General features: G+C 36.6%; 2 protein-coding genes and 4 long non-coding RNA genes across 11 annotated transcripts; 5 read left to right on the top strand and 1 right to left on the bottom strand.

Moving 5' to 3' along the window:
• The first annotated feature begins 21,837 nt into the window (after positions 1 to 21,837).
• On the top strand, positions 21,838 to 62,660 carry TSPAN12 (tetraspanin 12). Of its 4 annotated transcripts, none has more exons than XM_064422305.1 (9): positions 21,838 to 22,043; positions 22,381 to 22,517; positions 33,517 to 33,599; positions 34,225 to 34,360; positions 48,469 to 48,543; positions 51,065 to 51,115; positions 52,746 to 52,853; positions 55,701 to 55,844; positions 58,622 to 61,127. In XM_064422305.1, exons 2-9 carry the CDS (start codon positions 22,452 to 22,454, stop codon positions 58,733 to 58,735), a joined length of 777 nt encoding a protein of 258 aa, XP_064278375.1. In that variant the 5' UTR covers positions 21,838 to 22,043; positions 22,381 to 22,451; the 3' UTR covers positions 58,736 to 61,127. The 4 variants fall into 4 exon arrangements, with proteins under 4 accessions (XP_064278375.1, XP_064278371.1, XP_064278372.1 ...); XM_064422301.1 differs by lacking the exon at positions 58,622 to 61,127 and adding an exon at positions 61,134 to 62,660 and having other exon boundaries at positions 21,843 to 22,043; XM_064422302.1 differs by lacking the exon at positions 58,622 to 61,127 and adding an exon at positions 61,134 to 62,660 and having other exon boundaries at positions 21,843 to 22,019.
• Positions 62,661 to 67,075: 4,415 nt separating this feature from the next.
• On the bottom strand, positions 67,076 to 332,020 carry KCND2 (potassium voltage-gated channel subfamily D member 2). Of its 2 annotated transcripts, none has more exons than XM_064422300.1 (7): positions 331,695 to 332,020; positions 328,393 to 329,566; positions 86,589 to 86,751; positions 76,710 to 76,808; positions 75,290 to 75,385; positions 72,054 to 72,301; positions 67,076 to 70,260 (listed from the first exon to the last, which is right to left on the bottom strand). In XM_064422300.1, the coding sequence occupies exons 2-7, from the start codon at positions 329,505 to 329,507 to the stop codon at positions 70,083 to 70,085; spliced, it is 1,899 nt and encodes a 632-aa protein (XP_064278370.1). In that variant the 5' UTR covers positions 329,508 to 329,566; positions 331,695 to 332,020; the 3' UTR covers positions 67,076 to 70,082. The 2 variants fall into 2 exon arrangements, with proteins under 2 accessions (XP_064278370.1, XP_064278369.1); XM_064422299.1 differs by lacking the exon at positions 331,695 to 332,020 and adding an exon at positions 330,760 to 331,611.
• LOC135301826 (uncharacterized) lies at positions 96,519 to 101,945 on the top strand. Its single transcript, XR_010363562.1, has 4 exons — positions 96,519 to 96,624; positions 97,026 to 97,097; positions 99,081 to 99,100; positions 100,390 to 101,945. It is a non-coding gene; the product is annotated as an uncharacterized LOC135301826 (long non-coding RNA).
• Positions 332,021 to 346,506: 14,486 nt separating the features above from the next.
• LOC135301821 (uncharacterized) lies at positions 346,507 to 377,155 on the top strand. Of its 2 annotated transcripts, none has more exons than XR_010363559.1 (2): positions 346,507 to 356,682; positions 372,304 to 377,155. It is a non-coding gene; the product is annotated as an uncharacterized LOC135301821 (long non-coding RNA). The 2 variants fall into 2 exon arrangements; XR_010363560.1 differs by lacking the exon at positions 346,507 to 356,682 and adding an exon at positions 367,679 to 368,743.
• Positions 377,156 to 427,028: 49,873 nt separating this feature from the next.
• On the top strand, positions 427,029 to 431,867 carry LOC135301281 (uncharacterized). Its single transcript, XR_010363020.1, has 3 exons — positions 427,029 to 428,348; positions 428,772 to 428,879; positions 431,635 to 431,867. It is a non-coding gene; the product is annotated as an uncharacterized LOC135301281 (long non-coding RNA).
• A 37,401-nt stretch (positions 431,868 to 469,268) lies between these two features.
• Positions 469,269 to 492,484, top strand: LOC135301825 (uncharacterized). Its single transcript, XR_010363561.1, has 3 exons — positions 469,269 to 472,356; positions 483,563 to 483,731; positions 489,901 to 492,484. It is a non-coding gene; the product is annotated as an uncharacterized LOC135301825 (long non-coding RNA).
• The last annotated feature ends 84,232 nt before the right edge of the window (positions 492,485 to 576,716 follow it).

The raw sequence follows: 576,716 nt of genomic DNA on the forward strand, positions 1-576,716 counted from the left end.
AGAAAGGCGGGCTTCGGGGTTGCTGTTCAGAGTGTAACACCAAAACCGGCTGACAGCAGTCACTGCCATCCAGGGACAGCACTCCTTGCAGGAATTCCCTTTCACGTGTTTGGGACTGGGTTTTTTTCACACAGTTTCGTTCCCCCAAATAGTCTTTTTCATCTCTCTTCTATTGCTGTTATTTACTGCTTTAAGCATGGACTGATGGATTTATCCAGATGTGTTTTTTGCCCGGGGAAAGAAAATTTTGGGGCTTGTGTGATGCCAGGTGTAACTATAGGAGCATAAAAACTGTGGTAGCAGATCAGGTGTGCTCTCCACCGTGCTTTTTGTTTCCATGTCTTTATCTGTGCCCGATGTATCCAAGCAAAAAGGAAACGTATGCTTAAGCCAAGTAGGAGTAAAACTTGCATGGGGTGTTTTTGAGGGTCAAGACCAATGGAAAGTGGTACTTTTCCATGTCTGAAGTTTGTGTATTGTGAGTAGTTAGTTAAAGATGACTGAATTTTGGGAGGTAAGACATACATTTTGTATATAGCTTTTATGAAGACCGATGGTAGTAATGTGTTAGTTACACGCGGTATAGCAAGCATGTTGAGGGGTTTTAATTCCTTTGTCATTAAAGATGGGGGAGAATGAAATAAGTGTAACAATAAACTCAATAACTTTGCAACTTTGTGAAAAAAGTGCTGCATCAATGTGGTTACTTTCCATACTCCCTCCATCATCAGCCATGTAGTCTGCACTGCCAAACCAGAAATATCAACTACTCTCATACACAGAACTGAGAATAGATTTCAGGTGGTCATTAAGCTCAGTTAGCCTTAGTGGAAGTAATCTCTATGTTATTGCTTGTACAGATCTCATTCCTGTAGAACTTCTGACTAGTGTAAGCATAATAGTATTTTTAGAGTTTTGTGTGGGAAATTGCTTGGCCTAGTTGGGTATGTAAAACACAAGATTGTCCCTTTGTGGGAAGGTAGATGCCTACACTCAGTGAAGTGATGCAGCAAGAGAACTTAGTCCATGCAAAAGCACAGCAAAGTAACGACACCTATTAGGAGAAAAGTTAGGTGAATTTAGGGGAAATCTGAATTGATGGCATCATTTTCTTTTATGCTTAGTTGCAGCTTTAATGATTCTTAAAAAAAAAAGTTGTGGACTTGTTTGGGAGCACATTTTATGCAGCTGAAGTCTAAGAACAATATTGTAAAGACACCATGATTAGAACCACAACTGAAATACATGGTCATAGAGTAAGTGCCTACCATTTGCCTCATGACCAAAATCCCAGGACAGCACAGACATTGGGACATTGGGACTTCTCCTCATCTTTGCAAGCTTGGGGAGAGCTAGCAAAATTCTCAATGAGGCCTGCTGTGCCAGGGTATTTTATGTGTGTTGTGGTGCCCAGACCAAAGAGACCAAGGACCACAGCTCTTGGGGCTGTGTCTCAGCCATTTCCATTAGTAATGGCATGTGCCTTGTTCCTGTTAGTGAAACAGGAAAAGGAAGCTTGGCTATGCCAGCAGAATGACAAAGTACTAGTGGGGCTGGCTGTTGTCTGCAAGTTCAGAGTTCTCCCTGTTTATCTGTAGTGGTTTATTGTAATGTGAGAGTCTTTTACAGAAATTGAGACCTGCTCAGAAAACTGTTCCCTGTAGTGCTTATTTACATCCCTTACAGTAAGGGATGGCAGGGGATTGTGAGGTAAACTACAAAGGAAAATGCAGTTCAGTGTATTCACTACCTATTGAAAAGAAAACAGGAACTTACTTATCTACCTGTAGTCTTATTTAGTATTTTTTAGACAAATGAAGAAGCTCGTACTTTTCATTTCTGCTCATATTAATTCTTGCTGTATAATCAAATGACTAGCCACACCAACTTCAGTAGGATTGTTTCTGTAAGTGCTGTTTATCATGACATACCAGTGGCACTGAGTTTAAGCTGACATTTAAGAAGTGATAAGCCAAGAGACCATAAAAAAGAAACTGTTTTTACAATAGAAAACTTCCTGTTGTTTATAAATGCAAAGAATTAACTCTATTGATTAACTCAACTTTTAGAACAACCTAATTAGAACAGCTCCCGATAAGGAAACGGGGATTAATGACTGTTTATTGGAATGCAAATGCAGTGAAAGAGAACTAAACACCAGCTGTGAACTCAAGGTAAAAAACTCAATTTCTGAATTACAATCAACATTGCTCAAAAAAACTCCTTTGCAGCTACAGAGCTGCTTAGCACAGGAAGCGAAGGGAGGCCACAGGAGCTGCTGTTTTCTCCTGTTTATATAATGTTATTAATGTTGATGGCTTTTCTCCAGCAAATGTTTCACATAAATCATGTTTCATCACTGTGACGGAGTGATGGCACCAAGGAATATTACAGATGCCCTGTGATCTACCTAAAGCTAATTGCCTTCCTAGGTTTCATTAGTTTTCAACTGACAGGAAAAAAAAAGCTGAAACATAAATTTATGTTCTGATGTGCGCTTCTCAGATGGGGGTTAAGATTTTCAAATCTCCCTCTCCTGTACTTACCCATTCCATATCTCTGCAATGCCCTTTTTCTATTCTACTTGCTTCTATCTATTTCCATGCTGTTTGACACATCTAAGTCCGTAATTTCCATCTTCGTGTTGCAGCTGCTGTCTATCTGTTGATCCCACCCTTTCCTTCTTCCTTCCAAATCCATTCTGTCTTCTGAGCTGTTTGATTGCCAGAGCTTTCTGTACCCGTTCAGGACTGTCACAGTTCCATATATACTTCAGTACTCTGATTTTTAGCTCTTGTCTAATACAGTGTTTCTGTACTTACAGTCCTTATGTTTTGTTCTTAGTTTTCAAGAAGGACACATTTCTAATGATATTATTTGAAAAAAATCAGGAAAGACCTACCTAGCCCATCCCTAGATTGTTATTCCAGGTCTCAGCTACTGCTGGTAGGTTCCTGTGCTTTGGTTTCTCACAAGGGAACCTCCCTGCCTGTTGCAGATGTACCTCTGTGTGTTTCTCAGGGCTCTCACAGCAGAACTTCCAGAGTGACAGCTAAGTGCCATCCACCAGAGCCTACACAAAACTGCAAGCCTGGGTAGCTCTTAAACTACCAGAAAGAAGCAGTTTGCTTTTCCTTGGCACCTGCTGCTGCTGCACTCCAGCAGTCCTGTGTGGCAGGCCAGAATCCATTCACCACGGTGCGCTGCTGCGAGCGTGTGTTGTGGATCGCAGCGTTCCCAGCAGTCCTGGCTGCCATCGTCAGTGTTAGGCCTGCTGGGCTCCTCACACGCTTTCAACTGTTTTATTGTAATTCCTCCTCACATCCTGTTTGTTGCCTGCTACTTTTCTGCTGTTGCAGCTGTTTTTTTCCATTCTTTCCAGTCCACCCAGTTTTGCAGTCCAGCTGTCCCTCCCAGCTGCCATGGACTCCACCATCTCCCAAATTCCACCCTTTCTGCTGCTGCAGGGGCATCACCCACAGCCTCACTCTCCCTCTGCAGGAAATAACTATCATTCCTGCTCTGCTGCACACCATGGCTATTGGAGGACATTAGTTAAATAACTGAATTGTCTTGAGACTGAGCACAATGTAAGGATTGCAGCATGATTGTATTTCTTCTGAGCAATCAACTTCGTGTAATGGGAAACTCCATCCAAAGCTGGATCCTAGGAAAAAGCTGTGTCAGAGTTTTAAGTACATAATGTTACTGTGGTCTAGTGCAGCACTATGCAGGAACTTCACACTTCCGTGAAACAGTCCCTCAGAAGGGAAAATTTGGCCCAGGAATATTGTGCCTGGATGGTAATCTCTCTTGAGAACTCAGTTTCCTTTTCTGCTGATTACAACCTCTTGCATTCTGAGATTCACATTCCTGTTTCTGGAAGAAAATCTATGACCCTAGATAATTAATTTGCTTTAACAGTCAGCAGGAAAATGGAACTGCCATTTATCTTTCAGCTTGACTTTGTGTACAGACTCAAGCAATTATATCTCCATCTTTTAGTTAATTTTATCTGCTACAGACTCAGTTAAATTTGCTTGCAGATTTCAGTTATTTCCTGAAAATCTGCAGGATATGAGCAATTGCTGTTTATATATTAATCACTGAAATGTTTTATCCTGACTTCCTAAGGAAATAAAGCTTACATGAGCAATCCATATGTTTGTGTGAATATTTCTTTATCTGTTTTTTTCACTCTGCCCTGTCTCTATAGAATGGACTAATTTCAGCCTAACTGAAAAAAAAAAAAAGTTTTTCTTTTACAGATTAATTGTGTACTTATTAGATGCTTGCCTGCTGCTAATAGTTTTGGATTCTTTTTTCTCCCTTTCACTGAGGAGAAGATTGCAATGTGAACATTCCATGTGTTAGACTCAATAAAATCTACTCAAAAGCAATGAGTACCCAAACCATAAAAACATCATCTGCTGATGAACATAACTTATGCACAAGGAACCAACATAAGCAGTTTTGGTGCTCACAGAATGTCCAGGTTTGTTTGCATTATTTTCTTGCCATCCTGGGTACTGGACCCTGTGGCAGTAAGTAGGAAAGTGATTATCTTAATGACTATTTAAACATTTTAAATAAAATTTGACACTTCAAATGCCTTTAACTATTTATCTGTAATGAAAGACATTTTATGCCTTTTTCTTTTCAGATCTATACATGTATTTTTAATATGAGGCCAGGACATGCTTGTTCCTGGAATTGGCTCATATCTACTAGTTTCCATCAAGAAATGCTATAAATTTCTGGTATGCCATGAGTGGCACAGAAGAATGTGGGATATGACACCATCTATGCCCTGTGCTGATCAGATGTATCCTCTGAGAATTGAGGTCTACAGATGGAGCAGGTAAAAAAATAAAAGAGCTGAACAGTCTTGTGCTCAGAGCACACATCTAGGAGATGACAATGCAATTGTATTACTCTCCATTCAAATGCATGCTCTTGTAGCCTTATTTGTCACTGAAGGCAATTCACAGAAGTTGAAAGAGGCAGCAGGGGAAGGAAGTAACCGAAATTTGCCAAAATAATGACATTATGACTGACTGAAGTAGCACAGCTGACCCAGGAGAGGATGCAGACTTTGAGGGCAGGCATGAATCTTCACTGCATCTGGGCTTACACTGTCAGACACCTGAGTATAATCCAGGAATCACCTCTTTCATGGTTTCAAGAGCTGTGCGGAGACTGGGGCACTCAAGAAACTGGAGTTTCTTCAGAGGATTTACAGGAAGGACAGTCCTGACAGAAGGCAAATACCCTAACTTCTTACCAGAGAGAGAAGATGAACTGCAATTTAGCATAAGAATGAGTCTACCTCTTTGGTTTGATAATGTAAAGCAAAACTTGGGGGAAAAAGGGAGAACAAGTGAGTTCCTTGAAATTTTATTACCATATGTTTTCAAGGTGGTAATAACATTGTAGCTGTGATACTTCCAAAGATACAGGCAAATGCTCTTTCTGGGGAAGGTAACTTAGATGATAATTATTTTATGAAGATGTTTACAAAATACAGACAACTTGGAGAGCACAGAAGTTCCTCTCCAACTGTCCTATTGACTTCTGTTGTCTGATTTTTTAAACTTCCACATGATTTAAATGGACCTATTTTAGAAGTATAGCTTAGCTTACAAATGAACTAATCCCTATTCCTTACTGGCTTGCATCAGCATACTTTAAGGCTGTTATGGTTTATTATTTTTGTTCTGAAATGCAAATTCATGGTCCCACATGTGGTGAGCCCTGTCATGTTAGTTCCTACAGAAATAAAGAATAAAGGGTGATGACAGGCTAAGTTAATACCTAATTTGTTTTTCATCTCATGCACTGGAGAAGTATCCTTACCATATTTTAGATGAGTTCTAAAGGTTTGCAATCAGCACATACCATAACGATGTAAGAAATTGCCTCATTTTTGCATATATGCAAAAGTCCCTAATGTAAGCATGTACAAGGTTATTTGAAAATGCACTGCGAAATCAGAAGAGGCAGTAAGTGCCATTGCAGTTCATTTTAGAGGGATTGTTCTTCTTCCAAGTTCTCAAACATCTCCATTATTGTGATAAATTTCTTTCCAAAAAAGAAATCTAAGTGTTAAGCCTTCAATATTTTTTGAGTGCATATGGAGAGTTTGCCTCTCTATGTGTCAGTATTGTATTTCAACAAAATGTGAAGAGAATTACACAGTCACAGTCACTTTGGACTTTACTGGCATAATAATAGTTGCAATGAACAGTCTATTTTCAGGGTAGCAAGTGACAGGAATGCCACAGCTTTTGTAACATGAACAGAAGATCTTACTAACAAAAGTGTTAATTTTGATGAAGAGGTTCTAATTTAGAAAATTTTCACCTCTCATTTTCATGCAAGTTGCAGAACTGTCTGGTCTTTAATATTTGCATATGTTATATCTATTAAATGTGTTTGTATCCCAGAAGTTACAAGAAATAAGGGCTTTAGCAGAAAAGAAAGTTACTTTGCAGGAGGCCAGAAGTTTATTTTGCAGAAACACTGAGCTAATGTGGCAAGGGAACGTATTTTTTAAAGGCAAAAATCTCCTTATTGATAATTATCTGTCAATAATTTATAAGGGAAGTACAAAAAACACTACAATTTTTTTGCTATCAATGCAATTTGAAAACAGAGCTAGTATTTCTTTTCTTTAATAAAAATCCTATATTCCACTTAGTTACAACCTCAGATCTTCTAGGCTCTTCTGTGTGTGTCTGCCCTTAAAGATTAATGCCAAATACTTGGGAATGCAGTTGACTGGGAATTCTTCAATTATACAGTTTTTTAGCTGTAAAATACTCTGTATAAACTAATATGCTTGCGAGAACCGAAGTGCTTCAACAGGGCTTTTACTGAAATGCAATAATCTAGAGAGTGAGAGCATAAGAGGTAATAGCCTTGTGGTCATGAAACTCCTGGGAGTTAAGCAACAAACTCACAAGTGTCTTCCGTCTGATTTAGGTTGGCCCTGAGATTTTTTTCTTCTTGATCTGCTGAGTGTGAGAGAAACCACTGTGGAGCTAGTCCAATATTCTGTCTGGTTATGATTCTGGGTACTCAGCTTCACAGCTTTGTTGCAGAGAATTTGAACAAAATATACAAATATAGAAAGTCATAATCCAACTCTAGAAAAACCACTGTAGGGTTGATTTCCAGGTGTCTGGAGCATATTTCTGGGACAGGAAGAAATGGCAGACCTGCAGACTGAATTTGAGCCTTTCATATCCCTGGTAAATTCCTCTTACTGCCAGGCTATTATATGTGCATTCATTAAATTGCAAGTGTTTAGTAACATTTAATAAAGATAAGGAACATTTAAGAAACCTTAAAAAGTTTAACAGGATAAAAAAGCCCCATTTCCTAGTCTAACCTGATACTGAGTGTCTTTCATCAATAGGGAACAGATTTCATTTTAAAAAATCGTATAAATTATTAAAAACTAATTTCAGTTTGACTATGATTATATTTATATTCTGATGGAATTAACATTAAGAATTACTTTGTTAGCAGTGAATTCTGGTACTCCATGATTGACAATGTTCTCTACACAGAAAGGGAGAATCTTGCTTGAAAAAATTGACAGAAAGTGTGAAGAACTAGCTTCATCTGTCTTGCAAGACAATGTTTTACGATTTTTTTGAGAAAAATCCAGTGGCTCCTAGATTGCATGCCTAAAGCATAATTTAAAACTATCAGGTCACAAAATGTTGTAATTCAATAACAGCTGCTAATAGCATAGCAAGAGATGAATATTTGGTGAAGATAGATATAGGTCTTATTTTTTTTTATTGTGCGTGTCAACTTTTCTTTGCTGCAATTATGTCTGGGCTGTTTTTCCATTTTGAGGCTAAATGCAAATGAAGATTATAAATTATTCCTTCTAAAGAATACGTACTGGATAAAGAAAAGTCTAAAATAGTATGTCCTAGCAGTTATTTTCTTTTGTAAACAGGATCAACTCAAACAGTGCTGCCAGATGATAATGATTAATGGTTCAAAACACTATAGATCTGCATTATGTAATGCACCTCATATCCTTGAAATGAGGATTGTAATTTGTCATTGTTGTCTAGAGCTAAAATTACAACAGGTAATTTGCAAGAGTAGATTGTAGTGTTTTATAATTGCTTTTTAAAATTCATATGGCCTTATATTTGAATAAATATTAGATCTCAGAGCAATGCATTAGTTTTCTATGTAGTGACGTGCAATGGCTGGAAAATCAATTACACCTTTTTTTTAGCTAAAATGACCTCTATCATATTTCTCATATGGTGTGGTACCCTATAGGTAGTACCAGAATACAAGCACACTCCTCCCACCAAAAAGTACTCATTTTCTACTTTTGTTTCCTTATCTCTACTCAGCCATGTGACTGGCAGGGTTCACAGCTAATCCTTCAGGTTAGAGCACATTCTGACTGTTCATGGCAATTACTTTTTGGTCTCTTGTCAGCATGCCCTTACAGGGGGCTGTTTTCTCATGGGCCCTCCCCAGCACCTCTCATTGCCACTGCTGTGTGCCCCTCTTTCAAACAATGGCCTTGGCTCATACCAGATACATGGTTTATTGTAGGCTGTAGAGTACATTAAAAGGCACATGATAATTCATACCAAAAGAATTTCTCTCTCTGAACCTCTCTGTACTCAATTACAGAATTGAAAAAAAAAAAAAAAGTAAGAGATGCTAGATAGAAAAACCTGATTCAGAGCAGTTTGTTTGTTTGGGATGTTGTTGTTATTGTTGTTGTGGGAATTCAATAAAAAAGCAACATTTGTGTTGTGATATGGTCAAATGTGCCGTAATTGTCTGAATGGGAAATTCCATTAAATCACTGACTTGTGGTTCTGGAATTGCTCAGTGACCTCAGCTGCTGGAGGACAGCTGTAGCCTGCCTTCTTTATTTACTGATGCTGGCTCATAAATGTATCTTGCTAGCTTGGACAACAGAGACAGGTCCCTTGTGGTCCACTTTGTTGAACTTGACTGAGGAATGTCTGCCCCTGCAAAGAAAAATATTTGGTTTCCAACAGAGAGCTAGAAGTTTCTGTGCCAAATGGGACAGTGTTTTGAACAAGCTAGAACAGGATGGAAAGAAGATTAAATTATCATGCTAGGACTGAAAGTTATTATATAGGTACCTAAAAGTGAAATACACCTATACAGGTACTTGTTTACTATCAGTGTTCTCCCTTTTCTAGTTTCAATCAGTGTTAATTGAATAAAACTAATGTATAGTCATTCCCTGGTATTTTCTTTAAAAAATATAGGCACATTTCCTTAAATAGGCAGCAAGAAATATGGTCACAACAAACTGTTTAAAAGAAGATAAATGCAGGTCACATCTTCAAAGACTTTAAAGGGTCCTGCAAAAATTCATAGTAGCCAGAGCTAAATGCCTTTGTATGTAGTGTCACATGTACATTTAAACTACAGTCTGGAGGTACTTTGTGTCTGCTGCCTGTCTCAAAGATGTGAGAATTTATTTGCTATTAAGAATAAATATATTTTATGTTTTTTAGTTCAGAACCAGCATATATGAATCAAGGAAAACTGTTGTAATCTGAAGATGAGTTCAGCTTTAATCACTCACTCAGGATTGAATTTTAGTCACCCCCTTCCAAACACACATTTTCTCCATATATGTATATATTATATGTGTGTATGAGTGCACATGTATACGTGTTGGCAATGGTACTCAGCACTTGTTTATGATAAAATTTTTCATTATCTGTCCCTGCATAATTCATTTCACTTGGCACAATACAGACTTAGAAGTTCAGAAATTGAAAGAGATAGGAAAAGAAAAGGATGCATATTTTCAGTGAAGACATCTGTGTGGTTCTATACAAAATTTTTGTAAGACTGAATTGAAAAAGAACAAAGAGAACATTGTAAAGGTAAGAGATATAATTTAATGCAATGTCATGAATTTGTTGTATTTTATTAATTTATCTTAGAGATTACATGAGGGAGTAATGGACACATTATATAATCTTGTGAGATATGTCAAAAATAAAAAAGACGCATGCTTGTATAAGTTCTGTTAGTTTTAAAGTAATTTCTGTAGAACCCTGCTAACCTCCTCACCTCTGGTGAGTTCTGAGGAATTTTCTGTAGAGACTGCTCTTTAGTCTGTTCACAGGAAGGCTGAAGGCATGGATACAGCTGGACAGGACACGTGCCTTATTCAGTGAATTACTAGTAGCTATCATTTACTGCCTTACTACAGCAGTGACAAAATAGCAACAGAGAGCAGAACTCCCATATCGGGTAACATACACACACCAGCTGTCCCTTTAACCCACTGCTCTCCTCTTTTCCCTTAAAATCTTTTTTTTCCATCTCTAGATATGATATGTTTTTCCCTTATGAATAATAGTTTGTTTACATCACATTTTCAATACCCAGTAAATTATGGAAAATTCAGTTATTATAATAGAAATAAAATACTCCACATTGATATAAGACACACAGAAGTTTGCCTTTCATATTAGTTAGTATTTGTACAACTTTAAGAAATGTCTTTGCATCATATACACAGGTGCCATATGATGCAAGGAGTTACCATGGACACAACAACATTGAATGGCAAAATCAGGTCTTGTAATAGCTTTATCTTAATCACCTTCAATTTTTCCATATGTTCCAAGTATTTTACACCATACAGTGACCATGAAGCATAACAGATCTGTGGATTGAAGAATGATAAGTTTCACTTGCACAACTTTTCAATCATTACCATCCTGTTTTAGTAATAAAACACTTTAGTTCCTATCATTAATTGTATAGAAAAAAGTAAAGACAGAAAGTATGTATGTAATTTTTATACATGCCTTCATAAGATAGTGTGAGGAAATCTCTCCCAGTGGATCCTTTCACTACTTAAGGCTGTGTACATAACGGTGATCCCATTAAAGGTCCATCACTGGTGCCACACTGTGTTTTATGGAAGAAAGTTAGAGTAGAATATGGTTAATTTGAGAGGGGACCCAGGGTAGCACAGAACCTGTTACTTGTCAGGTGAGCACAGCCACTGTTCTATCACTTGCAGGATGAAAAGGATTACTATCAAAGGATGCTTCCTTCACTGAATATAAATTTCATATATGAAAGAGCTTTCATTTCATTCTTTGTATTACAAAATTTTCTTGAAAGAAAAATGTACAAGATATAGTGCTGTTCATAAAGAACATAAACATTACGAATAATTCAGACTATTACTTTCATAAAATTGCATCGCTCAAGCTTAGTGACCAGCTTACAGAAGTAAGAAAACATTCTTAAACCTTCATGCTCTCAGTTTTAGAAAAGAATAACAAACGATGGTGAGAAACTGTCAAAGTTTAGGAGTAGAACATGTAGCTGGTAAATATATAGGTTATATTTAAGACTGACAATATCATGAAAAAACACCAACATAACTGTAAATAATCAGGTACACATTTAAATTAGCATCATGTCAAACATAACTCCCATTTTTGTTGTTCAGCCATCTAAATTTTAATTTTTTTTATTTGGACAGAAGGGAAGGTTTCTTTTTTCCTGTGTTGCTAAGTAAGGTACATTCTTAACACCTTGTATATAATGGTTTGAAAAAATCCTGCTTTCCTCCAGCTGCAAGTTAATAATCTCATGGCTTCAGAGAAGGAAGGCACCAGTGTGGACTGAAAATGAGCAGATATAGAAAGAGAGGAATTTTTAGGAGGTGATTTCTCTTACATCAGGTGGTAGAAGCAAAGTTTTTCTGAGGATTGCTTACTGGAAAATTAAAGAATTATCTGACCTTCTGAAAAAATAAAGACAGAGAACATAAGAGCTATCCATATGAGAAATAAAAGAAGAATGGAGAAGCTTACAATGAGGATCTCTAAGTTGCTGTAAGATTTGTCTACCAGAATTCAGGATACAGAAAATGAAAGGAAATTGTTGATGATAGCATTGGGGGAAGAATTAAAATAGATTTATAGGTTTGAAAGAGGGGGAACATAGCACAGAGTAACACAAGTAGACATGAAAGAAGACTGAAAGAGAGTACTGAAAAGTCATGGTCCCTCATGAAAGACCAACATAAAGTAAACATGTTGGAAACAGTCAACAGTTGGCTGGTCAAAAATAGTTTGGATGGTCATGTCCTAGACTGATCAGTGTTTTAATGAAGAGAAAATTAATCTGAATGGATATTTTGTGAAGACATGCAATAACTAGCCTTAACATGCTTTTTCAGATTTTTTTTCTGAAGTCATTGCTCTCTTCCTTTATCATTAAAAAAATAAAAATTAAAATTCTACTGTTGAAATTGTACTTCCATTTCCTTTACCTCTAGTCTTCTCAAAATTTGTTACCAGTGAAGCTTTTCCCTCTCAATAAAATGTTCTGTGCTTCTCTTGGCTTGCTAATAGTCAAACATAACATCTGGCATTACATTTTGACATGGGTGTGGACTCATTAGTTGATAAAGCCATATAAAAAACTTCATTGTCCTGCAGTTAGTTACTATTTAAGAAATGGATTTTATAGGCAATAGAGGATTTTAAAATGAAAACAGAGTTGAACATTCTGCAATGAAAACTGCCATCTCAAATTCCAGAAACTGGAAAATATATTCTTGGTGCTCAGTGCAAGGCTGTGGCCAGCACTAATCATTGTAGCACCAGTACAAAGAAGGTGTTGTTATGATGAGACACAGATGAAGTTCTTTTTGCTTATCTCCCAGACCCTGTAACTCCTTATAAATCCAAGATGTCCCCAGAAGTGTCCCCAAAAGGTCTATTACTATTTTAATCAGTTTTGTGCCTAAAGTACTGCTGCATGTAAAATTTGTTCTGCTTCTATTTTTAATGTCTTATTGGATTTAATTAAATATTTTTCAATAATTAGGAAGCATGAATACCAGTCTAGGTATTCAGCTGCTGAGAAATCTGAAAATGAATTCTAACTTGGAAAAGATTGACTTCTTTTTCATTCATAAAAAAAAAAAAGGAAAAGGAAAACACAGGCTAAAAAGATTACCTGAGGCAGGTGTCATTTGCAAAAATAACAGCAATATAAACATGTATTACATAAAAGCCAAAGTAATTAATATCTGTACAGCCAAGTGCATAAAGAAGTAGTTCATACACAGTGAGAACTATAGCTATTAAACTAGTCTATTAATCTGTAAAGCAAATTTTGTGATCAGTTAGCAATTTTTCAGACTCGAATAAGACATTTTTTGGGAGTCTAATTAGATTTGTGTTTCAGCTCTGGGAATACCACTGTGTGCACTTTTTCTAATGCTTTATAGGCCATAACAAGTTGTTCCCAGGACACTTAATAGACAAGTCACATTTTCATTATTCACTGGAGCCTTGAGCACATTTAGGACATGTCCTGTGGAGCTGTTCATTGTAGTGGTTCAAGGACACCTAGTGCTGTGGAACAAATGCTTTATTTACAAATATAGATTTAATGAGTTTCTGAAGCGCAGTAAGATATCCTTTCATCCTGAAAGAGCTGATACATACTAGTGTGGTGCAAACAGAGGAGACAATTCAAATTAAAACATGTCTGAGCTATCAAAAGCATCCCAATGGTGTAGTAGTGAAGTAAGAGTTCTTTGATAAGAAATCCTCCGGGACTGTAATGCCATTTTAACATCTTCCAAATGTCATCTGGAAAATCATGGATAAATGACAGCAGGTAAGTGTCCAAGTCACTGATATGTTAGCTTAGAGCAGACAATTCTCTTTAATAATGGTGTTTTAGTGTTGCACAAAATTGAGCTTTAAGGCATGTGATTCTCTGTGTTTTTCAGAATTGCCTATGAAGTCAATTTACACTCATTCTGGCATTGCCAGATGTTATACTAAAGCTGTCCAGCAGTTCTGTGCCCCTGTTTGTGCCCAGTATATCTTATCTGGTGGATGATGGAGCTGTGTTCAGCCACGGCAGTGCCAAAGGGTGGTGGCACAAGAACCGATGATGTCCTGCACCACTGAGTGGCAGGCCAGTTCTGCATGCTTATGTCTGCATTGCAAATCCAGCACCATTCGTCAGTCCCTCAGTGGCCTGTTGTCCACGGGAGTAATGCATCAACATTTCAATAACACATTATTTACATGACAAGCAGCCAATTGACCCTTGAAAAATGGGCTACATTTAGGGAAAGTCAAATAAAGAGACTCTTTGTGGTGGAATTTTAACCAAAAAGTGCCATACATTCTCAGCTGCCTACTTAAAATTCAAAATACTTGAGAATTACAAGTACTTGAGAATATAATGAGGTTTTTGTTCAGATGAAGCTGTACAATATTTCTGCTGTATGTATTTATGAAGTAATGCTGTTTGTCTTGCAGCAAGGGTATAGAGGCTTCATGGAAAAATCAGAGCCTACGCAGAACACTACTCAAAAAGTGCTAGCACAGACATGGGTCAGGTTTAGGGCACAAGCAACCTACTTCAGATAATTTGCAGGAAGTAGAAGAAAATATCAAGGAAGTCATAGCCATCCACTGTCCCATGAAAGATTGTTTTGGATTCTGACTGAAATGAAGTCTAGTTACTTGCTGATTCTCATGATACTAGCCTAATAACTCTTGCATACAAGGCTTCATATTGCAGAAATGTGAGACTGATTACAATGTGAAGCACAAACATGGTCATAACCTTGGTCTCACTCATCATTCTGTGGAGAAAACCAGCTTTAGCTTAGATACCTAAATGTGTCACTTCTTCCACATGTAAGTTCAAAGCAATTAAAACCTACCATGGGACAATTTAAGACACTCCATAAAAGAAAAGATGAATTGACAGGCATCCTTCCTTCTCATAAAGATTTGGCATGCCATTTATAATTTTGTTGTTTAGATAAACATCTTGGCAGATGTATACCTTTTTTTTCCTATTAAAATCCAGTTATCACACATCAGAGTTAAAAAGTAATGGTAAAATCTGTATCTTCTGATATGGAAAAAACCCCCACTTTATTATAATTACAATAAAATTGTAGCTAGGCAACTTACTTTCCTTCTGTGAGGGACATCAGTCTAAAGCATTTTTGTTTCATACTTCCTGCCAGACTTTGTAATAATAGCAAAGTAATATATAGTTCTTCATACAATATGTCTTCTTTTCTTTTTCAAGCCTTAACATGCCTCTATCATTCTCCAGATTTTTACATTCTCCTTTGTCTCACCTACTCTTAATGTCTTTTGTGTCCTGCTTTCACCTGCATCTCACTCAAGCCCCCAATGACAGTTTCAGAAGCAATTTTCATGGGAACTGTGAGCCAGCCAGGGGGGCTTTCAGATCCAAGGAGTAGGGAACACCATTTATGTTAAGGCATCTCAGGTACTGTGGCTTCAGGCTTTGCCATCAGAAGACTGGTGTAAGTGAGTGTCCTGGTTTCATCAGGATGGGGTTAAATTTTTGTGTTAGCTGACATTGCCAGGGGTGGGGGAAAGGGACTCTTGCTTCCCAGGAGAAGGCTGTTCCTTTGGGTGGAGAAAACAAGGCAGATGGGTGGAATGGTTCAGTTTTCATTTATTGTTGGGAGTTTCTCCATTTTATACCTTTTGTTATTAATATTGTTGCTGTAACTGTTCATTTTCTTATCTCATTTCTGTTTACAGTAAATTGTTCTTATCTCTCAACCTGTGATCTTTGTCTTTTGGCCCTGCCATTGGAGGGGGAAGGGAAGCAGAGTATGGTCTTTTTAGGGAGGAGTACTAAACTGGAGAATAACTTTCCTAAACCATGACAGTGATTCAGAAACAACCTCAGAGGCTGTTTTTAATATATGTATATTTACATATTTTTTAATATGTATCCTGGATAACAATGTCAATGCAGAGAAGAATCTGGACAAGATACTGAAACTAAAAAAGAAAAACAGATTTAGCAGTAGAGGACATGTAGAAGAGGAGAAGGAAAAATATGGAGATTAAAAGAACAAGGAGAAAAAAGAAAAAAGGTGAAACAAATGGAAAGAAGGGGAAGACTTATCCCTTCCCTGTAAGGCTGCAAGAAAACTGATGATTACTTAAGTAACACTGGATTTGATTTTATCACAACTAGTAAGTTCTCTGCTAATTTTTAATCAGACTTGAGCTCTGAATCCTGTTAGCTCTAAATCCCATAGTTAGATGGAACAATAAGGTGTAACAGGTGACCAAAAGGCAGCTATGTGCAGAGCAGCATATTCACCTTAGCTGGCAAGAGACTTTTCTATAAAAACATAGTTCATATGCACTTTCCCAAAGAAAAACTGCCATAAGAGATAATTTATCAAATGCTGAAAAATAAGGAGGTGTCAGAATTAAAGATGTTGGTGAATCTTTATTCCCATATTAAATTACGACATCGACATTAGTTATGCAATCATACGCATTCTCCTCCTTGACCCCTGCTTCATTATGTGCAAAGAATGAGCTTTTTAGTATATTCTTTTATCCTCATTCAGCATGAGGTCTATATACTTTCCACTATTAAGTGCAAATAGCTGTTAAGTTTTAGCTGTTAGGACAGCGATACATTCCCTGCTGGCTTGTTTTGTGACTGTCATAGTGCACGTTTCACAAACATTCCTCCACATTTCTCTGAAAGAACAGTTTTATCATCTCTTCCCTACAGCTGTACAACACAAGTATCTGAGAAGTCAAGCTAATCCATCTGAGTAGTTCACAATGAATTACATTTCATATTTTTTAAAGGCCAGTTCCCAGCAGCTTCAGATAAAGTTGTGAATGTTTAGTATTTCTCTGAATCAGCCTGTGAGATCTCAAGCTGGACAATGACTAGAGAGAACAAAATAACTGCCTGGGGAAAATGTGATTAAAGCAAGTTGCCACACGGGAACTTCACAGTGGAGACTGACTACAGTTCTCCAAAGCGGCTGCTCTCTAGTGACGGGATCTCCTTTGTACTACCACAGCACCAGGGCTCTATGATAAGAAGTGTCAGCAACCTTGATAACTAGCAGTGCTGTTGACACATCAAAGATAATAAAATGTGCTCTTTGCTCATGTAAAATCCCCTGTTGTGCCTGAAAAGGAAGTGTGGACTATAATCCACAGGATCTGAAGATCATTGGTAAGAAACTGGAACGTAGGAGACTTCAGAGGTGGGCCTATGCCAGCCTCATGAAGTTCAACAAGGCCAAATGCAAGGTCCTGCACCTGGGTTGGGGGAATCACAATAACATAAACAGAGGCTGGAAAGAGAATTAATTGAGAGCAGCCTCAAGAAGGAGGACTTTGGGGCATTGTTGGACAAGAAGCTCAACATTATCTGGCAGTGTAAGCTCACAGCCCAGAAAGACCATTTGCAAGAGCCCATTAAACCAAAGTGTTTCCAAGACTATGGTTTTAATTACTTAATCTTGTTAATCTGTATTTTATTAATTTCAAGTGCTGCCTTATTCCAGACCATTGTTTACATGTTCAAGTAAAACCAAGCTCTAGAGACAAGAAAAAATTGGTGCCTTTTGATGTCTTCATTTCAAAAGAAAGAAGGAAACTTCTACCTCATGGTAGCAATGCTGGGTTCTGCTACAAACATGCTTTTACAAGACAGGCTATTCCTGAGCCAACTAGAACACTTTCCATTTTAAAGATGTTTGTGTATCTGATAATTTTTTCTAAACAAACCTCCATCCTGCCCTTGACATTAAACCTGCCATTAGAGAGGCATATTCATTGGGCAGACAGTCATAACCAGAGCTGATGACCAGACAAGAACCAAGTTTAAAAGCAAGGCAAACCAGACTCCAGTGAAGTTAAGAAAGGTGCCAAGCAAAGACCAGAAGAAGAGAAACATAGAGATAAGGGTTCTAGAGAAAACAGCTCAAAGAACAAAGGGAATTAAGTAAGTCTGAGTCTAGGCTAAAGAGCAGACAGATCAGGAACAAAGCTGAGAAAGAGCTAAGCTAAGCACATAAAACCAAAGTACAGAATACCATTACAATCAAGAAAAAGACTGAGAAGGCAAGACTAAATGATGAGTTGCCTACCTGACACACTGACAAGCTAGCTTCAGAAATCCATCCTGAATTCAGTGTTGACACTGTTACTCATGCAAATTACTCATTGCAGACAGAGGTCAGTTATAGGATTTGCCTGCCCAGGCTGTACCTGGCAGGGACTTGGAATTAAAAAGCTGTTTGTAGAAAGGAGTGACCTAACTATCCTGAAAACTTCACAAACACCATGGAAATTAAAGGGATCACAGAATCTGTACATCTAACAGAAAATGTGGCAGGAAAAAAAATATTAACTCATTAAGAATGCCATGGTGCCACCAAAGACGTTTCTAGTTTATACTAAAATCTTGGAAATAAACCTGTCCATGAACAAACAATTTCTTCATTGGAGTAGACCAAGAGGAGTAGATACATCACAGAATTAAACTGAATATGTGCTAAAGCACATCCATGTGTATGTTCCTCCATTCACTGCTCTTCTGAGTAATTTTAAATGCTATGGTGGCATATAAAAGGTCATTATTTAACTAATCACTTTTTCAGTGATGAAGTTTCCTGCCAAATATTAACAGGTAATTATCAGCTATAAATTTACATGCATGCCTAATGCTATTCCACTTGTTCACATAATTTAAATTAAAGACACTTTCAGCCATGTGCTGGATGGGTGTCTTTAGTAACTACTGCTCTTTTATTCAGGTTTCCTGACAAGGAAACAAAACCATACTGTTGTATTCATACACACTAAATGTCTATCAAACCACATCCTTTTAACAGCTTTTGAACCTGCTGGCTAATTTCAAGCACATCTGACAAAGAGGAGGTAACTTACGGATATTATGTTTCCATACACCAAATTGAAATAGGCAGATAAGCAGAGGAAAAGAGATTGAGTTAATTTAATTTCCATCCCCCTCTTCTGTCATTGATGGAAAGACTGTATCATGAACATTTTATTTAAGTCTATAGAATTCATATTAGAAAGCTATTGTGGATGTCCTGTGACAGAAAAAGAAGCTTCTCAGATTGTAGTTTATTAGGCATCTGGGAATCCAAGCAAAAAATACCAATCCACAAGGCTTTTCATGTTCATATGCCTCTGTGTGCATTAAATAAGAATTACTTGCTAACAACAAACACATATTTCAAAAACTTATAAAGAGCTTCACCACTACACTTCTGTTTGTAAAAAATACTCTCTTGTCTTGCCCTAAATAAACAGGTTACTCTTTAAAATGTATGGGAACTGCCTGTGTATTTCTTTCCCAGTGCTGACATCATGGAAATATCACAAAGTTTGACAGCCTGGTGGAAAGCAGTATTCCAAAGAGACCTTGCTCTTGCCCCTATAGAGTAGAGCAGACATTCATAAACAGGACCTGCTTTCTTTAGATTTTGAGCAAAAGCTCTTCTGGACAGCTAATGATTTAGCTAACAACAAAATGACAGAGAAATTGTTTAACTAACTAGGGGACCCTCTTTATATTTGTCATGAAGTTGTTGCAACAGAATTTAAAAAAAAAATACTCTGAGAGTGTCTTATGACCAAAGACCTCAAAGAATGAAAACTTAGAGACATAAAATCTTGAGGTGCCATTTTTAGCAGGATTTTTAACAGTCTAAGATGTCTAAGAGACTGATTTTTTTCCCCTTAATTTCCTTATCACACTTTAGGAATAGTTTTACAGTAAACCAAAAAATATCTGAAATGAGTAAGAGAACTTCGTGTATGCTATTTTAGGCATGTTTAAAGAAAAATCACTGAGCCTAAGATAACGGAACATTTTTGCAGTGCATTTTTTATAAAATTTTGCTCAAGTAATTTGTTCTCTTCCCAGGAAGAATTAATAACACAAACACAATGTGAGTTATTTTTATGTTGGTTTAGATCAGATTAGATTGTTCTTAGCCAAGGCTGGAGCTCAGTTGTAAACTGACACTGTTTTTGTAAACTGGCATAGATTCACTGAAAACACCATACCTGTTCAAGATCTGTCTAACTGACTGTGTTCATGTGAAGTCTGTAGTAATAAAAAGAATGAATGGTATGTAAACAGCAGAATGAATGTACAATGTCACCTTTTAGCAGTATCTGTTGTAGCTCAATGTGCCTTATTTAGGTATGGAATTATCAACACTCACTGAAGATTTTAAATGTGGCTACTACACTTCCCAGATAGGCTCATGATTTCACAGAGGATCAAAATAGCAGTTAAAGCTTAGCAAATTTCAAGGAGGAAAAATCTTCACATGCCACTTTTCTGCAATATACTTAACTATTTTCAACTTTACTACAAATTTCACATATATAAATTTATCATAAAATCCCTGTTGCATGGGATTTTATGTTCTTCCATGGTCATTTAACTTTCTTTTAAGGAGGAGCAAATACACCTGAAGACTCTGCCCTGGTTCACCACGAGAGCATCAAACAGTGAAATTAAAACTGAATTGAGATTCCACCAGCAGCTTCAGTGATAAGCATTTGAATATCTGGACTTTGTGTGGTTTTTCAACAAAAGACACTGTTTCTTCAAGAAACAGATTTTTCTTTGGCCTTACAAGAGCTAGATTTTATCCATTATGCCCTTTTTCCTCTTTATCAGCTTTAACTACCAGTTGTTAAAACAACCTGTATATATCATGAACTCAAGAGTATTTTCCTGTTCTAGTTAAGAAATATTTTTCAGTATATTTTCTTCTAATTTTTGTGGTGGTGGCACTGCAACGCCATTATATGTATTAATGGAAAATCTGTTACTAATCTGCATGTAACTCTGAATTTTAAATATAATTCTTAGTTTTGAAATAAGTGTATATATATACACACACACATTGTAACAATACAGATATCAGTATTAATTAAATAGAGAAGGTTTAGACTGATGTTGGGGAAAAAATTCATTACTGTGAAGGTGATGAAGCACTCGAACAGGTTGCCCAGAGCAGCTGTGGATGTCCCATCCCTGGAGGTGTTCAAGGCCAGGCTGGATGGAGCTCTGAGCAGCCTGGTGAAGGGTGCTTGCTGCAGAGGAGCAGAACACCTTTCAGAGGGTCCTGGAACTAGGTCAGCTGCAAGGTTGAGAGGGGCTGGAACTAGATGAGCTGTAAGGTCTGATTCTACAGAATTCCTACCCTGATCACCAGATGCACACACACTAAAGCATTTCAGAAGGATGACTTTTTTCAGCTCAGTTGTGTCATCTGAAAGTTCCATGCACATTACAGGGCAAGTCAATGGCCATTTTTCCTAAATAATAACTACAGATTTTGAGCATTTCTAGAATATCTCTCCAATAGGGTTGGTTTTTTTAACTTTGCTGTTTAGCAGAGGGAGTGGGTGCTGGGCTGTCAATGACCAGATTTGGGGCTGATGTTGGCAGAGTTTCATTTCTGGCGCAGATGCTGGAACTTCGTGAGATGTCTGTGAAACACTGCAAACGCGTTTCGTGTGGCATTTGCCACCCTGGGCCAAAGTGTCACAAGAGGAGGGGGTTTCATGTCATTCAACTCCGGTCAGCCCATCGCTTAACATCTCCCCCGAAGGGAAAAAGGCCACCAGCTCCCAAGCCCCGCCGCAACGAGGGTGCCGGGCACAAGCGTGTGTGCCAGAGGCATAGCTCCGCCGGGGGCACGGCCCTGCCCGGGAACCGGGGGCACGGCCTCACCGTGGGCACGGCCCTGCCCATTCCCGCCGGGGGCACGGCCTCACCGGGGGCACGGCCCTGCCCATTCCCGCCGGGGGCACGGCCTCACCGTGGGCACGGCCCTGCCCATTCCCGCCGCGGGCTGTCCGCTCCAGGACGGCGCTGGCGGCGGCGCTAGGACCGGGCGGGCGGCGGCGCATGCGCGGGCGCCGCGGGCTGGCGGAGCGCTGCGGGCGGGGCGGAGGGGCCGGGGCAGCCGCGGGGCCGGGCCGGGCCGGGCCGGACCTTCTCCGGGACCCGACCTTTCCCCGCGCCCGCCGCAGGGCATGGGCGCCGCGGCTCCGCGCTGCGCTGCCGAGCCCCGGCCCCATGAGTCCTCGCCGGAGCAAGTGAGTGCGGGAGGCGTCCCGGCGGTAAGTGGCCGCTGTCCCACGGCCGCCCAGCCTCCCAGGGCAGCGCGTCCAGCCTGAGCGGAGAGGGAGCTGGCGTCCCCGGGCCGTGCCTCCGCTGCCCTCAGCTCAGCTCCGCTGTGCCGCTGGGGTAGCCCGCGGCTTCTCCCGCATTTAATATTTTTAGGAGACCCGCTCGCCCCCCGCTGTCTCCGGGCGGGGCGGGAAGGGAAGGGAGGCTGCCGGGGGTCTCCGCGGGGCGCGGCCGGTCCGGGCTCGGCGCGGCTCCGCCGCCTCCACCTGCGCGCTCGTCCCTCTGTAAGGCGGACTCGCCCACCCTTCTCCCCCTCTTCCCCTGCAGGGCACCGGCGGCCCGGCCTCGGGAGGGAGGATGTGGTGAGAGGATGGGGCTGTGTCCCGCGGGGGCTCGCCATGGCCAGGGAGGACTCGGTGAAGTGCCTGCGCTGCCTGCTCTACGCCCTCAACCTGCTCTTCTGGGTGAGTGCGGCGGGCCGGGCCGGGCGCGGGCAGGTGCCGTCCCGGAGGCCAAGGGCGGGCACGGCCGCGCCGGGCCCGGGGCCGGAGGTGCCGTCCTGGTGCCCTTGGCCCCGTGCCAGGCAGCTCCCGCAGGGGAGTACATTTTACTGGGGGAAAAATGCCTTTGGAAACTAGTAGGAAGTAAAATTGAATTAGGGCTACTCGTGGGAATTGGTGTACCTGTAATATGTAAAGAGGGGAATATTCAGGGGTGGCTTCTTGAGTGGGTGAGTTTCAGAGCATCCTGTGACCCAAGATGAACTTCAAGCTCTTGAAGGTACTTGAATGGTCTGCCCAGAGTCTTTTTTGTGCATTCATTGGACAGATCCTAAGTGGCAGGCAAGGCCTTTTGTTTTGAGGATTTCAGTCAAAGCTGTATTCATAGCAGCAGGGTTTCTCACTCTCAGTACAAGTGGGTGTGATCAACTTTTGTTTCTTAAACTTTTGGAGCTTTGAAGAAACAGCAGGATGGATATTTTCAGAGTCCTCACTCATTTGCAACAAATGAAAGTTCTTTCACCTGAGTAGATGAGATTTGTGCATGGTAAGGGATGCAAATGGGATGACAGCACACACCTGGGGCTCACACCTGGTTCATAAGGGCTGGCTTCTGATGAATGATGCAGGGATGGGACCAAACCTAGTTTATATTTGATTTTTTTTTTCTATCTGCATCTAGCTCTGGGATCCCCAACACAGGAAGGACATTGACCTGTTGGCGTGGGTGCTGAGGAGGGCCACCAAGATCATTAGAGAGGTGGAGCAGCTCTTCTGCGAGGAAAGGCAGAGAGGATTGGGATTTTTCAGCCTGGAAGGGAGAAGGCTTTGAGGTGACCTATTTGTGGCCTTCCAGTACCTGAAGGGAGCCTACAAGGAGGATGGAGAAGGGCTATTTACTAGAGCACATAGTGACAGGACAAGGGGGAGTAGCTTCAGACTGAAAGAGTAGGTTTACATTACATATTGTAAAGGAAGAAATTCTTACTGTGGTACCAGTGAGTCACTGAAACGGGTTGCCTAGAGAAATTTTGTCTGCCTAATACCTGGAAGTCTTCAAACTTTTAGTAACCCATTCTAGTGAAAATGTGCCTGGCCATGGCAGGGGCTTTGGAATTCCTATGATAACTGAAAACTAAGTGGAAATCAGAATATGAATGAGAGAGAACACTTAAACAGCATGTGGAACAGAATGGTAGTTTTTGTGCAAAAAGGATTGCTTTGTTCAAGCTGGGGTCATGAAGCCTTTGAAGTCCTGAATAAAACTGTGCAGGAGTCAGTGGACACTGGCTGGTAAGGTCTGACTGTCAAGTTCTTAGAAGAAAACATCTGAAGTAAACTTCAAAGTGTGTCCTGTGTGCAGCTGTCCCAGTATGTGTGATAGGACTTCAGCATTTGTCATTGCCAGTTTGGTGAGGATAGACTAGTGCATATGAAGCTCTTTAAGATTACACAGATGGCTAGTCTGATCATGAATACTGCTGAAAAACTGAAGGTGCAGATGGTGGCTGCAAAACACCACTGTCTGTATTAGTTGGTTGGTTTTGGTGCTTACGGAAGCAGAGGAGTGAGAGAACTTTATCAGTCACTCTGCTGCTGTCCTTACAGATTTTCCATAGTATTGCTTGTAAATGTACAGCTGTATGCTCTGTTTGAAAAGAAACTTTTTTTACTGAGCTCAGCTGATGAGCTGTGATGTACCTGTGTGTGCATGAGAGGGAAGAAGGCAGGAAGTGTTGTTACAATGCTTTCTGTCACTTTTGACCTAAAGTCTGCTGAGCTGTAAATAATCCATAGGCAATCAGCTGAAAGGCCAAGGCTCTGTTGTAGTGGTTCATCATGTTTTATAATGGACCAGTAAATGTACTGTCTTTACTGCTCCAGAAAAACACTGGTTCTGTGGAAATGAGTGGATTGGTACGTGCAACTTGCAGAAAGCCTTTCTTCTTACAGGATGGAAATAAATTCATCATCAGTGCTCTGACTATTGTTGGTTGAGTGACGCTAGTCGTAGACCTGATGATACCCTTCTGGAAGCTTTTGCCATGGTCAGCTGAAGCATGCATCTGACTGCAGGATGTCTATTTCATAGCAGTGGAAGTTGCAGTTTCAGGACATCCTCAGTCTTTTTTTTTTTGCTTTTTTTTTTTTTTTGACAGTGCCCTGGACAAGGAATACGCTTCAAACTAAATCCTTCAGTTAACATCTGGTTTCATTCTTCTGCAGTCCTCAGATATATATAAAAATGGGTATCACTTAGTGTAATTTGCAAGACTGAGGGATGCAACTTGATTGTATGTTCTGTAACACTACTATTTCCAGTATATTAAATTCTGGAAAGCCTAATAAAAGAGAAGACCTCCAAAAAGGCATGATTTGGTGTTATGTGGTCAAGACTTAGTGCTTAGCTAAGCAGCCTATCTTAGTGGCTCTGGAGGGAAGATGTGTTCCTATTGCTTCCTATTTTTCTGTTCTTAGGGACAGTACTGGTCTTCGTTATATCTAGACAGTGTGTGTGTGTCGGGACTTGGAGAAATTTCGTTTTGATGGCTTTTCAAATATGTTTTATGTAGTTTATGGGTCTGCAGGGTTTTTCTTTCTGGTGGGGGCTTTGCTGGGTTGGCAAGCTCCTGATACTGTCCCAGCTCAGTAGCAGTCCTGGGTGAGTATCCTTATTCATTTTGAACACTGTATGACTTGTTCCTCACAGAATCCCTCTTTGCCATGCTTTGCAGTGCTGCCACCGTTCTGTATTTTGCTGTGGTTGTTTTCCTAGTCAAACCACCTGTGCAAGCATTTATACTGGGCAGACCTTCAGTCATACAACATGGTCAGCCTGTAGTAATGGCACAGATATATCACAGGAGATACTGGAGTACAAGTATCCCCTGTGGGTTGTGCTAGAACAGGAACTAGCAAATGGTGCTGAATACAAGGAAAATTCAGCCTCCTCGCTACTTACAGTAGTAGGGGATTAAGTAAAGCAGTAGTTCTGAGACGTCCAGGTTTGTTCTACTTTCCTTTGCAGCTTAGGCATGTATGTTCTTTAAAATAAGTTATTAATAGTTGAAATAGATTAACTAGATAGTGGTAGTGGATGCAACTAAAAGAAACTGAATAATTTTATCAAATTTCTCAATTTTTTGGAAGAAAAGCCGAGTATAACGTGGCAGGAAGAGTGCATGGAAAAGTTGGTACAGACTTTCTGTCTTGAGAAAACTAAGAACTTTTTTTTTCCTGGTAAGCATGTGAGGCAGGAGCAGCTGCTGTTGTGTTGCTTGTAATTGAGGATGACTGCACTGTAGTGCTGCAGACAAATCAAGGTTGTAAGTTGCAGTTGACTGTGTCGCAGGTGGTGAGGATCTCTTAACTGATGATTAATAGTGTCAGTGGATGTTTGAGCCAAGACAGTGATGGTGCCACTTTTCTTCACCTGGTGAGCTTTTTTTGCCTAGGGATATGCTGTTTCTGTTGAACAGTGTTTAAGATTTCTTTCAGCAGTACCATTTAATTTCACTTGTGTGATTGCAGCCAATAAACACTTCTGGCAGGTAGTGGAAATTGTTTGTATCTATCTCAAGCTTGTGTTTGTGAACAAAGTTTTTTAAAAAAATCACATGGAATGAAAGTGGAGCATGTTTCCAGTTAGTTTTCCATTTGAGTATTTTGCACACTTAAATCGTCTAGTTTTGCCTATGTGTACTAACAGAACTCAGAGCAAGTGAATATGAGTGTTGTGCTAGGTTTGTTGTGACTTGAGAAAGCAATTAGTCTATCCTGCCTTCTGTGAAACCAGATTCTTCATAGAGGTTGTTTCTCCTGTATTTTGAGTTCCACTTGTTGGTGGAGTTTGTAGATACTTGGAATGAAAAATTTGGGTCAGTGTTTTAAGTGGCAGATAATATCCATTGAAATTAACACTGCCTGGCCAGGTACCTGTAGCACAGTAAACTGTGTTTTAGGCTAATATCCTCTGATTTTAGAGACTGCAGTTTAGACATGTGGAATTAAAACCTGCTTTTCTTAGCATTCTTTGTATAAAGAAAATAACTGTGGCTTCTGTGGGAATATGCTGTCCTTTTAAAGGAATGCTTTCAACAGAGAAAGCTATAGGAGGAGTTTTAAAGGACCAGAACTATTTTTAATTCTGTTATTTGAGAAATCTCTTACTTTTTGGTTTCTTTTGGCTGTAATATTGATACAACATTGTTACATTACTAGACTACATCCTAACAAAGTAGAGTTCAGCCATAAGTCAACTTTGTGTTCTGCCTCTATATAAATTTTTATGCCAAGTATCTTTGTAGGTGATATGGCTCACCCTGAGTGGCATATCAGCTGTGAATTGCTGGATGAGTTTCTGGAAAACTGTCCTGAAAAAGAGTGGTTTCATGTGCTAATGGAAAGGAAAAACAAACCCAGAGCCCACCCAAATGTTAGAAATTGCATTAATATGCTTTTTAATTACCATTCAGAAAGAAATGAACCACAGACACTTTTTTGGTAATACTCACAATTAACACTATGGAACTCATTGCATCAACGTGGAGGATGAATCACAAACCTGTGCTGACAAGATTTGAGCCCATAGCTGAGAGGGAAGGAAAAATTTCAAGCTATTTGTTTATACTGGTAAACCACAAACTGGGAGGCTTCATCTGGCATGTAGGTACTTGTATATTTTTTCCTTCTTTACATTCACATCTCCTTTTGTAGAAGGTAGCTATCCAATTATTCATGAATCTCCAGTAGCCTGTGCCCAGTACGCTCCTGTACCCTGAAGATTCTTTATCATCTTGAGTTTGTGGCAGGTTCTAAACAAGGCTCTTAGGAATAGTAACAATTTTTAAATATCTTGTAGCTATTTAAGGTGTAGGGGACAGTTTAATTTTGTGCGTTCTTATAGGAATATGTGATTTAAATAAGAATGCATGTTCATTTTAATAATCTTTGTGTCTTCATGTGTAAAGCAGGAAAATTAGGTATAGACCCACTGACAGCTAAAGAGTAGACCTGTGGATCATAGGAAACACATGCTCTTCTTAAGTGTATATATATATATATGCGTGGTTTAAAAATAATTTGCCTGCAACCCTGAGATTGACTACTATCCATTAATGAAAGCAAACTCTTAAAGAAACAAAATTAAGAGTATATTGTGTAAATGTGAAGGCATATAATCTTGACGGTGAGGTATGGATTGCGATACTTGAGCTGTGAGCATTGTTCTGGATTACCTGTGATGAGCAGCAAATGCCTGTTCCTCCCCAAAGCAAAAGATGTCTTGGCAGTGAGATGGTTACTTTTGAGGAAAAAGTGGCAGAAGTCATGCCCTAACAAGAAGTGCAGTGCCTGTGTAGTTGTAGAGAGGGGGTTGAAGAAGTACATGCACTTCTTTATCATTCTTTGCTTTTAATGTACCCTTGTGCTGTGCAGCCCAGAGGTTAATGTGGGTCTGATACACAGTGGAATTGTACCTCAGCTTTGTTTGCATGCTTGGGCTCTTGTTCTTTCTACTGTGCTTCCTCTGGCACCTTGAACAGCCACCTGCTGAAAAACTGGCTCATGTTCCCCAGGAGGGTGAATTCTTAGCAGCCTCTCAGTGCTCCTGCAGTTGCTTTACTGCAAAGTGTGTGAGTTCCAGCCTGTGCCAAATGTGGAGCAGGTTGCTAACTCACTGTTGCAGCTGTGCAAGCAAACCCAGATTCAAAGTGCAAATATGAACGTGCTTCAGCTGTTTACTGATGTGGGAGGGGACCAAGGCATAACCTTGTACGAAGCTTAGCTAAAATGAAATGTTGGAATATCTATAGAATCAAAGGTGCATTTTTAGGAAATAGGAGGTTTCCCCTTTTTGTAGGCAAATTTTCTTTCTCTAAACATTTAAGTGGTTTTGCTAGGTAATACAGAAAAACAAGGCCTCTTGTTGTACCCCCACCCTTATGTCCCTCTGTCTCAAAAAATGTACGTGTTTATCCATGGATCTGAGTTATCTGTGTTTGTTCATGGATTTGAATATTGAACCTAATAGTGAAAATCCTGTAAAAGCATTACAACATGCTCATGACCTTGTAGTGATGTATTCCCTCGGTCCCTTGGTAAGGCCAAGTCATAGCTCAGATTAGCCAAATCAGTTTTAACAGGAAGATTTTCAGAAGGTTTGTGTTTTGGGTTTTGTTTGTTTGTGGTGTTTGTTTTTTTTTTTTCTGTTAACTAAAATTATGGGACATATTTTGATGAATGTTGTCATATCTTGGAAGTCATTTCCTTGTAGCCAGAAACCTTTTCATGCAAAGCAGGTTGCTATGTAGTGCTGTTAATCAGTGTTTCATTATGGGTATCAGAGCATGGCCTGAAGATGTTCACCCCATCTGTTAGAATAAAAATGATCACGTGTGATTTTTGGTATGGAAGATACTTTTAATCTTTCCACTGATTTAATATGTAAAAAATATTCTCAAATTTGAGCAAAAGTAAAATGAATGTCTTAGAATGTTCAAATGAAAAAAAAAATTATAAGAATGTGAACACAGGTGTGGATATAGCAAGAACAATGGACTTGCTCCCTTAAAGACAGAAATCCATGTTCATTTATTAATTGGAAATATAGATTTATTTTTCAGTTTAGGTATGGCCTCAGAGACACTGGGAGTAGAAATTTCAGAATAATGGCTTAAAAGATATACTTAATGAATTGCAGATGATTTTAGTTTTTAATTTTGATTATGTCCTCTCTTACGTCTAATTTGCGTAAGAGTTCCTAAGACAATTTAAACTGTGCTTGGAAATGATCGCTCCTAATAGCTGAAGTCTGTTGTTGGATATTTTGATTCAGTTGTCTGAAAAAACTTTAGTAACTTCAAAAACTTTGCATTAGAAATGAATTAGAAAATTTAATATATTACTGTGTGCATATCGCTCATATATAAAAATAGAATTTATTACCTAAGTTCAATCAGTGTGAAAATATATTTGAAATAGAGTATTAGAGTAGGCATCATTATGAACTCCTCAGTGTCATGTTGATGGCTATACAATGTACTGTGACAGTTCAGAATTAAACCCATAGTGACTTCTGCAGCCAGCTGCAACAAATAAACATATTTTACTGCATACTATCATATCATATTTACAGCACAGCAGACTGGCTGTCGTCCGATGATGTTACTGCTGAAGTGAGAATTGTCTTAGCAGTTTTGTCATAAATTTCTGTTCTTTCATCTGATTGCTTGATACAGATTTTAACTGTATTATACATACAGATATAACTGTATTATACATACAAATCAGTGGCTGAAGTGGTGACTGCCAGTTTTTTGGGCCACTGCTTTACCATCTTTCAAATGAACCAACACTAGCTGTAATCAGGACCTTACTCTTGCCCATGACTTCTTGAAAATCACTTGGCAGTGAATTGCAGTGATGTGCTTGCTGATACTTGCTGGTGGGTTTGGATGCACACCAAGGTTTTTGGGGAGGCTGTTACTCTTTCTGCCTACTGAGTGCCTGGACTCAGTTGTACTGCTGGTGTTGATGGACTTCTTGTGCTGTTGGCTGAAGATCTGCATGTGCTGTAGGTGGTGTGAAGTGATGGGTGCCTGGAGCTTTCTTGATGTCATCTGGCACTTGAGGATGTATAGTGCTTTTACAGGGCAGCACATTGAGGCAGCAGGAGGCTGTGGAGGCCAGACGTGTGTTGTGTTCATGCTGTGATTCCCTTGTGGCTATGGAGCAGGTGAGCAAGTGGATTGATGGATGGGTGCTAGTACTTGATAATCTTTTTTTCAAGAGGAGCCTCTTGAGTATTTGCCTTCACTTTCTGCCCCATGCCTTTCTGCCACCCCAGATGGACACTGTTACTAACTTTAATGCCTGTGAATGCACTCCAGGTTTCAGGTCATTCAGAGTAATAATTCACTTCAGACTTTCTGGAAAATGTGGTGCCCAAAGGTGCCTCACTAGGAATTCGATTGGCAGGAGAGTGTTGCACAGGTAATCTGTGTGTAACATCTGTTTAGCAGCAAGGTAAGGCAATGATTTTTTCAGAATCATACTGACCTAGCTCTCGTGCATTTTAAGAGTAGCAGAAGTCAGTAACACATGAAGCAGTTAATGGTGGTGAAAACATGCCAGGCACAGGGTAGGTGAGTGGTTGAGCGGTAGCCTGGCTTTCACAGGCTTTATAGGTGGAATGTTCTTGCATAGAATTTGCACCTGCAAGAAACAATAGTAACAATAATTGTTAGTTATCCATACTAAATGAGAATAGCCAGGGAGAATCTAAATGGCTAAAATCTTTCTGAATGATGCAAGAGGCCTTTCATAGAGAGTTTGTTCTTACAAACTGAAATGGTGTTCATGTAGTTATATTATTGGTGAAGGTTGTGTTTCCTAGGTGAAGGAAGCAGTCCTTTTCTTCCAGTTGCTGTTCATAAATGAAGAGGGAGTCACATTTTCTTATGTCATCATTGAGCATTTCTGTAGAAGTCACACAGCCATGTGTTGACCTTAGCTTGGTGATGTATCTGCCTAGATTTTCCTTTGATTTTATGTGGGCAAAAATACATATCTAGGTAGAGAAAACTCAATTTAGGCAAACCAAACAGAAATGCAAGTTCTTGTCCTTCCTAATTTGCCTTTGCATGCAAGTCCTTTTCTTCTAGCAAACTGAATGATTCTCTTAGTGACAGGACTCTTCTCAGTACTTTTGGTCTTCAGGAAGTCCTTTCTGTCCCCTCTGCCTTTCCCTGTTTGTTCTGTGATGTCCCTGTTGTCTGTGAGTAACCTACATGCTTCAGTAAGCTGCCAGATCTTACCTTTGCTTAAAGAGCAGTTTAGCCTACCTCGAAATCCACCACCTCTCACTGCTGTGTACAATGTGTTGCCGCTTGCTGATGCCTGAAAGAAAATTGGTGCAGCCTAAGAGTGCATAATGGACAGCAAGGAGCAGGCAGTTCACCAGTCTGATATGTGAGGAAGAATATTATTTAGAAAGCCATCATTTTTCCAAAAATGATGGTACTGCTCTTCTAGCAGGACCATCTGTCTCTTACTGAAAGTTTCTGAGTGTTTTGCTGGACTTCTCACTTCTGAACACTGTTTGAGCAGTGTTTTGCTGGACTTCTCACTTCTGAACACCACTGTTGCAAAATGAAGTAACCAAATCAGGTTACATCATAAATATATATTAAATATTTTACCAGAAACAGAGTGGATGTGTGAGCTAATGCTTTTCTGTGTGTATCAACAGGCCTTTCATGGAGATGTGGAGGGTTAAAAATGTTTTGTATTGCCTTTTGACAACAAGAAAGTAGGCTGGCTTCTTGTAGTCTGCTTTACCTCTCTAATGTTTTTGACTGCTTGTGTGGTGTGTTTGCCTATGATGCTTTCTTAGGTAATAGGTGGGAGGAGTTTATTTAGGAGGAGATTCCAGTCATCTTGTTTTCCTTGTTCCTGCAGCTTCCTGTAAATAAGACAATAGAAAATGTTCTTTACTGTTACTGTTTCACCAGCCAAAACAGATCCCACAGAGTATAAAGAACAGGAGTGAATATATTAGATATGTAGCCTGCACTAGCTACTAGAGCATGCTTGCAGCATGCAAAGCACCCAGCTCTTGCAGGCAGCACTCAAAACCAGGGCAGTGCCTGTACTTTGTGCATAGATCTGAAAAGCAGGAAGAAGCTCTGGGACAGCTGCTGGGACTTCTGTGAAATCTTAAAGGCAGAAATAGTCTGCTGTGGGCATGCTGCAGGCTAAGGAGCCAGTAAGGACACAGAGGGACTTTTCCTGTTAGGTTTGAACCACTTTACTTGATCTTCAAAACACCTTCAGGGAAATATGAGGGCATGTGAGAAGCTAGATGTTGAGGACAACAGGGGAGATTAACACTTCATACTGGTTTAAGAAACTGTAAGTATCATGCTGATGTGTCCTGTCATACTCCTATACAGTTCATGAAAACAGTAGTATTCAGGAAAGTCAGCATGCTTAGGACTCCCTCCCTCAGCAAGACAGTGGTGCTTCTGAGGTCCTGTGTCTTCTGTGGTTCAGGCCTGGGTAGCCTTGTGAAAGTCAGTGAAGAGTGCCTTGTCCTCTAGCAGTACCTCTGGTACAGCAGCAGCAGAGCTGGTGCTGTCACAGTGTGGCAGGTTCTAAATGTGTTGTTTTGGTTTGGCTTCTCAAGAAAATCAGAGGACAGAGCTTCTCCTGGTAAGTTACTGGTGTGCTGAAGTGTATACTGGCATCAGGTGACAGAAATCCATGTCTGCTGAGGTGGTGACAATTCTGGGTGGGGAATTCTAGCTCAGTCTTGGGGATTTACTTGCTGGGGGGGCAGTCCTGGTGAAAGTGCAGTGGCTTTATGCCTCTGAGGTTCCTGATATGTTAGATACCCAAATGCTTTATATGGTTTATAATTGAAATGCAGTTAGTTTTATTTTCATTTTATGGTTCAGGAAACTGAGATGTGTTCATGGTGTGACTGTGTCAGAATGAGCAAGAGAATCATATTGTCCTAAATTTAACCCAAAGATAAATCTCCTCTCTTGGGTGTCGGTGTATCAGGACTGTTGTATCAGATTTTTCTTCACTAGCTATGTACCTGGGTGTGGCTTCATGATTTCATGCAGACTGATGTGTGTAATTTGTGAGCCCTGAAGAGTCACTGATTTCAGCAGTGTAAGCCCTCCCTGTTGTTTCTGTGCTATGTTGTGCAGTGGTAGGAGCAGTAGCATCACTGTGTGGAAAAGATTATTGTCACTGGCACCCTCATACTTGGGTAGCAAACCAATTCTAAGCATATAGAAGTACAGTTTTGGGGATAGTAAACATACTGTCAAATACTGTTCAAATAAATGAATGCATGAAAGATGATAGTGATGATTGATTCTCTATTTAAATTATTAATGATCTTGTAATCTGCATTAAACACATGATAAATAACTTAATGTTTTCTTTCTAGTTGATGTCCATCAGCATATTAGGTGTTTCTGCTTGGCTGAGGGACTACCTGAATAATGTTCTCACTTTAACTGCAGAAACAAGGTAAAGCTTTCGTTAATCTTCTGATCTGTGTGGGTTACTGATTGGGGTAGATGTTACTCATTCTGTGTGGTAAGCTTCTTAATTAGGATTTGTGGAATTGAGAATCGTTTAGTTAAACTCGTCATTGTTGTATTGGAAGGTGCATTTTTTGCCACAGTTTCGGGCACCAGTTGAAATTAGAAAAAGGGGAAAGGTAGGGTTTCAATCATGTGCCTTTTTCTTCTGACAGGGATCAATTTTTGGCCCATTGACAACATGTAATCAAATTATATTACTGTTTAGTTTTGAATACTTTATTCAGTCCAGAGATTTAGAAATTCTGTTAATTTTATTACAGCAGTGCTTATGAGCCCTGGTGGTAAAACAGGGTCTCACTGTTCTGCATAGTGTGCAAGTGCAGGGCAAGAGGATTAGCTTTGCTCCAGAGAAGTTTTGGACAATGCAGTTTTTGGTAACTAAATGCAGCATTTGACAGTAAAACCATGTTGAAGAGATTTTTGTGAAATGTATAAAGTGCTGGAAAAAACACATCTGCTAATCACCATTTTATTCTTAATGTCTGTATATTTTTCATTTGTATCATTTTTTTGTGCTTGTTTTGATTGTTGCTCTGATTGGTTTTTAGGGTGGAGGAGGCTGTCATTTTGACTTACTTTCCTGTGGTCCACCCAGTTATGATTGCAGTCTGCTGTTTCCTCATCATAGTTGGAATGCTGGGATACTGTGGAACGGTGAAAAGAAATCTGTTGCTCCTTGTCTGGGTATGTTTCATAACTTCTGTTTTGTTTCAGGAGTGTTAAAAAGGTTTTAATCCACAGGCACTAGATAAATACTGATTATTTTTTATTACCCTGTTGAGTTACGGTATCGGTGAGGAATTGTAATTGCAAAGCACACAGTAGGAAATAGTTTATTGCCAGACTGCATTATGCTGTGACTGAAAGACAAGCAGTGTCTCAATTGCAAAAATTCACTTCATTTAGTAGAGGAGTTGCTGAAGGGAAAAATAACTCAAACTCTCCAGTACTAATAATTATAGGGATGTGAGTCTGAGTATTCTGAAATAAACCTGTATGCTACTATTTTGACTCCTAGCTGAGCAACAGCTACCTAACCTAGACTTTGCATTACTCCACTGCTGACTGTATGTGTAAAGTAACAGCACTTGTAGTTGATAAAAGCTAATTCTGATTATGTTCAGAAGCTTTGTCTTCTCTTACATGGATGTGGAATTTTGCAGTTGCATTTGGTTATGAGCAAGTTTAAAAATAAATTCCAAATACCCATCTTTTCCTTCATTTGGAGAGTATATAACTGAGCTGACAGCAGCTGAAATGTAGTAGTCTCTCCTGCAAAAGGCTTTGTGTACAGTTTAAATGTGATGTGGCTTTGATGATCAAGGGAGCCAAACACCATGTTCTTCATCTGGAAGTCAGTGAATTTGGGGACAATTAAAGAAACAGTCAACCAAAAAAAAAAAGCCACTGCAACAAAAGCCTATCAAGTTCACACAAATTTTAAAGGTTTAGAGTTAAAATTTTTAGACTGTTTGCAGTACTGAAATTCAAGAGATCCAAGACTTCATGTATCTTTATGCTTCTTAAAAGTGTAGCTGTAGCTCTTTGCAGAATTTGACTCTATTTTTTAATATGAGGATAACCAGGATTCCAAGCACTCTGTAAGTTGAAGAGAGCGGGAGCAATGAGATTTATCAGAGGTTTATCAGACTGGGCTGCTGTAATTGCAGGAGGAATCAGCTAGAATCCTTCAGCTCTTGGGAATATCCAGGGTCCAATACAAGTAGAGTTGGGCTTCTGCTGTTTTTTCACTGCACTGTGTGTTGGATTCTCACACTGTGCATTCACTTGAATTTTTCTTGTGGGTCTGTATAGGCTTAAGTATGTGACACCTAAACCTCACAGATTTTGCATAAAATGACCATAAAATGCCATAAGAAATTGGCTGGGATTTATGGAACCTTTGCTTTTCTGTAACATAAATATTCTAACTGCAGAATAAACAGTTGCAAAACTGTACTGGGCTCTTGTATTAATTGTTTTTTTTTAATTTGAGAGGGTTGAAGAAAGCTTTATTTGATATTTCTAGCTGAATGTCTGCAACGGAAGTGTTCCTTAGTTGCAAGAGGGCAATGTTGTTTCTCCTTTTGGATATTTTGTTCAGCCTGTATGCAGTGTGAAGATTGTTCTTTCAAAACTGTATTGCTGGGGAAAACTCTCATTTAAATCTGAACATGTTAGAGTAACAGAATAGTCATGTATTTTTTATTACTAGATCTTAACACTACAATGTTGAAATCAATGGAGACAAGTTCTAAGACATTTGCTTAATTATGGGCGTGTAAGAGTAATGGATTAATGTAATTACATACAGTATAATTATTTCTCAAGTGATCTTTCTTACATATCTTAAAAGGGCTTTGTACATGTTTTTGTTTCATGAAAACAGTGAAAGTATTAAAATATTATAAACTTACTAACCTTAGGGGTTCTTTAAGGGTATAAGATTTATTTCATAACATGTTCTTTATTTTATAATGGTGGTAGTTTTAATGCTAATTAAATTAATTAAAAGGTAAAAGTAACTATATGATGTTAATCAGTGCCACATAGTATCTGGGGAAAGAAAAAGCTATTTTTGGTATAAGCTTTGAAAAAACCCACCTTACTACTTCAAGAGATAATGAAGTTAAAATTAGTTTTGACCTTCAGTTTATTTACACTGCAAGTGAAAAGAAGAAATAATTTATAGCCTCTAGTACCATCTGGAAATAAATAATTTGAAGTGTGTTTAGGCAGTCAAGTTAAACTAAATCAAAACAAGACATTTCTATCATTTTATGTTGCAATATTTCATTTTCAGGAGCTTGAGATTTGCTCTTGCTAAAAAAACTGATAAGAAAAACTAAATTATATCTTCCTAAATATGTCATTGTCTTTGATTGATTGTTAAATGAATGCAGTTATTTTATACCATACAGAAGTATGCCGACATAAGTCAATGCTTCATTCATCAGACTAATCAGAAAACTGATGGATCAACAAAATGAGCTTTTGTTCAACCAGATGAACTAAAAGAAAAGAACCTTCATGTAAAACATTAACAACCTCTTCAATCATCTTTTGGTCTTCTTTTTGAAGTACATGAAAGCCATAATGATGGCATGCACAGATAATTGGATACAAGTCTTGACGTTCCTGGCAGAATGCTCATTGCAAGTGCTGATGTTGATTGAAATGGATTTTTGGAAAATTTATTAAGTGCAAAGACAATAAAATAAATATAGTGTTCGGTTTTAATACATTTGAATACATAATCATTTTCATTTTATACTTGAAGTTTTGTCTTGAAGTTAAATGCTTGAAACATTTCCATCTTCGCATGGGGACATAAGTATAGATCAAACTCATGTTTGCTCAGCTTAATAGTAGGAAAATGTAAAACCTCAGTCTTCTGAGGTGCATGCTCTGGACTTTTTGTAGAGCCAGCATTTTAAAGCTATGATCATTTCATCTCAATTACTTCGGAAATAAGTCCTGAAGGGTAGTTGGTCTGAGGAGTCCATGTATACTTTGAGTTTCTGGATTTTTTTGTGTGTGATTGACCAACATTCTCATGTAGAAGTAGCTGTGATGCCAGCCTAAAGGGGAAGATATGAGCTCTTCGAAGTCACTGACTTGGAAGCATGAAAAGTGCAAGGATGGGATAGTCCCAGTTTTATGGTGGCTGGTACAGTCCTTTCAACAAGATTGCTTCTGGATTTGAAAAATAATGCTTTGCCTCTATTCTTCTGAGGCTCTGTTTTGGATTGTTTTCAAAGTTTGTTGTGCACATTGCCTAACTGTAAAAACCCAAACCCTAACAAAGTGCATATATTCTTTAAGAGTAGTAACCTAAGGATGTGGGTGGGTTGTTTTGGTTCTGTTAGTTTGGTTTCTTTTCAGTTTTGTTTGGGTTTTTATTTGTTTTTGTTGTTGTTGGGGGGTGTTTATTTGTTTGATTTTGTTGTTGTTTGGGGTTTTTTGAATTCTTGTTTTATTAAAATGACAAAAGTAAGCTCTGGTGCTTGGCAAGAAGAGCTTCATGGAAAGCCTACTGGAAAATAATTGCTGGCTGAAATTTTCCTTGCAAGTTCTTGTATTTTTAACCATGACTTTTCTGTAACTGCAGCATTCAAACAGCACAGGATTCCAATTTGTGTATGTTTTCACAAAGGGGAAAACTATTAGAAATATTTGATGGTCAACAGGGCAAATCCTGTTACTGATTTTTATCACGTAGTTGACAGAGTTATAAATATTCCTCATAGCTAAACATTGTTAGACACACAGTGTTGGTGTGTGGTTAAACAGCTTATTAATTCAGTTCTGGTGGAACCTGGTTATTAATTGCACCCTGGTAGACTAAGCTGTGTATTGAGTTGAAACACAACCAGACAAACCATCATTTAACTTGTGGTTTCTGTGAAGTCTATCTAAAGAATGCTGAGATACTGTTGACTGTATCACTTCTTGTGGAAAATTTTTCTATACACATACACCCATTTCAGTCCATGTGGATGAGGAGGTGACAGGGTTGATTAAATTTGTACATCTGCTATTTTGCAAGATACCAGTAATTGCTAATGTTTTCTTCCTAGGAGGCATTCTTACTCTGTGTGAAATGTTAGCTGCTCTGCAGTACCATATCATCAGCTCTTCTGTAGTACTTATGACTACAATTGGCTGGAATTAATATGAGACTTTTGTGATAACAAATTTTGTTGTCTTTTTTTTCCCTTTTTGTGGCAGCATCTGTTTCTGCAATAATACATAGTATAGGTTGTTTGCTCTGTGGTAAGAGAAGATACTCATTCCTATCCATGTGGACTCTTAGCACAGTTACAGCTGCTCCAATACCTTGTACTAACATTTGGCACTGGAATTGTTATTTACCAACCAGAAGTATTTCTAAATTATTTAGATACCAAGAATTGAAGGGAAGAAACAACTAACAAACATACTTGGTGTAAACCCATGCAGTTTAGTATTAAGCTGGACAGAGTTTGTATTTTATGGCTTTTATCAACAGTCCATTTACAAATGTGATATGAGTAGGAGGAACACAGAGATTCACCAGACAGGTTGGTCTGTCTTGTTTGAAAGACTGATTTAAATGTGTTTATAATCCCGTGGTTCAAGTTTGATGAGAAGCCAGTACTCTGCTAAATCTCATTTTTAGGTAGCCTAACTAAGGGGATGGACATTATGCTTGCATTCTAAGTGCTGCTTGTTTGATGTTCCACTGGTAAGAGAAAATACATTAAAAGTTCACCAGTTTTTATTAAATCCCAGTATATGAGCAACTTTCTCAAAAAAAGAGTATTTTTTTTCTTTCTATATTTCTAACTTTGAATTCAAAGGTAAACTGCTGGAGATGATGCCTGTACTAATTGCTTCTTTTTGTCTTGAAATGGAGAGCAAGTGTCTTTCCTATTTAGATCAGGATTTTTAAGGTTCAGACAAGTGTTTTGATTTTGAGATGGATTTTGGTGGTGCCACAGTGTTACCACAGAGCTAAGCCAGGCTTTGCAGGAAAATTTGCACTCTGTAGGGCTCCCATCTCTGTGGGGTGGAGTACATTGTCCTGGGGTTCAATGCCAATCTCTCTGTCTTCCTATGTAAGCATAGTGTATTTTGTTGACCTTGTCTTCCCTGACATAAATATATCCTTGCTTATGTGTATGCCCTTAAAAGACTTCTTCAAAGGCAAGTGCTTTGAAACAGTTCCTAATTTCCTGAAGTGGAAGAGGGAGCCTACAGAGGAGACAAGAGTTGCTTGGCCGTGTGGGATATTGGGAGCTGTGTAGTGGTGGAGGTGCTGCCTGCAGAACACAGCAAGCAAGAGCAGCTGTGCATTTGAGCAGCATGGGGAAGCATGGCAGGAATTGAACTGGTGGGAGTGTCCAGGTCTTCTTGCAAGTACTTAAATCCAAATGTTTGCTGTGATCATGGTGATGATCTGCTGCTTTCATCCAGGCACTGAGCAGCTGCCTTGAATGCTCGTCAGTGTTGCAGAGGCAATGCAGCACTATTTGGTGCTGTTATTCAGCAGCTCCAAGTAACAAGAACTGTCTGGCCTCTTGAGGGCAGTTCAGGGAAATGCATTTGACTTAAGACAGCAAGGTTGGATAGTGCCATTAGGAGGCCATGAATTTTAATTATTTTCTGTATATTTCTTCAATAATGAAGAGACCTTTGCTCTTGCTTCAGGAAAGTGGCACAGTGCTGAAAGGTAGATACCTATAGGCAGTAGTAATTTTGTGGTTTCAGTGTTTTCTGCATGACACATGCTGTCTGGACTACTGTGCCACGCTTTTTGCTGCATGCTGTACTTTTAGGCTCACCTGATGGGAGGTGACTACTTTGTTTTTGGGGACTTATATCCTGAGTGTTCATTTGACTGGGTGTCGCTGTGTTTGGTCTCATGATCCTTTTGGAGCAAGCCTTGTAGCTCTTTTCTTCCTTGTTCCTGTTTTCCCTTGTTGCCACTTGTTACACTGTTAAACTACTGCTTCTTCCCTCAAAGTTCTTGAAAATCATTGATGCCTGGGGCAGTAGAGGAGAATGAAAAAGAACCAGAACTGAAAAAGGCTCTAGAATAATGCTCCAAGGTCAGAAGAGGAGGGAAGATAGTAATAAAAGGGTTGGTGAAGTGATTTATGTGGGACTGTTATGATTGTAGGTTCAAGGCACTGGGGTTGTTGAAGGGTAGAGAGCTGTGCATGATACCAGGATGGGAATGAGGGCTGCTGCATCTTGACTGAGAAAAGATGGGGAGCTGCTGAGATAATATATGGTCTTGCTGCCATAGTGTGTTTTTTGTCCCCTCTGTCCTTTCCAGCTCTTGTTTTCTCATTGCTTGTTTGCTCAAGCTTTTTTCTCTGCTGAAATGAGTAGGAAATGGAAGAAGTTCCTAAGAGCAAGGAAGGAGCATATGAATCCACAAAGCCTAGCCAAATCTCTGTGTCTTCTGTGAGACACAGCCCAGCCCCACTGGTGGGGTATGCCTTGCTGCTGTTGTTCAGCTGCATTCTTGTTGCCCCAAACTGAGTATAGAGTGAATGTCCTGTCAGGTAAATTAATCTTTTTCTTGTTGAAACATACCATTCTTCCTATATAACCACAAAGGCTGTGTCCATGGGGCCTGGTTTGATATCATAAGATGGTTTTATATCATGAGCATTTCTTCACTCAAAATGTTGATTGTTTGAAGTGTCTTGGGACATGCTGAAGGAGAATCATTGTGTATCAGCACCAAGTGGCTCTATTTTACAAGAAAAAGGGTTTTCTTGACTAAGGAAACATTTTTCTGGTGTGTAATTTCCTTGGTAGAAAATAAAGAGCAGATAGACAAATGAAGGAAGTTCTGTTTTGAAAAATCTGTACAAAATAGGAAACTTTAGGTTTTGATATAAATCTTATGAAATAGGGGAAAGGGAATATGACAAACCATAAGAAAATAATGGTCTAATGTGTATCTTCACCTATGTCCTGTTTAGTACTTTACCTTGCAATAACCCTTATTTCAGGAACTTCACTGACTTGAGGTAATTGAACTCTTAGTAAATAAATCCTAACAATGGTTTGAAGTGTGTATTTGCTTATTTCCAAAATAATACCAGTTTACATATATAAGAAAAGATAACCATTAATGTTAAAATTTACAACAGGTGAAGAATATCCCACAGAAGAATCAAGGCTGTGAACAAATATCTAATAATTCATAAATAATTTTATTTTTTTAAAAAACAAATGGCTTAGTAAAAGGAACTTGGATACATAGCTTTAAAAACTAGAATGCTCATTGCCATAAGAAAAATAATTTAAAATTACTTATAAAGTTTTACAGAAGAGAGGTGGACTTTGCAGAGATCGTAAGACTTTAAGACATTTGGATAAAATTTTGTGATCTGGGAAACCAAATCTAAGATAATAGAGATGCTTGGTCATTTTTGTGAGAAATGTATTTATTTTGAAGAACTGGATGACATTCCATGGCTTATGTTGCAAGTTGATGGTTTCAGCTCATTTCCCTATTGACTTTTGGCTGCATCTCTCACAGATTTCTGTGTTGTCAAGCAAATAAACCAAGTTTAAAATCAAAATGATTAATGGACTATTAATTCTTACAGGGCAGGGCTCAGGGTGCAGGGGAGGGAGGCAGGGGAAAATTTCTGCTGCTGAAGTGGATAAACAGGATGTCAGTTTTCCACGCAGCTTGTCTGACTTCGTTTAATGAGTGTTTGCTCCATTTGTAAAGAAGATTGCTGGATTAATCATTAAAATAACCTTGTTAGTTTGTAAACTGACAAAATAATGAGAGCCATAGTGCTTAGTTATCAAAGGAGGAAGGACTTGTTATGTTTTACACAGGGCAATTCTGGTTCCTCTTGGTGATCCAGTGGTGATGGACATCTGAGGTTTCCTAGGGGTCAGAGAGATGTTTGGATGGCTTGCATCTCAGAAGATCAAGGCTGATGCTCTCAGGCTGTTAGCCATTGGGAAATGCTATGCATAGCTCTTAAAATCTGTTGGCATTTGCTTTACATGCCATACACTCTGATCTTTTAGAGGTTACAGTAAGGTTTCATTCTGCAGCTGCCCTCTTGGAATTTCCTTCAGCCCCTGCCCTTTCTAGAGCTTTCTTCACCTCTAATGCCACATGGAACATGCTGCTCAAGAAAGCAAAGTGAGACAGCAAGTCTGATGAGAATAAAGTTGTTGATCAGCTACTCTCTGTTTGCTCTCATATAAGGGCTGGGTTTTTTCTTGAGTCTGAGTGGGGAAAAAAAGGGGTTTGTATCTTCTGGGAGAAAAGTGTTTGGGAGGAGAGTAGTAAAGCTTGACAAAAAAAGATGTTTATGAAATAAAATGCAGGTGATATGAATGATGACTCCTTAATAAGTACACGGATCCTTTAAAGAAAGGTGCATTTGCTCAGCAAATGAAGGATTTCTACAGTCCTGTAGAGAGGTTCTTTAAAAGCTCCCCATACTCTCTTTTTTCTTCCCTATATTGCAACTTCTGGCTCCAGTAGTTAGCCCCTGCCTGCCACTGCTTTTTGCTTTCATAATACAGAATGCACTCTTGCTTTTTCACTGTCTGGAAGTGGGCTTAAGAAGTCAGTATTTTGACTGTGTTGTGTGATGGGATATATTTGTTCTCTAGGGATTAATTAAGTAGATGGTGAAGCATCCTCAGGTTGACAGCAGTTAACTAGGAAGCTGTCAGAACAGAAGAGCATGATGCAACATACAATCCAAAAAGTCTGAGTGAGGAAAAGATAAGCTTAAACCATTCTTATGCCTTTCTAGTTCTGATGAAATTTGGGCTGACATGTGTTTGCGTTCATGGCTCTTGCTTCCAAATCACAGTTGGAAGCTGCAAACAAAATGACCACTGGTATGAGTGGGCTCAAAGGAGCGTGACTGGGGATTTGTTCAGGTCTTTGATTCTCCTTGTGCATAGGCTAACAGCAGTTTTACTGGTTATAGTAGCTGCTTGCTGATGAAGCATTTCGTAGGTCATTGGCAACAAATTACTGAAGCCATCAGTAGCAGAGTGAAAAAACACATGAAAAAAACACCATCACTTCCAGAATATACATGGATACTCTCAGCTGTGTATTATGGCAGCTCTTATCTGCTTGAGTTGCCTGGCAGCAAAGTGGCATAGTGACTTGGTCACTAAATACCCCAAGTGACCAAATTTCTGTGGAGTTCCTGGTCTTAGCTTTGTTTTTGACACAGTATTTATACAGGGTTCAGAAGGGCATCCTCACAGGACAGTTATGCAGGTTGTGTATCTGTGCCAGTAGGATCATCATGGTGGCTGAAGTAGGGCACTGGCTATTGATATAGGAAGGAAACTAGTGTAGGACACTAGAGTTTTAACTCAAATTTTCTTTTGCTAAATGTAGTTAGAATTCAATATTTCTGCTGTTAAAAAAGCTCTGAGAAGAATTTTAAAAAGTCTCTCTCCATATACTGTGTTTTCTTAGTGTTCTCCATCATCCTGTAGCCATGTCAGTAACAGAAATTGTTATTTTAAATTATTATTAAATTAACAGGTTATTTTTCACCAGTTCTTTTCACCTGTTGCCTGAAAAGCACAGACAAATTACATTAGGTTATTAATTGCAGGTATCATGTGGTGTATTCAACACAAAATATCTAGAGCTACAGTAAGAGTTTTATATTACATATCTGCAAAAGATTGTTGCCCACTACAATCTTTTTGCCCCTGTTGCCCACAATTGCACCAAAAAAATCATGTACTCAGCAGGTTGGAAAGCCATGAGGGAGAGATTTTATGCTGGGAGACGCTTCATGTGTCTGCTCTTTGCTATTACTCTCTGAACAGAATGGAAATCGTTGGAAAAAACACCTTTTAAACAAATGTTAAATGCCTTAGATTCAGTAAAAGTGAATTGTACTTGCATTTGCTATTATTATTTGTGTTTTTGTCTAAGTGATTGAGATGATCAAGAAGGAAGTATGTTCCTGGAATATATTTGGTGGTGGTGGACATTAGCTTAGTTTGGTAGAATGAATGTAATACCAAAAAAGCCAGTCATAATTTATTTAGGATAAACTAATAATGTAGATTAGTTTTTAGCCTTAGATGGAGAGATCATTTTGGGTGTATGCCAGAGCATATATGCTCCATGTATGGAGCACTCACATATATGGAGCTTGTACCCTCTTGTGGGGTGCCACTGTAGTGTGCAGAAATTTTATTTAGACTAAAATTTTTGATTATATTTACACAGCCTATACAGACCTTTATAAAAATAGGTTTTAATTACTTTGATTTTTAATGTGTATCTGAAAACATCATGTATATTTTTTAGTGCTTTATCAGGTTCTCATAGTCTTTATGCAGATAACTATTTGAATTAGGATAAAACCTATTCAATACTAGTCCCTGTTTTTTGGTTTGGTAGGTGTTGCTTATGTTTTGGTTTGGTTTTTGTCTTTATTTACTTGATGGTTACCTCTGTTCTGTGGCTGAAAGTCATCATAATGGGATGTGCATTCACTGTCCCCCTGTCCTTTCTGTCTTACATCTGAATTCCCTGTAGATATGAACTTGGGGTTGTTTGACTTTCCCAGGAGCAGCAGCTCTATGGAGGCTGTTACAAGTTACAGTAGGTGAGTGTAAGCTGGTAGCATCTCTGCACTAGTAGGAAGTGTTTCAGTGATGGGATTCTATGCTGTTCTTGTGTGTGGTTTCTGCATTGGAGGTTTCAGGATTTGAATATTGGCTGTGGTCGTTTTTGTGGCTGTACAAAGACTATTCCAGCAGAACAGGCTCTGGTGATTATGTATGGATTATCTTTACTATCTTTCCTTGGCCCTTCATGCCTCTTTGCGTCTCTGAAAGTAGTTTTCAGAGTAATGACTTTGTTTCTATTCCCACTTCTTGAATGCTTAGTCTCTTGCACAGGAAAGGAAGGAGAACATGATTCTCCTGAGCCTCCAGGTCCTTCACCTCTCTTTCAGGACTGATGTGCTGGAAAAACAGAGTTGGTTAAGCCTCTGCAGTCTGTCAGTGCTGCAAATGCAAGTGTTCCAGGTGTTAGATTAAATGTTCCTGTTGGAAAACTACTGCTTGACAGAGCTGCTGCCTCCCTTTCTTCTCCCTCCTTCCCTTCCAGCCTGTGACCTGTAGTAGAGCAGGCTTAACAAGGAGGTTGCAGGAGACCAGCTCCTGATAACTGACAACATCCATTTTACAGTGAAGGGATGCTGAAGTTGAGTATCTTGGCCACAAGCATGACATATGGAGCAGTAAATGGCTAATGCTTTATTTATTTTTTAAGTTGGCAAGTATATTTACTTTGATTTATTACTCTCTGAAGAGTGTTTTCTGTCAGCATTTCAGCCATTCAGTTTCCCTCAAGGAAGCAACATTTTAGGTTTTTCACAGTTTTTCTGGAGGAAGAAATACTTCAATGAAACTGATGGATTCGTAACAGGATCAAGGCACCACTCCAGTTTTCTGATTACTTCGCATGTCAGACTAAGGAGAGAATGATAGTAATTAGAAATTGCCTACAAAAGGGAAATGCTAAAAGTCACTAGGATTTGCCTTGTAAAGGGTCTCCAGTCCTTAAAACAATCACAGAAAATAGAAAATATCTATAGAAAATATCTCAGCAATGGCCAGGAATACTCTGAGGGAGAAGTTCTGTAAAAGGCACTATCAGGGACTTCCTGGCACAGTTTTGAGTGTGAGACATGACTGTGCTCCTCAGTGAGTTACTCATCTTTACGGCATGAAGCCTCATGGCCCACAGGAAGAAATATTAAGCCTGCTTCAAAACCAAGTCCCTGTTTCTGGCAAAAACCAGAAGCCTGGAAATGCAGGAAGATGCATTTAGCATTCAGACTCTTGTGGGAATTTAACTGGGGACAAGGAATAAGCATTGAAGCCAGTAATAATTTCTAGATTTGAAAGATGGAAATTAGGGGTAATACATTTAAATAACGGTTAGAGGATTTTTTCCCCAGAAAAAAAAAAACTACTTATAGAAGAAGTATTTGTTTTGCAAACCATTATATAGAGAGAGATATAATACTCCCTTTCAGTAGTGGAGAGAAATAACCTCCTGTGTGCGAGTTCAGTGTGCTTGCAGTCATTCAATTCAGAGCATGGCCTTTCATGTGTGTAAACTCATTGTTTTCTCTTATGTTATGGACAGAGATGGGCTTTCTCAGGACAGAAAGCTTGATTCTGCAGTGCCATGATATATAGATGTAGCTAAACAGGAGTGCTCAGCTCCTGGCAGAGCCAGAAGTGGTTTATAAGTAAATCTGGGTAAATAGTTTTCTGTCTTGGGCTGTATTCTGTAATAGGAGAAAATGTTGGGTTTGGCTCTTCTGACTTCTACTACTACCACAAACACTCTTAACTTACACACTGAGAAAGATGGAGAAGTTTCAAATGTTAAGCTTGATGAATGAATTAAATGTTAAAAAAACCTGCAAATTCAGAGTTTTGCAGAGGACACTGTACACTCCCAGATGTATCACTTTCACCACAATCAGTGATTTTTGTGTAAGATTCAGAGATGGCAGAGAATCTCAAGCTTGTTACTCAGTTAAGAGTATAAACCCACTGAAATTTCTTCTGACAGCAGAGAAGTGAAATGCACTTTTAATGAAAATATGTAGTTTTTCTCCCTCTCAGAAATGTTGGTATTAGTCGTAGTGCCCTTAAACATTTTTTATTATAGTTGTTTATTAAGAGAGCATGTGGCATGCTTTCCTGCTTCCAAAGTGAATACTTAGAAAAGTAGATTTCTGTGTTTGCTTTATTTTAAAGCACTCTTTGCATAGCTACTAGGCACTGCAGTGATAGTAGATACATTGCATAGAAGCTCATTAATTTATTTTTTAGAGAAAGCAGTGTTGTTCTAGGAAGCTGTGACTAATGTTTTTCCTCTTCTGGACCTTTGGAGGATGACCATTTTGGTTATTGAAGACCTATGCTGGAGCTCTGTCTGTGCTTAGTGTTGATTTGTAAGGAAGTGCAGTGTGTTGTTCAGCTGTAACAACTGTAAAGATGCAATGTGACATGATGAAGACTAGTAAAACAGGAATCCTCGTTGCAGTACTGTCTTTATTGGATAGACCTTTGCAGAGGGAGGGTATGGGTACAGGTTTCTCCTGAAAATTAACATGAGTATATTTACACACACTTCTTACATATCTCTGTGTGTGTCTACATGCCTAATTCAAGGAGTTAGATTTGGTGAGCAAGTAGAGATTAAGGCAAGAGCAGTAGCTGCCAAGGTATCTGTGACTTACTCAGTTCCAGACCTGTCATTCAGATGAAAGAAAAAGGTGCTATGTAGATGAGTGTTAAAGCCTAACATTTGTGGATTTGGACTCTGTTTTACACTGAGTAAATACATCTTATTTACCCATTAATAGAAAAAAAACTATTTACCATAAGTACATGTTTTGTGTCCTGGATTCCAGAATGAAGTAACCAAATTAGAAGCTGCTAATTGTATCCTACTGATATGTAGGATATATAATGATATGTACATGTATCCTACTGATGGAATTATATATTTGTTCTATTCTATTCTATATTGTGATGTTCTTTCTTTGATTTTCAAATTAAATTAAAATCCATGAAGATTGTAGCTTTAAAGTCATGTGTACTGAGAGCAGAGGGAAGCTCAGTCCACTGACATGGAAGAAAGTTTGGAGTCATGAACGAATGAGAGTGTACTTCTGCTTTAAATAAAAGATAAAAGGATTATTTTTAGTAGGGAACACCAGTTAAAACAGCCTTAAATTCCATGTAGCTTTATCCTGCAGTTCAGGAAGGGTTTATTGATGCTGTAAAGAAGATTCTCCTGCTCTTTTTAATTGCAGCAACCAGTTTTTCTTAAGCATCATTACCAAGGTGTGTACTTCTTCATTTACACTTGTATTTCCTACTTTTAAATAGTTCAAGGGTTATACCTTCTAATAGTAAAAGATATTTAAATGAATCTCTAAGTGTTTGTACAGTTAGACCAGACCTTATATATCTAAATCACTTTGATAAGAATGTAGTTTTCAAGAAAGAAATGTCCCATGATTTTAGCTTTTATAAAATTTACTGCCTGAGTCTTCCATATTTTGTTAAAAAAATGTATTTTTGTTTCCATGTCTTAAATCATGTGAAATTTTAATAATATTTTCAGATGTTCTTTAACTTTGAAAAAAGACTTAACAATATTAAACTTAAAAAAAAAAATTTATTTCAAAGAGGATAAAAAATAGCTAAGACCATTCTGTTTTCTGCAGTATTTTGGAAGCTTGCTTGTAATATTCTGCGTTGAACTGGCCTGTGGTGTTTGGACCTACGAGCAGGAAATAACGGTGAGTCAGAAAAGGAGACTGCATTTTTTCAGCAGAATAAAACTAAGTTTTCCATTAGCTAGCTGTTTTCTAACTGCTGTAATGTTTATCTCTGTTCATTATTCTGACAGTTTAATTTCAACTGATTGCCTTCATTTTAAACAGAGAATTCTCCTGGGAGAGCTTGTCTGTCTGGAAGGCCCTGTCTGGGTTTCTCCTTACCCCCTCTATATTTGAGAGCCAAATACTTCATCCCCCCATTTAAGAACTTAACTTTTTTAATTGTTGCTCAGGCAGGTTCTCATTGAAGTCTTTGATATTTTTGAGGATAAATTAGAACTTCAGGCTTAAATATGGATTTTGAGAGAGGATACAAGAGAATGTGAAGGGATTTTGTCCCGAAAGTTCTTTGTATTTTAAAGAGTGTACTACATTGTAAACAGACAGTGTGCTCTTTCCTTAGAGGACTTGCTGCCTGCTAAAATCTGCACAGTGCCTCCACAAGCTATAAATGCCAGTTTTAAGCAAAACATGTCTTGACTATAAAACACTCTTCTGTAAACTTGTGAAGAGGTTTTATCTCTTGTCCAGTTTTTATAATTACACCAACCTTTAATTTTTCAAACTGAGATCTTGTAGCCATCACGTAAGAAATATAGGTAAGTGTTGAGCAAATTAAACTGAAATGTAACTGCTGGCTGCTGTATCCCTACATCTTGTACTCAGTCTGGTACATTTTTATGAACAGAGGGACAAATATTTTTCTCTCAACTGCCAAGATATGCCCAATATAATGGTCTTTCCAGCAGTGAATGACAATTATATTGCAGTAAGATGTGAGGTAGCTTTCTTGATATTTACACAGTACTTGGACCAAAGGAATTTCTGGCAGATTTGAAGTTACATAGCAGGACTTTGCATCAGAATTCATTCCCTTGCAGTACAGATTCCAGGAGGCTGTTCTAATACAATGGGGATTAAGGCCATTCCTTTGCTTTAAGTGCCAGCTTGTGTTGATTCATTTTAAAATTGGGAATGCAGACAAGAGGCATTCTTCATGTTATGGGCACAGCTGCCCTCTGCAGGGGTTTTGCCAAGGATGATTGTTACAACTAAAATGCATTAATTCCACAAAAATATTGTCAGTGAAATAACATAGCTTTCGCAGCACTGGAACATGCTTTTTCAACCTTCACTATTTAATTGGAAAATATGAAGTTATGATGTGTTTTAATATGACCCCCAAGCTTTTGGTTATCTACTATTCTACTGAAACCCAAACCTGGGACAGTTTGATAAAGGCTGGCACAGCCCTACCACATGTTATGTTACCAGTCATGCTGTTTCCCTTCCGAAGGAAACATTGCTGTCCCTTCAGCCCTTTGCTAAAGGAAGCAGCACTGGATTACATGTCTGCATATACTGGATTACATCTTCTGCAGTGGGTCACAGCAAACACAGTTGCTCTTTTTTTTGCTTTTCTTTGTCTCTTTTCTTCTCTGCCTATGTATATGTATTTTTTTTCCTTCCTCATCTCCTGAAATACTGGTTTAGGTTGGGTCACTTTGGTGGTTGTTTTTTTGTTGTTTTCTCTTTCCATCTGATTTCTTACTATTATTCCCTTTGTCCCAACACTACTGTTCTTCATGTGATGAGGTGGGTTTCTTGCTGCTGAAAATCATAAGGAAGTCTTTAAGAGAACAGTTAATTTTTTTCAGTGGTTCTTCCATACCTGTGCAGGTCATTCCATAGAATATGCTTCCTCCTACTTATAACCTCCTTCTAACCTTATAACTTCCCTCTTATAACCACAGAGTTGTCTTGATATCATGCTGGTTTCAGTGTAGCATTAAATCACATGAGCCCCTGGTGGGCTTCAGAGATCAGTTTGCATTAGTGTAGGTGGGTGTGTAGTGTAGTGTGCGTGATGTTGTCAGAAATGTCACTGAGGTGTAACTGCCTCTGCTGATCAGTATGGGCTTTCCTTGGTATGTGGACAAGTTGCTCTAAGGGTCCTTGCATAAACAGCTTTCCTTCTAGCTCATGATAGTTCTCAGTACGTAGTGTGCCTCATGACTAATTTATTCCACCCACAAGATTGAAAAGCCAGTGTGGGTCCTTGGCTTATTTATGCATTGATCAAGCTTTGATAGTCACTAGAAAAATAATAATGAGTAATTAGATCTCAGTGGCAGACTGAGCTTTATAGAACTTAGGTTGAAATCAAAGCAGCATCTCTAGTTTTTGTTTGTCTGCACATGAGTATTGGGTATAGTCAAACAAATGCATCTCTATCATGTATTATTGTGCACTAGTGTGTATATGAGGTGACAGGAAGATATTTAATAGATACATCAGTGTACCTATTACCTGTACAGTTTTACCTGTTGGCATTCTTGCAACAAACACACAGATTCTGAAATCCCTCCTTAGCTCCAGCATTCAAATCACTTTCCTACAGTGGGGTTTACATTGTTTCACTTAATTTCTGTCTCTCACTTATTAAGTATTTTTTTCCCTGCTTTCCATTGATTTCCTAAAGAAGTTGGATGTATTCTGTTGTGGACATAACCTTGGAATGTGTTTAACTCAAGTAAGTTAAAAAAATATTCTAAGCAATATTTGCTTAATTGCAGCACTGTCAAATATTATCCAAAGAAAGCAGAGTGCTAGCTTACAATGCAGACGAAAGAGAAATGCATTGAGTATGAAACGAAATTAATTATAGTGACCTGTGTAAATGTTTCTGATACAAATATTCTGTGATAATGCTTTTATGTATTTAGTACTCTACTGCTAACTTATTTTTCATGTGAACCATTGTGAGTTCATTGCAAAAATCTGCTAAGTGAAAGGCACGTAAATTTCTGGGACCTTATTAATACATTGAAGATCTGAAGCTTTACTAGGGCATCAAAAATGTAGTATCACTTAGCAGTGATAATGAAATGTTATCAAATGTTCCAAATTGTATTAGGAGTTTAGGCAGGCAGTGATTGTCTCTATATTTTTGCAGAGCATCTAGCACAGTGAAGACCAGGTTCCTTGGAAAGTATTGTGCAAATTTTCTTTTCTTAGATAACATTTTTTGCTATTTACAGAATGTCCTTACTGTTAGCTTCAAATTGAATAGGAGAGCAAAGTCATGGCTGCTAGAGGAGCTGGCTCCCCTCCCATCCAAGTGACAGCTGACATTGCAATTGTTGTTTCTTTCACCATGACTATTAAATCTAATAGAGACTAGTAAAACTCAGAATGGATGGTATGTGGTGACATAGAATGGTGACTGCAGTCTTCAGATCCTTGTTTTGTTTTGGCACACTGAAATTGTGCTGCTGAGTTGAAGTGAGGTTTTGATTTTGACTCATAACTTCACTGTATGCCAGGTGCTATAGCACTTGCCTCTGTTTGTTTGCAAGAAATTCGTAACTGAGGTGTCATATTAAGACAATGGAGTGCTACAGCACTTCACTTCTGGGTTGTCACAGTTGAATGAAAAATACTTCAGAAATCCTTTCAGAAGAGAAGATATTCACAAGGCTGTGAGTGTGTTTGGGGAAAAAAGGTCATAGGGCCTTGTCTACACTTCCTCGTTGCTGTTCTTGAGCAAGTTACTGAAATGGAGCACATTCAGGACTCCAGACAAAGACAAAAAATGTCTGAAAAAACTCCAGGGGTAGAATTCATGTCAATTAATTTTACATGTGTGGAAGTTAGACATTTAAATCAAGGTTTTTCACCTTAGACAGTTAAGTAGATTTGAGACGTCAAGGGAATTATTCATCTGCTCTGTTTAAATTATTTATCTTGAGATGAATTTCCCCATTTGGCTGTCTGTTTATTTCTATTATCTAAGACAACACCAGGGGGGATACCTAAACTAGGGCAGACAAAGACATCCCTGATGACGTTGATGGGACTCAGTTCAAGTTTTATGCCAAGTAAAAAATCTGGTAATGATATAAATAAATTGTACCAAATCATCCCTGAATGTCTCCAAAATGTAACTGCTTTTCATTGTACTTTAATTTGTAAGCAAAGGACACAACTTTTCCTTGATATTTTAAGAAAGGCTTGTAAAGCATTAGTATAATAAAAATTGCAACACTTGTTTTCCTGTTTGTTTGTGTACACAGTTATTTTAGTCATTGCACTGGAAAGATCTCAGTACAGATGGAACCTGCTGATCCACTGTGTCAGTCACTTCTCTCTCCTTGCTCCAGGTTCCAGTGCAGTGGTCCGATATGATCACACTGAAAGCCAGGATGACCAATTATGGCTTACCTAGGTACCAGTGGCTGACCCATGCTTGGAATTTCTTCCAGAGGGAGGTAAGATGATAGTTAATTCATGAACTAAAAGAGTACCTCAGCTCAGTGAAAAGGTTTGGCTTTAATTGAGTAGGCAAAATAAATGCAAGTTCATTTGGTATGAAACACTGTAGTGTCTTTTAACATCACTTGATATCCAGTTCTTTGGTTTTTGTAGGCCCTAAAGGTACTTAAACACTGAAACCAGAATGTTAATAAATTAATTTAAATTGCTAATATTCCCATATCCTTTCTCAGTAAGGTTAGGACACCAGTACCTTTTAGGATTATGATAGCATTAAAGGATATGATGTATGTAAAATTAAAAATCTGCAGGTAAAGTAAAATGACTGTGTCTATATGTTGTTTTAATATTAAACTGTGCTCCCCTTCCCATAGGCTCTGTTAGTTTCCTTTCATGGAGCTGTCATGGTTAAGATATGTTTAGCTGGAAAGGAATGAGAAAGGAAGTTTCCAAAAAGATGCCAACACTGTCTCTTTGGCCGAGGTTTGTGAAAGTGATGAGGGTTTTTATTTCCTTTGACTGGGGGGTGGGAGACAAACCAAAAAGCTTCCTTGTGTATTCACAGCTTTGCCCTCTAGCCTACAAAAATTCAGAACTGTTTTTATAGAATGAAGTATTATGTTACAGAAACATGAAATTGCCCAAGGTAAAACCCATTAACTCCAAATATAACTCACGTGCAGGAAGAGAGTTCTTTAAATGCCTGTCATTGTGCTGCCCTTGTTGAAATGTTGAAATCTATCATTGTTGCACAGATTTCCTGTTTATTTAAACATTTCCTGGCAGCACTTGGTTAGTCTGTATTTATATTAAAACCTGGAAGAAAGAGGTTACACACCAGCACCCCCCTCCTCCCCCACCCAGTTCCTTGCTCTGGCCATGTGAATGCTCTGAGTAATTCTTCATATGCAGTTAGAGTGTTTATGTCTGTTATGTATCTGAGATAATACAATCAAATGGTCACAATCAATTTGCCTTGAATAGAGCTGGTACTGTATCTTAGTTGGAATGTGTAGGTTGATCAAATTAAATACTACCTCCTCTCCTAGTTGTTGTCATTTCATCATAATGACTGGTTATAATATGAATATTAATAATAAAACTTCAACTAAGCCCTAGTTTTTCTAGGGGAGAAGAATTTCCTTTAGAAGTTAGAAGAAGTTTTAGAAACTAGATTTTCATTCTGGCACCTGTGACCAGATGAATGATTTGGGGAACTGAGAAAACTCTTTTACAATTTCTGCTTCACTGGTGGGCTCTCATTTATATTCCATCTACTCACAGTTTAGATGCTGGATATATGAGCCTGGCATGTGCTTTATGTCTGAATAAGCACTTGTAGCCCTTCTACAGTCAGCAGAATTGTAATTGCAATTCTGTTCAAATCTGTGTTGCAATTTCAAATCTGTTCTGTTCAAATCTGTGTTGCAATTTCTGTTCAGAGGTTCAGCCCTGATCAGCTTGGTATTCTTTCTTCTGTATCTTTTAACATCTGAGGGAGATGGGAAATGTGTTCTCCCCCAGTTTTCTTGCTGGTCTGAAATCAAAATTGTGACTATGGTAGGGAAGATGGAAAAGGTCAGCAAAGAAGAGCTTGGTGGGGGAAGAAAAGATAGAAGAGAACAAAGATACAAGAAAAGGGTGTTTAATGAGGTGGTCTTTGCAGTTGCAATGAGAAGCCAAAGCTTGAGATTTCCTTAAAGTCCAGTGCTGGGAGGAGTTTGAGTAACAAACCAGTAAAAACTGAGACATGTGAGCTGTGGTATAGAAGGGAGAAGTGAGAATTTTAAGAGGACCAGTGTATTAAAGGTGCAGTGTGTGCCAGCATGTCTGAGCACTGATCTGCTTGATTGTGAACAATGAGTGGTGTGGAATACAGGACCCTGGCTCTGAAGCAGGTAGAGAGGGGCAGCTGTGTTCCCAAGCCTGTGGATCAAAGGACTCAGGGAATTACTTACACTCAGGCTGGTCCTGGAGGACGTTCAGGCAGAGAAAGGCAGCATCTTGTTTCTGCAGCAAAGCATCTTTTCAGTCATGTCAAGTCCACATCCAGTGCCAAACCAGATCTAATGTAGCTGCTTCACCATTTTCTGTGTGAAAGCAGCTGCTAATGTGGGAGACTGGTCATTTGGCTTTTAATCTCAGGGTGTACTTTGCAGAGAAGAAGACAGGTTGTTGTTGGTCCTGGTGGGTTTTATAGCCAATTATAGCTCATCTGCTTTGCAGCCAAACTTCTTATTTTTGTGGTTGATTCTGTTGCAGTATTTATTTTAATGTGGTACCTCTTCCTTCCATTTTCAGTTTTCTTTTCAGCGTTTGTGATTTTTATACATATTTGCTTACTCTTTTAATTTTTTTTATGTTCAGGTAAATCTGTGCTTATTCTGTTTTCAGTAAATGTGTGTGTATTTGTACCCTTGCAAGAACAGTCCTCACTAGTATGACCTTTTTCTGCTACTCCTTTCAGCCACAGGTGTACTTGTTCATTAGTCCCCATTTTGACATGAAATTGTGTTAGTTCCTTGTAGTAAAGATAGGACAATCCAGAGATAGGACAATTTTGTGAAGCATCCTTTGAGGGAGCAATTGGGATTTAAAGGACAGAGCAGTATTGTTGGCTGTTTCTGAAGTATTCATTGGTCACTACGTTACGTTTTTCATGTTGCTTCTATGTCAAAGTACAGCAAAACAAGATACATGGAAGCATTCATAGATGTTTTTAGTTCTATGTAAATATTTTGAAAGTTGGTATTAGGAACTTGGTTAGGTTTTTTGATGACCTACTTAACCTGTTGAAGAAGTAGCATCATTATTACTGATTTTGGCTAATCCTTCCTTTGCAGTTTAAATGTTGTGGAGTGGTGTACTTCACAGACTGGCTGGAAATGACAGAATTGGACTGGCCACCTGACTCCTGTTGTGTCACAGAGTTCCCAGGATGCTCTAAGCAGGCACATCACAAGGACCTCAGTGACCTTTATCAGGAGGTAAGGAGAAAAGTATGAATATGTTGGAAGGTTTTGTACATTCTTCCTGAGCCAATAATTTTTCAAATTCATCATTTGAAATGCAATGGATAGTTTTTTTGTAGAGTAGTTGTGTTTATGGAAAGTGTTTATGGTTATTATTTGCTAATGCCGAAGCAGAGGGAGAAAAGAAAGAAGAACAAACCCATGCACCCACCCACCCTTACCTGGAAATGAGATGAGTTAGTGGCAATGCCATTAAAACCTGAGATGTACTTGAAATTTGAAGTGTTTGTTTTATATTGGTTAGGTTGAAGTTCAAATTTGTTCCAATCCAAAAGTTATAAATTAGGTGTGACGTAATGGCCAGGTTCCATCCCATCAAACTACCACAGGGTAAGTGGAAGAGTACTTTAGTGAATTGTACAGTGAAGGATGCTTTTGGTAATTCCTTTAAAAGATAAGAGCTCTCTTGTTAACAGAAATCCTGTCAGGAGGCAGATAATTGGATTGTTGTACTCTGAGCATGTGTAGAAACTTGTTGTGAAAATGCTCTTTCTACATTACAGTATGATCATTTAAAAAGAATTACAAAGAAAGCCTTAAAACAAGGCAAGGACCTGTTTGAAGTGGGTAAGGGAGGTCATGATAGTAGCAAGGTATTACCATTTTTAGGGTGAAAATTAAAAAAAACAAGAAAATATGCTCTTTACTAAACAGAGCAGAGTTTTCTCTGTTCTCACAAATACTGTCTAAAGTCACCTTTTTCTGAAAACTACTTTGTTAGCCACCTTTTTTTTTTACGCTAGCAAATCTCTGAAGACCTGTAATTGTACATTCAGTAACAATAGAATGACCAAGTAGTCCAACAGCAGACAGAAAGCATGGCTCAGTCACGTAGCTGTGAGTATCTGAGAAGAGGTGCAATCTTTATTGGATTGCTTTTAGAGTAATACAGGGTGCATAGGGTAGTAACACAGGGTCCCAGGCCTGGGAATCATGCTTTCAGATGCTGCAGCATGAACATTTCTCCAGTGGATGGTGCAGCTCTGCATTATGGAAGAGTAACCAAAGAACCATTTTATTTTCTCCCAATCTCAGAGGCTGTTTAAGACCTGTTCTTATAAGAATCTGTTGCATGGGTCCTGTTAAGGAGCTATGCAGCAGCACTCTGAAGCAGAGGGAATTCGCTATATAAACAAACCAAAATGAATATTAGCTATTGTCAGGAAACAGTTACGTTTTGGGGAAATTGATTTGTGTGGTATTGACTCTATGAACAGAAATTATTTAATCTAATCTGGACTTTTTGACATCTGTTTTAGGAGGTTGTGTGCTTCCACTAGGAAGAGAGAGGATAGAGCTGCCAAAAGGCAGGTGCCTCAAAAGGCCAGTCTGTGCTAGGAACCTTAAAGATGGTGGCAGAAGTTGTTTTTTTTCCCACCAGCTACTTGTAGACCTTCTCTTGCCTTTTGGCAAGGCTCACAGCACTGACAGCACTGGTTATGCTTTAGGAGTGTCAGTCCCTGAATGAGAAAGGCATTCAGGCTTCTTCTGCCAGTCCCTTACGTGTTTTGAAAAGCTAAAAATTGTGGCTCACTGTGCAATAATGGTTGCTTTTTTTAATACTGTTGCTACCATACACACAAGTCTGTTGTAGAGAGCCTCCAAGGAGTATATAGAACTGTGCAGAACATTCATTTGCTCCCTGCCTGAAAAGGCAGGAGTATGTAAGCAGTGTCACTCAATGAAAAACTGCTGTTTGAGCACAGGAAGCTCAGAAATTTCTGAGAAGTATTAGTTATTGGAATGTAGTGTCCAAAGTGCAAGGTTTTCTTGTCTCACCTCTTTTGCTAACATTTCATGCCCATGCCATATTCCAGGAAAATGGCTCTTTGAGCACTTCATGTGATCAAGTTCTTTTGATTCTATTTGGAGAAAATTAATAGCCAAAGATGATTATTATGTAGGACATAAGGGCTGTGTTAAGACCTTCTTGATAAAAGAATATCTGCTTTGCTTTTTTTTCCAAAAGAAATCTGAAGGGCACACTTGTGGTTCATCCCTTATTGTACCACAGACCATTTTGCATAGATTCAGCAGTTAGCAAAAATTTATTTTTGGTTCTCCACAGCAGAATCCATTCCAAAAAGGGACAGGCTGTGTTTGGTAGTATCAGCCACAAAAATACTTCATTTCTGTTGGAGATACATACAGTATTTTATTGGCAAGATATTTCTTTGTGTGGTGCTTGCCTGTTACAGTATGCAGTATGCTTACAGACTCTTACAGTATGCTTGCTAATAAGTTTATCAGTATTATGCAAAACCAGCTTACACTTCCAAGACTAATCTGCCTAACTTCTGCTTTGGAGAACTGAGGGAAAAAAAAAACTTTTTTAGAAAGTGATTCAAACCAAACTTGCATAGTCTGGTGGTTTGAGAGGGAGCCTGATAAGATTAGCCTCGCTAGCCTAAAATTGGTTTATGTAAATATTTGGCAAGTCCATTCTGGTACTTCAGAAAAATTCTTTGTAATACTTCAGAAAACTGAAGTTTGGTGTGTCTGGGACTGATAAATGTGGTTTTTTGTAGCTGTGCTGTGATTTTTTGCTGGGAACTTTATCTATAGTCTAAGTTGGAATCCTTCACAATTTAATTTTTGCAGAAAGAAAGGTGACTTACAGTTCTGCTTGAAAGTACTTTTGGCAGGAGTCATATTTTCCCTGCTGGATATTGAAAGCTATTTTTCAGTTTCTTGAATTGCTTTTATTCTAATGAGCTTTGCCTTTGGTGCAGTTTCATGAACAGACTGACCTTAGGGCATGGTTGTGGGGGAAATGTGAAGATGATGATGTGGCCTTGGAGGTTTGTTGTGGTCTGAGGACAAGAGGATCTCTGCCCATCTTGTGATTGGGAGCTGCAGTGTAGATAAAATGATTGGTGGGAATCGATATCTTAAAAAATCCAACTTGCATGTTCAATATTTTCTTTTGGTTTCTGATATAGTTTCGAGTATACTTAAAATTCACTTTAATTAAATTAATTTTACCTCAATTTTGGTTTGTTTTAATATTTAATTTTACAACTTGCTTTAATATACTTTTGAGTATACTCAGAATTTGGATGTACAAAAGATTTGTTGAGTTTGCTAATGGCTTATCTTTTCTGCTCAGTGGAGTGCTTTATTTCAGTTCAGATTCTTAATTCTATGATGATTCTTACTTCTTTACTTCTATGATTAAGTAAATCAGTAATATATGCTAAATAAGAAATACATTCTTTTTTCTATCTCAAGACTGAAAGTATAACACAAATGAATCAGGCCTTTAATCTCTAGCTTTGTAGGAGTCTGAAGCTGATTCTCCTGAATGATTGCTGCAAAGTTTTATACTATATTTGATTTGTCAACAAGAGCTCCCCATTTAGTGACAAGCTTTTGCTGAGGGAAGTGTATTTATGTACTGTTTAATTGCAGGCTGCCAACTATGGAAGTGTCACATAAGCAGAAATAAAATGCATGAATGTGAAATTAACAAGGCTGGCTGTGTTTTCTCAGTTTTGAAACTGATTTTGAACACGTATTAGAGCAGAGCTCCAAGAACATCATTGAATGGAGGAAAACAGTCTACCTAGACTGGGCACAATTTATCTCAGTTACGTGTCTGTGTACTGCAGGAGATGTAGGCATTAATGTTATTGCTCTCTGTTAGTGGGTGTTTTCTCTAGGCAACAAATGAACTAAGTTTGAATATTGCTGTGGTGGAACATTTTAAAATTGTGACCAGCATGCACCTTTATCTGTTTAAGTTAGAAGTTTTAAAATACAGCCAGTTTCTCTGTAATTAACAACAAATTTGGGAAGTGATATAGCTGCAACTGCCTTCCAATTGAAGAAAAGAAGATGCCAATGTGATCATTTTTGTCCCCCCATCAAGTCCAATTACATTGCTTTTGCTGCAGTGTTGCTTCTTTTTCATTTGAAATTTCAAAGAATACATGCTTGCTCCTTTTTGTGTGTCTTTGCTGATGTTTAGAAAATGAAGCAATAAAACAAGCAAAGACATCGAGATTCTATAATTTATTCTGGTGGAATTATCATAGAGTACATTAATTTTATTTAGATCCTAAATGAAAATCTGTTGACTACAGTGTGAATTCTGTGTGTGTGGCAAAAATTGGACCTTACATCAAATACTTTTAGGACTGTAGCATTTTAAATTGGCTTTGGGGAAATTAGCTTTGGGGAATTTAAGTGTGATTGAAAAGTGTTATTTATCATGTCCTGTCTTCAGATTTCATCACTTTGATCGATTGCTTTATTTTCTTAGAAAAGCTATAAGAAATATGAAGTAAGGATATAAATACAAAAAATAGCATTCTCAAGACAGTGCCCATTTTGATGGATTCCTGCTGTCTGTGTCTGGGACCAGTGCCCATCCAGTTTGTTACTCTGAGTTTCCCCTTGATATGTATGTTACTTTGATAATTGTGCTGTGAAACCCTGCAAGGCTTAGAATAGAGAATAAGCATCATGCAGAGCAGCAGAGGCCCCTCTCTTCCTGGTTTTATCGTCTCTAAGACTGACATCACCCTTACTGAGTGATGAGCGTTGTAACTTGTGCTTGCACTGCCAAACAGCAGTTTCCAAAGCTGCTGCCTCTGTGGATCTGTACAGCCTTACACAGGCTTGGGAGCTTTTCTGAGGCCTTATGTGGTAGTTGGCCTTGTAAGCAAACTGGAGCCTGCACTGAAGGTTTGGAAAGAGCTAAATTCCATTTCTGTGAACATCAGCTTACAATGCTTTAACATAGTCTTCATGGGATGTTTTCTGATGAGGTTACACAGGTCCGTAGGTATTTCCTACAATACTGTTTTAGCTTCAGGGTGTAGTATTAGGTGTAGGAAAAGTCTAAAAGAGTTTAAAATAATTGACAACTTTGAAGATCTTCAATTTAAAGAGAGAAACAAGATAATAAAAAGGATTTAAATGCATTTTAAACCTTCACAAAATCAGTTCAGTTTCTCTTACAATTAGTGAGAGTTAATAGTAATTCAGATTAACTTTGAGTGATTTCTGAAAAGTAGCACAGATATCTTTCGGTAAAGTTTCTGTGTAAGAGATGAGAAAACTTAAAGTTAGCATTATGGAAGCAGTTAAAAAGTAGGCAAAATAATGTTCAAAATATTGTTTGAAGGAAGTGAGAGATTCTTGTGAGCCAGAAAAGACAGCAGTGAGTAGGATGAGCTAACCCTGGGAACTGCAACCCAAATAATACTGACTGTTTTTTAATCTATTTTTGTTTTATAGGGATGTGGTAAAAAAATGTACACTTTCTTGAGAGGGACAAAGCAGTTGCAAGTGCTGAGATTCCTGGGAATCTCTATTGGAGTAATGCAGATCCTGGCTATGATCCTCACTATTACTTTGCTGTGGGCCCTGTACTATGACAGAAGGGATCCCAGAGCAGATCAGATCATGGCACTGAAGAGTGATACCTCGCAGGAGCTGTCATGTCATTCCATGGAGCTGCTGAAACCAAGCCTGACCAGGATCTTTGAGCATACATCCATGGCCAACAGCTTTAATACACACTTTGAGATGGAGGAGCTATAAGCAATGCAATGAATCTGTCAAGTCACAGAGGATTTTTTCTTTTGTTGTTACTTCTGTTCTGTTCCATCCAGTCTTCTTATGTGTCAGAAACCAGCTAATGAATGGAAGTGAAGGAGACCAACAAAGAAAGATGAGCCTGTTGCCAGCCTCTTAGCCATGTCCTCAGCGGTGAAAAAGAGTTGATTTTGTGTGTTCATTTTTTAAAAGGCACTCATTCAGGTGGGCACGGTAATACTTACTGTCACAAGCTGTGTGAAGTGTAAAACACTGACTCAATCACAGGTAGACTGAACCTGCAAGGAAGCATCATGGAAGAGAAATATTCATCTTCTGAAGAAACAACTGTGCTTTGAGCAAACAAAATGTGACTTCAGCTGAAATAGACTTTTAATAAGCCATTTGGAAAATGTCTTTATCAGGGATCTATGTATGTATAATTGTGTGTTTTCATGTGTGCATGGAAAGCAGAGCTACAATTCAAGTTAATACTTGGATTAAAAATTTGTAAAAAGGGCAAGATTTTCTTTTTTCTAACAAAACCTTTATCTTAGTTTTTGTTCTTAAAGATGTTCTAAAACTTCTATTTTTATCTAACATAATGGTTTTTTAGTTTAAAATATATTAAACAGGGATTGAAAACAAAACTATTGCTATGGACAATAGCCTTTAGTTTTCTGGAGAATTCTTCATTCAAACAGTTTGTTCTGTGGACTGTTTCTTAGTAAAAAGGAAGAAAACTTTAAACATTCTTTCCAAAATGGGAATCAGTATGGGAGTAGCACATTTTTATAGGTAAATCTTTTCTCCTGTCCATGATTCCCCTGAAGCTAGAAACAAAAGACTGCAATAAAAATGCTTACAGTTCTGGATGCTATTGCAATAATTGTAAAAGTACATGAGGAAAAATTTTACTTTTGTGAGTGCTTCATTAAGAACTCTCTGGTGGCTTAAAATGCCAGCCGGAAACAGATTAAAATGTATTTATTGAGGTGGGGAAAGTGCATTTTACTGTATTTTTATGAACAATGTCTATGTCATAGGATTATTTTTGCAATTGGCCACGCTCTTGAAATATATATTTGTTCCACTGAGTGTAGTAGTTTGTGGCAAATGGGCTTTTTACATAATATTACATTTAAAAAATTAGTTCATTTGTTTTGGAATTTGTAAAAGAAAAAACAAGGTGTGATTTGGTAGACAATAAAATTACTTTTCTCTTAACTTCTGTAATGGCTTTTATTTTTTTTTTAGTCCTAGAGTGGGAGTGCTTTGGATGGGCATTGGGAGGGTCCTCCTGCTGGTGTGGGTTAATTTGACTTACCCATTCCACTTACTCTGTTGTGGAGAAACTGCAATATTGGTATAATTTTTTAATTTTTTTTTATTGCTTCTGAGAAAACTTCTTAAGGGCTTGTGAAATTAAGCACTTCAGTTGTGTGGGCTATTTGCTTTTCAGCAGTCTGCTTCTGGGTATAATTATTTCAAGGGTACTATTGCAAGCAAGATTACTTTTCTGCTTTTGTACTTCTACAGAAGCTAATACTTATTTTGGGAGGTAAAAAGAAGATCAAAGGAGAGACCATCCCAAAATTTTGCTTGGAGTGTCTTCGTCAGGAATACATTCTTATGTTCTGCTTGGGAAGCCTTGTCCAGGTGTTGCTGAACAAGGTAGAGCCGAGTTCCACCCCTCCCACTGCTCAGCCTGGCTGGCGATGCCTGAGCTAAGGGTGGGGTTCCTGCTGAGGAGCAGGTGTCTGGCAAAGTCTGAGTGCAGAGCAACTCCAGCCTTCAGAGTGCCACTGGCACCAGTGCTGCTACACAGTGCATTGAGTCAGCATTTGCCCCTGTTTAAAAACAAAACAAAAAAAAGTCCACACAAACCACAAATCGTGGAATCTTGATTATGGATTACGTGTACACAGCTACATTTGGCAGCGAATTACTGCTGAATGTAGGGAATTTCACTTAAGTAATGTAAAAAGAAATATACAATTCCCTTTTTCCAGGAAACCTCAGCCCTTAAAGTTTTACCCCAGGAGTGTCTGTGGAAGCCATACTTAGCCATGCTTCAAATATTCCTAGTTTTTCCATACAAGGACTGTTCAGATGGTCATGGGGGTTGCCTGTGTATCTTCTTGTATCCAGCTTAGAGCTCGTCAAGGGAAAAATAGGGCAAGCCAAGCTAGGGGGTTGTGTTGGGATTCAGAGATGCTTCGAGCCCAGGTCATTTGGTTTTAAGCTGTCTGGGTGCTGAGGTAGCACTGCATTCAGGGGTAGTCAGGTTTCTTTAACAGCAGAGGGATTGCTTTGGGGAGGCCTCCTTTGACACAGAGCCAACCTTCCAAAGCAGTGTTTATGGACCTCCACAACAATGAACAGTCAGGAAAACCTCACTTGGGCTTGGCTACCCAAATCCTGAGCCGGTCTACATTCTGGGAAAGAATATTTCTATTTTGAGTATTTAACCACATTTGCAGAAATAGGTCTCATCTGTAAATTGGAACACTTCAAGAATTTTTTCGTTGACTGCTCAGGCTATCAGGTGCCTGTTTTTCTAGGGCTTCTTCAAAGAGGTTTAAAATTAATTGGCTAGGCTGCGGTGAGCCTGCTCTTTTCCTGCGGAGCTTTAGAATCTATGTAGGAGAGAGACTGCTTGGCAAGAAGGAACATTTAGAGATACTTGAGGCAGTGAAAACTACTTCCTCTTATTTTCTTTTTTCCTCAGTTTTACAGGAGTACTTGGAGAAAGATGGTGTGGTTTTGTTCTCTGCAGCATGAAGTGTAATGAACTAAATCTTGTTGCAGCAAACAACTACAGAGATGCTCCTTAACATTTTTCAGAGAGCACTCAAGGAGTGCAACTCTATCAGAAGGGCTCACTCCCTGCCAGCACCAAGTTTTGTCTTCAGCCCAGTGACTGTACCAAGTCCATGGGACTGTGCGTATTGCTGTGGAACTGAGCATGCTTTTAAGAGGCAAAACTCACTATTTGTGGTCCTTGGATCTGGTCCTGGTATTGATTCCTCTGCCAACAGGTTGTATGACAAGTTTTTTTGGAAGGAAAGAGCTGTATTTTCTTCTTTATAGCTTTTAATTTTGTAAAAGTATATATGAATAGAAGGGGATATATAAAGAATGAATAGTAAAAAGAGAGGCTGTAGGTCACAGCAACTATATAGTTAAATGTGGTGGAGGAAGGGATTTATAAATAGCTTTTAAAGTCTTTATTGCGAAAGCATTGTATTTGGTCTCAGAGCATGGTGCTAATAATGCTAAGGTTGCAAGCTCAATCCCCATATGGGCCCTTCACTTAAGGGTTGGACTTGGTCCTTGTGTGTCCCTGCCAACTCAGAATATTCTGTGATTCTGTAAACTGTGTAGAAAAACACAAATTGTTAAAATCTTACAGCATTGAAACACCAAGGATTTGCATGGCACAGTAGTGGGGAGGCTATGGGGTGATTTCTGTGAGAAGCTGAGAAGCTGTGTCAGACACATCTGTGTCTGACAGAGCCAGAGCCAACCAGCACAGACCCGCTGCTGGCCAAGGCTGAGCCCTTGGGTGACAGGGGTAACACCTCTGGGATAGCTATGTAAGAAGCAGAAAAAGTGACTATGGCAACAGCAAGTGAGTTGGAGAGAGGAGTGAGAGGAGCTGCTCTGCAGACACAAAGGTCAGTGAAGAAGGAAGGGCAGGACATGCTCCAGGCACCAGAGCAGAGGTTCCCCTGCAGCCAGTGGTGCAGCCCATGGTGCACCAGGCTGTGTCCCTGCAGCCTGTGGAGGTCCATGGTGGAGCAGAGATCCACCCACACCGGAGCAGGTGGGTGCCTGAAGGAAGCTGTGACCCTGTGCATAGCCCCACTGGAGCAGGCTCCTGGCAGGACCTGTGGAGAGAGGAACCCACGCTGCAGCAGGTCTGATGGTAGCTGTGTGTGACCCTGTGGGGAACCCATGCTGGAGCAGTTCATGAAGAACTGCAGTCCATGAGAAGGAGTTCTCCACTCCGTGTTTATGGAGAACCATCTCCCACGGAGCAAGTAAAGAGCGTGAGGAGCCCTTGCTGGGAGGAGGAGGGAGCATCAGAAAACACATTATGAACTGGCCAGAGACCTCATTTCCTGTCTCCCTGCACCTCTGAGGAGGAGGTAGAGTTCAGGAATAAAGTTGAGCTTGGGAAAAAGGGAAGGATGGGGGAAAGATGTTTTATATTTTATTACCCTATTTGGATTTGAGTGGTAATAAATTGCAGCAAGTGAAGTCTGTTTTTTGTATGACAGCAGACAGTGAGTGATCTCTCCCTGCCCAAGATATATTATTTTGCTACATTTTCTCTTCCCTGCCCAGCTGAGAAGGGAACAGAGTGGCTTTGGTGGACATCTGGCATCCTTCCAGTGTTGTCAGCCCACCACAAGCATTGCATTTAATTCATGCAAAATGCTATTGTTGAAGTGAGATTGTATCTAAAACTTTCTAACTTGTGTATGATTGACTACTTCCTGTTAAAAAAATGTGATGTCCTAAACTTTTGAGAATTTTTATATATCCACCTCCTTTTTATTCAGCACTCCCCCACTTCAGTTGTTCCTTATGCATAGATACTGTAAAGTAGACAACTTGATGACATTGGCAGGTAAGAAACTAAGCTGTTGGATAATTCCATATACCTGCTGGACATTGCAAATCTACTCTTTTAGCCACATGCTTATACGTCCCATCAGCTGATGGCTCCTCTAGAACAGGTGATGGTGCTAAAACATTCTCATTGTAAAATAAAGCCCTGGTGGGCCTCAGGTGCAGCAAAGAGAGCTTATGACCTCCTAACCATGCTCCCTGCCCAAAATTTAATGATGGCTTCAGTAATTTGTCCCCCTCCAGATCAGCTTCCTCTCTGAAGGCCCCCTTCTCTCTGCAGCAGCTGAGGCTGCATTGGGTTCTCTGCTGTGGAAGTCTTCTCTTGGTAGCCAGGGTGCTTCCACCAAGAGTAGATCCACAACTTCAGAATGTAAACTGTATGTTTTCAGTTTGCCTTCTGTAGCTATTTTATGAGAGGACAGTTATTCTCAAAAATGCTCTGGGATGGTTCACAGACAGGTGTTATCTGTTATCTTTCCCCACCACCCAGAGCAGGGAGCTCCTGGAAGAGGCAGCCATCAGGTGTGCCACGGTTGATCAACATCATCTGTACCTAGCTGCCCTTCATTAGTGATCCAATGCTGTGTTACTATCTGCTCTTAGGCTACAAAGAGTTTGATCTTCTCTGTGCACTAGTATTTTCTCAAGGGAATTTGATACCAGGTATGAGAAGTTCAGAGCAGTTTGGTTTTTGGAAGTACATAAGGAACATTTCTTAAAGTACAGATAAATAGGAGTTCATAAGTGCGGGAAATAATGCTCCAGTTTTCTCTGCTGCTACAGGCTGGAGAGGGAAGGGTAATGGCTGGTCCCTCAGGAGAAGGGCAACTCTGTAGTGGAGCTGTGGCATCCTGGTCTTGATGGCTCTAGTAGGGTTTAGATACATTCACATCTTGCCTGGAATTAGTGTCTAGGACATTTGCTGACTTCTGATTCAGTGTTCCTTCCAAATTATTAGAGGGGGGAAAAAAGTTTCATGAATAAGTTATTGCAAAACCAAGTTGACCCATTCAAGCATGCAGATGTTTTATTTAAATATTCCTCAAATGTCTATTTATTCAGCATAACACATGTATTATGCTGCCTTCTGAAATACGATATATGACTGTCAAACAAAATTGTCAAAACAACAACCTTGGTTCCTTTGTATGATACACAGAAATAATTACATTTCATGTACAGTACAGATGCATTTTACACAGTCATCAACAGTCATTCACTACCAAAACAGCATTTAAATCACCTAAAACACCAAAAAAATGTGTATTTCCCAAATTCAGAATAAATTAATGGTTTTGCGCGTGACATATGGAAATAGGAGACAGGACTGGAATTCTGAAAAATCATACTAAATTATCTCTTAAGCTGCATTTTAAAAATGAAAATACAAGTTGCTTCAGGGGTATAACTGTTATGCAAGTGTATTGCTGTAGTGCGTTCTTTCTAGAGCCTATGAACAGGAGAATAAAAAGCTTTTAAAAGACACATGACCTGATGGAGTCAGTAGGTTCCTGGGTTGTGTGTAGTCTGTACCAAAGTAGGTTTAGTAACTGCCCCTTTACATTATTTAGCTGAAGTACCACGTGACATAAAGAAGTTGTTGCAGTTTGCTGACATCAAGGCAGTTTTTATATCAATAAATGTTTGGCAAAGATGGGGACCAAGTATGAGTAACCATGCGTAGAAGTAGGATGCAAGTAAAAACTCTGATGTGTTTTGCCTCTCCTTTAAATCCATTAAAGTTTATGTAACCTACCAGCTTCAGCAGATCTGCTGCAGTGTGGAAGAGAGAGCAGTGCTGGGTAGTGGACTTAGGCAGGGCTGCTCAGAAGGAGCCCTTCCTCTGGCTCAGAGCACAGCCCCTGCTTCTGCTCTCTGATGTTTGAAAGAAATGGAGAAGCTCAGTTTACAATGAGTAAATCCTTCTGATTTGAAAAAAAAAATTGGGAAGTTAATTGCAAATTAACCAAGACTGCATTAACTTCAGAATAAGTAAATTATAAGATAAAAGAGTCGTGAGTGGCATTATCTACTCCTTTTACTTGCATTTTAATTCTAATATGTGATGCTGTATTTTGGTGTATATACTGTAGCATGATAGTCTATCATCTACTCTTCACTGTTGACAGGTAGAGAGAAAGACCAGTATTTGTGTGCAAGAAAAAGTGTATCATCAGCAAGTTTCAGTTTTTAGTGGGTATTTTAATGTAAATTTTCAGGTCAGTAGAATGCTAGCAAATACTATACTGAAACATACACTACTCAAACTATTAAGTAACTGTGTTAATCATTTATTGTAATGGCATCTAATGCACTGAGCGTTTTGATTTATATGCATATTTTATTTTGCAGACATGCAATTATTTCTGATCCAGTGTTTTTGATGTATATATGTATGTATTGATATGCACATATTCTGTGTATATTTGATGTATATGATGTATGTATGTCATGAATATAAGAAGCATTATGATACATCTAATGTACTGTTGTGAAGAAAAATTACACTTTTTAATCAGAAAGTTTTCTGATAATATCAATGCCTTTTATAAATGAAGCCAAGAAGCTTTAACTTGTAAAACCTTCATATTAGCTTTTAGGCCTGCCCATGTGGGCAAATTCCAATTGAAATCAATTCTATTTTTATAGCTTTGGGACTCAATCCATTATTCTGTCATTGTTCTTAGGTAATTGAATATTTTTCACACAATATAAATTCTCAAACAAGTTTTAAGATGCAAGTGTACGGATAATTACAAAAATAATTTAGCCATCATTTTTACTGAATGTCTTTCAATGTCTTCCAGTGTAGCTAATACTCTGGATGCTGCAGAATGTAAGAAAGGAACATTTGGAGACAAGTGTTAGCTGATCCCCAGAACACATTTGTGGTAATTTTAATTCAAATAGGATTGCTCCTGTAGCAGTTAACTGTGACAAGAAGTTTGCTCGAAAATACAGAAGTAGACAAGTTATCTATGGAAGAATGGACTGTTGATTCATCAGTGTCCTTGAAATCCCAAATGATACAGTTATGTTGGAGTGGGCAATGAACTATCAGAGAAATAGAGAACAGTGAACAAAAGGAGCAATGACTGAATAGCAATTTGTGGTGCACAGTTTGGCTGTAAGATTATTTAAATGTTTGCCATTAGAAGTTTATAGTGTAGATGAAGTTGTGTAAAATACCTTGAAAAAAATCCTGATTCCTGATACAACAGGTGTACAATGACTTATTGCAGTTGTAACAGTACCTAGGAAGCAAGATAAAACAATAGTAAATATTGAACTAACTGAACACCTTTAGTTCACTAATGAGTGTTTGAGTAAGAAATACTGCATTTTTCAAAGGGAAGTTATTTGTACAACTACCATGGAACATTAACAATCAGCTTGTTGTAAGTGCACAGAAATGCCCCTTTCTACAGTATTATTTTTTCATGCCTAATCTGAAAAACAACAAAAGTAAACTGAGATCACAGCTTCAAATAATTTCAGCATGCATTATGGTTGTAGTTCTTTCAGTCAGTACAAACATATTTCATATGAGCATTTTCTCGTTCATTTTTTGACAGTTCTTCAACAAGTTTGTGGTTTATTAACAGGGGAAAAAAAGACATGTTATCAAAATGTTTCTTGTTGTTTTGCATTCAGCAGGAACATAGGTTTCTATTTTTTTTGTTTGTGTTTTTTTCTAAAAAGAGCTTTCATGATAAGAAGAAGCATCAATGGGGACATTTCATTGTGCTCATATAGTAAGTCAGGATGGTCACAGAAGATTCCACTGCGCATCAGTTCAGACGGGGTAAGAAACTCCTTTTGGTTCACACCCTATGACACCAAAACCCACAAAGTTTGTTTCTCCTGAACCTCTTGCTCTGCGGCCACTGGCACACTCGTCAAGGGGCGTTGTCTTTGTCAGCTCTCTCATTCCTCACGACTCGTTTTTCACTGCTCGAGCTCAGCTTCCAAGTGGTCTTTATGCTAATTTATAAATAATTCTTTGTTTTATAATGCAGATACTCTGACAATGTTTCCTCCCGAATACTCGGGGGAGTCTGGCCTATCATCTCCTTCAGGTGTGGTGACTGGCGGTGTTGGGATGCTGATTATTGCTGTAGTGACGTAAGGCTGCTCACAGTTTAGTTTAACGCACTCTTCCACTTTGGCATTTAAGCTGGAACGGCTGGAGGAAGAAACAAAAATCCATGAAGAATGAAAGTCCACATCACCACAAACCTCTTGAGCCTGATTCCATTCCCTCAGCCAGCCATCTCCATCCTGCCCCACTGGAGAGCTCTGAGTACAGAGCAGCACCACCCCACTGCCCTGTACCCGAGCAGCAGGTGGTCCATGGCTATGTTCAGGGCCATGTCCCTTTCTCTCTTCCTTCCCACCATTTCAGCACTTCTCTGCCAATCACCTGTGTTTCAGAACAGGGCAACAATTGCAAAGCTAGCATAGCCAAGTTGCTTACTATGCAGGAAAGTGGAAATTAGGGGCCAGTCCAAGTCTCCTGCATATTCCTCAATACCATGCTTATTTAAGAACATATGGATATTAGGAATAGTTTCTTCACAGAAATGGCTGTCAGACATTGGAACTGGCTGACAGGGGAAATGGTTTACTCACTACCCTTGGAAATGTTCAAAAGGGATGTAGCTGTGGCTCTTGGAAATGTCATTTAGTGGTGAACATGGTGGTGCCAGGTTAATAACTGGCTTCTATGATCTAGGAGGTCTTCTCCAACCTAGTGGTTCTGTGATTCTGTGCATATTCTGTTTACTCAATAGTAAGGCACTCTATTATATGCACTAATTAAGTTTGTGTTAATATGTTCTTGGAGTTGCTGCAGTACCTTCCCTTAGCAAAAGACTTGAAAAACTCAGACTATTTCAAGGTGAAACCAGCATTTTGTGCTTGTGTTTTGTTTTCTAGCACAAAGCTGGTGCTTTTTTGTTTTATATACATGGCGTCTGGAAATACAGTGCAGGCAAGTCCTCTAGCAGAAAAAGAATGGATCCAGGCAGAGTATTTCCTGAAGAACTAAGATAGATTTGAGCTTTGTGCTGGCCAGGAGATTTCACTGCATAACAGCTGAAAAACTTCAGTAGTTTCAAGAGTTCCAATCTCTTGATTGTTCATGGAAGTGAAATCCAAAGGTAGTAACTATACAAAGGAAGCTACTCAAAATGTAGCTTAACAAGACAATCTCTATAGCAACTTGTACTGAAAATGTGTCTTTATTAAAGTGTGGCATGTGTGAGATCAATAGAAAACACTTCTGCATCTCCTAGGACCTTTGATATGTTTTCAGAGGTGATATTTGGATATATATGAAAGCCAAATACATTACTTTTGAGAGTACAAGGATATTCAATAAATTACAGACTCTTAAACTGCACATTCCTCACTTTTGTAATAACTCCTCAAACTAGGAAATACATTTGTCTTATCCATTTCATATTTTTTTTTATTTAGAAGAATCTTCCTTATGACTATTAAATCTAGAACTCTGGGAATCAGTTTTATTTCTCTGCTCTGCAGAAATGCAAGGAAGTCTCATTTCATATGCCTCTGAACCAAGAAGGGACAGACAGAGCACTTACTCATCTTGTATATCTGAATTTTTCTATGTGAAATTTTTCTTTTTATGCACTTGTCCACAGCATAGAATATTTGGTGCTCTACTTTACTTGGGGTCCCTGAATGCTGTTTGATGCAAATAGGGCATGGTAGTTTGTGAGGAGGGCCTGAGAGGGCAGAAATGGATAGAGGGAGACACTATTCTGTTATTTTGGATTAAGCTTGAAGCAAAGGAAGCACAGAATATTTCAGTACCAGTACCTCTTTTTGGATGAGTATTGGACTTTCATCTTCAGCCTCACCGCCTGCCTACGGAGGCCACAACACCTTTGCATCAGTTCCCTAGCAAAGCCAGGGGCCTCAGCTCTGGGTGTGCTGATGCACATGAGGTACCTGTTAGACAGAGGCGTCCTCTCCACACATCTGATCTGGATGGTGCTGAGCTCCTGCACGCTGCCGGGGCGGCTGCCGCTGGCGGTGGTGTTGGGGATGCGGTACGTCTTCTTGTGTCTCCGCGAGCAGCAGGTGCTGGTCACGCCTTGCTGCGACGACAGAGAGGGACTGTGGCTCGGGGGCCTGTTCACCGTGGAAACCTCCATACAGCTCTCTTCGTAGACTTGCTCATCCACAAACTCGTGGTTCTAGCCCAGAGGAATCCAACAAAGGGCCAAAGCACACAGAGAAAGATAATTGAACACATTAATCGTGATTGTTCAACGGCTTAAATTGACACAACTGAATAAACTGGGAAAGTTAGCTTATTCTTGATTATAGTGTTTAGCCCGTATTAGTCTGGGCTGAATACCAATACAAATGTAAACACTGGAACAAAATTAACAAGAAAATGTTAATCCAAATTATTTTGCAAAATAGCATGTGGTTGTAATGTAGTTTGCATTATAAATATCTATACAATCTTTGAAGTGCCACAGAGGATTATGTTTATTAATAAAATACAAGTGGTGCTTATGTAAACACTCTAAATGTCAGTTGAAAATAAATAAGATTTATTATATTGAACTATAATATAATAAAATTCATAAATATTTTCCAGATAAGTCTATAATACTTCCTCTTGAATTACATGTTATAAATCAGGATCTGAAACAACATTTTTTGAGGTATGCATCTTTCTAAAAGAAAAACATTTAAACAAATAGACATGTTGACTAGAGGAGATAGATTAATTACTAATTAATCTAATTACCATAATGGATGTAGATGGATGTAGCAAAAGCAGTTTAGGGGACTGTGCATTTTAGTCAAATGAAGTCCTCTTTATTCATGCAGTCTTCACTTGGTCCCAGGAAAGACTGTAGTTTTATAGGGTGGTCGCAAAGATGAATCCAAATCCACTCAAATAACCAGTTTACATTAATTCATCAAGTGATTAGGGAGTATGTCAGACCCAGCCACAATTCCCAGATTTTCTATGTGTGAAATTATGGTGGTGCTTATGGTGGCAAGGGAGGGGAGGAGATGCAGGGGAGTGGGAGAAGCTTTTGTACTTATTTAAAACTAAGGAGAGATTGAAGTATGTTTGCATGCAGTTTTGACAAAGCCTTCTTTAAAAAAAACAACTTTCCATTTAGTGCTGGAGTTAGTCTGTGTATCCCGATAATGATTTAGAGGAATTGTTTAAGGAGCATTTTCTGGATTGTTTTACACTCTACTCAGTCTCACATCAATTTTGTCAGCCTGCTGCATTTTTGTGTATTAGAATGAGGTAAATTACTTTTCCCTTAAAAATTTTTGCTCTAATTGGAAAGGTGCTGATGTTTTTCAGAACTGCCATATAGGGCCAATATAAAATATGTGAACAAAGTAAAGAAAGTAAGAACTCTGGCCAAGTGTTTGCGACAAATGCAAGTACCTTTATAGGCATAATATTTTTATTTCCATTTTTTCTGTTCTTCACTCAGACATAAGTTTGTGTGAATTAAGAGGTGTTGAAGAATGTACATTTCAAATAACAAGGAAAAAAATACCTTGCTTGACAAATGACTTTTACAAGGCACATGTCAGTCACGATCAAGATTTTGAACATGATCACACAGTAGGCATAAACTTCAGAGAGAAAAATAACCTAATTGCTCTTGTGAGATTACGTTCAGGGGCTTGCAGTATGTTTGCAAAGAACTCTGTTATTTGTCTGATTAAAAGTAATTTTGTGCTTCCTAAAACCGTTATGGAGCAATGATTAAAGAGTTTTATTGACTGAACTTTTAATACAGAGTGGAAATATTTTGAAATGCTATAATGGCACAAGATAATTGATTTAATTATACTTATTAATTAACTGTTCCTCAATTAGCTAAAAGTAATTTGTAAGATATATATTTTTAGTGCAATTATTTTTATTATTAATGCAATCTTCACAGAATTCGGTAACATTGCCCACTCTGCATTTCTGAGGGTGGGTGAGATCTTATCCTATTGACTTCTCAGTGACAGAAAAGAGAAAATATGCCTTTTCTCAGTATCATGATGGTTATACCACAAGGGATGGTGAGAGTCTTAAGAAGACACACCACCCTTCCTGTTCTACAATGAACCAGAAACTTGCCAGATTCCAAATGCTGAGGGCCCAAAATATCAAGTTCCCACTAAAATTTTAGGAATTATTAATCTCCAGAATACTTGGACTAATAATAATAAGCTTAATAATAAGCTTGGAACTGCTGCATATATTTTTGTCTTAATATATCATAGGAACTCATGGCCAGTAGCAAAACCCAACAGAAGGAAAAAAGAATGTAGATTCAAGAAACAAGATAGTACTTGCTTTATAGACTTCATTTTTAAAATTAAAAAAAAAGAAAAAGTTTTACAGACTCCTCCATTATGCTTAGAGGAAAGGTGAAATTTTGGGTGGTGAACTCAGCTCCTAACAAATGAATATAATTTTTTTTCCATTATTTCTATGAAAGTTTGACAAGACCTGTGGTTATTACTCAGATTTTTAAATAAGTTTTCAATACTCAACTGTGAAAAAATTTTAAAGGCAAATTGCTTTATCAGGTTCTGGTACAAAATGTCTCCAAAATGTTTCAAGAGGACCCAGCAAGAATCTTTGCAAAAGAAACCACAGTGTGCTCTGCATAGGAAGTAAGATGTTCTGTCCTACAGCACATTTTATAAAATTAATACTTCTAAATTAAGAATGGAGAAGAAACTAGCCCAACAAGCATGTGAGTGATGTATTGTTAATTGACATAACAACTGGGCCTTTATTTCAAACACATGCTGTCAAAAGGAGAACATTAAATTCCACACATATATCAGGTTTTAATTTATCAAAATTTAGCAATGTTTGTTGTGGGAAAAAATTAAGTGTTTGTTATTTGTTTGTTTTGGGGGGTATTTGGGGTTTTTTGGGGGTTTTTGTTTTTGTTTTTTTGAGAAAAAGCAGATAGACTTTCACAGTGATCTCCATCAAATATAGCAGAAATTATATCTCTCTGTTATTTGTATGCATTGGGTATAAAGCCTTAAAATAAGATAAAATGGCTTTTCTTCCTAGCTAGCTGCTTTAATATAAAGGCTCATTAATTAGAAGAGAGAACTGGAAACATTCAAATCTAGGCTGGTATTGCAATTCTCAGGAAAACACAGTTCTCTTTTCTTACCGTGGTTTTTTCCAGGCAGTGAAGCAGGTGGTGGTGCTGTGTTTCAAAGGAAGAGCCAGATTTGCCAACAAAGGCCTGTTCTTCTTCATTGGAGGACTGTTGATACATAAAACTCTGTATTATTCTCAGTTTTGAACAAGAGGGTTCTTATCCAAATATTTGATCAGAACTAATCTGGTAGCATACTGTACACGGTAGCATAACTGCAACACTTCGTCTATAAAGTATACCAAAAATTATTTTGCACCTTAATTTGCTTTTGCTTTTTTAAAATCAAACTATTTTCTTTCCCTTATTTGCATCTGCTTTTAAATGTTTCCATCTTAGATCTTTTATGCGTGGATAAAAGGGTACCATTTACAAGTGCAATAAACACATAAGCTTTGAATGTTGGATCAACACATGTTTAAAATTTTAATCAATTTAAGTTACAGTAAAATATTTGTTCTTCCTGAGAATGTGCCTGATTTGAAGAAAACTAAAAATAGCTGTCCTCCCAGGATCATTTCATAGCACTAAAGAATTTGTGGTATTGCTGCTTACACAAAAATTCATGTCAGTGATCCCAATCTACTGGGTTTAGAAAGCGTATAGCAAATGTTACTGACATAGAATGAAGAATTAAGCAGAAAGCATCCACTGTTTATTAATTGCTTTCATAATTATTCTCTAGAAAGCAAGAAACTAAATAGGGGAGGAAGTGGGATAATAGAAAAGAATACAATTCAGCCATGGGATATTTGAAATCTGCATGGTAATTAGGCTATTTGGTGTCTTTTTGATTCAAATATTTGAGTTCTTTCAAGCAGAAGAGGAAACAGGGGCTCTGACTGCTCATCTCTTGTGCTAGACAGGACAGATAGACAGACAGCCACTTCCTTCTCTTCTGGCTATAGGTTTAAGTATCCGGCTGTTTAACATTTATTGAACAGAAAGGGCACAGAGGAATAAAAGCCTTCCTGTATTCCTCAGGGAATAGCGTAAATGCCAGAAAATGGCAGGGATTAAAAACCACTCTGTCTGCAGTCTTTCTCGGCTGGGTACAGCTTTGAGCAGCCAAGGGGCTGTCTCCCAGCAGTGTGGGTCACTGTGGATCCCAGTTCCAGCTGCTGGTCTTGGCTTCTGTGGCAGGGGTGAGCAGGGAATTTACTGCAAATACCATTAGATTATAAGGCATTTGAGGTAATCACCAAGATTCTCCTTAAAACCAAGTGTTCCTTCAAGGGAACACTTCACTCTGCAACACCCCTCTTTGCAAACAGTATTCAAGAGCTGCCTTTTCCTTTACTGATGATGAAACCTGGTTTTGTCACCCATGTTCTACCTGTTTAAAGCCGAGTGAGATAAATTCAACCCACCTCCTAAGAGGCAAATGCTCTGTACTGTGTTACTCCAGAGGTGGAGGGAACACAAACATTACCTGCTGCAGCTGGTTGCTCAGCAAGCCGTTCCGTTTGCTCTGCATGTAGGCATTAGCGCTCCCACTCTTCGCTGCACGGATTCGGGCGAGCCTGGCTTTCTGTGAAAACAGACAAAATGAAGAGTGCCATTTGTACTCACAGCCATCACCCTGTTTATCTAAAACTGCTAATTGGAATCAGCTGCTTATGAATACCAATCTCACAGTGACTGACAGACTACATTGCATCCATCCTCCAGGTGGAGAAAATCACAAGTGTCTTCCCATTTAAAATGCATTTGATAGAAGTTTTTATTTGTTTGCATCTATCAGCTTCTAAGAACAATGACTTTGGAGAAGTGATTAAACAGATCAGTATGGAAGTTCCACCTTTTTTGTTTTCGTATTACTGCAACTGCCACTCCTTATGTCTTGTGGGGCAGAAACATGGACATCCATTTCAGTTGCTATTGCAGTAAAAACCTCTTTAAAAGGAAATAAACAGTTTGGAAAAAATGTAATATTGCAACATCTATGAGTGGGTTTCTTGGAGTCTTCTGGGTTTTTTGGAGTACCAGAATGTAAAAGTACTTTTATGCTGTCTCCCAGCTAAGCTCCTGAATACTTGCCAGGCCATTTTAGAATCATAGAATGGTTTGGGTTGGAAGGGGCCTTTAAAGGTCATCAGTTCCAAACCCCCACCATGGGCAGAGATGCCATGCACTACATCAGGTTGCTCAGGGCCCCATCCAGCCTGGCCTTTAACACTCACAGGGGTGGGGCATCCACAACTTCTCTGGCAACCTGTTTCTGTGCCTCACCACCTCCTTAATAAAGAATCTCTTTCCAATATCTAATATAAACCTGCCCTCATTCAATTTAAAACCATTGTACCATGCTGTGTCACTGTCTGCCTGTATAAGAAGTCTCTCTCCTTCCTTTCTATAAGTTCCTTTTAGGTACTGGAAAGCTGCTCTAAAATCTCCCTAGAGACATCTCTTCCCCAGGCTGAACAATGCCAGCTCTCAGCCTGTCTTCATAGGAGAGGTGCTCCAGGTCTTGAATTATCTCTGTGGCCCTCCTCTGGACCTGCTCTAGCAGGTCCATGTCTTTCTTGTGCTGAGGACTCCAGAGCTGGATGCAGCACTCCAAGTGGGGTCTCACCAGGGCGGAGTAGAGTGAACTACCTCCTTTGCCCTCCTGGCCATGCTGCTTTTGATGCAGCCCAGGATGTATTTGGCTTTTGGTGCTGTGAGTGCACAGTGCTGGCTCATCTTCAGCTTTTCATCCATGAGGACTCCCATGTTCTTCTCCACAGGACTGCTCTCAATTACCTCCTCTGCCAGCCTGTACTCGTGTGGAATTGTCCTGACCCACGTGCAAGCACTTTGTACTTGAATTTTTTGATCTTTCATGAAGTTCTCATGGGCCTACTTCTCAAGTTCGTCCAGGTCCCTCTGGATGGCAGCTCTTTATTCTGTTGTGTTGGCATTGCTCACCTTTGTGTCATCTGCAAACTTGTTGAGGCTCACCTGGTCTCACTGCTGGTGGCATTGATGAACATATTTAAGCGCACCAGTCCTAAGACAAAGCCCTGAAAGACACCACTCCTCACCGGCCTCCACCTACCTCTTCATGTCTGTCAGTACAACCAGACTTAATACTTATCATAATTGGTCATAAACTGTTCACAACCTGATTTTTCAGAGACTGCAGGTATCAGTTACTGAGAGAAATTTGTGATTTCTCAGGTCAGCCTCATTGCTTGTGAAGGTGACTTTCACCTAGAGCAGAAGGAGGCTCGTCAGCGACAGTCATGCATGCAGTGAATTTTGTACAACACGTAGACCACAGAGTTAGGGGAAAGCATGAAGAGTGGACTCTCTCAAACATTAATGTGGAAAAGATAAGCTTTTATTGGATTACTAGGATGGCATCCTCGTTCTGTATATTTTGTGGCTCATTACATGTACAAGATAGAATCTGGGTTTATCTTCATGGTTAGATTCCTGATTCTGAAAGCCAAATGCCTAGCAGCATGTGGAATTAAATGGCTGCTGAAGCACAGAAGGAGATACACTTGAAAAGGAAGGAGAAGCACTTGAAAATCCAATTTTGATATATTAGTAGGGATTTTCATATCTGATATTTAATTTGTGGACATTTTCAAAAAATAGAGAGAGTATTTTCTCCCCTTCCCCAAATTTCTGTGGCATTAAATGTCAGTATGTGCTTAGAGAGGGATGCAGCCCAGTCACCGCAGCCACCAGATCTTTCTGGCATTGTGATTAATAATTAACTGACTTAGAGGAATGGCTCAACACCACATTTCTTTGCACTCACACCCTCAAACTCACAAATCTTCTCAAAAGCAAGCCAGGAAATTTATGACAGCTAACAGCTAACATGGCTGAAATCTGGCTTGTGCTATTATCATGAATTTGTTATCATTTAATTGTTCTGAAAGAAAATAAAATAATGCTCTTCATGTGGGCATCCTTGAGCCAAAAGGCTCACATGAGAGGCTATTGATTGATTTTGTGATATAGTGCCCATTTTAAGATAACACATTAGTTTATTGACTTTCTTGGTGAATATAGCTTTTCCAGCAATGCAGTTAATGCATCTTATTGTAGTAGTAAGGAGAAACGATCCCTGATGACCTGGCCTGGAGTCCCCAGGAGCAACCAGAGTGGGGAACTGTTCCAGCTCCCACCCTCCTGGCTCACATGGGCTCTTAGGTGGAACATCCAGGGCTACCAGCACAGTAGGTGGCTCAGTCCTCAGAAAATAGGTTGTTTCAAAATGGTGCTCCTGTGATGCAACCCCAGCATGCTGGGTTGAAGGGTGAGGGAAGGAGTTTTAGCTGCACCACAGAATAGTCATGGGCTGGGACAAAGGCACTTGGTTATGTTCATAAATATATAAAAGTTTAGTCATAGGAGCTTGAGATGCTTTGGAAATGCCTTTAGAGGAGTCCCATAAATAAGGGATTTCAGTCACAAGTGTTTTAGCTGTGGTACTTTTCAGTCTCCTCTATACAGGGAGATTCATTAGAATGAATCTAATTAATTTAATGAACAGACATTTAGCATACATTAGTTCTGCTTTTCCTTTTCCTTTTAACATGCATATTCATTTTCTCTTTAGTGATTGAAGTAATAATTATGGTGCAGCATCATTTAATAAAGAAATATGAAAAACATAACAGTCCATCAGACTATCTTAATATATCACTGCTATGACATATATAATATGAAGTCTGTACTTTCTATGTGAAGATTTAAAATTGCTTTGCAAGTATGAATTTATTGTATCTCAGAAAGCTTTTGTGAGCTAGAAAGTAATAGCGTACATCTTTCCAGCTGAGACTCATTCAGATGGCCTGAATTTATATCATTTACCAAAGAGAAGGCAGTAAATCTGAGAGGAAGAGAGGAAGCAGATATTGTGGCCTCCATGTTTATACTTCAGCTTAGAGAAAATACTGCAGAAACTGGAGGTGTTTACAAATCTGTTAAAGTGATAAGATTTATTTTCAGTGCTTCTGCCTGATTTATATATGAGCCTGCAGCATGAGCAGTCTAGTGACTTCTCACATTTCCTATCAAGGCATCATTAAAAGTTCATGCCATCCCCAGGATTTTAAGGGCTGTGCACTGGGGATAGAAGTCCCACGAAAGGCATCAAAATGATGTGATGACATCAGGAAAACTGTGTTACAGAAGTGCTGCATTGTCCTTCAGACTGCATTTTCAGTCATGAATAACAGAATGGGAGTGACAACTGCCTCTTTCAACCACTTCAAAGCCCTTTCTAGTCCTCCTCTTTCACAAAATATCTAGGAGAGAAAAGAAAAAGTATGACGATATCCTGAAGTAGATGATATCTTTGCTATGAAGATTTCCTGAGTATGAAACTTTGATTTTGGTAATTTTTACATGGTCTAAGACTAAAAATAGGTAGATGAAATATAGTTCTTCTGCATATTTTAATGAAATTCAACCCCAATCATCTCATCTCCATCTTCCTAAGAAGTTGATGACCAGCTCTAATTTTTGCCACATGCCTTGTATTTGCACTGAACTTCTCTTTTAAATGCATGTCTTCCTTTTTTCTTGCTTTAAATTTTACAACATAGAGTTGGATCCTTGTATACAGCTGCATTCATAGAAACCTCACAAAGGGAATTCACTGTTATTCAACAACAGTTAGTTCTGTCAGTTTTAGAAATATAAACATTCATTTTCACAAGGTTTTAAGTAGAGCTAAATGTAGCACTGTGGGGTATTTACAACATCTAGCTTTTGACACTCAGATGCCCTCAGCTGTCCAGCTATTTTAAGAGAATGATTTCATCGAAGTTTTAGGACAGGACTTATGGTGGTACTGGGAATAATTTCTGTCAAAATTCTCTTCAACTTGCTATGCAAGAAGCCAGGGTAGCCCAGGTAATTTAGTATTTAACTGCTGTTGGCTCTTGCTGCTTTCCAGGTTACATAATTGTTTTACTATGAAAACTCAAAAGTTATTAATTACTTACCTTTTAGTTATTATTGTTTAATAACTTTGTACATTTAAAATATTAACATTCCTTCACAGTCGTTCTGTGTGCAGAGCCTTTGGTCAGGACAGAGCTGGTTTTCTTCACAGGAGCTGGTATGGGACTGTGTTTTGGATTTGTGCTGAAAACAGTGTTTACAATTCAGGGATGTTTAAGTCACTGCTGCACAGTGCTTGCACAGAGCCAAGGCCTTTTCTGATCCTCCAAGTGTCACTTCTACCTTTCTGATTTTCACCCTGTCCTTCTGGGGAGGAGAAACAGAGTGAGCAGCAGGGTGGGCTTTATCTGCCTGCCTGTGCTGAACCACAACACTGGCTCCTGGAGCAAGGTTGAATATTGTAAAAAAAAAACCAGTTGCATTTTTGTTGATATATATATATATTTTTTTTTTTGTTTGTTTGGTGTTTCATAAATCCACCCAGTGTGTTTTTTTTTAAATGAAAAATCACGCCTACATTTTATGCTCATTTCGTACGTGTCTAATTTTCAGTAATTGCAAATGATTGATTTCATATTAGCTGACAATAATTTGCATGACATCAGTATGTAACAGAGAAGAAAATGCTGTTTACTTTGCACATTAATGGACATGGAATTAAATAAGGTTTATACATTTCTTCAGTGGTGCCTTGCTTTCACAATCTATTTAAATTATTGTTCAATAAACACGAGTTCTACATGCTTTTTTTTTTTTTTTTGTTAGACTCAAAAATCCTGGATAAGTTACTGTTACTTATATTTCTGCAATACTCCTGATATTAATAGCTTGTCTCATATAAAGAAGTCAAAATGGCTAGCAGGGTTTTCTACTGCAAACACTCTGTTCCAGACTTCCAGATGCTGTTAAGCAGTTGTTGCATTTTACCCTCGAGCTATTTATAATTGGCTAGTAACTGATTATTCATAACTTGACAGATAAATGCATCATGTACAATTAATAAATAACAAAGCCATGCCAATCTTCAGGATATATTTTGCTTTGTGAAGGTAGAAAATTATACTTGCATGAAAGATCCAGGTTGAATTTTATGTCTAAATCAACTTTTGGAGCCGATGATGGTTATTTGGCTGTTCTGTTGAGGCATCATGCAAAGTCACTCTAGGCAGAAAGTGCTTGGGCAACTAATATTAGGGCTGTTTTGTTCCTCAGGTAATGAACAGCACTGGGCAGATGTACCAGCACTCAGACACTTGTTGGCCAAGAGGACACAAGGCTCTTGCCTCCCAAAGACATGATGGAAAAGGCACATAGCAAGGGATACTTCATTCAGGATATGAAGGACTTTATAATCATAATTGCTGCTGCTGGGAGTGGACCTTGTTGTCCAAGCTGCCATGGAGTGGCCAGACACCCATTCCAAGGGGGAAGCTGTGTCTCCTCCTGTCCCTTCCCTGGGCTGGTAGTCATCCCAGGGAACATGGCACTGTAAGTGTCCTGCCAAACCTCAGCCCTTGCTACCTATCACATACAGAATAGGAAATCATACCCTTCCTTCCCTTCCCTTCCCTTCCCTTCCCTTCCCTTCCCTTCCCTTCCCTTCCCTTCCCTTCCCTTCCCTTCCCTTCCCTTCCCTTCCCTTCCCTTCCCTTCCCTTCCCTTCCCTTCCCTTCCCTTCCCTTCCCTTCCCTTCCCTTCCCTTCCCTTCCCTTCCCTTCCCTTCCCTTCCCTTCCCTTCCCTTCCCTTCCCTTCCCTTCCCTTCCCTTCCCTTCCCTTCCCTTCCCTTCCCTTCCCTTCCCTTCCCTTCCCCTCCCCGCCTTTATACAGGACAAGACAACTGTCATTAACTTTGCCCAAAGTTAATGGGCAACCAAAATAACAACCTCTTGAAGTTGTCTCTAGCTGAGAAAATCTCCACAAATAGCATTTTTCAAAACTGTCTCAGTACTGATAAAACTGCCTGAGAAGAAGGCACAGTCAGACTCCAGGGCATAATTAGTTATGCCCTGAATTTCAATGTCTAGTTTGGATTATTTATTCATCCATTTCTTGTCAGGATAGGCCAGATCCTTGGACCTTATTATCTGATAGAAAACAATGTTTTGATAAGCATAGATGATTTTTCCTTTCTTTCCCTCCACCCCATGTCTGTTTTTGTTTATTCTGATTGCAAGGGGTTTCCTGTACTGCAGCAGAAAGCTGGCTTATCCTGCCAACATTTTCTGTATTACAGAGTGGGATTTCATGGCAATTATAACAATGTATTTTTATGATTGGATGCAGGAGCTTCCTTTAAAATCCATTCAAAATGCAATGGTATATAAATAAATTTCTCCCTTCCATCTTCTCCCAAGCATTTATGTGCAGTGTCTTTGTGCCAAAAAGAAACAAGTGGAATTGTCTAATCTTGAATAACTGTGCAGAACTCAGTAAGTGCATAAAATGATCGTTGCATGGCTCTTAACAATCCTAATATAAGTGACAATATTTTTCTGCTGTAAATTGTCAGTACTTCTGGAACTAGATTTCAACTCTTCAGCAAAGAACTTTCTCTTAAGTTTCCTTCCAGCCCAAGTGTTTTGCCATTTCTGAAGTTTTATCTTGATTAAACTTATGTATGAGGTATTGATATAGTTGCTCAATTCAAAGGCACAACTGTCTCACTCCAATGGAAGCTGCTGTAGCCAGCAGGAGGTACCATTGCCTGCAGGGTTTGTGCTACTCTCCATGAAACTGCACCTTCTTTTAAGCTTATGTTCTTCAGCCTCAGAGAACAGAAACAAGTTCAGTGCCTAGGGAAACATTTATTTGAGAAAATGGTGTAAAGCCTCTATTGTATTGAATGAAGAAGGAATTTCAAACTTCAATAATGTGACCTTTTTGCCTGAATATTCTTTTACAATGTAGTAGAAACCCCCTGTGAAATGCAAGGCTATATTTCATGGCTAAATATGGACTATACAGTACCCATGAAGTGCTTTTTGTTGATTTTTCTTTTTTAGTCCATCAGAGCAACATTCAGTTCAACATCTCAGTCATTTTAGATTGAAAGAGATTGGCTTTGCAATAGGAGATATCAATGAAACACACATCCAGTACTAAGTTAATCAGACCTCAAAGCCATTTTCTCAAAAGCAAGAAGGGCATAAACACAGTCAGAGGAGATCTCTCATCCCTGCTGTTGGCATTGTTCTGGGGAGTAGAGGAAAAAATGCTTGGCAGGATTGCCATTCATCACTCTGTGTTCCTGTTTGAAACATACAATGAGCTCACTGTTTTGCAAGGAGAAAAAGTCAGCTTTAACTCAAGCAGTTTCTATTCAGGAAGAGATTATGGGGAATAGCAGCCAGTCTAGCAATTTAACTTTTGTGAGATATTTTCTAGTGTCCATTTCTTTTTCATTGACAAATTGTGCTACTTTTGGCTGGGGTAGAGTTAGTTTTCTTCACTGCGGCTGGTGTGGGGCTGTGTTTTCATGCTTCCAGTCCTCTCCCTGATCCTGCTGGTAGGGGAGTGAGTGAGTAGATGCATGGGGCTTGGATGCTGGTTGGGTTAAACCATGACACAAATGTAATGCAGGCCTAGAAAACTCTGTTTTGTGGCATGTAGTAGGACACAGTTTCTATCTGAAATGTGTGTGGCTGCAGCTGTTATGAAAGCTCAGAACAGGACAATGATTGCGGGGATCGAGCAGACCTGTTACCCAGGAGAGCCACAGTGCTCAGGGGCACAGGCAGGAGCACTGTGTCCTGGCTGAGGTACAGTTGCTTCTCTGCTGCCATTCCACAAAAAGAAGTACAAAAGTTCTTAACAAAAACAAGTTAGTGTAGAAGTTACATGAAGTCAGCTGTGAAAGAGGGGAACACACACACGGCTGTGGAACAAAACAGCATGCAGAAGAGTGGGTGGAATTAGTAGATAGATAAAATATGGGATTTGGATCCCTAAAGTAGCCTATTTTAGATCAGGTTTCTAAAGAGGTATGACATTCTTGTTATACACTTCATTTCTTTTTATAGCATTTTCCTCATCTGGCAGCATTTTTCCAAGATGTGGCCATTGAAAGGTGCTGTATCTTCTGCCTGGGCCTTATGAGTTTCTTGGCCATGTACATCAGTTTGTCCTGATTTTAAGATATTCTGAGAATGGTATCAGTGCACACATTTATTTAACTGATTTTGGGTGTGGGGTTGTTTGTTTGAATGAAGAAATCAGTCAAAATGGTGGCCAGAGAGAAACACACAAACATCATTTATCTGACTGTGGTGCTGTTGTTGATATGAAGCAGATGCAGCCTGCAACCTCCTGTGTTCCCTGGTCTATATATGCAGACCCCAGCCATGGTCTGCCTGCACATTTCCCCAGCAATGATCCTGCTCTCCTGAGATCACTGGAGACTCAGGACCTCTGAAGAGAGGCCATGGGTCCACAAAAAGCCCAAGTGGTGACACCTTAGCCTTGGCAATCATGCAACCTGTGTGGCATCTGAAGCCTTTCAAATGCCATCCACAGAGGAGAGGAATGTAAGACATCTCAGCTCCCAGAGCAGGGCTCCAGGTCACCATGGTGTTCTCTGAGCTGCCTGGCACTTCAGAATTCAAAGTGGATTAGAGCAAGTGCATTGGCAGTGATGTGGAGACCTAAGTGACTGTCCAGGCTTGGCTGCATCCCTCCTGATAAATACTTCTCTTCCTAACCCCTGACCTTGTCCATATGTCTCAGGAAGGGAAACAGCCTTCTTGTAGATCTAGTGGATATTCTAGGGAGAGACTCAGCAAATCAAGGAAGCTGGAAAAACAGACTTTTACTTTCTTTATCTGACTGAGCTGTTTATCTGAAGCCTTTTAAGGAAAACAGAGCTGAGGAGACAATTTCCCCAACAATCAGATTCCCCCAGAGACTGAATCTAGGACTTTAACTAAACCTGGATTAGTGAAGCAATCTGTTAGCAGAGATGTTAGAAATCATTACGAGGTTTGAAGGTTTTCCTTGTTTGTTTGGTGGGTTGTTTGGTTGTTTTGTTTTTTTTTATTTTTCCTCAGAAAACTGTGGTAGAAAGAAAGCCTGCCTGAAAAACCACAGAAGAATCTTCAGTGGGGGAGAGTGCAGCTATGGTCTAAAAATCCTAGATCTAGTCTAATATGTGGGATTAATTATCAAAATAATAGGTCTGCACATTTTGGTAGAAAAGATAAATGAACTGGTTTTGGTTTGAGTTGGGGTTTTTTCCTTCACTAAAAATAAGACAGAATTTGCATCCAGGACATGGTTAGGCATGTAGCACATACATACAGTGATCCTCTTGCCAAGAAATACACACTATAATGACACACAGAATGTAGAAAATCATATTTTACTACTGTTCCACAACATAAGGGGGAAAAATTAGAAGCTCACCTTTTGTGCCCTGCGCTTGTCTGCTCGTTGATTCTGGTGGTATATACGGCTGAAGTTGGAGACAATTACAGGAACTGGCAGAGCAATGACCAAGACCCCACTCAGGGAGCATATTGAACCAAAAATCTTGCCAGCTATTGTCTTTGGCACCATGTCACCATACCTGGGTTAAGGAAAACAAAAGGCTTAGTAAAAACAAAATCTCTTCTAATCATTTTATTTCACAATGAATTAGTTACACAATATATTTTACTTCTCTTGCAAATAATAGTTGATGCATATAGATAATGCTTTTACACATATTCTTACACATACAGCTGTCCATTGTTGTGCACAACTAATTTTAATTTGAAACAATTTTGGGTCTCCTGTCTGTAAAACTGGGGGCAGGTAAAACACAAGCTTTACCTGTCGTACTCTTCCTAGGCTGCTTCTATTGCAATGGAGAGAGAATGACCTTGCTAAGAAAAAAAAAATCAGTGTTGAAGTTCAGTCCTTATGCTGTTTACTTGAAAGAACTCATCCATTTCATTGGCAAGATCTAAGAGAGACCACTTGGTAAATTAGATACTAAACTGAATAATCTATTGTCTCAAGCTGATATAGTACTTTCATTTAGCAGGGTGACACATTTTTGCAACAGGTTTCCCAGGAGATCATGGACTTTTCATCACTGTATTTTTTGACCTTGGCTAGACAGAAGCATGGCTGACCTAACTTGTTGTTAACATGAGAAGTTGGAGTAACTGAGTTCTATGGTCTAGGTGAAAGGAAACATGGAAAAGAAAGCCACAAGAAAGCAAGCAACCAAATTGTAACTGCAATCCTGGCAGTGCTCAGAATTACTAAAGCTACCACCTTTCTTTATGATATTGGATATTGTTTTGTCCAGCAAGTAAGAACAGTGTTACTGATGTATGTAAAGGCACTCCAGTGACAACTTAGTAAGAGATTTTAGCTGTTTGCATTTTGCTGTATTCTATAGGGGACAAGTATGTAATTACATCCTACAGAGTTTAATAAAAAGATTAATTACTTTCAAGTACCATTCAGTTTTTAACTTTATTGGATTTAAAGTTATTATTAAATATTGATTTTAGCTTGTGAGTTTAGTATGCTTATGAAAAGAGAGATAACATATTCCCTATTACAAAGAATTTTTAAACTCTTAACACAAGAAAAGTTAAAAAACAAAACTGTGGGTAAACTGAATAGTGTTTATAAAACACTATCTGGAAAACAGAACCTGTCTGTGCATCAGGAACTGGAAAAATAATAGAGAAGGTGGAGGAAGTCTTCAAATCATTGTCCAAATTGTGTGCCTAATCACAAGAAATGGATAAAAAGGTGAGGATACGGGATGATGGAGAGACTATAGGAAGTTAGAGGACACCTTCTAGCAATGAGAGCTCAGCTCATGTCAAAAGAAGGTGAAGATGAATGGTTTGCATTTTGTAAGATATGAGTAAAGTGTTGAACATAAATATTCAAATAAGTTGTCATGCAGGCAGATGTAATATAGATGACCAAGTTTTAGACTATTGACATAGATTATGTTGTATTAAATAAATATTTGGTTGTTTTACTAAGTGTAAAATATTCACATGAATAATATAATTAATATTTCTGACAATATTCAGCCCCCGCCCCCCCCCCCCCCCCCACTTACTCAGAATTTGAATGCTATTAGTTTTTCATTTTGTGACATGGCAGGGTTGCATGAAAAGGATATAAGTTAATACATTGTATCTTTTACATCAATAATATAACTGGTCTTAATAAAGATATCTAAAAATGGGAAAAATAATAGAAAGAATGTCATGCTTTCCTTCACATCAACATTTGCACCCCACTACACAGGCATTTTTGGTGTTTTCCTCTTCCTAAAGCCTGAGCTGACTATCAACTGTATGCATGACCAGCTGTTCTTTTCTTTGGGCAAGGAAATGGATAAATGACCTTTCAAGGTCTCAGACAAATGGGATCCCCAGCACCTCACTAACCCTATTTTTTCCAGACAGAACAGTAGAAGAGCAGTGGACATAGGGCCAGGGTGGTGAGCTTTGGGGAGAAGACCTAGGATCAAATCACTGGCAAACATTCCTGCTTTACTATTCATTAGTTTTACTTAATTCTTATAGATACAAGTATTTTCATATATTGGATCAAACTGTGTGAACAGACAATGTGATTTTGAAATGCAAAATTTACACATGCCCAGTACTAGATGCCTTAAATTAGATCTCTTAAATGAGATTTCTAAACCCATATTTAGATGCTTGTCACTTGAAATGCCAAACTGCTGAACCTCCATAAGCTTCCATTGTCACTGTGGCAGCTGTGGACAGAAGACATTGCTGGCTCTAATTAATTTGGCTGGGAATTGCTCAGGGATATAGTTCATCCTGTTGATAATGTGACACTATAATTATATGAATCAAGAGCAGACTGAAGCTTTAGGAGTTGTGACAGGAACCACAAGCTCATCTATCTTTAGCATTTCAGTATTTATGTGTGAACCTAACCAGTGACATAAGCAGATGCCTTTTCATAATATTTTAGTGTTACAGAGTGAAATAAAAAAAATAGGATTGTTTGACACAAGAAGGTATTTTGCAATGTTTTTCTTACCTTCTGGACAAAATGTCATTCAGGTATATATACTGCTTACTTGAAAATAACTTGCTTTCAGTTACTTTTCTTTTTAGCTTTCATGAGTTGTAATACAGTGACATTTTCCAAAGGTAATGTTGCAAGTCTGTTATTTAGTGCCAGTAATACCTTTCACATAATTAATAATTCTTACATAATTAGTTTTTCTTCTGTTACTAACCACTGTGCTGGGGTTGTTTAAACAAAATTATAGTCAGAAAAAATTACTTTAAAGAAATTAGTCTTCCTAATTCTCACAGGATGAGAAACATATTTGGTTACTTCTGTGAAAAAACAGAGGTTTTGCTACATTTGCCCTGGTTAGCCTTGTTCTCCTCTGGGACAGTGACACAGATTTTAGTCTAGGGTAGTCATGATCAGAATTGCTAATGAAGTTCGTCCTCTTGAATTAAACATTACCTTTAGTTATACCTCATATATCACTGAACATCACTAATGGAAATGGATGACATAAAATGAAGGGAAAATTAATTCTATAGCTCCAACTGCAATTGTTTTATTCTTTAGAAATTCCAAACAAAAAAAAGAGTGTAACTCCATTTTCAGATGGCAGGGAAGCTTTGAGGTGCTAGCATTCCAGACTGGAAAATTTATATTTGATCTCTAAAACAAATTCTAAATTCTGCAGAAAATCTGATTTCTTCAGCCATGAAGACACAACAAATGTAGACTCTTATTAAGCAATTTTCACAGACTCCCTTTTCAAAAGGGAACTATTTTAAGGTTTTATCTAGTGCTACTCTGCTTGTCTCACTTTTCTTCAATCTGGAACCTAGACATATTCTCATTTATTTGCTTTTTTTCCCTAGTTGCAGTGTTTTCATAGCTTTGTATATTGTCTGTTCTGCATATGTCTATTATTGTAGCCAAAGCTCAAGCCAGTCTCTGGGCATTTGTGATTTGTACTGACAATCTAATTTTGTAATGTCAGACATGTCATCCCAGTATTTTATGTTCTGGATGAATGAAGAAAAAGAGTCTTCATACTGATCCCTGATATCAATCAGGTTCATTCTACTTTAGTTGCCAAAAAAAAAAAAGGAAAAAAGGCTATGACAAACCAGATGTGTCAATCAAGTTTTATCAAATCACAAGTCAGAAACAACATGATCAAACTAATGCTTAGGTTTCACTGGATGCAGTCCAGACAGGCCAGAGGGGCGATTGCTTGCAGTCCATGAGTTTCATTAGATTCAGGAATAAGATGAATAGGTGATGATGCCACAAATAGAGCCTGCAGAATTTAGAATTTGTTTTAGAGAACCTCTTCACTAGGTGACACTGTACAGGGATGGATGGATGGATGGATGGATGGATGGATGGATGGATGGATGGATGGATGGATGGATTGGATGGATGGATTTAGAGGCATGTATGTTTGTCTCGGTTGTTTGTATTCATCAGGTGACACAGACTACTTTTGCACATTTGACTCCTTACTGCAAGACAGATAGCAAGCCAGGGGATTCCTTCATTTTGCAAACACTGTCTCTTTCAGAGTGTTGATGTGAGTAACATGGGTGTGATGTAGCACTTTGCATGACAGACTGGGGGGAACGAAATGCAGCTTGAGCCATACACAGGAGATGGAGCCCTTGCAGGAGCTTGGGAAACAAATGTATTTGGGGTTACTACTGCCCAGCTGGTAATCTCAGCATTGCCATGTCAGATCTAACCCAAGGAGAGCCACCTGCCAACACACTACTGATTTTCTAACTGATGAGTGGAATATATCTGGTGTTCCATACCCATAATTCAAGAAATCTCAGACAACACAGACTATCTGTGGCATCATCACCTATTCATCTTTTTTCTGAATCTAATGAAACCCAGTTTCTGATGGCTGTAAGATGAAATATTTCATAAGTCAAAGGTCCAAATTATAAATGAAATTAATCATACTTTTTGGCTATTTTTTCCTTGATGTGAGAGAAAATTTATTTTCTTTAATAACCTGAAAAAATGAGAGCCACAATGCTGCTTATTTAACCCCTGTTTGTTTATTTGAACACAGGAGTAAATTTTTTCCAAATAAAAAATAAGCATATCATGGATGTCAAAATAAATAATGACAGAAATTTTAATTTGGCATATTTTTGTGTGTTACATCAGAAATTAATATTTGAAATAGCTCACATTGGGTCAAAACACCCCCAAGCGACGTCTGTATCAAATCTGTAAAATCGGAGAACATATATAGGAAGAATAAATCCAGCATTTGCTTTTTTGCAAAGCCTAAATACTCAGGGCTGAAACTGACGGACACGGTTAAGGTTAAAAAACCCTCACTACGACAGGGTTTTCTGACACTAGAGGGCGTAAACGCCATTAAAACCAAATGCAAATGCAGAAACAATTTAAAATGCGTGTTTCAGATACATATGCCCTCTTCCACCTCTTTCGAATTAATTTACATTCTTTAAAGAATTATTACATTGATTGAGATTTGTTGTCTACTCCCATATTATTTGCTGAAAAGGAAGGCTAGTAACCAATTTTTTTTTGTTTTCAAACATGTAAAACATGTCAGAAAATAATAGAGTTGTAAAATAGATGCAAAGACATTAAAATTAATGTGGTAATACTTACTTTAAAAGAAAGAGAATTTATGACCAAAGAACAATGGAAATAGTATGAGATCCATGGCAACTAAACAATCTTTGCAAAAGCCAGAACAGTTCATATTTTTTCATGTGTGGGGGACAAATCACATTTCCCAGTAGATTTGGTGGGTCACCTAGGCAGAGATGTAGATTTGTGCACGGGAGGTGATGAAGAGAACAGTGCCCTGCCTCTCCAGGCACAGGCGATGCTCCCGCCCTGCCAGCAGGGAGCATCCTGTGCTGGGTGAGTGCTTCACCCACTGCAGTGGGATGATGATGATGCATCTGCTCTCTTGTCTCCTGTCTCAGCTAATGGCTCTTTCCCCTCCTCCAGGAAAAGCCCCAGAGGCTGCTGTGGTGAGACTCTCAGCGAAAATTATTCAGCTGCTCATTGGCCCATGAGTTTAGCCAGCCACCCACCTGGGCACACGTTTACATCCCAGTACAGGAGCGTAGGCAGGAAAAGAAATTCCCATCCTCTCTGACACTACCAAATAATAATCATGGTGAATCTGCCTTACTGTCCTGGTTTTGGCCAGGAAAATAGCCTAATGATTTTGGAAAAGCAATTTCTAATAATACAAAATTATTGTGTTGCTGGTTGTGTGAGGTGCAGAACAACATTACACAGATTATTTCAAATTTTATTCCAGCCTAGGAAGATTCTGCATGGAATTGCAAATAATCTTCCTGGATACTTTTACTGCTGTGCAGGGCCCTCTGCTGCAATAGCTCTCTCTTCTGCCTAGTCATGATGGACATGGTCCCCTCTGGGTCCACAAATGTTCCTTCAAGTGCTGCCCAGTATGATCATTCATGAATGATGAAAACCACATCTGCTTCTCAGAAGTGGTAGTGCTCCCTGGGTTTTCCAGCCTGCAGTGCAAGAGAATTAAAATAGTGCCCCTGCACCTGGCTGGGTTAGCAGTTCCTGAAATACAGAAATTGTAATAAAAGTCAGGGGATTGGAGGGGGAGGGGGGTTGCAGTTTTTTGTTTTATTTTGTTTGTATGTGCACCAGGGTTTTCACTTAAACAGATTTGCACAGGTGGACTTTAGTACTTAGAGGTCAAAACACAGGAATTTTTGCAAGGAAAAGTTAAAAGTCTTGCCCAAAGAAACACTCTCAGCTTCTTGCAATCCAGACCAAGTTTCAGATAACCAAATTCCTTCTGTTTTCCTTTACCTTAAAATATCAAATTCAAAGACAAAAAAGTCATCTTTTGTTGTCATCTCTCCCTCACTGAATAGGAAAACTTAATATCCTACCTGTTCCCGAGCAAATCATCACAGAATTAGGATTACTGCTCCATTCTGCATGGGGGATTTTTAAGCTATCAGAGGGACAGGACAGCTCACTGACACCCAACAGCAATGTTACAGTCACTACTGAGATGGCATTCTGTTTGTTTTCTTTCCCCAGACTTCAGAAGTAAAAATAAGCATGTTTGTTTTTAGGAAAAAAGAGAATGTTTATGAATGAATCCAACACTTCATAAGGACAAGAAAAGCAACACAGCACTAAAACTGTTCTTGATGTAAAACTTGCAAGCTGCCTTTCCAAGTGTTTCCTAAATCATGCTGGTTCTCACAATACACTGTCCATCACCCACAAACACAGGTGAAAATCTGCCTTCTTTAGAGTTTGCAGGCAAAGGGAGCTTTGTGAAACCCTTCACACAGAACCAGGATTCTGTGGCAAGTGCAGGTGCTCTCAGCCTGTGTGGCCCTGCCACCTGCCTGAAGGTGACACTGACACTGTGACAGTCACTGCAGAAGGTCTCTGCAGAGGAAGCTTGTGCTTCCAAACCCCATATTTGTTTGAAATGATGGAGACATCATATACCATTATGGAGTAACTCAGAACTGAGTCTTCCAGCTGTGCTTTTCGTGATGGAGATGCTCTCCTGGGAGATCTGCCATGTTATTCACTGGGATTTTTTGCTTAGTTTAGAGGATGGAGGACTGTATGTCAGCAATAAAATTAATCAGCTAGACTGCCACACACTCAGCAAAGGATGAGTGACTTGTTAAGCTCTGCCTGTGTGCTCTCATGGGCATGTGAATAAACCAGGCTCCATTAGCTCCCTTCAGAACCAGTGGACTAGCTCTGGGACTAAGCATGTATGTTACAAGGGAGCAAATATCAGTTAACCACTTTAACTTTGAGATCACTTAAAAAAACCCACCATCAGTAAAAATACAGAAGCTAACCATTCTAAGAGTACAAAAAGAAGTTCTATGCATAAAGCAATACTACAGACATGTCAAATTACATTTGACAATTGCTAAATGGAGTCCTTGTCTAAAGAGAATGCTGTAGATTGTTATAAAACTGTTCCCTAGAGCCTTCAAGCTGCTTGGTAACTAAATGCTGGTGAGTTGACACTAATTAGCCATTTTCAACATTACATCCAACCAACAACAGATAATATAAATTGCTACTGGTAATAATTTTAAGTGGAACTTCTAAATAAGCATTTCCACTGTGTTGCCTTAAGGATTCAGCCTGTACAGTTACAATATGGGAGCTAATTCTGTTTTTAAATCACTACTGTATGTGAATGTGAAATGAGGCAGGTTTGAAAGAATTAGTTAGACATAAGTAAAAATGACTTAATTTCTTAAAATGGTCTTTACTCTTAAGAATATGATATCTTATTAATATTGAATTAATTTATTACTTTGTTGTATTACTTTAGAATTCTAAGTCTTTAAGATATCATGGTGATGAGTGGAGAACAAATCTTGGCTAGATGTTATTTCATAAGGTAGTACAAAGGATTACAGGAAGAATATATTTTTCCAGTGTTGCTCAGATATGTGTTTTCTGCGGCCTGATGCAGACATAAATTTTTTTCATTCTATTATATATGAAGCCAGAAGTAACTGAGAGGGGAAAAAAAAAAGATGACAATTTGGTCTTTGCTCCTGCAATTCTGTAATTCCTTCATATAGAGAAAATGTTTCAGGGTCTTTGCTCCGAGAAATCAATGACTTCTATTACTTACTTAGGACCTAATTTTCTAACAGTTTTTTGTCAGAACATGAACCCACACACAAACACATATATAGGATGAGCCGAGCAGCTCTTTCATAGCTTATAAATGAACAAAATATGCCAATAATAGTTTAGAATGAAACTTCATCTAGCCTAATATTGAGTCTCCAAAATTATACCTAAAGCAAACAAACATTTAGGGAAAAAGAATCGACTAAATATAAATGATAATATCATTGAATGATCTTCCATCCTTCAACCACTTACAAATAACTGAAGAAGTACCAACTATGATTTTTTTTTTTCTTGCAGTTAGTGATTCTTAGAGGGTTGCAGTTCCATGCTTATTTTGATCCTTTAAATCTGTGCACATTTCTGGCATTCATGACACTGGCACTTCCTTCGTGAGTGTCCTTTCAACTCTTCTGGCTGCAGTTCCGTGTTCTGTGTTATGTTCCCAACCAGGTTCTTGTTTTCAAAAAAGCATCTGGTGATACTCTCCAGCAACCTTCCTCCTGCCTCTTGTATTTTCATACTTACTTACCTTATGTCTTTCCCGGGCTGGCAAGTGCTACTGTTTTCATACAGAATCCGCTCCCCATATTTGATCATACTTTTCACCCTTTTTAAAATCTTCTCTATTTTTAACACTGTTTGCAGGAAAACAGTGGCCAGAAATGCACACAATTTTCTAAAAAGAGGTACAGATCAGTTCAGGATAGCTTATATTTCTGGTCCCAGCTTGGATGGTGAGCCATTATTACTCACAATGTTAATGCGTGATTCCCACCCTCGTTATTTCTCCATCCAAATCTTTATTGGTGGGAGCTGATAAAATTTGCATTGCTTCCCAGATATCTACCACTGAGAGAAAGAAAAGGAGCTGTTGGGCTTCTGGCACAGCATGGGTATTTTGATGACTGTCATCACATAATTTGTGCAAAATAATCATTGTAATGGCATAGCTCAGCCAGCATCTGTGCTAAACAGACAAAGAAAATTCACCCCTAGATTTGTACCAACATTTTGGTTAAAAGGAATGTATCTTTGTTTGTTCTATGGATATGAATTTTTTATTTTGGTTTTCTTTGGGTGTTTTTTTTCTTTTCCATTTGTTCTTTCAGAAAATCCTTTTTTGAGATAACTGGATTAAAAAGCAATATAATGTTAAGAGACAGTGTTTTATATTATGGAAAAATGAACAAATATGAACCAGGATGAATGCACACCAATCCCAAAGGCTCGTAGTTTTAAATAAATTGATACAAATAAACTAGAGTATAAAGAATTTCTAGCAGTTCCTGTCTGAGACATTAACTGGAAGCAAGATGAACACCTGGCTATAAAAAGCCTCACCTTCAAAAGCAGCACCATCTCCAGCCATTCTTCACTCCAAAGGTTAGAGGTAAAAGATGGACAAGGCCTTCAAGTGAGGCTCTGGCTGTGGTGCCCAGTAATGACTGAATAAAGAGCCTGCAGTACTGGTGGTGAGCAGGAGCAGTGTGAGGTGCACAGACCACACCAAGGGTGCTGTAAAGAGAACCCAGTTGCAAGCTCAACTGATTCCCAGCAGGACAGACTGGAGTTTGACACATTCTTCCTTGGAAACAGTTCCACAGCAGCTGATAATTATCACTCATCTAATCTCCCTCACCTGACCTTGGTTCATGGGCACTCTCTGTTCCCTCAGATGCCTCATGAGAACATGGAAGATGACAACCCAACACGATTCTGAGTCTTTCTAGGAACATGCTATTTGGTAAAACTTTCAAGCAAAATTAAGATTGAGCTGTGAAGCACAGATTTTGGTGCAGATTTAAACACTTTCTGAAGCCCAGGGGTATGTTTTGATGTGCCACCTTGTTCCAGCAGAGAGAGAGTTGTCCTATTAGTTGTGTGATTAGGTATATTCTGGGCTCATCCCAGAAATATTGCTGAAAATTTTATGTAATTAATTTCTCCTACATTTTTCCTTTTGGTTCCAATACTTGTGCTAAATAGTACCAAATTCAAAACAAAGCATTGATCTGCCAATACAATCCTAAATTTCTCTGGAGTATATATTAGCCATCAGGTAAAACTGCTCCAAGTATAAATCACATTAACACTAAAAAGCACTGTGAAAGTTTGCAAGGACAGCCATGACTCTTTTTTTGACAGCTACTGGGCACAGTACTGAGATCTGTGAGCTGATTGCACTTGGGAATGAAATCCAGCTGCTCCCATGTTCAGGTAAAACTCTGACTGACAAGTGGTTTTAGCCACTGCTGGTCTTCATGCTGTTCGGTACTGTAATGGGCAGATCAAGATCTAAGTAGGGATGATTCCCAGCAAATTTGCAATTCCTTTTGCTTTTTTTCCCCATCCCACAGGGAAGTTTGCTGCCTCCTTGGCGCCCAGGTAAGGGATATTACTAGGAAGTTTCCTGATCTGTTACAGCCCTCTGACTATTACCCTCTATTAGTTGTCAGGTCTGCAGTGCGGAGATTGAAGAAATTAGCAATCAAAATGGACTTCAAGGCACTGGGGCGTTTGGTGAAAGGAGTGTGCAAGGAGTGCGGTTCAGCAAGGCCAAGTGCACAGTCCTGAACTTCAGTCACAACAACCCCATGCAGAGCTACAGGCTGGGGGCAGAGGGGCTGGAAAGTCACCCAACAGAAAAGGACTTGCAGTTGGTGGCTATAACTGGCTGAAAATGAGCCAGCTTGTGCCCAGGCTGGCAAGAAAGCCAGTGGCATCCTGGCTTGGATCAGAAATAGTGTGGCCAGGAGGGAAAGGATTGTTTGTCCGTAGTCTGGTACGGTGAGGCCACACCTCAAGTCCTGTGTCCAGTTCTGAGAGCCTCAATTAAGGAGTGACATTTAGGAGCTGGAGCGAGTCAGAGGTGGAACAAAGGAGCTGGTGAAGGGGCTGGGGCACAAGTCTTATGAGGAGGGGCTGAGGGAGCTGGGCTAGAGAGAGGAGGCTCAGATGGGACTGCATTTCTCTCTACAGAAAGGAAGCTGTAGCCAGGTGGGGGTTGGCCTCTTCTGCCATGCCTCAAGTGAAAGGATGAGAGGGAACAGCCTCACATTGCACCAGGGCAGGTTCAGATAAGATATTTTAAAAAATTGCTGAAAAGAGTTAGGCGTTGGAATTCTTTTTTACCCAGGGTGGGATGGTAGAGTGGCTATCTCTGGAAGTGTTCAAGCAGTGTCTGGGTGTGGCATTTGGTGATAGGGTTTAGGGGTGGTTACAGTGGTGCCACGTTGATGGCTAGACTAGATAGTCTTGAAAGTTTCTTCCAACCTTGCTGATTCTGTGAGTCTGTAAAGTTCCCAAACTGCAATTCAGATTTGCTTTTGCTCATTGGCACACCTTCCCACTTGAAAACATCCTGGTTCTTCCATATATTTAGTACCATCAGACAACAGTTTAGTGTGTTAAAATAATGACAGAAGAAATCAAAAAATGGTTTTGAAATAATAAATAGAATTTTTGCCTTCTCTTTAAAAATAATCATCCCCCCAACTTTTGATTTATTACTTGTTTTGCTTCACGTATTTTCACCTCCCTTGAAAATAGGCTTTTGTGTCACATTCAGCACTGGCCAATTAGGCCAAGCTAATTTTTTGCTTGCCAACACAACCACCAGTGGATCTGTATTATTTTTATATTCCTTCAGGCAGAGCTGAAAAACATGAAATAGCTTTTGTCAGTGTGACACAGCTACTGGCCTAAGTCTCTAAGGATCTCTGCCAAATATTGAATACTTCACTTATTTTTTCTCTAATGCCTACTTGAAATCTGTTCAACCAAGTGTAAAAAGTACTCATATATTTTTATACACACACACACACACACACACACACAAATGATAAATGAGAAATGATTGTATATTATACACTATACATTTTATACTACATATACACACTTAGGTAAGACTAAGAACTTTCCCTGTAAAGTAATAATAATTACATTGTAAATCTTTTGTGCATTAAAAGATTTATCCCAGTCCAGTGTCTTAGTGTCCCTTTCTAGCTAGTAGTCAGGAAAGTAATTTTTCTGAGAATATCTACTGTTATTTTGCATCAGAAATTCAGCTCCTTCATTTTCATGACATTTTCCTTGCCCTCCTACTTGGAATATAGTTGAAAAAACATATCAGCTGCAATGGACCATTTACTAATTTTTCTCTTGGTCTAATAATCTTTTTTGCTCTTTTTCATTTTTCAGAGATTTCTGAACTTGCTCAGGTAAGTCAAGGAGAATTAAAACAACTCATGCACTTCTAGTCTAGCAAAACAAAAGCCTCTTCTGAGTTCACTCAAGGCTCTGCACAATTCAGCTTTCCACCAGTGCTAAATCATTCCAAACCTTGAAAGAAGGAGGTGATGCTATAGCTTGGCAGAGTAATCAGCTTCACTGAGCATAGTTATATCCCCTTTCTTGCAAAGAAACCAAGAGCCTGTATGAGCTGCTCTGCCCAGGAACAGCTTAACCCTCACCCTCCCAGCCTCTTCAGGCTGTAAAATCTTGGTGCTGCATGGTTTATGTAAGTTAAACAGGGAAATTTGCAACTATTCCAATTACAAATTGAATTATTGAATCAATGGTTTCAGATGTCTTCTCTTCATCACATTGTGCAGTGTGGAGCTTGACTGCTTAACCACACTGGCTCTGAGTCTTGACACAAATTTGAATGGATATCTTTGGACGTGGCAATGTAGCAGCATGTTACAAAGAGTGGAAATGGTCCTGCCTCTGCCAGTTTTGCTAGTGCATTTTGTAATGTGACCTCTTGTGTGCTAGTAATTGGACTCAAGCCACCAATGAATCTCTGAACATTAGCACACTGCAATGACACAGTAATGACTTTCTGTCACTACTAACCCCATTCCTATTTGAATTCATGTCCCATGACTGAGAGGTTCTGTATTTCACTACCAATCCTCTAAGTTATTCAGGCATAAAGCTTCATAATGCTGACCATTTCTTCTTTTCAAAAGTAGCAAATAAATAAATTTTCCATGTGGTTTTTTTTTTTTCATTTTAAAGAAATGTTTCCCTCTCTCTTGTATACAACACTTAAAAACTTTGTTTTCATAATTTACCTTTTTAGAGATTGCTGATAAACCTGGAATTTTCTCATGGATTGCTCAGAAATGGAGTTTCTGGACCCCTGAATATAATTTCATTACATTTTAAAATGCAAATTCTGTAAAGTTTCAGTATTCATTAGGAAATCTGAAGTTTTGTAGAAAATTTGTCAGATGCCAATGGTAAACAGAAGGATTTTGGAAAGTCGCATGAGACTTCTTTTCCCAGAGTGATGCAAATGCATATTCCCTATATGTGTTGCCAAGAAATCATGCATTAGGGAATGCTAGAAAGGGATTTTCTCAATCTCTTCCTGTGCAGCCTGTATTTCATAAAATGCTTATAAACATTCAAGAGTCTAAGCCTGGTTTAATTGAATAATCAAACCATAGCTACAAGAAGTCTTGTAATTTTTTTCCAATTAATTTTCATTTTTGAATTTCAGCATGAAGAAAACACTATCTGTCAGGAGTGAGTAATGTCTTTAGAGGCTGGAGCTTCCATGAAGGGTCAAATCCCTCATGTATGAAAACTCTTTGATCCCAGCTGGGGTTTGACTGCCCTGAACACCAAGGGTGGAACTCAGAAGGAGGATCTGCACTTCTTCCCCAGCTTTTGGAAGGAAAGCCTTGTTCTATCCTCTCTCTTCAGGTTTTGAAAGACAATCCTGTTTTGTTTAAGGTCATGGCTCAGTATATTTCTCCCCAGAATTTAGCCCTCCTTATAGCATGGATCCGGATTCTGTAAGGGATTAGAAATTCAGTCTCACAGCACTACTTTGCCTTTTTTCCCAACAATTGGCTTACACTGACCTTCCCCAGAGGGCAAACTCCATTTTTAGGTGTCTAATTCTCTTGTCATTATTTGGCACAGCCTGTGTGCAAACCGTTATGCCTAGTAATTAGATACTGCAGTGCTCAGGGTTGTGACACAAGACTTTCTGAATCATTAATATTATGCCTCCACTGTAATTCTTCGCCTTTCCAAAGGTTCAGAGAAATGCTGTGGTGTTCAGAGAAATGCTGTGGTGTGTCACACATCGGTCTGAAAGCACTACAAAATCTGCTTTTTCACTAGAGATTCCTGTGCTGCAAATAAGGGTTCCTTCTGCTTATCCACCGTCTGCAGTGAATTACCCAAATCAGTGATTCCTGAGCATTTTGAATTATGCACCAGCTTGCTCTGAACTATTGTGAACCTTTAGAATTACATGGTCAATTGAGAGCACCATAAAAGCAATATATTGCTGATCATTTATCTTGGCCCTGCAGGCTGTATTTTTGGACCCCTAGATGTAAGCAACAACAAGCAAGTAAAGTTCTTCCTGACCATCACTCTTGCCACAGCTGAAAGATTATTTCCTGAGCCACCCTCTCCAGCCTGACCTCAACATCCCCAGCAGCATCAAATAATAACCTACCAGGCTCTACCTGTCTCCGAGTATAACTGTATTTGATGTATTTATCTTTCTCTATGTCAAAATCCATTGAGAACTCTAACCAATACCTGGCAGTTCTCATGCTTAATTTTGCCTGTGCTGTTCACTGAAAATTTTGTCCTTGGATTTTAAATTTCTACTCAACCTTTAGGTTCAAATTGTGTTTCTTTTATCTCTAGAACAGGCACGGTTTAATGAGGAATGCCAAACCCTCTCCTTTTTATGCATTTTCAATTAGTTTTGCTTCTTACCCAGTATAAATCACTTTCTAGAGACCTTTATATAGCAGGTCTTCTGTAGTTTTCTGCTGTCAGGTTTGTCGTTTTCAGTGTGTTGAGCACTGTTCTCCTTCCTTTCTTCGTTGACTTTCTTATTGCAGGTACTTTCTTATTTGTGCCCACATTATAACTGCACAGCTTTGGCCCTTGAGCAGGAATCCTGGGAGAAGAGAGCTAATGCTGCACTCCTGACACAAACAGATCACACACCTCAAAGCACCACTCCTCCATGAACCGCCTGACAACTGCCCCCTGGGTTCCCACTGATTTTCACCTCCGTACAGAATTTCCAGGGAATGAGTGAAGAAATGACCTTTTGGCCTTGAGCTGTTGCATGGTACAGGGGCAGAAGAGTGACTGGTGGGGCTTCATGTCACTGCTGTGGATGTCGTACACACTTATCTCCAGAAGTGACCTCTGTTCTCCTGTGGGAAATGGTAGTTGGTGTCTCGTGATTGCAAGGACAACCAACAACCAGTTGATAGCCCAGAGATTCAACACAGTCAAAATCATAGGTGTTGGATTTTCTTTAAGAGTAGTGCCTTCAAAAGTAGCATTTTCAAGTGCAGTATTGTTTCCAATGACTGATTAATGCTGTATTCTAACCTCATAACTTGCAACCACAGTTTCACCTATGCCAGAGGGCTTTTTTGAGTATCCACTTTCAGCTCAAAGTGTCTGATGCTGTGATGTGTCTCACAATCTATATCTGATTGCAGAGGAGACCCCCAATGCTGATAGTGTTTCTGTTTCTTGTGATAATAAAAGGCACATTACTTAATGAGGTAACTAGCATGGTTCATAATAATTTTTAACTTCTGCAATAGCCCTCCCATGTCTTCACAGAATATGCTACGCTCTCACAACTGTACTGGTCTCTTGTACTTTGCTTAACTCCACCTGGTACCAGACCAGAGGTTCTCCTTGAGGCTTTCACACCTAACTAGTTTCAAGAATTCTTTTTATGGGAAGAATATGAATCTGCTCTACTGCCACAAACACTGCCAAGATGCACAGCAATCTTGTTCTTTTAATTTCCATACTTAGGATTTCTTCTAGCACTACAAAAACTGAACTAATAATACTTTCCATAGAAAGAGTGTACTTATTCAGGAATCTGAGACTGACTAATCATGTGGTCCTTTTACTGTGACTCCTGTTATATTCTCTGGTGCACTTAAATAATCTTTCACCCTGCTGGTAAATTTTAGGATGGGAGATTTCAGAGTTACTTGTGCTGGAGAGGACAGATCAGTTCTGGGTGTTAAACAGCTAAAAAGCCACTAAACTACATTTCATTGCTTTCAAAGTGGGACAAATTTTGGTTATAAATAATAAGATGTTACATTTCTTTTTATTCAAAACTGTGCTATTACAGGCTCATAAGTCAGATAGCAATTCCAGCTCTCTCTCTCCAGGCCTTTCCTTCCATAATGTGCTCATCAGCATTAACCACCAAATGCATTTGCCTTAGGAGCTAGAAAATCTCTATGTTCTATTATCAACATTATGTCTTTAATAAATAAGCATGCAGGTATATCACTGGCCTGTTCCTTTTCAGAAAGTGTTGGAAGGAGTGGGGGAAAAGTCTACATGAGGTCAACTCTCACAGGAAAGAAAATAAAAGACAAAATTAATAGAAGCTTCTTAGGGAGTAATGCAGCAATTTCCATCTGTGCCAATAATTCAGAACACAGCTGAGCAGTATTTTTCCCTCTGATTTTATATTATGCCACTTTTGTTTTCCGCCCTCCCTTCTCCAGTCTAAAAAAGGTTCCATCTGTCTGCAAATCTCTGATCCTCCCAGTCATAAGAACCACTGTCCAGTCAGTGGAACTGAAATTTTAGTTTGTAGGATCACGGCTTAAAGGCTTTGGGATCCTGTGTTCATAGAAATATGCGTGTCAACATATGTGTCCCATCAGAATAACCTCAAAGAGAAGAACAAGGGGCCTGAGGGAGCAGAAGAAAGAGGTGTCTGGGGGCATGGTTCCTATTCCTCAGGGATTATACTCGTGCCTGTGAGAACGGCCATGCATGTGGTCCTCCTGCTCAGTGATTAAGTGCTGTGAAGGTTAGGTGAGGAAACCACGTGGATGTGTTGGTCACCTTTTAAAGAAATTTATCAGCTTCAGCTCAATGCTGTCTGGCATAGACCCCAGACCAGGACTGGATTTCATCTACCAGCTCACAGGGTGGGCGGAAGAGACATGCAACCCAGTGGCTGTACCTCCTGCATATTTCTACTCACTGCTGCTGGTATCCCAGAGGGAGAGGGGTACTGCTTCTGCTCTGAGTAAAGGGTAGTCTGTGAACCTCAGTGGACAATATGGACCAAATTTTAGGGTGTGGTTGCTGGTGACTATAAAAGTGACTCAGCTCATCTGCATCTGTTCTATCCTTCTGACATAATAATTATGCAACTATGAAAAATGAGCAATCAAATAAAAGCAGTCAGTGGAGACAGATTTCCTGAAACACAGAGTTCATCAAAGTATAGTTACGACATAGTGGAGCCAAATTCCTGTTAGTACAAATGTTTGCTGCAATAAGGAGAGTAAGCCTTAAATAGTGCTGGAGAAACACTAAAGACAAACAAAACTTTGTGACAGTCCAAGTAATTGATGCATTTTAGCTTGTAGATAAGGGATTGAGCAGATTTACTTAATCCTTTAAAAAACCCCTCCACCTTAAGTAGTTTATAAACCTATATAACATATTACTTGAAAAATAAATCAGAATGTGACGTAAACCAACAAGTGTAATAAATGCTGTTGTTCTTCCAAAAATCTTTTGGACATGTCAGATGTAATTACATTGATACTTATTTTATTCTGTTCCCATAAAAGGGATGCATTTGTGGAGGTCATGTACTGCATTATATCTAGCCCTTTCTACTAAGCTGAGCTGTTATGCAAGAAGTGCATTAGGGCTACAGGGTAGCTCTTGCCAAAGGCCGAGTGGCACCATAAAAAAAGAACACTTAGCAGAGGAGACTTCATTAAAATATTTCTCTCTTTCTTCTGCAGACAAACAGTTTTGTTTTGTAGAAGTAAAAATCCTATTGTTACAGAGTCATGGATGCTAGCTATTTTTGGTACCTGAGTCTGTCAAGGTCTCAGGGTAGCAGTCATGGAAGTCTAACATAGTCTTTTTTGCTTGTTTTCTATAAATAATGCCCTAAACCCCTATTCCAGATCGTATCTGCAGTACATGAGGAGGGCAAGAGGACCTAAAGAAGAAAGAGAGGGATATTTTCCCTGCTGAAGTCAATATAAAGGCAATGTGTTTGTCCTTGCATGTTCTGTCTGAGCTTATTCATTGAATTAGTAGGAGCAGGATTAGACCCCATAATACTCTTTCAAATTGACAGGAGGTGGATTAGGGCTAAAACTACTGATAACAACCTGTTTTCTTCAAAAACAATCTGCACATGAGTTTTCAGGATTTAAATGTAAAAAATTGTAAGTATTGTAAGCTTGTAAGTATTATATGAAACTACTTTTGAGTTGAACTTTACTGGAAGAATAATTCCTTAATGACCAACAGTTACAGGTTTGTGTAATGAGTGCTTTTTAAGCTCCAGAGACACAGTTTCCTTTGGCTTCTAATACAAAAACATGTCATTTATTAGGTAGAGTTTTGTAATCACTTTGACAGGGAACCAAAATAGAGGTCTTTAATGAAGACATATTTCAAGGTGGAGAAACAAAAAGTTTTGCTGTGGCACATCACTTTGAGAGCACCATAGACTAAATTCTAACCTCATGTACACCAATGAATCCCCACTGGAATCAATGGGCAGTACCACAGAAAAAAAATGAATAGTGAACTTAAGTCTGAAAGCTAACCTCTGTTACTGGTATTCTTTCAGTACTATAGCAAACCAGCTCCTTGTTGATGATGAGGATTTACTACCAGTGCAGTGCTACTAATGTGTATTTACAGACAGACATGAAGGCAGTGTCTATGCTCAAAACCTTAGCAGAACTTAGAGTTACAGAAGATGAAACCAAAATAGAAGTTAAATTATATACTGTTACTGTACCTGAGTTTTGAGAATGTTGTTTGTGATAGGAATATCCTTTCTGTGGTAAGAATGGTTGGAAGCATAATTTATGGTTGCATAGTCCTTCTCCTGGATTTGTCTCACCTTCCTCTAGAAAGCTATGGGAGGAATCTGAATCAGAGAGCTCTCAATTCTTAATGCATAGTTGACCCATTTCCAAAGAGTTCAGGGTAACATCTTTCTCATCATCATCTGAAAGCTAAGGTAAAGTCAAGTGCTTTAACTATGGAGAGCTAAAAAGCAGAAGAGATGAATTTATGCCCATACATTTATGTTCTCAGAAGCAATGAAGATGCTCAGAGACCAATGATGGTGTTCTTTAGAAGTTCTCCATACTCCCTTTCCAAATGTCAAAATCAAAAGCATTTCTTCTCAGTAGATAGTAAATACTCAGAGAAATAAAACCTGTCTTTTCCCTTTATATGCACAGAACATTTTACTTGCTCTTTTTTTCTTTGTTTGACTGTGCTTACCTATCAGTACATGGGTACTTTCTCATGTGGAAGAGTATTTAATCACACTTGGCCAGAATTTTACGGAGTTTAATAAATAACATTTTTGTTTTTTGGTGTTTGAAATTATACTTTTGACTTTGTGTTTGGTTTACAGATGAGGTTGACAGGTCATTTCTAGTCAAAGGATATTCTAATTATTTTTATTGCAGTTTTTATTATTACTGTCTTAAGCAATGGAATATATCCTTCAATATTTCATTCACTTGGTTTATTAAGATACACAGTCTCTTTTCCCTTTCCTTTTGATTTTATGTGCCTATACAGTTTTATAATTCTGTCCTAAAGGATAATCTGTAAATCAGTTCATGCTCATGTTTTATATTAGTATGTGGTAAATAATATAGAGAAACTGCTCAAACCTATTTAACACACCAGACTGGAAACTCTACTGTGAGGTATCTTACTGAGCATTTCACAGGTCTCTAATCTCCATTAACCTGAACAAATAACTACAACCCACACAAAACAGCTAAATCCAGGGATGAATATTTCTGAAGTAGGAAAATTAATAATGTTTCTGCAAGTTTGTGTTAGCAAAGTCAACAGAAAATTATATTTGTCAGTAATGTGTTGTCCAGACATTTAAATACTCTCTTTTTATTCCTCTTCTTGCCAAAATTACATTTAAAATAAAGTATAAAGAACCACTTCACTTAGAAGAGCAGCCTGTATGTTCATTAGTGCTCAGCTCAAATTATCTCTTCCAGCAAACAATGCCATAGTAAAAAACCAATACCACTTCTTAAGCTTTTGGAACAATTATTCTAGGCTGAAAATATAACGTGATGGAATTTCTTTCATGGTCTGAGCTGCTAATCTCTGTAACTGCTACTCATTTGATGAAAAGGACCCAGAACCAGCCCCTGAGATATGAAAAACCATGATGTGGGCTGAAAGACACCAAATGAGACTTCTGGAGCACCTTAATAGCTTCTTGTCATACCCAGTAGGAGTACAGATGTGCCACCCATTTTAGTGTAAGGAATATCATGATGACTTCTGGGGCCAGCAGGGTTTGCAAAGCAGAACTCTGCAGAAGGTGAGGCTACAGACTGGATTGGTTTGTGTATCCTTGGATACACAGTTAATGCATCTTCAGTCTAGCAAATCCAGGCAGCATTTTCACCCAAAAGTCATACAAAGTTTGAGAGGACAGAGTGCCATTCAAGCCTCTACAAAGGGGCTACCATGTGCTTACCATGTGAAATGCGACACGCTTCTTTAGGACACATTCATACTGTCCTCTGTGGCATGGAAGGTACTGAAAACAACAACTCAACAACACTGCAGTGGGACATTATAACAGCCAATGAGAATGTGGTACCAAACTCACTCTATATTGCTCTATGAGAACTTTGGCAGAAGAAGGAGCATTGAGGAAATGAGAGCCCACTGTTGATTGTGTGAGTATGTGACTGAGTGTCAAAGGACAAGGAAAAGACTACTGTGTCTTTTTTTGTTGCATTCTTTACAGGCAAAAGGGTCTTTGCAGAGAAGAGCCAGAGCATATCTGGCAGGGCAAACTGGAGAGGATGTTCTTCTTAAACATATGTAGTGCTTTGTCACCAGGAGTTTAGCCATCAAGATGAGTAACATTGCTGTGGACCAATACTAGCCAACTGTAAAGTCTCCTCTGATGTATGGTGTGATTTTGGACTTCCTGTTGCAAGGGATGTGTTGGGAAACTGGAATAGGGCTAAAATGTCTAGTCAATGTGGAGTCTTTGACCTTGGATACACTTGGAATTTGTCTGGAAAGGGTATGAACATTGCGACCTGACTTCAAAGTTAGCCCTGTTTCGAGCAGACTGGACCAGATGACCTACAACAGCATTTTTTTCTACAATTCTGTGATTACATAATGAGCCAGCAGCTCTTAACAGCAGGTCGACTCTCAGCACTCTCCTTGGGCTGACATACTGTGAAATGTGTACTCCAGATACAGTCCTTTGCACTTCTGTTTCTTCTCTTTTTCTTTGACCCCTTCCCCCTATTGCCACCACCCTCCTCAACCCCCAAAATTATGAACAGTTTAGCAGTTGGAGACTGCTGAAATACTGATTGGGCTAATAGCATTTGTGAATTTTTACCCTGGTTTTGATTGCTCCAGGCTAACTTTCCTACTGAGATTCAAAATAAAGCAGATGATGTGAAACAGTTCTCAATTCATGAGTGGCATTTTCAAATGAATTACTGAGTTTCCTTTGATTTTATTTTTAAATTTAATTTTAGACCTTTTTCAGCTTTGCTTTAGCTCAATATATTTTTTATAACTATACTTATTTACACTGTGCATAATAAGGCTTTAGTGTATTTTCTCTTAAGAATCTCTGCACTAGTGGATGTCGCTTTTGCAAAAAGGAGTGTGCTCCATCTCCTCAACAGATGAAATGATGATGATGAAAAAGCTGATAGGCCAAGACACGGCAGAGAGACTCATGACTTTTCCATTTCCCTCACCCAGAGGATTGCAGGAGGATTGGAAATGGTTGTGGTCAATTCATAACGCCTCGTCTCTGCTACTCCTTCCTCCTCACACTCTTTCCCTGCTCCAGCATGGGGTCCCTCCCACAGGCTGCAGTTCTTCAAGAGCTGTTCAGTATGGGTTCCCTCCATGAGGATAATGTCCTTCAGGAACAGACAGTTCCAGCATGGGTCCTCCATAAGTCTTGGCTGCTGCCAGGATGCTGCTCCTCCATGGAGCAGCTTCCTTCAGAGCATCTCTATCTGCTCTGGCTTGGGGTTCTCCACAGGCTGCAGGTGGATATCTGCTCCCCTGTGGGCCTCCATGGACTGAAGGGGCACAGATGCTTCATCATAGTCTTCATCACAGGCTGCAGAGAAATCTCTGCTCTGGTGCCTGAAGCACCTCCTCCCTCTCCTTCTTCACTGATCTGGGTACCTGCAGGGCTGTTTCTCTCACATTTTTCTAACTTGTGTCCCTCACAGATGCTGCAAAGCATTTTTTACTCTTTCTGAAATTATCACAGTGGCATCACCAGCATCATTGATGGACTTAGCTTTTGGCAATAAGGTATCTGTTTTGGAGCTAGGCGAAGCTGGCTGTGCCAGACAGGGAGGAAGCTTCTGGTGTCTTCCCACAGAAGACAACCCTAAAGCTATCCTTCAACTCACCAAAATCTTGCCATGTAAACCCAACACAGGGGAACACAGTGGTGAGCCCTGAAATCAGTGCAACAAGGACTGAGCTCACCAGCATCAGGTGGATTGTCCCACCTGAACTCTTGCCTTGCTGCACCACTGAGGCTGCCCATTGCCTCTGAGGTGGCTATGGGCCCTAAAGCAGTTGGTGTATTTGCATCTGGAATATCACAGCTCTGCATTACAGCAGCTGATAACAAGTAGACTCTATGCTGACACTTCTCACTGCACTCTGTTCATTTTTGCCCAGAACTGGTATAACTGTGAGCATTTATGTAAAGGGTTAAGATGAACAAAAAATAGATCAGAAATATCCTATAGGACAGTGGTCTAGATTCTTTTCAGACTCATTCAGAATGACTGAAACTATTGGCTAAATAACAGCTTGACAAATACTTCTGAACAGCTTGTCTCTTTTTTGCTTCCCTGCCCCTGAGAACAAAGCTCAGAGATCAACACTCTCACATGGGGTGGCCTTACAATCTCTGGATTTTGAAAGAAGAAAAAAATCTGAAAGAACTGAAACAGGATTTTTTTTTCTGTCCAAGTCAATGCATATAAAAATTGGTCTTGGAAGACAGGAGAACAGTCAGGGCCATTTTCGGTGGCTCAGAAATGTGCCTTAACTGGATAGCAGTAAAGGTTTTCAACACCTCATTTGATAATAACCACTCATCACAACAAAAGGCCATTACAGGCTCAGCTCTAAATTTGCTCTCCCTAAATAGAACAGATGTTATAATCTCTCACCTACTGATCAGACAATCACAAATGAACCAGCAGAAACGGTCTCCAACCCTGACTATAAGCAGACACTTTCCAGTTTGGCCTCAGGTTTGCATGGGCTATAGCTGGTTTTTTTTGGCCCTCTGTTCCATTAAACTAATGCCTTGTTTCTCTGTTCTGGCTTTCCATTAATTATCATCAGGGCATTTGACTAAATTTTTAAATTTCAAAACATGCCTTCTGAGAAAATCCATGCCCTGTGCTAACTTCTGTCTTCGATAGCATTCATGGTCCTCTGAAACAGCAGAACAACAGGCTGATGTGTGCAGGCAACAAAACTTGCAGAGGATAATGGACATTATCATGCCCTCTTCTGCACAAGATAAGAATATCTACATTACTCTAAATGCTTTCAGAACAAAAGATAACACTTAGCTTATTTTCTCTCAATAATTTGTTTACACATGCACAAGACACACATTTGCCCCTTATCACACAAATACGTACAAACGCAAGCAAATAAACAGAGCCAAGCAGTTTCCTCTCTGGGCTTGGGAAGAAAAGATATCTATTTATTTTCTTCCTGTTTTAGAAAACCAGAAGGACACACAAAGTCTGTGATAAGGATTATTTAGTATTAAGAGAGAAGCAAAAGAAAGAGAGAGAGATGTAATATATATGCAAGATGAATCAAAAGAGATTTCAACTAGATTTTCAAATATCAAAATGTGTTTGTAGGTCTGCTAGCAATAAATATTTTCTTTTGAATGATACACTGAACTAACTTGATATGAAAGCAGATATTTGAAAGAAAAACATGAACACTAAAGTGTTGCTCTGAAGAGAACTAGGCTGCCACGGCATTCAGTCAAATGTGTAATTTGCTGATGAACAAGCTCATTTGGCAGAACTCTTTTATTTTTTTCTCATACTTGGCTGTTCTGCCCATGAGTACTCATTTCTTGGGGTTTTTCTTTCCTCTCTAAATTGTAGATATTTGAAAGGCTGCCCAAACTGTCTGTACATGTGCTCCCATAATTTCTTTAACAGACTTAGTTTATTGAGGAAAATGGAATTATGAAAAAATTCAGCCTATTACCTTGGGACATGTATAATGCCAAAATCAATGGTTCACCCTCTTCCCTCTCCCCTTAAAAGCCATTACTGGTCAGGGACCTGCTCCATAAGACTCAGGAGGTATAAAACTGCCTGCTCTTCGAGGCTGAGCAGAGCCCAGGCTGGCACTGTACTGGAGGTCCCTGAATCTGCCCTTACTTTCATCTGGGCTATTCTACTCTTCTCCATCCAGGTGCTCCCATCATCCCCTGCCTGCTCCCTATCAAAAGAAGAATACCCTTTTTCTTTTCCAATGAATCTTCAGAAGAATGAAATGAATCTTTTCCTTTTCAATGAATTTTCAGAAGAAGAAGGGTCGTTCAGCTGTCTTTGTGAGGCAGCTCAATTCAGCAAAGATCCAGGTCAATACTCAGCACTACTCCAGCCTGTGCCTGTGCAGTTTACCTGTGTGCACACACGTTTGGGGGCAGGGGTCACAGGCTACACAGTGTTATACAGTGATGCTGTGACTCCTTCCTCTGGCCGTGGGAAATGCTGTTGGTGCTGGGATGACTCAATTAACTTCCTCCTTTTACTGGAAACGTGCTGAGAATGTTAAAAAAAATAAAAATAGTGGGAGTTGATCTGAGATGTGAACTATGCCCCTCGACTCCCCTCAACCTCTTTAACTTTTTCCCCAGTAACTCAAGGTTGCATTTGCCTGCACTTGCTCTGTCCACGCCTGAGTGTTTTCAGCTTCATGCCTGGTTCCCTGCCTGCCTGAGCACTGTGGAGACCATGTTTTCTCTGAGAAAGAAATGCACATGTTATCCTGTCTGCTTGAACCAGGAACTATTTCTATGGGGAAAAAGAACAATTGCTGTTGAATTACAGGCAGGCACTTCTTTCTGAACATTGTTGTAGACAACAGCTGAGGTCCACTGAGGTGAATGTGAAGATGTGTAATGTAACTTTTACCTGCTCCAGACTGACCCTTTTTTTTTTGTAAGGAGGGAGTGCAATTTTTTACACAGAGAGAATGGATTGTTATAACACTCTTATTTTAGAAGGCATGAGGTTGTGAATGGAGGATTCTGGATCATAATTTCAGTTGCAAGTTTTTTCTTTTTATGCTGGATCTAATAAGTTCAAAAAGGAAGGTGAGGTCACAGCTACTTTCCATGGCTTTAGCTCCCCACAGCTGACTTGTATCCTTAAAGGCTTTGAATAAGATCTGTGTCAAGGATAATTTAAAGATGATTTTTTTTTAATTTGGAGTAAAATAGTTTTGTGATTCTACTATCAGAGCTACAGCAGGAGGTCCTGTGTATTCCTTCTAGCTTTGTGTTACATTTTTGCTATGTGCTGGGATGTGAAATCAAAAATTCCAGCCCTCCTTGCTAAAGGCATATAATGAACATCACATTACTTTTCATCTGCAAAACATTGTCAAGAAAGTGGAAAACAACAGCGAAATACAACATAACCTTTGTTACTGCAGAAGCTTAAATCACAGCTGAAACTGAAACCTTCTCAATCACATATGGACTAAAAATGCCCTATTCTGAGAAAATGAAATAGGCAAATCCATGGAACTAGGAGACATATCACATTATTAAAAAGGAAAATCTACTGAACAGTATTTCTTGTAAATTTTGTAAATAATTTCAATACAAAAAAAAAATATAATGCTGGTCTCATGAAAGTCTGAAAGTTTTCTGTGATTACAGCTGTATGATCAAGGCAAGAAAATACAATTAAAGGTTCTCAGTTTATTAGAATTTTACCTAGAGGAATTGGTTTTGGCTGCTTTTTATTCAGATTTTTGTGTTCTTTCTCTTATTATCTTCTCTTTTATCCAGTCAATGGAAACCGATCATTTCAATTTACTTCCAGGTTTATGCCATGTAACTAAGATGCTATCTAGTACAGCTGGCCTTTTTTCATCTTTATCTTCTCCATTTCCCTAATATACCACTGAATTCTACCCACAAATTTCCTAAACCTTTTCTCTATTCCTCCCATTCTGTTCTGTGTTGCTGTGGAATCAAGGCTGTGAAACCTACATTTGAATGGCACACTGACCATTTTCAAGTGGTCTTGGCTGATTTTGTTTTTAGGAAATGGAATGTAGAACAATAATTTTGAATAAGTCTTTTGAGTTGGAGGTGATAGAGCAAACCTTGGTGCTAACAAGCAATTTGGGTTGCCAGCTTGTGGGTTTCTCCAACTACTTTTCCTCTAACCTTATTTATGTGCCTGCCCAAATTGCTTTGGTAACTCATTCAAAGCTGGACCTTTACTGCATTTTGCTAGGAAAATGTCTGAAATTCATCCAGAATAAAATCATAGACATTTCTGTGACATGACATTTATAAGAATAAAACACCACTCCAAAACTTTTTCAGGTGTAAATAGCATAGGCTGTTATTACAGACCTCAAGTCTGGGCACTGGAAGATCATGTCTCCATTGCTTGGCCACTTTTGCAGAGTGTTTCCTGAGGAATCAGTGTTCAGCCATTTGGTTTCTGTCACAGGTGGCACGATACTGTTTTGTTAGTACTGTGCCATCTTCTGATGGCTGGCCAAACCTGCTCCTTGCCTTTTCCATGTATTGATTTCTTCATCTGCTCTCTAAATTAACACCTTTCTTCATTTTTATTTCCCATTTAAACCTATTTTGCATACTTGTTGTAGATATATTTGTATTGCTTCATTTAGTCCTCAGACAGAATTTTCCATGGTTAATTCAATCTCCTGAATTAGAAAGAATAAAGTTTCCCTTTTGTTATGTGATGAAGTTAGTCAGACCATGTAAAAGTAATTTTCTTAACTGGTACAGGGGCTTTTCCTATTTATAGGGCAGTATTTATAACTGCAATAAAGAGGTCATTTAGTAAGTGAAGCATTTCTTTGTCAATGAACACTTTTCTTGAACAAATGGAAGCTGGGACAGAAACTCCAGATTAGCATATCTCTCTGTCAGTCTTTAAAATGATCTGGTAAGATCCAGGCTCTTCACTGTCACCAGGTGGGGAACATGCATCTTTGAAGTATTTTTACCAGCTCTTTGTGATTTTGTTGTGAGCTGAAAAAAAATCTTTTTTTGTGTGGAATTTAATAATCCCAACTCTGAATACTTTTCTTAGTAATTTCCCCCAGTGGAAAGGAATCTAGCATATTTTGAACCCTAGATTTATATGTGTCTGAAGCTGTGGCTGAGTTCCTGGAAGAGAGGAATCGCATACTATTGTCATGGACATTGTGTTATTTTAATGTAAATTGAACTATTAAATTTCTTTTTTGCTTCCAAAAAAAAGTTTTATTCTGCCCACATCTATTTCACTTTTTTCTTAAGAACAGATATCACACCAAACAGGGTTACTACATTTGGAATGACTATTCCACAGACCTATCTAAGCAGCAGAATATTCAAAGATGTACTTTGGACATCTAACATCTGAAGCAACCCTTGTTCTTAAGAAACAAAACCTAACAAACCATAATTTAAAAAATAAAATCCCACAATGTATTTTGAAGCATACAACACTTTGTCAATCTAACAGACTCTTCCCTCTATTCGTCCACAACACGCAACATCCAGCTCATCTCACGGCCCTAAAGCTCAACCCTGAAGAAATCTTAAAGGCCCTGTTTATATTCTATGTGTACTGGATTTTAATTTTTGGAAGATATGAAGCCTTAGTTTTCTGTCCATACGCTACATTACCTGGCTTGGTTATATGTAAGGAGGAAAAAGTCAACAAAAGTTGGCACACTATACTTTGTTAGCTTTACAGTCACATCTTTTCAATTTCTTTCAGGCCTCCTCTAGGTTTTGTAAATATTCATCTGAAATCTTCCCAGTTATTAGCATGTCATCCAGATAACAGACAACACCATTTACCCCCTGCCTTACTCAGCTCATTCTTTGAAACACAGCAGGTAATTTTCTGTTCATACCTAAATAGCCCCTCATGTGTGTTTGTCATCAGAATATTTTTTTAATTCTAGCTGCAAAGCCACCTGCAGGCACTCTTGGGTCCAGCCCTGTTTGGTTAGCTGCTCCCCACTCAGCACTTTGCAAATAACTATTCTGCTCTCGAAATCAAATATTGTCCAGTTTGAGCCAAAAGTGGTTGATTGTTTCATATTTCTGACAAGCTTTTCTCTACTGTCCCCCCTAAAACACAGTTTGCTCAGTCCATTCACTGACATCCAGAGGAGGAAACAGGCTCTGTTTTTCAGTGTACTAAGCTACTTAGCTACCAGATTTTGCAAGGTTTATGGCACAGGTCTCCTCCTCAGAAACATAGACATGATTTTGTCACTTGCAGATGACATTGCAGCTACACCTGTTACTAAACCAAACCTGTAATAAATACTACTTTAGTATGAATTTTCCTACTCTATTACACAGTTGATTAACTAACTTCCAATACAACTTAACTTAGGGAAACAGTTTCTCCACCCCCTTCAGTTATGATTGCCTTCAGTGTTAATGAAGCATATTTGTAAATTTCTGTGACACCAAGACCTACCAGTTAATCACCAATTGTCCTTACACTATCACAGTGCAGTGTGCTAAATATGTTCACTTTCTACTGTGCACAGCCAGCGCTCAGTTATCCATAGGCAGTTTATTTAGTTGACAGATTAATTGTACCATAGATGCAGAGACTCTGGGGGAGGCCAGCACAGTTCTGGCAGGATTATTCATGCAAGCACAGCTCTGTGCAGTTGTTGATGCATTAGTCTCACTGGGTGCACACTGACCCAGACAGGGAGGATGCAAAGGACCAAAGATATCTCCAGCCTGTTCCAGCATGTGCAGGACAACCTGTAAGCACAACAAGCTAAGTTATGTTTCAAGCAGAGCCCCTTGGATGCACGTAGAAGTTGACTCTGGTGCTGTTCTTAGGGGCCTCTTACCACACTGAGCAGTGCTGCAGGAATTTGACAGCCAGCTTGGCTCCACTCTTTGGCAAAAGCTCCTAAACTCTTACAGAGCTGTGACACTTAATGCAGAGGAATAGTTCAATAATAATCATCTTAAAATAGATAGGTACCACTAGTTCAACTGAGGACCTGACACACCACCCTTGTACTCAGCCAACCTGCTGGCGTGTCCCTCTTTATAACTATTGCCCCACTCTGATACCCAGCGTGTTCCAGACCCTACAAGCACCTACCCTTCTGGCACTGCAGCTTCTTAAATGAGCGATGCTCCCCAGTGAACTGACTCAGAGAATGGACTCAGGTTAAAACATTTAATTTCCATATTACTTAGCAATTTGGTCTGTGTTTGACGAAATACTACTGCCAGCCCAATGGAGGCAGAGGGGTGGAGGTGGAAAAGAAGGGCTGGGGTGAGGACTGCCTCTTGGATGTAGCACTGTTTTGTGCAAATTTAAGGTGTTTGCATAATTAAAAACTTACTTTCAGTCATCAGAGTGCTTATTGAGTGTCTTTTACAAAATTTTATTGAAACAACCAGTAGCAGGAAACATTTTTGACTTGCCAAATGGCATAATAATTTAGCCTTCTAGTTAATTTTGAAGACAAAACTATGTTCTGTTTTGTTAAAAAAAAAAATGGAAAAATGTGCAGCGTAAGTTTTTAATAATTTCCTTAGAAGTTCTGTAATGCCTTTGTCTCAGTAAGTTCCACTGTTAAAGTATAATCTTTCAAAGACCGTGTGTGCTTCATATCTGGCAATGCTAAGGAAATAGCTTTTGTATAGTGGAACCTTCCATACGGTTTGTACAAATTTGCTGTCAAAGCCTGAATCTCTCTCAAAACTTTTCCTGCTTGCATTATATATGTCCCTTTTACCCAATGCAAACAGTTGATTTTTTCTCTCTTTTTTATTTCAAGATCTAATCCTTTGCCAGTTTTCTGGTTTGTATTTTGCTATATACAGAGGAGTTAAAAAGTAAATTGCCTACTGATTTTCATAAAAATAGGCTCAAAATATGGCTTTATTTCCCTAGGATGTAAGACAATAACTCCCAACTTCCAGAAATTAAAGGCAAATAACACAGAGGAATAATTTATCCTCCCTTGCCGCAGGAATTGTAAACCATAACTGAAATTAAAGCCTAAATCTTGATCACACATTTTTTATACCCTTGTTCTATACGAGAAGAGCAAATCCTTGACATTTAAAGTTGAGCTGAAATTGTGAAGCTGAAATTGTTTAGATTCTGTTAGAAGTGCCTTTCAAAGCAGTTACTCTCTTTGGTCCAGTGGAATCACTTAAGGAGAATTTTACAGATGTACTCCCTAAACTTGTTATCCATTTTAACTCCCATATGAACACTTTAAATACTGCTAGAATCAAAATATCCTTCTAAATTTAGAAGGAAAAAATGAAATACTAAAGGGGAGTTTGAAAAAAAATGTGGTAATTATAAATTCAACCTAGATCTTGTTTACAGTGGTAAAATCAAGAAGTATTCTCAATTCTGTATTGTACAGCTGGGAAGGAGCTGGCAACAGAGGGAGGAATATAACTGCCTTTCTCTCTGGGATGCTTTATATAACCCCAAGCAAGAGCAAAGCTGTGAGCTACGTTTATTAATCACAAATTTGAGGCAGTAATTTCTCACACCACTAGAGAAGAGATATGATGCAGAGGTATTGCATTGATCTAAATCTACAGATTCAGGTCTCACTTTATAATTTGAAACACTGCTCAATTTGGTCCAAAGATTTCTAGCCTACTTTCAGCACAATAATTAAAGAATGGCAAAGGATGCCGATGCCTGTTGCTGGCTGACCTGGAGAGATGTGATTTGGAAATGAAAAACTGAAAGAACTGAGCAGCAAAGATTTAGATACAGTGCTGAGAAAAAAAAAAAAGGAAAGAAAGGACAATAAAGTAACAGAAAATAGAGCAGACAATCAATGAAGGCTAGGCACAAAAAAATTCCTGATAAACTAGTGAGAAATTGGGTGAGCATCAAATTGAGGAAGATATGTGCAAGTGCAATAGAAAGGTAGTACGAATTAGAAGGTTTCACCATTTTGCAAAGTGTTTTCTGAACTTGTGTGATGAGTAAATACTTGAAGTAACATACTGTAATTGCTTTTATTGTCTGTCACCTCTGGGATAGAGCAGAGGAATACCCTCTCTACAAAACAAAGAGGTTGGACATGTATATTTGCCTGATTATAATCCCAGGCCCATTATCTTCAGCAGAAAAATCACCCACAGCTTCAGGTATTTATAGACTTTTAAACCCCGACAGAAAATGGCTGAAATAAAAATAACTGTTTTCGTGGTAATTTTTTTTCTTAATGTACTCCAATTACTCAACCTCTAATATGTTTAGATGTTTTCAAGACAGTTTATTTATAAATATAAGATAATTACAGAAACTCTTAGAGAAATAGATCCAATTATATCTACCTGTGAAGTCAGCATAGTCATATACATTCTATGTATAAGTGGAGTGAATTTATTTCAACAGAACTGTGAACTGTTGTGTTCCAGGTATGGTCAGATCATGATAACAGTTTCAAAGCAGAATGTAGGAATTGTCTTGAAATGAGCACACTTAAAAGACAAGGCTGATTTTTCGAAAATGAAGCTGAGGGGATTCTCGGTCTCTGTTCACAGAGGATATTTAATGTAGTGATAGTTCAACAAAAGAAAGGATAGCAAATTAATGATTACACTCTCATTACAAGATACACACAAAAATCCTGTTTAAAGTATATGGACTGATGATTTGTTTCATGTACCCAAAAACAAAGCTTCTCAACATTTCTGTATGACAGGGAGAAATCCTAATTTTTCCTGAGAGATATAGGTTATGTTAAAGGCAATGGGAGGTATTTTGTATTGTACTATTTTTTAAAACTTATAAGATTGAAAGAACTCACCACAGTTTTGGTCATGAGCATTTAAAGGACATTTTAGACAATCTGCTTCACTTGGAGTGAAAACTAGCACACCCTATTTAAATGGACGTTGTGACACCAGCTCCCTGCCTGCTCCTCAACAGTTATACATGCACAAGGCTGGTGCCATTATAAGCAGAGATAAAATAGGCATATGAATCTTGACTTTCTACTGCATCCAGGATTTCTCATTTGAAATCTGGGACCAGTGAATCGTTTCAGACTAATTGCTTCCAGACATTGTTCTTTCTTGAGAAATTTCAGGTTGTGACAGTTCTAAACTGCAGGAAAAATTTTTAGAAGCCCTTCATTACAAAACCTCAGCATCTGGGAGCCTACTGGTTCATTATATTTTCAAACACTCAGAAACAAAGAGAATGTGAAATTTAAAATGGTCCAGTTACCATGGCAAGTATATATATATGCATTAGCATTTCCAAGGAAGAAAAGTAATCCATTGGTCAGGGCACAAGTTATTTTTTATTTCTTAACTTATCTATAATGTTTAGGAACAGGTCTTACTTCCAGCAAAATAAATTGGACTCATAAACACTTAAAGCATTATAAAGTAACCACATTTTCTGGCAAAATATTTCTCAAAAATAACTTCTTTGTGAGATATGAACAATGCATTCCAGTATCTCTTCACTAAAAAAATGAATGCATTGCCAATGAAATATAAGGAATCTGTGGAGTCCATTTAATTGTCCAGTAACACTCTAAATTATGAAGGAAAGTACTGTGGCACATAAAACACAGTGCAATTGCAATTAAAAGCTACAGAGAAAGCTTAGATAAATAAAGAAGATATTAATAGAACTATAGAACAGAAAAGGTCAACTGGTTCCTATTTACTTGATAAAATTAAAAGCCAATGCATTTGATTCATACTGGCATAGTTCCACACTTTTCATGGAGTTCATGGTGGTATATTAAAGATCAGTAAGCACTCCTTACTGCACACACATTTTGAGAAATGCTGAAAGGAAACAATTTGGCAGATTTTGGAAAAATCTCATTTTTTGGCTAAACTTAAAGGAGATGAAAGCTCACACTGAAACCGTCTTTCAGAAGGCTGTTACAGACCTACTGGATGCCCATCTATTTTCTTCACGTATTAATGTAGCGCTTATTTTTAAAAAATGCAGAGGAAAGGCACATCTTGAAGAAGATGGGAGTCCATTATTGTTTGTTGCACTCTATGCTGTTCAAACGGGGCTGCTGAAACTCTCCTTGGTAGCTGTGATACAGGTTTTCAGAACTAATCCTTGCTCCCTCTTTAATAAGTACTTATGCAAAGGAAAGAGAGCTCTCAGGAACAGCCAATCTGTTGCTTAGATGGCATGACAAATTGTGCCCTTGTCAGACTCATGCACTTCTCATTTGCTGAAGCTAACATGGGTCGCAGAGTTAAAAATGGGAGTAGAATATGGCCTGTAAGTGCTTTTTAAGGCTCTCTTCTTCTTAATTTCCCACCCTATTTTATATTTCATTAGTTCATAAGTGCACTTCTTTTTTCATGCAGCTTAGTTTTGAAGCTTAAGAAACTCTAGAACTGAAAAGCATTTGTTTGTTATTGAACTCCGACAGGTGCATCAAGGCACTTCCCTTAGAATGCAGTAGTATTTGGAATATTTTGGTAATGAAGGAGGGCAGGGCGTATTGTGCTTGAGCTACTTTCTTGGTTTATTTCCTTTTCAAGTGAATTTATAAATTGTTAAAGAGCCTCTGATTGACAGCCTTGCTTTCTATTGCTATTTACAGAACAGATACAAGCATGCACTTTGCTGCAGTTTCATGTTAAATTGTCTTAGGCAAAGTTGGGATAAAGTGGGGTGCTAACCAGAGACACATGCATCTTCTACATCTCAAACATGGTAAAACTGAGCAAAAATTTATATTTATTAATACCTGCTGCCAACATTAAAAAGAAGCTATTACCTCTACCTAATATTGCACCTAAAGTATTGGATAATTGAATGTATTCCAGGAAATCACATAGCAATCACATTGCATTGATACTTTAAAATTTTTGATGCCTATACAACAATAGTATTTATGATAATATTTAAGATAAATATTTACTATATTTGTAAGTTTGGGAAAATTTAAGTAATTTTTTGTGCTCAGGTTTTCTGTAACTCCACAAGCCTATGAGACATGTGGTGCTTATGCTGTAGTATTATTTAATTTAGTCTCTCAAAGCCCATATATCATACTATGTGTTTTTTAAACTGATTCAATTTACAGAACATTTTTAATGGGGTTTTTTTCCCTTCATTCTCATCAGATATCTAAAAGGAATGGCTTAGGACACATTAAAGATCTATTTGCCTTTTGATTTTTGTGACATCTTTCAAATTTTATGCATGCCATTATTTTCTTTCTTCCTTTCTTTCAGAGGTGGGAAGAGGGCCAGGCAGGGTGAAGTGCTGCCCGTGCAAAGTTAACCTCTAGCAGCTGCTACCTTAGTGAGCTATAGCAATAGAGAGGAGGTGTCCTGGAAATCGTTACATTCCTTTATGCCATTTTCAATTTGCTGAGACAAGAATGATGCTGGCACACAGCACAGTGTCATCCTGAGGTTCTTGCTAAATGGTAGGGTCTTCTGTTACTGGGACAGTTTTATCTACTTCCTCTGCTTATAGTGCTTCCCTCGTGAAAATTATCCTTTCTTTCTCCGTTTCCAGACAAAGCAGCCTGAAACTACCTGAAAAAAACCCAAAACTACTTTGCTAACTCTTTTATCCTCAGCCTCTGAATTATAGAGGCTTCTTCATCAGAGAAGGAACTGTCACTGGCAAGCTGGAGGAGCATTGCCCAGGGGCCTCTCTTGTTCCAGATGAAGGTTATACTGAAGCTCTGGAAACCTAACTCCTGGTGTGGTTGGTAAGCTCACTTTCATATAGCCTTTTCTAGTAGATCTAAGAAACAGGAAGACGTTAAAGGATAAAAGGATCTCAGCAGATACTTCAAATGATGCCAGTGTTAGAGTTTGTCCTAGTCTGGGAATGTATCAGATCTGAGAACACTTCTCTGCTCGCTTACTTGATTCTGGCTTTAAATACCACAGTCCCAGTAGGGGAAAGGGTCCTGACTGGGGGAGCCTTCCCTGCCATCCTTGAGGGTCCCTGGTGTTCCTGATAGGAAACATAAATTACACATATGTTTGGCAAGGTTCTGAAAAGAGGGAATAAGTGAAGTAGTGATCATGATCCGCAGTTATCCCCCATGAAATTGGTCCAGAAGGCCAGTTCTGGTCTTGCTCACCTCTGGCAATTATGTTTTTGAATGACCTTATATTGCTCACAAGAATAGTTTTGCAGGAATGCCAGTATGTTGTGTGCAAAAAATGGGTAGTAAAAGATCTTCCATTGCGCAGCTGTTGTGAAACCTTGAGCTGCTATAAAATATTTCCACAAAAAGGTGATCGTGCTTTATAGAGAAATAACGGAGAAACGACTATGTGTGGAAGATAAAATTAAATGATGTGGTATTCGTATCATGATATATTTTTTAAAAGACCATAATTTTATAGGTGACAAAATTGGCACTATATTTTCACTGATTTGCTGTATTGGTTGCAGTTCTAAGTGGCATGTAGAAAATATCTTTTATGAAAGATTATTAAATGTCTATCTGTCATCACTGAAATTGATTTGCATTCAGTCTATGCACCTAGAAGAACCAATAACAGCATCAAAATCATTAGAGGCATTTTGCTTAAGCATTACTAAGAACTGTATTGCTTAGTAATTGCTTCAAATTTCTTGTCTAAATTTTCAAAGTGGTGAATTCTGCATTTTGTCTAACCCTCTGAATCCAAAGTCTTTTGTTTGAAAAAATTCAGAACAATGCTGAACTAATTAATTTTGTCACTTTTTCTTCTTCTCAAAACAATAATTAATAAAAGTATTCTTACCAAATTCTCCTCTTCCAGGTCCCTTAATTAAAACACACTCCTATGCAATCTAAGAATTCTGGGGAAAAACCAGTTATGGTTAAAATTTATTTGAACTATTTAAAATTCCTGCCCTGTTTCAAATAGTGAAAAACTGCAGCATTACACATTGTGACAAAGACATAGGATGAAGGATAATTACAGAATATGTTACTGCCATTCATGTGTGAAATCTTCTAGGGTGGAAAAATGCATGCTCTGAGGTAGTAAAAGAGACACCAGTTAAATGGATAACCTTGATGCGCAGAAAAATTCTGAACACGTCTATTTCTCCACCAGGTATTCATCTGAGAATGCCCCTGTGTACTGCACTGTTTTTCATTCTGTTTGGGTTTTTGCTTTTTCAGCACAATGATACTCTCTTACGAAGAAATTCCCTTAAAGGTCAAATTATTGTTGAAAATTAATTCTCAGTCGAAATATTTTTCCATAGGTGGGATTTAGGACATTTTTACTATACAAGTCTTGAATTCTTTCCTAAACTATGTATTTTATCTTGTTGCGGACACGTTTTATTTTCTTGGCTAACATTAATGAATGAATACTTAGACGTTTTAAAATATGTATGTATAAATTTATGCAGCTATGATATTTCATGTGAAATTGCACTTATCTCTCACAGTTCATTACACAACCCACAAAGATATAACTTATGAAAGAATATTCACTTAAGATACACAACTCTTTTAAGTAAAAATAGACCGCTATTTTCCAGTGAAAAATAAACCCAAAACTTCACTAGCTCACTCAAAGAAACATCCATTATCAGATAAACCTGTTTGCAGAAGAAACTGCTGGAAACAAAAATGGTTGTCAGATACTCCTATGAAAACATTTTGCAAGTAAAAAGCATTTTGAAAATTAAAAATGTTGAATTTCACCAAAACAAGAGGTATGCCATTTTCATAGAGCTGTTCTGCAATGAATCAAGACCTTACAGCATGTGCTGTTCATGCTATAAACCACAGAAAAGAACACTCCTTTTCTTTTCTCATCTGTTTATTTTATTAACCTTTGCTTACTCCTTCCTGGTTATAAGTTACTGCTTCTTGCTTCTTGCATTTCAGAGGTGGAATCACAACTAATGGAGGCACACCACCTCTCACAACCTCCTATCGTGTTCTTCCATGCTCTACAACATCTGCACCTTCCCTACCAGGCACTAACTGAAATGTATTAACACTCTCTGTTTCATCTAGTCCACCCACAAATGATTACAACAAAACACAGAGAAAAGAATGGGAGGAAAGATCCATCTATAATTTGAAATTATAACAGAGACACTTTATATTTAATTTGATTTTTAAAAAATATTTTATATTTATTTTTCTCCATTCTGTGTTCAGAACTAACTTGGATTCTTATTCCCTTCAGCCAAGGTGAAGACAACTGCTTGAGTTAATATGACACATGTAGTACAACTGAAATCACTAAGGATACTCAGTAGTTAAAATTCATATGAGTTTTTGAGGGACCAAAGCACTTTCTGGTAACGTATTCTGAGCAGGGATGCTCTTTTCTGCTCAAATGACCCTTTCTAAATTCCTATCTAAATATTAAATAGAGAAGTAACTCCTTATAGGGCAGTTCTCAGTGGAAGACAGTTAACAGTATCCATGTCTTTCTGAGAGACAGAAGCCAAAGGATTGAGAATAGGATCTTCAGTTGTTGAGGTTAGTCCTTGGAAGGAGATTCTTATTCCATCTACTGCAGAGGGACCCTAGGGAGGGCAGCCTTTGTGAAAAACACATCTACTGTGCCAGGCTCAACATCTGAATGTTTTAATGGGCTTCTTGGTTTATCTGAAGCAAGTTACCGAATCACAAACGTTGCTTATTCCACCATGACCTCTTCTTACATGAAAGCAATTTTGTGAGGTCTCTGCAAATTTGGGGGTTGTGTTAATCCTACCAGGTTTCTGTGAACAGACTGTTTTTAAACTACAGAGCAGCATACAATTATAGCATATTCCATCTGTCTTCGTCTTTGCTTCAGATGAGTTTTGGAAAAATAAATCTTTTAAAGAAACCGTACAAAACAATCTGATAGTCAATTAATATAAATAGGAACAGAAATGATATTACTGTAGTATCTTTTTGAATCGTAAAAGTGTTACATAAAAATTCTGAATTCCCTAGGTTTTTAACTAATTTTATTTCATCTTTACTGGCAACAAAACTGCATGCATATGCAACACCTTATTGTCATGCCCTCAAGGAACAAAAGCTGTTAAAAACATTATGAAGAAAGCTTTATGACTTAAATCTGTTGTGTTTCTCCTAGTGTTGCACCAGCAAAATAGTCTATAATAATAAAATTACTTAATGAGGAGTTTCATCAATTTAGAGTAGCAAAAATGACTTGGTATATAACGTAGAGTTTTGCATTGTTAGAGCAACCAAAGCAAAAAATTCAAAGTAAATATTTGATCAAGTCTGTTTGAAAACAAAAAAATGTGTGAAGTCATCACAGTCTGCATCTACCTACCAACTGCTTAGCAATTGCTTTCTCAAGCTGTGATTTCCTCTCACCCTTGGGATGCCCCTGCTCAGTCCCTCTCTCTGATGAAGGTGTCAAGAGGCAATCCCCTGACAACACCTAAGAGAGGTGAGCTCTTCTCCTTGCTTTACTCATAGCAACTGGGATTTATCCTGGGATTTCCCTGTTTCTTTTTCCATGAGTCAAGACCTTAGTCATCACTTTTATTCGCTCTCACAACAAGATGGAAAGGAGTAGGATGAAGGAATATGTGTGCTCATCATGCCTCTGCCTCCGCCTCAGTGTGAGTAAGAATTAGGGTGGTTTGGGCATTTTAACTCAGTAGTCTACTTTTAAAAGCTTTGAATACAAAATACAAAATTAACTCTTCAATGACTGGTATTAAGAAGTTAAATTTTGTTGAACACACTAGAAAACACCAAGAAAAACTCATTCTATGGTACTGATACTTTTTGGTCAACATAGAAATTCTAGTTTGCAGAAGAGCTACAAAGTGGTTACAAACTGCTGTAAGTTCTTCTGAGAAAATTTAAAACAATGGGTATTTGTAGGCATATGTTCCATGAAAGTATAAAAAATACATAATTTATATTATTAGTATTTTTAAACAAGTGAGTAAATACTACTGTTCTGCTCTCCTCTTTATTCTGTAACTAATACTTAGAGTGCTTTTTAACTAAGATAGACACTTCTGATATAAATTTGTAAATGAGGAGCAAGCCTAATTTATGGAAGAATAATTTAATGCTCTGCATTTGTAATCTATTTCTTCTCTCTAAGTTAGTTTTGGAATGAAGCACATACCATAACTTTTATGTTATTGTTGTTCAGCCTTGTTGCTGGACAGTTAATTTGCTATAAAATCCACACTATATCATTGTTATTAATTAGAGTAGTTTTGAACTTGCCTTTCAAAAGCTATTAAATAAGAATGTTTAGTCACATAAAAATATAAATGTGCAGTGAAGTTCTTCAGCAGAATAATGCCATGAAATAATTAATGCAAAATAATTAAATCTTTGTTGAAAGGAATACACTTTATCAAGTGATGAAGCTTACAGGAAAAACTTAAATAAAAATACCATGTCAATTGACAATAAATTGGCAAGAAAAACAATCTTTTGTGGCTTATGAAATAAGAGGATCAGAACTATACCTTTAATATTCTATTAATGAAAAAGCTGAATAGGTTAATGTAAGTGAAGGGACCTGTACTTTAGTCTGCATTGTGAATTATCAGGGATTTCCATAGGAATAAGCAACATGGTGGACATGATATCACCAACTCCTTACATTAAATTTTTTCAAATGCATGTACCTTTTACAGAGACATGGAGAACTGTAAAATAATAAAGGAATTAGTCCAACCGTGCAAGAAAATCAAGATTTTATCTAAGGTTTATAATTTCAGAGATTTAATACAGAAATTATTCCTTTGTAAGAACTTACTTTTACATAGTGAAATTATTTACTTAAGTGCTTCTCTGAAGGGACAAATCTTCTTAGACACTTAAATGTGCTTCTGATTTATAGCCTTAGATTTTAAGAGGCAAGATTTGCTGTTTGCTACCATTTTGTACAAGAGCTCACTGAATATTAGTCTGGCTTCAGGTGCTCCTATAATATTTTAAGATAAATAATAGTAAGTATGTATAAATAATAGTACGTATGTATAAATAATAGTAAGTAAGTAAGTAAGTATTATAATAGTATGTATAATGTTCATCAGACAATTGGGTATTGACATACTCTTGGAACCAGAAGTGCCAGTGTCATTTTGAGGAACTCATCTGAATTATGGTTTGCCATGAATCTGGTAGAAAAGGAACATTTTTTAAGGAGCTAGAAAGCATTCCTGTAAGAAGAGCTGGAATTGCAAAGTTTTAATTTTATGTGGTTGAAAAAAACTTATTGGAAAATGTGTTGCTGTTGAAGATGTCACATGTAATTTAAACAGAAATTACATTGTTTGAGTTGTAATATATTGTAGCGAATATGAGATGAAATTTAGCATGTACTATATACAGAGAAAGATGCTTATAACAAGAGGTTTCAGAATAATGGCAACAGAATGAAAAAGAAAAACAAAAACCAAAAAACAAAGGGAAAAAAAAGAAAAGAAATGCATACTCAAACAAGGCTCAGGAAAGCAAGCTGTTTCTAAGAAAGTTGCATGTAATAGGCACAACCATTTATGGGATTAAAATACTGCTAAGGTCATTTAACATCAGTCTTTTTCCAGGAACCCAGTACAAACATGTGAGCTACACTGAGTACTCCTGGCACAGAAACTATCCACCTAATATATATTGAACTAAAACAGATGAATATCTCCCCTTCTTCCCTTAGCATGACCTCTTCAATTTGGATTTCTGGTTAGAGTACAACACATTTTCCATCAATCTTATGCTAAGAGAAAGGTCACCTCTCAGCATGGCCAGGGCTCTGCAGGGGAGGCGCTTCTGTGCATGTTCTGATTCTCCAGTTCTACTCAGGGTACACTCAGGCACTTCTACTCCAATTTTTCAAGCCAAGCTGTCTTTTTTTAAGCCCTTACAGGGAAAGGAAACAACAGGCAGTTTATGTTGCTGGAAACTCCACTGGAGCAGATTTTTTCAGACCACACACCTACCCCTGGGTATCTGCCAGTGGAAGCTAACAAATGTTTTGACTGAAGGCAGGCAGGAGATTTTAGAGATAAGAAACTCTTGAGAAGTTGTTTAGGAAAAGTTTGACGTCCACTATTTCAAAGTGGAAGAAACAGTTTTTCTGAACTCTCTTTCCCTTTATGAACAGCGCATGATGTTGTTCAGCTTATAGAAAACACTCCAGATGATCATTTGGAGGTTGACAACCAACATATCCCACTATGATAATAATAATTTTAAAAATTGGGACTCTACAACTTTTCTCATGTTACTTGCATCAATTTCTTTAAGGATATATAAAAATACAAAATATTTCTCCATGAAGCATGTGCTTTTTTATGAAATACCTGAGTATCAGTACTTCTACCACATTCTCAAAGAAGAAGTAATTGCATTGGCATAATAATTTTCTATTTCCAAGGCATAATTAGGAATGCAATCCTCAATAAGGGTTGGTGTATAAATGACTAGTGTCTGATAGATCCAGTTGCTTACAAAGATTCTTTATACAGAAATTTTCACTTTGACTATGACGTCTCATTCATGTCATCAAAAGAAACAATAATTCCTCTTGTATTTTTATATTTTAAACAGCTGACAATGCATTTTGGAATAAAGTAGTTGCAGTTCAATGACACTCTGCAGAAAATACAGTATAGTGAATTTAGAAAGTATTCTTAGTGTACAACAAAAAATACTTAGTTTTTTAGATTTATATCTATATAATGGATATATGTAATATATATAAATTTCCCCATAAATGTATAGAAATATCTCAGATAGACATATTCATGGTCTTCATTCTTAAAATGAAAGAAAATATATATTCAGGGAGAGCTGCTAAAGTTATGCTTAGAAATAGATTCATTCTATCTATCTATCTATCTATCTATCTATCTATCTATCTATCTATCTATCTATCAATATATCAGATTTCTTTTCCTGGTGGTTAAAAACTAGTTTGGTTTTGATTGAAATGAGATATTATATTTGGAAAAGCTGGATATGATGACAAATGAATTAACATATATTTTGAAATAAACCATAAAAATTCTATAGAAGTATTTAATTGCTGTGTTTGTGTTATAAAGAGGTTTTGAAACATTTATTTTTTTAAATAATAGGTCAATTAAAGTATGATTGTGGGAATACATTATTTTTAAGAATTGGTGAAAACCACCTGATATTTTTGGTAATTCCAGTCAACATATTTGACCTGTATGTTTGGCTAGATTTAAATTAATTTAGAGAATAGTTCTAGGTTCTTCTTATTTTGGAGCAAATCTGCTGTTCACCAAAACGGTATAATTTAGCTTAGAAAAAATATTGCTGCTAGATGTTCATTTAAAGCAGTTACAAAAACTGTGTTTCACAAAATTTAAATCATGGCTGATAAAGTAATTTTAGCTGAAAAATCACTTGTTTTAATCTATTCTATAGAATGCATCTGGTTTGACCAATATACAAAGCTCAAAAGAGAATTATACTAAATGGGAGTGTGAGACTCAAGTAAAAATCCAGCTCCAATTCTCTGCCTATGCTGGTTACAAAGAATTTAATTCAAAATGCACTTAAAGCCATGAAAAATCCAGAGGCATGCCTATCCATTTGACACTTAACAATGGAACACACATTTTGGCACAGTATCAGGAGAGTTTGGAGCCGGAAAATAGAAACAGGTATTCACCAGGCTGTTCCACTCTACAGCTTAGAACTGAAGCCCTGAAGGTACCTTTTTTCTACAGCAGTGTGGAAACAAATCTAACAGCAGAACAGCTGCCTGACTATCTAGCTAACCAACTACCCAGCTGACTATTTTTAGTCTCAGTAGAGAGCTGAAATGTCTTGCAGCCATTATTAAAACATAGAACATTTATTAGACCAAAAAATGGTAATGTTTCTTATAGGTTAAAGTAAACAACCCCCCAGAATGTTCAAATACAAACATCCAGTGTGTAATCAGGTGATTCAACCTGTCTCTTTCCTGTTTCAGGTGAAATTGGATATTTTTTGTCAGCTACTTTTCCTAAGGTAACAGGGTGGGTGGTTTTTTTTTTCTTCATATTCTATTTTTCTTTTTACTGGCAGAGGTGGGAAAGGGAATTGTCAAACGTGGCTGCAAGCAGCAGCTGTTCTACTTTGGACCATCATGTTTCAGACCGAATGGCAAATAATAAAATGTTTGGAACTCTGTTTTTAAAATGAATTTTATGTGAAAGAGTTTAGTCATGGAGCTCCATTTTAGCTTTAGCAGGACCTGTAAAAACAGAAAGTCTAATATGAGGCTGTAATCTGTAGCAGAGTGCTCTCACAGAACACAGAGGTGCCTTGTTCAGTTTGCACAGCACCTTGGTTGAAGAATCTGGATTTCCAGAGTGACTTTTCTTCTGTATTATTCCTCAAATTCAACAACTGGATTCTTTCAGACAAGATAATAATGTTTCTAACAAGATAATAATGTTTCCTCTATAGAAGAGGACTTTATGAAGATCTTTTGCTAATAAATTCAGACTCTCTTCCTAGACCAAAAGTTGAAATCCTTTTATTTTTCAGTCAGGAATAAAGGGAGAACTAATTCCTCATCCATCCATACTTAGTTAAGTATCCTAGACTGTAGAGAGGGAGCTGCTGCTCATACCAAAGTCTGTCTTGATCTTTTAATTCTTGTTCTTTCTACAGTCCATTCAGAAAACAACCCTGGTGCCCCTCCATCCGTGGTTTCTCTTAGAGTTATGACCATCAGCGTGGCTGGCTGAAGCCAGTGAGCCCAGGGTACAGCTCCAAGCTCCATCAGTTTGCTCTACAGTCTCTCTTGGATCTGCCCACCTGCTGTGGCAGTTCCTCATGCAGACTATAGCAGGAAATCCTGTCAACCAAACAACTTAATAATTAAATTACAACCAAATAATTAAAAACTTCAGGATTTTATTTCACTTGTGATTTTCTTTGAAAATCCACCACTCAGAAAATACTAGAGCAAGACTAATTAATGTCAGGCCACAGGCAGTCCTGGGGTACTGAAAGAACTCTGGTAGTTGATGTTATTTCCCCTGTGGCTCCCTGCTCCCTTCTGCTGCCAGTGGTTACTGTCTCTGAAGCTGAGTGGCTGGGATGCAGCATGTAAGTGCTCCTCAGTGCTCTCCCTGGCAGCTTACCCAGGCTTTGGCCACCACTGTGTGAATTAGCCTGCCAGGCCCTGCACAGAACTCACTGAGCACCTTCTGACACTCATTTCACTCCAGTCCCCGAGTTACACCTTGGGACAGGGACATCATCCATACCTATAGGGATATGAACCTTTTGGCACATGGCCTCAGCTGTGTAAGATGAGCACCATCCTGGGTTATATCCACCATCCCCCTATTATATTCACCACCACCTTCACCAGGTGAATTGCCTCTAAAAAGCACTGAGCTTCACCATTTGCATTTAACCCAGCTCTAGCAAGCATACTGAGGATTTCCTTTGCCTGCCTTATCTAACCTGAGATTATGCACCTATCCAACACCTGCTGAGAAACTGTGAGCATTCTGTCCATCTCCCTCTTGGATTCAAACACTAACTGCTGAGGAGCAAATTCTGCTCATCTCCCATATGAATGGCAACTGCATGCATAGGAGACAGACAGCATATGTTTTATAAAAAGTCACTTGGCTCAGTATATTCCTCTAGGTCTTTGTTGAAGAAATTGGCTTCTGTCGTAGAATTTTACAGGAGGAAACAGGGTATAACCTTAGCAAGGAAAAATTCCTGGGTTTTAACTTTAGAACACTATAAGGAGTGTTACCACTTTTACATTCCAACTATCAATTCTGGTAGAATAAAAAATTCCATTAACATGAAAGGGTAGATAAGGATGCATTTCTGGTAAAATGAGTATAAAGAAACATAAAAGAATACACCAACCAAAATGTCTTAAACATATCCAGAGAGCAATATTTTACTCTTTTTTTCACTACTTTTTTTTAATGGGCTTTGCCTCAAAACACCAAACATGAATTCTATTAATGAGACTAAATATTCTACGTTAATTATTCTGCCATTTGCTAGTAAAAAAGAATGCTAATACGAATGTACTTCTGAAATCTAAAAATGTAAATTTAAATTAATGTATAATGAATATCACAACATACTGCAGATAATAAAAGACCAAGCTTACTAGAAAGCCAGTAGAAGGCTCCAAGGCAATCTGATAAATTAGAAAACTGTTTAGTTTAAAGTTAATAGAAAGTAGTAGGCAAACAATCTAAATTGCAAACAGTGACAACTTCTCAGAGAAAATAGGTTAAATTGCTTCTCTGCTTATATTTTATGGCTATGTAAACTGATCTCTCCAATTCCATCTCACTTGTCAGTTTTCACTGTTTTCCACAGTTCCCTTAATTTTAAAGTTCAATATCAGAATGGAATCAAACTTCAATACACATTACTGGAACAGAAAGTCAGAGAATGTTGGATAGGCAGACCTGGTATTCTGACTTTTCCATTGGCTTTGTATGCTCATGACAAAGATTTATACGACAATTCAAAATCAATGGCAGAACTGCTGCTGACTTTGGGGAGTCTGGGTGTTCACCCATGCCAATCAAGCTTAAGCTCAAAAAACTGGAAAAGTAGAAATGTAGTTAGAAACTGAGACATCTGTTTTTCAGAAAATGCTCAGAACTCAGCTTCTGACAGGCAGACCCAGTGCTGTGCTTCAAGTCAACCACTAGCATCATCAATCAATGACTAAAAAAGTTACACTTATTTGCTGATATTATGACATGCTACAGGAACCAAAACTTTAGCTAGAATATAGGAGGATAATGTGGGGGAAACTGAGATTTTACTACAGGGAAGTTTGTAAGCATTATAGACGAAAATCAGAAAGGAAATGTAAGATCCTACAACCTAATTTGAGCATTATATTGTTGCATCCAAGAAGAGTGTGCCCCAAGGTCCAACACTTAGAGTGTGCATAGGGAGAATAATGCCCAGTGCCCCAGTTTGGCACAAAGCAGGCAGCCAGCCAAGGACAGAGATAGTTTTTAGAAAAATGATGGAAAGGAAATCCTGAACCTTGAAGATTTTCAGTTTCCTCTTGCAGGTAAGTAGCTCTGTCCAGGTAGGACTGATGGCCCAGAAGCTTGTCCTGAATGTAAGTACAGATTTTGTAGTTTGGATTTTTATATTTTTGCACAATCATTCACAGTAAACAAAAAGTGGAAATGCACTGTCATATACAAAGGAAGTAAAATGATGTGATTCAGTCTTCCTGTTCCTGTTGAAGAAGCTGTTTAGAACATGCAGATTTACAGAGGAGGCTGAGGGAAGAAATTCAGTGTGTCAGCCTGGGAACTGGGATTTCTGCTTGGGACCCAAGAGTTGTTGATGTGCTAGTCACATCCCCCCCATACGTGAATGAATGAATGAATGAATGAATGAATGAATGAATGAATGAATGAATGAATGAATGAATGAATCTCTAGCACCAACTGAAAAGAAAGGACTAACAGTGTTGTGTTGCACCATTGCTTTCACATCCTCTCCTAGGAGATGGGAGAGAATCTATGCAGCCAAAAGGAAAGAACCAATAAGTGCTTAATCTCTTAAAAATCTGTGCATGTGTTAACCATTTGTGACTGGAGTTAAGGAATGAAAGCACAACTTTGTCATGTTTTAAAAGAAAGTGACTATGATAAAAGTGCTTGCTCTTCTTTTCTTCCAGGTAACAAGTGATACAAGTGGAAATGGCCTCAATTTCTGCCAGGGAAGGTTTAGACTGCATATTGGAAAGATTTCATCCCTAAAAGAGTAGTCAGCCATAGGAACAGCCTGCCCAGTGAAGTGGTGGAATCACTGAATGTTGAAATGTGGATATAGGGCTCAGGGACACAGTCTAGTGATGGCAGTTTTAGCTTGCTGGTTGAACTTGCAGATCTCAGAGGACTTTTCTAACCTTAATGATTTTATGATACTATGAGATGTGATTTCCCTATTTTTGGAAAGCCCTCCTGGAGAAAGGCAGCAGGACACCTGGCTTCTCAGCTAGCAGAGCTGAGAGGACACCTGGCTGTTCAGTCATGCCAGGATTAAGGTGTTGGTGGGGACTGGCAGAGGCAGCTCTGTAGCTCTGCAGGACTTGAGTCAGGAAGCTGGTTCAAAGTGTGGTTGGTTTTCAGGGCTAAGGCAGTGGTAGCTTTCAGAATCACCATTGTGTGCACTTTCTGTGTTCAGATGAATTCTCCTTTAAGTGTTTAATCCTTTCTTTATATGTTTATAGTTTAATTATTTCTTTAAATGAAATTTGATATCCACTAAAATTCATCAGGATCAAAGTCTAATTATTGTATTGTTACTAATTCTGAATTTAAAATGCTTTCTGTGGCAGTTAAGAGCAGCTCATCATACCAATCCCCTCATTCATAAACACATGGAGGATAGCAGAACTGTTTGGAGGACTGGTCAGGTACATTAGGAAGTTTAAGAGGCATCTCTTAATGCTCCACTTTGATTTGAAGGGTAAGATTTTTAACAGACCAGGAAAACACAATGAATATTGACTTGAGAGGGAAACCTAAGAAGGTGTGAATTGGCTGAGTGATAGCTGGCCATGGTAACTGCTGTTTTCAGAGGTGCTCCCTGGTAAAGCTGAAGCAATTTAGCTGTTCATGAAATAGAGAGCCATATTTGAGTGTTTCATAGTTTGACATTGCTACAGGTAATGACTATGCACAGACAACCTTTTCTATAGAAGGTCAGAACCCAAATTTTTATATGACATTTAAAAAAAATTATACTTTCCCCTAATTTGCACCTCAGATAATTCCAGACAAGACTTATGCTCCAGCTGTAAGGAGAAAGTGGTAATACAACAGACAGAAATAAGACTATATGACAGAAATAAGACAGTTTGGAGGTACACTAATTTTACAGGTACTGGAAATAAATGAGTAATGCAAAGTGGGATGAGAGAAATGGGGAAGAGGGCAATCTAGTGCTTCCAGAAGTTACTGACCAAGTCATGAAACAGAGTCCTATGCCAGCTGAATTGAAGTGTGGAATGTACACCCTCTGCTCCAGAGTTACAGCATCTGTACATCTGGTGTGCATCACCGAGGGTGCTGTCACCTGTGTGCTTGCACAGCAGCCCTGTGACTGCTCGTGGTTCCAAACCTTGGGCTGGCTTCACTGAAGCCGACGGGGCCCCTGCAGCACTGAGCAGGAGCAGGTGGATGTGTGAGTGCTGGTTCTCAGTGTACCCCGTACTTTGTTGCTCAGGGGATGCCTACAGTCAGCCAGGAGTTCACAGCAGGCAGTGAGAGTTACTCAGCTGTTACTATTTATAGTGCTTTCCAAAGTGTGAAATGAAGCATTTCTCCTGCTGCTGCTAAGCCAGTACCCTTTAAGCCAGAGCCACCCGACATTTGGAGGAGTTGGATCCTGTGAATAGGGTAACCAATTCCCTGCAGATGCTACCCTGCTAAATGACTTGAATTCAAACCATGAGGGGAAGGAACCATAAGGATGGAGTTTACAGCCCCAGGAATAATTTTCCTAGTGATCTAAATCTCACTTACAAAGGCTGATGGCAAAACCCATATCTGCTGCAGCAGCCTCTCCTAGAAGAGAAAACTGGATCTTAGTCCTAGGAAGGGTTATTGCATGAGGGTTAGTTTTTTTTCCATACAGATGATGTATAGAAAAAGTTCCTTAATACGCAGCTTATATGTATTGTGCAGAACTTTAATATAGAGAAACCATGTCCTTTCATTAAGAGAGCTCTTAGAATTTAATTGGAAATATAAAAAAAGAGTAGTAAGTGTTTCAATTATTGCATGTTTTGATTTAACAAAATAGAAAAAGTAAAACATCCTGTCTTTTAGGATAGGTTTATTACTTGTGCACACACTGCATGTACAGTTTAAGGCTGTCAGAAGCATATAACGAAAGAACATTCAGTAATAAAGGCAGTATTGATACATTAATGATTTTTAGTAATATATAGGAATAACTTCCTTCTTTAACATATTCTGCAGACGATTATAAATATATTTTAAACTTGCATAACTACATAATGGTGGCACAGAGGATTTACAGCACCTCTTACCTTTAAGAGATCTTTTTACATAACAAGCATTTAATAAAAGTGTTCAATGAAACTTATTGACATTTACTTTTCCCTTTGCCATACATTTGTTAAGTCTGAATCTTAAATTCACATTAGCATCAAACACATAAAATATGAAAAAGCTGGAGAGAACAGAAGACATATTTTAGTGCTTTGATGTTGATGCCAAAGTTTTATTTAAGATATTTATATATAGCCTAAAAAAGGATAATAAATTTTATTGAAAGCTCACTGTACTACTAGAATTTTTAAAGTCCACAGGGTAGACTGAAAGTACCAAAAGGGAAAATTTGAAACACTGCTGAGCCATCAATCTTCAACAGCAAAGAATGTTATTAGGAAAACACATTTAAGATGTCTGTAATTTAAATTTGATTTCTGAAAAGGGGAATGACATGCACAACAGTTTCAGATTAGACATAAGAATGGGTTTCATTCTCTGGGTTTCTTACACAGGGATCAGTGGCTTCAAAGACATGAGGAAAAAAAGCCTACTGTGCACAGTACTTACACGAAGTACAGCATGATTTAGTAAAGTAAAATATGGTCAAAGTTTGACAAAACCAAAGATAATTCCCTTGAATGAAATGTTTGCTGGTTTCTGCCTATGTCTACCTAGTTGAAATTAAAGCCATCTGTAGATTTGTAACTAGAATATGAGTAACTGAGATAGAGGGAACAGGTACTTGTGCAGATTACATTTCTCTCTATTTCTCTATTCACAGTTGTGCAAGGCTAAATGATATTAGATCTGTCTGTCTCAAAGAAAGATGCAACAGAAGATTTTTCTTTTTAAGAATGAAGTTCTTTCAGTCACTTTTAGCATTAGGTAGTTACCATTTATTGTTAAAAATAACCAAATATTTGAACTGGAGATTAACAGTGGAGCAAAAAATTCCATTGCCAAACTATATGCATATACTTTACTGTGAAGTCAGGTTTCATTTGTTCTTGATGGTATTCAATTCAGAGAAAAGCAGAGATGAGAAATTCAGCCAACACTTTCCAAATACTAAAAAAATATGCAGACCTACTTTGGATTAAAGGTCTTGGGCTTAAGACTGCTTCAAAAAAGCCTCATTGGAGGGTCTCCAAAGTGCCTTTACTGTAAGAGTCCTGGAGTGCACTGCCTGAGCTGAGAAATGCCAGCATGCAGAAGCACTAGATTAGCTATTGTTCCGTCTCACCATTTCTGCTTTTGGTGTGCCGTCCTTGGGGACTTCTGGCAAGGAGAATCCTTAAATGATGTGTTAGACTGGCTATGGAGATCCCTTAGTGTCAGGCACCATCAGTCTGATCCAATACCCTATAGCATTTATAGCTGAAGAATTCAGACTTTGTGGAGTTATGGAGCCTCTCTCTAGGAGATCAAGTCAAGAAGAATTTCTCAAGTTATCACTATGAGAGGAGAACTAGTTATAAAACACAAGTTACTGGAAAATTGCAGCTGGTATCAGTTTATATGGTTAGGCTCTAGAAAGAAAAAGGTACTTTAAGATGCTTCTCTAATATTCTGAATAAATATTCCTAAAGGTTACAGGCAGATATTAAAATCTTTCCTGTTTATGTCTCCATTATATCAGGATTTTATATCCTACCTTCCAGGTAACAATTTTATCAAATAGAATCCAGTTTATTTTGCTTCAGACATTACTGAGCTCCCTACTCAATTTGTTCTTGCTATCTATTTAAAAGCTGGATGAGCCCTGCTGTTTAGAAACAAAGGTAATATTCTTAACTATGATGAGAAAGCATTATCAGCACACTAAGTAGCCTTGAATATGGAATTGAGCAATAGACGAAGTTTGTGAAATCATTATTTAAGCTTGCATTAGCTATATTTTCTGATCAACCACATTTGTTGTAACACTACCCAGGTGAAAATGGATTGAAAACATTACCTTGATCACATTTTGAGGTAAAACTTGATATTAGATCGTGCATTATCTTTTTGTCAGCAGCTTTAGAAACAGTTGTTGGCAATACGTATAATTTCTTTTGAATGGTAGCTCCTTAGGGCTGATGTGATCACCAAGCCAAAAGACTTTATAATTTACAGATTTAGTTGTCAGACAAAATTAGCAGCACTCTTATAACATTAACAGTCATACACACCTAATTTCAAATTCTGCCACATGACATTATATTAAAAATCTGTAAAATTAGCTTTTTTTTTTAAATATATTTTCCAGAGCTACTGGATTTATGTAGGGGAGATAACCTATACAATTAGCACAATTCAGATGGTTCAGGTTCACTTGCAAAGTCCTTCTACACTTAGACATCTCCTAATTTGCCTGCTGTCTATGTCTTTACTGCTCAGTTTGTAATGGACAGTATTTACAGCCCACATGTAATAATCAAGATGAATCCCTCTTGAAAATCTATGGGGCAACAGATAGGGGCAGTGTGCTTCTGCTAGACAACATATCTAGGTATTCCCTGTTGATACAATAGATAAAAATAATTGATCTAAACATTTGAGGAGGAAATAATAGAGCATAAATAGTTGAATGGGTTTATTATTGTGTCATTTTCATTGGTGAGTGGATTAACAACACTACTAATGGTGAGTGTCCAGTCACACAATGTGCAGCACTTGAACTGCAGCTTAATCAATGAGGTTTTCCTATGACCATGAATTCTCTCACTCATGATCTTCTTCAGGTCTAAAACTTAATTTTTTCATAAAATTCCAGCATGTTTGCTCTTAAAAAACTCTTATAAATGAACCATATGTATCTAAATGTATTAATATAGAAAGATAAGTCAACATTCATGTGTGTGCATGTGGATAGTTGTGCATGCACACACACACACACACACACACACACACACACAGAAGCATGAGGTAGAAATGGTATTGTCTTTTCAGTGTTTTGCAGCTGAATAAAATGTTACTTACCATGAAGATATAAAATGTGAGATTTATTTCTCCATAACTATTTGTGATTGTTTTTCAGATTTTTTTATCAGTTTAATGAATTAATATTTTGTTCATTTTTTTTGTCAGCCAGAAGGAGGCAAAGGTTAAAGTAGACAGAATTCAGCCCCTTCATATTCAAAATGGTTGTGGTGTTTCCATTGTCGTGAACATTGAAAACTGGATTAGATAATACCCTGAACAACTTGCTCTAGTTGCTTGACCCTGCTTTGAACAAGGAAAGCTAAACTAGGTGATGTCAAGAAGTCCCTTCTAAATTCAACTATTCTGTGATTCTGTGCAGTTTTCAGGTTCCTGTTTCCTATATAGCTACTATACTGCATGAGCTATTTTTGATTATGCAAGAAAGGAGATAGTCAATTGGAAATTTGATGTGGAGTATTCATAACCTATTTTCAGAGAAGTGAAGAACAAAACAAAGGAACTATTGTAATAACTTGCAATAAACTGGAGACTGTATAGCTTTAAATAAGTAGTTTGATAGAGTAAGCAATCCAGTTCCTGCATTCTAATTAACACTTCTGGAAATCATGCTGTTGAAATATCAAATCTCCTTATTACAAAAATAACATGGAAGAGAACAGAGGCATTGCCCTATCTGAACGCTTTCTGTGGAAGACACAAAATGTAGGTACACATATACTAGAGTGAGTTCTAGTAATGACATTCTGATGCTGGCTAAGTGTAAAAGTCATCTTTGCCAAAAAAAGCTATGGAATCAGATATAAAACAACAAAAATCCAGCCAACCAAACACCACCCACCCATCCCCCTCCACCTATCCACAAAATGTAAAGGAACAAAGAACAATTTTGACAGAGGAAATTATTTCCAAAGAAAATGTTAGAAATTTCTTGAAATATATAGAAACTTTTTTCTCTGTCAGTCCAAATATTAGGTCCAGATCTGGCAAGTTTATTTGCTTTCTGCCAGTCAGTGATGGACTTATTGTTATGAAGTTACTCTTATATCGTTAGAAGGGAGGAAACAGCTGGTACTTTTCTAGTTGTCTCCAGAGAAAATATCACTATAAAAATGATATTACTGACAGGCACATGCGAGGGAGTGGGAGTGTTGTGTGGAACAGAATGTTACAGTAGTGTTTTTTGTCTTTAAAGCTTCAGCAGATTTATTCAGCTTCTAGTCAGAGAGCCTGCCAGAGGTTTTTTGTCACTGTAGAGTCTTCAAATTAATTTAATATTGTCGCTGTGTTTTGTAGTTTTGCTAAATTAGAAGGTGTTTGGAAACCCACTGAAAGGATGATGGATAACTTCATGGATAACCACAAAACTGATAAAATGAATGTCAGTATGAGCATATAAGTAGGTAGGTATCCACTTTAGACTAATTAAGCACTTTCCTCTGTGTTCCTAACAGCACAGTACTCCTTACAATAATTTGTCTAAGTTTACATATAAACATTTAAAGCCTAGATAGAGTAGTACAGCAATTAGAGTTTCAAGGACATTCCCTGTTCTTCCAAAGGAGAATGCTAGGGCAGTGAAAAACATTTTATAGGTGAATCTTAGAGTTTATTGAATCATGTGACAGTCTTCTTTCAGCATGGAGATAATTTCCTGAGATAATCTGAATCATAAGAAGCTTAAAATTACTGGTCCTCAACATTTTATAGTTTTGAATATAGATATGGTGGAGACTATCAAAATGTAACACCCAGTTACCTAAAAGAAAGAATGCAGGCATGTAAAATTAATGAGGTTTTTTTGGATACTTTAACCTAAATATGCCAATGAGTAGGTAGATCAAGAGATTACAGCCTTCATCATGCTTCTACTAGTTTAGGTAGATGAAAGCTAGATTGTAAGGCAGTCAAGGATGACACTTGTCTGTGGGAAACTGATAATTTAGAGAAACAGCAGAAGGAAAGAAGGCTAAGATACAACAGCAAGAATTGTAATTCTGAGTTTTTCAGAGCGCCTCCATCCAATCACTTTAGCCTTTACCAAGAAAGGATAGCCAGCTCAGGTTTATAATTGTGATTCCTATTACTCTATTTTTCTTTTGGGATACATGAGTATATTACACTAAAATGAAGAAAGAATATGGATAAAGTCAGATGGGCTACATAGGAACTGGGTGTCAGATTGAGCATGTTTTTTCTGGGAATATTTAAAAAGGTCATTACATTCTGCCATCAATACCTACTGCTTTGCCTTGCTGTTTTTCTTGTGTTTCTTTAGTAGCTTAATTTGCTTCATCAGGTCCAAATCATGTGTTAAATAATTTGATGCTGTGTACTGTGATAAGGTATTTCTTACCTACAGTTACATGTACTACTATATACGATCATAGAAACAGTAAAAATACTTTACTTTTTTCAACAATTAAGACATAATGAGTTGACTCCTATACATTCTGAGTAATTACACTCCCTTTTGAATGAGGTATTTAAATGCCCTATTTGTAATTGATTGCTGAAGTTTATTTAAAACAACTTGTCCGTTTCCTTTTCAGTCAGTCATACTGACTGAACTTACATTAAGAGTAAAGAAGTGGAGCTGAAATGTGAATCTCTGCTTGACACTTCCTGCCCCTACTTAAGGTTGGCATATGATGACTCAGTGCTGCTTTCATGAAGATTTGAAAAAAACAGAAGAAAAACAGACAACTATGTCTCTAAGAATTATATGCTTAAGTGATAATGCTACTTGGCTTTGTTTAAAATAAGGCATTAATGTTTTACATAAAAACAGGCCCAAGACTTTGTCAGTGGGTGGATTTTAAAGGGTCAGTTTACAAAGCTCATATGGGAGTTTCACACATCATAACTAATTATTTTTCTGAATAATGAAATGAATTTTATTGTATGGGCCTTATGTTTCTGCACCCATAGAATAATTCAGAGGTCAATTCTGTTCAGCTATGTAAGAGATAAGGAATACATTGACCTATTGGTCTACAATAATTAGTACTAAAAAAGTTCTGATTAGCAGTAGTAATAATTTTTTTTTTTTGCTTGAAGAACTGTTAGAAACTGAGGTTGTTTATTTATATTATTGCTATAACTGGATTAAAAAGAAACACAACATGAATAGTTTCTTTTTCACAGGTTAGAAGTCTTGGCACAGAGCAAGAGAAATCCACATAAAAAGCTTCTTCAGAGAGATACCACATTTTGAAAGTAAAAAGCAGAAAATGTAAATATTATTTGTATTTAATCTTCAATTAATTTAAAAATACCCATGACCTTTACAGTACAAGAACGTAAATGTGTGAATAACACCATTTGTGATGAAAATTAATAAACTATTACTTAAAAAGTAATATGGCTAATATAAGAAGACAGTTGAGAATTCTTTCTGTGACCATTACAATACTGTTACATCGCTAGGAAATTCATATTTTCATTCTGAGAAGTCAGGGTGCTGCTAATTCTGTCTTTGTATTGCTCACATCTCCAGATGCACGTCTTCATCATATTCTATCAGTACTGAATTTTTCTTTTTCTGTCTCTTGCATGAGGGTAGCAAAGAATGAAAATGGCTGAGTCATTACCTGTGCATTACATACGTTTTAGATGAGTGCCCACTATTTTACTTTGTAACATTTGCCTAGTTCCCATTCTTTTCTCTTTTGGAATCAATAGAAAACAAAGGTGACACGATGAAAATATTTTCCAGCACTTAAATAGCATCTTAATTAACATTCAGGAGTTTCTGGAATGGCTGCCAAATAAATATTTTAAAAGATGTAAATGGCATCCTTTTATGTGAAGTCAGAGGATTACCTATTCAGAAAGAAAAATCAATCTTTTCAGTAAACTCAGCATAAGTTTTGTTAGTTCAAAGTCATTATAATTGGTTTAAAAGACATGAGGCTGCGCAGAGTTCTTAGATGCTCTTATCAAATGCCTCTTTTTTGGTGTTTGAAAACGTAAGTAGGAAATGGCCCACTTGATTCAGTTTAAAAAGTTGGTCTGATAAGTTCTGTTTCATTTCTAGGTTCTTTGGTTCAATGGACAGGAATTCAGAGGTGAACGGTGCTTAGCACTGCTCTTTCACTGAAATGGAACATGAAGAGTGCCTATTGCTGAATTAATTTGTTTTTGCTGTTACAGTGTTGTTGCCATGTTTCCTAGAGCAGCTTCATTTCTCAGCAGAGTTAAACACTTTGCATAGCATAATTAGAAATTGTGCTCCATTTAGGATCGTATAATTTTGTTGCTATGAAATATCACAAATGCATGCTTGGTAAGTCTTTTGTCTAGTGTCAAAAATCAAAGTGAGAACATCAGGTAACAAAATTAACACCACAGCACTGCCACCACTGCAGGTGCAGCCCATTCCAGGCCATTCAGCTTGGAAGAGACCCCAGCAGCTCTCTAGGCCTTCTGGTTGCTGAAAACAGACTGCACTGTGAGGTAAGAGCAGGATGCTGTTCTACTGCTTGACTGTTCCCATGAGACTTGAGTGTTATAAACATCCAGCCTAAGCCTCTCTTGACTCCACTTGTCTGCTCATTCTCCCACCATGCATCATCAGGAATCTTTTGGTTCTGCCTATTTTGGTAACTTCACATATCAGGGAGGTTATATCATACAACTGCTATTCAGTCTTTGATTAATGAGGCTGAAGAAACTTTTCACTCAGAAGTTCCTCTTTACAAGGCAAACACTCTGGTCCTTAGATCAGCTCGGTGATGCCTTGAGAGGCTACCTGGAGCAGAGGCTAGACATAAAAGTTAAAGGAATAAAGTAGGTGTTTATTAAAAGGCCTTCAAAGGATACACCTTGGGCAGTACAAGAGCCTGGCTGAGGCTACACCCAAGATGGACCCTGGGTCACACCTTTTCACACTTTTATAAGTTTTGGTCAATTTCCATATTAGGGTTAATTGTCCAATTACAGCTTCAGGCTATGAAGTCACATCCTCCCAAATTGCTCTCCTCAGTTCCCTGTTGTTTATACTTTTTGGGCCTGAAGCTGCAATGGTGTCCTTGGTTCTCATGCTGGAAAAGGATTGTTTTGTCCAACTAAACTGTGAGGAGAACTTGCTGACACTTTATATGAAGTTCAGAGTTATACACTAATGCAGTACAGAATCTGGAAAAAGTGAAAGCTAAAACTTAAGGCATCACTGGTCTGCTGAACTTGTAGAAGCTTATCAGTGTCTTTTCCCAAACTGGATGCGATACTCAAAACTACTACAGTGCTGTAGTTGCTGAGTACAGATGAAGGTCACTTTCCTCAATCTCCTGGCTATGCAGTTCATAAGACAATCTAGGATAATACTGGCTTTCCTAGGTGCCATGGCACCCTGCTTCCTCCTGTTTAGCTTGTCCCCTGCTGGGGCCCTCACATCCCTGTCTGCAGAGCTGCTCTCCAGCCAGGCAGTCCCCAGACCAAGCCTCACACAGGGGTACTTCTTTCCCAGCTGCTGGATAGATAACTGAGGAATTCTGCTAGCTAGTAAAACAAACAACCCCAACAAGATTCTTTTCTATAAATGTCTTAAAATGGAAGTAGCTTCAGCACAAGTATTTTAAGTCCTATTAAATATAATGAGACAATGCTCAAGATTTTTGTATTTCTTATGTTGTAGTCTCCATGCAGGAGTGCCTGAATCTTGTGAGGTATCCTGCTGGTGGGCCAGATGAACTCAAAACTAGGCAATGCACAGTTGAGGAACATGCCATGTTTTCTTAATAGCTAACAAGATCATTGTATTAGCCACAGATAAGGAAGATATAAAAGAAACAGCTTCCATCTGTTTTATTTCTATAATTTATAACTGAAGGAGGGAACATAACATCATCAACCCCAAAATATTAATCTTTTTTCCCCTTTGTTTCAATTTAAATAACCTAAGTATGTGCCTCCTTGCCAAATATTTCTATTACTTTCTCAGCTCAATATATTCTCAGTACCACTTTCCTCTATAAAAGAATTAATCATCAACAGCTGTTCTACATATTATTTTTCTTGAGTGTATTGTGTAAAAGTACAAACCATCTCTTAACTAGTATTCAGAGTACTTTTCATAAGTACGTTTCCACTTAAAGAAGAGTACAATTAATAATTTTAAAATATATGACTCACCAAGGTAAGTTTAAAGAATTCATAATTAAATACTTCCATTTGTCATGAACTAACAGGTTCATTTCAGTGTTAGTTATGTGAAAAGTTTTAGGGATCTAAAGTATGAGATGACAATATTACCTGCCTTCTAATGTGCAGGCCCCTCCAGCTAGGGACATGAAATACTTTGTTTCACATTCATTACCTCAGATCATTTTGCTAAAGGACTGCTAACATCATATCTGAAAATTTTGTTGCATATTGCTGGAGAATGTTTGTCTAAATTAAGCATTTATAAATAGAATTTTATTTTTCTTCCTCTGGGATATGCACAAACACGTGTAATTCATTTTTCTGTCTGCTTCTGTCAACTTCCCTTTCCTTTAGTCCACCCCAAACTGGCTTTAGTAAGAAAACTTACTTGTTCTTGGATCAGTAAAATCTGAAAGATGCAAAATTGAAGATGCATAGTGCAAATGTAGGTAGGAATAAGTGTGTAGAGGTGAGGCAGGATCAAGGAAAAGCACCCTGCACATGTTTGTGTGTTTGTGTATGTGTGCCTGCTTTGTGGTGCCACGGCAATATTAAGCACTCAGAGTTGCCCTGGTCAAAGGGAAGGGGAGACCCTGGGAGACCATGGATTCTGACACTCCTTACCACTTGCCACTGATTTATTGACCAGGCAGATCAAGACACATTGTCATGGCTTATCCACAAAAATATAAGGCCAGAAAAAATGGAATTCCTCAGGGCAAATCCATATTGATTTTATATAACGGGAAGGAATTCTGTAGATGCAAAATGAAGAAAATGGGATAAAACATGTAAAACAAGGAAAAAAAAAGAGAGGAAACAGGGTTCCCACCCACGGAAAAGGAGGAAAGCTCCTCTCTAGTGGCCAGTCTTATGGGTTGGCAGCTCTCCTCTATGGGAGCTGGGAAAGATACAGTATTCCCTTGCATGCTATACATTTTTGGACAAATTTAAGTGGGGAATGTGTTATTCAGTTAAAGACAGTAGCACATATCAATCATTTCACAGGCAATACTCAGCAATTATGCTTCTCCTATTCTGCTCCTGCACACAGTGTTTTTAGCTGAGTAGGATGGAAAGTGGTGGATTCTGCAGGGTTGGTGAAGCTGTTTTCCAATTTTTTTGCTCTGGTGATTTATTAAAAACAGTGACTTTGTCTCTTGCGAATTTTACCTTGCTAAGAGGTATGATCTCAGGGCACAAATTTGCTCTATTATGCCTGTATATGATTCCACCCCTAGCACAACAGGTAACATCTAACAAACAGGAATTTATGTTTGGTGTCTCAAAGAATTAGAGGAATTGGCATTGAAAGATGAGAGATATAATAACTATTCTTATGGTAGTACATCAGATACTGCCCAGTCTTCATCTGGTTTCAAGATTTACCCAGTATGAGCACAATGTAAAGCCACTTTGTGTTTTCTCTCTTTCTTATTTCAGGCTGGATAGTAAGTCAGATCAAGACATTTGAACCTAATTTAATTGTGAGAAAGTTTTCCAACTGTCAATCTGCAAAGAAGTATGACTACAGAGCAACTTTACTTTTATCTTTCAGAACTTTTCACTTTAGGATATATAATTGGAGTTCTTAAATATATATAGCATTTTCAAGTCTGTCTCACTGCTAATTTGGTACTTTAATATCAGGCTATTTTGTGAACAAGGTCCAACATTAAAAGAAATTTGAATGAAAAAATTAATCTTGCTTTGGGCAAGATACTAAAGAAGAGGAATGTGTGGAAAATCAAAGAATAAGCTAGGCAAAACCTTCAAGAAAAGATCTGAATGTAGGTAATCTTCATGTTGCTGTTATAATATAGGCAGATAGACTGGGGGCCAAGATCACTCCTAGTCTTAAATTTTGTAAGACATTAAAAATGTTGGGGTAATGGTCCACAGAAATCACGAGGACCATCAGCTGGGCAGTAATGAGAAGCCTGTGTGTGGAAGATCAGTTTCAGAAATAGAGTACAGCTTCAAAGTTCTGCAGCACAGTCTCTAGGCTTGCTCCTGCAGGTTGCATGCTTCATTATGCCCAATATAGAGTGAAGCTGAAGCTTGACAAATGAGTATCCTCTGCTTTCCTTTGTGCCAAGAATTTTACATTTTGCAGGATGCATTAATGTTTTCTCAAAGACTTTCATATTGCCTTGGCAGATATTGGTGGCTTTCAAAAAAACATAAGTCATCCTAATGACAACTTTCTGTAAATCATGCCATTAATTTCTTTAATTCTTTTGAGGATTCCTTTGAAGCTCACAGAAAAGTGATTTTCCAGTCCCTCCAAGGCCTTACAGTACTCTTAGAGTTATTTTCTCAAATGGGACCTAAAGTAACAATGATTTTACAAAATAAATGTTATTTACATTTGAATATATTTGACATAGGTCTGGTCTCTTTTTTTAAGAGTAATCTGTTTCCTGTGACCCAGAAATCCAATCAAGTGTGAACCAGGCACACAATTCCCTGCAGTGTGCCTGTTTCACACTTTGGGCCTAAGCAAAGGTCTTGGAGTTCCCACTGTAAAAATACACTAATAACAGGTAAATGAAGTGACCTACAGAGGCAGCTGGGTTCAATGTTTTCAGCAAGTATGTAGGATGAGTCAAGCTGAGATCTTTGACAGGGTCATCAGGAAAGAGAAAAAAGGATGCTTTTAGACTCTGTTTCACAAAACACATTCTATTTATTTTTCCATGTCCTTTTTGTGGGCTGTTAGCAGTTAATACCATCCTTTTCCTAACTTTCAGCTAAACAGCTCAAGTCTGTGAACTAATTACCACGATGGTAATTTGATTAATGGCTGTACTGCACATTAGCTTCTAGTACACAGAAATTAGGAAAGTTTCATATTTCAGGAAGTTACCTGAGAAACATTAAAAGTAAATTTATCTAATTATAGACTGATAAAAAGAAGAAACTCTGTATTTAGTTGCACCTATGTATGTGAGTGCACAAAGTGCAGAATTTGCCTCACTGTGCACAGCTGGTCTGTGGTATATATATGTTTAACATTACTTAAAAAAAAAAAAAAGTAAGGTTCCTTCATCTCAATTCTGGACTGGGAACATAGATGATAAACTTAATCCATAAATTATTGGAAAAGGAGTAAAAAAAAAAATGTCTGTCAACAGCATGATTGGTGTTAATGAAAGTATTTCTTTAAGCAGACCACGCAGAGAAGTAACACACTAAGAAATCTGCAAATAAAAAGAAAACCTAGCTTTTCCCTTTTCCATTTTCCTTTATCCCTTCAATTTTTAATAAGATTAGCTTCATCATGAGCTACTGCTTCTGTGTTACAGGCTACTGCATATTAGTACCACTTGCAACAAACCACATGGAATCTATTTCCTGTCAGTATTTACTGGATCACTTCTGCAAGCCAGGCTGCAACTCATTTCTAAGCAAGCAGACAATACACTTTCAAGAGCATGACTACACAAAGGCATTGGGTGAAGTCCGAGTTCTATTCTGCACTCTAGGTATTATCAGCCAAGCTCAGTATTAACACGGAGTGAAGAGAGCAAGACCCAAATCACTTACTGAAGTGGGCTGAATTGCCTTCCAGAAGTGTCTGCCTCCATTCACTGATTGTAAAGCAACCTGGTGCTACCTGCCTCTTAATTTCGGAGGTTCAGGGAAATCAAACACAATGAATCCAAACCCACGCTCCAACAGACCCTTTATTTACTCCTTTTGCCCCATTCCATTGTTCTTCACTTCTTTGCAAAATACTTCACTTCTTTGCAGTTAACACAGACTGCAAAGTGAAAAGATGAAGTTATCACCCTCCTGTCCTTCTAACCATCTTTTGCAGAAATGAAACACAGTGTAGCTCTTACTCTTAAGGACTTTATCTCTGGCATAGACTGTGAGTCCTTAAAAACTAGGCTTCATTTTGCTTGCAAGGGAAATCAATCTCTCACAGAATTTAAAAGTGACCAACAGTTCCCTGTATTTGGTAATATCCTTATTGTCCTTACCATTCTTCATACTTTGAAAATGTTTCTTTGTAAAATTTATGCAAATGCCATAATAATAAATTAGAAAATGTGGCTTCCATTGTTTTTTTTTTTTAATTTAATATAGGATGTATGAAACTGGACAAATCTATTTTTGGCAATTATATTTTTAAGGGGAGACACATTTTTAAGTTAGCACATATTAGCAATATAATATTTTAAAAATATGGTTCATTTGAACCATGTGGAAGCCTGATATAAACAGAATACAGTACTTGATAGATTCAGCTGACATCAGACTGGCAGGAAAGGAGTTTTCTAACGACATTAAAATCTATCAAGTGAGGAAAACATCAATTAGTGGTTAAAATAAAAGTCTTTTGGCTCTTTAAGAAATCAACCTCCCTATACATATACTGTTTACTCAGGACTGCATGTTTCATTTAAATTAAAGTGTATGCATCTGTAAGCAAGTAGGATGCACGTGATTGTTTTAAGAAACACACCACAATGGTATTCAGTGACTTGTGGTCCTGAGCCAAGTGAACACTTAAAACACTACCCTATTATGAATATATTATTTCCCTGTCAGGAAATATCACTCACCTCAGAGCTGGCTTACCTCCTTTGTGTGCTGTGCAAACCCCAGCTGCTGAGGAACTTTGTCATGTAAAAACTTTACAAAATGCGGAGTCCTTTTTGACTAACTTGATGAACATATACTAAGGGCATGCTAACCTCATGGAGAACAGTCCTGCATCCTGCCCAAAAGGCAGAATTTTGGGGTGAAGGAATTGAGGAGACTGGTAACAGAGTACAGGGCTTTCTGTTCTTTGCCTTGGTCAAATATATTAACTCACATCAATCCTGACACAGGGGAGAGAGAAAGGATCAGTATGTTTATGTACAAATGCATTGGTCGTGCAGGGTATCTCCATTTCCCTAATCTCCCCTCCAAACCTCTGATCAGAATAACATTTTCTCCTGACATACTGCAGACAGAGAATAGGTGAGGAAAGGTGCAGTTACTTCTGTAGCATAAGAGTTATGTATATCTATCTCATAAGAGTTACACTGGCATGAAGAATTCAATCTCTTCACTACCACAAGGTGTTGAGACAGCCTGGTAAATCAGAATGATCTGTACTGGTTTTACAAATAAAGTAGACTCTACTATGTTTCCTGAGTTTAGAAACTAATTAATAGTGCTTAAAGTATCTTAGCATCACCACACAGGTTAGATAAAATAGATTCAAAAGTATTTTTTAAAAGTAAGAAAATTGTAAGGCAAATTAGTTTCTGTGATATTGTTCCATATATAGATGGATTGCCTTTGCATTGCAGGATGGGAGGACTTAGTGTAATGTAATGAAACACACAAGTTTTGCAACATAGCTTAGAAAGATGGTTATCATGACTGTAAAGATTTTTAAATAAGGATTTCACACTCTAGTATGATCAGCATCATTTTATAAAAATAATTAGCACTACTGTCAAATGATTACTTCTACAGATACCATTTGCAGATATGCAAATGTAGTGAGTTACATGCTCCTGTTCTTGAAAACAACCCTTCCTACTTTGCATATGCAATATTGTGTTTCCTTGAGGTGTAACCAATACCAGATTTTTCTCTGTAAACAAAGTGAAGGAAAAATTTTTCACTTGATCAGAATATGAATACAGTTCTTTTATTATTGGCTGACAAATAAACTGTAATAGAGAATTTCCTAATTAGTTAACAATTTTGCAAATTATTTGCAAGCCAAAATAGAAGCAGATCACTGTCTCATAGTTGCATTGAGTTTACACTGGCAGTGATTGTTGCCACTTGAAGAAGCAAATGTGAATAAGCTCATATGACTGAATGCTTAGAAACAGCTCACCTGATGAATAAGATTTCACACAAGCAAGTTCCTAATCATAATAACCACCTTGAAGATATGACTGAAGAAATGTTAATTACTTCATGCTTCAGTTATGACTCAATTAGAGCCCTCCTGCTGAATGAGAAATTTATGGAAAGGAGCAGAAAATTTAGATTGCCAAATGTCATAGAAGAATTCCTTACAAGGTACTTATAGGATAGACATTTCAAAATGAGCCTACATGACCTATGTGTGTAGATGCCAGTGCTAGTGAATCTTAGGGTCACATTTCTTGTTCGAACTATAAGTGGCTTAGAACTTCCAATGGGATGCCTGAAGTGATGGCATTTTTATCAATTGTTTATTTCTACATATCAATGACATTTCCTGAATGCAGCTGCTCTGGTTTTAAATTCCTGTATACCTAAAAGCAACTCAATGGAGTTGTACCCTGTTACATAGGGATATACTGGAGAAATCCATTCACCTTAAGGGCACTCTGACAATGCCCCACTAATGTTGACTTAATGATTGCTGCATAGCAGGAAATGGGAAACCAAACTATATGGCTACATAAGCACTAAATAATATGTACTCTTTGCAAACAGACTTGTAACAAGATAAAAAAAAAATCACTCAAAAATACTAGAGATAAAATGTCATCTTAAGATGATGCCGACAATAAGGGGCTTTCTCCCTTCTCAGTTAAAGGTATGAGCAGAATAGCCTGGGCCAGGATGCATCTTTACTATAGCACTTTTCCTGTGTCTAAATTGAAATGCTTTCTTCTTACTTATCTGCCACTCATCACTTTTGATTTGATACTATGATGTTTTATGATAAAAGATTAAGTAATTCCATTCTGTCAGATATTTTTACTGACACCCTCAATGTGTATTTTAAGGTTTAATATTTCATCTTTAAATTGTTTTTTCTTCTTACAGATTCTGTGCTGTCCAATTCTCACAACACTTCTGAATCACATACCTGTTTCGTAAGATAAGTGTAATAGTTTAACCACAGTTAGCTGTACAATGTGGACAGGATGGAGTGACATCCCTCCACTTCCTGTTAGCTTCAATTTACTTTCTGGCTGCAGTCTCTGGCATCACAGTCTCCTGCATGGTGCAGGTATGTTGACCTTGTTGGTTGGGCCTACACTTGTTTCCAAGTTTGAGCCTAACTTAAAACTTGAATCTTAAACTACTGTTATCTACAGTTTGACATCCTGAAGCAAAATGCTGGAAAGGGATCAGCTTTTCTAAGCTGAGCATGGACTCAGCCTTGTTAGCAGTCTAATAATGGGCTGCATGGAAAAAAGGTGATATCTGACAACTGGTAGACAGAAAGGAACAGGTTCTTACACATCTTGGAAAGAGCGGAATCAAGTCTCAATTGAGTGGACTCAATTTCAATCACCATTTAAGATATTTTTAATAGCTTAATTTAGTTGGCATTTTTTACATACTACAGGACAATATCTTAGCCAGGAAACAGCAATGCTGGTTTTAATCTCATGCCTAAGCATGAGAAATTAAAATGCTATGACTTGTACACTGATATTTTCACCTTTTAAAATGAATATCCGCAGTTTGAATGTTTTTAAGGACTTCAAAGGAGAAAGAAAAATCTTGAAGGCACTAAATCAGGAGCTAAATGAAGAGATGGACCTCTACATTTTACATCTAGTGGAACCCTATCCCAGACAAGCTTTTCCCAGGGATTCTCAGAATAAGAGGCACAGGAGACAGTAACATGAGCTGAAACATCCTGGCGTGACACAAAATTGCTTGGCAGGATGGGAAATTTGTGCTTCTCCCCTGTCAGAACTGTAAGCAGAGTTGAAAAAATGTTCCTACTGATGACTTCTACCATTTGGAAAGCCATACCCAATGTGCTAGAAGATATTGGCTCTATTTGCAAACCAAGTCCCAGTCTTCAAATGATGAGCAGTGACTGTCAGAGAATTTTTGAAAATGCCACTACTTATTTATCTTTGGGTACCTTTGGTACCTGTACAAGTAATTTTCAAAAGAAAGATTTATATGCCAAATTCCCTATTGTTGGGTTTTGTTGGTTTTAAATCTGGGGTTTTTTTGAACATGCTACACTGCTGCACTGTAACTGATTGTGATAGAAAGTTGAGAAATAGAGAAAGTTGAGAAATAGGAGAAGTTGAGAAGTACTGTCAATGAAAGAACTAGGATAACATGGGGACACTATGTCCAAACCTACATTCAGCAAGATTGAAATCAGTAACACTACTTGCCAAGACATACACTTACGGAAAATAGGCAGAAAACTCTGCCAGGATCTAGCACATTATCAGCTAGGAGTGACTAAAGAGAAGAAAAGATCTAGTAGATACATGGTTATCAAAAGGCATTTGGGTAATGCTGTCACATGTCTTGAAATATAGTCAATAGCTGGTTTAAAGAAAAGAAATCGAACATGGGATGTGGCACTGTCATAGGTGATTTGGGCATGATTATGTATGCAGTTATGATCATGTGTCAAAAAAGACAAATTCAGAGACAAAACTAGAGCTGTGCTATTGGGCTGGTTGATGGAGTCCAGAGACTCCCACAGATCAGGAGTCTGTGCCTTTTATTTCTAGCATGGAAAAGCAGCTGAGAGGAAACATGATGCCACTAAAACATAACAGGGTAAACACTGGAAAGGGTAAATGTTAAAATGAAAGGATAATATAAGAAAAACAACAAAGGGATATAAACTATCAGTCTGGTCTTAAAGCTATGTTTCTAACCATCTGAATAATCAGAATGATTAATCAGAAAAATATGAAACAAACCCAAAGCCCAAGCCCCCCACTGTAAAATGTAGGTAAATTTGTTATGGTAACAGTTGGGTCTGACAGTAAAGTACTGGGTCCTTTAATCAGTTCACCCAGTGTTTCTTAACAATGGTGCTTTGGGCTCCACTGTGAAATACCCAGTCAACATCACATCTGAGTGATCTTGAGCTTCATCAGCCCTTGGATTAAACTTTAACCAGAGCATCCTTAGGTAGGCTGTAATAGGGCAGATTCACCTAAAGAACTAAGTAACACACCTGGATTCCCTGCTGCAAGAGAACAGAAAACAAATTTAATCCTTTCAGTTAAACATTTTGAAGAAAACCTGTCAAATTTACCAGTGTTACAGCACTGCTCATTAAAATGATACACACATCATTGCAAAAATATCTGAAAACATATATAAAGTAAAAGTTAATTTCTGTTCTAATATGGGGCCAAACCAAACATTTATTAAATATTCAGTTTGGTTTACTTTTTCCATAACATTGTTAGCATAAAAAATAAATTCTTAGTAATGTACAGATTTTTGATACTGAAATAGCATCATTGTATACTTAGATAGCTGCTTCATACTTTGTTCCTTATATGGCCATCTACAATAATTATAAAGTAACTATTAAGGATTAAACATTAATGGTTACTTAAAGGGCCATATTTCACCATTTCTACACTGTTTGTAGAATTTCTCTTTTTTTTATGAGAATTCAAATATAAAATTATTGCATTCCCACAAATGTGAATCAAACATTTACACAACATTTTAACCTGTGGTTTCATATTCTTCTGACAGGAGATTTAAATTGTGTGCATATGCATTGCATGTATTTTATTTGATGTTTATATATATTTATGTATTACAACTTTACAGGCTATCAGATAGAAAATATTTGTCTGTTTTTTCTAACTGGATGTTGCACCGGTTCCCAAGGTGGAATTTTAAATCTATTTACATACAAATAGAATTTTTTAAAAAAGTGATAAGAAAATGTACTGTAGAGAAACAGTCATAAATAGCAGAGCTATATGCTAGAAAACATCACATTTTTTTCCATTGCTAGTTGCCTTGGTCATTTTCATACTTTTGATTAGTCCCAGATAACTTATTTTTGTTGTTCCATCTACTCCTCATAGGTTAAAAATAAAGAATCTATAAAAAATCTGGAAATATTGTGGGAATTCTGCTGTTGGATAAATTAGTTTACTAATTTTAAAGTTTTTTGTCTGGGTTCTAATTTTGCATATCTATTTCTGATTCTCTGCTCAATCTGTTTATTCCTCAGCCCTGCTAGTTTTTCCAAAACTCCAAAAAAGAAAATGGTAGTGCCCTATAAAAGGACACCACATAGGTTACTGCCTGAACTTTGCATAGCAAGACAAATTTGATGCAAGATTGTTTACCATCCTTCCACAGCAGGCAAGGTATTCTCACTGTGGGGCTTATTAAACAACAATGCCATCATGCATGACATTATAGTGGGCTGACATGAGAAACACTAATGAGAATGAGCCATTGACACACTTCAGGCACAGGCATAAACAAGTCGATAAAATCACATCAGAAGTAAGAAAATAACCAGCATAAAAGAACCAAAGATATCTAAGATATCCATTCCTGGTTGTTACTGCCTTGAGCTCTCTATTAGTGTTTGTGGAACTCTCTGATGGCTGTGCAAATTCCCTGTCTGCATCTTAATCTGTGTCAACACATCTCTGCAAACTGCCACATAAAACTTGCTTATTCCTATATGTACAGAGGAAGATATCCTGAAAATGCATGGATAAAACATGTCTCTTTCCCCTTACACAACCTTATTGTGGTATAATTAATATACCTACTTGCTTCCTACTTTCTCTCTGAAGTTTGAATTAGGGAAAAATGTTTAGCAATTCTCAGATAAGATGTTACAACTCATGAAGGTAGTGATCCATCCACAGCTAGCATTGTAAAATCCTCACCTGCACTGTTAATTATTGTCCCACACTGGATATGAATGCTCCAGTGTCACATTAAAGGACATTGACTGTCTGTGGTTCACAGCTCCCTGTTTTAGTGCTGATTATCATAGTCAGTTACAATGACACCAGTTGAGTCAAAAGCAGCATTTGGATAGACCTGCCAGTCTTTAGGAAGTACTCTGCATATTTCTATGTGTGCCTTCTGAGAATTCACATATCCATCTCAGCAGAAGTCAGCCCATTCTCCTGAGTCTGCTGGAACACAGTTAAAAAATGCATGTTCCCTCAGGAATGTAAGATTTACCAGAGGTGGAGCTGCACCCTCCTAATTACAAGCATATTTACATATGCATATGTATACACATATATGGAATAAATTTGGAATAAATAAATAAGCATGCATAAATATACATATATCAATACAACTTTGAGATTCATTAGTGTTTTCCTTTTCTGTTGTAAAAATACTTGTTTCAGCTTGTTAGGTTTATTTTTACTTGCTAACAGAAAACTAACAGTAGTTTGTGTCTCTGGTATTACTTTTTTGTAGTGGCCTTTTTTCTGAGTCGAAAGGCCAAGTAAGAGCTCTGCTAAACATCTCAATACAGTGCTGATGAAATAGTTTCTGATGTGCTTATTTCTTCTGCAGCCTATACAATATTTTTTACTCTTTCCTCATTCTACTCTTTGAGTGATAAGCAATAGTGAATGAGGCACCAGAGCCTCATTACCCTGGGGGAGAACAGGTAGTTTTCTGCTTCCACGAATTCTTCACTAAAGTATACACAGGAGCCTCATTCTGTAATACAGAGATTGATTCATAATGGGATTCTAGCATTTCTTTGAAAGACTGCTGCAACTCTGCTCAGTTCTACAGGTGACAAATGAAGGCTAATGCAGTTATTAACTAGACATTAAAAAAAAAAAAGCTCATCATGATATTCTTGTTATACACAAAAGCTATAAAGTTATGGATATAGAAAACAAGAAAACAGTTCCTGGAATAGCAACATGTTTGTTCATTACTAAATCAAGATACTGTGTACTAGATACTTAAAAGGACATTTGTAAGATCCTACAAAAATGAAAAAACAGAACAATTTCACATCACAGCACAAAATATGGAATAAAATGTGATAAGCTCAAATTAATGTTTTATTGTTTGGTAATTGTGACCATCTAATCAATTTTTCTATATAATTGCAACTCTGTCTATGTATTTTTAAAGCATAATTTACCACCATAAAAAGAGAATTTCCTTTTGAAAGGACATTTAAGAGGCTGTGTGAAATGAAAAGCTAATAAAGTCTGCAGTCCACTCAGAAAGGACCTAGATTCCCTACGCAGTCTGTGCTCCCATGTCCACAGCTCTCTGGGACAGCCACACCAGCCCCAAACACCAGCCAGGAGGATGGTAGGTATGGTCTGTACAGTCTAGAAATGTAAACAAAGGCTTCTGAAAGGAGATAGGAAGTCATTCAGCATTTAGTCATACTGCACTGTTCAGGAAGGTGGAATCAATCACCAAGATTTCTATATTCTTCATGTCTACTCATTTATCTGTTTTGCTGTTTTCCTAAAGTGATTTCTTGTACTAGAATCTTATCTTGCAGTTAAATCAATGTTCACCCAGTATCCTAAAGGTTAACATATAAAATTGTAAACATATGTTATGCATGAGGGGTCACTTGTAAATTCCTGCAGAGTGAAGTATATAGCTGCCACCTATACATTAAAATGCTGGAGTAAATCTAATGACAGGTAGATGAATTATTATGGAGCCAAAAGGTTTTCTCCAAGGAATTAAAAAAATCTGTAGATACCTGAAGCTTTTCACAATACAGTTATAAGCTATACACAAGCATGCATGCCAGTCATCTTGCAGCAATGTAGCTTTCCAAGAACCTATCAGTAAGAAAGTTGGATAGTTCCTTGTGCTTTTTTCAAATGTAAGGACCCAGGCCAGTCTTTGAGGCAATCTGAGACAAAGGAAGATAGAATATCATAAACAGATATATTTATTTCTTTATGTTCAAATACTACCAGTCATATTTCTCAGTCACACGGAGAAAGTATGGAATGCCTATATGCAACTCAGATAGTTTCAGATGTTTTGCAGGGTTTCACTCAGTGGAAAGGCAGTAGAAATTAACACCAGTAAATTGGAAATCAGAACAGCTGGGGGTATTAATGAAATCCACAAAACAATCTAAGAAGCAAGTTTTCAGCCTTAGAAAGATCCATACTGTTCTAAATGCAACAAGGGGCACAAAGGGAATTTCAAAGAAAAATAGAGAGCTGCTCACCGAGATCTGATAATTACTGATCTCTGCATTGTATAAACCAAATTGCTCAACAGAGAAGCTGAGCATTAAAAATGAATGTCTCAGTTAGGGTGTTTTGGCATCTCTTCATATCTAGACATGTTCCAAGTTATCTCCAGAAATGAAATAGAATAATTGGGTCAGATCCCAGAAACTCATTTACCTCAGCTAAATGGGAGGAATGAACAAGCATTCTTTATCATCATTCAGATCTGGATATTCAGGAGAGCAGTTAGACCTTTCCCATCCATTTCCTCTTAATTTAGTTACTAGTCAAAGGTTTTTCTAGTGTAGAACATTATTATGTTTAACACCTGCTGTGTTATTGCACAATTTTCTTTATGCTGACACTAAAACAGGGAGAGGAGAGTGAGTGATTATGTCCTAAGATACAAGCTATACTTCTGAAGATTTACTTCTCAGCAATTAAAAAAAATGAACATAGCTGCATATTTGCCTTTCTCCATGCTGAGGTGAGGAATACTCCATCAATGCCTTCGTGTTTCTCACTCTTATTATCTACCTTCACAGCCTACAGAATTTCTGCACTGTAAATCCCTTTGGTGAAAGAAAAACCCGAATTGCAGCCATGACACAGTTGTAATGGCAAGACCTAACATCAGTAGTTATAGGTAACTACTTTAACTACCACACAGGCCTAAGTTTGCAATATTTCCTAAAAAGGCAAGGAAGCCCTAGCAGTGGAATAACCTCCCTGGCTGGCTTTGAGAAATCCTTTTGGGCTATCACAGGCAGCTGCATAGCCCCAACTTCTGGGGGACTTGTGGACAGGTCATCTGGACTGTGGGCCAAAGTGGGTGGGCAGAAAATCACTCAGCTTTCCAGATGTGTTGGGAAGCTTGTTTATGAAGCCCCTGCAATGAGATCTGTCAGAATAGTGCTGCAAAACCTTTCATTTTCACCCAATAAGGAACAGTTCTGTTTTGTTTTTTTTTTTTTTTTACAAGTAGACTTGATGAGACTTAAATCTTCCTTTAATATGTATGTTAGGTATCAGAGCATTTCTGTCAGGAGCTGTTGAGTGGATGCACAAAATAAGACAAGGTTCATTGTTGGACTGCTGGCAAAAAGGAACACAGATTCCTTCATACAAGGATGTGACTTGTCTCAGACATTCACCTGCAGAGGACAGCAAAGCAAGCCACAGTGTACAGTAATGGAATGCTGATGAGATGCTCTGTGTGATGCCAGGATAAGCTACAATCATAAAAAATTATACAATTATAACTGGTGAAATATAGACCAGTGTGAAGTGTGGATGAGGTTGCAGGGAGATTTTTGCTGTTTTATCACCTGCAAAGATGTTTTATATAAACACAGAGATGAAAGCTGTAGAGTGAGAGCACAGCTTGTTTGTTCATGGATGTAAGGACTGCACATGGGACAGTTGCCACTATTGGCCTCCATCAGTAGTTTGAAGAGAGAAGGTTGTCTGATACAATTAAAATGCTCTTTATCTTTAAAACGCAACTTTTGGAAGGCTTTTCTAGGGAGACAGTGGAGAGTCCTTGTTCAGCTACCATGTTTAGTGATTGCCACCTGGTTAATATGACAAGTGTAGTCAACACTTTTCAGTATTTGAGCTTGCTACCATGTATTACTGCTGCATATAAAAAGGGTTTGCTTATCAGTCTGGATATAACCTAGGGTAAAAAATGATTGGAAGATTTTTGTGTGGTGTTGGGGAGAAAAGAATAAAACAGGGAAACACTCAGGGAAGTTCTATCAGCCTGTCAGACATTTTTTTTAAAATTAGTCTGAAAAGCTGTTAAGCCTTTGCTTTTTTTTTAAGATTAGAGCTATCAGATGAGCTCATGATTAATCTTCTATAGTCTATATATGATCTTCTATACTCTATATATGATCTATAATCTTCTACAGTGAACCTAGAAAGTTAATGCTTCATATTATTTAAAATTCATGTGAATGTCTTCAACCAGCTGCAGGATGTAGTAAAGGGATTTATGAATTAAAGCATGATTGACACTGTAAGAAACTATTGCTGACTTTACAAAAAAATCCACTCATTTTTCAGTTAATTTCATGGTTTAATATATCCAAGATAGGTTCATGGAACATTACATTCCATTTTCTCTTTTCTTTGAGAAAAAGGGGTATTGGACTACAGTGTTAATTGTTTAATGTTATGGAAATACTATTGGCTGATTAAATTGGATTAGTTAGATTATCAGCTTAGAAAAATGGTATCATGCATTTTATGTCCCTTCTGCTTTGGAATATTTTAGAGTTTGCAGCATTAACAATTTGGAAACCACATACATACAAAGACATATTTGAAGGTTGTTATTGTAAGGTGAAATATAAGAAAAATAAATTCTAGAATTTTGGACAGAAGGATATAGGAATAATTGTTTGTAAAGAACAGTATTTTTTCCCTCTTTGATAAGAAGTACTTTATGCAAATGAAACTTCATTCCAAAATGTGATTCAGAAAAAAATAAGACCATATTTTGGTACCATCTTTCTCCCAAAGTAGTTTAAGTTGTTTAAAACAAAGATCAATAACTTCTGCAGTCCCAGCTCCACCAGCTGAGGCAGACCTGTCAACAGTTCTTTTTCTGTGCTGCCAGGTGGCTTTGCTAAGTGATGAATACACACTCATTCTCCACTCCTCTGCCTTTTCCTAACTGCACCACACAGAATACCATTGTTAGGGATTCCCCTCCAGTTTCTGAGCAAGGTGATAATTTTGAAGAGGCAACACGTCTCACATCCATGAGTCCTATCTGTGCCAGCTCTAGGAAGGTGCCGAGGAAGATCAGCAGGGGACATTCTTAGCATCCAGTCCTCCCTTTCAATGCACCTAGCTCTGCTCCAGGTCAGCTCCCTTTCAGTCACAGCTGCTGCAGTCTGGGTTCAAACTGAGTTGTTGGGTTGTAACAGAAAACTAGTTAGGAGAGCTGTTTAGGCTGAAAGGAGACAACTAGTTAGTCTCCTTTCAGCCTAAACAGCTCAAGAAGGAAAGAGATGGGATCTCATATTGCTTCACAAAGCTAATTCAACTCTTCCTGCATATTAGACATCCCCAATGAGGTGCTTTTTTAAAGTACAAAAGAGCAAATCAAAACAAAACACAGCTGAAAGATTGCTTCTGTTGCAAGAATTAGTGTTTCTCACTCTACCTCAAATTGCATAATTTTAACTTGGGCACATCAGTCTCAAAAGTCTTGGTTGTGTTAAACTTTGTCGGAGTCATCAGCTTCAGAGCCCTGTTTCCCATCAAGTGCATTTTTGTGGGTGAAGTGTGGACAACATGCTGTTAGTGCTTGTCATGGTTTAACCAGCAGGTAGCTGAAGACTACACAGCTGCTCACTCCTTTCCCATCCCCTGCAGCGGGATGGGGGAGGGAATTGGGAAAAAAAGAGTAAAATTTGTGGGTTGAGAAAGAGTCAGTTTATGAGGACAGAGACAGAAGGAGTAATAGTAATGATAAAAGAATTAGAATAATCAAGCACAATGCAATTGCTCACCACTCACTGACTGATGCCCAGCCAACCCCTGAGCAGCTGCCCCTGGCAAACTTTCCTCCTAATTACTCTACTGAGCATGATGCCATATCCCTTTGGCCTGTTTGGGTCATGTCTCCATCTCTGGGTCATCATCACAGCTTCTTGTGCATCCCCAGCCTCCTCACTGGTGGGATGGTGTGAGAAGCTGAAAATTCCTTGACTTAATGTAATTGCTGCTCATCAACAACTCAAACATCAGTGTGTAGGTCCCTTCCAAACTTACCCAATCTGCAATTCTGTAGTCCTGTGTTATCAACACTATTTTCATCATAAAGTCTAAGCACAGTACTCTACCAGATACTAGGAAGAAAATTATCCAGCCAAAACCTGCATGGTGGTGAAAATTCATTCCTTGAAGTAACAATCTTCCCAGCATCTGTTGTGTACACTTCCTCCTACTTCTTTTTGTTCACATTAAGACACAGTGAATTTCTACTGCAAACCATAATCTCATTAGTAAAACAAAAATGCATGTTCTGTCATATGACAGGTTTCTAAGTCTGGAAAATGTTCTTGATTAAATTGGCTTTGGCTGTGTAACCCCTATTAACATTAATGGCAGGCACATGGCTGAAACTCTGAATATGAACTTGAGAATAAATCATTACAATCCAATTGTTTAACTTTTATTGCCCTGCATGTCAGTGATACTAACTGGAGAGAGGATCAGTCTTCCATGCAGCTGAAGAGGTGATTTAACCCATTTCTTGATGTTTGTCACTAAGATAAAATTTTTTTTTAAGATTCTTTATATTGTAAGTAGTTGCCTTGTAAAAAAAAATATATTAAAGCTTTAACTTAATAGATGTGAATATATATATAAATGGATATATGTGTTCTGATTTTCTGCAGTCTTAAGACTGAGTTAGCGTACCACTTTTTTTTTGAAAAAGGAAAAGCTTAAAAATCTTAAATTGTTTCCAGATCTTTAAATGGACTCATAATGAATACATTGATAAATACATGTCTTTTCTTTTGTGAAAGCTTTTTTTACTTGTTAAGAAATAGCCTTTAACTTTCAGAAAATACTCCATTGTAAAGACTACAGCAGATTTGCTGAATAAATTTTTGTACCATTGAACAGTCAAACCATGTTTATGTATTAGCAAATAATATTTATCTGAGCTCTGATTTTAAATTCTGTAAACAGTAAATTAACTTCATGGGTACAAACCACATCATATTAAAGACCTGGTCAGACGTTAGATTTATGATTTCCTCATATTCCTATTAAAATCAAAGAGATTAAAAATCTGCTGAAAGCACTACTGAAGCCAGTGAAAAGGTGCCCACTGACATTAGTAGGAATTGGACAGTGCCCACCATAGGAAAAAAAAATCAGTATTCAACTCATAGGCTTTAATGTGCCAAGTTCATACACAGGGCACATCCACATCACGCAGAATGAGGCACTGACTTCCTCCAGCACATGCAGGAGATGTTGTTTGGATTTTAATTTAATCCCTTGTTGATTATTCATTGGTGTGAGGCTGAAGAGTGGCTAGAATACCAAAACAGATCATTATAAAGCCATACAAAATATGTTAGCCTCTTTAAATTGTGTACTCAAACATGAATAAAACACACTGTACACATAAACACACTGCCCACACATGAACACTTGTTTTCTCCCTGTGTTTGCATATTTTCATATATATATATACATATATATATATTCATAAATTAATCTGAAAGAAGATAAGGACTTTTAAACCTTGACAATTTTCTACTACAATTTTACTTCATAAATGACTCTTTTTGTGGGGTTATGTTTGGAGGTCTTGGTGTGAATGAGAATGACATGTATCTATTGGTCTGGGTAGGAAACCACAGCTGGCTGGGGAGAAGAAAACTACACTGAGAAGGTAGTGTAGGAGTTTCCCAAGAACTAGTAACCTCTGTTGAGTCTACAAGAACTGATAAACTCATAACACATTGAGTGAGTTTGCCAAACTTTTTCAAAGCTACGAGTATACCATGACGTCAGCAACTTACAGTTGTGGTCTATGTGTGCCTCAATTCTACCCCTAACCAGGAAAAGGGAATTTATAGCATTTGTATTGGAGTTGCCAACACATGATCAGGATAAAACGATAAACTTTTTTAACTTTTTTTTTTTTTTAACAAATGTATATTAAGGCATTCATTTTTCAGTGTTCCCGTAATCCTACTTTCATGTTATTATGTTTGTGTTTTGCATCCTTTGGTTTTCATATAGAAATTTCATTCTTGTGGCTAGACACAGGCTTTGCTTTCTATTAAAGGCTTGCCAAGTAGCACTGAAATAATTTGGTGTTTGGCATTTATTTTATGTTTGGTCCCGAAATAAATACATATGGTATCTCCCGGCCACAGAAAACATCAAGAAGCATGTGGCAAACGGATCGGTATTGTCCTTCACCTTCCTTCTATTATTTCTTGAGAAAAGTCATGGGGGCAAGAGAAAATAAGATATAATGGTTTCCTGAGGGTGTTAAGCTTTGTGCGAGTAGGTTTAACTATACACAGACTGCAGATTGCTTTGTGTGTTATAAGGCTAGGTTTAATTACAGACAAACTGTAGATAGCCTTTTGTGCCACATTTGATCTAAGAACAAATCTATGTTGGTAAAGTACTCACCCTGAAGTCTGAGGTCTTGAGCATCAATGAGGGTAAAGGCTTGAATACACATCAAGCCTTGTGTAAAGAGGCAATGTTATAGATTCATGACACGGGTGTTGACTTTTGCACTACTTGGTTTTCAGAGGATTAAGTTTAGCTATTCATTCATAATGAGAGAGCTTGAGTACTCAGTGAGCAACTTAATGTTAATCTGTGCATTAGCAAAGATTTTTAATAAACTTCATAAATATGCAGGGAGAAAGGGAAGAGATTAAAACTGCCACAGTAAAATTAACCTTGGCATTTCATACCTTCTGAGTATTTTATTTTTTATCATTATTGTTTTCCCAGTATATGAAACACCAGGGAAGTGTTGCATGAAACTGAGAATAAATAAGAGGGAAGCAGGTTCAGACAAAGCAGTCTGACACCCTTGCCCCAGATGGTGCATGGTTTCTCCGAAATGTTAAAAGCAGTCAGAACTGTGTGTGCTTGAGAAGGTGCAATACAATGAATAGTTTTTATGTTATGCAATTTACAGTGTTTGTAATGGTTCTGAGAGCAATGTGATCTCACAGCCATTTGAGGCAGGAGTATTACACCAATGAAAAATGCCTTGTGAAAAAAACCCAACAGGAGTGCAAAGTAGGAAAAATCCCTAAAGAAGGAGCAAAGAACCTGTTTATTACACTTGCATTGAACAGCAGTTTGAACCCATTCATGAGTAGAATCAGGAGGGAAAAGGGGATCCATGTTGATGAAAGTGTGGGGGTGTGGGGAGGAAACAGGTGCTGAGACCTCCCCAGTTTGGCTGTCTCAGGTCACCAAGCAGGTCACTGTTCCTCAGGCACAGGTGGATGTCAGCTAGAAATGATCAGGAAGGGAAAAGCTACTGAGTCAGCCCATCAGCTTTCACATCAAAGGCCAACCTCAAAATTCCTACATGGCAACTGCGAAAGAAACCTGATTCCTAGTACACTCCAAGGTTGGAGTCCATTATTGGATTCCTTTCCCATTTCATGCAAGCAGGAATGTACACTTTTAGTATTGGCTACAATCTGGTTTATTTACATATTTAAGCTAGTGCAATATTAAATACGAATTTAGATGAACTGAACAAGTGTGCATGTTTGTGACCATTTATTCAGGGTAACAAATACAGCTAAAAAATTGTGGTAAGGCACATCCTGGGAAGGGCTTGCAATTAAGGAACTCAAAGAAACTGCCTCTCTTTCAAGGTCAGCTAGCAGACTTGTGGCTAGAGAAGTTGCTGACATAAAACACAAACTGGAGCCCTTCTAACAAGAAGCACACTGAGATCCTGTGCCCACCTTGGTGCAGTGATGCTCCCTGCTTGTCTGCAGGGATGGAGGGCTGGAATAAATGGTGCTTTGGGAGTGGGGACAAAGTAAGAGTGAAAAACCCCTCAAAAGGGTACAAAGTATGCCACTGACCAGATAGAGAAGTTACATGTTTAGTGTAGGGGAACACTTTTATCCTGCTTGTTCCAATTTTCTGTACTCAGTAAAGGGAAAATAAAAAGCTGCAACACACCAGCCTACAAAGGGTGGGATACCAGGGCTGTGGGGTGTAACTGCAGGTGCTGCCATCACCCACTGGAACTCTCTCTTGAATTTCTGCTCTGAACATACCAAATATGTTGATTCCTCTAATTTTTCACTTTGCTATCACCTCTGTGCCTTCCTACAGACTTTATTCCCCCCTTTCCCTCTTACTAATTACTGTTTTCCCTGCCTTTTCTCCGTCACTTTCCCATCCACCCCAAACTGCTGTGTCTGCTCATGAGTTTCCTCACTCTTGCTTGTTTTCTTCCATGGTTCCCACTCTCTTCTCCCTTCTCAATCTGAATCCTCTTGCCTTCTGTAGCAGAGTGCATCCCACCTCCACAGAGAGAAAGTATTTCTGCTGCCTGATCCCACGATCTTCTCCATGGAGTCATTTGCAGAGGACTTGTAGCTGCTGGCTGGAACCACTCATGATTCAGTGGGGTAACGTATAGGAACTATTGTCAGAGAAGAGGAACTCTCACTTGGACTGACCTTGTTCAAAACAAACGGTCTGGGGAGAATTCACCTGATAAACTAAAGCTTCCATCCAGTTTATGCAAACAGAGGTTTTTTTTAGAAGCACTGATAATATTTGGGCAGCTTGTCACAAGGGCAGTAAAAGACATTGCTGCTTGAGGTAGTCCTGAGCCTTTCTCAATCACCTTTTCTCCACATAGATGTACTGCTTTGACTCCAGTGACTTGTCTGCCTGCTCCCCATTTAGAATCTGAAGTTCCTATTCTCTGAAGAAGACTAATTTTCTATTACTTACAGAGTATACTTAGCACTAAAAAAATAATATGAATGCAAAGACAGAAATCTCAGGATTTAACCAAGATCTATTATTGCTTCATTTGAGCCCTGAACCAAAGGTGAATATGCCTAGATTTTACAATGACATGCTGAAATAGTGTTTTAAAACTCTTATTATGTATACCATCAGTCAGAAAAAGATCATCACCTTTTTCCCGAGGGTTGAAGAGCAGGTCACAGAGGAGAGGAGCACAGATACTCATGTAGTCATTTAAAAACGCAGTGACTGATCACTAAACAAGCTGCTTTCAAGAGGCAGAAATCTCTTGAAAATTAAATTATTCTGACAGCGTTTTGTGTGACCCTGTGTTTTATATGAGGGTTAACATGAAATATAAAGTTTCAACGTTCATTTTATCATTCAACCCCTGCTATATGATTGCTGTTGGCTCATGTGCCAGGTACCCTGGCAGGCCATCTCTAACTTGCAGTGCCATGTGGCCAAAGGAGATTATTTGAGCTGTTGGACCTCCCCATGCCAGGATAGTGTGCTGTGGGCCCAGGAGCTGCCAGCTGGCAGCCATGCAGGGAACCTTTCACTGGACAGCCCTCTCTGAGGAGGAGGAGGCAGGGCAGGGTGGTTATATGGGATACCTGGGAGAGCTCAACATTGCCACAGGTACAGGCAAAACTGAGAGAGGTGTCCTCATTCGTGCAGGCAGTTTGGGCAGCTGTGCCCTGGCAGAGGAAAGAGGAGAGGTGTCAGGGGTGATCTGGAGCTGTCACTGTGGTTTTCTACCACTGTGAAAGGGTGCAAGGGGCCTGGCTTAGAGGGAGAAGGCATGGAAGGAATACAGTTACTGGAAGTTTTTTTGTCAAATTTTGGAGATATTGTGGATGTCTGAATCAGGTAGAGAACAGAAAGGAGGAGTCTGTATGGTTGCAAGAAATCAAGGGCTGGGAAGGATCTGGAAAACTTTGTGGAAGCCAAGAGTAGCTGCCCGAACTGTCTTTTCTGCCTACACACCCCTTCAGCAGAATGCCTTTTGTTGCCCATGGGTCTCCTGTCTCCATTTTCACATGCTTCTCACACAACTACATACTGCTTTCCAAAAAGCCCTGTTCTCTGTCCTTACTCATGACACTCTTGCACTGGTTAGTGCTGCCAGATGGGTGAGGAGGTGAAGCAGCACCAAACCAGGCAGCCCTGGAGACCCTGGTCTGGAGCTGGGCAGGCCTGCTCCCTTACTGCTTGGTGAAGGAGTGGCAGGCATTTCCTCACGTGCTGTCCACACAGCTGGGCTCTAGTAAGTGCGTCAGTCACCATGAATGTGCTGTGGGCAGTGGTTTTTCCAGAGGCTTTCCATGAGGAACAGGGATCAGCAGTAGAACTGGAGTACCTAAGACTCCTTTGCCTAAAGTCCCACAGAGATTGTGAAGGATGAAAGTCTTTTCATACACAACAACCAGCACAGTGGATACTGGGACATCTGCATTAAGTAGTAGAAAGTGCTGAACTTGCCCACTTCAGCACAGCTAAACCAGGACAAGGAACCAGGAACCTCTTGACCTGACCACTTTTCCTACAGTAGCTTGGAATCTAGGAAACAGAGAACCTTCTTGAAACTCCTCTTGAGTCAGAAGTTAGCAGCAGGACACTGGTCTACGATGAGAGACCCATGAGACTGAGTCCCTCATGATGAATGTCTGGAACCCAAACAGGCCAGATAATCAGAAATATATTTTTGCTCTGGGAAGTTATGCAAAAGGTGTCCGCCAGTGCCTGATGTCAACATTACCAACAGACAGACTGGCATAAGTCCCAGATAGGGCTCTCGGCATATTTGCAGAAACACATATGACATCATCATTTTGGGCAAAAGAAATCTAATCTTTTTAATTTAAAAAAAAATAATTAGACTGCAGACTGTCCTGCCCAGAAACAATAAGATCTTTATTTTGCGCTTGTGCTAAGTCTTTAAGAGATTTGGGGAAATTTGTCTTTTAAATATTTTATGCCTATACTCAATGTTCTCAACATGATCATTAAACAAGAAATCTCAGATCATTTAACAACAATTTTTTCCTCTGCGTCAACATATGGTACCCCATCCCAAAAAAAGGCTAAAAATGAATGAAAATGAATGCCATGAACCATCCTGTTTAAGGTGTGACCAATAACTAGTGGATAACTGTGTATTCCACGAGGCTTCATGAGAAGCATAAATACCATCTTAATGTAGATTAAGATGGTATTTATGCTTCTCATGAAGTCTTGTGGAATTTCTTGTTAGCCATGAACCCAGACCCTTAGGCTGTAAGGATGTGTGTTTTTACACCAAAATCCACCAGCTCAGGGCAGTACCTAACCCATAAATAAATGGGTCACCATTATTTATTCTCCATAAATGCTTCAGTCACCAGAGAGAAATAAAGAGGCACATTGTCTTAGTAACATTTAGAAAAACACAAATGGACAAAACAAAGAAAAATATGATTGTTATGGTCAACTGTAAAAAAAAAAGTCTCTTCTTGAAAGTAATACTTTAAAAATAATTTTATTTTGAATGATGTATTTGTGTGCAATGTAACCTGTCCCTGTCACTAGATGGAATTACTGTTTCCAATACTGAAGTGTAGTTACACGGAGTGAAGCAGTCTTATCATGCAGGGGCATTTTCAGTTTTTGAGTGTGCTATCTAATGCTAGAAAAGATGTTAAAATGTAATTTTTTTGTGACACATTTCCTTTAAGAGGAAACAGTGGGCTGCTTTTGCCTTCTAAATAGCTTTTTTTTCTATATCCGTGTATGCCAGGAACTTGCAGTAAAATTTAGATTTTTAAATTATAATCTGACAATTGTTTCAGTTGCACTTATTTTCTATACTGTATTTAAACAAAAAGTGGGGTCTCAGGACTTAATACCAAGAATACTACAGAATTCTCCAATGTTTTCCAGAACAATAGAGTTCCAAGGCTTCTTGCCTTGGGCTCTTTTTCAAAATACAGTCTTTATTGGTAGTGGAAGTAAATAATTTTCATATTATAATTCTTCCAATAGCAGGTAACAACAATTAAATTCCTAATGAATAAATATTATGCAAGCACAAACAATATTAGCACCATTGCTGGGACACAGAATGCCTTCATTTTTGATATCCACACACAGTATTAGTGAATTTGATTTTCCACGTTTTTTTGCACTTCGTAAGTCACAAGCAAGAAATCTACTTTGATATTTATCCTATACTTATGTAGTTTAAACATGTAAATAGATTTATATCAAAAATATCTACAAGTGTGGTAGTTGTTTTTCTCTCTGCTGAGATATATAATCAGGAGAAAAAACACTAAAAGGCATAACAGTACACAAAGCATAATATAGTACAAAACAATGGCATGGACAATATAATAAAAAGATTGTTACTAATGCTATAAAGTCATTAAGTAATATAAAACAATTTTTTGGGTCCTGCTTAGACTAAAACTCCTAAAAAAAAAAAAACCACAAAAAAACCCCAAACCCTGTGGGCAATAATAGAATTTACAACATGCAGTGAAATACTAGTAAGCTATCATATAGAAGTAAACAAGAAGCAAACAAAATTGAAAGTTTAAAATTTACATGGCAAAAGAAAGCTGGAAGACAGCTGTTGGTCTGGGTACATATGCCAAAAAGCAGGTTGGAATTATCAGCAAGAGCACTTGGAAGTAATAGAATGACTTGCTTGTCACAGTCTGAAGTGTCATGTGATAAAGCACATGAAGAATTACCCATAATCTGTCTAAATGTTGAGAAAGAAAAAAGATACTGCAGATAAACAGCTGAAGAGATGAATGTCCAATAATTAACCCAGTCTGACATTAAAGACTGAGCTTAAAAGTCTTTAGATAGTCTGCAATTTAATGCTCTTTTCTTTTCAATAAAACATCCTAGGGAAAAGGTCCATCACGTGTCCTCCCACACATCTCAAGGAATAATCAGAACAAGTGAAAGCAACAGGAAAGCCAGAGGCCTCATGCAGTTACTGTGACATGCAATTGTCTTCTTGCAGGAGGAATAACACAAAGGAAAAAGAAATCCTCACCACACTTAGATCCAGAGAAAATTATTGTAGCAACCCAAGAAAGGAGGTAAAACATTGTCATGTTTGAACTGAATACTAACAGTTCTGAGAATGGTCTATGGTGATCACCCTGTAACAGTAGAATGAACAAAGTCAAGTTGTGCTCCTGTCTTCAACAAAAAGCAACACTCAGTGGAACATTTAACCATAAAAAAAGTTAAGGAAATGCATTTCCAGCACTTTTGGAGATAAGAAGAAACTTTTTGTTCTTGGTACAGAGTAACCACCAAGACTATTCACATTTGCCTTTAGAAAAATCACTTCAGCTGGTGCACTTTTTCTTTTTTACAAAATCCTTCAACTTCAAAATCAGGAAATAATATGCACACAACTCTTCCTAGTTCAAACTTTCTGCCTGAAATATGACCTTTCCATGATATTATTTGTTGTTCTTTAACAGTTTAAGAACTTTCCTATTAGTGATAATACTAACAAGAGAGAAATTCACATTTTTTTTACACATAGCAATGCGAGCCCTGAAGCAATGCAGTTATGTGCTAAGCTTGGGTAACTAACCACTGAATTCTTGTCAGCAGCTTCTACAGAAAGATTTAAGAGGAGGGCTGAAAAACTAAGAAAAAAGAAATAAAAGCTTACACAGAAACCTTGTCAGAGAAAAGAAGATCTGATTTTTACTCAGAAGAGGGGATTTCACATCCTATGGCTGAGTAACTACACTTAGGCCTTAATAAGATACACTCATTTGGAAATATGAGTTGAGTTTACATAAAAATAGGGTCAGAATCTTGCTAACTCTCCTAGCTGTGATTGTTGCATTACTGTCTGCAAGGTGGACTTCTCTGGAAAGAAGGGGAGACATAGTCATCCCTCAGAATTTTCAGCAGATTTCACTTCAAAATTACTTCATTGATAACAGTGTACACTAATTCAGGTTTACCCACTCCGTGTCCTCCAGGCCAGCTCTTTGCTTTGAGAACATCTCATCCAGGGAATTTTATAAACTAGATAGAGAATATTCTTTATCACACTTGAACTGGATGGGCTGTTTTGTTACTCTACACTTCATCTTTTTCTCTTCTGTCACACAAAAAACTATGGAAAAACAAATTTAGTTATATAACATTGTGCTGTCACATATCCAGAAGAGCTCCTAGCATGTGGCAGGAATGCCTGGATTTTTGTTTTATGCCTGTCACACCCCCAGAAATATAATGAGGATATTTTGATACTATTGATTTGTATCCAGACTAGTTTACTTGTAGTCCAAACATAAGATGTTCAGGCTCAGTATATGTTAAGATTTAAATGCTATCTATATGGTTGTTCAAGCAATAATTTAATTGCTTGATGCCTTTGAATTTATCTTTCATAATAAGAAGGCGATACTGGTTATTTTTCAAGTTTTAGGGTGGACTTAATGAGACTTTGTGCTGAAAGTGATGGCTTATGCAAAGATAGGAAAATACAAGCAGAAAGACAGCTAGTCCCTCTCAGTTTAGGAAGGAAAACTGTGTCACTCAAATATTCATCCCACTGGAAAGCATAATCTAAACATATATCAGAAATTATGTAGGTCCCAATATCCAAAGGATGTTCTATAACAATGCATTTTATTTAAACAAATGTTCCTCAATATGCAGAGAAATCATGATGACCTTTACAGGTATCACTATTCCTAGAGTCTTCTTTACCCTTTACCACATCCATTGATACAGACTATCTGGAATGGCCTGAATGAGAAACCATAAACCATCAAATGTCAAGTGAAATGTCATCATTAACTTTAATGTGTTACCGTTCATCATAATAAGTCTGATCTTGAAACAACTTGCCAACTCGTGCAGCTTCAGTGGCAGTGAAATTTCTCATAATCTACACAGATCACAGGAAGACCAGCATTGTACCAGGTGTCCTAAGTACAGCAAAATTTGCCTTTTCTTTGAAAAGTTTCCTTTTAGCTGCAAGTAGATAATTTATTTTTTACTGCACTATTCCTTAAAATGAAATACTTTGGTAAAGGCTTTTCTTCTTTTGCACTGAACAACCATTATGAAATATTCCAGCTGAAATGAGCACAGTGCTCTGCCAGCAGTCAGGAAGGATAAAAAATCCAAAGTATGATTTGTTTTAGAGCCTTCAAAACAAGAATAAATCACATCAGAGCTTCACAATAGAAAGACTTTTTTGTATTAAAGCTTTGTGTAAAGCTTATAATCTAAACTCTCTTCACTGTATATTGAAAAGAATTACATTTTTAAAATGTAAATGCCCTTATAGTAAATTTACATATATTAAACCCAAACTACTTTGTAGTTTGAGATGCATTTCAGTTTTTTCCCCTATAAAACTTAAAATCACAAAACAATATGTAGGTGTTTTCAGCATTAGAGTAAGAAAAACAGAAAAAAACCCCCAAATACGATTTCAGGTTGCTTTTTCAGAATCCCATTTGAACTTTCATATGATTCATTTAAACATTTTGCTGCAGTTGTTTGTAGCCTCCTGTTTGCAGGACAGACACTGCATAGATAATGTGCAAGCAGCATTTACTTATAAAGCTGGGTTCTGAACACTCAAATAACATGGCTTCAGCGCATGATTCCTTTTGATAATAATTTCTTAATTGCCTTGTAGAAACTTGAGCGTGATAAAGATTGTGAGGCACAGCAATGAGCTGGATTAGAATACCTTGCTGAAAGCAACAGATTTTATTTAATTTCTCTCCTGTCTTGTTTACACGGCTAGAAATCACACTCCTGTTTTCTCCATTATGATATTTTAGACATTTAGATATTTACATAGAAGAATTCAGCTTTAGTTTGGAAACTGATAACCCATGAAGAACCTAGAATAACTTGAAGAAAATGGTGCAGTTGGATCCATCAACATTATATTTTCTTTTTTCCTTATCGCTTCAGATATCATTATAGTTGATGAAAGAATGTCCTGGAGCCACTGCTTGTCTTGCATCTAAGTAACCTTGATTCCAAAGCTGTCTAAACTCTCAATAAGGTGGTGTGGATAAATGTCTCAAGTCTTTTAATTTTCCTGAAATTCACAGTTTCAGTGATCAAAATAAAATCTGACAAAGAATACTCCTCCTATAAAGCCTTTCCACAAATGTTTAAATATTTTTTTAGCAGCTCCTCTGTCTAAAATAGCCTCAACTCAAAAGAAACAGGGCTGTAATACACTTAGAGGACAGCAGAATTACTTATTCCCCTTCAAATGCTCTGTTTGGTCCTAGGAGAATACACCTGCCTCTCTGAAGCAGTTTCATTCACTCCCCAAAGAAGAACCTGGAGAATGTGGCTGCAGTTATATTTAAACCTCACATGTAGGTTCTTCTGGTCCCCAAAGAGCATCATGAACTGAAACAAGCTTCAGGGAAAACAGCATATTTGATAATTAGTCCCTTTGAAACAGCCTCTGTTTTTCTAAATACAGCATACTTCAGAATATTTTGATGGCTGTAAAAGGAATCTGAAGACCATGAAGTGCCAAAAATTGTCTCATGGAACCATTCAGCCTTTCTAAGACCTTCAGAGTATATCACCAGTCTTCAGGTGACACTCCAGCTTCCCTGCACTCATCCCGCAGACTTCTAATGCTCAAGCTGTTAAAAAAGATGCCATATTCAATTTCATGTTGAAAATTACATAAGTGGCTTATTCTGCTAGCAGTGCTTATCCTCACAGGGGGTCTTCCTCATATCTGTCCTCAATGCAGGAGACTTCTCTATCCATTTTTAGAGACTAAGCCCCATAACTTCCTTGAAAAGTAAATTGACAGGTATATACACACACCATACATTAAAGCCTTGAGCTCAGTGTGTGGCTCAACAAGGTGCACACTTCTGTGTCCCCCTGCAATCAGTACAAATCTCAGCACAGATGTTGCAGCTATTCACATCCTGGAGCAGGTGACCTCTGAGCTTGGCAGCATTCTGCTCCTCTGCATCTATCCTGGGAAGATAGATTTGGGATTGACTGCTTTGCAATGCTGTTAGGCAACTTGGAAATTGCCTTCCAGAAACAGCTGGCAGAATAGGTTCCAATAGAAATTGGTGACTTTGGAGCTCACTGGGATTCTTCCTCCATTCCTGAGGTCTAGGGTCTCATCTGAGCTGATCTGCAATTCTCCTTAGAACGACTTTTCTACCTGCTTACCAACCACACCCTGAGCTAGCCAGCTGCTTCCTGGGCTGTATCAATGAAGTGAGATCAGCAGTTCAAGGTAGGTGAGTCTCCCTCTCCACTCTTCTCTTGTGAGACCCCACCTGGAGAACTGCATCCAGCTCTGTGGATGTGGATGGGGATCTGGAGTATTGTGGCAGCAGCTCTCTGGCCACAGAGAGCAGCAGACACAAATTTCCCAGGCATTGTCCTGGGCAAGGCTGTGAAAAGATCAGAGAAAAGAATGATAAACAATTCTTATCTTCACTTGCTACACCTGTTGTTGTAAACATGTGGAATGTGTTATGGAGATTTGTTTAACAAAGGGTGGTTTCTTAATTGGCCAATGGTGGTGGTGTTTATATTGAAGGACTAATTGGGTCCACCTGTATCATGACTGTCTGTAAGGGGGTTGGGTTTCTTAATAAGTATAGTATACTAGTGATTGATCAGCTTCCTGACAATCATGGATTCTAATTGTTACCTGGCTGGGGGCCTGTGGTGACAGAGTGTGGATGTGGATCTGTCAGATTGAGGTCAAAGGAGGGCTGTGAAGATGCTCAGAGGGCTGGAGCACCTTGCCTATGAAGACACGCTGAGAGAGTTGGGGTTGTTCAGAGTGGAGAAGGGAAGGATCCAGGGAGACTGCCTTTCACATCCTAAATGGGGCCTAAAGAAAGCTGGAGATGGACTTTAAACAAAGGCAAGTAGTAACAAGACAAGGGGAATGGCTTTAAACTGGCAGAGGGTAGATATAGATTAGATACTTGGGAGCAATTCTTTGCTGTTAGGGTGGGGAGGCACTGGCACAGGTTTCCCAGAGAAGCTGTGGCTGGCCCATCCCTGGCAGTGTTTAAGGCTGGGCTGGATGTGGCTCTGAGCAGACTGGTCTAGTGGAAGGTGTCCCTGCTGGTGTTGTAATTAGATGATCCTTAAGGTCCCTTCAAAACAATTAACTGCCCCTGGGAGGGTCATATCACACCTGCCCACTCTGCACACAAACCAAAAGAGCATCAGAGTGCACAGCACCATGTGAAAAGGATGCAGGCTTTCAGCTGGAGGAATGGGAGAATAGTTCATATTTTCCTATTTGCTGGGGAAAACAAGCATGCTTTTGAAGAATTGTGTTTTCATGTTTTTCAAAAGGTTTCCCATTTTTTGCTTTAAAAATAAGCAGCCTTAGCAGCAGTTTCTGTTGAAAGAGAAATATTGAGCTGCAAAAAATGCAAAAATAGTCTTAGATCTTAAGTGGATTTGCATTTTTCTGACAAATATTTTGCTTGGGGTTATTAATTTGGATGTGAATTAGATCTATTTAGGTATACTGAAAATCTGAAAGGTTCCTTTTTAGCACTTGTTCAATTGCCATTATGGCACAACACAGTACTCTGAGACTAGGGAAGGAAAAATTACTGGCATTCTGCCATCCCTAGCCATCCTCCAGTTATATTTATAGCCTAGGGAAGTCCCAGTGCTACTTTTACCACATATGTGCAGTACAAGTGAGAATCTTTTGTTGCTGGGTTTCTTTTCAAAGCTGTTAACTTGGGACACTACAGCAGGCACTGTCTGGGAAGTCACCTACCAGATAAACCTCCCAGTCATAGCAGAGATCTAATGGAAATTCCTCTGAATATACTGCACCAGTTTCCTGTTTAAATTATGCTACAATTTGGCTGGAGCAGAAACTGTGAGTTAGACTACAGCTTTCATTATAGGTTTTAGTTTATATTTTGCAGTTTTCCTCAGATTGTTTGGCATTTCAATACAAAACAAGTCTTTACTGTTTTTTATTAATTCATAACACATGCAACCCTCTAAGGTGCACAGACAATGTATGTGTGTGTCTGTAATACAAAGCTTTTGCCCAGTAAGCTGCAAAATAAGTATTTCATGTATTCACTACATAACATCCTGTGCTTAACTACAGAAATGTACAAGGTAATTCAGTCTATTCTTAGAAGCCTCATAACAAATTGAATTAATTTATGTCCTCAGATTTCTGAAACCAATTAAAGCATTTTAACAGCGTGCAAACAAAAAATACCCCACCCCCCATTCCTAGGAATGCTATTGTAATTTACTTTGATATGTTCTTAAAACTAATCTGAACCATGACAGATTAGAAACCACAGGACAATACACATTATTAAGCTCTTGCTTACAGACCGGCTGCTGTGATTTTGCTGTCATGCAAGGCTGTTATTTGAGCAAGGACAGAGCAAGAACTGTCCTTTAAAAACCTAATAGCAGCATGCAGCTTGGGTTTTGTTAATTTGGTTCAGAGAACAGGATAAACTGATGCTGTAAATTTTTATTTATTGTATTTAATTTTTTCTTTTTAAAATTTTTACAGAGATAATGTAGACAACAAATTTGTCTCATATACAAATATTTTCCGAGCAGCCAAAATACTGAAGAATGAGTTCTTACATAATGTTGAGAAGCATGGTAAATTGTCCTTATCACAAAGGGCCCAACACAGTATTCTGTAAAAGGATCCCTGGCTGTCCTCATGATAAATGGAAAAAAGGGAAGCAATAGAAGGTAACTGTGACAGCAACAGTGATGTAGCTGTAATGTAACTGAATTTAAGTGAAAAATTAATTACTGCAGTTTAGAAAGTGCTGTACTAGACACTACATTCATGACTACATGAGAAGCACTGTGTGCAGGTTCATCATACAGCAAGAATGCAGCTAACATTTCTTAGATGCTTCAGTGCTAAAAAAGTGTTTTAAGAATCCACAACCAGAAAAATAACAATGACATTCAAACTGGAATGAGAAATGCTGTCAGTCTTCCTAGCAGCCATAATGATACATAAAAAGCAAAAGTGAGAGGGATTCCAATACCTATGATATTCATTAGGAAAACCCTTATCTATTGCTTATGTGCCTGAGTTCTGAAGCATGGAAGTGTACACAGCACATAAAATTCCTTTGAAAATGCAAAATTATGCAGAGCATGGAAAGAAGAGATGCTGCACAGAGTTGTATTTTACTAAACAAAGTTCATGTCCTTAAATAAAACTCAATTTTCTTTAAAGGCTAGTTTTCAAAATAATAAATTAAGTAAATGATAAAAAGAGGCAGGAAAGTTATTCAGAGTTTATTAACACTGGAAATATTTAATAGGAATCAACTTCCATATTTGTGTACAGGAAGCTGAGGGAAAATGAAAATGGTTCTCTTTATAGGGATGTTCAAATTCAAGAGGATTCACATACAGGAGTTGGAGCTCTATTGTCATGTTGAGTCAAATGAAATGTTTAGAATTTACTAGATTTCTGCTTTTCTGTTCAGAATTTTCAGTTTTATGCTATTGAGATGTGACATTAATCTGCTGAATACTTAGGATTCTTCAATGAAAGACTCTGTACTACTGCACACCTTATTACTGAACATATGATATCTCATAAATAGGAAAAAGATCAACACAAAGCTATACAGATTTAGAATTTCCATAAATAAAATTTGTTTACTGACCATTCTCTATCCACAACCTGATTCTTAAATTTAGCTCCTCTCTCGTTTGCTAATCAGATACCTCTTACTAAGTCAAGTATCTACATTTTAAAAACATTTATGTGGGTCCTCTGCAAACACAGTCTTTGTCAAACTTAAGGGCAGTACCTGTCACAAACCAGAATCCAAAATTAGTTGCAAGTAATGGTGTGTGCCCAAATGACTTTAATAGCAGACCTGTTCTGTTATCAAGCAAGTGGAATTGCCTTTGAGGAAGGCTCAACTTCCAAATTCATTGCCTTTTTGTGGTTCACTGTTAGATTCAAGGTGTAACACAAGACCCATATTTTTACACCAGCCTATTGGATCCATAGGGTAAAGAAAGGGAAAAATATGTTTATTTATAATTTTTCAGGATAAAATGTTTTGCATTTCAGAGATTGACCTTTATTGCTGTCCACAAGATCAGCTGAAGCCAAGAACAGGTAGTTCCCTTTTGAAGGTCATGAAATTCATGTTATAACATGTTTATGCAAAAAATATTTTAATATATTTTGCTATTAAAATTCATTGTGATGTCTTTTCAGTGGAGCTATACTCTGTAAAATTGAGTTTTCAGAAATTCTACAAACCCCAAATATACAAGACATGAAACTGAAAAATGCTTTTTCTGCTAGGCAAAAAACAAAATTAAAATCTTATAAAGTAAGTTTCTAGTCACTCTTCTGGCAAGTAACTGGGCTGAGGTTTTAAGCAGCTCAGTGTCAGATTTTAATTCTCCAGACTTTCAGTAAAGAGATTGCATCAAATCATCAAAATCTGATTAAAACAGAAACCAGCTGGATGTTAAAGTAATAATGGATGTAACTGGCTTTGAACTTAAACACGGGTCAGGGTTCCCCTTTCTTTAAATGGCAATATTTGCAGTATTTTTTCAGAGAAGATCACATAGTGCTTTGCTATTGTGTACTTCTGTTCACTTATACAAGGTTTCTTTAGCTATTTGTTGCTTCTGAGGAAAAAGTGCTAGGACACCACTCTTTTTAATGCTAAGTCATTACAATGGGAATTTAACATGAGTGAAGCAAGGAATCTTGATATTATAGTTAAAAAGAAAAAACACTATAAAATTTCCCTCCAGTTGAATTCTTTTCTGAAGAGAGAAGGACTTGAGTTCTTGTAGCAGAGTGTTTTAAAACTGGATGCATTGTCTTGATCTTGTGAAAACTGTTCCTGTCCTTCCATCTCTGCCTTTTATCATCCCAGCCTATTTCTCACCATCACCCAACTACATCCACATAACCTAGGGGGAAAACTCCAGATGTTACCATTTGCAACTTGCTGCTTCTGCAATTTTAGGTCCTCTTTATTGCCTCTTGATTTAGGGTCAGCCTTTCCAAAGGGAGAGACAGCCATACTCTGAAGAAGTCTCTTAGTCAAATGCTCTGCTCCTTTTTAGCAAGTATGCCATACTAACAAATTACTGGGGAAAGAGGAGGAAGAGGGGAAAAGATATCAAAGATTCACTTGGTTTTGAAATGCTAATGAATATAAAAGAATTAAAAGTGTTCCTCTTATAGAGCAAACTGCTAATGTTTTGTACCTGCTACGCATAGAATTAATTACAAAATAATTAACTGGTTACTTCTGGGATATTTTGAAACGGATTATGCAGACCTGCAGTTGAAAATTTGAACAAAAATACTAACACATTACATCAGGAAACGGTGAGGGCTGTAAAACTAAGCTACTTTCAAAAAAAAGTGAACACTGTAGGTGGTTGGATGTGGTTTATAAATAGGATGCAATCATGAGAAAATTAGATATATAGAAAGATTTTAAAGAGAAATTAAAGATGGTTCATGACATAATTGCAGAATAAAATTACAGAACCTGAAAGTGCTGAATTATTTGCAAACACTATTTATATTTTAAAATAACTATTTTTGCTTTTGAATGTAGATAAATAATTTCTTTAAATTAAAGTAATTTCAATTTAAATTAAATGCCAAGTAAAGACTCTCTAAATTTTGTTAAGATATGTTAGCTGAAATGTGGGGTAATAAAATCTTATACTTTTTTTGGTATAAATAAGTATCAGGAACAATTTATCTTTCTCCAGACAATGGTTTAATACATTGTTTCCCAACCACATTTGCAAAATGAATGCATGGTTTATTGTAGGAATCAATCAACCACTTAGAAATTCATTAGTTGTACTAGAAAAAAAATACCTTAGATTAAAAACAAAAAGAAAAAATAGATTTGTGATTAAGCACTGGATAAGGCTTGGGAAAGAAGGCTTCAGTCACTTGGTCTTTTGCAGATTCCCTCTGGGCATTTGCTAAATTTCATTGCTTTAATCATTGCCCTAGCACATAAGAACTGCAGCCAGGGAGCTACACTGCACTAAATGCTGTGCAGCTCATAAAGGAAACTGAACTGAGAAGAGTTTAGTTACTCTGTGTTCTCATTATCTACCAGTAAAATAAGAACATATTTTTTCTACAGGTTTATGTAGATAAAATAATCAGAGAAATAATATATTTTTTAAAAATATGCATATTTTTGACATAGTTTTGTTATTCACCTCTGTTTTCTGTTATCTGCCATCTCTTAGATTTCCCTATTCTTCTCTGGTCCTTTTATTAATCTTTTCTACTGTTTTCCTTTGCTATTGTTTCACAATGCACTTCTCCTTCTTCCAGAAAGGTTTTCTCTCCCATTCAACTCGTCTTACTCTTTATAAACTTATTATAAAGATTTTTTTTTTTATTTTAATCCCTCTGAAAATCACTTTGAAATTGGTGATATTTTCTTGACTGTGTAAATAAATGGAGTTTAGTCTGCAGTGTTTCTTCCTGATCCTAGGATACGAGTTCCTCTCCACCTCAATAGTGCATATTGTGGTAGGAGTGTGGAATTCAGATTATTTTCCTGGAACTCCATAAATAGGTTGCTAAGAGCTTTGTAGTGTACATGGTACAAAACCCTGTGTGCAGTGCTCACTAGACCTTCATCCAAAATAGCTGTCTAGGGAGAGACCTATTATTTCTACCATGTAAGGAGTTGGAAAACTCTGGAAAAGAAATACAGAAATAAAATTCCAGGACTTGTTTCCTACAAAGGACTCAAAGCTATTTAAGACATTGGTACAATCACAATAATAAGAAATATTTCCTTCAAGATTTTATAATTTTTCTTTACACTATGTTTCTCCCAGTGTGTCCAGGTATTATCCTATAGCAGCGAGTTTCAGCAAATTACTTTCTGTTAACATTTTGAAGTTTAATTGATAAGTTGATGAAGCTTTGTGATAAACATAGACTACTTTGAAACCTGTGAATAGATAGTAATTTCCACTGTCTGCACAAGGTTAGCAAGCTTTTCAGTGTTCCTTTTAGAATGAAGACCTAAATTTTTCAGATTGATTAATCTGTAACAAGTTTTATTTAATAAAACATTCTACAGTGTAATTCCAGGGCCTCAGAAACCAGCCAGGGCCTATGTGGAAACCAGCCATTTTTACATCAACATTGAATGATTTATGAATATGCTTTGGGGCAGAAGATAATTCAGAGAACCCAGAAAAGTATCTTGCCAAGATATCGGGGGTGGGAGGGGGGGTGGTGTATATTAAAATGTTCACTTTCCATCAATCACATACTCATTTTCCTAATAGAAGAGGATCAGATGTTCAAGTCTAATCATATGCTATGAAAAATTAATTTAAACCTAAGCCACAGTAGTATTTTTCACCTTAATTTTCCCCTTTATTCTAGCAGTGTTTTTTTGTCTTTAGATCTGGATTACATAGTACAGTGCCCATTTTCATGGCAGTCTCAACATCTACAGTGGCTTTATTAGGGAACTATTTTTCTTGTAGAACCTGCAAAATTTTCTCGTGATCAAATCCCTGCTAAAACCCAAATTACTATGTCAAATAGAAAAAGATGATATTCAAATGTACCCTGCTTTAAAATTGAGAAATACAGACTGAAGTTAATATATTTTTTAATTAGCATTGTAGGAGTAGACTTGTGTAATCTTTACATTACTGAAATAATACTAAATTAATCTGAATGTGCTAAGAAGTGGAGAGCAGACCCGTAAGTTCCTATTTCTCTGTAAAGAAAAGCCTGAGTTCAGTAACTGTGATACTCCAGCTGCTATTGTTACTGTACTACACTAGTGAGGTTAGAGACAAAGGTGTCAGGCGAAGCAAAGTCCAGCCTATGAGCACCATCAGGGGATGAAGTGGAGTTACAGACAGCAGGTCACAGGTGTCCCATAGCTGTCTCCAGAGGGAGGGAGTCAGCCAGCAGCGTGAAAATAGCAGGAGTCTGGAGCAACAGAAAGCCTTTCAGATAGTCTGGTGCTTCCAGAAGCTGCCTCCATTCTTGCTGCTGAGAGAATATGGAGACCTCAGCTTTAGAGATGCAGGGATCCCTACATTTTTTATGGGAATGAGAACTTCCAGCTTGCAGCATTTTTCTTCTTTGTTATTTAAATTGCAAAAGACTTATGTTTCCAACAAAACATTGCCTTGTGATCAGTCTTTACATTCAGGCTTTACAGCACTTAGTAACTAAACTCTGCTTGAGGTCTGAAGAAGGAGGGTTTCAAACTGTTCCCGTTTAACTGCATTAAAATGGTACTAAAAGGCATAACAATAGTACAGAAAGTACTATTTTAAACTAGTTTAAATTTGTTGCTATGGCTTTAATGTTATTTGTCTATGTGCTGTTTTGGATTTTTTTCCCCAGCATTATGATGTTACTTAAACTCATATTCATTTTTCTTCATACTAAACAATGTGTTTAAAACCCCTTATCTAACCTTTCTCTGGAGCTTTGCTCCTGCTTCTTATTTTTACATTGCATGCTTTATGTTTGTAATATTTTTCTTTTTCTTTAAATCACTCATTTTCTCTATTTATTAGAAAGCAAAACCATTATATTCTTGACCTGAAGCTTGTATTACAGAAACTGCAACTCAAAGAGTCCTTAAAGATAAATATTGATTTAAGGCATCCTCATACAAATAAAGTAAAACAGGCTCTTAGAGCTTCATAAAATCCATAGCTTTAAGTGACCCAAGAACAAAAAAATTGATTAGTTTCTTTAGTCTGCTTACTAAAGAAGCTCAAAATGTACTTTTGCAAATGTGCTATTTCTGAGGACCTGATGACAATTTCCATCTCTGTTTGTCATGTAGAACAAGTGGCTAAATGTTAAACTTCACAGTGAATTTAACATCTCAGTAAGAATGCCTTGAGGAAATAGAAACGTGCTCCTGACAATGTAATGTGATTTTAAAATTTCAGTGTATTAGATTAACTCTTTCCCCTAAGGGATTAAAAGGGAAAAAATTGCAACAGCTATACTTTACAAAGTTTTCTGAACAGCATCACCTCTGAAGTCAAAACCTGGTATAGGCTATTGGGAGTGTTGCCAATTCTCAATTTCATTGTAGGAGCTAAAGTTCCTACAGTGAAGTAGCCATTTGAGGAAAAAACTTTGAAATTCAAATATGTGAGAAACAAGCCTTAAGTAATCCTATTTTAGGTGCTTCTTTTAAGAAGACAGACTCTAGGTTTCCCCAGTAATGTCTAGGTAGAAATAGACTTCTGAGCAAGATGGAGAACACTCCTACTAGCTTTCTCTTCACTTGCACTGTGAAGGCTTTCTCCTTTGGCCACAGTGGGAGTGTAAACAAGCAGCCCCTGCTTTTAGGGCACCAGGATGTCATGGCTTTGAGAAAACATTCAAAGGTAAATCTGAATACTATTGAGAAACAACAAAAAAATGGACTTGGGTAAAACCTTCTATCCTCTTTGTTAAAAAATAATGCTCCTTCCAGAAAAATGAAGGAGTAGAAATCAAGAAGAAAAGTGAATTAGCACAGGTATATTTTGCCTTTCTGAATAACCTCAGTTTCTAGCTTGTACCATATTGGTAAGCTCTAGAAGACTTTGCAACATTAAACTATTTGTTGACTGTATAATTTCATAATGTCATGTTATGGAAGTTAATGGTCTAAACCAACAATTCATCTAAGATAAGCTGTTTCTCTAATTACTATATTGATATTTTTGACTGCTCCATTGATGCACAGAAAATTGATACATTCAGCACAGTTGTGGAAGTTAGATGTAAATTACATATTGCACATAAAATGAACCCTAAATGTTAAAACACTTCTTTTATAATGCAGCAATAAGACCAAATGCCTTTACAATAGGAAAGAGATGACCAACGTTTTCATCTTTTATTCCACTATCATTTTTCTTTCACTTAACCTTATGATGAAGAGTTCCATTTGCAAATAGTGTGACTTATTTGAAAATTTAATCTAGCACCTGATTGGATAAATAAGGTCAATTTAGGACGAAGCAAATGAATACTATTAGACCAAACATCTGTCACTCTCTTGCAGCACAATTAATCTGATAAAACAGTTACCTCTTCATCAATTTCTTGACATTATAGGAATGAAGTCATCATAATAGAGCACTGTCATAAGATCAATGTTTTCAGCTTTGAAAATAAATGTCTTGGCTCTGCCTCAGCATTAATGTGGCAGCCTATTAGCCTAAGCCAACTGTTGTTTCCACTACTTCTTAGTTAAGAACGTACTTCAGAGCACTCTTTTTGGGGGTATAAAGTTTTTCACATTAAGTTTAGGAGTAAAAACCCCTGTGTTTTTACTTGAAGGAAGAAATTGCAAGTGAAAGCAAGATTTTAGGTACAAGCAGCCATATCTGCAAAATTAAATTACAAAAAAACCACAATATGTAAATATGAAATATTTATAATTAAATATATTGAAGATAATTAGTGCCAATAAAGGTAATGTTTTACAACCATAATAATCTAGACAATGTATCATGTTGTTCAAATTGTGTATGTAGAATGGATATTAATATGCTCATTTTAAGATACTGACCTTATTGAGATTACCACATATATTTCACTGAAGTTAATGCAGTTTTTATGTTCTGAATTTTATTCCTTATTTACTTCTGGTTAAGCTTAATTTCTGAGGTAATCACAAATAATGACAACAAGCTTGCCGATAGTTATGCAGTCTTGTTTTATGTTCCCTAATTCCAAGAAAGCTATATGACTTAACATAAACAGTGCCATATGACTTATGTAACTAGCCAAAACACAGCAGATTGCCAATAGCACAAACTGAAATTAAGTTTTGGGAGATATTCCAGTATTTTGTTTAAAATTTGCATGTAGAAAAATCTGAGCTCTGCAAACCAGTGGAAAAGAAATAAGAACCTACCCAAAGATAGTTGGTTTATTTTTTCCATATGTTTATGCCATGTCTTCAAAGTAGGAAGCAGAACTTAATACACTCAGCAGCAATTATCTGCTCCAGGAGAAAAAAAACCTAACAGAATGACTGGAAAATTTATGATTTTCACAGGGGGTAAAATTCTTTAAACATTTAGGTAAAAGATCAACCTTCCTCTGAGCTTAAGTGACCCAAGAGACTGCTTAATTCTAAAAGATCAGGGATCTCCAAGATGTGTGAAAGTGTTGCTTTGTGTCATGAGGAAAGCAGTTCCCAAGTTTTGGCACATCAGGGTATTCACAACACCTTGATGTAAACAAAACTTATCCTAACTGAACATGTGTATAGTTACATACTGCTTTTAGAGGCAACTCTTTGTATGGTCTGCACGTGATAGCCCAGGCACCTAATCAGGGGCATTAATTCATATGCTTTATTTAACCTCTCACATTATTGGAATGAGCACGTCTCTAACCTTTGACCAGATGCAGCAGTTGTCAGACTTCTCCCTTCCTCTGCACGTCTTCCAAAAAATGCCAGGACAACCACCCTCTCCAGGTATGCCAGCAATTTTAAAAGGCACACTCAAAAGTGACTGCACAGGACATGAATGAAAAAGTCATGACTTTGGCAGCTCATAGCCATCTCATGGCACTTCTGCCGTAAATAACTGGGAGGGGAACTGTGCAAACACGTAGCTGTCACTGGTCAAGGCTGGGTTGAATGTAACTCTATGGTAGAAAGATCATTAGAATTTATTTTATTTCAAAACTGCATTCAGCTATATGCTGCAGGTTAGATGCTTGAACTATTTCATAATGCTCAGAAGATCCACCATAACAATTTGAGAAGGTGTATTTGGAAAAAAATCCAAAATGTGGATCAGCGTGTACATCAAAATATGAACCATCATCTTACTTGTTATTCCTACTAGAGGAATATGTTGAATTTATGTATCACTGAAGTCCTTATGCTTATTTCTTATCAATAAACAAAGAGCTGCATAGAACTCCCATCTTCAGAAAATTGTCTTCCATTAGTAGAGATTAAATTCCTGTTTTCTTTTGATTAAACACTTTGCAAAATAAACTATGTAAGGAGAGATTGTGATCTCATAGGCTACTTTAGAGAAGAAAATAAATGTGCAAGAATCTGAAATGATCTTTTATATATTTGTAAAAGTTAAAAGAGATTTGTTTCACTATAGACCTAACTTAGCCAGTGTAAGCCATGCCAGCTCCCTGTTGAGCTTTGTGAGATTTGTAAGGCTTAAGAGTATTTATTTTAACTGAGCGACAACTGGCAAAGTCAACTTCAGTCTAAAATTAAAGACTAGAAATATACACAGTTCACAGTTATGTCTAAATTAAAAACTATAAATATACACTATTCACAGTTATGTCTCAATTCTTCATTGAGACCTCAATGCATGAATGTCTTAGAATTCATTTTGCCAAAAAATTTCATTGAAAAGAAATTCATGTAGATGAATGTTACAAAGTCCAGTGATACAATCCTGAAAATATAAGGTTTAAGGACTGCATGGCTATGAGAATTTTTTTTTTATGATGGTGTTTGACTGTAAAATGAAAGAATATGAGCACCATATGTGTTCTTCCCTTCTCATTAATTAGACATTAATGTTACTAGAACACTCTAGTGCTATGTCTGTGTTGGGATTGAGAAGTGCAGGTTTTAAATATATTACATCAAGCTTTCCAGATGAAAAGAGAATTACTGATGCATAGCCTGAGGACAAAATTTGCCTCGGAGTGGCATCTCTACTGCTAGGTAAAAAGGGGCCCTGAGGTGGCCCTGGTGAAGCTGCCCCAGACCATGTGTGATGTCCAACCATGGTTCTTGGCTCAGCTCTGGGCTGTGCCAGCACAAGGAGTCCCACAGAGTGCCAGCTGACAGGGCAGGGAATGACCTGTTCCACACATTGTTCCCACCACCCTACAAGGGAAGAAAATATTTAGTTGTGTGAATGTAAGCTGCACCACAACTTTAAATTTTAGGGCCACAGAATGGTTACTTCACGTAATTTTTAATATTATAGACATGGACACAATCCTACAAAATGATGTTTGCATAAAGCTTCTTCTAGAAATATGGCACCATATGCTTGTGGCATAAGTGGCTGCACGCTTTCAATCAAAACTGTCATTAACTCAGCAAATTTTTTTCTCAGCTGTAAGCTTCTTTACAGAATTTAAAAAAAAATATTAGGTAGTTGCTGGTTATTTGTACTTCTTAATGTTAACTTGTTTCCACTGTAAGGTTGACATAACCTTCTCCCCATAATTCAAATTAGATTTTTTTTCCCCTTAAAACAGGTCCATATCCAAACAGATAGTTTGTATTTCATAGCAGTTGAATTCACATGGAACAGTTGATTCACTTTTTATTTTCAGAATAATTTTAAGTCACCTAACAAGGCTGATGAAGTCTGAGAAGAATTTTCAGAAATCCTGATTCCAGGAATGCTCCAATAACTTTGGTAGTAGATGCTTCTTCTTCAAGAGCAATAAGAAATATTATGGAAGTGCTGCTTTATTTCTGCCAGGAATCTTATCTTATTCCAGGGACAAATGAATTGTACAAATCACTATAAAGGAATTTGTTAAACAGAGCAATTTCCTTTGTGTATATCTCTGTTGCAAACACCTAAATCCAGAAGCAGCAGTCATGATAGTTTAAAAGAGAAAAAAAATATTAGTGCAAATAGAGAATGACAATTCCTTTTGTCATAGGGAGATTTTTAACAGTATAATGGGCTTTAAAGAGAACAAATGAAGCTTTAATTTATTGACACTTGAGTTGCTTCCTTTATTAGCTCTTTGTAAACCCTAAGAATTTACATTGACATGGAAAAATGGATTCAGGTTAAGATTAGCACTCTAAGGTTAGGATTTGCACAGCAGCTTAGAACCCATTTTGATAACAAAGTGCAAAATACATTAAAAGCACTGTTCCATCTCTAGCACTTAAATATATACTAGGAAAACTCCCAAGCAGTCATGTTTCTGTGACTACAAGCCAAACACATGGCTTGCTTCAATGGCCTTCATGCCAAATTATCTGGCAATAGCCCCAGTGGAAATACAGACTCGATGATATCTCACAAGTGTTGAGATATCACACGACAAGGGTTGGATCATCCTTAAAACACGGCAAAAAATCTATTTAACTATAAAATGTATAGCGTCCTGAAAGAAATTTGGAAGTGTGCCAGCTTCTATTGCCTTTTAGCCCAATGGGTATAGACCAACTTAGACATGTGGTGGTTTTGTTTGCATCTTCTCCCTGCCTGGGCTAAGCAAAGATTTAGGAAAAGATATCCCAATTACTCAGGAAATATTCTATGTATAAGAAGAGCTTGGGAGACAAAGACAGCATGATAATCCTTCTGATGGCACCATTCTGGAAGAAGAGATGGAGGGATTTTCCCTCTATGTGTATAAATAACACTGGGTATTAGGAAGAAGGTGTTCAGTAATTTTAAAACCTGCCCAGCACCAGAACTGAAGGTTCTGCAGAACTTTCTTTCACAGCAGATTAAGGAATAGAAGATCCAAATTTTTAATTTTTTTGCCTGTCATTTTTTTGTCCTAACTCCAAATATACAGAAAGCTAATAGTATGACAAGAACTAGGAAAAGACTGAGATGAATTAATTTCTTACTTGTAATCATAATGTAGTTTTGTTTTTTCTGATTTTTTTTAGCTCCTAATATTATTTAATTAATACAGCCCTTAAGGATCATTTATACTTCATGTAAATCAAATATAAATGAGCTGGAGATATTACCATGGGAAATGGAATAAAATTAATTAATATATTACTTGATTAGTTAGTATCATTAGTTATTAATAATTAGGGTATTTTTCCTTCCTGTACAAGTATGAGATGCCTGTACTACAGGAAAATGCCATAAAAAGTCAGTGTGTTTTGTTAAACATCATTCTTGGTCTCCAGATACCCCAAATTATCAGCTATTATAGAAGGATTCACAGTCTGCAACAGCCATGAGTTGGTACTATTAGTCATGTTCCCTTGTTGGCTGTTATTTCTCAATGGTATATTGATTACCAGGGAGAATCAGTATGCTTATCAGAAAGTGTGGAGATTTTTGGGATGTAAAACAGATGCAGTTTTTGCACAAACATTTTTGCAAAAGCCTGGTAGTTAAACCACCGGTTCTGAGGACAATATGTTATCTGCTGGAAGTATTCCTGTGGAATTTTCTTCTCTCGTCATTCATGCTTATTTGTCCCATTTATCTTCCTCCTCTCAGATAAGGTCTGACAACAAAAGTGGTAATACATGGTATGACAGCCAGACATACAAAATCAATCTCTCGAAGGCTCTACACCCTGAATACTGTTATGTTACACACAACCAATACAAAACATCATGAAGCCACCTGCGTGTTTACTTCCTCCCTGCTTGATGTGATTTCTAAAATGAAAAATTCTTAATGATTATGCAGCAAGCTTTCACTACATTGGTGCATTTTCCCCACTAATAATGTCTTACTGTGAATACTCCAGCACTTAAGGAAAAAAAAAAAGATCAGTGAAAATATTTTGCAATTTGCAAATTGGACCTGGCACAATATATGCATAGCCTATAAAAATATATATTAATATTCACTTTAATTATACATAATGTGTGGTAGACATATGTACTTTGACAGAGGCAAAGCAAAATACTGTAGATGTAGCCTATATAAACAAGTCTTTTTTTTTTTTAGAGAAGGTGAAATACTAAATGTTTTAGAGACTATACTTAGACAATTTAGAAACCTAATGTAGGAAGATTAGAGCTGTGTATGTTAAATAGACTCCTAATGAAAGATTTTATGAATCAGCATCTTAAAGACTTTTAAAATTATATTGCTAACAATACTCAATTGGTTAATTTCCTCTCATTAAAAGTTCGGTTTTATGGGGAGTGACATTTGCATTAGTCTCCAATCATTATAAGCAGCGTAGAAAAATGGGAAATATATTTAAAAATAGCTCAACACTGCTATCACTTCATCAAGAAAAATTCACCATGAAATATGCTGTTCCCAATAGAAATCTAGTACAAGAAAAACCCTACTCCATCCTTGCAAGTGTCATGTTTAATGAATGTATTTGACAAATTCTGAGATCTTTAGTAATACATAATGACACAGAATGATTGAAGCAGACTATTAAATATATTCTTACTGTTCAGGTTCAACTTAAACCCCATACAGAACAGGTACATATTTTATTTTAACCTGTGATATGAAAATCCCAGAGCAACATGTTTATCAATTTATGCACATGTGTCACACTGTCCTATCAAACATGGAGTTTTAAGAGAAAATCAAAGAAATTCCTTTTCTTTCTGTGTAAATTGTAATGAACATGATGCATCTGAACACACAAACACTGTCTTAACTGTGTGACAGCATTTGTGAATAACGAAGATGCAACAACCATCTTTGGGAAGGACTCAGCATTTTCCACTTTTGGTCATTGACTGAGAAGAACAAGAATATTCCATTATGTATTTACATAAATGATGTTCACTCAGACTTCTCTATGAACTTAATGGTTTCATCTTTTTCTACATTAACTGCTGACAACATGGATACTCAAGCTGTAAATTTAAATTGACTTAATGTAAGTTTAGTGTAGGTTAATAATTTAACAAATGGAAAATGCACTTTTTGATTAGCACAAAAATTTGAGCGGATGGGTTTTTAGGAGATACAAATACCAAAATAGCCAATTAAACTTTGTTCAGCTTTGGCTTTTTTCCTTCTTCATTTGCATCTTGGGCAAGGTTATAGCTGAGCTGATATCACTGAAAATAAAGTTAGGCCAGAGAAGAATGTTATTGAAATACTACCTAATACCATTGGGGTACATAAGAGCAAAATGAATCCTTGCTAATTAAATAATTTTCTTGCTTACCTCATTTATGTTTACTATGTTTAGAATTTGAAGTAATTTCTGTGTATTTTTCATACATAATAGACATGATGAAAAGCCTGTTTATACCACACACAACTGCAGCAACAGTAATGTAAAAAAAATAACACACAAGAGAAATTTGTTGCCAACCTGAAGAATTTTGTTTAAGTAAATGCTGAATAAAAAGGTATGTCTTTTACCTCCTGAATCTATTCCGAACTTTTGCTGTAAAATTCTGACTATAATGTGCTTCAATATTTGCATTTTTTGCAGACCAAAGCATTATTTTTATTATTATACTCAAATGTATTAAAATGCATAGTTAAAATAAGTCAGAAAAAATTCTACTGCAAGCAGTCTACTTTCCATATGGATTATTAATAATAAAAGAATGATTCTTGTCAGTGATTAAATGTTTCAGTCTACTATTTTTCAGCGTAGCAAGCAGAACATTTAATATACTGCACACATTATTTTTCCTTTTCCTTATTTAAATCTTCTAGTAAGCACACACCATGACAGCAGGAGACACAACAATGACTGAATGTGCACAGCTACCACTGGATCATTCTCCCTCTATTAAAAACTGAATTGAATGTAGCAATGATGTCCTGGCAGCTCAGTGTTATTTCTGGGTCAACATCATATCTCTCCAGGAAAGGTGTTTTTGTTGCTGGCCTGACTCTCCCTCTTTCTGATTTAACTGACATAGTTGAAACCATGCCAGGGTGCAAGAGCATTTCGAGTTCACAAAGAGGAAAGCAGCTTGGGTAAGTGCCATGAACAAGCAGCTTTCTGAGATTTCTGAGAGACATGTGGAGTGGAGAGCCAGTGCATGATATTTTTGAGATGAGGCAGACACGCACACCCACACAGTGAATACTGCTCTTCCTCTTTCCTCTTTTTCTTACAGAGAAAACAGAGATCAAAGATGTTATATTTCATTTGCCCCAAAGCACTACACTAAATTTTGAATTAAAATCTAAAGATGGAAGCGGTTAAGTAAAAAAATGTTTGTGGTAAATCCTATCTATACACAAACTTCTGAAGAAAAATAATTCATTTGCTTTGAGGCAAAATGAGATTTTCTTCAAACAAACCCAGAAAAGAAAGAACTATCATAGCATTTAAGAAGAAAACCATGTTGTTACAATAATATCTCCTTCTGTTTCCCTTATTAGCAAGATAATCCAAGTATTAGGTACTTTATTATTGTTTTCCATCATAGGTATAAAACCTCAAAGCAGCACAGGCAGGGTTCCTGTGTGCACTGCACGAGGGACTGTGCAAACAGAAGAACAGCAGCAGGCAATTTAGATTTAAGACAGCTCATCAGCAAGTGCAGGCAGACTGAGACTGCAAAGGCACACCGAGGTAGCGTTAGTCAGTGTGAGTGACAACAGTTTTGTCAGGGGTTGGGTAAGCATTGCAGAAAAGGAAAGGCAGAATTTGTGATTTGAAGGAAAACAGCAAGGCAAGTTGGCAGGTACTTATGGGATGTACATTTAGGTTATGGATTGAATCACGAAAGTGCATACTGGAAAAGTCTGCTGAGAGCATGAGGGAAACAGCTGGGGGATAAATGAGTCTGGGTGACTCTGCATCTGAACAGTCCTAAAGCCACAGGGATATTTGAATGCTTATGGGGGTTAAAAAAGTGGCCCAGCAACAAAATACATTCTGATATGGTGACTGTCCTTGTCAAGGCTTTAGAAAAAGGGTGTTTTAGCCATTGAGGTATAAATGGAACCATTTAACTGGGTAAGGAAACTGGGTAAGGTATGTGTAGAGAAAAACACCTGCATGATTTATGTTTTCATTTGAAAAGAAGTTCCCCCAAATATTTTCTCCAGGAAAAACTAGTTAGTATATGGTAATGGACCTTAACAGAGATATGTACATGATTTAATCTTACTTATGCTTAGTAAATAGTCAAAAGGAAGAAATAATACCTGAAAATCTCAAAGCTTCCAGTGTGACATTAAAATCCTGCAGTGATGTGATAGACGGCAGCAGCTTGTGATGCATGATTTTCCTAAGTACAATTTTTTTTTTTTCCCAGAGATTTTTGGCTAAAAAGGAAGGAGGCAGTGTCCATTTGGCATGCTCTAGGACAGTAGCTGGCCAGCAAGAGCTTCAAGACATCTGGGAAAGGCAGTAAACAAAAAGGTGGGGAGGAGGGGGAGAAGGGAAAAGGAAAGCAGGAAGGCAGAATGTTTGCATAAAAAAAATAGGTTGCAGATTGGCTACAGGAATTTCCTTGAAAGCTTTTTGCAGCCACCTTTTTTGCAGCCAGGTTTGTTTTTTTTTTTTTTAAACATCAGAACACCAGTCATCCTTGTGTAGCTGAGATAATTTCTGTGGTCTTCACCAGTTACAAAGGGTATGATCTCTTCAGTACAACTTGTTCAATGTTCACTGGCACAATTCCCAAAATAGCCTCCCAATCAAGATCAAATATAGTTGTGATTTGCAGTCTGTATTGACTGATGAGCCAGCTGACTGAGACAGCTGGTACATGATAGTCAGGCTTTAAGGCATTCCATAATTTCAATTTAATTTCAAAGGTTACACTATAAGTAGGCACAAAGTAAATAATTTGCATGAGGACAAAGATAATCTCTGGAAATAACTATGGTATTCAGAAATTATACAGTTATAGAACAGCCTCTTGTTATTTCTTTTGTCTGAGCACAGTAGAGTTGTTGTCAGTACAATGCTGTAATATACATAAGTATATTATGCATTACAAATGCATATGCAGAAGGTTTGCTGGTACAAATGATGAGAAAACACTATGTTATCTACATAGTTGTATGCATGTATAAAGCACATCAACCAAATCCACAGAATTTAAGAATCCCATTTCACCCTTACCATTATCAAGTATCTTTAAATATGCCAACATGATGGGTTCATGTAATGGAAACCCAGCTGTTAAGAATTAATTATCTAAACATGAATTACAGAGTCTGTTTCAGTGACCACTACTTTTGAATTGCATCACTTATTTTAGTCACAAAGCCACCTCAAGGTTCTACACAAATCCTGATTAAAAATTTCATAGCTAATTGTTTCTGTGATGTGTAATCATGAGCAGAGATCCTCTTTTGTACTGAATGGTTAAGCCCACCATCAGCTCAGGCAAACATCTCTTTCTTCGATATTTGGTTAGGTTTTGAGAGACCTCAGTTCTAAATAATCCTAGTACTAATCTAAATAATCCTAGGTGGAGGATGTTTGGGCTGCTTAAGAAGTAGGTTTTTGGGACAAATACAAAAGGCAATTACAGCAGCTAGAGCATAATTAATAGAAATAATGAGAAAAATGTAAAGTTTTCTTCTATAATTGCTAATTCAGAATGGATAAACAGTCTTTGAGTTTCCTACCAATGAAGGGAAGGAACACAAACATTATTTTTCTGATATCTTAAATCTGATGTGCAAGTTTGGAATGCAAAATCTTTGCAAAGTTTTCATTCGGTGAGATTTCACATTTGTGGCTTCTCCCAAGCTTGTATTTCAAAACCAAGCAAAGCCTGACTGTATTTCCTTGGCATGCGATTGCAAGAGAAGAGAATGATGTGAAAAATTCCTCCCCTTTTCTGCAGGCGTGACAAGCTGGGCACAATGACATGTCTTCCCTGTTTGCCATGTGACAGGACCTTCATGCTTGGCCCTGAGGAGAGGAGCTCAGCTCTCCCTGGTGGATGCTGTCTCTGGACCGAAGCAGGAGTTACCCAGAGCACAGGGAGAGGAAGACCCACCACAGACCTCGGCTCTGGAGAAGTTCCATACAACTCCCTCAGGTTTTTTGGCTCCATTTTTATCACCCAGACAAGGCAATTCATAAAATTCATCAATACAGATTATTAATCTAAAAGTCAAGAGGACAATTAAGAAGCCTGTTTTGTTCCCATTCAATTCAATGACCCAGGTGGATTGGACTTCAGATTTGAGTAGAAACCACTGAAGACAGAATTGCCCACTTAAATATCATCCTATTAAAAATAAACTCACACCCTTTTTACTGCTGCTATTTCAAAAATGCAGTCAAAAAAGTCACATCATAAGCTCACATATGCAAGCTTTCCCATAAAATAAATAATATATGAATCTTTTAAGAGATAAAGAGACAAACCATTAGTATTGAATAAATATTTTTTCTCTATGCAAATATTATGATCTTTAATAATTATGTTAATTTTTCATTTATATTCACAGCTCATCTTGTAAAATCATTATATGTCTTAACATTAACTTTGATTGCATAAATATTACATTAACTTTGATCATGTAAGTATTGCACAATCACCATTTAAATAGTTATGAAGGTGACTGAATAGGTTCCAATTGAGTTTAATTTAAGTGGAGTAGGAAATATTTTTCCTTTGATTTTTAAACAGTGCTTTTGATTTAGTTATTTTATATACAGACTATTGAAGATTTCATTCTTTTATTAACTCACATAAAAATGCTCACAAGGGCATTTCTACAAGTGAGAATTGCGTCTGACTACTACAAAATTATCAAAACAAAACTATATCTTCCCTTCTATGGGATAATCCAGAAACTAAAGCAGGTCCTAATACAGAAGACCTTTTAACACATAAGCTTGTGATTAATTGCCATGATTACATTCACTGGATTACTTTGCTGTTAAATGTTTCTTCCATGCTTAAGGCAGTCTGTTTTATTGTGTAGGTTTAAGTGTGTCTTTCATATGGTGCTGGACCTCAGCTGCAGAAAGCTCTTGGTAGCATTTCCAGGCAATTCCGCTATGGCACGGAGGGCTTTGATGCCTCTGAACAAATGGTAAGCTGTTGATTCACAGAAGCTGATACATGACTATCAAAGAAAGCTGTCAACAGCTGCCTTGAATGTGCATTAGCAGAGTCCCAGGGTGTACAGGAACTTCCCGTAAATACGGCATCAGGGTGGGATTTACTCATCTGCAGCACTTATCTGGCTCACTCCCCCAGCCTTTTAGGACTCTTGGGGTGACTCTGTATTCTTTGTTAAAGTAACTTTCAACCTCTAGATGTGGTCTCTCAAGGGTATACATAGTGGGACATTGCACTTCTGAAGAAAAGGGAGAACCTCATTTTGTTTCCTATTGCTGAAGGTGATACCCCTCACTTTAGTGGAAAAGGGACAAAGAACCCTCAATGTTATGTCAGCTGCATTTAAGAACAGAACCCTTTTTCACATAGTTATATGTCATCCTAGCAAACCTCTCTTAGGACAGCAAACATCCAAAGCTAACACACTCTTCCACTGTAGCTGGGAATTCTTTACACAGATATGCACTTTTTACCCTTTTCAAGAAGGATACCATTAATGCCTCCTCCTTTGTAAGACAGTCTTATTAGCAAGTCCCAAACAGCTCTTATGTGGCTCAGATCTCTCAAGATACCACAGTTCTGATCTGAGCACAGTGAAAACTGGATGAAAAGCAGGAGTTCTAGATTTATTAAACATTGTCCTTGATTTCTCCATAATCAATATTCCTGCTCAGAGGTGTTCCACATCACTTCTGTCCAGAAATCTTCTACTCCTGTCTGGCTTGGATACTTTGCAAAGCTCCTTCCACACCTTTTTTTTTTTTTCTTCTTTTTTTTTTGTCTTCCCAGAATGAGAACTGGAATCCCCGCAGATTTCTGCCTCCTCCCCCTCCTTCCACCCCTTCTTTCCTCTACGTGGCAGCCTGAGTGTGGAAGTCACTCAACCACAAGAGGCTGGATATATCAAACAGGGTTTCACTGCAACTAGCTAACAGGACTGGGATTTTGGCTGAAACCATAGCAACTCTTCTAGAGATGCAAAATGCTGTCCTTAGAGATGATCTAATCCAGTAGGGATAGGGGATTTATGTGTATGTGTACTGGGATAAAGTCTACTGCAGATTTTTTAAAGAAGAGTTGGTGTGATTTTTACATTTTATTTACGTTCATTTTAGAGAAAATTTAATTTGTTTAATTGCAAATTCTGTTTCTGAGGAAAAATAAAGATAGAATAATTGAAAATTTCTTCAGTGACTCTAATTGGCAGACACTGACACCAACTTTTTTTTTCCTCTCCTCTTTCTTAGGGGTAATTATACCTTTTTAAATTCAGACAGCATTTTCAAAATACAGGTTAAGATATCTGATAACTTTGACTTCATATTGTATTTTTGAAGCCTTTAGAATGTTAACGCATAAAACTGGAATAATGCTACTTAACTGCATTCATGCATTATAGTCTGTTTACAACATGCATTATACTTTAGTTCTTATATTGCAGAGTACCTTCAGGAAACATGAATAACTCAAGTAGACGGAACAGCAATTGAAAAATAAACTAAAGAGCAAATGGAAACAGATTTCAATGTAGCAAGACAACAGATTCCTTTCTCTGAGGATGTAGTATTGAAAGAGATATTATATTAACAGTTTCTTTTACAATATTTAACTGTACAGATGTTTTAAATGTCTTTGCCTTGCTGCATTTCAACTAAAAAACACATTCACAGAGATGTAAGTCATAACTGATCATAACAAGCATGCATTATCTATAAATAACCTAATCAACATTCAGCAAGGAGTTGCATAAATGAGCCCTTCTACATATTGCACCTTATAATGAGCCACTACACAACTAATGACTTATTAGTGCCACGGGCAATGAATGATTAATTAGTCAATTCAAAAGTGACTTTTTAAGGATATAATTGCTACCTTTTCTAATTTTGGAAGGTTAGACAGAATTATGCCATGTTGGCATACTAGACCTGATAAAGTAACAACTTTGTTTATCAACACTGTGCTAAGAGCAGGGGTGGTTTCTGAGGGCAGATTTCTCTAAGCTGAGAATGTACTCCTGTTATGGGTTCATCAGAATACCTTTGAGTCCTTTACAGTGAATCTTGGGGAAATTTAGGACAGCAGCAAATGAGAGCTGAGAGTGCCTGAGAAGATAAAACACTCAGATCCCAAACAACTGCTGCTGTGCCCAGGGTGTGCTGCTAGCTTTAATTCTGGGACATAACTCATTCCCTCTGCTGCTGTCCTCTGCCTCTTCCAGCTTCTCACTTTCCCTTTAGTGTTTATCCCTCCCAAGTGTCAGCTTGGGAGGGATATGGACTGGACAGGGGTCAGGCCCCTGAATGCACAGAACCACATTTCACAAATGTAGAAATATGAGATAAACATGCATAAGACTAAAAGCAACTAACAAAAGAACATTTTTCTTTAGAAAAAATGGTACTTGGTGTAAATGCAATTCTAGGAAGGCTTTCAAGGTATCAATAGACAGTATTATCATTCGTGGTAACACAGCATGGTGCAAAATCCACATAAGACAATGGAAAGTGTTCTGCTGCATCCAGTGGCATTATGTAAAGTAATAAGTAACAGAAACAGACAAAATCTTAGCTTGATTACAGTGAGCTCTGTATGGGAACAGAGAGATATCGTGATCAAATGAATGGATTGTTCTGCAACTTTCCTGTTTTCATACGGAGGAGTCAATTGAAGGACCAAAAGACGCAACATAAAATCCCTAACTGTATGATCACTTGGCCCTAGTTCAAAGTTGTGAGGCAGGAGCTTGACTAGCAGGCAATCTGTTCTGCAATTCAGCAGTCTCACGGGGTTAATGAGCAGAGTGTCATTTCCAACACTCCTCTAACTCCCTCTTTCAAAAATCTCCAGGTACAATTGCTGACATGACATCAACTTATAAACGGATGTCTTCAGTAAAACAAAGGTGCTTTAGGAAAAAGAAGTGTACTTGACAAAGTAACAATAGATAATTAATATACCTTTATTAGAAGTTTTTGCTTGACCAAAAAGAAGTTGGAATATTATTCCTACTATGACATTGTTCCTACTATTAGTGCAGAGAACAAAACTATAGTTTCTCAGAGCAACACATCTAACCAAAATCTGTGCCCTCAGCTTATTCAGATCACTCATCAATGAAAGTACTGAAGTTATCCGTGGATAAAAATGAAAAAGAAATACATCAAAAAGCAACACAAAGGGATCCCATCTCTGTATCATACATATGCTTTATTTAGGTTGTTGAAATCCCTTGTTTCTGGGGCACAGGCACTCAGCTGACAGCATTTGGCTTCCTCACATCCCTGCATCTGCTGCACTGCTGGCTGCAGGAAGCTGGGAAGTAGCCACTGCACAGCTTGCTTCAGTCAAAGGTCTAAGTGGAAAATTAATCCTAATTTCCCACCTCTTTCCTGTTCCTAAAATTAAGTATTACTCTCAATTTGCCCCTCCAGTTGTCAATCCCTTCTTTTAAGTAACCAAAGATTACCTACTAGACACTTCTAATTTAGATTACATATTAAAAAATCTCATTCTGTTATGAATGTCTTAAAGGAATAGGAGCACTCCTCTTAAAAGGAAAACTTCAGGTTTTTTTTAAATATATAGAAATACATATTTATTTATAATTGAAGTCCAATAATAGTTTAAAGTAAGCTTTGTTCATCAACAAAAAATTATGCCCTCTTTGCCACGCTTTATTCTCACTGAAGCTTGGGTAATTAAGTTCCCTCCATATTTTTTTTAATGTGTGAAGCCAATTCCTATGGCCATTCCTATTTTTTAAAGTTTGCAAACAGGTTTCCAAAGAGGTGAGGTACTCCTGGGAAAAACCTCCCTGCCTATGAAGCTATGTCATACACTTTTGCCTTGTATACGTGTTTTTTGTGTTTTTTAACTACGCTTCTGTCTCTTCATTCATTTGACTGAAGATAACTTTTCAGTTATTTTCCCCACCTCCTGAATATCTGGTTGTGTCAGATGCCTTTGTAATATCATTTTGCTATTTTTCACATACTGAACTTCACCATGAACAGTTTAGCTAGTAAGAATACCATCTCCTTCCTTATGCTCTCTCTTGAACAGTTTCTGGAAATAAAGGGCCTGCACCAGGAACACAATGACAATGAGAGGATTTTATCTCATGCACATCACAATGTTATATCCCATGAATATACAGAATAAGAGTAGTAAAGAATTATCTAAATGTCATCTGTAGAAGTGTAACATCATTCAATAGCTGTGGCCCTTACTTGTAGCCACTGGCCTTTCATTGCCTGAGAGGTTTATTATGTTGTTATATTTTCTGATGGGAATGTAAATGTAAATTTTGCTTTAGGACATACATTTTATAAATTTTATAAATTTTACAAGGATATAAAAATTTAATGTTTTTCTCACAGTGTTGTCCCTTTCTGTTGCTGCCCATGGGCTGGCAGAGGTTCTGACAATGGCCGTGGTCTAACTTGCCTTTTTGAAAAAAAAATAAGTCCTTATAAACATAAAAGTAACCAAGAGCAAAAGCTCTGAAATAAGGCATATGCATTTTAAAAAGTAATTAAAAAGGATTTGTTTTGCTGTTTGAAAAGCATTAGAAACAATATTGTTCAAAATCTTAATTATGACCTAGGTTGCTTTTATGTTATTTTTTCTTCAATAAAACTCTAATTAGTAGCTAATACACAGTTGCACTACACTTTGCATATAAGTGAATAGACAATAAAAACATTGAGGTTCATTAAAGTGATCAAAGAGAACTGCATACTCTCCACTCCTTTCAATAACTGTTCTACAGAGAGCTGGAAGGTTTTTAAAAAGCCTGAGCAGTCCTTGCCATTAACGTACTAAGTGAGTATAATTACCCAAATCAAGAGAACACAACTTATTTGCAATGAACTTTCCAAATTAAAATCGTTTGACTGCTAACACAAATGAGTTTCTGTTCATGAAAGGATCATTATAATTAAGCAAAAACTATTACTTTAAACTACCATGAACCCTTAGGACAATGACCTGAGTTTGTAGGAGCTGTTCTTTGTAATATTGAAACCACCAACTCTGATTAGATGGTTTTCAGAGAGATGCTACTCAATAGCATGGATCTAAATCCACTGTGAAATTTATTGGGTACAAAGAGATTTTTCTCAGTTGCCTCTAACCTGAGTGAAAAAATGTGAACAATTTTTTAACTACAGCTAAAAATTGCTGGGAAAACCGTCCTGAAAATTATGCATTAAGATTCAAAAACAGAGAAGCGGGAAACAGTGCAGCAAAAAAGAGACAAAGCAAAACCATGAGGTATTGTCACAATCAAAAGAGAGAAAAACCTATGAGGCACATGTCTAGATCACTAAAAAACAAAGGACAGAATTAGGTGAGGTCTTAAATCTGAGATTTTTTCCAAAAACAGTTTTGAAAAGTAGAGCACTGAGAGAAGACTGTAAAAATACAGAAGTTCTAAAAGGAGAAGCCAAGCATTTTTAACTTTTAAAATAATATTTTTTAAAATAAAGAAAAACACATTTTTTTAAAAAACCGATCATATGTAACAAAATGCCAAATCACAATGAACATTGCTGGCTAAATTCAGGCTCAAGATTGCTTGGTAAGGGCCAATTACAAAGACAGGTTCTTTGTTTTTAAAGGAAAAAATAGCACATAGTTTGATAAGATATTTTTATGAACATAAAAGATCAATGGTAGACATTTTAAAATCTCAGCCAAGGTTAGTGAGAAAGAAGAAGAAAAAAAGAAAATCCCAGAACTACACAGAGAGAACCAGAAGTGCTAGGTTTAGGTTGATAACTTTATAGAATGGGACTTTATTAATGGAATGGGACTTTATTAATTATAAAATAAATCTTTGGTGTTCATACTAAAATATGTTTCTATGATACAACTAGGTCAAATTGTCCTATATTAATATGTTGATTATGATGGTATAATGGAGTACCACAAGCATAATAGTTTTGTTTCAACTAGTGGCTATGTTGAATGCATTTTAAAACAAGCAAAAACAACATTAAAAGTATGAAATTATTTCCCATTACCGCACAAATTTGCACAAAGCTTGCAGTGGGACAACTCAGGAAACTAAAATTATTTGTTCAGCAAGTCTTTGTGGGATCAGTCTCTGAGTCAGTTTATCTCGTTCTGTACATGGCTGATTTTTCAAGTAATAAGATTTAAAAATACTTCCAAAAATATGGTTGTAAAATTATAAAAGGTTCCCAAAAGGCTTAAATTAACTTATGTTATATCTGGGTGTATCTACCCAGACATTTATTGCCTTTGTACAAATTAGATAGCATCTGCAGGCTGCCTCCAACAGCAAATGTTAGAATGTAGCCATGGTAGCTGTGCACAAATAACTGCGGCTACCCAAGCATTTCAGCACAGTCCAGCAGCTCAGGACTTTGTCCAGCTCTACCACTGATGTCACTGGCCTGTGTAAGAACCTGTGCCAGCTTTACTTCACCTCGACTGTTTAAATCACTCAGCTGAGAAGTAATGTTGTTCTGAGGACAACCCTGCCTAACAGCTGCTTCCAAAGCAGTGGGGTGAGAATATTTTTTACACCTACACATGAACTTAATATAGATTGAGAAAGATAAGAAACCATTGTGCTTTCTGTCAGCAAATGGAGCAACAGAACTGACACTGCTGTTCTCGATGCTCTTAATTTTGCAGTGGTTAGGAATTACAGTAAAAGCCAAACCAAATTAATAGCACTCCATGGAATAATGTCAACAATTTCTCTCCCATTATTTATAATCTAAATATGCACACTAATATTTGCCTAATTTTAATAACGACTGTTACACATGGTCATGGGTATGGCATAATGCCTGGAAACTGTTTCACCAAATTGCATACCATAATGATTTGCTCTTTGGATAGTCTCCAGGACAAAGCCATGAAGTGTAATTAAAAGGAACTGATAATTAACACCCATTAAATGTAAGATCAAGGAAAGTAATGATAAATTTAGTTAAATACTACAAGTAGCTTTAGCACTTTTCCTCTCCTGGCCTAAAATACCTGTTCTGGTGTATGCAAATATGCCAAGATAAAACCCGAAAAACATGGCTCATTTTTTATTTCACTACATCAAAACCATGAAATCAGTGCATCTTAATAAGCACTTAACTGTTACATATTATTTTTCTACATGCAATCCTTTATCAGAACTGCAGCACTGCATTTTACATGGAGACATTTCAGTGCATTTTACATAGATACTTTTCAGAACTGGTGTCACAGAAGGACAGAATCACAGAATAGTTGGGTTTGGATGGTTCAACCCTCCTGCTCACATAGGGCCACCTGCAGTCAGCTGTCCAGGATAATGGGCAGATGGTTTTTGGATGAAACTACACAGTCTTGCTGAACAACCTGCTTCATTTCTCAAAAAATTAAAAAATTTACTTCTGTGTAAGCAAAATTTTACATAATGCAACAGAAAGAGAAGAAAAGGAAACTTAAATCAGCTAAACATGCTCCCATTTAATTGCTCATAAACTAAATATAGTACATGTACTCTGCCAAGCTGTCATCATTCTACTAATACTATATATGAAATTTGACTTAAATATATATATAGAGAGGGTCTGAGTGTGCATGCATGCCTTTAGTTACTACATGCACCAGCAGGCTGGCCAAGTGATTTTGCTTGCACTTGCACCTAAGGAGATTAAGAGCAATACTACTGAACTGCTCTCTTTAATAGAGATATGGGATGTGGTAAAGCTGAGAATAATGACGGTTCTCCTTGTATTTAAATTGCTATGTTAATGACCATCTATTTTTAATGACTATAAATAGTTGAAATACTAGCATATCATTTACTAAAGGTTACTTAGTCATTAATGTATCAACACAGCATGGTAAATAATGCAGTAGAGAACTCCAGTGTCTAAAAGTATGCTAGGGTCACAAATGACAAAATATGTATATTCTTTCAAAGTCTGTTTGTAGTACAAATAACAAAATATGTATATTCTTTTAAAGTCTGTTTGCAATATGAATAACAAAATATGTAATATAAATAAAAAAATATGTATATGCTTTTAAAGTCTGTTTGTTATAAAAACCTTGAAAAAACAATAAGCAAAAGTAAATGTATCTTTTTAGTATATCTTTATGAATCTGCTCCCTACCTAAAAACATATTTATAAGCAGGGATTTATAATTGCAAATATTAAACTTAACTGCTTCCAAAATATGTAAATCACAACAACTGCACTATAAATTTTGTGGGCCTACAAGCCGTTTTGGAGGCATTTATAGTAAATTTGTGTCTGTGAAACAAGAAAAACATGAAGAAAATAACTAAAGGTGTTGCAGAGAAGTTTCTGCTTCCATAGACATAGAAACTGTTAAGCTGTTGTCTTCTTAATATGCATTTATTCTTTCTTTCATATTTTCTACTGCCTTAAAGGATCTGCCATATAAATATTTCTAATGATCAGTCAATACTGACAGTGTTGTCATCAATCACTACAGAACAAGTACTATTTTACAAAGTAATCACATAAATCCATCTTCCAAGATAATGTAATTCTTCCAGACACACCTCTTGATCTTCAGCAAGGTCATCTCATTTCTAGAAGCCTTCATGGAAAGACAGAAGATGTCAAAATGCAAGACGGATGAACGAAAGAAAAAAGTACATTCAGTTTAAAAAACTGTCGAAGTAAGCAAACCTATCTCTTTAACAAGCAATGTATAAAAAGCATTTGTAATGAAGAGTCTGATATTTGCTGTTAATATCTAGTATTACCAATGCTTCCTCTACACAGATATAAATTGCAAATGCTCATTTGGAATTTTGCTAGGAATTACTCAAAATGTGCCACAATGCTCTGGAATGATATTTTATCTTTTCAAGATAATTCTCATGAGCAATATGTGTACCTGGTTAACAAAAGCATCTGTGCATCATTTCTGACTACATGAAAGAAAAAAATGTGTTCAAAATATCTTAAATTTATTGCTGCTGCTTTGGAGTCTAGGACATAATTAGAAGTACTACAGAATCACAGAATGGGTAAGGTTGGAAGGGACTATAGTGGATCTTCTCTCCACCCTTCCTGCTCAAGCAAGGTCATCCCAGAGCACATGGCAGAGGGTTGTACCTAGACAGTTTTGGAATATCTCCAGTGAGGGAGACTCCACAGCCTCTCTGGGCAGCCTGTTCCAGTGCTTGGTCACCAGCACAGTACAGAACTTCTTCCTCATATTCATGTGTAACTTCCCATGCATCAGGTCTCTTTTTCCCATGCCCGTTGTCTCTTGTCCCATTGCTCAGCTCCACCAAGCAGAGCCTGGCTCCATCCCCTTGACACCCTCCCTTCAGGTACTGACAGACATTGATGAGGTCCCCTCTCATTGCCTCTTCCCAAGACTGAACAGGCCTTGCTCTCATTGTCTAACATTAGTAATAGACAAAACTTAAGGGCATTTAGGGCAAATCCTTGTGTGCCTTTTCTTTTAAGAATTTCTTTATCTTCTTCTGAGTACAAGACAATTTCCACACTTTTGCGCACAACTCTTTACACTGCATTTTGCCTTTATTAGGACTGTAGGGTTCTAGATCAAAAAAGTACTAAAAGCAAAACAGAGCAAAAAAATCTTTCATTGATTGTTGTTGTCTTCCTTAAAATTCAAGAGAAAAAAAACCAATAAAGCATCTGGAGAAATTATTTCTGTAGCAACATCATTACAGACCAATTGCTAAGAAATGAATTTATGTAAAACCACTTTACAAGAGAAATTGTCCACCAATGAGAATTATTTCAGCTGATGAAAAACCAGGAATAAAAAAAAAAGACACTGATTTATGAAATGATGCAACATATAGAAGAATTTTCCTTCTAAAATCTTGTGTGCATTTCTGAATTCACAGGCCCTCTCAGTTTATCAATCAAGATCAAATCTATAGTGACATAAATAGACACAAGTAAGTAGGAATAGTCACCTTGGAAAAAACAATTGTTACTTGAATAGAGTTTAATGGACAATATCCTGTACTGAGGAAGGAGCTGATGGCTCCTTGAAGTGATGCTAAAATTGCAGATAAGAGTCACTCAGAGGAGCAGAAGATGCCAGAAAATAGAAAAGGAGTGAACTTGCAAATTACATCTAAGGGGGCAAGTGTCTGACTGGAGAGAAAAAACATATTTTACCTTTAGCTATTAACATAAAAGGCTTAAAAATCATCATAAGTTCTAAAAAAAATAAATCATAAGAACTGCTTCCTTCACTTAGGGAATTTAAGGTAGATTTAGATGAATGTTGGTGCAAAACACAGGAATGTAATAATCCTCATATTTGCCTATGACAACCAAAAATTTGACAATATTTCACAAGAGATTTTTGCAGCAGAGGTGAAAAATATTACTGGTAATCAATACAACATGGTTATTGTCTGGAGAAATAACAACCAGTTAATAGTCTGCAAATAAAGCCCACATACTTAAAGTGTGTACTTGGAGATAACACAAAATAAAAACAAATATTAAAAAGCATGCATACAAGCTGAACAGGAACACCTGTGATCCTGGTACATGAGAGGTGTTCTGGAACATTTAAATGTCTTGACTGCAATATTTCCTTCATAACATCATATCTTATCTATACTGCAGTAGTAAAAAAGTATTCACTGCCAGCCAGCTTGATTCAAATTAGGAATGCAGTAAGGCAAACTCATCTGAATTCCAAATATTTTAAACTGATATATACAAGAGAAGGCAGGTTCTGTGTCTGTGTCACAAGACAGAAATCAAGAAAATAGATTCAGACCTTTCTCTACCACAATTTTCCTCTGTGACCTTGAAGAAAGAGTTACAATCAAACTGTTAAAGGTAAAGAGCTGAAGAATATCAAATATAGTTTCTAGACAGGTCAAAATAAACAAAGTCAGATTTAATTTTTTTTCAGACAGAATGCCATTAAATCCATTGCTGCATGATAATGTTCATGCAAAAAGGTGACACTGGATCAAAAATTGACCAGGCGAACTCCAGTAAGAAATATGTTGTAAAAACTATGAAATTCTGGAACTAGAAGTCTGTGACACTCAGACCACTGCTATTTTGAATGGGAGGTACTACAGCATGCTGACCCTGTTCTGACACTCTGCTCCAAGTCATGGCTGCACACAAGATGTCAGACTACATGGATCTTTGGTGTGGCCATTTTTGGTACTTGTACAAGAATTTTTAACTTTCTGTCTTGGGAAGTGCTTTTACTGTACATACTCCAGAACAAAATTCATCTGTTTGAGAAGCTGGGTAAATATTGATGTAGTTGCCTCACAGTGAATATGATGTTGCCACAGTTCAATTGTTGCTACTGCAGTTAATGTAAAGCTGGCTTATATATGCATTAGCTGTTATTTGAGATAGAAATAGCTTTAGATATCTGTTATATGTACTGGACAAATTAATTATGGACTATAATGTTATAACAGAAAATACATTTTGGGATGAGTTACAGAAGCTGTAACTCCTGGAGCAAACACAGATGTCTCATATGAGCATAAGTCATAACATAGTGGAGGGGATATTCTGCCACCTTGTGCCAAAGGGTTGGAGCAAAGACAGGGACTGTCAATGTCAAAAAGCTAATGCAGCATAAAATATATTGCCACAGAAACTCACTACTCTATTAAAGTTCCATATCCCGCTGATTTTCAAAAATAAAATTCATCCAGGAATGTTGTCATATTACTATGATTTAACAAGATATACTGAATTAGCGGGGCAATTTTGAATGTTTGTGCACTTAGTCTTAGCCAGTGGCAAATATAAGTTAATGTTGTTTAGCCTAGCCTGAAATGATTGAAGTCCAAACTAAGCTGATGAATGGTTACATGTTGAGCAGTAGTAACCTAATAATGTGTCTGAGTTCCCAGGTTCCTAAGTCTGCTTAAGTCACTTTGGAAAATTGGATTTTGCCAGTCATTTATAACAAGATTTTGCAAGGTATTTAGACATTTTGCTCTCATCAAAATCAGTGGGATATAGATGTCAGAGTGCCTTTAAAAATCTTGTTCGTAGAGCCCTGTACTGCTGAGCAGAGAAAACAGAAAACTAGACATGCACCTGTAAATTGTTTTTGGACAATGATTCCTGAGCACAAGAACACAGTGATGATTAATTGAGGACAGATAGACACAAAAGGGCTCCCCATGCACTTGTATAGAACCTCAGAGCAGGATCAGGGCTCAAATATCTGTGTTGAGGTAAAGGTTGAGAAGAAGAGGTTGAATTGCAATAATAAGATAATACTTAGCTTAGGTTGATTCTAAATAAAATGTTCATGGTTCTGAAGCTCTTGAAAGTTAAAACAGATCAATAATTATGTATGCCACCATTTCTTTCAAGGCAATTGCAGCCAGTTGGTTTCTTGGCATCATAGCAGATGATGAATAAAAATGATATGCCCTGTATTTTGCATTTCAGTGTTTAAGGAAAGTCCAAAGTCATGACAGAGGTGGGCTCGGGTCCCCTTTCACCCTGCTTAATGGCATTTCTGGAGAATCTGATGGCGTTTGGAAGACAGAAGGAGTCTCTGTGCCATTCCTGAACCTTAAGGTCAAAGAGGAAGTCACAGCCCAGGGAAGAAAGGGGTGACAAGGCTAGCTGCTGTCTGCAGCAAATAAAAGCTAAAATGAACAAATAAAAGAAATGAAATAGTGATGAAGACATTTCCTTTTGAGCTATATGAAGAAAAAATACATGAATTTTTAATGTACTGACCTCTGCCATTGAAAATTATCCTTTACTTTTCGTGGTAGCTTAACTTAGAAGTGAGTGGGAGTTATACACCTGTTCTATGTGAGAAGAGAGGGTGACCACAAAGCACCTCTTGTTAGAAACACTTGTGAAATATTATCTGAGATGCAAAGTACAACCTCACTTGTTCAAATGCTTAGCACACTTGCAGATGTCTACAGTGTATTCCCTCTATTAGCTACTTAACAGCAATTGCATTGAAACAACCCAATGAAGCTAAATATAAAAAAATTGGACGATTTAAGCCATAGGTAAGGATGAATGTGCCAAATCTCTTCTTAAATTTGCTAACCTTCCCAGTCTTTCAGAAGAACTGAGAGACAAGTGGGGAGCACTGGTTGAGCATTACTGCAAAAGTGACAACCCTTGCTAGTGTTACTCATCATTGCAATGTATAAAAGGGTAAAAGACATTGTCATTTTTATCTCCAGTGTTGTAGGTGTATGCATTGCAGATTTGAGGAACTTCACATAATAAAAATATAATTCCTGCATGGTGGAATTAATTCCTATCTAGGATGAACTGAAAGAGTTGCACATCACAGAATACTCAACTAAAGATACTAACAAAATTATGAAAAGGTAAATATTAAAAAGCATTCAGAAATGAAACTCTGATCTACAGGAGGTGGGCTGCTCTTTTTCTCCCACAGTATCTAATAGGTCTTGCAACCTGTAATGGAATATTTCCCTTAATTATGCTGTTCTTGAAAAGTGACTGATACAGAAATCATATTTAATCAGAAGAAAGACAATCTCAGAAACATTTAAAAGGAAATGAAAATATAAGTGGTGAAGGACTGCATTTTTACTCATCTATTTAACACTTTAAGTACTAAATGAGGAGACCAACTCCCACCGATTTATAGATCTTTTATCTGTTACAATGTTCCAAGATTAAGAATAGCAATTCAGACATCGTAATAAAAATAAATGTTTTACGTCCTTTCTTATACCCTTATAGATGAGAATTCTTAGGTAAAGTGAACATCATAATAATTATATGCATGCTAAGTATCAATTTCCTTGTGTGAATGGAATTTCTCGTGTGTATTAGTATGACACAGGATATGTCATTGGATGCTTCTTATATAGAAATCACCATATAAAAGACACAGTGCAACATTTCATTAAGTCAGATACGAATGTTCAGTGGTCACAATTTGGAAAAGATTTTCAGACTTTTCTTCCCCTTAAGATGCACAATTCTTGCAAAAATCTGATTGCTCCTAACAGGTTGCCAAATATTAGACTTATAATAAGCAAAAAAAAAAAAAAAAAGGAAGGAAACTCCTCAAAGTAGCCAAAGACTTTCACAACTGTATCATTTCCTCATGGTCCACTAACAATGACGCTAAGTGCTGCTATCTCTTCAATCTTTATCACACAGCAAAGCTGACTAGTGAGATGGCAAATAAAAGACTTCAGCCCTTTTATGGATTTGTAGATTTTTTTTACTCTGAGGTCCTCAGTGTGGTTCTTGAAATTATAATGAAAAAAATATTCTTAGAGATGTCTGCAAATGACAAAAATGCTGCTTGTCTCTGGGGTTCAGCTGATGTTCTTAGCGCAGCAGCTTATGAAACTGCTGCCAGGCAGAATTCCTTGGAATTCAGGATGTTCTGATAGTCTTAATTTCTCCAGCTCTCCTGTTGTAGCACAGAATAACTGTGGCTTTCTACTTTTCATGCAACCAGCAATATTAAAAACTTGTTAAGCATAAAGGGACTTAGTTTTAGGGCCTCCATTAGGGAAATTAAGACACTTAGTCCTATATTCCAACGCCCTGTGCTTTTACACAACTATATCTATCAATCATCTATCTATCTATCTATCTATCTATCTATCTATCTATCTATCTATCTAATCTAATCTCTCCATCCATCCATCCATCCATCCATCCATCCATCCATCCATCCATCCATCCATCCATCCATCCTTCTGTTTTATTAAAAGGCAGATTGTAATATATGTTGGGAGTTATGAAAAACTAAGCAGGTGTGGAAGTGAATGTGAATTTTAATGTTGCTGCATATTTCTGTGTAAGAATTTCTGTGTAGGTATTTTTGCCTGTTTTAGAGGCAGTTGGGAGAAGTCTTCTCACTTCGTGCTTCTAGAAATTGATGGACATTACGTGGTAAGAAGTACACTTAGCTTGCTCTCCTGCTGCAATCTGCAATACAGGCACAGTTTTGAGCTATGATGTAAAATAAACATAATGTAATTTTAAGAAACTATCACATTGCAGTATTTTAGCTATCGCTGAGTGTCTGTTATATGATTTCTGTAAAGTTTCAAGGAATCCAAAACATTCTTATGATGATTGTGTCTATTTACACTGAGAATGTAATTATACCAATTGCACAAATAGAAGGCAATACATATTGACTGAAATCAACAGCTAATTACCAAAACAAAAACAACATGAACCTAAACCGTGAGCAAAACTGAAAAGAAGTTAGGTGTTTATTCTTCAAGTATGTACAACAAACAAATACAATCTCTCTAGTCCTTTTCCTTTGCTGTCTTTACCCAAAATGGGGCTCCTCCCCTCAGACACAATAAGGAAAATTTCCTTATAAGTCTCCCTAAGGCTTGTTCCATATAACAAAGCTGAGCTTGAAAAGATGCCTAAGTGTTGACCAAAATAAGAGCTGAATTACTTTCCGTAATAACACTTGGTTGAATTACATGACTGCAATTTTATTTTGCAAATATGTTAGTGCAAAAATCTTCCAGAGAAGCACAGATATCTGTTACTGGGATATTCATCAGCGTAAGGCTGTACGCCATGATTGTGAAGATTTATCAGTTCAGCAGGGCCTGGAAGCTACTCCTTCCAGGGTTTTTTTTTAGGTGCCAACTGCACCATGAATACATGAGTGTTGTCACTTTCCATGAGTAAGCCTTATCCAATTTGTTGTTTTTCATACATCTCTTGTTAGTGTGTGTGGGATGTCGTGTTTCAAGAATTCCATGTAAACATGCAGGTAAACATTTAAATAAGAAAAATGATTAATGAAATACTTCAGTTATACTATAATTCACCATTCAACTAAAGGTCATATTTCCCACACAAAATCAACCTCAGAAATATTTCACTCTATGTAGGTAATGTAAGCCAATTTATGATCCTTTCCAACGTGTTTTCCTCCTGGTAGAACCCCTACCCATTCTTTTGGTGCCCGAGGGGATAAGAACTTCTGCAAGAAAAGAAAACCAATTTGTGTAAGTCAGTGTTGTCGTGATGTATATATTTCAGTCTCATTACAACTAAGATCTTGGCTTAATGTGTCCTATTTGAGGAATTATTTGTAGTGAGTTAAACATTCATTTTCGTCCCTTTTTCCAGAACAAAGACTACTACTGAATTTGGCTTGATGTAGGGAAATGAAAACTACTCTCTTCACTAAGTCATCTCTCTGCTTTGACAGCTTACAAATTATTGCAATAAAAATTGGTGATACTTGTTCAGGAACATGTTAGACAGAAACTTTGATGTCTCTGTTCCCTCATGCTGAGCACTGTTTCCCATGCCACTCTAAGACAGTGACTCTCTTTCCACATTCTCTTGGCTGTATATCCAACACAGGGCACAAACAGACCACTTGTAAGCTGTATTGTCCATAACAGTTATAAGAAAAAAAAATACAGTTCGTGGTGAAATATGATTTATCTATTCCCAATTACTTATAGTTTTCATTTTCTTTTCCTAAGGAATTTCATGCGTAGATGTGTCGTGACAGCAAGTCCTTAAACACAGACTTGTACTTTCTTCAATTTTTTTTTCAGCACTAAGAAAAATTAGCATACTCTTAAGGACACATATCGTTAAATTTTAAAAGAGTATGTTAGTTTTAATTATGGCACTTAATGGCATTTGCTAGTAACATTTAACTGTAATCGACAACTTGTCAACATGATCTACCATTTCCTATTTTCAAATGACTATGGGAGAAAGAAGTGAAAATACCACTAAATGAAACTGCTAAAGAACTTGCCATTAGTTCATGAAGGTAAAGAAACCACTCTAATGAACAACCAGATTTTCAGGTTTCCTTTGTGTTTACGTTTGCAAATTGTATTTTTAAGTAGGGAGAATTGATTTCTAAACTTCAGGGTTTGCATGAGGGTCTTATTCTGTCTTTACTGCAAAACATTGAAACATTTAAATTAACTCTTGAAAGTAGTGAAATTTTGGCTAATGATTTGCATTTAACTGATGATTTAATTTTTGCAGTAGAAACAACAATTGCAATGTACATAAACAACTTTTAAAAATTGTCACCATTATTATTAGCTTTTAACTAACCTAAGTGATTGATTGTTTTGTCTCTCTCTCTTTTTTTTTTTTTGACATCTATTCCCTGCCTTCATTTAAGAAATGTTCTCATCTCTGCTTTCTGTAAAGTCCACTGAGGGAAAACAGATTATCAAAAGTATGGAATTCAAAAGAGAGGGAGTGGAACTATAAATTCAGCAATTAAGGAAAGATCATTATCAAGTGTTTATTACAACAGCTGAAGATGAATTAAATTGTCTAGCAATTTTAAAGAGTTATAAACCAATGGTGACATCCTCATATGGTAGAAAACTATCAAAGTCAAGACAGAAGATTATACTAAGGTAGATAATATAAACATAATAAAAAATGGGGAATAGCTGATTTAAAACCATCAGAGACAGACAAACTGGATAATGTCTTAGGTAACTCCTTCTGGAGAATAAAAAACCAAGTTTGATGTTTATTATAAAACATAATTAAATTTACTATTTCAAAGCATATAGCTTTGGAATAAACAAAACACTTTATCTATGCATGAAGACATGAACTCCATTTGAAAGTATCAAGAAGTTTTATTGGGATATTAAGTGATTGCTAAATGTTAAGGAATATATTTTCAATAACAAGAAAAATGAATGTCATAGTATAGTCCCTAAACAAAGATCCTTCTCAATTCATGCTATAACACTAATGCTCAGATTCACCCCATTTGCACTAAATGAAAAACATATCTTGTATGTATTTTCTGCTTCTAGCCAAGGAAAGAAGTAGGAATCCTTGACTATGACCATGCTACCTGGGCTCCATTGTGTCTCAGTGGAGCTAAATGAAAAAAATATAGATCCATGGACTTTTCTACTTTGAAATAAAATTTGACATAGCTATGCTTCAGTTGCCTATCTGCTTATACAACCATGAGATGTTCTTATCCCTCATTTACAAGGAATAACCACACACTTTAGAAGTGGATTAAGGTAAAGCATGTTAAGAGCTTGATGTCAAGTTTTTAAGCAATAAAGAGCCTCAAGAGACAAATTTACTCTAATGCAAACATTTTATGAAGACCAAAAGTGATCTGATAGCACAAATTACCATGCATCATCTGATTTTGGATAGCTGTCAATTCATATGGTCTTACTCAGGACACAGTTTGGCAAATTTCTTGACGTAAGTAATCACAAGCAGAATTTTAAGCACATGCTTGAATCCTTCTGAGACTCAATACAATCTGAAGTTCAAAGTTAAGCATATGCTTAAAAATTGTCTTGAATATGCATGAGCTGCTCAGCTGAGTCGTTCAGTGAACATGCCTCCTCTTAAAATTGTTTGCTAGAATATTTGCAGAAAGTGAATCCACTGGGGCCACAGACACAGCCAGTGTTTTTGGGATTTTGGGGGTTTTTTTGTTGTTGTTGGTTTTTTCTTTTTCAAATAAATTCTCATTAATAAGTTTTGCAGTATTTGCTTAGCATTTCTTGAGAGAATAGTATCTGCCAACTGGCCTTGCCATCAATGAGGAAGTAAGTAGATACTAAATGTCCATATAAGATCGCTCTCTCCAGACTACACGTCAACAAAATTAAAAAGTATATCACTGAACATCTGGCTAGAATTACATTTTTAAAAAGTCTATTGTAGTTCAAGTCAGAAAACCAGAGAATGTCTCCCTTCTACTCATACATCTGCTCTATTTAGCCGCTTCCTATTCCCAAAAACTTTGATTGAGCCAGGAACTTAAGAGGGCATTTGAAGATTCAGCTCATGTGAAAAGAATGGTTTCAGGGCTACAAGTCACAGACAAGAATGAAGGTTTCCATGGTTCAGCAGCTGGACACGCTGATTGCAGTGACCTGTGCCTGTGCTACAGAGATGAAGTGATTTATGGAAGAGAAAGGAACCGCAGTGTGGCTTCAAACCTTCAAAGGGCTGACAAAAATCCCAACAGGTTATTCTTACAAATTCTAAAGTCAAAATATCATTTAGTCCTTTGTTAACTATTTCTTTTTTGTTCATATTTTGTAAGGGAAGAGTACATATAATACAAGACTTAGTATGCTGATCTTTTACAACAGAAATTATGTTTGGCTGGTGTTCAACAAGTCTTTACTAGGAAGTACCTACACAGTGCTAGTATGGTAAAATGTCAGATACTTAACATGTACCATAATATTTAGGAAAATAAGATTTGAATTATTTATATAACTTAATAAACATAGTTTTAAAAATTAGCATTTCCATTAAATTAATTTCCACTAATTTCTGGTACATTTAAACTCCTGGGTTTTCCCAGAGTACCAAATCCCATAATGGACAAACCTATACTGGGAGAAAATAGAATCAATTTGCACAGAAGTGTTGCTGTGCAATTCATTGCACATTTACTATTACTGATTGCTGTACATGAATCTGGTTATTATCAGAATCTTATTATTCTGCCTAGAATATACTGATTAGTTATCCAAAACCCATTAAGGAGCCCTGTTCATTATGATACTTAAAATTATATGGAGGATATGATAAGGATTAAGCTTCTTATTCTTGTGGTAGGTCTTGAATGTTAGTGAAAGTGACAATGAGTATAAAGGTAAAAGATTTATGAGACTTACTGGTGTGTACTGCCAGTCATGTGAGTTATGATCTACCTGGAAAGTATATTGTGAGTAAATAGATCTGCTAATTAGAGCTAATTGTGTCAGAGGACTGCCCAACAAGTACACTTAATCTAAACACTCTGATTCTATTGGGGAAGGTATTTCTGAGCACAGAAGATGAATATTTTGAATAAACCTCTGAGGGGGAGGCAAATAAGTGGTAAAGTGTGAAGATGCATTCAACTTCCGCATGGTTGAAAGCACAGAACTTATTGGAGATTTGACAGAAATTTAGGTGATAGAGAAAAGCCAAGACAGATGAATGCAGTGCTGGAAAAAGTGTGCTGGTTGATCTGTGGTGCGTATGGGTTGAAATGAGTGATTTATAGTTTTCACATTTAAAAAATTGTTACATGGTTACTAATATTCATTTGCAACCCTCTGACTATAGAACATATATTCCACATGTCTACATTTATATATGAACAAGTAAACTGAGTACATATATCACTTTTTCTGCAGATGAAGAAATAGAAACTGTTCTGAAAATCCTGTTGTCTGCTGTCATTGCAGGTAGGGAAAGATCACTGTTGAAGAGCAGTGTGGTTGCCATCAGTGAGCAAACACCCAACCCATTAATGTAATAGGCTTCCAAACTTCCAAACTCTGTTTGCTTACTGATGTCCAGGCTCTGAATTGCAACAAAGCCTGGAAGGCTGTTAAAAAATTGAAAGGAATGTTCACAGCCCTATGATTCAGACTCCTTTTCCAGAGAATAAACAAGACATTCTGTGGAGAGCAAAGACATCAGCAAACACTTGAAATTTATTAAATACTTTTCTACAGCTTATTCCACCAGCTCACTAATTGCTGCAGCTGCTGCTACAAAAGCATTTCAATTACAGCTGAAAGCAGAGGTGGCATATGCAAATCTTATAAGGAAAAAAGACCCCTGTGATATTCATCTCTGGTGTGGTCCAACACATGAATATTTGTGTGACTTCTTTACACAGCCATTTCTGATTGACACTCTGGTTATGGCACAAATGGAAAAACTCCCATTATCTTTAAGGAATATGATTTCACCTTTTGCTTTTTACATTATATAACTGCACAACTTCCTTGTAGGAATGAGAGTTGCGAATCTTTTTCTTCTCTGTTACAATAAATTAAAACCTAAAGAAGATAACTATAGCCTTAATTCTAAGTGTCTCTTGAAAAGAAACCAAAATTGAATGTGGACAAGTTTGATCAATTTCAGTTGAAGGAGATAAGATAGGTATTTGCACCACAAGGCCATAGTTATCCAAGAGTTGTCAAAAGATCAATTTTCCACAAATATTACTGAAAGAAAAAATATTGGGACCTTTCATTTGCCTTTTCAGCCACAAGGAGCAAGAATCTGTGGCTTGCTGCTCCCAGATGAGTACCCAGGCAGTTACCTTTTCTACATTTTGTTCTGCAATGGAATCTTTGCATTTCATACTCTTCTGCAGCATAATCTCTGCAATGGAGGTACCAAATGGTTGAGACCCATCTTTGCCCTCTTTAGACGTAGTTCACAGGCATAGGAAGGAGAAGTATATATCTTTTAAAGTCACACAGAGTGGTATTATTATCTTTTTAACATCCAGATTAAATATTGTAACTTTTTTTACAGATTTCTTGATACAAATATCTGAAACTGGTCTCTTATGTTTCACCAAAATGCTTTCAGACTTTTAAAAAAAATTTGTATGCATTCTGTGAATAGGATAGAATTTTTGATAGACTTCTAGGAAATGTAGTCTTGATTCTAAACATTATTATCATTTCACATCAAAATATTTCTCCTCTGCTCTTCTGCTCTGCTCTGTTCTCCTCCTCTTTCCTCTCCTCTTTCCTTGTCTTTGGTGCATTCTTCTCCTTCTTAAAAACCACATCCCCCAAAAACCCAAAAGCAACATTTTTCCACACTTTTAATATGTCATAATTTATATTCCAGTCAAGAAAAAAAAGGCAATTATTTGTCCATCTGCCAAGATCAAACACCTTTATCTCACTTTAAATCAGACTGTCACAGGAAAATAAAGATGTCTTTTTTCAGGAGTATGGCAGGCAGATTTTGAAGCACTGACATGCTGTATTGATCCTTCAACAGTACTAAGTAGAGAGAGAGAATTTTGCTTGTTTTGAGATGAAATAGCAGAGCAAAATTAGTAAAGGAGTCTGGTTTTCGATCTGAAACAAAATAATTAAAACTTATTGCATAGCTATTTTTATTAGTCTGCTTTTCCTTCTTTCTATTTGTCATTTTACCACTTGGGAAATAATTTTAAGGATATGTTAAATACTTACATATTACTCAGAATTCTCAAGAAATCAGGTAGTTACCAGACATCTCTGGACAGTTGCAGTACTCACCTAATTGTTTTGGTCTGAATAAATGTCAAACCCAAAGCATCTTAGGGTGAATGGAAAGTCAATGACCTCTGTAGTACATGGGAATAGAATTTATTTTTCTAACATTTCCAAATCTGTGTCATACTTTTGTTTGCCTGCTTTTGTTCTATCATCCAGTTTCATAATTTGTTTAAAAAACAGAATACAATAAATAAAATAAAAAACCAAACCAGCTACAGATATGTATGTTTATGGAGATCAGTAAAAAAAACTACACTTGTGAAATTCCAACAGGAGCAAAAAAAGTTCTAAAATAGACCTTAATTTAGATATTGATCTATGATTTATAAACATAATTAAACATTAAAATTTTGCCACACATGTTTATTAAATAAGACATTTTTGTATGCTGTGCATTTATTTGTAAGGAGTTCACCTTATTTTTGTACCATTTTATTTTATCCTTTGGCAATTTATATAATATCTAGAGCTGTTTTATTTAATTTATTTTATTTTAAATCCATGAAGCACTGTGCTGAACTGTGTTCTATATATAAATTAAATCCTGTGTAAATAATGCCTGAGCTGGTGAGATCCATTCCTCATATCAGACAACTAATGAGACACCCTGAGTGAAAGACTACCACTATCTTTCAGAAGAGTTTGTATTGGGCTCTTTTTCTTTTACAAATCATGTACTTAAAAAAGGGAGAAATTATGATGTCTGATTTTACAGAAGCAGTGAACAGAACTGAAATAAAACATCTCCTACTGGTGCAATAATGAAACCACAATGTGATTATACTGCAGTTAAATGTATTTTAGTGTGTAACACACATCTGATAAATTATTTGAAGATTAATAACCACGTCTTCTTTATAACAGTGTTATGACAGAGATGAAACACTGAGTTCCACAAATAAAAGGTTATAATTCATTTACTTCTATGCTCTATAGCTGCTCAACATCTAAGGAATGTACAAAGTGAAGTGCAGAGTGGTTCAAAGGCAAATAAAACTGTGAAGTATTCTTTAAACAAAGTGGTATATTATCTTCTGAAATTTGTACACAGATAATTATAGAAGGTACAATACAATACATCAGATTTGGTACAGATCAAGTTCTGAATCTTGTGTGATCTGCAGCTGGGTCAAAGTACAATGACTGTCTTTGGAAAAGGACTGCAGAATTATTGTACTCTAAAATAAAAACAGTGCAAATGATGCCATTATATAGTATATCTTGTTACAGGTAAAGCTCATTGGTTCATCCCAAATGTACTGATCACATTTGTTTGTTCCCTTTTTCTTTCTTTTAAGTAATCAGTGGAACTTAAATAATGCAAATATGTTTAAAATATTGAATCATAGAACCATAGAATATCAGGTTGGAAGGGACCTCAAAAAACATCTGGGTCAACCTTTCCTGCAAAATCACAGCCTAGAAAAGATGGCCCAACACTCTGTAAAGTTGAATTTGAAAACGTCCAATGTTGGGTAATGCACCACATCCAGCTATGACCATGTTCATGCCAGCTAAAGAAACTATTGTACAAAAGTATTCACTAACACACAATACTGTACCTAACCATCTTGCAAAGCTAATTCATTATTATTATTCATCTTTCCTGATGCAGTTATCGATTATACTGAACCTTTGTGCAATAGAAAACTCTCACTCCTTTGCTGAGGTGTTACTGCTTCACACTGGAGATCTGACAATAAACTCGAGCATCTGGGTCTGTAACAGATATCTTGTGCTATTTATCTGTACTATAAAATCTCTAGCACGTTTCTCAGGTATCACAGCCTAAAGTCCATATCAGAAGTTAAGAAAGAACAATTATAAATATGATTAGAAATTGTGTTTGTTAAAGGTTAAAAGAGAGGATAAACAGCAAATTATTACCATTAAGTAGACTCTGAAGATATACCATTACGCCAGTATACAAGCTTGCACAGTAAGTAGTTAATGAGTTGCTATCTCTCAAACACTGGTATCTATTCAAGTGGTCAAATTAAAACAGGATGTGACTGTACAGAGGTAGGATAGGATCTTTTTGGGGCCACTTCCCCATGCTGCTCCACGGTAACCACCGAACAGAAAGGACAGCACAGGCATGGTGTCAAGAGGCATGAACTGTGACCTGAGGATCAATCCAGTAGTGGGGGATCAAGAATACCAAAGACCCTCAAGAGCTTCTGATCCATTTCTAGAAGGATCTAGAGAAATGAGCTTTGCATGCTAACATTTGCATGACAATTGAGAAAACTTGCTCCAGAGCAGGGAAAACTTTTTTCTCTCACTATTAGAAGATAGGGGCAAAACACTTATTGGTTTCCATGCCAAGCGTGTAGCTCTGAGAGCTCTTTTGGATCCTTAAGGCTTTTGATATTCTTTTTGGCCATAAACATCTACAAATCTTAGGTGTTCCCTTCTGCTGAGGAGTGGGATGCAACACTTGGCATGAACAGGATGCTGCTGTGGTTGAGAGGGTGTGAGTGGGATGTGGTCATTCTATCCGTGAGTAATGAGTGGGAAATGGTGGGATGTATCCCTTTACTGTTAAGGTTAACAATAGGGAGGGATCTGAGCAGTGGTGAGTCATGTGGACTCAAGAAAGTCAGTGCTTGACTGCTACCCCATTTTGGAGCATTTTAGAGGATATGATGCCTGTGCAACACCACTGGGCATGTAATAGATAAATGGAAGTTCAATAGCAAAATGGGATCTTTATTTCTGCCTTTGCTGCTTTTTGCTTTACTCATAGAAGAATACATCTTTCTATGACGGCTACAATGAATTCCTATTTTAAACACACTATTGAAAAAGACCTTTCCCTGAAGTTTCCTGTTGGTAAGGGAGATTGCGGTTAAGGGCAAATTTCAGAACCACTGTTTCACTCACTGTGACATCTTTATCTCCAAGGTGATACCTTTATAGAAGGTCAATTTCCAGCTAAGATTTCTTTATACTTTTTAAGAACCTTGTGGTCTTTTCTGTATTAAAGCAGCCTTTAAGGGACATGTGGGTTCCTTCTCTTCCTAACGGGATTCAAAACACTTTTTGCAACCTATTTTCCTGGTTGTATTTTCTAGTTTGATTACTGAGTATTAAGTTCTCAGGTTCATCTTGTTGTATTCAAGTACAGTCACAGAGAATGTGAAATCAATGTTTCTTTGTAGAATTCCACTTTGGATGTCAAGTATTCGACTATTTGTCACTTTTGGGCACTAAATTTAAGCTTTTTCTCCTTGATACATGCAGAAGTACTAGAAACTGAATCAGCAACAAAAAAGAATAAATTATTTCAGCAGCTAGTAAAGAATCAAGAGCAGTGTCAGCAATGCTACAATAGCACAATCTTCTTTGTTACAATATCATTATGAGAATTGACTTAATAGCAGGATAATTTCTGAGTAATATAAGATTTCCATGCCAAACAAAGAACACTAAAGATCTTTAAAAACTCTTAAAATATTACCTTATTCAGAATTGAATTCTGTGCTGACTTTCTAACTGTGCACCTCGATAATAACCAATGGGATTATACAATTGAAAAGCCACACGGGAAGTAAACCCTAATTTCTGATTTAATCTGATTTTTACAATAGGGCCTTATTTTTTTCAGTCACATGTTACTATGCTAAGATTAAAAAAAATTGCTGCACGTTCATGAGTTGAAAAGGCAAAGAGAATCTGTGAACATTGTTTTACATCCAGCCTAATATAATGACACAACTAATATAGATTATGTCATGTTATTATTATTAGCATTTACAGTAGACATGGTAGAAATAGATGGATTAAAAAAATTATAATCTCAATTCATTACTTCAAATTCTATCACATAAACTACATATTTTGCTAAGACATTAAAGCTACTTTCTGGAATATTTGAATAAATGTCTGTCAAAAATAATCTAGAAATCACCAAGTTAAAATAATAATCAGATTGGTTCCCTATGAACTCAACTCATGTCTGCATTTACAATTTGGTATCTTAAAGTCTTGATTGAAGTTAGATCTCCTGTGGCTTTACACCATCACCAGCACAATGAGAATCAAAAGACCTCTTAGGAGTTGTCTTGATTTAGCATTTGTAAATTTTCAGATGAACTTCCAACCAACCCCTATAACTCACATGCCAAAAGGAGGCAAACAAAATCCAAACCTCAGGCAGTCTTACCTGGAGTTTAAATTTGTGAGTCTTCACTTCTCAGATCTCAGTAATCTCTTCTAGATTTTTCTTCTGTACTGAAATACTCCCTGCTATCACATTTCTTTGCATTTCTATGATCAAAGTATAAATTAATGGACTAAGACCCTTAATTTTCTTTCTGCGCATGTTTTCTATTAATTTAATTGCTCTTTTATAATTTCAGTGAAACTCACTAATTTATAAATCCTATCTGGAATTTTGGTGACAGATGAACACAGTCCAATAGAAATGGTCTTAGTACCAAGAACAAACATGCATTGTCAGTGTTATTTAGCAAAAAAAAAAAAAAGCATATATATATGTCGACTTTGTGTCTTCATCCTCATTTTCAGTAAAAAAACAGCATGAACACTCTTTGTAGAAAATCTATATAGAAAACACAGGCCCTAAATATTGAACTAGTCTTTGTCTATTCTGGGGAATTCTATTGAGAAAAATTTGTACTCTTACAGCATCATCAAAATCATAACACCGATTAAAGGTGTGGGACCTTAAGCAACTAACAAATCCACCAGTGCACAAATTCAATTTTGTAACAATGAACACTTTCATATTAGCAGCCTAAATGAAGCTTCCTTATTTAAGGCATGATATGAGGGATCATATGTATGTCTACTGCAGGCAAAAGATCCCATAGTGCATCTCTAAAATCTAACTGTTCACTTAAATGATTTCTTTCTGCTTCCCAGGCCCAAAATAATTAAATAATTTAATGGGAAGGGTGAGATCTTTCCCACCTAAATCTATACATTTGCCATATGGATGATCTAAAACAGACCAAGCCGTCTAAACTCCTTCTAGGTGGTGAGGGGAATGTTATCCAGAGGTACAGTTGTGAATAATCCAGGACAGAGACACTGGCAAAGAAATCCATTGCTGAGTAGTATTTTCTCTTGACCACAAGTAATATCTAGGCTAGATGTAAACATGCATGTTATGGATACCAAAATTGGTGAGATGCATTGTATCTATACTAAGAGTCATTATGAAATTGGTGGGAGAAAGAAGTTGAATCTCCTGGGGCTGGGCTGGAGGAGATGAGGGGCACAGGGGTGGTGGGAATATGTGGGTGTATTAAGGAGCTATGATGAAAGAGGAAATACTTATCAGTCTTCTCTATGCTTGAAAATGAAAATTCCCCTCAAAACATCTCCAACACCCTAACTACCTTAGCTAGACACACAATGAAGATAAAGTAGATAGATGTTGAAGTGACTTCAGGAGAAAAAATTGCAGATTGTGAATTATTTTTCCTCTTTGACAGCTGGGTGATTTCCAAGAGGGTGAACGGAAAGAAGTAAACATAAAGCATAATGGTAACCTCTCCTCAGGGCATAATAGATCATTATTCTAGTCAAGAATTCACAGTTGTGTAAGTGTGTGCAGAAGATGTGCAAGCTGAGCTGAAGATGGAAGGTTAAACCCAGTTTGATGAAGGAAGGCTATTATCTTGTCCATAAGAGTGCCCATTTTAGGTTCCTCTTGGTGACAACAGGGCTTGATTTGACTCACTTGGGAACAGCATTTCCCTGCATCGGAACAAATGCTCGCAAACTCCATTTTCTGTCAAAGTATGGTATTCCAGTAATGGTTTGGTTTGGAAACAAAGTGTCAACACTTCCTGGCCCAATATGATTGTCCATTTGCTCATCTGCCCAGGGAGCAGTGCAAGGGCTAGGGATCCTTGGTTGCCAGACTTCTGGCTGCAGCAAGGGCAGGATGCCCAGCATGCAAATATGTGAAGGTCATCAGTAAAACTCTGGATTACCAACCCCTTACACTTGCTTAATGTTTGTGTTTGTGTTGGAAATGAAGCTAAAGTCTCCCTAACAAGCATGATGGTTGACAAAAAGCATTGCTGCCAATTGTCAGAAGGCTAAAAGCACAAACATCCTGGTAATTAGAGGCTGATCAGCTGAGATGGCTAAGACTCTAATATTCTGAATTACCAAGGGTTTGAATGGAATTTGACTAATTAGAATGTAAGCACTTTACTGAGAGAACACATGTCCACTACCAGGGACATGGTTGAGATGGAGGGTTTCAAAATTACAGAGATAAGAAGACAAAGGCTTGTTCTGATAAAACTGCAAGGGATATTTGTCCTGAATCAAGACAAGATTAAGAAGCAACTGCTTCCATATAAGAACATAAGTATCCTTTATTTGACTCAAACTGCATTAAAATGCAGCTTTTTATGCTACATCTGAATATTTACATGACATCCAGACTGGTGGCCAATGGGTTCTTTGGAAAAACAAGACATTTTTCCCTTCTGTAAGAGTAAATTGAAAATTTTTCATCTTTAACAGCCCTGCAGCAAGTCATGTGTTGCAATTATAAAACAGTTCCTTAATTTATTGTCTGTGTAACTGTTCTTCTACTATGCTTTTATTTATTTATTAAACATAAATTTATTAAACATAAAATTATTAAACATAAATTAATGGTTGCACCTTTCAAGTTCTTTGAAACAAGCTGCTGTAAGGAGACCTGATCTAAGATGAGCATACAAATTGTCATGAAGTCCCTCTTAGCCCATTAGCCTGTCTCTGATAACTGCCAAGAATACAAGCTTAAGTAAAAGAACATACACAGTAAAAACAGGTTAGTGTTGAACTTGAATAGTGTGTTCCTTCAGGTGTACCCTTTCAGATTCCTGCAATAAGTAGCCTGAGTCACAAATTGCATCTACAGCACTAATATCCAACCTAAGACACATTCTTCATGAATTTAATTATTGTTTCACCTTATGTGTATGAACAATCTTCTAATCACACAAACTGGATGAAAGCAACACTTTTTCTTTGATCAATATGTTGCCTGATATTTTAACCATTTTCCCCCAATTCTTCTCATGCAAGAAACTTCGAGAAATCTTTCTACCTCACCATCATGCCACTCACAGTTTTCAAGATCACTATTGTGTCCCTTTGCCAAGATGAATATCCACAATCTTTTCTCTTTGTCCATTCAAAATATTTCCCTAGTCTCTGATAAAACTTGTTGACTTCCCAGGCAGTTTTGTACTGCCCTCTTTATAGTAGGTCCCAGACTTCTCCAAAAGCTTTCTGCGTCCAGCTCAAAATACCATGCTAAGTTAATGATATCTTTTATGAACTGCTGGAATGATTTCAAGTTAAATTAGACATCAATTTTTATGTGACAATATTTTGGAAATATAAAGGTACTTGTAGTATTCACAATAAAGATGCACTACAGGTATGTTATATATTTCTTCTCAAATGTTACCTAAATACATAGCATTACATCTACATGAATATATGTTGACACTTTGCTTTTGTTGACTTCCAATCACTGGAAGTCAACAAAAGCAAGTTACATTTTCAGAAATTTTTTAATGATGGCTCATCAGAGTGGCAAAAGTTAATTTAAAGCACTTCACTATACAATTGTTCTTAGATGTTTAGGGACAGTTCTGTTTATATTACTTTGCACTTATCATCACTTAATTGAATCTTTGTTTTTATTGCCTAGTCACTCAGTGGTTTGGAATTCCTCTGCAATTCTTCAGTTGTAATTTTAGCTACCTTGGGTAGTTGAAAGTGTAAACACATCCCTAAGTTTGTTATGCACATTTATTACTGTGTTAAATATCATGTCCCTATGGTCCACACAGAAGAAAATCTATTTAAACAAGCCAAATTGTTGAAATCAAGCAATAACCTGACAATCAAACAATAATCATGATTATTATTCATATTGCTATAGTATTTTTGGTGTACATTTTCTTTAAGAAAATTAAGAAACCATTTCAGAACTTTTTCTGCTCTAAGATTTTCCTTCTGTTAATACTGCATATGACTTAAATGGCTGTTTTCAGATGCTGCTGTCATATGCTTTCAACAAAAATGCATATTCAGTACTACAAACTGAATTTCCTGGAGATTAAAGTCAAATCAACTGCATGAAAGAAGCAAGAGCTGTAGCTCTTTAAATTTTCCTAATATTCATAACATAATATTTAATATCCATTTATATGTCTGACAATGAAATTATTTTTCCATTTTTATTAAGGATGAACACTTTTACCTCACAGTATTTCCTATGTTCTGATATATAAATGTTGAATGAGTATGACAGGGATTATCATAAATTATTACTCAATCAGATATCACATCTACAAAAGGATAAAGTATAGTTAATAAAAAATGTACTTAAATTTTTTTGTTTTTGGGGATTTTTAAAGTTTTCTCTTTCTGTTCCTACTTGTCCTTGACAAAGATTTCCCTGCACAAGGGTGCCTCTGTGCTTACCAAAGATGGGAATCAAACTGTACGTTCAACGACTCTTGCTATCAAGATGTCTTCAGCTTGACAGCAAAACCTAAAGGAACTGGAGTGTTCATGATTTTTCCACAATCATTTCATTAGTGGAAACTGCCAGCTCCTCATGACTATCAGCATGACTTCCTTGTCACCTGACAGAACTGAGGAATTATTTTTCAGCTTTACATTTCCATATTTCAGGGTCAGTATGGTGAAATGTCGGGAGAAACTGCCATCCAAATACAATGCTTTTATTTCAAAACAACCCTTTTCAGCCATCCTGAACAAACACATTTTCCTGTCTTTCCTTATCCTACACAGAAAAAGAAGTTTTAGCAGTTACTTTATGTCTCCGTCTCTCTGGGTGCCTTCCAGTGAACCCCGGCCAGCCCCGGGTCAGCAAACAACGGGGGGCAGCCCCGAAGTGACCGACAGCGGGGGGACACTCTCTGGTGCCCCGAGGGTACCGAGGGCAGCCAGGCCAGTCGCCTTTGCAGCAGAAGAGACACTGGAGACATCGGTAGAGGATAAAGGCCAGCTCTCAGCAGGGGGCCAGTCCAAGATTTATTTGGAGCTCCTCAGGGAGCCCCACACCTCAGCGTGCGCCTTGCTCAGAGTGAAACAAAGGAATCTCAAGGTTACATTTAAAGGGGGGGAGGAAACCGAGGGTAGATACATTTGCTGACCAATAAAGACCCTCCAGGGATGCAACTTTAGGGATGGACATTTGGGATAGTGTATAAAATAATACTTAGGGGGCTGACCCCTGGCCTCGGACTAATCACTCGACGACTTTGACCGAAAGTTCTAGATAGAGAGGATGGGATGCTGAGTGACTGACAGAGAGCCAGGGCGGGGATTTGGGGGATGATCTCAACACAGGAGAATGATTACACAGGTAGAGGAAGGGGGTGCAAAATGGGGTACATCATTTGGGGAAAATAAGGGGATACAAAATCAAAACTATTACAAAGTATATCAAAGTATAAAAGCACACCACAACAACTTTACATAAGTAACTCTGACCACATAAAGAAGAGTAATTACCCAGACCATTGAGGGGACATAATGTCTTCTTATTTTAGCTGTTTAAATACTGTTTGAAAGTGTAAACAGCATCAACAACAAAAGAGACACAGTTTATTACCTTTTTTTTTTTTTTTTTAACTTTTGCAAATCCAAAGATATACTGCTGGATCTGGCTAAGTATGTATCACCTCTAATAATTTCCTGGATGATTATTTCCTAATTCCTTTAGATTTCAACACTGATCATCATTTGTCTTAGCCTATGTTTAACTGCTTACCAAATATACAGAGACAGCTATAATTACACCATTCAGTTTCAGTTTGTACGTGAAATAGGCATGGGGTCTAAACTTCTACAAATTCATACTTGCATTTTGAAAGGGGAGATTATGCTTTCTAAATGTAAAACATGTAGAGATTATTGGGAAGAGTTAGAAAGGTGACTTTGGTACTTTTAGAAATCACTATTTTAAGTTACAATCTAGAATTTTTGTTGGACATTTTCTTCATTCAGAGTATTGATAAACTTCCTAAAAACCTCACAAGTTGACAGATTGGGCAAGAAATGATAGTCACACTGTAAATTTAGGAGGGCCTGTGTTAGTAGAAGAGGTCAATATTACAACAGATATTCTTAGCATTCTGGGACACCCAGTTTGTGTCCTAATTCAATGTACATGTTATTAAAGGACAGAATTTTATAACATAATTTCTTTGTCTATTAAAGACTCTCTTAGACTATTCACCAATGAGGTGTAAGCTTAGACTTTGAGTCAAGTATATTTTCCAATATCTCCTTGAATCATAATTTGGAGGTTTCCCAGAGCCAAAACTCATTTGCTTTAAATGAAGACAAGTTGAGTTAATAGAATTGCTTTTTACATTTGTATGGACTACCTGCTCCTGAGTGCTCCCTAAGCTTTATAATATATACCTGTCTATGGAGACGGTACTTGAATATGCTCTTGCCCATCCAAATAAGATTCTAGCTTTCAGTCACACCCTGAATTGGGAGCAGCTGAAGACCACTAGGAGACCAAATGTCAAACAGAGGTAAGAATTGTCCTTAACATGTGAGAAGAAAGAGGAGGCTGCCATGTCTGCTCCATGTAGAGATTCCTTAGGGTCCTAAGAGGAATGTGCAGAATCTCTTCTTTTTTTTCACATTCATTTGATGAAGTGAGCCTCATGCTCTCAAAAGTTACAATAAATATATATCTGCACAGTCCTTCCTTAGAAGAGAGGCATGCCCCATTTGTTCCTCATTTTTGTTTCCAGCTAAGAACATCACAGCCTTCACTAGGTTCTTAGTCTCTGCGGAAATGCATTCATCATAACATTTTTCACCTTTTCCTGCCCTTTGGGAGGATGACTCCCCTATCTCTGCTTCCATCTGTGGATACCCAGAAACAGTGGCATGTATGAAACACAGACATCACCTTGAAACAACCCACCTCATGGAGGTTCCAGCTCTTTTTCTTTTACTCTTAGAAAGGTAGAAAATCCTACTCTCCTCCATTGATAACAAAAATAAAAACCTAGTTCTGTCCTTCAGAGGTCAACCAGTGTGATAGATTGAGCAGAGTTTAATACCCAGCCCCTTGCCAAAGGGAGGATGGAGCTGCTCGTCTGCTAGTGATGATTCTGGATATATGAGGCTGTAAAACCTCATCTAGTTGTCTGGGTGCCAATTGCTTAGTTAAGCCACATTGCCCATAAATTCACTTGAGTAGTCTTCAGTTTTGTTCAACTGATAACTCTATTTTCATTCTTCACATGTGTCAAAATTTAAAAGTATGTGTTTTGTCGGGTTTTGTTTACTTTTTGGTGGGCCTCCTATTTTGAGTTCATTAGATCATCAGACTGAATTGAGAACCAAGACAGATTTCTCACTGCATGGTGAATTTTGTCTCCTCCATGCAGTGTGACATTGTAGCCCATGTGGAGGGCTGCATAATCTGACACAGAACATTTTGCTAAAATTAGCACACCTGCTGGGCAGTAACCACACAGAGTAAATTCAATAGCACTACCCGGCTATAAGACACGACAGACTTTGGTATAGGAATGTTATGGTGTTTATATATAAGTGAAATGTTGTACTACATTTTTCAGCTTCCAAAACCCAGTTGAAATCTGATCTCGTAATATATGATACAGAGGTTTGGAGAACAGTAGGGCTGCACTCTCATCTGACCAGCCAATTCTATTTCTCCTCTTCTGGATGTTCCTAGTTTTATAAGGTAATGTATCACAATGAGAGTGTCAACTGCATCATGTTACAGCTGTGCTAAATCCTTCTTTACACAAAGATGTCCATTATGGTGTCCTGATACTCGCAGGCTGAGTTATGAGCTGGACATGGAGTGTTGTGGAGTGCTGAAGCAGTCTGGCAGCCAGCCAGGGACATGGTATAGCAGAGTGTGCTTGGTGGAGTGCAGCAGATGACAGCCCATTGCTGGAAATTGCAGTTCTCCCGTGCTGTGCCGTTATGATAGGGTGAAATGACTTGGCAAGTGGTGGCTATGATTTTATGGTACAATTGAACTGCAGCATGAAGCAGGATGAAATTGCTTAACAGCTTTAGTTTGTCAGGATTTGACTTAAACTATTTTTTTTTTCTAGTAATGAACTAGGTCAGAGTTGTATGGCTCAGTACTCCAGGAATGTAGCCATTTTCTTCTTCAGTTAGAGGTGCCTAGATATATTTAGTTTACTTTTGCTTGTTTTTAGTTTGAAGAAATACCATGAATTTAGAGCAGATATTATCATGGCACTGTCCAGTGTATGATATTTTAGTTCAGGAGAAAGAACACTACTGTTCACACAACTTCCATCTGTGTCTTCAGTGGGCTCTCTACATTTAATACTGACTCCTCCCTAGGTTATTGCTGTACGTATGGACACGTCCTAATGAAGTAGCTAGGCTCCACTGATCATTTCATACAGATGCATCTTACTGGATCACAGCTGGCAATTCCTCTGATGAATTCCTTGAATTGCTGTTTAGGATTAAACCACGACAACAGGGAAAAAAAATCTCACATGAATCCTAAGAACTGTGGAAGAACAAGACCCTCATATGGTTTAGAGCCTCTTGCCCTTTTCTTTATTATACTATTGTGCAATTAAAAACAATTGATCCTGCTTATGTAGAAGAAATATTCTCCTGAATGTAGATGAAGTTTAAGGAGGTGATGTTTTGTGGGGTTTATGGTTGACTTTTTTTTAATTTTTTCTCTGTATGTTTATTTCATTAAAAAGGATTTAAAGAAAGCCACTCTAATAGACAAATATTTACATATTGGATAATGCTCTAAACTGTGGAACGTGTCTGTATGATGTAATGCAGAAAGGAACAAGAAATTAAATATGAGAGAGCAATTGTAGAAAGAATAAAGTTTTTTTCTAAGTAGGAGAGATTGAGTTATTTAGTCACTAAAAGCAAAATTATCATTCAATATGTGGATTTTGGAGTTTTTCTGTCTAATATTCTCAATAGCAAGTTGCCACTGGGTTCTTCTCCAAATATCTCTTCAGTCTAACACACAATAACATATTTAACTAGTCTTGTCTAAAGATAGCAAAAGCATGGGCTATGCTACTAAGTTTCACACCTGAAAAGATATGAAAAGAGCATGGTGTTTCACAAGAAGAACTTTAGATTTTATCTTTTTTATTTGGGAAAGTTTCCATTATATTTTCCCAAAACACCTGAAAATGCAGGAAAGCATTTTTTTTTTGTCCAAAAGTCTGGCAAATGTTCTAGATTAGAAAGACTGCCAAAATACCCACATGCCATCATTATCTTCTCACTTTTCATCTCCTTCAGACATGAAAAAGCAATTTTCTTTCATCAGTGTCCTGACTGATGTCAGTAGAATATTTAATATAACAGAACGATGCAAAACTGTGCATCATCAAGATGCTACTCATATTTCAACTGACATCTCCACACCAAATCCTAGCAGACTAATATACCCTTAGATTTAAAAAAGATGACAGAAACTTGAATCTTCTTTAGTGTGAAAAAATAGCCCAACACTAATTTTACTCAGTCTGAGGAGAGAGAATGAGGGAACAGAGGATGACCCTGTCCATGCCAACATGTATGACCACTTTTCTGATCCAAACTATCAAAAGTACACATGACAGCATAAACATTAATATTTATGTGACATCAAGAAATCACCTGGCAAAGAGTGCTAATGTACTGCAGCTGGAAACCAATAATAATGTTGAGTGAGTCTGTCCTACCATTTTCTGTTCTAACTTTCCCAGAACTCTGAAGAAAAATCGAAGTGAAGTGGTTAAAAGTCAGCTGACAAAGTAAGACCAACTGATGTCATCTACCTGGAGTTGAGCCTTCAACATGGTTCCACATGACATCCTTTTCTCCAGATTGGAGAGACACAGATTTGAAGGATGGACTACACAGTGGATAAGGAATGTGCTGGATGGACGCAGCCAGAGATTTCTGGCCAATGGCTCTATATCCAGATTGAGGCCAGTTATAAGTGGTGTTCCTTGGGGTCTTTCTTGGTAATGGTGTTCTAATATCTTTATCAACCACATTGAGATTGAGTGAAACATCAGCAAGTTTGCAGATGACATGAAACTGAGCGGTGCAGTTGGCAAAACAGAAGGATGGGATGTCATCCAGAGGAACATGGACACACATGAGAAGAGGGCCTACAAGAACCTGATGACAAGTGATGTACTCATGTCAATCCCAGACACAAGTACAGACTGGGAGAAGAACTCATTGAGAGCAGCCCTGCAGAGAAGGACATTGGTGAGGGCACACCTGGAATGCTGTGTCCAGTTCTGGCCCCTCAGTTTGGGAAGGACGTTGAGACGTTTGAGTGCATCCAGAGGAGGCAACGAGGCTGGTGAGGGGCTGGGAACACAAACCCTGTGAGGAACGACTGAGGGAGCTGGGGGTGTTTAGCCTGGAGAAAAGGAGACACAGAGGTGACCTCATCACTCCCTACAACTCCCTGAAAGGTGGCTGTGGTCAGGTGGTCTCTTCCTCCAGGCAACATGTGACAGAACAAGAGGACACAGTCTTAAGATCTGCCAAGGGAAATATAGGTTGAATAACAGGAAAAAGTTTTTTATGGAAAGAATGATAAAGTTCTGGAATGGCCTGCCTGGGGAGGTGGTGGAGTCACGATCCCTGGATGTGTTTCAAAAATTATTAGATGTGGTGCCATGGTTTAGTTGAGGTGTTGTTGTTTTAGTTGAGGGCATGGGTTGAACTTGATGATCTTGAAAGTCTCTTCCAACCTTGTGATTGTTCCACAAGAAAATTTAAAAAAACCCAACTTTTTTTCTTTTTACAGATGTTACCTTCCAGATCTTAACACACAAGAACTTGACCACACAAAATAAAATATACATGTTTTGTAAAACTTTCATGTGTATCACTTGATTAAACTGTTTTCTTGTTAAGAGCTGTTATTTATTTTTCTGGGTACTACACTGTACCAAATACAATGAAATTTAAAGCTGCTTTTCAATTTTTTCCCACTAAAGATAATGTTTATTGTTAACTATTTGATTTGTGTTTATCTTGTAGTCAATCAAGACATGTAGTTTTAATTTTCTTCCACTTAGATGTGTGTTGATTTCTAATTTCATTAATTTACTGAATACTGTGATATGCTAACATTCTCCTTTGTCTTACAGTCTCATTTCATAACATTGTCCTATTATAGGAACCACCTCCTATGCTGTAATTTCTGTGCATTTTTGTGTTATAGCTGCTCTGAATTTAGTTGGTAAATTTTAGACTTTAAAAAAATCATATACATATATATATATATATATGCACACACACACGAACTTTAATTCTTTAATTTTAGTCATTATTTTTACTTTTTGTACCTTCCAAGACAGTCAAGAGCCCACAAGTTCTTGATACCAGTAGAGTGGTATCATTCAAAAACTCATGGAGAATACTGAGCCTCTATTCTGAACATGACACTACGGTCCAAATAGGAATGAAACTGGACTTATAGCTGTCATTTCAGCAATTACACCATAGCACAGCTTTTGCTTCTTTAAAATTTGCTTTGTAGTTCCAAAAAAAGTTTGGACTATAACTGCAGAAGACCTTGAATTTTCCGTGGTTTCAGAAAGTTCATCCTACAACTGTGGCATGGAATCCAAGTACACCACTAAGTATTATGCTTACAGAGAATTGCAGAATCATAGAACATTAAGCTTTGTTAAGGACATTAAAGATCACCTTGTCCCAACCCTTCTGTCATGGACAGGGACAATTCCCACTAGACCCAATGAATACATACCTTATAAATAATTATATATATATATAAAATATACCCTCATCTACAAATAGATTAGCCAAATTACTGTGTGGCCAGCCGGAATATGTAAGATGTTCTATCTTTAGGCATCAGTGTATATTTATGGTTATCAGAATAAATAATAGCATCAGACTAACAGTAAAAAGACACAAAAAGTAACATGGAACAGTTTTTTCAATATACACTGCTATTCTGGTAGTAATGGTTCATAGAATTGTTTTTTTCCTTTTAAATGAAAACATGAAATTTTAAATCAAACTATCCACAGCTTCTGTTTTAAAATAGTTGAAACCAGTGGGGAGTTCTGAGTTTACTGTATTGAAGAAAGTATCCTGTAATATATTGTTGCTTAAATAAAAGAGTAAACTGAAAGCTCTAGTAACTTTTGTTGTTGTCAGGAAACCAAAAAATGTAGCATGTGTGGCTTATGAATTGGCTGGTATTTAATATAAAAATACAGAGGCATCATAAACAACCTTGTCTTAATTTTGATTGGCTTTATTCTATTTGAAAAAGTGTACACAGTTCCTATTAAAATACATAGCACAGGATGAAATCAAATGCTGTCAAAAAAATAATGCAGTATTTTGTGATTTAATTCATGTATCACACCATAACATCTCATTCATAGATCCATCAAAGAACTGTTTGCTCATGGGAAAGATTTTTCTGGAGAGGAACCTATTACAGCAACACAGTCATTTTGAATTTATATTTTTTGACTACAGAAAGCTAGGAACAATAAAATATTTTGTCTAAATGCTTAATGAATTTAATAAAACATTGTGATATTAGTCCCCTAAAGTGCTTTCCAGTATTTATCTTATTTTTATTCCTGCATAAAGGTTGAGGAGTTTATTTTTAAAAAACCCTATTTTTACAAATTTTTGTTCCTCCTGGAACTAAAGAAGAATGATAGCCTCAATATAAGGTTTAATGCACAGAGAAAGAAACAGAGCTTGAGACTAGTAGATTAACATACTCTTTATTCAGAAAAAGGAAATTGCCTTAGGAAGGATTTGAAACTTAATAAATCAGTATCAAGAATAAAGCAGAACCCTTTACTGTTGTGCCACAAAGCTTCTTAAGGATATACTGATGTATTTCTACTGTCTACATGAAAAAATACAAACTGAAATGGTGATTATAGTAGCAGAGAAACACTTTTTCTTGAATATTCAAACAGATAGTTTTAAGCAGGAATCTGTCGACATCTATTTCCAATCATCTCATGGAAACCTAACTGTGACAGATGGCTTCCAGCCTGCCTGATGTGAATTTTACCTGCTGTATATTCACTGATGATTTAAATCTCTGATTCCTATCTCTATGTGCTTCTACATACATATCTTAGCCTTATCTTGAATTATACTGCATGTAAAAAACCTACTCTTCTGGCATGATAATGACCATATAGTACAAATATTTTATACTAGGACATTTTACTTCTTACTTTTTTATTATTTTTTATTTTTATTTCATTTCTAGGCAGAATCTATGACCTCTCTGGACATTTCAGTTCTTCTAGGTCAACACCTCACATCCCTCTGGACCCTCTCAGAAGAATTCTTGGCACAGTTACGGCATTCAGTCCCTTTTTTTTTGACCTATTCCATTTTTCCACTTTCATTTTGTTGATGGAGTTCGAATTCCTTGTCTGTCATTTTTGGACAGACTATTTTCATTTGCCTCTCAGTTGATATTCTGCTACAGCAGTCTTTCCTTTCTCCATCTACACATTCTCCTACTCATTACCATGTTGTCGGTGTTCAGCATTCCTCCCTCACCTCACACACGTGGAGGTGTTATCTCTTATTCGCCTCCTTTGATTGCAACAGCCATGAAAGTGCTAGAGCAGGAAGGATGCCAGCATTTTAACTACTGTGTTGTCTAAACCTGAGCAGATGGTCTTCTAATCTCCTAGGAAGGGGAGGCTCAAATGTGTGATAGTTAAATTCTTTGAGGTGAATTTGTAGAAAAATGGAAGATTCTGAAATACATGGTGCACAGTGGGCAATGGTTTGAGAGGAAGCTGAGAGATACTTTTACTTTCATTCCTCCCTTTCTTTGGAGCTTCACTCTAAAATTTACCCATTGCAAGGTGAGGCTTTGACCATTTTAATTTCACATAAACCTGACTATTGTATGTCCAGGATGAACAGCACTTCATCCTTCCCACTTAAACTTACAGAAGCTTTCCTCAGTAAATAGTGTCCATATCCCAATGCCACTGGTGCATAACCTCTCTCCTAGAGCTCCTCTCATCAAGGACTTCTTTTGACATAACATGGTTGTATAATCTTGCTTCAAATGTCTGAGAAAAATGCTAAATTGTGAGAAAGAGCTGTGAAAAAGTACTGAGCTAGAAAAGAAGGGTAAAATGACAGGCAGAGGTAAGTTTGCTGAGACAGGGTTTGTTGGCCTCTCTATGATTCCAAGACAAAAACACTGACATGAGAAGGCACAAAGATGGCCTATTAGCAGCACTGAGGACTGCCAATGGAGGCTGTCTGGCCAGCACAGACTTGCTGCATGATTTACAGGAGACTGTAAGCATATTAATACTTATTCTCCTTTCCTTTTTTTTTGTTGGTATTTTTTTTGGTCCATATTTTCAGTTGTGCGTAATAGCAAAACAGAACTGTTTTATATTCTTCCAATGTGTACATCCTTCCTGCAGTGTCTTTGTTCATGGTAAAAGTTGTCCAAACACAGCAACACTGAGAAGGCAAGTTATAGACATCAGCTGAGCAAAGGCATCAGCCCATCAGTCAAGCCAAAATGTCAGGTGATGATTAACCACAAAGATTTACATAATAACTACTGAGTAGGAAGCTTCTCCCTAGAAATAAACATCACTGAGAAAAATTTGGGCCATAAAAATTCATAACATATGTAAATGTAGAACTCAACACTTCACTATCATTCTTCTCTGAGTGATCACTAGACCACTATTCCATTAGTACAGAAAAGAGAATGTTGCACTAAGGAAGCCAAGAAAAAAAAAATTACTTTGTCAATTCCATTAAATGACTGATATGGACCCTCCTTGCCCCAGTCTATCAAAAAAACCTGATGCAATATAGAAAGGAAAATACACTTTCCTATTGCAAGCATATTGTACCATAATTGTAAGACTTTGGATTCAGAAATTTCTAGGCAGACATTTCTCCCTCCTGATTTGATATCACATTATCTGTAATGATTCAGGTAGCCACTTTCATCCACAAGTCCACAAATGAAATCCTCCGTTAGTAGCAAGGACAGAACTCTGTTTCATTCAGATTTTAAAAGTCAGGTGACCACATAGATCTATGAACTACTAAGTATTTGATCAGTCCTTATTTAAGTATATTTTAAATAATGAAGAATTGTGAAAGGCAGTATTGCACAATGGGATGGATTTCTGTAGGATACACTTATTTTAGCATTTTTCTTTTAGCACTCTTCTTTTTATCATTTAGGAATACTCTTTTTTGAGGTAGTCAGATATGACAAAACCTTTTGCATTTTAGAAGATAAGCATACCCAAATAAACATATGTGGCTAAAAAATGAGAAACAAAAAAACCAAACAAAACAAAAAGCAAATGCATGGGCCCTCTTTGAATCCCAAGTCAATATCTACAAAACCTCGAAAATAACCAGTTAAGAGTGAATTCAAATTTTATTCCTTGTATCAAATAGTATTTTCCATGAGGTTGTTTCTTGAAATTTCAAATTTTACCATAGAAAAAATACTGCATATTTTGTTTCCATTTGCTATTTATATATATGTCATGATCTGACTGTAGAAAGAGACTATATCCATAAAATGGCAAATTATTTTTGTAATCGTCTGATGGAATCAGATAATTTTAAGTTGTTCTCTGCATTTCTGAGTATCTGTCCCGATACTCAGAATATTTTAGAACTTGTTATATCATCGTATAGATTTTAAATATGAAATTTATATGGCTACAGGCAGAAGTACATGTTTCTGGTATAATGATAATAGGGAGTTTTCTAACATTCTAGCATTTTAAAAAAAAATTTGAGGCCAAAATGCTGGTCAACAGTTTTCATGCTGTATGTTTGTTTCATAATGACTTGTTATTGAAAGAACAAGAGGGAAGGAACATGGAGTGAAGAATAAGAGGGAGAGGCTGTTTGAGAGGTTTTATTGTAAGTAGTGTTGACTGTAGAAGGGAACTCAAGCACCTCCTTGGGATGTAAGGTGGAGAGCAGATATGTGGAAAGATGACAATGGGGGCAGGGTGTGATTGCTTGCATCAAGAGGAATAGCTTGAGAGGGAAAACACAGAGCTGGTGTGAGCAGCTGAAGCAGTGCAGGACAGGAACATAAAGGAGAAGCAGTGTTTGTAGAGCTTTTAGCGTAAGGAAATCGACACAACAGAGATCCATAGTGAAGCTGGATTCCTTTTTCGCATTCTTAAGACAAACAAGAAATCTTAATGACATCTTTCCCATATTTTTAAACATCTTCAAAACCTCCTGAATAAATCATGGGTGTGCCAATGATATTCTGCATCACAGGATTTTTTTAAACTCTACTTTTTAAATGTCCGAAATCTGAGACCAAAGAAACTTATGCTAAAGGAATGTTATTCTTTTCTGAAAGTCAAGTACACAAGGCTTATGTAACAACATAATTAAGACTGAACTTACTGCATTAGCTCAGACTCTTTCTGTGTTTATTTGTATGATCTATTTTTTTTTTCCAGTCATTGGGGTACTGGATATCTTCACAATCTTTCAGATTCATATCTTCACAGCATTCTTGTGAACCACTACTCAGCACTGGCAGGGCCACACCAGTGGCTCTGTCCACTTCTGAGATCCCCAGGACAGGAGATGTGGAACTACTAGAGAAAGTCTTCTAAAGGGCCACAAGGATGCCTGGAGCACTTCTCCTATGAGGAAAGGCTAAGGGATATGGAGCTGTTTAGCCTGGAGAAAAGAAGTCTTGGTGGAAGTCTCATAAATATGTATAAATATCCAAGGAAAGGAAGTAAGGAAGACAGAGCTAGGCTTTTTCCAGTGGTGCCCAGTGACAGGACAAAAGGCAATGAGCACAAGCTAAAACACAGGAAGCTCCCTTTGAACATCAGCAACGACTTATCTCTGAGGGTGAGCAAGCAGAGCTTGTCCAAAGAGGTAGTGGTGTCTTTATCCACAGAGAAATTACAAAGCCATCTGGACATGGTTCTGGGCAACTGGCCTTTTCTTTAAGAGTGGTTTGGACCAAGTGACTTCCAGAGGTCCCTTCTGACCTCAGCCATCTGTGACTCTGTGTGAGAATAGTACCTCATAGTGTTTCTCATTTCTTAAAATTCTCAGTAGTAAGGATGGGATCTAGACCACTGAAATTCACCAGATCTCTTCCTGTCTGACCTGGAATTTCCCTTAGTAACTACAGCTTACCTATATATGACCCCCTTCTGTTCATGTAAGAAGGCTGAAATCAGAGTAAGAACTTTTGACCTTAATATTTATATAATAGGCTTTATATTCCCAGTTTATAGGAATGAAGAAAAAATCGGGGGTGTGAGTGTTTGCTTTCTTTGGGTTGGGTTTTTCTTTGTTTGTTTTGCCTGTTTGTTTTAATTTCTAGTGCATATACCTTTCCCATTTGGCCTCTGAATTCCCTCTCATCCCTCATGCCTCCAACGGCTGTTCCCCAGAGCCTCCCTAGCCCTTGCTGCCACTTGTCACCTGAAGACAGAAGAAGTAGGTAGACCCCAGGGCTCTGTTTGTCTGCCATTGAGGACAATCCCGTGTCAATTCTGTCACACATGCCATGAGCTCACTATCACTGCTTATTATAAACTGTAAATCTGCATGTAGACTTGCAATGAGAAACCCCATAACCTAAGGGTTTGCATAAAGGTGGACCAATTTTTAGAGACACTGGACTTCAGCATCTCTCCTTGACCTCAGTGATGGTTCTTTTGCTAAAAAGTGTGCACAACACAGTTTTTAAACCAAACACACAAGAGAGCACATTTAAAAAGATGAATAGCCTTAAAATACACAGAAAAATAACTTAAAAGAATTACAATATTACCAACTGACTACAACTTCATTTTCTGAAATAAAATTTGTGCTCAGAAGCTTAGAAGTCAAGCAGTGAGTAAAACCTTAATTATCACAGACATAAAACATATAAATAAACATTTACACATATATGATTCCATCAATCTGCCTTTAGCAAAGCAAGCTGCCTCCAGTATTTGATACCTTTTGATACACATTTTGATTAAAATGTGTATGTTCATCCAGGTATGGTATTTTGATATAATCTCTGCTACAATAATAAAGACTGTTTACTACAATTTACTCTACTTGCTTGCCACCTTTTTGAAATAGCAGATATTTAGGGCTGACTAGCTCTGAATTGCCTGTTGAAGCAACACTAAGTATGAAGCCCACAATCTTAATTTAGGTCCCCAAGTTAGATGCCAGAAGTTAAATGGTGTGAATACCCCCTTCAGAGAACAAGCCATAAAAGGGAACATCAGCTATGTATAGAATGCAGAGAAGACTAATATAAATGTCCTGAACAAAAATGCTCTTTGTCTATATTTGGCAAGTGAAAGCTTGTTCCAGGGAGTTGCTCACGCACTGCAACTCCAGTGAGAGCTTCCGGAGAAGCTCTGCACCTCCCAGCTCTGGGCCTTAATAGACTGAGCATTTCTATCTGCTGCTGTGCTGCACCTTGCCTGCTCTCAGGCAGAGCTATTACAAGAGCAGGGATTACACATCATTTCCCTCTACAGTACTTTGAATTATTTAATCAACGTGCTTTATTCCACAAGCTGTTCCAGCCATGCTTGTGAGGGTTTAAATCAGAAGACTGCACTGTTACATTAGCAATCCTTGGAGGAACAAAGCGCCCTGGTGTATTTTCAGTCAGAAAAATGCCATATTCTGCTTAGAGCCATTGCACAAATGATGGTTCCTGGTCTGACATCTGACATATTATTCTAATATTCTCCCAAGTTTCATTATGATGTCATGTTGATCATAGTGATGTTAGTAAATTTTGGAGCAGCTCACTTCTTGCTGGCAGGTATGGTAAAAGAAGATCCAGCTACAGCTGATACTAGGCATCTGTCATTGCAACTGTCAGGAAGATAAAAACACCAGAGTTTTACTGGCCAGACAAAATTTCCCAGAATCTTTAGCTTATATGCTGTGTCTTGACATTATTATTAATGTTAAAATGGATATTTCAATTATGAACATGAAATGAGATTTTTAAAGTAAAACAATTGTAAAAAAGGATGCACACCTTTTTCTTATTCTAACAGTATCATTACAGTTACACTAGTAGCTCCTCTGTCATCATCAGCATTAGTGACCACTTTCAATTTTTAATTCTACAGCCCATACTAATATTTATGAAAGTCAAAGACTATTTCGATAATAAAAGTAATATATTTTATCTTCAAAAAATTATTCTTAATTCCACTGTATAATTTACTCTACTTAAAATTATTTCTTTTAAAACGGAAACATTACCCTAAGTTAATTATTGCTTTCTGATATTCATCAATTTCAATTCCTTAACAAACAAAACTTGCCATGTCTTTTAACATATACTTTCAAGGCATGAATGCAGTCTAAAGAGGAGACACAGAAGCTACAAACAAGCTTGTAATGGTGATTTAAAGCCAATTTATTTCAACATTAGTCCTAGAATTTCAGGACAGGACCCTATTATTTGGGTTCAGTTGAGATTTTCAATTTTAAAGTGGCTTTTAATACAATATTTAGGGACTGTTGCCAAAGGACCTCTTTAACTATCAAAGGTCATATATAAAGCCATTTGATTTGGAAGAGTTATCTAAAAAGAGTGTAACTTTTGAATTGGGCTGAATCCTCTTGGAAGAGAAAATAATAAATGCAACAAGGCATAGGTCCATAAATGGTGTGTGCAATTTTGGACTGAGTTAAGAAACAAATGACTTGTAATTCTGACTAATCAGAGGAAATCAAGGAAACAACCAGATCTGTGAGGAAGATGAGCCATAGTTTCCTTGTTGTGCTGGCAAGACACAAAGGATTTTCAGCCAGCAGCTGCAGTTCACATCAGTATCACAGGCACTGCTATTCAGTCCCATATTTGTCATTGCCTTCCTCCAAGACATTAAGAAAACTATTTAATTTCTCTCACACTTGGCATCCCCTCACATAAAATGAGTTGACATTTATACACATCTCTCTAATGTCAGGAGAATATTTTTGTAAAATATTCTGCGATCCATTTAGATAAAGTTCTACAAATGTTTTATTGTATATCAATACACAGAGATAAGTTTCAGACAACTTAGTTGCAGAGTTTGATAAAGGTTTAACCTAATACAAAGGTCATATCTGGTTTCTGTGTTGTGTATTGTTGATGTTTATAAGAAATGGCAATTTGAATGCTTCCAGAGAAGTATCACCCTTTGGACCAAATTAATCTCTCACCATTCACCCTGAGAAGAGTATCTCCACTCTGTGTCTCCTATTTCTCAGGAAAACATTTATTTTAAAATTAAATCAAATTTCTTTTTCTTGTAAATACAATACTTAAGATGTACAGGATTTCTCAAAACAAGATGAGATTTCAGCATCAATGAATTAAACTCCATAGAATATTTTTTTCTTTCCTTAATGATGTCCAACAAAATGAAAAGTTCACCCCTATCTGGTCTTCAACACCATGTTCTAGGTTTTTAAGATATTACATTTAGAAATTGTTTTCTGTAATGGTATCTTGGCCAAGATACAGGTTATCATAAATTCCTAGTTTGTAAACCCAAAACAATCTCAGCAATCATTACTGCTTACATAATACAGATTTCAGGGCTTCCCTGAGGTTAGTTCTTGTCCAGTGTGGTTCAGAACAAATGAGTGTTATCCACAACCTCAGTACTGTCACGAACAATTTTACTTTAGGTTTTATTTTATAAAGAGAATACATAGAACTTCCTCAGTCTTTTAACATATATTTTGCTTTTCACTTGCTTATACACTTTATGAAATTTATCTGTACTCTGTATTAATATTCTTCATGTAGTTTTCAAATGGGAACAAGATCAATGGGGAATTTTATCAACACCAAAGGCTTAAGCAATGGAAGAACTTTATGGATTGATTCAGGTCTGTTCATTAAGTCTGAGGACTTATTTGGATTTCGCCACTTTACTTTCTATAAAATACACAATGCTAAAAATTTCCATTTTGAATGATGTGTACTCTAAAATCATACCTGTAATATAATTAAACTACAGTCCTGAGTTTTTATGTTAATTCATGAAGTTATACAAACCAGTTTCAGATATTTTGAGTCCACCCATGAAGCTCTGCGCATCTTTGTGAAGTAATGAATATTCTTTGCATGACAGACAATCCTAATTGATAATCAGTATCTCAGCAATCAATATTGCTGGGAAATTAAGAAGCCTTAAGTAAGTTTGTTTACGGATGCACACGCATACACACAACACATGCACAGTCACTTTCCTTTTATACCTGTGACTGACAGAAACTGAGCTCTCACCTAAAAATATCTTCCAAAAGACTTCAAAGCTTAGAAGTTTTTACAAGAAGTACACAGATGTCCCCATTTTCCTTCCGCATGCGGGGGAGATGTGAATAATCAAAGTTCAATTCTTAGGTGTATAGCACCTAATGCAAACATTCATATTTATTATTTTGATTTTATAGAAGTATTGCATTTGCAATAGATACATGTAAAGGATTACATGAAGTGCAGGGCTCTAGAGATATTGGAATATAAAAAAAAATTATTCTAATCAGGATATGTAGGAAGCGTCAACACATAATATCAAAAAAACACCCAAAATTAACTTGAAATAAAACAAAATAAGAAACAGACAATATTCAAATGTCTCCAGGAAACACAATACTATACAATTTAGACGAAAACTGGGATAGATAACAATAGCTAGAAGCTAGAATGGTTTAGGATGCACCTGTGCAAAGAGTTTTTTTCAGGTTGCTAAATATAGGAGATACATTCATGCTTGATATAATAAAAGATCAGACCTTTTACTTCAAAGAATCTAAGAGGTATAAATAGGAAGAGAGGGGAAAAAAGTGTGTATGTGTGTGCGCATGTGGTTTCAGTTTATGAAGATGCAAGTCCTTCTGACGCACAAGGGGATAAACCTCTAACAGGCTGCAGTGCTCAGAGGAAGGAACTCTGGAACTCTCCGTGTCTAATGCTGGATACCACGTCTATCTACTTTCTTTAATGGCATGGTTGTATATATATAATCTGTGTGCTCTCTAGAAGAACAGATAGCCTACACTTAGGAGAGATATGACTTCACAGTTTTATTCTTTTATATTGTTTTGATAGATTCCTTTTTAATGAGGAAATAAGACTGTAACTGTAAAATTCTTAAAAATACATTTATCCTGATAAAATTAATATCAGACATCTACATCTGGACTGTCTTGTAGATTTGTGAAAAGCACTGCTAGATGTTTTAATGCCATACTGCTCTGTGAGCAGTGATGAGATCAGCACAGGATCTTAAAGAAAACTTGAAGTTCGAGCCCTTATCCTGTGTCTTTTTTGCTCAAATCTGCTTGTAATGGTGTGTTTTCTACTTAACAGAAATTCAGAATAGGGCACAGTCAGATACACATGATCTTTATAAGCTGGTAAAATATGCTCAATTTTCAAAATACTTTATTTCCTTTCATTATTTTAAACAACATTTAAGGTGAGCCCAAAAGAAAGAGTATTTTGCAAAAAAACACTCAGGAAGACGCTCCCCTGAAGGAGGCTGTCGCTGCAGATCCTATCTAGGTGACTGAAAGCAGCTAGCCGTGGATTAGACGCAGTCAGCAGGGAATATGCATTGGCAGTGCCTGAGTGGCGGGTGACCTTTGGCTGCCCCTATGATCCCAAAGCTGCAGTTCAATTTTCCATTTCAGCTTTACCCAGTGAACAAGGTCAGCCTATACTGCCTGTGACAGATTGATATCTTTAGATGCACGGACATTTGAGGGGGTGCACAGGGTTCCCTTACATAACCCTCCCCTTCTTTGTGGGAGCTTTCTATCTTTATTTCTTTATTCTCTTTATTAACCTACTGTTCATTCCTTTTTACATTATGTATTTTCCAAAGAGAAAATAAAAGCAATATTTTAACAATTATTTAATGACAGCTTTAATGATGTGATATAGCATCTTTTTAGTTTATTTTAAAGCTTAAAATCCTCACTGTTGCAGCAAAAGGATGGTGTAAATTAAAGTTAAAATGTTGACTGATGAGGTCATTATATATCACTTTTGTGTGATGTAAAATCGTTGTGCCTGTTTTCTCAAGGGCTGTTTTTTTTATGAGACTGAATTACATCATTGCTCCACAGAAAGCATTTTTCTGCATGATCAGGAAGCACACAGGGTGAGAAAGAGATGACTGTCAGCAGCCAATGGGAGACACTGCTTCTTAGCATTACTCCATGAGGACATGCTCCTAAGGGCATGTTTAATTTTGAGCATCAGTGGTCCCACTCAAATCTTGAAGACTAGTCACGGGTTTAGAGTTCGTTTAGGATGTCCTTGTACATTTGGGACATTTGGGGGACAATGGCATTTATGAGCAGGTTTCTCCGCCCTTCCTTCTCTCAACCTTCTCTTTCACAGGTTTATAACACACCAAAACCAATATCCTCTATTCAGTTATCTCTGCTCCAAGCAACATAAGCACATCAAGGACAGCAGTTCTGACTCTGCTCCTTTACTGCAGATGTCACTTATCTTAGAGTGTACATCCATGTGGATTTAGAGGGACACTGTGCCCACCCCAGAATCACTCTATTAATGCCTCTAAGAAGGGCAAAGACAACTTTGTACATCAGAGGCATATTTCTGATCATGTATAACCCTTTCCTTCCAAAACTCAGACTAACTGCTTAAACAGAAATAAATTCTGTCTTTGACAGTGTAACACAGTGTTTTTTAACAATAGCAAAAGTAAAGGAATTTGGTGGTGGAAATGACTCAAGGTTATTTAGTAAAGATTTGATTGTATCCACAAGGTGAAGTAATTTCTCGGATTAGTACAGAGTTCTGGCCTTAAGAAAGAAAAAGGGCCATTGCAAAAGGTTTCAGAGAGGAGAGCTCTGTACCTTCTACAGAGCTCTACAGCTTCTACAGCTCTAAAGGCTTTTGTACCTGAATCTACGATGTTTCTTCATCTGCCACTGCTACATAGGGTACAAGAAAGAAGACAAAACCACACCTCCCCCTTCACAGACCAGCAGATCTTGAGAGAGAAAGGGAGAAGAGGGTTGCAAAGTGCACATGAGGTCTGTGTGGAGAGCCAACTTTTCTGGCAGACAGAAGAGGCAAAGGCAGCAATTGAAAGGTTGTTTGCATATGCAAGCTGTGCCTTTAGAGCTCCAGAACAGCACATGAGCTAATTGCAAACTGTCCTGTGTGGCTAAACTGCACTGACAGACAAAAAAACCCTATTTGGTGGTGTGACATTTATATGAAAACCAAATTAAAGTTATTTAGATTGGACATAATACTGAAATGATCTGCTAGAGCTTAAACACTCAGGTATCCCTTCTGTCTTAATCAATACACAAGACACACCAAGGTCATGCTTCAGAAGCAGCATACAAATTAGAGCCTGTTTCCTTACAGGAAAACCACAAAAGCTGAAAAAGAAAAAAAACTGATGAATTCTACTACTATCAAAGCACTAGTTAAGGCTTTGAAAATTCTTGACTATGCTGTTAAACTGAGAACATGGCAACATTAACATTTACATTGGGGAACTGCATTTGGTGTGTCCACTCTCAGCCCATTTCTTCTCCTTACAAAGGGTTCTGGATAAAGGGCTGTGAGAGATAGCGGGTACAAGAAACTTACTTTGATTAGGGTGGTGTTTGAGCAGGATTTTCTACATGAAGAAAATGCAAGCGCTAAGCTTATCCCCTGCTACAAATTAGTGACTTTCCTTCAGATCTGACACTGTCTCCCCAACACTTCTCTTTTATAAACCTTGTAGCTGATGAGTTCTTTTCTCCTCACTGTCCAACCCTGCAACTGCCTCTGTGAAGTCTTTATTCCCCATCAGCTTTCTAATTCAGGGTGATGTTGCTTTCTGCAGGTCTGCTTTCTTCTACTGCTGGCCACCCAGCAGCCCTGAGTCCTAAAGGAGGTGCAGTAAAAATCCCCAACAAACCATGAGACAACAATACAGAGAGTATCAGATTAAGTAGTGGTGTCTTGGAAAGGATAATGCCTTCCTGTTATCATAATCATTTTAGTTGCCTCTGTGCAGTAGCATGGACTGCAAGATAAGAAACCAGGCTGATCTTGTACTCCAGGACTTTTCAATGATGTAGATAAGGTTGGTATCTGCTGCTCTAGATGCATGTAACAGGAACCAAGTACAAGTTTGTTCCCTTGAACAAAGGCAGTTGGTTTTCTGCAGTGTTAGTTTGCCTGTCCTTCACTGGATATAGATGAGTGTAGGGGTTCCTCAAATCCTTGCATGCTCTGTGGAGTGCCCAGATTCCGTCTGAAGGACAATATTCAGACAGTCAGTCTAGTCATGCCCACTTTCACACACACTATTCAGTGTGCTTGGACTTGAAAATATCAGAAAAGAACATCAGTTCAAATGCAATATAGAAATTGTTCCCAGACAGAATTTACAGAATGCTGAGAAACACACCCCCACCCCCTCCCTTTCCATGCCATCCCAGGCAGAAACAAGCACCATAGAGCTGTGGGGTATCACTGATCCCACTAATGCTGCTTGGCTCCTTATCTGCCTCTGACAGAATGCATACAGAAATCTTTTGCTTAGTGACTGGTGGAGCTCTGACCACTTTGAGTAACAGTCTTTGAGACTGACAGCCTTCTGTGCCTGAAGGGATCAGAAATATGTCTGGGAAACAATTTGAATCCTAGCTCTGACACTGCTTGCCTGTATGACATTAGACACATCAGCATCTTACCTCAGGGTAGTGTGTAGGTGACTGTGGAAAATAATAATGCATCATCCTAAATCCTCCAGGGACTGGTTCATACATCCTAAGACCAATTGCTTCAGAGAGAAGACTTAAATCATATTCTAGGGGGTATTAAGCTCTGAGAGATATCAGAGTGTTTATGAGGTCTAAGCTGAGGACTCTTGCCAATTCTATTTTGAGAATAAGCTCTGCTACCTTTCAAGAAAAAGGTTTGGAATGACACAAAAAGCAGCTCTGAGGAGGCCCCTTTTCTTTCCACTCTGCTACTGTTTTTCTGACAAATGATATGACTCAACCCCAAAAGACTGTACTAGACTGAAGCTTCATATGAGAGTTATATTGATCAAGGGTGACACGCCTACCTAACAGCTCCCAAACATAGTTTGATTTATGCTCCTATGTGTTACTATATATACTATATTCTTATACTCTGTCCCATGTTCAATTATACTCCTATATGTTTTGATCCTATATGCCATAAAGAATCCCTACCTGGTTTAGAAGGATTAGGAAAAAGTAGCAGCTGTTCTTCCAGCTAAACATATTTCATCTTTTTTGAAAAGATTCAGCAAGTAAAAATATATTCTTATCCTTTAAAAAAGTGTTTTGTCTGTGCTTCTTTCAAGAAGACCAAGGATAACAGATCTGGTTCTCAGTAGATGAGAAGGATGAAGATTCAAGAACTCTGCTCTGTTGAACATCAGAGGAAGGAAAGTAAGAATCCGAGATGTCAAGGATGAGAAAAATGTAGGGAGATAAATTTGAGAGATTAGAGAAGTACAAGACCAGTGGAGAACAGGGCAATTCTTGGAGTGACAACAGTGCTGAGAAGACAGAGGGAACCAAAACAACTTTCATGTCCTTCAACGTAACTTTGTGCTCAGAATAGCTGCAAATGGAGATTAAGTTGCTGTGCTTCACTGAGACTGATTGCTATTTATAGACCCATATTTGTCCTAGTTCTGCAGCATTTATGCATTTTTTTCTTACATTAGAACAAACAGTAAAACCTGAAAACATTTGCTCTCAATGCACAACGCACCATAGAGAACAAATTTGAATTTTAAAAACGGTATTTTGATACTAAGCTACTTCCAGTGATTTTTAATGATTTCTAGATAGGTAGAGAATATAAAGTTTTAGATTACATGGTGTAAGAATTGTCATTTGTAAAATGTATTTAAAAGTTGAATTAATTATATCTCATATTTAGGAAGTAAGTTTTTGACATGAAGGATTGTGCTGTTTATTTTCACAAAGAAAGGGAGAACTTTAATTTTATTTCTTTTTCAGGTTTTCATCTTGCATCTAGAAATGACCCTCACTATTCAAAAAGTTGAAAATTTCAAGTATTCCTAACATTCCTTAGTTAAATAACTTGACAAATATAACACCCATCAATTTACTCAGTCTCCTAGCTTTCATGTTTTGGGGTTTTTTTTAAACTCAAGATCATTTATGAAATTGTTTAACCATACCACGTATCAGTTTTTAGTCAGAAATTTTCGTCATTCTAAAAAATGAATGATGATCTGGTGTGGCTTGTTTCAAGAATCAAAAATGGCAGATTGTGCATTCACAAGACAATCATTTAATATCTTACTGGAAACATTCCAGTAAGAAATGGAGGAGCTCAGTTTATCAGTAACCTGAAATAAAATCAAGCAATCATCTTGAAACCTTATAAATTAAAATCTTCAGTTATTCACACAATCAGATTTAAAATAAATTATTTAAGTAAATTTTAACATAGTGAAAAAGAAAAGAAAAATTATCTGTAGAAGAAGACAAAGCTAGAAAGAACAGAGATGAGTAACTCAAACTGTGACAGGTAATCTGCATCAATTATTAAGAATGTAATATTGGTTTAAATGTTAGGTAAGATAAGAAAGGCTTAATTTTGCTGAGAAATGCATTCCAGCACAACAGTTTTAGTATCTGAAAGTATTCTAAGGGATTGTTTGACTAGAATATGGAGGTGGGACTGGCAGAAAGGAAACACTGGAGCAGTAGGCAGGAGGTGAGTGGGGGTAGTGGGAGTGACAAAGTTGGGGAAGTAGATGTGAGAATAGCCATGAGTAAATGCAGAAATGTAAGATGCATGGCAGCAATTGAGAAAGCTGCCTTAAGAAGATGAACAAGATATAGTGCTAGGAGAGTATAGATGAAGGGGTATCTATAATAAATGACAATATGATAAATTAGGAAAAACATGGGTCTTGTTTCCTATTTAGATGATTTATAACCTCAGAAGCCCAAAGGCTCATCTTGTTATTGTTCCAATAAGGGGACAGGGATGGAAAAGACTTATGCCTTATTATTTGTTCTGCTGCGAGGGAAAATAGCTTTAATCACCAATTTATACCCTCTATTTACAGCAGAAGGTTGTGCTGATTATTTTTGAGGAAAAAAAAAAAAGACATGGTCATCTGGAATGATGCCTAATGATTAAATAATGTAATAAACTATTGACGCATCTTTTCTCATGTAAAGAAGAGGAAAATGAAGTGTTACAACAGCTCATATCAGGCATGAGACACAGCCAGCTCTTTGTACCCTATTCAAGAAGCACTCAGCTCTCCTGGCTGTGAATGCAGAGCTTTGGCATTCTCCCCACCCTGACTCACCCTTCTAGTTCATCTCAGGTATTATGAGGAAAGAGACAATGGTGGGCACAGGAAGAGATAGGAGGATGAGGAATTGAGTGAGACTAGAAGGAAAAACAGAGGAGAGACTGAAAAAAAAAGAACAGCATCCATGTAAAGAAAAATGATTTAAGCCAATTTAAACAGTGTGTCTTGCCATGATAAGAAAAATGTACCCTTGGAAAAACATCTTAAAATCCATCATGACTTTCTTGCATGAGCTTGCAGGACTGTTAAATAAGCCATGTGGTAAATTGTGATGCCTTATTATAATCCTTAATTTCCTCTATGATGTAGGGATATTTATCCCTCTCATCTGTTGTGGTCTTTTTAGTTTGAGAGCATGAGTTCCCTAAGGACTGAAATCGAGGGCCAGATTTCCAGATAGCATAAAATGTTGGAAATGCCTTGACTCCAGCAGCACTTCTGCTTTGATGACACCACTGATAACTGGTCATGTTTTTTATATACTGCCTAACACTCTGCAGGGTACCACAACAATGATTGTCATTAAGAGTTCAGAAGAAAAAAAAAATCTACACTGTGTAGATACACTATTTTTCCACTCAATATGAAAAAGATATTTTTGCATTCTTGAAAAACAGTGAAAAACATGCAGTAATTTAGACTTGATCTTCATCAATGTTCAGATGTGTGTCTTGAGTAATTTTCCTAGAAGACTTCCCTTTAAAAGCCTACTATCAAAACATTTGATGGTGTTCTGGACCTTCTGTTCTCTGTGAAAAATCCACAGAGATATATAAAAAAATTCTAGAAAATTTGCATGAAAAGTACAGTTTAAAATTGCTTTTGTCCTTCCCATGTTATTACAGCATTTTGAAGAACATCTGTGCTTATGTAGTCACATCAACAAAACAATCTTGAGGGGAAAAATAAGCTCCCCAATCATTCCTTATGAAACAGTTATCCTTTCATGCTGGTTTTATACTGGCTCCATAACAAAACCCCATAGAAATATTACTGCAAGGATTTCAGGTCTTTTCAAAAGGGTTTATAGGAATGGATGCATTATGCCCAATTGGCATAATATAGGATAACAGGCAGGGACTTGAATGTTTTTCTTTAAAACTATTTTTATTCCAAAAGCAAATGCAGAAATTCCATTTTTTAACCCAATTGTACTATAAAAGGCAATCTCATGAAGGAAATATCCTGTAAGACATTTTACATGTAAGATATGTGTTATAGTAAGTCTGTGGTATACAACATTAGTAGCCTCCCCAAACCCTTAAATAATAAAATAAAAGGTTAAAAGATGACTTTTCTGCTTTCATATATTAATGGATTTTTAGTTATAATGCTAACACAAATAAAGGTCATAGAATGCTAAGATCCATAAAATGCCTTACTGTAATAGACATATTTGAGGAATTTCTATGATTAACATTACATAAAAGTGACCTTCCCTTTAATTTACTGGTATTATCATTCCCAGTGTGAATGACCTCACTTTGAGATATCTTATTAAATCACAGCATTTTAGAAGACACTCCCTCATTTGCTTCTTAATGTAATTTTTAAGATCTTGTAACCCAATGACTGCTATAATAGCTGTAAAGCTTCCTTTATGCATCTGTGTGTGACCTATTCACATTGCTTACTTTTGAGAGCAAAATGAACTGACCCTCCTACAGCAATTTTTACTGTAAAAAGAATTTTCTATTTCTTCGCCACAGCACAACTATTTTAAATAGCCTCAGCACTACATTAGAATATTCCATACCCGAAGGATATAAAGTGAAAGACTCTGCAGAGTATAGTAGAATAAACATGCAGCTATGTAAGTGAATTTGTAATTTTTTTTATCAAGGTCAAAAACTGAGTAGAAGCAATGTCCTAACTTTCTAAATTGTTAGGTCTTGAAAATGAGTTCGAATATTTACCAACCTATAATTTTATACTGTTTCTCAGAGAATTTAAATGAGACATAGACCCTCCACAAGAAACCAAAACAAAACAAAAAAAACCAAACCAAAACAAAAAAACCCAAAAAAAACCAACAACAACAAAAAAAAAAACAAAACCAAAACCAAAAACCCCCAACCCACTAAACAAACAATATCTCAGAAATACAACCATAAGTAAAGAGACTCACAGCTGTTCTTATTTGCACTTCAGATACTCTCATTTCCCCCCCAAAAGTTTACTTTCATTAACCTATTTCTCTACAAAGCAGAGAAGCAATAATTCTACAGCACAATTTACCTTCCTGAGTAACCTGAAACGGAATATGGACAGAAGGGAAGACAACTGTGTAGCTGCCTGGAATATAACACAGATTGCCTCTAGCAAAGGAGCATAAGGAGCTAATTACCTTGAAGGTGCAAACTAATCAAGTTAGGGTGATAGCCTCTCACATTATTCACATGAATAGCCCAGGTGAGGTTACTGAAAATAGTGAGAAGTTGCTGATGAAATGGACAGTAACATTTCACAGCACATGCCCAAAGGGGCCAGATCTCAGTCCTAAAACCCATTCTGTCTTGCTGGTCCTAAAGTTCAGATGTCCCATCTAGCATTGCATCTGAGCTGAACCCTGTATGCAATTTAAAAGAAACCCAAAACATAGGAAATTGTTCTTTCCTCACGTCCTTTGTCTCATGTCTTTGGCATCCTGCTGCTTTTCCAGCTGTTCAGCTATTCCAAAATGTAGCAACTGTACGTAAAGCATGAATAAACAAATCTGTATAGCATGGGTATTGGTTCAGCTGGATTAATCTGTTTACATGATGCAGTCTTTTGCACATACATGTTAATATTTAGGACAGAAAAGGATCTTGAGCACCCCTCTGAGAGGGCTATCTCAGACCCAAAGGGCTTAAACCATAACTCCTTGAAAAAAAGGATTGTTAGTGGATAGCTCCTGCTTTGGATAGGCAGGTCTGCATCCATTTCTTTAGATGCTGTTTTTTTTTTGTGTGTTTTGGTTTGGTTTTGGTTGGGGTTTTTTTTGTTTTGTTTTGGTTTTTTTTGTTGTTGTTGTTGCTGTTTTTTTTTAAGTACATTTACAATAATATAGAAAGATGAGACTTACAGAAGTTTGGATATTTTTATATTTATATTAGTTTATTTCATAATAGTTTAATTTTGTAATATAAAAAATGCAGTAAAGCTGAAAGGTTTTTTTATTCGTTTTGCAGTTTTGGTAATAAACTAAAAGGAATTTGTTTTTTGCCAAGCAATTCTTGTGATGATAAACTTCATTAGTGTGAAAAGTCAGAAATTCAAGTGTAGAATGTTATTTTTAACTGAACTCAATATGTATTAAATGTCTCAAGATAAGGAGTAAGGGTTTTTAATGTAACCTGCTGTTTACCCGACTCTAAATTTTCAAGTAGATTTAAGAGTTTATGTCAGAGATTTAATCACTTTATGAGAGATGAGGTTGATTGGAGATAACCTTCAGCCATGCCATAGTTTCTTTAAATTTTAATTTATCATTAAAAGCCTGTTTTAAAATCTGTTGTATTTGTGAATACTTCTGTCTTTGCTTATTAAGGAAATTGTGTACATGCTTTGGGAAAAAAAAAGCAAGTTAACACTGGAAATTTTGTGGTTTATAAAAAACTAGTATTTTTTAAACAAACATGGAAATAATGGAAAAATAAACTTTATTTTCTATTTGGTTTTATTCACAGGTCTTTTCTGTATACTTTGCAAAAATATTAAATTTAAGAAGAATGAGAATAATAACTTCATCTTTTTCTTTCCTTTAAAATAGGCCAGACTTAGATTATTCTTGAAATGTTAATCATATTTTCAGCTCTCCTTTCATATATTGACAGTTTTAAATTTTGGTGAGACACCATGCACTTTTAAATACCTAACATATTTTCTTGATTGCCTGAAAATATCTACATCCTGACAGAGGAAAAAGTAGAAATGACAGATAAAACTCCTCATCTGTAATTTGGAACACCTCAGAAACTGTCACAGCTGGGAGATATTGGCTACAGCGCTCTCACTGATTTCAGTGCATTTTGAGGGCCATCCTGAGACCACCGGAAAGAGCAGATTTGCAGTGTCAGTAATTATGTTGTGATTGTGGTGGCAGGCACAGCCAGAGCCCGGTGGGATGCCTGGTGGGATGCCACATGCCTGCAAGCACTGGCTTCAGCCAGCAGTCAGAGGCAGCTGGAAGGTGAAGCAGCTGAAGCCCATGGCAGGTCTGAGGCTGGAAAGCCACTGACTCCCCACAGTGAGGATTTTAGGCCACCTAGGCTTTGGGGCTGTCAAGATAATATGTCTCCACAGGCCAACTGCTCATGAAGTACTGATTGTTCAGTTTGAAAAACCATACTCAGTTCATGGTTAGCTAGCCACATAGATTTTCTGTAATTATTTGTATAAAAATGGTTATAGAAATTGAAAACAACAGCATTGCATATATAATTTTATATTTAATTATTATTAACTTTGTAGAGTTGCTAATTCTTTAAGGGAATATGTCTTTCTTCAAGATGTAATTTCAATCTGAAAGAGACACATTGATTCATATTCAAAAATTATGCCCATAAAAAGCACTCGTATGTTTAAAACGAGACCACAATTTTATATATCTTCTTCTATTTAGATCACTAGACCAAATGTTTGACATGAGTGTGCATTTATAGCTTAGTGCTCTTGTTAATAAGGAAGTTATGAGTTTCAAGGTGTTTTTTTGTAATACTAGTAAATGAAATGTTTGTTAACTTCAGTTTATCATTTATTTAATTCACACCGTATTGTTAGATTCTAGCATGTGGGAGAACACATAAACATCCAGCAGATGGTTTTATTCTACAGCCCAGCTCTGTATTTCTTTCACATGCTACACCATGCCTCTGCGTGTGTCTCAGCACAAAATTTGGATCCACAGAGTTTTGCTACAGAGTCTGATAGGACCATATTTTCCAGGAATTTGCACTTGATTAATTATTGCAGTAAGACAGAGCAAGGAATAAATTTGATGATCTGTGGGAGAGGAAAAAAAAAGAAAAGAACTAACAGCAGATTTGTGATGGACTATACACCTGGCTACTCATTTTTACAGAACTATTTAATACCTTTATTTGCCTACAAAGATGTATATTTATGAATACCTAGGACTGCTGCTATTGAGTAGATTTCACATGAGAGTTTTTAGAACAACACTTTAATTTAGAACCCCAAGTGTCAATATTCCAGGCATCAGCCAGATTTCACTGTAAGTGATCTTCAGAACCATTTTGAGTCTATGTTTATATAATCAGAGCAATAGTTTTGCCTGTATTCTTCTGCTAAGGTTCTCCAAAACTCAGCACGACAAGAAAAACCCTTTAACCAGAAATAATAGTTGTTAGTAAATGCTCAAATCTACATTTTGTGTTATGCATCTCAATTACTCTACCAATGAGTCAGTTTACAATGAAGTAGAGTTGGCTTGACAATTTTAGCCCCTGGTAAAGCAGTTAACCTTATGGTGCTGGACCTTCTGAATATTTTTGGAACTAAACATTTTCCATTTAGAAAAGTCTGTCTTACTTTCTATAAGTGACTATTACAATTTACTAGCCATTTATTTCAGCTTTACTTTACTTTACTTTCAATTACAAATGAGCTGTTCACTTAAACTGACATAAATTTTCTGCACAGACTAAAGTGGAAGACATGAACCATTTACTTCAGAGAAATGTAATATTACAACTATGATTATATTACCCCTTCAGTCTCTAAAAAGCCTTTTAATGTGCCAAAAATATTAATTTTACATGTTTATCAAAATAACAATCAGCTAACGCCAGTCTTTGAGAGCGGAAAATATGCATTGTACAGGAAGAAGAACATTCGGTTTGAATTTCACTGAACTTGACAAGTGAAGATATATGATAATGTCTCAAAAGATGGACATTCCTGTAATTCACTCTTTTTTTAGCTTTAGAAACACTCTATTCTGCTGTGCCAGGCCAGTTATAAAGGATGAGAAAGTTCCCAAACCTGGGAGTTCAAGACTTATTCTTTGGATGACCAAATTCAGAGCATTAGTCAAAAGCACACAGATTGTCTCCATTCTTTTTGTGCTCCAATGCTTTAAAAGGAAAGAGTGATTCAATTATCCATGCTCAAAATGGATCACAGACTTTTCTACAGCCATGTGATGGTTACCAGGATATGGATTTCAATCCCATGCAGATGCCTAGATCAGCATGGAAGTTAACTTTTCTAGCAATTCTCAATGTACTTGCACATCTTAAAAACCACTGCCATTTTAGGTGTACTCAGCTGAATGCTACCCAAGAATGTAGTTGAACACAGCTTGGAATCATGAGGGTGAGCAAGGATGGTGTGTTTCTGCACCATGAAGAGGTATTGAGGCAGCTGGCCTTGAGCTGCTGGACAGACCGGCTATTTGCTTGTGTAGCACTGAAGCAGTTTTGATGCTGTCAATCTGGAAACCTTTAGCAACACTAACATATGGGTTTCTATGTGTTGAGTTTTACTGAGCATAAGAAACATGACTTATGAGCTAAACAAGATTTGTTCAAAATCAGGTCATCAAATTCCTTGAGGTGTGAAGCTATAGAAAGGATTATGACAGGGTTTTTTTCTGTTCTTAGAAGAAATTTTATGTTGCAATACAAAGCAGTCAATACCAGTAATAACTCTGCATTTTACAAGTCTGAGAAAAATCTTAAAAGGACCTGTACTATACAATAAACCCTTTTTGACCGATTTGAACATTTTGAAATAGAAAGGCCTGCACTGATGTTTTCACATCAAACATAAATGTAGCTGTTTCCATGCTAGAGGAAAATCTTGATAGTATGTACATTAAAAACCAAATGAACAAATAAAGAACTTTTGCCACACTGGTCTCTGATTCCTGCATTCTTGACTTTTCTTTTTTTTTTTTTTTTTCAGAGCACTGAAATAAAATTAAAACAATCTAGATTTAAATTGACTGCCTGTCCATTTTGGTTTCTTCTACTGTCTTGACAGCTTTTATTTCTTCATTGTGTTTTCCTAAATTCAACACTCAGTAATTCACAAAAGCCAGAGTGCTGGTTGGTAAACAGAAAAGAAGATGATGTGAGACATCACATCAGAAGGTCTTACTGTCCTTCTTGGGACTGAATGCAATGTAAGCCTCCGGATCCTTAGTGCAAGAGGCTATCAGACCCTGACGGCTGGATCCATTTCACACCATTTTAATAATCCTAAAGTTACTTACTTCATAAACTTCAATTATCTTTATCACCAAGGGAGAGTAACAAAAACTCCCAGAGGGTAAAGAAAAACAATTTGCACCCTCATAGAATGCCTTTTCCCTTCTTCAGTGATTGAAAGCTTTCATGATTTACGTAAAATATCTACACCCGCATCTATAATCTTAATTGCGATTCACCTCAAGCTAAAACCTGAAGCTAAATGCTTAAGTATGCCATGAAATTATACATTACTAAGCTTATTTACATTTCTTTTAACAGATTTCTGATGTATGAACTGAAGAGCCAAACTTCAAAGGAGTTACAGGCATAAATCATGTACCAATCCACGTACAGTGAATCACATGTGCTTCTACTGACAAACCTGTGCCTGCCTGTATGCATGTGGCTTTGAAAGAAACTTCTATCACAATTTCTATTTTGAGACAACTGAAAATTTACTTCAAGACTGCTAGGGATATTAAAGTCTGAAACTTGATTTGATCTTGAGAATGACAGAGAGATACTGACTCATTAATCTGTTTAGGAGCCTCTTGTGTTCCTTGTTTTGTTATGAACAGGAAAGTTATGAAAAGAAAAAGAAATCTGATTTTACAGCTGCTAAAGAGGTTAAAAGAACAAGCAGTGGTTAGTTTAATTGGTTTTAAGTTATGGCCTTTCCATGACATTGACTTTGGATTTTTTTTGGCACTCTGTTTAGATGCTAGGTCATTGGATTATTTCAGCACAGTTGTACTCAATTTTTAAAGTGCATTGTGATCTCTAAATGTTTTTTTTAATGTTTTTCCTGAATCAAATACTATTTTCTGTGTACCATAAACACCAAATATCTGATTTTGAAACCAATGTAAAATTCATATGCAAAATGTCATAGTCCCTGATATGAACTCAGAAATACTATAAGTAGTTAGGAAAGCTGGTCTTTTTGTGATAAAATGTTCAAGTTTATAGAAAAAATTATTCTAAGTAAAGCATGGAGATTTACAATTTCAGATATTTTGTAGTTGGCCCTGGGACTCTGCTTGTTTCAAAACTTAGTCCTAAATATTAATAAATACAGAAATATAATGGTTTTTTTCATTATCTAATGACTAAAATTAATTTTTAAAAACAGTTATACTTTTACAAAGGTAAAAGTTATGGAAACATGATGAAAATGTTGGAGACATTCTTTCTGTAACCAAGTCCAGTCCCATGGTAGCCAATTTCAACTTTGCATTATCTAGACCCATGAAGACCTCACAATAACTTGGAAAATATATTGGATCAAAGCAGATATTGTTACTCGGGCATACAGATTTTATCTTTCTGCAGTCTCTGCTTTCATGTAATCTTTCTTGTTTTATTTATGGTAGAACCTACTAAATTTCTTCAACTTTTTCCATTTCTGTATCTCTCCGTGACCTCATATGCCTCAAGATTTCAGAGGCAGAGTTAACTCTCATTTTTGTCAAGAGTAGCTGTGGGATCTCTTAGTGGACTTTCACCAGCCAGCTCACAGCCTAAGACCTCAGTACCTCACACTTACATCATCTAAGTGAATAACACCCTCTTTTTACATATTAATCTCTGAACATGATGCGTTGACTCTAATATGCCAAAATGTTTGTCTAATATATAGAATTATTTCCAGTATATGGACAATACAAAAGAAATAAGAAAAAAAAATAAAACAAGATAATGTTTAAATTAACTATGAGCAATCTTCTGATGGGAACAAAATTAACTGGATTTTCAAATGTTAGCTCAATTCATTAGGCTTGTTTTAACTACCCACATCATACAGGGCATAATTGTAGCCTACACAAAATATTGTTCTGCCATCTTTTAGGTGGATAAAAACCCCACCTCCTTTCATTAATTCAGTTCCAATATTTTAAAGAAAGTGTTATGGACAATCTGTATTAGTAATGCTTTAAACCAAAATTACCAGCTGAAAGACACATTTAATCATTCTTTGATGCTTAAAGACTTATAGGTTATATTGTTATAACAGCTCAACTGTTGAAAATGGTGATTTCAAAGAAAGGAGGTGGAAACATAGAATTTAGGAAGTTTTAAGATAACTTCAAATAACAGCCAACATTTTGATGATCTAGCTAAAATATAAAGTGATGAAAAAAAAAGAAATCTATTTTCTGTGAGAAAATGTGACGGCCTATGCTGTTTCAGTCTTTCAGTGTAAGAATCTAAATCTTTGATAACTACTATAACTAAATGCAATTTACTTGTAATCATTGATCTGGAAAGAATTTTACAATTTTTTGTTTTGTTGCTCCTTTCTAAAAATAATGTTTGAGAAATTTTGACATTTTAAAGTTAATAATAAACTAGATTAACAAAATTTTGACAAAACCATCCTGGCTTTAGCTGGAACAGTAGTTAAAGCTAGAATTCCCTAAGAAAACCAATTACCTTAAATGAAAGGGCATAAAGGGGAGCTTCTCATGTCTTTGTAGATCAGTGTCATTAAAACCTCAGTCCCACTGGCCTTTACTGAAATCTGCTCTGAAGGACTGGATTCAGGAATGTGCCCAGTGTCCACTCTGCTGTCCAGCTGTGAGAGCTGCTCTCTTGCCCAGCCAGCCCCGGTGTGTGCATTCAGCAGCACGGCTGGGCAGGAGGGGCAGCTACGCAGGCTGCCTGCTCAGTGATCCCTCTCGGCTTTGCTTCAGCACAGACACCTGAAATCCCAGCAGAACTGCTTTACTGCAGTCTTAAACTCCCATTTCCTGCCCTTTGCTGCATATTCTCTCCCCTCTGGTTTTCTGTTCTTTAAGGAAATACTTAGATTTATCTTCCTGAAGCAGCTCTGTTTTGTCTAAGTAATTATCTAACAATTGGCACAGAGGTTTGAACTTGGGCTGCCACTCCCCAGGGAAATTCTATACAGATGAGCCATAAGCCTGCCCTTCACTCTTTAATATTTACAGAAAAAGGAACAGCTTCACCAAGCAAGAAACCACAGTTTGTGGAGTCCAAGTCATCTGCATCTGGCAGGGAAGAGCTCATGGCTCCTACATTCCTTTAGATATTCCTCCCACTGTGGCTTTTTAAATAGAGGAAGGGCACATTCCTCCAGATGCCAGGATGAGGAACTGTGAGGAACACAAGTCCTGGCTGAAGTTGCTAAGAGGCTGGAAGCATTACTGACCTGACTTAGCTACACATACTTCCTCTCCACCACTAGAATTTGCGTTTGATTACAGCCAGCTGAAGCTGCTGGCATGCTGTGGGTATTCAGCTGCTCTAGGTCCCTGACTCTCGACTTGTGATATTTGCTGGGCTCAGCCCTTCCCGTCCCAACAAGACAACAGCAAAGCCACATGCTCCTGAGCAGAGCACAGCAAATAGGATCCTGCAGGAAGATGTAAGAACTTCACTTGAAAGGGGCTTGTGCAGTGGATGAAGCACCAGGTAAATCATCAGCCACAGATGAAAATGTACTAATTTCATGATCTTGGTCATTATATAGCACAGAATATAAGTTTTTTACTATGGGAGGGAAATCTGCCTCCAACCCTCCCAACTTGTCTCCCCTTTATTCCCAGCAATTAAAAACAAAGGATCCCCATGTATCCAAGCAAGAATTCCCAAAACAGTGAAGAATCCTGTCTGGAATTCCTGGATAATTTATCTCCAACCCCTAATTTACTTATACTCAGTTTACTTTTAGTAAGAAGTTGATATAAACTTTGTAAAATAACCTGGTCCTGAGAATTAGCCTTCTGTGATCAAATATGAGACAGATTGTTGTAAAAGAACCTGTGAAAATCCAAGCAGGCCCATAAAGCAGAGCTGTACTCCTGAGTGCAAATTCAGTTTTTGAATTGAGGAGCAGTGTTAGTTTAAAGCACACCACTCTTGTTTGTTCTACCTCTGATGGACATTTTGTTTTCCCATCTGGCCTCTTTCCAACATTTTTTGTTCTGAGCATTTATGTAGCACTCCAAGGAGTCAAGGAGAGAACACATTTATAAATAAAAGATTGTGTTTGTATAATTACTAGGTAGAGAAAACAACTATTCCTGGGTTAAGTTTATTTCTTTTTGAATGCACAGATAAGGCTTACATTTTTTTTTCCACTTTTGGTCAATGGCCAAAGCTCTCTTTAGATTCTTGATATCTGAACATCATTTCAAAATATTACATGGTGTGATAGTACCTATAGAAATAGTGTTACCTCTCTATGTTTCTCTTTGGGTGGCCAGCCGGAAAGCCTTCTGTATTCTTTGGTATTCTGTAGATTGCTTGGTAAATTGAAAAAAAAAAATTAAAATTGAAGGGTTGGATGTTTCAGCTATAAAAATAAAGCCTTAAGGCATTGGGTAAAACTGATTTACTCATTTTAGGGTTATGGTTTAAACAGCCTCTTATTTCTCTTATAAAATTCAGCTGCAGATGAAAGACTGAATAAGGATATCAGAACTTCTAGGCCTAGCATTAAAGCAAAAATAAAAGAATGAATTTTTAACACATTTTATGAATTATTTAATTTTTTTAATTTTATTGCTATTGAAATAATTTTCTTAAAACAGTATTTTTCTTTAGTAAAAGCAAGTAAGATGTGATGATACTCTTCACCTGTATCTTAATGATGAAATACTGCAAGACTTACACATCACAGTGAAGATCACAGCCATGTTCAAAGTTTATCTTCACTTGATCTTTTGTAAAATATTCATACTTTTTCTCTCCTGTAAAAATCCATGCCTCTACTAGACATTCAAAACTGAGGTGCTGTGGAAGGGAATGAGTTATGCATACTAAGCAACACCATCTTGACTACTAAAAAAATTAGCAAGGTATTACCTCAGAAGAATGTGTTTCAACATTGACAAATTAAGACTTTTATGGTTCCATATAATTTTCTTACACTTGAAAATTTCTTCTAATGTATAATGTACTTGTTCCTGATATTCCCAGTTGGCATCTGCTCACTGATTTTATAGTAAGAACAGCTCTGGTTTGATGGCTTAAGCATCACCTTTGATCCCTGTGTCTTTCATCTTACTCCCTGCTCTTGATGCTGTCCCCGTTCAAAGAAAAAACTCAGCTATCACCTGGGACAATAACACGTTCAAGCTAATTTCTGAAATTTAAGGTAATTTTAAGGAAAGAGAGTGAAAGGGGGCAAAGAGAATATAACAAAGTGGACCAGAAAGATTGGGAATAGGTACAAGAAACTGGGTTGGGATTTTTGCTTTAAGAGAGTTGGAGTATGCAGCTAGACAGAAAGGATACTGGGGCACAAGAATGGGTTCCTAGTTTGGAAGGTGGGGAATTCAGAAGCCAGAACATTTTTTTTGTGCTTTTACAGTGAAATCTGAGCCCAGCTCTAAATCTACAGTGACACAGAGGAGGGAATGAAGCAGTTAGTGAAAAGGGAAAGGACTTAAGGTTACTGGAACAGGGCAGTAAAAAGATGCAAAATGAGTACAAAAATGGACCTTCAGGTACCTTGGGCTTTCTTCTAGAGTCTTGCCTTCCAATCTATAGGTAAATTAAAGGATCTGCCTTTAATCTGTTTGTTGGATATCAAAGGTATGTGATTGGAGATTTATTTTTAGAATTAGATAAGAAAAAGGATACTATATGTGAGGCCAAAAGCCTATTTGATGTTACACTTGATTAATTGGTAGGCTGGCCTGAATTAATTTTAAGATTAACTTTGTTTTATTTCCTTCCTGTGGCATTATGTCAAGGTGAAAATGTATCGACTTATATTAATTCATTTGGTCCTTGGACACGCTGTGTACTCAAGTTAATTTATAAATGGCTTGTTATAGTCTGGTTTGGCACATCACCTTGATAGTGACTTTTGAAAGGTACTGGTTAGTTCAAATGCCAGTGAAACTCTTAATGCACCTGATATTTCTTTTTTTCTTTTTAAATACTTCAATTTGATGTAGAAATTTATTATTGTGTTGCCAGCCAGTCAGAAGGATGACCCTTACTTTAGCATAGCTTCAACTAAGGAGTATTTGTAATGATTTACACTGGCTCACAAGCCAGTCCTAGCTTAGCATTGTAACTGCAGTCTCAGTCATTCTAGGATATATGACATAATTCTTTCTATTCTACCATCCATTTCCTGAAAACCTTCTGAACAGTCTGTCATCTTCTGAGAACAAATAATCTGAACACAGAGCTTCATCCCTTATTTCTTGCTTTCTGTGCAGAAAATAACTTTGTGCAAAATGAATTGCAAACTGAATAATACAAAACACTAACAGTCAACATACTTGTATGAGGCACGACAAGGTGTATAAGAAGGCAGGGAAGAAAATATTATCCTATTTCATTAAACTGTAGCAATATGTGACTCAAATATTTCAGTAGTTTAGTCAACCACAGAGAAAAGTTTTCCCCATTAAAAGAAAAAAAAAAAAAAAGGAAAAAAAAATGCAGTGTGCTTGTGTCATAAACAACTTCATCACTGAGAGGCCTGAAAAGAGAGAACCTCCCATTTGCCAGTAAACTACTCTCAATAAGGACAAATTTCCACCTGAAATTGCATTTGAATTGACACCATTACACTTCACTGAAAAATTCTCTCTATATAAGCAGAGCAAAGTCTAGGAAATGATAACATAAAAGAGCCCTCCAACAGCCTTCTTCCCTTGATTTCAAGGGAAGTATAAGAAAGTGAAAATATCACTGGATCTTTTGGAAATCAGACTACTGATGACTATGCACATAGAGCATTGAGTAATAAAGCTGCTTTAACTTTATGGAAATATAAACACTTCTGTTGGGATCCTATCTTCATCTCTCTAGCTACTTTTCTATAGGGAAAGAAAGTACTTCTATTTGAGCTGTTATCTCTGAAATGAAGGGTTAACACAAAAAAAAAGAAGAGGAAAAAGTGGGAGATGAAAAAAGAGAGAAAGAGCATATTGAGTGGGAAATATGGGTAAAAGATGGGAATGGATAAATAGTGTACAGGGTGCTGGGGATGTGAAAAATAAATTGATGAGAGTGGAATATGGTACTGACTGTGAAAGTTGTGTCTGAGATAAATGTTTCTAACAAGACCCTTACAGTTCTGAGTGGAGATACCAAAATGTGTGATTTTCTTGCTTAAATTATAGCATCCAAGCACACAACATGTTATACTAGAGTCAGTAAAGCTCTTATTTTGTTTAAAGAAGCTGTGTGAGACTCTGTATCTGGGATCCTGGATTCTAGTAAGTCAAATTATATGCTTAGAGTACAACAACACAAAGCTTTTATTCACAGTAATGTAAAAAAGAATTGGGTTGTGTAGTATAACAACTTAAAAATAATTTCAGGAATCCCACAATTCTCTCTACATCTATATGAAGTCTTTGCAAGCAGTGTTAAATTATTGCAGGGCAAAGAACTAAATTTTAAAAAATATGAGGGATTATCCACACTAAAGTCAGTGCATTAATATTTTATCGTACATAAACGAGCTAATGTAAGGTTCACTACAGCATTTTGTATTTTATTTAATACATACCACTTATTTTTTATTTTTCCTTTTTTTTTTTTCCTTTTTATTTTCTTTCCTGTTTGGGGATTTTTTGGTAAAGAAAGACAGAAATGCAAAAGTGAAAATTAAGTAAGCATCATGTGGCATCTACAAGTACACTAGAAGTAAAAAAAAAATAAATTAGAGAAAACATAGAAGCTGCTGGAAGGTTCAGGCTGAAAAAGGACATGGATAAGTCCAACAGCTCAAGGCCTTCTTTTCTCAGTGTCTACTGAAGCAAAGGTAAGACTTAAGAGTTCCAAGTCCCTAAGAACAGGGAGGAAGTCTGCAGCAAAGACTTACCCTCAGTGGAGGGGAGTCTGCTCAGGAAATATTTAAAGAAAGTAAAATACACAGAAGCTGATGGGATGCACCCAGGAAGGGTGAGAGGGATAGATGGTGTCATTGCAGGATCACTTGCATTAATTTTTGAAAGGTCATGGCAAATGTTGGAGACTTCTGAGGACTGGAACACAGCAAATGTCACTCCTGTCTTTAGGAAGGGCAGAAATGCAATTGGCAGAACTGCAGGTCAGTTAGCCTCATCTTGATCTCTGCAAAAGTAATGGAGTAAATAATCCTGGCAACCATTTCCAAACATAGGAAGGACAAGATGGTGAGTGGGAATTGCCAGTATGGACCCAAAATACTTCTGCAATGAGATGACCGGGTTGGTGTATACAGGGAGAAGGAGATGATTTGTCAACTTCAGAAGGGCTTATAGCACTGTATCCCACAAAATCCTCCCAGACAAACTGATGAAATAAAGGTTAAATGAGTTTTGAAAACTGGCTAAACTGCTGGGCTCAAAGAGTTGTGATCAGGAGCATGAAGTCCAGAAGAGGCCCAGGCACTAATGGCATACTCCAGTGGCTGATACTAGGGCCAATATGTTTCATTATCTTCCCTGATGACCTGGACCACAGGACAGAGTGGACCTCCAGCAACTTTGTAGATGGTACAAAACTGAGGGGAATGGCTGATGAACCACATGCTTGTGCTGACATTCAGAGGGATGGTAGCAACCTGAAGAAACACAACTGCTAACTGGTTGGGAAGCAGCTTTGCAGAGAAGGCTCTGGTGGTCCGAATGGACAATGAGCCTGCAACATGCCCATGTGGCAAGGAGGGCAAACAGCCTCTCCAGAGCTGTGTCAGGAACAGCATCACATTGCCTGGAGGTTGAGACTGTGACCCTTTGCCTCTCCTCAGCTCACACAGGGAATGCTGAGTTCAATCCTGAACTTCCTGGTATAAGCAGAACTCGGACATAGTGGAACAAATCCAGTGAAGAGCACAAAGATGATGAAGGTATTGGAGCCTGTGAGCTATGTAGAGAGGCTGAGAGAGATGGCATTGTTCATCCTGGAGAGATAACAGATCGGAGCATCTTATGCATGTGCATAAATACCTGGTAGGGGTAGAAGTTAAGAATGTGGACGCAGACCCTTCTGAACGGTGCCCAATGACAGGGTAAGAAGCACCAAGCAGAAATTGAAACAGTGAGAACATCTACCTATAGTGAAGAAAAGTAAATCTTCCCTATACATAAATACTAAAACAGTGAATGCATGTAATGATTAAACACTGATTAACAAACATCATCCAGTATCCATTACACTTCAGCTATACATTCTGTTAATTCTGACAGGACTACAGACACCATTTAAGACAACCTACAGACACCATTGAAATATGCACTTCTCTGCCAGCAAACTTTTGTTTGAATTGGATATTTGAAAGGCTGAAAAGTCTTTCGTTTGTTGAAAAGAAATTGTTCTTTGTCAGTTGACTTCAGCTAGACTCAGACTGAATAATCATAAAAAAATTCTAGCACTATGGAGAAACTAAAAGAATTGTGGCATTTCTAAATGCCCTTGAAACCAATCCAGGAGGTGATGTCATTTGTATTAAAATTCTTCTATATATGTGCAGACAATAATGTTGGGTCTTTACAAAACAGGTCATTTTTGAAATGCAAAATTCCTGTTTATTCTTTTTTTGACAGCCTCTTTTTTCCTTACTTCACATTTTTAGTAAGAAACCTGGACAAGAATGTATTTCTTTCCACCAGCCCTGCTGCTTTCAGCACAGCTGTTGCTTTCTTCATGATCATTTAATGAACCAGGGAAATAAGGACAAATGAGAAAATGGATAATAGCATGAAAAGAAGAATAAATCTTTATACAGATAAATAAAATTTAATCTGTGAGGAAAATAATTGATGAGGCAGGAATAGCTGTGAGCATTCCTGTAAATCCCTCAAGGAATACTGGCAAACAACACTACAATTCCTAGGGGACTTTCCTGTGTATAGTTAAAAGATAACATATGGAATTCAAATATAGAAAAGTCAAGGGATTTTTGAATTATTAAAAGTGGTATTTTTTTTCTCAAGATTGAAAAGAAACATTTTATCCTGAAAGGAAACTTGATTTAATGCCCACTACACTAATCAACTTTTAAAAGCAAACAGCAAAAACCCCCAAGTTTCCCCTTGAATCTTTTCATGCTGAGTTAGTTAGAAAATCTTTGACAGCAGTTCCAGGTCCAGACTACAACACATAGCTCTGATCTTTTACTGTCTGACAGTGCTAAGTTTAGCACTTACATTGTTTGATATTTTTTTGGGTCTATTTTCTAGAACACTGGAGAAAAAAAAAATAGAAGGCCTGTCAAAGGATTAGGAAACAAACTTTCTGGTGCAGTGCTTTCTCCATTTCTCTGCCAACCTACTTTGTGGTATTAAGATGCAAGGAAGAGGGTCTTCTTGAGTGAAACCCTGCAAAAAATTTTTAATCTTTTAAAGGTTATGCATTATGTTTCCACTTTCACATCTCAGAATGAATAAAGTTTAGGATGGACTTTCAGTGAAGCATGTTTTTAAATGCCATGATACTTTTATAAGTAAATAATTAATAAAGAAATTAAACATTTAAAGAGTAGGTTGTGAGCCCTGCACTGTGCCTGGGTAGTATTTGCAGTGGGTGGAACACACCCTGCCTGTATTCATGGGGTTTGGAGTGGTAGAGACCTGTGCTTTCTGTCATCACTGCTGGTGTTTTCCTGAGTAGAAAGAGGCAAAGAGTGAACAGAGACCACATCCAACCTCAACTAAAAATCTCAAATTCAGCAGCTCTAAAAGTTCTGGCTAGGAAATGCTTGCTTGACTTTTTTTTTTTTTTCCTTCCTTTTCTTTCTATTAAGTTTACATTTTAGGAAGAACTCAAACAAATTGAAACATCTCTCCAGCACCTGGATCAGACACAGCATCATGTGGAACAGGTATTAGCCACAGCAGGTAGTGTTGCAAGATGTCTAGATTCTTGGTGGATGTGTACTAGGCAACCTTATATGGAGCAGAAATGGAGACAGCAACTCCAGCAAAAGGAGCAGTGCCAACTCCTTCCCAGATTGAGGGAGAAGCACAGATCAGACTCGAGCTTTGCTGGTCTCTTTTTAAGGACATTAAACCTCAGGCCACATAAAAATTCTCTATTTTCTTGGTGAATTTTTTAGTGATTTGTCAACTTTCCTCATGGCAGAATCTAGCCCTCATTAGCTCTGTGTTAATGAGATGTTGCTAAAGATAGATGAAAATTACTGTTCTATTTGAATAGCAATTCCAGCAGGCTGCATTGATACCTTTATGTAGGGGTCCTGGAAATATTATTAAAAAGACAGCCACGTAAAACACTTAAATATTGAAATTACTTACTGTTGTGATACTGACTATACAATGTAGCAGACTTTATATAAATCTACTCTAATTTATTTTTGTGAGAAGTATCATCTTCCAAGTCCTGCAGTTTTATCTGCCTGGTCACTTTCCTGGACAAGTAGTTTTGACCCAAGGAAATTGGACACTGGCTTATTACTTCAGACCAGGATTTGGGCAGGCTTTCCTTACTTTTTATCTGGTGAAAGGAATGCATTACTTTTATTTTGGCTAATGGACTTTAATGAAGGTAGGATTGTGACTTGGCAAAGATGTGCAAACTGGAATGTACAGGCATGGAAAAAAGCCTGGAGAGAGTGATTGGGGACAAATGAAGACAGGTGTCGGTGGCATAAAGAAGAGAAATGCTACAGGGGATAAGGTTAGAGATATAGCTTGGGGCAAAACTTTGAAGGTCTTTCAAGGCAAGGACACAGTCTGAACTCAAGGTGAGGTATGTGAGTAAAATTAAATGGGATAAACTTCCTCTGTGAGCTCTCCAAATACACATTATAACAAATTTTGCACTTCCATTTCTCAAAAGTGGAATTTAAACAGAGAGAAGCTCAGTATTTTAGACAGATTCTGATCTGCTCTCTGAGAACAATTAATGTATCTTGAGTGTCTTAACATAAAACAAAGTAGAAAAAATATAAACAGATGCACTCCAGAAGCTAAAACATGCTGAGTAGAGATTCCAGGTACAACGACCATATTGCAGTTTCCATTGTGTAGTTTCCAACTGATCATTTGCTCAAGGGGTAGAGACTTTGGAGCAATGTGCTCAGAAACAGCCATGTGCTCTCTCTAACACTCAGAACTTGCTCCCCTCTTCCACCAGAATCTGTGTCTTCTGCAAAATCCTAGAAAAGAGAATGAAGGAAGGAGTAAAGCAAGAAGCAGAATGAATGTTGTAACAAATGTTTGCTAAAGCACAAAGATAGCAGTTGCCATGAACCTGCAACTAAAACTAGTATTCATGGAAAAATGTTTGTTTCTCTCTCTTTGGACTACACAAAGCACTGATGGAAGTGTTGCAAGCCTCATCATGTCTTGAAACAATGGATTATGGATTTACTGTCACTTCACAGGGTCCCTTAGTCATGTACAGGACAGCTTTCTTATGTGATTAAAAAATTTTGGCAGATATGAGGTGGTGCATGGTTCTAAATTTGCCCTAACAGAAACATTCAGATAAAAATATCTGAAGATCTAAAAGAAGGTTAGCCTTAACTTAAAAGCTGGTATCGTTACCTGAACAAGGTTCAAACCCATAAGAATATGTTTGAAATATATATAGAGTACGCTACCAAAGACTTGTAACGCAATCTCAAAATTATGTCCACAGCTGGGGAATAAAAGGTAGATAAAAGTTAAAAGAAGACACCCTGGTGGACAACAAGCTCAATATGAATGAACAGTGTGGTGCTGCAGCAAAGAAGCCAACAGATTGCTGGGCTGCAAGGGCAACACCAACAAGGGCATCACCAGCTGAGAGAGTCATTATCCCTCCCTGCACAGCACTGTCAGGTCACACCTCAAATATTCTGTTTAGTTTTGGTCCCCACTATAAAGAAAAAAAAATAAGTAGATAGGCTGGAAAGGGTCCAGTTCAGCCTTGAAAAAATACTTCAGGGACGCCTTAGCACCATGTTTCTGTATTTAAGGGGTAGCTAATATGAAGATGGAGATTTCCTGTTTGCAAGGATTCACACGGAAAAGATGAGTGGTAATGGGTATAAGCTACTCCTGAAGAGATTCTTAATGGACACAGGATGAAAAATTTTCATGGTAAGAACAATCAGCCATTGGAATAATCTCCCCACAGAAGTGGTGGATTCTCCAACACTGGACATTTTAAGATCCAGCTGGACAGTGTGCTGGGCCATCTTGTCTAGACTGTGCTTTTGCCAGTACAGGTTCTGTGATTCTCTGGTTCTATGATTCTTCTGGGGAGGCTATCCACATTTAAGATTCAAGAATTTTAAAATGGTTGTATATGTTCACCATTGTTATTCCTCAGCAGAGTATCACCTGATAAGTAAATATTGTCAAAACTGGAACTTTCTGTATGAATCTACTGGATTAGATTTGGGTTTCTTTGGACTGATTCCTTTTACCTAGTTCTGAGTACGTAGCAGAGAGCAGAAATACGTCTGGAACACACAACTGTGCTGGTCAACAGTGCAGCCACCTTACATACAGAAAAATGGGATTTCAAGTCATTGACTTCAAGGAGGTCATTTGTCAGAACTCTTCTACATCAAATGACTACATCAGAGAAGGAGATTCTACAGCTCTACAACCCAGTCCTTGATGTCAGAGGCACATGTTGAAGCTCCTGCTGTCTCTGCAGGAGAGGTCACTGACTTAAGGTCAAGACAATAACATCTCACGTTTCCACTGAGGACTTCTTTTGTTAGGCTGTTGTATGGAAGGAGATGTGGCAGCAGCAGACATAAATAATTATGATTAGTCCCTTCAGATGTCACTTTCTGTATTGCATGACTAATTACATAAGAATCTGTTCTCACTAAGATGGGTGGGACCTAGATATCAAAAATGGGTCTGAAATATAATCTCTGACATGAAGAAATAAAGATCCTGAATACTTTTTAGTTCCTACCTCTTTCCCTTCCTCTGGCTACCTTTCAAAGCACTATAGTGAAGTGCTTTTTTTGTGGGTAAAAAGATGTTTTTAATATTTTTAATTTGATCTGGAATATACTTAAGATTTCTATGTATAGAAAATCCACAACAATATTTAGAATGAAGCCTTTAAATTGACCAAAACCAAAACCAAACCACATTTTATATGAAAAAAAATTAGACATTTTTATAATTGTCTTGTAAGCTGGGATAAAAGTATTTTTTCACATAAAGTATTTGTTTGCCATTGTATAAGATAAGAATAACTGACTTGTCTAAAGTTATCTGTCTTGTGAAAGAGTAATGATTCAACCTGTAATCTCTGATCACACAGAACATAATCTTTCCCACCAGAGCACTCTTTGTTTCCTAATCACACATTTCAAACTCTATGTTTTTCAGCAACACTTCTTCCACTGTGAAATGCTGCCAGGGATACAAAACAATGCAAATTCATGCTAGCAAATTTTGATAGTAACAGAGCAGCTCTCTTTCTCAGACTAGTTGGGCAAAGATATACACATATGTGTGTACTTAGAGAGCTGTAGATATTTATCTGCGTTTATGTACACAGATTTATACATACACACATACAAAGACACTACATTTAAGGTGAATATAACGGACACTACTGATTTAGAAGCAGTTGCACCACCTTGTCTCCTTTCAACTCTAAATGCTTTTCATATCTGCTGTTTCTGATCAGCAAACCAGCATCTCTTCTGGTTTAGATGTTATCAGCATTATACTTTGAGAAGGCATCTGCAATTGGGTATTGCTTCAGAAAAACCATAATCTGTAATTAGTTACGTCAGCAACTTATTAAAATGTAATTACAGAAAGCACTTTAATAATAAAACACTAGAATGAATATTACAGGTCTTTTTCAGTACCATAAGCACAGCTAAAAAAACCTCTTAACATCTTTCCCTTTTGGTTTTGTGCCTGATTGATATGGTTTGAAGATTTCATTCATTTACCTATGAATGTAGGTAATCACAGTTTTATTTCTCAAGGTGTTCAACTGGCTTAGAAGGTAGTAAAGTCACTAGGAAAAAAAGCCTTTACCACATTATTTGGTGTCATATCAGAGGAAAGCATCCTGAAAACTGTGTGCTTACTGAAAATGTAGGAAGCTATGGACTTAATCTGAAGCACACCCACAGAGACCTTCATGGCAACTGAGGATGGACACAGAAATAAATAAATAAAGAAATACAAGGAGATAAAATACTGAGACAGGATGAGTCATTTTGTATCAGTCAGTGCCAGCTCTACATTTGCATTGTGGAAGGTCAATTATCTCACACTGAAATATAGCTGAAACTATGAACTCAGTAGCTTTGGGCACTTAACACTGTTTAGATCTGTACTTTAACACTTAATTTAATATTTTTCCTGAAGGGAAATGATTAATAATTGCATTCAGTGAAGCATACACTTTAAAAGATTGACCCTTGCAAGCTGCTTTTCTTTTAGGATTAGAAAAAAGTAGCTGTTTCCCCAGACAGTATCCATTTATTTTACATTTTTTACACTTCACAAAACTGCCGAATGTAAGATGCTAAAGGCAAAATTTTAAAGATAACTAATTAGAAGAGTACTTTGCAATTATGTTTTAGACTATTCAGCAACAAATAAGATGTCATTTGATGTTGAGTCTGATATTGATGAAAGTTCAGATTTTCCCACTATTGAATTCAGTCCCATGTCTCCTCTACAGCTAAACAGGAGCCAAGGAACAGGCAGGAAATTACATCCATTAATTCTTCATTTTGCATATTGAGACATGCACTCTGGATCCTTTAGAAATCCTTGAAATCTCTTTGCAAGGGTTCACCCTACATAGGAAAGGATTTTAGCCTCAGCAATACCTTGCCAAACCTGAGGTATATCCCAAGTGTAAACTGAGGAACAAGAAAATTTAAGCAATAAGAAATCCTTATTTGGGTCTTCAGCCCAGCATTCAGAGTTAATAAACTTGTGTAGAGATAATGATGACTGGACAAAATGGACTGAGATAATGGTTAGAAATTGTCTTTGAGAATCTACCTGCGCCTGCATAGAACAACACATGTGTTTCATCATGATGTTCAAGAAAAATGTTGTCATGATTTCATCATATCTCCAGTGTTTATCTCCAGTCCTGCCAAGAGTGCTTGCAGTCATGTTTGCTGTGTTTGTATTTTCATATATGGGTCCAATGCATGACTATGTGCACTGAAAGCTTAGCCACCAGCCTCAAACATCCCAAAGAGCCATTGCTGGACAATAACTGTTAGTCCACATCTGCAATAGCTAATCTTGACATAGTGTTAGGTGCAGGAGGCTCCGTGCCCCATGCCAGTGCTTTCAGAATACAATGGAAAGAATAGGCTGTTCAATTTACTATAAAAGCAAATATTGTTAAGCAAATGACCTTTACTCTCTTGAAAAATATTCCTACTCACAAATCTATAAAGAAGCATATAATGCAATTATTAACATGCGATCTACTCTGTAATCTGAGTATGTGATTTGCAAATTATTTTTCAGTATAACTGAACATCATTTCCATCAGCACAGTGGTAAACTAAAAGCTGAAACTTGCAGCTGGGCAATGCCTAGTGCCATTCTTTTCATTAGAAGGGGAAGGGTATGGTCAGCCAATATAATTTAAAAAACACTATTTATTTTACTGCTAGTGAATGAAATGTGATGTGTGCAGACAGATGTTGCAGAGCATACTGCATGTCATTTCACACATTCTCTGCAGTAAATGAGGCTTCATTGTTTGAAGTATTTACAATGGAAATGAAATGAAAAAAAAAAAAAGCTTGAGAAATACAATTTACATTTCCAGTCTATAATTATCACCAGATTAAATGACACACTCCTTTCACACAGTATTCCTTTAGTTCCTTAAAATAAAGCTGAATTCTCTGATGCTTTGCACATGTTTGAAATGAGAACAACGTTTTATGGTTTTGCAGTTAGGCGTCTGGCTTCTCATCTACTTCTCTCTGTCTGAACCTTCCAGGAGGCACAAAGGAGTGAAAAAAGTCTCACCAGCAGGTGATACTCACAGTGTCATAGATTCCCTGGATTGCAGGTAAAATTGCTTCCCACACCTTCTCTCCATATATTCCTACTTTCTCGAGGGTTAAGAGGACAACAGATGAGCCAGAAGAACAAGCTCACACTTTTCTACACATCCTGCTTCACTCAGTAAACAGGTCAATTGCCCAGCAAATAAGAGATTAATGTCCCTCGCTGTCACTGCATACAGTTATTTTTCACAATTCAGGGCCTGAAGAAACTTAAGTGGGCCTTTAGAAATCATGTAAAGAGGTCTCTGCTTAACTCACATGAAGATACACTCAATCAATGAGGTGGCCTTCATTAGCATTCTGATGCTTGAGGGTAACAGCAGGCACCAAGATGACTATTTCCAGCACCATTAATTTTAAGGAATATTTTTACAGAGATCCTGCAAGGATTCTCCATGGCTTTCTTCATCATGGCTATTTCTGATTCAGTACTCCAGCTATACAGTGCCAAAACTATTCAAAACCTGTGCCAAGAGGATTTTTGCTACTCTGTAAGTATTACAACTTCTGGGCTGAACTGTCAGTGCCCTACCATGGTTATTTACCAAGTTTCAAGCCCCTTCTCATATTAATAGCATCCAGAATTTTTGCTGTTGTTTCTGTTTTGTATTGATATTGAACTGTTTCTATGACTAAATTTTGAATGCCTACAGACTATTCCGTTACAATGAAGCAGTGGATGACACTTGCTTCTCTGAAGACCTTAATTTCCTTCAGTTAAGAAAAGAAAATGCCATCCAAAATACCTTACAGAAGTCCAAATCATTATTCTCAACAAATACTAACTCACACTAACTCCTTTCAGCAAAACTGATCAAGAGAACAGAACAATGAATTTCTTTTGCATGATTAAGTATGAGATACAGTATGAGATACATTAAGTATTATGAGATACATACTTATTAAACAAAGGATAAGTTCAAGGTGAATAAACTATAAGTCCATAGTAAGACAATTTCCTTTAAAATTATGATCTATCAAAGGTTTATTCCTGAAAAAATTCTAATTGAAGAACACTTCAAAATCAACACACAGAATACTAAAATAGTCTCTGAATACCAAATAGTCCTGAAATACAGATTTTACAGCCATTTTGTCCTCCTTCTAACAAACTTGTCAAACAATATTTCATCCCAGCTATCTTATTTAAGAGGATAATATTGATCCTTCCCAGTATGACAATTAAACTTTAAAAAAAGTTTAGAAGAAATGTAGCTATATTTATCTCTAAATCAATACTCAGTTTTCTAGTTACAGTAATCACTTTTACTTTATACAAGTTTAGATGGTTCAGACTTACACAGAAGAGAATTTGTGACAGCAAATGATGAATAGAATACTTATTTGGTGTGTCAAAAGGAAGATGGACATCATGTGTTTTGTAATAGGAGATATTAAGTCTCTAGGATAAAATAAAATGTAAGAAACCGCTTTTTATCTGTAAACAAAATAAAGCTTTGTAGATTTGAAGTTGTACCAAACAAAAAAAAATTAGGATATGTATATAAACATCCACTATAAACAAGATATTTTCTAGAGAAAAGTATTTTCATTCCTTTATGTTTTAAATATGCTCAGAACTCATGCAGATTTACATTTGCCAAACCTTAATGTTCAAAATACAAAGACATATTTTGTAAAAATATTAAGTGTAGTGGAATTACTGGATATGAACTGAATGAGCTGACATTTTACAACAGAATACTAAAATTGTTTATCAAGCTTTTAAGTTGTTTTATTTAATGATATGCTATCAACTTTCATAGAACTTAAAGACTCTTATCAGGGACATGAACTGAAAGTGGCTAACACCTGAAGCTGAGTCTTTCCAGCACTGTTAAATGTTGCTTGCTGTGTAAATAAAGCCTGTCAGAAACACTGACGACATTTGGGCATTTTTCAGCGCCAGAAGTCTTCTTTTTTGTCAATAATAGTCAGAACGGTCTTACTAACCAGAATGAGGCTTTGTCCTGCTCACTTCCATGATTCTTTTGGGGTCCCATGGCACAACTGTCATGACAGTTTTCTAGCTTTATTCTCCTCACCACAGTTCCCGTGTATTTCCATCTTGGTTTTGGATATATTTAGATTAAAAAATTGTTGAACATTAGTCTTATTATCATTACTTACATATTGATTTAAGGTAATATCAAGCATTTTTCAAAGGTGTTTTTTTTAGGAAGCAAGTCTACCTTTAATGGATATACATCCTTCTCATCCATATATTAAAATGAAAATAACAACTGAACTGCAAATTTCAGAATTTTGTCTTTAAATAGTGGACTTTCTAAAGCCTAACTTTGTTTAAGATGATGACTATAACTATCACCTTTCAAGCTGATATTCTTCTTCCAAAATACCCCTATAGGTTTGAATGTGACAGCCAAAATACACAAACTGCTTCACTACTTGTATTACTCTGACTTTGGAAGCAGCACAGGTTGGTTGCAAACTGACAGAGCTTTAACTAGACACTCACAGCTAATTGCTACTTCAATTTTCTTGGAATTTCAGATTGGATTCTGTCTTTTGGATAAGGTATAAGTCAGCAGACAGCCCTCCTACCTGTAGTTGGTAGCAGGGCTCTTCAGGTACAAGCACCAGGGACCATTTTGAACAAGAGCAGTGACTACCTGCTTTCCAGTCAGGCTTCCCTTGTGGTGGCTGTCATTCAAACAGCAATAGAGCAGAAAAAATATATTTAAACTTCCTGCTGTAAAACTTCAAAAGAATTGCCAGGAATTGTCAGAAGCATCATATGTCATTTCTGCAGCTGGTTTTATTTTGTTTCTCCTTAGCAAGGCAAAGAAAGATTAATTGATTTTTTACTCAAGTGTCTCTTCAGCTGGTAGAGTAGGAACAAAAGGGGTAAGTTTTATGTATTTTAATTTTGCAAAGGTGTATTCCTCTGAATTACCCCAAAATACCCTGGTTAATTGATTTAAAGCCTCATTATGATCTCTGATGAACCTGAAAGTGATACATACTGCTTTATTCTGCACATCCTGCTTCACTCAGTAAACAGGTGTGTGATAGTGCACTGTTCCTATTGTTCTTTTACGCACTTAAAACAGAATATCAGATCAGGATGTCTCCAGTTCTTCCTGGACTTTTGGTATTTGCACATTACTACCTTGAAACGAGCACACAATGGTCTTAAAGCTTTTTTCCTTCTCTTTTTCTTTTTTTTTCTTTTTTTTTCTATTTGTTTTTCCTCTCAGAAATGCCCTCTAATATACAAACAATCTATAGAGAATTTGAGATGAGATGTGGCAGATAGTTTCTTCTCAGCCACATAACACATTATGATCTCTTGTTTATTTCCATTACACAATAATCTGTGGTTTTAATCAGAGTTTCAACACAATTTAAAAGTGCATGTCTGAGGGATAATTTATGGGAAGTACCAAACTGGCACGAAGAAACCTCCTCCTACGTGTCTCTCCTAATTGCAGATCTATGAAAATCACATTTTGGATTAGGTGAATGGACACATACAGCTATTGCAAGAGAAGTACTCAGACTGTGTATGGTGGTAGCAAAGAGCCTGGGCATGTTGCCTAATAGTGTTAAGAGGAAGGAAGAGGAGGAGTAGAGGGAAGGAAATTTCTAGTGGAATTCATAGGGGAAAAGGTCCTGTATCTTTTGATTTTATCTAGAATTTCTCATCCAAGAACATCAGAGTCTTCAGTCTTGGATAAAAAGAGAAAAAACCCCTTCAAGATCTTACTGCTACAAGCCTTTATCTAAAGGAGAATTAAACCCATGAGCGTTACCAGTAACAGGGCCTAAATTTGCAGATGATCAAAGGCAGATGATCAAAGCAAATGAGCAATATCTCAAGCAGGTTGGCATAGTACCTTCCCACACATCTCTCTAAATTATTACTAAACAATGTCTTTGCAATCTGGAAGAGATGTTTTCCATGGAAAATATATACTCTAGGCAAAGCACATTTTGACAGAATATGGCAAAAACTTCTGTTGTATTTATGGAACAGGATGGATATGCCAGTATAGTAAAAGGCAGTCCTAAAATATGATGTATAAAAGAAGTATAAATCAGTAATATCTCTCTGAATACTTGAAATTCATTAGCCGAGCTTTGTTATAGTCCCAGTGAGATGGGTAATTAACAGATTTTCTATTTTCTTGTGATTTCTGAAAGTCACAGGCCATAGCCACTTATGCCCTAGTCTGACTATTATTCTCTTGCAGTGCCTGACATAAGCAAGACATGGCTAAATTTTGCTAGTATAAAGTTGATTTGACATGCTATTGACAGCACAAATAAAAGCTGACTTGACAACAGAATATCTCCTGACAAATGAAACAAAACAAATGAAGACATCTAGCCATATAACAAGACAAAAATGAGAGAAAAACTTAAAGCCCTCACAAATTGTGTTAATTGCATTAATATATAAACAAACTGCCCTTTTGAAATGTTACACATTTACAAAAGGGTCTCCTGAACCTACTTACAAATTATGAGGGAGATCATTATTTAACAAATAAAAATGTAGACTTCAAAATGCAAAGTAGCAATCTAAATAAAATGTGTGAAGGGGTTGATTCATGCATACCTTCAGTATTTTAGGGGCTCTCTGCATAGACAGAACCTTGCATATTCATCTAAAGTGTATTTTAACCAGAACTTTTGCACAGTTGATCACCTATTCTTTTAATCAGTGTTCCCTCTTGAGGAGTATGGCTATTTGCTCATCATTATTGTTATTAAAACATGTTCTTAGCTATTAGCAATGCCAAGTTATTAGTAAAAATTACAGTAAAGTGTTTTCTGTGCAGTTTCAACTGAGAGATGAATAACCTTTGTACCAATATAGTTAAATTTAAGTCTCTCTCACTCTATAATATGAATACAAAGCTTCTCTAGAGTCCCTGGCCATAAGATAATGCCTCTGGTTTAATAATGTGCCTTACAACTTTTGTCAGCCTTGCAAATCTGTTTTAACATCTGAGCTGGTAGGACAGAAAAGTAAGCATCCTAGTGATAAATAAAGAAACAGTGCTAAATCCCCATTTCCCTTGACTAGGAGAGTAGCCTGCTTCTCAACAAGGACTTTGATTTATGGAGATTGAAAATATTTCTCATCAGATTTAGGTTAAGTAGTAAGGATGAGAAAGATACTTTTACACTTGATAACAATTCAGATACGCTAGAAAAAAAAATATCTTCCAGAAATGGTAAATGTATTCATACATTTAAAATTTGAACCTGAAGATATATTGTCATTGTTAAATCAAGTATTAGAATTCTGTAATAAAGATATCTACATATATATTGAACACATTCTTTCTGAACTACAACATTTTCATCTCTATGATTCTAATCTTCCAATTGTCCTCTTGCCATGTGAACTCAGTGGACTTTGTGATGGAAACATTCATCAATATGATGAGTTTGATAGGGTCAAAGTGAAAATCATGTAAACTAATGAATAATAATTTCAGAGATAAATATAAACATTTATTTATTTATGTGTATACATTTTGACACACAAGCAAACAAGGAATGGATATGCACATGTACATTCTTTGAAAATCAAATTACTTGAATATTGCAGGGTAGGCAAAGAGGAATGCTGGCCAAAATGCTTACAAATAGAATTTTATTTTACTTTTATCTCTTTTGGTTTTTTGAAAGAAGAGGATTGAATGTGAACCACTAGCAAATATGAGACCACAATATGTTTAATTTTGTTACTGTACAAAACAGTAGTCTAAGAACTATAACAATGAAGAATTATAATAATAAAAAAACTTTAAGAAGTCCACTAGCAAATTCAGTAACATATTTTAAAGAAGAAATATTCTAATCTAGATTATACTTTTTGTTATATAGATGTATATGAACATGCTGTAATATATTTAAATATGGGTTTGTCTGCTAATGCATTGCATGTGACTCTTATATCCTACCAGGAGTTTCCTGAAAGATATAGCATAACAGTTCTTGATCATTCTAAATCCATACTTTCGTGTTTCAAAAACCTTGACTTTCTAGAATACTAAGCTTTAAACTCATGGAAATTAAATACGTTTATGGATGACAAATCACCCACAGTAATTTGACTCTTGCACTAGGAAAAACAAAATCAAGGGATAAATTAATTTGGCTTTAAAAGGAATACTTGTGGCAGTGAAGCTACAGGTAGAATTTTTCAAAGCAAGCAATGAATCCAGTAAATAACTTAACAGACAGTTATGGCAGTTAAAAACTAACAAGTTTTGGTTCAGAAAACAAGAATAATAAAATGTAAATGGACCAAATGATTGACAGTCAAGATTTTTTTAAAGCCTTGTAAATGTTATCTTAGAAATAGGCAATGCAGCATGATGCCTGCAGATGATCTGTTAACTACAGAACTCCAAATGAATAGTATCTTAACAGAGAGAAATATAATTCCTCACATCCAATTTATACCCTAAAACAAGCAAAAATGTTTTATGATGTCATCCTAACTCCATTTAATTTTTATACTTAGTCCTATAAAGATTCTTTCTGCCTTAAGTGTATACTTAGGACCTTTTGGCTAAATATAAAAAATAAGACACATATGCATCAGAAGTGAAACATTAAACAGTGGCACTGAGACACTGAGACACAATTTATGTGGCTCTCTTGACACATTTAACAATGTCTGGAAACCAAAGAGCTGTTGGTCAACTAAAATGCTAGATTTCTCATAGTGAAGATCTTCTAAAATTTGTAGATTTTTCTTGGACTAGTTATTCATTAATTTATAGAATCAGGGACTGCACTCTGATAGGAATTTCAGGAATTTGTATGGCTTGGCTATCTTTTAATATAATAAAAAAATATTTTCATCTTTCATCATATTTGCCTCCAAACTTTATTGCCTTTATCTTTATAAATTTTAGTTTCTTTTATTGTTTTTTCAGCTAGGAGAAAAGAAACAAATGGGGCAGTGGGGGTAGTAATGCTGCTTTATCTTTGAGAAGCTAATTTTTAGGTGGAGGCAACGCCTGTTGGCATCAGTGACATCTGCAGCTGTTTACACATTTAGGCAATTTGGGCAGGGCTTATAGCACTAGCTGATATTAAATTTCCCTGACATTTCTGGTTACGAAGATCTTGTGCTCAATTTCTTATACTTTGCCAATTCAGAGATCACCATTTTTTTATAGTCAGAATCTGCTAATATCTTTCAGCTCTGGGCTCAGTTGTACAACTTTGTAACTTCAATAGGTCTGGTTTTCCAGTGTCTTTATTTGGGATCAGGATTTTCATCACAGATTTCAGTATTGGGTTCCCAGTCCATGTAACTGTTGCTTTATAGCATACACGGATCAAGATAGGTGGAGTGTAGTTTAAAATTGCTGATGGTTCAATTTAACCCTGTTTTTAAAAAGGGTAAAATAAAGCAGAGTAAATCATATTAGCAAAACGTGTCTTAAACTGCACTGGTAATTTGCATGAGCACAGGAGTCAGCAGCTGCAGTCTCCAGGACAAAGATCATCACAGAATAAATAATAGTACAAAGGGGTGATGGTTACATCTGGAGAATGGCAGCTAAGAAAATAAGTTTAAAAAGGCAAAACAGTTTCATTAATGAGACAGTAATATGTTGAGTTTGAAGTGCTTCATTAGAGATACCTCAGAGATACCAGATACCTCAGACTAGATTTTTTTTCCTTCTTCTTTTGTCTGCTCCAAAGCAAGCTCGTCAGGTGATTTATGCCTCAATTTCTGTTAGAAGCTCCTTGGGCCAAGGATTCTTTTGGAAGAGTTGGAGCCCACAGGAGAGACCTATGAAAAAAAGCTAGTGCCTCCAGAGAACATCTTCAGACTCTGAGGACCCTGCAAAACACTACAGTTTGAAGCAAATATTTTCTGATAAATTGTCATTCCTAGCAGTGATGCCTTTGGGGAATGTAGTTCTTTCTACACATGCCCCATTGGGTGTTTCTGAGAGAGATATCTTACACTTTAGAAAATTTGGATATGCAGACATACACAAAAGAGGGACTCATCGGAAAAACTGGATATGACTGTTTTCCCATATCATTTCAGTTCATAAAAGAAAGAAAGCATACATTAAAGATTCAAGAGAATTGTTCTAATCACTATGGAGCAGCCAGAATATCTTTATTGAAAACAATGACCTTCAGTCTTATGCCCTGGTACACTTCACAAAAAGTGCAATTATCTTCCTCAAATGCATCTTATATCATATCTTATTGCATAAATGAACAGCTTTCTTTCAAGTAAAGATAAGTGGGCATGGGAATTTTAAAGACAACATGAAAACAAGATGTGCATTTCAAAACAAACCATGAAAAATAGACTGCACCTCCTACTCAAAGCTGCAACAAACATGATAAAATGGGAAAACCCAGATACTCTTACAGAGAGAAGACAGATATTCAAGGCTTAGAAAAGAGAAGACACACATTAAAGCTAATCTAAAAATAACAGACATTAAAAAATACATGATTATTCTTCTGAGAGATATCTGTCATTATTCTTTAGAAATATTTTTAGAGATGTTCTGGACATATTTTGTTGACAAGATATGTGAAAGTTTTGACAAAATAATTCATTTACTTGTTCTTTATGAACAGCCTTGTAGAATGAAATTTATTCAAAATCTTTCATATTTTTCTTAGCCTCAATCAGTTATGTGATCACTGAAACTTTGGTATCATCAGCAGTTAACACTTGAAAACATAAACCTCATTTGTGCATGCAGAAAGAGGAAGGATTTCTTTACTCACTTGCATAGAAATAGGGTAAAAAACAGCAGTTAAAGCAATTTTCTTCATAAAAACATGCCTTATTTGCAGTGTTTGATCATGTGGAGTAGCCCTTAAGCAACTTGCTCCAGAAGCGCTGATGTTATCCATAGAGCTGCATGCAAAAGTGATACTTAAGCTTTGCAGAAAATAAGAGTTGTGCTTATGAGTTGGAGAAAACAAGTTCAAGAGCCTATTTCATAAATAAAACTGAAGAAAAATCCCACTTCCATCTTCCACATCATTAAAATTTACACACATGAAAGAAGTCGTGAAAACCTGTTTTCTCAGGAATATTTTTCTTCATTTCTTCTGGCTGACATGGGTTCACTGAGATTATGTATATTACAAGTATTCATGTAAGGTGGTATCTCTCGAATCAGTAATACAAAGCGCTGAGTATCACTGATGTCTACTGGAGTCAACAAGAGTTAAAGCTATTTTTTTTTACAGTTTTGCCAAGTTGTGGGGTTTTTTCTAATTAACAAATGAATGTTTTAGTCTGAGGTAAAATGTGAAAGAGTATTAACTTTACATTCCTATGTTTATAGAATCAAAGAGTCATTTAGGTTGGGAAACAGCTATAAGATCATTAGGACCAATCCCCAAACTAATGCTGCCAGGTCCACCACTAAACCATATCCTAAGTGTAACGTCTACATGTCTTCTAAATACCTCCAGGGAAGGTGACCCAACCACTTCCCTGGGCAGCCTGTTCCACTGCTTAGTAACTCTAAGAAAAGAAGTGTTTCCAAATAGCAATCCAAACCTCCCCTGGCACAACTTAAGGCAGTTTCCTTCTGTCCTGTCACTTGCTACCCGGGAGATGAGACCAGCACCCCACCTTACTGCAAGCTTCTTTCAGGCAGATACAGAGAGCAACAAGATCACTTGAGACCAAGTGGAAGCCGGAGCTGTACCTGTGTGCAGCCAGACAAGAAGACAGAAAGCTTCAGAGAACATTGCCAGAGCACCGTGGTCAGTTTCCAGACCTGCCGCAAATGCCACAAATGCCAGTAAGGCACATACTCTCCAAGTCCCAGATTTTTCTCCACAAAACAGGAAGGAGATATTGCATCTTTCCCCCTAATGTCTACCTCTTTTGCTTAGTGTGGTGGCAAGTTTTTCAAAGAAGAGGCTGTGAAATTGAATGGTTCTTAACCAAATTATTTCTGTGTACTTAATAAGAAAGATTAATTCACAATAGGAACAAATGTTGCATAGAAAACCCACGTCTCAAGCACACTTTTAATAAATTAACTGCTAATTTACCATAAATATAAATTATTGATAGCAACTATAGTATTGGTTTGCAGGCCAAAGCCAGAGGGCTGTTGTTTGTTTTTTAGTCAGTTTTATGGAAAAGGCTAGGAGAAATATTATATTATATGCTAATAGGATTTAATCCTAGCCCCACTGAAGCAGAACTCCCACTGACTTCCATGCTGCTCAGATTTTAACCAGTGTGAAAATTTCTTCTCTGAATATTTCTATTTTGATTCAAGTTTCCAAAACAGCTTTGAAAAACAAATGCAAATACCTTCATATGCAAGAATTAACATCTGCATAAAAATTGATTCACACCACTCTCCACATAACAAAATTGTTGCATGAGTATGTACTTATTTTCCAATGCTGATCAACTAGAATAAAATGCAAATATCTAGTTAGCCAGAGGGAAGAAGTGTGCTGTCATTACTGTCAGTACAGAAATCCCACTACAAACAAGCAATAAATAATGTCAGGAAATGTCAGTTTCAGAGGGGATGTCACCATAGAAAATAAGCTTATGAAATGCTGAAATAGAAGTGGTATTGCTTCTCATTTTGAACTTTGATAGTAGAAATCAAGCCAGTTGAAAGGTATATTCCACTGTAGACGCAGTGAATATACCTTAAAACAGGAAATTCCAACACAATCACTACTTCAAAATAAAATATTGAATATGAAATTGATTTCTGAGGAGTTAAAGACTTGAAAATTTTAAGCATTGAATATATAAAAACAAATACAGTGCACAGAAGCTCACTGAAAATTCACAAGCTCATTTCAATTCTCCTCATGTTAGACTTATTGTACTATTTCTTCCTGAGTCTGGTGAACTGGTTCACCTGAACTAAAAGCTAACATTTTGCTTGTTCTCTAAGAAAGAATACAAGCCCATTTTAGAAAACCAGACTTAATTCTCTGGCTGTTAACAAGGATGCTGCTAGCAGAGTCCCTTTCAGACCCCAAACAATGCCCGATCATGTCAGTGAGAATACTTTGGTGTGTTGCATATTAGACCCTTACAGGGCATTGCAAATGACAATGTTCCTTGTCAGAACTTTCATTTAGAAAGTTCTAAACAGAATGCTTACACTGCTGTACACTGCAGGGAGACCTCAGAGCAGGTAGATTTATGGGAGGTCATGATGACAGCTAGATAAATTTAGTGAGTTCAGTATGTGGAAAACTTCTTTTTTCAAAGAAAGCTTCTATAAGGATATAAAATAAATGTTTTTTGCAAAGAGATACTCATCATTTAAGAATCATATGACAAAAAATTATTCTATGGTTCTTCCTACAAAAATGTAATTTTACTAAGGGAATTATACAAACAAGCTACAAAAAAAGCTTGTCCATCATTTCAGTCATTGATGCTATTAATAGGAACTCAATTTCTTAAAATTCTTTATTGCATCATTTTGTTTTCCTGTGTTTTTCTTCCTATCTTGGATTCAAATGGTGAGGGTTTTTTATTTGTAATAAGTCATGAAGACTCATTTAATTTTCTCCAGGACACCTATTAGTGTGACTAGCTTTTTTGTTATTGCTTTTGGAAAAATATGAATTCTCGGCTAAACTTTTTTACATTAACATTGCTTCCTGCCAAAGTTGACAATTCACTAGATTATTTTTTAATATATAGAATATTTATAAATATAAATCTTTAGTTTCTAGGAAGGACTGAATACCTGAGAAGTTTGAAGTGCTAAAAATAAGGTTTTTCTGAATTGGGACTTAACAGACAAAGCTAGGTAATTACCATGAAGGACAGTAGGCCATTAGAAGTCACTTCTATGTCTGAGAAACAGTGACTCTGTTGAATCTGCACAAGTTGAAGTTTTCATTTCTAAAATATACCTTTTTACAATTATTGGGGTTTAACAGATTTGTAATGGTGACTTCAAGTGAGCTAAAAAGATAAAACAGGTGTTTTAATGGCTAATTCAATGGATCCACTAGTGAACTGTGAAGTTATCCATGTGTTTTGTTGTTGGATGTGCACCTGTAACAGTGTAAAACATTTGTTTTCCAAAACTGTTTATTAATAGTGAACAAAATATGATTAATGTAACATTAGAGGTTAAATATCTTGTTCACAGAAGAAATAATATCTTTATTTACATGTTCCAGAACCTTCATCTTCCAATAATCCTGGCAGAATTTCAAGAGCAATTTTTTCAAGAAAGGATTCACAAAAGCTATAAAAGAACATTTATGTGTAGGCTTTTTCTAATCAAATTGAGGATGGCGACTTAAAAAAAAATCTGAAAAATAAGATTAAATCTCCAGTTTTAATAATTACTAGCTTTCATAATTTACAGTCAATGACATACAATGTTTTACAGCACTATGCTAATACACTTTCACAGCTGAATGTAGTTTAAGTTAAACTTGCTCTTTCTTAACTATGTATTATGTCATGTACTATGGAGGAGGCTGATACACTTAAATTTGGCTATGAAACACAAGATTAAAGAACACATACAAACAGCATGTCAAATTAAAAAAGCAGTATTCGTACTTGTATCAAGTACTAACAGCTTTATATGGAAACTGCATTTCCAGTATGAACTCTCATATTTTTCAATACAGACTTAAAGCACTTTTCTTAACATTAGCCTTAGTGTGAACTTCACACACTCTGCGTTTTCTGCTTGGGTTATTCCTCAGTTCAGCTTGACTGTGGTTTACTTTATGGACTCTCTGAAGGTGATTCACTTGTCTAAACCTAGGCAAGCAGTTCTGTGTGAGATGGCCTAGGGCATCTGACCTGTCCATCTGCTCCTCCAAAACAAGGAGTCCTGTTGGTCTATTAGTCCTCTGTGGAAGCCTTGGAAATTCTAGGGTGTCACACACAGCAGTCAGTACACACCTGTATTCAGCGAATTGAAATGACACCTCTGTCCTCTCTCAAGTCTTGGTGATTATGACAAAAATGCTTTTGTCAGTGCACACAAACGGGGTGGGTTTTTTATACCATATTTGATGCAGAACAGGAAGGGGATAAAGGTACACTTCCCAGTTTATCTTGGTGCAGAGTTGGGATCTGGGACATTCTGTAGTAGGATCTGGTAACATGTAAATGTTCCAGAGTGCTGTAGTAAAAAAGCAGTACTTCCAACCTTTTAAACAGAATTCAAGGAATAAAGAAAGGCACATTAAAGGAATCCTGAATCCTTACTGTTTACCCCAAGTTTGACAGATTTTTTTCAGCAAAAATATTATAAACTATAAATTATCTGCAATTAATGGTTTATTTTGTGCTTAATTATTTACTGTTCCTCAGGCATTTTAGTAAATTAATCTATCTATCTATCACCTCTGCAAGCTTATCTAGATAAGCATGTATTGGGAGAGAACTGCCTAACAAATTTTAATATCCTTGATTCAACATATAATTACTATTGTTCACTGTATTGTACAAGGATAGCCTCATGAGATTTTAAACAGCTATTGGTTATATTGTAAATTATATTTTCCCCTAGAATTACTGCTAAACCCAGGTATTTGGCTTGAAAGATCACTTACATTCAGCTTCTCTCATAAAAAAGGTAAATCTAGCACTGGTAAATTTATATGGATAAGTATGTTTGCAGTCAGATGAAGACTCATTATTTAGGTATATTCAGCAATCTGTGTTATCCCTGAGCCAGATGTGATGCCTACATTCAGTATTGAATGAGGCAAACACACAGATGAGTTTAAAGAACGGGCTACCAAGCTGGGACTTTTATTCATTGAACATGAATAGAGTTTCTGTTATATCTAGAGGGCCAGCATTGTAGGGCAGGATTTGAATGAACATTTTCCTCAAAGTTCTTTGTTGCCCTTGAAGTGAATTTTCCCAGTTTGGCTCTATAAGCAATATCAGCAAAGCATTTGACCTTCTGTAGCAGTAGCAGAAAAAGAATTCTGGCAAGGCTTCTAAATTCAAAACTTACTACATTTGCAAAAATAAAGGATGGGTAAGCGTGAGAAACACACCAGGAAAGGCATGGTTTGTCAGCAGAACCTTTTTTTGTTCCTTTTATCTGCCCTACTGTTTGGGCCTTAGCAGAGCAGCAATGTGGTGTATGACCAAAGCAGGGAAGTGACAGCAGTGTAAATCCTGACCATGAGCAAGGTGACAGTGTATAAATGCCACAGCCTCCATCTTACATCAGGGCAAGCTAGTGATTCTTTATAGGCTCTGAATGTGGAGCAAATGCTGCACGTACTATTCACTGTTAATACGGAGCATAAAGCACGGCAGTTATTTTACTCAGTTCTGTACCTGGTGCAAGGTAAATAGAAAATCTGATTTAGTTCATCTGCTGCAGACAGAAAAATATGAGTTGACAACCTGGCTTATATAGGGGATTAACATTATTCTAAAATTATATCAACACTATTTGCATTTTTGTCATTACAGACATTAACAGTGTCTTGGGATTTTAATTTTATAGGGACCAGTTTATGAAAAGACATAACAAATGTAATTTCATTGTCATGCTGTTTTCTTAATATTTGATTTTGTTTTTTCATTATGCTACAACAACTCAATGTTTATTAATTAGTGGATGTATTGACAGATAAACTGAATATTTAATTAAATTACATGCACTCAAATATTTAACTTCCTGTTGGAATTACTGTGATATAAATTTACCAGCTCTGTGATGAAAATAACATGTAGCGAAAAAGACTATTGAATGTTCATGCTCAAACATACCAATTATAACACTATTAAAAGTATTTAAAGAAACACTCAAATTTGTAAAACCATTGTAAATTAATTCAGGGAAGTGCAATATTCCAGTTGTATAAGTAGTGCATGGTCAAAGATGGGGAGGGAGGATTATTCTTCCCTGTGGGCAAGACCAAAACCTACCATCTTGGTTCATGTTACATATGTTTCACTTAGATGAGAATATAAAACTTCAGTGAAAATTATCAGATTTCCTTACATTTGTCGACTTTACTGGCAGCACAAAACTCTTTTCCTGATCAGAAACTGTTTTCATTATATGCAAAGTATTATTCAATTTGGTCAAATTTTTATTCAGTGTGATAGATTTTTAACACACAGATTTTCAATTTGCTATTTTTTTTCTGGTTTACTGACTCAAATATTTGAATGTTTTATTCCTCGACTATCATATATAATTACATTTAAAATCTACAAAAAATATTACACTGCAGATAGCTTTTTATATCTTATATTGGGTCCATTCTAATTAGCAGGATTAGTGATACTGCTAGATATTTAACTGCTTAAAATATATTCATGCTTTTTAAGTTTTCAGAATATATAATCAAAAGTAAGCATACAATGCTGTTTTGCATAATGCAATGTGTGCAAGTGTCTCTGTGTGTGAGAAGGAGATAGCATTAAGAACAGGTGGGTTAACTTGAGCTAAGCTTGGGTCCTTAACCTTGGCTGCCTTCTTGGATGAGCCTGCCAGCAGAGAAGTTGCAATACCTAAATAATTAGGCAGGAACTAGAGTGTAAGGGAAAGCAGAAGCTCCTACAAAGAACAGACTAGGTGAGGCAAAACACATCCTCAGTCTCATGCTATATACTATGCAGCAATCAGAGGGTTTCCATACTCATTGAGTAGTTTCTTTCATAAGAAAAACAACCTATAGAAGAAAATTAAGAACTGCTGCCGTTCATCTGAAAGGCACAGACTCATTTGTGGTTGAGTGGCAGTAGGTGGTGGTGGTAACTGTATTCTCATAGAAATAAATTATCACTCACTGTGGTTGAGTTCATAGGATTGACCTAGTCAGCAGCCAAACTAACAATTCAATATGGCATGATCAGCTTACACCACAAGGCTCCAGAAATCATGTAAACATAAGCAAATGCATTATAGTTTGCTCTAAAACAAATAAAAAAAATAGCTCATGCACACTCTAACTACAGCTTGTTTCTAAAGATAAAAAATAACAAGTGCAAAATATATTGTTTTGTACCGAACCAGAACAGAACAGTTGCAGGAATACATGAAGGAGGCCATTGTACAGAACAGCTTTCCTTTCAGAGCTTTCCATTGATAATGTCAGAAGGTTCCACTTAGCTTTGTTTAACCAGATGTCAATGAATAAAAAACCCTTTTCCCTGATCTGTTCTCCAGTGTAAAGCAATGAAATATTAATTAATACTACATTCAAATGGCTATTCAATCTAGAATAGTTCATTTTTTAAAGGCAGGAAAAAAGTAATTGACATCTATGAGCAGGTTTTCCCCATGCCAAAAAATGTCTCACTTTCACTTATTAAAAAAGCTGGGAAATGCACATGTTTGGGAAAGCCACTTATCCAGTGAAATCTTTAATTACATGCACCATAAAACAGACACAAAATGCTGTCTCCTCAGACCTGTAACTTTAAGCCATCGCAAACTGTGAACCGCCTAATTTCACCAGAGTAACACTCACCACTTTGCTCTGCTGTTGCATGACAGCTGGATATGAACAGCTACTCTCTGCAATGAAGTGGAGGGATGCCACATGACCAGAGGCAAAGCTCTGCATTGTGTCAATGTCATTTCTGTTAAAGACCTTCTTGTAGCCTGACATCCACAATGGAGTCGCACATTATGTACAATGGATAATATTTCTGACAATATACTCTGGATGGCCTTGAGCTGATTACCACTACTTCTTCAGAAAACAGTTGTTACTGAATTGTTTCATTTCAATAGAGTCTGCCTGAGGAAAAATAGCAATCGAGACTGGATCATTAGTGCTGGATATATCATAACTTTGTAATTGCCCTAGTTTGGTACTTGAAAACAATTCTTTGTCAAGGACAGGAAACAGCTTGCAATAATGGAAAGAGTAGATCCCATCTAGATCTTTAAGATTATCTCATGCTTGCATGCTAAAACTTTATCTAGTTAATAAAAAACTCAGGTTAAAGGAAAATGGTATCTTCAGGACTGATAATCTTTCAAGCAGGACTCTTCACAACACCCTTTCAGTATATTCAGAAGGAATATTGCTGCTGATTGAGCAAGATGTTTGACTACGATGCCCTATCTGAAAGGTGAGATTCAGCAATCAGTATCGGTGTCCCACAATAAATCTATTCTCTGACATTGATCACAGATCTTGCTTTACAAGAAGCTCATGGTCTTTGAAACAAGAGTTGAGTCTCAGAACTGACAGTGGAACTGTGTGGTGTGGGTATCTGGGACCATTTAACCCCTGTGAGATGAGAGGCAATAGGGTGATGAGGTGACATGATCATCTGCTGTGGAGCTCAATGACAAAACTAGCTCAAATTTCTAGAAGAGGAGGGGATGTAAAGACCAAATTCTATCTTTTGCCTATGAACCAAATCTAAAGCATGACCTTCCTTCCACTTTCTGAGGTGTGCAGATATTAGTCCTTACATTTCTCAGTACCTGATCAGTAAGGTCAGCCAAGATGGTCATCCTGTCATACCATTCTAAAAAAGCAGCCATATGTATACCTGTATACACCTGTTATTATTATTATTACAATTATCACACTAGCAGAGATGAGTTTTCATCTAATATTTATTCCTCTAGGAGAGATTTTTCATAACAATTTATTTCAGAGACAAGAAAGCTCATCCAGAGACAAGACAGCTCATCCAGAACAAAAATACCTGCTAGGAACTAACGAGTTCAGGAGCTTCAGCTGAGGTGATTTCTGAGGGGTCTCTGCAAGTGACAGAGTTATAAATATCAGCTCATCATAACAAGCACTTAAATAAAAAACCAGCATCCCAAGCATGAAATCCACAGCAAAACCTGAAATTCCTTAACTAGGAAAAGAGGAATTGCATTGGACTCTCTATGTAGCTTAGAAAAACCTCAAACAGCTTAGAAGAGAAGAGTCAATGAGCACTGAAAGCAAAAGCTGAAATGAAAGCTGCGTAGAATTACTCAGAAAGGCAGGAAGTAAAGAATACGAGATGGGCAAAACACCTATCAAATGCCAAACTCCTATCATGAACTGCCATGTTGCCTAAAACAAAGCTGAGAGTTTGGCAGGAGAAGCTAAATTCACTGCTTCAAGAACAGAATATGGCACAACTCCATTTGTTATGATCTTGGAGGGCCAAAAATGTATTAACTGTGTGAATAGCCTGTGTACTCTTTTGATTCTAGTATATGTACACTTCTTAAATTATTTATTATTTATACAATTCTTTGCTTTAATTACACAAAAGCTCTTCATTACAAACAAAATTTTATACATATATATAAATATAAATAAATAAATACATATTTTTATATATATGTGCGTGTTTATATATATATGTAATTACCTTTGTTTTCACTGATACTCAGTTCCACATTGCTATGTTGAAATGTTTAAGTTGACCTAAGTCTCTTTCCCTTTAACATCTTTCCATTAGATCAGATATTGACCATAATCCTCCCAGGAATCTCTAAGGACATTTGACATCAATTTCAACAGGCACAGAAATAAGAAAATTCTTGTGTTTATTTATATAAATGCAAATAGAATTTGGTATCTTTAATGTAACAACATTTTCCTTCTCTGTTTTAGTCCTTATCTGACTAAATACCTGACACATACCTTTATCCATGCAATTTAAAAACAGATCTGGTAAATTTTTTTTTTCTATTCATACAATAGTATAATACTTCTTAATTCTTTTCCTGTAATAGTAGGTATAACCTTACTGTGATCACTGTGCTTAGAAATGAGAGCTGCATCAACTCATTAAGACCTGTATCAGATATATTTGCCCTGTTGAAATAAATAGAAGAAAGTGTACGTTCATCATTGAAGCTGCTAACTACATTCTGCATTTTTTACTCAAGAAAATTCCCACTGTAAAAAACCTGACAGTCATGGAACCATAGTATCATAGAATGATTACAATTGGAAGGAACCTTAAAGACCATCTAGTTTAAACTTTGCTGCCACAGGCAAGGACATATTCCTCTAGATCATGTTACTCAAAGCTCCATCTGACCTACTTTTGAACACCTCCAGGGATGGGGCATCCAAACTTCTCTGGGCAATCTGTTTCATAATTACCATCCTCACAGTACAGAATTTCTTCCTAATATCTAACATTAACCTATCCTTCTTCATCGAAAGGCTATTGTCCCTTGCGTCTGAAAAATCTTCTTTGCCCAGGATTCTTCTCCTGGGAAGCTGAGAAACCTCAGAACAAAAGAAAAACATTATCTGATTGTTTCCCCCTGTTTTGCTGCTTTGGAATGTGGTCTGGACATTGTTTACCAAGAGGTGCATGTTTGATTGGTTCCATGTGAATTATGTTTTCTTAATGACCAATCATAGCCAGCTGTGTCAAACTCTGAGGAGTCAGTCACGGGGTTTTATTATTCATTGTTCTTAAGCCTTCTGATGCATCCTTTTCTCTACAGGTTAGTACAGTTTTAGTACATAATTTCTTTTAATATAATATCATATAATAATAAATCAGCCTTCTGAGAACATGGAGTAATATTAATCTCTTCCCTCATCCTGGGACCCTCACAAACACCACACCCTTTGTCCTTGTGAAGAGTCTTTCTCCAGTTTTCTTGTAGGGCCACTTAGGTACTGAAAGGCTGCTCCAAAGCCTCCTCTTATCCAGGCTGAACAGCACAAATTTTTCTAGTCTTTCTTGATAGGTGAGATGCCCCATTCCTGTGATCTTGGTGGCCTCCTCCAGACTTGCTCCAACAGGTCGATGTCCTTCCTGTTCTGGCCACCCAAGAGCTGAATGAAGTACTCAGCTGAGTGGAAAGGCACAACCAGGACGGAGCAGAGGGGCAGAATCTCCTCCCTTGACCTGCTGCACACACTGCTTTGATGCAGGTCAGGGTATGGTTGACTTTCTGGGATGTGAGATCACACTGCCACTGGTATTGTTGAGCTTTCTGACCACAAATACCTGAAGTTCTTCCTCTCAGGGCTGCTGTATGCCCATTCTCTGCCAAGTCTGTATTTGCCCTTGCGATTGTCCCAGCTCAGGGGCAGGACCTTTCACTTGGCCTTCCTGAACTTCATGAGGTTCACAGACGCCCACCTCTCAAGCCTGTCCAGCCCTTCCTACAGGGTGGAAGCCCTACACCTTTACTAAGCCCTTCCTCCAGGGTGTATCAGATTAAGACTTAAGTAAAGATTATCTGGTTCGCTCACTCTTCTGCACAATATGCAATGTACACAACCTGTTGGATTAACAAGACAACATTTCTCAGTGAACACAATATTCCTTTCTTTAATTTATCTCAAACTAGCTTTGTCTACAGACTATAGAAGTTTTCCAAAAGTCTTAAAATTCCTGTAAAGCTCAGGTAAACCAACAGCAGATATTTGTAAGACACAATGCAAATGTTCAACGCCACTGACAGCATGCTTCCACAGTCTTTATATCTCATGAAACTTGCCTTGACTCTCTACAGTCTATGGAAGTTCAGAACATCTCTATCATAATACTTTTTTCATGTTTTTTCAGGTAAATGAACTGTGCTCTAAAGGCCTATCACTCTCCACTGGAAAACTTGCTCAGTTGTAGATAGGCATCTAAATTAAAGCTAGGTGAGAACAGCTCCTTCATTCATATTAGAAATGTCACACACCTTAAACAGATATTAAAAGACTGTGACAGACCCTTCACTGATGGCTCTTTAAATAGAATAGGAAGCACTTATACTGCACTCCCAAATTTAAACCAGAACTAATTCAGAATACTCCTTTACCTTTTGTCAGATATGAGGTCTGATGCAATGATCACAATGGTCTTATCTGACCTTAAAAAATGATTGCAGTTAATTTAATCCAAAAATGAATTTGCAGAAACATTTCCTCATTAGCTCGAACTTGCTATTTTAAAATCATGCCATGAAACAAGTCTCATGATATGCGTAACCAAACCTAGATATTTTATTTCTGCTTCAGCTCTTCAAATTCAATTTTGAGCTCTAACTGAAATAAAATTAGTTAATAATTAATTCCCTTACAAAGTCTGCATGAATGGACTTTAAAAAAAAAAAGATAGGAGACATAAAAATAACTTTATTTCATCAAACCTCTAATACTATGGTGTTGATATTCATACTGAATTGTTGTAATTGCATTTCACAGATATGTTACTCTTTTATCTTTTCCTTATAGCAATGGGGTTTTTTTGCTCGTGGGTTGGACAATGCTATTTTTTCTTCCATCCAAAATACAAGTATTCACTTGTGACTTAGAAATCAAATTGCAGAAGATAAAATAGGTGTCACATGTAATCAAACCCGACAACTTTGTTGCCTGCTTTTCATATTACCTTTAATTCAAAAACTAATTAGTCAGTATGCTCTTCTGTTTCACAATCTTTATTATGTGCCTCCAGAATTTTCTACTCAGTGCTGAAAGAATTCACTATATGTATGCTTCAGTACAAGCTATGCTCATGCCAAAGGACTTCTAACATAGAACATAAAAATGCTCTCTCCCGTCTAAAAATTAAAATGTGAATAACTTTTCAGGCTTGTAACCATACTAAATTATAAATGTGACACAGTGCATCACATATTTAACATCAAAGCCCTTAACTCGTTTATTAGTCAAAAATATTTTTGGTTCAGGTTTGAATCTTCAGCATTCACTCAGTTTTTTAGTTGAGCTTGCAGTTTAGAAGATGTATTGTAAACTCTTAAACATACAGTAGGTGCAACCTTTTATGTCTTAAAACCACCATTTTAAATTCCACATGATAAAATTGAAGGTTCAACTGTCTTTCTTTTTAGGAGTTATGTGGGAGTATTTTACTTAAACTCAGAAGCGTGAAGCAGGTCCAGAGGTGCTTTACATACTCACACTCTCAACTTCAAAGTAGTAATATAAGCTTTTGCTTACAACCATGTGGGACATGTTTAGCTCTGGGCATATATAATTTTGTAACCTATATATGGCCAACGAAAAAGATCTACTTCTTTCCATAACCTATTTTCTTCTTATAGAAAGAGTTTAAATTCTTGTGAGTAATGAGAATCACATAAAATAAGTTTCAAAACCAGTTTTAAAGTGGAAGAAGTTTGATGGAAAGTATTACTTTGCTTATGTCTCATCCTCTTGTTTTTGTATTGGGAATCTGTCTTTCTGACTTCAAAGCATTAAATAATTTTCTGCCCTTTTCCTAAGTTTTGAAGATAGGAAGGAGCTGCTCAGTGTTTTCACCAATCTCCTGTATAGTTGGCTCCTTTATCATTTGTACATGATGACCTTTGATTGTGGCCATGAAGAGAGAGAAATCAAATAATTCTGGAGTACCTGAAGGGGCAGACCAGCCACTGGTTAGTGTGAAACAGTTTCTTGTTATGATGGCAGTGATATGGTTGCTCAGGAATTCAAATGTATCCAGCTGGTAGTACAGGGCCCAGTGAGTTGTACTGTTCCAGGTACATAATGCTTCATAAATAAGAATGAAATTTGTCTCCAGAAGTTAACTTCTATAATCTTCTGTATATGTTTATACAGAACTGTGAACTTTTTTTTTTTTTTCCATTTTTGTATGGTAATTTTGTTTTTTTTAAGAGAAAAGGCAAAAACTGGGCAACAAATTACTTTGGCTTCCAACTGTCATAATTAGACATTATAATTTAGTTTCACAATGAGTTATATCATGGGAAATGTTGAAGTGAAAATAAATATCACTCTGTTGACTTACGTGTGTTGAAACTCAATTCAGGATGTTCCCAAACCAAATTTATTTGGTTTATGGTTTGGGATTTTTTTTTACAAACCAAGTATTTGGGATTTGCAAATATGTGAGTTCACAAAGATTAGCAACATTGTTTTGCATACAATTATATTTAAAATTTCTTTCAAATTCTCTCCACACCACACAAAGTTATTAATTTTTAGTAAGACTATCCAATCACCACTTTGTTTGAAGAAAAGTATTTTTCCTACTGTGAATTTAATCTTTCCAGTTCAAGGTATGATTGAAGAAATCAGTAAATACATATAAAATAGATGGTTTAATTTTCCTGTACTGTTTTCTCCTGCAATTATTTAACTTCAAACCTTAATTTTTATCAGTCACTAAAATGTTTTTTTCACAGCTGCCATTAATTTTTGACATATTCCTTAAGACTTTTTCCTCCTGATATTTTACTCAAACCAATACTGAAGTGTATTGGTTTCATGTTCTGACTTTTATTTCAGTAAATTTATGTATTCAGTTTCTTCTAAAATCAGATAATTACTTCCTAAGCTTTTTCTATGCTCAGCCTTGCAATGACTTTTGCACATCCTTATCTTCATGCACTGGATAAAACCAAGGTTCAGTGAAGTTATGACATTAAGTTTAATGTGACTAAGACAGGATAAAAAGGAAATTTTTATCATTTGATGCCAAATTTCTCAATTATCTTTCTTGGTTTGAAAGCAGTTCCATGACTACTGTGCACTACTGGATTTTTAAGGTGGAGATTTTTTTCAAAAATGTCTCTACCTCTTTCTCAAGATGATGACAAACAAATTAAATTTAAAAGAAGAAAACAAATAAGGACAGTGAGTAGTCCTCTCTAGCCTCTGTTTCTAAAAATATGGAGGTGATGTCATTAAGTTGTGTCATTGTCTGAAATTACATTATTTAGAACATATTCTGAAGGTTCTAGGACTTTTTTCAATAAGTAGCCAAGATCAGACATTCTTTTGAAGTAGAATTGCCTCTGTTCTAGAGCTATTTTGGATAAAGAATTAAGAAATTACTTGTTTTGTTAACCTTTTTGTTCCAAAGCACAACAAACACAGTATAGCTACTACAAACGAACAAATGATACTCTGCAGCTTGCACTTAATAAGGGCAAACAAATTTTTAGAAGTTATTTTCACAGCAAATAGAAAAATGAGATGGAGATAAAACAATCAGCTGAGAAGTTTCAGTTAGGTCCAATCTCATGGAATAATAGAATGCTTTGGTTTGAAAGGGACAAAAGACCATCTAGTTCCACCCCCCTTGCCACTGGCAGTGATACCTCCCACTAGACCATGTTGATCAGGGCCACGTCCAGCCTGGCCTTGAATATTTCCATGGATGGGGCATGCACAGCTTCTCTAGACAACATGTTCTAGTGCCTCACCACCGTCTGAGTAACAAATTCCTTCCAAATGTCTACTCTAAACCTACCCTGTTTCAGTTTAAAGCCATTCCCCTTTGTCCTGTCATACATGCCCTTGTAAAAATGCCCCTCTCCAGTTCTCTCTGTAGTCCCCTTTAGATAATCCAAGACATCCCCAGAGCTTTCTCTTCTCCAGGCTGAACAACCCCAGATCCCTTGGCCTGTCTTCCCAGGAGATGTGCTCCAGCCCTCAGATCATCTTTGTAGTCCTCCTCTGTGCTCACTCCAGCAGGTCCCTGTCCTTATGTTAGGGGTCCCAGAGCTGGGTGCAGCATTCCAGGTGAGTAGAGGGCCACAACCACCCTCCTCAACCCACTGCCAAGCTTCTTTTGAGGCAGTCGCGGATGCAGCTGGCCTTCTGGGGAGGAGCTACACATTGTTGGCTCATGTTGAGCTTCTTGTCAATGAACATCCCCAAGTCACAGAATAACAGAATCAAAACATTAATTTGGTTGTGAAAGACCTCTGAGATCATCAAGTTTAACCTTTGACTGAACACCACCATGACAACTAGACCGTGGCACTAAGTGTCACACCAAGTCTTTCCTTAAACACTTGCAGGGATGCTGAGTCCACCACCTCCCTGGGCAGCCCATTTTAGAATCCTCTTCAGGTCTGGTCTCAAAAGATATTAAATTATCAACAAATAATTAGTAATTATGGTATAGTTCCTATCTACATTGGACAAAAGTTATTTTCTTACTGTTGTGAACTCATGAATTACACAAGATTTTTTACTTTTAAATTTGGTCTGTTGGCATCTACCTAATCTGATGCACTTTAGTGGAAAGATACACAGCAACTCAAAGCTCTCTTATTCACATATATTCTATCATTGTATGTGGTCAGGGCCAAGGGAATGGCTTTTTAAAGTTGGCACACAAAGATATTTTGCTGGACTTCCTCAGTACATGAAAATGACAGTGCAGCTGGAAAAAGCACTACTATGAGTCCCAAAAATGACCAAGAAAACTTCAAGCTTTTTTAGCAGAAGTGCTGTCTTCAGAGAAACTGAAGAAAATTTAAATGGCACTTCATGATGTTTTAATATTATCACATCCTGAAGAATCTTAAGTCTCTGCAGCAAACCTAATTAGTCCAACACCCACTCACAGCTGAGTGTTCTAAACTGTTTTACTTGTTTGAAAAAAGTCCTAAAGTAGCATAAACATACATTTTGATTTTATATTGTATTTGTATATAACAATTACATTTATATATTAAAATGAACTTTATAGATAATGTATTTATCTCTTGAATAAAAGAGTTTCATTTGAGAGCTGCAAGAAGAAGAATCCAGATAACTAAAAACCAGTCAGCCTAACCCTGACCCCTGGGAAGATGGGGGAGAAAACCATCCTGAAAGCCCTTTCCAAACACATGATGGACAATGTGGGAGTGATCAGCATCAATTTAAGAAGAGAAAATCATACCATAAGAGTCTAAAAACATTTGATGGTGAAATAACTACAGTACTCAGTGAATGAGGAGCTATTGATTATCTTGAATTTAGCAAGGCTATCAGCGATGCCTCCTGCCATACCACCATCCCTGGAAGAGCTTAAAAAACAGATAGACATGACACTTCATGATATGGTTTAGTGGGCATGGTAGTACTCGGGCAAATTTTGGACTTGGAGGTCTTTTGCAGCCTTAGTGATGATATGATTCTATATTTGTCCTCAACAAACTGATGAAGCACAGGTTATATCTGCAGAACCTGAGGTGCACTGAAAGGTGGCTGAGCTGTTGGGCTCAAAAGTTGTGGTTAGAAGCACAAAGCCCAGGTGAAGGCCAGCCAGTGGTGGTGTTTCTGAGAGGTCACTGCTGGGGCCAGTACAGTTAAATGTCTTCAGTAATTACCTTGATGATGGGACAGAATGCAAATTTGCAGATGATTTGCAAACTTGGGAAGAAGATTTGACACAGAAGATGCCTGTGCTGTCAAAGGAACCTTAACAGGCTAAAAAATGGGCAAACAGCAATAACCTCAGAACATTCAAGGGAATACTAAATCCTGCACCAGGGGAGGAATAACAACATGCACCAGTACTGGCTGGGGACTGAATGTCTGGGAAGCAGTTTTGCAGTCCTGATGGAAGAGCCAGCAATGTGCCTTTGCAACAAGGATGGCCAATAACTTTTTCTGGATTGACTATGTGATCCTTCCTCAGCACTGGAGAGGCCCCAGCTGGAGTGCTGGGTGCAGTCCTGAGTTCCCTGGTACACATGGTAATGCAAATATGGAAGTGAGTTGACCTCAGGGCCATGGGGATGAACAAGTGTTTGGAGCATGGGACCTACACATAGAGGCTGAGAAGCTTGCCTTATCCATCCTGGTGAAGATATGCAGGGGCATCTTATCCATGTATACAAACAACTGATGAATGTGAAAGTTAAGACTATGGAGCCAGGCTATTTCTCTGGAGAAAGGTCAAGTGGTGGTAAGCAACTACTGAGATAGGAAACTTCTTTAAATGTAAGAAAAAAAAAAATCATTATGAGAGTATTCTAATACTGGAGTATGTTTCCCAGAGTGGTTGTGCTATCTCCACCCTTGGAGATATTCCATAGCTGGCTGGAAATGACCCTGACCAGCCTCCATTTGGTGACGTTCCTCAGAGCAGGAGGGGTTGGATAAGACAAAATTTCAGAGGTCTGGTTTAACCTTAACTCAGTCCTGCAATTGCTTTTCAAACATAATATGCAGTGCTGTAAGACTATATCCCCTGCAATGTAGTGCTACCTGTGGGCTTAATGATAAGTTAGATTTTCCCCAACTTGTGATTGATTAAAGAGACAGTCAGGGGACTTCAAAAGAATCAGAAGACTTACTTACATGTCTGGTAATTCATGTGGGTCTTTAAAACAAACTTCTTTCCAGTATCCATATGATGCATTACTCTAACTAGAAAATTATGAAAGTAAAAACAAGATCCTGCAATGAAATGTTACTTATTTTATTAATTAGCTGGTCTGACCAGTGTTCTAAAATGTTAGAGGTAAGTTGTCTAAAATGTTAGAGGTAAGTTGTCTAAAATGTTAAAGGCTTCTAATTCATAAAACGTTTTGAACAGATATTAAAAATTTCTGGATTTATAACTGCAAGAATTAACACTGTTCTTATAGCCTTCTAAACAAAAAAAAAAGTTACATACACATTGCTGATATCCTATTGAAGCTATTTAATTTTAAAGACATTATTTGCAACTTTCTTCAGTAGTAAGATATTCAAATAAATCACTGGAAATAAGGGTTGAGAACTGAGAAACATTTTTCATTGTAACATCCATCTAACCTGTTTTTTTGTCCAATACATCTCTTAACTTCTTGCTAAAAATAGAAATGCTACAGATAATAATTTATAGTTGAAGCAGAAATAATTCCTCAGACTGTGTATGTATTAAGCAACATATATATTTCTAACTGGAAACTTCATGGCAAAAGTTCTGTGTTAATATGAAATTTATGATGAGACAATGTGATGACTATGTGTTGAATGCAAACTATTTTATTAGAAAATCTTGAGACTTCTGGTGCCTCACAGAAAGTAAAACTAGGGACATTTTTTACTTTTGGGATCTCCATTCCAATAGCACATAGTCTTGGTGCACCTACACAAAACATAGCAATTTCATGCTCCATTGCTTTTGATGTGACATAAAAACTTAAGAATTCACACATTGTGTCAGATCAAAGATATATCTAGGCCAGGATGTTGTGGCTATTACTGACTGCATAGAAAAGAGTAAAAACAGAGCAAACATATTTGATGCTTTCCCTTAATAGCATCTCATCTTCCATCTATTTTCAGTTCAGGGATTTTATGAAGTAGATTGCTTTTCTGTGTACTTACAAACATCAGTGAATTTCTGTTCAATGAATTTGCCTAGGTATGCCCTTGAGTAAAAGTAAGTTTTAAACATCTATTATGTGAGATTCTGCAGAGCTCAGTGAGTTTCTATTTTGTCAAAAAATCTTAACAAAAACGTTGAGTTCCTAAGAACTATCAACTCTCTTAATACAGGGTGAAAGTAAGAGTTAGTGAAATGCTAAAGCATTTATAATCAAAAAATCTAACACTGTCAGAACATTTTTTTGGATGCAAGCTTTTTCCATAGATTTTACAACAGCAAAGCTGAAAATTGTAAAACCATGCAATATTTTCAAAGTTGCTACATTTAAATAAAGTCATTAAAAAATACTCTTAGATTTTTAGACTCAGATGTTGTAGCTTGGCCTATCATTTAGCTGACATGTAATTTGATATACAATCATATTATACATGTTGCTCTTCTGTATTTGCACAGTTTTAGTAAAAATATTCTTCATCATATTTATTCCTTCTATTTAATTTCTAAGGTCTTCCTAGTCATGACTATGTCTGATGAATACTGTTGTTATTATATGATTGATAAGTAAATTGACATTAAAAAATTTCATGGACTAATTCTCTAGGCTTCTTGCAGAACATTCTGTATAAAAGGCATTGGAGTTTTTTCTCATACCTTACTTACAGCGCTTTGAAAGACCAAGCATTGAAACAACCCTTGCAAATATTTTATGCCATCAATCTGCTAAAACCAGACAGATACTTTAGGCTCCCATGGTTTCTTCTACCCATATCAATGTTACTTTTTATCTTTCTCCTCTCACTTAACTGAGTAAAAATACATGTTCCTTTTGTCCCCTGAACCTCAACCATGATGAGTGGTTCCTGGAAAGCAAATTCTTTTCAGGACTGTTCACTGATTAGAAACCAATGAAAAATGAAAATGGGAACTTTCTTCATGCATGGCACCCACCTGAAAAAGCTCTTCATGTCTTCCAAAGATGAAACATTCGCTCACACCAAAGCAACAGGAACTTGACCCACAGTGGACAAGGGCACCACCTGCTGACACCTGCCCTTTTGCTGACTTCCCTACTGCTCTGCACTGAGTCTGATATCCTCTGTTCATTGGAAGAGAGCCAGCAACTGCAAAAATCCCTTTGGGTATTCCTTGTTCTTACAACAAATGCTTCTTCAGGTACCTCAACTTTCAGCTACACTTTTGGGTCTTGGATTCTTGGTCTGAAATTACTCAGTTCTTTTGCCTCCCCATTACACCCTTTGGCAATGTTTTTTTTCCTTCAGTTTTCCAGAAGAGATATTTCCTTACCAGCTTCCTTTCAATTTCATACAGTATTCCAGAAAGCAATAAGTTGGATATATAAGGAGGAAATTATTACTTACTGTGAAAAAACTTACTTCACTTACTGTGAAAAAAAGCATTTCTGGAAATGCATGTTTTAGACTACAAAATTCAGAAAATTCAAAATTGTGATGCAATTTATACTTCTAAGAATGTCTATTTTTTCATCTTTTTAAAATATTTTTCTAGTAAAATTCATTATGCAGATAACAGGATCATTAATGGTTTTTGAATTTGCCACTAATTTACTTACCATTTGCCTAAAGGACACAGCTTTAACTGTAGTTATTTTTCTGTCATTAACAGTCAATTTAATTTATATTCAAAATACTATAAAATTATTTTGTAATAATGTTATCTTCAGTTTTAAACAATGGAAAATGTTTTGATTAATTTTAGGATTACTAGAACAAATTGGCATGAAAGTAGGTTAAAAAATAATGAAATGCCTTTGATCAAGAAAACTTCTGGGCTTCCTGCCAATTTCAAAAGAAAATAGAGATGTTCAAGGTAAAGATGTTGGTATTTAGCTAGTGTCTCAGTCAGAATCTGGAAGCAGAGACCCTTACATTTTGAGTCCTTACATACATGAGAAGCCTTGCTGAAATTACTTGGGGAAAAATAAAGCAGAAAAGAAATAATTCTGTAGCAGCCAAAAGTAAGATGCAAATAGACAAAAATGAGTAGCAGCACTTTTCAGGACTAGAATACTCTTGTACAAAGAGAAATATATATAAGCTATAATGCTAAAATATATAGTAAAATCTCATATAACTCTTGTAGCATGTGTAAAGAAGAAAAATTTAAATAGGCTCTAAATTAGCTTTGAGACACCTCAAATTTCAGTTGTTTGTTTCTTTGGAGTTTTCCATTTTTGTGTTTTTAAGAAAGAGCCAGGAAAATAATAGTCCAGTCTTCTGAAAACAGTTGCATGAGGAACTGCAAACTTTTCAGGAAAAAAATGGGATGAGTCTTAGTTGTTTGGAAGGAGTAAGCATCTGTTACAGGTAGGAAGATATGTCACCATTTGGGAACATAAACTGAGAACATCCTTTAGATTAAGATCCTGTGAATTCTTGCAATCTGTGTTCTCCTCCCATCAGAGCAGAAGGTGTCAGACACTTCTGACAGAACAATTCTGCACTAGAAAGGGAAGGAGGAAGTCTTTTTAATTAGGGCCCTTTTCTATTAAATATTTATGGAATTGGAAAATGTTGCAGTAGGCAAAAAAGGGACCCACAAGGATGTATTTCCTCATAATCAGGTCTCTTCCTGGGACTGGAAACATAACAGAATGATCCCACCAGTCAGCTGAATAGCCTGATAACAATTTCAGACACTGTTTTCTCAAGTTGTGTTCTATATATAACCAAGAAAATATTAAAGCAACAGGCTTTTTATTGACTTTAAAAATTAACATATGTATTTTAAAATTTTCCTGACAAAGTGGTCCATGGATAAGCGTTTACTCCATATTTACTACACAATATATATTGAAAAAAGCAAAATTCCTCCAATGCACTTTAAGAAGAAATGCTTGTACATCATGCCATGCTTTGTACTTCATGTCATTTAAGCAACAGAAAAATCAGCCATACAAAATGTTTTAATCCCCTTTTTGTGTGTAAGCAGCTTTTTCAAAACTTATAGCTGCTCAGAGGAAATTAGATTAACCCATTATGAGTATGGGCTATATCTGTGCTCATAACCACAATCTCAGTAGGAAGAAAAGGCAAAATGTATATTAAAATATACCTAATACTTGATATGATTAATTATTATCTACTATTGTTGATGAACAGACCTGTTTTATGGCATTTTAATGTATATTCAGAATTATTCTCAATAAAAATTGGCCTAGAATTTACCAAACTATGTTAAGTGTATTCTTTCTGAAACATAAAGTTATGTGCCAAAATACCTTGTAATACTATTAAACATGGAATGTAATGAATGCAAAATTATTCTACCACAGGCCACTTGTGGTAAAATATGACAATGACACAATCTATTGCCTCTCGCTTGAAACTCCAGGCAAGGGTCTCCATTTATTATCCTTGATTGTCCGTGTGTGGCTGCTTCAATGAATGGATCAGTGATAGAAATAATCTGTTAAAGTCTCTGTGTTTCAGGGACCTCCCAAACAGCAGAAAAAAAGATAGTTACAATGACATATAGTATCAAAATTAGACCCCCAAGTTCAGAAACCCAGTAATCTGAGGATATTTTTCTCTGATGAATGATCCAAAATTTGCAAACAAGGAAAGGTCAGTTATAAGACTAGTGCACATGAAACAGCTAGCAGAAATGTACAGGTATGATCACAACATGAGTGTCATCTCCTTTACTTCAAGATCAAGTATTCTGTAGTTTTCTAAAATTTATGAGAAAGACTGGCCCCAACTTGTTTTTGCAGAACTCGATATTTTATCCAGTGCTTTCTCGGTTACTTGAACTGTTGTAGATGAAACTCTCCTTTTTCCAAGTCACCACTACATTGCTCAATGAAAATTTTCTCAAGTCATTATGGCACTGCTGGCTCCAAAGATAAATTTTAAATTACATTAATAATCATCAAATGTTAGTTAGAATAGTAGACCAAAACTGTTTTCAACCTTAAAGTTTTATTGACTTGATGCTATAGAATTGCTTCTCTGTTTCCTACTTCCTACTTCAAATGAATTAAAATCGTATTTTGCTGGCAGTGCAAAGGCTGAGCATGGCAGATCAGGCCCCACTCTATTTTCACATTACTGCAAACTAGGAGACACTTGTGAAACAACAGATTTACACTGCTATAAAATTTTGTAAGTGGGCTAAGCAAGCAAAAATAACAAGCCCCGGCACCCCTTCTAAAAATGCTTGGAACTCCTCCAATAAAAAGGTCATGTCTTAGAAGATGAGCTTAATCTTTAGATGAGGTGGTAATGGACACTACAAAATATAAAATGCTCATGGCTGGCATAGTGGCTGACATCCACACATTTGTGACCTCAGCATTTGCCTACTGTAACAATTCCTAAACTACCAACCCAGAGGAAGCACTTATTACCCAGGAAAAAAACTTGTCCAAATTTTAGAAGAATATTTATGATCTAGGTGGTTGGTCCCATGAAGATGCACAGGATATAGGAACCTAAATAAAACTTGTTGCATCATTGTGAAGCTCTGTCTTCTATAGTAGCTTCATGCCAAATAGAGAGGCAAACTGAAGGTGAAGAATTGTGGGTTGTTGATACTTAGAAATATTCTCTAGACTAACCAATGATATTGCTACTTCTTTGGTCGCCACAGTCTATGAGGAAATTCTCAATATATTGCATGATAAATCTCTCGGTGAAAAGAACAGCAATGAAGACAGAAGAGGACAGTGCTGCCTAAATCTGGATCTCAGTGCCATGTCTGCATTTCGAAATAAAACACATTCTTCTCTCTTTAATTCAGATACAGACACACACACACAGTGGGGGAAAAAAAGGTAGCTATTATCAGGAGTGCAAAGTACTGCAAAGTACTGAGAAGCCACAGGGGACCTTGCATGTAATTTTTTATGCAGTATTAGGACAAGACTACCACCAAGGTATGCAAAGAGTGAATGTCAGAAATGTTCATACTTGTGGAACCAATATTTCACACTAGAAATTTAGAAATAGAAAAAGACTATCTTTGTTAAAAAAATAAAGAGGAAAAAATACCTGAAGAGAAAAGAAGAAAGAAGAAAGATTTATTCCTTAGCAAATTCTGTATGTTACTACAAAATAGCAAAACTGAGGTACTGTTTATGATTTTATACACTCACTTGTCAATAGCTAGCACACTAAACTGGTAATTGTTCACAAAACCAGCTAAAACATATCTGTTGGTTTTACATGTACTGGTAAAGGAGAAATGGGACTATAAAATACCAAACCCCACAAGTTTTTAGTTTCTCTGTCACATCTCAGTGCATTTAATATCCTTCTGTCATATTATTTATGACTTCACAAAGAAACCAGTTATTTCCCATTATCTCTTCAATAAATAAGTAAAGCAGAGCATGCTGCAGCACTACAATTCGTTAATGAGATGCCTACAAAATCGTCACGGTGTCTGGTCTCAGAAGCTTGCACAGCATCTGACTATTAGAGTTCACCTCATCCCCGAAGAGTAATTGCATTTTTTACACATTGATATGTTCCAACCTGACAGCTGATACACACATTTCAAAGTGGATTCCATAAAGTAAGTAAGCCTTTCCATGACACATTTAATATTTAAAAAACTAAAAATTCTACAAGTGTTTTCTGTTTTCATTAACATTTCCAGCTGTCTATCATAAGAGTGTTGCCTTTTCTTATAAGGAGAACAGGTCACAACTTTTAACTTGGATTTCATGTGGGAAAAATCTGACACTCCAGATCACACTGGTATGAACTAATGATACAGAAATGTTACATTACATGCCATAACACATAACTAAAATCTTGATGCAAAACCTGCTGAAGAAAAAGAAAGCCTTTCCATTAGCTCCTGTGGGTTTTGTCTTCAAACCCAAATGCTGATAGAAATAATTGCATTTTCTACCCATTTATCTATATGACTGCTTAATAAAAAAATGCACAGGTAAAAAATGTTCCTTTTTTTATTATAGCTATAAGGTTTTCACAACTTAAAAGAAACAACCATTAAATTACTCCTACATTTATAAAGACAAAATATTTACCAATATTTTTCAAATACAGCAAGTACAGTGTTTCCTGTCATTTCTATTGGCCTTTTTTACCACAAGACATAGTGTTCAAAACGCATATTTCTTTAGTTTTATTCACTGTAGGTTCTCTCATTTCATTTCACTGGTTTGTAGTAGGGTTTCATAATATTTGTGCACATTCTTTTCTTCTAGCAATATTTTTACATTGGAATAAAATTTTCAGTTGTGTTTTCCACTGTTTATTAAATGCACGATCAAGAACAGATGCTGTAAAATTTTTGAGTTTTTTATGGTTTTCCTCTTTTATTCAACTAGCAGAAAAGTATTTATCTGAGACACTTTAAATACATATACAGAGGCTACTGCAATATAAACGTAATGCCTTAAGAGAACATATCTTTTTTCTGAGGTGACCTGTTCAATATATTCTGAATACCTTTCTCCTGAGCAAGTTGCTGTCACTCTGTTTGAGTGGAAAATGTCATTAGGAAAAAGCACCTTGGGTAAAGAAGCTTGAAAATGGAATGAGGAAATTGCATGAATTTATTAAAAAAGCAGGATCCCCCAAATCTGAATGGGGGAATAAAAAGAAATCAAGAGAAATAATTATTGGCTCTGACATCATAGCCATTTCATTTTGTTCTTCTGCAATGGAATTAAAGTAGAAAGTGAAGACACTTTTGGTGTATGTATGTAGATTTTCATAGATGAGTTAGTATTAAAGCTCAGGTTGCAGTCATTGAGTCTAAAGAGTGATTTACCTCACCTGAAAGTATATATATATATTTGAGCATCTCATCTGGGATAGTACTTAAATTAGGGTAGTACTAGACGATCTTAAATTCATTTGGTTGGGTTTTTTTCAAGTGTGTCATTCAAGGGAAACAGAGAAAAATCACTATTATTTACAATAAAATAAAGAAAAAGAAAATTCTCAGGCAGAAAAGGAAATCAGACATAAGATGATTGGTAAAAATTCTGGAAGAGTAAATGTCAGCAAAAAAACTATTTTAGTCAACAGCCAATCTCAGGCAATAAGGATAAAGATACAAGTTTATGCACAAAACTCATTTACACATGCTATATGATTACTGTTTAATAAGCCATTTCCTTCCAGGAAACAGTTGTGAATATGCATAAAGTCATTCATGCACTGCATTCATGTCAACAAAGCTGCAATGTTCTCTGAAATGGAATAACACCCAAGAATAAAACCTATTCTCTCTCAGTCCTTACAGGATTTTCAGAGTATTGGCATTCATGTCTCACATCAGAAAAAAATTAATTGCAAGTTTATTCGTATTTCATTAAACAAATTATTTGTTTAACTGTTATCATGTATTGGAAGAACCTAAGGAAGTGTGATGATCACTAGGAGTGACAGATTTTAATTTGGAAAGGCAAGCAAGCACATAAGTCTATATAACAACCATTATGCTGTTGGTAAGTCTTACCAGTAATTTATTTTAACTGATAGTCTGACAGATTCTTGTTAGAGAAATTTTTTTTTTTTCTTTATACCTATTTTATATACAGGACCAAAGAATCATCTAGGTTAGAAAAGACCACTAAGACATTGAGTCGAACTGTTAACCCAGCACTTCTATGTTCACAACTAAACCATGTCCCCAAGTACCACATCTACAAGTCTTTACCAACTCAGGGATGGTGGCTGAACCACTTCCCTGGGCAGTCCGTTCCAATGCTTGAGCCCTTCCTGAAATATTTTTTTTTCCTACATCCAATCTAAACCTCCCCTGGAACAACTTCAGGCTCCTGTGCTATGGTTTGTATGGTTTGTATGGTTTGTTAGGATAAGAGACCAACCCCCACTTGGCTACAACCTCCTTTTATGTAGTTGTAGAGTGAGATAAGGTTCTCCCCTGAGCCTCCTTTTCCCCATGCTAAAGAACCCTAGGTCCCTCAGCCACTCCTCATACAACTCACTCTCTAGACCCTTCAGCACCTCCATTGCTCTTCTCTGGACACGCTCCAGCCCCTCAATGTCTTTCTCATAGTTGATGCCTTAAGTTTTAGCTTTCACTTTTTCCAGATTCTGTACTGCATTAATGTGTAACTCTGAACTTCACATAAAGTGTTAGCAAGTTCTCCTCACAGTTTAGTTAGACAAAACAATCCTTTTCCAGCCTGAGAACCAAGGACACCACTGCAGCTTCAGGCCCAAAAAGTATAAACAACAGGGAACTGAGGAGAGCAATTTGGGAGGATGGGACTGCATAGCCTGAAGCTGTAATGGGACAATTAACCCAAATATGTAAATGGACCAAAACTTGTAAAAGTGTGAAAAGATGTGACCCAGGGTCTATCTTGGGTGTAGCCTCAGCCAGGCCCTTGCAGTGCCCAAGGTGTATCCTTTGAAGGCCTTTTAATAAATACCTGCTTTATTCCTTTAACACTGTCTAGCCTCTGTTCCAGGTAACCTCTCAAAGCATCATAGTGAGGGGCCCAGAACTGGACACAGTGCTGCCTTACCAGTGCTGAGTACAGTATATGACATTATCCTAATACAGTTAGCAGGACAATCTCAAAATGCAGGCAGCAGTATCAATTCAAATGTCCTTTATGCCAGAAGAATAATGAGGAGATGTTATATATGACACATTTTTCACTGACTATTTCAGTAAACAGATCAACCAAGAGATAAAACCTTTATTGCTCTAAATAGCACTGTTATACCAGTCCAAAATTAGATACATCAGGCTCTGTCTGTCATGTTCTCTTATGATATTAGTGCGTGATGTACTTTCAAGGTTGCCTGAAAGCTTCTGTGAGTTAGCAAGGTTTTTGATAAGTTAACGAAAAAAATACCAATTTGTTCCCCTTTTAGCTATAAGAAACTGAGCATATTCTCTATTCCAGTGTTGATTATGACCATTTCTGTGAAATACTCAAGGTGGGATCTCATCTATGACTCAACATCTATATTAGCCCCACAATTCCCATCCATATTACAGAGGAGATGCTGTATCATTTACTTCCCATTAAGATTTTCCTGACAAAAAACATATCAACCTGTTACATCAGAAGTTGGAGTGTACTATCTTACTCTTTTCTTGCTGATGAAACTATGTTTCAAGTACATTTAATTAAACTCTATTGTTTGTTTTTCTCACCCTATGTCTGCATAAGGTACTGAGAGCAATACATGTATTGGAGGAATGCCTGTTAACACTCCCACGGATCTGGAATAAAATCCTTAGAGTTTGACATAATTCAAGAAAGTAATTGTTGTCCTGGTCAATATCTTTCTAGAGGTTTTTATACAAAAGCTTGATGCAAAGCCCTCTCAGGTCAAACCAAAGACTATTTGATTTCCATGGGCTTTGGATCAAGTATAGCACTAAATCCTGCAAGGCATTCCGGGACTCACAGATACTGCAGCATTTATGCACCTTACATTGAAATTTTTATTAAGTGTTTGTGTTCTGCAGCTGACAAAAGTTCTCATCACCTTTGATTATATAAATAGCTGAAGAAAGTAAGAGTAGTACGAAACTTGTAAGTTAAAAGCATCTGTTTTCCTGTTTGCGCAGTATTCAAGCACTATGATATTCTTGGAGACTCTGAACCTTTAATTAAGGTACTTAACAATAGCTATAATGTACTCATTGTCCACAATTGCTTCAAAGGTATTTAGGAAAAAAACTATCTTCCTAATCTAAGCTTGATCTGACCCACAGTTTAGTTATTTTCATTAATAGAGAACATGAGAGGGGGAGGTGAAGGAGATAAATTAGTGTAAAACTAAAGCCCTGTCTGTGGCTGGAAATTAATGGCATGGTTATGACATAAGCAAAGGCAAGAACACCATGATACTGCATCAGTTATACCATCAGCAATCTGTGACTTCTACCCAAGGAAGAAGTTGTATCCTTTTCCTTTGATGTGCACTGGTGGATATCTTGCCATTAATTTTTCTAATTGTTTTTTTAAGTCAAAAAAATAATGGATCAGTCATGTCTGGTTTATAGCCTTTCACCATTAGATGAAATTGTTCTTTCATAAAATTTTTTCCTGAAAGTATTCTCCATTCCACACATGGATGAAAAGTCAAAATTGCTTTGAACTGAAATCCCAAAAGCAATTTGAATCAAACAAGCCAAATATTTTAGGCTTTTGTTCTACATTTCTAAAAGAAAATGAATAAAAAGTAAGTGGGTTTCACTCATGTATTTTTGGAAACAGGAAATTCATAAATTATATTTTCCAGCTATATTTTACTTTTATCAAAGTCTCACAGAAGAAAAAAGTTCAAAGACTCCTGAAGAGATTTTCTATTACCTTATATTGCAAGAGCTCTTGATGCTTCACTGTGAAATTTTTAGAAGAAATATGAGGTTTCTTTGGGAAAAAGTTTTAGATATGTATTTTAACATAATTAATTTATTTTGATATTATCTTAGAACCATAGAACATTATGGGTTGCAAGGAACTTTAAAGATCATCTAAATCCAAATCCCCAGCCTTGGACAAGGGCACCTTCCACTGGACCAGCCCCATCCAACTTGGCCTTGAACACTTCCAGGGATGGGACATCCACAACCTCTTCGGGCTACGGGTTCTCATGCCTCACTGTCCTCCCAGTAAACAATTTTCTCCTACCAACTAATCTAAATCTCTCCTCTTTTAGTTTAAAACCATTCCTCCTTGTCCTATCACTGCCTGTCAGTGTAAAAATTCTCTCTCCCTCATTTTTATAAGGCCTTTTAGGTACTGGAAGGCCACAAAAAGGTCTCCATGGAGTCTTCTCTTCTCCAGGCTGAACAAACCCAACTCTTCCTGCACTGTCTTCATAGGCAAGGTTCTCCAGCCCTCTGATCCACTTGTGAACCTCCTCTGGACCTTCTCCAACAGGTCCATGTCTTTCTTGTGCTGAGGACTCCAGAGCTGGATGCAGCACTCCTGGTAGAGTTTCACCAGAGTGGAGCAGTGGGGCAGAATCCCATCCCTTGCCCTCCTGGACATGCTGTTTTTGACACAGCCCAGGATGCAGTAGGCTTTCCAGGCTGTGAGTGAACAGTGCTGGCTCATCTTCAGCTTTTCATCCATGAGGACCCCAGAGTCGACCCTTCAAGTCCATGTCTGACCAGCTCAGATACAAGAATGTTGTCGAAGGCCTTGCAGAAGTCTAGGTAGATGACATTGGTCTGTCTTCCCTTATCGACTGTCTCAGTCTCTCCATCATAGAGGGCCACCAGATTGCTCAGGCACAATTTGCCTCAAGAAAGCCATGTTGGCTGTCCTGAAATACCTCCTTGTGTTGTATGTGCCTTAAAACTACTTCCATGAGGATTTGCTCTACAATCTTCCCAAGCACAGAAGTAAAGCTCACCAGTATGGGGTCCCCTCCATCCTTTTTTCTTTCCTTTTTGAAAATAAGAGTGATATTTCCTTTTGTCTGACTGCAAAAGTTCTTAGCTTTTTTTATAATTCTCTGATCAAAGTCAGTAACCATAATCACTAAATTACCAGATTTTATACTACAGTAAAGAAATTGTGTGAACAGGTGTATTTTTCTTCACCTCACACCATGAATCTGTTGTAGTGAACCTGCTTGAAGGACCACAGTACACTGGAGTTAGTGATTCACATAACAGTGAAACCCAGCAAGTATAGCAGACCATGTTAAACGTCTACCCCAGCCTTCAGGCTGTGCTCTATTGTGCAGAAACATTGTCTGCAGGATAAACCTGCCCAGATCACTGTAAGACAGGACCCTGCAGGTAACATCACCTCTACGACCTTGCCTTCATCTACAGTGCAGCAAGTAGGTATCATGAAAACATCCTTTATTAATAGGATTGTTCTATTGCAATAAATAAATAAAAATTATGCAATACTACAGAGAACCAAAAGAGAGATCTCTGCATGCACAGGGTCTCTGCAGCATGCTGTGTAAAATTCCCCCCAATCCACCCAATGCTAAGCAAATGCATAGTTCCCAGCATCTGAAGGGGTATGAGATTGACTAAATAACTATATTCCTCTTTATCTTATTAAAACATCTATTTTATTAAGTAATTTGTTGTACCTTTCTTGTCAAGATTCAGAAAAAATCCTGCATCTTCATTCTCTCTCCTCACATCCCACCACTCCAGCCTGGTGCAGAACACTAGCCACTTTCAAGCTGCTTTATTGAAGGACTAACAACTCAATTTTTGACACTGTCTATATCTATTCCTCTCTAGCAAACTAGTTAGGTAAATAATGTCTTTGCAGACTGGCTTCATAGGTCCCTGCTCTCAATTTGTTTTGAAAGACAAGGGGTTGGCATAATAAAAATATAACTTCAAATCTCAGAAGAATGTAAAAAAACGTGTCTTCATACCAGGATTTGTTCTAAGAACAACTTAGAAGTACACAAGAAGCTTAAGAAATAGAGTTTCTTTTCCATCATTGTCATCACTCTTCTAGCTTTTCAAAAGCATTAGCTTGAATTGCAAATGGGAAGAGAACGATTTTTAAAAAGTATTAAATCAAAATTGTGACCCTAAATTATGAAATAACCACTGTTCCCCTCAAAGGAGAAGCAATGTTTTGATAGTTATGTAGGATAGCACTTTTCTTTAAAACTTATTTGGAAGTTTATGATAAAGCTGGACAGTGAAGGGAAGATAAAAGAGGAAATATTGTGTCTTCCATAGTTAATCTCTTTTCAGAGACACAAAAAAAAAAAAAGCCACTAAATGCATAAAAGGGCAAAATTTCATGAACTCTTATGCAAAAAAAAAAAAAGGAACATACTGAAGGAAATGTTATTTCACACTTTTATAGAACTGTACTAGCTGGCAAATTTGAGATTTGCTGTTCTGGAAAAGTAGAACATGAAGAAAAACTAAAATGAGTTAAACCAAATCTTTGTTAATAACAGGATTTCATACCAAATTACAGAATTTCCTTACCAGAGAGACTGGTATGATTTGCAGAGAAGTGAACAAAGTGCAGAAGGAAAATGAGAAAGACATAAACTCTGAAGCAGTTTTGACCACCATCCCCTGTCATTGCCTTCAAGGTTCTGTAGTACTTCAGTCTGGAGGCAGCTTTAGAGAAAATTATATTTTTTAAATTGAATTAAATATGAAAATGATTATTGCAATGAGTAGAGTGTTCCTGCTGAAATTTATTGTAGTGTGTCTCCAAAATTTTCAGTCTGCTTCAGAGCTATGCATTGGCAGTGCCTAACTGCAGTCTAGAGCTCTGAGACCTCCTGGAAGTACAGTGGCATGGGTGAATATGTCTGATATGTGTCCTTTGGTACACTTTAGACATGAACAGGGGTGAAACAGCTAACAAGACGACCATTGGTCTTTAGGTTTCCCATTCAGAAGAACAGAAATAGTTTACAACCCTTTGAAGGGTAATCAAGACATTCAAGATCTCCATATCTTAACTCACAAGCATTGCTATTTGAAGAATGACTTCTTTCCTGCAGAAAATTACAGTGGATACTTAAATTTTCTTTCAAATTTCTAGAGACTTCTTCTAAACCAGCACAAACATTAAATCTCCATTTTTTTCAAATTTAATTTTTTTTGGTGTTGTTTGGAAAAAGAAAAAATATTGGCAAAAGCACTGAAGTGGCCTTCAGGGTTATGCAAAACAAGAACATTTTGAGTTTAAATGTAGCAGATATGTTGCCTTTTTGATGAAGTGGGAATTGTCATCAAATGTCAAGCATATATGATCTTTGAAAGGAATATGCTATGGGCCTTTCACAGTTATATAACTTGGGAATAAGGAGAGTTGATCACACTAACTACCCACAGAGCTTAGGATTTATCTCATCCCTTTCCACTTGGTATTTAAAGTCTCCACTAATTATAATAAATTTCATTTATACTCAGTGCAGAGGACTGAGCACATCCAGATGCCTGCTTCTCTTCATTACCTCCTAAGTGAGAAAAGGATGACTACTTCAGAACTATTTAACTTTTGGAGGAGTAAGTTAAGACCTATAAATATCTCCCAGAGATAGTAAGCAACTGGCAGAGAAATAAGTTGGAATTCCACCTCCAGATTCTTCCATAATAATTCTATTGTACAGCATGTCCTATTTGTCTCCTTTAAAATAGTCTTATGTTCTGATTGTCTTCTTCAAAAACCACACACCTAAAATCTCTAAATTCTGTAGCTGTATCTTTCCACACAAACATAGGGACTGGGAAATGAACCATGTACAGACAATATGAAAGGTTTATTTAAGGAAACCTTCCTGTTGCATTTGGATTTGTTTGCTTTGAAAACAAGGGAACCTCTGAGAACAGCTAGTGAGCTAGAAAACAGGTATCAGAAAGTATATTAAAGCAGAAGACACACCACTGAGAGAGACTAAACAGATGAACCAATCTGTTTTCAGCCTTTTGGTACATTTCAAAACCATTTATGTGGATCTAAATCCATACTTCTATCCATTTTTCTGTCCAGTATTCCAAATCATATGTAACTTTTCTCTGTATTTACTTAATTTGTTTGCAAAGACATAGGAAGCAGTGCACACTAAATGTTGTGACTACATAAGAGTAATAGGGAAAGCTCACATGCAGTCTGGAAAATGTAGCAAGGCCCCAAAACTCTTTGGTGTTGCATGGCCAAGCACACTGTAAATCCGCTCCGTGGATGACTGCCTGACAGACATCGTGCTGTACTCCCGGTGTGAAGAGGGCTCAGGGCAGCCAGCTGCCAGAAGGCAGCAGCATCCAAAGGGATTTGGGCAGTTCACTCCAGGCACTCTTCTCTGTCTTCTAGAGACCCAAAACAAAATCGGTTCCTATCTCCTGCTCCCACAAGTAGGATTTTATCTTGCATGTGCACTGTTGCACAAAGATGTCTATATTTTTAAATCATTGGTCATCTGTGCCAGACACAAGAAGTCAGCACCATCTCTGGTCTGCAGATGTGCCTGTCCCCAGAGCAGGAGAGAGCCTGGCACAGGGCGGCAGGAGGTGGAACTGTGCCGAAGGGCTCACCAGCCTGACTAGCAACATTGCTTCTCCCAGGAATTATTCAATGCACTGAACTTCAAAAATCTGGGCCTTCACAGGAAAGAAACCGTAGACTAAAGGAATGATGACAGTTTCAGCAGCTACAGTGATTTGACTGTGATGGGATGTAGGGAGAGAGGTGTCAGAAGTAGCACATGGTCTGAGAAGGACAGCATACATATCCCATATTACCTGGGGCTTTTTTTGTAAGGAGATTCCTTTATAATACTTACCTCTAAAACTTGGCACCTTTTGAAACATACTATAGGTTGATTACTGCGTTCACAGCAAATCGGATAAAACTTGAGCTTCTCTTTCACTTGGAAAATAATACTGAGCATGTCAAATCATTAAGCCAGTCTGTGGATAGATTTACTCTAAACTATCTGTCTGTGGGAAAGCTTCAATTGCTATTTTTTCAAGCTTCCATTCAGATGCTAAAATAGCAAATTCTTCCTAAATTCTCAAACAGTCTAGAGTTTACAATATTGAAAGTTTCATTTTATATACATACATATCAAATAAACACAAGAGACAGTTGGAAGCATAGCTCTCTCTAGGTGTGTGAGAATAGGTGCATATACTCTGCTTGTCCGGTTCTCCTGTCTCTAGTCCATGATATCCATGTTTCAACTTGGATTTCATCAACTGATGGAAACAAATGCATCAATAACAAACCAATACCAAAAAGTTTAGGTGAACTAAAAATTCTCAATTCTAGAAGTGATACAAGATATTGTGTTATTTATATTACAAAGAGTTAAAAAGAGTTGTTACTAAAGATTGTTTGATGCAGCTGTGTCTTCAATAAAAAGGCCACAATTCTTAACCTGTTGCATACCAACAATGAATTGATTAGATACCCTAAACCAAAAAAAGTATATAGGCTCTTCACAATCAGATTTGGAAAACATCTTCAACCTCTCTGCTTTTCATTCTTCTGTAGGAAGAAGGAGTGTTGGGGACCAGCATGTTGCAGCTGTCATCCACCATGTCAAAGAGCATCAATTTTGTTCCTAAGCAACTCTGCACAGTGCAGTAGTTGCTGCCCACAGCTGATAAGGATGCTCAAGGAATTAAGTGGCTGCAAGTGGAAGAGATAAAAGTTGCAGAAAATGAAAGTAAGGCCACTAACACAATAATAAAACTCCTCTTTTGGTCTATAAAAAAGGGGGATATGAATAGTAACAATAATGAAAGTTAAGGATCCCACTCACATTACATATGCTGTCATACAGAAACCTCTCTTGATTCATCTTACTGAAAGAAGCAGTGAGTTAGGATGCAAAAGACACATTCAGACTGTAAGCTATTACACAATCCTAAATTAATTCCTTCACAACCCCACAGTCTAACTCTCAGCCATTTACTGGGAATGCCTGGATGGTCAAGCTTTCAAGTGATAATTTGAAAGACTGTTCCCAGTTTATCAGCCAAAATATTTTGAGAATCTGCCAGTATAATTCATAGAAAAAAATTTGTATCTCTGGATACACATTTTAAAAAGTTAGGGTTTGGCCTCAAATTTTTTTATCCAAAATAATAATTAATTAAAGCATGTTAATGTATTATCATAAAAGTAGGCTATTACAGATACCATTAAGGAGGTTCACAGTTACTTCTTAATTGAAAATTAATTATCTTAATCCAAGAGATTTAAACTGCAGTGAAATATACTTACTTTATTTTAATTTACCAAAGTAGCTAGAGTAATTAAATAAAATCCTAGAAGTTTATAGTGCTTTTTATACTATAAGAAGCATTAGCTAAGGACACTGAGTCATTGATAATCAAACAGCTAAATTTATTTCTACAGATACATATTTTATAACATTTCTGTTTTAATGCTGATATTATAACAGATCATATTTTTAAAAAATATACAAGTGTTCTCAATATTGGGATTTTTTCTTCATATGTTATTTTTTTGATATAAAGCCTTCGTGCAAGTGGTAGTAAGTACAAAACTGAGCTAGACACCATCTGGTTAAACATCAGCTCACAAATCACAATGCTTCCTCAAAGAGAAAGAACTGATATATAAGATGCTTACCTCAGGAAATAATTTTTTTACAAAGAATCAAGAAAAAACCAGGAAAATGTGCTTTAAATATGCTTCATTTAGGAACAGAGATTAAGGTGAAAATTAACTAGCAGAACTATAGACTCTGCTTACAAAGTTCATATTACAGCACAAAGGGAAAGCCCAAAGGCAGGCAAACCTCCTACATATATCTACAAACAGTGTCCATTAAAAAATAAAATAGACACAAAATAAGAATGTTTGCCACCGTAGGAGAGAAGGGGATGAATTTTCAGTGGTCAAAATTGAGAATTAACTTTTATCTTTTCTTACCACTTGTCAGCATCTTAAGAAATTTACTGTGTATAAGCTAAATAAGGGACATAATGAAACCAAAAAATCCTCAGATTGCTAGTTTATTGGAAAAATTGAATCAGCTACCTGACATTGTTTCATAATTTTTAACACTATTTCTAAAAATATTTCCATTAATAATATCTACGTGTCATAGCTTCCATTTCTTATCTATCTTTTCATGCTGAACTCTCGGTTTGAAAACCATACAGACAGAAAATTAGGATCAAAAAATATACCCCTTGGATAATTTACATTACTCTTTCAGTTACCCTTCTTTTTTTACTTGAATTACTCATTCCTCTTTCCTAAGCATACCATACACACAACACTATTATCTCCTTTCTACAGTATTATATACAAATAGGGCATATTCGATTTTAACAAGACCTGAACCCTAGCAGAATCCATTTGATTCTGATAGGGGCATTTGATCCTGCCTCTGGGACATACCCAAAATCTGAGCACAGTATTCTATACTTAGCCTAGAAGTTACTCCTGTGAACATAAGACTGTTTCCTAAGGTGACTGGGTTCCTACTTCAGCTGCTCTCCTTTGTGTTTCTAACACCCAAGCCTCTTCTGACAATGTAAGTTGAGTGCCTATCTTCATCTCCAGACACATAAATGCCTTTAAATTCTTCCTTGTAGTGTTTGGGCCCTATAAATTAATAAACCCAGGAGATCCTTATGTCTGTGAAACTTGACTTCTCAGTTAAACCAATCAGATCAAAGAAACCAGTAACACAGAGGAAACTGAAAAAAACAGGGATGAAATGCAAACTACTGCTCCTAAATACTTTAAATATGCAAAATTTTACTTCGTTCATATGAAATACATTTTTCTAGGTTTCTTAGGATTTTCTGTAACTGAAGAATCATGCTCTATTTAAGTGCATTTGCACAGTAGCTCCTAATGCTTTCACCTTCAGGATGGAGATCTGTAGATAAGGAACAATACTGCACAGTGGAATATATGAAATGAAAGTGCTTTGCTAAACACACAAAAAATACAATTGCTTATATGACTGACATCTTTGCATCTTTAATAATCAAAAAGATAGCAGTTTTTTGCTGTTTTATTGGCTTTTGTCCATGCACTTAACTGCAAGAATTTGAACTCAAGGTAGTATGAATGGTGTACTGATAACTAGGTACATTAAGATGTATTTCCTAATAATGCATAAGTTGTGTCTGTGCAATTGAGAAAAGGAGTGCAGTCTCATTTGAATTATAATAGAGATGAATCCTGTTAGATTTTATTCTTTGTATGCATTGGTCACATGATCTTCATAGGTACTCATGTTTAAACCTGATCCTTCATATGCCAGATACCTGAGTAATTTTTTGTCTCCAGGATTTTTTCTACAGGGCACTCATACCTGTTACACATCAGATGCTCTAGTCAAAAGCATTATTTTTTATTTCATCTCAAATTACATGTATTTAAGTCTATACTGTGAAAATAATGCAAATTTCATTGTGTACTTTGGTGAAAATTGATTTTTTTTTGTGAAACAAACTCCACGGCTTTTTTTTACTTAACAAGACATTTATAAAACATTACCAGAGACATAGAAGATCAAAATCATGTGCTTCATAAAAAAGATATTAAGAAATAGTGGCAGAAATTAGGACTCCTAACGGTGTTAGGAGTTGAAGTCCAAGCATGGTGACTATTATTGTTCCAGGAACTGAAGCATAGAGCTATCATTTTAAAGCATTGTCAATATATTCAAAACTTCTTCTCTGCTGCATAATCAGTTCAGGAAAAAAAAATCTTAAAGACTGTCTCCCAAAAAGCCTCTGTTCCTATCTATTGCCAAATAAATGATAAGCACAGAAATACACATAATCTTTCCCATCACTCTTCAGCTCTATTGTCATGTAACTGATGAAACTTGTTAGGGCCAATTCAAAACAATTTCTGTATTTCTAATTTACACTCCCTCTTTGGAACAATCTATAATCTTAACCCCTGATGAACCAGATTCTTCTCTCATTAGCTTACCATGATGAATATTATGAACTTCTGCCAATGGACTATAATGTCACAAAAATCAAGCAAAAGGAGTAATTCACTAGACTCTCTTTCAAATGTCTGAAAACTTAATTGTCACCCTGAAGTTGCAAGATGTTCTCAACTTATTTTGAATAGTCACTTTATTTCTGTGGTATTTATGTTCCCCTCTTTAGAAATACAGTTTCCATTTCCAGATATTTTTTTGCATGGCAGGCACTATTTCTAATACTGTATTCATTGATTTATATGGCTTTTATATTGGAAATTTTTCATTTTAGACAAAGGCACAATGATGTGAGTCATGGATTGTCATCACTCAGTTTGAACTTTTTGGGTTTGATCACTGAAAGATTTTACTAAAATGACAGTATTCACTGATGATTACTTGAATGATAGCCCCTAGTTAATAGATCAGGCACTAGTCATAATTACTCTCCGAGATTAGTTCTGCTGTACCAAGAATATTTCTAGGCTACATCCAGGTCCACAGTAATCTAATTGTTCTTATTCTTGTCTCAAAGTAACAACAAGGAAACAAAATTCTATCTGATTCTACCAAAGGAGCAAATACATTAGATCTTAAGCAGAAGGATCTTTTTCTTAAGCACCACCTTCAAGTTTTTTCATAACTGAACTAAGGAAGCTCATGTTCAAGACAAATGAGTGAAACAAGCTAAGTCCTTTTCCTCTAAGAGATTTTCAGGATTTTTTTGAAGATGAAAGCTGGTCCCCAGTGCAACTAAATAAAAATACAATTACTCTGCTCTCTGTCAAGCAACAACAGCCCAATATAGTTTCCGTAATCTTTTTGTTACAAAACAAAGAATTTTTTTCACTGCTATCAAAATGACCCTTAGTATAACAGATTCTCCCTGGAGCCCTTTTTGAATATCTAGTAATGTACTTTGAAGGTGATCACAACTACACTTTGTCCCTCCTCTGTTATATAGGCTAAATGTCTCTGCTGTGAAGAGAAAATAGATTAAGACATCAAACACATTTGTAAAATACAAAATCCACTAGGTTGTATAAAAGAAGACAAAAATAGAAAAATTCTATTTGAAACAGGGTTGAAGATATCAAACAAAAAATGAATGAGCAATATGTACGTACAAGATCAGAAATAATACTCTATGTGAATCTTTACATTTGTAACACTAATCATAAGAATATATCCAAACTTTTAACGAAATTTGTCTTAAAACAAAGATTTTGAATTTTATTCTCTCTTGTCAGATTTTACCAAACTCAATTTTTAAATAAAAGTTCTAAAGAGATGGACTATTTCAAATGAAAATGCAGAGACTATAAGGGACTAAACACACTGAAAATGGCACAGTGGTGAGAAAAGAGAATATGTGTGGCATTTCAGAAAAAAAAAGTGATGATGTGAAAGTTTTATGATGCTCATAAGGAAAAATCTATCAAACAAAGGTCAGAACAAAAAATCTGTTCTGAGGAAAGTTCAGGTCAAATGAATGACAATGATGACAAACTAAATATTTGATCTAGTAGTAAAGGATGAATCAGGAATCTGGAAAAAAGGAGCAGAATTAAAAAAAAATAAAGCCAGCAGAGTCTTACTACAAATGTTAACCTTGTCTCGAAGAAGGGAGGAAAGGTGTAAACCAGAAAACAAATCTCAACCATGAAAACTATGGAGAGTGGTAGTTGGAATAAATAAAGGAAAAAATAAATAGATAGAATATACCCATAGTAATGAAAAAAGAATGGAAAAAGGACTGAAGATGGAAAAGAACATGAATGTGCAGGAAAAGGAAATCCTTTGCTCTTTTCCCTTGTTCACTGTTTGAGGCCTTCTGTTACCACATCTAGTCATCTGTTTATTATGAAGTCTTCTGAGAATTTGATATATCTTAAGTGTGTTTCCTCACACATTATGGGCTATATTAACAAATAATGAAAACAAACAGTTGCTTTATCTTTTCTGAAAGACACGACTCTCGTTTATACAATGAAAGCAAATAAATGAGTAGTCGAGTTTAAGCTTCTCTTCGTGAAGTATTCTGCTCATCTACTTGATGAAGCTACCCAATGTAAAGACTATAAAAATAGAATTTTAATATAGCAGTGAGATTGCTTTAAAACTACTCACAGAAAAGCACTACACTCCTTATTTAAAGCATAATATCTTCATAAAACACAAACTACACTATAGCTCTGACTGACTTAGGAACAAACAATATCCTTACACCATCAAAACGTTAGCAGCTATTCCAGCTCATTTGCTGGCTCCTGATGGGGCAGATGGAAATTTATTAGATTGTCATGTTATAAGGTGATGGCAGAAAGTGATAGAACTGTCATGGGTGCAGATGTTCACAAGCCCCTATGGAGGTCTGCCAGTCCCACTTCAGTAGACTCAAGCTCTTGTCTCTGCCATCTTCACACTAACCTAATACTTGACCTCTATGATTTCCACTATGATCTTGAATCTCCATAAAATATTTGTGACCTCTATCAATTTTATTATATTTTCTCTTCTTGTTTCTACTTTATTTTTGTTACAATTAATCCTGATAAAACACTAGTTTGAAATTTAAAATCAGACAGTTCAGTTTTTGGAAGTGTGCATGCTGTTTTTCTAGAGGTATGCTCCTCTTCTCTTTCTCTCTCTGCCTTTACTTTTCTCATGTTCTCTTTTTTCCTTTGCTCCTTTCTTCCCTTATTTTCATTTTTATTCAGCTCTTTCATGTAACATTTCCATGTACATGTACTACTTGAGCTGTGTAGTCAAGAGCAGTTAATAGCTGGGATATCCTTGGAGGCAAAAATATAGTAATATTTGAAGTCACTAGCACTCTGCAAAGGAAAATGTAATCTATGTTTTTTAAAGACACTTTAATTGCTCAGCAATCATGCAGAACTGAGAAATATAGCTCTGCTTCCAAGGTAATAACTCCCCAAATTGCAAAGGTCGCTTACTCAATACCCTTGCTATCTAGAAAAATATGACAATGACACCACGACTCAAAAACTCAATTTTATGTTAATCTATTATTCACTATTAGCTTTCATGAAGTTTTGTAGTATTTCACATAACCTGCTGTGTGCTCCTGTCATTTAAAACATAAAGACTTCATCAAGCTTTGTTTCTAAATTAGAGAAGCTGCTCCTATCAAGTCCATTTATACACCCCTGATTCAGCTGAAACTAAAGTTAAAATGAACAGGAGTTGTGTATTAGTAAAGAGGTGGTAAACTTCAGCACATAGAAAAGGTATCAGTGCTAATTACAATCAGCTCTCCCTGACCCTTGATGCTTCTCCCTATAACTTCCCTCTCCTTTTGCATAATTATTCCATCAACTAAAAAGATTTCAAAGCTTTATTATGCTAAATTTATTTAAATTATTCACATACATATATTTAACATTTAAACATAATCTTTACCAAAGTTATCATGATATTATTGAAAGGACATAATTGCACTGATTAAAGATTCCATAAAAATTGGAGATGTCTGTCATATTTGAACCTGTAGCATACCTGAACTCCTGAGCGTGAGACTTTGGATCTCTGTTCCACCAGCTCACAACTTTCATTATTCAAACTGCCTTAAAGAACGAGTCAAGCACGAGAGGATTCTCTTTATTCCTTTTTGGTTCCACTTAGGACCAAAATATTGTGCTGCTGTATACTTAAAAACAGGTTCTTAGGTTCTATTCAAAGATATTTGAAATTATGTTCAAATTTCAGCAGTACTTTTGAAGGTTTTACTCAGAGCAATACTTCAAAACCTGGAAATACAGAATAATACTCATGTATGTCGTGTGTGTGTGTGTGTGCATGTGCCAAACAAACAAACCAATCATATCAACACCGGCTGTGTTACCACACCTGTGTAATAATCAGTTGCAATTTGGGCATAAAACGAGAAAACTTTCTGTTCAGTACCATGGACAGGTACTTTCCACATTGTGCATGCGCATGGAAACAATTTACTCAGAAAGTACCTTTTGTTACCAAAAAACCCCCATATGCCAGCTTCTGTTTTTTTTCAGTATTAAAGTGTCAGTCAATTCTTTCTTGAAAACATCACTGTTCTAATTAAAAATAAACTGTTAAAACAGCATCAGAAAATACAGGAATGTAGATCTAGTTACCATGCCTAACTTGTTTCTTCTGCTAACTGGTCTCTTCCATTTGTCACCAGCAACAGAAAATGAAAACCAAAAAACCACCCAGGAACCTAAAAGGCGGGTTAAAATCCCCAAAGCTCTTGTCACTCCTTTTTAGCATAACTTGCCCTTACAAGAAGTATGAAATATTTACTATGAACTATATTTATCTTCATTTGTTATATCACACAGAAGATAAAAGCCTTGTATAAAAAAATGGTAGCTTAAGACATTCCTTTTATCTTTTTCAATATTTTGTATGCGCATTTCCGAAGTAAATTACTATTACACATAATAAATCAAGTTTTTCATAATAGTTTAATAATGCATTTTCATTTTGTTAAATTTAATAGTTATACATGTTTCATAAATCTCAACAGTCCCAACAAGACATGGCAAAATGTAAATAAAATGATGGGGTTGGCCTTAATGAAAGTGCTAAGTTTGTCATTTACGATCTGTTATTATTAAATTACTAGTCAGTTTGTAATGAAACTACAAATTTTCAGTTTCATAGATAGTACTATATAACTCAAAATTAAGAATAGGGAAAAAATGTCATCTCAAATTTGTCAACCTTCTAATCCCTGTTGTAACTATAGACAAATGCATTTTATAACTTGGTGCAGAGAATCAGCTGATACAATGACACTGGTATCAGATTTCATAAAATATACTTTCTCTCATCTTTCCATTAAAATGCATTGCATTCTAATGTCAACAGTGACACTTTTTAACCCCTATTCTCTGAAAGAAATTGTTTTGCCATTGGAATTGTTTAAAGACACATGCTTGATGTGTCATGTCTCACACTTCCTCAGATCATTTTCCAGAGTGTGTCACCAGTCAGTGTAGATTGACGCTCATAATTTAAAAGTTATAGGTCCATGAAAATCAAAGAAAATGTGTTCAGTGTCTTAAATAAAACCCAAAATATATTTTTTTTTGTAAAGACAAGGTATGATATTCATGAAAATAAATCACATTGTAATAACAAACGCAATATCCAGGTCTATATCAATACACAACTTAAAACAAAATGGCAGATCCACATACTGATCAAATTAAAAGCTTGCACTTTGGTTCTCCTCATAAACATTAATAATTTAGCAACACTGTAACAGGGCCTGCCAGCAAAAACAGTACTCCATTAAAAATCCACTGATAACTCACACATATTCATAAAATATTCCAATTTCGGTGTCCAAAACCAAACAGTTTCAAGACTTTTTTGCTTTGTTTTCTTGTTTGCTTTTTCAGGTTTTTTGCAGTTTTTGAATTTGGTTTATTTTAATTTCCGCAATGCTGTTAACTTTCTTAAACATGTAAAAGATCTAGAAGGAAGTCACAAGTTGTATTCTTAAAGTTCTGTAACAAAAACTTACCCTCCCATTTTTTTCTATCACCATTTTTAAAAAAAATTGAGTATGTTTCCATTCATGCCAATGCACTTGTTGAAATGTTGGCTGTAACCAAACACCAGCTGCACTTACCCCAGCGTTGTCATGGTGACGATGGTGTACCAGAAGGCTGCAGGGATGCTGGTGAACTTGCTGGCTGATGAACCTTTCTCTGCATAGTACATGACTGTGGCAAAGATGATGATGGCCATAGTGAGTGAGAAGAGGAGGAAGCCTAACTCCGAGGCACAACTTTTCAGCGTATAGCCCAGGATGCGCAGACCCTGTGAGTGGCGGGAAAACTTAAAGATCCTGAAGACACGAAAGACTCTCAATGTCACAAAAGCCCCACTGACATCCTCGTTATCTGTCATCACCAGGCCAATGTAATATGGCATAATGGCCACCACATCAATGATACTCATGACGCTGCGCACAAATTTGTAGCGACTAGGAGCTGCCAGCAGACGTAGGAGATATTCAACTGTGAAGATCATGACACAGGCTGTATCCAGGCAGAAGAAAGCCACTGCATACCGCTCTCCACAGGGCAGCTCTTTGATGCGACCCGGGCTTACCCCACAGGGCACTGTCTCCACCACGTTGGCAATAACAGAGACGGCAATGAAGAAACCAGTGACATAGTAGAAGACCAGAGCCAGGGTACTGGTGTGTGGGTTTTCAAAGGCCCGCCACATCCTCTGACGAGCTGTCATTGAGGGTAGGGAGCTCTCAGCTACGTGATCCGTATCAGCATCATCCTGCAGGCGCTCAGCATTCTCACGCCGGCGATCCTTGTACTCCTCGTAACAGCAGTCACCAATGATCTCAGGGATGATGCCAAAGAAGGCCAGCTCCTCATCATAAGCTGAGATGCACTCCTGGCGGGGATAATGAAGCTTCCCAGTACGGTAGAAGTTGAGAATGTGGCGGAAAATGTCAGGGTCCCGATCAAAAAAGTACTGCTGTGTCTCGGGGTGGTAGAAGAAGTCCCGCTCTGAACTGCCCAGCAGAGTGTCAGGGTAGCGCTCTAAGGTGTCCAGCCATGTCTGGAACTGGATACCACTCACATTCAGCACAATCAGAGAGTCCTGGCTTCGCTTTCTTTCCTGCCGTGGAGCAGCTGGCATGGGACCAGTAGCCACTGGCATCCATCCTATGGCTGCTGCCCTGGCAAAGGGTAACCAAGCTGCTACACCTGCCGCCATGGTTCCAAACACCTATTACAGCTAAGGGAGTCAATCTAGAGACAGTGCTGGTCCAGCCACTAAAATAGAGAGGGAAAAGAAAAATACAAATTCTCACACATTCTTGAGGCAGCAGAATTTCTGAACATTTTTGTGATATTCAGTATTAACTGGAAACCTTTTTGCTTCCTCTTTGTTTCCTCCACCTTTTTACCCCAGAATATGCTTTCCAGGCACTGGCCACACTGTTAGGACAATAAAGGAGGACACTTGGAAATCCCTGTATTCAAAGCAGCTTCTCTAACAGCCAGATCCTTTGGATAGAAGGTCTCCATTCGAGCCCCCCTGGACAGAAGCAACAGTCCTGAAATCACTAGCCCCTGGAGCCGGCTAGTAGCTCTAGTGCAGCTGTGCAGCCACCTGGAAGGAGATTTTCCTCCACGCGCGATGCAGCCGGTCCCCCCGCCCCTCCTCCGCCTGCTCCCCGCCCGCCGCCGGAGCCGGGCCGCGGCAGCCGGCGGAGCCCTTCCCGGGCGGCTGCCGCGGGGCCGCCGCCGCCGTCGCCGCTCGCCGTGGAGGGGCGGAGGGGATGGGCCCGGCGGGCCTCCCCCCTTCCCGGCGGCAGCCCTGGAGCAGCGGCGCGAAGAATCCTCTCTCCCTGACCTTTAATCGCCGTCCGGGGACTCCTCCAGACCCCGGCTAGGGGCCGGGGGAGCCGGCGGGGCAGGGGGAGGAGCTCCGGGCGGCAGCGTTAAACTTTAAGGCAAGTTTTCCGTGCAGGAAATGCTTTGAAGGGCAGAGGGATGCCGGGGATGGGGCGCCGGGAGCGGGGAGCGCCCTACAGAGCAGGAGCGAGCAGAGCGGGGCTCTCCCCCGGACGGAGCATCAGGGCACGGACAGGGCGGCGAGGAGACCGGGGTCGGGGAGAGCGCCGCGCTCCTGGCGGGGGCAGGGGCGGGGGCTTTGGAGACACATGCAGCAGTGGGCTGCACGGGGCATCCCCGGGAGCGCCCGAGCGGGCGGCGAAAGGCGAAGCCGAGGGAGGCTGGCTGTGGAACGGGAGAGGGGCAGGAGCTCCCCGGCGGCGGGGGAGGCCGGGGACCGGGGCGGGCGGGGGGGCGCGGGGCAGGGGTGCGGGGTGCCGTAGGGCTCGGCGGCCGGTGGCGGATCATGCCCCCCCCACCACCCCCGTACCCCCGCCTCCTTCCTCTCGCCCCTTCCCCTCGGCTCAGTTCTCCAATCGCTCCAGACGTGCCCAGTCTGCGGCACCTACCTGTGAAAGTCTGGCGAGAGCGCTCAGTTGCATAGAGACTTTTGGAAATACGGGCTCTGCCGCTAGATCTCCGCGCCCCGCCGGGAACGGCGGGGAAGTAGTTGCTCCTGAGAAAGCTTGATCGCATCCAAAGGGACATCGATAATAAGGCTTTCCCCCACCCCCACCCCCCTCCGCCACCGCCGAGCGCCAAGCAACAAGTTCAAGGGGTGGGTGGGGGGAAAAAAACAACGTAATCGCGCCTGGCAGCTCTTGGAGCACGTCCTTGCGGGGCGCGGATCCTGCGGCGCGGGGCCGCTGTCAGGCGCGGCTGCGGCTGCGGCCGCTGCCCCTGCCCTGCCGCGGGCTGCGGGCGGCAGCGGCGAGGCCCTGGCGCGGCCGGGGGCGGGGAAGGGGGCTTCCCGCTGCCTCCCCCAAGGCGGGCGGGCCATGCCACCCCGCCGCGCCGCCGCCGCCCGCGGGCGAGGGGCGCATGGGCGGGCGGCGGTGCGGGCGCGGGGAAGCGCGGGGCGGGTGGGCAGGACATCGCTCCGCGGGCGAAACAAAAGGGCTGCGGGCAGCCGCGCCGGCGGCGGCAGGGCAGGCAGGGAGCGCGGCTGTGCCTGCGTGTGCGTCGGGTGTGTGCCGGTGTGTGTGCCGGTGTGTGTGCCGGTGTGTGCCTCTGCGGGCCCGGGATCGTGCGGTCCAACCCCTCCGCCGGCAGCGCCGCACAGACCCTCTGGAGTTCGCGGTGCTTTGGGTAGGGATCGGGCGGCGGCGATAGCTTAGGTGAGGTACCGAGGGGATTTCTGGGGAGCGCTAGCTGCTTTCAAGGGAAGGACCGTTCTCTGCAAAAAAGGGGGAATGAGATGCCTGGGAGTGAAGTGTAGGATGCTCCTCACGACCCGCCCCGAGCCACTCCGGAGTTCTGGTTGCAATATCCAAATGGCTCTTACCAGCTTTGGGAACGGCGAGAGCTGGGACGGGTGTGGGAGCCTTTTCCTCCTCCTCTCCGTTCCGCTCCCGTGCCGAGCCGCGTCCCTTTTCCCGACGCTAGATGGCGCGTGGATGACGGGAAGTGAGCTCCCGCCGGGGCGCCGCTGCGGGCCGGCCGAGCCCCGCTCCGCTCCGCTCCGCTCCGCGCCCGCGCTCTGCCCGCCCGGCCCCGCGCCGCCTCCAGCCGCTGCCGGGCTCGCGGCACCGCCGGGTCTCCGCGCTAGACGGGCACGTAATTCCCGAGCTCTGCGTGCCGCTCTGATAGCGCCGCTAAATAGAGGGAATAAGGGTCTGTATTCTGAAACCGCTCCATGTCTTCTTCATAGACCTAGCAAGAAGATACCAGAAGGTATTCCTCCTTCTAATTTGCCTGTGTTTCCGTTTGGTAGTAAGAGGTTTTCAAAAGAATCACTGAGTAAATGTGTTCCTTTAAATGTGAAGTTTTTACAACCAAACCTTCCACTCTGATAAACTGAGATATATGCCAAAGAAACCCAAAGCAAAATTAAACCAAATACACATTGAACTTTGGGAGTTAACTCTTTTCTGTATTTTAATAATATGCTCAGCTTCAGTATGTATTCACTTCTAAGTTCCCATGAAAAAGATGGACACTTTCAATATTGTAGCCTAAACTGTCCCTCCAAGTAATACTTGAAAGCACAGAAAGAAAAGTCTTAAAAATGTTTGAGTGCAAACTCTAATATAGGAAAACTTATGATGATGACTGATTACATACATCAAGTCATTTGAAATAAAATATCACATTAAATAAAATATGCTTTCTATATATATGCTGAACTTGTTTGTTGATTTGTTGCTTTGTTATTTTTTTCTAGTTCAAATATTCAGTACATAATATCCTATAAATTAATCCATTAAATTGAAATCAGTTGGTCAACTATAGGTATCGAGCTTTCAACATTATAGATATTCTTCCATATGAAATGGAAGGCTTTGTTTGGTGCTATAGGACATTCCTGTAGAATTAATAAATTCCAATTTATGATCCTGTCAGCTTAGTACTGATAAAATAATACAGGACTTCCTTTCCTGAAAATCAAGAGGTTTCCTTGTCAGCTATAGATTCTTTTTGTAATCAAAACCTGCTCTTATTTTTTTAGCATGCCAGCTTTACAAAAACCAGTTGCTGTCTTAAGTTGATTTTTTTTTCTTTAGAGTTTTTCCTGAAGTCTCACAATAAAGAATTTTCTATCCACAAGAGAAGCCATGAGAATGGGTTCCATTAAAGAAACACCTGGATTCCTGTTGCAATCTTAAAGTTGTTTCAGAAATTTACAAGTTTCATAAGAAGATGGAAAAAAACCCAAACAAACCCTATCTTTTTAGACAATTTTGGGTACCACATAGCATTATAACATTTAGTCTGTTTTAAGTAAGAAGTTTGAAACCAGTTGAGGTTTAGAGACTTTTCTGACACCATTGCCTGTAAAAATGATCACCTCACCTTATATTTTTGTGGACAGCCTGTACATCAGAGAGGCATCTTTCTAAAGCAGTGTCTTGGAAGGAAAAGAGTACACTCTATTGACTCCTTAATTAATGTGTTACTGAGAAGCGATAGCCAGGAACTCAAACTTTCACAGCTGGTACCTTATGTTTAGTTCATTAAAATTGCCTGGCTGAAATATTCCTTACTTTGTATGTTTCAGAAGGACTAAATCCTGCTACATAAGATGTACCTAAATAATCAGGTCTTCCTAAGTCAAAATCCTGCCCGTGAAATCAGAATTGGCTACAAAGAGATTGGTGTGATGTGACAGGGAGGATTATGACTTCAAGTAGGAATTAAATAGCAGGGACTCAAATGAGACAAAAATCCTATTTTCAAGGGAAGAAAATAAATCCTAGTAATTGTAGGAAAAGAAGAAAATGATACTAAGGGGAATGCACAATGGGCTCTAAGATGAGCTGTTTCTTAATTCATTCTGAAGTCATGAGACACAAAGAACTCTCTGAGGATTAAATAAGCTACCAGCTATGATGCAGAAGTCTGTATTAATGAACTTATTTTTTTATTTATTTAAATATTTAAAATGTTTGAAACTGCAAGTTTTCTTTACAGATTGAGAGCCCATGTGTATCCCCTCTTTTTAATTCCTCTAGTATTAAGACAGTTCTCTTTCCTTTTGAGAAAAGAACACTGCAGATGGTGTTTTGTTTTGAGGTTTGTTAGGTTTTGATTTTGGTTTTTTTTACTTCTGTTTGTTTGTTTGTTTGTTTTTAATAAAAGGAACATTCCTAAAAACATCTAAGTAGCAAAGTCCAATATAAGAATTTCTAGAATGCAGCCCCATTGAAGAACTAGGTTGTGAGATTAAGAATGTGTCTCACAAAGCAAAATGTTTGATTCTACCTTGCAAGTATAAAAAAAAAGTGCTTTGGTCAAACATGCAATCAGCCCAAATACCTATAGTCATAGCCTGCAGTTTCCTTGCCTTCATAGGTTTTGGGGTTTTTTTGTCTAAATCTAGCTGGTTTTGTGCTTTGGACCAGACAGAACAAGTGGAAGGCCTTTGATAATTTTTCCGAGATAAAATGCCATCTTTCTGGGAGTTTGCTAAAATAGGCTCAGGTCACTCTGCAGTGCAAGTGCTTGGTGTCCTTCTTTCCATGTAGAGAAAAGGATTGCTCCGGACATTAAAAAATGACCTCTCACTGGTCAGTGATTGAGACATACTGTGGGGGGAAGTGCACCACACGCACCATTTCTTTTAGATTCTGAAGTCAATCTGAGAGATAGTATAGCCACCATTAACCTAAAAAAAGACCCTTACTTCTGTGGGAAAAGATTTTTTATGTATTTATTACAGGTTTAGAGGCTGGAACATGAAGGCAGAGCTGTCAGCATAGTAGTTTCTTTTTTTCTTAATGTGAGGCTAAGTCAATATTTGGAATCATCTCAAGAAAACCTTATACTCTTCCAAAGAGACTAATTTGACCTCAAAGATATGTGCTTTAACTTCTCTAAACCAACAAATACTGATTTAGTCATTATATATGTTTTTCTTGATGTATAGGAAACATTATATGAAACATTAATTCTGTTAAACTATGTGTTAGTCTTATTAAGCTCTGGGAATTCCTCTTCAGATTAGTGATATTGTACCCATCAGTGAAATGGTAAGTAACTTTTAAATTTTACTTTAGATAAAGACGTATTTCTCATTTTGAATTCATGTTCTGTTTCTTACAGTATCTTCAAACAAATATATTTTGTCTGTATAATGAGACCAAATTTCTACCAATTTAGCATTAAAGATCTGTGGTACCTAATTAGGAGCCTACTCTCCCTGAGTTCTTGGAATCAACAGAGGGAGAAACAACCCCAGAAAGCAATCTATCCTACCCACAATCTCAGTGTATGTAGGCAGGTGTCCACTGACTGTAAAAGGCAGTCTGGGATGGCTGTGGCCCTTAAGTGATGAGCCTTTGCATTAGGATACTTTGCATTTAAGCAAAATGGTCCTGAGACTTAGAGCCTGAGCCAATCTGCTACGTCAAAAGAAAACTACCCTGGACTTCAAGTGTCTTTAGGGTCACATCCTTAGAAAGAGAATCTAAGAGTGAATTCATGCAGAAAACTAATTAATGACTACAGTTCATACTCCTGGTTGCACTGAAGCACTTTGACAAAGATGCCACTTGCCAGACTCACTCTGTGTTGCCACTGCCACTTTCCTAAGCACATGCAGAATCTACAGCATCATCAAACATTCCTGTTTCACTCCATGAACAGAATTTTAAAAATCAATCATTTTTTGCTTCATAGTTTTTGACTTAACTGTCTTTTTTATTTTTCTTCTCTATAACATACAGCATGGCAATCTTTCAATCTGCATCCAAACATTACCATTTTAGATACTGCTTTTTTCTTTGTATTCCAGGAAATGTAGGGTTTGGATGCTAGCCACCTTCCTCTGCTCCTGCTAAAACCTCACAACGATCAATGGCTTCTTGCCTAATTAGTCCCATCTCTCTTATACTGTGAATCCTTTCTAAACAGTTTTGTTACTAGATTGGCTCTGCTCTTCAATACCTGACGTGGAGGGTACCCAGAGAGGGGTGTTGCAGCTCTGAATGAGAGTGACTGCAATTGTATCCTTCCCATTTTTAAGAACTGCTTTCTGTTCCAGTAAAACTTCCATCATTTCAAGTTTCAGCAGCTTTATAGGAATCCTATATGAAAGAGATTAATATGTGCAAAAATATAGTTAATAGAAACAATGTGTCATTCACTGGCACAGATGAATATAGAACATTTTTCAGAAGTTAGTAGATTGAATAAAGTTATTATCTTGCATTGCAAATAGCTTCCTTAGTCCATCCAGCTCTTAGCAAAGAAAGATGTCTGAGGTCAGGCAGGCTGGCATGAAGCTGGTAGCTCTTCAAAACTGAGAACATCTGGAGAGCTGCCTGTAGGGGCACCTTTTATGCCAGTAATTGCTAATAGCCCCTGTACCACAGTTCAGAACAGGAAATAGAAACCTTCTTTCATGTTAATGATTGCTTTCTAATTGCATAAACAGCAATGAGATAGCAGTCATTTATAGCAAGCTACTCCTCCAGCTTAGGGAGGAAATAATTTTTTTGGTGGTGTTTCTGGTGGCATTGCTGTGGTGAATGCTGAATCCAAGCTTCCAAAAGGGAGAAAGGATGAAATAAAATATATTTTCAACAAAAGTGAAGCATTACTTATGGGGTTTTTTGCATGAAATTAATTTTAAAATAATATAAAAAAATAATAAAAAATACAAATCATAAAAGCTAGCATTTTTTTCACATCAGTTTTATTAGCCTGGAGCAGAGTGAACTGTTTACAAATCCTGGGAAACATTAGGTAGATATCATGGTATTACTGGATGTCATCTGATCCTAGAAGTTGTAAAATCAAGATATAACAATTGAAAACTGTCCTAAACTTAGTGTCATTATGCTCTACATAGTCCCAAAAAAGATGCATGTCACAGAGAGATGTTAGATTTATTAATTATTTAACTTAATAACAAAATTAAACAAATATTTTATTGTATGATTAGCAATACTTCACCTTCAAGGCAGTTTTCAGCACAGGCTATTCAGTTATAAGTTATGTTGCTAAGACAGTCTGACAGCTTGCACAATATTGCTGCTGTCCAAGTTAAAAGAAGTATGTTTCAATTAAATCATACCTGCTTCATAGGAGACCATAACTTTATTTGCCAATTAAAGACATTTTTTTTGCTGTAGTTTCATCATTCATAAATCTAATAGCAAGAAAATATGTAATTTGAGTTATAACATTTTTAAAGCAAGATCATAAGAAACCAAATCATCACAATGTCAGATCATTAGTTTCCTTCCAGTTTTGTATGTAACATTGCCCAGTCATTTAAAGAATGAGCCTCAAGAACACAGCAGTTAGAGTGTAGATATTTTATATCTATATATTTTATATACAATGTGTGAATAAAAAAAAATCAAAACAAAAGCCTGTTCAATCGAATTAAAGTTAAAGCAATAGAAAGCAGACGTGTGAAACACTAGACAGTAGACACATTTCTATAAATACAGCTCTGTAAGAAGAAACAAAACCACTGGTTTAGTAAAGATCCCAAAATCAGTGACAGTTTGAAAATGGTTGAATTCCATTTGCAGCTTCTGGTCTGCTCTCATTATCCTCTGCAGACTGGTCATATAATTCACAGTGAGTTTGGTTATTTAATTTTATCTGTAATACTGAATGGAAATGTTGTCTAGATGGGACAGCAGTCCTTCCAAACCCCTTACTGTACTCTTCTATTTCATCCTCCATTTAAATAAATTAGGGCAGAAGATAATGTAACATGAAAAGCTTTAAAAAAAAAAGAGTAGCACTGTGCAGCAGCATAACTACTGGTGTCTTATTCCCCACCTGTCTTATGTCTAAGGAAGGGTGATCTCATTAGTTTCCTTCACAGTGAATAATAATAGGGCATTTTGTCTCCAGCCACTTGCTAGTTTTCATTAAATTATAAAAACTGCTTATCTTTAGTCTTTTTACTGCTCTAAAATGACATTCAAGAATTGGTGTGAGTTTGACAGACAGAGTGACATTGGATATTACTGTATTCCCTCTATTTTGAAATTCACTCAATTACCTAGAAAACCATTCTACAAATTGCCATTTCTCTTTATTTTGCTGGTTCATCCTGAGCATTTCTGGCCAGCTTACTCAAGAAAAGAGAGATCTGAACAAATTCTTTTCCATTCTCTTTATAGTGGACTTTCACATTTCATCCCCTTTAGGTAAAACTCTGGTTATGTTAGGCAGTTACAATTAACAGCACAAAGGTTGCCCTTGTCTGGTAGCCATAACCCTGAACTACATCAAAGGATTATAACTGAGAAGTGTGATTCTCTCTGCAGCTTTTCCACAGCTGCTAGCGTAAATAATTGCAACTACTAGCCAGAGGTGTGTGTAGATCAGCTGTTCTTTAGTGGCCTATCCCCTTCTGAGACTCTAGTCCAGACAGCTCAAACTTTTGGGATCTCAGGAAAGCATTCTGTAACAGATTTGTGTGCATGTGTACACATCTTTAGGAGAACATCATAAAAACCAAGCACCAAGTGTAGGTTGTTCATTGATTTGTTTATTTATTATGAGAAACGCTTATTTCAAAGGCAGAATTAGTGGTTAATATCATTCATATTGCTGGTGAAATCTTTCTGGTATGAAAGAAACACTTTTTCTATCATAAATATTCTCCCAATCTCTTTTCTTCGTCTAACAGAAACAAAGTACAATAAAGAATTCATGGGGTTTTTTTTCCTGTTTTAATGTCATCATGCGTGTGCCTGCCTTTCTTCTGAATTCACGATCTCCTATTGTGTTTCATTACATATGGAAAGCTCAAATACGTATCTGGTTAAATTTACTCAACCTTTTAGGAAATTACAAAATCCAATATTATGTTTGAATAATAGATATTTTGCCATTTGGTTTGTTGCAATGTAAATATCATGACTCTATGTAAAACAGAAATGACAGATGGAGAAAGCTGTACATGCATACACTCTCACAGAAAAGTAAGAAATATGTGTTTGTGTCATTTCAAGCTTGATCTAGAGAAGTTTTGCATACAGAAATACATGTTTCTTGGTAAAACTGGAATGGTAGATAGACTACTGTTATTGCTTTCTGGTTTGCTTTGTTTTGTATTGGACATATAGTTGCCATGATGGTAGCTTTTCAAAGAAAATATTCTGTGGTTGGCAGTAGAGTAGTAGAATTGCAAATGATTGCTTTCATTTCATTTTTTTCCCCCAGTTCATTGCCTGAACAAAAGATTTATAAATGTCCAAACACTGTTGTATATTGAACCAGAGCTAAAGTTCATTGATCACACCACTGAAAGAAAAGAATGAAAACAAATTAGCATATTCATAATTTTGTTAGAAATAGTTTATTTGGATTTTTTACTTCATTTCTATTTTCCCCCTAATTTTGGCATTTAATAAAGCAAAAATTAATTTCAAAACAATGAAAAAGAAATGTTAAAAAAACAGATTTTCAGATTTCCCCTTTCATACAAATCGTTAAAAGTTATATCTAAAGGCTTTTTCAGTGATAAAGAAAAATCATAAATCAGAGATTTCCTACTTGCTGTAGACTTTTCAAAACTTATTAATTAATTTAGTCTTTGATAGAGGTTTCACATTTGGTTCAGATCTGTAGTAATAGCTAATAAAAATTTCCTGTCGTTGTAAGTACCTTAAGCTTTAGCAGGGCTTGGTGTGAACACAGGGAGATTCAGTGCAGGAATCTTACTGGAGGACCAAGGCCCTGTTTTAAAATATGAGATTCCTTGTGCAGGGACCCATCTGTAAGCAAGAACTTATCCACAGTGAATGTTGTCTTAGGAAAGAAACCTGCAGGATATGGTAGCCACTTGGAAAATCATTATTATTTGAAGAAAAATGTGTGTGCTTCCCTTACAGCTCTGTGCTATGCTGTTTAGTTAAGACTATAATTGTGAAAGCAAACATTATTTAGGCTTTGATCCTCCCAGTAATTGCAAACATGATTAATGCTATGCTCATTAATAGGTATCTTTACCCCGAAGAGCTATCCAGAATATCTGCATTGGTTTTAGAATGGTTGTATGAAAACTTACTTGTGTCTTGGACACTCTTTCCCTCAATTTTTATGCTGGCTCGGTGCTTCATGTTTTACAATGCAACTAATATATGTTATAAGCCAATAAGGATTCTGATTATACTTCTGTGACTCTTACTCCTTGACATAAAATCTTTCTCCTACTGTGTAAGTAAGATTAATTTGTAATCTTATATGCTTACTGACACCTCCCACAGCGTTCAAAGTAGGCTAAATATGTAAAGTCTTGAGTACAACTTAGGCCTAAATTATAAAAATTAAACAGTCTTATCCACAATTTTTCATATGACTGTATCTAAGAGAAAAGATGAAAGATCGCCTTATTTATTGTTCAGAAAAATACAAATAAACAAAAAAACCCCAAACTCATAACTTGGTAGGTTTACAAATGCCAGCTGTAGAAAACAGCTATTTTTTTGCTAGTGACAATGCAAAATCCTAATATTTAGTACTGTGTATTGTGCATGAACTACCAATTTATTGTCCAATGAATCTTTGGATATCTGATAGGTGCAAATGCTAACAATTTCATGAGGTAACGGTACAAAAAGTAATTTTGGGATGGTGTATGAGTATTTGATAGCATTGCAAGGTTATAATGAAGATTGTTAGCAACATGAAGTGTTACTCGGTGTTAATAAAGAACCAGCTCCAGGGACAAAGCTGAAGATACAGAGGATCTCTAAAGGCACATTACGAGGTGGGATGCATCTCATCTAAGTTTTATCACCTTAAAATTAAGAATTGAATTCAAGACAGTATTCTGAGCATCTTGTATTCTTGATGAGGGCGAGTAATTGCATCTCACCTTCACTTGTAGTATCACTCAGTAGATCCTCTTTTACTCTTATTATTTGTTACACTACTGCATAAAAGAAAAATAGTGAAATAGATTCCAGGAGGTTTTAATGAGATATCTGTAAAGCTTTTTTGCATAAAAGGTTATTTTTGAGAGCAAGATGACAGTCTTAAAATATTTATTACTCATTAAAACATAAAAAGGTTGTGTACTGAAAAATAAATCATGGCCTCAAACAGAAAAATCAACTGATGTGCTGCAAAGCTGTTTTTATCATATGTCCTAAGTCACCATCCCTTCTGTGTCATGTAAGCATTGCAAGACAGTTCTGTGCTATTGCATGAAGCTTCCATGCATTTAACACAGTGTAGAAAAGGAAACTACAACTGGCTTTGATAGGATTAAATTATACAACTAATCCTTTTTGTTCCAGATGTCAATACATAAAAGTAATATCAGAGAGTCAAATGCAGAACCACATACATAATTTTAATCCCTCTTCCTGTGCTGCAGGATCTGGAAATTATAGCATGTAAAAGCTTCTAAAACTGGACTTCTTTCTCATTGCTTTAAGATCCAGTACTGATAATAGTAAACATTTTACCGAGTTATTTTGGAATTCCATGTGTGAGTAGTAAATGAATTGCAAATTGGTTACACAAAATGATGGAGGGAGTTCAGCATTTTATGTCAGGTGAAAAGCATGTCACACATACTTTCCATGTGTGACAGCATACCTAGACAGTGCCAAACTGAAAACTAGGAAGCATGCAACAGCTGAGAAGACAAAGTGTGATGTGCATCTAATTTCACCAAGAGAACTGGCACATGCCACAGAATACATCAGCAATTATTGCAAAATCACTATTTTACGTGAATGAATATAGGTATACACCCACGCATATGTATGAATTATATATGCATATGTATTACTTGCTTGGGTATTTTATTTATTGTAGAGACAATCTGGTGTGACTGTCACAGCTTACATGTTAGCTATATGCTGCTGTGCACTTTTTGCAGGTGCCAAATGGCAAAAAATATATATATACATTCTATAAAATCTATACAGAGTCTGATAATTTTCTAGCACAGAGAAGTTCCTCATTGCATGAAGATTGCCTGAAAAAGGAATATATTGAAATCTATGTATCTATTTTCTCTTTAAACCACCAGTCTCTAAATAAGAAATAATAAAAAGACTATTTTTGTGGAGCCTAAAATGCTTTATGTTTTGCTGCTGCAAATTTAGTCAGCAAAAGCAGCTAAACTCATCTAAAACTCATTTATGAGTTGTGCTGACATGAATGAAACCATCAATGGTATGAAAACAATGGAAGAAAGAAAAAAAGTTTTTTATTTTAAGCTTCATTGAAAATAAAAGACAGAACATTTGTCAAATAGGAATAGTTGGTGGTTAGTAGAATTTAAAATGTCATGAAAATCTAAAATAATCATACTTCATGTGTTTGTGGATCAAAGGTAGGCTGAATTTATTACAATGAGAAATAAAAACATATTTTAATTTATTACAGCAAGAAATAAAAAATATCCTAATGATTCTATAGTGCAGTTGCCCCTAGACTTTTGGCCAAAATTGGTACGATGAGGCTATGATTTATTTTATACTCAGCTTTCAGATCCGATGACTATCTAGTGATTTGCAGCATGCAGAACAGAATAACAACAGCAGAGCAGCCAAGGGGCTTTCTGGAGGTCCCACATGCAGATGAATCCAGTAGATCCTGGAAAGATTGTCTTTTGGGCAACAGACAGAGTTTTCTGTGTTTTCAGGCAGTCCACAGAGATTAGTAGCTCATTTCTCTGGTGAAGGCTGCTGCTGGTGTCAAGAGACCTTCACAGGCTGAAGGGAAGCTTGTGAGCTGAAAAGGAAGAAAGGGCAGAAGCCACTCTGGTTTTCCAGAGTAATACTTGTCTTGACTTGAACAATAGTTTTGTCTTCACTCAGCCATTCTATAATTATGTCTCTAAAAGAATTTCCAAACTTATAGTTTGGAGCACTTTATATAGGACTTTTAAGGAAATTCTATTATTGCTTCACTTAGTGTACATTTTTGTACAAAGTGTACTTTTATATGTATTCTTTATGTATATCTATGGTTTGAATACATATTTATGTTTGTATACATGGAAGACGCTTTCAGAAAAGCCAAGGATTTGTGTTTCTCTTCTTCCTGTTTGTTTTCCAGGAAGACTTTCAGTCCTTAAAAAAATATTAAATAAATTTTCAGTTTTGATGCACAAGAAAGGAATATGTATAAGTTTTCTGTTTATAGATGATTATAGCAAAGCAGATAATGAGGGGTGAAATCTGCAAATATTTATTTAAATTAAACAGTGAATTTTCCATGGACATATTCTAACTCATTTTGTGCTCATTTTCCAAGAATATTCTAGGAAACTAATTTACTGAGAGGCTGCTTAAAATATGTATTGTTACTGAATAGTGGATGCACCAAAGAAATTCATACTTGGAGTTCTAATATGCAGTTATTGAAAATGAACAATAAGCTATTAGTTCTAAGTTCTGGTCTGCTTCAGTGAATGAAGAAGAAAATGTGACTGCTGCTTATATGCTAACTGCAATGATTCCCAAAAATTTCCTGCTGTTCTTTGCAGCTATAGTCACACATCATCATCATTATCATCATCAACTACATAATCTTTCTACAAATATTCTATATATTTGTGGCTTAATGGATAGTCAGACTTGTCTTATAATATGACCAAACATGGGCAGAAACATTTGCAGAACAGAAAGTTTTTGGAGCCAGATGTTTTGTGGGAAGACCTTTATTCACATAGATGATAAAGTGCAGAGAACAAACACCCTATTTCTGTTTGTTGCTACATATAAGTAATAAGAGGTTAAAATCAAATTAGTCTTTACTTTTATTCCATTCTTTTAGTAAATTTCTTACTACAGTATTACCAAGTACATTTACACAGAGAATTTGGCTAATGTTAACAAATAATTAAATACTAATATTATATTATGGACCTTTAAACTAATCTCAGATTTCTGTTCAGAGCTGTGTATTTTAGTATGTATGAGTCTCACACTGTTGATTCTTGCCCTGTGGATGCCTGACCCAAGCCTGTGGGTCTCAGGTGTGAGCAGCAGAGAACCTCAGGTTCCTCCTGTGCTCTCTTACCCTGCATGGCAGCCTGGAGGGGTCACAAATCAGCAAATGCAAGTGGCCATACACCAAAGGGTAGGTCATCATGTAAAGACTTGTGCTCAAAGGCTCAGCAGGGAGGCTGGGTACATCAGAGCAAGGTGTATTATGGCCTTCTGCTCACCCTGAGTGACCCGCTCGAGTGTGCCATTGTCTGTCTTGCAGCTGAAAGGAAGATGCTTTTTCACAACTGTTCAAAAAGAAAGAAAGGAAGCTATATTCAGCAAATAAATTATTAACTCTGAATGATTCCCTCATCTCTATGGCACAGTCATTGCTGCCCCAGTTTTCTGTCTCGCATATGAAGCATGAAATATCATTCCTGTCCTCAAAGCCTTTTCTTATAGAAATTGGTGAGATTGTTGAAGTCAGAATGAAGCAAGATGAGGTAACATCTTTTGGCAAAGAATATATAATTTCACAATTCATTGTTTTCAAGATCTTGTTCTGTTCTCGAATTGAAAAGGAGAGATGCCAATGAGATAAATGAGGGGAAGAATGGCCCTTCAATTTCTCTGACATGACAGGGTTTACTTAGATGCATCTATAAGCAGCAAAATCTTTACATTTGGAATATACTTGGTACAGTAGATACTCAAGATGCATTTTTAGCCCTTTTAGCTCCTTCCTTATAGGAGTTTGATACAACTCAGCAGTGTGACTTTTCACAGACATCAAAGGGCTGAACAGAAATCTGTTAGTCATCTACATCAGCCAATGCAAAGATTTTACTGGATGTTAATGCTGAGCCTTACATACATAAGTAAGTACTTTTACTGAACTAAGAGGAGTTATTCAAAGTAGCCCAGATGTTTTCAGGATAAATTAAACTTCCTGGTATATTGACTCATGATTTTTTTCAGATCATTCACACTAGAAAATTGAAGAAAATTGTCTGGGCAAAAAATACTTACTTTTTTATTATATATCTGTTCAACAATAGAGATCATTATCTCTGTCTTCCTAATAATGGGAAATGAGTGGAAAAAGAAACAAGAAAGGAATATGATCTGAAAATACAACAGTAAAGCAGGATCAGAAGTTAGATTTGACTCAGTATCTTCTGAGTCCCAAAACACTTTGCAGACTGTCTGCTCGTGTATCTGGATCTGTATAGATATGCCCCTGAATAGCTACATTTATATATAACTTTTTTTATAAATAAAACAGGTGTTTTTTCTAAATTACCATAATGATATCTGAGGAGCTATATAGCTTCAGTAATATTCTATTGTTGAGAATGCCATTTACTCTGCTTGTTAGTGATTAGGACAGAGACCAGTGAATAAAGTAGAATAATGAAACATTTTGGAGGAAAATCTGTTTGATTATGCAGACATCTAAACACATGTACCTGGATAAAGTAATTTCATATTAAGTTTTTTCAGTGTAACATAGGAAATCCTCACTTTATTAACAAAAACTGTTGGCTGAAAACATAGTGAAAATGTCAGTCTCTCCATGTAGTTAGAAATCCAATGACTATATAAACTTATGCAGTTATGTAAGATATTTTGACTGGATGTTTTTGTGTGTGAGACTTTTTATTCGGTAATTCCTAAAGAAAAAAGACATTTTATTTTGGGAATTTCTTTCAAGTTTCTATGAACATAAAACCTTAGTCTAGAATTGCAATAATTGCAATTAGCTTCCAACAATTATTTCTCTTGTCTATACATTTAAATAGTACCATAAATATTTAATGTAAATTTATAAATTAGTTTAATATAAATATAACCTTGCAATTTACATTTTTAAGATAGATTTTGAAAGTCTGCAAAATGCTTATGATTGAATATAATTATGATTCTGTTTGTCTAGGGAAGTAAAAATGGGATGATCTACCTGAATCAAAGATGATCTTAAGATGATCTATCATCTTAATTCAGCTGGTCAGTGGTTGTTCTGTGCAGAGGTACATATTATACTACTGATATTAGCCCTGAGAGAAACAGTCATCTCTCTGAGGGTCTTGGCTCCAAATGCTTCCTGAGGAATTCAGAAGGCGAGGGAAACGGTTCCAAGTCTTCCTTCCCCATACTGGCATCTTCCACTTCCTTTGCAAAGCAGATGGAGGCACAAGTTCCATCACGTGCTGAGCGATTCTGTTCCCTCCGTGCAGCCTGTGCGAGTCGGATCAGATGCCTTTCTTCTGGAGGCCAGGAGACAGAAGACTGTAGAGAAGCAGAAATTTCTGCTTGACTAAAACTTTCTCTGTGATTCAATATGGACAGCAACCAATTTAAATAAGCCACCATAGATATGTAAGCTACTAAAAGTCAGTTCATACTCAAATGTAGCCTTCATACTGAGCCCTTTATGTCCGTCCTACTGGCTCCTATGGTCATCCCACAGCCAGTTTGGGAGGTCATTCGACATAAGTGCTCTTCATTACATGAGGTGCAAAGAAGGTTTAAACTTGGCCCGTAGCAAATACATTATTCAATTCTTAGGGAAAAAAATACCTCTGCATAGCCAAGCCTTACTATAGTTTTTTAAGATCTTTTTGAAAGCTTTTTGTGTATTCATTCTTCTGCAATTATCCTATTTCTCTGTATCTGGATTTTGCTGATTTTTTTTTAATGTCAATTTAAGCAAGCCAGGAGCAGAACAAGAAGAAAATTCACTCAATGCTCAGGCTTGAACACATTTTGCTGTTAGAGATTTATAGCAAGCATTTTGAACTTATCCAGCTTGACACATGTAAGTGTCTTTAGACCTATTTCTTCTTTTTAGTGTGACAAACAAAAGTCCTCCCCCAAAATAAAAACTGAGGCATTTGAAGTTGCTACTGGTTTTGGCCAGCAAAATCCTCTTTGTTTCTGTTCTTTGTGAGTTTAATATTCTTTATAAGTGAGGGGCCTATATAGACTTTGTTTCCTCAGCTGGTTCCCAGTTAGTCAATGCTTTCCTGAGGTGTTTCTGTATCCTTTCTGCAAAATAAATTCCCAAAGTGGTTCACTGGAAATATGTGTCATGATCTAAAGCTTACCAAAGATCTCTTCACTAGCTGTGGATTAAATACTACTTGAAGGTTTAGACAAAGGCTCTGAAATAAGAGTACAATTGCATAATCTGGAAGAGACTATGCCAGTTTCCTTATTTGTAAAAAAGAAATTATTTGTGGACCAATTTGTGGTCCATCCTGGACTATGGATAGTCCAGACTAAACTGACCTTACAGGATTCAAACTGAGATCAATAACTGAGACTAGAATTGGCTTTTGTATCAGTTTGAATATGTGAATATATATACTCACCTGTTGATGAGTATGTGATTTGCAAGATTTTTTTTTTGGTAGTGGTTTAGTATAGTTGACCTAAGTCCTTTGACTAACAATGGAGGGGTTGTGGATAGTCAGCAAACGATCTGACTGACTAGTGAAGAAAGTGTGTGAATGAATGTTTGATGAAACAGTAAACACTACCACTGCATGTTGTGAAGCAAGCAGATCTGTGGAAACAACCAGAAATGGAGCAGTTTCTTAGAGCAGTGTCTCTCTTAATCTGTGTGCAAATATCAGAATTCTCTCCCAAATAGGTCTAAGTGAAAATCAGTTTACCTACCCGCAAAATGTAATTGCAATTTATTGGGAAATGAAGCCATAAAATAAAAATATGATCTTACATCAACTTGTAAAGGAAATTTTAGATATTTGCAAGCTTCATTCTCCTTCCTTGTTCCACCCCTGTTATATACCCATTTGAGTGAAGAAGAACCTGGTCCTCTGTTCCGACTCAAATCAGAAATTTGAATCTGAATGCTCTGACAACAAGAGGCTGAGGCAGTTGTTAATTGCAAAATCAACTCTTCAATTAGATGGTCTTTCAAAACATCCTTTTCCCTGAGCACCATTACCAGAAATGTCTGAAGTCTGTCTCCAGTCATCCTGGCCAAATGAGATACCCAAAATGCGATGCTCAAACAGAAAGACTTGTCAAGTCATGATTAGCTAAGCTATTGGACTCCCACCTTCTCTTAAAGAGATCCCACATAAAGCCCAAGTGAAATGGGCTAGTTTAATGTGCTTCACTTATTTTCTTTTCAATTTCCATGCATTCTTCTATTACACTTTATTATACAGAGCTCCACAGAGAATTTGATAATTACCTATGCATGAGAAAACACTCCCCCTTCTTAGCCTAAATTCCCTTATCCTGAGGGTCAATTTGGAAGTTATTTTTCCTTTCAAAGTGATCTTTGGCAGAGGTGTCAATCTGCACTTGGAATGATGCAGGTTTACATAAAAAACCAAGACTGCAATTGAGAATTTACAGGCAATTCTCATTTAGGAAAAGGAAAAATAAGAAACAGTAGGGAAGGAGCAGCTATAGGCTATGTAATAGTTGTAGAGCAGCAATAGTCAATGCATAAAAAACCCAGAATGCACCAGTTTTCTAAAATGTTTATCATGTCAGACAGTTTTATGATATTAGTTGTGCAATAAAGTAATTTTGAAGTCATGTATTTCCTGGAAGCTAATGACTGGACACTGGATCTGACACGCCATGGAAGGGCTTGTCATTTTATCTTACTGTATTATTCTGTGGAAGAAGCAGACATCATGATTATGTCAGTAAAATTCTGAACCACTTCCCCCAAGATTTTAATAGCATCTGATTTATTGCATTTAGTGATCCTCTATAGGAAAAAACTGATGAAGTGCTTTATAGTTTTAGCATATCTCCACTTTTCTCTGCCTTTAAAACTCTAATCTCTTTTTTATGTAGGGGCACAGACCAACAAAACAACCATAGTTCAGAAGATATTTTTCCAGAAACATGAAATCTCTCAAACTCTTTAACCATGAGAGCTTATATGAAGATGGTTTTGTACTGTGAAGCAGAGGACCACATCCCTTTCACATGGAAATCATCATAATACTCCTGACTTCATTCAAAATCAGTATAACTTTGCTCATTTCTGTTAAATGGGTGTCTGACCCAAGGTTTCCATAGAGAACTGGTGGCCTTCCTGTGCATATTTCAGTTTTGAAAGAATTTCTCTGGAGTGTTTTCTGATAAAACTAGTGATTTTCCCAACACATTTTCTAGTAGCAGCTGCATTAGTAAGTAAGTAAAATTATCCGAGAACTAATCTGTGGTTGCAAGTTGCACATAGTTTTCTCCCTGCTCTCAGAGTCTTCATGCATCCAACCTGTTGGGAATAGTTCCTTGCTTAGAATTTTCCATGAATGCTGCTTGGGCACTGTGTAGGACAGTCCTGGTTGGCTCAGGTCAAAGCTCTTTTAGGGACTATGCTCAGAATTCAAGAGTAGGATTGACTGTATACAAAAACTTTTGCCTGTGACTTGTTTAGATGTTACTTTTAGATCTGGTGCCTTTGTTGTGTAGGTATTCAGTTTAATTAGGAAAGTGATTTTTTTCCCCTTAAAATTGATACTTGAGTAAACTGCATCCTGTTGACTTCAGAACTGTTACACAAGTTTGGTGTCTCTTGCACGGAACTGCTTTGAATGTGGAGCTAGTTTTATTAAATTATTGACTCTGAAAATAAGTTCTATATTGTCTTCTGATGCATTTTTTTTTCCTGGAAAATCAAGATGATCACTACATGCACATCATGCAAACTGAGTTTATAAATGTTTTTAAAGTCTTTGTTGCTCAGTATATATCTCCACAATTATGGTAAAAGTGCAGTTCTTTAGTTATGCAATAATTGTAGTCAAAGTTCTGTGCAAAAATACTGAGCTTTGAGCAGGATATTGAAAACCAGCGTGGGAAATCAGATGAAGAAAAATTAATATGTTTTACAAATATCAATTTCCCTTTCTATATGACCTGAATATCTGCAGTTACTATAAACACTACAGAATATGTATCTGTAGAAACAAATAGCCAAAAAAATGTATATATTTCAATCCAGAAAGTGAATATATGAAAGAACATTGTCAGGTTATGCTGTATAGTAGTTGTTCTTCATTTCAGATATTTCACATTCTGTAGAACAGCCTAAATTTACCTGCTCAGGCACACTGCTAAACAAGTTGCTAGATTCTATTTTGATGAAACAATTGCTTTTCGGACATGATGCTCTAATAAAATGTGCTGTCCTTCCAGTCATGTAATCAACTGCATATAGGGCAACAGCAATCCAACCCATGCAACAGCAGGTCTGTCAGAAATTTACTTCCTTTGATGCAAATATTTATGAAAAAAAAAGTGCTTCTTTCTTTTTGCTTTATGTTGTTTTTGTTTTTCTTTAGCGGAATACATCTAAGTTGCTGGCAGTTCCACTATTAGCTGGCTAATACTGAGATTGTTAACTTTCATTAAGTCAGTATGGAGCTTGATTCCCACTGTTCTTTCAACTTCCATTAGAACCTATTTAATTGAAGCTTTTCATACAATGTCTGTTAACCCTGACTGAGACGTGCTCAGTTTTTAAAGAAAATTGCAGCTGTTCCATTTGGGCCATTTACATCTGTAACAGAAGGTCACCTACTAGTTATGAATGAAATTGTGACACCTTAGGTCTTGTGGTATTTTATTTACTTATTTACTTTCTTACTTATTAATGTAGAAAAATCTAGTCAGTATGCCAAGTCAGGACTTTTCTAAGTTCTTTGCCAGACTAGTCTCAAATTTGGATCCTGAGCACAAAACCACCCTATAAGTTAATGTTGCTATAATGTTTCCTGAGATGCTTAAAGTGTTCTGTTTCTGCAGTAAAATTTGCAAAAGCAATCAATTTTTGATAGTGGAGAGTAGATTTATGTTTCTCTTATACTGGTACCCACCAGGAGCCATAACCTAGGGACCTCTTCTAGTTTTTCTGCACATTCTGACCCAACAATTATTTACTGCATGCTGAGCAGAGTATGTTCTGCATAGAGCATAGCCAAAAAGGGCTGGTTAGAGCACTCACAATGGATGCAGATAATGTAAGTCCAGCTCTTTTTCACCCTTCCCCTCACCCTAAGAGCATTTGAATGCATCTTTTCCATGAGTGATTTAACTATGAGAGTCTCTTTGGGTCTGCCTCCCAGATTTCTTAACGAACCTTTTATCTGAGACAGGAATATTTTCTTCATCTGTCTAAGCTCTAAAAGTCAATTTGTTGTCTGGCTATATTTTAAGAATTCATTCAAGAAGCAATTTCCACGTGGCCAGGAGGCATACATCTCTACACTACTTTCTTTTGGGTGGGTAGAAATCACAGCTCAGATTTATCTTACCAATGAGGGATTTGAAAGCATCTCAGAAGAAAAGGAGCTCTTGGATTACTCAGAGGGAGGGGAATGCAATGCTGCAGAGGAACTCTGAGGAATGGCTGACTTAGATGTGGTTTTAGCATTATGTCATACTAGAATGTGAATCTTGCAAGGCAGGTCTCTTCAGCCCTTATTAATACAGTAAGAGTAGAGTGAAAATCCATGAATGAAAGGAAAAGAGCTTCCTAGCTTCTTGAGAGCTGCAATGTGTGAGTATCGCTCTAAAAGCATGAAGAGGTGTATCTGTTGGTAATGTAGATGAAGGGTCCATTTAACACTGACAATACAGGCAGGGATAACACTTTTTCCATTTATTTTCTTGTGAATTCCTCAGCACCCCTATGTTATAACCATGGGAAAATTGCTTCATGGTTTTATTTTATGAGCATTGTATAGGTAACGTTTTCCCAAAGAAGTGGCTATTTTAATGGATGTTTGAATGTCACAAATTCATTAACACTAAAATAGTACAGATATTGTTATATTTCTGTTGTCCCTTCCTATATTTTTGATTACATACATACTTCCTAAGTTATCTACTCCTTGACTACTCATATGGTAAGTATAGTTTTTGTAAAAATTAAATAGTTACACTCAATAATCCATTAAAGTCTCCACACATTAGACTGCATTAGAAAAAAAGTCAATAATGTAATGATGAGACCTATTTGACTTTTGAAAATATTTTCTCATTGCAGCAGTGTCTTCCAAACTTGGTTAGGGCTGTTACAAGAGGGATTATTCCAGCCTGCTGTCAGTTTTTGTCTTGAGAATACTTTGATATTAAATGCCAGAATTACTATTTAATTAGTTGTAGAAAACATACATTTTTGCTGGAGCACAAGTATTTTTCTGTACATATAAAGTAGGAAACTTTTTTTGTTGCCATAAACATTATGTTTTGATGGCACACATGGCTTCAGGAGCTGTGCTACCACATGTCAGCCCTGGTCCCAGGAGACATGACTCGGATAAGAGAGGGTGAAGGCTGTTGCTTTCACAGCACTTATTAAATCTACTCCCACTCCACTAAGTGATATCTAATTTCATATTATCAACCACTTTGATTTTTTTAATTTCCAGGATGCAGATAACAGAGTGCACCTTGAGTTGCTGATTAAGTCTTTTTCATAGTTAGCCTAAGCAGTGCTCATCCTCAGGTGAATTGTTTCAACAGCCTCTGCCAAATCATATTTTACCATGAAGGAGAATCAAGCTTCTTCAATATATCTAGAATTTAATGATGTACCATTAATCCTTGTTTCTTAATTAAATTATCTGAAAAAATATCTACTTATATTTGGAATTAAATACAAAAATCCAGTATAGTTTCACTGTGCCCATATAGTATTTTACTTGACCTTCACAGCTGTATTAATTTGCACAAGTATTGTCTTGAATTGATTTCAGGGTTTTTTCTTTTCTTTTTTTTCCCCCTGGTAATACTTCAGTGGTTTCCCTGTGTTAGTTTTAAATCCAAGATACAGTCTGTTCAGTTCAACACTGAATACCACTGCATGTTTTTTTCCAGCATATTTTGTCCCTTGGTCTGTGAAATCTTCATGCAATGGGCACTGATGACAGCAGTGTTATCTCCAGATTCCCTGGGCAGCTTCTATATTTTTAGGAATGTACCTATTACATGATAGTTCCATTAGTCCTGCTCTATGTCATTCATAGTTTCCAGCTGTTGCTTGTTATTGTGCTCTTTGCTTTACATCTCTACTGTTCTCTCTTGTGAAGAGATATTGTTCTCCCTGTCCCTACCTGAGCACTATTTTTGTATTATGAGAATGCTCAAATGCTATTTCAGCTCTGTTTGGCTCATCTTCCATGTATTGAGGCCACCTGATACAGGACTTCTGCTTTGGGAGTGGTAAGTAACATTGCCTGCTCTTGAATCTGAGTGACAGTGTCTCTTCCCAGAAGTGGGCTCCTTTTATATCTGTCTCCTTTTATATGTGTGACTATTTTTTCTCTTATTAGTTCTCTTTTGAAGTCTACATATCTGCAGCATTCAGCAAACCTATCAAGTGCTGTCATGAAATCTTCATCATTTGCCTTTTATTCCTAGCAGTTTGTTGTAGCAAGTGATCCTGATACTCTTGCTTGGAGGAAGTCATAAAGAATAATAGACTACTCCAGCTTCTGAGGCATGCTTTCCTGTGTAAACATAGAGAAAACAGCTGGAAGGAGCCAGTTCTGTTGCACCTTAAGAATAGTTTCACATCAGTTTGTTTCTTAGTCAAATTAGGAGATCTCAGTCAGCAGCTTGCCACTGTCACTTCTTCTTGAACTGGTTTCCTTAACTCCATAATGAAAATCTGTCTCCAAAGAAAGTTTGTTATATATTTTCTTAATTAGTCTAATAGCATATATTATAACTATAATATAAAACCAAGACAAGAAATTGTGATATTTATTGTACAAAACTGTTTTCTCTGACTGAAGTATATTAAAATCCATGAGAAAAGCTAACTTGTTTTGACACCAGGACACATGAGAGCAGCGTGTTGCATAGCCCTGATGGTATGTAATCATATTATCTGATTTATATCTGGATCACTGGTATTCTTTGTGCTTTAATCAGCTTCAGAAGTTAACCAACTTATGCTGGTTTAGAATGTTGTATCTGGAGGAAAATTGCTTTCCTGTGAAATGACAAAACTGATTAATATTCAATATTGTAGCTTCTGAAAACAGGTATGTTATTTAGTTAACTATTTTAGCTATACCAAAAAAGTCAGTGATACATATTGACAATTGAGCATGTAATTGAAATATATTTTTAAGGAAAACTGACTTTTAATATATGATTTATTTTTAAGAAAATAATTGTCAATGCTATGGTCCAATTTTTTTTAATGAAAACAGAAAACCAAAGATTTTTTTAAGATTTTGGTGAATGCTATCTATCAAAGCAATGGTATCTATCAAAGCAATATCAAAGTCTGCTGAACTCAGTGAGAATATATGACTCATAAAGTCATATAATAATTTAAGATGGAAGGTATTTCTGAAGGTCGCGTAGTCAAAATTCTACTCAAAGAGGAACTGACTTCAAAGGTTTTTTACAGGATACATTTTTCTGGAAGACTCTATACAGACGCAGACACCTGTGATAGTCTGTGTCTAAATGTGCTGTTTACATATATGTGGGGGATCAAAATATGACTTTCCAACAGAGAGTAGTGTGAAGCTTGCTTTCACAGTTTGGCATGGCTTCTTGCATTTCCTCCAGTTGTGAAAGCGTTTTCAGCTTGAACCTCTGATTAAAAAAAGCTTTGCAGTTCAGCTTCAAATAAACATTCATTTTAGTTCACATTTCTAAGAATACTATTTTTTCCTTTGCTTTAGTTTTGAAGCCTGCTGCACGTGTATGGATGAAAATTATAAATATAAGTACGTCCTTTGCATTTTTTAAAACCAATTTTTCAAAACCATTTTTTAAAACCAATTATTGAGTTTTGTGAGATTCGATATGTGAGCATGATGAAGAAGGGAGAAGAGAAGAACAGCTCTGGACCATCTTCTTTGCCCTTCATGAGGGTTGAATTGGAAGTAGGAGTATTGAGTCAGGGTTGTGTGACTGTCAGGAGCACTGGCGCAAAAGTATGGAGGGGGTAGAATCTGGTTCAGACCTGTGCAGTGAGAGATTGCTACTCTTTCTCACTCTGAGTGGCTTGTGTGGGTGCACACACATCGTCCCCAGCAATCAACTGCTGCATGTACTCTTATGACTCACCCTCACCCAAAATATTCACAGACAATGTATACATATACTAGAAATAAACAAATATGCACTTGAATATATCCTACAGAAAGATGACAGAATTTATAGGTGTCACATTCTGCATCTTAATTAGATATTCTCTTTTGAATCTCCTCTAAAGATGCAAAAGCAAGTCCCAGAGCATGTCTATTCATGTTGTAGTACCTTGGCTCTTGATTCTAAAAGTGTCTAATAGCACTTGATTTGTCAGTTTTTATATATGTGATCTAGGATTTTGTTTGAGTCTCTGAATACCTTCTCACTGGCACATGTCTGAAGCTGCCTTTATACACATAAGGATTTTATTTATCATTTCATAACTTTTAAAATTAGAAAATAGATACATAATTTTAGAGATATTTTGTGAAATTACATGGAAAAGCAGTTATGACAAAAAGGATAAAAATCCATACACTTAGTGTGCCTTATTTAGTTTGTCAAAAACACTTGAGCTGTTGAGAGAATCTAATGTAATTCAATGAATCTGCAAGTACATTTTCAGCCCATTGAAAATGACTGTCAATTCAAGGTTACTTCATAAAACTGAATCATGAACAAAAATTACTTGGTGAAGATGAAAAAGGCAAAGAAGTAAAACAAATAAGGAAATGGGTATTAACAAATTAGAAATTAGACCAACAAAAAATGTTAATAGAGATTTATGGAATAAAAAATATTTTTTTCTTATATGGTCTTTCTTTGACCATTATTGGCCTATCTATGTTTCATTATGTAGAAAAATTGTCTATTGACTTCAATAGCACTCTTTCAATTCATGCAGGCAACCATTTCCCCTTGAAAAAATAATAAATATTATTAATGAGTATTTTTTATGCAAATGGAATTGCAAAGCTATTCCTTTCTCCATATATTTTTCACCCAAATTCCACTTTTGAGCTAGCATTAAAATATGAATAAATTTAGTAATTCATAAGTGTATATCATTATCTTTCTTTTTACACATAGTCTTACGGCAGAAACATTTGTCTTCTTGTTAATTTTTCTTCATTTCTTGCCTTCAAATTGTCATTTCAAGTGTGAGATGCTTATAAGATTACAATTATCTACTCAGTTAGAATGGTTATTTATCAAGTATAGAATTAGTGAAAAAATAAAGCCATTAGAGTCTTTCTCCCCTTTGTTTTCTGTTCCAATTCCCCAGCTAGAACTGAGTTGCTGCCTACACATTTGCACAGATAGTAATATTAACTATTGCTCAAAAATATTGGTGAGCTGGGTTTGCCAGAAGGTAATGGTCCTGGGTATAGTCAGACATTCCTGGCAGACAAAAAGGAACAGATTAAATTTCATTCAGCTGCAGAAGACCAAGAATATTGTTCTCTTTTGTGTGTGTGTGTGTATTTTCTTTATGTTTTGCTTTCTGTTTCCCTCATGTCTTCATAAATTAGGCATTTCTTGGGGCCTTTTAAAACACTGAAACCTGCTCAGTATATGCAGAGGAGGCTAAATTCTGGACTCTGATTTTTGATGAAAGAATTCTGGACTCTGATTCCAAACTTGAAAGACAAGTATTACTCAGCATTTCCATCTGGCCATCAGTATCTGTTCTCCTTCTCAAACAGGGGATTTCATGAAATGAGTTTACATTTGCTTTTAATGCGCCAGTATCTGTTTCAGATATCTGCATTGCTACAGTGAGGCACTGTGTTTCAAATGAGGCAGCAACAAAACTGTTCAGACCCCACAGCTTCCCAAAGTGCCTGTCAGCAGCTCTACATGGCTGAGCAAGTGCAAGGGCTCCAATCCTCTTTCAGACTCGGACAGGTGAGAGTACAAAGAAGAAAGTATTACAGTGTCTTTCTCTTGTGTGAAATGGACTCAAAATCTCAGGGCATATTTTATCTTGCAGAAAGTTTGGCAGAAACTGAACTTTGTGGCACTTCAGCATCTCCTATCCTTGTTTGTTTGTGTTGCAGATTTTTTTTTTTACCCCAATAATTTCCCTCAACTAGTTTGAGTTTAGAGGAAAACCTTATAAGCAGCTGAGCTGACACTTCATTAAAGGTAGACTGCTGGGACAGGAGAGTGAGAACATTTTACAGAATCACAGAACAGCTGAGGCTGGGAGAGGTACCTGGAGGCCATTTGGAAATCCATCTCCATGCTTAAGCAGGGCCACCTAGAGTCATTTCTACAGGATCATATCCAGACAGATTTTTGATATCTCCAAGGATGGAGACACCACAGTCTCCATTAGTGACAGTTACAGTGACAGTGCTCAGTTGCCCTCAAACAAAAAAAATAAGCTTGACTATCATTAAATATTTTGTGTGATGACAACCAGCTGTAAATTAGAGCTAAGAATCACTTTTAATAGTTCATAACTTCTGGCTCAGATCTTAAAGGCTTTAAGCACCTGTGTGTCTGTAACACTATGTCAGTCTGCCTGGATGCATCTATACTAGTCAGTTCTACTGTGCTTTGGAATGCTTCAGGGCATGGGAATGTGATTGTCCTTGTTAGGCAAATCTCAACACACTCCATAAAAAATATTCAGCCTGTTGTAATTATTTATGTGCCCTAACAATTCCGTCACATGGTCTGTCAGTCAGAGCAGCTCCTGGGAACACACAGTGGGGAGTTTCCTTCCAGCGACTGTCCCAAGCACACCACCACAGCCACCCAGTCTTGGCAGTTTGTTAAGGTAGATGCCAGGCATTCTGTGAGCTAACTCCATGCCTTAAGAACTCTGAGGTGTGTTTATTTGCTGATAAAGAAATGGCCTGTGTCTGCAGAATACCTGAGTGTGTGCTCATCTTGGTGTCTTGAACATCAAGCTGCTTTACCTGCTCTTGACTCCTGGCTTAGTATGCAATGTGTACAAAAACTGCCTCTTTTCTTCTATCTTAGTTTCCTAGAAATATTTTCATTAGTTCTTTTCTTTTAGAGTATGCCCATAACTTGGGTTCTATTTATAGATTTGCCTTTCTGAATAGCCCTCTGGACAAAAAAAACTATTTAATTTTTTTTTAGTTGTCTGCATCAGAGTGGATAATGCTGTGACTTAGACACATGATAAACAAAACAAGTCAGCTTGCTTAATTTTAGCTGGAATACAACTTTACAATGTGTTTTTAGCCTTGAAAGAACATACTTTAAGATCAAAAAAAGCTCCAAGCAGATACTTGATTGAAAACTGCAATTGCTGTCAGTATTTCCAATCTATTTCAGAGCAAGAATGAGAAAATAGACTTTTTAAACCACAACATTTATTTTTAATTTCACCTGCATTTGAGACCTCCTTCTGGCCTACTTCTCTGTGTTTTTCTCAATTTATATTCAGTGTAAATGAGTTGGGGAGAGAACTGATCATAATGTTTGGAATGCTGATGAATTTCTCTTCTTCAGCTGTATGCCTCTTTAATGTAGTTATCTTTACTTTGTAAATAGATACAACTCAAGAATGCACATTAGTGAAATAAGGTACTTTGTTTTAATAAATTGAGGACATCTATTTTAATGCTTTCCTGAGATCTGCAGGATACTATGAAGAGTTAGAAGCTATAGTGCCATAACAATAAAGTGTTGCTTTATGAAGATCTAAATAAAGACCCCAAGAATTGTATTAAAATATTTGTATTTAGGAGATTATACTACTGTTAGCATTGTTGATCAATCCAATCTACAAATAATTAATTATATAAATTTAGTGCTTCATAATCTTCCAAAGAAAGAGATGTCTGCAGCTTTTTCTTTTATTCATATCTTGTGGTCACCTTTGTACCAGATATTTTTGAAACTTTTTCTTGAATGCTCATATTATTTTGATATCTTTTTAAGCTTATTTAATTTATGAAATTTATACTTTTCATCATGTACTCCGAGTTTCAAAGTTAATTAAATTCTTCCACATTTTTTTCTTTTTACTAACTTTTTCTGTTCAGCCAATTGTTATATGACAACTTCCAGGATTGTGAGTCATCCAAAGTGAGCCCACCACACAGACATACAAATACCAGACTAGTATCTATTCTTCTTAGTGAAATTAGCTATTGATTGCAGTTGGCTGTGTCCTTTATTTCTCTTTCTTACAAGAATAGCATGGAAATGTAAAATGTGTATTTATTGACTGGATGATTATAGGCATTTTTGTAGTGCTTTTATTTCAAAATATTAGCTTTCCTAAAAATGTTTGTGCCATGTACTGACAACTACTTTAATAAAGGAGGAATTATGCTTTTAAAAAAGTAGAATGTTCATGTGTACAGCATAACTAATAAAGAAAATTTTGTATGATTTATGGAGCAAGGAGTTGTGCATGCATGAAAATTGAATATAACTACCATGTATTTTTCTTGAGATCAGGTTCAAATCAGTTATTTTTTCTATGGGCTTAAATTCTTAGGGATTATTTCCTTTTAAATGTGTTTTATGAATAGCAGAAGCACTACAGACAGAAAATTCTTTCTGAACAGTTTTTGATACAGACTACAGTATTTGTGAAAGGCTTAAAATTAGCATATTTGAATGAAGATTAAAATGCTATAATAAATATAATTTCTTGTGTTTCCATAAAAGAACAGCTCTTTCAAGTGAATTTAATGCTCATGGAAAGCATAACATTGACTGGTAAAGAAGCGAAACTCTTATTTATTGTCACGAGGTACAGAAAGACAGAAGCAGAATAGTAGTTCCCCTGAAGAAATGGTGTGTCTTATGTGTGATATGGAGAAAGAGTTCCAAATATTTTATCTTTATATCTCTGCAAAAACATCCAATGAGACTGTTGCTTCTGCAAGATAGGTAGTCAATATGGGCATGCAGTTTTCAGAAAATCACATGAGAACTGCCAGAAAATTAAGCCAACACATTTGTACATTCTGTCAAGCAAAGTTTCATCAACTACTGACTTTCCCTTCTGGCCACTCCACAGGGTCTAAAGGAGAAAAGCTTCAGGGTCTGTTCTCTGGTGCCCAGATAATACATTCATGCTACACACAACAATAAAAACTCATATTCATGGGGGAAAACATACTAAAATCTCACTCTAACATCTTCAAAGCCCCCAAAATCACAAACCGTTTAATTACTTTGCCAAAGATACGGCTTTTAATTCTGCAACATTCAGGGTTTTGAGATATGGTATGTTTATACTATTTCCCTCTATTTCCAGCATTGCAGGTGGGTGGATTGAAACATGCCTTCAAGTATTATTATTTATGATTTCTAGAAATGTTGAAATTACTTTACCTGTTCACTACATAGATACAGTGTCTGTCTAGCACTTAAAGGTCTAAGGAGAAGCAGACAAGACAATTGCCCTCCAGGCACATTCCTTCATGACAGTGAAAACATCTGCTCGCTTGCCAAAGATAGCATGGAAATATTTACACTATTAAAAAGAAAATTCAGCTACATAAAAATATGCTGAAGGGAAAAAGAGCAAAAAGACCAGTGATACAACTAAAAAACTAAGGATGTGTTAAACCATGCTGACTCCCATTATGCAAGACCTCATGACAATGAAGAGAATAAACTAAGCTTGGAAACCAAAGCATTTTAATCACACATAAATGCCATTTTGACATTTCTCTGCCCCACACAACAGATGACACAGTTTCTTCATGACTGTCAACTGCATGTCACCAGCACTGGCCCTCAAACTCTGTGGTTTTCATTGCCTTCAGGAATCTCCCATGTTGATTAGAGTTAATTGCTGTGACTGAGCAATTCTTTTCCTGCAAAATTAATGAAAGTTCGTGTCAACACTGCAGTGCGGTAGCCCAAAATGATGCTAATTACCACATACATAGAACTATTTGGCTGAACTGAGGTTTAGCTGCCTAAAGTTCCACAAAGATTACTTGGATGGAGAAGATGGTGATGTGATGATTCTCTCTGGAGATATCTAGGGAAGAATTTGGTACCGTATTCAGACAACTTGCACAATAGGAAAATGTGGCTAGGGAACCGAATAGTGTACTGCAAAACAGCACCTCAGTTATTATCAAATCTAATTATTAATCCTCTTAATCTTATCTAGCTATTAATTTTCTTGTGTTAACTTGTAATCCAAATATTTTGCATGTGTAATTTTAATCTATCACTTCAGAATAAAGGTATTGATTCAAGTATCTTTTTTTGGGCTGTGTCATGTTCCCTTGTTTCATAGACCATATACTAATATTTTTGAACAGGATTTCCCAGGCAGATGTTAAGCAGTCCAGCTTTGGGATTAGTACTTTTTCTTTACTGCATCCTATTTTGACTTTCTCTTTTAGGAAATTTGGGCAGCCCATAAAATTAAAACAGTGAAGGGAAACAAAGAGACTGCATGATCTATGCTGAACAAGGGCAAGATATAAGTTAATTGGAATTTGTTCATAGAATAGTTAAAATTCACAGTTCAGCTACTAAGGATATAGGTTCTTCTATACTGTCTTGAGAAAAGGTGGAATGCAGGAAGGTGGAAGAGAACCACTATTTTTCCAAGGCCAGTCTTCCAATTTGTCTCTTCTCATGACCTAATGAGGACACAGGCTTTTTACATTTCCAAGATTCAAATTCTGGATTCTTTCCTGAAGGTGACAAAACTGCAAAAGGTCATAAAGACAGGTTAGACTGTAGGACTTTTGGCTGCTGGCAGATCTGAAATTAGGTCCTAGTCTATGTTTTCCTTGACTGAACTGAAATGTAAAAATACTGTTATGTTTTGAATATGCATTGATATGGTGTGTCATGCCATACACTAGAAACTTACACTTTATACAAAATCTACACTCAGTACAGCAAAAAGTCCTCCACAGTTTTTATAGACAACTTTCCAAATACCTTACTTACTTTAATTTTAAAAGATTTATAAATATATGTCTTCAGTAGCTTTAAATACACCTAATGTGCTTCATCACTGTTAAACCTAATCTATCCAATGAGATAAGTGTCAAGTAACAGCATTTTCTAAATTAACAAGATTTTTTAGGATGATAAAGCTGAAGTAGAGAAAAAAGACATTCCCTTAAGATAGGGAAGTCCTGAATTTTTATTGCCAGTGTTATATTCATGGCCATAAGAACTTCTCCTTATGCTAAAAAACTGAGTGGTCAGATTAAAACAACAAGTTGGCTTTTGTTCTGAAGAGTCTTAAAACATTTTGTAAAGGTCCAGATACATCTAGAGATAAACTATTTAATAACTTTATTTTTTTTTCCTATATCACAACACAGTATTAAGATACTATTTTAGGTTACAAATGTTAATTACTGTCTGATTTTTCCCCTTTTCTGTATAGACCTCCACAATATCTTCTTGATTTCTTTTAGAGCAAAATTATAAAATGCTACTGAAGTAATTATTTTTATTTGACTGTTTAGCAACAATATACACAAGACTTAATTAATTTTATTTTATGTCTAGATGTAATTAGATATCAGGTAACAATTCTTGAAAATATTTGAAATTATTTTATCATCCAGAGAATTTATGAAATTTGAAAACCCCAGACACGCAACAACATTTTAATTTTAATGAAAACAAGGTCAAAAGTTAAAAGGAAGGAGCTGCTGCATCCATGAATTTACACTGATAGGCATTTTATTTCTCTGATTGTTAGCTGGCACATTCTAATAACATATTGCTTCAGATTTGTATGTGCATTGCTGTATTTTAGGGAAGTGTATTGTAATATTATCAAAAGATTATTTATATGAGTTTAGAATATTAAAATTCCATATTTTATCTTTTGCATATTTATTAACATAACAATATCTGGTAGGCTACTTATATACTATTGTCGCTTGTGCGACAATAGCTAAGGATCTTGTCAGGGTTTACATTATAATTCCCTATTTTCAGTGGCATCAATAAAACTTTGCTCTAGGCTGAAAGTTGGCAAGAAAATTCCATGTTCAGAATAATATATTTTGCAACAAAAAGGACACTTTAAAACCAGGAAGCGTTTCACTGGGGTATTATTTTCCTTTTTTATTCTTTTTCAGAACAGCTGATGGTGCTGAAGATGTTACAGAAAAATTATCAGTCAATTTCTCCACACTCTTCTATCAATTTGTAGCAATATGTTAAGGGCAGCTGAATCACACTTTACATAAAATTCATGTAATCTATTACAGATACATGCTGTTACCCCTACTCTTTTTGTAATTCCCTGTGAGGTACATGTATTCACTTTCACTACTCGAATTTCATGCACTAGAAAATTTTGCTAGGTTGTGTAACTTGTAAAGCTTGAAAAGGAGAGGAATTCATAAGAGTTTGATTTGCCTGAGATCAAAACCAGCTATCAATTAATTAAAAAACTCCAAAACGGCAGAGATGCAGAGTCAAGGAAGAGGTAGGAAGGGAGTGTGAGATAAGGAGTGAGGCGTCTGCCTGCAGCACACAGCAAGGGGATTCCCAGGAATGACACACGATGCCAACTGAGCAGTGGAGTGAGTGAGTTTCTCCAGTGACCATCTGAAGCTAAGGCAGAAGGAAACGTAGTGGAAGGCACTTATGTTTCCGTGACTGGCATACTTAAGGATGACTTAGATGCTTACACAGGCTTTTGAATAGCATGTGTCACTAATCTAAATACGTAGATAAGTAGTCTTCTCAAACTAGAGTTCTTCTAACAAATTACATATTTAATTAATGCTAGAGTATATGTTCAGCTCATCAAAAACATAAAGTCTTGTCTATCTCACCTACACACCACAGTCGCCACATGGACTTTTACATTCAAGCCAATCAGTACCTAGATATAAATGCTTCTGTGATTCGAATTTAGGACACATTTAGAGTGAGGTGAATAACACTTTGGAAGCAGAAATTCATCTATTCTGATTATAAAAGAAGCCTAGGTTAACTAATGCAAATGTAAACACTGTAGGTAACTGAAGCTTAGCTAAAAGACATCCATTCATGGACATTGTAGTTGAGACTACTTTATCTACCATGCTGCTTGCTCTCATCACTACCACATCATGTATTTAAATTAGTGAGCTTTGGAAGCACAGAATTATGGATTTTTCACCCAGGACAGAGTGTCTTCAAATACCAATTTTATCCAGGTCTTAATACCCCATTACTATTTTGGAATGTAAAAGAGGTATACTACTCTGCTGGGGCTTTTATTCACTTGATTGACTTCCAGCCTCCTGCTGAAAACCACTTTCCAAAAGTAAGTCTGTGTAATGGGCAGCCTCAAGACACCAGCAAGCCCAGAGTCATTGACTGTCCCTTATAGACATTGTCCCTTTGGTGTTTGGCAGCAGTTCCACTGATGGGCAACTGTTCCAGTGCCACAACAGACTCCAAGCAGGATGGCAGAAAGAAAATCCTACTTCCTTCCCTTCCTCATCTTCTGTTCTGATAGCAGGACAATATGCCTTTCAGATTTTGTGTTTTGACATTGGAAATAAAAGGGGGGTTTAGAATTTTTTAGGCATTACTTAGTTTTAAGGACATATTTGTGGCATTAAACGAAACATTTTCTTTAAAAAAAAAAAAAAAAAAAAAGCCAAATGGAAAGATTTGAGCAATGATCAATGCACAGGTAACACATACAGAAAATATGACACTGGCAGAGACCCTGTGATAACACAGACCATGCTTGGCAGTAAAATTAAATTCAAGTTATATCTATTGCAGTGCAGAAAAGAGAATGCTTTTTCAAGAGTGTCTTATTCCTGAGTGTCTAGCACACCCCTTTTCCTTTTTCTGTATATGTCAGTCGGGGTGAAGAACAGAGACATATATGCAAGGTAAGAGCAGTGAAGAGTTTTATATGCATTGTAAGTATGTGGGAGTATTTAGGTACTAACAACAGAACTAGCAATTGATCTCATAATAGTCACAGCCTAATCTTAGATCTCACAGCAAGCAGATTCTAAGGATGGAATTTAACACTGAAAATTGTCATGGATTTTATATTCAGTGCACAGAAAATGAAAGGACAAATGGACATTTTAAAAAACATGGGCATGCAATATGCAAATCAAAATATTTACCTTGGATTTTTCCATTAGAATGGCTATATAAATTAATATCTACATAATTATTTTAAATACAAAACAAAACCCAGATGTGAAACAATGTGAGCTGTTAGCAAGGAAAGAAAAACAGCTTCTGTATAAAATGAATTATTATGTTCTGTATTTTATAGCAGTATTAACTTCTTCAGTTGTAACAGAAGAAAAAGTAAAGAAGTAGGAAGAAATAAAATATAAAAGCAACTTAGGTAAATGCCATTGTTCTGTTTTACATCTGTATTGGCTGTCCATTTTATTTGAAGGACTAAACATTTATTTTACTAAAATAAAAGTAAACAATTATGGCTGATGACAGTACATGCTAATTTTCTTTGTTATGGCTTCCAAAATTTTAGTACTAAGAATGTCTGTTTTGCATAATGTCCACTGGTGTTTGAATGCTTCAAATAATTGCAGTGAGTATTTTTTCTCATAGCTTTAGATGAAAAGTTAATCCTGCAGCTAGGCTCACCCATCAGACACACCTGCCTATATAAACAAAGTATATCCACAAACTGAAATCTTTGTTTCAAAAAAATTATTTCTTTCATTTAAAAAGCAGCAAAAGAACCACTCAAGTATGAAAAAGCACTATTATCTCATATCAAGATAGAAAGGAGATTAAAAATGATGCTTCAAATTATTTTTAAGAAGAAAAGCATATGGCATACTCTATCCTACCACTCATAGAAGTGGACCTGATTGCAATTAGTTGATCTAATCAGGGATTCCTGGTCCGATTCATGTGTGTTTAAAATACATTAACTGGCAACACTTGACATCAGATCTGAAATTCATTTAATAGTTTGAGTATCGTTGTAGAATGTAATGGTTTTAATAAAATCCTTCTATTTTCAACACATCCTCTGCATGATCTTGATGGTAATCCTAGGTAACCACAAGAAGAACTGGGAAATACATGGCTGCCGACAGTACCAACAGCATAATCTGAAAAAAGCAAGTAAACACTTGAGCACTTTATTCCAGGGAGATAAAAATACATTATGAGGGGAAAATTCTGTAGCTTTTTTTCCTTTATTTGACATAGTGCTTAGAGACAGAACAAGATATTTTTGGCCCTTGTATTTTACAAGTGTACAAGAAAAAGGTAATAAAATATCTTCCTTATCTCACATTTACACATTTTACTGTAAATTATACTCTTTCTTAGGAGTAATATTAATTTGGGTTTAGATCATGAAAAGATTTAAGCCCTACAATGTCTATCATTTTACAAAATCTTTAAAGGATTTTCTGCCTTGTGGAATTCTCCCATTCCCCTGCCTAGGTTTCCCATAAATGCCTGGAGAAAATTTGGTACCAGGAAATAAGGTAAATAACAGGAACAGGAGTTCACATCTAAAGATAAAATCTATTAAAGCAGGTTGCAAAAGGAGACACTGAGTAACCTAATAAGACACAGTGGAAACAGGGCTTGAACCCAGACATTTAAGTCCCAATGACAAGATACCATTGCTGTGCACTGCTTCTGGACATCAGGTGCTTACTCCAACATCTCTGAAAGAACAAGGTTAGTAGAGAAGAAGAAAGTTTGTTTTTCTGTCCCTCTTTTTCTCATCTGTTTCCTCAAAAATTCCATACAGTACAAAATATACCTTACAAGGAAATAGGTTTCCCTTTCTACTTCCTGTTGAAACTTTTTTCCTCCATAAAATGAATACATTTTTGTTTGACTAACAAACATAAACAGCTTCCTTCCACTGTATAGCCACTCCTCTGAACAGCCTAGGTGTCAGTAAACAATCACTACTCTATGTTAAATGTTCAGTAGAGCATATAATCAAAGATTCTTTCCCTATCCACTAGCCTGTGAAGTCATGCTTAAATACTGAATACTGAACATATAATCATTTTTGAATGAGTCAAATAGCTAAGCCAGAAGGAACTACAGTGTTGCTTTTGCTTCACCAGGCTGCAGAACAGAAACAAGCCTAGTGTTAACAACAACATGAGTATGGGAGACAAAGATGGGATGAATTTTTACGTGTGACAATCACAAAATCTGGAGAAGAGACTTTCTTTGCTTATGAAGCTAGACAAAACAACTTATCCTTGTGTGACTTTGTGTCAGCAAGTGTGCTATCAATGTCTACTGAACTTGGCCTCACAGTTAATGTGGAAAAAAACATTGCTGCTGCTGGTAATACCTAAAATCAGTGGCTACTCATGGAAAGCTCAGGTATTCTGAAATTATGGCTGCAGAATATGAGGTTTTAAAATCTAAATTTTAGATAACAGCATCACAGTATGGTCAAAATTGGAAGGGAACTCTGGAAGTCATCTGGTCCAACTACTCTGCTCAAGCAGGACCATTTAGATCCAGTCACCTAGCTGATTGCTCTAGCCTCCTAAAGAAGATTCAGACACCTAAAGGAGTTAGTCAGATAGACTTAGGGCCTTATCCTAGCATGTCCTTTTTCAGGCTATTAATAGTCCCATCCTATTAATTTTTTAAAAATATGTCACATACTAGTCTTTTGATAACCATCTTTTTATGAGAGGATCATTCCTTTGTTCCTAAAGGCCGAAATTATTAAATATAAGTGAACCATATATCCATTCAGAAATAACAAGTATGCAGAAATAATTTTTTACTATTCCTTCATTTTCTTTCCCAATTCCATTTGATTTCTCTCATCCTAACAGATGGCATACCAATTTGAAGTTATTCTATTGAAACACATTTGAATCATTGCTGAAAAGCTGTTGTGAAATTAAGTATTCATTGATAATCTGAGGCTGAAATCTTGCTGTTCCCTCTGTAGTATTCTCCATTTATATACTCTCTTTTCCAAATGCTAGGGTCAGAATTTTTAACTGGTCTGACCGATGGAAGTAGCCAGTGTTTTTTTAAAAAGCAAATTACAAGCAGAAAAGTGCCCAGATGATTGACATGTCAGTAGCACCCAATCTTTTGTAAGCCTTTGAGGAAAGTTAATCACAAAGTGCAGACATTGAGGTTACCAGACAACATTAAATGTTCTGGATGTTTACCCTGTCTGAGACTGGAATAACGCTGGCAAATCACAGCCCAGGTTTTGGTCCGGTGCCTTGGAAAAGCAGTTTCTGCCTCCTTGCCTGTAGGCAGCTCTCTGGCCATAGATTATGCCTGGCTTCTGTCCACCGATTGTGAGATGTCCCTCCAGCTGACTGGTCCTGGAAAGAAGACTCCAGGCCTCAGCTAGATTTCAGGGACACAGAGGCACACGGGCATTTGAAACTGATTATGATCAATAACAGTGATGTATGCAATGGAGGTAGTAGTAGTGATATTTTGAACAAGGGCAATCATCATTTGGACATAAAAAGTGCATAGTGCTTGGACCATACCACAACTGTCCTTGTTTCTCAACTATTTCCATCTGTTTCAACTATTTTTGATAGCTCTGTAAATCTCCTGCCCCTGGCTTGTTTCTGTTCTCCATCACATGACAATCTAATTGACAATTCAGGCATTTCTTTATGATCAATTCAGTGCTTATACCTGCTGTTTCTTGATCTTCTACCCCTAAAAATCATCTTGTTGTCTGCACTTTTTAGTGTTCCTGATGAATGAATGGTCCAGTTCAATACAGGGTTTCAAAGCTGAAAACTTGTCCTTAGCTGACAGAACTAGTGTTTTTTATTTTGCTATCTCTATTCAGCAGGACTCAGAGATTCCAATGATACTGTACTGCTTTTAAATAGACCATAGGAGATGGTGAATGATTAAACCTTTGGATTTATTCTTTCTTTTATTTGCAGGGAACAAGTAGCTTGCAGAGGGTCTTGTGTCTACTGCTAATTCAACTTGCACATAACCTATAGCTATGGAAATCAAGGGCACAATAATAAACCAGGTCCGTTTTAAGTGCTGGTATCTGGTGGTATTTGAGGTAGCACAGCAATGCCACAGCTATGGATGAGATGTGAATGCCTGAAGTAATAAAGAGCATTTCCAGGTGTTAAGCAAAGTCTTAAAGTTAGGTTCTGTGCTCATGACAATGCAGCCAGTGTGTGTAGACCTGGCATGGTATCCTGGTGTCCTAATGCTTTGGTGTGTAAAAGCTGGGAGAGTCTGATATTCTCCTTCCTTCCTTCCTTCCTTCCTTCCTTCCTTCCTTCCTTCCTTCCTTCCTTCCTTCCTTCCTTCCTTCCTTCCTTCCTTCCTTCCTTCCTTCCTTCCTTCCTTCCTTCCTTCCTTCCTTCCTTCCTTCCTTCCTTCCTTCCTTCCTTCCTTCCTTCCTTCCTTCCTTCCTTCCTTCCTTCCTTCCTTCCTCCCTCCCTCCCTCCCTCCCTCCCTCCCTCCCTCCCTCCCTCCCTCCCTCCCTTTGCTACATTTGTGCACTCTGGGAAGAGTCAGGTTACAAAATCAAGAGACATGGGACAGTGAGGCAGTGAGAAATTAGCATTATTTAAAGCACTGCAAGAATTTAGACTTAGTGAAGCCTTACAAATTTGTGCCATTTTTCTGTATCTTCAAACTACTTATTTTTCTGTATCTTCAAATTTTCTATATCAACTAACTATGTTTCTTTTTATCAAACATTGTGTTTGGTGGGGCTTGTGGGTCTTTTGGCTGGGAAGGAGAAGGGGATTGCTGGGACCTTTTACTTCTCTGAAACAATGGAGCTTTTTTAAAAGCTCAGTAACTCATAAGGTAGTATATAAAATAGAAGGGAGAGTCAATATTAGAAAGAGAGAATAAACAAAAGGAAAGCAGCTTGTTTATGGTATGAACTACAAATAAAGGAGGTAGAATTACCATTTTAAGAAATATTTCAATCTAGATTTCTCATAATTTTATCCTAGATAATGAAATCTGTCAGTCAATGATGTAGGAGAAACTGGCACTTTCCAATTCAAGAAATTTCTACTGTTGCTAGCATAGAATTGTCAGGATTGACTAAATATGACCTACTGTCTCAGAAAGCCCCTAAGACCAATTTTAACATTTCTATCTTTTAAATGCAGTTATTTTTTGGATGTCTTTAGGAGAATGGTTTTTTCCTTTTGGTTGGGGAAGAGTAGGAGAAAGAAGCAGTTAAAATGGGTGAAAGAATATGCTGCAATATGAATTCAAAAGTGTCATTTGAAATTAACCAGGAGTCCACGCAGACTGATGCTCTCTTTTCGTTTGTGGTGACTCTTAAAGAATGCAATTAAAGAAGCCATAGCACGCTCAGTTGTGTCAGTACAGTGGTAAGCATTTTGCATCTGTTCCCATAGCAACAGCACTGCAGAAACAAGTTGTTCAGGCTACAGTCTCTGTCACATTGGTATGGGGAAGCTCTCCCTGGCAGGCTAATAACTATAACTTTCTAGGTCTCAAAAGGCATTGTTTAGAACTGTGCTACTAAACAATGACATACTTAACAAAGCCTTAAGGTACCAAAGAAGGATGAACTGTGGATGGGATAAACATAGTTCTATTTGTAAAAATAATTTGGTATTTCTAGTGACATCACCTTAAAGAAAAACAAGATAATTTTGCTGACTACAGACACAGCAGGGATTTTAAAATACCTTGAAATTCTGATCACCTGGAAAGCTGTAAGAAATCATAGACAGTAGAAAATTACTAATCAGGCCCAACTGTGGTTTTGTTAAAATAGCATTATCACTTATGGCATTGCTAAAACTATTTTTTGGTATGTAGATGAATGTTTATTGGTGATTTCTTTTTAAAGATTTAAGGGGTTTTGTATTTTACTGGATAAAAGATTAAAAAAAATTGGCCTTTGGATTCATTATGTGAACTGAAGTTCAATAAGATACTGACATTCTTTCCTCAAAAGTATGCAGTTTATTAATGTCGTATCAAATATTTCTTCTATGTTGTCTTAGAAAGGAAAAGAAAAAAGTCCTGTGTGAATAAAACCAAAAGATAAAACACAGAATTATAAAAAAATTAAAATATAAGTACCTACTTCTTCTTTCTTATGTGGAAATCATTCACATTAAAACTGCAAGGATTAGTTGTTCTACCTAATAATTCAATAAGACATACTAAATTAGAATATATTTTCTTTTCTTCTTTGATCCATAGTAACAAACACAATAGTTAAGGAAGAAAAGCAGTTTTGGATATAACCTCTAATTTCACACCTGCAAAATATTTTAAATCACTGCTTTTAGGGAAACTTTCTACACTGTTCTGTGTCCAAATTAGTTTTTGTTTTGTTTGCTGTTCTTTTAGGTTTAGTGATACTCCAACTAGCTATCTACAAGTGAAGGAAAATTATGTTTGTAATTTTAAAATATTAACTATATTTGTTTTAAAAGTCCTGTCTGGAAACATCCAAAATATTATATAGGAAATTAAAGCCTAAATCCAAGGAGGGATTTGAACTTATCCTGGCAACAAAATGAGGCAGGTCATCTGAAAGGTTTGGCACTTGCTCCATAGGAATTTTCATTGGGGCTACTGCCTCTGTTAAGAAGATTTTTAAGTCACAGAGACAGCCAGTTGCCATGAGGACTGACAGCTGGGAATTAGAAGTGTGCCTTTCAGTTGTATCTGGGCCATATAAAAAAGAAAACTGTATTTTAGGCATTTTTTTTAAATCAGTTCCAACTAGTTGGCATAAGCATGTTTCTCTTTGATCCAACATGTATTGCAAATCCTGCTCATAAGTGCTAAGTCACTCAGAGGCACGTCTTCAGAAAAGGACACTTAATTACAAGCTTCTGTTTAAATTTGGTCAATAATGTGTGGACTTGAAAACCAATGAAGCTTTATGAGTATGCTGTAATTATTTTTACTCAGATGGTGAATTCTGATCAAACAGGGACACAGCACAAAAACATTTACAAAGAGTTTGTAAAAAAGCTATGTAGAAATTTTCCTACCACTTTAGATTAATTCTGGCTTTCCTTTCAACCACACCAGACAGGATGAACTTTAACCAATCATCCACAGAACAAGCACTCAGTTCTGACTTTGTGACGAATCCAGATTTGATAGATACAGATTTTCCAGCTAGTCAGATGGTTACCCTGATATAGGAGATACGAATACAGGGAAAAAAAAAAAAAAAGATGCTGCAGTGCGAAGACTGGAAAAAGATCATTGCAAAAACTAATGTTTGAACATCTTAATGTCAAATTCAATCCACAGCTCTGAGGTAAGCCTCTGGAGTGTCTATAAAATACACAGGGATAATGAGATTCCTGAGGAAAGGAGCCTGTGCCAGATACTCCAGTGAGCCATTACCCTGTACACTGTAACAGACTGTGTTTCCTCCTTGTTTTTGTCCATTGAATCCCCCCATGATTTGCTGCCAAGATCAGAACTCTTGTCCAGAGTTTATCTCATCTTCTGGAGTTACAGTCTTAATGGGCATGCCAAGTCCAGTTCTTTCTTTTCCTATACTCTGTATTTCTGCTTTTAATATCTCATTTCAACAACTCTCTTCAGGAGGATCCTTTACTCCGAATCATGAAGGAGAGATACAAATATGCCTGGCTTACTCCCCACTCCCTGGCTGTGGCCAAGGCCTTTCCACTGAAACTCTGCAACATAAAGACCTTGCCATTGATGATGTGGATTTATGGTAGCATCAGGCTCCATCCAGGAGGAAGGACCATTAAAGGTTGCACCTAATTGCCACCAATGATTCCTGCACTGCAATTTTTCAGAAGATACAGCAAAGCAGATTTTCATGACAAGTATAAAAAGCACTCTTCTGAGACAATGCAGCCATTCCTCCATTTCTAACCCTTATGCCAAGCTAAGAGTATTTAAGCCATTATGGACTAAGGTATTGTCCTGGATTAGGGCAAATCTGGGAGAAAACCTCCAAAAGGGGCCCACCAGAAAGCAAACCCACACAGGCCCTTCCCCCCACTGGTTTGGGAAGGATTCCTCAGAGAGAAGTAGAAAGAACCTGTTTATTTAACAAGCGAAACACCCCCAGCACACAAAATGAACAATACCAGATGACAACACTTTCACCGATCTGAAAAGGATAACAAATTCAGAAATTTGTTTTCCTGGGAGTGGTCACTCTGTTGTTGCTCCCTCCGGCGCTGGAGATAGCTGCTGCAGCCACCAGATGTAAACTCTTGGTGTTTCCCAGGTCCCAGTCTGGAGCAGGTTTGGATGGTTCCAAAAAGGGAAGGGAAAAAAACTGTCCAGGGGAAAAAATCTGGACCGCTTAGCTAAACTAACTAACAGAAGCAAAAAAGCAAAAGCAGAGCAGAAGCAAAGCAGGAGTGAAGCAGGAGCAAGAGCAAAGCAAGCAGCAAAAAGCAAAGCAAAAAGCAAAAGCCGCACGATGTACTGCCTCGTCTTTCTGTCCCGCCAGCCATGGGGGAGCAGGGTGATAACGAACCAAAACAAACCTTGCTCTTCAGAGCCAGTCTTGAAGGCACAGTACATAATATCCAGCACTAACAGAACACACAATTGGGGATACAGGCATCATAACCTCACCCTAGGACAGGTATCCAGAAATTTTAAACACACACACACTACTATTTGAAATTACTGAGCTGCTCTAGCTAACATTAAAAAAAGTAGAACAAAAATATAAGTTTGATCTGAGATAGGCACCACAGACATCAAAAAGAAATCAGTCTAAAAAATACAAATTTTATAAAGTTGCAACATAACAGAAAATGAGGCAGGCTAGTGGGCATTTTGACAGGGGATATAAAAGTATACTGCTGGGCCAGCTCCATATTTTACTCAGAAACAAAGAAAAAAGCCCCAACCATTTTCTGAGGATTTGGAACAATTTTATTAGCAGATGGAGAAAAGGGAAGAAACAACAGCTGAGAGCAGAAAAGAAAGAAAACCACTTTTTTTTTCTATAAGAGAAGCAAAATACTTCTAATCTGTATTGCAAGTTCATATCCTTAGTGGTTAGCTGCAGGAGAAGCTGTTGATAGAGTCAAGAGAGGTTAATGGCAGGAGAAAGCTGAAAGTGTATTCTTTGCCAGACAATACAAGTGAAAGTATTTGGAGAACAAGTGAGTATGATAATGCAACTTATTATGGAGCTTCATTTTCTCTTAGCTCTGACAGAAAACAGCTGCCTCAGTACTTCACCATTACCTGAGTAGTCAAGGTGAGATGAGATTGAGAAGAGTTTATGACTTAGTTTTTCAGCAGCAGCAGTCAAAGTAAAAGGCAAGTAAAGGGCAAGAATTGGACTCAGCATTTTCATTTTCCACATGGGACTTTGTATATTACATTTACATTTTATATGTTACATGCAATTTTCTAAGCATTTCCCTTCTGGCATTTATGCCACATGAGATGGTTGATTATTTGTTCACTGAAATTAATGTTACCACTTTTAAATTATGGTAGATTCTTGCTCACAGAAAGATGCATACTTTAATATAAAGAGAGCATAGCTAAGAGATAGAGGAAGAGAGGAAGGAGCAGGGGAAAGAAAACCAGAAACAACAGAGGGAGAAATTAATAGAGGAAGGCAGAGAGGAAGGGAGATAACATTTTTGACAACTTTTGATTCCTTGTTTGTTTCCTAACTTTTTATGCAATGATAAGCTTCTTCAGAACTCTCAGTCTTAGTTTCTTGTCTTTAAATGAAAGATAAAATTACTGAAATAATTTTCATTGGTGCTTTGAAAAACTGAAATAAGGAGCAGCTTGTACAGGAAAAAGAAATTAAATTAATTTTTAAAATATATTTCTGAAAAAATGTTTTTTTAAATGCTCAGTTTTGAAAAAGCTGTTCCATCTTACACAAGAAAAGGTAGAAGGTTGTTATGAGAGAAATCAGAACCATCTGTCTAGGTCACTTGTGTTACCTTAACTTTCTTTGCTTCAACTTTAGTCTCCTAAAACATCTCTTGATTTTCTAACTCCATAACATTATGGAAGTGTTCCTACTCAGACCATTCTGGGAAATTTCAGATTTCTGTGCACAGAAAAGGATGTTGATAATGTAATAAATTTTAATATATATTTTTAATACACTTAGGTAGTATTAGAAAAAAAATAGGGAGAAAATTTACTAAACCAAGAGTATCTCCAAGTTCTTCTAAATCCACAAATTGGAGAGGGTAGTATGGGTCAGAGGGATCAATGAGAAAAGGAATGATGGTGCATGGCAGTGCCTCAGTTTGGTGAGCAGTGTTCTTCCTCCAGATAAAGGAAATCAGTTTTTCCTCACTCTGTTCCAGTATAGAGTATAGGTGGTTGTCGGAGAAATTCACAAGATTAAGAGATTTTTTAATATCTTTCCTTAATTGGGTTTTATTACCAATAAAAACATTACATTTTAACTGTTTGCTTCATTGCATTTCCAGAAATATTTGACAGGCACATGTCTGGTTGATGTACTGGTTCTCAGGAACCCATTGAGTTCTTGTATTTGCTTGTACATCAGCAAAGATAAAATCATCCTTTTAAATTTCAAGACAAGCACTTAACTTCAGTTTTCACACTGTTTAAGATGAGTATACATAATCTTCCAAAATTAGACAGAGAAACATGTTCTGTGCTGGACAGCTAAAATCTTAGCTAAACTCTTAAATATGAACAAACAAAAACCGTCAGAGATTTTATTCTTAGGGTAAAAAATGTATATTAAAAATGTTTTCCACTTTCAAAGTACTACCTCCCTCAGAACTAACAAAGCTCCATTTTATCTTTCTAGGATTTATTACTGATAAATCCATTATGGGCATTCAAGCTCTCTGTTGCAGTGTGATGTCACCAGTTTCCCTTGGTTTCTCCCTGAAATTTCCTTCCCCAGGTGGGCTGTAAATCACCCTTCCTGTTCCCCACCCTTGACCCCTGCTGTCAACCCAGAAATTCCAAGAGGAACATCAAGTGATTGGCAGGTTCAAAGGATGCCCTCCACCCCCCGGGGGGCCATTGGCCCACCCAAGTGTCCCTCTCACCTGAGACCCCCTCCCCCTGGTTGGTGGTCCCTGTGTCCCCTCCCCTGCCCCTCTCCCCAGGTAAAAGGACAAGCAGAGCATGAGGTCAGGGTTCTGGTGGGAGAGTTCTGATGGGAGAGTTGAGGGGATTGTTGCAAGATTCAGAGGCCATGCCACCAAAATAAAACTCTGGATTAAAAACTCTCCATGGGGACCTGCTCCTTTCTTCACCTCGCCTCAAAGGTTTCTCTGGCTCAGCAAGGCCTGAGGAGTGACCCCCTCAGCAGCAAGCTCTATCCTGCAAGCTCTGGAGCTCAGGGCATTACCGGACTTGTCCCCACGCGCCCAGCTACCACCACAGGTACTGAACAGCGTCTCTGGGGAGAAAACTCCACGGGTGCTGCTATTTGGTCAGCAGCCGAGGCCAGACAGACCAAGGCAGTCCCGTCTGTAATATTGGTCAACTCCAATAGCTCTCAAATTTCGTATTCCCCCAAGATGTTAAAATTTAAGTAATATATTTGGGGTTCTTTTTTTATTTTCTTGGTGTTTTCAGTTTATTTTCAGTGTAACTGGGTTTCTGCTTAGGGATGTTCTCCACAGGTATCAGGACTTATAATGTTTCATCACAAAGGCTAAAAAGACCCTCAGGATCACTGGGTGCAACAGTTTGCTACTCTTCTTCTCTTAGCAAAACGTTTTTCTTACAGGAAAAATGATAAAAGAGAGGAAAAATTTTCTATATATGATTATAACTTGTGAAGAGAAACTGTTTAAGATCGTCATTCTGGAAGATAACTTAAGACAAGCTGAAAAAGCAGTCTTCATATTTCTAGGGCAGAAAAAATTCTAAAAAAAGAGTAGAGTTCAATCAATTCAGAGAAGTACAAGGGTATATTTTTAGAGACAGTAACCAAAAGCAAAACTATTAAATAGTGTTGTTACCTTTAAAGAAATAAAAGTCATAGCATAGTTAAAACTCACCTAATTGCAAAATCAAAATAGGAAGGCTATCAAGACATCAGTTTGATTCAGTCATTGACCCTCCATAGAACTCAGATAAGAGAATGAGAAATATAAAACAAAGTATCAAATTCAGGTTACTAGGGAAGAATTAAAAAGTGTAGCACAGGTGCGTAGAGACAAAATTATAAAGAAAAGAACTTAAGAAGAAAAAGAAGCAACTATTAAGGAGAAACAAAAGTATCACTATATCATCCTAGAGGGATCACAGTAGTCAGATGCAAACAATGGTCCAAGGAGAGGCTTGGTCTGATACTAAACCACTAACCAATGATAGTTTTAAATGGTCTCTTTGTGACTGTTTTCTCTAGGATTTACTGCTGTCAATACCAGCAACAATTGTCATTGGGGTAAAATTAATCTTAAATAAAGAAAATAAGCATTTAAAAGGTCTCAGAAATTATAATGTGTTTGTAGTCGTCTGAGTCTTGTTTAGGTGCATAAAACAGTCTCAGAACTACTGGCATTGTCTAGAGATGAAAAATTCTTCAGACAACTGAAAAAATGCAACCTAGTACTTGCATTTAATAAAGAAAAAATGGAGTAAATGGCAGTTCTGTTAGGAAGAACATGGAATTAAAGAATCACATACTACACAATCCTCAATGAACTTGTGGTCTATAATGGAAGGTAAAACAGCAGTACAGTAAGGAAGGCATATAAAGGTCTATATACATATATCTATATATCTAAAATCCTGCTTGACTCAGCATCTTCCAGTCTGTTCCATTATTAGACAGAGATAAGTGTGAGAGTGCCCAGAAGCAGTACTCATAAAACAGAGCATGCAGGACATAGATGTCATTACTCAATTTAAGTGCTATCAGTGGTGCCATATTTAATATTTTTACTTCTTTCACACACACAAAAAGTGATGATTCATGAAAAAGCATTGTTTGATCATTTGGTGTATAATAGACGCATGTTAACAGTGTTACTTGTGGTAGCAAAACAGTTCACAGGCAATAAATTACCAATTAGATTAAAACGTTTAATCAAAAGAATGTAAAGAAATTTTGGGTTGTGATTATGTGGTTACACACAGGTATTTACTGTGTAAATATCAACATTTCAGCTAATTGTTTAGACTTCATAGGTTATGCAAATAAACAGAGTTTTCTTGGGCAAATTCAACTTGTCTAGATAAGAATGTTTAAAACACAGCAGATAAACAATGCTGTAGAGATGTCTCCTTTTCTACATTCATAGAATCACAGAATGGTTTGGGTTGGAAGGAACCTTAAAATCATCTAGTTCCAATGCCCCTGCCATGGGCAGAGGCACCTTCATTAGACCATGTTGCTGAAAGCCACATTCAGCCTGGTCTTGAACACCTCCAGGGATGGGACATTCACAATGTCCCTGTTCCAGTATCCCACCATCCTCACATTCTAACATCTAATCTAAACTTACCTTCTTTCAGTTTAAAACCATTCCCCCTTGTCCTGTCACTACATGACCTTGTAAAAGATCCCTCTCAATCTGTCTTATAGCCTCTTTAGGTACTGGAAACCTGCTACAAGGTCTCCCCTTAGCCTTCTCCAGGGTGAACAAGCCCAACCCTCTAATTCTGTATTCATATGAGAAGGGTTTCAGCCCTCTGATCATCTTCATGGCCTTGCTTCAAAAGCCCACATTCTTCTCATGCTGGAGGGCCTCAGAGATGGATGCAGTACTACAGGTGGGGTGGAGACTTTCCACTCTCAGGAAAGTCGCGTAGATGGGGAGAATCACCTCCCTCTGCCTGCTGTCCATGATCCATTTGGGGAAGACCAGGACACTGTTGGTTGTCAGTGCTCATTGTCAGACCATATATACACAGACATTGCTGATGTCTTTATAAATACACAGACATCTATATGCTTTTGTAAGAAAATCATGGCCACATTATTCAAAGACAAGTGGTGTGTTCTTAAAATGGTTTATTTCAAATGTATTCAAATGAAAGAAGCATGGAAACTAGTTTTGGTAATCCTCAAGGTTTTCACTTGTCAATTCCCAATGCAATGTGTGGTTTTACCATTTTATTTTCCTTTTTTTTTCCACTGCAATAAGTGCTAAATTTAACAGGAAGTGAAAGAAAAGGACACTTGAGGGGGTTTGAGAGATAGTGAAGCAGCCAGCTGTAAGCCAGGGCTTAGTGCATATACCGTGCTATGGAAAGCACCTGCCTGTGTTGGCTGTGCGTGAGGGAGTGCACTGGATCCCTTTTCAGTTCTAAGAAACCACAATTCACTGAGAATTTTTTTTCATGGTGCAGTATCATGTACTGTACCAGAAGGCATGTTAAGAGAGTGCTCCTAACTTCTGCCTTAAGAGGTGGTGAACAGTTAAGGGAAAAGGACAGACATTAAAACTTGCAGAATTCCCCACTACTCAGCAAACCTTTGCCAACCTGACTTATGTAAAAGCAGACTGACCATCTAAATCATCAAAAGAATTCCCTTACTTTCTAACTCAGCAGTCACAGAACGACTATTAAATACAGCTCTGGGAAACTTAAGGTTTATTGATGCATGCTTGATGTGAAATTTAAGTCCAGTTTGTGCTACATATCCAGAATATTGAATAACTGATATGCTCTGCAAAAAAATCTTCAAGACCAAAGTTTAATTCTGAGGTGAAGGCTGTTTTGAAAGACAGAGGTTTGCTTTTGGCATGATCAGCCAGAACCAACAGTAACATCCTTTCCATTAGGGACTTGAAACTTATTCTGAGTAAAATGCATGGTTGCAGTTTCCCATACCTTCTTTTGATCACTGTAGGCAAAAAAGGGAAGAAAGAATGGGAAGTCTTTTTTCTGTAATGCAGACTTGGACCCTCAAGTGACATACCATGCTATCTAAATATTTAGATAAACAGAGACGCATATACATTCAAAAGTGCTATAGAAATTATATGTTTCCTTCGAGTTTCAGGCCAGTGTAATACTTTGAGAATTAGACATTATTTTAATTGCACTGATTCCTAAGGGAAAGTCAGTCCCCAGCCTCTATTAAAAAGAACACTTGTTAAGTGCTTTCCTATATTCAGAGGAGGATAAATTTATGGTTTGTGTGTCACGTGTCATCCCAGCCTCAAGTGCCAAATAATATCTAGCACTGACAAGGTTATTGTTCCATCAAAAGTATGCTCATGCATTAAAACGTGACAGAAAGGTAACTATTGTGCAGACAAATGTTCCCTCTTTAATATGCATCATACACAGGTAATGGCAATAAAAAAGGACTGAAAAAGAGCAGATAGCAAAACTAGTATTTGGAAGAATGTAAACAAGTGTCTCTCCTTTTCTCAGTTTTGTAACACTCATAAATGTGGAGGAGCCTGTGCTCATTCCAAAACCTTAGGATCTAGGGAGGCTAAAGTCTCATGGCCTCCCTGTTATGAAGCACTATAAAAATTTTAATACAAAAAAAATGCCTTGATGCCAAAAACAGTGGCAATGCTGATCCACATATCTTTGGCCTAAATTGGATTGTATTATATTAGCCACAGATGCATTCTCTTTGCAGTATTTCACAGTTTTTCATGCTCTTCAGACCAAACACAGAAATACAGACTCACAGTGGATCATATAAACATTATAAAGTTCAATAGCACAGAGCTGTAGCTTTTCTGTAACAGAATTTTGCTAACCTCTTGCCTAACCTCTCTTTTTGTCAGCTAACTATTTAAACAAAGTATAAGGGAAAAAGAAACAAGCGAGAGACAATGACTTGTTTAGCAGCAGAAGAGAGTACGCAGGCCTGTCACCATGTTCTTTATTCCTGGAAGTTCAATTTGATGAAATGCATCACGAGTTGGCACAGGCGATATATGAACATTATCATTCTTCAACTCATACTAAAATTGGAACAGTTGTGGCTGGTGTATTGGCTTTTTTCTGTCAATTGAGAAAATAAGACTTGAGTTGAAACAGATGACACTGATGAGTGTTGCTATGGGCACATTTGACAATAAGCATGTTATAATGGCTCAAGTTCTTGAATGCTGTCAGTAGCATTTAAAGTTACAGGAGTTTACTGATCTATTGGAGTAGCAAACAGAACCATTTCTGGATTTTCTCACCAGCACAGTGAAAATAAAATCTTAAGCATCACTTTTAGTGGTATTCAGATGACACCAGGGCCAGTTTTTAAGATGATAATGAATGGAAAATGTCATGTTTAGTGAAAGCTGTTACAATGCAAGAGCTTCAGCACACTGAACTAATGGTGCACAGTGAGAGGGGAAAAGAAAAAAGAGAAAAGAGCTGGTATTTTACAGTATGGAGCAGTGTTTTCTATCTAAAAACTGAACATGTTTCACAAGTCTGGTAAAAAACACTATAAGGGTATAAGGGTGTTCTGACATAGACCAGCTCTGATGGTTACTTCTGGCTATTGCATGTCTTGCACGATTATGATGCTCTGAAATTACACAATGACATTTTTTCAGGGATGAGAGGCTTCATTGTAGTTACTATGTCACCAGTTATCTCTAAAATAATTTTCTAGGACATAAATAAAGTATAACATTTTTGAGACTGAAGAGGCAGGAATTATAAATACCAAAAGCTAGGAGTTCATGAAGTGTTTGATACATTCATTGTGTACAAGTCAAAAGAAATGCTGAAAATGTTCTTAATAAAGTTGTTGTGCATACCACATCTTGAAAAAAGTTAGCATGTTTTGGTACCTGAGTTACATATGTGGAAAAATGGAGTCTTCTGAAGAAATGTGGAATTTTGTTCTGACTGGAAATTGATTTAGGATGTACCTATGTGCTAAAATACTTTCACTTTTTAACTACTCCTTCCCTGAAGTCAGATTTTTTGAATGAGTTTCCAATTAAATACTAGTTCCCTTGAAGACTCCAAGAAGAGCCACTATCCTGAGCCAATGCCAATATATAAAGAATATGGAGATATAAGAAGGTGTGTTCCTGGGTTGTTTTCTGGTAGGTCCTTTTGTTTACTGATTAGCTGTATTTGGAAGAATACTTGCTCTCAGCTCTGTGTATTTCCTTTTTTGTTGGATTCCTTTCATTGGCTTTCACAGTGAAGAACAGAGGCTTTCCACAGTGTTTGTAAAAAAACATTTACTGTTTTCTCCAAAATTCAAATAGTCTCAGAAGAAAAAATGGCAGCCTAAATGGTGTTAAACTCAATTAAATTATCTCCCAATTACAAGATAATTCAGAGTAACACATCAAAAAGTGGTTGCTCTAAATACAAGTTTATGAAAAAGTTCAATTTCATGCTTAAGTCTTTCATTAAACTCTATTTTCTTGCTTTTCTAGCTTAATAATAACTTAATAAAAATAAATTTCAAAATTATTTTAGTGTATGTAAGTGGATTGTTTACAATGATTATTTTCCAATTCAGCGGCGGACTTAGAAAAACTAATTACTTCCGTAGCTCCCAACCACATTCATGAACCACTTCATAAGTGATCAGAGTTAGGGTGTGGGAGCAGAGAGAAATGAGGAATAAGCAGAGCCTTGGCTTCATTTCGGTTCTTGGCTTGGGCATTGAGGCAAGTGGGACAAGCAGCACTGTTTGCACTGCCATGGGCAGTGCTAAACCACAGCTGGACAGCAGTGCTCCCCCGAGCCCTTCGCAGTGCATGTCAACACTGGCCTTATTGGCCCATCATTCTGACAAGTGGGGTCATATTTTCTCATACCCAGCAGACTCAGCATGCACCTAGAGCTCCCATAATAGCTGCTGCTATGAAGCAAGAGAGAAAATTGGGCTTCAGAGACACTGTACCTCTCAGATCACATTTACCTGTGCATTTTACAGGACAGAATCTAGTTCAATAGGTACATTTGCAGTCATGCAGATGTGTTCTGGCAGCTATAGTTTCTACAGAGCTTTTGAAAGTAGGGCTTATTATTTCATAGCTGCTGTCTGGAGCTCTGGGTACTGAAGGAGTGAAGGGAAACGGATACAGACCTAGCAATGGCATTTCAAGTAAGGCAGGTACATGATAGGACTGCAGCTGAAGGCAGAGACTTTAAAAGCTTGACTGATGCAAGTGAATGAAATCTGGAGAGCTGACACTGAGATGCGACACCAGGAGCCAAAAGATGTCAGAAAAACTGAAAAATCAAGTCAAGAATAGCTAAAAGTTGTGGACATGAGACGTTAACAACCTCTCAGAATGGGCAGTCAGGGAATTCAGCAGATATTTGAAGATAAAAAGAGGTGCTGAGGGAACAGAACTCACTGGGAATTTAAATATAGACAGTACACTGGGGAGGGTGTGAAGCAATTAAAATGTAATTAAATGTGGAATATACATATATGAAATAATTCGGAACAAAATATTAATGAGGACACAATTCTGGGTCTTTAATCTCTGAATGCCTAAAATTCAGTTGTCACAGAAGTAATTCCATTGCTCTTTTTAAAGCAACAAATACATCCTTAAAAAAAGGAAATTTTATATGTGTTTAGACTGCTATACTTAGTTTTTAGTTGAATGTAATTCATGTGATAAATGTGGGCACAGTGCCTATAAGGATTCAGGGGAGCATATTGACCACTCATAGAGGGGAGACCACACATTTTTTACCAAAGACTAAGTTGGACATCTTTACAGCTGCCATGAAATTATTGCAAATGACACACTGGGCAGGTTGCGATTTTTTTTCACCTAAGTCATTGCTCTTAACACAAAGCAGTATTGTTAGCATGTCCACATTTTGTCTTTCCACCAGGTCATTGTCTCTATTACTTTATTAATATATGAGCTTTTAATACGAAAGCAACATCAACCAAAATAAAAAAGGTGATTTTTCAGTTTATATACAACCATTTGGCAAAAAGGATCTATGTAAAAGCAATAATTATTTAAATTGGAGCTAATGCTGGTTACTTAGTGTTTATGAATATTACATCCATTAATCGAATATTTGCAAAGGACAATAATGTTTTTTCAGTAAGGTACATCTGCCGACAGGAAGACAGATCACCTTCCTGTGTTTTATCAGATCATAGATTCTCACGTGTCTGTGTTAATGCAGCAAGCAGATCAATTGTACAGTAGGGTTTTTTTCATCACAAAACAAGATGAAAATTAATTAGAACAACAGGTTTTTTCAGCTTTATTGCAAATTTCTTGTTTGGTGATGATAATGATGATTATTAAATTAATTATAGTTTTTCCCAGATATGATACCTGAAACAAGAACTCTAGTCTGGTAGACATTGCAAAAATAAAAAAATATACAACAAAAGGTGAAGGCTGTTTACAGAAGGAGGTTGCATGAAACTTTACATTCTCAACAGGAACTTCAGATGATATTTTAACTTTACATTCCTGGCGACATCAAACTGATCTTATAAAGGTGGTCTCAGCAGTATGTCTTAAGAACATCTATGTCTTGCAGAATTTCATTAAAAATTAAAAAATGCATCAGGGTTATAAAAGCTATAGTATACTTGAACACAGCATAAATCCAGGTGGGTAAAGAATAATTTTACTGGACTACTGAATGACTCACAACAATTTTCAGAAATTATAATTTTATCACTGTGTTAAAGTCTGTATGCCTACATTTGAACTGGAAGATTAGGATAAAACAAATAATCTCACTCTTGTAATTTCTTACCATGTGAATGCTGGTATGGTTTATTTAATGTCTTCTGTATGTGTTTTGAAAGAATTTTCCAGATTGTGAAAGTGCAAAAATAGGTATTCCAATAAATGTTAACATACTAACATCAAAATACTAAGGAACTTTAGGTCCTATATGTGGACCTTTCTTCTTTATCAAGTGACTGAAACTGAGAACAGGTTGGTGTGCAGAAAAGGGAGTAAGCACACTAGTAAACCATCTAGAAGTTAGCCTCTCTCTATATATATGTCTATATCTATCTATATCATCTATATCTATATCATCTATATCTGTATCTATATATCATCTATATGTATATCTATGTATATATATCTACATCTGTATCTATATAATAATCTAATGTATTTATATTTTTTCATTTATATTTATCTATATATTTATATCACCTATATCTATATCTTCAGTGGAGGGTTGCCAAAACCAGATCATGTCAGACTAACTGGTTCTTTCTATTCCAGGTTAACAGACTTCTGTAGATGAGAAACCCTGGACTTTTGACAGTCTTTAATGATATTCTAGTAAACAACCAAAGAAAACATTTTCTAGAAGAAACTGCTTAAGTTTGGAGTGAAACTGCTTGAAATGTTGCTAATTATATATTTTTAGAAATAGAAATAACATAAAATATTTGTTGAACTGTCCCAAATGGTGTATACTGATTAGCCAGAATTTTTGTCCCCTTAATAGTCTGCTATACTCATACTGTATATTTAGCAAGCAAAATGATCAGTTTTTGCCATGTTCCCAAACCTTAGTATTTTACATCTGTAAAGCAAAATGTCAGCAGTAGATTAACCAAGACTTGTTTTCTCCCTCTCCCCTTCCCCACAGCGATAAAGAATATTGTGAATTACTTAGTGTGGAGATCCAATTCCTTGTAGTTTTGTAAAGATCTTTTATCTCTCTTTATTTCCATTTTGTGGATGTCTCTTTGTATCCCTACTACTCTTGCTATATATTGAAATATTAATCCTGTGGTTTTTATTTGCAGAACTGCAGTGTTAAAAAAATAACATTTTTTTCCTGCTGTTGTTCAACAACAGTGGTTCTGAACTTCAGTCCAAGATTAATAGCTGCTTGTACAAGCTTACAAACTAATGTCTCTAAGAGTACTTCACACATATACAGCCCTACAAACATCTTTCACTTCCTCAAACAACATATGCTTTATAGCTTGGCTAAAACTGTTAATAATTGCAGAAGATATAAGAATCTTGACCATTATTCTGTTCTCACTTATCGTTTAAAAATTCTAGTACCCATTTCAATATTCTAGAAGGTTGCTAGCATCAAATATTCAAAACCTGTTATCCACTGTGTATTTACGTGAGTTCTTCTTTTTGTAGCCTTCATAAATGATCCATAGAAAAAGAGAAAGGGATCGTAAATGAAAAAATAATACTAAGGACTCTACTGTCAGTAAAACTGTAAAGGAGAGGCTTTTAGGTAATCTATGAGTCCTGTGTTAATTGCTTGACACCTGAGCAACAAGGGAGCTATTGACAATATTTACTAGCTATTAGTGGCAGTTGATGGGATCACACCTTTTTTGCCTAGGTGATTACGTTCTGTTCTTATTCTGTTTTACCCAGGCTTTATAGCACTCATCAGAACAGATGGGCTCCCTCCAGCAGGATTGTAGAATGGGAAGATATCACCAGAAATGTATCTTTATTTTTTCTCTTTCCAGGTGAAGAAATGCATAACTTGGGTTAATAATGGTTTTGTTTTATGTAAGCTTGTTGCTATAAATATCCAGTAAAAGGAAAAAAAAAAAAACAAACCAAAAAACCTCAAACAAACAAAACAAAACAACCAAACAAAAGCCACCAGAAAAATCACCAATAAACATTAAAGAAAGGTGCTTTATCTTTGGGGGAAGTGAATTTTGCCTAGGGTTTTTGTAGTTTATTCTATGCTCTCCGAAGGTCCTCAAGAACAGTCAGTCAGACTTCGGTTTTCTTGCAAGTGGTTTCATAATATTATGGGAAAAAACTGTCAGCAGAATATCCATGAAGATCTTACCCTATTGAGTAAGAGTATTTTGCATATTGAATGCATTGAGTATTTTGCATATTGAAGAAAAGATTGAGCCTGGTTCCATTTTTAATAGTATGACAATGTGAAGAGCTGTAGATCCTGCTGTGGAGTTCATGCCACCTCAATACCATCTTCTTAAGCCTTCCAATTAGTGTCAAGGAAGTTTACTACTTCCTCATTAAAGGGTATGAACAATTTTAATACATCATTCTCAGCCCAGTCTTAATCTTTTGGAAAATAGAGTATCTCCATGAAGCACTTTTGGATATAGGCACTTCTGAGGGTGCAATTCTGAGCGTATAAAGTTTAACTTTTGTCTTAAGGTGAGAAAGTCACCTTTGGGAAAAGTCTGTGTTTCTGACTTGTCCCCATAGGTGCTGCAGATGGATGCAGACATCCTTGGGCCATAAGGGGTAAAAAACACCTTATATTCATGTACGACTTAGAACTGTGTGCCTTCCACATTGGACACACATTTTCTAGCACTGCAAGACTGTATATTTACATGGTTGAACTGTAAAGCAATAATAAAGAAAGAAGAAATGGCAGTCACTATGCAGGGAAGAGAGTATTATTCAATTTATTGAAGGTGATGGCAGGAAACTAAATACTGATCTTGGTAAAAGTTGCAACGGATTTACAGGAATTATATCTATATGACATTTTTACAGAAATTGTAAAAAATACATTTTACAGTTTGATCTTTGTGTAAGATACATGTACTGTTGTCATTAGGCCTGTATAAGGCACAGGTTATAAAGGTTAAAATTGCCAGAGCAAGGCAAGAAGAGGAGTACAAACAACAAATTTTTTTTTTGTCAGAGCAGCAACTAAGAGGATAAATAGCACCATTTAGTCAAGACAGAAATGTTAATAGAAATGTTGGGGTCTTATTTCTATTGCTCAGAACACAAAGCTCAACGCCCCTCCTGAATATGCAGCCAGAAACAGAAAGCAAACCACTCCACAACTGTACTGATTCTCTATTGTGTAGCACCAGGAGAAGCAGAATAATAAAGTCTCACCATTTTAATTGTGCCTGCACAGACACTTATGCTCAAGAGAAGATTAAAAAAAAATCTTATTTTCTTCACTACATTAATGTCTGTATAATACCTGGAATAACTATTCTTTCCCATATGTCAGAAAGGCACTTCATTGTTAGTGTTGTTTTGTTAGCAGTACAGCAGTGGGTCACCATTGAAAAATAGTAAACTTTTTAACTTACAAAAAGAATATTGTCTCATGGGCCAGAAGTAAAAAAAAAAAAATTCTTATAACATCAGAGACAAAAAAAATACTCATCATGGTTATTCCCTGGGCTTCTGTTTATAAACACCCACTGTTCTTACAAAATTCTTGTCATTGAACTTTATTTAGAATGACAAAAATATCAGTGAAATGAGCCTCCAGCTGGAGAACTGAAGGATAGGATGGAGCTACATTAAGGAAAAAATATTATATGTAGAGCTTATGACATCAAGTGCCTTTTACTAAGATTGCTCAAGACTTTCAATTATATGTCTTTACTTTCAGTTATTTACAAAGTTGCTAAACTTAAATTGTTTGAGTCAAGGGTTTTTATGCCAGGTATCTGCCTCAGGCTGAATTTTTTTTTTTTTCTTTGACATATAAAAATAGGGTCAGCCTTTTTTTTGCTGCTAGAAATATATACCATGTGAGCAGGGACTGGGAATGTGGAACTGAAGAGTGAATATTTTTTGTTTCTATAAGAACTTTACAAATTGTGTTACCAATTACATGGTAATATCCTAGTAGGTGCTTTGTAGTGATTTATTTACAAAAACCCTCAATGGATTTCACATGCCCTGAGATTTTACTTTTACTAAGTCTGTATACCTTGTGGTGACCATCTCACTCTCTTCTGTTTTCAGCAACTCTTCTTAGTTACAGGTACTTAGGAAAAAATTATGTGAGTGACTATAATAACCAAATATAGATGAGGCAAGAACTGAAAGTGAGAATAGGTGAGAAATTATTTTGAATGTAAAGTCTGGAGGAAAAAATGGCAAAGGCAGATGTGATGAAAATTGCCTGAAGGTGGATAATGAAGGGAACTGGAATTCCAGTAAGGAAAATGAAGAGAAAACAAGAAAATGGCAAGAGATTATGAGGATTCCAGGAATCACACCAAATGGGTTAATCTTAGTAAGTTATGTTTTTAAGACCTTTATCACATTTGCTATTTTTTTTGAACTCAAATAGGTCAAATCTTTCTTGAAGTGCCATAGCCATGGCACTCCAGATAAGGGTTTACTGATTTTTACCTACATTAGAATCCATATTTTCATTTATATGTCTTTCTATTATGTTACTCATAAGAACCTGACTTCAATACCATGTATGCAACTATACCTTGGGTCATTTTTTTAGCTAGCTGTCTCTTATCCTTTCTGTTTGCAACTGAATACCTATGTCCTTGAACTATTCCACTTTGACAGTAAAAAATTGGGACTTTCTAACCCAATTTAATTTTCTGACCAGTTTTCTGGTCACTTTTCTGACCAGCAAGAATTTTTAAGATAGTTTACAGAGCTCTGAATTATTCTATGCTTGGAGTATTTGCTTTGTTTTGTGGATATTATATTATTGTTTCATGGTTTTTTGCTTTATTATTTATCCTAAGAAATTTGTCCTTGGTGCATTGTGCTTGCACTTCAAGTTGAACTCAAGATACAAGGTTACTCAGTCTTTCTGACAGAAAGATTTATGTCTGTATAGAAAATGCCACAGTGAATATCCAAACTGAAAGTTGTTGCTGATAGTGGAGAAGGTAAATTAATAATATTTTTGTAATGCTGAAACTATGTCTCCTTTCTTATGGTGATTTTATTACAAATAATCATCAGATTCCCCTTCTAAAAATGCAAATTGACATTTTTTGGTATCTAAATGGTCAAGTCATAACCACAATGATATAAACAAACTGATATATCAAAAGGAAAGAAACATTCTAACAAATCATATTAATAGCAGTTATTAAGGTTCTTATAAAACTGACCCTTGGAAGATAAGAAGCAGTTCTTCAATATTGAAAAGATGGTAAAAAACCAAAAATGCATATTTTTATGATCTCTACCATAGGTCCATGTTGAAATAAACAGCTTATATTGTTAGCTAGTTTTATGACAAGCACTATAAAATGTATAATTAGCAAAGCCATATAATTGAGTAAAATCTTATCAACTGTAAACATATCCAGTGTTAAGAATGTGAATTTCATCTATGTATCACAGGAGTAGTATTTGTACTATTTTTTTTTTTTTTTGCAAACACTTATGGCTAAAGGCACCCTAAATTTACCACTATAATAATTTGAGTAATTATGTATTTGATTATTGTTAAACAATCAGCAGATTCCCAGTCCTCTAGATGAGAAACAGTATGTTTAGGAAAAGTGTTGCCTGAAGAGACTGGGTTTAGAGCATGACTGACAGTCTTTCTTAAGTTGTAGGTTTCAGATTTGTTACGTATGTGGAAACCTAAATCCCATGTCAAAATCTCTACCTTTATAACATGTATTCTTAATTAAACAATAACCAAAAATATTGACCCCTGTTATAATGCTTCAGGCCCTTGTGAGAATGATGCTCTCAATCCATCTTCTTTACGCCTATGTATTTTGAAAGGGCTGCAACAAGGTTTCCCTTCAGCCTTGTCTTCTCCAGAATGACCCCAGCTCCCTCAGCTTTTCTTGACAGAAGGGGTGCTCCAGCCCTCTCATTGTTTTTGTGGCCCTCTTCTGGACCCACTCCAACAGGTCCATGACTTTCTTGTGCTGATCTAGTACATGATTTAGTTGTCTTTTCAAAAGAAAAGAGCAAAACCTATTTGATGGCTCACAAAGAAGTTGTCACCAAATATCTGAAAAAAGGTACATTTCATGTTATCATGAATATTTTTCCATAAATATACAGGCATATTCACTACAGTTATTGCATCCTAGAGCTTCAAAATAACAGTTTCTAATTGTTGATATTAATCTGTCTTTGAAAAAATGCACACTCTTATGTCTGACTGCTGCATGGGTTGGATATATAAATGTAGCCACTTCAGAAGCAGAAACTTTGGTCATGACCAAGCCATTTATGTGCAATGTTCAGATTACCAAGAGCTGAGCAAGTAACCTCACGTTCAATAACACACACTTGAGGACTGCTCTCCTAAGACCATAAAGATGACCAAGTGTAGTACAGTCACCATTTTGAAACAGAAAACCTTTACCAGGATCTTTAGAACTCAGATTTATCTCTTTGAAGCAGCAAACTTTAAACTGCTTTGCACAAGTCTCTTAAATTCATGGAAAACAGAGGGCTTTATTGCTTATTCCGTCACACCAGAGCTACAAGAACAAATAACAAGGTATTTTAAAATTTTCCAATATTTCAAACAGCATCATCATATTTCATAAATGAAATGCAATTATATTCTCATTCCATCAAGGCATTAGGAGGCTCATTCTAATTTTATGCTTCTAAATACGGAGGCTAAGACCAAGTGCCACACCAAACACTGCATGGGTACTATGACAGGCCCATAGAACATGAGCCCACAGAGCACTTTCTGGAATTTTCTGTTTTTCTTAAACGATGCTTAAGGACCACTTCAGCACCACTTCTTAAAATGCCTTCAATTTCTGCATTGCTGTGGGTTAACTGTGGCTGGCAGCTCAGCACAACACAGCTGCTTGCTCACTCCCCACAGTGGGGTGAGGGCAGAAGTGAGAAAATATGAGGGTTGAGATAGAATTTTCTTCAGTAAGCCAATGCAGGCATACCTGTCAGCAGGCAGATGTTTGGATATTTCCATGAAAGCAGGACTCAATCCTTAATAACAGTTACTTGGGAACACAAATGCCATCACTTCTAACACCCTCCCCTTTCTATGCAGATGCTTTTGCTAAGCATGACATTGCATATTGTGGAATATCCCTCTGTTCATTTTGGGTCAACTGTCATTGCTGTATCCCATCCCAAATTCTTGTGCACCCCCAGCCTACATGCTGGCAAGACAATGTGAGAAGCAAAACAAAAGGGCCTTGATGATGTGTAAAGTACTACTGCTCAGCAATAACTAAAACATGAGTGTGTTATTGATGCTATTTTGGTGAAAAATCATCCCCCCAAACAACAATGAAGAGTGACTATTCCATCCCAAACAAAAACAGTGTACTTAGTAGTATAAAGTATGAGAGTAAAGAGCACCAGTCTAATAACTTAGATAAACTGCTCCCTTTCAGTGTGCTTGTGTTAAAAAATCCAGCTTCATGTTGTGCACCATGAAATGCACCATGTGCATTTCCTTTTTCATAATTAGTATGGTCACATAAGCTGTCCTTGCACTTTTTGTGCATATGGCAACCTTTGCAGGCTTGTACGTTGTGCTTTAGGTTCTTTCTGTGCATTTTGAATAATTATGCAAAGATTTGTAACTACACAACCATTGCTTCCCTTGTCTTGAAACTTCACCTCTGCTAAGAACTGTGAAAAAATAAAAGATATTACTTTCAGATTATGTAGTCTAATCTGCTTTTTCACCATCAACATTCAAATTTATAAGTGCTACCACAACTTCTGCCCAGCATTATCTGACAGAATCATAGAATTATTTGGGTGAGAAGACTCCTTAAAGTTCCTTGAGTTCCAATGCTCCTACCATTAGCAGGTATAGTAACAACTTCCCACCTTCACACTGCTGCAATCTATAATTTTTTTTGGTTTTTAACCCTTCAAATGCAAATTCCACTCTGCCATTGTGCATACTTACAAGATTCATTGGGATCTTTCTCGAAACTGTTTGCTAACTTTCATGTTATCAACATTGCTTTCTCACAAACTATAAACGCCATCACAGTTTGTGTAATTTTCTAGAATCTTGACTTTTAACGTATATCATTTTGCCTTGAAATTTCAGCATAGGCTAACACTGTGGAATTTACACTAATAGGACCACATTTTAAAATATGAATCCTGGTAGCTGCAAAATATACAGCTCTATATGAAGAAAATCTACATACGCAGTTCACTAATACCCCTCTGAAAATGAATGTGCAAAGACTTGAGTGATTGTTTGCAATAAATATGCACAAACTGGGTGCAAATATTAAATGTGGAACTCAATCTCAAAAAAAGTCTTGCTCACTGATGAGAAATAAGCTTGCAATTTGGAAGAGTTTACATGAATTCCTTCCCTATGTCAAAGCATGCAGCCTCGGTGGCTTAGCATCATAGCATGGATGAGACGTCAGCTTCAAAGGACTCTGATAAAGACTGGATTAGCACATCAGGAAAATCAATACCACCCACCCACATCATGTCCCAGATAATACAGCAGAACTGGGAAGAAGGAGAAGAGACTTATCTGATGTGATAATATTATAAACTTCTGGGATGAAACGACCTTGGCTGACTGTCAGACTCCCACCCAGGTGCTTCTCCACTCCTCCTCACCAACAGGCCAGTGGGATGAAAATAAGATGGAAAATATTGTGATTTGAATTATATACAGGGAGATCACTCACCAATCACCATCAGAGGCAGAACAAATGACTTGCAGAATATTAATTTAGTTTATTCCTAATTAAAAAATATATTAAAGTAGGATAGAGAGAAATAGACAAAACTAAACTTACTTTCCCTTTACCCTACTTCTTCTACCCAGGGTCAACTTCACTCCTTTGTTCCAAAATCTTCTACCTCTTCCCCACTCTACCAGCAGTACATGGAAGATGGGGAGCCAGAGCTGTGGTCAGTTCATGCCTTTTGTCTGTGCCACTTCCTTCTCTTCACCTTCTTCCCCTGTTCCACCATGGGCTTATTCCCACAGGACTCAGTCCTTCACAAAGTGCTTCATCGAGCAGTTCTTCACCAGCTGCTCTAGTGTCCATATGTCACAGCTCCTACCAGAAAACCTGCTCCATGTGGTCTTCCCTCCATAGACTACAGCTCTTGCCAAGAGCCTGCTCCTACATGGTCTCTTAAGCTGTAACTTCCTTCAGGACAGGTCCAGCTTCTCTACTGTGGGGTCCTCCACAGGCTACAGAGAGACAGCCATGGTATCTCTGCAGGCTACAGGGAAATGTCTGCTCTGGTACCTGGAGTGCCTCATCATCTTCCTCTTTGCTGATTTCAGTGTCTATAGTGCCTTTCCCTTGCATTTTTTTAACAGCTGCACAGCAGTTTTTATCCTTCCTCATATGTCTTCCCCAAGGTTCTGCCACCATGGCTAATGGACTAACTTTTGGCCAGCAACAGGTCTGTTTTGGAACCAAGGTGGCAGGATTACTCTCAATCTTCATCCACCAGCCTGGATTGATAATGCGGGTTGCTCTTATCCAAGTGCAGCATTTGGTCTTCTCTAAACCACATAAGATCTTCATGGGCCCACTTCTTGAGCTTGTCCAGCTCCCTCTGGTGAACTTGAATCCACATTTCACATATAAGATAACCATGAAATTCTCTTTTAAGTTCAGTACAGTGGGAGCTTCAGCCATGAGAATAAAACAATAGCTGATCACTTTTTGTACTCAACTTTTAACTCAAGTTTTCTGTACAAACTTTCCTAATTTCTAATTTTACAATTAATTTTTAATTTCTGGAAGACAGCTAAACTGGAATTAAATATAACATAATGTTATGGTTTAGGAATGGTACTCCCTAATTTAATCCTCCCACTGAGACTTTCCAAACCACTGCTTTTTCCTTGTTCCCCCTTCGGCTTCCCAGTGTAGCAAGCTAGAGAGAAGAATTGGAGGCACACCAGGAAAACATCACAGGTTGAGACAAAAAACAATTTACTGGAAACAGCAATGAGATAAGAAAACAAAAAGTGACAGCAGCAATATTAATATCAAAACTATATAAGAGAGAGAGATTCACACGCCAAAACGCTCACTGTGGAACTTGACCTGACACAAATGCAGCCATGCTACTTACCCCCACCAGAAGGAACCTCATCTTCCTGCAAGAAACTCCATTCCCCTTATCCCATCAATGATGTGAGGTGGTATAGAACAACGTCCAGGTCCTAGCTGTGCTTCCTCCTAGCTACTGCAAAAATTAACCCTGTTCTGGCTGGAACCAGGAGACATAAACGAAAAGAGGAAGGGAGGACAAGATGTTTTTTCAACTCTTGTGCAGGGAGCTGAAAATAATTTAATTTTGCTTCAGTACAAATGTAGAAACAGGTCTGAAATAGATATTCTCCCAGACTCTAATTAGAAAAGAGTAAATGGAAGCAATGATGGTCATTGTTGAAAAGACATGTTCTTATTGATAGCAGTGCAATTTGTACCTGATTTCAAAGTAAAGTATGTTTAAATGGCTAATTAGAACATCAAACAATTTCAGAGTGAAAAGCCTTTCCTTCCTGCAGACATATTTCTCAGGGATATTTTTAATGCTGACTATTATTTAGGGAATTAATGTTTAAACAGATAGATAATTAACAATCTGTCTAAATATTCCTGATTTTTGTTATGCTTAGCTTTTGATTAGCTTTAATCTTTATCTTTGCTTCATGTCTTTATTTACTACCCTGCAGACCTCTTCTGAAATGCATTTCTAAATTGTATCTGTACAAATACTGTAACATAGTGAGTATAAGTAATTCACTGAATTTAGAATGACTTTCTTCAACTATTTTATTATTTCAATATAAGCATTTAAATAACTGTGTTTTCACTTGTATACTTTTTGTTTTCCTGAATAGATTTTTATACAATTAAGTATATTCTTATGCAAGCATAAATGTGTACTTAGTTTTACCACTGGTTCTTCCATATGATCTGGTATTCTAATTCTTCACATTTTATTAGGTATCACAAATAATAACAACAAAATATGTATGAGAAATTAGACAGAACAAGACATGCAACACAGTTAGTTCAAAACAGACTGCAAGTGGTAATATACTTCCTCAAACTATTTATAGTTTATATAAACAAGTTGTTGCTTAGACGCTTATGTAATAAAACAACATATTTGTGAAAGCATAACTTTATATCAGCACATAAAAATTATAAATTTATTAGACTATTTATTTGTAGTGAATAAATACAGTTTCTTTGCTGCAGTAGTTGGAATATAGCTCTTTATATCAAAAGAACTGTGAAAATGGAACTAGAACTAAGTATATAAATAATTTGTTTTGCTTTAATTTTTGGGTTTTTTCCTATCTTCAGTTATTAAGATGCTTTTGCAGGATGGGAGTATTCAAACAGTTCAGTTTTAGTCATCCAAATTCCCTTTAGCATGATTAACAAAGGGGCTCACAGAACAGTCAGTGGTCCCCTTATGAACAGATGGCAGAAACTGATGCTGTTAGCATCAGATCACCCATTAAACTCTGGTGAGACTGCAGGGGCTAATTCTGTATCCATCCCTGTAGAGCATTACTTCTCAATGCACTGGTTTAACTATGCATGAGAAAACTGAAAGCAACTGCGGGAAAGGTTACTTCCCCCTCACACTTTGATCATTTGAGCTTTAGATATGCTAAAAGGCTGTATCATCCCTTGGTAGGAGTGAAGAACTCCATTCTGATATAGGAACTTAAGAAGGAGATCTGTACCTAACATTCTTTTAAAGTATTAAATAAATACATCATCGTGCAGAGGAAAAAAAGTTCTGTTGTTGAACAGTATATTTGTACATAGTTAAACTCCTCCACCTCTTTTCCAGTACAGAAGACAGACAAGGGCCTTAATTGCAAAGATAAAATTGTGTTGTAGAGCCCACTGTGATTAAAAAATGAAATCATTGCTTGTTCACTTTTCCCAGACTGTTTTATTATTATTTATGCATGGCTTTGTGCTTTGAGTTACATGTGTTCTCTTAATGAATATTTCTACAATGCAGAATGTGTAAAATCCTGCTGCCAGGGAACAGGTCCACAGTAAGCTAATCATGCACATTATGCTGCAGTTACACTGTGACCCTATCTGCTTTTCAACCCTGTCAAAAGTGATTTAAATTTTCACCTTACACTTACCAGTAGTTGGGTTTGATTTCCTTGTGAAAGTTTTATTTGTATCTGGTCATTCCCTGAAGTAAGTAACTACATATTTGTTTAATGTATCCTTGGCATATGGACTAGCTCCAAAACTGACAAGCTCTTTAGCACTTATGGCCTGGATTTCAGAATTCATTGCCAAAAATATATCAAAACATTTTCTCCTTCTTATCACGAGGAGGAAATGCTGATTCCTCAAGACACATTTATATTGGCTTTTGCTGCATATCCTTGCTATATTTTGAAATAAGATATTTTATCAAACAGTATATTGTCTAATTTAGCTTTGACAGCATTTATAATGAAAAATTATGGCAGATACTTTGAAAGGAACAGACTATTGTAGAGATCTTTCACACAATATGTTGAGTTCTATGGTATGTATGCCACTGAATTATGAACAAACTATAAGCATGTGACTGAAATAGAAAAGATTTATAAAAATTTCTTTGGAGAAGCAAGTGACAATGAGGAGAGTGAAGAAAATTTTAAAACATTGACCTGAGACTATGATTTGCATACAGGTAAATGTGACTTTGTTCTCACAAGCAGAGAAGATGTGTTTGATTCTGCCATAAGATCTCTTATGGCAATCTTCTTCAGGAAGCCAGGGAAATAGGTACCACTCAAGATATTTATTAGGGAAATTAATTTCTGTGTTAGCCTTAAAGCATATGTTGAACAAACTGCTTTCCATAGGCTTATTGAGGTCAAGTGGGGATGGCTTCCAGAAGAAATCTTTATGACAGTACTGTGTGCTTACAGACCTGCTTCCTACAGGATAAATCTGATAGCATTAAAAAAATCAGCACTTCTTTCTGCAATACTTGATTATTTCAACGTGTATGTAACTTTTAGGCTACTCAGCCTGCTAATGTCTGTACCAAGAAGGCTATTGGGCCATATTGTCATTTGCTCTTGACCTGTGTGCCTAGTTTCTGTTGCATAGAAAAGAAGAAACAGGAGCAAGAAGTGCAGAGAGGAAGATTTTGAGAACAGTGCACGCTCATATCCTATCCTCTTGTGGAATTGGGCACAGCTGAGAAGACTTCAGGTCAAAGGCCATGTCAGCATGAATTTCTGCGAAACTGAGGGATATCTGGAGAACCATATATCTCAGAGATGGTTCCAAATATCTTCTTCAGGCACTCATGTTATTCAATCAACTGGTTTGCTGCTGAGTGTGAAACATCCTTATGCCTCTATACATCCAGAAAGTAGTGATGCTTTTTAGCTGCTTCAGGTGTTACAGAATCTTTTCAGAAGGTGCTCCTGGGATTCCAGTGCCATAGGTACATCCTCAAAAGTCTCAATCCATGTAACAGCTAAAAAACCCAAAAGCTTTAGACCGATGTGTGTGTCCTCACCAGTCAACGGTTATTTTATTATCCCAGCATGTTCACTCCAGTTCAAAACTACATTATTTGATATCTGACAACTACCAGTTCTATCTGCAACATGCCAGTGACCCAGATAATGGCATATTGTTTCTCCTCACAATGTCATTTGTGGCTCTGGTGTGTCTTTTACATTTTCACTGCTGAAGAGTTTTTAATATGTAGAAATCCTATTTATTTGTATTAGCAAGACAGTCCTTCCAGATTCTAATGGGTAGAACCTTTACGTGGATATATGGCATCTAATTTATCTTTCTAAAAAAGAAGCATTCATGTGCACAGAAAGGATCAGTTTAAACACAAAACTTCTACATGCATCCTCTTGAAAGGATTAATATAGTTAACAGATTTTTAAAGGGAATGTGAAACTTAGTGTTTCTCCTCAACATCTCCCCCTTGTGAGATTATAAGATTCCTTGTCCATTTTGGCCACTTCACTAAATGCCTGCCTTGAACATGTTCCTCTTTTTATAGCTCACAGCTCAGGCAATTTCAGTATTGCAATTTTTTTTTCTTTGTCCAGACCATGTCCACAGTTCTCGACACTTATGAAACACATTCACAACACTACAGCTTTAAGTTCACTTCAAAGGTATAATTGTCTGTTCCTGAAAAATTTCTGCTTTAACAGGATGTGGCAAATCATTCCTTCTTCATGTAAATAAGAGCATACAACTTTCTCATTCGTTGAGAAAGCTGTCATCATATCGTCAGAATCAGAGAATCTTAAAATAGCTGAGTTGGAAGGGGCCCAGAAGGATCATCAAGTCCAACTCCTGGCCCTGCACAGCACCATCCTTAAGAATCACACCATGTGTCTGACAGGATTGTCCAAACACTTCTAGAACTCTGTCAGATTTGGTGCTGTGACTGCTTCCCTGGGGAGCTGTACCAGTGCTCAAACACCCTTTGGACGAAGAAGGTTTTCCTAGTATTCAACCTAAACTTCTCCTGGCCAAACTTCAGGCCATCCCTCAGGTCCTGGTAATCACCAATAAGTTTTTCCTGTATGTATGCTCATCATTCATCCGCAGTCAAACTTAATTTAGTCAACTAAGAACGTTGAAATAGGCTTCAGTGTTAGGATAACTTTGGTTCCAACTTGTGAGGCTCAAACTTGTCTGTAAGGCTTTTAAGTATTTTTTTCATAATTCTGCTTTACATCCTATTTCTCTTCAAATACACTTTCTATTATCTATACTGTAAACATAAACAACTCTGGCATTATTTAGAAGTATGATTATACCATATCATATGAGGAAAATAATATAAAGCTGATATCATAATTGGAAGGATTTATTTACCTTTATCTACAGATTACAAGAGTATCCATCTAGAATTGCGCCCTTTTTTTAGAGTTAAACATGGTAATCACGCAATTCAAATTAATGTACTGAAATCCATTACCGTACTGTTGTAGTTTAAAATCCAGCTGGAAATTAAGCTCCATGTAGCCACTGCCCTTAGGTGAGAGGCAAAAGGCAGAGATTCTGAGTTAAGAACTGTTTACTGGAAACAGCAATGGCAGAAGAAACCAAACAGTAGCAGAAACAATACTAATAACAACAGTGTATAAAAGAGTGTGATTATACACAGAAATGTTCACTGAGCCTAACTCAACATGACGCACTGCCACCCCACACTGCTGCTTTCTCCCCCAGAAAAAGGAACAAATGGCCCCGACCCCTCCAAGCAGCACCTTTTTCTTCCATCCCTATCCATGTCCCCTTTCATTGAGGAACTGAGAATCCCTCTGTCTCCCTACCATGAGTCAGTGGCATTGAAAAACAACCTATGCATACCCACATGGCTCCCAGCTCTGCCCCCTCACAGCAACAGTGAGAGAATTAACTCTGTCCTGCCCAAAACCAGGACATACACTCAGAATCTTAAAAGCACACGAATTCTGAAATCCAAGTACACTGTACAAATTAAAGAATTCTTAATTTTAATTTCTTATCTCCATAAATGTTCATGAAAACAATAGATGAGCTAACATATTTAGTCACTGCCTCATCAAGATACACTCCAAAAACATTTCTCTTGCAAATTGAATCACTGTAAAGTTTTTATTGATACAAATGAAATTCATAGGAGGCAAGAAGCCTCAGTTTCATAACTGAAAAGAAAAATCACAAAGATGTTGGGTGTATCTTTTGAGAAGAAAAATTATAGACTCTGCTGGAAAATAGAAACTGGTGATTCTGTGTCTCATTTGAGTCTTATTTATGACGCCTACATTTACTCCAGAATAAAGATGGAATGAACATACAGGTAACAGGATTGGGTGGTTCTCTAGCACTTTTCAATTATTCTGATAAAAGCTGCCAGACAAAAAGCTGGCAGAAATGTTTTCAGCATTTCAAAATTAACAGGACCTATGAGGGGTGGTGTCACTGAATCTGTGGAAGTGAGATTTCTGTTAAATATTTATTTGTCTTGATAACATTCTAAAAAATGTTTCAGTAAATAATTTTCAGAGAAAATGTTATTCCCTGCTTCCACTCCTCTAAATGATCAAAGAACATATAAGGATATTAATCTCTTCACAAACTTTTACTGGTGGAAGCTTTACACCATTAAAGACAATGCCATTAATATTATTCAGTCTAAGAGTGCACTCCAATTCTTTAGAGCTTCATCTAATGTGCACTGCTCTGTTAGGTAATAGCACAAGGGAGATGTCAGATGTCTGAGCTTTTTCCCCAGCATGAATGACATTGTGATAGAAAGGGGCAGAGACCCATTTTAGGTCAGGAGAAGAACAGTCCTGTGTACTGCATTTGCAGATGTGCTTTAGTCTTGTGAGACACAACCCTAGTAAACCTGTCTTGCTTGTCTCTGATCTGTTCAGGCAGTTTGCTTGTTCTGCTACTTCCTTTTAAATGTAGTGGTCATATCTTTCCATGCTTAAACCCACATATTCAGAGCCAGCCTCTTTCATGAACTCACACAGGCCCTCAAGCTAGCTAAAAATTGGTGCTGTAAATGAGCAACAGAAATAAAATTACAAACGCAACTTGCCATCTGCATTTTGACCAAGTATGCCTTTTCATTTCTAACCAAAAACAAATGGTAACTGCACACACCAGTTCCAACCTGATAATATACGTACATAGTGTGCTAAGAAAACTTGGAAATTTGCATTTAAATGCATATTTGCTAGACTTTTTCTGGTCCAGTAAAATTCAAATAACTTTTTAAAACTACATCAGAAAAACACTGCTCCGGCCAGACACTGTCACTTCTGCTGACTTGCCTTTGGGTCTTTACCAGGAAGAGTGGCTTACCTCCTCAGAGGAAAAAAAGACTGAAATTATTTCACAGAGACATCTATCAATAAGCAGCCTTTATTTTAGTGGTTTAAAGTGTTTAAAAGATCTGAGGTCTTCGTGGATACAATATATGTTAAAATGCTGAACTGAGAAAACTGAGATATAGTCCTAAGGAACTGAATGGCAAAAGAAGGTATCATCTCCCCCCCCCCCCCGCCACCCCCAACTCCTTGCCCTCTGGATTTATAAAGCAATTTGGAGGCATATGTAACTATTATCCCCATATTAGCACTCAGCAGTGAGAGATGATCTCAGAGCATGGCTGTCCTACTGTGGTTTCCAAAAGATATTGACAAAAGGATTTTCAAAAATAATGTCTTAATGAATCTAAGTGAAACTTTGTAGTTTAAAACATTTTAATTGGCTTAGGTTTTAACCTGAAATATTATTTTCTGTTTGTATCAATAAATGGTTTAGAATTTTAAAAATATTAAAAGTCTAGTATTTTTGTATTAGATTGCTAAAATGAGATTCTTCTGTCAATTTTATATCAGTTCTAAAAAATCAAAACAGGAAAGTTAGAAGTCCTGGAAAGGTATTTAATTTAGCTTAATGTGAAAATTATAATCAAGCTCTTCAGACTTTGGAAGGGAACTCATGAAGAAGTGATGGAGAACACTTTTCCCCCCATCTAGATATTTTCTTTAATTTAACCTTCTGCAATTTTCAAACATTTCCCATCCTTTACTGTATGTATTTATAGATAAATTCACATTTATCACAACTTTCATTTCTAATATAAAGTATTCTTTTTACTGCAATGCTAGAATTCTTAATATTTCAATTTTCCCCCCTTTTTTTTTAACTTTTTGGACAGAAATTCTATTTGCTGCGTTTTATCATCCCTTAGTTTAGCAGTCTGCCTCCTGGTTCTGATGAATATTTTTCACAGTAAAAGGTGTAAAAGCTTATGATGCTTCACAGAAAATAGAAAGAAGCAGTCCATTTTTATTAGTAAAGGATAACCATGTGTACTATCTTCCTATAAACCAGCCCTTTTCTACAGGAGAATTTTGCAGCTTATTTTTGAATAGTGTTTTCCTCAGCAGATGTTGGGTGTGAAACAATGACACGCTTGTTTTGTTATAATCAATGAATTGGGAGGGAGCAGTGAGAGTTCACATGTATTGCTGGTTTTCAGATTGCCAGTCTGTAGTAATGCCAGAGCTGGAGATTGCAGGCAAAGCTAGGTGTTATTATAAACAAAACTCAGATATTCATTTTGCAGCTCTCTTGTCTTCTCAGCTAGAGTATCAAAGGACTTGTGTTCTGTCTGTAATTTTCTGCAAATCATTCGCACAACACTGTTAGCCAGCAGATACACTGTGACAATTGCTAAAATCTTATTTTCAGCAAAATGCATTTTGCTCCCCTCTACATGCGAACATTTCCACATATGCTTCTCCTGTCACACTTACAAAATATATAAATTAATGTAAAATTACCATATGTTCCTGACAGGAGGGAATCTTTCCTAGTAACTTTTTACTAAAGTTTCAATTTTTGATATTAAAATCTATAGAATATATATTATAAAGAGGAGACATTGTTTTACCTGCTGTTTGGCCTCTCAGATGGTTGTTAAGCCCAGAGGTAATCCCTAATAAGCTAGAACAGGGCTCCACTGTGAACTGGCCATTGCAATAAAATAAGGTATATCTGGATATTCCAAGACATTGAACCATATGATTCTATTGCCTATATCCTAAATGCGCTGAATCTGAATATTCAGTCTTTTCTCTGGATATACTTTTCTCAAACTTGTATCCTGAAATAAGAAGGAAATTATGTAGTAAAACCGGACTGAACCCATTGCATGAATCTTTAATTCTCAGTAAAGAAGTCTAAAAAGGGCTCAATAAAAGGTAGAATGATCAATTTCCAGTCCATAAGAGCTATAAACAATTTTAAAGACACCACTGAACATCATTACTATTTGAAGTCCTCATTTAAGGTATTAGCTGAGCACCTAAGAATCTGCTATCTTAGAATCTGCTAATCTGCTATTAGAAAACTGATTATTTTAGAAGGAATACCTCATTAATTAATGCTAAATGTGTGTTAGCAGTCAAGTGTTCACCTGCAATTTCGTCTGTACCATTATGGTATTTATGGCTCTGTGAGGATTCAAGAAAGCAGTTAACTTGTCAAAACTCTGACAAAGGTGGGGAGTTCTCACAAAATAAGACACCACGAAAGGCACAGATGGCAAACAGGAAGGTGTAAATGTCAGGCCTACATGGAGGTGAAAGGTTTGGAATTAGCACACTGGACAAGACTCCACTGTAGAAACTGTGGGAAAAGTGCAGATGGTAACAGGAAGATGACAGGCCTGGTGAGGCAAATCTGGGTAGTCTATCTGGACAAAAATTCCTCCCATGGCAAGCAGTGAGAAAAACAAAAAAACTGCTTCCACACATACCATCCCAAGTTATGGGAATGGCGCCTCTGCCTCATGGATACCCAGGACCTGGACTATATAAAAGTGGTACCACCAGAAGAACACTTTGGGATCCCCACCACCAAGAAGAAAAGGGCCAGCAGGACACTGCCAGGACCCACATGGGACAGCTTTTACTTAATCTCTCCCCCTGCCCCCCACCACCTCCTCTGTCTCTTCCTTACCCCACCCCCTACCCCTTTTCCATTTCTGTCTCTCTCTACCTCACATTTACTGTCAAATGAAATCTGTTCTGTTGACTTCAGCATATGGTCTCATTTGCATCTTCATTCAGGCAGAGGCATCTCTTAATATGTGGATCCTAACATTGTTTCAGTGTATCATAACATTATTTTGGTGTCAGAAGTGGGATAATAACAAGTCAGAACTTCATGTTTCAGTCGTCTTCTGTGAACAAGATGAGGCTCAGCTGAGTCTCAGTTTACATGAATGTAAATCAGCCCCATGTAAACCACGGGAACAATTTACATGTAAGCCAAGTTGATGAAGGGCTCGTCAAAGAGAGGTACCACTTTCATCATGCAGTGTCATCCTCAAGACTAAAGCCAAACTGTAACAGATTACAGCATCCACAGGTAGAGAAATTTACCCAGTAATGCTCACTGCCATTTTCTGCATCTATTCCTACAGTTCCAGTACAAATCACTCTCTACTCTGGATGAAAAATATAAAAGCCTACACTGTTTTTACAATTTTTTCAGCACATCTTTTTGAAAAAAAACAAGATTACCCATACTTTTCCTGCAACTTCTCCATTCCTTCAGTCCACCTTCCCCACCCCAATGTCCAAGTAAACAATTTAAGGTAATGTCTTCCACTGGAATTTTTTGTTAGTTGCCATTCTCATGGAGCCTGTGTGAAAGCTTCACCCATGTGCTGCTACTAAACAGAATCTAATTATCATATCCGGTCTTCCTATTAGTGGCATGAGCAGCAACATCTTCCAGTTTGGTTTGCTGATGTTCATACACAAAGCATCCAAAATACAGGAAAGGTGAAAAGACAGAGGGAACAAAGCAGCAGCAATTTTTTTTTTCACTGGTGAAAGCAAAGAGGAGAAAAGAAAAAAAAAAAGAACTGCAGTAAGAATTGATGTTAAGTGATACTATACTTTCCGTCTACCTGTACCCTGTATCTTCCATCCCCCTCAAATCCTGATGCCACTCATCAGTTAGCAAAGTAAATGGTTTACTAATTTAAACCGAACTAATTTGCTTGCTTAAGTATACTTGTTGAAAGTAATCTTATACCCAGTTGTCCTGTAAACAGTCAGCAGACTAATTTGTCATTCAATAGCCACATCCAAAAAGGAAAGGAAGATAAAACAGAGTATGATTTGATCTACTCAAACAGAATAGAAGAGGTGTAGCTTTACCATGGTCTCTGAACACAAATCTGCTTACAGCTAACAAGGCTGAGCTGAGCTCCTCTGCTCTTGTTAAAGAAAAAAGAAAAACTGTTATATTTCTGAATTAGGAGTATTCAGAGATCATTTGCCATTTCAGACCTCTTCTGAATTGTACTGATCTTTTCCCTTGAAATTCAAAATATTAGCATAAAATCTTCCTTCTGAAAACAGCATTGCAACATAGATATTTGACATATCCCTGGTGAAACAAAAATTCAGATGAGTGCATTCATCAGCTATGAGTGCATTCCCTCTACTGTTTTGTTATTAAAACCAACAACACTGGTAAAACCTCTTGTTTTTTAAAGAAGTAAAACGATGACTTAATATTATCATACCTTTGTAATTATTGATATGAGAGTGCCAAATTCTAATGTGCCATCAATAAATGTAAAAAAGTATGTTTTTCGTGCCAGAAAGAACTTCCTGGTGCCCATTCTGTTGTCTCAGAATTGATTCCAGAAGTAAGATATTCCTTTAATTAACTATACCAATTAGGAATTTGTTCTGCTTCAAAAACATTTCTGATCCCTTAAAATGCAGATGATCTTAGTTGATTAGCTTCTTTTAGCTTCTTGCAACCCAGTGGATCTCAGCTGAGGCTTCTGTATGGAGCAGGCCTGACCAGACCAAAACCAAGAGAGGGACAAGGTGGAAGCAGTCCATCACTGGCGTTACCACAGCTTACATTCATACAACTCCCTCCAAACCCCAAACACCCCAGGCTTTAACATCACTTAAAAACACACGAGGTCCAACAGCCTATGTTGCTTTTGGCATGTTCTGGCATTTGTCTGAGGTAGTTTTCAGTTTGTTGTTGGCTATTAACATCTGTCTAACCTTTAAGGAGAGGCTAACCTTTAGGTTATTGAGCAGCTATAAGATGCAGGACTTACTTCTTCCAAATTGTTGACAGATCTGAAATAGATGCCATGTCACAACTGATCTTACATGATGATGATACTTCTCCAGGGCATTCCCAAATGGTGTATTCAAAGTTCACATTGTTAAATGGAACAATTAATGCAGTAATTTTGACTCATATATCTTCACTTGTAAATCATGAAATCATTAACCTTAAAAAAGCCAACCTGTTGTCATTCATCATGCTCGTCTAAAGGGCTTGATACGGCAATAACACAATACTTCACAGTCTGAATGCCCCAGTGAAACCTGATAAATACAACATTTTAATGCACTGGGAGTATTTTGTAAAGAACAAAGGCAAGGCAGAAAGATACAAAAAAGAAAATAGGGCAAAAAACTCCCAGGTAACATTAAACATAAAAAATGGAAGCTGCTGATGGTGAACTTTGTCCCTGCATTATAAGACAAACCAGATATGTAAAGGGCAGGGAACGTAGTTATAAAGAACATCTTGGCACAAAACAAGAAGTTAAATCAAATAGCTATGGAGTATAGACAATATCTGTAAGTATTCTTTTGTGCCAGAGTAAAACAGGCATGAAGACAAATATGATTTGGTAGCCAAAGTATACAGTCTTTTTCAAGGAATGATCTTCTATTACAGTAATTAGTGACAATTTTGGGCAGAAAATTTGGGTCATAATAACAAAGTCTCTTAATTAAAATGTAGATTTTACCTTAACTCCTATCGGGTAAAACTCCTTTTACTGAAAAAGCCTAATAACAGCATAGATTTTATTTTAGTTGCTTTCCTAACGATGAACTAATTCCTAATGTGTTTTGTCAGCCAATAATTATTGATTTATATATCCAAAAAAGGCTAAATAATTTCCAAATTACTGGAATGCTCTTCCCAAGGAGGTAGAAGAATCACCAGCTCTGAATATGTTTAAAAAAAGACTGGACATGGCATTTGGTGCTATAGTCCAGTTGAGGTGCTATGGCATAGGTTGAACTCAATGACTTAGAGGTCTCTTCCAACCTCATTATTCTGTGGTTCTGTGATTCTGTAACCAGAAGCATAACAACACAAAAGATAACAAATTTGAAGTTTTTTTCAGTAAGTGGATGGATAACAAAAACACTTTGAATCCTGTAAAAAAATTAGGCACTCATTAACACCATCCTGAAGAATAATCTCAGATTTAAATGATCAGAATAAGGTTAAAAAAAAAAACCACCAAAACTTCAAAGAAAATGAGCAGATTAGTACAGCAACAGTTGTTACACAGAAAAGTGTCAGAGGTGCAAATGACTGTGCTCCACACTGGTCTGAGGGGAAACAAAGCTCTGAAAGTGAATGAAAAATGTCTTAATCATACTTTTCATTTTATCTCTAATCATTAACTGTCATCATTACCTTACTTCATGCTTGTAAAGCTGTACTGGTTATACGGTAAGCTGAATCAAAATCTTGAATAGTAAGTTCTAGAGGACACAGAATACTATTTAAACTTATTGGCCCAGATCAGCAGCTGGCATATATCACTGAAGTTCTGCTTAAATCAACACAACTTAGGTATCTGACTCAGATTTCCAGAGGGAAATGATCATACATCTATGAATATCAGCCTGACATTGTCTCCTGGCTTATAGGAAAGGTCTATAATTGAGCACACTCCCAATTTAGATATTTTAAACTTTCTGAGATACTGGCTCAAGTTAAAAGTACATCTGTTACTATCTATAATAGATACTTGGCAAACTTATCTCAACAAAAATAGCAGATTTAATATTTCATGGGAAATGATAGTTTGCAGCAGTTCAAGGCAGGATAACCCCCATACTATTCAATCCCATAGTAGAAGAGAATAGTTTGTTCAAAACCATTTTGTGAGTTTCATTACAGGTTAATTATGTGCAATAATCAAATTTTTATTTTAAATTATATTTTTCAGAATATTTGGTGCTACACTGGCACTAATCTTCCACACTATCTCTAATTTCATTTGTCCATGCATCTTAGTTAAATAATGTGTGAAAAAACCACACTATACATACAGAAGTTCTAAATACATAGAGTGTAACCATCACCTATCGTCATCCAAACAGACCGGATTTTTGTCTCCCAAATCTCTTATCACCAACAGATTAATAGAATTCATTTCACAAAATATATGGGAAGTGTGGGGCGTAAATTAAGCCACCACTGCATACATAGCTCCTTTTCATGGCAGTTCCCAAATCTTTTGTTGACACCCTTAAGTCTAAGTACTTCCTCTTAGTATTTCCACTGGGTATTGGAAGGCCCAGTGAGAATCTGAAAGACCTTTTGCAGGGTTAAAGCCATAGGGTATTTGGTTGCATTAGGCAGCTATACCACACAGTTCTGCTTTGGTAATGTAATTTAGCATTATGCTAACTATAATAGTTTCAGAGAAAAAAATACTTTCTGCAGTGTCCTTCAGTGATTTCAGTAAATTTCAAGCAGTCTCAGAGAGCTTTCTCTGGCCCAGCACTGGCTTGGTAACAATATTGTAATGATTGTGCATTTGGAAAAGTTATGTTATTCTTGCAAGTGACTTTCTACATTTTCAAGTGCACATGAAATGGGATTAGAGGCATAATGAAGACCTACTCTATTCAATGGAGTAGGATGAAAAACAAATATTGATTTGGCATACTGCAGTGCTGTGCATGCAGTCCACCTCAATCTGGAAAATATCTGGATTACCTTAAAGCAGAACTGACTGCTGTGCTAACACAAACATTTTGTTTCTGGCTAGGTTAGAATGTTGTATAGACACTGGTAGGTCCACACATCTGAAAACCTGGAAATACAGCCTATGTCTGTATATCAGGACACCAGTCCTGGTCAGGGCAGGATGAGTAAGGCTGGGAGTCAGAGACGTTCTGGGCTGGTGACAGAACATCAGAACACCAAGAACCCTGGAGCCAAGAGCTGACAAAGCGCTGCTGGCCTCCCTGGATGAGAAAAATGGAGCTGGAAGTCACTATTACCTGTAAAAGTTTAAGATCTTCCAAGGAGTTTCTGATTTGACAAATGAAGTATTTCAATAAATATTTTTCCAAACTTTGTCAAAACTTAGAACCCCAGAAGTATAAAACAAAAACAGATGTTAATTCTCAAACAGAAAGTCTTGGTCTGGAAATTAATTTTCTAGACATAAATTCCTGTACTTATTAAAATACACAAATTGTAACCACTGATAAATATGTGCCCAAAATAAAAGTGAGAGGCAAATAAATATAAAACTATAAAATTCACTGTGTAAAGGTGTTAAAATGGAAAGCCAAAATCAGAAGTTAAGGAACAAATATTCACAGTTTATAAAATATAACAAACATATATCACAAAACACCCATTTCACATCATTTTCTACAATTTCTTATGTTTATGGTGACAATAGATAATATTTGTATTCTAATTATTATAGTGCCTCAGAGATACAATTTCATAACATCATGGATAATATTTAGATATTAATTTGTCATATATTTATTTATTTTAATGGCAACAACTTTGATCTTTTTTCTTGTTCATGGCTTGGAAATTTTATGCCTAAACAATTATTGTGTAGCATTCATAATTTCATTTTACTCCTGTTTGTACATGTTTGGTCCTTTAAGAGTGCAGGATACTTCTACTGGAATGTGTACCATGCGTATATAGTATTATTTATGTATTATTTTCATTGTGCAACTGTCATTAGTAAATCCCTAATTCCAAAATTCCTTCCAATTTTGATTTCCAGATTGTTTCCTCAATGTCATTAGAATTAACATAAAAATAAAAATCCATTTAGTACAGTTAAAAAGGTATACAACTATGTAAAGAGAATGATCAAATAAAAAATATAAATTCCACACTATATTGTAGGAAAATGTATAAAATTATATAAAAATGTGGAGAGTGTTTAAAAGGAAACTCAGAGCAATGACATACTCAGAATCTGATGAAATTCCACTACAGCAAAAGCCCATCTACACTTTTGAAAAAGTTTCACCTTTGGGAATGTCACAGAGAACCTAAATCTGGTCCTTTTTTATGTTTATGAATGTGTTAACTTCACAAGCAGTTCTACTGATTTCCTACTTCCCTTGAGAAATTCTCTCCAAAAGTGTCTCATTCCTACCATATTCAGCTCTCTCCTTCTAAATATCTCCATATCATCTCCTATTTGTTACCCAGCTGCTCAAATTTTGGAAATCCTGCCAACTTCATAATATGCCTTGTTTTTCAGGACATGTCTCGCTTTTCCCTTTTGCTTTTCTTTCCACACATCTGCATTCATTTGCTCTTCTATGTCTTTTGGACTGCTTACACTGAAAATAGTAAATTCTAATAGGTATTTAACATTCTGGCTACCTTCTTTGGCCCTGTAAAATCTATGGATGTTCTTATCTGATGATGGCAGTCTCTGACTTACATATCTGTGTTTTAGAGAGTATGATGATCAGTTTCTGCAAGATAGGACTTTGCATACTTGAGGAAATCATGTGATTTAGTGGATAGCTCAAGCAATTTCTGAAAGCTTGAAAATATTGACATTAAAAATCAGAATAACCACAATAAGTGCAACGAATAAATTGATCATGGCAATTGTTAACAAATCAGTTGATCAGTAGTATAATTTCTTCTGTGCTAAACATGAAACCCCACTAGCCATATGTGTGGGGCCAACACCCAACTAAAATTTAACATGGCTGCTGCAGTTAAAGACAATAAAAAATGTTTATATAGATACATAAGTGACAAAATGAGGACTGAGGATAATTTTCATCATTTATTGGATGCAGGGGAAAACGTAGTCACACAGGATGAAGAAAAAGCAGAGGTACTTAATGGTTTCTTTGCCTTGGTTTTTAATGACCAGAATAGTTGTTCTCAGGGTTCCCAGCCCCCTGAGCTGGGAGACAGGGACAGGAAGCAGGATGATCCATAATACCCTATAATCCAAGGGGAAATGGTCAGCTGCCTGCTACATTGTTTACATGCACATAAGTCTCAGGTCAGATGGGATGCACCTGAAGGCACTGAGAGAGGGGTCAGAAGAGGTCACTGAGACTCTTTCAGTCATTTACTACAGGTCCCATTTGAGTGTAAATTAGAAAATGTAACACATACCTAAAAGAAGGGTGGGAAGGAGGATGTGGGGAACTGCAGGACTTTCAGCCTAAACTACAGGATGAGGAAAGGTCATGGAGCAGATCAGCTTGAGTGCCATGATGCAGCACATGCAGAACAACTGGCGGATCAGGCCCAGGAAACATGATTTTAGGAAAAACAAATCCTGCTTTACTGACCTGATCTCCTTCTATGGCAAGGTGACCTGAGAAATGAATGACGGAAAGGCTGTGGATGTTGTCTGCCTGGACCTTAGAAAAGCTTTTGGCACTGGTTTCCACAGCATTATTCTGGAGCAGCTGGCTGCTCATGGCTTGGATGGGGATGTTGAGGATTAATTTTAGTGCAGGTAGCTCAGTTTGCAAGCTACAGTGCAAGCTGAAAGTTGAACTTAGGAGGCCAGGAGCCCAAGATCTAGCCCCATGTTGTGAGCTTCCAACCCTTTTTTGCAAAGGGTACAGGAACATGTGGCACTGGCCAGGTGGCAGGAGCCAGGACTCCAGACTTTCTGTGCTTAGACTGTAAGAGTATAAAAGCCAGGGGATTTCTTTATTTGTGGTCCCTCCCAGAAGCACCCAGATCAAGCTGTTATTTTGTTATTTAGTTATTGCAGGACTCTGCTATGGGAAACCTGGGCTCAACAAGTAAGAAATTCTGGTCTGTCTGTGTGAGATGTAGCTGTGAGCAGAGTATGTAGCAGAGAATGGACCTCAGTCCCAGCTCAGGTGGTGCAAGTGTGACCACCAGAGTGAATGGTTGGACCAGGAAACTTCCTTAACACATGCACTTCACTGAGGAAAAATCCATCTGGGTGCCCATGTCCAGAGATTTGTTGTAAATGGAGTTACATTCAGCTGGCAGACAGCCACATGAGGTATTCCTCAGGGATAAGTATTACATCCAGTCCTATTTAATATCTTTACCAGTGATCACTATGAGGGGTGAGTGTGCTTTCAGTAACAAGCTGGGAGACAGTACTATCTGCCAGAGAGTAGGAAGGCTCTGCAGAGGGATCTGGACAGGTTGGATCAATGGACCAAGTATGAGGTATGAGGCTGCATGTTGTTCAACAAGGCCAAGTGCCATGTTCTGCACTTGGGTCTCATCATTCCCAGGCAGTGCCACAGGCTAGGAGCAGAGTGACTGGAAAACTTCCCAGCAGAAAAGGACCAGGGGGTACTGGCTGGCAGTGGCTGAATATGAGCCAGTGTGTGTCCAGGTGGCCAAGAAGGCCAATGGCATCCTGGCTTGGATCAGAAATATTTTGGCCAGCAATACCACAATCATCCCTCTGTAGTCAGCACTGGAGAGGCCAATCTCAGATTCTGTTTTCAGTTTTGGCCTCGCACTGCAAGAATAAAATCAAGGTGCTGGAACACATCCAGAGACGAGCAAAGAAGCTGATGAAGGATCTAGAGCACAAGTCTGATGAGGAGCAGTTGAGGGAGCTGGGGCTGTTTAGCCTGGAGAAAAGGGGGAACCTCATTGCTCTCTGCAACTGCATGAAAGGATGCTGTAGCCAGATGGTGGTTGGTTTCTTCTCCCAGGGTAGAGGCAATTACCACAAGTTGCACTGAGGCATATTTAAGTAGGATATTAGGAATTACTTTGTCACTGAAAGTGTTGTCAAGCATTAGAAGAGGCTGCCCAGGGAAGTGGTTGGGTCATCATCCTCGGAGGTATTTAAAAGATGTCTGGGTGTGATATCTGGGGACATATTTAGTGGTGGACTTGGCCGTCATAGATTTATAGTTGGACTTTATAATTTTAAATACCTTTTCCAATCTAAGTGACTCTATGATTCTGTCTAGCTGAGAGACAGTCTGGGTTTAATGCAAGATTTCAGTGAAAATACCAAAACTCTAGATTAGTAGGAAACATGAGAGTCTAGAAAATTGCATTTGTCTCAAGTTCAGAGTTTTTGTTGTTTGCTGGAAGAATTTTTTCATGCATCATTTGTTTGAATATCAGCCTTTATACAAGGTTTTATTTCCTAGACATTCCTGCTTACTTCAGAGATAGGCTATATTCAGCATGATAGCTCTGAATGTGCAGAATGGAATATTAGTTTTTGTGCATGGTCTTCTGCCTTCTATAAAAAAGAATAAATTATGTGTGAGAAAAAAAGTTATGACTTTATGTGAAACTCAGAATTAAGCAAAGTGTTTTGTGATGGATGTTTGAACACAGCTAAGAACCAGATTTCCAAGTTAAATGGAACTTTCTTTTCTTAGACTTTACCACAGTGATTTAATAATATGATACTTTAATGAGCAGAAATGTTCTGAAGCACATAGAAATAGAATGAGTAGTGACAGTTAGCATTCTTTTCAGTACATAAAATCACTGTGGATATTAAGCCATTTTCTGGAATAAAAAAAAAACATAATCTGCAAAATATGTAAATTATTCTTTGCTGTGTGAATTAATGATCGGCTTACAAAAAATGCTTGAAATTTTAATGGAATAATCCTACATATAGAACCTTACAAGCTGAAAAAGGCTTAACCTTTACAATTTAATTTCCAAGAAACTGGGTAAAGTTCTCCTTGGTATATAGGAAATAATTTTCAGAGACTCACAATGGATTTTCAAGATAATTTGCTATCCTGAAGGCCTCTAGATTTTTTAACTCAAGAAATTCTCACAATTCAGAAAGTTCAGTGACCCAACTATTCTATTTAAAGTACACTTCACAAATATTGGAATATGACTCGTAACAAATTAGCATGAATACCAGAATTGATACTTAAATGCATCAAATCTCTTTTTTGATGTTTAGCTTCTTATAACTGTTAGTGTTTGGCTAAGGAGCTCACTTTCCATGAGTCTATTAACTACAGAAACGTGGGTCATTTTCTCTGGTAAAATCTATTCAGGGAATCAAAACTCCAAGACAGAGAGCACAGGTTGAAATTAAATGATAGCATGGGTATTTACTTCAAAGAAGCAGGGCCTGCTAACTACATGAGAGGAAAAGAAAACAGGTGGATATATTCCTTTGTGATTAATATGCTCTGAGATGAGTTTTGGTTGGAGTGTTCTTCCAGACCCTTACTGACAAAAGTCTGCTTATTTGCCACTATTCCCAAATCTGAATCTTTTAGAGATCTCAGAGGAGTTTCCTAATGACACAGAGTTGGGGTTACTATCTGCAGCCACAACAGTAACAGCCAGACTGACCCAGGCTTTTCTGCAGGATAAAACCAGAATTATAATTTGACTTGAAGAATATGTAGAATAGACTTTCTGTATAGCTATCAGTTTTGATATCAAAATCAACATAGAATTAGAGAGCTGATAGACCCTCCTTTTTCCTATCTCATGGAGAGGCTGAGCCACCAGATCCCCAAAGCAGAACTTTTACAGGACAAAGCCACACACATTTCACAGCCCCAAAACAGAGTAAAAGTGACATCCTCTTCACTTGTGTCAGACTGATGCAGGATTTTAAGTCTCTGAAAACATGCCAGCTAAAGGAACTAGAGACTAAAAAAATAATCCTAGAATTTGCTCCTGTTCAAATGAGATGAGAGAACTTTGAAAGCAATAGAACCCCAAAAAAATGCAATACTGTCACAAATTACCAGGCGCCAAACTCAAATAGCTTTTCCTGTATCACTCATTACTTACTGCAATGAGAAATGACATAATCAGTCAGCTAGAAAAATAAACATTAAGAATAGTTCAAATAGCCTTAGAGAAGCTTTAAGAAAGATACTAGCTATGGCATCTTATGACAGCTTGTTCATTTAATATTCTGGAACACCTACAAGACCATTGTAATTTATATTAATTGACTCATTTCCATGGCATCTTTCTGAAGGCAATTGTATGATTCAAGGCTATGATTAAACCAAGTAGCAAACACAAACAAATATTCTTAACCAACACAAAATTCATGGCCGTTGTGTTATATTCTGAGCTGTTGCAGATCACAGAGGAAGCTGGCATGGAAGCTGGCTACCCAAAGACTGAAAATTTACAGAAATTAATAAAACTAATTAATGATTAGTCTAGTCATTCAGGTTTTGGGGCACTAGTGATTGCACTTATTTGCCCATCCAGAGCTACAGCTGCAGTATAAATGTCTGACAGTAAGTACAGATCTGGATATGTGTGCTCAAAGCAGCCCACATCTTTCAAAAAAATCAGCAGTCTTATTTGGTTTTGAAAAAAATCTCTGCTGCTATTCTAAAGTATTTCTAACATGAGTGTAATACAGAAATCTGTTTCATATTTATAATATAAAGTGAGAGTTGTAAAGTCATTAAATAGGATTAACTATATTTTTCAATTGCAAATTACATAATCTAAAATCTTAGATATTATAATATTGACTTTGTATCATTTACATGCCTGGCATAGACTAAAAATAATAGAGGTTTCAAGATTTGTATTGTTGAGTCCACAAGCAACATTAGCTCTAACATTGAAGTTCTGTATATTTGAGGGTATTGACATTGAAATATAGTTGAAGCACAAACTTGCCTATATACTCTCTAGAAAAATTCAGTGTGCCTTTGAGATTTTATTTTTCCTCTTTCTCAAGTATTCCAAACTTATTTCTGTAGTATGTAGAAAACAACAATTTAATTTATTTACTTCAAGTGCTGTGACAAGCTGGTATCAGTAAGGTAGTACCAGTTGTCTAATGAAAAATGCTCTTGCCCTTATTTGAATATACATATATGTATATATATCAAAGGGTATTATAAAGACCTAGAAAAATATGGTTTATTTACTAATAAGATAAAAATACAGCATTCAACTTAGTATACTTTCTGAAAACCTAACAACTTTGGTGCTGAAAGGTAACCTGAGTAGAGTCAGACAACACAGAATGCTGTTCATATAGCTTGAATGAAAAATTGAAAAACAAGTTAAGAAAATGAATAATGATAAAGAGGTGTGAGGATTTGAGGTTTTTTTCTCCAGGCAATAGTTAGAAAATGGTTTACACTGTGTATAACTCAAGAGAAAATGTCTACATTTTACAACTCTATATAAGCCTTGAGAACAAGAGGACTCCCCAGTAACAAATCTCAGACTTAACAGACACTGAGATTAATCAACAATTAAAGATTTATTGATAACTTGATAGCTCCTCCCTTCTTTTGGCTTTATTTCAATCTATAGCAGGTTTTTGCAGCCTGATACACTGTGACAGCCATCCAGAAGCTAAATTAACGTCTTGTCTTCCATTGTCAGTGCCAGACCTTAAAGAGCAGGATGTGTCTTATGTGAAAACATGCTGGTTTGTGAGTTATATGCCTGTGGGTGTTTCAATTTCAATGTTCTTCTCAGGAAGAGAAGAGGTTTCCAAATATTAGTAACTAAATATAATAATAACAATTAAACATTTAGGCTCATAGAGGAAAATCCTGATTTTTATTTAAAAAAACCTTAATGCTCCAACCAACCATTCAATCCAAGTTTAGTGCCCTACCTAAAACACTAAAAAGCTTAACTAGTGTTTTATTTTTAATAATCTGTACTGATCTGCATTTGAATTGGGAAAAAGATTGTTTTATGCATAATAGTGAATCAAAATTTCAACACATATTGCGGATGTCTTCATGGAAGACTTGCAATTATGGCTCTATGAAAACTAATCCTGTATATTATGCTTAATTTCTAGAATTATGTAGTGGACATAGGCCATTGAACTAGAAGATTCATTAACAATTCATTAATCTTTCTAAGATTAATTTTCCATGTTTGTCTGATGGACAAAAATTTTAGGGACTTGCCTGCCACCATTTATTTCAAATATAATACTATACCTCCAAAGGTCTTAATTTATTTTTGTTCTAAAAGCCATCACTGGTGAATTGAATTCAATGATTTTACCCTTTTCAGTTTTAGACAGATGCAGTGGAATAAATCCAGTGCCTTAAAGTAGTGAAATACAATACCTAGTGAAAGGAGTATGAAGGTTGTTTCAAGGAACAGACATCTTGAACAAACTGTGTGAGAGATTGATAGTTTTCTCTTTAACTATACTTCTAATTAATTGCATCAGTAGCCAGAAGAATTCCACATTCTCTGCAGAATGTGAAGCAGCAGCTGAGCAGACAAGTTGCTCTCTGAGACAAGTCAAATTCCTTGGGAGAACTCGACTGCACATAATTATTTACAACACTCCCAGACTGGCTGGTTGTTTTTGTTCTAGCTAGTTCATTCTCCAGTGACTCAGGATATTGTCACTGTTAACTGAAATTACAAATTTCATATTGATCAGTTATTTTTTAAATTATCTTTTAGGTATGACTCTTATAATTAAGCATATTCCTTTAACAATAGTAGGCAATTTTACATGTGAGGCAGCACTCCAGATATGTACACTCACATTTTCAACCAGCTCTGTATCATCCTTGTTTATCTACAGTATCTACATACATTTTTGCATTGCAAATTTTTTGTGATTTCCTTGTTTATTGCTGCTGTTGTTGGATTCAGCACCAAGACAAAGGTGGCAGTATTTTGGTCCATTTTGCTTGAAGGTATAAAAATAAATATATATATTTATATAACTCTGCATATATGTATGTTACAGGTGTGAGAATTTAATTTGAAAGCCTAGAGGTGCAGAAAATGGGATGTAATCTTCCCTCTTTCCTGCCAAAGTTCTTAAACCAATGACCTGAGTTCATCCCACCTTCTCATAGGTACTTAAGAGAGACAATTCATTTAGAACGCTGGTACTGAAAGTGTCTCCTATGGAGAGTTACAGACATCTTGACAGAATTATTCATATCTTGTGCAAGCTGACTCACTTTTTGGAAATTAATATCTTTTTGCATTAATGATAGAGAGAAGCCTAAGGTGAACAGACTCCTAACTTACGCAGCCAGCTAAAGACACAAAATTAGATGAGTGAAATTAAGTTCACCTAATTAATCTCTAGCCATCTTAAGATGTCTCAATCAAAATTTCCTCATACTCTTGTCACAACAATGAGGGCATTTTTAAATCTAGGAATGGATGTAACACAATTTGAAAGAGGCATTTCCATTTTAAAGAATATTTTTTAGCTCAAAAAATTCTGACTCTTTTAGTGATTAAAGATTTTCTTCTTTTTCCTTTTCTAATTTCAAAAACTTGAATAAGAAAAAGAACAGTGCTTTGCAGATGTGGAAGTCCTATCGTTGCCTCCAGTATATATCAGTCATTCAAAAGTCTCTGAGCTGTCAAAGTGATGAAATGAAAGTACAAGAAAGAGCTAAAAAGGGGAATAGTATCAAGGGACTGAGTGATTTCTCATTTGGAACTGTAGAGTTCAGAGTAAGGTTTAAAAACCTGAAAGCAGGAAAAGAGGGACTAATCCTTGATAGGATGTGCTTATGTGTGAAGATGGTGAAGATGAAAGGATAAAGTCACAGGCGAGAGAACTTTTCTGAGAAGTTGTTCTCTAGTACATTTGGTTGACTAGCTCAGGTTACTGGCAGTGCTTGCAACTCCAGTTCAAACGTCACAGCCTTTCTTGTTCAACTTTGCAGGGAAAGTTGAGTTGATCACTAGAAATGTCAGAAAGATTCAGGGCCATTTTTAACTTTCAATATTACTTTTGACTATTCTATAGAGAACCCTGTATATGAGCAAGCAACAAATGTTACTATGGATAGGAGTCAAGGTACAGAGATATACTGTTCAAGTTTTTCTCCCCTTCAGTCCTAACTTGAAGTCCATTTGCCATTGATTTGTGAGAAGAGATAGTGCAGTGTTAGTTGAGATTGCATGGTTGCTCTAAAAGATGGGTGAATATAAAGAATTCATGCAATGACTTGCAGTTATTTGCATCTATATTCAAAACCAGATTTTGAACTAATTTTTGGAGCATTGTAAGAATTTCCAAAGAAACTTTTGCTTTCCTTTTTCCATAATGATCTGTAGGATAAGGGTTTTTTTAAAAATAAAACTACAACTTTTAACTTCACACTAGCAAAGCACTCACTGAAACACAGTGAAACACAGTTCAAAGCAGTTGCGGAAAGGTCCTGAAAGAAAAGAAAAAAACAACCAACCAACCAACCAAAGTAAAACACTGGCAGTAGAGGTTGAAAATACATGCTTTTATTTCTTACTCTGTTACTCTGAAGCATAAGGGGAAAATCAAAACAAGATGAAACAAAGCAAATCAAAATTCAACTTACTTTAAACAATACTTTAAAGCAAACACTCTTTTCATCCAAGCAGCAGAGTTTCTTCTCTCAAATACATGTATGAGTCTAGTTTGGTTCTTTACTAGGTGGCTGGCATTTTATGAAATAACTATATTATTTTTTAATTTCTCTTACAGATTCTTCTCACAAACTCAACCTTTTAAACAATCAATTCTCTTCTGTAAATGCATTCCCTAAACCTTGGATTTTGCATTCCCCATTTCTTCATAAGTAGATGATATGGGCTACTCAGGACATACTTTTTGCCTTTTTTTATAACATAAAATAGTTTAGAAACAGACTAAAACAAAATGAAAGCCTTTTAACTGGAAACTTTCTGAGACACTAAACTACTATCATCTTGCTATACCTGCATACTTCTATGCAGCAGTCTGTGTCATAGATTGATGAAAGTTAATGAAAGTAGGGACACAGGCTAATTATATTGTCAAATCTAATCTGTGATTATCTAAGAATTTAAAATCTTATTTACTATTTTTTTCATCTTTCCAAATTTAGGCCTTATGTAATGGGAAAATAAATGTAGCATAAAGGCTAAGAAAAATTCCATAGATAGCATGTATGAATTAATTAATTTATTTACTGGAATCTCCTTCTTCTCTTTCTAAATATGCTATCAAAAATATTATATCTACTTAAAAACATTGGAAGAAGAGTAGTGTTTTCGTTTTTCTTAATAAGAACAATTCCAGGAACAGAGTATGTGCAAAGAATACTATTATTTAATACATGCCTGGGCATTCAGAGCTCCCATTTGCTTGTAAGGATGTAGAAGGTAAGAGCTACTATATTTACTATATTCATAAAGAAATAGAAATAGATATAGAAATAATATAAATATAAATATATTAGGACATAATATTTCTTTTAGTCAGTGCATTATGAGTCAGTATAGGTTTCTTCCCCTAGGTATTTAAAGGCTAAAATACAGCTGAGAACTATAGTTTGGGGATCAAAATGCAAGTGTAAGATAACAACATTTTATGTGAGTGACTAGGAAAAAAAAAAGGCAGACGTTGGACTTATATGCATATTGGGATTTCATGTTTTGCTGTTTCCTCTAGGGCACAAGACACAACCCACAAGACAAAACACAAAACAAATACTTGTGCATCAGGATAATTTTAGCCAAGGGTGAAAATATATATAACTGCATAGAGTGAATATCCATTCAGGAAAACCATTTGAGTGAAAACAAGCTAAAATACAATGTTTAATTCTCTGTAACTTTATGCTCCAGTGAAGAATTTAGGTGGTCAGGGTGCAGTAATAGGTCTCAAGATGGGCAGGACTTTAACGAACACTTAGACATGCTCCATAATTCAGGAGACCGCTGCAGCAGTCTCCAAAGTTGTGAAGAAAGAACAAAGCAATCACTCTCAATGAGAAAACTCATAGGTCCTGGGAAAGTCCTTGCCTATCTCTTGCCTGCTACAGGTGTGAAGTCAAGAATTTTTCTCCCAGTCTGACTTTCTAATTGGCACCTTTAGTAACTTCCTGAGTCAATCAAGCTTTACTAAGTCCTCCAAGATCATTAGATCACATCTTTCCTTAACTATTAAGAGCAACCTGTAAGCCTGATCTCTTCTCCCTAACAGCTCCCAGCTGAGCAAACTCACTCCCTCCCAAAAAAGGCATCTGCCAGGCTCAGTCTGCCCACAAACCCAAGCTCTGGCAGACTTCTGCTGAAGTCTTTTCTCAATGATGTCATACAGTAAGAATTATTCATACCTTCAGTTGGTGGGTGTGTCTGTGTTTGATGCTTGCCTATAACACTAATTCTTGCCTCCACCCAGAAATCAGAAGTCACTTTTCCCATCTCTTTCTAGTTCCTTTACTGGTATGCACAGACATTGTCTAACAAGGAATTGGTTTCTTCTGAACTACAAATTTTCTTCTGTGATTCAATTTTTTTCTCTAGCTTTGAAGCATTTATAATACAAATCTCCAATTTGCATATTTGCAGACTTTGTCTCTTATGCATTTTGTTGGTACACTCACCACCTTTGATTTATTGTTTTCAACTTTGATATAGTCTGCATCTTGAATAAATCTATTTTTCTTTTCTGATTTGGGTGTTTTTTTGAACCAAAATATTGCCTGTAATGGATGTTCTTTCTTTGAATTACAAAGGAAAGTGTTTTTATTTTCTGTATTGTTATGCAAGCTTTCTCTGTAAAAAAGTCTTTTCTTTCCCTTCTCCCTTTCTTTTTCAGCTGAGATGAACTCTTGATAAATTAACAGTTGTATTGCAAGCAACCTCAGGAAAAAAAAATGTAACAAACAATTATGATTAGACTTTTGGGATCAAGAATTAATAAATGAAATTACTTCAGTTTATTTTTAATATTTATGAAGATGCAATCTGTTTGTTAGAGTGCTTACAATGTAACAGAAAATTAACAAAATGTGAAAATGGTTCGGAACTTAAATTACTAGCCATAATTACAGTGTGACTTTGCATTCTCATGAAAGGAGTAGGAGACTGCGGAGGAGCCCATGGGGCCTTTTATCCTCAGCTAAATGCTCCTGCTGAACCTCCTTGCTATTTCCTTAAGGAAATGTGTTATCCCACTGCTAGGTGTACACACAGCTACTGAATGGATCAAAATCTAGAATATTGTGCTCATGTTTACTAGCCTCTTGCAAGAAGGATCCTACTTTTCTCCTTTACACACATATTTTGTGACAGAATTTATTACATTTTATTCACATATATAGCTTCCATTTTTTTCCTAAGCAATATTCACATACCGTTATAGTCTTCTTTGGACAACAGCAATAAAAAAGACATTTTAAAAATCCCCAAACCACAGAGCATCAGTTTTTCACATTCAGCTCATTACAAATGCACAAACTATAAAATTATCTTGTTAGTATGTGTGTGAATTTCACAGAGGAGAGTACCTCACATTGCCCAAGGCATGGGTGTAAATGCAGAGGGGCTGGCTCAGGAATCCTCATATCCAAGCCCGGTATAAAGGACGTTCACAAGCCTTTCTTCTGTCACTCAGTCCTGCTATAGGATGTCACTCCAAGTGCATTCATTTAACCCTATATGTTGACAAGAAATTTTTCTGGTATGTTATACATTATATCTGTAGAACATATGAGTGTGGAACTATGCTACTTAAAGGGAGAAATATGAAGAAATAGGAAAGGTTAGACCTCTAAACTGTGTTGCTCCTTGAAAAAAGTTTAGCAATCTCCATAACTTGAGTATTAGGGGGAGAAAAAAAAAAAAAACCAAACCAAAACCAACAAGCCACCAACCTGCAATGAAAACTCAATAGTACTCTTTATAAATATAGCAGCCAAGTTTTTAAAGTTAATTTAAATTTCAGTATGAAGCAGACTAGTGATTCTAAGTCCAAATCTCAAAGTATTCTGAACACATAATCAACTATCATTGAATTTCTCATAAAGAAAAATGAGACAGCATGATGAATGACTTTAATTATTTAAAAGAAAAAAATACCTCAAAGAACTACAAATTACAAGTAATTAAGGAATAATACTAGTCTTAAAAGAAATTGCAACATATTTTTCTAAGTGTTTAGATGACTGAAGGTACAGACTTGATTTTTTTCATGTACTCATGCAGTGTCCATGATTAATTTGCTAAAGTCATAGGTCAACAGCTTGGTATGTTATTAAATACAAAGTGTGAAAAAAAAAAATCTTGGTATAACCATGCAATGGAAAGAAACTCTGGTGCTGGCTTTAAAACACAGCCTCTGAAAAATATTTGTATTTTTGTCTCTGATAGCGTTTTTCCACATGATATTTTTTATTGCTCCCACCAAAAACATTATTCTTATTGCAAAGTAGCTAGTTTGGTGGAATTGTAACAGCTGTGACTTTGGCACTTTTTCTACATGTCTGTAAAATATAGTTTAATAACAGAGGTGCATATAGTGTACTAAGGAAGACATTGATTATTTAACTGAAGATTTTCTATGACTTGCTATGGTTTGTAGTAGTAGGGATTCTGAACTGTCATTTGAGATTACTTCTCAAGCACTCATTGGTCACTAGAAAAATTTTTTACACTCCAATTGGGATACTCAGTGGTCCAGATTAGGTTCCCTTGTAGCAGCAATATATATCACTGAAAATTGAATTGACTGCTTCTCAGGGGAAGAAAAAAAAAGGGAACACCAAAACCCAACAAATACACACACATCATCCTCCCCACAAAAAAAAACCAAAACAATAAACCCACAAATCAAAAAACCCCAGCAAACACCCCCTTCCATTGGGATACAATATTTAATTGAAATAATTGAAATTAAAGTCTTCTTACCCTATTATTATACTCTCTAGAAAAGCTTAGAAAAAATGTTATAGACACTGAAAAATTGGAGTGATCTCTTGCTAGCATCACAAAGCTGCCTTGTCTATAAAGTCATACAGGTTTACAGCCTGCCAAGTGCTGTAGGAATGACAGGAAAGAATAACAAATACTTTACTAATGGAGTGCTTGGATATTAAAAGGCCTGAAAAAAGAAAATAATAAAAAGAGATGACTAAGAGTGAGGCAATTTTAATGCTGCATTTGAGTTCAGTATTCCTAAAATAACCAAGACTAATTTCTTCTGTTCTTTCCATCTTTGTCATTTATATAGTTTGAAAATTACCATGGAGTATATGTATTTGGTATGGAAACGACTGACAGGAATAATAAGATCAAGTAAATTATTTTGCGTGGTCCTGGATTTTTTCTGTATCTAGTAAAGGCTGGGATCAAGTGGTGGTATAATGACATGTATTTAACTATTATGTCTGATTAAAAGTGGTCATTTTACACTTTTATTTGGACTCTTTCAGGAAACCTAATTCACCATATAAGTAGTTTTCTTTAAGTAGTTTTCTTTATACCTCTTCTGTTCTAGACAGATAGGATACTCTGAGAAAACAAGTGCCATTGTTTATCTTCATCTTCCATGGAGACCTAAGCAGTAACTCCTATTTTTATATTTCCTTTATCTGTTTATTCCACCATTACACAGTAGAAGCTCTGAGTATCATCAGCACTTACCAGCCTTCATTAGATCATAGCAGCACAAGGATGTAGTTTACATTCTCCAGTTATTTTAGGAGTCGCTTGACTTGCTGAATGCGCCTCATTTCGTACATCTAGCATGGGATTCATCTGATCTGATGTAAGCATCTGCCATACACATCTGTCTATGCCCGAGACAGAAGTGTATATTCTCTTTATAGCCAAAGGAGAGAAACAAGTGTTTCTAGAATGCAGCTCACCACCGCTTAAAGTAGATTTCCAAATTAGGTCAGATGAATCACACCTTAAAAATTGATGTACCTCTCTGTTGTCTGTTCAGCAATTGTTTGGTGACTGGTTCAGATACAGATAAATGTACCCAAATGTACCAAGGCTTGTTTACGTTATTATTTGAAAAAAAATCCTATAGATCTCATTTTTAATGCCCTTATTTTGTAAAATAAATTAGTGTTAGTTAATGATATTTAAATTGCTGACTGTTTAAGACTGGTCATTGTGTTAGGTCCAGAGTTGATACATGGGAAGAAAGATGTTCAATAGACAATTTCATAGTCTAATTAAAGACATAAATAGTTATAAATTAGAGTGTAAGTCTATAAATATTCCTTGACAAGCCCTCTCCTGAGAGTACTGCTTTCTGTGGGACAGCAACTTCCAGCTAACTTTTCCAAAGCAGGTATAAAATTTTCTCTTGAAAAAGAAAGAAATTACATCATGACAATATCATTGTTTTAAAAATAATTTAGAATTTAGGTACATAACTGGTTAGATTGAATAAGTTCTTTGAAAACCCTCAGATTAAAAAGAAAATTGAATCTGGGTGCTCAAAGTAATAGATATTTGGTAACGGATATTGCTATTTTTTTAGAAATGCAGAGAACAGTAAAAATAGGTTAAAATGTTATGGCCTATTCTTATTCCTGACACGTATAATTGAGGAGCCAACAAGGAAGGGATCTCTCCTGGACCTGGTACTTACAAACAGGGAAGAGTTGGTTAGCATGTGAAAGTCAGACACAGACTAGATTGCAGTGCTGAAGCTCAAGATCCTAAAAGGAGAGTAGCGCAAAAGGCAGGTCTGCAATCCTGGCTTTATGGAGAGAAGACTTTGGTCTCTTCAGGGACCTGATTGAGAATCTCATTGCACACAGTCTGAGAGACAAAAGAGGTTCAGGAGAGCTGGTTGGTATTCAAGGATCACTTCCTCCAAACTTAAGAAAGAGTCATACAGACAAGTAGGAAATAAAGGCAGCATGTGGGCTGAGAGGTTGAGCAAGGGGCTTTTAACTGAACTTGCTATATCAGAGTTGAACCCAGGGCCAGGTGACCCTGGAGGAGCTGACAGCTGCTGTCCAGTCTTGTAGGGATAGGGCCTGGGAAGCCAAAAGCTGGCTTTCCTGGAGCTGAATCTAGCAAAGCAAACAAGAAAGGATTCTACAAGTACAGAAATAGCAAAAGGGAAAACAGTACCCCTCTGCTGAATGGGGCATGGAATTTGGTGACAGATAACATGTAACATGCCAAGGTACTCAAAGGCTTTTCTGACCCCATCTTTATCAGTAAGAACTGCATTCAGGAGCAAAAAGAACCTAAGATCACAGGGAAAGTCTGGAGTAAAGAAGAGTTCCTTACCCTCAGTGAAAAAGGACATCAGGGAGTACTTAAACTAACTGGATATAAATCTGAGGTTGTGAAGTCTCTGTTCAAGAAGATATTAAAAATCTGATTGGACATGTTCAACTTGCTCCAAATGAGCCCTCTTGAGAAGAGGTTTGGGCTGGATGATCTCAACGGGTGCCTTCCAACCTAAACAAGTCCATGATTCTGTTATTCCAACTATAAACATCAGATTTTAGGGAAGGTGGATAAAATAAATTTATGTTTGAACTACAGCTGAACTGGTAATGCAAAGGGTTCAGTGCTTGCACAAAGCCACATCTAGACATAGTAGCTTATGTAAATTTGCTGCACCTGACCTGTGTAGGTTTCTGACACAGTCAATGCAAAGGCAATCTTCTTCAGAGATAATGTAGTGTGGAAAATCAGTTGAAAGTGTTGTGACTCCCTTTTGGAAGGATTCTCTTTCTTCTGTGGCAAAAAGGACTTTTAAGAAAACATACAAACCTGTGGAGGTTTTACAGCTGCTCCAAATCAGGGATTTGGAGCTGATACTTTTGAGCTCATTGTTAAATCTCACCAAGCCCCACTTCAGGTCCTTTTTTTGGATCTAACCCAGAAAACTTTCTTCAAAGATTGAATGGCAGATGAGAGAAAACCTTTGAGCACAGTTTTCTCATTAAGCACCAAGCTGACAGAGTTTAAGTTCAGAAATATTAGTCTAATATTCTTTTATCTGCATAAATACATTTTTACAGGACATTTAGCCTTTTTCATTCCCATAGTTCTCAAATAAATATTGAACTTCACAGGAACAGTGAAGGGCTGTTCTGATTGTGAGAAAAGAGTAACACTGAGAGAGTAACTCTATAAATTGAATCTCTCTGACTCAGATTGTTTTATATATATATATGATATCAGGAGCAGAATGATTGACTTTGAAAAAGAGAAAAATATTGAAACAACTTCAGAATATCATAACACTCCCTTGCTATTTTAAATTATATGAAAACTCTTGCTTTAGTTAAGTAAGAAACATGCTTCAATTTTAAAGGTATGCAGTGAAAATGATTAGAAATCAGAAGTTATATCTTATGATGCAATTGTTTCACCCATTTAAAAATATTTTCATTTTTCATTACTATTTCACTTTTCATTACTATTATAGCTGGCTTTTCTTATTGAGCAGAAAAATAGACAAGAAACATTTGGACATATTCCTTTGCTTTGAGCATTTCTGAAACAATTCTGCAGTGAAACATGCATCCATCAACCTAATACTTTTGCAGTCATAATCATCGTGCTAGTCCTACATTATTAAGGTGCCTTTATGCAGTAGTCCATGTACATATTTTTTCTTTAAAATTGTAATTTTTTTTCTCCATAACAGATCTCAAATTATTTTAATTTCCTAGTTTGTCTTTTTTCGTCGTTTGCATGTTGTGGGGCAGGATTTACTTGCCCAGAGACAGTGGTAGAACTGAATAGGGAGTTGAAATTGAACTCATAAGTTAGCTGTGAGGAAGAAAATGAAGTTGAGGAAAGCATGAGTATCTTTAATGCTTTAATGGATTTGTTTTTGAGCTCTTTGATATAGCAGACATGGATTTTTTCTAAAGAATGAGAGTGCTTCATACTGACTCTTATAAAGAAGATAATTAAACCAGAGAAGAATGCAAACCAGTATTCATAAATGCAAAATTTACATGGTGGTCTGTTGCTGGCTGGCAGTCAAGAGCACACATGGCCTAGTTTCCACTGCACTGGCATGGGTCCTCCAGAGAATGTATTTCCTTTGGGGTTTATTCCTGGACTAAGGCCCCTCTTGGGGTGTTACCTGTTCCACTGCAGATCACCTCCTACAGCTCTGGTTGCAGTGATATTTTTAATTGGTGCTCTCTCTCTTTTCCTAAGTATGTTTCCACAGAGGTGCCACCAGCCTGACAGATGGGCTCAGCTGTATCCTGTGGTGCATTCATTGGAAGTGGCTGGAACCAACTGCAAAAGTAAGAGCCCAGTCAGTAACTGATACTGAGTTACAGAATTTAATAGTCAGAAGGGGATGGATCACAACAAGGTGCAGTAAGAAGAGAGGGAAGATGGAGTAGAAAGCATATGAGAGAACAAAAAGACATTAGGAAGGAATTATTTAATGTGAATGTAGTGAAGCACTGGAAAAAGTGGCTGCCCCATCCCTGAAAGTGTTCAAGGCCAGGTTGGATGGGGCTCTGAGCAACATCAGATCTGGTGGAAGGTGTACATGCCCATGGTGGGAGGGTTGGAAGGAGATGATCTTTACAGTGCCTTCCAACCCAAGCCTTTCTATGACATGTGATCTATAAATGCTGCTGAGCCTATCTCCTAATCCTTCCAAAAGGAAGTAGTTGTATACAGAGCTTCATAAATAACTGTGCAACATGGCCAAAGGGCTTCTGAGGTAGGCACAGAATGAAATACTGTGGAGGTTATGTACCAAAGATTCCTCTGTTTAGTTCATTTGTGGAGTTGTGTGTCTCTGAATCATGTTGCAGAATATCAGCACGCTGGTGAATAGCTGTCTAGAGATTCCCCATTGCAATTACATAGAATTGGAGTTTATCAGTAAAGGTCTGGGTGCCTCTATCCTCTTGAAGTCCAGTGTCCATTAATCCTCCTAAATCTGAGAACCTGTAAAAAGCCAGAAGAGACCCCAATGTAAGGAAGATATAATATCACCTTTTGTATTACTAGAAACACAGGTCTCATAGCTTACCTGCTGAAATAGCAGGTATTCAGACTGCTATCTCATTTTTAGAGAAAATGTGGTCTATCAAAACTGCTGCTTTTTCAACACTGCCACTGAATCTGTGTCACTCTGCAGTAAAGAACACATGCTGCACAGAAAGAGCTGGTGCCTTAGAGGGATATCCCAGCATGCGAGCATTGAAGAAAAAGGCGTCAAGCAAGAAAGATTTACTGCATAGCCCTGGTAGGATATAGAATACTAAGAAACATCTCCTGAGAATAAAAATGCCTTTTAGATCCAGTATGTCAGAACCACTTATTGTCAGACACAAAGATAACTTCTAATTATTAAACCTTGTGTTAGTAATTTTCAATTGCTGGGAAAAACATTTACTGTTTAAAACTTCTTCACACATCCTCTTTATTTAAAAAGATGAGGCCTCTGATGAGGCCTTATGCTTCTCCCTTATTTTAACCTCATTTTAATTTATTGTTAGACAGTGGTCAGGATGTGCTCAGAATCACAGTGTCTGACAGAGCTTTGCATTCCTTAGTAGGTGAACTCCACAAAATCAGTTGTAAAGTCTTGTAGTAGCTTCTGATATGACCCTGCGTCATATCAGAAGCTACACAACAAAACAATCAGTCCACATGCTATTCATAATACCCTCTCAAACATAACAATCAGTACAGAGTTGTGCAAAGCTGCTTAAAATAAAAATTTGTATATCATGGAAAGCACTTGAATTGTTTTGTGTTTGCTCTTGAATCAAGTTGACAAGATGACAAAAAGTACTTCTCTTTTTTCCTACCATATCTAGTAATGTCTATTGGACACTTAAAAAAACTAGCAGAAATTACCACTTTCCACAATAATTTCCCCTCAATCTTCTGCCTATGCTGTACTAATCAGGTCACTGCACAGAATACTACAAAGTTTCTACCATGCATCAAGTTAATAAAGGCAGAGTTGGAACAACAACTCCTACGTTTACCTCAGACGAACCTATGAAAATGTTCCGGTGTTGTGTAACCATTTTAGACTGGCTAAAAACCCAAAAACCTCAGAAGTTGTGCAAATACATGTTCTGCCAATTAGCATTTAAGCACAGCAGTGATACTCCAAAGATGCAATGGACAAATGTTATGCTAAGCAGCTTCAACTGCATGTTCAAGAACTCTTTTGAAAGCCTCTTATGCAGCTGCACAGTTTAGAAAAGTAATACAATTAAGTAGAGCAACTGAAGTTTTTCAGTCTGTCTACCAAATTTTACTTTTCAGAATTAAGATGTCATAAAAGTGCTTGAAATCTCAAAAATTTAATGTTTTGCCAATTTCCAAATGAAAATGACAAATATCTAAGTAGAGCTATTTAAATGTCCTCAAGTGACAGGCTAAATTTCGGTCTGAAGCTGCAGAAATATTAACGTCAGCTGAAGAGCATTAATAAAGAGAATGTCAGTGGAATTTCAGCTGGAGTGGTGGTATCAACAGCAGTTTAAAGGTTTTTCTAGTGTGGCCATTTCAGATCTAATACTACTGTAATTTTAATTAATGTAGTTTCAGATTTGTTTTTAAAATTGATTTAAGTGAGCATCATTTGAAAATCCCTTATAGCTATATCTTAAAATATTATTTTGTTAAATATGTTTCTAGGTCACTTTTCTTCCACAGTCTCTACTGCATTAAGTGCAAGAAATTTCATTGTTTCTTTTTCATTATCACATGTGAAATGTCTGTGGATTGTGCTCTATTGATTTTAAGCAGTTTTTCACCTTTGACTAAATTTTCCTGTTCAAAATGCAATTTGCTTTCCTCCATTACTGACGAACAGTTTTACCTTTCAGAGATGGAGAATGGAATAAAGTTGAGATTTTAGGACTAACAAAGAAAATTATTAAATATTTGTGTTATCATACATAAGGTGTGTCCACCTCGTGAAAATATTAAGTTTTTGTAGTTACAAAACAGATTACTAGAGCAACTCAGTCTTCTGAAAAAACAAGCAATTCCTTCCATATTGTTTATTTCCTGTGCTGACCTTCAATGCAGTTGAAATTAGGCAGGCAGGTCCTACCTGTCCTATAGGAAGAATATTCTGGGAGGCTTACTGTCTTTTTATAGTCTATAAAATAACTCCTCCCCATTATAGTTGCAAATATTCCTGATATAGTCCAAAGCACACTCACCACTGTGTAAATAATTTGCAATATGCTGTGGAATAACTTTGGATAAATTTCACCCTGTAATCTTGCTGTCCCTTTTCCCCTTCATTTTCTGCTCAATATTTTTCTTCATGGCAATTTCTTTTGTAGGCTTTTACTAGTCTGCTTTCACGGTGAAAGTACTGGAACTGTACCAGGCTGGTTTCTAAACTCATCTGTCATACCCATTCCTCCAGCTTTATCAGCTGAAGTGTCTCTGTTACAGAGTACACTAGCAACTCATTGGCAGTTGCAGGAAAACTAATCTCAGCCTTGAGTGAACACACCTAGTGATACACAAAACTCTGAAAGAAAAGTGTAGATTGTACAAAAAAAGAGACAAAGACAAGTACCAGAAAGCCTACATAGTTGTAACACTTTTCTAAGCAGTATGCTTAATTTCTGAGACAATTTATTTTTAAGTGGGACTTGCAGGCATCTTGGTTTGGTTTGGATAATAGGTCACAGCTGGATATCTCACTGCCTTCCACAAGTTGCCATCGGCCCTGAGATTCCCATTATTGTCTCCACATCTCTTGGCCAGGCCATCTTTGCCTGTGGCCTGTCACAGCTCAGGCTCAGCACAGCAAGTGGCTCACATCACTCACACACACTTGTGCTTAGTGACACTGATCTTTTATGACAGACACTGAGGAAGAAGGGATTTAACTCTCTTCTCCACTGGAAAGTCCCACAATGATGTCATCAGGGTTGGTCAATGACAGCTATTAACAATTTCCATTGTCTTCAGATGAAGTTGACTCATACTTAGTATCATATGCTTACTCCTTACAGGCACCAGACCAATGAATCCATCCCAAAGGACTTTATTTCCAATTACCTGTTTCTATATTACCATACTGACTTGTGAAGAATTCTCCCTTATGGGAATTCCTCAATAATTGTTGGTTGGGATCTATAAATCTTTCTTCTCTGCAGTGTTATCCTAACTTTTATTATCCTGCTGAGCCTTAACATAAGAAAACAGTGCAATTTGATGTATCTATATTTGGCCATATTCCTCAGTATCCTCCACATCAAAGTTCTTTGTTATTCTCTTATCAGATTCTACTACAATGTGAATAAATCCTGTAATAATTTTAACTTGTCTTGTGTGGTTTTTTATTATTTGATTTAATAGATTTGTTAGAAATACCCTCCAAACGTGCTGATTTTTTTCCTTTTCCATCACTTCCCTTCTACAATTTTTTTACATCTTTGTTTTTAGCCTCCCTTGGCTTCTCCAGATCATTTGCATATTTCATAGTTTTAATACCTTAAATATTTTTACCTGCTTTCCTGGAAATATGACATTTTAGTGCACTCTATGTCCCTCTTTTCAATTACTAACTTGAGTTTTGCTTGTAGCTTCTGATGAACTGCAAATTTTCAATCTTTCTCATAAATTGTAGTTCCTCACAGAACTATCTCCCTTAACCTTAAATTTCTTTCAAAATTTGATTTTCCAAAGAGAAATATTTTTGTTGTTGAATCTCTAAGAAATTCATTGTGCTGAAGACTGAGGGGTAGGAAGGGTATGTATTGGAGGTGGGCATGTGATGATTAGTTTATGTGATCAAAGGCACGTGCCCATGAACACAAAGGAACCCAGAGGAGCAATGAGAGTTGGGGGAACTTCAATAACCTCATCAGAGCACAGGGACACACTGAGATGGCTCCTCGTCAGGAGGGTCACGGGGGAGCCTCAGCCCATGGCCCCAGGGTGGCCACCAACCTAATCCTTCTATGAGAGGGAGTTGATAACAGCCTTTGGAAATATGGGAGGCATTACTAGATGTCAGGAACAGCCTTCTGCAATCAAAGGCAAGGAAAATTTCAAAGAATCTGTCTTGTCCTCTCATTTGCACTCCATTTCTAACTATTTTTCCAGGTGCAGGGATCTCTGTCCCCATGTGCATGTGTGTCTGGGGATTTGAGTGCAGCAGCAGGAATCTCAGGGCCTGCATGTCTGGGGTGGGAGCAACTGGAGAGATCACAAAAGGGGTTCATTGTGTTCAGATGTGTGCTTCAGTGTGTAATCACTGGTGTACATCAAGAGAGATCAGCCAATAAGCAGGAGGTTCAGCAGCTGGGTATCAGAGTGGCCCCAGAGTCTGGGCTGGATCCCGGTGAGAGCAGGGAGTCTGAAAGTTGGCTACCTCAGGGACTGGAGAAACCAAAGAGTCTGAGGTGCCACAGTTTTGAACCAGAGTATGAGGTGGGTTCATAGTTTTGAACCAGGCAGTACAGCATGGCTTTCATGTCTATGTGAGAGGCAGCTGGGACAGGGGTCTGAGGCCAGCCAATGAAGAAGCTGAGTGTGCAAGGATGGTTACTGGAGTAATCTGTACAGTGTGTGGGAATGTGTCAGCATGTCTTTGCACGCAGGCTGGAGTACCAGCAACTGGCATGGGGCTGTGGTCTTGAAGGCTTCTGCGTTCAGGTGCCAGCAGCTGAGAAGGCTGGGATCCAGGGCAGCTACCAGGCAGCCTGAGTGCTTGAGCCCAGCTTCCTAAGGGCTACATGTTGCACATGCCATTTTCTACTAACTGGCTTTCATTGTGATTAGCCAGAAAGGGGGACAGGATGAGTCATTCTGTACTGTTTATGATTTCCTGAGTACTGTGGTTTCTGTCTGTTTTGATCTGCATGTACATGGGTGTATACGTTTGTGCATGTCCTGGGTACATGTGTGTGTGTGCCTGTTGGGAAGCTGGTCTTGGAAGCACAAAACTGCAGCATTTTCCCTCTGTCAGGCTGCCAGATTAGGCAGCTCCTCAAACTATCATCTGAGAACAGCATGTTCTGAGTAGGATTTGCAAAACCTCTTAGTGCATGGTTGAATGAATGGGAGATTTATCATTTGCTTCAACAGGCATGGATTCCAACAAAGGAAGTCTTAAGAGCATAAACATCCCCTGAATCAAATAATTTTTCAAAATACTTTTTTTTTTTAAAAACCACCTGTCTGTGAAAATATACTGTGTGTTCAAGATGTTCAGTCTCTCACATTTACACTGTGTTCTGTTACACTATTTTGGACTTTTCTCTCAGACCTATTTTACAAGCTGTATATAACAGAAAAATTCCTTACTTATCCCAGCATATCTATGAAAGCAGTCAGTTCCTCTGTATTTTCCATTGACTTGACAAAAAGTGTATGCTAATTAAACAGGACAATAACAGGAGCTTAGTTATCTGTGGTTTTAACAGGAATTTTGGTATTATTTGCACTGTGTTTATGCCACATGAATACCATTAGTATTCTCAGATGTTCCAAGTTATATATTTTCCTTTACTTTGTTTTTATCAGCACTAGAAGATATATTGAGAAATGAGATAATGTTTTTTTCAGCAAAGATTAAAAAATAATTTCTCTCCATTTTCTGGAAAACATAAGAATTCTCTATTGAATCACAGGATCATAAAATATTTCAAATTTTAAGGGACTCATAAGGATAATGAAGTCCAACTCTCAGGACTGTCTAAAACTAGAAACTAAAAGCATCATCCATTTGCTCCTTGAACTCTGGCAGGCTTGCTGCCATGACCACTTTCCTGGGGAGCCTGTTCCAGTGACTAAACAATCCTCAGAGATGTTGACATTGTTCAGTGCATCTATAGATGGTAAATCTAAACATGGAAAATCAAATTATATATTAATCAGATCTTTTACAGTGCTGAATATTGCAACACTCAGTTTGTCATTACTGACAGTTTTAAGAGATACTTCTCTCTCTCTCTGTCTTCTTGCACATATATATGCATGTATTCTCCTTGGGGATTATGGTACCCCAAATGATTATTTAAATTTCTTATTTAACTATATAAGATGTCGGTCTAGTTACAGGCATTCTTGGAGACTTCCATTTTCTGTCAATGTGGCAGAGGCTTGGTGTGTGAAAAAAATTCCTAGTTCTAGAACCTCAGAAATATAAGTTCAGGACAACTGTTTTGTTTAGAGGCTGTTTATGCTTTTCATTTATAATTTGAAATATGTATATAACTACTGGTGTGTGTGTATTTTTGTTCCTTACTGGGAATAACTTTGCATGAAATAGTTATAAATATGCAATTCAAACTTTGAAGTGCTTGAGGTATAGAATGTAAGAATTAATAATTTCTAACTGTAGTCTCAGAAGCAACAAATAGTGTTCTCCACTTTGAGTTACATTAGTTTAAGTTCCCCAAAAAGGCTTCAGGAATATTTTATTGAATATTATTTTTTTATTTATGTATTTGTTTTTAAAGACAGCCTATATTGAACATGTTTTGGTTATGTCCAATGTATTTGCATTTGGTTTACTTATATTTTTAAGAATATATTTTTGAGTTCTACATTTGTAAATTACATATCTAGTAAGAAGTTCTGCATTTCAATATAAGCAAGAGAGTTAATATTTTCATTGTTGTAGCAACTTAACGATCAGTGCTTATTACAAATATATATTATTTGAGAAAATAGGTATTCATTAATGTTCAGAAAGTTCTCAAACTTCAAAAGTGTTATATCTCTCAGAACATTCTAATGCCTCTTGAACTGAAAATGAAAAAAATACTTTTTGCATAAGTCACTCTCCTCAGAATCAAAACAAAGGTAACAAAAACCTGGCTGTTAATTTCTGACCTGAATAGACAGCTGAAGGAGCTCGTCCTTAGTTGCAATGGCAACTTGTTCCAAAGCTCTCAAATGTTCAGCTAATTCCACAGCACACATGTTAACTGAGATCAGGGCACGTTATTGATATGCAGCTTTCTCTATGACACCCTTCACTTCCTCACTTTCAATCTGTGTGTCCCGCTCACCAGAAGCAGTCCAGCTGCAGTAGCACAGATCTCCATGGTGTGTACTCTATGCCCAGGAAGGCACACTCAAGCACCTTTGGCTCACAGCACAGCAGAAGGGAGCTGGACCCAGTTAGCTGCAACTGGAACCAAAACATTATGTGAGGAATATTCCACTGAACAGCTGGTACTGAACAAGCCTCTCCCAGGCAGACCCAGGAGATTCACCCATGACTTCCTATTTAACTCATGTCCAGGGAGCATGCACAATCAGAAGTGCTGCCATCAGATCTGACAACTCATGCAAAACAATTAATGCAGGGATTGTTATGGGATGGAGTGCACAGGAGGCCAGAGCTACTACTCAGTGCTGCTGAAGCCAGTGCAGGGATGGTGGTGAGATGCCAAAGATGCTATCCTGCAGTCTGTGGCATGTCAGAGGCATGATCCCAGACTGCTGTCACAGAGTGGTGTTAAGGAGTAGCAAAAAGCACAGATTTTTACTGTCAAGGGTATATAGGTTCATACTGCAAAAAGTTTAACATCTATTCTATACATTTTAAATTTAGATGTAAGATGAAGAATTTGGAACAGGAAGGGTTCTCTTGAAGCATGAAGACCAGTCCCAGCTATTATAGCAGGCCATTGCTTCATCACAATTCCTTTACTAGCTTCAAGAGAGAACTTAATCAGTTTATTAGGTTTGAATTCCCTCCCCTCCCTTTCCTCCCCACCACCACTTTCTCCCTACTAAATGTCACTCCTCTGATGGTTAGAACTGTTGTAATTTACAACCTAATTTAATTTATGGGCAAATTAAATTCATCATTTTCTTATGTCAACACCATCCTTTACCTAAAATAAGGCTTTTTTTACACTTAAGTTTATGCACATAATGTGGGCTGTGGGAAAGTGATTTATCACCTCATTTATATATTTTCTTATCCTTTGCTTTGCAGTTAAAAGAAGGAAAACCATTTTTCTTTTTTAAAGTAGTCAGCCTTTTCCCCACAGGTTTCTAGTAGCATTATTGTGTCAAATGTACTTCAGTATGAGTAAATATTTTCAAAACATGGATGGCCAGTACTGCATACATGACTAGTGCTTTCTGCATATGCATTTTTTACACTTGCCTCATCTGAAAATGCCTTTCCTGGCTGCCATACATACAAAACATAGGTATTTTAAAATAGTGCTGAAAATTAGAGCAGATTGTTATGGCAATCTGCCATTCTCTTTGATAATCCCTGCCTAAGTGTACTTTATAATCCTTGTCTTTTCCAGTTTACATCCATTCTTTCTGAAAACAAGAATTCCTAAATTTCTTTATGAAATGTCATGTGAAACAATGCCAAAAGCCTTACTTACATCAAGATATTTGACATCCACTGCTTTTCCAGGATTCACAATGAGTGTTACCCTGTCATAAAAACAAGTAAGATGGGTTTGACACTTCCTCATTTGGGCAGATCCATGTATGCTCTCACTCATCACCTTTGTTCTCTTCTAGGAATTTACTGAATTGTTTGATAACTTATGCAAGTATTTTTTCTAGGAGCTGAAGTTCAGCTGTGGATTTATAAATATCCAGATCCTTCTATTTTTTGCTTTCAATATATGGGTACCACACATTTGCCTCTCATGCCACTGTCAAAAACTGCAAAGTCATTACATACAGTTTCTATTTCATCTTTACTGCCATCAAAGAAATAAACTTGTTGCCAGGACAGATATATTTAGAATCTGATGCAAAACTACCTGCCTGATAACACTGGAAAATGGGAGAGAGAAGTTAACAGAAAAGCAAAAGATTTATTCAAGGACAGAGATTTCAGAAATGAGAGGTGTATGGCAAAAATGTTCATTATTTTCCTTAAAATTACTTTACAGGGAGAATTTGTAGCAAAACATTGTTTCAAATGGGGTGCCAGTATCTTACATATACATGATGAAATCAGTGTACCTCTGAAAATGTTAACTGTAAATGAAAATATTAAGCCTGTTAGGACAAGATTAACAAACCTTAAATGTTATTACTGAATGACACAACATCTTAGCAAATCATGAGCAATGCAAAATAAAAATATTCTTATGTTTGAAATAAGAAATAGCAGGCAGAGGTACGTGTTAGATTGTTAATCACAAAGTCCTGAGTAGACCTGTGAGGTGGACAGAAAATCTAACAGACTCATACAGCAGTGGACACAATATCTTGCTTCACAGAGGTGAGTGGTGATTGGCTTAGTGTTGTACAACATGTGGTGAGCCAGTCAGCAACTGCTGTAATCACTAAAACATAGACTGCTAGAGTATGGTGCAATTGAAAATTTAGAAAAATGAATAGCAGGATCAAAACTTTCTTAAAATATCTGTGGGATCATGTCTCACAACTCTCTTGAAAAGTGAATTAAGATATTTTATTCCAAGAACTAATAACTGGATATAATAAAGTCTTCTAGAGCAGCTAAATTCCACCATTTATGTGGTTTTTAGCTGCTCTAAAAGTCCACCCAGCCTTAGGATTGTTGTGTTTTGTGTTAATGAATCACTGGATAAAGTCCACAAACCAGATTAGGTGGAAATTTGTGTCCATGATTCCCTATTCCTTTGAGAGAATCCAAACTACTTGTTTACCAACTCATACTACCTCTGACTCAGTGAATTTTAGATGATTTTCTTTTCTTATGGTATTTCAAAGAAGAAAAAAGTGTAATCCTTTTATCATAGCTGTAGGACAGGACTAGACTTTGAATATTCTTGGCAGGAAAGTTTGAATTTGTTGTTTCTTGGGAAGAGAAGCTAGCCAGAGTCATCTATGAAAGGCTGATGCCATACACACATTTTTATTGAAAACACTGGCTGCGATTTCATCCATGTTTACTATTTGCACTCAGAGAATGTTCAACAGGTCAGTTCCCTCAAACCTGTGGCAAAAAAAAACCCCTAGTATGTGGATCTAACTTTTATAGGGCTCAGTTGTGAGGTAAATGGTGGTGCTGTGCACAGAAGCTCAATTCTGAGTATTGATATGGGGAACTTGGGGCCAATGGCAGCAAAACGAAGGTTTTTTTTCTGATTTGCAGTTGGTGCTTATCATTGCAATTAAATTTTAAATTTTAATTTAAATTTTAATTTAAACTTTAATTTGTGTGTAACCTTTATTGAAAATAATCTACCTTTCACTTACATTCTTCTACATATAAAAAGTTTAAGGTTGCCTGCAATCAACAGAGTTCACTAGTCTTGAAGTAAGACTAATATACCACTAAAAAATTCATTTAGGCCAGCTGTGTTTCTGTGACCAGCAACTGGAGTGGGGCAATGACTCAGGGCATACATGTCCACATGTTGACAACTGGAAATATTGGAACCCAGGATCAGCTACAGGTAGTCACAGACTGAAATGTTATGGTTCGTGGCTCAAACATTACTGGGGGGACTTTTGTCCATTATGGCAAAACTTTATAAAGAAGATGCAGCCACCAAAGCCCACCCCTCCCTGAAGATGCCTCCAAACCGAAACTTTGGGTTGTGAATTAAGCTATGTAAGGGAACTTGAGATAAGATAAAAGTGATACTATTGTTCAATAATCTCAGGTCTAGGGAGAAGGAAACAAGGCTGAAAGGGAAAAATACATCCACAAAAAAAGCCAAACCCAGCAGCTGTCCTGAAAGTCATCCCTGCCTGGGTTCGGGGTGGGGAAGGCCACAGACCACAAGCCCATCTGCTGAGGCCATGTTTGCATATACTCCCCCACAACCTAGGGGAGAGGAGGAGAGTTTTGGGTGTGTGGCATAACTTCTAGTCAGAGGGAGTGAACACCCATCCTCCCTTACACAGAGTCTCTTACAAGAGACTGCGTAAAACTGCCCCCGCCCCAGGGGAGGTGCCTGGGCATTCCCACTTGCCCAAATGTATATTAATTCACTGGACTCTGGTTTTGCAAGGGCACCCTCACCACCAAGAAAACCTGATGAAGAGGATCAATAGGATGCTGTTAGTATCCACAGAGTGGTTATATTTTCTACTTAATCTGTCTCTGTCACTACCTTTATCTCCCCCCACTCTTTTTCTATCCCTTTCACAAACACTCTGTCTCTTTCAAATTTACTGTTAAATAAAATTAATACTATTGACTTTGGCATATAGTCTTGTTTGCATCTTAATCCGGGCAGAAGCATCACTCTAAAAATTTTAATAACTTTAACTCAACACTGGGCAGGCCAAGTGAATGCAGCAGCTGGATGTACAATGTATATTGTACATATGGATATATATTTCTCATCACTGGACCTCCATCCTATCCAGCCAGAGAGGGAAGGAGGGTGCTGGTGCACCTTGTTCTCATGTGAGTGCTCTGTGGATATATACATTTATATCTATGGATATAAATAGCTATGTATGAATGTATATGTAGGACATCTATGGGCTCTGTGTGCATGTATACCTGCTTAGAATCTTCAGCCTTGCCACTGTTTGGAAATAACAGCACTGTAGTGAAATAATTTTCTTTATTGCCTGTATGTTTAAATTGTTTTTCTTTTTAATAGGCCAGTTAATTATGGTTACATTGCTCGCCTAACTATTTTTTTCCCTAAGGCAAAGAAAGTAAGTAACAAAACCAATAGAGCTTCAACTCTGGATCTGCATTAAGAGAGCTGTTAAAATTTACTTTATTTCTTATTTTTTCAGACCAGTAAATTTTGGAACAAAGTATTGCTTGGCACCCAACAAAACCTTTTCATCTTTTCCTTTTAAGCCCAACCTAAAGATCGTCTGTGCATTTGTAACACAAGGAGGGAGATAAAGAGTCCCTCATTTAGCTCATTTTTCAGCTGCATAAGTCAGTTTGACTTGTAATGATATTGTTATTGAATAAGAAAACCAATCTTTGAATTGTGCTGATGAGAAATTATATTTTGTTACATTTTCCACATGATATTTTTTTCCCCCTAGGTTGTGCAAAACTAATAGAATTTAAGTAGAGGTCAATTATTTTCCAGTTTACTTCCATTATTTGGAATATATGTTTTTATTTAAAAAAAAATCTGAATCATTTGATATAATTATTTTCCCAGTAGATGAATGAAAATTCTTAATGATATATGAGACTGCAGCTCAAATATTACAGGTCACTATGTTCATTCATACATCTGTTTTTATTCATATGTGCAATGATCACAATAGATTATATGGAAAGAGCAGAGACTGTATGGAATTCTCTGAACAAACTCAGATCACAAAGATATCCCAATTTGAGAGCCCAAAAGAACTAGTGCTGTAAGAAGAACTCAAGGGATAATGCATTATTACAATAGCAAGTACATTCAAATGAAATTGGTTCTTGGTACAGCCACATTCCTTCACAGAGCTGCATGAGCAAGGGCTCATGATTCTCAGCACCCTGGAGGAACCAAGAAATTCCCTGAAAGACAGTCCTTAAAACCATCCCGCATGTTTCACATGTCCTTCTACAAACTGTTGGTAGATTTCAGCTATTTTGCATGTTACTTTACTCATATAGGAGTAATAACATATTCCGATTTTTCAGGATAATTTCCTAAATAATTATCCTTCCTTGGTTCTAAAATCAAATATTTTTCTTGTATTCTCTATACATGTACCTAATTTACTTTTTTTGCTCATCTGAGTAGTTCATGATCTCAAGCTAATTGTTCATAAACAAACCTTAATTGCCTCATTTTTCAAGCCATTGCTCAGCATTGCATTTAAAACAGAGATACCAGTTGATATCCATCTCCTGTATTCTGTTCAGTTTCCCTGTCTGAAAAAAAAAATTGTTACATATCTGATTTTATACAGATCTGAACAGGCATCTTGCAAAAAATCTGTAAGCACTTGAATGTTTTCATTACCTATTGAGAAAAAATTTTCTTAATGAGCACCATCACCTTTCTATTGTTTGATTTCAAAGGATGTGTCAAGCGTTGTTACCCAATACAACAATAAACTAATTTTTCTGTTCTTCATGGCAATAGATAGTGTAACTTATCTGCAAATAAAGGACAGTCCAAAGCAGTTTTTTGTATCTGTATGTATTTAAAGGAATCAAGCAGATAATGGGGTTTTGACTTATTCTCCCAGAATTCTGAGACAAGGCTCTCTGCAACTTCTCAAGGAGCTTGTGTATCTCTTTGCACTGGGTGTGTGTGGTGAGGTGCTGGCCAGGGGGCTGCAGGGCAGTGTCTGTGAGGAGGGGCTGGGGCTGCCCAGGGTGCACATGGATGGCTCCAGCCAGCTCCGGCCAACACACACAGGGATAGAAGAGCCTCACGGCCACAGTGACGGCTCCTCTGTGATACTGTATTTGAGAAAGGGCAGAACACCAAACAGGGAGGGGAGGAAGGAGTAAAAGTAGTGTAAAACAGCACAAGAAACACTGAACTCAGACGAGCAGGGTGAGGAGCTGCTCCATGGCAGAGTGGTTGGCTATTCCCTTCCACCAAAGGAAAACCTACTCTAGAGAAGCAGGTTGCAGCCAGTGGAAGAACTCACACTGAAGTGGAGGAAAGGTGTGAGAAGGTGGGAATGTCAGAAAAAACAGCTAAGTATAGACCATAGGGTGTCCTTCCTCATTTTTTGCTTGCTGAAGGGAACCTGCAGGGATAAAGAGAGGGTTTGGAAATAAGGGGTGAAGTTAAACCTGGCAATGCAGGAGAAAAGGATTTGTGACCTTGTGCATGGCCTTATTGGACCTCATGAGGTTTCCACTGGCCCACTTCTTGAGCTAGTCTAGGTCCCTCTGGACCTAGATGGCTTCCTATCCTTTAGGTATATCAGTTATACCACTCATCTTGATGATATCAATCCATCCATATGTGGATTTGATAGGAAAGAGGAGACGTCCTTCTAAGTGTGTTTGTGAAGTCTGGCACAGTGTTTGCATCTGAGTTGTCTGAAATTGGTTAGATTTTTTAGATTAAAACATTTTTATTCAATTAAAATTTATATTTTAATACAATTACAATTACAAAAATTCTTATTTTTATAAAGTACTTTCTAAAATTATTGAACGATGTATCTTTTTTACTTCAGAGGCTGGGGAAAAAATGTGAACTCCCTTCCCTTCCTCTCTCCCTCCCTCCCTCCCGCCCTCCCAACCACCCTTAGCTAGTATAGAGCTCTCCAGGGAGTCACTCCTACCTCTAAAATAGTTCAACCCCTTCCCTGAAAAATGGAAAGAATAGGATAATTGTCATCCTAGAAACCTTTTCTATTCACAGATGGGCTAGATTTGCCCTTACACAAATTTTTCATCCTTGATGTCAATGCAGTTAATCATTCTCCTACCCACTATCGCAAGACTCAAGTTATTTTTAATGGGTTGTACTTCCTACTTCTTAGTAGTAACTATTCAAAAAAATTTGCTCCTTGAAGTACTTAGAATTGCTAGCAGTAAGTGGAAGATTCAAGAACAGGACTTGTCTTAGCCAATAATCTGAAACAGTGTCCTTTTTTCTTCTCATACTTCTTTTTATTTTGACAAACACACAGTTTATCATAGTTGCATGTTGCTGAAATGGAAATTAGCAAGCAGTTAGTTTCTGTATTTGGGAGTTGAGCTAAAGGTCTTTGGACTAAATAGAAATGTACAATTAATGTCAATGAACAAAGAGCCATTGCATAGAGCAGAGGGAAAAGACAAGTCTGACAAACATACTAAAATTTAAAGAAATCCAGCTTGGTTGCTATGCTTTGTCTACCAGGCAGACAGAACTAATTCCACTGCTGTCAGTTTGGCATTTTGTAGAGCTGTTTTGTTGGCTTCTGAAAAGGAAAAAGAAGAAAATATATTTTAATGAGTGTCTGCTATGTTGTTAAATTAGAGGTAGTAATCTTATAATGGAATTTGTATTATTTTGGTAATGGTCATCATTTAAGTTCTGTTACTCATCTTTCTACATGTTGCTTCTACAAGTATTTTTGACATAGATCCAAGAGGACCATGTTCTGGAAATTCCTCTAAAACCAAATAAAGATTTAATTTCCATTAAAGAGAATGAAATACAGGTTGGAAAGAAAACCTCAACATGCCAACAAAACACTTTAGCCCCTTCCAGAAGAACATGTAATTATTACGCATCTGAAAAAGGAATAAGGATCATTAGTGAAGAACTCACTCATACAACAGGTTTCTTACAGCAAGGAAAAGAAGCATATGCTAGAATAAATTTCTGCATAAACTGTGACAATAATTTGAGGACTGATGATTAAAGGAATTGGAAGAAACCTAATAATTGCAAGGCGTTCAGATAGTTAAGACAGATGTATTTTATTAAACAACTTTTTTTTTTTTCAAAATTTTAAGATTTTTGAAAACTTTTACAGGAAATAGAGAAATTGATGGTACATATTTACCAGGAAATTTGTAATACCATAACAGTGAATCAGCTATCTCAATACATACCTGATCAAGCTGGCTTGTGCAAACTTACCAAGGCTAGGCATCTGTAGGCTCATGGGCACCATCATGGTCTGCAGAGTCACTGTCAAGCACCTGCTCCAAGCAGATGAGACTGTCTGTGCTAGCCATCCATATCCTGATGCCATCTCCTCCTCTGCCAGTTCTGCTGCAAAGTAGTTCTTTCCTGCTTCCAGAGCACCACCAAATGTGATTCTGAAGATTATTTTTTAAAGTACTCTCAAGGACAAGACAGCAAAGAAGACCAGAGTAGTCAAAGATATCTAAACAACCACAGATAACTCCTAGAGAAACTCAGGAAGTACATTGCCTTTTGGAAAAGCAATAAAAGTTTCCACTCAAAATCCAGTCTCAAAACATCTACATTACTTTAAGTTTTATTCAGTCCTTCCAAGATCTTTGGATCTTTGCAGAGTGCTTCCTTCTATGCTCGTTCATTTTTGCAAGTATCATTGTGAAGGCTTTCCTTTGGTAAATTTCTGGATTTCTCAGTCAAGTGATTATTAACAGACTTGAGAGACTTGAAGTCTTTCAGCAGGTGTTCTGTTGCTGCAACAAAATCTTCCCTGAGAAAACTGTGTTTCTGCTTCCAGCTCAGTCATTGAGATAAGGGGCTGCAATTTCAGAAGTAACAACAATGTTTTGTTATTAGCTCTCTGCTAATAATCTCTCCAACCCCAGAGAAAAATAACAAACAGACAAACATCCTCAGTGGAAATCCTTCTATACCCCAATGAAAACAATTTATATACAGAATGCACACACATAAAAAAAGGAAAGATAGTATGCATATATTAGAATCTATCATGTAATCTATTAAAAACTCATCCGAATACAAATTCTGAGTTCTTCCATAAAAATTTTTCAACACTAAATCTGGAAAATATAGATAGCAAACATTTGTCACACTTGTTCTAAGAAAACCTATACAGAAATCAGAGAGGAAAAAACCTTTAAGTTTGATCACATTTCAACAGAAGGTAATACAAACTGACTTCATACTTTAACTGTCATATATATGGCATTTCTAAAATACTAAATAAATTATTTTAATTTTAAGTAGTGTCATGATTTTGTAAACATATAAATCAGCTACAAATTTTGACAGACAGAAAATCATCAATGCTAGAAGTCTTTTTAGAAAAAACACTAGTGAATGTAGTAGAATGATTATTTTTTTTCAGAATTTCAATTATTTAAAGCCAAGGTAGTCCCATGAGATGCAGAATGAGTGACAGCTGATTTCCTCCACACTATATTTAGGTCTCCTTAATAAGTCCTGTGGTGCAATAGTGGCCTAGCTGTGTCTTTTATTTTTTAGTGTTCCTGTGTCAGGATGCATTACTGGTACCTCAGAGAATATACATGTTGATTTTTTTCTTGGCATCATTCAGTGGGCCAAATTCACTCCTGCTTTTCCTTATTTTGGTCTCTATCCTCCACTCACCTTGAAAATGCTACAAAAGACATAAAAATCTTTTGTCTCTGAGATTTCTACCTCTTGATTTGCTTAGAAATTGCCCAATTAAATTATATGGGGAGATACACAGTCAGCACAATTTAATACACTTAATTTTCTTAATAAATTAGGCATCAAGACTCCACATCTGATTCTTTCTCAAAACATTGCCTCACATTGTAGGGTTCTGAATTTCAGTTTATCCAGAATAAAGAACCAAAAAAGAGATCAAGAACAACTTGCTGTTTGAAAACTATGGCAAATAGTACTGCTCTTTTGTACATTTTTATTGGTCAGAGAATTTGACCTTTTTTTTAAACTCCACCCATTCCGTCCACTATGGAACCAATTTGGTTAATTTTTATGGAAAGATACCAGATATTTCAGAAGCAATTTGGTTTTTAGCAGGATGACCTGGCATTTCTGATGGCTATATTAAGAAAAACAGATCTTAATTCAAAGATACACAATCATTTTTTCACTGCTTTCAAATTATTTACTTCTAAGTGTAGTCTAAGAGAACATGAACTCAGCTCAGTTTAAAGCTACCACATCTTCTGTGCATTCTATCTTGTGCATGGTCTAGGCAAAGTACTTCAATAAAAGTTCAAACATGTTGGAAAAATGAAAAATTTGCTAGAATTGGCAAATTAATTTTCAAAGAGAAATTTGAAAATAGCCTTGGAATAAAAAACAGCAGTGGTGTGTGGCTCATGTGTGGTATGAAATAAAAGCAAAAGTTGACCTTAAATGATCATAAATTGCATAAGTAAAACTGGAATAGGCAGAATTTTAAAGTGAATCTTTGTAATGCAGAGCTTGCTCATCCATTTTTCTAAGCAGGATTTTAACTTTCATATTCATACATCTTTCCAATACTGAGCACCTTTGGAAATGCAGCTGATTCTGTGCTCTGCAGATTAGCATATTTTGTATTAAGAAACCTACTTACAGACTTTTGGGCCATTCTCTCTAATTCATGTTCATCTCTTTCATAGAGCTTTGAGGACAGAATGGCAGAAAGACAGCTAATCCTATGTGTCTTTTCTCTTTTTTCTTTCAGTGTTTGAAAGAAAAAATTCTTGGTCCCTCATTTAGATACTTGCTTGTCATTTCTTTGTGTCTGTTTTCAGGAAGTATTGTAGAGACTTGTAATCTTTATAATCTTCAGAATAATGAGGATTTAAAGGATTGTTCTACATTTAAAGTCTAGATAACATGCTCTTTTTTTCTTTCTGGCAGAAAAAGAAACAGAGATAAAAAAAAGAGTGAAGATTTTATCTGAATAGTCCTTTAATCTTGTCTTTATGAAGAAGAAAAAAAAACCCAGAAAACCACCTTAACTACTTCTGTCTCCTTTTTTTTTTATCTCAGGAAGAAAAAATGACTGTAAAATCCTACCATTCAAAAGGTACTTTCACATATTTAAGAAGCCTAAAAGGACAATCTATACAATATTCCTTTCTGGCAATCTTCACTCTGAAAGGTTAATTTTTTTTTTTTTTTTTTTTTTTAAGATATTTGCCTTCTACTCTTCTTAGATAGAGTAAACATAGTTAGAATGGGATTGTCTTTACAGGCTTTCTTAACTGCCCCTCAAAATCATTGCCTTCCCATCACAACTTGATGGTACAGAAAATGGAGATCCCTCTTGACCACACTTTCTAGCATAAATTCTGCACTAAGTTTTCCTTGAATTGAGATCTGTAAGAGAACAATATGGTTCCCATACTTGCATTATCTCACTAAACACTCTTTCAGCCTTGTCCCTGTGATACCTGAGTGTACAAACGTGGGTGTCATTGTAATAAATAATATCTGTTGAAATATTTCAATAGCTGAACCTTAGGAGGGGGTAAAAATTCTGTTTTTCCACATCTAAGGCCTGATGATGTACAACACATTTGATGCTGACCTGAAATTACATTTTTTTAACTTCCTGGGGTACACCTCTTCATCTCAGCTCACATGCTCAGAGATGACTACATGAGCCAAGCTTGGTAGGAGGCCATAATGAGAACAGTCACCTTAACTATGTTCTATTACACAAAAGAAGTTGCTACGTCTGAAAGAATCACAAATATGGTATGCTGGGTGAGTTATCAGACTTAGAGAAACCTTTTTTTTACTACTTTCAGCCTGTTGGAGTTATAGAGATAAAAATTTTAAGAGTAAAATTCAAGACATGGTTTCTTAGCTAATCTTTGCTCACAATTCTCCAGTGGTCATGACCACATAGCTTCACCCTTCCATCAGACTTGAACTAAATCACTGTCAGGAGTTCTGAAAAGTGGCAAACAATAATTAATTTTGCACTGAAATGTAATCAATTTTGCTATGAAATCAAGTTAGTGCACCAAGCAGTTTTTGGGGCCCGTGAGCATTATTTTTCCATGAATATAAAATAAAATTTATTATAGTTTATGATAAGAAAACTCCTTATGGCAAATTATGGAAAATCTTAATCTCATAATTCCTGTATACAATAGAAAAATACTTTTATTTTTGGATATTTTTGTTTCACTGAATTGGGAAGAACTTTTGGTTTTGGTAAAAGGCTAGATAAATTCACTAAATGATTGGTTTTAAATAATTAACATTTGTTAAAGTCTAAATTATTTTTTCTTTTCATCATAATAGCAATAATTTAGGATTTAAGGAAGTTAGTATGTAAATTAAATAAAATTTTAAAATCCTTACCTCTAGTATAATATCATTATGCCCTGTTATAGCAGCAGACATGGATAAAAGAATCAAAGAAGTAACATTTATTTCATGTCCAATTATGTAATCTAATCTCATGAAATGTGGTCTAAAATATTCATAATTAAAGGCTCTGGATAACTTTTAACATAGTACCAGCACTTGATAGACTCCTTCATTGCAGAATACTTTTCTTCTTGATAGATCCAAATGCTGTATTTGTAACTCTCTTTTTTCTATTTGAATGTGTATTTGTTCAATAAAGTGAACAAATATATGCAAAGAGTAAAAATAACAAAGGATGGTGCACATGAAGGACACTACTACAGCAGTTTCCTCTCAAGGTCCGTATTAAGTCTCAGCATTCCATGAAGTCTAAAATAAAAGAATAGCTGCTCACATGTATTTGACCTTAAGAGGAATCTGCAAACGCAGATGATAATAATCGTATAAAATATGTAATAGTTTTAATGAATGAGAGTTTAAATGAACCAGGAGATACTAAAGATGAAATTCATCACATTGGCATCAGCTTTAGGGTACCACCCCTAGAGTTCCATTTAGCTCAATAAGAAAGAAATTAATGATATAGATTAATATATAAAGAAAGTAAATTGAACTCTTACTCGTAAACACTTGCACCATTTGTTCTAATAACTTGCTTTCTGCAATTAGAAAAGCCAATTTATGGAATTTTATGCACCCAAAAGCTCTAAATGAGGCTTGTGAACAGGTATGTTTTCATTTGAAAGTAACTGAAGAGGAAATTTATCTTTAAAGATATAAAGAGGAAATTTATCTTTAAATGTGAGACATAATTTTTGCAATTCCTGCTACTTCAACTCCTTTATATAGTATTACCTGTATAACCTGCATTAAAACTAAGATGTTGTGTTTTGAAATTTTGTTAGAGCTTCACTTGTGAGACAGCAAATATCAGAAAGCTACAGAAAATGTACAGAAAAGTATGTGTTTCACATACTCAACAAATCCAATCTTGTTACAGTGGAATAAGCATGCTTTACTGCTGTGTGCTTTCTTATGTCTTTCAAAAAACATTATTTAAGTACAGTTTCAGGAGTTTAGTATTAATAAACAACTTTCATATTTCACTTTTACCTTGTGGTTTAACAATTTTTGGAGAGGAAGCTGAGATGACTATTAATGTAATGATTGCAAAATTCTTCTGAATGATGAAGGATATTGTAATGTATTGAAGAGTTAATACAGAAGACTCCTGATTTAAAACCACAGATTAGATCCTCTGGTGAAATTGAATTAACAGCTTAAATGATGTTCCAGTTCAGATTCTCTTTAGCACATTTATATTTTGTGTGTGGAGTGGTACTGATCTTTTCAAGTTTAGCTCACCTAAAAGGCACAGTCTAGCCTAAGGTAGCTGGACTCAGATCTCAGGGAAAAGAGAAAGGCACCAAGGCACCGCAGCAGATAATTAATTCTGTCTTAAAACAGAGCACTAAGGTAAGAGAAATGACAGTGTGATCTATAGGTGTGCCCCAGGGGATATTCTGTAATGAGACTAATAACCCAGCAGATCTCACAGTACTCCATGATGAGCTAGAGACTCCTCTAGAAAATCACTCAGAGCATCCAAGTTAGGCTGCAGAGTAGCCTCTGCCTTTCCATTGGCTTCAGAGATATTAAAGAGCCAAAAATGGACTCCTGACAAATCCTCTCCTTTTCCACTGGTTTTATAAGATAGCCTTGGTGACTAATTAATAATAGATATTAATTTTTTTTGAAAGCTAAAATTAGGAGGCATGAATCTTGACCACAGTTCCCATTTACAGAAGGTTTATATTCCAGTTGTTACTCTTTCCTATGTATAAACATCATAGAATGAACCCAAAGTTTTTAATTATAGCTTATATCTAAATTTAAATTCTGGCTAACTTACTAAAGCAAAAGAATACACAAATTCAGCTTTCTGTTTCTTGGGCAGATCAGTGGCACTCCTGCAAGTGCCTGGAAGGCTAATTTTGAAAACTGGTTACACCATGGAGTGAAAAGTGATAATGCAAGTGAAGTTATAGGAAAATTATCTCTAGGAAGAATAAGAAGCATCACTCTCTCTTCCTCCATTGGTCTAAGCATCAGAATCTTGAATTATCCCTTCAGCTGCATCCTATGTCCATCACACCACTGTTCTTTCTGCTTCTTTGAACTTTCCACCATGAAGTAAGTTGAAGAACACTTCGGCAATTTTAGGGGTTGTAAAGAAATTACCATTCTAACAGTGTGTGATAACATCATCCTCTGAGTTTTCTTTTCTAATGTTATGAAAAACAAATACAAGAAAACAATGTTTTAAATTACCACAAAGTAATGAATTGCAAAGGAGAGGAAAATAATGATCAATAGAAGACAAAGAGTCGTGTGAAATATGACTTTAAACATACCTTTCAAAGTCTTATAATCACTTGAAGGGTAAAGTGGTTTTTACTCCAATTAGCAGAGCTCACCTGATTCTTGCTTGGTTGACGGAAGAACAAGAATAGGTGTCAGTAATTCTATAAATGTGAATACAAGGCAATCTTGATTCAAGTCAAAAATAAAGGCAAGAAACAGAATTAGATTTTATCTGCTAGTTATGTTAATATGTATTAATATAAGACTGCTACACTATTTGTATGATGGTTTCATAATCTCAAATCCTTTGTCATATCCCCATTTCAGAACAAAAAAATGAACCAAAATCAACATCCCATCTGTCTTTATATATTTCATAGGTTTCATATTTATGCTGTATTAAGAAATAAAGAAGTTGGACTGATCCTAATATACCTTAATGAAATCAATGTATTCAGTTAATTACATTTTTATGACATTGTTTGTATGCTTTTCACATAACTGGTATTGTATCCTGTTGTTCTTTTCTGATTTTATGCTCTATAGTATATTCTCACAGTTTTCTCTTTAGAAGATTGGCTCTATATGATTTTTTTTGTTTGTATTAACTCAGCAGGTCGGTCTCCAAACTATGAATATGCAAAGCCTGTGTAACACTTAAAGCACAGCTGGATATGGTCCCTTTTCATTGCTTCATGATACAGTTGCACTGTACATGACTGTGACAATAATCCCCTCTTTTTATTGTTGTTTTTTTAAATGAGAAAGAGGAAGAAAATGCACTGCAGGAGAGCATTGTTGAAAAAATTAAATAAGAGAGCTATGATTAGTAGATGTGACTACATATAACTTTTTTCTTTGAGGAGTTAGATTACACAGGGATGTGTCCCAGCAGAGGAGCTGCCTCCTGGGTAGAAGTAGGTCTCTGGGTAGAAGGAGGTCTCTGGAAATATTTGTGTATAGAAACATAAATAATTTATTTAAGCAGAAATAATGCATGAAAAATTCCAGTTTTAACTTAATTAGACAGGACAAATTTCTGAATCCTTGCACAAAGACAGGTCTTGTATTCTTTGATATTCAGGAATTGTTTTGAGTCTGTTGTTTTTAAAATGGCCTCAATTCCAGTTGTTTTTTCCTAGCAGATTATAGCCTTCTATACATCCTTCTCTCCATTTCTTCTCATCCCTGGCTTCAGACTTTCTTTGTAAAGTGGAGTAACTAAACAACACAATTTATGTCCTTTCTTTCCCCAAGCAAAAGTAACAAATATTTTATATGACACACATTTTGATATGCATTTTTTCATACCAGTAAATAAATAATTTAAAAAATGGAACAAAAACTTCAGTTAATTCAAAATGGCCTTTCATTAACTGTATGTTACCTTGAAATATGGCTAAAAGACACTATAAAGTACAATTATTAAAATTATTTGATGCCATGATATTTTATCATGGATCATTTATATGATAGCAGTTGGTAGCTGACAGATCTCCCCCAAAAATAAAAAGATAAACTTGACTAACTTCACTTGTAAAAGGTGAAATATTTTCAATAACTGTAGAATGTGGTCATTAACTGTTAGATTCTAATGAAACAGAGGAGTAGTGTAATGTCATTCATTCATATTTATGGAAATCAATCTTTGCTGCAGACATGTACTTCATTTGTACAGGGACAACAGGGCCCAAAAAACTGGGGCAGCTAATTGTACTGTTTTTTTCAGTAATATTTTTCTATCACTTGCTCTTGAGTCTGAAAGCCCCATGGATTTTATTCTCATGCTCCATTCTATGGTGCAGAATTATGACTTTGCATAGACTGGGGTTCATATTATTAGTCTTAGAATATTTGGTGTTTTATAGATTCTTAGATTCCCAGAGAGAACACTCTATCCAGCTCTTATTTTTTTTCAATACTTTAGTATAGAAAAACTTCACACATTTTAAAATTTCAAATGCAAATATTGTGGTTTTGGTCGTAGAAATCCTGTCTTCATGGTTCGTTTTGTATCTGTTTCTCCTGTTCCTGCCTATGCTGAGTTCATATGATTAATAATGGTCATAAAAACAACTCTATCATCTCCAAATGTTATAATTTTTTCTTTGGCTTCCCAGAATTACTAAGAAAGTGACATGTTAGCAGAACCTGAAGAGTTACCAGGCCTGAGAGTGTGTGGAATCATGACTACAGATTGGAAGGATTCAGTCAGAAAATGATCAATTTAAAATACAATATTTCTGATTATCTTTTCAACAGAAAGTTGATACAGATAAACTAACTTTCTGTTCAGTTTTCATCCAACATGGATGTGGCCCTTAAGAACTCCATGATCTTAAAGCTCTTTTTTATCCTTAATAGTTCTATGAATCTGTGATTGTATAATTTGTCTTGTGGGTGGTGAGGGCACACAGAACAAAAAGAAAAGCACTTTCTCCAGTAGGATTGTTGTAGTCTTCTTGATGACACTGAACAAGATGCCCTGGAGCATACAGAATTAGATATCCATTACACTTTCTATAAGCTCCTACTACAGCTCACCTTACTTGTGCTGTTTGTTAGAGTGAGTAGGATACCTCTCACTCTTAATTTAGCCATATGAGTTTTTAAACTGAAATAGTAAAGGTGGCTCCTGTGTCAAATGAGAGAGGTAAACAAACCTGGAGAGAGACTTGGCCCATGTATCATCATTGACTAAATTGAAGATCTGGAATTCCTTTCTGGCTATGTGTGTCCTTCTATTGAATTTAGATTAAATGTAGTGTAATTTTCAATCTGCTGGAATCTCCTTGTTCTGATATAACTTTGGTAAGAAGTGTTATATACGTTTTCTACCTTCATGGTTTTGTATTTTTTGTAATTTAACAGGTTGTCTGCTGTGGTTTTTGGTAATCTGAAACTTCCAGTCAAATTCACCTTGTCAAATGACACTGCTACTGTCCATCCTTCATCAACTCCCTTTTGGCCAGCCTTCACTTGCTTGTAAAGCTGTCATTCAATTGTTAAAAGACAAATTGAGGTCTCACTGATTTTTTTGCTCACTATGTCTATTATGTTTGTGCTTCCTGTCAGATACTTAGATTTTTTTACTGGGATATGTACCTCTAAATTTGTGTCCTGACTTGTATGTGATTTCTCAGTAGCAATGCAATCTGGCTGCAACCTGTATCAAAAAGTACTGAATTTTCTGCCCATCTATCAGATAGAACAAGATTCAGTTTCCATCTGAGCACTTTCTTCAAAACCCATCTAATATGGAGGATGTATATCTGAGTTAACATATACACTTTAATGTCCCTTACAGAAAAAGTATAGAAAATAGAAAAGTGCAAGGAGCTTTGTGAAATTCTGGAAGGATAAAAAATAAAAAAAAAAAATCAACTGAAAAAATGTAAAAAAATAGGCAACCTAGACAAACAGTATGAAAGATGCAGTAAAAATAAACTAAGTTTTATTTAAATATTAAACTATACAATAGAAGAGTTCACTGAATATGTGGCCTGAAGACAATGGATGAAAAGTTCTGCTTTGAATTTGAAACTTTTATGAACTTTTAATTCTGCCTGTTGATGAGTCCAGATGATTGCAGACCTAGTAGAATTATTGCATATAATAATCCATTTTTAAAAGAATATGTAATACAATAGACTGTTTATTGTATTACACCTCTTTAAAATCAAATTAGATTGCATTTGATAGATTAAATTTGGCTATCAAAGTATAGATGATATATATTTGATTTAGATTGGTTTTTAAAATAATTTTTGAGGCAATATCTTATACTCAAGTCAACCCCCTGCTATTATTTATGATTGGCAATTATTGAAAACCAAAATCCACTTTTTGGTGACCAGTAAACAGCTTTCTAGCTGCTATTGTGAAAGTAGAGAGTAATTGTGTAGGACAAGCTTTGGCAATAACCTCCAAATGATACTTTTGTTTTGAAGTCATTTAAGAGCTTGAATCTTTTGTGTAGACCATAAATAGCAGTACTAAATGTTTTTTGTGATGTAGCTGTGAAGGGGTCAGTTAGCACATCTATTCATTTCAAATTGCTTCCACTGACACCAGACCTGTCCCTTCATCACCACAGAGGGAGATGAAGAGGAATAATGAATGAACTAAAAATAGAGGAGTGAATCTATTTGAGGATGACCTGATAGAAAGTCACAAAGAAAGGCAGAGAAAACCATCTGGATATTTTCTGAACAGTAACCTAGGGTGACATTTGTCTCTGTTGAAGACATGGAGTCTTTTGACTGTCCTCACTGTCCTTAGAATTTACCCTTTGCTTTCTCAAGTTTTGAATCCTTTTTCTTCTCCCCACCAATATCAACTTGATCTTTACTCCTTAATGTTCAAAATTAAAAAAAACTAATTAAACCAACGTATGACTTTTCCTAACATGAAAAGAGACAAGATTTTAGGTCCATCGTAATGCAAATACATGTTCCCAGTAAGGAACTTAGATAAAAGTTGTGGTGACAAAGATATAACCCATATTTTAATTCCCCCATTGTTACTTAGATGGGGACAATATTGAAGGACAAAAGGGTCATGGCTAAGGGGCAAAGCGATTTGAGTTCAAATGTGATTTATTTTGGAAATTACAAATAAATCTAAAGCAACAAAAGAAGTTTAAGAAGTTGGAATTTGATTTATCTTTTATAGCATTATTTAATCCTACTGAGAGTAAGAAGAAAGGGGAAATTGAATTTTTATTTATGGTTTAAGGCATTTCAAAAAGTTATTGCAAAAGGGACAAACCTCCTGCATAATTTCAGTTCAGCATAATTAAATATTGGAGAGGCTTCGATTTCCAACAGGAATTATAATATAGGACTTTGAGACTTTATTATGTACAGACGTCTGGCAAGCATGTGAATAAGACGTGAAACTGAGAGGAAACACCAGAGGATGAGGGCAGGAACACCTGTTTCAAATGTATTTTCATTCTTGTTAGAAATAATTTCTTAACTAGAGTTCATTTTGCTGCTGGTAACATTAAACACTCTCAGGGTCAGTGCATGGTCCAAGTACTGACTAAAATAAATATTAATGCACCAAGCCCCAAGAAACTGGTCATGAAATAGTGTCAAAAAGTGTCAAAAGTGTCAGGGAATCCAGCAGCCCAGAAGAGAGAAGGCAGCTGTGACTCCCTGCCCTTGGGTCCATGCTGAGCCAAGGGGAGAGATCACCTCCCTCTACCTAGTGCAACCCAGGATGATGCTAGCATACACTACCATGTGAGGAGAAATACAATTGAATTCTTGTTAGAGCTGAAATGATGCACTCCTGTAAAGTGTTGTACTTCAGCAGAAAATAAAAGTCCAGAGAACTGTTGTTAGGGAGGGTGGAAAGATGGAAAATTGAATGTACTGCTCAGGCTAATAGTCTGTCTCACAACTTCTTTTTTAGCATACTTTTAAACATTGCTTTTCTAGCTCAAATTTTGTAATATTCTCTAAAAAAAATTGATGGCAAATCTAGGAAATATAATCACAATAATCTTAGAGCACAAAAAGAGAAATCTCTAAATGTCTAAACCACAACTAAGCGGCAGAAAAATGTGGGAAGAAGCTCCCCAGTTCAAGGAAGACAAGGAATTGCTGGAGTGCGGTCAGTGAAGGCTACAGATATGATTAAGGGACTGAAGCATCTCTCTTATGAGGAAAGGCTGAGGGTGCTGGACCTGTTTAGCCTCAAGAGGAGATGACCAAGGGGGAAACTCACCAATGCACACAAGGTGGTGTCAAGAGGATGGAGCCAAACTCTTTGCAATTGTGCCCAGCATCAGGACAAATGGCAATAGGCACAAATTGAAACAGAGCAAGTTCCACCTGAATATGAGGAAAGGCTTCTTTACTTTGAGGGTTACAGAGACTGGAAGAGGCTGCCTAGAGTGCTTGTGTAGTCTCCTCCAGACTTACTCAAAACCCACTTCAACATAACCCTGTGCAGTCTGCTCTGGGTGACCCTGTTTTAGCAGGGGGGTTGAACTAGATGATTTCCATAGATTCCTTTCAACCTCAGCCATTCCACTGTTCTGTGAAAGCCTTTAAAACTGCTTGGAAGGCTTTCTAAAGTAATACTTTTAAATGTGCACATAATTTTTGTGGTGACTGGAAGGCTATAAAGCAACTCCAGTGCAAGCAAGTTTTTACTTCCATTACTAATATTTCTCCTGTGACACAGGAATAAATTGGGCCCAAAGTGTCAGCTTAAGTGTTTGTGACTAACATGGGAAATTTAAGAAATATAAAGCCTCTCAAACCATGGAAACGAAAGCCTGGCTCTTGGGCAATGTATTTGATCTTTAATTTTGCTTTATTTTGCAGACAAGAGCAAACACTATATTATTTTTTGTTGGTTATGAATATTTTTTCAACAGAGGCAAGCTATTATTACTGCTTCTAAACAACTAAATAAAAAAAAAAATAAATAAAGAAAAGAGGTTCAACTCTCCCTTCCTCTATTCTCTGATATCACAGAAGTGCAGAATCAGTTGTAGAGTTAGGAAAAGTTTGACTGTTTGGCTCAGAGCAGAAAATTGTTATTAGCTACTTGGAAATAAAGAAAAAGTGAAAGCACCCCATCAGCACCCAAACCTTTCAGCTTCTAAAAATTGGTCCCATTGGAAGCATGCACTTGTTTGTTAAAAAATGACCTCTGCTACATGTTCTGAGGGAATGAAAAAGAAAAAAAAAGCAACTACTCAGGCAGTGTAGTTGGAGAACAAAAAAAATATATTCTGGTCCAAAAGGAGTTAACAAGCTTAATTTTGAAGATAAGAAAGAAGTGATTTGAGCTCAGCCTGAACTAGTATCATTTTTCCATCCATCTGCACTTCAATATTTCTATCACTTATTTATCAATTTTAATATTAGTCTGTTTCCTTTTCATTTATAATTTCTTTAGTCATGACAATTTTATAGAACTGATGATGTAAAATACTTGAATGCTAAGAGAGCAATTCACAATGTCAGGGTTTGAGGTGAGATTTTGTTCCACTTTTAGAAAGCTGTGGGAAAAGAGTTTCAGATACGTACTAATTCATTGCCAATTGCATAAAAGATCATACTACATGTACAATTTTTATTCAGAAGAGCAAAAACACATTTCCAAAAGAAGTGAAAAGACTGTCAGACAGAATTTTGGAAAGTAAACTGGAATGCCTGGTTGTAAGTATACATTGAGAATACAAAATTAGCAAAGATAACCTGCATGAATTATGTTTTCATCATGTTCTCTCTGAGATTTGAGTTACTTGTGGGCTATTCATGAACTGCATGAGCACACAGAGGTAAAAGGCTCCAAGGTATAATGCTTCTTGACATATGCATCCTGTCACCATGAATGAAGAAGGTGTGCTGTAAATTACACCATGTGGTGCCACATTCATCAAACAGTTCTAGGTGTCCTTCAGTTTGTGCAGAAGTTAAAGCTGGTGTTCCTCAGCAGGTTGGGAAAATGGCAATGAGATTATCCAAATGGATATCAAGATTATGCAAATATGCAACCATATGGGTCTGTCAAAATAATATTGCAGTTAATGAAAATAATTGTATTTGAAAGAGCCTGTTGAACCTTAACTACTGCAAATCATAACTGCCTACAATTCCCTGCCTTTGTAAGTTCTTATTCAGGAATCCTCAAGAAATGCTTTGACATCAAAAAGAGTTTGTCTGAGTAAAGATAGTGTCAAGCACTGCAACGATGCAAATTCATTCCTACTAAGAAGAGTTAGCTTGACAGATTTCTGTGCTAAAAGATTTAAAATGTATCCTTAGTAAACCCAGCCTTCTAAAACCATAGTGCAATACAACAAAAATGATTACTAATAATATCTAAATATTGTCAAAAGGAAAAGTGTCCTTGCCAAACAATAAAACTTGTCACATCTTGAACAAAGGAACAACCACCATGCAGTGCAATGCTGTTCTCATTACTTACTAATAAAATCTGTGCATCTACTTTTTACCCATAAATATAGTCTCTGATCCAGAAAAACTAGAATACATAGATTTTTGGGGTTTTTTTGTTGTGGATAAGATGTTGACAAACACTGGTAGCCTAACAGCCATATTTTCGGATTTCGACTAAGATCATAAATGATAGAAATTTTTCTTTTATATAAATTTTAAAAAGCTTAGTAAGGACAATTAGAAATATGAGTAACAATCCCTTTAGTAGTCAGGGCTCTGTGTTTGGATTGTCAGTTGTAATACATATTTGGGCGATTTATTTAGATTTTAAAGGTGCTTTGTTTTTTGTCCCCTAATGTTACGTTCTGTTATACTAAGCATTTTAAGTGTTAGAGTAAGGATTAATCAGTGAGATTTTTTTCTCTGTCTATATGATACAACTAAGAGGAAATGGTAGGGCAGTGCTCTCCTTAATTAGTACACACATTTTAAACATACTGAGACAGAACCATTTTACTATTGGCATCACTTCTTGGCTTAGGAGCTACACAGTCATAATTCTCAGGATAATACTGGTGGGCTTTGGCAGAGCTCTGCAGTACTGAGACCTTCAGACCTTGCAGGGGACACGACCTTGCCATGGATCACCTCATCTTTCATTGTTGAAGCTAATGTATACAAGCAGAGGTCATAGCCCACATGTGAGATGTATAATTGCTGAGCTGAATGAGGGCAGTGCAATGTCCACAATTCTTCTATGATGCATATGGTTAAAAAAAAAGCAATGCAAAAAATAGGCACATAAAGAGCCTATTGATAAGATGAGCTCTTTTAGTGAGCAGCACCATTTTTTTTACTGGCTAGAAACAAGGTATAAAACAAAGAGTATTAGCTGTGTTTTAAAGGTTGAGGGCAATGTGATAAGGAAAAGTCTGTGGTAGATCATTTGAGATGAATAGCTCAGCACTTTTAAGAATTTAGTGTCTATTTTTCCCATTCCTCAGCTGGGAGCTCAGTGACTTCTAAATCAAGATCAAGAGACCATTCAATTACAAAAAAGGTGAGATTAAAAAGTGTACACAGGGACATATTCCTGAAGATATGGAGCGGGTAAAAAAAGTAGGAAAGGCCCAAAAGGAAGTATTTCACCAATATGCTTGTACATGTACTACAGCATTCTGAACTCAAATATCTTTCGTACCTGCAGCAGAGATGTTGAGGAAGTAACAGGGATTACATTTTACAGTGACTGAAAGAAAAAAATTTGCGGCACTCACATGTGGGTGTGACATGAAAAAATTGTACTGTGAGAATTATTGAATGATGGGTTATAGTCCAGAGGATTGTGAAGGAAGAAACATAATAATTGCAATATCTTTATTCAGGGTTCTAACACCTTTATGATGGCATTTTTAAAGCTTCATATTTACAACCAAATTATAATCTGTATTACTTCTTACCTTTAAAATAAATGTATGGGATTTTTTTGTATGCTTATATCTTTTAATTTGCACCACTTTGGAAACTTCAACTGGATAAGAAAAGGTCGGTATTTAGTCCATATTATTTTTATACCATTTACTCTGGTGATAGATTCATAACACAAGGGTATTTCTTTTTAGCCAAAAACTTGCTGTTTAAAGTCACCATTTTAGCAGAGAAATGGAGGTTTTGTGTGTGCAAAGATATATCAGTGTCTATACTGATCTTACTAATGAAAATATGTTGATACTCAAGCAAATGAATTTTAGCACAAAGTATTACTTTGATCCTAATATGCTTACATATACAGAACTCTTGCTGCAGAATCCTGCAAATACCTATCTTTTACCACCATTTCATTAGTTTTCTGCATTGTCTGCATGCACATTATTCACTTCTTAAACTCAAACTGAATTTTTTTTTGTCTATTTAATAATTCCTTCGTGTTTTCTTTTTTTTTTAATTAACAGTGTATATCCTTATCATGTTATAGAGGACTGGGGAGACCAGGAGAGCCAAAAATGGACCTTTTTAATAAAAAAGGATCCTTTTAATTCTTCTAGCTATTTATAGCATACATATGCATGGAAAAATCCATTTCAACAGGTATAAATATTTTTCCCCAAGGTCTTTGGTTTTATGAATCAGGTTTTGGTTTTATGTAATCTAGGTTTTCAGATACCTAGTTTAAAGTGGGCTTATAGGATGTCTGAGTATCCTTATGTACAAGGTTCCATGTCTAATATTGGATACAGTCAGGTTTTAAAAATAAGGATTTAAAGAGATTTCATTTTGATCTTCTTGTTAACATCTCGACAAAATGTATGTTTTCCTATGTTCCTACAAGGTTCCATTGAGGAAAAATATTTTCATTCATATTCCCCATTACCTGCAGAATTCAGTTTAATTAAATTGGAAAGATCTTTCTTCCAATAGGAGGCCAAAACCAAAATACTACTTCTCTTTGTTCAACTCCCAGATTATATAAAATAAATATATAAATCATGATTTAAATATCAGCTGATTGTGAATAGAATGAGATTAAAAGATACACATTCTTGGAATATAGCTAGCTAACCTGCAGAATTGTAGGTTGTTTTCAGTCTGTTTAGAAGATAATTAGATTTATGGGACTCCAGACAGAAAAGGCATTTGCTTGACATCGTGGGATTTTACATGGGTCAGGGAAGATTTAGGTTAGATATTAGAAGAAAGTTCTTCACCCAAAGGGTGTTTGGGCACTAGAGTAGGCTCCCCAGGGAAGTGGTCACAGAACCAGACTGACAGAGTTCAAGAAGCATTTGAACAATGCTCTTGGGCAATCTTGGTGATGGTGCTTTGCAGGGCAGGTTTTGGACTGGATGATCCTTGGGGATTCCTTTCAATGAAGCATATTCTGTGATTCTGTGAGTTAGGAGTTGGAGGCAAAGCTCTATTAAGATTATGATTCTGAGCCTTAGCAGTATAAAAATATATATCTGAGATTGTGACCACACAGATCACTCTCCAGGTCTGCCTAAAAAAAGAAAGAGTAACAACATCCATAGTCCAATAATGTGAGGTACTGATCATATGACAAAAACATTCTGGTCTGGAAATAGAGACTACTATTATCATTTATCCCATGTGGCAATCCAGACTTCTGTCACTTTTCTACACAAATTTCCCCAAGGCAGGTACTCATAATCAAAGTGGTAAAACCAGATGGATTTAAGACCAGAGGAAGACAGAATAAAAGCTGTTATTCACAGCCCACCTAGTAATCTGGCAGTGACACCGTAGGAGGTAGGGCTTCCTCACCCCCTCGTGAAGCCAGAGCTGTTGCATCTGAGCTGACATGTCCAGTGCTGGAATCACCGCTTCCAGAAAAGGAGAGCTGATTCTTTGCACATGTCCTGAGAAAGCCATCCTGCTGCCTGGCAGAAATGCAAAAAGCCACATTACCAACTGCAAGAGACCAGATTTAGCAGACAGAGACTGCCCTAAGCTTCAGGACTTTCTCCCTATTAACTTAATGTCTCATTTCTATGAATGTCTGCATGATATGAAAAAAAATAAAAAAAGCCAAAACCAAATAAATGCAAAACACAAACAGGACTTTTGTTTTACACTACAATAATAAACCAAGATTCCCTTTAAACTCTAGTTTTTACAAAATCCTCTGGCTTTTCCTGTGAACTCACTACTTCTTAGCCAGCTTTCTATGCTTTTTTTTCTATGAATTGCTAGTACTTCCTAAAAAAAAAATAATTTCTGTCTTGATTTGAAAATACATTGTTTCCACAGGTCCAAATATAATGCAAAAAGAAGAATTTGGAGAATGTGCTTTTTTGGTAGATGTTGATTCTCAATAACTTTGCCTTGTGATGCATTGTGTGAGACAGTGTGAGACAGTGTGGCGCAGCAGGAGCTCATAAGCGATCAAGGGTATTTAATTACATAATACCCCTCCATTACATGGAGCTAGACATGCAAAGATAAACTGAAGTAAACAAAAATATGTATTACTTACAACAATCAATATCTGTGATTTGAATTTGCCTTGATTGTGACGGTTGAATGCTTCAGAAGTGAGTTTTTTAATTTCAAATGAAGCAAGTAAACACTTTTGTTGATTTGCTAAAAAGTCTGTGAAACTGACTGTGAACCCCATTTATGTGACATAAGTCAAGATGAAATCTTGGTTAAAGACATAATCTTCCTTTTCTTACTTCTAACAAAACTTACACAACATGAACAATTATATTTTATATAATTATATTTCACACTTGTGTTAAATGGATCCATGTATCTCTCAAATTTACATAGGAATTAAGTTTACATAGTTTACACAGTTTATATAGGATTAAAGCTTTAGTGTCAAATGGTAAAAAAATCAGTTATTACATTAATTTAAAAAAAACCCCACAATTGGGAAGTTTCAAAATAATCTCCATCTGTAGTCCTTTATGTATGCTTTCAATGAAAGCATGTTAATGGAAGAAGAAGGGAGTGGGGAATGGCTCCTTTCTCTTCAAAGGCTCATAAGGAGATAATTTTTTTCCTGTTCAGGACTGCTTTGGGTAGTTCCAGATATGATTATTTAATGAATTTGTGGCCAACAAGTGTCAGCACATGAAACAGTTACTAAGGACAGCATTGTAAAGCTACTTGTATATTAACGCCTCAAAAAATGGCCTGTGATTAAAGGTGGATAGCTTTAGTGGAGTGAGCTGAATAAGACAGTAGCAGCTAGCCAGCATTTTAATCAATTAACTAGATTTCTAAAAATACCCTGACCTTTTAATCTCCCTTTCAATTGGGAAGATAATACTCTGATATGAGAAATACAATTGGTCTTTGCCATGCATTTGAGCCTTGGCTTACAACGGCTTTAAAACCACTTCTTTAAAAAGAGAAATTCATTGGAATTTGATTTTTATATTTGGCTTAGCACCTGGAAGATCTTTCCCCATAAGTACAAGAAAACATATGCCACATGGTTACATTGCAGCAGTTCAGAGTTTTTGAAGTCTTTGCACAGTCTTCACTCAGGCCCTAGTATCACTCACTCAACTGTCTTGTACAATCACCTATTTGGATTTCCGACAGTGCACTCTAAAATTAATGAATTCAAAAGAACTTTTTGAAAGTATTATTTAATATGTAGTACAAAAATATCAACAGACTGAGACAATTTCCATGTAGAACATTTCAGAATCTGATTACACCACAAATTAAACAGTAATTCAGCAACAAATGGCTGATGTTTAGAAAGGATAGAGGTGAAGTGCTTTTTTAAAATTGGGTTACATTATTTAGTTATGATTCTGTAATTAATATTAAAGTAAGGGACTTCACTTTTCCATTTTAAAGTCTGTTTTTGAAAAAATTATACCTCTACATTAATTGGCCACTAATGGAATGTTAGCAGTGGCATAAAATATATTGCATAAAAACATCTGATAATTCCTATTGTATTCTAGATACAAAATGTACTCTATTCATTCTAAGACAAAATGTAAGAGAAATAAAATTGTACAACTGTAATATTAGAAGGGAGCTTGAAAAATCACCTGAAGTGATCATCTTACAGTGAAGACATCTTAATAAATATTTTTCTAACTTGCTCTTGAAAACCACTGTGGAAACAGTTTTATGCAGTAATCTGGTCCTCTGTTTCATAACGTTAGAAAGTTAATATCTTATCTATAGCGTCTTCTTACAAGCGAAACTGATTTCTACTTGTCCTTTCTTATGATCTTCATTACTTCTGCATAGCAGCCCATAATAATTAAGAGACTGCTGTTCCACTTCCTGCCTCCAGCAAAGGCAATTTGATTATTTTTTGCTTCATGTACTTTCTAATATGCCTGCCATATATGGTAACCTCTTCTGGGATCTTTTTTTTTTGCTTAAACTGTGGTGCCTAAAACTGACTGTGGCATTGCAACCAAGGATCACCAGTGCTAAGTAGAGCTGAATAATTGCTTTCCCTGTTGCAGAGGGATGAAAGAAAATTTCTGTCAAACAGTGGTTGGCATCCAGTTGTCTGCTTCGCTCCACTGCCCCGTTATGGTCAATGGTAGAGTACACTGTGTCTACATCCTAGCCTTTTGCACATAGAGATTTCTTTATTTTGGTTTAAATGAACTTTTATTGAAAATTTAAGCTTTGACTTTGATATTTAAATATTTGATTTAACTACTTTTTAATTATTTGGATGTACAAGTGAGTTAACTATATATTTTAGAACTTTTGTGGAACCAAAGCTGACCAGTTTTCAGCTCTTTTTTCCCTCCTTTTCTTTGCAGCACTTTTGAAGATAGGTCCATGAATTTTCTTGTTCCATTTTCAGTCCTCTAAGGATTTCCTACACATAGCCTTTTCTAAAAGTACCATTCATGTTTCAAATTCTTCACATAGTGCCATAAACACTTTAACATAATTTTGAAAATCTCTGGAACCATTATCAAAAACTTTTTCTTTTCAGAGTCAGACCATCTTCTTGTTAAATTATTGCGTATGAATTCAGACTCGAACAAAGAACAAAGAGAAAGCTACAGTTGTTGTTTGTTCTTTTTTTTCCAATTAGACTTAGATCAGTATTTCTTCTAGTTTTTCTCTTATGCAGTTTTAGGATCTCATATTTTGTTCTTTAATTTCTCTTACTAATTGATACTCATATGCTTTGTCCTTATTCTGGATTTACCCTTAGGTTTCTTCTTTGTAATCTTCTCAGTTATATGACCCACAACTATACGACATTTTATATGATTTCTGTTTGCTTTTCAAGTCACTATGGACATCCTGAATAGTTAAAGTGTTCCTCTTAAGTCTGCTTACAATCGTCTTCTTGCATTATCTCATTTGACACTGTGCATTTATATTGTTTCTTCCAGTAACAGCCAGATATGCCGCATTTCTGTCTCTCTCAGGTTATCTTCCCAAATGGTCTATCATAAGAGTTTCCTGAGTTCTATATCAAAGCTTGACTCCTTAAACTATGCTGGGTTTAGTTCTATCGTTTATTTCCTTAGGGTAGTTCGCTTTATCATCTTGTGATTAGTTTCACCCCAAACTACAATGCACTTTTTTTATTGCAATCAATTCTCCCTGTTAGGCAGACCAAGTTAGTTGGTCTCCTTCTAACCTCCTAAACACAGTTTTTTTCGCAGTACGTTCCATGAGCATGATTGTCAGTCTATAGCCTGTTGTAGCACTATGTCATAGTAAAATTCTCTACTGCCACCAAAATCTAATATTTAAATAGGCTAAGAAATGCTTCATATTAAGCTCCTCAATAAAGGTTTGTATGGTTTACTCCCATTAGTCCATTCTTCTTGTTTAACCAGGATAAAAAATATTACTTTCTCAATCTTAATAAAGTCTAGATATAAATATGATGGACAAACACAGTATTTCTTTTCTTACCTTTCTTTCCTGGAATATCAACTCTCCAAAGAAAAAAAATTGTTCCCCAGAATTTCTGTGATATTATTCATGTCATATGAAGAGTTTTACTAAGATTTCTATATATTCCAACCAATTTAGTCATCTTGTGTTTCATTTCCAAGATATGGCATTTTGGTATTTTACAATCAGCCTCAGGTTTGCTCTCTGAGTCTCTAAACTCTATATTATAGTAGCATCTGGTACATTGATATTTATGCAGGTGACATTGGAGACACCACCTCTACTGGAAATTCTTTAGCTGAGAGCCCCTTCATCGTTTCCACAAGCTTTTTATCTCAGATGGAGGTTATTCATTGATAAAGAGGCCAGGCAGGCAGATACTTCACTCTCCAAGCACAAAAGAAGAACAAGAGTGCTTGCTGATGAAGATGTTTAAGGGAGATGACCTGAACTGTCATACAGAATTTCTGGACTTTTGTGATAAATGAATGAATAATTCCACATTTCGTAGAGTTATTGAAGAACAATTTGTGTCCTACTGTTATGTGATGCAAATTGTCATTCCTCAGTTTACTTCACAGATAATATTAATTAATTTCAATAACTGTTACATTATTTTTCATATTACATTTAAAGGTTTTCAATGGTATTGCATGGTAGTTGCATGCCTAAATGAAAAGAATTTACTTGCATGCAATGTAGTGCTAGACAGCAGTCACCAGGACTGCAGTTTACTGATTTGAATAAACTCAAATTTAATCTGACAGGTTCCCATTAAGTATAATGTGAGTTGGATCAACTCTTTGCCACAAACAGGAAAGGAAAATACTCTTCAATAACATGTGGAGAGTTGTCTTGTGATAAAATATGACTGCAACAAGAAATGAGCTGAAAAATCTACAACTAAAATGCTCCCAAGAATGATTTAATAGTAATGCTTTAGCAGAGGACCATATCCCTTCCTTTTCATACCCAAACCCTTGAACAAACTGGATAACTCAGCATCATCTTTGTGGGCCCTAGCGGGATACTTTTAAGTGAGTGTTCACTGATGTGAAAAACATCATCCTAAATGTGTCATCTCAGATATTTTGCAAATCAAACTGCTGTTTCCACACAGCAAGAGCTAATTCTAACTCTGTCATAAACCTCAGCTGTACGTAACTGTGCCTTCTGAGATGGAAAGCAAGAAGCAGATTATAATTTTTACATACAAATCTATTTTCTCTTTCCTGAGTGGAGAAATAATCTGTGCTTGTCCTATGCTTAGCTCATGAAGATTGCTCAAAATGGCATCACAGAACCTGTGCTGGTGTTCAAACTCAGTGCTACCAATTTCTGTCTTTACTCTTCATTTCTTTAACCACTTGCATGTATGCAGAAGTTGTGGTTTGTTATAAACAGCAGGAGCTGAGGAGGAAAGGTCTATGCAATCTCTTTCACACTTTAGTAGGTGAAAAGGGTGTATATAATTATGTGTGAGCTAGAAGTGACCAAGGAATGTGAATGTCAGGTATGAGAACAGAGAAATTTATTACTGCAGTTACAATTTGTGTTCTCAATCTGTAATGTTAACAATGAAATAATTTCAAGTATTGATAACAGATCAAGCTGTTCAAGAAAACATGTGAGTACCAGATGCAGAAAAAAAAAAAACTAACAATGCACAAAGAATCTTTTTTCTGTAATCATAAACATTTTTAAACAAATTGACAACCAGACTGCAGAATCAGTTTTGTGAAATACACAGCCAGTTCAAGTCTTTAATAATGGGAAAAATTACAGCTGGTTGTGTTCAAATAGCGGTGGTTCAGAATGTGTCAGCATTTCTATTGCAACATTTATTGTGGACTTATAGCTTAGCTGTACAGGTTGGGAACTTTTGCTGGTTTTGTTTTGCACTGAAGCTTAGCTTTCTTATGCACTTCCACCAGTAAAATATTTAAGCTTATAAAATGTAGAGGTTTAGAAACTAACTGTAATACAATCAGTGTGGCTTGACTCTTTTCAGCTATGCTGTGCTTTGAGCATAAGATAAGAGGTGAAATGTTGGTTTCAGACAATGTTAACTTGATAGTGAATGAAATTTTGCATATCTGTCAGTGCATTTTTACTTAAAGCATGTGTGATTTCAATTTAAGTGCATTTTAAGGTCCATTGTAAGAGGACCAAAAGGTTGTGCTGAGCCAAGTCTTTATGCAGGTGTACAGATGTCTAAAGCAGAATCATGGGCATCTTTTGAAAATGCTGATTTTTCAGGAAGAACATATAGAAATTAATGACTGATCAAGGTACCAGTTTTCCAGATGGATAATACAGACAGTTAAGAAAGCTGCTTATCTCCCTCACTTCAGCCAGTGTCCTGGCTGGCACTGAATATGCCTTTTCCATCATGAGGCACGGCAGTAGTTGTGGAACTGTTCTTCTGTGAAGGCTGTAGAGAATCCTATGATCATCTGCAAGACTTGTCTAATGGATTATATGTCAGAAAATTTATCATGTATTCTAAAATATGCACTTTTGGATATAGTTAACATCTGTTTTGTCTGAAATCTACATTCACTAAATGCATGTGATAATTTGAATATTTTTTAAAGGTACTTCAGACCCTGAGATTGGCTCAGTTGATCAGAGCATGGTGATAAAAACACCAAGCTTGTGGGTTCAATCCCTCACGATCCCTTTATTTATGATTTGATTTTATTTTATGATTCTTGTGGGTCTCTTCAAATTCAGAATATTGGGTGTAACTATAGTTTTATTAAAAATATCTCAGTAGTAACATTCTGTACAGTATTGTGCCAGAATTGTAGTAAGAATAACAATTCACATTTTCATAGTTTCTTTTATCCTATGGGATGTCTGAATTGTTTACAAGTATTAACACTATTTGGTTTAGTGGCTGTTTATTTTTGTTTATAAAGAACCTAATCACATGTTTACATTACCTTGCATTAATTTTGTGCTTTGAAATTTCTGCTTGCCTTGCTATTGCTAAAAATAACCTGTATAGTTTGATTTAGTTTTGTTGCTGTTTGCCACAAGTAACTATTGTAAAATTAGTTTAAATCAAATACTTCCAATTACACAATATCTCTTGGTTTATGATTTATTTCCGTGCTACCAGGAGCAGCAGTGGCAAGAGCAGTTCTTGCAGCATGCCAAGAAGACCAGGAGGATTGTGAGGTCTCTGGAGGCTGGGTGTCTGCATGGCCAATTCACACCACAGGAAGCTGCATGGAAATGGCCCTTGGGGAGTGCAAATGACCAGGAATCACATGACCAGGTTGTACAAAAACAGAGAAATGCCTGGGAGGACTGGCATGGAATTTCACTGTGCAGTTGGTGCCAGGAGGAGAGTGTGCTCTGACAGCTACCAGTCTGAGCCCTGCTCTGCTCCTCCACAGCTGTAGGCTGCAGCCCTGACAGTCATCCCAGCCATCTACTGCCTGCACAAGTCCACCCAGCTGCTTGAGGATTCCAGGGAAGTAGGAGGGCTGATTAGGCAGTGCTTTGACATCTTTGGAAATATAATGACAGAGAAAAAGCAAGGGCTGTGCTCTGCAGCAGCCTGGAGCCATCTGCTGGGACAGCTGGGAGCAATTGGAAGTTACCAACAAGACAAAGCTTCCTGTCAGGGAAGCTGCTGCCCCTGTGGAGCACTGCACACTACTCCATGGTCGGAGGGAGAGGGGAGTGCCAGCTCCAGCTGTGCAAAGCCCTCAAGGGGGAGTCACTCAGGCTGGAGCTGAAAGAGACCATACCTGCTGCACATACCAAGAGATTAGAAAAGAAGCAGAGAGTGTAGCTGTGGGTGAGTTTCTGCTGAGGCACCTATCTGATGGGCTTATATACAGTCAACAGAAGTTTACTGCTTGGACAGGAGCTGAAATCTGGGGTGTCACAGAGAGACTGCCACCACATGTTAAAAGCACAGACTATGATCACCTAATGCTTTTCCATGTGGACACCAATGGCACAGTGAAAAAACAACCCAGGAAAGTTCAAGGAGAACTTCAGAGCCCTGGTAGCACAAGTGAAGAGGATGGGGCCCAAATAGTCTTATCTTGCCAGTCAGAGACAGAGGTGTGGGCAGAAGTGGACACGTCATGCAAGTCAACACCTGGCTTTGTGGCTGGTGTCATCACCAGGGCATTGGCTTCTATGATAGTGGAACATTTTTTTTTTATGAATACAAATTACTAAGGAGAGATGGGATACCCCTATCTCAAAGACCAGGTGAATCTTCACTGGAAAATTCATCGACAGTGAATTGCACTATGCACTAATGAATTGGGGAGTGCGTTGCAAAGTCACAACCCTTGTGTACTCACAAGCAACGGAATGGAAGAACACACCTACAGCAGTGACACACAGCCCCAAACACTCCAAATAGGTTCCATGAAAAAGACGAGAGTCAACAGTCCAACCAATTGCATCTCTATACCAATGCATACAATATGGGTAACAAAAAAGAAGAGCTGGAAGACACAATGGAGCTGGAAATCTTTTATCTGATCACTATCGATGAAACCTGGTTGGATGAAATCACATGACTGGAATGCTGCAATTGATGGTTATAAAATGTTCTTGAGGAACAGAGGTAGAGGGACTTGCTTTCTACCTAAACAGATGGATTGATTGCACAGATCTTTCTTTGAAAAGCAGTAATGCACAGGTCAGGGGCTTATAGTAAAAATCAGAGATCATGACAACAAAGGAAATCTTGTGACTGGTATTTAACAAAGAGTACCTGATCAAGGGGAGGATGTCAATGAAATGTTCTCACTTCAACTACAGGAAGCATCATGCCTGCAGGACCTGCTCCTGATAGAGTATTTCAGCCCCCCTGACATCTGCAGAAAAAGTAGCACAGCAATCTGCAAGCGGTTCTGGTAACTTTAGGAATGCTTGGAGGACAACTTTCTAATCCAGGTGATAGTAAGCCTAGCCAGAGGAGATGCATTAAATCTGTTGCTCACCAATACAGATGAACTTATTGGAAAGGCCAAGATTGGTGGTATCTTGAGCTACAGTGATCATGCTCTTATGGAACTCATGATCTCAAGGGATATAGATTAGTAATATCTAAAGCAAATAGTAAAGATCCTGAAATTTGTAAAAGTGAAATGTCAGTCTTCTAAAGGATCTGGTAGATGGGAACCCTGGGAAACTGCCTCCAGGGATAAAGACATTTTTATTAGAACTCAAGAAGTATCAATTCCTATGCATAAGAAGTCAGGCAAAGAAGGCAAGAGATGAGCATAACTGAGTAAGGACCTTCTAGCCCAACTGAAACACAAGAGGGAAATACATAGGCACTGGAAGCAGGGACACACATTCCAGAAAGAATGTAGAGACAGTGCTCAAGAACGTAGGGATGGGATTCAGGAAAGCAAAGGCATAGCTGGATCTAAATTTGTCAAGTTATATGTAGAAAAAGAGCTTCTACAGATATGTTAGTCAGAAAGGAAAGACGAAAGAGAACAGCCCCCCACTCACCAATAAATGAGGCAGAGGATCTAGTGGCAATGGACATGGGGAGGCTAAGGTATTTTAGAACATTTTCCTCAATTTTAGCCAGAAACTGTTCTTCCCATGTCTCTTGAGTCCCTGGATCTCAAGGCAGAGGGTTCCTGGAACCCAGTGTACCTGACAGTACACAAATCCAGAGGACCTGGTTAGATGCATTCTAGGATCCTGAGGCACTTGTCCAATGTGGTCTCAAAGCCAGTATCCACCATACTTGAATCATGATCAGGTGAAGTAACCTGTGGCTGGAAAAAGGGAAATATCACGCTGATATTTAAAAAGGATAAAAAAGAAGGACCCTGGAACTACTGATCAGTCAGCCTCACCTCTGTACCCAGTAAGATCACAGACGAGCTCCTCCTAGAAGCTGTGTCAAGGCATATAAATGACAGGAAGTGAATAGAGATGGCCAATATGTCTCCACCAAGGACAAATGGTGCTTGACTAATCTAGTGGCTTTCTGCAAAAGAGAAACTATGTTGATGAATAAGTTAGGAGCAGTTGTTGTCATCTACCTTAATTTCTGTAAGGCTTTTCACATGATCCCACATAACATTTTGTTGCTAAATTGTAGAGATATGGGGTTAATGGACATACTATTCAATGGATAAGAAATTGAATCAAAATCAAAAGTCTTAATCAAAAGTGTTGCAATCAACAACTCGGTATCCAAATGGAGATCGGTACAGAAGAGATGTCTCTCAGAAGACTGTACCAGGACTTGTACTGTTCAATATCTTTATTAAGGAAAATGGGAAAATGGTTTAAAATTGAGAAAGTGTAGGTTTAGATTGGATATACAGAAGAAAGTATTTGCTATGAGGGGTGAGATGCTGGAACAGGTTGCCCAGAGAAGTTGCAAATGGCCCATGACCTCACCTAATGAAAGATGTCCCTCCTCACACCAGGGGATTTGGAAGTAGGTTATCTCCTTAATTTGCTTTCCACCCAGCCCATTCTATGATTATGAGTTTCCATGGTTCTGTGTTAAAAGAACATAATAGCTAATATTTCTAGGAAACACCAGTATACACTGTGCTTCAATAAACTATTAGCAAGAAGTTCCTGGGCCTTAAACAGGAACTCTAGGTTTTTGCTGAATCTCAGCACAATCTGTGATTCTGTGATATTGTGTTTTAATGTTGATACTACTGCTGTTGAAACAGCAGCCTTTCACAACTGACTCTCATGGGAAGAAAATTGCATGTATAATTGCATGAAAATTTAAGTAAAAGAGGATCTGGAGCAGCACAATCTCTATGACACTGATTTCCACCTGCGCCCTTAATACTGAAGACTACTTTCTGTTCCCACTTGGTCCACTTTTGCTTGTCTTAAATGTTAAGAGAACTCCCGAGATTTTAATATTTGACTAATTTAGATGACTGGTCTTTAGCTGCTGCATGAGACTTTTGGTCTTGTCTTTCTTCTACCACTGTGGAATAGTTCAAATCTATCAGACATACAAAGAATATGCCATTTTATTCTGTAATGAAGTTTATGTCACTTAAAATGCTCTGCTGGGATTGCTTAAATTGGAGAGATGCACTCTACCATTTATGATCTTATCTATGTGGTTTAGAAGGAAAATGTCCATGCTGTGGTAAAGGAGGAAAGGAAGCTCCCTACAAATTACGACCCTATAGTGGTGACTCACAAGAGTAGTACTATGTATACTCTGTCCTTTGGGAGTCTCAGGGATTGATTGTACAGTTTCCACAGGAGGAAGATAATCTTGTGTATTCCCACACTATCCTACTCCTGCACATCTGAACTGTAAAGATTTTTACCTTTGCTATTCTCACTCAGATCTTTAGGTATTCATCAAGGACTCACATACTTCCAAACACTAAAAGCTGCTGTCCTCTTTCCTACCATTCACAAGTCTTACAGTCTGACAAAAGTGAACAATAGTATACAAACCAAAAATCTAAACCCGTGGCAGCCCTTTGGGCTACCAATATAGTCCTTAGCTGTTGGGCTGTTCCTTCTATAGCTTATGTAAGGATGGAAGATTGACAAGGCCACCTATGACTAAAATCATTATATATAGTCTATTTGTTGGCAAAATGTTACAACTTATATGCTACAATTTTGAAATATATTCAATATTTTAATAATGTACAGCACAAATTATACTAAACTCTAGTATGACTTTCACTAACCTTCCTGCTGAGAATTCCTTATAATGAATGTCACAAGCTGTTCAAACAAATTCTTTAAAGAGATCATCTTTGACAGGACCAATTTGTTAACTTAAGATGTGATGTAACACTTTGTTCTGCTGGCTGGATTCTTCTTCATTTTCTTCTCACTGAAATAATTCTTCCTTCAGAAACACATCATTATAGTCTACACATTTACCTTAATGTGGAAAAGAAACACATCTGGAAACAACTTATCTGTTAGATATTTACTTTTCAGATGGTCCAGGGTATTTGTTGTATGGGGTTAATGGGCATAAAAGTGAAATTTGTAAAAGTGAAATTTCTGTTCATGAGAGTATCTTTCAGAAATGTCAGATTACAGTTTATTCAATAATTATTTTTTTTTACAAACAGTAAAAAAAATTACATTTTTTTACATGGATACAAAAAAAACAGAACAGGAGAGTTGCTTTTTAATTAAAAGTAGTTTTGAAAATCAATAATGGAAAGCAAAGATACATGAGCACAAAACCTTAGTTTTGCTACTAAACTGAGCCCTAGTACAGTTATTACATTTTACTATGTGTCCTGATAACAAAGTGGGATATTAGTTCTGCTTAGCCAAGGTATCTGATTAATAGATATGAATGGATAATGTCTTGATTTTCCATGTATTTAATAGCTGCTATTACAGGAAAGATTGGCTTGTTGTCAGCCAACAGCATTAGCTTTCCCTGAATTGTGGTTAAAGGTCATAAAACAGCACTTAGTTTGATTTATTTTATTAATCAAAGCCATATGTGTTTTATAAAGGTCTCATGATCTTGCATTTGATATCTGCAGTCTGATATGAATCCATCTCATCAGCCTTTAAAATTTTCAGCACCTTGAGGAAGTGTTCTTGGATATTGCTGGCATTCTCCTCAGAGAACACACTTTAAAGGTACCCTTGAAATTTTGCAAGTAGAAGCAAAGCTTATTTAATTTCTAATAAAAGAAAGAATTATAAGCAATCTGTAAGGCTTTGCAGAGACATGGTATTGACAGAAAGTTGGAGAATTTGGACCTAAAGGTCCACTATTATATATCAACCAACCAACAGTATCACTGCTTAAATTTCCATTGACGTATGCAGAACATTTTGTACCATTAAAGGGTTCAATTAAGTCCATTTTATTAAGATAAAAAGCATTTTTACTGAATTATAAAGAGCATAAAATTTGCCCTGTACTTTTGTCCTGTACTTTTCCCTAAAGTCACACTAATATATCTCAAAAAAAAAAAAAAAAGCAAGTAATTAAAAAAAAAAACTTCTGTTCCTTGACTTAAACACAGAGATAATTGAGCAATAAGCCTATGGTTAGATAATACTGCTGAGTCACAAAGCTTTTTTTTTGAAGAATGGAACAATAGTTGAAGTTCTGAATTCAATAGACAGCTGTTCTTAGAAAAGATAAATTTACATGACATAACAGGAATTTAAAACAAAACCCCCAGAACTTACAGAAAGGAAGAAATAATTACCTCTAGCCTGTTATCTGAGAGGAAATCTTCGATATGAGAATTAATAATTTTTAACATTCTTTTGCCCTTCGCAATAGTGATATCTGTAGTTTTTACTTCAGTCTTAAATGCAAAATACTAATTCAATCATGGTGATCTAGGAGAACATCCTAAATGGAATATGGGTAAGCAAGAATTGTAAATCTGATTTTGCAATTTCATTTCTTAAACAAGAACACTGTATATTTATGGAGTTCTCAGATTTAAATGAAGTTATGCATGGATTGAATGGTTTCCTTTAGAGAAATCTGTGGAACTGGAGTTTGCAGTAAGGAAAAAAAATAGGAATTACCAGCTGCAGCATGAGAGAATAATGAGTGTATCTACTAAAATATTTCATTTCTAATATTAAGGTAATAATACATTTCAAAACATTGAATGTTAATTACCTAATACATAGCACTGAGAGAAAATAATAGTTACAGAAGTGTTAATAGTCTAAAAATATTAACTATATTTCAATTCTCACTCAGAAAACAGTCAGGAACCATTTAAACAATTATGTTATATTTTAACCCTTGTTTACAAAAACAGGCAGTAGCATACATTTAACTAACATTTTAACATTTTATGATTTTCTAACAAAGATGTTAGAAGCTGAACAGTTATTTTGTGAAGGGGAAAAATTGAATATTGTGCAAATTGCATTGCAAATATCAACAGTATGCAAAGTATTATATTCAGTGCTAATAACAATAGTGTTAGTGCAATTTCCAAGCCACCTGCTCAGAAAATGGTTTGCTACATGATGTCAGTTATGTCACTTTTAGTTTCAGTAGTTAGTCAGACAAAAGGCAAAGAAGAAAAGCAATTTCCTTTACAAAGTTTGAATTTGTAAGTGGTTTTGTTTCCAGAAGCTAAGTAGAGCTGACAGAAGGAATCAACTATCTGAGTTCTAAGAAATTTGTTGCCTAAATAATGACATTACATTTTAGAGCAATACGTTCCCTTCTATGAGACTATAATTTCTCTAGACAGAGGAAACTTATTGATCCTTTTGAATGTGTTCAGTCTTATCTAACTACTCACTTGTTTGACCCACATCGATGTAAGCAGTCTGTAAAAATTTTGACACTTTCTCAAGTTTTACATTCAAATTTATCATAAATTTTATCAATATAAAAAAATGAATACAGAGGTGTGAGGAAGAGATTATGTGAAAAGATTAAAAGATTCGCTTTAAATTAGTCATTGCTGTAGAATGCTACAGTGCCAGGACAACGACTAGGATGGGAGTAAATGAAAGGAGGGGAAAAAGCAAACTCAAGCATATCAACACAAAATGTACTGGGTTTGACTAGGATGCAGTTAGTTTTCTTTACATCTATCCCTATGGTGCTGTTTAGATTGGTAAGAAAAATGCACAATGTTTTCTCTATTGCTGAGCAGCCCTTGCCCAGTGTCCAGGCTGTCTGCTGCTCCCTCCACCCCTCAGCAACAGGGCTTGGAGTGAGCAAGAACCTGGGAGTGGACACAGATGGGACCGCTGACCAAAACTGACCAGAGATACCCTGTGCCACGTAATATCATGTTCAGAAATTAAAATCTGTTTTTGTATTTCAAAAGAGAGCCACTGCATGAGGACTGGATGGACATTGGTCTGATCATGGTGACTGAATTTTTTGTGTCCCTTGTTGGGGGAATTCTTCCTCACTTACTAAACTATCCTTTTCTTGACCCATGAGTTTTCTTGCTTTTTGGTGTCTTAATACTCTCCCCCATTTGAAAGGAGAATGGAGGGTTGTGGTGTACAAGTGACTCAGTGGAGACTTAGATTAGCCACCTGGAGTTAACTCAAAACACCAAAGTAAGAGCAACTGCAAAGCAAGAATAGGCAACCATCAATATATTTTTTTCTTCTCTATATTTTAAAAAGGGATGGAAGTCAATGAAAGACAACCACACCTGAGTCCCAGAGCTATTACTCAGCAACTATCCATGAAGTTAGATCTAACCCTTTAGTTTAAAGACTGAAGGACTTGTCTGCCAATATAGGGCAACATTATAGATTACATTTTAAAAATGTGGATGTGATGGAGATTGGATTCCTGACAATTTCATTATGCTTAATTCCATTGACAGATAATTTTAAAGCCATGGTTTCAATTACCAAATCTATATCACCAAAAAAGAAAAAGGAACACGCTTCAACTTTGGGATACTGGTTATTCATACTACTTAAATTATTACTGTATTGGTTTTACTTCGGCTGCTTGCAAAGCTTTTATCACCAGAAACAAGTTCCTTCTCCTTTGTCAGGTTCTAGCTTTGCTGTATCACTTATTAAACTACCTGCCAACTTGTATGAGATAGACCCATTACAGAGATCCTAGATCCCATATCTCAGTATCACTGCCCCCTTTTTCTCAGGTTCCCAGTTGGTCTATGATGTGTCCGGTTCTGTTTTTATTAATTCAGGTGGTTAAAAATTTCACTGTTCATACTGTTTACTGATTGATTCAATTGTGTTAGTGATTTGTAAAAGAGAATAATATTCTTCCACCTTAAATGCCAGTTTTCAGTAACAGAATAAAAGTGGTTTCTCACAAGAAATCAAGAGCTGAGTACTTTGAATAATAATATATTATTATGATGATAATTTCAAGTGGTTGTTTACCTAAGGGTTTGTTTGAATTTATATCCTCTTGAAAATTCTTTTTGTAGAACGTGGAGAGTGTTTTGTGGTAAGTGCTTCTTTTTATGTATAGAAGTATTTAGCACAACCAGCAGGAAATTGCTAGTAAAGGGCCTATCAGACCTAGATCAGACTTGACCCACTCAAGTTTTGATAGATGTGAACTCTATTTGCAAGCCTAGTGACTGTGCTTACAATGAACAGAAAGCAGAAACTGATTTCTCAGATGCCCTGATACCCATGTGGTTTGGGAATGCCTGAAATATGAACGACCCTTGCAAAAATCTTTATTTTACTGAATTTGAGAAGAAAGTAGCTGTCTGTAGCCCTACAAATCTCCTGTGCAACTGCATAATTTCTCATTCTCTTGTGCTGAACCTGGTCTACCATGTACAATAATTTAATATTGACTTGGAGTATGGACTTTTATGATTTCACATGATTGCATAATCACAATTGAATTGCAGCATTTGCCTGCCCTGGTGAATATTTATTTAGGTTATGTAATATGGAGTAACATCACCTGGAAAGGCTCAGAACAAACTGCTCCAGAAAGGCCTATGAAGTGATGGTTAGGGCACACTTGCTACAAAAGACTGCATTTCAAAGTCCTCCTTTAATTTAGATAGAATCAGATACACGTGGAAATGACTCTAGAATGAACATGAAAACAAACAAGTCTCACACCAAACAACTGGAATTCAGTAACCAGGGGGTAACATGAGTAACCAGATGGGGTGTGAATGACATATCCTTAGAAAGAAGAATGGGTGAAAGGATTGTCAAATGAGGAAATCTGGAAATATCCAAGTTATTTAATTTATTTATTGTCTTTGGGAATCTGCTTGTAAAGTAGATGGAGAACAGTATAATTGCAAGCACATAGAACATTTTATTGGTGGAAAGTCAAATTTGCTACAATAAAATGCAAAAATCATTATATGTATATGGGTTGGAAGTATTCAGAAGTGATGAAGTGATTAGGAAAATTGTCCGGGAACATTCAAGTTCAAATCCTCAATCTAAAACTGAAAGAAGCATTATTTAAACTTCTGCCTCCTATATCCAAGGTGAATAGAACCAACATGTTTACTAGCCATGCTGAATTTGCTTATGTTCTTTTATTTCCTTATGACTGTTTGATGCATGTTATTTCTGACACATTTTTTTGCATATGTTTATGCTTTTATTCATCCAGTGCTGTGTCTGCAAAATCATTAGTCTCTCTCTAATACTGATGTAATATGTAAAATACCAGATATAATTATTAACTTATCTTCTTCATGGAGTCAAAACTAGAGTAGATTTTAATATTGCAATTATATTTCAAATTGGTGAAACCTGAGGAAAGCAGGTTTATGAACTGTGCTACTTGCATTCTTTGATTCCACTACAAGATGTCAGCTTACGCTTCAATTCACAAACAAGCACAATGGAAATTGTTACATGGCCCTTTCTGCTTTCTTCCAATGTGGTCTGAATACCAATAAAATCACACAAGGTGAAATAGTAGTTTTGAAACCCTCAGAAGCAAAAGTATTAGCTTTGTGGTATTACAGATAAGTCTCCCTATTCATTTGCTTGCAATCTTCTATCAATTGAATTTCTTTACTCCAAAACCAGAGAAAATAAAATAATAAGGAAATTAAAAAAAAACAAAAACAAAAGAAAATAAATCTTTCATCTTACAATTTTTTAGAAGTTTAAAAAAAAATAAAACTTCATTCTCTTTCATTTCCACAGTAAAATATGTTGAGAAGATTCACACATTTTTCTTTTGGAAAAGTTGTCTTTTTTATTAAGGATACGCTTCTGGTTTTCTTCTGGCTCTTCCGTGGCAGTTTTGTAACTCAGGGAGGGTAACTGGACTGGGGGAGGACATACTGAAAACTTGCATTTGCTGCCTAACCAAGATTTATGAATGCAGGAGATTGACTCAGCATTAGAAGCAGGTTAGGAGATGCAGCTTTGAAATAAATCAAAAAATATCATTAGAGAGAGAGAAAAGAATAGCATAAAATATTTTTGTTATGTGCATTTTGTGAAAAGGCTTGTCAGTTATTTTCATTTTTACTGTAAGTGGAAAGCTGCAGGAGGGCAGATGGCTCAGGTTGATTCAACATCCTGTTCAAAAGAGGGCAGCCCAGGGTCTTGACAAGTTGCATTTTGGAAATCACTAGGGGGAGAGATTCCTCCACCTCTTTGTGCAGCCTTTTCCAGTGCCTGACCGCTTTCACAATGAATAATATACCCAAGTAGAATTTTTCATATTCATGAGTTTGGCTACTAGCCCTTGATTTTCTGTTGTACCCATCCAAGAAAAAAATCAGCTTCTGTCTTTACTGTATCTCCTTTTAAGTAATGAAAGACTGAAATTATATTCCTCCTTATCCTTGTTTTCTCCATGCTAAGCTGTTTCAACAGCCTTTCCTGATGTTCTTCAGCCTTTCTAATAATTCTGGTGATTTTCAACTAGATTCTGTTTATTGATATATCTCTTTTACCTGGTGTTCAAAACCAGACACAGTACTCCAGATACACTTATTGAATTCAAAATCAGTGGATGAAGAAGAATAACCATTTGCTTCAATCTGCTAGCTACACCCTCAGTCTGCTGATTACACTCTTGCTAATACAGCCCAGTAGGCATTTGGTCTTCATTGTTTTAAACATATCTTGATCCCAGGTCAGTTCTTAAAGACAGTCTGCTCCCAGCCTGGACTGATGATGAACATTCTGTATGCCAAGTAGAAGACTACTTTGTATTTATTGACCATTAGGAGATTTTTATTAGTTCATTTTTTCAGCTTGTTTATTCTTTCATCGCCAAGAACAGCCTAACTCTCAAGCATATCAACCATGGTTCCCAATTTGAAATAATACAAGAACCTGATATAGGGTGAATTGTCATTAAATCACTGTCAAAATTCCAGAGGATCATGGCTTGGTCACTAGGTACATTTTGACTCATTGGCCATTATGCTTTGGGTCTGATTGTCCAAATTTTTCACCCTGATTATACTTCAACCATCTAATCTTTAGTTTGGCTACCAGGATGTCATGGAAGACCTTGATATAATGTAGATAATTATGTAACATTGATATAATCAAGGTAAATGGGGTTCACTGCACTCCCTTCAGCCACAGAACTGGTCATTCATTTGGAAAAGGAAAACACAATTTACCCATATGAAATTGATGCTGACTACACCCAGTAACCTTGGGTTGGGGTTGTTTGGGTTTTTTTTTTTCCTTCATGTACCCCAAAAGAGCTTCAGGATATTGAGAGTGAGTATTCGCTCTATAATTCTGCCAGGTACTGAGGCTGACTCTTCTGTCAGCCTAAGAATAAATTTTGGATGTGCTTACCTTCTGGGGCCTCTAGGATAGGAAGTTAAGTAATTTTAATTTAGGTAACTAAATTTTAGTGTCTTTGTATACATGTCAGCTCAGCTTTGTATACATGTCATCTTTCTTACCATAGCCAATGGAGGATCCAGATACATAAAAGAATCTAGTGTCACTGGAGAAACCTTAGGATGCCTGAGGCAGACTCACTAAACTAGAAGATATGACCCATGACCTGCAGAACAATCATACTTTCCCACAAAAGTTGATGATCAGGGAAGATATTGCAAACAATCTCAGATGGAAATAAATACATGTGCTTAACAAATTGAATCATTCCATGGACAACAGTTACAAATCAGAATCACCCTCTTGGCTTCCACTATTGTTATTAACTTAATCTCTATGGCTTGTGATGGAAGCATAAGTTATGTTTTTAGCATAAATGAAAAGACTATCTATTGAACTAAATTTTACCACCCTTTGTCTGTACCTAGTTTTCACTTCCACAGCATTGATTAACAGGGTTAACATTTCTCCAAAGAGAAATGAATTGTAAAATATTAGGTTTCAAGTAGGTTGTAGAGCCTTGCTGCTTGTGTATTACAAAGGTGTGTATAAAATGGAAGATTTCCCCATGTTGAGGTTGATGGGAACTCAAATAGATATGAATTGCACAGAGAGATTTTCTCAGGTCTCTTTGTGCCAACAAATACTCCCAAACTCCTTGTTTTCTCAGTGAATGCACCTCCACTGTACAAAGAGTTTTTGCTAAGAACATTAGGAAATCAGTGAGGGTCACTTCACTGATAAATTGCATTACTAATTCACAGCTCTATGAAAAAGAAAAAAAAAAGTCTTCTGAAGCTTCCCATTTATTAATAACCTGTCTTATTTTTATTAATATTGTGTTATATTAATATTTTATTAATATTAATAATAACATATTAATAACATTAATAACTGTGTCATTTAGAGCATTTATGTTATTGTTTTGTTGTTAAGTGGGTTTTTTCCCCTTTTCCTTATCCTTCTTTATTTTGTTTGAAATCTATATCCTGGAATTTTAAAAATTATGTAAGTACATGTTAGACCTGTAGAATGTCCTTGAAAATGCAAGTGTGAAAAGTTATGTTTGGCAGAACTAAAGTACAACAGTCATTTCTGCATCTGGTACAGTATACCAAAGTTTGAAAAATGTCTAAGTCATTCTAGGACAATGGTTAATGTTACCAAATCCTGCATCTCATCTGTACAAATGTATAGTAAAAATAGATACTAATTGACTCAGTTCTGCCATAAATTTAATTGGGGTTATAACCATAACTAACCTACACTATACCACCTAGAGTATTCTTAATATTCAACCTACTTTCTCACAACAGATGACTATTGTGATATCTTGTACAACAGATGCCTATGGTAATAACTTGTACTATGCTACTTAGATAATTTCTATAAAACTCTTTTTCTTATAGCAACTAAGAATTTGCATTATGTTTTTATCTAATCAAAACAGGGATTAAAAAAATTCACCACTGTATAAAAACTCACTTTGTAAAGTGAAGTTCTGTTAGAAAAGAATAGTAATTTCTATCCTGAATAAACTAAAGTCCTAGATTTACTCTGAAGAAAAAAGGAACAAGATGATTTGCAATTTGATAAGAAAAAATATCAAGGAAACAGTAACATGAAAATTATTTGGAAACTTCATTTCAGAGACAAGAACTTGAACAGTTTTTGAAATCCTAGCAATTCACTGAGACAAAGTAAAATGTCACTGAAAAATAACAAAAAAAAAAATTAATTTTTCTGGATGCTAGCTTTTATGATTTTGCTCATTGCTAAAGAAGAAGGAATTCTGAAAGCAAGCAAAATTAGCAATGCTTATGGATTAAGAAAGGGAGTGGAGGAAAGGAAAAAGAAGTATATTTCTGAATCATGCAAAATGTTCAGTGTTTTTGTTGATCTGGTTCTGATAGCAAAATATGAAATACCAGTTCTGTGATAATTAGCTGCTAAACAGAAAACTTCTTTCCATTTCATTTTAAAGATGATACAGTGTGAATAGATCTACATATCACAAGTGATCTCTCTGAATTTAATAGGCCTCCTTGTGCAAATAATGTTCTCTGTGGCAGACTAAGTATCAGAATTTTGTTTTCAAGATCTGGCTCTGCTTGGTTCAGTCCTACAGATGAATATAATTCCATCTTTTCAAATCTGCATTTAATTGCTTTAGGAGCAAGAAAAGAGAGGAAAGAAGATTTGTTCTTAGCATGAAACAAACATATTTCGAGACTCTTATAACTGCCTTCTATCCAAATTGAAATGAGACACTATGAAAATGACAGAATTAATTTTTATCCTCTGCTAATCTCAAATAGATACAAACTGAGAACTGAACAATATGTTGTCTCTCTTCTTCACAGTTCAAAAATACAGCACTGATGATGAACTGAAATCCCAGGCCATACTGAAGAACATTTGAATCCAAAATTAGATGTTTCTTCAAAAATGGAACATCAAATAAACTCTCAAACTATACATAGGCAGCAGGCATGATACTTCTGTCATGAATGACTCATTAGGAAGGAGTGGGTGAGTGGGGGTAGTGGTGTGTGTGTGTTTGTATTTGTTATTGAATTGTGAACTACTGGCAGCGATTGCTAGCGGCCACTGTTTCCAAATTTAGGTATTAAATCTCTTGGGAAACAATTTTCCATGAGCACACAATTTCTAGAACCTTACTAAGTTTAATTTCTGGGATTTCCTTATCACATTATTGAAAACTGTATTTGGTTTCCATGACGAAGTTTTGGGAGTGGTGAGCCTACAGGGGTGGCTTCTGTGAGAAGCTGCTTCCTCCGTGTCTGGCAGAGCCAGTTCCTGGCAGCCACAAAGATACATAAGATGCTGGTCAAAGCGGGCTATTAGAAATAGTGTCACCTCTATGACAACAGATTTAAGAAGGAAAAAGAAAGATATTGCACAGATGTAATGATGGATGGGGAAAAGTGGGGTGATAATATGTGAGAGGAACAACTCTGCAGACACCAAGGTCAGTGCACAAGGAGTAGGAGGAGCTGCCTCTGGTGCTGGAGCTGAGATTTCTCTGCAGACCATGGTGAAGCAGATGTGCCCCTGCAGCCCTTGGCATGGGGATGCAGAGGTCCATCTACAACCCCTAGAGGAGCCTCACGCTGGAGCAGGTGTGTGCCTGAAAGAAGGCTGTGACACTGTGGGAGGGCTGTGCTGGAACAGGGGCCTGGCAGGGACCTGCAGACCCATGGGGAGAGGAGCCCGTGCTGCAGCAGGTTTTGTGGCAGAACTTGAGACCCCACAGAGGACCCAGTTTGGAGCAGGCTGTGCCTGAAGAGCTGCACTGTGTGCAAAAGGATCCACATTGGAGCAGTTCATGGAGAACTGTTGACTGTGGTATGGGCTCATGTTGGAGAAGCTAATGGAGAGCTGTCTCCCATGGGGGGGACCCCAAAGTGGAGCAAGACAACAACTCCTCTCCCTGAGCAGAGGTAGAAACGTGTGATGAACTGACCATAACCCCCATTCCCTGTTTCCCTGCACCACTGGGGGAGGAGGTAGGGCTGGGATGGAGGAAGGTTTGTTAAGGTCTTATTTTAATTCTCATTATTGTGCTTTGATTTTGTTAGTAGTAAATTAAATTAATTCTGATTCTAGCCTGTTTTACCAATACTTGGTGAGTCATCTCTCATGGTGCTTAACTCATGAACCCTTTGTTCCTCTGTCCAGCTGTGGAGGGAAGTGATAGAGAGGCTTTGGTGAGTGCCTGGCCTCCAACCAGCCTCAACCCACTACAAAAACACGTATGACATTGATGAAGCACTAAGATTCACCCACTAAATTACATGTAGAAAACTCTCCAGGTATAATGCAGTTTGAGACAGATAATTATTGTTCATACTTAGTAGTGTAAACTGTTGAAGGAAACTCTTGCCTCTTGTTTTCCAAGAAACTGCTTGTTTTCCAAGAAGCTTCTCAGATATCTCAGAAAATTTCATCAATCAAAATCATTCATCAAATCAAGTCAAATCAATCACATTTTAAAAAAATGTGTACATTCACTCAAACAATTCCATTACAATAAGATTCATTACTAATTCCAGTTATTTTAGGGGTTTTCTTCAAGTTTAATTAAGCTTGTGTTTCCACATTCCACTTTACTGTGAGCTGCATAGCTCACAGTGTTTTTAAAAATAATCTACATTTCATCAGTCTCGTTTCATATATAGTTAATAAGTAGAAAATCCTCTTCGGAAATTAGAGTACCCTTTTACATTATCTTTATAATTAACTCAGTATTGAATTAATAATGGAGACATAGTAAAACTTTAAATTGAAGCTTTGAAATACAGAATTACAAACAGCTAATCTAAAGAAGACTACAGATGAAAGAAATATGAGAAATAGGCCCGCTTCAGGAGAAAGTATCATGAAACTAAATCAGTGAATTTTTTGTGTGTGTGTTTAAAAATAATTTCTGAGCTATCAATATTTCTGAATTTGGGCTACAAATATATTGTGCTACACTTGCAAGTTGTATTGCCTAAGAAATTATGAATATTCTAATTTCACATGTAACCTGATTCTGCTCCAAGGGAGCAGATGAAATGATAGTGTCCCATTAGAGGCATCTTCTAATACTTTTTATTCTGACAGAATAAAGGTTTAATCTCCAGGTAGTCTCAGCAAGTCTGAGAGTGTTTCAAACAGCCCACTCAAACAGCAATAATGGCAAGTTCTTGGAGCCCTTTCTGACTCTCATATATGGATATGGATTTTGCTCCAGCTGAATTCAGTGCCTCAGTCTGGAGAAAGAGGAAATTATATATTTCCTGGGTTTCTTGCTGCACAGATGTGGATCATGACAGCAGTGGCATGTATCCGTACAGATGAATGTAAGCCTCATTCCTCTAAATAAATGTCTTACCAATCCTGTCCTTACCTCTACTTTTGCTATAGTGGAACTCTTAATGACCCAAAACATCAGAATCAGATAATTTTTCCAGATGGCTTTCCTAATACTGAATAATATAAATTATTACTTTTATAATTTTTTTCCTAGTAACATTTACAATATTGGCACCAATCCTGAGAAAATAACATTTTATTCTACAACAATGAAATGAAAATGTAAAAATGAAATTTTTACAACAAACCATTTCTTAACTTTTGTTTGCCAATACTGCAATACTTGTATTACTAAGATGTCATCTATGTTTTGAATGATTATGTTCAAATTTTTTTTTCTTTTCCTGTATGTCAATAAAGCTGGAAGAATTTTCAGATCTTGTCTAGATAGAATGCTAATCCGAGCTTTAAAAGGAATTCTATAACATAAGAGGAAAACCTACAACATATCCAGAGAGAATTAATTCACTTCTTTCTAACAGAACAAACAAATCTCTGCATGAATAAAAATGTATTATATTTCTAAATGAAATGTCAAAATCCAGACCCACAACTTATCAAAACCAATTCCTCAGAAAAACTCGATTGTGAATGTAAATTGCATGCACAGTAGCAACATTTTTCAAATCTACATCATCACCTATTTCTTCTTAATGCATATCAGTCTTATTTTTTTTTCTCTTGCCAAGTGAAAGGATTGTATAAACTTTACAAATGAAAGGGAAGAATTTAAAAGTGAAAGGAAAGCATAATTTGAATGCAAATGAGAGAATTTAAACACATTTGTGAGGGATGCCTCTGATACTTGAAAGACTTTACAAAATGAGATTTAAGTTGATACTAACAGTGTGTGACTGGAATTTAAAGGTTTAAGGATGTTCATTTGCCATTGATAGGACATCAGAAATAGGCCCAGAAAAAACTGCCTGAAGACTTAGGGTTTCAATTATGATTACCAATAGTAACTCCTATTATAACTGCTGTAGCTGTTATGAGAGACCCTAAAATTATGACTCAGTAAGAAAACTAAAACATTAGATTATTTTAGAATTAACTTTACAGAGACTGCCAGAAATCAAACATCATCCCAATTGGGTTTTACACCTAGGTCCCTTGATAGTTCTTTCTTGAGTCATGGTGCCTTCCATAGAATCTTCTAACTCTTTGAGTAATATTTTACAATGCAAAAATGCCTAAAAGTTTCTCAAGGTCCTGTTCTTTTATGAATAGTTCCACTTGCAGAGGCCTTATTACCTCAGACAAGAGTCCATTGTTGAGGGAAGAACGGGGTCAGATAGAGGAGAATGCTCTGTACACTCTCATCTAGTTTAGCCTCACTTAGGTTAAGACCTAATGTGCCTGTGATGAGGCAGAAGTTGTCGTAAACTCCGTCTGTTTTCACAGGGAAGAGAGAGATATCTTCTCCTCATCTTGGATTGCTGAACCCTCAGTTACCAGGAGACTACACAGAGGCCATGGGAGAAATTTTCCTATCAGGATCCTAAATATCAACCTGTTCCAGTTTTCGTTATTTCACATTGTATGTGTACACAAATAAACATTATTTTTGGATTATTTATGATAATTATTCCAGTACAAGGGAAATCTGAAGAAAGAGAAACGGGACATTCTGTTCACCTGACTGCCAAGTGAAAGGTACTTTGCATACCCCAAGATACTCATGGGACATAAATTGAAACTCAGATGCTTCTTGCAAAGGGATGATTTAAACCTGCTATAATAAAACTGGAAAAGTAAATAGGAGCAGAAGAAATATAAGGTACAATGAAAGTTGAGTGGGTTAAAATGTCAAGCATAAGAGACAATTTTTTATGTTTTATACTTGTTCTCCAAACTGAAACAAATCCTACCAGACAGATATAAAATGCCTTGTCTGAAAAAAAGTTTTGTGTGATATAATTTTATAAATATACCTACAAATGTCACTGCAGTCATTATTTTCCCATTAATTTGGTAGTGTCCAGCCATTATTAGAGAGTTACTGTACTGTAATTCATCTTTTTTTTTTTTTAATTCTACTTTCACAATTATTTTATTTAAGTTCCACTGCAGACTGGGCTTTACTCCTTCATAAAAAAACCCAGAATTTCAAGAAACCACAAAGTGGACCAGAGAATGGCATAATTCTGGGAAATGTGCTACATACAGGTTCAAATTCTGAAGTTGATAAATGCTTTATGTGATGGAATTATTGAGAGAATTAAATATATGTAATATAATGTGTTGGTATTAGTGTAGTACAAAACAATATTTCTTTCAGAAGGAGATCTGGAAAGCTCCTATAAAAGCTAGAGCTTCATTTTGACAGGAAAGAAATTACTTAGATTGAACAGCATATAGTGTGTTCTGGTTTGAAAATCCACCTAATTTCTTTTGAAGCCATAGAACTGATATTCATATTGGGAGTGATAATGCTGAAAAGAATAAAGGTAGAGGCGCTGCTGTATCATACTCAGTGCAATATTGTCAATAAAAATTTTCTCATGGAAAAACTCCTTGAAACAGGCACATGCCTTAACTTTTATGAACACAATAAATTTTGCCTTACCTTCCTTGGTTTCTTTTTTTTTTTTTTTACCAAAAAAGTTGCATGTATTCTACTTTTTGCTTACTTCAGTGGACAATAATGAATACTAGAATACTAGATGCAAGATACAAAATGCCCATTATATTTTTGGGCATCACATTAGCATTTAAAGAGATTCCTTCTAGATACTTGGCAAAGTTTAGTTTATTCTTCAGGTAATTTATAGTTTCAAGAACAAAGAGACCCTTTTGAAAATTGAAAAAGAAATATATTGTTCCTGTATAAGCCCTAGTACTGGAATCAGTGCAGTAAATTGTTAAGGGTCCTCATAATATAGTTAAGGCTTGTTCATTTTAGCTTGCATCTGAAGTGCTTTGCTAAAATGACTGTATAGAGAGAGCAGAACAGACGTAGACAAACATATAGATTTAATATTTCTCCTTTTCTCATAGAACACTTAAATGCATACCATTTTCTTTTAAGAAGTTTCTAACCCTGATAAATGGAATTACAGAAAAGAAAAATATTGCAGGAAATAAACAAAGTATAAAATGAAAAAACATATTGTAGGAAAACAATATCTTCCTTGAAAATGCTAGCATCTAAAAAAAATCCTAAGAGTAGACAAGTTGCATAGCTTAGTTCTTATGCTATTTTGGATTTGCTTAAATATAATAAATTTTTACATTAAAAAGGTGTTACAGCAAAACAATTGCATGACAATATATACTTGTGTGTTGGGTTAACCCTGGCTGGATGCCAGGTGCTCACCAAAGCCTCTCAGTCATTCCCCTGTCTCAACTGGACAGAGAGAGAAAATTAGGACAAATGGCTTGTAGGTCAAGAAAAGGACAGGAGGAGATCACTCTCACAAGTTATCATCACAGGCAAAATAGACTTAACTTGGGGAAAAATTAATATAATTCATTGTCAATCAAATCAGAGTAGAGTAATAAGAAATAAAGCCAAATTTGTACACTTTCCCCCATCTTTCTGGTCTTTCTGGATTCAACTTTACTCCCAACTTTCTCTATTTTTTCCCCCACATGATGCAGAAGGATGGGGAACAAAGGCTACAGTCAGATCATCTCTTGTCTCTGCTGCTTTTTCTCACTCAGGGGGAGGATTCCTCACACTCTTCCTCTGCTCCAGTGTGGTGTCCCTCCCACAGGAGGCAATGCTCCATGAACTTGTCCAACGTAGGTTCATCCCATAGGCTACACTTCCACAAACTGCTCCAGCATGGATCCCTTACTTGTGTTCTTTCTACAGGATGCCATCCTCCTCCGTGCAGACACTGCGGATCTCGGCGCCTGGAGAGATGGACAAACCCACAGGGTCACAGCCCCCTTCAGGTGCCACCACCTGCTCTGCCATGGGGTCCCCCAGGACTGCAGGGGCACAGCCTGTCACCCTGTGGTCTGCACCACGGGCTGTATAAATAGGAGAAATCTTGGTAAACTTCACTTTGTCCTTTTTATAATGTGCTGAGTTTTAGGAAGGCAAGCTGAGCTTTTGAAAGTGCTTTTTGAGTTGAATATTACTGAGTAAAATAGTTGAACATTTAAGAAATTTTTTTGAGTCTCACAAGAATTCTATTAACTAGGGTCTAGTGCATAACGAAAATAGTTTCCTCATTTTTTGCCTTCAGAGAGCTCATTTTTTAAATCCAAATATAATCTAAGTTGGAATAAAAACTGATGTGGTAACAACAATCTTATTAGACACAATCTTTAAATTTATAATTTTGATAGTAAAATGTTTTATTGTGGAAATTCAGCTTTTGGAACTTTGGAACATCTGAATTTAAGTTAGTGCTTTTAAACTGTACTGCAGAGACTATATGGTGTAAGAGAGGCAAGCTCCATTAAAGAAGAGACAAAAGTTAGGTTCATGGTACTAGGGGCTCAGTGTGACATTTATCTAATGAAGCTTCAGACGTCTTCCGGAGAGACATCTGTGCTTGCTGTCATCATAGGATCTACCTCCATATGTCCAATGGAAAGGAACCAACACTTTTATGCTCTTACAACCTATTTGTAATTACTTCTTTAGTGACATGAATCATACATGTTTTCTTCAGAACCTAAAAAAGTTTTGTGAGGTATCTGAGATGTATTTCTGTATCTTGCAGTATTTTGGAGAGTGGAGGATCCTTTTTGGAAGATATATAAATCCTTCTTGTATAAGTATTAATGACAAAGTCATCTGTAACTGAGAAAGAAATGGAACTGATAACTTATGCTGTTTCATGGGTAATGTCTATACAAGTAAAAAAATTGGTTCAGAACATGAGCTCATAACAGTCTGTGATTGTGGGCACTCTCTAAATTTTAGCACAGTTTTAGTCCATTGAATGGTTTGTGCCAAACAGTCTCCCAGACAATTGCTGCACTATCAAGGTAACTGCATGTTTCAGGGGCCATTCTCAGTTTGGATCTGGCCGCCCTCTTTTGAGGGGAAAAAAGTGCCTGATGATACACTATTTAACATGACCTTACTTGCCAGAGGGTTTCCATTGCATGGCTCAATTTCTACTGTAGGCATTTCCTTTCAGTCCATACATTATTGCAAGAGTAATGGCAAAGCAAAGACAAAATGGTTCCATTTCTTCTAAACCATTTTGGTACAGATCTTCCTAGGAACTTCTAGAAATCTAAGGTCTTGTGTAATGTCACATAAATTTTGCAATTTATTTTATACAATCTCTAACAATTTCATGGCATTTCTGTCTTGTATCTGAAGAGGAAATATGCACTTCTTTTGCAAGTGAAGCTCCTATAGACTCCACTGAGAATTCCACCAATGGATATCAAGAAGAATTAGTTCACTAGTGATTTCCTGTGACATAATTAAACTTTATATCATCAAAACCCTGTAGGTCTAAGCAACTTCTAACTCTAAAGCTGTAAGGAGACATGTAAACAACACCTCGGGAACATATTTAAAAGGGAATGGTGATTTTTCAGATACAGTCAAAAATGCAGCTGTAGCCTTTTTCTTTTTTTTTTCTCCCCCCCCCCCCCCCCCCCCCCCCCAACTAACAAAACACATCAAACAGCAAAGGAGAAAGATAGAAGAGGAAAAAAATTTCAATGATTTTGGAAATGACAAATATTTTTTCCCATGAGGAAGGAAGGAAAATATTGTGAGAATGGAAATTTCTCTAGCTGGAGGTGTAAACCCCAAAACTAATAACAATTTTTTTTTTATCATGCATGCAGATACAGACAAAATGAAGTGATATTTTAAAAGAGAATGAAAAATTAATATATGCTGTTTAAATTGTTAAGCAAATGTTACATTATTTTATGAAATTTTATGTTTTGCACATTACTAGAAGTGAAATATACTATAAAGAAGTAAAGAAAATATACCAGCAAAAAATATGGCCCATCCTGATGTTGGCTAACTGCCTGAAACCATGATTTGCATCCAAGGAAATCTAAACTGCATAAGCTAGCTCTGCAATTGACCGTGTCATTCCCTACATTGCTTTTATTATTACATAAAATATATCAGAATCTCAGTGAGAAGTGTTTCATTTGAGAATTGACAGTCTTCTACCTTAACATAAAATCAGCCAGTACACAGACATCAAGGTGGTGTTGCAGTAAGTGGTGTTGCAGTAGAGAAACTGTGTTCAGAAAGGCAAATTTACTAAGCAAAGAAGAGGAGAAGGAGCACAAAAATGTCTGAATCCTCACAATGAAATAGATCTCAGCAAGATCCAGCATGAACTTAATCCCCTTCTTTCTTTTGTATGCTTATTTCCTAGTGAAAATATTCTGACATATCTCTTCTGGAAGTGACATATATTGTTTAATTTCCAAAATAAATTAATGGTCAATGTGAAGGTATATATTCTTTCATTTCAGTAGTACTCTGTAGTTTAAGCACACTTCCTCTGTCTTTTGTGCCATACCCCATGTTGACACATTTACATTTTTTTCTTGAGATTACTAAAACAATAATGAATATTCTTGAGGTGGGTTAACCTAGGCCAGCTGCGTGACATCCATCCAGCTGTTCTCTGACTTCCCTTCCTCAACAGGACAGAGGAAGAAAATAAGATGAAAAAGCTCATGGGTTGAGATAAAGGCAAGGAAATAATTTGTCAATTACTCTCACAGGCATAACTGAGTCAGAAAAAAATGAAAACACCTTACACCTACCCATGTCCCTTTTAATCAGTCTCAACTGATATAATTCCCATTTTCTCTACTACCTTCCCTTCTAGCCCCTGACAGTATAAGGGAGAAAGAATGGAGAGTGGCAGCCAGCTTATAACAATTGTCTGCTACTTCTTCCTCCTCACACTTCTTCCCTGCTCCAGCTTTCCATGGCTTTCCATGGTCAGGTGGCCTGTCAGGTATGTGTTTGTTTAGCTGGACCTCAAATGCAGAATTGTTACAATGAGGCTTCTCTATATCCCAAATAAGCACAGGCATATAGCCTATCTGACTGGCACCTCTCCTACCACTCTTTGTAGGACCATGTATTAAAGGTTTCTCTCCTTTCAACTTTATTTTTATATTTTGATGTTTTGATACCCATATATATTTCCAGAGCCTCTATTAAGGATAACAGCAGAGTAATTCAATACTATATTTTTTGAAAGAAAAGGTGACTAAAAGATAGCTTTCAAGCCTTTTGAGTTTTGCCATTAGTGGTAAAGATTTTGCTTATAAGAAAACTGATGTTTGCATATGTACCATGTGGTCGCTTTTATCCCAAATCATATGGGCGTGATGTATTCTAGGGGGGTGGATCTGATTTAGTGCCAACAGAGCCAGGCTGAGAAGTCTGCAATCCGCTCCCCAATGCATTTGGCTCTTGAAGAAGTTATGAGCTCTGACAGAGTACCACAGTTTTCATCTATCCAATACTGGATAGATGAAAACTGCAGTGACCACGTGATGGTCTGCCTGAGCAAATGAGTCTTCGCAGAACTGATTGTGCCAAGATATCTGAGCTGTTTTTCTCTGGTGCCAAATCAAGTTTGACAGGGTTTATTAGCTTCAAGGTTATTACCATGATCAAGGTCATGATAACATAGCTATTTTGCTTTAGTTTTGATTCTTAGCTTGAGAATTGTGCCTGATCTAATAAATTCTGTAGAATTTTAAATTTCTTCAAAATGCCAGCTTGGCTGCCTGATCTGTTTTACATTGCTTTGTTATGGTCTGTTTTGAAGCTTGATAATTCACAAATTTTAAAGAGATGATTCATGGTTGGATCTCTTTGACTATAACTCACATAGTTTTGATCAGGGAGAAACAATAATCTGCTTTTAAGAAAACAAATGCTTGCTGGTAGCAAAGGGGTCTACTTCATTTGATTTCTCCTTTTTTGCTTTTCCCCACTTCAATAAATCAGTCTGAAAAAAGCCAAAAATCTCTATTTTTAAACATCCTAAAACATGAAGTAAGTAGGTATTTCCTTTCTTTTCACAGTCAAAGGTGCACATAGCAGCTTTGGTTCTTACCTTTAGCATTCCCTCTTGTATATAGAGTTTAAATTCTCTAAATCAGTAATTCAGCCAATGTGTCTTCTGACATGAGTTACTGCTTACTACTGCTTGCTTGAGGCAGAAAATTATCACAAGTTATTATGAAAAGCCAAGAATCAAATGATCATATTTCATAGTTAAGAAATAATTGTTACCTTTCTACGTAAAAATAAATCTCCCTCCACAGTTCCTATTTCATCAAACATGCTTATTATACTAAAAATATTCCCCAGAATTATTTGTGGAAATTATTCTTCAAGCAGTTTGTTCTAAAGTCTGGGGTTTTTAAACACAAAAAGTTTTGAAAGGATGCACAGAAAAAGGGTGTTTTCTAGTTCTATGACTGTCTGTAAGAACTGGGCATTTGTGGTATTAATAGAAATGATTAGAGACATAGAAATTGTCTGCCTTTCATATCTTGCAGTATCAGCTTAAAATGCACTCCTTCAGCAAATAATGATGGCAGTAAACTCAGCTGTGAGAAAAAATGAAGAACTGTTTTGGTTTAACTGGGCAGACATGCAGCTCACTCCACCCCAGCAGGATGAGGAAGAGAATTTGAAAAGAAGATAAAACTAGGTGATAAAGATAGTTTAACAGGACAGAAAAGGAACAGCTTTCAATGCTAATCTGCTAATTCCCCCTGCTCACACTTCACTATCAAATTGTTGTGTTGGAGAAGGTAGTAGTTGCATGGTAGATATGAAAAAAGCTTTTAGTGTAAATCAGTTAACAAGTCAATCAAGCAAGCTAGAATTCTGAAAAAACTCCAGCTCTATTAGTCCCAGAGTTTATGACTACTGACTTTATGAGGTATTATTTCTCTGGAGGAACTCAGAGGCAGAGACAACTTAGAAGTAACTTACACAAAGAAATGAAATCAGGATCATTTTGTTTAGCTCTCAAGCTGCTAAAATGCTTTCCATGTTATTTTCCATACTGGGGTATAAAAAAGCCTTTTCCTTTCATTCCATATATTATCACTGAGGGTCTTTCCTCTGAGATGTTGCTTAATAGTACAGTAGAGGTGCATCAACAGCAGATACTTTTGCAGACAAATCCAGAGATAGTAATTTTTATTTGATAGATGATCAGTTAACAATAATTATAATAATATTAGGCAATTGAACCTATTTCCTGGACATCCTGGTAGTGCTTTATGTTCATAAGTTGGAACCAATAATCAGATGTAGACCACTCTTGTTTTATTAATATAAAACAGTCTCACCATTTATTATTCATTAAAACTGTGGTAGAATATCTAGTTGGTGCAGGGACTGATTTGTTGCAGCTTGCTGCGGGAAATTTAATTGATGGACAGTCTGTTTCTGAAACATATTCTGAACCATGAACCTATTGAACAACTCCAAAGGTAAGGGTATTAATTACCCTAAAACTGGACCAGGGTTATTTCCCTGCACAGCAAGTAGTCTGAATGTATCGGATTCACAGAATATTCTGAGTTGAAAAGTACCCACAATGATCATCCAGTCCAGCTCCTAAGTGAACAGGCCATATGGGGATCAAACCCACAATGTTGGTGCTATTAGCACCATGCTCTGACCAAGTGAGCTAATCTAGAATCTAATGGTTTTACAGCTTTGTATTACACTAGAAATAGCCTCAATAGCCTGTCTTAGATAACACTACTAAAATTATTTCTGTTTAAAAGCACAACTTCACTTTCTTACTAGAATTCAGATCAACCAATGGAAAGAGTAAAGTCAAATGATAAAGTACAAAGTAATCCATATTTGGAAAACAACTCTGGAGTCTGCCTATAATTTTTTTGCTATGCCCTTAATGTGAAAATGTGACCATTTTAGCTGAGCCAGATGACAGTGAGAGAGAAAAAGTTCTGTTGTACTCATCCCTGTGAAACACCTGGAGACAAGAAAACATTCTAATAACTTCTTCGACTTCTTGCATTTTGCAAAGACAGGAAGATCTCATGTAATATCCCTCTTTGTATGTATAGAATTTTTAAAATACATTAATGTCTTTAATTTAAATGCAGGCATTGAGTTTTGATTATTTGCTCTTTGATAAGGATAGTAAAATCAGTTTGAATTATGTCAGTGGTGAATTTAACTGTGAGCCAAAGTCTCAATAATTCAAGCTGGGACATGCAGAGAAAGGATATGGAGAGAAGAAGCAAATGTGAATAATTTAGAAATTATATACAAGTGGAAAAAAGTTTATAGCTCATACAGCTGTGGTTCATTGCAGCACATTTTTCAGTATTTTATGGCACTGACTCTTAGGAGAGGCACAATGGGATTATTTTTTATGGTTTAGTTTAAGTTGCCTGATATCTAAAAGTCTATGTTCCTGAGTCTAGTCCACCTCCAAACCTCCTTCTCTCTCTGCCATGTGTTGAGGCAGCAAAAACCTTTTGTCCAAGTTCAGCATCCCTAGTCAGTCCAGTCTACCAGAAATCCTGGTTGCAAGGGGACCCCTTGCTATTTCCTGAAGCTGCACAGAAAATACATATTGCAACTCATTTACCTGCCTTACATTGTGAAAGCTGGAGACAAAAGGCCACCTTCAAGTTGATTCTAGTAAGATGATAAGACAGCAAATTCTTGCTTATAGTCAGATGGTAGCAATAGTAAAATCTGATACAAGAAAACTTAGATTTTCTCAGATATAATATCCAGCAGCAGTTTGGATCCAGTAAGGGGAAGTTCACGAACTTAAAGAGATGGTTTCAGAATGTTTTCTTCACATTTTATAGATTTTCATTTCTTCTTCTTCTTGTATGCCAAAATGATGGAAAAAATATGAAAAGAGAATCAATATAGAACAGAGTATTTTGTGTTTTAGAGATTCTGAGCTCTGTCAAAAATAGCTTATTCCAGTATATATTACTTGAATTTAAGTGCATTTTATCCTACTGATTTAGAATGGAGATAAAAAACTTGTTGTTGCAATATCTTTCCCACTGCTTTATGTCACTTTTTCTTGTGTAAGTTTGAGAAGGTCTTTTCTGCATTACAGTGATCTCCTATAATTCATTTAGGAGTTAGAGAAATTGCAATGACAGAGCAAATCAGTAAGATATAATGTTTAGATCTGACTCGTTGCCAGCTCTGAACACCCTGATCAAATGCTTTAAATTTAATATTTAATGAATAATAGCTAAAATAAGAAACTAAATGACCTGAAAAAAGAGCAAATGAAAACCACTCAGGAGAACTTGCATGTTAGAAGGAAAAATGGAGTAGAGAAGACTTTAAAAGTTTTACTTTCCACTTCCTGAGTCACTTGAAATGTCAATACATGATGTCTTAATCATCATCTCAAATACAGCACCTGCCCACTAGGGTGCAAATTTAAGAGCTGGCAGTGCTGACCTAGGAGTTGGCAGGTTAGCCTGATTCTGTTGTCAAAAGGGGTTTGAAAAACCAGACTTTCAAGTTTAAGTACAAAAACTCCTGATTACCAGAAAAGAAAAAATGTAAAAAAAGCACCATCACTTTCTTTTATGGTGAAGGAGTTATTTCACCATATTTTCATTCTGAGTATTGAATTAAAAATACCACTTTACCTCATTTCAGGATTTGTTTATTTTGTATCAACTTGACGTGTCTTTTATGACTCTGATTTTTAGTGTTTCGGAATTCTGTACCTTTCCACTTGTGTTTGTCCCTTCACTGAAATGCAATGATCCCTTGAGTCAGTGCTATTTCCCTGCATGCTACATGACAATTCCAATCTTTCAAGGACTTTGACCACAGCACAGTTTCCACTGGTGTTGTATTTCAAGGGAGGAAATTCTTTACCATCCTAGAGAATTTTGCTTGTACTTCCACCCACACATCTCGAGCATATTTAATACTGCCAGTTTATACTTCAGTTTTGATATGACACTGATATATATGAGTGTGGCATTGTTGACCTGAATGAATTCTGCTTCCATTTTAGTTCATCATGAACTGATGTAGTTTAAGTAGCTTCACTGTGTGTCAGAATTAGATACAGCCCAGCAGGATAATTCACATACGCACATTCATTCTCTATCAATTTGATATAGAAGTTAAGTTCCTCAGAAACACAATCCACAAAATCTGTGTGGATTGTGCCAGTCAGAGCAGGTATAAAATACAGTGGTGACTGAGAACTCCAGAACATCTCACTAGCTTTGATAAGTGACTCAGGACTTGAACTTTTAAGCTATTGGATCATTTGAAAGCTACGATGGGTAGGCACCTAACTGAGCAAGGCGTACTCTTTTTAAAACCAGAGAAGCAGCATTAGGTCCCTTATTTTAAAAAAATTAAAAAAAATAAACTAAACCAAAAAAAAAAACCCAAAAAAAACCAGCAACAACAAAAACCCACTTTTGAAATCCAAGTAGTCTTCCCAAAAGCATGGAATTAAGGTTCATTTCCAATGACAACCATAAATTATTCAGATGCACTCTGCTACTTCCCAGAGGACTTTCCAAACTTCCAGATAGGATATGTCATCCCAGCAGGCAGGCCCAGAGAGGGATATCTGGTTGGTGTCAGTCTCCTCCATAATGAAGTTCAGACTTCAAGTCTCCAGATAAGGATATAAAGACAGATGCATAGGGAACCTCTAGGACAAACAAGAGTCAGATCTGGTAAATCCTGACAGCTGCTTGAGTTGAGTGCTAATGTCAAAGTGGTGTCTCCTCCCACATAACAAGCAACAGGGTAAGAGCAAATGGCCCCAGGCTATTCCAGGGGAAATTTAGATAGGATCTGAGGAAAAGTTTCTTCACTGAAAGGGTTTCCAAGTATTGAAATCGGCTTCCTATGGAATTGCATATCATCCCTGGAGGTGTTTAAAAGACATGTAAATTTAGCACTTAAAGACATGGTTTAGTGGTGGACTTGACAGTGTTAGGTTAATGGTTGGACTCAATTTCAGTGGCCTTTTTCAACCTCAGTGATTCTATTGTATTATTTTCAGATATGAGACATACTGTATAAGCAATGTGAAAATTATTGACAGTACAACTGCTCACCTCCTCAGGGAATTTGAAAGTTTCACAAATTAGCTGGCTCTGACACATCTCACAATTAAGATTCAATGCCTCTGAATGCTGCTACTTAGAAATGCATTTCTGTGGCTTCTCATCCACAATATTGTAGGAGACTATCAATTTCTGATGCAACAGACAGCAATGTGCCACTCCTCAGTGGAAACATTCACAGCTCAGGATTCACTAAAACAGACAGTGAGCATTTGTCGTTTTGTAACTCACTGTGCTTCTCTGCTCTCACAAATTCTATTTCTGACAAGAAAAAAGACAGAATTTCTTAGTCCAAGACACTAAAACGTTTGTATACCACCACTTCTTAAGAAGTAGAAAAGGACTCGAGGATCTTAGATTTACAAAATGAAACTTGGTGTTTAGGTTATTTTCAGAAATGTCATTGTTCCTATTTTAAAATGCCTGAAGTATTCAACTACTTGATATAAAGAAAGTGATGTAGGTCCTCAGTCCCACACAAATGATGCAAGTCATAATAGAGAAGGACTCAAGTCATGCCACGTATGTATGTCATTTGTCTGGATCTCATGTTTGCACTGAAATTGTAACAAGACAAATTTGGAGACTCTCTGTCTCCAAAGCCTGATCTGTTACCTCCACTTTGATGTGGGAGCACTCATTTTCCATTACAATGGTTTTGTTGTTCTGTTTACAAATGAAAACAGTTGGAAGTCAGGAAAAATGCTGTTTAGCTGACAAGCCACTCTGTCAGAGGTCTGACACAATAGTAAAGTGTTCCTCTGTCCTTGACTTCTGAGTAGAACAATAACCTTCTTTTGCTTCGGATAAGTTTTACATGGAGCTCTGATACCTGCTGCCTGAACTCAGAATTTAGATAACTATAACATGGTGTGTGAAATTACAGTCAAGGCTATGATATAGAAAATTTCTAAATAATGTAGACAGTATGCTGCAGCATAAATTTAGCAGTCTCTGTAAAGCTAGGCACCTTTCTAAATATTTAATCCTCTTAATGTATTTTTGCAGCTAGATGCTCTGTAGAAATAACCAAATATATACTACTCCATACACATTTGAAAATGTACAGAATATAATTTAATAATAATATTTCAGTCTGGTGCACATGAATCTTTAGAATTCCCCTCTGTTACAATATCACAACATTAAAAAGCATGTTATTAAAATACATTGACTTGATGTTTCTCTTATTGACTTCCATACATTTTTCGTTAAGGGAAATAGTAAACTGCTGAGGTTAAATTTGATTTACATTTTCAGTAGAGGCATGGAAAATTATAATACCAGGTGCTTCTTCTCTGTTGGATTTATTTTGTCAACATGCTCAGTGCATGAGGGAAATACTAAATTATATTAGCTGCAAAAGGACAGTACCCAGAAATGTCATAGCACAGCAGGACAGAGCCACCCTACTGTTCTCAGGAAGATGACTTTTAGTTAGCAGCCGCCAAGGAGAGGAAACTGCTTTGGCACTGGTGCAATAATATTTAGCCTTTCACTTGCCATATAAACATGCCTGGAAGTGTAGCTGGCCAAACCCCAAATACACTGCAGTGTTTGGGACTTTTTCATCAATAGTGCTTTTGATAAAAGAGTGAAATGGATACCTGCTACATTTTGCTTTCACAAAGGTCCTCATAGCAGAGCTAATATTACAGATTCCCTGATAAACTTTGCAAAAGCCAGATCTGAAAGTTACAGACTAAGTGAATTTTCTTTCCCGGTTGTTTACTCTGGTCCACATGACAGCAAAATCGTATGCCCAGTGACTTGTGGAAAGGAGCTAAAAGCACAACTGAAAAAAAAAAAAAAAGAAATAATTTTTTTTGCTACCAATAAAGACCATTGAAACAACATAAAAGTCAACAAAACACTCTTTTTTACATATTTAATACATTTTCAAGATGATATACAGCATGCTGCCTGGAAGTTTAAATTAAGATACAATAAAAAAGATACCTCAAGACACACAAGGCCTACAATACATGCAGGAATATAACCACCAAATATTTTTCTATGGGAATTACATCCAATAGCCTCTATGTAGATATTATTTTATTCTGTGTATTTGTTTAAATATTTCACCAATGAAAACTTTAAATCTACTCAATAAATTCATGCAACTATAAGTGCTCAAACTCAATACCAAATTATTAGCTTATATATTATAAACAAATTTTTTTCTCCTTTTGTCTTCTGCTATGTGAAGCTTGAAGCATAGCTCTTGACTGCTCAGGACGAGGTTGGGTAGGCAGAATGCCATTACATTCTCAAGTAATTATAATTTGAGATATAGCAATATTTTACATTAAAGAGTTTGATTATAGGAATAAAAGTGAACCTAGTCAAATTCCAGTAATTTCAAAAATCTAACTAATGAGAGAAAACTTTTCCATATTGATCAGATGCAGTACAACAAAGCAAAACATTACTAAAATTTCAGGATCTTTTTATTTCCTTTTTTTCTTCTTCTTTGCCAGGTCATTGCAAGAGTCTGTGCTTCAGTGTGTTAAAAAAGTAAAAGCTTGTATAAACCTGGGTCAAACATATATGACATTGCTTTTACTATATGCATTCAATATAGAATACAGATATCAGGCCACAGAATTAAATCGAATTTACCTTCACCTAATTTCTACATGCTAATGTGATTGATCAAACACTGCCTTGGGGTGGATTATCTCTTTTCTGAAAGTGACTGCAACTAAAAAAATGAGAAAATATTTCTAGTAACTTGGTGTTCACTGCTTCAAATTTTGAGGTAACATCTGGTGTGAAAAGTTATGTCAATAATTAGGTGCCATCTGAAAGTTAATTTTCTTAAGAACAATAATATATGCTCCAGTCTACCCACATATATGGTAATTTCTGAATAAATGGTAAGATTCCTCAGATTCTGCAAATAATAGGGAGCTTTCATGTTACAAACAAAGCATTTTCTCAGCTTTTAAGATACCTTGCAAGAAACTTCTAAAATTAAGATTAGATTATTATGTTTACAGGATCTTCTATGAACATATGTACCCAAATATTCACATAAGAAACTTTATTTTTCTCAAAATATATGAGACATGTATAAGAATACAAACCTCAGCACAGTCCACAAAAAAAATGTGTCTTAATAAAATACAACTTACTAAATATTTCAGAACAACTCAGATTAAATACTCTTGATTTATAAGGAAAAAAATGTTGGCATAAAATTTCACCCTTCAGAGATTAACAGATGTGAATTTCCAAACCTGGGAAGTGTTTCTTCAGCAAGAAGATTGTTTTAGATTTGGATCAAATAATTGTTCAACTATGTAAGTATTAATTGTTTAATTATTGAAATATTTTTCCTCTTTTACAGGTCTGTTTATAACCTTATAATTTTGTGTAAAATGTTGTCAAATTCAATGGTTTTTGAATGTCAGAGATAACTATTTCCATGGTACAGACTGGAAGCTTACAGCTTTATCTAAGCTAATGGATGTGAATATTTATTCTACCTCAAGATCACACCCTCTGATTCTTTTTCAGATAATGGGACATATATATAAATGATATATACACACCACTCTGCCCAACATCACGATAAATTATTATGGTAAAAACAACTCAGGCAGGCCATGACAGATCAGTACTAGAGGAGAGACTCCAAGAATGCCACAGCAATTATACACATTATTAGGCAGTTAAAATTAACATGTCAGATCCAGAACTGAATTATTTGTCCTCAAATTTTGTTAAAAAAAAAAAAACTGTGTTGGGTTTTTTCTTTTATTTAGAAAGACTTTGATAATAAGTAGGAAGTAGAGTGTCAATAAATGCCGCCATAAAGTAAAAAAAAAAAAATATGGCTTTTCCTATTTTTTAATTTAGAGTAAATTTACTGTTCCTTGTTTCTTGGAATGCAATAAACCCACAAAGTTGTGATGTTTTTGTGATAAATTTTGAGTTTTACTGGAAGGACTCTTTCTTCCCCTTGTAAAATTTTGGAGTATTAATAGTAGGAACAATGGCAACTCTACTAATACAGTCTAACTCTTTTGAAAATAAAAAAGTACATTTTATTAAAATTGGATTCAATAGAGGAAAGGGAGGAACAAAGCTATTGCAGCATATAATGTATTCAAGGGAGCTCAAACTGAAAAATAGGACTTGTTGAAATATACCTAGGCATTCATAATGCCATGAACTCTCTCGTTAACAAGTGGTACTTCAGCTGCTGGCAGAAAAACCAGTAATGTGAGGCTTGATAACAATATTTTCTGAATTATTATTGTTGCCATTCATGGAGATAGATTTTCCATTGACTGTCATCATTTTGAGCCACTATATCTCATCTTAATTTGAGTAGCTGCCTGATGGAAGTCATGTGTAGACTGAAAAATTGGCCTTTTCTATCACAATGTTTGGATGAAAGAAGGATTGCTTCTGTTTACTGTAACGTGTCTGGACTCTAGACAGGAAGAATGCTTTGTAGCAATGCTAATATTAAACTCTTATTATTCTCAGAGGGTTAATGTAGCTCTTTATGATCAAAAAACCTTGTATCTGTGTGTGTGTGCATGTGCATGCGCCCTGAGGGTGTGGATTCATTTTACCTAAGTTTAACTATTTAATTACAGTTCCCAAGTTAGTCAGAGAAAAGGGTTGCATCTGGTCCATACTAGATCTTTGAACTGAACAGGAATAATCAAGTTGCCAGAACTAACAAACCCCATCTTTCTTACAGGCAGTAATTAAAGAGTTTCAGAATACAGATGATTTGACCCAGGAAGACAGGCATGTCACAAGTGTCCACTTTCTCTATTGACTGTAGAGATAGTCTAGATGACTGGATGATTTCACTGAGTCAGAGTCATCATTTCCTCTAAAAGTGCACCATTATTATCTAACAGCGTAATAGCAACAATGCAGAACTACCAAATGCAGGTACCAAGTTTGGTCATTCCTGATCCTTCCAATTTGTCATGGTGAGAAAGGAAATGAAAAATAGTGTCTGCAGAGTCCATAGTCCTGTCAAGAAAACAGTCTCTTGAGAAGGCCTATTAATGACTAACACAGAGGAAAACTATTGATGAGTGGGTAATGACTGTTGTGTGCTTGTGAGACAATCATTTTCTGCTTTGTAAATTGTGATCTCAGAATGCCATGTATGACAAGTATAGCCTACATTACTGTGTGACTCCTCAGCCTTTGTACTGTGTGTCACGGTTTTTATCTGTTGTGTCAGGTCTTAGCTGAGAATAACAGTCATGGAAGAGTTCCTTAATTTTAGTATTTATCTGAATTCAACATAATTAAATTGTTTACAGAAAAGGCCTGGCACAACCTGAAGTGTTTTCTTCTCATTGTGGATTTCTGTTGCACAAACCCCCAGAGTGAGTGAATATTCTGCTAATGGGAATGTAAAAGTAATGAATCACTGGAATCTATGCCTTTGTCACAGAACAAAGATGAATCAGCTGAACTATTATCCCAAAGATTAGACGTGTAGAGTGATGGTTATCATTAGCAAAGTTAAAGGTTTCACTGTCTGATTTGTACACTGTAACTCTCAAACCTCACAGCACTGCCTACAGCCCGGTTCTCTAGGGTCCAGTTAATAATTCTGACTATCTCACCAGCTTGTTGACAGCTACTTGCTGAAGGTCATATTCTGATGAAGCAGATAATTTTAAACACTCCTTTTGCCGTTTGAGACTTAATCTAAAATACTTCTGAGAGAAAGATGTTCTAATGCTTGTTTTTCTTTGTGTATGCATTTGAGAAAATGTATATACAAAATTAATGATATTTTCACAATGAAATTTTACTCAGATATCTGTAATCTGAAAGTAAATAGCTGTATGAATCTGGGCCAGGTGAACTTCACCAGAATTAAAAGAAAAATGCATTCTGTGTCCTTGAAGATTTTGTCATCCCTTTTATTTGATTACTGCCACATACTAAGAATTTTGATTCAAGAAGGAGCACAGCGGTTTTTTAGCCTTTTTCACCATTTGTAAAATGAAATTATTCCCTATTTCAAGTGAGGGAAAATGGAAAGACACGGTGGAAGTGTGAGCCCACCAATGAAAATATCTACCCTTGCTGTAAAATTTGAATAAAACTCAAGAACGAGCTCTAAGCTACATTTCCAGTCTCATATACTACTACAGGTTATGGTGGGCTGATCTTAGCTGGCTGACTGATACCTTCTCACTGTCCCTCTTCAGCAGAGCAGGAGGAGAAAATAAAATAGAAAGTTCATGGGCAGAGATAATAGTAGGGAGATAGTTTACCATCATTGAAAACAAACTTGACTTGAGAAATTTAATTTAATTTATTGAAAGAAAAATTTATTAGAATAGCAATGAGCTGCTGAACAAAATGGCTTTTCTGCCTGCCTTTTCTTCCAAGGCTTCACTTCACTTTGTGATTCCCAACACTTGTACCTTCCACACGCTGCCCCAACACAGACCTTTTCAGGGGAGTGTAGTCCCTCAGGAACAAACCACTCCAGTGTTGGTGCCCTGCAGGGTGAAGTTCCTGCCAGCAACCAGCTCCTGCATGTGTCCTCTGTGCAGGCCACAGCTCCAGCATGGACCCTTCAGGGGCTGCAAATTCATTTGGGGCATCTCCACCTGCTCCAGTGAGGAGTTCTGCGAGGCTGCTGGGCTGGTATCTTCTCCACAATGGTCATCCATATGTTTCAGGGGACAAGGGCTTCTCTATGATTACTTCCAGTGGCTGCAGAGGAATTTCTGCTCCAGTGCATGGAACACCTCCTGCCTCTCCTTCTTCTCTTACTTTGGTGTTTGCAGCATTGTTCCTCTGACATTTTCCTCACTTCTGCCTCTCCAAGCTGGGCAGTTATTTATTTTGCCCTTTCTTAAAAGTCTTTTGCCATTTGTGCCACTACCTTGGTCAAGAGTCAGCTCTGCCCTGTGGTGGGTCTGTCAGAGTTGGCTGGAAATGATTGTCTCCCACATGGGTCATCCCTGTCTACTTCTCTCAAAGGGCACCCCTAAGAATCCCTTACAACCAGAAGTTTGCTAGAGACACTCAATAAAAAGTTTAAAGCAAATAAAAAATCTGTATAACACCCTTGCATATGAATAATAACAAGGTTTGTCCTAAAACTTTCAATAATAACATCTCAAAGGCATATCCTGAGAGGCAAATCTAGTCCTCAATAACTAGCATTGTTCTGAGTGACAGACAGCCCTTGCCTTTTCCCTCTCCTTGTGTAAAAGGACAGTCCATTCAGCTACAGCTTTGAGGTTACACTTGCATGTACTTCTTTACCGTATTTTAGACTCTACAAATTCAGCAGCTGGAATCACTGTATCTTTAGATCATTATTATTATCCCTCACAACTGATCTGAGTATCAAATCTGCTCATAGGAATAGAGTGGAATAGAGCAAATAACTTTGTGAAAAATGGGTAATACCTAACACTTCAAAAAATAGAATTGACAGTTCTAAAAGAACCAGAAAATCATGGTCAGTAGGACTATACAAAGACAGACTATAGAAAACTTTCCTCACAAACAATTGGTTTTGAACCTGAATGTCACAGGATAGCATATGACTACATTGGAGTTATTTACACATAGTGTCCTCTGATCCAGAACTATCATAGAGCAATCTGGTGTAAATAATTTGCAATGAGCACAATATCAACTCTATAACTTTAAGGACTATCACCTGTACAAAACTGAGTGCAACATATTTTGCAAGAGTAGGACAGAGTTCCTTTTAATGTCAGAATTAATTCTCATATGATGTTGACTGTGCTATATATATTTTAACTTTTTAATAAAAATTTATGTAATCAAAACTCATAACAGGGTTCATCCACTGGTGATAGAGGTGTGTATTATCACACCAAAGTACTTTCATTTCAAAATAATTAATCCTGTGTATTTTCTCAAGAGTCCAGATAAAAAGGACTGGGAACATATATGAAATGTTAGATAAGCACTATAATATTTAAGATTTGTAAGGATTTTTTTTTGTTTTTTGATTGCACCCATGCTCTTTTAAATCATTCAAAAAAGTTAAATTTGTTACTTGTAATGCAATTTAAAACTCACAGAAAGCAGTGACTTTGAATACTGAATTTGGAAAAGAAATGTGTATTCAGCTTTTGTCTATTTTCTTTTAAGAACATGCTGCTGAAATATTTACAGAGAATAGTTTTAAGGTTAAAGGAAAAGTAGTGAACTCATTTCAGATAAACCATCAAAATATTTAGGGCCCTGGAGACAAAGGTGATGAATATATTGATCTGAGAGACAGCAGGCCTAGACTTCATATAGGTTGCCAAAAAAAGTAAATTAATTAGAAGAGTTCATGAACCATAAATTTAATTCTCCAAAACTTACAAGAGCTTTGGAAAGAATGTTAATTTAAAAATTTTGGAACCTTTCATTGGAGTTACACTTTGCAATTTAAAGAATACAGCAAAGTTTCAGATATAATTTTTTTTATTTGAGCTGAACAGCAATTAATAACATGGGTCTTGATGTTCAATAGAATAATGTGTTTGTGTATGTATATGTAGGCAAGGATGAGTGAAAAGATACAGGTCTCTATTAAGAATTAACAGAAAAATGGGAGATAAAGAAAAATGGGGGTAAGAGATGTATTTATATTTCCAAATCATTCTTTAAAAATGTCCAAAAAGTAATAATGAACTTAAGTAGCTATTAAAGAAATTAATTCCACAATGGAAGGGGTAGAAGTAGGTATATACTATATTGTCTCTGAGGGGCAGTATCCAGTCAAGGTTTTCAGGAAAAAAGTAATATATTTTATTATACCTCCCAGTGTAACTGAGGAAGGGAAAAATCAGATAGAAGAGGATGCTGTTCAGTTTCATATTTCAGTAGTGTAGAGTAAAGTAAAAAGCATATATGCTCCATACAGATTTTTCAAATCTGGCTTGTCTGCCACATAGTATGACTGTTTTCCATTTGCTATATAGTAGATTTTAACTCTATCTGTAGTTCTTGTTTCAGTTTTTTATTATGGCATAATGAATACCCTTGGGAAGCTTATGTTTCCATAAACGTTTCAATATATGATGAGACTGAAGTCCTGTGGCAAAATATTTTAGTTATGCAGAAGCAGCAGACCCTGAAAAACCAGCAGAACCTTTAGAAACTCTAGGGAAATTGACATTATTTGACTAATGAAAAGGAATGCAGGAAGAAAAATTGCATACATGCTCAAAAAAAAGGTTCTGCAGGAAAGCAAGTTTTACTAATATATTTGTTCAGAAAAGAGGGAGTCAACATTATCTAGGGAAAAGAACATGAACATCAAGGATATCAGTTATCTTAAATTACTTCTTTTTCAAAACTGAAAAAAATTAAACATTGAAAAATATTTGAAAATTTGTGTCTGTAAACAAACTTGTTTATACACACTGTGTGTTCTGGCTTGGAAACTTATTGCCAAAGATTTTGAGGTCAAGAAATTTTCAAACTCAATGTGTATAAATTGCATGGTGTGAGATTTTTCCTACCATTTTAAGAATGGATTTTAACTCCTGTACTTTGGGACTTACAGGAAACTCTGATAATTGAAAAAAGACTAAGACTGAGGTAGAATAGTCTGTTGTGTGTTCTGTGCATATACTTTTCCCAGAAGAGGTAATATGGGAAACTTTTAGAAAAAATACTCAGGCAAACAAATGAAAGATCTGATATACCATAGGAATTCTTACAAACTGAGAGATGCAATAGAAAGCTCTCAATATCACTTCTTGCTGTCTAGCTGAGTGCAAATGCTTTCATGCATTCAGATGCATGCAGTCAGCATTACCTTGCCTTTCTAGCTCTAACTCCTTAAAATATAATTTGCTTCTCTTTTTATTTTCCAGATCTTCTTGTACTTCAATCTCTTATGAAAATATTTACCTCTTCATATAGGATTTTTAGTACTATAATTAAGGTCTTTCTCTGCTTGAAAGCTCATTATTATATTACCAGTTGAAATTATCACCTATCAATATTTTTGTTGATTCCATGATTGTCTTAATTTATTTGACCTCACATTTCCTTTCATTTAGACTTTCTGTCAAGATTGAAATATAAATTCAGAAAAAAAGAAGAAAATCCATGTGAAAACATCATGATCTCTTTATTTGCAGTCTCAGACATTTAGAATGCAGACTGCCTCAGGACAAGAGAAAAAAATTACATTAAGATACTTGGAGAGTGAAGAGATACACATGCAAAGCAAAGTATAATCAGATAGGAGTATAGAGAGGGATATACAAAGCTGGAAAGAGACAGATATGGAGACAGCAAAATGGTAACCACATATTCAGCCATAATTACTTTGAGGTTACGATATGTACACTGTAGTGTCAGCAACTAGCATTGTCTGCTGGAAAATATTTACATATATTATTCACTGCATAAGAGAAGAGTTTAAGGAGATCAGAAAATCAGATGACTCCATATTTATAATGTGACTGGAATAATTTCCTCAGGTTTTTCATAGTGAATTTCTATTCATATGTAATGTTAGATGCTGACCTTTAGATTTCTAACTGCATACCCTTCTTATTTCTGTCAGTTTCTACAAAATATGTAAAATGTATTTGCCTACAAGAATAGCACTAGAAGCTGAGATATGAAAATCACTGTTTTGGTCTTCTGTCATATGGTAGGTGGGCATAACTGCCCAATAACAACATGGAACAGCATCTTTAGGAAATCCACTTACTTTTTTCCTGTATTTCAAATGAATTCTTAAATTAGTCAGTTGCATATAATGCATCAAAATAACTGTTAAAGGCAGACAAGAATTTTTTGGCTTCTTGTTTTCTACCACTAGGAAATGCAGATTTTTTTTTCAAGTTATGTCAAAAAAAGCATTTGTATCTGCTGCAGTGTTGCCTATTGTTATAAGTATTAGGAACTAAGGAGCTTTGTCTTAAGCCAGTGTTCATTTGGAGGAGAAAAGAAGTTTCAAGTAGAACAATGTAAATGAATTCACAGCTTTGGTCCAGAGTAAAAAGCTGCACAATGTAAATACCAAGACACGAGGTCTTAATAATCTAAAAATTTCTGGAAAGTACCTACAAATACAAAGTGTTTGCCTGCAAATACATTGTCACACATGTCTCTCAGGAGCTTTAAAATGAATAAGAAATTTTGAAGTAAGAATACTGACCAAGGCTCAACAGGATTTTCCGGAGATTAATGATATTGTGGGTCCATTTGTTCTCTAGAGATGCCTGATAACTCAGCCCTCATCAGGGTAGGCAATGGTATCCCCATGTCTCTCAAAGGTTATGTATTTTCTTCCCTATTTCACAGTGGAAATAAGTAAGTTTAAAAAAATCAATTTCATTTGGAGTTTCTAATATTATCCTTCAGAATAATGCTGTAACACATGCAAAAGAAAACTGAAAGGACAGTGAACAATGCCAGATGCTAGTAATATTAGCAATGATCTCTGAAAGACTCTCACATGTAATCGAATGTGAAGATTTCTCTGCTGACTAATCCCAGCACTTATTTTAAACATGGATAATTGATAGATATTTGATCTTTTTCTTGACCTTCTCCAGTGTGAAACTGTTGCCTGTGTTGCACTGTTAGCTACAAGAGGAACAGAGTTATGTCACTGGAGCAGCTTTGATGAATATTCTTTTGCAAAATTAAAGATTAGCAATGCCTCAGATCTTGATCAGCATTCCATTATAAGACCATGCTACTGGTGCAGTGTATACGCCTTCTCTAAGACAAATTCAACTCTATGTCACTGAATCTGAAATAATTCTATTAAATTCAGTAGAATTTTATTTATGCATATAAATGCCTAGTACAGCTGCAAGCAGAAAAAGAACTACATTTGATATAGCTGTCCTATATAGAACTATTTGACTGGACCTCCTGTTTATTACTTAATAGTTAACATTTTCAAGAAGTTTCAGTATGTCAGAAGTTTTTTGATATTTTCACAAGACAAATAAATCTATCAATAAAGGTGCCTTCCATTTCAAAAACAATACAGCCTCTCACTTTTGTGTGCTATAGAAAGTATATAATGGTTTCCAGTGGAATATAAATTCCATTTAAATGAAAAATGCCTTTGGTATTTGCATGTATTTATGAAACTGTGAAAATGGGGTTGTGCTTAGCATTGCACAGTAATCCACTGAAGGATTATTCCAAGGCACAAGATAAGTACAAGTGCTTAAAGTAATCTGGACATGTGAAATAAAAACAGCCAGAGGAAAATGAAAATACTAATAACAGTTCCCGTTTCTTTATATTCCTTTCAATTTTGATTAACTGCATAGTTTGACAAATCACCTTTCAATTTTGGTAGAAAGCATTTTGATCAAAAAATAATACATAAAAATGGAGATTTTTTAATAATTTTTGAGCATTATATTTTTTATTTCTTGGTAGTCTAACTTATTTTGTACAAAAACACTCCATAACTGGAAACCAAACAACTGGTTTTAAGGAAAATATCCAGCAAAATTTGGTGTTCTTATATTATAATTCCTCTTGGAAACCTTATAAATTAATTTTTGGGGTTTTTTTTCTATGAATGAGTTATTTAAGGACATTTATTTAACTTCTTATTTATGTAGTAATCTCAGGCTGGGGTCTCTCAAGAGTTTTACAAAACTCTGGATATGAGTGAATTTCTCATTGGACATTTGTTGTAGCAATTATAGAATGTTGGTATTGATGTAACTGATGATCCATGTTTACATTACTGGGTTACTGTATTTCTTGGATTACAGGAATAAAGATTTTTAAGAGAATTCCAAGAGAAGAAATTGCCAAGACCATATATTCAGATTCAAGCAGCAGTTCAAACACACTCACATATTTATAGGACCATAGTCTTCTGCAAATATTAGTTCAAACAATAGTAGACTTCATCTTATTGAGAGCTGGATATCACAGGCTGAATGATGTTATTGAAAACAATATTTCCACATGTGAAATCAGTACAGCAGTCATCCATACCAGGACTTAAGTATAACCACATTAGTTGTCTAAATAAAACTCTTTTCATGATAGATTCTTAATTATGTATTGCTGAATCCTGTCCTTCCTTATTGATTTCTAGCAATGGAAATGTCAAATGAAGTTTTAAATACACTTTTTTATCAATGCTTCTACATTTCCTTCCCTCCATGATGCAGCTGCCCATGAAAGAGACAGCCAATATTGCTATATCTAGCATGAGGGGAGTTGCAACATTGTGGAGTAAGGAAAGCTGCTCTCCCCATTGGAAACATCACACTGAAAACTGATGACTGCATGAAACCAAGTGTTACAATAGTCACACAGATTTGGAGTCACAAGAGAAAGAAGGTAAGAACAAGGGAATGGCTGCCCACACTTGCAACAGGGAAAAGACCTTAAAAATTAACAACAAAAAATATTGTTCTACAGTCTTTTTAGGTATGATGTAGGAGTGAGTCTATACTGAAAGTTGAGGATTTGGAACCCTTGTGATACCATTCCTATTTTCATTTATTGGTTTTTTCTTCCCTCCGATTCATGTGGCACATCATTGAACTTTCTGGAGAGTTGCAAACAGAGAATCATGGAATGTCCTAAGTTGGAAGGGACCCACAAGGATCATCAAAAGTCCAGTTCCTGGCCCTAAGAAGGATCACATGAAGAATCACCATGTTCCTGAAAGCATTATCCAAGTACTTGATCTCTGTCAGGCTTGGTGCTGTGACCACTTTCCTGGGAAGCCTGTTCCAATGCCTGAAAACCCTCTGGGTGAAGAACCTCTTCCTAGTATCTAACCTAAACTTGCCCTGATACAGTTTCCCTTGTGTCCTAATGCTGGTCCCCAGAAAGAAGAGATCAGTGCCCACCCCTCTTTTTCCTCTCATGAGGAAGCTGTAGACCACAAAGTTGTTTTCCCTCAGTCTCCCCTCCTTTCAGCTGAACAAGCCAAGTGACCTCAGCCATGCATCTTAAAGCTTCCCGTCATCCCATCACCATGGGTGACCCAGATTAGAAACATGTGCAAAAAATTATCTCTGTCCTGTCAAAAACCAGGACAAGGAAGAAGGAAAAGAAAGGGTGAATGCTGGGAGTTATGGTGTCTGTCTTCCGAAGACGCCTCTGTGCATGTGGGATTGCCAGACACCTGCCTGCCCATGGCAAGTGGTGAAGATTCCTTGTTTTGCTTTCCTTGTGCACAGAGTTTTTGGGTTTTGTATTTCAACTGTCTTTATCTCAATCGCAAACTTTATAAGGTTTACCTTTCTGATTATCTCCCCCATCCCAATGCAGATGAAGTGGGTGAGAGGGCAGATGGGGCTTGGTTTCTGAATGGGATTTAAGCATGACAGCCATGAACAAAGTGCACATGAATGTCACATTACCTGTTGTGAAGACTCTTTAGGATTACTAAGATAAGTGCTACTTCATTTGTTAATTTGAAAGCTGGGCTACAACACATGATAAGTTGCAGTTATTGGTGCATTGTTCTGTCAAAGAGAGAAGGAAAATATTAAAATGAATGAAGTAAATTATATAAAAAATATCCTTGATTGGGACTGACACAAAAGGTAAGACTAGATTATGTGATCCCAGATGTGAGGAACAAACAGCCCAGATGTAAATGAAATGAAATTTAACTGAATGAGACTGGAGGCCACCTTCAGATATGTTCCAAAATTCATGATATTCAAATAACTTCTATAAAGGAAAAGGCAATAATACAGTGCAAGTTTTATCTCATTTGTTTCTTGAGAGATCATGTGACTTCAATTTGCACTCCCTTTTAATACTTTTCCCTCTAAAGATATGTTTGATGACTGAACTGGGAGAAAGAAATTGTCATTTGCAGTAGCTTTTATTTTAAAACATGCACTGTTTGTCAAAGGCACATCCACAAACAGGAGAAAAATATAAGAAAATAAAATAATATTCACAAAAGCGTGTTTTATACTTTACAGATATTGTTTATAGCAACATAAATCCATGCATCAGAAACATAAATTTTGCACAGTGTACCCATTATCAAAACTTTCAAAGTAGATGTATAAGAAGTTTGAAGTGAATGATCTAGTAAATGGTCATGGAAACTACATGAATTTTAGGGAACAAAAAAGGTATATCCAACATAAACATCTGTAATGTGCCTTGACTCTCCAGTCCAAGATCCTGGCTCAGAGAAAGTTATTTTCATAGTTGGATTTCTGTACTTAAATGCAGTGATAAAAGATATAAAATTGACCTGCTGCTGGCTAAGGATGCTTTGGGTTTGGAGTGTTTTTTGGTTTGGAACTGAACAGCAGTGATAGTACAAGTTTTAGCTGATCTTGGTATGGACTTTCATATGTTTGACATAATCTTGAACAAAGTTGATTTGTAAGTATTTTTCATAATACTTTGCACAAAATTACAGAAAATTGACTATTTGACTTGTGAAAAAAGAAATGCATTACTCAGTGTTTATTTGCCACAATAATTATTTGCTTTGAATGCTTTCTTTTCATAATTCTTTTATTACATTCATTACTCCTGGATAAATTTTTATTTCATGAACATACTGATTTCTTTGCTTTGCCTTCAAAGCAGACACATACAGTTTCAAATAAGTATCAGTCTTTAGAACTATTTGTTTAAAATTTCCATAATTTAATTTATAACACAATAAAGATTGATAGACAGCAACTCACTGTGTGATTATGGCTGAGTGTGAAATTCTCCAGATGTGCTTTTTGAGCAGTACCACAATAAATATTTTGTGATTGCATATTGCCTCTGTCCTCTCACAAAGTTATTTTCTTTTCTAACTACTCTAGAAAATAAAATGGTCAGCAACAGCCATTAAAAAATTGGCCCTCTGAAATCCACTGAAGTTGTAAGACATCTTTAATGCTCGTTTGCTATACCCAAACAATATTTAGAAATGCAACTGTTGAATCAATATGTAATTATTTCTTGCTTTTTTCTAAGGGAGTAGTGACTACCTTTGTAAACCAATAAAACAATGTACCTCTATGGATGCAAGGTGATCAATGTGGCCAAATGCTCAGTCAAAACTTCTGTGTTACCATGAGACTCAGTAGGCTTCCTCATGCTTCCAAAGCATTTGAAAGCATTTTGCAAAGGTTTTGTTTTCATAAATTCAGAATTAAATTTTAGCTTTAAAATAAACTAATAAATGTTACTAAAAATAACTACTACATACTAATAAAATAAGAGATTATCAAAATCCAGTAAATGTCAATTCAAGAGTTATCAAGACAAGTACTAATGTTTCTTATTTGCTAACATACAAAAACATTTCAACAACTGTAAATATTTAGTGAACTTGCCATATGTTATCAAAGAATATTATATGAGTTTAAACATGTGAAGAGGTATTACATAAAAAACCACTCGCTGCTGAAGTAGGAAGCAGCTTACAAAGAAATAAATTTTTTTCCTAATAATAAGGTAGCCTAGAAGAATAAATACAAAACTTTTTACATAAAAGTTAAGCATGTATTTTTTTTAAATAAATGTAATTAAGGGTAATTTAGGTGCTTTTCAAAGTTTCTGACTAGGAGAAGTATAATAAAAACCCTCAATTATGACAAATTAAGCACATCAAATATATAAATTATATATTTGTGGTTTCATTATATATGGTAAATACAGTTTTACTCAAGCCCAGATTCATACACTTAGTAGAAAAAGAAAATAATTATTATATCCTTTTTAGTAAATATATAAAATTGAGATTGAAATGTTTAAGAAGACTCATCAATTTCACAAGAATTAAACATTTTAAACTGGAAGATCTGTTAGAAAATATTTACTAAACTAGAAATGAAAGAAATGCCCTAATTTACTTTGTTAATAAAATAATTGTACAATCCAAAGTACTTGTGGTAACTATACAACCATTAAAACAGCAAAGAAATTATAAACAAAACCACAATGAAAACATAAAACTGAATTCATCAAAAGTTTATATCCAGGATTTTGAAACCATAACATAATTTAAGTGGAGGATCTCTTTCTACAGTAGTCCAGTGTCATGATTGTAACCTCTGAGAGAGGCAGCCAGCAAGAACTTCAAGCAATGGCATCTAGATGAGAATAAAAACTCCTGCACTTTGTCAGGTGACGTAAGTATTTTAAGACTTTCCTCATTTACTGTATCTAACAGTCTGCTCAATGGCTGGCAAACCCAGGTCCAGATAAGCAGTTCATACAATCAGGGAATATCTCAAGTATGAAAGGACCAATAAGTATCATCAAGTTCAACTCCTTCCAACTTGCCAGACTGCCTAAATCTAAAATATATTATTAAAGGCATCATCCAGATATGTCTTGAACTCTAATAAGCTTGGAACTGTTCACTGACTAACTTCCAGTGAAAAATCTTTTCCTAGTGTTCAGTCTGAATTCTCCCTGATGCAGATTCATTTCATTCACTTGTGTTCTAATGCTGTCCCTCTTGAGGAAATCATAGATGACGATGAGGAGTCCCCTACCTTCTTTTCCCCAGGCTGAACAACAGAGTGCCTCTGCTGCTCCTCATAAGTCTTGTCCTCCAGATATTTCACCATCTTGGCCACTCTCTTCCAGGCACTCTACTAATCTGATGACCTTCCTAAAATGAGATGCCCAAAACTTCTCCAGGGGGTGTCAAGGTGGAATCACACTAGTGCAGAGTCCAGCAGGACAGCCACATCCCTTGGCTGGCTGTTGATGCTGTGCCTGATGCATCCAGGTCAGGGTTGGCCCTTTTGGCTATCAGGGCACACTGCTGACTCACATGCAACTTTCCATTGACCTGAACCCTGAGATCTCTCTGTGAGCCATTTTGCATACACTCACTCTTGTTGGATTTGGTTCCCTCTTGACAGCAGTGATTATCAGTGTTTTTTTCCAACCCTTCCTGTGTTTTAGCTCATGTACGAAATCATAAAATTAAAAAAAAAAAAAAAAAAGAACAACAACAAAAAAGAGAAAGAGCTTTGTCATCTAAAAATTGTCTAGTGTTTTTAGGAACAGTAGAAAAAACAGTAGTGTACTAAATCTGGAATTTACTTTAAATTCATGATGAATTAAGCACTGTAGGGAATGTTCTGCTCTTGGATGTGAAAGGCAGAGCTTGATCATTGAAGTTTTAATTTTCTGCATGCATAATACTTCCTTTCATGTCTTATATAATGGTATATGCTTTGTATTTTAAAATAAAGCCTTTTAAAAGGATTCCTAAGCAGCAGGGGAAAAAGGTGAATTACAGGAAATAGACTGTAAAACAGTAGTATTAATTTATAGAAAATACTGGATAGTTTGAAAAGAGAACTGTTTTCCATGAAAAAAATAGGAAAGATATGTAGGAGAAAATGGCAGGGAGAGACAGAAATAGATAAGCAAACCTCTCATATTCAATAGATTCTGTATAAAAGCAATCCTACAACAAATTTTTAAAGATCAGTTGTAGAGATCTATGCTGGGAGTTCACCTAGAATAAAGCCAGTTCAGATACAAGCAGTGGTTAAAACCACAAGCATGCCACTTTTAAATGTAGATCATCCATCAGCTTTCAGTTTGTACTGATGAGCAAAAGATATCTCTTCCTCTAACATGTCTTTCTGAATTATTGCTAGGCACAGCCTCGTGATGCTAATCTGCCAATTTAACCTTTGATTTGACTACAAGTTTTGTTCTGTTTTCCTCTTATGTTTTTTCTTTCTTTCTTTCTTTGTTACGATCTTCTTTGTGTTTGTGCATTTGAGTTCTTTCAATGTTTCTGTTTCAAAACAACCAGTATGTTTTCTCATCTTTAATCTCCCATCCTCTTATCTTTAATCCCCCCACTCCTGATGGTTCTGTGTTGTTTCTTGCTGTTCAGGAATGAGATAATTGAAAGGGAAACTGCTATTATTATAAACTAATGAAAAAGGTTTTAACTTATTTTCTTTAGGAACAGTATTTTTATTTTTACAGTCCTACTATATAAAGATAAAATTTATTAACTCAGATTACCCTGATAATTAATCTTTTAAGATTAAATTCCAAGTATACCAGTTTGTTACAGAAATGAAACATCAATTCATCAGATATATTGACTATTTTGATTTCAGAGACTGGTTATTTAACACTGGTTATACCCAGAAAATGTGAATATGAGGGAAGTAATTTTGTTTTTCATCTTCAGAACAAAATTAGTGGTGATTTTTAATTGAAATATTAAAAATCTTTGCTTTATACCAAAATCATTTGTCAAAAAGACTGAGAAAAAAAGTCTAGATTACATTTAATTTAAAATTATATAATTTCTGGAAAACAGTCAAATGTATCATAACTACAATTACTTTTTTTTTTCATTAGAAAAATCATGGGAAGAGGAAAATAGAGACACTTCCAATCAGCAGAAGAACTGTGCCATCTTTTCTCTTTCCTTAACACTGTCCCTTGTCATCTCACAGATTATTTAAACACGTCACTCATCAGAACAATAGATCTTGAGCTCTGCCCAAATATGAGGACTTCCAGATATTACCAGTGAGTTGGTATCAACAGCTATGCTTCCAAGGAACTTCCTTGCCTTTGGTGTAGCTCTGAATGATACACTACTGCTGGACACACACCGAGCTTTCATGAGTGTAATTTATCTTGTTATACACTTGGCTTCTGAAAGAGTTGAATGAGGTACTTTTTCACTGTTAAGTCACACAAACCTGACAAAACCATAGATTTTCTCAGAGACTACAAGGTTTCCTCATCACATTTTATTTTCAGATAAATTCCCAATATCTCTCCTCATGGGGCTGGGCAGTTGTAGCACCAAGACTTTTGGCACTGTCTCTCCTTCTTAGGTAAGGACATTTAGGTGCTACTGAATCACATAAAACCTCAGCCAATCTAATTCTGAGGACATGGAGTTTTCACCCTCTCTCATTACTCAAATAGAAGGCAGTAGAAGAGCAAGAGCCTTCAAATTTTGGGATTTGAGCACAGCCTAGACACAGGAACAAGGTAGAAGTGAGCAGGCAGAGAGAGACATCAAGAGGAATTATCTTGACACAAATATGGGTGATGTGGCATTTGCAGTCTAGTGACACAAGGCCCACAGGGACTTAGCAGCTGCACTTTATTTTCTATATCTAAGAACAATTCTTTATCAGTTTAAGCAACACCATATTATGTGAATAACATTTAAATATCCACCTTTTTGTTCTCAAACACTGGCAAGTAGCTTAGCACAAGCCAACATTTTATATCCTGAAAGTTCTTAAATATTGAGCATCTTTGGAAGTTTATGAAAACAGAGCACTGTGAACTGAATTTTTTTCTTGTTTTCCCTGTACTACAGTTATACTCATAATAAGAAAGAATACAAACTCCTAATTCTATTCTATTCTATTCTATTCTATTCTATTCTATTCTATTCTATTCTATTCTATTTTTATATTACATTATTTATCTTATGAATTTTTCATGTGCCTCAGGTGGCCGGGGAAGTAAAATGTTATAGACACTTGTGAGATTTATTCTTTCAGTACTCTTATTTGCAACAGAGCCTATAAATAGAATTGCTACAAAACCGTGCAAGAAAGCTTTTATGTGTGAGTTTTCCAACTGATTTTTTCATATGAGAAATTCACAGAAATTTCACAGAATCAAAGAATGGGTAATGTTGGAAGGGTGATTTTTCTGCTCCAACTTCACTGCTCAAGAGAGGGTCATCCCAGAGCATACAGCACAGGATCGCGTCCAGATTATTCTTGAATATCTCCAGTGAGGGAGACTCCACAGCCTCTCTGGGCAAACTTTTCTAGTGCTTGGTTACCCACGCAGTAAAGAAGTTCTTCCTCATATGTAGGTGGAACTTCCTGTGCATCAGTGTCTGCTTCTTGTTCTATGGGTTGGCACCACCACATTGAGCCTGGTTCTCTCCTGTTGACAGCTCTATAGATATTTTTATTCATTGATTTTAGATATTTATACTCATTGATGAGGCTCCCTTTCAGTGGCCTCTTCTTGAGGCTGTACAGACCCAACTCCCTCAGACTTTCATAATAAGAGAGATTTTCCAGACCCTTGCCCATCTTTGTAGCTCTTCATTATACCCCAAGATTCCATGGGCCTTCTTGGCCAGCCATTTCTGGCTCATGGACAGTTTCTGGTCCACCAGGCCCCCAGGTGCTTCTTTGCAGAGCTGCTTTCCAGCAGGTCAGCTCCCAGTCTGCTGGTGCATGTTGTAGATTCCCCCCAGTTGCAGGACCCTGCATTTGCCCTTGCTAAATTTCAGAAGATTCTTCTCTGCCCATCTCTACAGCTTATTAAGGACCTTATGAAGGACCATACAATCCTCTGAGATATTGGCTGCTCCTCCCAGTTTTGCATCATCAGCAAACTTCCTGAACTTGTACTTTATCCATGTCATTGATGAACAAATTGAACACTGATCCCAGTTAAGAAGCCTGGAGGACTCCATGAGTGATAAGCCTTCAGCTAGAATCCATACCACTGATCAAAGTCCTCTGAGATCTGGCAATCAGCTAGCTCTCAATCCATCCCACTCTTCACTCATCCAACTTTTTTTTTTTTTTGTTTGTTTGCCTGTAAGGATTTCATGACAGACAACATTGAAGGACTTGATGAAGTCAAGGTAGATAATATTAACTCCTCTCCCTTCATTCGTCCAGGTAGTTGTTTCATCGTGGAAGGCAATCAGCAGGTTGGTCAAACATGACTTACCTTAAGTCAATGAATGCTGATTACTCCTGATCACCTTCTTGTCTTCCTTGTGTGTAGAGATATATTTGACTGGGTAAAAAATTTCATATTCATCTGAACCCTACATTTTTGATGATTCCATTTCATTTTTCAGAGAACATCAGTAACAAGGTCAATAAGGCATAGAATATTTATTGTTAAGTTTTGTTTTTCTTTGTTCTTCCTTTTTCCCTATCCTCTGTATAAAACCAAGAAACAAACAAAAATCAAAAGAAAAAAAACCCAACAAATCTCCAAATAAACCATGTCACATTGGCCTGTATATGTATGTCAGAGTGTGTTTCATACATTGAAGGTTTTATGAAGTAATTTAGATAAGTTTTTCTGGGCCTTGTCATTTGGACAAAAGGTGAGCTCTCTTAAGCTTATCATCAGACATTGGCATATAGAAGGACTTTATACTAGATTCTAGCAAATACTTTATTTTAAGCAACTCTAAAGGAACGAGGACACTCTTCTCCTGGTAAGGCACGTCAGAGAAAGTTGTTTCCCATTTCTTCAATATTTTCTCACATTTTATTCACTTCCTCCACCAAAAAATAAATTAATTAAGTGAAAGCCATAATTTCCTTTTAAGCAAACAAACTCACTACAGACTACCTGCTTGGTGTAATTAAGATGAGTTTTTCGTACTGTCATTCTAAACTCTGTATATGGATGTTTTAACAGACTTTTATTTACCCTTATACAGATCCATCCATTTTTTTCCCCTACCATTTGTATTTCAAACCACTATTCTAGTATGAGGAAAACAAGTTTATCAGAAGGTTAATGGAACTCTATTCTCTCTCTGATCATTTTAGCTGGGCAAAAGGCAGAATCCTTTTGGCATGCAGAATCCTTGTCCTGCCCTGCAGTAGCAGCCCTCCTGCTGTGTAGTTCCTTATTTCCTTCCACACCCACATCACAGTTGGTTCGGTAAGACGTGCCAGTTTGTAGTGTCAGAAGCAGCCTCCAGACTAGCAGACTAGCAGGAGCCTCTCATTTTGGCTGACAAATACAATCATCCAAATCCTGAAAAAATATAGTAAAGTCTCAAGTCAGGAGTCAACTCAGCCCTTAATAGTGCTGAAAGTGTCAAATTAATGCATTATGTAATTGACTATAAAAAGGCAAAAAGGCGATTAACATGTTTTGTCTCAAAATTTTCAAGTATCCAGAAACAGGTATGTACAATGAGTTAGACACAATGTGGAACAGATCTTCTCAATGGGGTTCTGCACTCTTTTATGTATTACAAGAATTTCTAGGTATCTTCAGCATTGTTGCCCCAGAATCACTTTCTTGTGGTCAGGTATGTCTCTAAATCTTAACTATGCACTGCTACAATCAGACACCTGGAAGACCAGCATCCATGTCCTTTAAGGTACCCATGCAAGTGGTGTGCTCAGATCACAGATAAAGTAAATTAGAGCATGAAGTTATTAGTATACAAACATAGACACCATCCATAAAACAGCATTATAGTATGTTAATCACCCACAAAGTTGTCAAGAGACTCAAACTTACACTTGATAGACTCAAACTTACACCCTTACAATTGGAATGCCCTTAAACAAATTGAAACTATTTGTATGTATATATATATATATATATGTATAGGAAGGGAGGTAGACAGTGCTGGTTGTTACCAAACCTTTGTCTGGTGAAGCTGTGCAAAATCCATAAATTCATTAAGTCATTGTTCTAATTGAAGAATTCTATTTTTGTAATCTTAAATTTTTTAGTTAAAAATATTGTATTCTGCTTTCTGGAATGTTTTTATGTTGGATAATAAATGCTCACTCATCCAAAGGTAACTGCTGGACACTGGTAGAGCACAGAAACGCAGATACACCTGCTCTGCCTGATCCATGTTTTCAGGTTCTATTTAATAGAAAACTGACAACACAAAAAGAGACTTGTCTCCTAAATGGACAGACATCTCCTTGAATGTAGACATCATAGGTCTGGAGATGACTAAAAAACGAAGAGGCCGCTATTTTAGCACTTCCTACTACAGCTGAACTTTAAAGTGCTTTTAGGGATTGTGTGTTTGAACAGTTAATAGTTGATGACTCAATTAACCACCCAGGTTCAGAGGGTGAGCACACCATCACAGAGGCTACAGATGGGTGTTGGAAAAGACAAGGAAAGAGGCAAATCTTTCCAGGTGGGGTGGGTAGGTGCTTTTTATTATGACAAAGTCCTCACCCAAGTAACTCAGCTGTGAAAACTCCACTCCAAAGGACTGGGACATTCACATATAGCCTGAAGGTATTCATCCCTGCTGATGGGCCATAATTTAGTGAACTTCACTGATGTAGGAGTCAGTGTAACCTCTTAAAAGAGGTCATAAACCATTACATCATTTAGTGTAAAACTTCCAACCTGGGTGTTCCCAACTGAACCTGAGATGATGTAAACCCAGTTTGGTGGGCTTCTCTTATTCCTAACAAATCAAGATAGTGGCCATCACTTTGACAAGACTGGGACCCTCACAAGACTGGAATAAGAGGATTAATGGGATTCTGTCAGGATCCACTGAGTGGTGATAATTTATCTACTTAATCTGTCTGGCTGGCACTTTTTTTCTCTCTCTCCTGCTCTGTTTTCCTATTTATATCTTTCCTTCTCTACATCATGTTTATTGTTAAATAAAAATCCATAGTATTGACTTTGACATATGATCTCATTTGCACCTTAATTTGGGTAGAGATATCTCTCTAGCAATTTTAATAGCAGGGTTTTTACTTGGATTAGGATTCATACTGAAAACCAGGCTTCTGCAACTTCAGCACTGTGATATCTAGAATTTCTATTCCCTGGAGTTCTCCATTATTTTTCAATACATAAATTAAAAAAATCTGTACATACCAATTTCACAAATTTGCCTTGTAGTCTGAGACAAATAGCTTTCTCTATACCATTAATAAGAAAAGTTCTGAAAATTAGAACCTTAATGTCATAGGTCAAACACCAAAATCTGTAAATGTACTAAAAACCTATCAGAGAGGGTTGCTTCTCAATATGGAGATGTAATATTAAAGAATACACATTTAAATTGAATTTTTGGGGGTTTGGGAGTGATTCTTAGAAGGAGAATATGCAGAGATATGTAAAATACTCAAACCCCTAAAAGTTATAGGAATCCTAGGTTTAATTTCTTGGCTAAATGTAATTTTTAGGTTTTAATTTCAGCTGTCACATAACCTAAAGAAATGCTTTTGTCTTTCCAACCTACAAAGTGGAGGTTTTGACATTAGCAGCCAAAATTTGGATTTGGGTCTATTATTAAGTTCTGCTAGCAGGAAGTTGTTTAGAAAAAAAAAAAGGAGCTGCTTAATAGCTTAGTAGCAATATAACTAAGTTATATTAATAATCTGCAGGTGAGATGAAAATGTGTTTACTGCTATTAGTGCATTTGGAAAAAATAGGATAAACTATTACTCAGAGCTTATTACAGCTGATTTTCCAGAAAATTTCATGTCATATCTCTTTTTTTCCCCCCAACTTAATAAAATAAATGCTGGATTAGATTAATTGCAGTTAATAAAATTTTGATAACAGGGCTTGTCAAAGTTAATAAATACCTGCCATAATCATTCTCTGTTACCAAACTGACTGTGAAGTGACACCAGTGTTCACTTCCAAATTGTTGGGTTTAGTTATTCTGTGAGTAGTTTCAATAAATAATTTCCAGTGACAGGATAGCAGTGAATGACTATTTTTTATATGTCATCATGCAAAGTCTGCGGTGGTAGTTCTACTCTTCAGTTGATGGCTGAAGCATTTTAAATAGCATAATAAGCGTTATTAACTTGTGTATTAACAGTAATTTTGTCAACAATCTTTACTATTTCATTACATTTTGTGAATAAATAATGAAGGTCTAATAGTAACTGTAAAGGAAAATTATCATGAAAGACAAATCTTTGAACTCAAGAGAGCTATCATGAAACTGTTCAACTGATGATCAGAGAGGAGATGAGAAAATAAAAAGGATCAACTTTCTAAAATAGGTTTTAAAACCAACGCTGGAATGCACTTTGTTGATTAAAAGTTCATGCTACTAGTTTGGTCCTTCACCTAACAACATATTGATTTTACTGAAGTGAGGATAAAGACTAAAACATCCAGTCTCACTTTTGGTCTCAAAATACTTGAATTTTTGATCCAAAGATAATGCAAATAAACGGGAGACTTTTATTGTTTTTTCAAGGACTTTTTGGCATTTGTACATTTATCTGTTGTGAAAACAACTCTAAGGGAAGAAAATTTTCAATCTAAATATCAGATATTTTAGAAGCAATGTTGCAAAGTAGAACTTTTGCAAATTTGTATGAATGTCAGAGAAAGTAAATGAAAGTATTTAAAAGAAATACTATCGGAGTCCTGTAAAAATAGACATAAGGATTTATGACCAGAAAATATGAAGATGAAAACTGTTATGGGGTTATCTTTGATGTTTATTTATCTTGTGAACTCTGTCTTTGAAAGATTCGCACTGATAAGGACAGAAAATTATTGCATTGACCTGAGAATTATTGCAATGCTTATGAAAAAATAAGATTCTAAACTTTTTTAAAATAACAGGAAATTTTCCATTATTCAAAAATATTTTTGCCCCATCTGAAATCAGAATTATACTGTTAACATTACAGTGACTGCATATAAGAAAAAAGCAGAAATATAGTCTGCAATAAAATTAGTCATTCACATAGTGATTGCAAAAACCCAGTTTTTTGAAACATTGGGTTGTCGAGTTAAACAAACCCTTTTAGGGATCTTCCTGTTTGTTTTTCATTTGTATTAGATAAATAAAGCGGTATTAATTTTGAATGATAATATGTTTTTGTTTAAAAGACTTAAAAACTTCTAGTTCAATCAATGTGAACTTTTAAACATGAAATAGACTAAAGAAAATTACTATGCAGAACCAAATTTTTCTTTGTTTCAAGAAACATTATTGTCTAAATAAAATCAAATCAATTCTACTACTTTTCCTTATGGACATGGGGAAAGTATTTTTAAGATTCATTTGCATATCAGGCTAGCTTTTTTAAAAATATTTGGTCAACAGTGAGGTTGGCTGGTTCATGTTATGTTATGTGAAAGTAGTTCTTCAATAAATAATTAAAATATTTTGTCTGAAGTAATCTTTTAGCACAAGACCATTTACATACAATCTGTTCATAATTTCCTGGAAGACTTCCTCTTCAGAAAAGTTTCAAAGCTCCTGTGTAGAGCACCTGTCTATATTTAACAGTATGGTGGGTATTTCATGTGACCAATAGGTGAGCATTAATCCTCTTAATATGTTCTTATACATCTATTTTAGTATCTATACATCTATTTTAATATCAGATAGAATTTCCCATTATCTGAAATATTAATTAGAAACTACTTCAGTTTACTTAGTTTTCATGGCAGTACTGTATTATAAAATGAGAAAAGTTAGATTCAGAATCATAGAATATAATGAGTTGGAAGGGACCCATGAGGATCATCAATATCTAGCTCTTCACCCTGCACCAGACAGGCCCAAGAACTACGCCATGTGCGTGACAGTGCTGTCCAAATGCTTCTTGAACTCTGGCAGTCTTGGTGCTGTGACCACTAAGTTAGAAGTAGTATTTAAGAAAGTTGTTACTGTAATGAACTTTGCATCTGATGGATACCAATTTTTTGCTCCTCAATGGCCCTCTCATTTAATTCATAAACATCCATATATAACTTGTGCAAAGCACTACATCTACTAAAATGACATTCCTCATCAAAGAGTAATGTGGAAAATGGAATCAAGGCATCTGACCATTTCAGTGTTCAATGGTTCAGTTACAGAAATGCAGCACATTTTTACCTTAAAAACATAGTAACTAGTAATTAGAATCCTATCCCAAGGGAAAATTATGTTTTAGTGTCATGGATCTCTTTTGACATTTTTCATTAATGGAGAAAAACACAGAGAGTAACATTTCATTTGTGTGTCATTTTCATTCAAAGATAACACAAATGCAATAAAACATTCTCATCTTGGATATGTGGATGACAGAATGGTACTGAATGTGCCTGAACTGAAAATGCTCTATGATTCCAGTTTAAATATGTGTGCCAATAGCGTCCTGCCTAAGGCCAAAAAGATTGGAGTACTGAGAGAGCTGTCTTCTGTATTTCTCCCTTCCACTGACAATATGATGTGGCTCTGATGCTCACAACTTCCTCTTTGAAGATTGAGATTATATAAGCAGATATTCTATGACACCAGCAGACCCAACAGGAAAGGCTTTAGAGGTTGAATCAAAGAGTCATCTTGACCAACATCCTGAATCCAATACTTGCCAATAAACTATGTAGTAAAAAAGAACTGAAGAACATACTATGTTACTTCCAGAAATTCTTGTGTCAAGAATTCCTGAGACAAAATGTCATTTGCTTAAGGAATAAATCCTCAGTATGTTTTTTTGGAGGTACTAAGCAGAGCTGTCACTTCTGAAGCTTCATTCTCAAAGTTCAACAGCCCATCCATGGGCTCTCCCTTAACAGGGTGATATAATTCCCATACCATGAATGGATAGAAAAATCAACCCAAAAAACTATGTGCACAAAATGCTTATTGCAGTAACCTACACAGAAATCTCAGAGCTGGCTGGAAGTGGCTCTGTATAGCTTAGGGGCAGCTTCTGATGTCTTCTTCCAGAAGCCACCCCTGCAGAACTTTCCACTACCAATATCTTTCCACATAAACCAAATACATTCAATTTTTTGCCATTGTGAATCACATATTTAAGAATTATCATTAAAATATATTCGTAGCACAATCTACAATCTTTGAAAACTTCACTTAAAGTGACAAAAAATTCCCCCCACAGAAATCAAAATAACTTCAATAGAACACTGAAAAAGGTGGGTAATTTATGCCCAAATCATTCATTCACTAGAATTAGAAAAACAAAAATTCCTTACAATCTTCAATCCATATTTTCCCTATTACTTCTCTCAATTTCTGTCTTTATCTCAAATTCCTTGAAAGCTCCACACTTACTGCCAAAGAAAGACTGCTGTGTGTTGATCAAATGGCTGTCAGGTGCTCACCAAGCCCCACTCTGTTCCCTCATCAGAACAGAGGAAGAAAATAAGATGAAAAAACTCCTAGGCTGAGATAAAGGTAGATTAATTCAACAAAGCAAAGGCCTCACATTGAAGCAAAGGAAAACAGAGACATTTATATCCTTCTTCCCGTTAGTTGGTGAAGTCCAGTGATTATCTGGGAAGTAGGTCCTCGATACACATTGTGGTTGCTTCAGAAGACAATTGCCTTAATTCCAAATGCCCCCTTTCTTCTTCTTCCTAAGTTTTATTGCTAAGAAAATGTCACATGGTATGGAATATCCCTTTGGTGAATTTGGATGATCTGTCCTGGCTATGGCCCACCCTAAACTCTTGTCCCTCACCAGCCTTTTCTTTTTGGAGGGATGGGGAGGTGATTTGAAGAGACATCCTCTAAGTTTGGGACTACTGCTCAGTAGTAGTGAAAACATTGGTGTGTTATCAACACCATTCTAGATACAAAGTACATTACTATGAGATCTGCTGAGGGAAGAGTTAACTCCATCCCAGCCAGATCAAAGGAAAGAAGGAAAACTTTTGTGAAATGAAGTAATTCTAAAACTGGTATACGAAACTGTTGACAGTGTTGCTCATTACCAGTGAATTTTTTTATACTTTGACAAATCTAGCTAATGTTGAGGATCTATTGTCCTCATGCATTTAACACATCATATCTAGGATAACTATAGCATCATGGTCCTCTCCAATATATATCCTTAATTTGTTACGTACTGTGTTCAGGTTACCATCACAGTTCTTACCATCAGTAATATGTGGAAGTCAAGTCGTGGTATTAAAATATGATTTTTATTTTAAATACAAGATAAAAAATAAGTCATTAAATTAACTAAAACAATAAGATTGGGTAAAAATTTTGTGTAAAAATCTTTTCTGCCTTTCTAGATAATGGTTAAATTTTTGCAGGATTGTAACATACGGATGTTTCAGAGGTCATGTTGACAGGTGCAATTCTCATGTACAAAGGATTAACCAGCTTCCTAAAAGCATTAACATCTGGGCACCAGGTCATGCTTTCATCCAAACTGTCAGGGTCAAAACGTATAGTACGGACTGAGGCATCAAAAATAAAACCTTTACAGAGACAGCTTTGTTCCAGATTGCAGGTCTGGGGAGAGGTCTAAGGTACCATGTATAAGAACCTTCAGCATCCACAGACTTTTCACTTTGAACTCACACTCTCCATTCCCATTTTATCAGATTAATGCATCACATAAAAAGATCAGTCATGCTTATGAACCTCCTCTTTTGTGTGACATAATGAACACTATGTCCTAATTTTGGCAGGGTACTCCAAAGTTTAATTATGAAAATACCCTGCTCAAAGTATGATCACTATTGAAGTGTTGTTGATGACAAATGTTTGTTTGCACTTTGTTAGCAATAGTCCAGGGGTAAAGTTTATTAAATTTGTAACCCTTTGACTTGCCTTTTCTTATGCTTGCTGCATGGTGGATACAATTTCTTTTGGATGCTTTCCCATCATGACAGAAAATGCTGGGTTCCTTCCTTCTGAGACAGCAGGAAATAAATGATAGGCTGATGCTTTATGATACATCTGTGTATCAAAAAAATTTCTGTCTGTCTCTTCTGTTAGGAGCTGCAGTAACTAGTACCAGTACACCACAGTGCATGGCCTCCCATTTCACTTGAGCAATGTTCTTTGCTTCTCCCTTCAACATGGTGTAGGGCTTCTTGCTGCATTCCCAAACATTATGCTTTCATGTAGATAGGAAGAGTGCTCTCATACAATCTGCTCTTCAGCTTCATAGTTTCTCTTCTTCTTCTCCTCTGCAGAAAACTTTCAAGCATTTGAGGGCTGTAATCATGTTGTCTCTGCATTTTTGTTTCTCAGAACAATTCGTCTGTTTATTCTTCTCTTACAGTTCATGTCTCCTTGATCTTGGATGAAATATTTTACTTTCCACCAGACATCCTCCAACCACTCCACATATTTTTTGATTTGGGGACTCAAAACTGGATTAAAGCCTCAAGCTATGTTTTCGTCTTATCAGTTTTCCAAGTAGAAAAAAAAATAGGTCACAGGATGAGATGGCTTTTCATTAGCTGACATTTAAAACATGGGAGCTTAGCACTGGGAACATATATATTGGCAGACATTCATGTCAGTGTTCACATGTATAGTTGCATCTTTTCTATTGGAAATACACTCTTATTTTATTTTAAGTTTTTCACTGGAAAAAGCATCCAGCCCAACATTCATTCAGTGCATGCTCCCTAACATCACTATTGAATGGCTTTAAACAATCCATTTACAGGAGAAAGCTGGTGGCCAGCCACTTTTTTACCCTAAGGAACAGTAATTTGACAAGTGACCCTGAATTTCTTCCAGTAATGTATATAGCAAAAAAAGAGCTGGCCCAAACCCAGCTGTCGGGCTTTGATTCAGGAACGAAGACTTTCCAAGGCAGGAGTTATCTATCAAAACGGCAGCCCCACACTCAGGGAAATATATCTGATCTAAAGCTGATAGAGTGTGAAATCAAAGGTTGTGAATGGCTATTCAAGGGGAACCAAATACATTTCTATGGGGTTGCAGTACAAATGGTGTTGGTAATAGGTTGTGGCAGGACAAAGAGCAGCTGAATTAAATACCAAGATGTAGCACGTTAGCTTTACTGGATCAAGTGTAAGATGACACACTGACATTAGGAAAATTATCTCTTTAACTTTTCTGTACTAAGTCAGTGATTATTACTTTACTTTGTCTTCATCTCATCAATTTATCTGATAGAAAGAGTTCATCCAAGAAATACCAGGAGGAAGCTCTGACTATATAATTATTCTGGATGAAGACTCTTCTAACAAATTCATACCATGAAGGACTAATTCCTTTAAAGCAAATGCTGTCATCCAAGTAGCAGGTTAAGTACTGAAAATTGTTCCTTTTACTTATGGTTTTTGAAGACCTTGAATTTCAAATAACATAGTCTGTTTAGTGATATCTTCAAAACATTGAGTGTAATGGAAGACAATAGCATGCTGGCAGTGATGATGATAAGTAATCAGTCTTTTTCATATGAATATTTAAAATGTGGATTTTGAAGAAAAGTGGATATCTTTCTAGGTTAATGCTAAATAAGATTTAAAGTTATAAAATTGAAATCTAATTTAAAAATTATTTTATTAAATTTTTCTTGGATTTTATGTTTGGGTTTTTGGATTTTGTCGGGGTTTTTGTTTGTTTTTTTTTTTTTGTTGTTGTTTTGTTTTGTTTTGGGTTTGTTTTGTTTTGTTTTTTGGGGGTTTTTGTGTGGTTTTGTTTTGTTTTGTTTTGTCTTGGTTTTGTTTTTTGGGTTTTTTTGGGTTTTTTTGCAAGCACAGAGATCACTATTCACAAAATTCTGGGCCAGAAATAGTAATTTCAAAACAAATTACTTTAGCTAAATATAGTAATAATTGAGCCTATGTGTATGCAAGTAAAGGAACTGCTCTATATGACTCAAAGTGGAAAAAAATATTTCTTCTTCTTCTTGCAATTCTAATTAAACTCATGTATTGTAAATAGGTTGAAATACTTCTGTACATCTCTCAGGTATAGAAGTCAGTACTTGCTTTTACTATCATTCATTTAGAGAGCAAGCAAAGGAATTTCTGAAATATTGCAGTTGAAAAATCAATGGAGTTGCATAGCAGTTGCATTAAATCTCTATTTTAAATCATTATTTTATGTGTCCTAATTAAGTATACTATAAATTAATTGTGTTTAAATATCTAAAACATTGCTGCACAGGTGTACTTCTTTTTCTTTAATACAGCAAATCAAAATAAATAGTGCCAAATGACTACTAAAATTTTATGGTTCAATACAGTAATAAAGACATTGTTTTAATAAAAAAATTTCAGTGGGACACTAAAAGTGCAATGTTTATCAAATCATTAAATATTAATGTACAGACTGTGAAGAACCTGGGAAGGGACAAGTACAGAATAAATACAAAATGTTCTTGCTATATGGTAATTTAGAGTAAGTTTAACACATTATTGGATGATAGTAATTGTACAGCATATGCACCATCCTCTGCAGCACTGTTAGTATTCAAAATCACTGCCACAAAGTTACTTTTGTAATGATGGGATAGAAGCTCTTACAATGATGAAAATATAATACCCATTATTATTAGGGGTTTTTTTCACTGTCATTTAAATCAATATTGCAAATTCAAAATAGCATTGGGAGACCCATACAAACTGATAATACAAACATTTCTGAATGAGATTTGATTACATTTCTATTAAAGAAAATGTCAGCATTTAAAGGATCTTTCCTGTAGTCATCTTTGCAATTTTCAGAAGGTGAAATAATGCATCATTTACTGATGAGGTGTTAGATCATAGTGTTTGCAGGATTTTATGTATTATTCACAAAGTTATGTTCCAGTATTCTGAGACAAATGCAGAATAAATAAAAAGGTACCAAAGGAAAGATGAAATAGTGTCCATGAAGCTTTGTTTAATTAAAACTTTTTGGGAAAACAAATAAATGAATAATGATGCATCAAGTTAATAAAATTCTTTTTCCATTGACTCCTGCAAAATAATGCCGTCTTCAAAATCATGTCATTTAAATATATTCCAAATAAAAAAACAATGAAGAGCCCGGTATTTTTGTATTAAATGAAAATATAATCTTAGTATTATTTTACCCATTGTTTTCAGCCATATTAGATCTTGAATAATGAAAAAACTTTTTTGAGTCTCACACAAAAAAAATATTTCAGTTATTCAATTTATGATCCACTACTCATTTTTCTCTGAACTCCTGCTTTTAGCAGTAAAATAATAAAAGCTTTATGAAGACTCCAAATTATTCTCTTACTGTACGTACAGTACAGTACTTACAATACTTCTCTTATAGGAAGTATTGTACTAAGAGATAGTATCTGTAAACTTGAGCAGCACAGTAACCACAGCACAACTGGCTAAGCAGAACTTCAGGAGGACCATCTTCTAGCCCTGAGCAGCCTATTAATATGAAATCATGCTGGAGATTAAGTTATTTCAGATCTTTACTGCTTCTGCTCTTTGACTGGCTTTTTATGCCTCTGGAGTGTATTTTTAACACATCTTTTAGACATGTTGTAGAACATCTTGGCCCTAATATTTGGTGCTCTGAGTGTCATCCTTTTACAAACAGCAATAATAGTATTATTATAGCTACTGTGAGTAGGAGTAGCAATTGTGAGTATGTGGTATTCTGACTTCTTCTTGGTGTCTTTGTAATAACTACTTAAGGGATGGTTTCTGTAGCATGTATATTTTTTAAGGGTGGCATGGAGGTAAATCTTCTGGAAAGAAAAAATTCCTTGGTACTGCTGCATGAAGAATATTTTCTTTCCTGAATGCTCAAATATTTGGAGTTTTTATCTTCTGATTATTGACTATGTCCAGAGATTTAATGGAAGGGATAATTTATTCTTTCAAATCAGTTAGAATAGTATCTGGCATGTTTCCTATAGAATGCCTGAATACTTTACCTGTTATTTTTGGGACTCAGTCCCAGATTTTTCTCACTCCATTTCAGAATTTTTTATACTATTGGCATTTTTTGGTATAATAGCAAATAATAATAATTCCTTGCACACTGATTACCACCTGGAATTCAAGAGTTTCTGCTTATCATTAAGGGAATGCTTTGCAATTTCACATTCCTTGTCACCTTGAAAACACAGGTAAAAGCTAATTCTTCACTCCTCACACACACATACTGCACAAACATTTCACAAATATTTCCCTGGCAATGTGAAGGAATACCTATTGTGTTAAAGTATGTGTCCTCTGGAGTGGCTTATTTCAGAACAGAACTGGTGCCACTTCCAGGCCCATCACTATGCAGTCCTCTGCTAGCAGCATATTTTGAAGATAAATAAAAAAATAAAAAAATGCAGAAAAATCAGTCTCTAGAACAGCCATAGACTGCAGAAACCAGAAAAATATCCCTAGAAAAATAGTGTGAGTTTCAAATTTGCTTACAAACACAGATTCTACAAGTGATTCCCTAATGCTACAGATGAAGTATATTTCAAAAACTGAAAATATTATTTAATGTAATAAAAATGTTAGTATTTAATCATGTTATCATGCCTTTTTGCATAAAGACAATGAGCATGTTTCCAAGATAATATCTATTGTATGATGTTAAGATAGCAGATCCAGAGTTGCTGTGAAATATAGTGTGTGATAAACCTGAATAAAGATATCATTGTAATGATATTAAATGCCTAGGTTATTGAATGCTTTTCAACATTCTAGTTAATCCCTTTCTAAAAGTGCACCAATCCCAGAAATTTCTGAATCTCTATAATTGCTTTTCAATATATATCATCTTATTTGTAAAATTAGTACGAGCTATTCACAGACCAATTTGAGGACAAAAACTGAGGTTTACTCAGTCAATTTGTTTTAATGTTTTAAGATAATGCATGTTATTATACTAAAATTTGGATGTTTGAAGTATTTGTTTTCATCCCAGAATAACATAATTTAGGGAAAAGGGAGGCTTGTGGGTTTCTGTGGGGTGGAAAAAAAAGCATTTATAAATGTTAGTAGCAGATAAGTTTTCTGATTAAACATAAATAGTTATCATAGTCTTGGAAAAGTAGTAGGAAGACTACTATAATACTGTTAACATAAAATGGGGTTTTTTTTTAGGATACATAATAATACAGAATGATCACAAATATAAATTTTTAAGCTAGTTTAAGAAAAGAAATTGTATTCTCATACCCTTAGATTATATTTGTCTAGGTTTTAATATTGAATCTCATGAGCATAAGAGCTGAAAAAGAAATTCAGAACTTTTTTATTGGAATAAATGGGATTTCACTTATCCAAAATACAGACTCTAGAATAAGGAAGATTTAATCTAGAAAGACAAATTCATGCTTAATGTTACTATTTATGCTACCAGCACCAGCCCTTAATTTTTTTTTGTATTGCATTATCATTCTCAGTTGTGTGGCTCTGGTTCTATACTACACTCAACTGCTAGAAATTAGATTTCAGACATCAAGTCATTGATTTGCCTTGTCTTGAAATATGTTTCTGGGAATCATTGCTATCCAGGCACAGTAGTTCTGGGAATTAAACTGAAAAGCAGCAGGTCAAATAGGAATATATGAATAGGACTAGAATCCATATCCAGAGCTATAAGTGCTTCTCTCTTATTTTGTAGACAACATCTATTCTGAAGGTCCTTGGACAATCAGGATCTAATGATCAGCTTGCAAATATGTATGCAGCAAAACTTGAATCTTCTTCTAAAGTATAACCAAGTCAATCTATAAACTAATTTAATGAGGATTGTACATCAGCAGAAAATGCATCACACATAGGACAAATGTGTTTTAAATAAGGATGCCAGAGTCTCTAAGTCCACAACCAGAGAGAGGAAGGATGCACACATTGCCTGTTTCTGATCACTAACATGTCTGACTCTTTGCATATTTTTCTTTGGTTATTATAGAGTCAATCATATGTGCTCTCCAGGCACACAGAATGAGAAATACTTTCAGCTTTGAGGACATATCTGTATTATGGATGGGAAAGAAAGACATTAAAATTCATTTTCTTGTGGCCAGCATTACTTCTGCTCTTTTCTATATTCATTTTATGACATCCAGGTTCAGCATTTTTTCCCTCCAAAACTTTTGAAGATATGTCTTATTTTAGCTTCATCTGCAATTATCTCTAACAGTAGTATTTTTGAATAATATATTTTATATATTCTCACTTCATATTATGTTCAGCTCTATGAAGTCAAATCAGGCTTGGTTACCATGTGATCATGTTGTGTTTGCCTATATTCTGTCTCCTGCGTTATTTCTACAGCCTTTTAAGTCTAATACTAATGCCACAGTGCTTCTAAACCACTTTATCCCAAAATCAAATTACAAGAAAAAGCTGGAGAAGAAAAAACCCCTCCCATTCTCCTAGATGATTCTATTTGCTTTTCCTTATAATGTGTATCAGGTTTTTTTTAATGTAGCTCATAGATTTTATTGCTTAACTGTGTTTCTTATAAATAATGCAGATGAAAAGTCATGTATGAATGTCATAGTCTAATTGTGCATTTAGAGAAACACAAGTTAAAAATCCAAGAGATAAGCTTCTCATAGGAAAAGGAATCCATTTACTCTGCACTTTTATAATATTTGTGATTCAACAAATAGATAAATAAATAAAATAAACACTTTCAAAGGATTTGGCATATCAAGTAATTTTATGGCTCAGTTATTAAAAGTTCATAACAAATTCAGTTCCCATGGAACATTGTAAGTTTAGCATTGGCACTGATATAACTATGAAAGTGTCCCAACACATCTGTCAGGTTGCAAGTAATATCTTTATCTTGCAAGGTAGACTGTAAGACATGTATCTCATGTAACATGTAAGACATGTTACATGAGATAAAACTTGAACACAGGAATAAAAAAATGTTGGAATGATATTAAAATATCCATAGTAAAAAAAGCGAGTAGAATATGCATCATGGTTTATGTGTTCATTGCACATTTATTTAAACACTTCAGTATTTAATGAAACATAATACAGAATCTATGCATATATACGTGCATAAGTACATACATTTGCATGCTTTTCAATGTTTTGCAAAAATATTACGAGTCAGGATTTGTTAAAATTAGATATCTTCAGTTATTCTGAGAACATTATTTCTCTCCTGTATTATTTATTTAGACAGGCTTTCTGAAGGATTTTTTGCTTTGTGCTTCAAATGCAAATTCAGAGGAAAATTGTCTCAACAACATGCCAAGATTAGCAGCAACCCCACACAGACTGTGCAGAGGAAATGAAAAATTTTCCCAAATTCCTTAATAAAACCACTAAAAAACAAGCTTTCCCTGGGCTGAATTTTAATCCCAGAAGAGAATTCTCAAGTCTTTTGCAGTAACTGATCAAAAGATTTTTATGAGTTATGTTCTCTGTTTTGATTCCACCACCCTTCAAATTCTGGACATGTTGCTCAGTGATGCAGAAGATAGCATAAAGTAATTCAAACTTCCATTACAACTCACACCATCTTCTTTCTTGGCTTCCATGAGTGGGTACTCATCATTCAGCTACCCAATTTTGAGATCCCTCATGCTGCATAAAACTGCAATGTATCTTTGATAATATGAAGTAGCAGAGAAACTGACATGTAAAACTACTACCATCCTTTTGCTTTCGTATTACTGCCTGGCACCACCTCTAAGCCATTGCTTCAGATGTGTAACTAAAAACTCTGTCTATATCATAGAGAAAAGACACATACAAGTTATTGCTTCTTTTGACTAATAACACAAACTTGTTAAATCAGGAGCATCTCACATTGTGGTCTTGCCCATAATTTCATTATTGTTTTTCTTAATGTACCCACGTGAATCCAGTTAATGGCTCTTAAGCATCTGCAGCAAAATTTGTGAATATTTAAGTGACGACAAAATGCCACAGCATCAACACTGTTTTGAATTTGTTTGGCCAAATCCCTGATTTTAGATTTTTTATTTCCTCCAGTCTGCTTGCAATGTAGGGAAGAGGATGTAAGGGGAACAAGCATTCCTAGCCAGATGGGTTCTTTGGAATGCCAGCTCCATTTTAGGTGGTTTTTAGGTAATCAAGAAAAACTAAACATACAACCAAGGGAAAAATAAAACAATCAAACCCAAAACCAGAACAAAACCCCAACACATTTATCATTTAAGATGTTATTTCACTTTATTCTTCCTCATTCTTCTGCAACTCAAAATCAGTTGTTGAATATTTCTGAAAGTCATGGGAGGTTAGGTATTTGGAAAATATAAATTCTTAAGCATATATTTAGAACACATCAGAACATTATAGGTTATACATCAATTTAAAACAAACAGAATCTGTTGCCCACAACTGCCTAGTGTGGTTTTCGATGTAAAATTTAAAAATGTGATAGCAGTTGAGGGCCAAAAACTGAGTAAAAGTTTCTTTTATATATGACTGAATAATTTTCTATTTGAACATTAGTGAGGTTCAAAGTTTGTACATGCATGACTGTCAAAGTAGGTGATTTATGTTAATATGGATTTCGTTTTGTACATATAATAAGTGTATAATTACTTGAAGCCAAACATTTGTTCATTACTGTAGGAATACAGTAATTTAAATGTAATTGTGTTGTACAGACCCTGTTTCCCCCAAAGTCAATTGAGTCAGTAGTAGTTGAGTATGATGGTTGGATCTGGTCCAGTTATGTGAAGATGATAAGGGGTGAAAGTAACCCCTGCAGTCTGGAGAGGATGAGAACCTCAGATTGCAGTGTTTTCAGTCACCATTTTGGACACTCCACAGCACTGAACATTATTAGGCTCTTGATAATTCGTTTACTTAGTGGCACTGTCTAATGTGAACTGCACAGTGATGTGAGCTTGGCTTTTAGAACAAAATTTACATGGCAACTACAAAAATTTCTTTTACAAGTGCACCAAAGTGTTGCTCTTTACAAAACAGCATTTAGCCATGGAATCAGCATTATTTTCACTGGTCCTTTTATAAATTGGAAGTATTTTATTTTCTTCTTTTTTTTTTTTCCTAATATGATAATTCTAAAAATTAATTGAAAATTAATTCTTTTCCTGCTCTCTCTACTCTTTTTTTTTTTTTTAAATTTGAGTCCTCTAATTATTTTAATTCCTTCCTCTCTTACAAAGATGAGTAAATGTATGGGAAACATAACTCCTAGTGCCAAGACAGGAGAGATTACCAAGCCAGAAGACATAAAACAACCCAATGGTTTGGATTCAGATATTGAGCTTTTCATCCTTTGAGGTCCTGGACATATACTTTGTAGAACATAACCACCTACAGAATGCTAGGTTTACCAATTGCTCTCTATTTTAAAATGAAGACACAAAATTCAACTATCTTGCTATACAAAGTATCAAGTTCCTCCCTGATTTTTCCTGGATATTCCTTTTCTGCATCTTCAAAGACCTCAATATTATTTTTTGCCACAACACAGCACTAGAAGCTTTTATTTGGGACAAAAATAAACTATGCTCACTAATTTCTTGTCCAAGTCAATGCTCTCCTGGAACCTTGTACTCTATATCTCTAAAAATGTTTTTTTTTTCTTCTTGTGTATTTTTTCTTGCATTTGATAAAACTACATAATATTTTTCAGGTATAGGTGTGAATTGTGTGCTTCTTTCCAATATTATATAGAATGGGGGATACATCTCCCATATTGTTTTTTTTTCAATTACAGGACAGTAATCATTATTGGATTATCTGAGAAGTTAGGCATGTCCAACTGTATTGTTATCTGTAAATAATTAAGAGGTCATCTTAGTATATTCAGGAGCAAAGCTTCTCTTTATTAAGTGAGATAAAATGCATATTTGGAGTGAATAGTTCTGGTTTAATTATGAAAATATACAGTGTTTCCTGGAGTCTGGAAACAGAAATGTCCTGGGTAAAAATCATCCCACAGAGTGCACAGTAACATCTAACAGTTACCCCAGAGATTTAAAGCTGTTCACCAGAGGACTCTGAAGAACGGCTCAGGTCTCTTGATTTCAGTTTTCTAGGGAATATGTATTAACAAAATTTATAGGTAATTATACTGCTGTTAAGAGGACCAGCTAAGATACAATGTGAATATATGTCTATATGTTCTTTGAATTTTTGATCTAACCACTCTTATTTAGAGTCCTAGAAATTAAACACATTCTTAGAAAATAAATTCCATTACGCAGTTCAATATTATCTTTGAAGTCTAACACATTAAGAGGAGTTTTAGAAGAGCTATAAACCCTCAGTTTTTTTGTTCTCTTCCTACAATTTATTTAGCTTGACAGTTTTGACCTTTTTCCCTAGTATTTATCTATTGTTTCAAATGCAATAGAAATAGAGAAAGATAGATGGAAAGATGGGGGAAGAGAGAAATCCTTTCTATGAGAGCTAAATATAGGGGTGGATCACCTAATTATCCAGCCATTGCACTTAGACACTGAGAATGTTTTCTGTCCTACTAAACAGGACAAACCACCCACCCTTCCACCAAATCCCCACCCCTATATCATGTACATATTCATACTGAAATTGCAAATAAACATACTGCAGCGCAGCCCTGGATAGACTTGGGAAAGTTAGAGGAGGACATGCACTGTGGGAGAAAACAAAGCTGACTCAGACAGAAGTTCTCCAACACTACTGGGAAAACTCTTTATGCAAGTTAATTCTATTGGCCAGCAGGTAAGCACAGTAAGTTTGTCCCATGCTGGAGCTGTTGATGCCAGAAATTCTACAGACTGCAGTGGGTGTAGTGCGTGTATTCATTTTCCCTCCAGCACTGTCAGAAAAATCCCTTTCCCTCCATATTTTCCAACATACAAAGGCGCAGCTGTAAGAGGTTGTAATTAGAAGGGAGAAATGAGGGCAGTGCCCTTATTCTGACCCTGTAGTGAAAATGTTTTCCACTGAGTAATTTACTGATTTCAATACTACTGGAGTTAAAGCAAGGAAAGTTCTGGTTGTCTGGCTACATAAAAACTTCTTTCACCAGGTAAACTGTTAAGATAGGGAGGACATGTCATGAGAAATTATAAAGTTATCTGGTTCTCAATAACAGACAATATGAATTTTACATTTTATCTACTTGGTTATCCTGCAACTGTCAAAGAAATTATAAATGTATCAAATGTTATGCTGGTTATGGTTATGAACTGTCAAAATATTACTGCAGACCATTACTGCTTCTGAAGAATCCAGGAAAAAATCTGTCATGAAGTCCTTCTGAGATTTGTTTCTTCAGGCAAAAATAGAATTGATTTTTAAATAATTTAGAGGAAAAAAATCCTAAAAATATTGCTTGTTTCCAAATGATCACATGTTTGATAGAAATATAGTCTTGAATAAAGAAATAACACTTTAGGCAGCTTGCAAAGAACACATTAGTCATGCTTCAATAAAATCTGTATTTCATGTTTATTAATTTTCCTGTTCACTTTGGGGTCCTAATGAAATTCTTTGGTATTTAATTTTAAATGGGAACTGAATTTTCAGAATCACACAGAATTTTATGATGTTAAAAAGTTGGCATTGTAAAGCATTCTCTCTGATTTTAAAGCTTCAATCAAGTTCCACTTTGAGCATTATTTTAGTTACATTTACTGACATGTTTGCAATTAAAAATGCTTGCCCTATGGATTATGTCTGAGAAAGGGCCATTGTAAGATATTTTTACCCATTCAACGACATCATATTTCAATAACCTAACGGCAGAGTATAACTTATTTAGAGTAATGGCATAAAGATCTTGGCCATTAATATGTAGAGACAAATTGTTCTCATTATTTCAGAACACCACATCAATTTCTTGCCTCAAAAATAATTTCTTTGCTATACACTGCAAAAAAAAAGTATGTACTTTGGCACGCCTGCCAATCTGTGCAGGACTGAAACACCAGAAGATTTGTAGTATTGTGCAAAGGACTTCTCTGTTTATACCTGGATGTCAGGTGGATTAGCTGACAAATTAAGCACTGCTTGTGGTGAAAAAAAATTTTGGATAAAAAAGGATTATATACATTAGCAAACAAAGTAATAAAAAGGATGGTATTGTAATGGTATATATTTTCAGTACTGATAATGAGAGATCTATCTGCTGACAAAATGGCCTGCCACACGCTTTTAAACTAAACCCGTTGATTTCAGTGGGCATCAATTGGGCAATTTTGGTCCATGTCCCTGCACTTTATGGCAGCCCATGCCTTTTTGATGACTTTGACCTTGGCGGATTTTTTTTTTTTTTCAGTATTCATGCCATGTGACTCATCTCTTCCCCTCAAAGTTGTGTCTTCCTCCTTGATTTTTTCTCCTGATTTTGCAATTTCTGTGAGGTTAGTTTTGGCATGTTTTGGCCCTTTGCACTGCACCTCATGTAATGCCGGTCCATTTCCTTGGAGTCACTACATTTCCCAAAATTTTTTTCCTTCAATTGCATTTCCTGTGATTGTATCTCCATTCCAGAGGGTTTGTAAGTCCTTCCTTTCTGTTTCCAGGATTTCAGTGGGGATGAATTTTGGCAAGCTTCGGTCCATGTCCCTGGACTTCACGGCATCACATGCCTTTTGATGGCTTTGTCTTTGTTGGAGTTTTTTGGGTTTTTTTTCAGTATTCAAGCCTCGGCTCTCATATCTTTCCTGCAAAGCTGTGTCTTCCTCTATGATTTTTCCCCTGATTTTGCAGGATCTGTGCAGTTCATTTTATCATGTTTTGGTCCTTTGCATTGCAGCTCTTTTCCTCGCAGACCATTTTCTTGTAGTCACTAAATGTCCCAATTTTCTGGGATTTTTGGCTTTTTTTCAAGTGAATTTCATTTTATTGTATCTCCTTTCCAGATTGTTTGTAAGTCTTTCTTTTCTGGGTCATAAGATTTCGTTTCTCTTCCCAAAATATATCTACTTCCATCTTGTTCTGCATACATTTTTTGTCGCTCAATAGATGCTTGGTAAATGTAACAAAATTATTTTTATGAGAATTTGCCTGAGTTTGAATTTTTTCTTTTCTTCCTATACTCTTTTTTTAGGGTTTTTTTCCAAGAGGTTTTTGTGTGCGTTGCATGGATATTTGCAGAAAGAACCTTTTATGTGGGTATATTCCAAGTTTTTGAGTGAATATATTTTATATAATGCTGTAAACGACTTCAGAAAACAGTGTCTTTTTTCCCATACAGTACGAGCACAGTAGTGTTTGAATGAATCATGATGGACAGCTGGTGAAAGTATGTTTAATTATACTTCATGAATGAGAAGAGAGAAAATAAATCCCATGATTTCAGGCATGTTGCTTCAGGGAAATCTAGAAGTAGTAAAGTCTGACTGGATTTTCAATCTGTCACCACTTCCTATGTCAATTTTTCTCTGTGGAAGACTTAAACCCTTAGTGATTTACAGTACTCATTTCTCCTGTTATAGTCTTGCTTCTGTAATTTGAGATCAGACATCATGCAATGTGACATCATGCAATGTGACATCATGCAGTGGCCAGTCACAACCAAATAATTTATCTCAGCTTTCTATCATCTACTGTTGAAAATTCCTAATAAGCCATACATATTATCTCATAAACTATACTAGAAGTTACAGAGACAAATATTTCCTTTCCATTTCTCAATCTTCTGTTCACCTGAATACTCAACTCTACTCTACTCTACTCAAGCATACCCTTGCCTTTGCTGGACAAGAAATCACTAGCTCACAGAAATCACTTTTAATTAGATGGAGGGGGGAAGAGTCCAAGAACAGCTGACTGAAGACTAGAAATAAGAGTGGCAATAAGCAGTAAAATACAAGTGATAACCTTCAGGAGAAAGAAATATACAACATGTACTTGTTATAATAGATTCAAGCTAGAAAAAAAACATATTGTTAAAGTAGGTTGGAAATTGGTGAGTAGCAATAAGACCTGGGTTTTCATTAGAGAATATATTAAATAACATATAAAATATCAGTGTGATTAAGTGATCACTGTGATCCAGGGATGGTGTGATGGTGAAAAAAGAGTGGAAACTGCTGTCTGTTATCTGTTCACTAAATCTAGTAGTATAGGTTTTGTCTTAAATGTTAAGACTTATTTGAAGAGTAGTGAGTCTTTTTTCCTACAAATTGTAATTTTATTTTCTTTCAGATATCTTCTGCTAGAAATATTTCACTAAAATCCATGTTAAGCTTTCCTAAAGACAGACATTTTTTTCCTGATCTTCCTCATACCGCCTAATCCATGTCTCTGCTCTGTGTGTCTGATATTTCTGGATGAAGCTTTAATTGGCATAGTACAGACCTATAAATTTTCTAGTACTTTGGAGAACGAATTTTTGAACTAAAACATCAACTCTATTCGTATTTATCACATAAACAAGAAATACCCACGTGGTGAAAGGGTGGGGTTTATTTTTTTCCAACATATTTGCACAGCCCGTTAGTGATGTCTTCTTTAATGTAGTTCAAATCCCTCATTTGTTTAATCTTATCAAAATAAATGGTTGCTTGTTTTTCTACTTATTACTCAGCAGTCTATAATAAAAGGCACTGAGCATTCTTCTTTTACAACCTAGATTACCTAATATACTGGGTGACTTGGGGCTGGTTGCCTTCTGATGCCCAGAACAAAGTTGTAAAACTCCTAGATTAATGCTCAAGTGTTACAGGAAGTAATTCCTTTATGTATTTTTTATTTTACCAAATAAGCTTCCTGGTATTCAGACTTTCTATCTGTTCCATATCTTCTTTGGTTTCCTTTCTAACATTCACATACATTTGCTAACTTTTAAAATACCCAAAATCTAACTCAGAATTTTGAAATCAGCTCCCAGATTTTGAGCTGCAAACCTAAATATTTTTTTTATATTTTCTTTTCTTCATATGTATAACAATGAAACAATAGAGTGCCGTGAATTAACAGAAAAAGTAAACTTTCAAGAATGCAGAGTTCATCATTTTGTAACAATGCATAGTTTCTCTGTAATACAAAAGACAGCCAACATGAGCATATCATCACAGTCTATTTGATAGAATTTACTATATTTTTACCACACAAATATTTGTACATACTTGCGAATCATTGCTCAATTTTCCAGTCTGTGAAGACAGACTACTGAGATCCCATATTTTTGAAAGATTCTTATCCCACTGTAACAAAAAAATGCTTTGGCTTTTACTCAGCTTGGTCATTAGAAGTTGCCTGCCTTAACTTTAATGTCAGTGTTACTTTCATGACTCCAGGTATTTCATGAAAATTGGTAAAATCCTTATGTCTTCCCTAACACAGTTGGAAACACAGTGATCACAGGTGTACAAGGGCAGGCAAATGACAGAACTAGAGCGTGCACCCTCTTGGTTTCCTCCATCATGTGAATTAATAACCTAAGAACTACTTCTTGCAAATGTAGCCCCTGGCACACTTAATTCATATGGCATCTAATCTTTACCAAGGGTCTAGAGCAGAATGGTATATTTAGAATGATAATGTTTCATAGCCTAAAAAAGGTATGACACTGACTGAATTTAATCACTGACTTTTTCTGTGTAGATTCCAATAGACAAAGATTTTTCTCCATCAAGTGTTCCTGTTAAATGGAGATAAAATCTGTCTAGGGAATGCATCAGCTTGCAGTTCAGAAATCTGCTGAAACAGTCTGGGAGCCACAGCAGACTGTATATATGCCGGGAAATGGAGAAGCTCCTTGCATGCTTGATTTCACCTATCTTCCAATATCAGATGTGTTTGCTAAAACCTGTCTTCTGTCATTGTCCCCAGACTGGTAAACCCAGACTTTCTGGTTGGTTGAAAAACATTGATTAGGCTCTTTTGGCATACTAATATGATTGATAGTCATACTGTAATTTTTACTCAACTTCTGGCTCTCCCAACTCAAGCGTCAAGGAGTGGGGCATTTAAGGATGTGTAATCTGAATGGACAAACTGAGGGCAAGAGGAATATTCATCAGATTTTGACTGTATCATGGCTTGTGATGAACTGTGAAACCCAACCAGTGCTAATAGCTACTTAATAGTGCTTTTATTTCATTGCTTGCCTCCTTAAATAAATATTGGTTTAATATTTTGGTAGGCTGATTTTACTTGGAGAACAGGGTTGCAGTAAGTAACCAAGTCAGTTTAACCCTGGGATTATATTTGCACATTCTTGTTTCACTAGCAGCCTTTCAGTGTATGCACATATCATCTCTATCCAATCTTTTCCGGCCCTAAAAATGTTAAATATGTTTCCTTTATGACAGTTTGATCTTGATAGTGATGAAATAGCTATCAGGTAGAGTAAAAAGATGAAATATTTGTCTTTTCAGACAGTTAGGGTTCTTCAGGGGGGAGAATTAACTTCTGTACTCCAGTGTGAAATAGCCTGCTATCATACATATTCATGGATTTGAAGTGTTCAGAGCACTTGATCTTGCAGACTGCTTTGTATTGACAACTCCCAATGAAGTCAGTAGGAACTGAAATACACTGGGGAGCTCAGATATGCAATATTTAGGATATGGTTAAGTTTTAAATATTGAAATATATGACCTGAGTACAGGAGTTAATATCGAACAGCTGGCTGCATCCTCTATCAACAAGGATACATCCTCCTGTCAATTAGGTTCACTTCTATTATGCATCCCATGTGGAAGAAAACACATGATCACATACAAACACATGATCACATACGTCTATGAGAACATACACATTTCTTGCCTGTCTTACATGTAATTTAAATCTTTTCCCAATAGCCTATGGTTTGTTTCACGGAAAGGAACCCTGTTTTACTGCAGTTTGCAAATTTGCAGTTTTACTAGGCAAAGGTAATCAACAACTCAACATTTTGTGGTTTCTTAGGTTAGATTTCTGAGAAATGTGGAAATATTGTTTTTCAAATGTGATAAAGTCTCCAGAAACTATATAACCTTCTGCTTATTAAAAAATCAAGCAAAGAGCCCATGGATAAAATGTTAATATTCTCAAGTTCTTTTGCTAATATTTTTTTTTCTGAATGCTTTGGTCCTGTCCTGCAAAAGTCACCTGGAATGTTAGAGAAGGATAATGTATTATTGATACTTATTTCTTAGGTTCTAGTAGAAGAAATTCAAAGTTTCTGCACAAGAAAAGAACCCAAATCCTGGACCTCAAGGTCAGACCAAAATTCTGTGTTGCCAGATGCTGAAAAGATCTCTGTAGTCCCTGATTGAAGAAAGGCAAAAGGAGTCTTCAAACTCAGTAAAGGCTAGATTTTCTGGAATAGAAAGTTTCTTTTAGAGGTTTGAGAATGGAGAAATAATCAAGATGACTGCCTTATATTCTATCTGTCAAAAATGTTCATCTTTTTGACTGAATCTTTTCACAGTGTTCTGCATGTTCTGAAATGAGTTCAGCTAATACAAAAGGAAAATGCTGTTGAATGCATATGCTAGTTTTTGCCTGTGAGCAGTTATTTCAACAGAATTTCACCAGCCCTCCATTAACCACCTTTCAAAATTCATACTGCAAGCCTCTGAAGAAAGTCACTTTTTCATGTTTCAGCTATAAAAATAAATTTATTCAATGCAGAACACAGGCATAAAATAATAAAAAGAGGAACTGCTTCCAGTCTATTTGTGTAATTCATACCACATGTTTGAGTTGTAGCAGAGGTTTAGGTCAAAAATGTGTCTCATCAGAGACCAAATGCCATTTTAGTGTCAATTGGTCTGATTATTTCTGCCTGCTCCATTTCTTCATGCTTATCTCTTCATATACTTTGCCCATCCTTTAAAAGATCTTGAACATTCTACCTAAATATTTATCTTTACTACTGTGTAAACATGTCTTAAAACATCAATTAGGTATGCTAATGTTTAAATTCATACATGCTCATATCTATATGTATATGCATACACATAGTAGCCTAATGGCATTTTCTAAATGCTGTCAAACACACATGTCCTCAGGCACTCCCGTGATTGTCTGGCAGGACTATCTGACCCTATGTTTTTATATACATATAAAATATTAAATAAAATATTATAAAATATACAGTATATTTAAGAAATATATATTTTAATATATTATATAAATATCATTATATATGATATATTTAAGAAATGGACATCAAGCAATCACAGACCAGTATGAAAATATGTGGGTTATGTGGTTTAACAAAATGGCAGCTCCCTGCCATAAAATGGTGTCCAAAAGTAAACGGTGTCCTGATGTGTAGGTTGGAGAAGGCCTCCTGGGTCTGGTGTTCCAGGTGAAGTGACAGGGATGGCTGGTTCAGGCAGTCATGACAGACAATGTCAGCAGGGGAAAGGGAGAGACTGCTACAGCAAATGGCCTGTGAGCTTGGCAGGAGTGGGCTGGATTTCTGTGAGACACTGGGGACAGGGCACCATCACTTCTCGCCCAGTCATCAGTGATATCTCTCCTGCTATCCAACATGAAGAGAAAACAAGCAAAATATCCACATTAGGAAAAATATTTTTAGGGATTTTTCTTTTTCCAAAAAAGCTACATTTTGGTTGAAGACTGCAAAAGCTTCTGTATCATGACACATTTTGCTCTTTATCTCAACTCATTTTGCTTTCTCCATCTGTCAATAATTCCATAAGCTGTTCAATTTTGAATAATATTTTACTAGGTTCAGGATTAAATCAGAAAAAGTTTATCAAAGTATTTATTTTGTTTCTTCCACATATAAAACACATTGCTCACTTATCACAATAAAATCATTGCTCAGTGATGCAAAAGTTTTTGAAGTCTGAAATAACAGACATTTCTGACATTTTTTGTGGAAGCAGAAATATTTTTAAAATTTTTTCTATTCTTTCACAACATCTGCCATCAGTGATGTACAAAAGTAATTAAATACCAACAAATAAATTATGCTTACATATTTTCATCTTCCAAGGCTGTGACACTTCACTTTAATTTTTGTTAAAGAGGTAATTTGTGTATAATTGTATATTTAGACTGCATATTATATATTTAACCATATCTCTTTCTAAACATAGGGATATTCTAAAACTAGAATTCTAACACTAATCCTATTTCAGACTTCTGTATGTGATGCCATTAAAATTTATTCTCATTAAGCCAGCTGAAGAATCTAAATAAATTCAGCTTTACAGAAATAAGCTCTCATAAAAATAAGACAGTCTCCTCTGCAAATCCTATAAAAATGCCACTCCTTGTAACACCCCTTCACTATTCTTCTATATTTAATTTTTTTTTTTAAAGAAAGAATGGAAAATCTGAAACTTGAATCCCAAATTTATTATATATTATTCTTATATCACAGCATGTCTGAAATAGTTCTCAAAATTTTTTTCATTATTCGATGCTTCTCAAAAAATAATTACTGTTTTTTATCCATTTGACAAACATTGCGTGTTATCTGTTACTCAGTTATATAATTCTATAAGCTACTATATCATTTTATCTCTTACAGCATGTTAGTTTATACTACTTTTAAGAAGTACTTGGCTGCTACCAAAAGTGGTATTAGGTGCTTGCTTTATGTTCTCAATAAATCTACCAATCTTCAAGATCAAATGACAAGAAGGAAGTGACATCTAATACACTTGTGTTGATACATCATCTTTCTCAGGTAGTATTTTGCTACTGGGATACCTATGTTCAAAACACAAGTACAAAGCCCATTTATGCCAGCACTATACTGCCAACCACAATGAACTCTCAAAAGCATGCTAGAAGTTTCCTTCATGGAAGAGAATAACAAAATATTAAGAAACACCTGATGAGACCCACATCAATTCAGCCTAATCAGACCAAAAACACAGAGACTGAGGCATTTTCTCATGTACAAATATGAGAACTCCCTCTGACACTCTTTGGATGGGGGAGAAGGTCTTGGACAGCACCGAGCCTGGAGGGAGAGATGAGGCCCTTCTGGGCACCAGAAATTTTCTCTTCTGTATTGTTATGAAAGCTCAGCTAACAGTCATACAGATTCATGCACCACTTGGAAGGCCCAAAGAAATCAAAGTTTGTTGCTTTGGAGAAGTCTCTGACTACAGTAATAATGATGAAAAAGATCTCTTGATTATTTGAGTAAAAAAAAAAATCTGAACATTTAGAGATAAGGGATATAGATAAATGAGAGGAAGGAAGGAAGGAGAAACAGACTTCTAAGTACAGAATTCCCTTGAGTGATACATCTTGGATTATATTGCTTTTGTTCTATGACATTAAAACAACTGGGCCCATATCTGCCAATCTGGTGTAAAATGTAATTTACCTGTTACTCCAGTTACAATAAAGGTATCTCAAGAGAAAAATAAGCATGCCACCTCCAGGTTCACTACAGGTTTTTTAACTTATCCAGCTCAGTTAAAAATAATAGACTAAACAAAACATCCATTACAATTATCTAAATATTTTAAGCTCTTATTTAAATGTAGCACATAAAGAAAGGCATCCAGTAGAAAAGTATTTGGAGAACAGAATGTTAAATTGTTGCAAAAATAATTAATAAACTCCTTGAAATCTAGTCAGACACCCCATCTATTTTTCAGATCTGAAAATTAATGTAGTTTCTAATTTGAAAGATTCTCAAGTGAGAATATCCAGCTGTGTTTTTATTTCCATAAATAATTTTTGTTCTATGATAAGGTAGTAAATAAACAAGTACAATAAATTTCCAACAAGCATATATCTGACATTTTAAACATTTTAAAGCTTGACTAGCACCTAGTGGGAATAATCAATTTCCTTAAACAATTAGATATAAAAAGCAGTGCATTTTGCGCCAGTTTTAGTATACCTCGGGTAGTGGAATAAAATATTAGACTCAAGACCCAAGTGATTCTAGTCTGTGAAGTTTAATAATGGTCCTGAAATGCAAAATGCCTAGAGCAGATTATTGTCATTATAATTTAGAATTAATGCAGAAAAACAATGGAGTCTCACTAGACTCTTTTGATAAGGGTTTGACATTAGAATCAGAAAGTTAAATCTGGAAATCTACATTATTTTTGCAGTAAAAGCTTCATTCATGGTCAGATCTCCCTTTGTCTTTCTCTTGGTACCGGCTTAGTTGTGATTTTTGTCAAAGAGAAAGGCTTCTGTTCTGGGCAATCACACAGCAGTTAGTTGACAACTGGAGCAGAATCTGAAGATTTGCACAGTCTTTTATGGAAGAATAGCTCAGATATGTTTGTATTGTCACTGGTTATTACATCAAAAATAGCATTTTAATCAATGCAAATATACTTAGCAAGCTCTTTTAGAACAGAATGCTTTGTGGCTCATGTTGTTTACTCCCTTTAGCCAAAATTCTGGATGAAACCCCTTAAGTATTGTCTTCAATATAATGCAAAAGGAAATAACAGTCAGCTAACCTTATTTAGCTCTTCTTTACAGGCCTAGCAAAAACATCTAGGAGCTTTTGCTTTGTTGCTGCAAATGGATCCCAAGAATTGGTCGAAGTTGTTACCTCTTTGCACTTGTCATAAAAGACAGCAGCACAAATCATGTTGTTTAATAAATATTAAATACATATAATATATTTATTATAAAAAATATTTCTGTAGTTTTTATCTCTGCTTTATAACAACATTAGCAATTTCCATGAACATATTTTCCACAGATTCTGAACTACTGATAGAATTAATCAGCCATTCATTATTTGTAGGAAATAGCATGTGAGACTAGACTTGCTGAAATAAAACTTTTCTGGAATTGGATACTTGGAATTTTAAGAATGAGTAATAAAGATTTTACCATTGTAGAAGTATTAGGATAATAAAATAAATAATTAAAAATAACTTGTCTTACACCACGCTGTCTTGCAGCAATGTTTTGGAATTTGGTATATCTTACTGAGGAAATTAAAAGGTGCCTTTAGAAAAAGCTATTATATTATTACACGATCTTTTTTTAAGGTAGTGATAGAATTAGGTAAGAGGTGTTCACAGGAAATGATACATTCATATTTTTCATTATAGACATGCTTAACTCTTTTTTCCTCTATATAGTGCCTTATATTTCAATAGAAGAATCCTCTTGCACTTTTTTACCTTTAAAACAGTCTTCAGAAACTGTTTCCAAAAGACAGAAATTACAATTTGTGAGGAAGACTTGTGTATAAGCAAACAGTGGAATTTATTAGAAAATGGATTATGTTGCTGACTGAGCTAATAAGAATTCCCAACTATCAGAATTATATATATATTGTGAAGAGAAAATGAATATAAATGTCTGTTCCTCATATTTACTCTAAAAAGACAGTCTATTACATACCTCCAAACATTGCAGCAAGCTTTGATGTCAGATTTTCTAACTGTAGCATAATATAGAATATCTGAATAATAAAGATTTACCCACCTTAACTGGTGAAAACAGATCTCCATTCATCCATGTCAAGCAAATATCTGTCAGCATTGCTTTTGATTTGGTTAGAGAATGATGCTGCCCTTATACTAAATTATGTTTCCTTCATTAATGAGAGAATTTCCAGACAGATAGGCTGTATATATGTGTTTGTAGTCATCATTCCAGTGAGGTGGTATCTATAGAGTTTGAAAAACAATTTTCACTGAAATGAAAAGTGCATTTGGGTAGTCTATGTTAACTTTAGTGCAGGTCTATGAATTGGGAAAATGGAACAATGGAAGCAAATGGAACAACAGTGTCCTGTATTTTCTGTTGGGAGGAGGGGCCTCTTGCAAGTTGAAGTTTTCCAATCTGAGACAATGGTCTTTCACTTAGTAAAAAGCATTAGGAAAATTAATCTTGCAAAAAACACTTCAAGGAGAAAATATTTTATTCTGTTATTTACAAGGTTTTATATGATTGAGTTCATAGTCAAGTACTAGAAATATACATTAGACATTTGCAGTTTTAAAATTATTTATGAGGAATTTGCCAGCACACCAGTTTATTGCATATATACATTATATATATATATATATATACACATACACAGAGATATGAATCTGTACTATGCAGAAAAATAATCATTTTCAGGCCAAACATGGGAAACTATAGACTTTTCATTGTAGTTTCTGAGTTCTAGTCAGCAAATTGTGAAGAAGAATGAACTTGGGACCAGGAGAAAGGTCTCTATGGAAACCTCTGCACTGAGGGGCATTCATTATCTGTGATCAGTCCTACCAATTCATCTATAGTCAAGAGACTCCTGCCAAACTTCAGTTTTTTCCTGCAGGCCTTGCTTCATCTCAAGGTAAGCCAAAGCTTGGGGGGAAAATTGCCTATCTCATCCTGGCACATGTTTTGGACTCAGCAAGAAACTGAAATTGAGCCCTGGAGCTAGGAGACAGTCTTATGAAGCAATCTGTGAAAATAGTACCCTCTCCACATTATTATACCTCTATGTCAACTGGTTTAAAAATTCTGAGCACACATTACCATACCAATAGGTATTTCTCCCAGCATTTCCATATTGACTTTTATTTCAGTCCACTAAAAAAGTAGTATCTGCTTCCATGTTCAAAACTGGATCCAGTGTATAGCAGAAGATAAGTGGTCAAACATGGATTTTGCTTAGTTCTGATACAAGCTAATCATGGCCAGCATTGCACAGCTGTTGCTGCATAGCCTATGAAAGCAAGTTACAGTCAATTTAGCTTTCTTTATGCAGTAAAATTGCAAATGGAGTTTAGTATTCTGAAACAATATCCTTGGTAAACAGTGTTTTGATATATGAACCAAGAGAAAAACCTTGCTTTTTTTCTCTGGTAAATGGAAAAGAAAGGGCTGGAAATCTTTTGTTTTTACATGCAGACTTAAAAAATTAGCAATAACCAATGAAGAATGAAAATATACAGAAAGTAAATAGTTGTCCTATCATATTTTCATGTTAATAATGGTTAATAAATAAAAAAATAAAGTAGACTTTCACAAGGAAAAGTTTTCAACAGTTTTTATTTTCATTGGCAAATAGAGGTAATCAAATCTTCACCAGGATAAATTTCTATTTCGGTTGCATGCAAGGACTGAAATAGAATATATCCCATATTATTAAAACTCAGTTAAACTAAAGGATTGAGTTTACCTGAAAGAAAGGTATCACAGCTGATATTCTAATACTGCTTTGACTATTTTCTAAAGAAATTAACATATTCAAATTTCTGAATTTGTTATTTATTTGTTTGTGACAGTTTTTTTGTTTGCTTCACATTTCAGTTGAATGAGAAAACTTCAATAATCCCAAGAAGATGAAGAACTGAACTAACATAATTTCATTGCTCGGATAGTGTTTGCTCTTCTTCAGTGATCTGTATCAGCCCTTCTCTTCTTTCCTTCTTAATTAGTACTGCCTCAATGGTTGCTATCAACATGGGCATGTGATTTTCTGAAATTATTCACCTGGGACAATACAGCAGGTATCTGAATAAATGCAGATATCTGCAGATAAATGCAGATATCAAAGTAGAAGCCTTTGTTCCATTTTTTTCTTCCATCACAGAAACATTACACAGGGTCTTCTGTTTCAAGATTTATTTTCTAGCTATGCCTTCTGCTGCTGTGGTGGATGTCTCTGCTCCTTTGTGTGACTTATCAGAAAAAAGATCTTAACGATTACACATTGACATATCTCATTGCCAGCACTCAACTTAGTACATCTCAGCTTTAACAAGGTCTGTGTAAATCTTTCTATGCCTAGGTTTTCTGCTTCTGAAAGTTTCAGCCATAAAGCAACTACCAAAAAGCTGACCTCAGATCAGATCTCAACTCAAAGTGTTTGTCTTTCAGAACACACAAGTGTTCTCTGTACCAACCTTCAGTTTGGTATCTAATCAGGGACAGGCAATATCTGTTAATTTAATGTTTTCAGTTATTTACACTATAAAATTATTTTGAAAGCCATCAGCTGACATTAAAAAAAAAAGCAATCTTAAGGATACTTAATTGAGCACAAAATGGAAAACATGAGCATGACAGTGGTACTTATCAGTTCTCCATCACAGATGTATGCTGAGCAAAAACTCTTCCTCTGTCCCTCCCCTAAAAGCTCCAAAGAGAACTAGAAAATCTGCAGAGGATTAAAATAGATGACCAAAACTGTAGAAACAAAAGGGAAAATTTAATAACCATCAGACTTAGAAAAGTGAAAATGGAAAAGAGAACATATGAAATGGCATTGCATGTGATTATACTGTTGTCTGTACTCCTGTTTAGGACATACTTTTGAAGTGAAACTTCTGGTCATCAGCATTTTGTGTATTTAAAATTTAGACAAGCTTCTGTTTCTGTTTGCAGGTCCAGCCAGTAGCAGGACTGAGCATGAATTTCACACATACATATGCACACACACACACACACACACACACTCTCTCTCTCTCTCAAGTTCACTAGCTAAACATACAGACAACCCAGTCTATAGCTGCTGTCACTTAGACTTTGCAACTCATGCACACATAAAAAAGAGATTGGCATTAAAAAACTAAAGTAGTGAAGCTCAGTCATACATGGGTACTGACCACCCATTTGCTCACATACAAAAAAGCCTCCTCCCCTCTTTGTTTTTCACAGTTTTACTTCTCTTCCATCCACCTTGATCCTTCCTTTCTCCATCTTTATCTGATCCTAAATAAAGAGTGTACATGTAATTAGGTAATTATTTTTGTCTGATGCTGCATCCTTATCCAAATTTGATAGTACTATGCTTGGTCATCTAAGCCTTACCTCATATGACCAATATGGTTACTTAGGTGCTCCTCCCCCAGAGGGTTCCAATACTACTCACAATTATCTGTGAATCTTGGCTGTTTCTCACGTCTCCTCCTTAGCCATCTGTGCAATCCAGCCATTCCTCACAGCACTAGCTGTAATTTCTGCCAGCTTCACACTGTGTTATTTATGGTGTTCAGCAATTTCTCACGTCAAGTTCTGTAGCTTCTCAGAATCTGTTTGGATAGCTAAACTTCATGCCAGGGCTGCATATCTTAACACCCAGCACCAACCATTTTGCTTTATGGTCCTGCTCTTCTTGAATGACGTTGCTTAGTAACATTGATGTAGCTGCTACAATCATTAAGTGCCCCAGGAAAAGGAAAAAGAGAATTCACATAGTACATTCTTGCACCTGTATCCATTGAGGGTAGTATAGGGTTCAGTTAACCACTGAGCAATGCAACTTTTCCATCAAAATGAATTTAATTGAATGGAGGGGAAGATGTGCAGAGACTGAAGAAATGCATACAAGAAATGCATGCAAGTCTGGATGTGTTTGAGGTGAAAAATATTTTAAATTGTCATTGCTAACAGACAGCAGCCATGTAATTTTTAACTACAAAGGAGTTCATCCTGACTAAATTGCAACAAATACAAAATGTTTTCCCATCATTATTAAGCCTGAAATAATTGAGCAAGCTCTTCAAGAGTTTGTGCACATGCCTTTTAAATGGTAGAAAGGCAAAGAAGGTTTAATACACTGTATTTTTCATTACATTCTCCAGTAGAGACTCTAAGTTACTGTGTGATTCACAACATAATAGGACACCTAGACAGAGTTACGTGAGACTGATGCTATATCTTCTTTTGTTAGACCTGAGTAACCTTTAACTTTTCAATGAGAAGCTTGGTCACTGAATATACATTGCCATGTGCCATTTCTACATTTCTGAGGAGATTAAGACACCAATTAATACTTTAATGAACTTCTAATACTCAGTGCCTGAAATTGTCCTTCTTGTTAGTCACAAACTAAAAGAAATTCTACCCACAATTATCATCAATAACGATAAGCATTAAAGAGTGCTCTCATACATTCTGCAAGAATATAAGATGAGATGGCAACATGGGAAGAATTAAAAAAATGTAGCTTCATGGCAATTTGCAACTCAAATTAAAATCAAAACATTAGAACAAGAAAAAGTGTGATGTAATTGATTTACAATACCATTTTCCATAAATTCTCTTAACAAAAATTCTCCTAAGTCTAAGATGGGACATGAAGAAGAGATGATGAATACCTAATGGATTATTGACTGGACTACAATACAAATATGTTTCTACATAATACATTGTAGTTCTGTAGAAAACACCCACTAAAAATCACAAATTTATTATAGCATTTGGTCTTTTCTGGAGATGTGAAGGTGTATTTTAATGCCTTCATTCTGTTTTTAATTATGAAACCTCCTATTTTCTTAAGAAGAAAAAAATCCTTCTATCTTAAGAAAATCACCTAAATAAAAATTAGACAAGGGAATCAGAGCTATACATATCAATAAGAATTTTGCAATTTACTTTTTTGAGATTAGACTAAACACATTCTCTTCTGTTGTGTGAAAAGGAGGGGCTGAGCAAAGACAAAAATCTATGTAAAGTAAACACCAAACTGGACAAATGTCTCATCTTCAGATTGTAAAATGGAAATTCTAATGTGACATTTAACATTTTATTAGAACACTAAACTGAACCCAGCTTTTCTTTTCTTTTCTTTTCTTTTCTTTTCTTTTCTTTTCTTTTCTTTTCTTTTCTTTTCTTTTCTTTTCTTTTCTTTTCTTTTCTTTTCTTTTCTTTTCTTTTCTTTTCTTTTCTTTTCTTTTCTTTTCTTTTTTCTTTTCTTTTCTTCTCTTTTCTTCTCTTTTCTTCTCTTTTCTTTTCTTTTCTTTTCTTTTCTTTTCTTTTCTTTTCTTTTCTTTTCTTTTCTTTTCTTTTCTTTTCTTTTCTTTTCTTTTCTTTTCTTTTCTTCTTCTCTTTTCTTCTCTTTTCTTCTCTTTTCTTCTCTTTTCTTCTCTTTCTTTTCTTCCCTTGTAAATTAATATCAACAGTGGTGTATTACCTAGACAGTTTGTTGGACTCCTCCCTGTGAGGGTCCACACAACATGAGAATCACCAGCTGACATTCTGACCTCATGAAACTAATGTGTGGATGAAAGGACAAGGCATGAAGACATATGAGGGATGAGAGGATCTAGGGGACTAGTATATCTCTTTCATATTTCAGTTAACAGAAAGAGCTGACTCCCTTTATAGGTATAATAATTACTTGGTAGGGTAATAACGACTCATTATTTCTAGAATGCCATAAAAATCTGGAGTGGATAAATGTGTAAGTACATGACACTTATTCATTAACATAAAATAATATAATTGCCCATTTTCCTTTAATGAATCAGCATTAATTGTCAATTATTGCTTAGAAGTCAACATGCTACTGTATCTAAGAATGTATTATAAATTCAGTGCTCCCTTATTCTACCTACTGTTATGCTTTTTAATGAGTTTGTTTATGGAGAGCAAGAATTATGTTACTGCACAGTGCCATCTTCACCATTACAGACTTGTAAATGTCATATGGACATTTTCTTCATCTCATTTGGTGTGGAACTTTTTTGGCTAAAGCAAACAAAGGGATTGTTAAATGAGTGCCTTTCTTCTCACAGAAACTACATTACATCAGTATTTAAATTCATTAAGGCTTGGCATCTTTTATTTAATTCTAATAAGATGAGAAAATATTATATAACTCTTCATACCCACTCCAACAATAGCAATTCACTTGGGCTTAATTTCAAACTGTTGAAGATCCATTAATTCATTTTATTTCCTTAGAAAAATGTCTTACAGTGGCTTTTTTTTTTACCATTGTTTTTCATTTAGTCCCAGAAGGATTATTTAATTGTCTATACAGTAATTTATATCTTGGCTTCATAACCTCAGAACTCAAGCAAGCACTTAAAAACTTCAAGAAAAAAAAGCACATATATATAAAATCACTAAACCCTGCTTCACTTAGAAACCTTTTTGTTTATATCTTTTGCTTTCCCTAAGGTTTTGATTAGAGTAAAATTAAAATTATCCAGCTGTCATGTTCAGTGGTCATTTTTGTAGGTTAATAGTCTTACTGAAAAAACAGCTACAGAGTACACAAACCTGAATTACTTTTTTAAACTTTTTTATTTACAGGTAATTATGATATGTCATGATAAGCCTCTTCCAAAAAAGTCAAGGTGGGCTAAATTCTCCAAAGTCCTGTCCATGCCTGTATTCACAGAAATTTAAGTCATGTAGAGACATGTTTTTTCCTTCACAGTATCTTTGTAATGGGAAACAATATTAATATTTATCTAAGTAAGTTTAAGACATTCCACATAGTATTTTACAAAAAAATCTTGACTTAGAAATCTGAAGACTCCTACCAATGGTATTGTCTATGAGCAATGAAAGTACAGTAGTTAATTTATGCTCTTTCTCTGAGAGAACAGGGGGCTTGTAGTGGGGCAAACCTATTGTAAAAAGGTTTCATATTCTCTGTACTGATACTCAGAAAAATAGGCTCCAGCTTGAGGAGAGTTTCTGATGTGTTCTAAGAACACATTTCCTGAGCATCCAGTATTTCTGGAACTGAAGCTTTGTGGATGAAGCCAGCAAAAAAGCCGTGTTGAAAGCACAAGGGACCTCAGACTGAGACAACCAATGGGGTCGGAGGGGTGTATGACACAGTGGAAGGAGGAGCTGTCAGTTTGATAAGAATTATTTTTATTCATTACATTATATCATCAGTATTCAGCTTTAGAGCCTCTTCAGAAAGCCTTCAGGAACATTGAGCTGCTAGTTGTTTTACTCTCTCCTTTACTTATTAAACTGTCTTTCTCTGAACCCATGAGTTTTCTTGTTTTTCCTCTTCTTATTCTCCTCCCTGTTCTCTGGGGCAGGGCAGGGTAACAGAGTAGCTGTGTCGGGACTTAAACTTCTGGCTCAGGTCAACCCACCAGACCAAAACCAAAATATGATATGTCCCTTCAGCTTCCCACTTATATGTCTGCAAGTCCATGTGTGGGCACACAGTCTTGTCTGTAACAGCTGAGATCTGTTCTTTGAGATCTGATTCTGATACAGAATCAGAATGAATGGACCTGACTTTAAACTCACCTTTGCAGGAAAAAAATGGAAAATTATATGCCAGCTTTGTCTAAAGCTAAAGGCTGACTAAAAAATATATTCATGAGGCGAAGGAAGAGAAAAACTACATGGTGTGCATAAATCCAGTGTTTCTGCTTATAGTGTAGTAGTGTATCAAAAATTCATTAATAAGAAAAAATAATTAGTGCTGAAAAGAAATAATTTCTTTTTCTATAAATTCAGCAGTAGAATTGCTGCAGGCCAGTGTTAGCTCTCAGTGTTAGCCAGCATGTTTGATTTGACGTTAAGGACTAAGAGGCATCTGGGCCCCCCTATATATACACATCAGAACAGGAAATAAGAGAAGTGTGAAAACCTGAAATAAGATAATTTTATTAATAAAGGAAAAAATATATGCTGCTGCTTCTTCCTGCCTGCTTGCTTCTGCTCATCTTTGTTCTGTACCTTTTCTTTATCTTTTAAGCACCCAAGTCAAGGTCAAGTTTCATCTAGTTATCAGAAAGATGTGATCGAGTGGAACTGAACTGTAGTATATGATATCACCCTTCTTTTTTCCCTAAGTAGTCTCAGGTTCCAGCATTGAAGCCTAACAAAATGTAGCAAAGTAAATAGTTTATACCTTATAAATGCATTACAGGATTTGGATTGCTATGAAGCAGTGTGCAGATGCCCCTGAGCAGGCTGGCTGCTCAGACCATCAGTCATTCACTGTCTAGCAGTGCTGTTTCAGTAACTCGTTCAGGGCATCATCCTGCAACTAAGACAATTTTTAGAGACAAAAAATCTGTTTTTTAATCTTATGTGTTCTTTCAAATTAAATTCTTGGTGAAAGATGATACAAAACCAGCTACATTCTCCTCTAAATTCTTCTCCCTTTTACCTATTTAATCTATGCGACCCTTCCATGATGCTTTCCCTATACACTGGTTCTCAATTATCTGGGCATGTCACTGCAAGGCGGCATTCATCAACAAGAAATAAACAATTTCTTCTGCAGCTCATAAGAATTTAAAGCAGTAGTGCTAGTAAGTTCCTTATAGTCTTAAAAGTGTACAAAAGCTTTGAAAATGGGAAAAACTGTTTTTAAAAAGTCATTAGTTCTGTTTTTGTGAGAGCAACAAGAACTGAGTCAGGATAGGCTTCTTGAATTATATGGGTACTGTCTCAAGAACTCATGGTGTGAAATGAAGCTTACTTCTTACAAGAAGTCAGAAAATTGAATTTTGCTGTCTAACTTAATAGAATGTCAGTAAATCATTACTTCTCACAGAAGAATTACAGTTTTCTATACTGACTGTCTACTTATTAGACTAGGAATTAGCAAAGTGGTTCAGATAAGAAAGGATAGGAAGCCTGTGTTCTTACTAACACGAATTCCTGAAGTTTCTCTAAATCTGTGAGAAAAGGCAAACTGACTACTTTACTGCTTGTCATCTGTGTATATATATGTGTATGATGTAAGAGACACCACAGATGAATGCAATCTGCATCTGAAAGAAAATACAAGTTTGATTCTCTCAGATTCTTTTTAAAAACATACTTTTGGGAAAGATAATAATTTTAATATGGGTTTTTTTCTTTATATATGCATTTAATCTTGTGTGTGGTTAGCAGCACAAATATTTCTTCTGTTTGGTTTGCTGAATCACATCCTAAATGACATGGAGTAAGCCAGTTGAGACACAAAGAAGCTGAGAATAGCATGAAAGTAAGAATAAAGAATATAATCAAAATTAGAGGGAACTGAGGATTTTTTTGCAGGCTTCAGGAATGTAGGATTTAGCAAAGAAATTTTAATCTTAATATTGCAGGAAATAAGCCAATTGTTTGCTAAGCAGGATTTAGAAAGAAAGAACATGCTCTCCTACACTGATTTTTCAAACATTTTTCACTGTTGAGGGTTTTTTGCTTCTTCTGAGGCATCTGGTTCTGGCCACTATTAAAGATACATTGGCTGGAAAGGACAAATTAACTAAATTAGGCTGGCAGTGCTTACATTCCTATGACATCTGGTGTTTCTGCCATGTAACTGATATGTCACTTTGACAAATTATGTTACATCATGTGATAGTAATGAGCAACATCATAGAATCTAAGCAATGCAATCTGTAGTGACTCCAACAATTTAAAACAATCTGTTATTTTTTTTCAACTGTCTGTTACCAATTTAGAAGTTGAGAGGAATAAAACAAGAGGTTAATTTAAGTCCACATCTAGCCTCCAAAATATATTATTGGTTCTACTCCAATAGGTTTACTTCTATAAATACAGATCTGAGGTGCAAGCCATGAATGATGATTTAAAGATATCTAAACAGAATGTAAAATTCTTCATGAAGCAAAAAACTGGGAGAAATTAATTTTCTATCAGCCTAAACATATTGACTATATTCACTAATTTCAGTTCTGTCTATGATTCAGTGTAGAGAATGAGATCAGACAATCTTCTGAATGCCTAACACGTTATTTAAACTTATTCAAAACTGATTCAACTGAAGAATTTTGTAGCCTTGTTGCTTATTTCCTGAGATGTCAATGTATTAAGAATGAAGATATTATGCCAAACAGCTGGTTTTTTTTTAATTACAAAGGTGTAATATTGTAGCAGTGTAGGATTTATTGAAAGAAAATACTTTTATTTACTAAAGTGCTTTTTCTGCCATGACCTATTCCAAGCCCATTTGAAGATTCATATTTCTTTTACTTGCCAATTGTAGATTTTTAAATAGCTAGTTGATTTAGAACTGATTTTATGGTAAAGTACATCCACAGATGTCAAATTACTTTTGAGGATGACTGTGGAGATGTCTGGAGCCTATGATTGCTTTGCCTTTCTAGTAACAGATTTAGGGATGGATATCTTGGAGGAATGTAGTTGAAATGGAAAAGAATGACTTTGACTTCTATAGTAAGTGGTCAACAGTTGAGCTGTAAAATAAACCTACTGTCATCATAGTACGATCTAGTCCTGAGTTTTTGTGAATACCTAGACAACAGTGACTAAACAAACACGTCTATCAAACGCATATAAGGAAATAAATTAAAATATATGAACAAAGCAAATATTCCTCCATTTTGGATTTTAAAACAACAGCTGAACTTAGCACCATATAAAGACACCCACTGATTGTCTTTTGTGCCAAACCACTTTCCCAATAGGATACATGGGAAAATCCACCCCTATTTTTGTTAGTCAGTGATATTATCTGGTATTTGAAACAGCCTGAATGGAGAAAAAAAATTCAATTTTCAATTTCTAAGAAACAATTAAACTCTCCCAATTACCTGATGGTATTTTGTGAGTGGCCTCTGCTGGTCCTTATCTCAACTCATGGACCTTTTTTTATATTTTCTCTTCCCTGTCCAGTTGCGGAGGGCAGTGATAGAGAGGTGGGTGCCTGGAACATAGACAGTGTCAACCCATCACACCATCCAAAACAGATGTAAAGCACGGAGATAGTAATGAAAGCCAAAAACAGAAGTTAGAAAAGAGTTTTTAAAAACATGAACAAATACAAATATATTTTTTGTGTTCTTTAAAGAAGGTGAATCTCACAGTTTCTGCAGAGTGGCTGTTCTTCTGGTACAACAGTAAGAGTGAAAGCTGAAAAACCTGCCTGAGAGCTTTCACAAGAGCTCTAGAACAGTGAGATTCAAGATTCTACAATCATGTATAATTAGTTGTTTGACTGTTTGGATTCAAGACTGGGTATTATTCCAAAGGTATGTTGATGATTTCGCCCTGTAGTTGATTCATATTAGAGCAGAGTATTTACATTAATTTTTCTTCATCACTTCTGAAATTATGTCTAAACAGTTATAAATAGTACATTGCAGTGTTTGTAAATATATAAAATAATGATAAAATAATTTATATTTTTACAAGAATAAATTCTTCTACATAGCTAATTGTACAAAAATAGTAATTCTGTTTATTTTCTTATAATGATTAACCAGCATTTACAAAATTGTTATAGACATCAAAATAATATTTTATCATCTGATTTGCTTCTCAGTTTCTCATTTGGAAACCCATTTAGAACTGCAGTACTTTAGGAGAATTACAGAATCATATAATGCGTGACGTTGGAAGGGAATTCTCAACTCCTTTCATTTCATAAGTTTCTACAAGCAGTGCAATAACAATCTCCAATCCTTCATTACCTTTTTGATATGGGTAAAATCTTTTGCCTCCATCTTTGTCAAAAATTTTGTTTGTTTCTGAAAGAGAGAAAGTTAAGAGAAAAAACAGTGTTATGAAGTTTACTGAGTATTACAAATAATATTCCTCAAAAATCTTAAGAGTGTCTATATTGCAAGCCCTCTAGACATATACAGGCCTACCTAAAATTCGGAAACTTTCTTTAAATATTTTAAAAGTCTTGAAGTTCCTTACCTATTTACATGATTGACACTGAGAATATTAATACTGGATTAGGCAGAATTGCAATTTATTAGAATCTAGAAATACCTAGACAAAAGCATGAAATTTATGAATTCTTTTATTCCACTGTTTATATTTAATGGCTCATTCATGACTCAGTGCAAAACTCTGTATGAAGACATGTAAATAAACTGCCTATTAAACCCATTAAGAATCATGTCTACAAATCTGAAGCAGAATTTGAGGCAATGTTAATTCAATATATAAAATTATTATGTAGTAATGATAAGTTGAACTGAAAAACAACACAGTTATACTGGGCTCTTGCCTCTGTGTGAGCAGATGATTCAGGAGGAAAAAAAAAAACATTCCCCCATATTAATGTCCTATTAACAATTCATTTGATGAGAGGATTTATAGGCATCAAACAATTGTTCTAAGGAAGCACAGAAGAGGGCTTTCAGTCTAACTGAATTAAGGAAATGAAAGGATGAAGCAATAAAGGCAAAATCCAGGTTTGAATCCAAGTTGCATATAAAAAGGTTCATGTCTTCTTTGCCCCTGAACAGAAACTCATTTTCTGTGGCTGCCAGTAGAAGCCATAATTTATTCCAGCCTTTGCTAGGAACTGACTGGCTGACACATCTGGAAAAGGCAGCTTGTTCTGAATCCCTTCTCCTACAACCCCAGGTTTAATCTCAATACTCCACTAAGAGTTCCAGGAGTACAAAATAAATGCCTTCAATTTACCCTTCAAATTCCACCTGCATATGAGGAAGCCTATCAGCACTAAGAATGGAAGTAAACAGAGGATTAGTTTGGGTCAATGAAGTGCTTGTTGCTGCAAATTACCTACGTGTAGCATTGCAGGAAATGTCCCTCTGAAACATTCATGCATATGGATTGCACTTACCCAGCTACTGTCCAAGAGTCCCCGGGCTTACATGTGTGACTCAGCTCTGAGGTTCAGTTGTCTGTAGGATGCCTGATCGCAAGGAGCTTTATGGATCAGACATTCACACTTTGGAAGATTCATCAAAGACTGAGATGCTATAAATGCCTGTCATCCTAAAGAATCAGCATAGTGTCTGCATAAATAAATCCACAGTAATAAGAAATGCAAAGTTTCCAGTGTGCTGTGCAGCCATCTTGAGTGAATATATTTCAAGGACAGCAGCCTGAGAAAAAGTCATGACAGGTTTGATGAGCACAGGTAGACCTATATCAGTCTCATAAATTTTGAGGTGTTAGAGTTTAGTAAATGTGCCCACATGCAGTATCAGATATTTAAAATACATTGCTCCCGACTTAACAGAAGCCCAAGTATGCACTAATTATGTTGGCTCTGTGATTTCAAATGATACCAAAAAAAATTCAGAAAAATGTGAAATCTTCCAGAACCATGCCCAAGCATAGTAAAAAGTCAAATCCTTCAAAGGAATTATTTATTACAAACTGTCAGATTACTAAGACAATTTTTCCCAACTGCATATGTCTTTAGATTTTTGCATTTCTTTTAATACAAGGCTCTCTACTAGCATGTTTATTTTTTCTTTAAAAATAAATCCAGAAACCAAAATGAGGGAGCTGGGAAAGATGCTAATTATAAGCACAGTGAATCAGGTAGAAGGTAAAAATATAATTCAGATATTCGTGTTTTACTTGTTCAGTACTGCAAGTACTGAATTTTTATGTTTTTTTCTGGTTTTTATCATTGAAATTTTTAATCATTTGTGTTGTTCTCTGGACACTAGGAATACAAGAAATCTATCTCTTTCAAGAACCAAACAGGTCTGTAAAATAAAAAGCTTTAAAAGAATTACTGGAGGGCTTGTGCATCTCAGTGCAGTGCCTACAGAAGTGGGAAAGAAGTTTGCTAAGCTAACTTAAAGCACCTCAGGATTTTATCTGTAGATACTGTGCATAATGAAATAATGGGGTTACAGGGCATGTCATTCTCAATTTGTGGGAAAAATTACATTAAATATTGTTTGAATTGTCATAGTGAATATGTTGTTCATTTAGAAAATCTCCACATGGTTCATTTATATTTATGGCAGTTGTAAGATGTTAAAAATAAAAATATTGGAACATAAAAGTACTGTGAGAAATAATGACATAAACTGCACAGTATTACATCACTTTAATGACATAAACCGCACAGTATTACATCATTTTAATAGTTTGAAATTTTGGTGTTCCTAATGTAGTTTCAATTGCAATAGATCATGCAATGTAATTAAAGAGACAAGGTAATAGATAAAAGAAGACCAGGACAGAAATAGGCTTTTTGGATTTATAATTTTGAAATCAGTTCCTCAATTTGAAATGAATGAAGAAATGGAATTATACAAGCATTAAGAAAGTAGATGAAAGGGGAAATGCTGAATCTTGCTGAAAAAAGACAGGACTCTGCTGAAGCTCAAAAAGAACAGTTATTTCATGTCGTACCAATAGATTACAATTTCCAGTATGCTACATCCAAAAGCAGACAGTAGAGAAGGCCTGCGGAAGAAGGTTGGGTCAGACTGAGCAGGAATTCTTGGTACTCTGCAACTGTGTCTCCCAGATCCCTGACATTCGTATCTCAGGAACTTTCTGCTTCAGAGCTGGAATACATTAATCTCAGTGATCTTCCCCATCCCTGTTCATCCAACTGGTTTTTTGCATCCTTGCAGATGATTTTGTCCCTATATCAGAGAGTCCTCAAATATAAATAAATGAGTGAAGAAATATCTTTTTTCTCTTGTTTTAAATGTCAGCTGCCACTTGATATGATCACCTCTAGATATTATGTTAGATGGGGGGATTGTTCTGCTCTGCTTTGCACTGGGGGAGCCCCACCTTAAATATTGTGTGCAGTTTTGGGTACCACCATGTAAGAAAGATATAAAACTATTAAGAGAGCATCCAAAGAAGGACAATGAACATGGTGAAACCTTTAAAGGAGAAACTGTATGAGAGTCTGAGGTCACTTGTTCAGCCTGAAAAACAGGAGACGAGGCTGAGGACAAAACACAACGCAGTGCACAGCTTCATCACAAAGGGATGAGGAGGGGCATCCAGTGACAGGACCCAAGGGAACGGCATGAAGATGTCAGAAGAGATTATGGGGGGAGATTGGGAAAAGGCTCTTCACCATTAACTTACCTATTGCAGTAACACAACAATATTCTGAAGCCAAATAGTAAGAAAATAAAATGGAACTGTATTTATAAATTCAGTTGCCCTCTCCACAGCTATGGACCTTATTTCTTACAGAACTGTAATTTTTTTCAGGACTTCTCAAATCCTCTGACTTTCCGTACCAGCATTGCTGCCAGGAACTGGTTACTTAATTCAATGAAAACTGAGCTCCAAATAATGTTTCACTATTTAAATAAACACCCTCCTTTTCAAGACTGTCAGTCATTTGTGCTGTCTGTGCTTAGAGTTAACTTTGACCAAAAAAGTCACCTTGAAACTCATTCAGCTCACTCTTAAAGGAGTATGGCGTGCCTAATTCCATAATTCATTCTTAACATGAATAGTGTTTTATATCCAATATGACTCATGCCCAGATCAGCTGTCACCAGCTGCTAGATGCTATTACAATCACTGGAAACTGAGGGAATTTTTACCATAAAATAATTTAAAGGATTTAACAGCCTAACATCTATAAGTGTTCATTTAGGAAATAAACAACTTGTCTGATCTTGGTTAAACTGATTTACTGACAGTATGAAAATAAATGCCAGTTTTGTTTTCCTCATGGTATGGCCATTTCTAGTAGGGTCTACTTCCTGCTGTGTGAAATGCCAGTGGTAAAATTCTACATTCTAAGAACAGTCTGTGTTAGAATTACACCAGGGTTTAATGTGAGGCTATTGAATTGAAGAACTAAAAGAAACAATGGCATGGCATCAAATATTAACTAGCACTGCAGTAAGCTTCCTTATGCAGATCATCTCAATGAAGAACAAATGTAATATCTATAACTGCAAGGAAAGGAATTAGGAACTGTGAAACACAAACCTTTAAAAATTACAAGAGTCTTTATGTACTGGATAATGCTACAATTATGCAACTACAATGCTGTTTTTTCCAATGGTCAGCTAAACCAAAGGAAGGAAATACAGATGGACCTACTAGATACTGCCACATCTAGGTTCTTAAAAAAAAAAAAAAAAACAACCAAAAAACAATTGATCCTTCTACAATGTTAAACTTACTCATTACCACTAGGGACAGAGAAGCCAGATTTCCCTCTTTACCAGATAAGTGTGTTGTACTTGCCATTTTACTTTGCCATTGTCATTATTTAAGAGTAATTATAGCTATGCTGACTAGGACAGTTCTATGCAATCCTTGTTTTCCAGAGTTTATAACTCGGTAAATTTAATTCCCCTGGAATGGAATGCAATTTACAACCTGGTTAGACTGGTCATATTTTGTTACTAAAAGGCTTACTCGAAATGATTAAGCCATATCATATGGTATTGCAACCCAAAACAGGAGAGTTCTTTTCACAGATTTTAAATTCACAATTTTAAGATACTGTAAGCAACTAGCCATAAGCCTTCAAATGAGAACTTCTAGTCTTCTTCTATACTGAAAGACTTCAAGGAGCAGATTTATTCATCCTTAAAAAGAAGCTACTCCAGATATGGAGTATCTACACATGTGTAGCCAATTGTTACATAGACACTACAGAAAGTGATCAGTTCTCTAATTAGAAATATTTCAATGTTGAAACCTTGAAACAAGTGAAGTTCATGGAGCTGATCATGGAAATATAGTACAGATTAGGTCAGGTACAGAAAGGTCAACATGTCCTTCAGAGATCTTGCTCTAATATTCTCTGTTGTCTTGGAATAACTTTTTCCACTTTTCAGCTGATTCAGCCACCTTTGAATGCAGTTGGATTTCAAAGCCATTTGGAGGTTTCTTTGAAATGGAAAGAAACATGCAAGTAAGACAAGAAATAGTAAAAGAGAAAAGAAATGGAAAACAATACATAATGAAATTGCCCCATTTTGCAGAGCTGTAAATATAATGAAGTACAGTGTCCTCCTAGAGTCTTTTAGAAACAGTTTTTGCTCTCAGCAAGACCAACATAACTGCCCTTCGAATAATCCACTGCCTGAATGTTCTGAAATATAATCAGTCTTGTTCACCAAATCTCTAGTTTACATTCCTGTATCGTCTATCATTAACCTGTATTTCTTACCCTGTGGGGAAAAAAAAAAAAAGTAAATATTATCAGCTAATTAAATAAAATAATTATGTAGAATGTTTAAGAATTGTCAGCTTCAGGGTCATGTCATTACATTCTGTTTGTGTAAACTGATGTGGCAGAAACAGCAAGAAGCTTGTGGCTCGAAGAAGAACAACACTAGTGTTAAAAAAAATGTCTGTAAGAAGTAACAAATAGTGATAGATAGATAGATAGATAGATAGATAGATAGATAGATAGATAGAGTAACAGATAGTAACAGTTTTGGGAAAAAAAAAAAAAAAAAAAAAAAGAAAAAAAACAACCCAATAAACAAAAACAAAACCGAATCCCAAAACAGTTGATGTAACAGGGAAGGAACCAAAAGATAGTGTAGGGGGAAAGCTAAACAAGAAGCCAATCTCTCAATTGGGTCTGGGATCCATAGGATCTTATTGGAGGTAAGTCAGCTGCTCTTAATTTAGGTAGTTTGGGATTCCATAACAGCATAGCCACACTGACACAGTGTTTAATAGGCCCAACATTTTGCTTTTCATGTGTAGTAATGCATTTGGTTCCACGCCCTTCTGGCATATTCTCCCTGGATCCTGAAGCCTATCACTGTCATTACTCTGCTTTATTAAGTTGCACAATGTCTTTTTTAGTAATCCTTCTCCCTTTCCTATATATTTTGTAAATGTTGAAATCAGGAGTGAAAATGAAAGCAATCTGATCAATGAAGAAACGTTAAGTTGCTAAGTAAAAGACTGAGATAGCAAAAAGAGATTCACTTGTGAGGGACATATTAGTCTCAAAACAGAGTATAAGAGAAGACATAAATAAATAATCAAAAAGACGCCAGAACTAAAAAGGTAGAATAACAAGAAGCTCAATGGAAGCTAATGATGGCACTTCCTACCCCTCACTTTATCACTGCCATGAGCATTAAATTTTCCTTGAACCTGAAATGCAACATTTTCTCACATCAAGACAGCAAATTAGAGTGAGAAAGTCACAAACTGGGTGGTAACGACACTCTCCAAGGCTGAGTGACATCTCCTCTCACGCTTCCAAATAGACTTTCCTCATTAGTTCAGTGTGTTGAAACTTATAGGAAGCACATTATATTACATTAAATGGTACTTACCTACTTTGGGAATCTAAAGTGAGTAGTATGAAATGAGCTGAGGAAATAAAGACATTATCATTGTTAAAACCAAGCCATAGAAATTCAATATTGAATCTACATGAAACTTGAAGAATTGCTGTCTTAATATCATGCTAATAAAATAGCGTATTGTTTATTCTGCAGCAGATCCACTGGAATTTTTTGAATTTATATTTTTAAAGGGAATTGAGCAGTCATTTTCAGAATAAAATACATAGAATCATAAGAATAGGGAGACAAAGAGTAGGGGGTTCTCTTAGTCTATTGTACAACATTTTCTTAAAAATAATTAGCCAATATCAAAAGCCACCTAGAGTGGAATTTTAAATGTTTAGGCATCCACACAATCAATTAAGAAACAGACATGCACCTTATAGAACAAGTCTCAGACAAAAGAAATGGGAAGAATGAAGAAATCATTCCCCCCAAAGTGATTTTAAGGCAGCAAAGAGAACTAGGTAAAGTTAGTAACTAAAATATTCAAATCACTGTCATGAAAAAAAAAAAAAACAAACAAAAAAAAAACCAGAAGCAACTTGTCCTTGTTGAGGCAAACTTTTGACTCAATGCCATAAAATGAAGGAGAATAAAAAAAATGTTTTTATAATGTCTTTACCAATATGTGAAAGATTGAAAACTGTTACATCAGATATAACATTTTGTTTTTAACAATATTACATGGAATTTATTCTAAGATTAAATTCCTTTCTCCAAATACTGAAAGCAGCCACTGCTATAAGCTATGGTACTAAAAAAAAAATAAGAAAAAACCCAGACAATTGATATTGTGTGTGCTATTAATGGACATGAGGGAGGGAACGAGAGTCTTTTTGATCCCATAATGCTCTGCAGCCTTTGGTGATGCAGGTGGCAGATGCTGTGTGTTCCAGCACTAAAGGACAAACACTGACCTTATGTGTATATGTATGCAGAACACTACTTATAAGCACAGAGGTAGCATTAACAATATTTAGAAGTTTAATGGGGCCATTCTATGTTTTTTGAAAAATGGAAATGAATTCAGAAATCTGGGTCCTGAAAAATGCATCATATCATAAAATAATTTATGAAACACTAAGTTCAACTTGTGTAATTTATCCTATAAAAGAGTAGGGGCCAGGTAATATTGCTAATGCACACTGGGAAGAGATTTCTGACACTGTTTTTCAAATGGGAAGAAAGTGGTATAAGAAGAAACAGTGAAGGAAATTTTTAGGCAGGTCAGTTAAGAAAAAAAGTAAGGCATTGTGATTTGTTTGTTTCTTGGGGTTTTTAATCATATTGACTGGAGCTATTGGGTAATCAGATAAGCTCACTAGAATTTGAATCACTTGAAGTACTTATATAAAAATGGAATAAATTGCTGGGGCAAAAAACCCAAGTTTCAAATAGAAATTATGCCTATTAGGACAGAAATATTTTAGCCTATTTTATGTAAGAGATCAAATGAGATGATACAGTAATCACAGTAACCTTTTTGTACATGTACATCAACACCAGTTTTAATTTCATTATCAAATTCTTTTGGTTTTTTAAGATTCTTAGTAACATTGCAACATTTGAAGCTGCAAAGTAATAGTGAAGCCATAATAAATATATTTGTTCTGAACTCATAATATAATTCCTATTTTCTTTCAATTCCCAGGTATTATCTGGTTTAGGGTTAGGGTTAGGGTTAGGATTAAGTTAGGGTTATTTCATGTCTTCTATGTTTTTATTCGCAGTAACTTCATGGACAAGATACAGAATGCTGATATTCAAATTTATAGACACATTGAGTGCAGTTTGGAGACTTTACATTCCAGCACCCTCTAAGTTTTGGTATATGTCTCCTATGCATCATGATAGGTGATGTCCACATGGCTGCCTGGCATTCACTTTGCAGATTGAGGATGTGTGGACCACACAGCATGCCTGAACAAACAGGTCTTGACAAAATCAATGAAACTGGTGGTCTGTTGGACCTCTTCTTCTATATGTATTTTTATTAATTTTTTTGATGTGGCTAACCTGTGTACAGAGATTTTCCCCAAGGGACCGAATTTATTTTGCCCAACTCTGAACTTGGCATCCATTAACTCTCTTACCGTGCATGATTTCATTTTGTCAATTACTTTCTCATGGTAGCACGATTCTTGTCTCTCTAGTTGTTGAACTTCATAAGATCTGGTGGGTTTGTAGACATCAGTTTTGCTGACTTGAGGGAATGGTTATGTGAGCTTCATTACATGTATTTATCTCCCCTAAAAGGAGTATTTTTTAAAAAAAATTATTCTGTTAGAAGTTGATTTTTGTACTGAGTATGAAGATTTCTCTATATTTATCCAATGTAAATGCACATGTTGTCATTGCACATTTTAGTTATAAAGTATTGTAGTATTGTTGCAGTGTGTTCTTCATACACACTGATGTGATTTTAAAAAATCATTATCTTTCATTGAATATGCCTCCATTTTTTGTGCTTAAAAAAAAGAAGGGGAAGGGGGTGGGCTGAACTTGTATTTTGAGGCTCATTTCTTACTGTTTGTACTTTTAAGAGTAAATCTATGTAGTTGGAATTAATGTAAGAAAGTATACAATGTGCTCAGAGGAAAACGCTATTATAGTATGGATACCGAAAAGAAGCAATTGTGCATTTTTAAACTCAGTGAAAAAATATATTAGGTCATGATCTAATACTTAATATATTTGTCTAACTTTTTTTTTGTGATGCAATTAGATTTGACATCCTCTTTAACCTTTTCGATCTTTGTTTTTACCACTGTTGCAACTCAGTACATCTGTATTAGAAAGTTTGCTTTTTAAAAGCTTATAGTCAGAAAACTATATATTTGCAGCTGACCCTATAAGCATTTAACTTGTATTATAGTATCACAGACTCATAGAATATGGGTATATATACCAAAATAAAAGTCTAAATATGCTTAATTATACTTAAAGGAAGAATAAAAGAACTAAAAGTCAGATCTTACAGAAATTTTAAAGAAAATATATAAATTTTTTACCTCAGAAAATCTTTGCAGTCTTCTGTAGGCTGCTTCCAGACTGGGTTAGCATGGATAAAATTTTCTTACACAGTTTTGAAATAGTTTTTCTGTGAAGCATGTGACATAACTGGTGTATACAGTACTTTATTTGTCTTTTCTATAGTGGAACCTGCCTGAGTCACAATTCATTTAATTTATTATCAGCACTAACAAACTGATAAAACCTTTAGTGTTGTGCTTCACTGCTATGAATTTTTCTATTCCCTTGAAGTTAATATTTAGATGTAGTTCATGATTGCACTGTTTCTGGCTGAGCTGAAGTTCATTTTCCCGCAGCAGCCCCCAGTGCTGTGCTTTGCAGTGGAGCTGGAAAGGTGCTGGTAACCAAACACCAGTGCTTTGGTCACAGCTGAGAAGCACCAGCACAGCACCAGCGCTGTCTCTCCACATCCCCTGCTCCATCAGGGGGCTGGGGGTGGGCAGGGCCCAGGGAGGGAGCACAGCCTGGCCAGCTGACCCACACTGACCAAAGGGAAATGCCACACCATGTCACACCAGCTCAGATAAAAGAGCCAAGGAGGGGAGGAGGAATTGTGGGTATTTGTCATTTACAATGTTTGTCTTCTGGAGCACAATGCTATGTGTGCTGAAGACCTGCTTCCTGGGAAGTGACTAAACATTGTCTGCTGATGGGGATTAGAGAATAAACATATTTTTTTTCCTTTGCTTTTTCATGCAGACTTTTGTTTTTGCTTTAACAAACTGGCTTTTTCTAACCTACAAGTCATTTTCTATCTTATTTTCTCTCCTTGTCCAGCTGGGAAGGTGAGTGATAGAGCTGTGCAGTAAGACCTGGTGTGCAATCAAGGCCAATTCTTCATGATAATATCTCTAGTGGAGCTATGACTATGATTTTTTGCTGTAACTCATCAAACACACAAGCAACAAAAAAAAAAAAAAAAAAAAGAACAAACAAAAAACCAAACCAACCAACAAACAAACAAAAAAACCTCAAAACCAAAAAAATGCAAAAATAAAAACCTAAAGCTTGAGAAAGAAACTACAAAAATTTTTGCTTTGTTTTTTTCTTTTCCCCTAAAATAAATAATTGTGAAAGAATTATTATATATTTCCACAGAAAGCAAGTCTTTTTATCTGAAACAATACCTCCATACCAAGGACTTGTGAAAGAAACAAATTCAATAAATCACTAGCATCACCAAAAAGTGAAATGAGTAATTCTTCTTTTATTCAGAAGCAAAATGTCTAGGGATATTTATCAAGGATAAACAGAACTGTACTTCAATTCTTGTCTCTACCTGAGGAGCTTTGAACTCATCTGTCATATTTATAACATCTGACGAGGCAATATTTTTCCAGGTAAATATATGGTTAATTATTTTCATCCACTATTCCTTTCGTTGGAAAAGAATGTTGGTATGAATAATTGTTGTCTTGTTCCACTCCACCAAAAGCTGTTGATGCCAGAAAACGAAGGATTTTTTTTCCTGTACCTCACCAGAACCTCTTAAGATGCCTTATATATTCAATTCTAATAGGACTATTAAAAAAGCATTTGAATCCATTTATTATGTTCAGGAAAATATTTAAATTGTATGATTATTTTCTTTGATCCATATTCCTCTTGACAGTATATGCAAGCATCAAAAAGCTATTAAACCTTTATATCTGGAAATTTCAGTTAATGAAAAATTCAATCAGTCATTTATGATATCTCAAAAAAAAATTTAGGCCTATATACTTTTTTGGTTTCAAGATCCTGGGAAGATATAGAAGAACCTGATATATAGGCAACCTGATACACATTTAGTCACACACCTTACAGACCTCCTTGCTTATATGTAACATGTAAAATTATAAAATCCTCTTTTAGACCTTGCATATCTTATGCTGCAATTCCCTCAGAAATATCAGTGATGTTTAATGTGGTTTAATGAACTCCAGTGAGACCTTAACTGAACAAATAAAAAGCCAAAGAGGCACTTAATGAGGTATGGAATCTAGCATCATCAGAGAAAGGAAAAATACCCAGCATCAGAGAGTGCAGAAAAGGCTGTAATGTTATATATTATGAACACTGGTGGGGGAAAAAAAGAAGTAAAAAAATTCAATACTATCTTCTCCTACTCATATTCTTGAGCACTGCCAATTAACCTTAAAAAAATGCAAAACTCTTATAATGTAACAATTTCTACACTTGTGTTACATGAACTGCTTCTTGGTGATAACATTTTTATTTAATTATGTCTGTAAGCATCATAACTTATATTGATGAACATGGATTGGCATAGTTGTTTAAGCCTATAATGAACTAAATGTTATACAGAATACAATTTTCCTCTTCATTTACTTTAATTATTCTAGTTGTAAATGCTGTTGCCTTGCATGATTACTGAATAAATCTCACTGTAGGATCAATTACTACAGTTTAAGAATTAGACTTAAGAGTTGTTTTGTAATTATGTACAGTTTTTTGCCATTAGATTTCAGCATTATTCTTCCTAAAATATTTTGAGACCTAATGTCATTGAGAGTCATAAAAACATTAGTGTCAATGTCCTAGGACAATTAAATGCTGAACTTTTGTAAACATCTCACTACTTAATGGAACTATATATATTTTTTTTTAATTTGGCCTCTTTAATGTTTTAAATGAAAGTACTGGCAAATTAAATCAAATTTTGCTAATTTGTGCCAAAGAGTAAAAGCATCAATAAACTCAGGTGGTAGAGACAGATCTATAAACATCGCGTAGTTCTACCTTGGAGAAGGGAAGAGTGACCTAAATCTCTTATAAAAGAGTTTTAGAAAGTGTCTGAATAGTTCCTGTAGAAATGGACTAATAGAATGCTATACCTCTGCTTCAGGTATAACACTCAAGCAGGAATAAGCAATTAATTAAAAATCTACTAGCTGGATTCAGAAATTTGTTGACAACTGAAAGCTATTATTCAAGCTAAAGAATTCAATAGCATACTAAACTGATCTTAATTCATGGTGCAATCAGAATGACCCCATTAGTGTTTAATCTCTTATCACAAAATACAAGGTTAGGACCTCAAGTTTTCTCAGTTGATACATAATCCCAACTAAATGAAAGACTGATTCAGAAACATTGTGACAAATTACCATATTGATATATATGCTAATCTGCTCTGCTATCCCATTATAGAGGTTCTGAAATTAAAGCTTGCATCCCTCATTTTATTCTGTAGAAAAAGATCAAGAAAAATGACCCCACTTCTGTTAACATCAGCTGTTATGAACAAGCAAAATTTGAAAGATGAAATAAAAAATAATTCCTGAGCCAGTGACCAAATTCATAGATGGAGTTATAAATTAACCCAAATAATTCTAAGTGAAACTACTGAAAAAAAAAATTGACATATTTGAAGGTTTCTTACATGCCACTTACTGTACAAGTTATAACTGCTTAAGTTCTCTCCAATTTCATTTAATATTTATTTTCTCATTTTAATTTCCTTGAACTCACCAATAAAGGCCTAATTTGGAGATGATGTGCAAGCTGACTTCCTGTGTTATTGTTTACATCCAATTGCTCTTGTCTATGAGTGTTACAT

This window comes from Passer domesticus, chromosome 5 (assembly GCF_036417665.1).
Source record: "Passer domesticus isolate bPasDom1 chromosome 5, bPasDom1.hap1, whole genome shotgun sequence".
Taxonomy (NCBI): Eukaryota; Metazoa; Chordata; class Aves; order Passeriformes; family Passeridae; genus Passer; species Passer domesticus.

Coding starts and splice junctions, on each gene's coding strand:
- TSPAN12 (XM_064422301.1), top strand. CDS start 22,452: ATGGCCAGGGAGGACTCGGTGAAGTGCCTGCGCTGCCTGCTCTACGCC. Junction 34,361..48,468: donor ATCTGTTGCTCCTTGTCTGG/GTATGTTTCATA, acceptor TGTTTTCTGCAG/TATTTTGGAAGCTTGCTTGT. Junction 55,845..61,133: donor TCAGTGACCTTTATCAGGAG/GTAAGGAGAAAA, acceptor TTTGTTTTATAG/GGATGTGGTAAAAAAATGTA.
- KCND2 (XM_064422300.1), bottom strand. CDS start 329,507: ATGGCGGCAGGTGTAGCAGCTTGGTTACCCTTTGCCAGGGCAGCAGCC. Junction 72,302..75,289: donor ACTGCCTGGAAAAAACCACG/GTAAGAAAAGAG, acceptor CCTCTGGGCTAG/AACCACGAGTTTGTGGATGA. Junction 70,261..72,053: donor AGGACGCCTCTGTCTAACAG/GTACCTCATGTG, acceptor TTCTTCCTCCAG/CCGTTCCAGCTTAAATGCCA.